Source organism: Cebidichthys violaceus, unplaced genomic scaffold (assembly GCF_023349555.1).
Source record: "Cebidichthys violaceus isolate CVI_PGR_0920_01 unplaced genomic scaffold, fCebVio1.0.p SCAF_3, whole genome shotgun sequence".
NCBI classification, from domain to species: domain Eukaryota; kingdom Metazoa; phylum Chordata; class Actinopteri; order Perciformes; family Stichaeidae; genus Cebidichthys; species Cebidichthys violaceus.
This window is the reverse complement of record NW_027176483.1, coordinates 8,052,797-8,514,331: the sequence shown is the minus strand read 5'-3', so window position 1 is coordinate 8,514,331 and position 461,535 is coordinate 8,052,797. Positions and strand designations below refer to the sequence as shown.

Below are 461,535 nucleotides of genomic sequence, written 5' to 3'. Positions count from 1 at the left end.
GCAGTATTGTGGGGAAAAAACATTGGTTTGTATGAACTTACAGGTATTTGTATGAAAAATACAAAACAGCTCTGCTCTGTTTCCCGAATCATAGAAAAGTGTTTCTATCATCTTGATTTACTCACATGTAAGTTAAAACTCTTTTACATTTCATTTTAAATCTACGCAGAATTGAATTTCTGCTTAAATATAACACATTTTACATTAATTCAAACAGTGAATAAAAAAAAGATTATATTGTTATAATCAAAGAATATAATCTGAATTGCACTTTCTGAGTTTCCTAGGTATTAACCTACCTGTATGAAAACCTTATTTCTTATACTGTGTACTACGATAAATTATAACTGTTGTGCCTTGAACTTCAATTAAATAATTGCCAGATGAATCTAGCACATTGTCCAAATGTTGCAGGGGAAAATATTTATGTGATCATTAAATAAACTGGTATTGTTTAACATTAACTGCAGGTTATGGGTGTTGTGTTGCATTGCTGTGAATACTTAGTTGAACAACAATGATGGTCACTTTTCCCAGAAAAAGCTGTGACTTACGGTGAAAAGTGCGCACAGAGCAGGGAACAGTACACATCAGTAACTGTAACCAAACAGTGACTCAAGGGCTGGAGAACTTCTTGGGAGGCTTCCAGATGCAAATGTTCCCAGCTAAATGACAAATAGTCACAGGTGATCCCTAACTTGTGAGTGTAAATCACAGGAATATGGCAGCTCTTTAAACAACTGCAGGTCAGTAACTAAAGGAGTAACTGTGGAATGTAAACAAATATATATTTATATGAAATGAGTTCCTGATTAATTTTGCTGTTACATTAATTACATTTGATATTATTTTGTTCATAAAATCCTCCTTTGAAAAATGAGAAGCTGCAACTACAAAAGCCATATAAATTACAATTTTGGTTTTGTGAATATTGTAATATTGGAAAGATATTGGAAAAATACATAAGATTAGATCAGATAAGCCTTTATTGATGTCCACTGGGGCAGTTTGGTTGTTGCAGCAGCAGCAGCACAAAGACAAAAACAAGTACAGATAAACAGAAATTGAAGAGCAATTAGAGACATGAAGTATAAGGTTAAAGTGACAGTGGTGTGATAAATAGAAGCAGAGTCATCAGTAAGTAATGATACTCTGTGTTTGTCAGTATTAATACAGAATTATGATATAAATATACAGTGTAACATATCAACACAATATGGTATAATAGCCTATACTACAGTATAGTATAGGATATAAGATTGTATGAGGTAACATGTAGTATTTTAGTGTAACAACACTCATCACACTCCGTCTTATCAGCGGTCTGTTGTGAAAGCTGTTTGTGTGTCCTTGATCAACTCAGAGAATCCTGGCACCAAACAAGTGAACTACAAAAACAAAATATTTGTTTAAATGGCTTTTTAGGTGACACTGATCTTTACGTTCGACATGGTCCATGTTGCGTAGATAGGTTTTATTTGTCACTAATTTTGTGAGGCTCAAAATAGGCTAAACTGCTTTATTCATATTCTCACCCAGGCATACAATATACATACAGAATTAATTGGTGTCAATAGAGCATTTGCACTTGATCATAAATTATAGCAAGTAATTTACCATGTTACATGTTTTTGCGTGTGTATGTGTGTGTTTGTGTGTGTTTTCACGCAGACTAATCAGTGCACACTTTTTGTCCCTAAAGGTTATGCAGCGCTACACAAAAAACACAAATCACGTGATCACATTATGTAAATACAACATAGGAAAAAAACTGTGTACACACCCTTCAAAATAATTTAAAATGATATAGTTGTGCAATACATTGAATAATTGGGTCCTTAAATAGCAAAGAGCTAAAATTAAATACACTACACTGCTATTATTATCAATCATTTATTGGGCTTAATTGTCTGCAATTTAATGATTGGTTTTTTTATCCGGCAAGGGATTCTATCATCATTCTATTCTAAGTCATGACCTAGTCCATGGGAAAATGACACTTGTAATATGTATTCTGATATTGATTTAGACCATGTTTTATGACGAAAATACACGGTCCCTCCCACTGATATAGGAATTTCCGACTCGCCCTTGAAGGCAGCATAAGACTGCCACTCAGTCAGAAGTTCACGGATTCATTTCTGGTGTGTCTCCACCAGGGGGCGCAGTCCGGTGTCAGGCTGAACACTAACCAAAGCACTCCGCTTCTACCTCGTACCATGAGCTGAATCTGTCTGGGACAGACCAGGGAAGATGGCGGCCACTGACCATTCCCGGTCCGAAGCTGCCAAACAGCGACGGCAGGATCAGTTGCAGCGATGGCTGGGCTCAGAAACGGACCAGACGGGACGGGAGACCCGGGAGACTTTGAGCGGTTCCACCGGGACGCGGCGGGCGAAAGTCCGGTTCGCCCAAGGAGCCGTGTTCATGGCCGCCTGCTCCGCCGGAGACCGGGAGGAGGTGGCGGCGCTACTCCGGCAGGGAGCCGACATCAACCACGCCAACATAGACGGACTGACAGCGCTCCATCAGGTAGAACGGTTAACGTTACTCTCGAGCAGTTAATGGCTGTGTGGATTTAACGTGTTTACGAGTTAACTATCGCTCGAGTAGCGGCGACGGTTTATCAGTTAATTATCCTCGCAGCAAAGAAGCATTAAGTTAACTTAACTTACGTGGAGTTAACATAAAAAATAAAGCCAATTGTTCCCGTTTCTTTTAACATTAGTAACAGTTAACGTTTAACGGAACTCATCACTTTATCCTCTCTAACGTTAGATTTGTTTATAGGTCTCAGCAGCAGCATTTCCTGGCCTGTGTGTGAGTTTATTATCCAGTTGGTAGGCTGGGCCATCTGCTCTGTTTAGTGAGTTACAGGCTTCTTTCTCTCTCAATATAGAGATGTGGAGATAGATTAAAAACATGTGGGATCATGTATAGCCCTTATAGGCCCTGACTGGCAGGTTCAGTAAAATAGTAACTATTCGGTCATTTTCATCATCTGATCAACAGGTCTTTAGTGTTTTTTTCCCTTAAGGAATAAGCAAAATGGAAGCCTGTTGACTACCACTCTTAACAAGGCATCTATGGCAGAATCAGAGAGGATTTAACCTTCACTTTTGTTGCTTTTGCGTGTCCCACAGTGGCTGCTCTTCTTCTTCTCAGCATGCTACAGTGTTAAAGCAGCTCAGCCTTCAGGTCCCTCCCTCCTCTTCAGTAATAACACAGAGGAACAGGCTGGACAACATCACTGTCACACGAGCCCTTCATTGATGCAGTATTTCCTCTGCTTTTTATGATGCCATGACACACCGCTTGTCTCTTCATTTTGAACTCACAGTCACGTGGATTTCACTTTTGATATCCAGGCAAGCATGGCAACATAAGAAGAAGTTGTGCTTCTAATTTTCCTGCCCACTGGAGCTAAAACTGTGGTTCAGCTGTGTGTTCGCAGTGACGTCACACTTTAGAGATGATTGGTGCTTTCCCTTAAAGCCGTGTGTGTGTGTGTGTGTGTGTGTGTGTGTGTGTGTGTGTGTGTGTGTGTGTGTGTGTGTGTGTGTGTGTGTGTGTGTGTGTGCGCGCGTTGAAGTTACTTTCCCATAACTGGTTCAGATGACGAGGTGAGCATGTTCCTGCCCTCCTTTGGTTGATCCACATGTTGGACCACCATCACCCAGTGTGGTCCCTTCTCTCGCCCTCCATCCCTTTCCTCCCCCCTGTTGCTTGTTGGTTGCCTGACAACCAGAATTAAATATAGGCCCACACTCTCCAAAGTTTCCGTCCTCTCCATCCAAAGCCTTTCTGTCTTCCTCACTGCTTCGCCCCTCCTCCTCTTCTTCTTCTCTGCCTTCCTCCCCCCCCCCCCCCTTTGCCAATTCCCCATGGTGGAGACTTTCGGGATTTTCGGATGAAGAAATGGAAAACATTCTTCAAACCGCTGTTGTCAAAGGCGATTTCCACAATGAGTCACTTGATGACCCAGTGAAGGAGTCTGCTGGGAGGCTGTGTGTGTGTGTGTGTGTGTGTGTGTGTGTGTGTGTGTGTGTGTGTGTGTGTGTGTGTGTGTGTGTGTGTGCGTGCGCGCGCGCGCGCACACCCTTCTTGGCGCAGAGGGTGCGAGAAGTGCCCTCTGTTCATTCATCCAGCCTGGAGCGCCCACTTGTTCAGAGGGATCCCCCCTCTGCTGCTTCTGGCTCTGCTTTGTACTACGAACTCTTAAAACAACCACGTTTTGTTTTTTTTCCAACTTACTGCTAATTATCTTACATTATGAGAGGAGGGTGGAGACTTGTTGCAGCTTTGTGATTAGTTGATTGGCCCAAAAGCAAAGCCTCTTAGGAGGCTTAAGCCGGTCCTGTGTGATTACAGACACTTGCTGCTGTGACGTTCTGCAGAGTGTTCTGATGGTAATGTCTTGAAATGTCTTTTTATGAGCGATGTTATCTCATCAGCTGTTAGTGATAAGGACATGGAAACATGGTCCTTGTTTAGGGAGTATCACAGTGAGAAAATAAGAATACATCATGGATTTGTTTCACCACTAAAATGAATAGTCAGGTCTGTGTCTGCACTATTACAGATTCATCTTAGCATCACTAATATTTTGGTTATTTAACACTAAATTCCTGCTGATTTGTGCTGTAGAGCTACCTGCTGGCTAAGTATTTTCAGCCATGTTAGCTACATGACTCCAGGGCCGGACGGTCTGTGCACTACTGGCTGTTTTTATATCATTTCCTTTAAATATCTTTGGATTTTGATGTTTTTCAGACACAATAAGCAATTTGACTACATCACCTTGGGCTCTGGGAAATAGTTTTGGGCATTCACATAATTTCCTGCAGTAATCAGTAATATTTTGCGGTAGTCTATTTCTTATATGGACCGGAGGCTCAACATTCTTTCAATTTATGCTGATGTTTATATGTTTAGAGATAGTTGCTAATGTACACTTCAAACATTTTATTCATTTTAGCAATAATTAAAGAATTGAACTTATCTTTTTTTAAGAAGGGGAAAAAAATACCGCTGTTGGTATTTTTTTTGTACAAATAAACCTACTCTGATACTAAGTGCAGACATCTGCCTCATTCTGTCTGGTTTTAGTTTTAACTCTTATTTCTAGGAAATTCTTGAAATATGTTTGTATTTTAATCATCTTAAAATAATCTTAGCCCATCGGCAAGTTTTATGATTTTCTTTTAAAGAATGATTTAATAACCAGAGTTTTTTTTGCGGTATAAAGAACCTGTTCATTTGAAAAGGCAGTATACGCAGATCCTACCCTCTTTGAAGTATTTTTTTTTCTCATAAGTATGAGCTGAAATTAACCCAGCGTATCATAACATAATCCCATGAGCTTCTCATGGGATTCATCTCGGGACTTGTGTTCTATCACAACGGGATCTCAGCTAAATAGATCGGCTGTTTCACTCACGCCACAAAATGACTGTTTTGGAAAGTACTTGAGGGCTTTGAGCAGCCCACTTAACAGACAGTCACTACAAGTATACAGTAGTCATTGCTCTAGCTCCAGTGCTTCAGATACATTCAATAGATTTTTTTGGAAGTGTCTGCAGTTTTGACTTTCACAACAAACCCAGATGGAGAAGTGGGTCTAAGCTCTGACTGACTTGCGCTGTCTGGTTTCTGTATCTTTGAATATGCGTAGTGGGGATTCTCATAAACGACCAACAATAAACACTTGATAGCAGTCCGTCCTGTGGTTGTGTGTCCTCTGGCAGGCCTGCATTGATGAGAATGCTGAGATGGTGCAGTTCCTGGTGGAGAGCGGGAGTGACGTGAATAGAGGGGACAACGAGGGCTGGACTCCTCTGCACGCTGCAGCTTCCTGCGGCTTCATCCAGATCACTAAGTGAGTGTTGAGCGTCCACACACTGATGCATCTCTGCCATTTAACTTGCAGTATTCTCCCCCCTTGGTGTTTTCTTATTTTAGTTGCATTACAACCTTGAATTTATGTAATGGACCTACAACAAATTGTAAAAAAGCAACTTGTTGTCAAAGTCTGCAACACTACTAAGAGAGGCACCATGAAGACCAAGGTTCTCTCCAAATGGGTCAAAGTTGTGGAGAAGAACAGATCAGGGTTGGGATATTTAAAAAAAAAAAATCTAAAACTTGAGTATCCCACGGAGCACCACTAAATCCATTATTACAAAATGAAAGAAACTATGGCACCACAACAAACCTGTAAAGAGACACTCACAGAGCAGGCAAGGAGGGCGTTGACGAGAGAGATCAAAGAGACAGATAACTCTGAAGGAGCTGCAAAGCTCCACAGCAGAGACTGAAGTCCAAAGGACCATTTTAAGTCCTGTTTTACTCCTCACTGTCTTGGGCGTTATGGAAGTGTGGCCAGAAAAATAAAGATTTTTGAGAGAAAAATAAGTAACATGCCTTTTTCCAAACTCCAAATGTGTTCTATTCTCTTTCTCTTTTTGTTTTTGTAATAATTGATTTAATGGTGCGCCGTGGGATGTTTAAAGTTTAAGGATATTTTTTTATAACCCAACCCTGAGTTGTTCTGTTGGCACGCTCCTTGGCCTTCATGGTGTTGCAGACTCTGGGGTCTTTCAGAACAGGTGTGTGTGTGTGTGTGTGTGTGTGTGTGTGTGTGTGTGTGTGTGTGTGTGTGTGTGTGTGTGTGTGTGTGTGTGTGTGTATACTGAGATCATGTGACACACAGGTGGACTTAATTTCACTAATTATGTGACTTCTGAAGGTAATTTGTAGAACCAGCTCTTACATAATAATATAGTATGCCACTTTTTATTTTTCATTTTTATTATTTCACTTAACCAATGTTGACGATCTTGTTTAGGCACATTACATAAAATACATATAAAAAAACACATTAAAGTCCAGGTTGTAATGCAACAAAATAGGAAAAACACCAAAGGTGGTGAATTCTTTAAATACCCCAAAGTATTAGGCCTACATCGAGGTTAAGTCAAAATGCTATGTTTGTGAATATTATGTATAATCTTGCAGGACATTGTATAAACAATGCTGATGTTGGTGTATACATCTAAGAAATATAATATGTATCTCAGCTCCACACGGCCTGCTGGCTGTGTTTCTGTTTTTAACCCTTCTTATATGGTTTGAAGGTACCTGATAGAACACGGCGCTCATGTCGGAGCGGTGAACAGTGAAGGAGAGCTTCCTCTGGACGTGGCCACAGAAGACGCCATGGAGAGACTCCTCAAAGGGGAAATCAAGAAACAAGGTGAGGAACCGCTCCGTACCGACGTCAACACTTCCAACGCTGCATCTTGTTTGTCCTGTTGAGACATCGCTGTGCGTTTGATCTTTATTACAGTATGTGACATGTTTATGTTATCATCAGAATTCATTGTTTAACTAACTAATTTTTTCAGCAAAACATTTGCCGAACATTTGCTGGTTCATGCTTCTCTAATGTGAGGAGTTGCTGTTTGTTTCTGTTCACGTTCTGATCATTGCAAACTGAATATCTTATTGTGTTGTATTGTTGCCAGTATGCCAATCATTTGTCTTTTCATTTTTGAAGCAACATTTTCATCATGGTTAATAATTACGCCAAATGAAATGAGAACTTTCATCAAAATTTGTCATTTCCCAGATGAGTCGATGAGTCGAGGTTTTCACAGTATTTCTTTACTGTTTATTCCATGTGTGGTTTGAATGATGGTTCTCAACAGCTCTGGCATCAGTTAAGCTCATTTCTCTTTAAGCGGAATAAATTAGGAGTTCATACAGAGCTCAGGGTACTTGGAATGAAATAACTCTTAAAATCATATCCATAAATGCCCAAAAACCTGCTCTGCTCTGTTTTTACAAATGGTCACATTCAAAGCACACATCGTGCTCAGAGAAGACAAAGCTAGGCAAAGAAAATGAGGACAGATTCACTGTGTACCACATAGTACACAAGTACTGAGGGTCCAGGATTATATCTTGATTACTGTCAACTACACACATTGCAGAGATCCATCGTGCAGCTGAAAGCACAGATGAGAAATGTAAGATAAATGATTCTGAAATTGAATATTTAGTCTTTTGTCCGTAGTTTACTCGTGGGTTTTCAGCCTAAAATCTGATTTGTGTGTCTGCGTTCCACATGTGCATCCCAGCGATCGATGTGGACAAGGCCCGGAAGGAGGAGGAGAGGGTCATGCTCCAGGACGCCATGGCGGTGTTGGCGGGAGGCGGCACCCTCACACCTCACCCAAACACCAAGGCGACCGCTCTGCACGTCGCTGCTGCCAAAGGATACATCGAAGTCCTGAAGTAAGAATTAAGTCTACACACCACAGCACTGACAAGCTTGTTAGCGTTTGTCCTAAATGTGGTATCGCACCAGAATCAAAAGAGCTTTCATTCAAAGCCTCTCCTCCTGGATGTTCCTCATCTTCTCCCCAGGGTGCTGTTACAGTGTGGGGTGGATGTGGACAGCAGGGACATCGATGGATGGACGCCTCTCCATGCAGGAGCTCACTGGGGGCAGGAGGAGGTGTGCTCCCTGCTGGCTGACGCCATGTGCGATATGGGCGCCGTCAACATCGTGGTGAGCGAGACTAACAACCTTTGCTCTGCTTAAGCTGTTGTATAAATTGACGCCTTTATTTGCGGCGTGACTAATGATGCCCTGGGAATGTCCTTGTAGGGCCAAACACCTCTAGATGTTGCCGATGAGAACCTCGCGGACGCTCTGGAGGAGCTGCAGAAGAAGCAGAACGCAGTGAGTCTGCCTTCCCCAGAGGCTCCACAACTATCTCACTAAGTTAGATAAACCTGATATGATTGATAGTTTTACAGCGGCAAATGTTCTCTTTGTTTATATGTGTTTATATTTCTCTTCAGTTACGCAGCGAGAAAGAGAAACAGACTCCTGTTATTGAGACCAGCCCGCAAATCTCCATGGTACCAGTTCGTCCACGCAGGTCAGTGCCAGTGTGTGGGCATGTGTTTGTGTTTGTGTTTGTGTGTGTGTGTGTGTGTGTGTGTGTGTGTGCGCGTGTGGGCACACGCTACGCTGTTCCTCAGCTGAATCCCAGTAATCCCAGTACCAGTAGTCTGCATGCAGGTATGATGTTAACAGTCCCAGCATTCCTTTGAACCGTGTTGCAGCTATCCACTGGGTAGATGTAGCACAATGTGTCCCGGTGTCATACTGAATACACACTGTTAGTTTTAGGAAAAAAAATAATAATAATAAAAAAAATATATATATATATATATATATATATTTTAAAAGAATATAAATACCTAAAATTCAACATGTTTTTAATGGATCCTATTGTCCTACACTGCAACAGACACAGAGACTCTGGCTAATGCATCTCTGCCGTCACAAAAGATTAGTGATAAAAGGAAAAATAATAAAAGGAAAATGATTAAAACAAGAACAACAATCAAATTATAAATAAACTAATGTATTTTGAATGAGCATTTATAGCTCTTTCAGGTTTGCAATATGGATAAAATCCTTCATCACTGTACATGTAATCTATCATTATGCATTGAATTGTCTGGAGAATCTGTTGCAAAACTGTTTTTAAGATTTAAATTACAAGACAGTAAGATCTGTTTTTGCCTAAACCAGCAAATTAAATGACAAATGAAGACACTTATACACAATGCTCAGTGCCATCGAGTTACCTAATTTTATACTGGCAGTAGTTTTGAATGTTAAGCACAATACATGTGAATTTCTTGAACACTGAAAGCCAAAATAATACACTAATTAGTGCAAAACACATACTTTGCAATATACAGTATATGGTAACTTGCAACTAGAGCTTTCCTTGAAATATAAATTCTTAGTCGACAAATGCATTCAATTTTGTTGACTAATCAATTAGGTGATTTAATAGACAGACAAAAAGCACCATTTTCTATATTGTGTTTACCAGAGATATACTCATAAGTGTTTTGGAAATAACTCATTCAGCATGAAAAGAAACATTGAAAAAATTACTAATCGATTTAAGAAATCTTAGCCAACTAAGACCAAACGACTAATTAGCTAACTAAACGACAGAAGGAGCAACTCTAGCTGAGACACACCTGTGTGTGGCTGCTGCAAAGTTTGCATACATTGAGGAAAGATTGTAGAAAATGAAGTAAAAAAGCTGTAGGTTTAAGTTACATAAAGCTAAATGGTGATCTAGTGACAAGACGGCAGCGCTCCACACGGCACATCACAGAAAAGTGACCCACCATTTCACCCACTGACGTGTTGATCAGCGCATGCTCGCTCTAATTGGCTGCATGTGGAATGATTGCCCTCACTGATCAGCTCCCTGCATGCCACCTGTTGTTCCACCCCACCTTGGCCCCGCCCCTGCAGGACTTCTATCTCTCGTATGAGCAGTAAGGAGAAGATCTGCCTCCACGAGCGGGAGAAGCACCCGCCCCCCGCCCTGCAGAGCAGCCCGGCCGAGGACGAAGAGGAGGAAGGCCAGACGGGGCCGAGCCAGCCTCAGAGCCAGGGGAAGGCCTCCAGCAGCTCCAGCTCGGAGGAGGACAGCGAGTCGGAGAGCGACGCAGAGTCGGGTGAGAGGAGCTGCTCTTGCCTCTATCTGGAAGGGAGTTTGGGTTGTGATTACTGATCATATTTAAGAGATAATTTAGTGACTGACGTTAAATCAGCTGGGGTTTTTATCTATTGCTGACCTTTGCAGAGAAAGCCAAAAACAGAGAGATCATTAACAACTTGAACAACAAACGCAACACCACCAGCCTGCTTCCTACCTCCATGCCAACCAGTACTGCAGCCAGCCAAGTGAAAAAGGTAATATACAGAGATATTGTAGGAAAACATCCAGTTTATGCTTTAGCTGCACGACAACAATACTGAACAATAGAGTTGATGACTTCTGCTGGCTCTGTAGCCGGACCCAGGCAAGCCCCCAGCCCCTGAGGCCCCGGGCTCCTGGAGAACGTCTCTGAGGAAGGCGGGCAGCTCGGTGACTCTGGGCTCAGCTGGACTGTCTGACACCAGCCAGGACCCCAGCAGACCTCCGGAGACTGTCCTGGGCATGACCCGCTCTGCCTCCAGCCCCCGCCTCAGCTCTGAGGCCGACGCCAAGGTACTCACCACAGCTACTCACCACAGCTACTCACATGATTCAAAGACTTATACACCCATGAAACCAGTTATTGTTTTCTAGATCTAACGTGACTCCAAATAAAGGCTTCTTTCACAGCTTCCATTCGCTGAGTCACATAAATATAACTGATGAACCCCCACCCCCCCTCTGTCCTCAGGAGCCGAGGCTCGCTCGGGTACCGCCCATCCCGACACGGAGACTCTTCAGTATTCCAGACAGCAGCCCTGACAACTCCAACAGGTGGGCCGGTGCTTTCGTATGCCTCTGTGCTTGTGAAACCAGAAGTCTGTGTTTCTGAGTCACTGCATATGTGCCCCATGTCACCCTTTGTCTCTCTATCTGTCTCTGTCTCTCTCTCTCTGTGTGTCTCTCTCTCTCTCTCTCTCTCTCTCTCTCTCTCTCTCTCTCTCTCTCTCTCTCTCTCTCTCTCTCTCTCTCTCTCTCTCTCTCTCTCTCTCTCTCTCTCTCTCTCAGTTGGCTAAGTCGTAGCTCCTCTTACACCCGGCGCCTTCATAGTCAATCAGGGAATGATCTCACTAGTTCCACCCCCTTTTTGCTTCACAGGTCAGTCATGCTGCTCACTGCCTGTCTTGTATTTGTTTGCTCTCCTGTTTGTGTGTGTTTTTTGTTATTGCTGTGTCACAGCTTATTCCCCCAGCAGTGAATACTAACGTGTGTGTGTGTGTGTGTGTGTGTGTGTGTGTGTGTGTGTGTGTGTGTGTGTGTGTGGGGCTGTGAGAGATGTCTTTGTTTCCGATGGACTTTGTCTTGTGTTTCAGCTCATCTTATGGAAAGAGACTGGATGACCCCACCATAACCTCAGCAAGCACAGGACTCAGCCGCCTTAATAGTGTCTCGTCCCAGAGGTATTTCATTTTTACATGCATTTTCCTCCCTTGTCTGAAAGATCTATTAGTCACCTCTTACCCCTCTCTCCATCAGACTTTCTCAGGAACAGACAGAAAAGAAGGATCGCTCTGCAGTCACCACCTCCTCCAACTCTCGGAGCACGAGCACAGGAGAGCAGGAGGCCAAGCAGAGGCGCAAGTGAGTCAAGGCTGTGTGTGCGTGTGTGTGGATGGCAAAGGGCTCATGTTTGTAAATTGTGGTGCTGCGTTGAATCTAAAAGTGTGTGACTTGCGTAGGTCATATCTGACGCCAGTGCGGGACGAGGAAGCAGAGGCACAGAGGAAGGCTCGCTCCAGACATGCACGGCAGTCCCGCCGCTCCACTCAGGTACAAACCTCATACGTTCACAGAAGTACTTGTATTTGTCAGTCGAGTACATAAGACGGTGTTCTCTCTCTCTGTCTCTTTTTAAATCAAGGGGGTGACGCTAACAGATCTGCAGGAGGCAGAGAAGACGATGAAGACAGACAACAAAGGGAGAGATAAGAAGGAGGAGGAGGAGGAGAAGGAGAAAGAGAAAGAGGCAAAAGCAAAGAAGGGAGAGGAGGGGGTGAGAGCCATATATCAGAGTTATAGGCCTGCGTTGGCTACTCTTATATAATGTCATGTGACATCACATAGCAGGGGATACTGTGTTTACAGGAAGTGAGCTGGAGATCTCGAATTGCCAGTCTGCAGAAGTCTGACTTGCTGGGGCTCACACAGCCCGCTGGCACTCCCCGCCCTCAGCCGTCTGACAGGAGAGGTACACATCACCACTTCCCTTTTTCTAGCAAAAAAAACGTAGAGCTTGACAACGTGGGTGTTGTTGGAACATTTGATTTGCTCTTAAACGACTGCTGTCTGGCTTCATTCCAGATGTGGAGGCCAGCACAGGGGAGAGCGAGACAGAGCGATGGGCTAGGGAGCGCAGGGAGAGGAGACAAGCTCGGGCCAGAAGGAAGGCACAGAGGACCGGGGAGGTAAACAACGTGAACATCGGTTCATCTGGAAAATAAAACAAAACAGTAATGTTGTAACTTGAATTCAGTATTTTATAAGAACACATTGTGTTGTTTGTGTCATCTGCAGAGTGATGACAATGATCCCAGTGGAGAGGAAGAGTTCTCAGGCAGTGGGCTGGATCCACAGGTGTGTGTGTGGGTGGGTGGGGGTTATTTATGGTTTCAGTGGACTGTAACCTAAGATGTAACTTGTTTTCTTGTCTTCTCTGTTTACAGACAAACCAACACTTGAGTTCCAGGTATGAGTTTGGCCTTTGGCCTGTTTGATTTGCCCTCTTATCTTCATTCTGTCAGCAAAGTCTCAATGATGTCTCTGATTTCTGCTCATCTACTCAGGTCCTTTAATGACTGCAGCCAGGGAGGAGGCTCTGACAGCAAGGATTTTAAGAAGGTCAGCAGAAAATTCTGAAAAAAAAAAAAAAAAATTGTTTTTTGTGTTTGTCCCACTTATTTACTACTCTGTTTGTTTGTGTGTCAGTTGTTCGAGGATGTCTCCAGAGAAAATAATCAGCTCCAGTCTCAACTGCAGGACACCCAGAGGATTATCAGTCAGACCAGGTTGGATCTGGAAAAGGCCACACAGGTGACCACACACACACACACACACACACACACACACACACACACACACACACACACACACACAGCTGTGTTTTCATGACTTTTGGGGACATTGCATTGACTTACCTTGACCGTGGCTAAGTGGAGAGCAGGACTGCCTTTCAATCAGAGGGTCAGCGGTTCGATCCCCGCCTCCTGCTCTGCTAATCTCATGTCAATGTGTCCTTGAGCAAGACTCTCAACCCCGTAGCTCCCGTAGCTGCGTCTACGGTGTGTAGATAGATACTGAATTGTAAGTCGCTTTGGATAAAAGTAACTTACATTCCTTTCCTGGAGACTTAATCATAACTGCTACCAGCCTAATGTAATCTTCTGCATGCAAAGTCATAAAGTGGTAAAACCAGTAATCAGCAGGTTATATAACAGTGTTGTTAAATACCAGTATCGACATCTTCTTTTCTTCGAATTCCAGTTTCTTTTTTCAGTTATGGTGGCTATCACATGTCATGCTGTCTCCTCAAACTTTATTTTGTTTATCCCAAATACTTTTTTTGAAGAAGGAAACAAACAAAACGTATCTTTCTCTGTGCCTTGGTTTTTGTTGTGCCCAACAGCCTTGGTCCTATAACGTTTCTGGGTTGTGTGTACGTACGCACGTCATACAATTCTTGTGAACACTATCTCTGGAAGGAATCGAGGGAATTTCTTCAAATTTTGCCCAAATGTTAACTTTGACTCAAAGACTCATATTTACCGTACAGAAATGAACCATAAGGCAGTAATTCTAGTTCGGCTCAAGAATTGGATCTTGGTTTAATCTGTATTGTGTGACATCTTTTAAAAGAAAGCTAGTCATCCTCTCACAAATTAAACGTTGGATGCTTTAGCAATAAAATGCAGCTTTGCTTTCCTCTGTGCACTCAGGGGCTCTGCCTCTATAGCATTACTTGCTCCAGTATGACCAGTAGTTGATGGTGGCTAAAGTTAGCTAATGTTGGTGAACAGAACTAATGCTGTGGAACTGACTTTGGAAACTTCATGACTACTTGTGCTAATGTTACACCATGTTTTACCCTTCCCCATCATCCTGTCACTGAGGACATAGTGGTTGGTGTCCTGCTTTAATTGGAAATATGAATTAGCAAAGGGACATCCTACTGTTGTGGTGATGATGTTAATGTTGTTGATTTGTTGTGTCCAACAGAGACAGGAGCGCTTCACTGACTGTTCAGCCTTGCTGGACCTGGAGAGAAAGGTAATGCATCCCTATTGATGGTGTTACCTGTTGTTATCTCCGCCAGGAGTGTGCGTTTGTGAATGAGTGAGCGTGCACCTCTGCGTCTGTCCACAGCTAATCTCGCATTCCCCACTAGCAGACTGCGTAATATTTTGGAGGCCAGTTAAGGCCGGTAGTAGCTAATTGTGGGTTTGTAGTCCTTCAATCACACGGCACAGCAGTGGTCGTTGTGGACATTCCTGGCGGAGATCTGCACTTTACTGAGTTGCTTTGACTGCCTCACGACTGCCACCCCTGCTATCTGTTGACGCTCTCTCTTCTCTTCTCCCCACTTGAACCACTTTCTCACCTGTTTTCACTCACCTCCTGTGGTCCTTCTTCCTCTCTACATCACCTCCTTTGTGCCCCCCACTCTCCCTCACCTTTCCCTGGCATCAGGACCGGAGGATGTTGGAGCGGCGAATGGCAGAGCTGGAGGAAGAGCTAAAGGTGAGGAGACAAGTGTTTATCATGGCCGAAGACACTTTGCACGCTTCTGCTTGATGAGCTTGGCTTTAGCTTGTGCAGGCAGCAGTGTTGTGGAGGTACACTGTAGAGATGTTTGATACGGTACACCTTCTCTCAACCTGTTTTCAGGGGGTGTGATAATTGTTTTTTGTTACATGTCATTGATTTGGTTGTTTTCCACATTAATGGATGTTTCTGTTTGTCTACCGAACAACTACCTCGAACCCATCTGACCTCTGCGCTCTCACAATTTTGTCTCATAATTGTCTGACGTCTCCAGTAATACAGAATGAATAGGTAAAGTCCTTTTCTTTAAAGGAATATTTCAGTAGTTTGGGAAATATGCTGTTGATACCACTTGGCCGGCAGCTGCCTAGCTTAGCTTAGTTTAGCATAAAGATTTGAATTAAGGGGAGAAAGGTAACTTCAGTCTCCTGACTAAAGTCTCTGCTGGTTGCAACCTGGCAAAATAGTTTAGCAGGCCTCCAATACGACAGGGAGTAATCTGTTATACCTGGATATTCATATTCATTTCATATTTACTGTACAGAAATGTATTGATCTTCTCATCTAACATGCAACAAAGCAGATGAACATATTTTCCAAAATTTTCAAACTATTTGTTAAAATGTTTAACATGCCCAGATTCTAGGATACAAAAAATATTTGGATTAATACAGATTTATTCTAAATAACATAAAAAAATTCTGTGCTGTTATTTCTGCCACCTTCCTTTTTTAGCTTCTCCTTTTTAGGCTGTTTGTTTTTAACCAACTGATCTGTCTTCCACTTGCATGAATTAGGTGTCCGGCCTCCTTTTTAGACTTTATGGTGACAGCTTTGTTAGTAACATGTATTGCATTTAATTATTGGTTTATTTGATAAGGGACAGTGCACATTAATAAAAACATTTCTGTAAATGCGCCGGAGTTAGCCAAGAGGCTATTTTCATCTGTAGTCCCAAGTTGATATGAATAAATTGTCAAACTGTCTACAATGAAAACTGCTTATAATAACTATCCAATACTAACATCCAATATCTCATTATCCAGTAACATGAAAACAAGCAATAAAATCATCAAACTGGTTTTATATTTTGTTTTAATGCAAACATCATTTTTTTACCACCAGGTTCTGGTTGATTTGAGAGCAGACAACCAGCGTCTTAAAGATGAAAATGGAGCACTGATCCGTGTCATCAGCAAACTCTCCAAATAGACGGGGAGAGAGAGAGAGACACGAAGAGCAGGGAACCCCCCCTCCCCCTCCATCCATCCATCCATCCATCCCTCCCTCCCTCCCTGCTTCCACACATTCCTCCAAGTGCCAAAGAGAGAGAGAGAGCGAGAGAGAGAGAGAGAGAGGGGGAGAGAAGCAGCAGAATGTCTTCTGTACATGAACACCACAGCTTGACTTGGATTGTGATGCCTCTATGAGAACAGCTGGAGTGGCTTTTGTGTGCCTTACAGTCCGTTTGTCACAGGAAGACCTGCAGCATGAAGGCCTGTGGCTTTGGTCAGAGGCTCCCACAGCAGCAACATGAGCAGCAACAACAGCCAGAATGCCCACGGCTGGTGCAACACACAACACATCGACTACGACTGTGCATCAGGGGAACACTAATGTGCACACACATTCCTATGCGTGCATCACATACTTCCTCCATGCACATTCCACGAGCGCACAAGGCAGCTTTGGCCTTAAAGCTCCCACTTAGTATTTATTTTTTTTGTGAACACACTCACGTCACAAATTCACAAATTTACCCTACTCACAGTTCAAATCTAATGTGTTGTCAAGCAGTAAAGGTTTTGTTGTAGTTCTTTTTAAACACGTTTCAGGCTCTGTCTTTACATTCAGCATCGTCCTGACGGGGAAGTCCATAGAACTCTGTTGGGTTGTTTGGTCTCCACATGCAAGTGTTTGAACCCACCTACCTCTCCACCTATGCACTTCCCCACGTACATTTTTATTTTTGTGACCACAGACACACTTCATGCTCTTAAAGAAATGACCGCAGAACCAGGTCAGTCGACCACAGCACTTTACTCTCTGCAAAGCAATAAAAGACGTGCGACGCTTTGCCCGTCCTCCAGACAGACAAACCTATTTCAGAGCAGCACCCTCTCGCTTGTCAGTGGAGGGAGAAGTTACCCACAGCTCAAAGCCTATTATGCTATGGATGGTTTTTAAATATTACCATTGATAAAGATATTATTTTCATAGTTTTTCATTGTCAATTTCTCTCTTGCAGTGGAGCATGGTAATGTATATTATATGTGTATAAATATTAGTCTTGAATCATACCCCCCTTTGAAGTAAAATTCCATGTAGCTTTTCTTCACATGTTGGTTTTCTAATATATTGAATGGATGTCTGCACCCTAATAAAAAAAACAAGTGTGTTTGTAGTGACTTCGTGGTTATTGTATACATGTGAATGTCATATTCACCTCTACTGCTTTGTTCAGACATGTTGATTCAATATTACGTTACTCTTTGACAAGGATGCATGCTAACACTGTTTCCCTCCATAACACTGAATCCTACTTTGATTCCCGTCTTATTATTAATGTTGAGTCGTCAGATTTCTCAATTTAGAGGTTTGTGGTCCCCTGGTTGTTTGCTTTTTTTTTGCTGCTTCACCCACATTGTATCGTCCCTGCTTACAGTTGTTCTGGTAGCCAGATGTCCTTCATCACTGGGGAGAAAAAAGAGGAACAGAACAGCTGCAACACAGTGAGCATAACAGAGGAAACAGGGCAACACAGATGTATTTACAGTATGTTTGGGCTGTTACATTAATCTACTGATGCTCCCAGGTGGACAGTTCATCACTTGCTTCACTGACACGATAGAAGTAGTCATTACATGCTGGATGAGTGCTCACTAGACGTCTGAGTAAAAAGCTGTGAGAGTCCCGTTGTGTTTTGAGCTCTTCTCCATTTGGACTAAAGTGTAGTTAACACCAGTCATCCATCTGTTTGTCTCATCTGAGAGCAGAGAGATAGACCACTGTCCTGCAGGGTAGAAGTACTGACAACAAGCTGCGCTCCTAATAAGGAAGGGCAGGCTGGCCGAGGCTCTCTCTCTGTAAATATCCCTCAGGTCTGAGAAAGACAGAGGAAGGGAGGTGGGGAGGAAGAGGGAAGCGGATGGATTGCAGCCTTATATGGACAAAGCACTTCTTTTCCCAGGGTTTGTGGCTCTGACCCCCGGCATGTTGCCAGATGTTACACAAACAGCTCCTCAGCGCAACCAAGTGGTGAAACTAGTGAAATGCTACAGTTGAGCTCAGGGTTTGGCAGAAAACTGTAACTTGTTGGATCAAGAGTAATACTCATGAGGTGAAATGGAAACTTTACTGAGTGGCAGCAGTGTATAGGTATATATATATATACACCCTGATTTTCAAACAATCACATATAGCAATATTTGTTTGGAAAATCCCCCAAATTAAGATATTTTAACTCATAAAAGTACAAGAGAGGTGGCATTAGAAGTCAGTAAATATTTTTTTTCCCCAGCTATTCAGACATTTCACATAAGCCTGTGGCTATAACAGATAATTAAATAAATACATTTTATTTGTTACTAAGCTTTGAATGTCACTTCATTGCTGACTTGTGTGGCTTTTTGTTTGAGTGGTTGGAGCACAGATTTTATTACCTGGCTTTTAACCACTGGTATGTGCCAAGCCTTACAAATGTCAGGTCCTACAATTCCCACAATGCAACTAAGTCTTTTATTAAACCTTTCTTGTCTGTTCAATGCCCTAATCTTTCAAACTCCACATTCATATTTTGTATCCTATCTGTCACAAATTTTGAATCCTGACATGACGGGTTATTCTCCCAGAACATCATACAGTTGTTCCACAGGTTCAGCAGTAATGTCCATGATGATAAAACTGACCTTTATGTGTAAAATTGGTAGAGCGCTCAAACTTACACCTGGGGCAGGTATAGTATCCCTGGAATACTGGGTGGTGTTCATCAGAGAGACCCTCAATAGCAGCCTTCTGGCAGGTTTACCAGGGGCCCACATCTCTTAATAGGCTGTACCGTGGCTTTTATACCATTAGAAATAATAATAATCATTTCCTGAATTTTTTTTGCCTATATTTGAATGCAACAGTAGAGAAATGAGGGTAAAGAGAGAAATTACATGTGCAAATAGAGGATGTTGCATTTCTTGGTTTGCATATTATCATGTAAATTGGTTGAGTGAGAAGTAAAATAAAAGAGCTAACAGCAAAAAGGTAAGAAGTGAGTTTAGAGCGACTGGTGAGCTGAGTGGAGATGGCATGATTTGGTTTGGAGAGAGTGACGTGATACTTCTTGGAAGAGATGGGATGGAAATGTAAACACTGTAGCAGTGACCTACAGAGTATTTTACAGTCTCAGCCAAGTGGTCCTGATGCTTTAATTGTGAATATGTACGCACATGTGGCAGTAGTTACAGCCTGTAACAAGACCGACCAGCTGTAACTAAAGTGTATATTTATATCGCTAAGACCTTTTTCTTAAAGCTGGGAGTTGACACCATAAATAGACATTCACTAAAATCTAATGAGCATGTTAAAATCTAGTGGTGATCTACCTATTGATCCAGTGAAAACTGTACAGCTGGGTTTACACATACTCTGCCTTATCCTCTACATTAAATCCACGCCATGTTTTCCAGCAGACCCAAAATCATGTCCAGGTTTTCTCTGCAGCACAGAGGGCTGCATGGCCTCCTCCTACAGTTTTAAATACGACACTACTAACTTGGACCCACTTTATCAACAACATTCGAGTCCCTTGCTTTCAGTAGACATAGACTCCAAAAGGAACTACAACACATGAGCTCTTTTTTGTAGTTCAAACAGTTAAGAAGAAGCGCTTTGGGACCTTCTGCAGGTTTTATCTTCAATTTGCTTTTTCAGCATTCCTCTTTGTTGCAGAAACAGATGTTCTTCGTGTCTACTGTATGTTGAAAGAATTTATGCGGGATGTTTATGCAGGCTGTTGAATGCAACAACTTTGGTTAACTTTCAGGAGTGGCTTAGCTTAATCTCTGAGATTGTATGTTATTTATTTGCCTTCAATGTAATTACTACTTTATTGCTTAATTACTGAGGAATTTGAGTCAGTTTTTGTTTTGTTGGATGAGTGGCTCCTTTTTAAACCTTCTGTTCACCTAATTGCTTCATGATGTCTTAGGATGGCACATGTCTTGTGACACAAAAGTGTCAAAGTACACAATCTACAAATAGCCTTTACAGGCAGGAATCTGTGAAAAGTGTGCGTTTGGTTCCACAGTAAAAGTTTCCACCAGTGATCTCATGTCTCATACCCATGCAAATTGAGATATTTTAGTTTAGTAATATTGCACAAATACAGCACATAACCATAATAATTTGAGTGTATTATTCCCATAGAGAACTGATTTCAAAATATAGACGTCAGATCAAGCTAACTTGTATTATGTGAAATAATTATTCAGTGTTGAAGAGCTGGGACCCTCTCAACAAACCCTGACTGCATTTGGGAAAACCAGATTTCCAACTGGGCACCACCTCGTCACCATGTCCTATGATGAAGACCCTTACATCTTCTCCACTGACGCTCTACCCAGTGACCGCCGCTTCCTCCCTCCACTAGCCAATGGGCTGCTGGGATGGAGGGTGTACAACAATACCATGCACATGGGTGGTGTGTATAACGGGGAGGGTGGACGCTGTCACCGTGCGGATGTCCCCTGTCCCCTTGCTGTGAAGGTTGAGATGGACGAACCGGCCCAGCACACCTACAGCCTGGACACCCACACAGGTAGTCTCTGCAGTGTTTGACCATCTGATTGCAGGAATCTGTGTTGTGAAGAATTATCACAACTAATTGTCTCATATTCTCATTCAGGCATTTTCACCCACAGCCTGAGCTCAGCAAGCGTAACGGTCTCACAGTCTCTGTATTCACACCGATACTACCCTAACCTGATGGTGATGGAGATTCTGATGGTGCGTCAGGTGACCTCAGAGAAGCCAATCACTGTGAATCTGGTCAGCTCATTCACACCTCAAAGCAAAGACATTGTTTTTGAGTCTTGTCCTGATTACAAAGGTGGAAGGTAAAACCAAAACATCTGTAAAATGCACATTTTGGACTGCAGCATGAATATGATGTCTGAAACAGTTTATATCCCACTCTGCCTTAGTCACATCCAAGGAAAGGTGACCACTGCTGAGTTCCCAGGAGGTTCCTGTCCGTCAGTGCACCTTATCTGGACCCCCAAACCCCCCACCCTGACACTGCTTCCAGAACAGAGCCAGGCTCGCTGGGCCTTCATCCTGGTTGTGGCCAACAGTTTAGAAACAGCTGAGGCCAATTATGATGAGGGCCTGAATCTAATAGCCTCTGGTAACCTGCGTCCGTCTCACGAGAAGGCCTGGAAAGAACTGTGGCTGCAGAGCAAGGTGGAGGTGGCAGGGTCAGAGGGCCTCTGCAAGGCTCTGATAGGCTGCATGTTTTACCTCCTTAGCGCCTTCCCCTCCATACATGACACCTCCAGCTCCTTTGGTGGAGTCAGTCCAGGCGGACTGTCTAATGGTGGGGATGGTCAGGACTACTGGGGCCACATTTTCTGGGACCAGGTAAGGCCTGGTGTCAGTTGACGTCTAGCTATGTTATTTGCATGTTGTTGGTTTGGGTTGTATGATGTATCCCACCTTCCTGTGACAGGACATTTGGATGTATCCTGCCATAGCCCTCTTCTATCCAAAGCTAGCCCAATCTGTGCTGGAGTACCGGGTGGGGACTATAGATGGAGCAAAAGACAATGCTCAAAAGCAGGGCTTCAAGGTATGATCGTCAGCGGGATACTCAGGTGTCACCATCACAGCTCTTCTACCCTCACTGACTATGAGTGCACAACTATGCAGTGTGCTAAACACATTCCTAACAAAGTTGAAGAAAAAAGCTGGTCTTTGTAGCTTTTTTTTACTGGGAGCAGTTGTGAGACTGTGAAAAATTTAGGACAACACATGAGAAACTCAATGATAGTGGTAACAAATCAGAAAAGGATGCGAATAATGAAGCAGAACCAGGAGGAGGTTAGCTTAGCTTAGCAGCTTAATTTAGTGAAAAGTCTAGAAGCAGGGGCTAAAAGAGCTAACCTGGCAAGATGCAACATGTTAATCACTTGATAAGCACTGACCTGATCACAGAAATGCGTATTTAATAGCTATAACAAATAAAGTATCTGCAGATAATAGTAAACAAGAGGGTTTTGATATTATTTTAGTGTCAGTTAAGCTGCTGAGGGACTGAAACAGAATAATCAACTGAAACCAACTGGTGGTCACAGTGTTGTATATAATTTAGGGATGATACTGTTACTCTTTTTCTGTGTGCTCTTATTCTGCATTTTAACAATAACCACGAAACTGCCTAAAGAAAAGATGTTATCAATACAGGGACTGAAGTTCCCATGGGAGAGTGCTGTGTCAGGGAGGGAGGTGTGTCCAGAGGACATTTATGGACAACAAGAGATTCACATCAATGGAGATGTCACCCTGGCCTTCCAACACTATCTCTACCTCACTGAGGTATACTCTTTTAACCCCACGCATCATGGTGTCTCACCCTGGCCTGTGTGAGGGTATTAATTGAGCTCTTTGTTGCAGGATCTGTCCATGTTCACAGAGGGCCAGGGCAGAGAGGTGATCTACGGTGTGGCAGATTACTGGGTTTCTAGAGCATCATGGAACCCCGAGGATCAGAAGTATCACCTCTTAGGTAAAAAGAACATTATTAGAAAGATTATTATACAGAATACATTCAGCTTTACATGATTAACAGGCAAAGTATTTAATAGAAGCTAAATTGAAGACATCTGACCTCTCTCATCTACTGCGGAAGAGGTAGAACTAAAACAGTAAGCATTTCTCTTTTTTCCCGTTCAGGTGTCATGCCACCTGATGAGTATTACTACGATGTCAACAACTCTGTGTACACAAACACGGTGGCTAAATTCAGGTACTAGTATTTGAATATTTCCCTGCAGTGCATATTAACTGGTGATTACCAATAATACAAAACGTTTCTCATTCATCAGTCTCCAGTTCGCTGTAGATTTGGCTGACCTCCTACAACATCCGGCACCAAAAGAATGGCAGGAAGTGGCTGAACACCTCAAAATACCTTTTGACGAAGAATCCCAGTACCATCCTGAGTACGATGGCTATATCAAAGGTTATTTTTTGTTTCTTTCGGACACTGACCTTCATAAGAGAATCATGTCCATGACATGATGTGAGAATATAATTTGTACTTCTCACAGGTCATCCAGTGAAACAGGCAGACACGGTGATGTTGGGCTATCCTCTTGGACTGCTGATGTCCCCAGAGATCAGGAGAAACGATCTTGAAGCGTATGAACCAGTAACAGACCCTAATGGTCCGGCCATGACGTGGGTAAGACATAGCATGTTGTATGTGACTGTATCAGAGATTTATTGCCAAAGTCAAACAATTAAAAGTCTAGCATTCAAAATCTTACTTAAAGCTCCTCTAATCAATATTGTATATTAACAGTGAGTCACATTAGTACATATTTGTGAAAGTAGGTCCCCTCAGCTCTACAGAGCATTTGTTTCTCATGTTTTTCAGCTATTTTTGACGTTTTATGACTCGCTACTTTATGGTTTTGGTTGAGGTTCACAGCTCTCGTCTGCATGGTTTTCAGCAGCTGAATTCAGCTAAAACACAAATCTGCTACAAAGTTAGACACAGTTCAGCAGCGGAAACACATATTTTTTGCAGAAGTTGGAGGTGACCAAAACCAGAGCTAAAAGAGAGTGAATATTGGACTTATGACTCACGATGAATGCTAATGTGATGTAAACAAAGGCAACTGTCTGCCAATGCGTTAGTCACATCAACTTTATAAGGTGATGATATCAGTGTTTATCCAAAAAAAAAAAACATGAATGCAGCTCTAAAGTACAAGTATTTATTGCAAAATTTACTTAAAGTATCAAAAGTAAAAGTACTTGTTATGCAGCAAATTACACAAATGCAAATTAACTAGTATCAATAGCTGTCATGTAAATTTGTTTAGTTTTTTAGTTGTATTAGTTGCCTGTAGTAGCCACATAATTATATGTTTTACAGTGTCTCCTGGCATTTCATTTAAAAGTCTGTTGTTGCTGTTACTTCTTTATTAATAAGTGTATGTTTATACCAATGCTTTTGCTTTCCATTGTTAGGGTATGTTTGCAATCGGCTGGCTGGAACTAGGAGAGGCTGAGAAAGCTCAACGTTTACTTGAGAAGTGCTACAAAAACATCCAGGGACCGTTCCAGGTGTCCTTCTGACTCACACAGCCACATAATGCTAATAAATGCCTGTTTACTGGATATCCTGTGAATGTGTGATTATCTCCCCTCACAGGTATGGAGTGAATCATCAGATGGCTCTGGTGCAGTCAACTTTCTCACAGGGATGGGGGGATTCCTACAAGCTGTGCTGTTTGGTTATACTGGCTTTAGGTCAGTTAACAATGAAAAACACCTCAATATGTTCACAGCATGTAGGCAGCGATACAAAGATTGACATGCTGTGTTTTTCTTCAAGAGTTCAGAAGGAATGCTTGGCCTTTTCCCCAATTCTTCCCAATGACATTTCGGAGCTCTGCGTCCGTGGTGTGAACTACCTGGGCAGTCAGATGGACTGGCTGCTGAGGAAAGATGAAGTTTGTATCATTCTGAGGGAACAGGCCAACAGTGCTGGCAACACTAAGTCCTGTGATCTGCAGGTTGTCCTGAAGGCATCAGGAACTACAATCCCTCTCACGCCAGGTGACACACACATGCAAGCAAAGACATGTGATGGATTTTAGTTTTTAGTACAAGGATATTCATCCTTAAATGTGTACGTTAATATTAAAAAACACACTTAGTCTTCCAAACTACAGAAACATTTTGAATATCAAAATGAGACAATACAAAATAATGATAACAACAGTAGTACATTAATTCATAGGTATGGCACAGTATTTGAGTTACAAGTAAGACAGAGTGCAATAATGAGGAAAATTCAGTCTTAAACTGCATGCATGACATATTTTACAACTCCAGAAATGGCACCATCCGTCTCATCCAGGGAGAAAATAACTGTGAGATCTCACAATCCCTCCATTTAATAAGAACCTGTTTTTCAGACACTAGTGACAGAAGACAGACATGCTTTTATTACGGTGATATTTGGTATCATACCTCCCATAATGCTGAGAAAAATAGTGGCTCCAGTTTGTCAGTAAAAGAGAGTGACATACCATTTGTCAGAATAAGATAATGTGATTTCAGTAGACGTTGATGTTGGAGTGAATCTGGAGACTGTGATGGCAGATGTTGCACACTGGAGGACAGGAGGATAGGACGCTTCTGGTTTGCAAAACCAATTCATACTCTGAGGAATTCCGTTTCCCAATAATTTGATTAAAGGGTGCCAAGATGCTAATGATAAATACACTCTAGTGTAAACCCCACCCAATCCATAATACATGATACATTTCAATAGAGGAAAGACTGAAAATGACTGAACAAATTCTCTACAAGCCTACTATTTGTTTGGATTTATGTGCATGTATTTTTCTGTAAATTATTATGTTGCATCAAGTCTCATGTGATTTTATTTAGCACTGTGTTATCTTAACTTTGCTCCTTGATTTCATATCAAGGCACTGATGCAGTAACAGATTATCATTGATTTACTAATATACTTCTATGTTTTCAGGGAAGCCGGTTACTTTTCCTCGAGAGCCCGGGTGTGTTTGTAAAGTGGTCCCGGCATATTCCTGTTGGCCTCTCTGAAACAGTGATCATGAGCCTCCTCATCATTTACCAGCAATTCAAAATATGTTGAGCAAGTTATTTCATACTTAAGCTACTGTTAGCTTGAGCATTAGCAATCATGGACAAAATGTATGACATTCTTATAGTGTTAGTTTCATAATATGCCACTGGTGTTATAAAACCAATGTTGTATTGTAAATTAATTATATTAAAATAAAACTACATTTTGTGCAAAGCTTAATTGTCCCTTTTGCTTTCCATCTCTTGAGGATTTGTTGTGAGTAGTACACCAATACAGAAAAAACTTTGTTGTTTGACTTCAAATATCATGTCTGATTCTGATATCTGGTGTCTTTGGACACAAGCTGTTCCAACTCCTCCCCTCTGGTAGGCGCTACAGGGCTCTGGACGACAAAACCACCAGACACAGGAACAGTTTCTTTCCACTAGCCATCACTCTGATGAACAATAAATAAGTCATACTGCACTACTACCTCTGTTAGCACTATTACCACCACTTGCACTATCACCTCAATTCTATTGCCATTGTTGTTTATAGGTTTGTGTTCACAAATGTATTTATATATATATATATATGCATACACTTTCTTTTGGATATATATTTATACTTATATTATATATAGCTGTTAAATGTGTATACTTACATCTGTTCTACTTTTTTGCTTCCCTTTTTTATTCTTTATATATTTTTTCTTGTTTATTGTAAAATAGTGTTTGTACACTGAGAGCGGAGTGGAAACCGGAGCCAAATTCCATGTATGCGTACGCACACATGGCCAATAAAGCTGATTCTGATTCTATATTTAGCAGTCCTACATTGTGCAGGAGAGGATGTGACAAAGAACAAAAAACAATTTATTTTTTTCTTACATAAAAACTGTTGTCCCTCAAACTGAAATGACTAAAGAACGGGAGATAAAGCTGTCAAACGTGTTTGAGCATCACTGACGGGGCGGCGCAAATCCTGCCAAATATCGGTTGGTTGATTTAAATCTGATCAACGCTGTAACTCCGCCCTAAACTTTTCATTGGGTTTGCTCGATTTGTCTTCACGTGTCGGCGGTTTCCCCCTTCTCGAGCCATTGCTCTCTATTGTTCCGATCCGCTGGGTCCTCCCTTGCGGATAATCCCAAACAACAAATCGAACAACCCCTCTCAACGTCACTGAGCTACGCTTTGTGATTGGCTGATAAAGGTTTGAAACAAGTTAAACGGTTTCAGCGGGCCAGTGTTGGAGGACTGCGGTTAGATTTAGGTTGTTTAGAGTTTACACATGAGAACACGGATAATTTTAGCACCTTTATCTCCACGTCAGTATGCGATTCATTTAGCTTTTAAAGTAAACGGAGCATCGGATTCCCCTTTCAGAGACTCGGATATCTAAGGTAACGGCATTTATGTTGATGTCCAAGACTAGCTTTAGCTAAGTTAACATTAGCGGACTAACGTCGTAACACGAGCCCTTGACAACATTGCAGAGCAGTTATGGAATATAACGTTGTTACCAACTAAGTTTAAATAACTTAACTCTTCCAGTATGTTAACTGTTACCACAGTATTCACGTTAGGTTAGAACGTTTTGGTGGTGCATGCTCGTTGTTCGTATTTTAGTGTTTCATGTTAGCTAAGCTAATGGTTGAGTTGGGCTAATTTTACGACGTAGCTCATTTTAATAACGTTAAAACAGTAACAGTTAATTTTTGTCGACCACATTGTTGTTGAATAGCTACTTTCTACAATACAACCCAGACCAACTCGACTGCGATAATAGACACTGCGCATGTGCACCATTTAGCTACTTCTACAAAGACGAGTGCAAAATGGATCTGGCATGGTTATTCTAAAAGGAAAATAAAGACGGTTAAAACCCGAACAACTAGCTGGGTCTTTATGGTGATGCTTCAATTAATCATTGTTTACTTCCGTCTCAAGTCTGATCCGTCTTCTTCTGGTTTAACAGTGCAATATTTCCCTCAAGCCGTCATCATGAACTCCGTCCGATCAGCTGTACGGTCCCTCATGCAACACTTTGATAGCAAAGTACAGGAGTTTACCGATGAGGTCGAGAATGTCCACATGGTTTGGCTTGAGGAGATCCAGCAAGAGGCCAACCGCATGTTTTCAGGGTAGGCTTGAAGTAATGTAAAACATTTTAGCTCTGTTATTTGTTTTCACACGATTCCATCTTTAGAGATATGTTATTCTCTAAAGTTATCTTTACGGTTTTACAAGTGAAGCGGTTTGTTTTTTTTCCAGAGATTTTATTGCTGAGCCAGAATTGATGCCAAAAACACCATCACAGAAGAAGAATAGTCGCAGGAAACGTGTGTCCATGGGGCATCAAGCAGAAAATCAAGCCAGACGAAGGTTTGTTGCTTTCATTACTGTTTTATTAAAGTAACAGTTTCACATTTTAATTGTGACTGAGTTTTAAAATGTCGTGCCTCTCTTGACTCTTCCTGTCCAGATATTCAAAGGGAAAGCGTAGTAACCTTCGTGGCTCCTCCGTCAAATCCCTGAACTTCATCGCTGAGGAAGAGGCCACCTCTGAAGCCACCACACAGCCCAAACGCACCACCCGCAAAAACAAACAAACGGTGTTGGAGGCGTCAGAGGATGTGTTTTATCTGAAGACCGAGGAGGTGCAGAACAAAAAGCCAGAGCATGTAGAGGAGGAAGAGATGAACAGTAATAACCAGGTGAACGATGCAGAAGACGAGCCGGACATCAGCGGGAGCGCCGCCCCGTCCCCGCCTACGGTCCCCTCGCCCGAGATAGTCATCAGCATCTCTTCATCGGACCGCTTGTCTGCCGAGTGTGCTAAAAGTCCGCTGCCTTCTCCCGGCCGTACAGCTGCTAAAATTGCAATCGCTGGCCCAGCTCAAGGCTCGCGGCGCAGCTCCGCGCGCTGCTCCTTGAAGCTGCGGCACTCGCTGGCCGGTCTGCGGCACAGTATGATTCAGCAGTCTGTGCGCCGCGCCTCCCGCCGCTCCGCGCTGAAGAAGAAGGCGGCTCGCATGGGCAACTCCACATGTAGCAGCAATGTTGATGGTGAGAACTGACCCGCATTTGGTTTATAATAACATAAAATATAAGCCATTGGACATTCTACCACACTCTGATTGTTGTTAATCTGGATTTTATATCTGGGTAATGTTTGTGGTTGTAGATGATTCTTGCATGGAGTCTGCAGAGGAAGAGGATAAAGAAGAGTGAGTTGGGTGTGGGTGGGTGGGTGATTATATTGATGTCTTAATGGGGGGGTTGTGTTTTGAATCTATAATTTAAACTATTTACCAGTGACTGGTTAATTACTCAGTCACATGTGACTGTACATACATGTTCTTTACATGTTTTGAAATGTTTCTTACCCATTTAAATGTATTCACTGCTGTAGCATGTTAGATGCTGTAAGTGCAGACTTGGAGGATAATGCTGAAGAATGGAAGGAAACGCCAGAGGTATGAATATATGTCGTTGTCTATTTAAGTGTGAAACTCAAATTTAATTTGTAGTTTGGTTATTATTCAACTGTTTTTGTTTTGTATCAAACAAATGTAGATCCAGATTAACCAGAGCACCCGTCAATCTGTTGGACGCATCACTCGATCTGTGGCTGCAAACTCTGCCACACTGGCCCCCCCATCATTGTTTACCTCTGAACAAACTGTCAACACGCCCACCAAGAGAACAGGTATGAAAACTGGGCATATATTTATATATATATATTTATTATTATTATTATTATTTTGGGTTAATTCGATTTTATTTTGTTTTTGTGGTTGAACATAAACCTGAATTGATATTTAATGGTACTTGTATGTGCTAAATACATGTTTGTGTTTTCAGTTACTGAGAAGCAGCTGACATCCCTGTCAGGTCGCAAGTGAGTGGTGTGTGTGCGTGCGTGTGTGTTGCACTTAATGACTGCACTGGTCAACTTGTTGTTAAATAAATTGTGTGTGTGTGTGTGTGTGTGTGTGTGTGTGTGTGTGTGTGTGTGTGTGTGTGTGTGTGTGTGTGTGTGTGTGTGTGTGTGTGTGTGTGTGTGTGTGTGTGTGTGTGTGTGTGTAGCTCACGCCAGAGTACCAAACGCAGAGCACCAGATGCTGTAGTGGAAAGTCCCACAAAGAGGCCCTCTCCTCCCAAGAAAAGTCAAAGTGTAAGATGGAGGAAAAACAGTTTTGCCAAGTGTTCAATTAATAAGTGGATCAAATAGTAATCTGTTGGAACTTGTTCTCTTTGTTACGAACCCATAGGTATTGAGACCCAACATGAGGTCTTTTCTCCACACTGTGCAGAAGAATCAGATGCTGATGATGACTCCAAATTCCCTCGGCAGGACTGCTGTCATGAAGTCCTTCATTAAACACACCACTCCTCTGAAGCTTGACCCGAAGGTAAGCTGTACACCTCGACAACTCTGTCATGCACTGGTGTGCTGACTGCAACACTAGCAGGCTGAGCTGGACAAAAGACGGTGTAATTCAGTGAAGAAAACATCAGGTTTTGATCTGCTTTATTATCACCGATAGGATCCATTCAGACTAGAGCCGACACCGTCTCGTTGTTTGGTTGATATGGTCTTGTCCAACCAAATTCTCATTGGTCAGACAATCACTGGTTTTACTTTAAAGCCGCAAGATACAAGATTGGGGGCATTTTGGCTGCCTCTCAATGATTCTCAGGATTGCGATGCCTGAGCTCGTAGCTAACTGTGCCAACAGTGTTTACCAGAAGGGAGACCGGAGGGTGGGTGCTCTTTGGGACGGCATTATAGGGTATCAATATTTCAGAATTTCAGTCGACCAAGATTTTCTTTGATTGACTGCAGCCGTAGTTAAAATTTGCGGTGATACCGGACACAACATCTCTTACTGACTAAACACGTTAGCTAAAAACACACACGTTGTATTGCAATGAATTGAAAACAAATAGTTTTATACGTGCATAACTGTCCATGGGAACTGAATTACAATCTCAGTTGTGTACGTCCCCCTAAAGCCCAAAACTTGTTGGGCAAATAAACTAGGAAAAAATGTTGCAAATTGAATTGTTGTTGTAAAATATTGTGGCTGACATCCTCTTTTTCTTGGATGTGTTTTCTCCCCTCCCCAGTTGAGCGTTGGTATAGTGGTAAGTGTAGTGTGGAAGTACTGAATGTTTGTGGGCATTCTATGGTGTCTAACATCCCATCGTGGACCTTGATTTGAATGTCTCCTCATTTAACACACACCTTAGATGAGCCACTTTCAACAACCCAAACAGCACATGTTAGCTAGTTGATGGTGTCTCTGATCCCTCAGGTCCATAATGCTCATTCTTTGAAATCTTTTGAACCAACAATCTTATAAACCAGCTTTGGTAGCTTCACTGTTTTACTTTGTAAAATGAATGTAATCAGAAGTACAAATCCATCTGAACCAGAAGCTGTGACACTATTTGGGTTGTTTATAAAACTCGTGTCTGTGTGTCAGCGGATTCTGATTTATTTGGTGAGAAGATCACACTGGAAATAATGTCTTTGTCCACTTTTTGGGGTTGGGTCTTGTCTAAAAATAGACACAAGATCTGTCTTCTTGACTATCATCCGTTTACAGCCATCTTTAAAGATTGCTTCATATTTTTTAACAGCAACTTCCAGCGAGGTCTTTCTCTACACTTAGTCTGAATTGTCTGCACAGAAGTTTGGAGACTAATGATCACAGGACAGTCCAGCAGTGTGAGCACAAACTTGAATTAAGTGGGTGGCAATAAATAACACAGTCTGTAATGGTGGATTTTTGCTTCATTCGTCAACACCACTGGTATGGTGATCTTTTTCCACATGCATGAGCTCCACCTGCTCCTTGTATTCCTTTGACATTTGCTGCCTATTAACAACGTGTTAGAATTAGTTGATTTCTGACAACGCACATTTCCTAAAACCTTGTTTCCTCTTTTCTCAGACCAAGGAGCGTTACAAACTGGAAGCACTTAAGAAGAAGCAGGAGCTAGAGGAAGAGAGAATGAAGAAAATGGATGAGGAGAAGAAAAGGAAACAGGACGATCTCAAAAGGTTAACACTCAACATCTTTGCTCCCTCTGACTGAACAGTAGTTTATTCTTGTTTTTATTCAACTTTTTTAATTTGTGTGTTCCAGGAAGAGAGATGAGAGGCTGAGAAGAGTGTTTGAGGCCAAAGTAAAAGAAGAGCAGAGGGAGGTGGAGAAGAAAAAGAAGATTGAGCAAAAGATGGCTCAGATTGATGAGAAAAACGATAAAGTATGCAGCAACTTCACTGCATTTGTTCACTTCCAAGAAAGATTGAACCCCATATCTAACGTTTGGTATTGTGCCTCTGGGTGCAGCGTCAGGCAGAAGACAAAGCCAAAAAGAAGGTGGCCATTAAACGTCAAGACGACCTGGAGCAGAAGAGGAAGTTGGAGGAAGACGCTAAAAGGAAGAAGATTCAGCAAGCGGTGGGACGGCGCTATTTTTATTAATTTCTGTTGGGCTTAGTTTTGTGCCACATATCAAGTCGGTGCAACTGCAAATAATTTAGCTGAGCTTTACAGACTACATGTAGCATAGCAGGGTGTCACATTGTGACCATTTAGTTGCATTTTTCAACATTTTTTTGTTTGTTTCCAAAGTACACATTTTCATCTTGTCATGTAGCGGGAAGGTTTTGTTGTTGTTGTTGTTGTTTTTTTCTCTTTCTTTTTTTTTTTTTTAAAGTAACGTTTTGCAATCAGTCTTTTTTTTAATGTTGTTTTTGTTTTCACTTCAGGAGGAAGAGAAGCGGCAGCAGGAGTTACTGGCTAAGAAGGCCGATGAGGAGGAACAGCGAGCTCGTAAGATGGCTGAAGCTCGCCGAGCGCTGGAGCTGAAGAGAGAGCAAGAGAGGGAGCTGGAGAGAGAGCGCCTAGCTGCTGCTGAAAGGTTTTTGATGACCTTTAATACTCTATCAATAGTACCATAATAGCTGCTTCATACACCAAGTAATCTGATTAGCTTTTCAACACGGTAAAGGTGTATTCAACTGAATGCTGCATTGGTGAAAACAATAAAACATTGGTTTGTATTTACTCCAGTTTGTTTTCCTGACTTAATGTCTGTTTTTCAGGGAGCGAGTGGAAAAAGAAAAAGCTCTTGCTCTGCAACAGGAACTGGAGAGAGCAGCGAGAGAGAAAGAGAGGCGGGACTTGGAGGAGAAAAAGGCACTTGAGAAAAGACTGGTGAGAAATTTAATTTTGGAACCAAAATGTCTTAAATGCGTGTCAAACGGTGTTTGATTTAGCAGCCCCAAAAAAATGGTTTTATAGTTTGGAAAAACCACATTGACTTCTGAGAACTGTCCAATAAAACGGATCTTTTACTGTCAGCCAAAGGGCAACAGAGAACCTGATGGTAGAAAAGAGCGCTTTAAAAGCAAGAAAGTGTCTATATATCTTTGGTCAGGGTAACTTCAGACCTTGAAAGATTCCTCAATACCTTAATTTACCGCTTATCTAAATGTTATATTTCTATCCTATCTCCACGGTACTGTGTCAGCATTAAAGAATGCAGTAGTGGTGCCCGTGCATAATAGATAGCGGATGTTAAGGAAAATGTCAGCTGAAACGGATGGCCAATGGCAGGCTAATTGTCAAAATACATTAAATTCCTGGAAAACTAATGAATTAAATAACTGTTTGGCATTAACGGAATGTTTTGGCTATTGTTAATAGAAAGCTTTTTGTTCCACTAGGAGGAGCAGCAGAGATTAGCTGCCAAAGAGCGAGAAGCTGCTGCTGCTGCTGCTGCTGAAGCTAAAAAGGTCGCTGAAGCTAAAAAGGTCGCTGATGCAAAGGTAAACCAGCAGGCGGACATTTGACTTTATTTAGGGTACACCTGCAAACATTGACACAAAGACTTGAGTCTATTCTATCCCCAGTAGAGTCAAATGTACCTCTTGATTTTCTTCTCTGTAGGCGGCTTCTTGCCTGAATGTGACTGTGGATATTGAGGTAAGAAACTAAACTGGCTACATTTTGGAATTGAACCCACTCATTGAGAAACAACTTCAACAAGAAACCTGTAGGCAGTGAAAGGCATATTTACCACTTTTCTTAATTTTTGCAGCGCTCCGTAATGAGTACGCCTGTGGGAAAAGGTGCTGGCCTCAATGTGACGGTGGATATTGAGGTAAGTTTAAATAATGCATTCTTGGCAGATGTTTTGAATCGGTTCCTGTCTTTGAACATTATGGAAACAGTTTCTTGCCAGAGAAAAGCTTTTAAACTTGTGTTTTTATCTTCCTCTGCAGAAATCACCCCAATCATACTCGATCACTCCGAAGGGCGGCAACAAACCGCTGCCCAAAAGTGGGGAAGATTACGGGATGGACCAGAACAGTGACGATTCCACTGATGACGAGTCTGCCCCAAGGAAGCCCATTCCATCCTGGGCTGAAGGTAGGCATGGTTTAATAGAACTGTCATTTGTTATGATGATCAGACTATTTACCTCACCGTCTGTAGTGTTGTTTATAATCCGGTTTAGCAATATTTTTCGTAATGCACAAAGTTGAAATTGACTGTCCAAGTCCTCAGTTGTTCAATCGTAGTTTAGCACCCATAACTAGGCACTGCAGGCCTGTTGAGGTCAGTCAATTATAATATTGTGACTTATTCCAAATTTGAGTTGATTCCATGAACCAGTTGTGAATGTTACATACCTGTTGGCCGACTTTTTACCAGACCTATTCCTGGTTTGCACAGTGTCACAGTGTGATGTCAGCCTCATGTTGTGTCGTCTTAAATCACTAAAATTGTCTTTAATTTGTTTCCCTCCAGGTCCCAATCTGCAGCAGATCATGATGAAGCAGTACTTCAACCCTCCTGACTTGGACGCTTTCTTTGGAACAATTGAGCCACCAAAACTGGAAAATATCTTTTACAAGAGCAAGCCTCGCTATTTTAAACGCACCAGCTCGGCAGTGTGGCACTCTCCTCCGGGTGTAACCAAATGATGTCCGTACACTGATACAGATACACATAAAATATTGCTGTATAAAGTTTAATCTTCATTTTAAGGTCTGTTTGCAATAAAGTAACATTTTTCTGGATGTTTTTCCATGTTTTAAGATTATTTTTTGATTTTATTTTTTTCAAGCTGTCATGGTTTTAGGAAATATTCTTTCTAGTATGTGAAATATCTATCATAGATTTAAGTGATCTGAAAGTGGAATTAGTGCTTCATGCGTGGGTTTGGACTTGAACATGGTGTGTATTATAACCCAGTGGGATGTAAATGTTTGGAAGTTTTTGCCGAATGATCAGTAAGAACTTTCATTTGTATAATGCTTGTAGCTACCGAATTAGAATGTAGAATTTTGGGATTTATTCTGGTACATTAAAATGGTTGAACAAAAAAAACAAACTGGTGTAGGTTTTTAGCTTTTGATTTGATCATTTGTGACACCTAAGAAGAATAAAGGCTTATGCAGCTTAACAGCTTAGTCGCTGTAAAGGCCAGTGCACACTTACAGTTTTACATTATTTTAGCTGATTGGACCGCTTGGGTCAATGGACTCCTGCATGTACTAACAAGACAAATAAAAACCTAATTTGTCCCGTCCACCAGGTGCCAAAAGCTAAAGTCGACAGCCCATGACATGATGGCATTTTTTCTTGTTAAAAAGAAAACCAAAACTGAAAACGGAGTTGCTTTTACAAATCCATGACAACTGGGTCTAAATTTAAGGAAGATCTGCTGCTTTGATTGAAATCTCCAGAACAGCGACTAAATGGACCCTGTGACTAATTGTCACATGTCATTTAAAATTCGTTAGTGTTCGGTTTAATTCCATGTAAGATTGTATTGCTCAATTTAAATGAAAGATGCTCTTTAATGTACCTTTTCTAAACTGTTTTAATGCAGCTGCCACATCAAAGACGATGTGATAGTAGTATACGCTGTGTACATTTATATTTGTGTCATTCTTAAGTCTTAATAACTTTATTTGTGTAACCGTCCTGCCTTTTAACCGCTAACAAACAATGGTCCTCAACAAACCGGGTATGTTATCATAAGAGGTCGATATGCACCGACTCAGCAAGCTTGTGGATAGTCACGTGTCTCGTTTGATATAGATCTACTAGCTAACGGTGTCAACTGCGCTCTAAAGTGCATTTGCCCTTTTTTTGGTGGCCATTCAGTGGTTTGTGATGCGAAACAAGTCTTTTATTTTATATACATACTTGCATCATGTGTCCAGCCAATAATATACTGCCTTTGATTTCACCAGCAGAACGGTATCAAATTTGTTCGCTCTTTTATTCATTTTTTGTAATTTAATTTTAATTTGCGAAGTGGAGTTTGCAAATCCGACAAAACTTCCACCAGGACTGCGAGTCAGTCAGATAAACCTGGAGCTCTATGCCTCTTATGCGTATCTCTCTAGGGTAAGAAAGCCTTTCATTCCCAGCAATGCAAGGTGCATCTTTTTTTGGCCCATTGCTCACTGCTCAGTGCTTTTTGTGTCGCTTTAAGCTCAGAGATATCTCAGACATAAAGTGTTGTCTTTTTTATTAATAGGCATACTATTTTGATAGGGATGATAAATCCCTACCAAATTTTGTAAAGTTCTTCCATACACAGTCCACCTCCTATGCTATTGAATTTCAAATTTTTTTCAAATGCGTTATTGATATCTTAGGGCAAAAGAGACTCTTACAAATTTTAACAGTTGTTTAGGGGGAAAAGGTTGGTTCTCTATTTATGTGTACATAGTTTCCTTATATAATCCAGTAATAAATAATTTCAAGACTACATTTTTTTATTGAAAAAACAAACGAAACATAACATATGATACTAACAATTTATTAAAGAGTACACTGATAGAAACAATACTGAAAAGACTAGAATATACACATTTTGGCTTCCTGTCGTTGAGTTTCAGAAGTAACTAGAAAGAGTTTCTTATTTTCCTTCACATGTTGAGGCTTAAATCTCAAAAGGTCTTACAAGTAGGTTAATTGTTCTGTAAGAGCTTAACACAAAGTAGAGATTAACTACTGCATTTGCGACAAATACTTATCAATTGTGTGTAGGACTCCAGATGACTAATACAGTTCAGATGTAACATCAATTAGTGCATGTTTGTGTGAAATACTTTGAATGCCACATGTATACAAAAACAGTCTGTCACACCTTGTTTTCTCAGTCTTGCTCCTTCCCTCCTGCCGCCTTGTTCACGCCACCGTCCACCAAAACGCCCAGCAGGTCCCCTTCAGCCAATGAGATTCCTGAGTCATTGGGTGAGTGTTGCTGATTGGTTTCTTGCTGCGATGGCGCCGAAGTGGAAACGGTGTTCATGTTGTTGCTCAGCCCACCATTGGTGTCCCCGTTGCTTGATCTCATGTTGGTGCTGAAATTCCCATGGTTACTAAAATTAGCGTGACTTGTACCGTTGCAGAGACTTCCCACCATGCCTGCGCTGTTGGTGCTTGTTGCATTAATGCTGCTAGAGCTGCTGTTGGGATTAATGGGATTTGTAGCTGCTGTTCGGGAAGGAGGAGTGAACGAGAACACCCTTTCTCCTCCACTTCCTGCAGTCTGAGCACTTGGGGGCCCGGGCTGAATGTCAGCTGAGGGGAGGGTGTCCAGAGTAAGGTGGGGAGGTGGAGGGCGGCGAGACAGCAGGCCATGTCCAGGTCTGAGTTTAGATATTGGGCAGAGTTTAGGTGGAGGGTCTGGGAACGAGAACATAGGGGCACTCTGGACCTCGCCATCCTCACTCAGCCAGGGAAAAGCAGAGGACGGTGGTGGGGGGACGTGGTTGGGGGTGTGGGGGGGCAGCGGCTGTGAGCCCGCCATCTGAGGAGCCAGGGAGCTGCAGCTGCGGTTCCACTCGTTCTGAGTTCGCCGGGCAGGGCGAGGGCGAGGCACCGCGGGGGGCACACAGTGGATGGGTGTTTGTGGGCAGCTGTAGAAACCCGGTCTCTCATACAGGGGCATGGTGGAGAAGGCATAGTCTGGATCTCGCTCGTGGTTCAAAGGCTGGCGGCTTTGACTTGGAGTAAATGAGGCCTCTGGGTGCAGGTAAAGAGGGAAGCGGTTCAGTGGAGCTCCAGGGCGGCGGCGCAGCAGAGAGACGCGAGAGGAGCGAGGAAAGTTAGGGGACTGGACACCGAGGAGACGACCCAGCCCTCCGAGCAGCGGGGTGGAGTAGTTGGCTTCCTCGTGTTCTTTAATTTGCTCCAGATTGGACTGAAACTCCATCTCCTCCTTGGGAACACTAGTTTAGATGAAATAGGTGGTTGTATGGTTAGGAGAGTATTTTTTGGTATTTAGAATTGTCTGCCAGAAAATAAAAACATTATTGAACCTGATATCCAGGGCTGAGCCCATGAAGGAGGGTTTGCGGTGTTCAGCGCTGGCAGCAGTGTAGGGAGGCTGAGGTTCACACTCATTCCAGTACATATCCCTCTCCACCAGCGGCAGGCTGTCGTACATCTCATCCACCGACAACAAGGACACCTGAGAGACAACAGAAATCAAAGCAGGAAGAATAAGACAGCCTCTGTCTGCGGCTGATGTAAAAGTGGCCAGTAGTTTGAAACCAAACCTGTAAATTGCGATCGACGAGCCAGTTGGTTTCAAAGTCATCGTCATCTTCTCCAAAAGGATTTATGAGTTGCTCAGCCACCTGACACCACGAGCAGAAAGAGACCACAATACAGCTCAGAAGGACAAATGAATAACATTTCTTGTGCAGCATCAGCGTGACTTGAACCTCACCTTCAGCCAACCAACATAGAAGAAGAACTGCAGCAGAGTGAAAACAGGCAGGTAGAAGTCCAGATCGTGACCGGAGTAACCTTGAGCTGGATCCAAGAACTGACGACCGATCAGACATGCCAGGAAGAAGCTGTAGACCGCTACTGTCGCCACCTGGTTAAAAAACACTAGTCATGCGTGTTTCACAACTACCTTTGAGGAAACAGTCTCTTGTCAAGCGTTTGCATTGGTGTTGTTGTGTACTGATTGTATTGTGCTTTGCTAGGTCAGATTTCTAATTTGACAAACTGAGTTAATGATTTTAGGTACACGATGATTAAGATTATATATTATAGCAAACAAAATGACATTCTTTATAGCCCACCAGCAGCCTAATATTAGCTCTGCATCATCATTAGCAGTTTTATTATCTCTTTTGAGACACCGAATCATTGCACATTTATCACAACATAAGAACTGTTAAATCAATTTGTTCTATCGCGAATGCATCTACTATATTTCAGTTACAACACAGTAAATCAACAAAACCTGAGTATAGACAAGAGGCAGGCTGATCCAGTCGTAACCATACAGCTTCATGCACTTTGCTCGTAAACTGTTCAACTCCTGAACAGAGGAAAAAAAGCAGAACAGGCAAAAGAGCAATTTTTAAAAATGTTTCAGAACGTGATGATGTTCAACTCCTTTGGCCTGCAGACCGATGCACATGTTGACCCACAGTGAGAATGGCTGTGAGAGCCACGTCGTTGTTGATGCGACCCTCAGTCCGAGCCCTCAGAGCCAGGCTGACGAACCACATACAGGGAACCCAGAACTTGTTGTGAGGAGAGCGCAAGTCCTCCAGGTGCCTCAGCTCATCTGATGTCATCAAACCTGAGAGACACAAACGCGACATGGAAATGAAAGAATGACACGAAGAGAGAACGCATTTAAGACGTTTGTTTCCATGTTTGTAGTTCTTTACTTAGCCGTTACATCGCCAAGCAGTAGCATGTAGCATACAAATAGTTCAACCACATCAGATGGAATTACACAGAGTCTGAACCAGTGCCATGCTGGACCACCTTACACAGTTTTCTTCAGGACTTTTAAATAGTGTTAACAGATTCAGCAGATTTGTATGTTGTTGTCTTAAAACTGGCAGGACCAGCAACAGTGAGTTTTGGTGGTTTCATGGCCACGTCGTACCTGCCTGCACCACATGCTCCATGGTGGGAAACCTCTTGTAGACGGCCGTGCTGACGGAGCGGTAGATGAGCACACCAGAGAGGTTGGCGTATCGCATCAGAGTTCGTCGGGTCAGCCTGGAGGCCTCGTCAGTTCCCCGAACATGACCACCGACTAATGCTGCCAAGCGGTCCGGCCAGGGGACGTTCTCAAACTGGCCCCACCAACGGGACACAACCAAGGTGACATAGAAACCTGGCAACAAAAAAACATTAGCAAGTACAGAACTGCATGCCAACCTCCTGTGATAGTTTCCAGGAACATGGTCAGCCTCAACTCACCCAGCACAAAAGACACTGGGATGAGCTCTGCATAGCGGTCACAGTATATCGACAGCTTCTCAAAAAGCCTCTTCTGGTCATCGTTTAACACAAACCTGGTGAAGGAAACATCTATGAGTCCATTACAACAATAACACAGGGAGGTGAGCCCTTTGTTTTAGAAATTAGGAAGCATGTTGTTCCCACTGCCTCTTGTTAGAACATATTTTCTTGTCAATTCAACATATCAAATAAATCAGTTTTTACATTAAACTTTTCGTTTTACATACATTTTATCACAAACTGCATTGTATCTCTTAAAACAAGAAACATTTACTGCTAAAATAACATACCAACTTATCTTATTAAAACAAAAAATGTGTTCTCATTGTAGCATAAGCATGTTGTAACGACTTCCATATGTTATCAAAATGAGAAAAAGTTAAAGTTGTGTTAAAACTTAAAAAAAGAGGTATGTTGTAATAAAAACTAAAGCCATTTAATTTGAAAACTATATTGTGTAGAGCATGAAATGGATCTCAAATTAAAATGAGAACTTTGTATTGTTATAATGTAAAATAAAGCAAATGCTTCTTTAGTCGTGGTGGCAAAATGGTACACATTTGACTTTGTCAGATGTGTGGATCTTGGCTCTAAAAAATCTTGGCTACGAGCTTCCAGTTCAGCCATGTTGAGAGCCGCTGAGTGGCGCCAGAAATGCTCACAATCTCGTATACACAGGACCTGTAACGCTGCCACTGGAGCTGATAAATCGGTCCAGGTTCTGATATTAGCCGATACTTATCGTCAGTATCGGGCGTATATATCGGCCGATAAGTAACACAAAATTTCAATAGAGAAATGCCAAAGAAATGTTTAAAATGATTTAGAAACTGTGTCTCTGTTACGTAGTTTGTTCTCCAAAGAGGGCTGACAAGTTTCAACTAAAGAATGTCCTCCTTAGTACCTTGTTCACAATTCTTCAATTAACTAAATCTGAGTGACCCTCAACAAAGATGTTTAGGTAAAAAAATAAATATAAGAAGCTTGAAGTTCTGCTATGAGAGTACCTATAAACAATACTGAAGAAGTAGTAGAGAAGAGTGAAGATGATGAGCTCTCTATAGAGCAGTTTATAAATGCTGCCCTTCCAACGCAGAAGCAGGTGAAAGAAGGTCCCCAGACCTGCATCAGCAACCCTGCGAGAGTACGTTACAGTCATTGCTGCTTGCTGGCCAACTTGCTGGGTGACTGTGTCGTGACATGAAGGAAACCAGTGTGGCTGTGTTCTCTGTGCTTCGTCTGAGCTCAACGTCAGCGATCAACCTGGATCTCATGAGGCCAATTTGGTCACAAATCTAAAATGATATAGTAAAAAAAAACAGCAGCATTATATATTTTCTCTATTTACGCTTTAATCCATATGTTTGGTTTCTCTTAATCAACTGAAACTGATTTTTTTGCACGTTTAAATAACCATTTAAAATAATGTTTCCTTATTTCATAGATCTGAAACACACCAATACATCTGAAGAGATGTTCGCAGGGCTACAACAGGCAAACGCAATATGCGAGGGCCTCAAACACAAAGCTGTGAAGGTTTTACCTACCACCAAATATGAAAACGTCTGTCCATCGGAGTCACTGTGGCCCGAGATGTGTAGCTGCAGCGGTCGTTGGAATGATGTTGGAGAAGAGGAAGCCGGAAAGAAAAAGAGAGCAAGGGACTCCTACACCTCCGGTCACTTGATGTGTTAATCTGTTTCAGCAACAAAGCTGCATTGTGAGCCCAGGTCCTGTTAATCTGAACAAATCTGAGGACAGCAGAGCGCCCACACTGCCACAAATTGGCTGGTCAAAGGCAAAAGTGCTGAATAGTTGTGTTCATATTTTGGAAATATAACTCTATAAAAGCATTTTACTCAAAGTTGAACACCCAGTTAATTATCTCTGGCTTTTGGTGAACACACAACCGTTTCAACATATTCTCATTTCTTGATATCAGTTCACACCTAGAGGGAACATTGATTATTTTTAGTTTGAAGTATCATTCAGCTTTTCCTCATGGAAAACTCTTGATCAGGTGAGACTGTGTGTCCTCTCCCCTCTGCTGGAAGAAATGTGTACAGCTGTACTCTAACTGGCCAGAGGGTGTTAGTGATTAACCCTTCCTGTCTAACCAGGAGACCAAAAGCAGAGAGAAGTACGGACAGAGTTCAATCTCGAGATTATTAAAGCACGATTTCAGCTGTTTTGACAGATTTTTGATGCTCCTGCAACGCCTGGAGATCAATTTACATCACTTGGTGAGTATATTCTGTGCATTTTTCTGTCCTTAAATCATCCTGGATTAAGATTCTTGCAGCTTCTCGTGTATGATACTTGCATGACACTGTTTCTTAACTTAAGCTGAAGTAATGTTTACACTGGATATCTCACAAAGAAACACATTCCTTTAGCATGAGAACCAGCAAATAAAAGAGCCTGAGCTCCTCTGGCACGTGTGTAAGTTATTCAAACACTGGAGAGGTCATGACTCGTCCACTGGCTACTGAAAGACTTTGACTGTGAGGTATATTGAGTGAAATGTTTTTTAGTTTTCATGTGATTCCAAATTGCAGCATGAAACTCTTTCTTTTCTGAATTGTATGTGCTTGGCACCCACAGGTATCACTAAACACCACTAAAAGCATTTGACAAACTGATTGTAACCTCGGTGGAGACGTGATTAAGTTTCTCTGGAGTCTTCTGCACTGCCTGAGAGAGCCATGGATGCTTTTGAGGGAATTCACAGCGTCCAGATTTCCTCATCTCCCCCATCTTCAACAACAGCCAGTCCAGGATATGAAGTCCTCAGAGCAGGGAGATCTGGAATAGCAGTATATTCCTCTGCAGTGTTCTTCGGCCCACCTGATGCCCTGGGACTGCCAGCCGCCAGACACAAGTACAGCAAGGAAACCAAGGAGGAAGGCTGCATTGTTGGACGGTGAGTGTCAAAAGATGAGTTTGATTTTACCTGTATGGGCTAAACATGATTGGTTTGAAATGTAATTTTGAAGTGTAGTTTTAGATTATGTCACTTCTGATGACATCCTATAAAGCTGAGCACAATGGCGGTACATAAAGGATTCAAGTGTTTCCCTCTCTACCATGTTGGTACCACTTTTAGCTACAGAAGAGATGATTTTCTTATGTAGCCAAAAACAACAACAAAAACTTCCCACATGTGGTTCAATTAGACATGATGTAAAGTGGAACATCGTGAAGATTGATTCTTTTAGAATGGTGACCATCACATTTAGGTAGCAGCCATGTGCTGAAGTCAAATGACTACATATGTAAACTATGTAGTCATTACTTTAACTCCAACAATACATGATGTTATCTAAGGCTTGTTTTGCATGTGAGGTCTTATTCTGCATTGCAGCCATCAGACTCCATGCAGCATGTTCATAGGCAGAGCACACATTCAGGTTTTCAGTCTGTGGGTCTCCTGCGAGGTCAGATCAGGACTTGTTTCAATTTCATTTGTGTTGCCTTTATTAGAGGGTACAGTGGAGAGCTGACAGGAAATGAGGGAAAGAGATGAAGGATGATGTGAAACAAAAGTATCTGGCTGTAGGCAAAGAACTCAAGAGATTTCATTTTGTAGATAATGGATCAATTATAATATATTTAGATTTCAGTTCACTATAATCAATGTGCTTTTAATTTGAGCTTTTATTGTGTTGCATGATTGCACTACAATTTTTTATTTTGATGTGTATTATCAAGGAATTAGTTTGCAAAGGTAAAACATATGGAAATGATAGAACCCACAATAAATATATTTACTCTGTAGGCTAGACCTCCAATTGTGCAAAGCTGGAAACTAAACTTGGGCTTTCATTGAAAATCATATCAACTGAAATGATAGGGCCTGGCAGTTGCTCCTGCTTTATTACTCAATCTCGACCCCTGTCTTGAAGATTGTCCCTCAGTTATTTTTCTTTTTATTTAGTATTGTGCTTCTGTTTATATGTTTCACACTACTTATAGCGGATTAATCAAATTACCAGATGGCAAATTTGACACCAGGTATTCCAGCATAGAAAGTAAAGAAAAACTGTACATTATATTATGCACAAACAGTGGGGTGCAGCTCACATTTATTTCCTTAGAGATTTGTTGCAGGACAATCAGGCCACGATACTCACGTGCACCCACTTATAGATGAACAGGTAAGCGTATCAGGTGTTAGTATACTGTGGATGTTAGCTCGAGGTCACTGGGCGGTGCGCACTGTTGTACTCCACAGAGGACCGGCCCGGGTTTGTCGGTGAGGGCGTTGGGAGTGGATGCGCTGTCATGTGACCGGTGCGTAAAGGGCAGGAACGGAGTGGAGACACTCGTTTTTTTCTGTCCTGGAAATAAGGACGCGGGGATGAGAAGCGAAATCTTATCGGCCGCGGCTGGAAAAAAGTGTTATGAAAGTCTGCGTTATACTTTTAAATCGTTTCTTTTGTTCTCAGCAGATCGCTGCTGTTGTTGTCGGTCATCTACGTCAGCGTCCGCATTCCTCCGCTGATTTAAAACAGCTGAGGTTTTAACTGAAAGCAGCTACGGTTAGCTCAGTTAGTACAGTATTTGTTAATTTAATAACAACAACAACAACTGAAGGACGCTGGAGGGGAGAAGCTGACAGATACATAGCCAGGGTGGGCGGTTGATCTGCTGTCCGGGACACTGACAGGGTAAGGGCGGATACTGAGGGAAACCTACTCGCTGTAAAAAGTTGTAGCGTTCACTGTGAGCTAACGACTAGCTGTCTAAAAGCCATGGTTAATGGTTGTGGGTCACTGTCGTGTTTGCAGCTTTAAGCTTTCACACGTTTGAATGTTGCGATTGCTAATGCACTAGCAGAGGGTCTAAACCTGTGGTCCGGGGTCTCTCAGAGGTCTGTAACTCAAAGTGATTTCACTGACAGTGACTCAGAGGGGAAATGATTCATCATCAGAGCTGTGAATGAAAATATGTTGATGTTGCCAGACACAATCCTGCTGTCTAATTTAAACTGGTGATAAGCAAACAGGGTTTGAAACCTGAAGTGGGAAATATTTTAATGAACTTTATATAATGTAAAGTGTTGTTGTTCAATACAACCTATTGTTTTAAACACTTTAAATTGTGTATTTCACAGATTTAGCAGTTCTCGGTTTGTTAGGTTTACCTTGCTAAAAACGAAAACAGCCTTGCATTAAATCCTATTAACAATTAATTATCTGGGCTTATGAATTGGCAGATATCTTCCTATTGCACAATTTGTTTTTGTTGAAACATTGACTAAACATGAGGTAGACAAAATATTAGAAACACTAACACAAAACTACAGCCTCTCAAAAACTGAACAATATAACCTTAATGTAAGGTTAAGGATTTATTTTAGCCAGGTGTACCTAATGAATACCAATTAGTATTTTATTTTTATTTTTACTGATGATCACCCAGTCCTACATGAAAATGCTGACTCTGTAGTTTCATGTTCCTTGTTAGGGTCACTTTCTGTTTATCCATGTGTGAATGAAAAACTCCAACACTAAACTGGTTCTCTGTTAAAAGGCAACATGTACAATATAAAACACAAGGTTGAAGTGTAATGTTTAATGTGTATAAGAGTTATCTTAAAATACATTTTAAAGTTAAAAGTAAAACTTAAAACATACAAGACATTAAGACTTAAGACATGCACACAATGACCTACAACACAAAGCATACAGGAAAGATGAATTGTGGGATAATCAGTCATTATCATTACATCAACCTATATCATAGTACCCTGTCTTTATAGCAACTCGGTTTTAGGAGTGGACATGACATCTTTATGTTTCTTTATGTTAGGTTGGTAGATCTGGATCCAGAGCCTAAGTCTAGAGTGGAGGGAGGAGGCAAGGCTGGGCCCATCTCAGGCAGGGACCATGGTGGCCTCTCCCGGCTTCGTAGCTCCTCGCTGGAGATCAAAGAAAAAGAAATTAGAGAAAAGGGCTCGGAGATCCTCAGGGAACAGCTGGACGCCGCAAAGAAGGTGTTGTAACCTACTTTATGCTATTGCACATAGACACACAAAGCATTGTGTGAACTGTAAAAAAAACGTTGACGATGCAAATGTCCTTCCTTGTGATTGTGAACTTTTCTCTTACACAATTCAGGAACTGAAACTAAAGGACAAGGAGTGTGAGCGTCTGTCACAGGTCAGGAACCAACTGGAGCAGGAGCTGGAGGAGCTGACTGCCAGTCTGTTTGAAGTAAGCAATACTAATAATGCTCTCTGACTGACGGCACTGTAGTTTGGACACTTAGTGATGAAGAAGTGATGTGATGCATTACAATCATCAAATCAATTATCAACTCTTCAGCTCACCTCAGCTCGACAGAAAGTTTTAGCCTCTTGTGGTTCATTGTTTTGGTTTTCTTGCCCTAGAACTATAATCATTTTTTATTATCAATTAATCCATAAAACTTCAGAGAATAGTGAAATGTTCATCAAGATTTTCCAGATAGTTTAGTCTGACTGTCTGAAACCCCGACATAATCCATTTATAGGGTTTTTTTCAGATTCCTTTTAATTTTGTATCGAATTCTGTTTATGATTTAGGCACATGTTGTGTCTAATTATGTGGTTGAGGAAAAAAAAATGTCAGTGGTAAAGGAGAGAAGCAGCATGTGTATCATCATATTTTGCAATTGCATTTGTGTTTTCCACATCGCAGAAATCATAGGATCCTAATTTTACAATTATATAACTAGAGAGAAGCACCAAATCCTCAATTTGGAGATGCTGGAAACAGTGCATATTTGTTTTATTTAATTTGCTTGCACATTACAAAAACAATTTGTGTATTTTAAAATATGAAATGTACACAGACTTTCACATTTACTTTTACCTACATATACCCAGTTATACATGACTTTAAAGTAAACAAAAGCTTGTTGTTGTGATATTGTTGATGTTTTTATCACTTATTGCTGCTTTAACTTTTTAACAGATTTGCTGTTCACAATTAGTGAATTATCAAGAACAACGTCCTATCAAAGATTTCAGACATCCTTTTTTAAAACCACAGTACAAATGGATAACAGACTTTGTGATAATGTTTCAATCTTCATCACAACAGGAAGCTCACAAGATGGTGCATGAAGCTAACGTCAAACAAGCAGCAGCGGAGAAACAACTGAAGGAGGCTCAGGGAAAGGTGTGTGTGATGATGTTTCTCTGTTTCTGTACTGCAGACAAAACTGATTTTCATCTTTGTGTCATTTATATTTATTCATTGCAGCTGAACTATTTTTGAATTGAAGTGATATGTCTTAAAAATTGGCAGCTAAGTTTATTTTAGATACGTTTGATGTCAGAAAATAAAGTTACTGTTATTGATTTCCCTTCCATCATCAGACTTTTGTCACTTTCCCCATTTCCTTTTTTTCTTCTGTACTTTTACTGCATCTGTCTCCCAGATTGATGTTCTGCAAGCAGAAGTGACGGCACTCAAGACTCTGGTGCTGACATCAACACCTTCTTCACCGAACCGCCAGCTACATCCACAGCTGCAGTCGTCAGGAACCAGGGGAGCGTCACGCCACGTCCGCAATAAGAGCGCGAGCGGTGCCTTCACATCTTCACCTGGAAAGCCAGAACCTTCCTCAATTTCCATTGCGGCCAAAGAGGACCGAGAGGTAACCTTAATGAAGTTTGTGCATTTGCCCTTTCTTCTTCTTTGTGTGTTTCTCTGTTTCTACCCCTCATCTCTGTTTCCAGTTCAAGTTCTCTTTGCTTTCTTCTTTTCTCCCAGTACTAACCTCTTCTGACTTGTTCTTCCTCTCCGTCTCTGGTCGCTCTTCCTCTCTCAGCCTGCTGTTCCTGCTCTCCTCTCTCTGATACTCTGCCTTGTTCCTGGCCATTCTGTCAGTGTGACATTTGACCCCTCCTGGCAGGAGCGGGGGGAGGGGCTGTGCACTGACAGCAGACAGGTAACTGTATCTCTTCTACCAGGCCTCATTAGGGCCCAAACGCCTTGAAAATGCCTGACGCTCTTGTTTTTAAGTACACCTATAGATTTAAATGGTCGTACACGCACCAAAAGCGTTATGAGGCACGCCAAACTACTTCAACCTCGTTTGGATTTAGAAATGTCAAATGAGGACTCATCGACCAAAGCTATTTTTCTCTGCAGCAGCAGTAGTTTGGAGAGAGCTAGAAGGAATGAAATGTGAAAAATGTTTCCACAGAGGCCAATATTTAATTAAAGAAATACATTATTAGTTAGTAATAATACTACTGTCGCTTTCACTGGTTAAAATGACAAACTTCTCAGGCGGTAAGTCACATCAGCTGCGACGCCAATTTCACATTAGTTAAGCTTTTATCTATCAATAATTCAATCTTTTTCACTTTGTAGTTTTGAACCAAGAATTTCATTATTTAGATCAAGTTAAAAGATTAAGCGCACCATTTAACGCTTTCAGTGAGTATGGGCCTTAAGTTTAAATTATAGCCTGCAATTTTTTTTAGGATTGACAAAACAATGTGAAGCTCAACAATGTTTATGGCTTCTGACTGTTTTGGGAAAGAGTTGGTCAAAAGAGTTGACTGTGAAAATACATAAATAATTATGTATTTTGCACTATATCATATTTATTGGATTAGTTAGCCTGTTCACCTGTCTCTGTTTTGAAAATGTGATTGTTATCGTGTCACTTACAAGCCTCTGTAATTTAACAGGGTTTGTCTTGGGTGGGGGGGAGAGCTTTAGGTGACGCATAGGACAAGCGGTTTGATAAGTGAGTTTTCTTTTTTTCAGATGGACTCTGTTCTGTATGCAGAGTTTTTGCTGTGGAAGGAGAATCCAAGTGTAGAGCGCTCCTCTGCCTTCTTGAGTCGCATCTACAGAGAAGACATCGAACCCTGCCTCTCCTTCACAAGATCCGAGGTCAGAATCTACCACTGCGTTTGTTATATTTCATTGTTTGATTGAAGTAGGGCTGTCACATTATCACATTTTCACTACACGATTATTGTGGTCAAAAGAATTCATGATAACAATATTATTGCAATATCCACAGAAAATGTGTTTTAAAAAAACACACAAATGAATGCTATCAGTCAAATTCATCTCTAACTCTAAGTTTAGTCTGTTTTCTGGCAAATTAATTACACTCAAAATCTTTGTGTAGGGATGTGGAGAGAGAGTCTGTGACCATTTAAGAGGCTTTGGATTATTTACATAATATTATCATATGTTTATTCGACTGTTAACAGGATACCAATAAGTATGCTTTAAAATATCACAGTTGTTTGTCAAAGTACCGGCATATTGCGACACTTCTAGTTTAAAGTCATGTTAACATTACTGATAACCGTTCTTCACAGCTGTCGCAGCTGGTGCAGAGTGCAGTGGAAAACAACTCTTTGACTATCGAGCCTGTGGCCATGTCTGCGTTACCGATGGTCAAAGCCTCCGCTATCGAGTGTGGCGGCCCGAAGTGAGTTATCACGACGACATATCTGTCAATGTGTCCTCTCTTTCACCATTCACTGCTAAACAATGGCTAAATCAACACTGAGAATCCACTGTTCTTTGGTTTTTGTAATTCACCCTGATGATTAGTGGTCATAGAAGGTTTTTCACTGTCTTCCCACGTAGCTGAGAGGGGTTTAATTAACAGGCATATTTCTAATCACTGTCTGATTAAAGATAATCTTTTCTTTCCAGTGGCTTTAGGGCAGGAATAGAGACGTAAGTCCTCTCAGGAACAATCACTTGCTTTTCACTAACACAAATTACTGTAGCATGAAGTCTGCCGATCCAGGCGTCTGAAAGGTTGTAAACAAATCTGTAAATTAATGACTTCTGCATGTGTTTGAATATATATTAATGAACCTTTTCCTCTTCAAGTGACTAACTTTCTTTGATTGTGTACTACTATTTTTTTTGTGCCGTTTCTCTTCTAAAATGTTTGTGTCTGGAATGTGTTTTCACTTAAGTCTTAATTCAAAGCTGCCCAAGTTTCATTGTTAATAATACCAGAAGGGATTTAACTCATGTTTGCTGTGATTGAACAGTGACAGTGTGTATCCACGTGTTGAAGCTGTAATTGTCTGACAACTAAACTTTCTGTTTGTAGAAAATGTGCATTAAGCGGCATGTCGCGCCTCTGCCGACATCGCATTAAACTTGGCGACAAGGGGAGCTACTATTACATCTCTCCTTCCAGCCGAGCACGGGTAACTATCACTGTCACTATCACTTAATCTCTGTAACCTATAGCACAGCTGTTAAGTGTTGCTACATGTGACCTGGTCCTTATCTCACCTTTCTAGATCACAGCTGTTTGCAATTTTTTTACTTATATCCGCTACATCCAGCAGGGCCTGGTGAGACACGATGGTAAGTTAATACTAACTTGTTTAATATCATGTTATTTTCTTCGTATGAATCCGTTTTGCCTCCTTTTCCTCTTGCTTTACCAACAAGGGTTTTATTCAGGCAGCTGACGTGTTGTATCTTTTCTTGTTGTTGTCTCTTTGCCTTCGTCCAGCGGAGCAGATGTTCTGGGAGGTGATGCGTCTCCGCAGAGAGATGACTGTGGCCAAGTTAGGTTTCTACCTCACTGACCAGGGCTAGAGGACCCGACAGTCCACTGAAACACCCCAAAGGACAGCATAATCCCAAGACCTTGATTATTCAAGGCCAGGGTTAAACTGTGGTAACTAACAGTTCTTGGATCAGTTTTTGTAGCAGGGATTGTACAGCATTAGTGCTGCAGCAGAGGTTGATCAACAAGGGAAGTAGAACATGTTCATGTGCCACTTTTATGCATTATGACAAAGAGTTATACCAGCACAGCTAGAAAGAAGTGAAATAACTTTAAAGATAGTGGTATTCCCAGATATGTAAAATATATTTTCTGTTATACGGCAGGCCTCCAGTAATTCTCTCCACCGGTGAGGAGAATTGTTACTTTTTCTGAACCTCCCCGGCGGAGTATACACAACTTCTCATGTTAATACAAATAGACCCTAAGTTTCATGTTCCAGGCGTTAGTCTGTTGAAAAGATGAGCACAAAGAATGAAAGCAGTGTAGAGAGTTTAGTTGGTCTCTTACCTCAAGTATTACATACTTATATAACTATGTAATGTAACCATTCTCCTGTGAGATTGACAATATCCATGTGGTTTCCACAGAACAAAATATTTGGATTGTTTTCTTTATTCTTACATAAATATAATGCTCACTAGCATCTCTTAGTTACTTTCATTTATTGGCTCAAAGACCACAGACTTTTGTCTCAGCATGGCCTTCATTTTGTTGATGCACTACTTGTTCTAGATGCCTCGTACAAACACGTAAATGAAACCGCTTCCTGTAAGCCTGATCTGAACTTCATAATCAAAAATAATGTTAATGACTTAGTTATGACCTCCACGCTCTAAATAGTGACTGTTTTACAATATAGTCAAAAAATTAACACGCTTCAATAAAAGTGATTGCAATATGCACAACTGTAGATTTGCATGTTTGCAATGAAGAGTATGTACATGTTAAAGCCATAAATTACTTTGCATGAATGTAGTACACAGCCATATTATACAGTGTATATTGGTTGTACTTCATAGTATTGATTTATTGTTGTTATTATTATTAATGTCCAATTTGTACAGAAACGGTCCGTTGAAGGTAAAAATGAAGAATATTGTGTCAGAAAGTGCAATAACTGCTTCTTAGCCTTCTTTAGGGCTTTGGGGTTCCTAACCTCAGTGTACTGATAATTAAAACACTCCATTAAAGACGAGGCATTGTAGCCTCACTACATCACCTTCAAAGTTTGTGTGATTCATAGGTTTTGTTTGAGCAAAATCTAACAGAAGTTAAATGAATCAGCTGGTTTGATGTCGGCTCTTTGTGGCCTTTTGTGAAGTTTACAATAAGTTCGGGAAAGATGATGCATCACTGTAGTTCATTTTAAATGAGAGGCCTATTTCTTTCAGGACACGACGCTGACTTGGCTTAGATTAAGGTCGTCATTGGGAAGATGGTTACCCCGATACCAAACGCTCTGAAACACACAGTTAACGGGTTTGTAAGCAGGAATAAGGCACAGGGATACAGAGACGATATCCCGCTCAGAGAGGCTTTATGGTCTGAAAATCTGTTTTTGGAGCAGACATTCCAGTAAGATTTCCGTTTCCGGATTGAAAGGACTTTGGTAAGCTTGTTATTCTGTTTTCATGGCCTCATCATACAGATTACAACCTTAATAAATAGTTTGACTTGGATTGGTCAGTGACATAATGTGTAGTCAGAGGACAAAACATGTGATCACATGAGCAGGTCATGCTTTATAGGTAGTAGTAATCTACAATGATCTACAACAGGGATACTTATTAATGTAAAACGTTAGTCTAGCCTTAATGTTATAAATTAACAAGACAAAATATTCTACTACTATAGGCAGAAAGTGCAAAGATCAATACGTTTGCAAATTAAAATAATGAAGACAGTAAGATAATCAAATAACATGCTTTAAAGGCACATTAAAACAAACTCTTTAACTGTTCCCCTGGCAACATCCGGCATTGACCAACTCTTCTTTCTTCGGAAAATATCTGCAACAGAGATATTTAGTTATTCATATTTAACTTAAAAACTACTGTTATGTTTTACAGGGTTTTAAATGTCAATTTACTAAATATGTATGACTTTAGCAGTGGTGGAATGTGACTAAGTACAATTACATTTAAGTACAGTACAAATCCAAGGTATGTGTACTATAATTTACCTTTTTTCCATTTTATGCAACTTTACACTTCTACTCAATTAAATCTCAGAGACGAATACTGTACTTTTTACTCCAGTGAATTTGTCTCGTAATTGCAGTTATTGGTTATTATAATTTTTCATGCTCTTACTGTCACTGTAGTGAAATCCATTAATCCAAATTTGTAATTTGAATTTTTCCTTCATTTATTTCTTTTAAATTCTCTATTTAAAAACCCTCTTGGATCAGCTGGAAAATGCAATTGTCACAGCTGTTCTATTATTTGCCTTTTCCCACTTAGTCATTATATCCACATTACTGATGATTATTTATCAAAATTCTCATTGTGAATGGTCAAGCCTACAATATCATCAAAGAGGATTATTTACTGACGTATTTCATATCGTAGAACAAAACGTAAAAATCTCTTAAACTTGAGTTATCCACAGACCTTAATTCAGGCATCTAACCAAAAATAAAATAAAAAAAACCCATTGACTTCAAGACGAGGGAACCAGAAGTACAACAATTCTAATTAATTTCCCATTTTTAGGACTTATTACTGCAGTATTATGGAAAGAGCCTTGCTCAAGAAGAAGTCTTATTCTGAAATCTCGTGAGGTGACATAAAGACAAGTATTGCCGAAAGACAATACTGAGTCCTGCCCATTCCGGTCCACCATGGGAACTTATTTTCTAAAAGACAAATATTCTTTTGTAACCGTTTGAATCCCGCAATGAGTTACACATATGATTGATTATGTTTGTCAATTTCTACGATTATTCTTCAAGTCATGAAAGTCTTAGTTTGTCATAGATCTGTCGTAGTATAATTTAGTTTTGTGTGAAACCACTCAACTACATCTCTTCTCACTCAATGAACGTCACCAACATGGCTGTTACCTTGGCTTATGTTACCTGCACAAATAATATAAGTAACATTATTTTACCTGATGTGTTTTTTTTCAAGGGAAAGCAAAAGAACAAGAAAGACCGGTTATTGTTTGAGTACATTTCGGTGCAAAACACACAGGCATCGTAGCTTAAGCAAAAGATGTCACTTTTGGGTATTTCGTTTTTCTAATTATGTATTTTCTCATGAAAAAATGCAACTTTCTTGACAGGCAACATTATCTTTTAAATTGACAAATGTTTAATTAATTCAAAGACTCAAATGGGATCAAAAATGTATTTGTCTCTCTCCCATAGTGGTCCACCGGAAGGGGCGGGAAATGTGATTGCTGGCCAGGCAGTTTGTTGTGTTGAAGTACAGAAAGTGTTGCTTAGTGTTATCTCAAAATATTTTTAGATGCCATCGCTAAATATTTAGATTAATTTATTTATTCGATGTGAATGAGGTCTTTGAATTCGATGGCCGTCCAGATTGATTTGAGCCAGAGTATACGGATGAGGAGAGAGAAACAACAGGAGCAACAGGAAGAGGAGGGTGAACCAGCTGCTTCCAGGCAGCCAAGCTCTGGAGACTCCTGGTGTTCATGTCGTTGCTGTGACTTTTTAAAAGGTCCACAGAGGAAGAATGCTGCAAAGAGTGGGACCTGTTGCTGCTCCATGTTCATATTTCACATTAAGACTTTTCCTTGAGCGGGACTCGGACACAAGAACAAACAGGCCGGATCAAGCGAAAGGTAAAGAAAAACGATATTTCTCTGTAGGGTCATTTTCATGTTGTCAGACACTTATCATTACACCCTGAGCCTGTCAGTGGCAAAGACAAGCACTTTTAGTGAACCTTTTAGTTTGCCATCGCAGCTTGTGGTGGGTACCAGTTACAGCATTATCCCTGAATCCTGGATCGATCTCAAAACTTGTTGTCCCCATTGGTCACTTAGACACACAACAAGGGAAAATAGGTTCCAGGTTGAAAAATACCAATGTAAGTTACACGCTAAGGATCTGAATAATTGGTCCTCCACTGGGATTTATATAGGCAGTCCTTTAGTATTTGTATAACATAATGAAAAAACCTGGACCCATTAAGTCAATTTGTACTTTGAGTGTCTTACCTTCGACAACAGAACATGATCATCAGCAGAGCCGCCACACCACCGATCACCACTACCACTGCAGTGATGACGGAGACGACGGACAGCGAGGAGGGTTCTGGATCAGTGCACACAAACATGAAGGTCCACGATCACAAGTAAGAGATCTTTTTATGTTGTGCATGTTTAAATGCATGTAGGGATGGATTTATCTACTTTTCAAAACAAAAGTTACAAAGTCAAATAATCTGAACCAACCTGAGCAAATAAAGGAACCTGGTATGTTGAGACACTCCAGATTTTGTGGGCAGACAGATGTTTGTTCTTTACATTCATTAATATCTGCAACAATCAGGAAAAAACACTGATATCAATGACGCATGCATTTTGTAGCTAATTGCCGGTTTCTCACAAAAACAAACAATTATAGTTTGATAACAGTTGACAAAGCAATTTCACCTCAAGATTAATTGAGAAGCTCTTCTGGAGTATTTGATCGCATTTGAGGACGTCTCCTACATGCTGGCTTTAAAGCTGAGATTGAGCCTTCACTCTTGACCTTGTGTTGAGATTATTTACTCGAGAACGGTTTCCAAAGACAATAATTAACTTTATGTAGATAAGAAGCCATTAAAGTGCTCAGAGAAATAGAAATTTAAACAGCTACAATTTCATGACATCTGGGAAAACTCCCATCTGCTAAGGAAGATCATGTGATGGGATCAAAAGCTCCAGAAGACCTTATGAATGGACCTTGTTGGGAGATTGTTTTGCTGATTATGGTTTCCAAGATCTAGAAGAGTTTTGCTTCACACCTGAATCTCAAGATCACCATCGTAAGATTTTGTTAAACTTGATTTTCAACACATAAACCATATTTTGCTGCACTGGTCTTAAAGAATCTTCATCTATTCCAGCCTTGTCACCAGGCCCTAGTTTAGTCTTGGTACCTTGACACGTTGGGGGTGTGGGGCTCCACTGCTGGCTGTTTGAATCACAGCTGATGGACGAAGATCCCAGCAGCTTGAAGCCAGACTGACACTGATACAGAATCACTGAGTCACAGAGCAGGGAGTAGCCAGATTGAATCCTGGGTATCGGACCACAGTTGGGATCTGTAAGAGAGGGCAGACATGTCCATGTGAAAACACAAGACAAACCTGATATCACATTGTTTTCTTTTCAACTTCCTCACCTGTGTCTGGTTCTTTCCAGGGGCTGAGGTTGAGGTGGGAGATCAGCGGGTGCGAACAGGCCAGCATGTCCTCTGGTCTCTCGGTACGTGAGAACGGGTTAGCGGGGACATGAGTGATGTGGCTGTTATCACAAATGATACGAGACAAAGAGACGTCGTGGAGGTGTCTCCTCTGGGTGCTGGTGAACACTCCTTCTCTCTCCCACCAAAACCTGGGGAGACGAAAGACAGTTTCAGATGTCTCTTCATGCATTTTTAATGGTCATAATGTTACATTGGAGGATTTGGTATTACCTGTCCCCGTCTCTCAGCGCTCTGAACTGTCTCGCCAGCAGGCAGGACAGCAGTGATCCTACTCGGCCTCCTGGAAGAGCGGGCTCAGAGATGGCCCCGACCCACACATCGATGTTGTGTGGTGTCCCGTAGAGGAGCTGGAGTTTATGAGCCAAAGTGAAGTTAGCCAGAATTTCGGCCAGTTCTGATGTAGTATTGGGAACAGAGAGGCTGCAGGACTTTCTCCATGAGCCGTATCCTTATGGGGTGAGATGGGACAGGAAGTGAGCGGTAGCATTAAATACCGGTTTTCAGTTACCTGAGACAAAAAGTACGTAAACCAAACGTCAGAATAAATGAACACGGTTCACTGATAACCTGTAGCAAAAAACTCAACATTCTACTTGAGCAAATACCGTATACTGTATTTAAAGGGTGACTGCAAACTCTTAACATCAACTTTTGTCTGAACTGACGAGCAACGTTCAAACATTTACTACTGGACTAGTGGGGATCTGGAGCGCTAATTAAAACTTATTCATATATCTGGAACTGGTTCATGAATCAACAAAGTTTTTCAGGGCAGACTGTTTTATGACATACAAAAGTATGACATTTTTATTAAATACTTTTCAATTACATACTATGCTGTGACATTTTTAAGACATGCTATACTATGACTTTTCTATTACATTTATGACATACTAAATAAAATGTATTATGACATACAATACTGACATTTCATGAGAAACCATAGTATGACTTTGTATGAGGTACTATACAATGACTTTTTAATGGCATTATATAGTATGTCATACACACTAAATTATGATTTTTTACGACATTTTTATGACATACTATGATATGATTCTTATGACATGAAACATGTCATAAAAAGTCATAGTATGACATACTTCAGTATGACATTTTTATGGAATTCTATATTATGACTTTTTATACATTTTCATGACAAACTTTATTACTTTTTTATGACATACCATATGACTTTTTAATGTCCTTTTGTGACACACTAAAATATGTTTTTTTTAATGACATTTTTATGACTTGCTATACTATGATTTTTATATAACATGAAGTGTCATTCAAAATTCACATTGTAGTATGCCATAACAATTTCATAGTATAGTATGTTAAGAAGTATTTTTTTTGACATACAATACAGTAGTATGACACAAAATATGACTTTTCTATGACATTGTAATGGAAACTGTTACTTTTTTATGACAAATTAAACTATGACTTTTTTATGACCTACTTCAGTGTGACATTTTTATGGCGTAACGTTACTATACTATGATAGATAGATAGATAGATAGATAGATAGATAGATAGATAGATAGATAGATAGATAGATAGACTTTATTTCAGACTCAGGGTCCAGAGAGACATGAGTTTTTTTATGTCAATAATACGACTTTTTCATGATTTTTATTTTTATGTTAAACTACTTTTCAATTACATACTTTACTATACTACAACCTTTTTATGACACAATATAGTGTGACCTTTTAATGGCATACTATTATGGTTTTATCACATTTGTATGACATACTATACTATGACTTTATTATGATATACTATACTACGACTTTCATAATATTTGTATGACATACTGTCATTCCTTGTCTTACCTCCTAAATTGTTTTATTATTTCCTTTTGTCAGTGTTTCCTGTTTTATTTTGTGTGACTTACCTCTCCTCTCGTTTCAGATAACATCACTTCCTGCCTTTGTGTGTCTTACCGCTGTTGTGATTGTCTGACCCGCCCCTGATTGAATCCACCTGTGTTTAATCACCCACAACTCCCCAGTGTATTTAAACCCTGTGTTACCCTGTCTATGTGCCAGTTCTTCTTCATCCTCTGTGTCAAACATTCCAGCGATTTTCCTTGTTATGTTTGTGAGCTCTGCCTGTTTTCCCTTGACCACATTTTTGCCTGACCCCTGCCTGGTTTGTTTGTCTGTTCTTGCTGCCTAACCGTGTACCGAACCTCATCTGCCAAGTAAAATCTGTTTTACCTATACTGTATCTTGTTGTCTGGGTCGTGTATTTGAGTCCTGTTTCTCCTTATGGCATACTATACTATTACACAATGTTTTTTTACTACGACAATTTTTTTTATCACATACTATACCATGACATGTTTAAGGCATACTAAACAATTACTTTTTTAGCAGAATTTTATGGCACACTATACTAAGACTTTTCTATGACATTTTAATTACTTACTATACTATTATTTCTTTTTACAACTTTTTTTTACCAGGACATTTTTTATAGCATATACACTGACACACTATAATGTCACTGTTATAATAACAATTAATATTTCTATGACATACTATGCATAGGATACTATGACTTTTTTGACACTTTATGACTTACTATACTATGATGTTTTTATGACAAACTATACTATGACTTTTTTATGGCATTTAATTATGTGATGTACTGTGACCTTTTGATATTTCCTTGACATACTACACTATGACTTGTTATAAAATAATTGATGAAATACTATACTTTTATGAGACTTTTTATGGGACTAGTGAGGCATACACTGCTGTGCCTTTTTCATGATATACTAGTCTTTGACTATTTTATGACATATTATACTATGATATATTTATGGCATACTATGCTCTTACCTTTTATGAGATTTTTAGGGCAAAGTATACTATGACTCACAATCACATACTATACTATGAAATAAATATAACTTAATATACTATGACTATGTTAGGACACTTGTCATGGAAATGGTAGTATTAAAAGTTTGTGAAATGTACATTTTATCGAATAGAATCTCATAGTCCTGGTAGTGAGGAACGTGATGATAGTATGTTGAGTTACTGCATTAACCTCTCCAACTCTCTGAGATCTACACACTCTCAGGTGAAAGTACTTGAGTCAGTGCCACTGGAAGGATCTCTGCACTTGATTCAAGCAGGAGATAAGACAGCATTGGAGGAAACCAAGGACCATTCCAGGTCTTGCTTGTGACCAACTCTGCTATGTAGGTTGTTGAGAGAGCCACTTGCATAAACATGAGCCACTGCAGGAAGAAAGCCAGCGGTACAGGAACACACACACCCTGAGAACTATCAGGGCAAAAAGGATTAAGTGCTGATAACCTTTGAGCCCAACAAAGCCTGGGGAATGGAGCCCAGATGAAGGACATGGAGCCCATCCAGGAAAATAGGGTATGATGCAAGACACAGCCTTTGCTGTCTAATCATCATCTGCCTGGTGGTATTTTCTCTGCTGCTGTGGTTTGAGTCTGATAAGAGACCAACACATATTTTAAACACATGTGCATCAGAGGTGTTAGTGGCAGGCCAGAGTTTGACCAGCCTTAAATTTAACAACAATAAAAAATGATCAAAGGGTGGAATGTCAAGGCAATTGTGGTATTAAAGGTTTGTGAAATGCACTCTTTATGAAATGTAATCTTATACTTTTGTAATCTTTAGGAGACAGATGTTGTAAGACAAATATTATAAGATGAATAGCTTTTATAACATTACAGTTGGTGAATTCAGTTTGGATATGGGTGTGTGAAGATAAACCTACTGAGCCTTGTGGCATTCACACCACTTTGTGAAATCCCTGCAGCGTAGATATTTGAGATTTCCTGTTTATGTGAAGGGCACCTGGTGCGGGAATGTGTTGTATGGCATGTTTATGGTCTGTTTGTACTACCTTGTTGGGTGCACACTTGTAAGATGGACCCCATACTGTACAATGACATTTTTATGACATACTATTCTATGAAATCTTTGTGACATACCATACGATGACTATTTTATGGCATTTTATACCATGACTTTACCAGACAAACTCGTATGAGTGTTAGTCAACTTGTAATGTAATTAACAAAGTAATAGGCATGTAATAGTTTGGTATTAACAATGGGTATATCTGTGTCACATTATAAGTAAATATAAGAAACATGCTAATAAGGGGCCAAAAACAAAGGCTAATCATAAGGAAAAATATGTTAAAATAAAATAATATAGTAATATTTTGGTAGCAAATTGCTAACCTAACAATAAAAGGGTTATAGCAGTGACAATTTGGATTAATAAATGGTAATATCGTTACACTAATGGGGTAATAACTTGAAAATAATGAGGTAATATAGGTTGATGTTTACAATATTCTAAGCTAATATTAGTGTATGTATGTATCATATGTTTAATGCTGTGTAAAATATGTACAAGGCATTAGAAGTATCAAATGTCTTCAGTGAGAAATTAAGTAGAACCAGGTAGGTTAGCATTTTGCAGCATTACTTTATTGTATACATAGAACCTAGAAGTGTTTCCATGTAACAAGTCACATGCAAACTCTATAGTATTCCTTTAAAACTAAAAGGAAAGTTTGGAACATAAGGGAGGATGGATTTCAAAATTATAAGGTAATTACCAATTTTGACTTCCAAGAATGTTCACATGATTTTGAAGGTATTGCACTCATAACATCAACCTATGTTACCTCATCATTATACGGTTATAACCCCATTATTGTCACCATATTGACATTTTTAATCAAAATATTACGCTGATGTAGTCATTTTATTGTTAGCAGCTTACCACATTGTTACCAAAATATCACTATACTATTACAAAATGGTTTTGCCATCTTTAAATGTGTTCCCCATTATTACACATTTTTGTTACGTAAATTTCAGTCTAATATTACCCTGATGTACAAATTGTAAATACTCGCTATTACCGAGTTATTACTTTGGTGATCACATGGTATTACTTAATTATTACCTCTTTACATTCAAAGTATTACTACACTAGAACCATGTCATTACTGAGCTGTAATGTAAAAAGCTACCGTGATGGTAAAACACTGTACTGTGTCAGAAGAAAGAAACATGGTACCAGGCAGGCCGTGATCTCGGCCCCTTTGGAGGTTAAGGGCCCCGAGGTCCAGAGGCATCCCTCCCTGTGCCTGAAACAGCCTCTCTGTCAGCTCCTCCACCATCATCTGACCTGGAGTCTGCAACTTTGCCGGAGACAGCAACAAACCGCGCAGCACAGGGTCTATACCACCTGACACACCAGGAGAAAAAAGAGAGATGGAAGCAGATAAGATTAGTAAACTGTATGTAATTTGAGTTAAATGTATGACATCCTCGAAGTTTTACCTTCCTGCACGACCCTCCAAGAGGCAAACAGTGAATGATGCAGAGGCAGCTGGGGATGCTGGGCGTTGGTGGTGTATCCTGGCCCCAGCCTGGTCACCACTGGCTGCACGGTGACGTGGGCAAAACGGAATGCAGCAGCTGCAAAGACGTTAGCGATGCTGGGATCCACCTCGGGATCATACCCCTCATAGGGAGGCATCAGACGAGACATGGCACTCTCACCGAGGACCCGTGGCAGGTAGTGCTCCCATGTTAGGATCTGGAAAGATAAAAAGAATGTCAGAGTGCTGGGAATGCTCATGTAGGTGGAAGTGAACAGATAGAAGCTGCTAGTTATACCTGATGAATGGCTCCCATGATCTTGCGGGCCTCCTGATAAAGTGTATCAGGGCTCCAGCGAGGGTTGAGCAGGTGCAGCTCTTTGACCAGCCGGTTGTGCTCTCTCAGAAAGAGTGTGTGCAACGCGATCATACCCAGATGTTCATTAGCTCTTGAATCACCTGTGAAACACAAATCATAAACAAAAGCTCCACTGAAGCCTGCAGAGAACAGTCAACTCATTACATTTACTCGCTCACCAGCTTGAAAGCAGGATGTGGTGTTCTCCTGCTGCCTGGATCTTTCCAAAGCCCCTGAGGTGATGGAGTTTCGGGGTCCGCAGGGGTCCAGGTGAGGCTGTCGGCGTGGCAAATATGGCATGTAGGCCAGCTCCTGGTCTGAGTGCTGGGAGTTGAGGGTCATTGAGCCCAGAGGAGATGAGCGGTTTCTCAGAGTCGAGGCCAGACCAGCGGAGCTGCCGTATACCATACTGGCATCTACAAAGGAGGTGATGGCGTTGAGCTGCTCTCGGTGGCGATGAGTCGGGACTCCAGCAACACAGCTGGGAGCAGAGCGGAAGAAAGGCATACAACTCTGGACGCCACTGCGAGGATCTGACAGAGGGATCTGGGGAGAGAGGGTGTATGGTTTTTATAGTGAGTGATGAGGGGAAAACAAATGTTCTTGTTTTAACTTGTAAAATATTTTTTTTCATAATAATATTCTGATAAAATACCTTGTTGTATGAGTTATTCATTGCTTGTTGTTATAAGTGGTTCATTTTTGTCATGCACCTTCATTTGTACTTTGTAACTCCCTTTATTTCTTTTTTCTTTTTTCTAATTTCTTTTCTTTTCTTATGTTTTCTTTCATTTTACTATATATTGCATTTGTACTATGTACTTTATGCATATGGAAAATTCAAAAATATTTAATATTTATTTGAGTATGTATATCGAGCATCTTAGGCACACACATTTCTTTGAAGACAAATAAAAGTTATATTACCAAATAAAATCAAAGATACAGGATCACCAAGCCAAAAAACAAGTACACTGAGAAGCATCTGTTAGTTAGGTGTACCTGTATGGGGAAGCACGGCGTGTCCCGGCTGCAGGTGTGTGTGCAGTCAGCTCCTGTCCTGAATGCGGACGTACTGGGGCTCTGAGGCGTCAGGACCACGTCGTGGTCAATCCACTGACCCCATTCCACCAGCAGGTGGGAGAGAGTGGAGTCCAAGGAGATGTTGTCATTGTGAGTGAACAGCACTTCCTGAGACACCAGCCGCACCTGGACACCAAACAAAATCAGGAGGGTTTAAGTTACGGCAGTTGACGGGACAGAGGACAACTTAGGGCTGCTGCAGGGCTCTTACTGGAGGCAGACTGGCGTTATGGTAGGTGTGCTCTGGGTCCCAGCTTCTGGGCATCCCCCACACATCCTCGTACTCTGCAGGCAGCCAGCGGGAATATGGGATGTTTGCAGCTCCCCATCTGGGATTATGTCTTAACAGGACAAAAAAAATACAACAGAAAGTTATCAAAAAAAACAAAATCTATCATAAGTCAGCACTGCTCTGTGACAACATGTTTTCTATAGTGTAAGCAATTACCTGTTGTTGCACTCTCCTGTGATGGATCTGTAGCGCTCAGACAGACAGTCGGTGTCACAGATGGGTCTCTGCAGCTCAGCGGAGCAGCCAGTCACCTGCAGCAGATTCTCCATGTCTCTTTCACTCAGCAGCTCTTTGGGAACATACAGTTAACACAACATCTAAGTCATACAAATAATAACTATAATATTTAGAAGAAAAAACAACAGCCGCTTTTAACTGGTTTGGAGTGGTTTATCAGATCATTTGCTCTTGCCTTATGTCAGAAGACAAACCTATTTGAACCAACGGGCTCCTGACATTTTCTGTGAATTTGTACCTTTTACCTTGTACAATGGCTTGATTCTGCGACCTCCATCGAGCTCCTGACTATTTTACGATTATATTTTGCTCACTTTACTAATATTTAACTTTAGTTTTTGACACAGTGTAATCAACAGTAAGTTCATTGAAAAATGAAATAAAAAAACAACAAACATTAATTTAAAAAGGCTTTTGATTGTTTTGTGGCTCCATGAGTTTAAATGTAGAATCCCTTTTAGTGTTGAGCTTAGCCGAAAAAGTTAACAGCTTTTCAACAGTAGATCTGGGACCATGTTTGTTGCATTATATGAGGATAAAGGATAAAGACAGTGTAAAAAAAACTATGGTTACCTGTAGTCAGAAACATACTGAAAGCACCATGTAAGGCGGGCCTTGCATGTAAGATAAGTACTAGTTGTAGTAGTAGTAGCCATAAAGGTGCTGAAACATCTTTATGTGTTGTGTTTTTCTGCTGCTCTGTACCCTGATGGTCGGGCTGCACCATTGTGTGAGTGTAGACCATCTCTCTGATCAGCTCCACTGTGTTGTCCAACAGTTCTGCAGCCCTGATCTGAGTCCTGGTCTTGGCTTCAGTCTGTTTAAACTGAGCCAGCAGGTCACTGGGTCTCAGAGCACCTTCAGACAGAGACTTCTTCACCCTGGAAGCATCAATAGCGTTTAGTACAACAATGCTGTACAGATGTGAAATGATGACGTACATTTTGCAATGGGTCTGAAATATCTCCATAGTGACCCAGTCATTTTTACCGTTCACTTGTGCGTGCGTAAGCAGCATCAGTCAGCTCAATCGCCCTCTGAAGTGCCTCCTTTACAAATACAGATCCTGGATACACTCCTGACAATGCTCCTGACATTACCACAAAGGAAAACATAGATGCGGTTAGAAAACCTCAGTATCTGGCCTCATCAGTAATAATCAACCAGAAATCCTACCTGAGGTGTTGTCAAATACCCTGTTCAGAGAAGCATGCTCAGGGAAGGAGAGCAGGACAAGAGCCAATCCAAGCAGAGAGACAGACACCTAAAACCAGAACACACCTAACTGAATATTTCAAGAAATGTAATACTTTATTCTATTAAAATAAGAAGGAAAAAAAATTAAACTCACCATGAGTGCTGCGTCCATCTAGAACATTAAAACTGCTCAATCCGTGCAGAAAGGATTAGATTCAGGTTAAGAAAACTAATCACGCTCATTGTATTCTGCTCCTGCACTGACCATGACTTATCTTGACAGCCAACCTGTGTGTGTGTGTGTGTGTGTGTGTGTGTGTGTGTGTCAGTATGTGTTCGTCCCCGAGCGTCCAGGTTGCCATTTATACACTGGCAGCAGAGCCAACAGGTATGTGCAGAATCCCCTTATCTGTCCTACTGGTGACAGGAACGCAACATCAAACACTGGACTCTCTGCCTCAACCTAATAACATTCAAATCAAATTTACTTCTGTCCTCATGATGACAACCTTCTGTCATATTTGGATCATTTCAATCAAATCAACAATTCTACCCATCCCTGGAGAGAGTATTGTAGTGAAGTATTGTAGAAGTGAACACAATCAACCAAACAAATACAGGCAGTTGAAATATGTGCATGAAAACTTTAAAAGCAGATTGAAAAGACTCATTTATTATTTAGCAGCCAAATGTAATTTCACAATGACATGTGAAGTAGATCTTTCATTTTAATTACAAGTGTGTCTGTCTTTGCCAAAATGTCAAAACATTTAATCTGATCGTCCCTGTGCCAGTGATGCAGACAGGTGGGTGAGCTGGAAGATGAGGATTCTGGGAAATGATTGAAGAACCAGGGATGAGGATGAAAAAAGGAACAGAAAGGTCTCAGTTAAACCAGGGTAGAGGATGTGACTCATAAAGTTTGGTTGTGTCCGGTGGCTTTAGAGCTCAAATGTGAAGCACCAGGCCGCCTGCGTCTTCCCTTTGATGCTCCAGGTGTGTGATACCATCAAATGAGTCATCAGTCCCATTTCATTACGATGTCATTAATATTATCTCTGTTAAACCACATTACCCATAATCCACTTTATGTGACGTTCAAGATCTGAAATGTAGAAATGTTTTGTTCGCAAAAATGTCATATTGAAGAAACTACAGGTAAATAAAAGGCCTTTCCAACTTATCTTTAATGGTTTCTAGTTATGTGGATTCTTTTAGGTGGTTGTTTTAGGTTTAATGCTGTCACAACCTCATGAAATAAACCCTAACTATTTATATGACTGGATAATAGGGACACATGGGATTACATTATTGTTTAAAGTAGAGAAAAAAAGATTTAAGCTTTTGCTGTGCAGAAATAAACAAAAACACAAATATTAAGGAAACTGCAGGTTGGATTAGAGCCACTCTTGTGTTTATTGGGTGCTCGTTATGTGGACTTTTCCCCCAATGTTATTGACGTGCATAGAAGGGGAAAAACACACATTTACAAGGCTGGACTATCATCATGCCAACAGAAATATTTTGTTCTTTTAACAAACAAACAAAAAATAAAAATACAGAACTTTTATTCACATGATATCAGTTGGTTGGACATTTCACTGTAATTGTTGATACTTGATGTCCTGTACATGCAAAAAACACATTAAAGTAAAAGTTAATAAGATAATACTGTTTTCACTGGAAGGATATGTACCTTAATTTAAACTGGAAAGGTTTTACAAATATTACAGTGCACAACTTTAGTTGCAGCTACAGCAGCAGTTACTGGGGAGATTTACATACAGTGTTAGTTATGTTATTTGGTGTAGAGAAGCTGCAGCTGATCTTTCCTTAAGCGTGCTGAGACCAGAGGAAGCGATCACAGCGCTCGAGCATCGTCTGGATCATTGCTCTGAAACAGAAAACAAAAGAATAGTACTGTAATACCTACAAATTAAGTCCATTCATATTACACTGATTCTTTTTGATTTTAAAAGTATTTGTTTTACTATTCATGAGGACAGAAGTAACTAGAAAGGTGCCTTCAGTAGAGGGTGTCTGCAGCAAACTGCTGTAATGTTTGATTGAATGAATATAACCCATAATTGGCTAACCCCTCACACAACAAAAAAATATTATTATTTAAATCAATGCAGAGGTGCACACGATTGATCTCATTATCTCCTGTAGAGATAACAACAGTTTGATAATGGGAGGGAACGCCTTCCCACACTTGTGTTCTCATTAAAGTTTGGTAACTGGCACTCTGACTCACCTCTGCCTCTTCTCAGTGACTCTCAGAAGCTCACAGACCAGTTTGGAGTGTGGGGAAAGGACCAACTGCACTCCACACTCCTCCAGGACGGCCATGGCGCGGTCAGGCCCGGCTGTTCGGGCCAGCATCAGGGTCAGGTTCTCTGGGCTGATCTTTCCGCCACAATCTGCCGAGCCGTTGGACCAGCTGCTGCCATTCACACCTGTGACCTGCTCTGAGTCTACCTCACTGCTGCTTTGCTGAGATAACTGGATCAAGAGCTTCCACTCTTCCAAGGTCTGAGGCACAACACCTGGAAAATAACAAAGGGACAGTACAGACATGAGACTATGATGGTGTTTTTTTGTTTTGGCAAACGTGTTTTCAATCCAGTGTCGTTCAGTTTGATTGTGTTCCATTTGGGTGATTCAGGCCACTGAAATGAGTGCAGACAGCGTCACTAAGGTAAATCATTATCATGGAATGTTACTGATGTTTAACTACACGCCGAGTGTAAAAAAGGACGAGTCATTGTTTGGACCAAGCAGTGCATCCAACTGTCAGTGCACCTTGGATTTCCATGCCGTGCACATGTCATTTTTTAGTATTTGACTCAGTAACACCCGACACACATCACATCTATGAACTCTCCTCTGAGAACATAAGAGATTTTAACTCTGCTTCTGCCTGAAAGTGGGAAAGTTTTACCATCAGCTTCCTCCATCAGACTGATGTCATCCAGCTGACAGATGGTGGTGAACGCTTCTTTGCGACACCGCAGCTCACAGCAGAGGTAGATGTAGCCTGTCCAATACCTGCACACATGCAATATACTGATGTAAACTCACAAACATAAACAGTAAAAAAAACCAACAAAAAAAACTTGGGTCAGACAAAATTAGAAGTACCCGTGACTGCGGCAAGTCTCTGCCATCTTCTGCTTGGAGGAAAGGTCTGCAGGAAGACGAATCAGGAGAGACAGGAGGCGTCCATAACCCCAGCTGAAACAATGAGAATGCCACCTGCAGCGGGAGTCACATGAATTCACAGTTACATTTATTCTTATACTTTACTTTCACAGTATTATTTTACCTTGTTGTGGCCAAATAGAATTCAGAGGTGAAATGTACCCATGATAGTAGCTTAGTTCACATCTATTCAGACACACTTTTTGTTTTATAACCTCAAACTCTCTAGGCCTTAAAATAAATGAATTAAAGGATGATAAATCTCATTTTTAGGACCAGACCTAGGCTGTCCATCCGGGCTCAGCGTATCACAGCGTTGAGGGGCATCGTGGGTAAGAGCCAGCTCCAGCCAATCCTGTCTCAGGGATTCTGGTTCAAGAAGGGACTGCAAAAATGACAACCTAGAGGAAGAATGTAAAAATCAGCAACACGAGGAGTATCTTCAAAGTATCTTTCTGTCTTTGACAAATAGATGAAATTAAGGATATATACCTGTGCTCCTCAGTTTGTGATTGGACCAGATTATCCAGGTACGCCAGGAAGTGGCTTTGCTGAGCCATGGTCATTACATCAGCGGGCGTTATCGTAGGATAGAACTGCGTAAATGAGCGTACAGCCGCCTCGCCGTGCTTCTGATACAGCCTGGACAATAACGTAGCAAACTCACTTCACAAGGTCCATCACAACTGTGATATCAGTATGCTGACCGTGTTAGAAAGAAACACGTGTACTGACCTGTGTAAGTGAGCAAGGAGGGGAGGGGCACTCCAGGGCTGCAGCTCTCTCAGACTGCGCAGTGATCTCAGCAAATCACCTCTCTGAATAACCTCCACCACCTTACTGGACTGAGTGAGATCTACAGAGAACGACAAGAGTTGATTTTTCAAATCATTTAAGATTAAACAAGTAGAGTATCAGAGATGCACGGACCTCTGATTAAAATGTTGAGTTACAAGATGAGATGCAAGTATTTATGTTGGATACTTGAAATGATGAGGCAGACTATGTTTTAAAAATGGTTAAATGATGAATGAATGTGATATTTTTTAATTCAGCAGTGTTTCAGGTGTTTAAATACCGTCCATTGACTAATCTGTTGAACTGTGATCCTGTTTTTAAAAAATTGTATTACTTATGCTTATTTATCTTTTCAAACAACAGACATCTACAATTATGATTCTCGTTTAAGTGAGATTTCTATTTTTTCTTAAAAAAAATTCTTTCTGAATTTGTGAAATCTGAAAATAAAATACGGGGAAAAAAAGATGAAAACAGAGATTTAAGGTGAAGCTTCTGACCTAGCATGGCCTCGATGAAGGAGCTCTGCACCTCCGGCTGATCCTGATAACACAGCAGACACATTCTCCTCACACGCTCTTGGTCCAGCAGAAAGAAGTAAGGGCGCAGGAAAGTTGTGCAACCCAGTACTTTATTCTCCTGGTTTCTAAAGCAGCTCATCTCTGTGTATAATGTTGCCAGCTGGGTGAGATTTGCCAGTAGATCCGATGGTACAGGTTTGGGAGACTCCACTCGGACAGGGTCTGGAGGGCTCCCATTTGAAACTTCCGGCTTCTTCTCGGTGGAGTCACACTGGTCCTCTTTTTCTTCCAGCTCACGAGACTCTTGTTTCCGCTCCTCTGCGATGCTCTCTGTTGGTTCTCCTGACGAGAACAAAGACTCCTCTTGTTGCTCTGAACAGGAGTTTAGATAATCCCACCTCTCCTTTCCTGGTTCATCCACATTTGAATCACCTATAGCAGCTGACCTGTGCTCTACAGGTCCGAGTATTCGCTCCAGCACCGCCAGCCAGTCCTGCAGAGTTTCTCCCAGGCAGACTGGATCCAGTAGCACCAAAGGATCTTGGATCTGGGAGCTGATGTTGGGAAAATGTAACGTGCAAATATACTGTAAATTCAGCTCCTATTAAAAAGGAAGTGAAATCTTGCACTCAGGATCCTATCAAAACGGTGCACAGCACTTACATAGCTCGCTCTGTCGCTGATCGAAGTTCCTGCATGTCGGCCTCTGAGTTTGGCATTTCATCATAAACTCTGTGACGACAAATATAATTCACTTTTATCCGATTTACTTTTAAAAGTCTATTCACAAGATATTAGCCCAAAATTTGGCAAAAGACAAAGAATCGTGTGAGGAAATATGTGAGGACTCATCTGTTCACAGTAAAAAGGGGTTTTAGTCCACTTTTACCGGTCTGTACTTACTCATTGTCCATTTCCTCCGAGTAGGAAGCTGAGGCTGATATTTCCGAATGTCCGCTGTCCCTGAATTCAGACCGTTGCCAGAGCTCAGAGTTCATCTGGAGGGTGTTGATCTTCTCTGTTGTCTTCTTAACAAAACTAGAAACACTGAGGAAAAACAAAAATCAAACCCAATGATATCAGATTAGATCTAATAACCTGAAAGGCAATCTATTAACATTTACATATGACAAATGACTGAATGTGATGCTTGGAAATGAGACCTGCCACATGCGTCTACACAGATGAACAGTGTGAACACATGTTAAAAAATAGATGTAGATCTTCAGTGGAAAGGGGAAGTAAGCCGTCTAAAAGCACAGCTGCACTTGAATAATTATAGTTACTGTAGGAGTTTCAATCTTCATCGAGAAAAAAAGAAGCACAATCCACAAAATAAAACTCAAAGCTATCTAAGATGACAGCATCCTGCCTGTATGGCTGCTGTGACACATTCTTGTATTGTCCTCTGTTTCTCTGGATGTTCACCTGTCTTTGACAGCCTGCAGAGCGATGCGAGGGGGTTTGGGACGGAATGAGAGGGGGAGGTGGAACGGCAGGCCTTGCTCAGATCGCTCAGCCTCCATACGCTCACTGCTCTGTGGATCTGAATAAAGATGGGGGCAAGAGCCAGAGGACAAACACAGATGGATGGAGTACTGGAGGGGAATGTTGAAAGGCAAAGGACATAATGCAAGCAGATGGAGCAAAGGTGCCAGACACCACTATCGCGAAAAACGTAAATTAAATGCTGCACGATGCAAAAAACAAACAAAACAGAACCAAAATGGTGATATACGTGTGATACGATGAAAAAGACAAGAAACTTGACATTAACAGCGGGACAAAGAGAAGATTGTAATCGTAAAAAACATGTCAGCCGTCAGAGTCATCATTCAGCTCTCACAGCAAATCCACTGATACAGATACTGATTAAAGGATTTTATGTTTTTCAAATCAAAAACTAATTTTAAAGCCAAACATACAAGACAGTATCAGAAGCACGTACATATGATCAGTATGACAACAGAGATAAATATTAGAAAGAGTATATAAAGAGTCAAGTTATTGTCACATGTATAGATGCTCCAAATAACTAATTTCTCATTTGGCATTTTTCTTCATGTTTTGTTTATTCAGGTATTTGAACAGAGTGGTAGATATGAAATAGAAAATAACGTCACTCTCTTTTCACACTGAAGAAGAGGCAGAAAAGGAGTTTGCTCCTGATACACACACACACACACACACACACACACACACACACACACACACACACACACACACACACACACACACACACACACACACACATAAAGCAAGGAGTGAAGAAAGAAACAACAGTCTGTGTGAATATTTTCTTGTTTGTATATTTCGGACTTTAGTTGTTGTTTTAGCATTGGCGCAGTTTTAGCATTTTTGGGTTTCATTTGTTTGTGTGCAGATTAAACAAAAAGTAGATAATTAACACCTGTACAAAACAGGTGTTGATTGTTATCATTACATTATTTGTGTAAATCAGTTCATATGCAAAAATATCCTAATAATCAAGCCTTTCTGCAGACATTTCTTCTCTGTGATGTCTCAATAAATTAACGTATAAATAAAGTATCACTCCATTAAAATTGATTCCATCTGGTAATTATTATATTAATACTACTAAATGTTATTATAAGTAATCAATATATTAACATAAAACACATGTTTATTCATCAAATGTAAATTAGTCCTTCCAAAAAATTTGAAATATAATTTTGTATGCTTGGATTGCAGTCATTTTTATGAACAGCATTTGTTCATTTAACAGCTGACAATCTCTTACCATGATCCAGCTGATCATCCTCCTGCACAAAACTGAACTCTTTGAGCCGCTCCTCCTCTGACATGGACTGATTGATGAGGGAACTCGTCTCCTCATCTGACTGACTTCCTCTGCGGCTGATCACACGATAGATTCCACAGTCCAGGACGTTGAAGCTCTCCTGGATGACGATATGTCCGATATCAGCACACACTCATTTGTTACAAGTATATAAGGATCTACTGAAGCTGTGTGCTTAAGCTACAACGGGCTCATAGAATTTAAAATGTATTGGATGACAAGTATTCAAAGCATGATGAATTTATCACCAGAAAGTTACTTAAACTTACATGTGAGGAGATGCTACTTCTTCGGCTGCTGGAGGCGGAGTCCAAAGGCTCCAGTTTAGTGATGACGTCCTCCAGCTGGCCGCTCAGCTCCAGGTGTGTGCTGCAGCTGAGCTGGGACCTGAGATGTTCGAGGCGGTCGATGGGAATAGCTTTCCTGGCCTGAATTGAACAGGAATGATGAGCAAGGGCTTTTGTAAATGCTTTATCAACACAGAGAAGCTCCTACTAAGATCATGAGAAATCTAGTTAAGATTCCTGATTTCGAAAACACTTGATTTACTTCAAACTAGAAATGTTTAACACAAACTACTATGGTCAATAAAGTCAGGCTATGTACCTGCTGTGTTAAGAAGATCATGATGTTAAGTACTGAGATAACCACTTGTTACCTATGTAATGAAAGTATTACACTGCCATATCTAGCTCTTGCACATTCTATGGTTTGGTCATTAAAGGTGAAACATCTCAGGATCACAGGTATATAATGTGCTTTATCCTTAGGAAAACAGGAAGTCAGAAATTCACACGAATATCTTATCCCAGATAAGTCTGGTACCACAGAGACGAGGCCAGTTAGCAAGGCAGCGGCCATCTTACCCTGCTGGTGGTGATTGTGTGCTGGAACATACAGCAGACCAGAGCAGCTAGAGACCAGGACTCCCTCCGGAGCAGACGCTCAACACAGCGCTCAGCAGATAACAGGGAGAGGTGGGACAGACGTCCACTGCCGTGGAGACAGAAGAGCTCGTTGCGATAGACAGCGATGTCAACCAAGTCTGCAAAACCAGAGAGCCGGTTTGGATCAACTTACAGTAAATCAAACAGGAACAAAAGGGCCGCATGATCAATGCTAAAATTGTTAAATATTATGACCCTTTCCATGCCATTATTATTGACTCGTGGTCCTATATCAACATATTTACAACTTGTGTGTGTTTATAAATAAAATGTTACTCCAAAGGGCCGCTTGTTCTATTTTGGGAGGAAGCAGCACAAACACACCTTTGACTTCAGTCCACAGAAGCACTTGTCCGTTCTGAGGTGTGAAGATATAAATAGCTGAATCAGTCCAGGTCAGCAAGTTTTGGTCTCTACACATCAAAATAGAGAATGTACAGTTAATCAAGAAACAGGCTCGCTTGCAGATATTATATGAAAAATAAAGGGATGCTTTTTTTGATTGTTGTCTTTTGCAATCAAAATATTTGCCTTTTATTCAATAATGTGCATATGATTAATATATTGATTGACGGGCCTAAAAACTCCGATAATAAGGCATAAATTATTACTAACATTACCCAAAATAAAGCAGTTTCTGGAAGGCGATTGACTGGGGGCTCTTCGGCACTGGGTTGTAATGTTGTGGCTCATCTCTGTAGGTAACAGAAGAAAGAAAGACAAATTCAAAAACAAAAGACAAATTAGGAGTTTGTCCTTTTAAAGACGACTATTTAAAAGTGGGAACAATCAGTACCTGTAAGTGATAAGAGGTAGAGGAGGACAGGCCAGTGGCTGTTTGAACTGATGGGTGCTCAAAACCTCACCATTGAAACTGGCCTCCCATATTCGAGACCCCGGCCGGGCAGAGTACAGCAGGGGGGGCTGACCAACTAATAATCCCCTGTTCTGAGGGAAAAAACATGCTCCATACTCCCCATCACGCTCCTTATTTCCAACACGCCAGAACTTTTCCCTGAAGGCAAGTAGAGAGGGAAAAATACACCACTGCTGAGAGTAGTCCAGGGATATATCTTACACGGAGATAGTTAAATCAGAAAATATATAACAATACTTAATTGTAAAAAGTGAAGAATCCTCAATGAATCAACACAAAACTAATAATCTATGTCTACCATTGGAAAAGGGATTCACTATCTTGCTAAAGAACATTTTAGCAGGGGCAATATTTACCAGTATGGGGGCAATAATCCACCCTGTGAGAGTCTCTCCCCCTATAGAGACGCAGCCAGCTAGTACTCACCTCTCTGTGTCACAGAGGTAGCAGCGGCTCAGGGAAGATATCAGCAGGCGACCATCTTGGTACCCGAGCTGAACCACTCTGGAGTCCACAGTGGTGACGGTCTGAACAGGGAAGATAACGAATGATGACCCCTAGACACAGAGAAAAATAATATCAAATATTTATGGCATCTATATGAATAAGGATATGTGAAACATGGTCAGTAAAAGATGACTAGAACACAGCAAGGGGTGTAACAAAAGGTGGGAGAACCAAAAACACAAAGTCGCAGGCAGTAATTACTAAAAAGCCAAAAGCCATATACATACTGTGTGTGTGTGTGTGTGTGTGTGTGTGTGTGTGTGTGTGTGTGTGTGTGTGTGTGTGTGTGTGTGTATATATATATATATATATATATATATATATATATATATATATATATATATATATATATATACGTACACACACACACACACACACACACACACACACACACACACACACACACATTATTATTGAGGAAACAAACTATCTCCACTTTGAATCAGCAGTCACTACCTTGCCCATCTTGGAGGATCCTGCACGGAGAAAGGACACCTTGCCTCCCGTGTCCCCGACGAAAACTCTGAGCATGCTGGTGTCCCAGCAGAGTGCAGTGATGGCCAGACCTCTGTGCTCCCAGGACACACTGACTCTCTCTGGACGACCCCGTCGCTCCAGCTGCAGCTCCCACACCACCACCAGACCCTGACTGGAGCACAGACAACAATGTAAAACATACAGGCAACAACAAAACCGAACACATAGATAGACTTCTTCACTTATTGGAGAGACTCTAACCTTGTTGCAACGGCGATAAAGTCTTCGTCATGAGGGCAACATGCCACCTGAGCGATAGATCCCTCCTGAAAAAGAGTGCATGATGGGTGTCCCTTACTATGTGCAGCTTTATCGGTTAATAGAGGACCATTATAAATATTTCTGCACAATAGTCACATGTTACCTTGTGAGTGAGGATGAGCCTTTGCTTCCAGCCCTCCTTCTGGATCAGGTGCAACCCTCCTGCTGATGTTCCTAAAGCGAGCCACTTCCTTGACACTGCCAAACAGGTACACTGTAACACAGAGAACACAGTAATTAATCATTTGTTCACATAGTGTAATGGTAATTTTTTACGTAGTATATATATTTCTACTCAGTATATTGTATTCATGCATAAGTAATTTTGCTCTGGACTTTGTTGAACTTCACCGTGTCTCTGTTGTGCAAAAGAATAATTCTCCCTTGCCTGTTCACATAGATAACTAACTGTGTTGTATGAGAATGTTCCATGCCAAGGCCTTTGGGCCGCTTGTTTTGGTTGCTGGCCGTTTGTTTTCACTTGTTGTTCCTATCAGTCTGAGACCAAAAGTCTGAGACCGAAACGTCTGTAACGTTGGCCATCGGCCCCCACCTTTGCTCATTCTGTATAAAGAAAGCTTGTTCACTTTTTTCGAGGTTCTTCCTCACTGAGACTGTACGCATTCTGTTGCGATGATTGAACCTTCTCTACGCAGAGAATAAATACTTAAAAGACAACCTGGCTTTTGGTATCATGTATTTCAGCATTAGAAGACTCATGCAAAGCGGGTATAGGATTTTTTTTCCACCACAATAGCTATACAACTCTTTGGTTAAATCCATTTTTGGAGGTGCAGACCCAATAACTATTCATAGTAACACAATGTCAGTACTTTAAAGACATTAGATAATAAGCTACTATAAATCATCCATGTGTGATTTGATTACAAGGCTGACTCAGTCATGTGATGGTGAAACCTACCTTGAGTCTGCCTGAGTCCAAACGGAGAGCAGACAGAAGTGGATCGAGGCAGTCGAACTCTGCCAATACATGACTGTGGTTCTCTGGCACAACTGGTATCAGAGGCATGTTCACTGGTGATCCTCTACAACTGAGAGAGAAATGGCATTCAGCAACGTCAAGACGTCAAGAGTCCCTACTCTGCTTCCTCACATACTACGGCCCTCAGCCACGTGGCATCACATGACTTTCAGTAGTTCACCTACCCTCTCAAATTGACCAGTCATGACTTCACTTTACATTCCACTCTGGCTAAAAAAATCATGTTATCATCTCCAGTTTACCATTCGAGTTGTTTAAATGTCTCTTGTCCTGGAGCTGTCATTTCATTTATCCAGAAAGACCATTTTGACAGGACCAGAGGACACCATTCCGCTAAAAATGCAGCATGTAGTTTGTCTTTGATTTACTTGTTTTGGTTTTAGGTGAATGTATGAGGAAGCAGAAGAAAAACTAAGCAGATCATTAGAATAATCAGATATGGCTGGCAAAATACATCAATGTGTGTGCAACAAAAACATTTTAAAACAAAATGACCGATCATAATTGCTCCTGAGCTTTAAAGTAGTTGACACAAGTATCTCAAAAGAAGTAACAGTCAACTCAGACCTCTCCCTATATTTGTTAACACTCTACTGCAACAGGAACGTTAACATAGCTGAATTGTCCTGCTAAAGAGACCTAGAGCACAAATGTACAAGGAAAGGCACTCATATGGCTCTGTTTATTGCAAATGATTGTGCTTGAATTTTGCACTCTGACAAACAAAATTGCCCTAAATCACATTACAGTGGACATGTTGAACCTGAGGATCTCTAAGAAAGCCCTTCTACTGGTGGGTTATTACTGATTACCTCTGTCTGTCAGAGCCCCTCAGGTTTAACATGTCAGTTGTAATCTCTACGGTTGAAATGTGGTGAGGAAGTATTCAGATCCCCTACTTAATAGTGAAAGTAGAAGTAATACACTGTACAAATACTACAGTGGTAAAAAGTTGAAGTACCACATGGAAAAAAGTATTAAGTTAAAAGCAAACTTACTTAAGTATCAAAAGTAATCAATACAGGAAAAAAAATACCTGTGAGGGTTAAACCATTTAATAATCATGTTATTGTTTTAGTTAGCAGATCTAAGTGGAGCTACATTTTTTTAATCTTATTTTTCATACTTTTCTACATGTAAAATTGTATAACGTTAAATTGACTCGATCTGTCAAAATACATGAGTAAAACGTACAATACGTCAATCAGAAGTAACGTTAGTTGGTGGAGTCGAGTAAAAGTATACAGTGGCACGAAATGGAAATACCCAATGAAAGTACCTAATGTCCTACATGACTCTACTACGTACAGTACCTGAGTGGCGTTAAAAGTACTAAACTTAACAGACGTTCTAATTATCGTTAACCTTTACCATAAAGTCCCAAAGTAAACGTTCATGACCGGAAACAAGCAGTCTCTCGTGCTTAGCCTTTAAGGCCTTTCATGGTTATAGTTGAAAATACCCAGTAAAATCCGTAATATTAAGTTTCTAAAGCTAAAAGGGGCGATTAAATTAGTATGTATCACGAGACCCGTCAGCTGACACTGATGCTCGCGTTTCTATCAAAACTACAGCTCAGAAACCCTTAAAAACAATAGTAGCAGGGCATGGGTATGTTAAATATATATTACGGTAATTCAAATGATGGACTGAAGTTCAGCGCGCCTCTGTGTCACTATGTTTACAATAACACGTTAGCAATCATGCTAGCTAGCCAAGACAGCGGCGTTTTCATCCACTATAAGTTTCAGCAGTTAAAACTCACCAAATGGTCGCGTGACACTTACCGACTACAAATCCACACCCAACCGCTGCGTTACATCGCTGGTTTCCTTCACTTTATTGTTTTTGAGGAGAAACTCTGCGGTCCGTCTCACGCCTCTGTGACGGGCAGCTAGCTGAGCTGTCACGGCTCTGCTCAGCTGATGTGAGGACACTTCCTGGCTGAATGCCCGGCTTTGACACAACGACACACATTCTCCATATTCTCCAAAGCAGCTACGCATTTAGAAGAGGCAACATCCGACGCTCTCTTGTAGTTTATAAAGCAACCACGGCAGAAAAACTATCGCTAAAACCTGAAATAAAGATGGACTTAATGAAATACTGAAGTTTCAAAAATAAAGTGGCATGAACAAAAAGCTCACTTTAATGCAGTGACATTTTTGTCTTCAGTGCAAACAAAAAGGTGCAGACATTACAAACCAGTGACTGTGTGATTTGAGCCACACACACATACACTAATGCACTCGGTGCAACATGTCTTTACAGTATTGCTATATTCACGTCACCTTTTTGCTTCGGGATTTTCTGGAACTTTGTTCCTAAGAAATCGACCCAGGGCTCAGAGGGGCTCCTTGTATGGCCCAGCTCTCTTTCTCTGCTCTGCAAACTGATGAAACGCACGTTGGCAATCCTTCCGCTTGCATTTCACACGTCAGCCTGTCGTCCAGAGGGCCTTTCTGAATTTCCATTTGAAATTTGGTCATGTTACACCATTTTAAAAAGTCCCCTTTAACCATTATCGCACCAATCACTCAACCATTGAGAGAACACAAACAAAAGAGAAAGAAACAAATGATAGATATCTGTGACTGAGATGTCGGTTGAACAGTTTGGGATGTAGCAGCGTCCATCTACATTCTCATCAAACCCGTGTGAATCATGTCCCATCAGGCTGTGATCTGTGGTCTCCTCCCCGTAGAGAACCCTCTCAGGTCACTTGTCCATATCCTGTAATCTCTTCATTGTCCTCTCTTTGACAAAACATCCGACCTCAGGTTTTCCTCAACATGCGACGGGTTTGCCAGATGTGGAACTTGCTATAGGCTGTCTGCAGCATCTCCTCCAAATGCCCTGTGAGCTGTGGGGGTGTCAGAGAATTTAATATAAGGCTCACCTGGTATTAGACATCGTGTCGTCATTTACAGCTCAGAGACTTACATTTGTACTCAAGTACTGACGCTGAATCTTCTCCTGAAAAGGACAAAGCTTGGTCATCTGGAATCTCTCGAGGTTTGACTTCATTTTCATCACCTATAAAAAAAAATAATTAAAAAATAAATAAATAAAAAAAGGAGGTGATGAGAACAAAACATTAGGAAAATCTTGGTTGCCTACACTGTTATGGGCACTGTTTATATTCCTTTAAACCACACATAAATGTGAATAATTAAATTTGTATGTGCTATTAGACGAGTACTAGAAGTGCCAATTGTTTTTTTGTTGTTGCTAAAGTCATTGGTGGTCAAGACAGAGAATGAGGGAATACATTTCTGTGTGTGACAATAACAATTTGACATCCCTTCAATAAAGTTATTATCAGTCACCTTCTCCTCCAAAAATGGTGTGTTTACAGGAAAACAGGACCAGAAGTGTCTCAACAACTCTCCAACAGCTGCATACAGATGCCTCAACTCTCCTTGAACCTCAGAAGGTACCATCTCTGAAAAGAAAAAAAAAAGAAAATAAAGTACTGCTAGTTTAAATGAACATCTGTCACGTTTGGTTCAGGTTTAAGCGATAGTGAATCTAGTCGTCGGTGAACAATCCAGAAAATGAAGAGATTAGAATCCCTCCATCTCTACAGAACGCCCTTATGGAATCAAACACACTACAGATGTGCTACACTCACCCACTGATCACCAACGTCCACAATATGTAATAATAATGATATTTAAATATTTTACGACACACTTACGATTTATGGCTTGCTGTGTTGCTGCCTGCATGAGGACGCCACCTGAAGAAAGTGCTGCAATGGCAGAACTAGCTGTTGTGTTGGACAACACCTGCAAAGAGTATTTCTGTGTTCAACACTTTGAAGGCACCATTCATAGTTTTATTTCATATTCTTGACTTTTTAGGAAAACTGAAAATCTGGATTATATTTGATAACAGTTTGCTATTTTTGTTAAAAGATGGAGTGAGAATCAACAGACCCTAATTTGTCACAGTCTAAATCTTCTGAATCATCTTTTAGTTTTTTTTGATGGCATTAGAAAGATTCACCGCGTCCCAAGAAAACCACCAATCAGAGCCGAGGAGTCACGAACAAAATGTCAGTCAATGCTTATGAAGCTCTGATCAAACTGTCAGACTAGACAGTGCTGATTTCTCGCCTCAATGTTTTCAAAAACATATTTTAGTTCACTGTTTAGCTGTAAAATGAGAAACTGACCTGACTGCCATGTTGAAATCAGTCGAGGCAAAACCAAGCCCTGCCCACCGACTAGAGCACACGTTACATTTTACAGCTAAATAGTACACCAAAATATGTCTCTGAAAACATTAGAGGCAAAAAATAGGCTGGAGGAACAGCCTTCCTGTCCTTAGCCTGAGGACTTCTGAGCCGTGAGCGAATAGAGAAAACTACAAAGATGATCATTGTGTTTTGTCCAAATCAATGATTGTTGATTCACAACAAAGGCTGTGTGTTCTGTGGTGAATACGTGTGTAGGATCTAACCTGAGTGAGGTTGGGTTTGTAATTGACCATCTCATGCCGGATGTAGTTGACAGAGTTGATGATATCCTGGCTTGTCGTATAATGTTGGGACTGAAGTGGCACTGGACCATGAGCATACCTTATAAATAAAACGAGGGAGAGAGAAACATTAAAACACCAAAATGACTTTAGCTGTTTAAAAGCATAAAGTTGGGGCTGCAAAACAGCAGAGCATCTTATAATTCTACTTGATAATTCATATATTCACTTTATGTGCTGAAGTGACATTCTGGTCTATAGCCACTGGCAGGAAATTTGAAACACAGTGGAAGCAATAAATCTGACCTGTAAAATAAAATACCAAATCTATTTTGAATCAGTTCAAAGTGCACAGTTGATTGTTGGCTACTGAAAGCTCAAAATGTTTTATGAGATAAGAGGCTTGGCTGGAGCTGACGCAACTTATCAATTGAATTTTGAATCTCTCTTTAGTTGATCGAAAGAAAATTCATAACAAAATTGATTTTGAACTGCTTCTTTTAAAGTCATTTATAAAGCAAAAATATTTACATATTCTGAAATACAGAAACATCAATTTACTTTTTTCTGTTTCATATGTTATAAATTGAATAAAAACTGTACCTGTCAGACTTCTTGAGGTTTAACGTGACTGTTTTTGGTCTGTTTTCCCTTTGCAGATCTTCATATTCTATGGCTTCTTGTAATTTAACCTAAGGAAGTTTGCAAACAGAAAAAAAGTGACGCAGTCTGTAACAGAGTAACATATTTTGAAAACGTCTGTTAAAGCTGCAGAGCCATCGTCACCTTCTTTACAGGAGGCTGGAAGAAGTCAGAATCCCTCGAGTTTCCATCTGTACTGCTCGTCTCACTAGCTTGGTCAGCTGGTGTTTCCCTTTAAAATTTACACAGTTAGCAAAAAAATTAAGAGATTAAGCAAGTTATATTTGTTCTAAAGCTATTTCTTTACCCCTTCCGTGAGCCAGCTGCCAGCACCATGGCACTGTGATGGTTGAAGCGCTTTATGATGGCAGAGTTGCTGCTCTCCTTCACCGTCCGGTTCGAATTGGAAGTTGAGGGCAATGTTGTAAAAACTCCGTAACCCTGCGTCACAAAAACACCAAGTCTTGAGGTCCAAGGAGAAAGACGAAAAAGAAAGCTATGCAAGTAAATAACGTTTGAAGTAGCATGACGTCGCTGTGATTGTCTAATCATTAAAACTCACCTCGTCTAACGTTTTATCCTCCAACGACAGGAGGTCCACCAAAGGATTCTTCACTCCTTGAACCACCATAGACCTTAACCCTTAATGGGACAGATTTAAAAACAAATGAAAACAGATTTGTGGCGTAGCGGTTGACTGACATCGCTAGAAAATGGGAGATTTGCATGTGAAAACGCTTTAAAGCTCCTACCCTGGTCATCCTGCTTGGCACACTCTGAGAAGATATCCTGTGTTCCTGTGTTGATGCGGTCTCTGTGAAAATAATGGGACTGGAAAAAGCGGGTCCAGAACTCCTTCTCCGTCAGGTTATGAGGCACATTTTCACAATACTTCTGTTTCACTGCAAGTACAATGTAAGGCGACATGAATATATTATAATCTATACGCAGTGTTTTGGAACACCAGTTGTATATTTAGGATCAGTGACTGAGGTGACCAGGAATGCACTGAACTGTTTATCTAAAAGATGTAACAGCTGATTTCACAAAACAATTCTTCGTTGTATTTCTTAGTTGAAATTCAAATCTGAGCTTGCAGCAGCCTTTTCCTGATCTATCAATACTTTAACATCTGATAATATAACTAAGTTCGCTAAGATAAAGGATCAGTGTGTAAGATTTAGTGGCATCTAGTGATGCCCTCCAACATTAACGAGCGTAGTTGTCACTAACTCGAGTATTCTTCACATCACCTGGTTCACCTGGGCCTCTATGCTCGGTGTGTGTGTGTGTGCGTGTGCATGTGTGTGTGCGTGTGCGTGTGTGTGTGTGTGTGTGTGTGTGTAGTTGGAGGAGCTCAGCCCTGACCCAGAGAGCAGAGGAGATGCATGCTGCAGCGAGATAATAAATTAAACCAAAACATTAAAAAGAAGCGGTAACTTCGTAGCTTATCCATACTCCGGATTTATAATTCATAATTCAGCAGCGGGGTCCACTTTAATACCTTAATATAATAGTTTTGGTACCCATCCCTCCCTTCAGGTAACATAAAAACACAAAAGGCTCTCGCTAGAGCCAGAGTTTGGGTTGTCCCTTCTGAGCTGAAGGGTGACCGTGGCTAAGTGGAGAGCAGGGCCGCCTTTCAATCAGAGGGCCGGTGGTTCAATCCCCGGCTCCTGCTCCGCTAGTCTCATGTCAGTATGTCCTTGAGCAAGACACTTAACCCAAAAATTGCTCCCGTAGCTAGATAGATACTAGTAGATAGATACTGAATTGTAAGTTGCTTTGGATAAAAGCGTCTGCTAAATGACTGTAATGTAATGAGCTGCTGTAGAAACATGGCGCCTCTGTGGAAGACGACCCGCTACCTATATGAATGACTCTTTCTCAGCAAACAAAAACATTCTTAGTTTGAGGTCACTATTGAAAACATAATTCTAAATATTATATTCCATTTCTGCCAAATAAATTCCCCTCTATCCTCTACACTGTTCCTTTAAGAAGTCATCGTTTACCTGTAGGGTATGTTCTGAAGATGGATTCAATAATGTCAGCAGTCAGATTATATCTCAAGCCATTGCAGCCATCTGTCTGAGGTCTAATGTCTGCCTGTAATGCACAAAAATTACATTTAAAACTATGCTGTTACTGCTGAAGTTGTCAATGCGCAATCAATTATGAAATTTAAGATAATATTGATGTACTCACCAGAAAGGCTCCAGATATTCCGACTTCCTGTTTGTTGTTGGATAAAGACGAGTCTGCGTGGTTTGTGTCTCCTAACCGGTTAGCCCAGAATTCATCTGCACTGATCACCTGACTCACAACCAGATCTTTATACAACTGGAAAAGCACTGGATCTTCTTGAAGCATCCTACAGGAGAAAATACAATAAAGTAAATTATTAATGACTAGATTAATTATTAAATTACACTAGTAAATAATGAATGCCTAAAATCTTCATTGGTGATATCAAGAGGAAGGCATTGATTTATAACTTCCTGTTAGGTATCGATTTACTGTAACACATCCAGGACCAGGAAGACTTAATCCAAGTATTAAAAAAAAAAAAAAAAAGGAAATCCCAGAAAGTTTCTGAAGCAGTCGAATACAGCAGTCCTGCAATATTTCCTACTTCGTGAAGGTTTTAATATTCATTGTTGCCTTAACTGTATGGTCATCTTAAAGGCTGTAGTCTGTGATATTGTTGAACTGTATTTTGTTGACTACGTTTATACCAATGAGACGAGACTGAATATTAGAAACACTTCTCGATATACCTCAAACTGCAGCCTTCAAAAGGACCAAAAAGTTGAATCAACACCTTTCAAAAACAGCATTAAGTAGGTGGAACTGGAGTTTAGATTATCTATTCACACATATAGACCCTAAAGTCAACATTGAACTCTCATACTCAAGTTAGACAATAACACTTTTCTTTCAGTTACACAGACAACACTTGTCAGAATGATAAATTAGTTGTTGTTTTTTGTCTTTTAATGCAATTTAATGACAGACTATTGCCAGACATATCCTTTAAGGAGAATCTATTGAACCTCTGTCTTACCTGTTTTTCTCCTCCAGTTCCTTGTTGGCTTTCTTCTTGAACTTGGGCAGCAGCTGCTGCAGCAGCTCCTTGGCGGCATCTCTGTCTTTGAGTGCACTGCTGTCATTGGAAAAGTGGAATGTGGTACTCTCGCCAGTGTGAAGCACCAGCTGCAGCTGAATTTTGGATTTACCATCTGGGCTGATCTTCTGACCTGTACAGAGAACAAATTAAGTGAAGCTTGAGGACATCACCAACACTTTATTATTCATGCATTCATTGTAATAGGATGGTATCAAGTACTCACAGCGAATATCGGCGTACAAGTGGCTGACTGTGAAGCGGTCTTTACCCTCTGGCCCCCAGGCTATCCGTTCAGCCATCAGATAAAGTGTGCCATCCTGCTTCCTCTGGCGAACCTTCTTCACCACCAGCAGCACCTCCTCTGATAAAGATGCCATGGCTCCAACTGAAACGAGTTATTCATCATTAATAATCATGTCCTGCACAGGGGTACGGATCTAATCTAATTAATCTCACAGATAAAAGGATAAATAACTGTGTTACCTCACGCATAAGTATTCAACGCTATGACTAACCCACCTAGTCGTTACTTGACCTGCAGTAACAGAACTCACGGTAGCAAGAATGAAGCCAGTAACGTTACCATGACTTAGATATCAAGCACTTTGTATGAGATGCAAGCACAAACTATTTCCGATTTCACTACAGCGTCCTGAATAAATGTCGTGCGCCCTTCTGCCAGGTAACGCACTCTAACCACATACAAGCCACTGATGTGTTGACGGTTTTATCATATTAACTTAGCTAACTAGCGTTACGTTAGCTAACGTTAATAATCAAGAAGAAGAAACCTGTCGGAGAAGTCCGCAATAAACTTACTTTAACGTTAATAAATCGATACTGCAACGGACACCTCGCTTTCCTTCAACACATAGTCTCAAACTAATGTATTCATGAATATAAAAATAACTGAATGAGTTATTTCAAACGGGATTTTGACTACTCTAACAGCGAGCGTCTCAACTTCACCGCCGACATGACTGCCAGGCGGTGTGTTTCATTAAAAACGTTCCGATTGGAAAACGGGATAAAGAATCAGTTCCGTCAAAAAATATATGTTTTGAACAATTTAACCATATTAACAATTCTACTAATAATCAAATAAAATAAACAATGATGTTAAACTTCTTTGAAAAAGCCTATTTTGGTCAAATTTGGTGCAGTATAATTCGGTTAATTTAATGCAAGCATAAATATTAGTCTTTATTAATATTAAATTGTAATATAATGCATTGCATTGCCTTTGTATTTAATTAATTCATATAGTATTAATATATTATTTTTATTTATTTATTTATTTTTGCTGCCAAACGGTTGGACGCTGCCAGAAAAAAATAAAAAAAAATTGGAAAATATAAATTACTTGCGACTGATTCCAGGTAAATGTACTTAGTTACTCTACCATTGAGTATACATTACATAATCTTTTGGCCCTGTACTTGTAAGGGGCACTCTGTCAAAATAGTTTTCTGTCTATACTTTAGTTTATATTTAGCTGTATATTCCTGAATAAAGTTGTGTTTATTTAATTTACGGATAAGATAAAATAAGATAAGATAATCCTTTATTAGTCCTGCAGCGGGGAAATTTACAGGATTACAGCAGCATAGTGGATAGTGCAAACAAGAGACATAGTAAAAACAAGATTAAAATAAGTATTATAAATAAATAAGTAATAAACAGTAAAGAATATTAACTAAGTAAAAAAGTAAAAATCCACAATAGGTAAAATATAAGAAAAAATATGATATATACAGACAGAATAATTTTTGTATTGCACAGTGTATTTATATTGCGCAGATTTTTAGTGTTGTGTAGTCTACTGGGTGCACAGCTGGTTGTGCAGTCTGACAGCGGCAGGAAAGAAGGACCTGCGGTACCTCTCCTTCACACACCGGGGGTGAATCAACTGGTGGCTGAAGGAGCTGCACAGAGTTGCCACATAGCTTAGCCATCATCCGCCTGTCTCCCACCACTTCCACCGTATCCAGTGGACACCCCAGCACACTGCTGGCCTTCTTGTTAAGTTTGTTTAGTCACTTCCTGTCAGCTGTCGAGATGCTGCTGCCCCAGCAGACCACTCCATAAAAAATGGCTGATGCCACCACAGAGTCAAAGAAGGTCCTCAGGAGTGCTCCCTGCACTCCTCAGCAGATAGAGTCTGCTCTGACCCTTTTTGTAAAGTGCATGTGTATGGTCAGTCCAGTCCAGTTTATTGACAGCAACCTTGTTAATTCAACCAAGACAACACAATGTGTTAGCAATAACTAATGCTCCCCAAGTTTTGATTGTGCACCCAGTGCTAAGACTACTAGAGAATACAGTACACTAGTAAATACAATGTTTACTGTATAATACTGTATATTGGGGAAAAGTTATGCTTTTTTTTTTTGCTTTTTTTTTTTAGAGGTATCACTTGCAAAAAATGTATTTCTTGAGTTGATTTATTATTGAAATTAAACTGTGACTCAAAGTATGTGTTTGATGGTGACTGACTACATATAAAAAATAATATTGAATACATATACAACTATAAATGATGGTGCACTGCCATAGGCAAAATAAATATGTTTTCTATTGAAGTAAAGAGATTCTTCTCGCTACAGTGCATCATGCAAACACTTCAAGACAAATCCATATAAAAAAAATACCTGAGAAAAAAATTAAAAACAAGAACACAGAATTGCGAGTAAACCTTAGATTTTAATGACAATAAAGACGTTCATATTTGCAGAAGTTTGACACATAAGATACAGAGCAAAGATAGCCTGAGTATTCTTACCTTCTTTTATTTATATATTCAATGGGTTGTGAGTTAATTCATCAACATAGATGGAGCTGTTTGATTCAAATCCATGTTTCAAATCTTTCACATTTTATCACAAATATAATCCCTTTCCCCAAAAGAAAATATTGCTACAGTGTGCTATAATATCTGAAGCAATTCCTGTGTCTTTTATCGCTCAAGTCATTTAAAGTAAAAGAAAGAGAAACACCCTCTAAGATTAAAAACACCACATTGTTAAGTTTCTATAAAAGGAAAATCCTCTTCAAAAGCTAAAAGAGACACCAGGACACAAATATGTGCTGACAGACACAATGTGGACCTGCCTCCCTGACAATAAATGAGAAAGTGATGAGTGTAAAGGAACAATTTCCAGGGGTTTACAAAATGTCCGACCACAACAACACTGCTGTTTAAAAGGTTAAACTTATCTACCCTTATTTGGGGCTGCTGAATACAGAGAGGTGTGTGTCTTCATATATTGAGTCTTGACTCTTTAATAGTTTTTGGAGAGGATTTGTTAAAGTTTATGTAAGTATATTAGTTAATTTATCCCTTCAACTAAGCTTAGTTTTCAATGTTGTCTTGCTAAATTTTTACGTTAGTCTGACAGGTCCTGACATTTAGCGACTTGGCAACCACACTTGTCAACTGAAATATAGGAGTGCTTTATCTTTTTGCCATCGACACAGACCATCTCCACCTCCTTCTTACTGGTGGCCATTTCTTGACAGCATGAGCATGAATGCATCAAACGCTTTTCTTCCGCAGAGTACCTGTAGATAGAAGCAGATTCAGACAGGATCAGTGTCAGTCACTTGCTGTTCAATGTGAACAAAACATCTATCTTGAAACTACACATGAAAACTGAGCAGGTGAGTTCAGCATGATTGAGTAAGTAGTTTGTACTGTACATCTCTCAGATAGTTTGTTATAAATCTCACATTGATGAGGATGCTCCACAAGGTCCTACACAGGCCGTGATTTCCACTGGCACAACTGACTTGCAGTCCTTTGTCTGCAGATAGGTGGTGTTCCTTTTCATTTGACAGTTGGTTCTTGGAGTACCTGTGAATGGGACATTAACATATTTTTCATCTTGCTGCAAAAAATAACGTCATTCAGTGGCAAAATAAAATAAAGTCTCTAATATGTGGAGTTTTAGGCTCTGTTTGTATGCAAAAACTGCATTATGGGTAATCGATTAATAATTTGAGTTCACTTTTAATTCAAATGAAAAAAAATTCAGCTTCTGAATTATGAACATTTTCAGAAAATATCAACATATTAATCAATAATGAAAACAGTCTTTGCCACTGTCGACGCACGTTATGAGTAACAGAGGATGACACTGATATTGTGTAATTTTAATACATTTTATTGACTCATACTTACAAGTTCTGCAACAACTGTTGCTATCACTTTGTTCAGTTCCCTGTAATATAAACAATATGGATTGTAAAATATGCAGATAAACAACACAGACTGATATAGAGTCTGTCATGTGTACATTATTACTGGTGCAATATATAAAGCAATTTCTTCTTCACTATGTATTTGTGTATTTCAGTACATGTGTATTGTGTATTGACGTCTCTCATATTTCTCATTCCTCATTTATCTAATTTCATCCCATTTACCAAAAGTCTACGATCAGAAAAGGAAATCTTTTTTGTGCATGGTACACGATGCATTAGCAGAAATAACTAAACTAACCCCATATTCTACAGTTTGGATGCAAAGTGTACTGTAGGATAAGTCAGCACCAGTTCAGAGTTATTTACAAAGATTATAGTTGACAGAAATAAGAACTTCTGCTTGTTTCAGGACAGGATTATACTCACAGGAACGCAGTTTGCTGGATCAAATGCAGGACATGTTGTTAGGCTTTTAGAGGTTATGAACTGATCCTTCACCTTTTGGCAATCATACTTGACACACTTATCATTTGGCGGTGACCAAGACTGGGAAGGCTGTCAGAGGTGTAGAAGAGGACAATTAGTGAACATAAACATTGACTGGTACCAAAATTTAAGGTGACAGAATTCTGAAGATGTTCCCATTACTCTGTACTTACTATAATAATTATCGGAGAAGTGAAGCCTGGGACCTCCACAACACAATTGGTTTGTTTACATGATCCACAACATTGTCCAGGTTGCTTTTCATACACATGGCCCTATTAGGAAAAAAAGCACAAATCAAAATAGTGTGCAACTTCACTCAATTAAATGTATACATAATAACTAATAAGTAGTATTTACTATACTGTCTCGTTCATCCAAATTAAATAAAGAACTTGTATCTCACTTACTCCAAAAGTTATATCAAGCCATTCTGATGTTAAAGGTTTGAGATATCCATCTCTGAGACTCTTGCTGCCACCCGAATTGGGATGAATGTAGTTTAGTTTGTGGTGCTCAAAACACTACCATTTTTTATCATTACATTCCCCTTTTGTTTAAATTTGGAAGGCGGCAGAAATCTCAGAGACAGATGTCTCAAACCTGTGCAAATACAACCAAAACATTTACATGACTAGAGACTATATATAACACGGATAAGTAAAAAAAAAAAATCTTGTAGTTTTGTTAAGTTTAGTTTTTTTGTTAAACTCGAGCAAAACACTGACATCTTCAAACTATCGTCATGTGCACATAAACAGCAAACTCTATGCATCTGCAAATGGTAAACAGATCAACACAAAAGCATGTGCTCTCATGATAAACATTTTGTACACTATATACCTTTATTTGCTTCCTATTTAATTAAAAACTGCAATGCTGTTGATAGTTACATACAAACATACCTCTGGACACGATGGGAAACAGTCCTTCACATAACACTGAATGGTGTTCAACTTGCTTCTGGGATCCTGAGTTTTAGTACAGCTGCATGATTCACATGGGTTTTTGGAGAAATCCCTACCTGGCTGTAAACAATGAAACACAAAGTCTTAGCTGTATTTCATATAAAGGCCAGCAAATTAAATGTCACTATTATCTAACAACATTGTGAAAATACAGAAGACTAACTTAAATGCTATTGTTAAGATAATACTTAATTTGTCGTATTCTTAATTTAAAGATTGCAACGTTTTAGTAACACTTTAACAAACAAGTATACTTTTATTTGTGCACATTTAAGATATATACAGAATATTATTCCTTACCTTGTACTCAGTATCATTGAAGACACAGACGCCTTTGGGTACTAGATTAAAATAATGACAAATATGATTACATTAAAGGCTTATGCATAGTTTAGTTTGAAGTCTTTCACACACTAACACTAAGCAAATGGAACTGAAACTTATATGAAAAGCTTACCACAGCTGTAAGACGGGCAGCAAGTGTCATTTGAGATTTGGATCTCCAACTCAAATCCTAGTTTGCAGTTATGTTTTTGCAACGAACAGCGGTTCTTATCACATTCTGTTGGTTGAAAGGAAAGACATTTCAAAGGCTGGTAAGTATGACAAAAAAATTAACTATTAACAGGTACTCCTGGAAAATACACGATTACTTCTTGTTACCTACCTTAAAATAAAAATGGATCTCCTAATTGACCAAGCACCATTCTTTACTGAGTGATTCACTGACTCATAGACATCAGCATACACTGCCATGTTTAATCATACAGTCACACAGGACTGTCACAATATCATTTGTACTACACAATTATTGTGGCCAAAACAATTCACAATAACAATATTATTGTGATATCTATAAAAAACTGAAATAATAATATTAATAATATTAATAATGCTATCAGTCAAAGTAATCTTTAACTTAGTTTATTTCGTTTTTAGTCTTTTTTTTGCAAATAAATTATGCTCAAAATTTGAGTTTAGGGAGGTAGAGAGAGAGTCTGTAACCATAACTGTACAGAAGCTTTATTAAAGAGGTGCTGGATTCTTTACAGAATGTGATACATGTAGCATTGCTGTAAATATGGTATGAACTGAATATACTGTATCAGTATCATACAGGATACTCAAAGTGCCTTCTTAGCAAATTATATCAGATATCACTGGGGGTAGGCTAAATAACAAAAACATATGTCGGTATAATGCAATACAGTTCAACAGCACCACAAACTACATCCTCCAAAATGATCATGAAGTTCAATCAACTCTCTGAAATAGTTACAACAAAACTGAACATTTTAACCTACATTGAGGTATTTAGGATTTATAGCAGGATAGTTATATTATACTGCATTCCGTTTAGCAAGGACAACCCAATAAACTGGCATCTGAGTGTATTTCCTCCGGCTTTAGAAAGCTATTATACAAAAGAGGAAATAAGATTTATGCAACTGTTTTCACAAACTAGAAATAAGGAGTAGTACTCCTTATTATGACACAACTGATATTTATATGTAAAATGAGTGAAGTTCCCATTAAATCATCTAAATATCCTTCCATTCAAAATTGTCGGCAGATGAAGGTGTGTTACTTTGAATCACTCACCACAGGTCAGTCTTTCACAGCAGTCCACTTTGCGCTTCACCAACACCTCACCTTCCTCAGTACAGGTTATTGGCTCTTGAGTGGGACAGGTGAGAGGCTTACACTGAACACTCAGAGTGTCCTCATCACAAGTACACTGCTTACAGTCGGTCTGCCAAGCCTCACCAAGCTGTTTTAAGACGGAACAGAGTTCGTAACGTGTCAGCAACAAATACTCTGTGAATAATGATCATCAGTCATGTATGGTAGCATTTACCTGTTTAGGTTGGCCGTCAGGTCCAGTGCAACCTTTAACAATACAAAACAATTAGTTTACCAAAACATTAATTAATTCTCAAAGAATCAGATTTTTCTTCACAACAATAAAATTATCTTACAGGAGGAGACACAGAGGTCAGAATTTGAGCTGAACAGGATCATCCCCTCTTGGCAGAAACATCCCTCTAAGATGCCATTATAAGCTTGGTTTTTTTTGCCATTTCTTTCCTGGCATTGTTGTGCATGCTTCTCATTGTATCTAAATGTGAAGACAATTGATGGTGAAAAAACCCACATAATTATTTCAGAAATAAAAGTATAAATTAATAAATAATGCATAAATGTTGAGTATAATACAGTATTGTTTTTTTTTTTTTTGCCATGCTAGCGGCATGGCTGTATAGATAGCAGTGTTGATCTGTTTGTCCACCACTTTGGTCCACACTGAAATATTTCAACAACTCTTTTAAATAGTTGTACAGACATTCATGATCCCCAGAGGATGAATCCCAATGCCTTTGTTGATCCACTGACTTTCCCTCTACAGCCACCACGAGGTTGACATTTGTGGTTTTAAGTGAAAACTATCAAAACTATTGGGTGGATTGCAGTGCCATTTGGTACAGACATCCAAGAACCCCTCAGTAACGGTTTGTAATGACTTTGGTAATCCATTCACTTTTCATTGACCCCTATCGTCAAGTCAGAATTTGAATTTGTTTTGATTTATCACCAAATACCTGCAAAACTAATTACACTCCTAGCTGGCTGACACGCAAAACTAAGATGGTGGTAATGGTAGTCATCACTGCTTAACATCAGCACGTTTTGCATTGCCATTGTGTGCATGTTGCGCATGCTGATGTTTGCATTTGGTTCAGCCTAATTACAGCCTCTCAGAGCCGCTAGCATGGCTATAGAAACTTAGTCTTGTTAAATTACAAGCTGCTGACATTATTTGATTCATGATATTGATAATAGAACTGAGCGATTACTGTACCTTGCATTGCAAGTTGGAACAAAAGTTGGCCCGCAAGGCTTGTATACCATATTTTGTGGACATTTTTGTTCTACAACAAGAGAAAAATGGATTTAAACATAAAAATTATGAAAAAAAGTAGTCTGGACATCTGAAAATGACAATGTTAGCTTTCTACTGAATTGAACCTCTCCTACCACACTGTCCGTTTGTAGCATTCCTCCAGGGTATACAGACAGATGCTTCAGCACACCTCATGGCATACGCCTCCATACTGGAACAACCAATGGTGGAACTTTCCATTTGGCAAACATCAAATTTACAGCTCTCGTAAAATGGTCTTGGTGAGATTACTTTGTGGCATTCCTCAAACACCCTTAATGTACAAATCAGAAGGAAGACAGCTGTTAATCAGAGTGATACTCAAGAATTAATTGACATATTGTGTACATATCTATTCTATAAATTCTTACTTGCTGATCAGAATTTCACAGATATCAGGTTTGCAGGGTGTTGTTGTTGGTTTTGGTGTCGGTTTAGGAGATGGGTTCTCACAATATGGTTTATTCTTATCCGGTACATGCCACTGTCCCATCTGAGAGCATGTGGGATTAATCTGGCCATTTGGTAATCTGCAGTCATTTTTCTTGTTATTGTCACAGGTACCTTGTGAAAGTAAATAGTAACATGACAGATATTACAACCCATGTGTTACTACATGTCTTACATCCATTGGCACTTTCATATTAAATCTAGGACTGTTTATGTATTTTCATCTATGAACGTAACATGCAGCCTCATTTTCTGTGTTATTCTAACAGCAAATTGATTATCAGCTTACCACACTGTCCCTCTGTGTTGTTGTGGAAAAGGGAAAACGGCAAGTCAACGCTGAAAAAAAGCCCTTTGAACATCATAACGGCTTCAATTTCCGGAATTCTCAAAAGCAGCTCAACTCCTGTACTTGTTACGATGAAGTCATCATTAGAGTAGGTTGGGAATACCTGCTTGCCGTTGATGAATACCTAAACATTTCATCATCATTAGCACTGCATATCAGTTAAATATATTTAAATAAATATATTTAAATAAGTTTAAATTTGTGTAGCAAAATGTACCTTATTTACGGTTGGATTTTTGTCCTGTGTAAGAATAACTTCATAGTTTTTGTAATACACGATCATGGATTTAGCACAGGTCACAGTTCCAGACGGACTACAGTTTTCGTTGTCGATAACAATTTTAAAATTGTGTTTAGGAAGGATCTCTTTGACAAGGACATATGTGCAGTTTTCCTGGAAGCTGTAATACTGGCCGTCAAATGTCAGATAATGAGAATCTCCCCAGCCACTGCAAACACCTGCAAATATTAGATTGAGATAACATTGAGTTTTACATCAAAGAAAACTATTTATACTGTACGTTTTATTGTAATGTACTAAAAGATGTTGCTTAAAAGGTTTTCACTTGATCTTACATCTGCAGTCATAGTGGAAACAGCAGCCTCCTTCATCATAAACCCTGACTGGCGGTTGCCCATTTTCACATACAGGCATGGTCACTGGTTCACATGGCACATGTTCTGTTGTGACTCTTCCATTATCACATGTTTCTGTGATGCAGTTTTTTGAACTCCAAGACTCACCATCCTGTAAATGGCAAAGTAGTACTTTTAGTAATCTAATACCAGTGAAATAAATACTATACCATGATTTTACATTGATCAGTGCTAATGAGACAGTATATGCATAGGTGTTATTATCAATACCACTAATGGGTTGACATTCTTTAATAATTGTTATGTTGGATTTATTTGTAGATGTAACCTGTAGTGACATATGAGGTACACAGCAAAGTTGTATTACTTATATGTAAATCATTTTATTTATGGAGCTATTTGTTTTGTTTATGTATCAATATCTCATTCTGTTAGTTTCTCTAGTTTTGTATGTTGTGAGTTGGTCTTATGGTGTGTTTGAAAGTGTTTTTATGTTGTATGTTAATGTGGTTTGTAATAAGATCCTAAAGAGATTAGCCTCTGTTTTGATTGAGCTAATGGGGCCACTAATAAATGAAATTATATAAAAAATCCATTGACCTTTGTTCCAATATTCTGCAACTACTGGGGTAAAATATCTAATGATATAAGATACTTCTACTCTACTGGAGACTTTTTCCAGGGAAGACCTAAGGTGTGAAAATCAACAAAGAAGCACACATCAATAATAAGGACGTATTTGAGGCTTTTCAAATGAATCAGTAATTGCATATGGAACTTATCGACTACGGTTGCACTTTAATGTTGATAGTTTCATTGACAGCTTAAAAGACCAATGAGAGTATGCAGAATATGCATTAAAATGCCTTATTTTTATCCAAAGGAATCAAATACCTTGTTTCAGACTCTCTCTCAGAATAGACACTCTGGAAACAATGCCAGTTAAGATGATTTGTTCCATGTTTAACTAAATTCAAATACCTTTCGAGGTGGCTCCAGATATGAACAGTCTTTGGGAGGCTTCACTGTGGATAAAGAGATTGTACTGGCAATTGTAGAGCCAATTTGTTTTGTAGTGCCAGAGCTTGTTGTGGTTGGGGGAGTTGGCGGAGTCGTATGGTGACATAGTCTAGCAAGCTTCTCAACATTGCATGTCAAATTGCAATATGCAGTGAAACACCAGCCTTCTCCATCAGTCTTATTGTACATGAAGCTACCTATATGAGAATAAAACCAAGGCAGTTAAATCCAAAATGACTAATGATGTGAGAAAAACAAGTTACAGTGCCAGGGTTACAGCTGTCTTTATAATGCAACATTGGTGAATACTTGTCTAATTTATTTTTGTTTTGTATAAGATACAAAAGGAATGAAGGGTAACTCAGACTGTGGATTATGATTATAGATCTCAATGGAAACAGGATTTGAGCATGAAAAACCTTGGAGTTTAGGCTGCAAATTAAATTAGAAGTGCCAAGTTGCATTGTAAGGACAGGTGTAACCATGACCAAAATATTGATGCTGATAAAATGTACAACAAGTGATGCAAAAACCAATTGCTTACCAGGAGAAAACAATTGATCCTTGTACTTGCAGAAACATAAAGTTGTTCCGCCAGTGGTTGAAGACTGAAGAGTTAAAGGTTTTACAGTAGGAGTTTCAGTAATGGCAGTTGTGGACTCAGGAGTTGTTGTGAAAGTAGGTGTTTTTGATGGTGTTGGAATACTGGGCTTTTCTATTACTGTAGTGGTGGGAATTTTTGAGGTTGTTGCAGTTTCTGTTTGGGTTGTCTTTGTGTTGTCTTTTGTGACAATGGATTCTGTTGATGGTGCTGTTGTAACCACTGTATTTGTTACAACTTCAGGGGTTGTGGCAGGCTTTTTAGTTGTTGTAACAGCAGTAGTAATGGGATTTTCTGTGATCGTTGTGGTAGCCTTTTCTGTTGTTGCTGAGGTGGTGGGCCTTTCTGTGGTTGTTGCCGTTTCTTCTGTAATTGTGGTTTCTTTTGTTGGAGTTTCAGTTGTTTTTGTTGTTTGCTTTTCTGTGTTTGTTACCGGGGTGCTGGCTTCTTCAGTTGTTGTGGCAGCAGTAGTTTGTTCCTTTTCTGTGGTGGTTATGGGTTCTTCTGTTATCGTGGTGGTTGTGGTGGGCTTTTTAGTTGTTGTAACAGCAGTAGTAATGGGATTTTCTGTGGTTGTTGTGGTAGCCTTTTCCTTTGTTGCCGAGGTGGTGGGCCTTTCTGTCGTTGTTGTGGTCGCAGTTGTGGTTGAAGGTTCACACATGTTGACGCAACATTTCACTCGTATTTCATAGTCATAACAAATCGGAGGTGGACCTTGATCTTTGTCAAGACAGATTAGTCCATCACTTGGGTTGCATTTTACCTTTTGACCTAGATTCTTGAAAGGAACATCCTCGTATTGTTTTGCTCTACATTCTATTTCCAGAGGTTTACTGCAAGCACTCAGATCCGGATCAGTAATCTGTTCAATGGGTTCATGATCTCCACCATCTTCACCACCAGGGTAATCACTGTTTGTCCAATTCGACCACTTACAAACATAGCAGTCAGCGGATGTTGTGGTAAGTGTTTCTGTGGTTGTGGCAGCAGTTGTGGGGGTCTTTCCTGTGGGTGTTGTAGTTGTACTCTTTACAAGGGCTTCTGTTGATGGTGCTGTTGTAACCACTGTTTTTGTTACAACTTCAGGGGTTGTTGTGGCAGGCTTTTTAGTTGTTGTAACAGCAGTAGTAATGGGATTTTCTGTGATCGTTGTGGTAGCCTTTTCTGTTGTTGCTGAGGTGGTGGGCCTTTCTGTGGTTGTTGCCATTTCTTCTGTAATTGTGGTTTCTTTTGTTGGAGTTTCAGTTGTTTTTGTTGTTTGCTTTTCTGTGTTTGTTACCGGGGTGCTGGCTTCTTCAGTTGTTGTGGCAGCAGTAGTTTGTTCCTTTTCTGTGGTGGTTATGGGTTCTTCTGTTATCGTGGTGGTTGTGGTGGGCTTTTTAGTTGTTGTAACAGCAGTAGTAATGGGATTTTCTGTGATCGTTGTGGTAGCCTTTTCTGTTGTTGCTGAGGTGGTGGGCCTTTCTGTGGTTGTTGCCGTTTCTTCTGTAATTGTGGTTTCTTTTGTTGGAGTTTCAGTTGTTTTTGTTGTTTGCTTTTCTGTGTTTGTTACCGGGGTGCTGGCTTCTTCAGTTGTTGTGGCAGCAGTAGTTTGTTCCTTTTCTGTGGTGGTTATGGGTTCTTCTGTTATTGTGGTGGTTGTGGTGGGCTTTTTAGTTGTTGTAACAGCAGTAGTAATGGGATTTTCTGTGGTTGTTGTGGTAGCCTTTTCTGTTGTTGCTGAGGTGGTGGGCCTTTCTGTGGTTGTTGCCGTTTCTTCTGTAATTGTGGTTTCTTTTGTTGGAGTTTCAGTTGTTTTTGTTGTTTGCTTTTCTGTGTTTGTTACCAGGGTGCTGGCTTCTTCAGTTGTTGTGGCAGCAGTAGTTTGTTCCTTTTCTGTGGTGGTTATGGGTTCTTCTGTTATCGTGGTGGTTGTGGTGGGCTTTTTAGCTGTTGTAACAGCAGTAGTAATGGGATTTTCTGTGGTTGTTGTGGTAGCCTTTTCCTTTGTTGCTGAGGTGGTGGGCCTTTCTGTCGTTGTTGTGGTCGCAGTTGTGGTTGAAGGTTCACACATGTTGACGCAACATTTCACTCGTATTTCATAGTCATAACAAATCGGAGGTGGACCTTGATCTTTGTCAAGACAGATTAGTCCATCACTTGGGTTGCATTTTACCTTTTGACCTAGATTCTTGAAAGGAACATCCTCGTATTGTTTTGCTCTACATTCTATTTCCAGAGGTTTACTGCAAGCACTCAGATCCGGATCAGTAATCTGTTCAATGGGTTCATGATCTCCACCATCTTCACCACCAGGGTAATCACTGTTTGTCCAATTCGACCACTTACAAACATAGCAGTCAGCGGATGTTGTGGTAAGTGTTTCTGTGGTTGTGGCAGCAGTTGTGGGGGTCTTTCCTGTGGGTGTTGTAGTTGTACTCTTTACAAGGGCTTCTGTTGATGGTGCTGTTGTAACCACTGTTTTTGTTACAACTTCAGGGGTTGTTGTGGCAGGCTTTTTAGTTGTTGTAACAGCAGTAGTAATGGGATTTTCTGTGATCGTTGTGGTAGCCTTTTCTGTTGTTGCTGAGGTGGTGGGCCTTTCTGTGGTTGTTGCCATTTCTTCTGTAATTGTGGTTTCTTTTGTTGGAGTTTCAGTTGTTTTTGTTGTTTGCTTTTCTGTGTTTGTTACCGGGGTGCTGGCTTCTTCAGTTGTTGTGGCAGCAGTAGTTTGTTCCTTTTCTGTGGTGGTTATGGGTTCTTCTGTTATCGTGGTGGTTGTGGTGGGCTTTTTAGTTGTTGTAACAGCAGTAGTAATGGGATTTTCTGTGATCGTTGTGGTAGCCTTTTCTGTTGTTGCTGAGGTGGTGGGCCTTTCTGTGGTTGTTGCCGTTTCTTCTGTAATTGTGGTTTCTTTTGTTGGAGTTTCAGTTGTTTTTGTTGTTTGCTTTTCTGTGTTTGTTACCGGGGTGCTGGCTTCTTCAGTTGTTGTGGCAGCAGTAGTTTGTTCCTTTTCTGTGGTGGTTATGGGTTCTTCTGTTATCGTGGTGGTTGTGGTGGGCTTTTTAGTTGTTGTAACAGCAGTAGTAATGGGATTTTCTGTGGTTGTTGTGGTAGCCTTTTCTGTTGTTGCTGAGGTGGTGGGCCTTTCTGTGGTTGTTGCCGTTTCTTCTGTAATTGTGGTTTCTTTTGTTGGAGTTTCAGTTGTTTTTGTTGTTTGCTTTTCTGTGTTTGTTACCAGGGTGCTGGCTTCTTCAGTTGTTGTGGCAGCAGTAGTTTGTTCCTTTTCTGTGGTGGTTATGGGTTCTTCTGTTATCGTGGTGGTTGTGGTGGGCTTTTTAGCTGTTGTAACAGCAGTAGTAATGGGATTTTCTGTGGTTGTTGTGGTAGCCTTTTCCTTTGTTGCTGAGGTGGTGGGCCTTTCTGTCGTTGTTGTGGTCGCAGTTGTGGTTGAAGGTTCACACATGTTGACGCAACATTTCACTCGTATTTCATAGTCATAACAAATCGGAGGTGGACCTTGATCTTTGTCAAGACAGATTAGTCCATCACTTGGGTTGCATTTTACCTTTTGACCTAGATTCTTGAAAGGAACATCCTCGTATTGTTTTGCTCTACATTCTATTTCCAGAGGTTTACTGCAAGCACTCAGATCCGGATCAGTAATCTGTTCAATGGGTTCATGATCTCCACCATCTTCACCACCAGGGTAATCACTGTTTGTCCAATTCGACCACTTACAAACATAGCAGTCAGCGGATGTTGTGGTAAGTGTTTCTGTGGTTGTGGCAGCAGTTGTGGGGGTCTTTCCTGTGGGTGTTGTAGTTGTACTCTTTACAAGGGCTTCTGTTGATGGTGCTGTTGTAACCACTGTTTTTGTTACAACTTCAGGGGTTGTTGTGGCAGGCTTTTTAGTTGTTGTAACAGCAGTAGTAATGGGATTTTCTGTGATCGTTGTGGTAGCCTTTTCTGTTGTTGCTGAGGTGGTGGGCCTTTCTGTGGTTGTTGCCGTTTCTTCTGTAATTGTGGTTTCTTTTGTTGGAGTTTCAGTTGTTTTTGTTGTTTGCTTTTCTGTGTTTGTTACCGGGGTGCTGGCTTCTTCAGTTGTTGTGGCAGCAGTAGTTTGTTCCTTTTCTGTGGTGGTTATGGGTTCTTCTGTTATCGTGGTGGTTGTGGTGGGCTTTTTAGCTGTTGTAACAGCAGTAGTAATGGGATTTTCTGTGGTTGTTGTGGTAGCCTTTTCCTTTGTTGCCGAGGTGGTGGGCCTTTCTGTCGTTGTTGTGGTCGCAGTTGTGGTTGAAGGTTCACACATGTTGACGCAACATTTCACTCGTATTTCATAGTCATAACAAATCGGAGGTGGACCTTGATCTTTGTCAAGACAGATTAGTCCATCACTTGGGTTGCATTTTACCTTTTGACCTAGATTCTTGAAAGGAACATCCTCGTATTGTTTTGCTCTACATTCTATTTCCAGAGGTTTACTGCAAGCACTCAGATCCGGATCAGTAATCTGTTCAATGGGTTCATGATCTCCACCATCTTCACCACCAGGGTAATCACTGTTTGTCCAATTCGACCACTTACAAACATAGCAGTCAGCGGATGTTGTGGTAAGTGTTTCTGTGGTTGTGGCAGCAGTTGTGGGGGTCTTTCCTGTGGGTGTTGTAGTTGTACTCTTCACAAGGGCTTCTGTTGATGGTGCTGTTGTAACCACTGTTTTTGTTACAACTTCAGGGGTTGTTGTGGCAGGCTTTTTAGTTGTTGTAACAGCAGTAGTAATGGGATTTTCTGTGATCGTTGTGGTAGCCTTTTCTGTTGTTGCTGAGGTGGTGGGCCTTTCTGTGGTTGTTGCCGTTTCTTCTGTAATTGTGGTTTCTTTTGTTGGAGTTTCAGTTGTTTTTGTTGTTTGCTTTTCTGTGTTTGTTACTGGGGTGCTGGCTTCTTCAGTTGTTGTGGCAGCAGTAGTTTGTTCCTTTTCTGTGGTGGTTATGGGTTCTTCTGTTATCGTGGTGGTTGTGGTGGGCTTTTTAGCTGTTGTAACAGCAGTAGTAATGGGATTTTCTGTGGTTGTTGTGGTAGCCTTTTCCTTTGTTGCCGAGGTGGTGGGCCTTTCTGTCGTTGTTGTGGTCGCAGTTGTGGTTGAAGGTTCACACATGTTGACGCAACATTTCACTCGTATTTCATAGTCATAACAAATCGGAGGTGGACCTTGATCTTTGTCAAGACAGATTAGTCCATCACTTGGGTTGCATTTTACCTTTTGACCTAGATTCTTGAAAGGAACATCCTCGTATTGTTTTGCTCTACATTCTATTTCCAGAGGTTTACTGCAAGCACTCAGATCCGGATCAGTAATCTGTTCAATGGGTTCATGATCTCCACCATCTTCACCACCAGGGTAATCACTGTTTGTCCAATTCGACCACTTACAAACATAGCAGTCAGCGGATGTTGTGGTAAGTGTTTCTGTGGTTGTGGCAGCAGTTGTGGGGGTCTTTCCTGTGGGTGTTGTAGTTGTACTCTTTACAAGGGCTTCTGTTGATGGTGCTGTTGTAACCACTGTTTTTGTTACAACTTCAGGGGTTGTTGTGGCAGGCTTTTTAGTTGTTGTAACAGCAGTAGTAATGGGATTTTCTGTGATCGTTGTGGTAGCCTTTTCTGTTGTTGCTGAGGTGGTGGGCCTTTCTGTGGTTGTTGCCATTTCTTCTGTAATTGTGGTTTCTTTTGTTGGAGTTTCAGTTGTTTTTGTTGTTTGCTTTTCTGTGTTTGTTACTGGGGTGCTGGCTTCTTCAGTTGTTGTGGCAGCAGTAGTTTGTTCCTTTTCTGTGGTGGTTATGGGTTCTTCTGTTATCGTGGTGGTTGTGGTGGGCTTTTTAGTTGTTGTAACAGCAGTAGTAATGGGATTTTCTGTGGTTGTTGTGGTAGCCTTTTCTGTTGTTGCTGAGGTGGTGGGCCTTTCTGTGGTTGTTGCCGTTTCTTCTGTAATTGTGGTTTCTTTTGTTGGAGTTTCAGTTGTTTTTGTTGTTTGCTTTTCTGTGTTTGTTACCGGGGTGCTGGCTTCTTCAGTTGTTGTGGCAGCAGTAGTTTGTTCCTTTTCTGTGGTGGTTATGGGTTCTTCTGTTATCGTGGTGGTTGTGGTGGGCTTTTTAGCTGTTGTAACAGCAGTAGTAATGGGATTTTCTGTGGTTGTTGTGGTAGCCTTTTCCTTTGTTGCCGAGGTGGTGGGCCTTTCTGTCGTTGTTGTGGTCGCAGTTGTGGTTGAAGGTTCACACATGTTGACGCAACATTTCACTCGTATTTCATAGTCATAACAAATCGGAGGTGGACCTTGATCTTTGTCAAGACAGATTAGTCCATCACTTGGGTTGCATTTTACCTTTTGACCTAGATTCTTGAAAGGAACATCCTCGTATTGTTTTGCTCTACATTCTATTTCCAGAGGTTTACTGCAAGCACTCAGATCCGGATCAGTAATCTGTTCAATGGGTTCATGATCTCCACCATCTTCACCACCAGGGTAATCACTGTTTGTCCAATTCGACCACTTACAAACATAGCAGTCAGCGGATGTTGTGGTAAGTGTTTCTGTGGTTGTGGCAGCAGTTGTGGGGGTCTTTCCTGTGGGTGTTGTAGTTGTACTCTTCACAAGGGCTTCTGTTGATGGTGCTGTTGTAACCACTGTTTTTGTTACAACTTCAGGGGTTGTTGTGGCAGGCTTTTTAGTTGTTGTAACAGCAGTAGTAATGGGATTTTCTGTGATCGTTGTGGTAGCCTTTTCTGTTGTTGCTGAGGTGGTGGGCCTTTCTGTGGTTGTTGCCGTTTCTTCTGTAATTGTGGTTTCTTTTGTTGGAGTTTCAGTTGTTTTTGTTGTTTGCTTTTCTATGTTTGTTACCGGGGTGCTGGCTTCTTCAGTTGTTGTGGCAGCAGTAGTTTGTTCCTTTTCTGTGGTGGTTATGGGTTCTTCTGTTATCGTGGTGGTTGTGGTGGGCTTTTTAGTTGTTGTAACAGCAGTAGTAATGGGATTTTCTGTGGTTGTTGTGGTAGCCTTTTCTGTTGTTGCTGAGGTGGTGGGCCTTTCTGTGGTTGTTGCCGTTTCTTCTGTAATTGTGGTTTCTTTTGTTGGAGTTTCAGTTGTTTTTGTTGTTTGCTTTTCTGTGTTTGTTACTGGGGTGCTGGCTTCTTCAGTTGTTGTGGCAGCAGTAGTTTGTTCCTTTTCTGTGGTGGTTATGGGTTCTTCTGTTATCGTGGTGGTTGTGGTGGGCTTTTTAGCTGTTGTAACAGCAGTAGTAATGGGATTTTCTGTGGTTGTTGTGGTAGCCTTTTCCTTTGTTGCTGAGGTGGTGGGCCTTTCTGTCGTTGTTGTGGTCGCAGTTGTGGTTGAAGGTTCACACATGTTGACGCAACATTTCACTCGTATTTCATAGTCATAACAAATCGGAGGTGGACCTTGATCTTTGTCAAGACAGATTAGTCCATCACTTGGGTTGCATTTTACCTTTTGACCTAGATTCTTGAAAGGAACATCCTCGTATTGTTTTGCTCTACATTCTATTTCCAGAGGTTTACTGCAAGCACTCAGATCCGGATCAGTAATCTGTTCAATGGGTTCATGATCTCCACCATCTTCACCACCAGGGTAATCACTGTTTGTCCAATTCGACCACTTACAAACATAGCAGTCAGCGGATGTTGTGGTAAGTGTTTCTGTGGTTGTGGCAGCAGTTGTGGGGGTCTTTCCTGTGGGTGTTGTAGTTGTACTCTTTACAAGGGCTTCTGTTGATGGTGCTGTTGTAACCACTGTTTTTGTTACAACTTCAGGGGTTGTTGTGGCAGGCTTTTTAGTTGTTGTAACAGCAGTAGTAATGGGATTTTCTGTGATCGTTGTGGTAGCCTTTTCTGTTGTTGCTGAGGTGGTGGGCCTTTCTGTGGTTGTTGCCGTTTCTTCTGTAATTGTGGTTTCTTTTGTTGGAGTTTCAGTTGTTTTTGTTGTTTGCTTTTCTGTGTTTGTTACCGGGGTGCTGGCTTCTTCAGTTGTTGTGGCAGCAGTAGTTTGTTCCTTTTCTGTGGTGGTTATGGGTTCTTCTGTTATCGTGGTGGTTGTGGTGGGCTTTTTAGCTGTTGTAACAGCAGTAGTAATGGGATTTTCTGTGGTTGTTGTGGTAGCCTTTTCCTTTGTTGCCGAGGTGGTGGGCCTTTCTGTCGTTGTTGTGGTCGCAGTTGTGGTTGAAGGTTCACACATGTTGACGCAACATTTCACTCGTATTTCATAGTCATAACAAATCGGAGGTGGACCTTGATCTTTGTCAAGACAGATTAGTCCATCACTTGGGTTGCATTTTACCTTTTGACCTAGATTCTTGAAAGGAACATCCTCGTATTGTTTTGCTCTACATTCTATTTCCAGAGGTTTACTGCAAGCACTCAGATCCGGATCAGTAATCTGTTCAATGGGTTCATGATCTCCACCATCTTCACCACCAGGGTAATCACTGTTTGTCCAATTCGACCACTTACAAACATAGCAGTCAGCGGATGTTGTGGTAAGTGTTTCTGTGGTTGTGGCAGCAGTTGTGGGGGTCTTTCCTGTGGGTGTTGTAGTTGTACTCTTCACAAGGGCTTCTGTTGATGGTGCTGTTGTAACCACTGTTTTTGTTACAACTTCAGGGGTTGTTGTGGCAGGCTTTTTAGTTGTTGTAACAGCAGTAGTAATGGGATTTTCTGTGATCGTTGTGGTAGCCTTTTCTGTTGTTGCTGAGGTGGTGGGCCTTTCTGTGGTTGTTGCCGTTTCTTCTGTAATTGTGGTTTCTTTTGTTGGAGTTTCAGTTGTTTTTGTTGTTTGCTTTTCTGTGTTTGTTACTGGGGTGCTGGCTTCTTCAGTTGTTGTGGCAGCAGTAGTTTGTTCCTTTTCTGTGGTGGTTATGGGTTCTTCTGTTATCGTGGTGGTTGTGGTGGGCTTTTTAGCTGTTGTAACAGCAGTAGTAATGGGATTTTCTGTGGTTGTTGTGGTAGCCTTTTCCTTTGTTGCCGAGGTGGTGGGCCTTTCTGTCGTTGTTGTGGTCGCAGTTGTGGTTGAAGGTTCACACATGTTGACGCAACATTTCACTCGTATTTCATAGTCATAACAAATCGGAGGTGGACCTTGATCTTTGTCAAGACAGATTAGTCCATCACTTGGGTTGCATTTTACCTTTTGACCTAGATTCTTGAAAGGAACATCCTCGTATTGTTTTGCTCTACATTCTATTTCCAGAGGTTTACTGCAAGCACTCAGATCCGGATCAGTAATCTGTTCAATGGGTTCATGATCTCCACCATCTTCACCACCAGGGTAATCACTGTTTGTCCAATTCGACCACTTACAAACATAGCAGTCAGCGGATGTTGTGGTAAGTGTTTCTGTGGTTGTGGCAGCAGTTGTGGGGGTCTTTCCTGTGGGTGTTGTAGTTGTACTCTTTACAAGGGCTTCTGTTGATGGTGCTGTTGTAACCACTGTTTTTGTTACAACTTCAGGGGTTGTTGTGGCAGGCTTTTTAGTTGTTGTAACAGCAGTAGTAATGGGATTTTCTGTGATCGTTGTGGTAGCCTTTTCTGTTGTTGCTGAGGTGGTGGGCCTTTCTGTGGTTGTTGCCATTTCTTCTGTAATTGTGGTTTCTTTTGTTGGAGTTTCAGTTGTTTTTGTTGTTTGCTTTTCTGTGTTTGTTACTGGGGTGCTGGCTTCTTCAGTTGTTGTGGCAGCAGTAGTTTGTTCCTTTTCTGTGGTGGTTATGGGTTCTTCTGTTATCGTGGTGGTTGTGGTGGGCTTTTTAGTTGTTGTAACAGCAGTAGTAATGGGATTTTCTGTGGTTGTTGTGGTAGCCTTTTCTGTTGTTGCTGAGGTGGTGGGCCTTTCTGTGGTTGTTGCCGTTTCTTCTGTAATTGTGGTTTCTTTTGTTGGAGTTTCAGTTGTTTTTGTTGTTTGCTTTTCTGTGTTTGTTACCGGGGTGCTGGCTTCTTCAGTTGTTGTGGCAGCAGTAGTTTGTTCCTTTTCTGTGGTGGTTATGGGTTCTTCTGTTATCGTGGTGGTTGTGGTGGGCTTTTTAGCTGTTGTAACAGCAGTAGTAATGGGATTTTCTGTGGTTGTTGTGGTAGCCTTTTCCTTTGTTGCTGAGGTGGTGGGCCTTTCTGTCGTTGTTGTGGTCGCAGTTGTGGTTGAAGGTTCACACATGTTGACGCAACATTTCACTCGTATTTCATAGTCATAACAAATCGGAGGTGGACCTTGATCTTTGTCAAGACAGATTAGTCCATCACTTGGGTTGCATTTTACCTTTTGACCTAGATTCTTGAAAGGAACATCCTCGTATTGTTTTGCTCTACATTCTATTTCCAGAGGTTTACTGCAAGCACTCAGATCCGGATCAGTAATCTGTTCAATGGGTTCATGATCTCCACCATCTTCACCACCAGGGTAATCACTGTTTGTCCAATTCGACCACTTACAAACATAGCAGTCAGCGGATGTTGTGGTAAGTGTTTCTGTGGTTGTGGCAGCAGTTGTGGGGGTCTTTCCTGTGGGTGTTGTAGTTGTACTCTTTACAAGGGCTTCTGTTGATGGTGCTGTTGTAACCACTGTTTTTGTTACAACTTCAGGGGTTGTTGTGGCAGGCTTTTTAGTTGTTGTAACAGCAGTAGTAATGGGATTTTCTGTGATCGTTGTGGTAGCCTTTTCTGTTGTTGCTGAGGTGGTGGGCCTTTCTGTGGTTGTTGCCGTTTCTTCTGTAATTGTGGTTTCTTTTGTTGGAGTTTCAGTTGTTTTTGTTGTTTGCTTTTCTGTGTTTGTTACCGGGGTGCTGGCTTCTTCAGTTGTTGTGGCAGCAGTAGTTTGTTCCTTTTCTGTGGTGGTTATGGGTTCTTCTGTTATCGTGGTGGTTGTGGTGGGCTTTTTAGCTGTTGTAACAGCAGTAGTAATGGGATTTTCTGTGGTTGTTGTGGTAGCCTTTTCCTTTGTTGCTGAGGTGGTGGGCCTTTCTGTCGTTGTTGTGGTCGCAGTTGTGGTTGAAGGTTCACACATGTTGACGCAACATTTCACTCGTATTTCATAGTCATAACAAATCGGAGGTGGACCTTGATCTTTGTCAAGACAGATTAGTCCATCACTTGGGTTGCATTTTACCTTTTGACCTAGATTCTTGAAAGGAACATCCTCGTATTGTTTTGCTCTACATTCTATTTCCAGAGGTTTACTGCAAGCACTCAGATCCGGATCAGTAATCTGTTCAATGGGTTCATGATCTCCACCATCTTCACCACCAGGGTAATCACTGTTTGTCCAATTCGACCACTTACAAACATAGCAGTCAGCGGATGTTGTGGTTAGTGTTTCTGTGGTTGTGGCAGCAGTTGTGGGGGTCTTTCCTGTGGGTGTTGTAGTTGTACTCTTTACAAGGGCTTCTGTTGATGGTGCTGTTGTAACCACTGTTTTTGTTACAACTTCAGGGGTTGTTGTGGCAGGCTTTTTAGTTGTTGTAACAGCAGTAGTAATGGGATTTTCTGTGATCGTTGTGGTAGCCTTTTCTGTTGTTGCTGAGGTGGTGGGCCTTTCTGTGGTTGTTGCCGTTTCTTCTGTAATTGTGGTTTCTTTTGTTGGAGTTTCAGTTGTTTTTGTTGTTTGCTTTTCTGTGTTTGTTACTGGGGTGCTGGCTTCTTCAGTTGTTGTGGCAGCAGTAGTTTGTTCCTTTTCTGTGGTGGTTATGGGTTCTTCTGTTATCGTGGTGGTTGTGGTGGGCTTTTTAGCTGTTGTAACAGCAGTAGTAATGGGATTTTCTGTGGTTGTTGTGGTAGCCTTTTCCTTTGTTGCTGAGGTGGTGGGCCTTTCTGTCGTTGTTGTGGTCGCAGTTGTGGTTGACCGTCCACACATGTTGACGCAACATTTCACTCGTATTTCATAGTCATAACAAATCGGAGGTGGACCTTGATCTTTGTCAAGACAGATTAGTCCATCACTTGGGTTGCATTTTACCTTTTGACCTAGATTCTTGAAAGGAACATCCTCGTATTGTTTTGCTCTACATTCTATTTCCAGAGGTTTACTGCAAGCACTCAGATCCGGATCAGTAATCTGTTCAATGGGTTCATGATCTCCACCATCTTCACCACCAGGGTAATCACTGTTTGTCCAATTCGACCACTTACAAACATAGCAGTCAGCGGATGTTGTGGTAAGTGTTTCTGTGGTTGTGGCAGCAGTTGTGGGGGTCTTTCCTGTGGGTGTTGTAGTTGTACTCTTTACAATGGCTTCTGTTGATGGTGCTGTTGTAACCACTGTTTTTGTTACAACTTCAGGGGTTGTTGTGGCAGGCTTTTTAGTTGTTGTAACAGCAGTAGTAATGGGATTTTCTGTGATCGTTGTGGTAGCCTTTTCTGTTGTTGCTGAGGTGGTGGGCCTTTCTGTGGTTGTTGCCGTTTCTTCTGTAATTGTGGTTTCTTTTGTTGGAGTTTCAGTTGTTTTTGTTGTTTGCTTTTCTGTGTTTGTTACTGGGGTGCTGGCTTCTTCAGTTGTTGTGGCAGCAGTAGTTTGTTCCTTTTCTGTGGTGGTTATGGGTTCTTCTGTTATCGTGGTGGTTGTGGTGGGCTTTTTAGCTGTTGTAACAGCAGTAGTAATGGGATTTTCTGTGGTTGTTGTGGTAGCCTTTTCCTTTGTTGCTGAGGTGGTGGGCCTTTCTGTCGTTGTTGTGGTCGCAGTTGTGGTTGAAGGTTCACACATGTTGACGCAACATTTCACTCGTATTTCATAGTCATAACAAATCGGAGGTGGACCTTGATCTTTGTCAAGACAGATTAGTCCATCACTTGGGTTGCATTTTACCTTTTGACCTAGATTCTTGAAAGGAACATCCTCGTATTGTTTTGCTCTACATTCTATTTCCAGAGGTTTACTGCAAGCACTCAGATCCGGATCAGTAATCTGTTCAATGGGTTCATGATCTCCACCATCTTCACCACCAGGGTAATCACTGTTTGTCCACTTCGACCACTTACAAACATAGCAGTCAGCGGATGTTGTGGTAAGTGTTTCTGTGGTTGTGGCAGCAGTTGTGGGGGTCTTTCCTGTGGGTGTTGTAGTTGTACTCTTTACAAGGGCTTCTGTTGATGGTGCTGTTGTAACCACTGTTTTTGTTACAACTTCAGGGGTTGTTGTGGCAGGCTTTTTAGTTGTTGTAACAGCAGTAGTAATGGGATTTTCTGTGATCGTTGTGGTAGCCTTTTCTGTTGTTGCTGAGGTGGTGGGCCTTTCTGTGGTTGTTGCCGTTTCTTCTGTAATTGTGGTTTCTTTTGTTGGAGTTTCAGTTGTTTTTGTTGTTTGCTTTTCTGTGTTTGTTACCGGGGTGCTGGTTTCTTCAGTTGTTGTGGCAGCAGTAGTTTGTTCCTTTTCTGTGGTGGTTATGGGTTCTTCTGTTATCGTGGTGGTTGTGGTGGGCTTTTTAGCTGTTGTAACAGCAGTAGTAATGGGATTTTCTGTGGTTGTTGTGGTAGCCTTTTCTGTTGTTGCTGAGGTGGTGGGCCTTTCTGTCGTTGTTGTGGTCGCAGTTGTGGTTGACCGTCCACACATGTTGACGCAACATTTCACTCGTATTTCATAGTCATAACAAATCGGAGGTGGACCTTGATCTTTGTCAAGACAGATTAGTCCATCACTTGGGTTGCATTTTACCTTTTGACCTAGATTCTTGAAAGGAACATCCTCGTATTGTTTTGCTCTACATTCTATTTCCAGAGGTTTACTGCAAGCACTCAGATCCGGATCAGTAATCTGTTCAATGGGTTCATGATCTCCACCATCTTCACCACCAGGGTAATCACTGTTTGTCCACTTCGACCACTTACAAACATAGCAGTCAGCGGATGTTGTGGTAAGTGTTTCTGTGGTTGTGGCAGCAGTTGTGGGGGTCTTTCCTGTGGGTGTTGTAGTTGTACTCTTTACAAGGGCTTCTGTTGATGGTGCTGTTGTAACCACTGTTTTTGTTACAACTTCAGGGGTTGTTGTGGCAGGCTTTTTAGTTGTTGTAACAGCAGTAGTAATGGGATTTTCTGTGATCGTTGTGGTAGCCTTTTCTGTTGTTGCTGAGGTGGTGGGCCTTTCTGTGGTTGTTGCCGTTTCTTCTGTAATTGTGGTTTCTTTTGTTGGAGTTTCAGTTGTTTTTGTTGTTTGCTTTTCTGTGTTTGTTACCGGGGTGCTGGCTTCTTCAGTTGTTGTGGCAGCAGTAGTTTGTTCCTTTTCTGTGGTGGTTATGGGTTCTTCTGTTATCGTGGTGGTTGTGGTGGGCTTTTTAGCTGTTGTAACAGCAGTAGTAATGGGATTTTCTGTGGTTGTTGTGGTAGCCTTTTCCTTTGTTGCTGAGGTGGTGGGCCTTTCTGTCGTTGTTGTGGTCGCAGTTGTGGTTGAAGGTTCACACATGTTGACGCAACATTTCACTCGTATTTCATAGTCATAACAAATCGAAGGTGGACCTTGATCTTTGTCAAGACAGATTAGTCCATCACTTGGGTTGCATTTTACCTTTTGACCTAGATTCTTGAAAGGAACATCCTCGTATTGTTTTGCTCTACATTCTATTTCCAGAGGTTTACTGCAAGCACTCAGATCCGGATCAGTAATCTGTTCAATGGGTTCATGATCTCCACCATCTTCACCACCAGGGTAATCACTGTTTGTCCAATTTGACCACTTACAAACATAGCAGTCAGCGGATGTTGTGGTAAGTGTTTCTGTGGTTGTGGCAGCAGTTGCGGGGGTCTTTCCTGTGGGTGTTGTAGTTGTACTCTTTACAATGGCTTCTGTTGATGGTGCTGTTGTAACCACTGTATTTGTTGGAGTTTCAGTTGTTTTTGTTGTTTGCTTCTCTGTGTTTGTTTCTGGGGTGCTTGCTTCTTCATTTGTTGTGGTAGCCTTTTCTGTTGTTGCTGAGGTGGTGGGCTTTCCTGGGGTTGTGATTATTGTTGTTGGGATCGGTCTCTCTGTGATTGTTAAAAAAAGAATAAACTGTCACAGACACTGCGTCTTTTGGAAATCATACACACCTATGCATTTTTACAGTTTTTTACTCTTACCAGTTGTTGTAAAAACAAAGGCTGTTGTTTGGCTGGGTGCAGTTGTAGAGCAAATTTCTATGATTCTTGTAATATTTCCTTTTTCTCCACAAACAGCTGTCATACAGTTTCCATCTCCATCATGTGTGTCATAGACTGTATCTCCATACTTGTACAAATCTCCTTTGTATGAACAAGTGCAAGCTGCAAAATAAATAATCATATAAAATTTTACGAATCCATTTTTTTCATAAATTCATTCTATTGTCTTTTAATTAATCCTTGTGTTATGATCACATCACAGAAATTGTCATAACCATACTTACCTTTAATGTCATAGATGCATTCTATCTTTGCTGAAGAACAATAACTAAAAGGTAGACAAGAGATGGAAAATGTTAAAGCAATTAGACACTCGGCTTTTTTTAGTTGTTGATCAATCTCCATCGATTGAGTAAATAATTTGATTTCTGATATTACATCATCCCAGAGTTCTTCACTGGACGCTGATCGGTCCATGCACTGGCTTGCTGGACAAACATGCATCTCTTTAAGACTTACACGTTGGATTTCTGTGTGATCTGTTATCAGTGCTGGTTTGGTATCTTAGTAAATTGCTTTGCGTCCAGTGGGAGAAGAAGCGCGGTAGTTGTGTTCCATAATATCTTGGCCACTTCATTTGGTGAAGGTACATTCATATAAAACCCAACTTTTTCACGTTTTGCTTGTGTTTCCACTTTTAGTCTACATTTTTCAGCCAGATGAAAGAACAAAAATTACAGATTGATTCTTTCCGCCATCTTTCATCCCCGGTAGCCTACAATGACGGCCTTTTTAGTGACTGTATGTCATATAGATTGTTCATTGTTAACCTTAGGTTGGTGTTCCCAGAAACAAAAGAGGATCATTGCCAGAATAATTCTTATGTTGCAATATGAAGGTTAAGCAACTAATTATTTCCATATTGTCAGCAATTATTTGTCCATGTAAAAGAAATCTAACCAACTCAAACTTAAATAAAAAATACAATACAACTAGCAACAAACACATTTTTAACTGTTGATGGTTATTGTATTGATTGTGATGATGAATAAAATCGTGCAGTATTACGCACAGAAAGTAGACAGTAGGATCTTAAACATATTCAGAAACAAAAAATGATCCATCCATATATCCATTAGCTATACCCCTTTATCCCTTTTGAGGGTCTTTGGGGGCTGGAGCATATATGAAGCTCTGCAGGTCCCACACATCAACACCTTTCCTCTGAGGGAAACTTTCTTAAGGGTTCCCAAATTGACAAATATTCCCAAAATGATGGGGAGAGTCTTCTGTATAAAGGGGATGAAAGTAACAAATGTGATTGGCCATGATTGTTACAATCTCTAACAAACCCACCTAGAATGTATGATAAACTATTCTTGCTTATTCCACTCTGTATCAAAGTGTGCCTAAGGTGCGCCAGACGTGTTGATGCACTGACCAAGCTGCACTTAACTGTGATCTGCGCTACACTGCTAGTGGTGCCGTTATGTCTTATGTTATTGTTTTTTTTGTTTTTTTTCACAATTACCTTAATTTATCTCATATATAGATATACTATATATAAATATAAATATAATCATTAAGATGGAAAGTGACCTACCAGTTGTGACAGTTTTCCTTAGGAGGCATGAGCGTCCCTTCTTTATAATGTTTCCCTTCGTTATCATAGCAGCCACATTTTTCCTGAGACACACACTGCATTGTATCTTCTTCCAAATAAGATCGTTCAGGCGGGCAATTTGGATAGCAACCTTAAAAAGTGAAATGTTATTGTAAATTGCAGAACTAGCACCCTAAAGGTACAGACAGGAAGTCTAGCCTAAATCAAGTGAGAATCTCTGTGCGGTGAAAGAAAAATCCTTAACAGTAAGCACAATTGTGCTTAACCAGTGGGCCTTACTAGAAAACACCAAACATGGTTAACTCTTTGACTAAAAACCTTAAAAATACATACACTATTACATTCATGTCATTTCTACCTTCTAGTGCTGGAATGTGATTGTAGCATGCTCCTGAGGGATTCCTGCATGTCTTCATGCATGGTTTTCCACAAGGCTCATAGTGCCATTCACACTCGCCATTAGGGTTGTAAAAATCACAGAACAGAGCTAATGGAACAAAAGAAAGGAATATTAAAAAGATATAATATAAGATTGCTTAATCATACATCAAATCTTCATAATAAAGTGCAAGTCAGACTTTATTTGTAAATTCTATATTTGAAATGACTAATGACAGATGGTGATTACAATCACATTGTTTTTTTGGTTTATCTCCTTACAGAAACACAAATAAAACACTCACGGCAGATTGTGGGAGTCCTCCATTTCACGCAGGCTCCGGCCTCATTACAGGCTGCTGCGTAGGCTGCTACAGCCGAGCAAAAACATTCACAATCTCCTCCTGTGTTGCAGGAACAAGTGTCTTTCACACACGCATCATAATAGTTTTGTGGATCCACCTTTTTGAAAGAAACAATTGTAAATGCAAGTAGAGTCTTGATTATATTCTGATTGCTAATTATACAGACAGTAATTGAGTAGACTGTTATTTGGCAGATTTCTTACCTTTGAATGGCAACCAGCAAATACTATACTATTGATAATGCTGCAGTGTTTTAATGCCCATGCTTGCCTGTGTGAGTACAGACTGCAGGGATTTTTGTGTGTGTTAGCATTAGGGCAGGTAGGTGACACTTTCCAGCTGTTTCCAAAGTCAAGGGCTTCAACAACAACTTCTTTGTTTCTGGTGGTAAAATCGTTTTTGATATTTCCATCGTAATTCCCACAAAGACCACATACTTTTCCCTGGGATGAAATGAGATCTAGTTAATTTGTTAAATGGCAACCTTATTAACATGTAGCTGAACGCCTGTATATCTCCTCACCCACCTTGAATGTGGGCTTGAGTTTGATCATGAGTGTTGTCTTCTTATTCCAAATGAGAACAAGTCCATTCTTTGCCTCAATGACAAGGTATATGCCCATAGTGTGGACTTTAAAGGGTATGTCCAGCCCTTTGCTTTGTTTGATAACTCTGACATTTTCCTCTGAAAGAACAATTTCATTGTTCTGAAAGAAACAAAACATGTTTATTTGTAACCCTGCAATATTATTTTCAGCATTAAAAAAAATTCTAAATCCATATAATAGTGTTATGTACCCCTAGGTAGAGTTTGATAGCAGTGGAGCAGATGCTTTCAGTTGTTCCACATGGGATGCTCTCAGTCAGGACCCGAAAGGTACCATTCATATCGCCCTCACAGTAATCCTGCAAGATATTGATGTCAGTACTACAACACTGACTTTTGACAAATCACAAAGTCTGTGATATACTGTATATAGGTATATATAGGTCTGTGCAATACCTGAGTGAAGACGTAGCCACAGTCCCCATTAAAGGAGAATTTCTTTTCATCAAAAGTGATGTAATGCCCTTCTCCATATATGGTACAGGTTCCATCACAATCACGATCTGTGCATTCCCATTTTCTGCTTTTGCAGGTGCTATGATTTAAATAGATTAAGTGATGTCAAGTCAGTTATCCTCGAAAAAAAATAAATAACACACACAACAGTGACCTGACACAGTCCTACATTAGTATGGGAAGAATAAAGGGCTTACCAGGTATTGCAGTCCACAGTGACAGTCTGTCCAGAATTATAGGAATCTCCATTATATGTGCAGGGACAGTTCTCCTTCTTAATACAGCCTCCTTTACCGTCAGACAGCAGGTCAGCGGGACATACGCAGCCTGACATACACTGTGTGCTGACCTATACAGTGAAACAGCAAATCATTTAACATGCTGCTTTAATATACATGTATAGAATATTCAACAACAGTTATGAACCAGTCTCTCAATCTTACACATTCTGTGTCCAGTATCTGGCAGCTTTTTTGACACTCGGACCCCTTGTCACCTGGCTTTGCGCTTGAGCAGTTGAAAAAAATCTTTGGCTCGGTGCATGCTGATGACAATGATAGTGTGTTACAAAGGACACCACTGTATGCTTGGTGTTGGTCTTACTGTGCTTTGTTATAGAAGGATTACTATGAGTGCTTTGTACCTACATTCAGTTATTTGGGTTCCTGTACATTGTAGTTTTCCATTATGGCATGAGCTGAAATACATAAAAAGACACGCAAGGTTAATTCTTACTAGTTTTTGCTCAATTTCTTGCAAAGCAAAAACAGTGGTCAGTGGACAGTGTCTCCCAACTGGTGTAGCCTTTAGATCTGTAATTCTCCTTCAGTCATTTTCTACACAGATACACAGTTAGGCTTACTTGATGGTTTGCAGGGAGCTGGTGACACTTTTAGCACATACTAAGCAAAAAGCAGTGTACATCTGACTGATCACTGGTCTATCATACATGCAAACAGATTCATGTGGGCAGTTTAGTGATTCCAATCACGTAATACTTGGGAAATAATCCAGAAGGTCAAACCCAGAACCTTTTTGCTGTCCACTGAACCAATGTGACATACTTTTAAAATGAAAATACAAATGAACAAGAGGAAGCCACTTGTGGGAATCGGCACTTCAAAATAAAAAATATAACACTGTCCCAGATAAACATCACACTTTAAAAGTTGAAAAAGTTGACCCACAACTTGAGACCCACTAATCCAGGATCATTTTGTTCACTTAAAATGAAATGCTCTAGGTTTGAAGAATTTAAAGTTAAAAAGCAATGTTAGTGTGTTTAATGAGCACACCTAGTGGTGGATATAATGTTATAACATGTTTATTTAAAGAAGTGTTAAATCATAAAAGTATAATCATTCTATGTATCAAACTATAAAATACAGTTACTGAATGTTTTGAGGGAAAGAGAGAGACCTTTGAGACAGGCTTTTCAGATCCGAAAACAACTGTATGGTAATGAGATGAGTTTGGTGAGCCGACTTCAGGAATGTGAGGTGTGAACAGTGGGGGAAGGAGATGTATTGATCAAGCAGAGATGTTGATGAAGACAGCCCTAAGGAAGCGTGGGGGTCGGGTACATGCTGTTTTATGAGGAGGAGGACAGGTCGGACCAGAGGACACTATTCAGACATTATCCGGATCACTTAGACCAATGGAGAGCATTGTCAGAGGACAGGAGGAGACAATCGGATTTCAGCCAATCACAAAGCTGATAATGGACTTTTGAAAGTAAACTACTGACTTTCGGGTATAAAAACATTGTTTGGAGAGACGTTATTCAGTTCTTGGCTATCTTCTTTTACTGTAAACTGGCGTTTGTCGGCCGGTTGGGGGGGGAGAGTGTTTGAACTCGGTTTCGCGATTCCTTACTGTCGACAGTGTAATTCAGTTTGTAACTGTCTTTTAGCATTTGTGAATTATTAAATACTTTTTCATTGTAAGCCGGATCCAGCTGATTTTTCTTGGCGTGACTTCGTTGCTCAAACAACAACAATAGAGCGAGAGGTCCGCGGCCTCCTGCGAGGTGAGGTTAACCACCTTTATATAGGGGAGCCCTGATGGCACTGACAATGACCCGCAATATTCCCTGTTCTCCTCCTGCTGGGGACCTTTGATGCATGTCATAACCCATCTCTCTCTCTTCTCATCTGGGCAACTGTGGTTAAGTGGAGAGCAGGATAGGCCTTCAATCAGAGGATCGGAGGTTTGATCCCCAGCTCGGGCTCCGCTAGTCGCATGTCGCGTGTCCTTGAGCAAGACACTTAACCCCAAAATTGCTCCCGTACACTTGCCTATGTGATAGAATCTGAATTGTAAGTAGCTTTGGATAAAAGTGTCTGCTAAATGACTGTAATGTAATCTCTCTCTTTTTGCTTTTGTCAGCTGACAAATAAAAGTCTAAAATAATGCAATAGTAATCATTAAAAACTATTGTTCTGCTTTCATTTTACTTGAAATATTGAAAAACTCACCAAGTTTGTGCATGGACTTTAATGAAATGCCTGGGGCGTATCAGCTGGCCTCCTATTTCACAGGAGCAGTGTGAGGCTGACACACACTGTCCATTCTCATTGAGGTAAGTTCCTTCAGCACAGCCGCAGCCATCAAGCTGGGTAAAGCCAACCTCACATGTTGGGTCTGACTGACTAAGAGAGCGGCAGGTGCGACCACAGCTTGTCATTTGGTAGCCATACACAAAAGTAGAAGGGCAGCCAGTCATGTATTTCTCTTTTGAAAGGAAACAGGTTCACTTAGTGTTTAAATATTATCAATGAATATGAACTTCATTTATTTCACATTTGATAATTTAGGTTTAACTTACGGCATACAGTGTTCCTCCATCCATTCAATAAGACACCTTCAGCAGCACATGCATGGACATAAGAGGATATAGCAGCACACATGCACTCCTCACTGTTATCACAGGCACAGGTGTCATAAGTACAAGACTGCAGAGAGAAGCAGAAACAAGCTCAATTAATAGGAGAAATGTTAAATTGTTAAATAGGTAAAATAACACATACATGCACACATACATTATACTGCATACAAAAAGAAATCACTGCTTACAGCTTCATAGTCTTCTGGATTTATTACAGAATGGCACTTTGCAAAAATCGCTTTTGGGTCTGACAGCAAGGCGCACCAGTGTTTGGCATATTTCTCTACAAAGGCAAATAAACATGTCTATTGGTAAAATGTTAAAACAATGATATCAAGATATGAAGTACGATGACTGTGACCTACCTTTGTTTATGTTCAAAATGCAGGGGTCCCCAAGTATGTTTGTCACATCGGAGCACGATGTTTTGCTCTTCCATGTGTTGACAAATGTCCCAGCCGTTCCCTCAGTCAGTCCATTTGTGGTCTTAAAGTCATCAGCTTCTACATCATTAAAATCTCCGCAAAGACCTGGATAAAGGTAATGGTACTTAATACTTTCTACAATACTTATTGCAAAAGGTGGATCATTTACACTATAATCAAAAGAAGTGAAACATACCCCTGAGTTTTCCCTTATTGGAAACACTGGCTTTGATGTAGACCTGCATAATGGGGGAAAGCTGAATCTCGAGAAGAAGCCCATAGTTTGTGTGGATTACAATGAAGAATGTCGATGGGCTGAAAACTGTTAGATCATCTGAAAGGGAAAATATTTTCACATTGAATAAAGAGACTTAATTTGAGCAAACTCAATTAAATGTTGCGATATCATTGGCGAATGAGCACTAAAAAGAACCAACCACTTACCTGTGATAAGAGGCAGTGGAGTGTTCAGTTTGTTATAAGAAACATGTCCATTAGCTTCAACTACAACCTTCTGCAGTGGGAAAAAAGGACAATATGTCAAAAAACCTTAGGGTAAACTTAAACCTTTCCAGCAGATGTGAAATAGAGAAAATCCTAAAAAGTTATTTTTATTAAGAGAGAACCATAATATACTGTTAATTTACCATGGATTTAGGCAGTAGTAGGGTGACTGCAGTCAGACAAGTCGACTTATCTGAGCTTTTACATTTGGCCAGGTCACCAAGTACGCTGAAAGTCCCATTCGTTTCCTAAAGTCCAGAAGATAAAAATGCACTTAATTACAAACAGTTTGCTTATTAACAAACATTGTAACTTTGTATGTGGATTAAAGGATGAATTCATTTAATTTGAAATGCCTCACCTTGGAGAGAATATAAGAGCACTCTCCATGGAAAGAATACATTTTGTCATCATAGGTGGAGATGTGGCGGCCACCCAGCACGGAGCAGATACCAGGACAGTCTATATTCTCACAGCGCCACTGAGCCTGGGTACAGGTGCTGTCAACAGAGTTCAGTCAGTCCAATTGTACAGATCACCTTAAATGCACATGTTATGAACATTATATTGAAAATAGTGAGTAATTACCACTTTTGACATGTCCTTGAGTATGATTCCCCTGCTTTGTATGGCTTGCCTTTGTGTAAGCAGGAGCATGTGTCAGCAGCAACACACCCCCTTTGTGTAATGTCATCAAAGACAGTCCCTTTGGAGAAACATAATGGCATGATTAGTCTAGTCTGTAAAGTAAACTGTTGTACATAATGCAAACCCCATTCATAATTTGTGCATATGCATTAACAACATAAACTCTATTTTTGCCTTTTTAACATATTTTTAAGGGATGTAAAAGATAACAACATTGTTTATCTGCATCCAAGATCAACACAAAACTGCATTAAATGCAAGCACCTCATTTACATTTCATTGTCCATGGCCTGCAACTTGCTCTATTAATTTGCGCTACACAGTTGTATAAGTGCACCTAACTGATTGCAGCCAAAGTTATGTACAATGTAGCATCTCAACTGTACAAAGAAGTGTTGAGAGGACAAGGACAACTGTAATGAATGTGATAAACTCACTATATTGATTCAGTATTTGTAGGCAACTAAATACCTACACACAGGTCCTTTCGATTCTGTTATTATAACAACTTGATGGTAATTTAATAGCATGAATTACTCACTTTGCACACTAACTGCAAAAGTCAAGAGCACAAATTAAGTAATTAGAGAGCATGGATTAATCATGTGTGAACGTAAATAAACCCTCTGATATCTACTGGACTACAAACATCATCTGAGCTGGTTTTAATATCAGGAAACTTACCAGCTGGACAAAAGCATCCATCTAAGCAGTGATCCTCACACACGTGGCTTCTCTGGGGGTTGCTGCAGGTGTCAGTACAGGGACTGCCACATTCTTTGAACTCCATGTTGAAAGGGCATGTTTTTGCTATTCAACACACCAAAAAGTAACATTTAGAAACAGAGATTCTGATTCAACTACAGAAAAGAAAACGTCTAAGCTCAACCATTATTGTTCTTACCACACAGTTGTGCTGTCTTCCATTGCTGTGGTTCCCCGCCTGCATGAGCGCACTGACGAGAATACTCTGATGTGGTTGAACACAAGCATGAGGCGCTACTGTTACAGTGGCACAGGTCCTTCACACAGGCTTCGATGAAGGAGTCAGTATCAATCAGATTTTGACAGCTGAGGAATGCAGGTCCTGTCAGCAGGTTTGTACAGAATTCTTTCTGCGGGGCAAAGTATATGATGTATTCAAAATGTACCTTGACTATTGTTATGTATAGAATTATGTGAAAGGCAGATCCATTTTTACATACTTGATTTTCACAGGTCTGTGTGACGGGAGAGGAGAGGCTTTCACACTCTTCAGTAGGACCATTGACTATCCAAAGCTCCCCATAATATTCAATAGGTACAGACTCCCCTGTTTCTAGAGGAAAGAGAGGTTTTAGCAAATCTGAAGACTGATTTTAAGCACAGATTCTTTTGCCTTTATTATTAAGCATTCACCTGTATCGATGAACTCGTCGTAAGCCTGGACTCCATTGTAGTCACCACACAGGCCACAGGTCTGATTCTTGAATTTTGCATCCAGCTCAACCTTAAAACCAGGTGAGAATTTGAGTTGAAATAAGTAAGGTAATTAAGAAATCTCGTAACTACTGTTAATATTATGCACTTTATTTCAAAATTGCTTTCCTTTGATTTAACATGGATTAATCTTTATGCCCTCATAGTCAATTCTCTAATATCCCAAACAGCAGTAAAACTAAATAAGTGTAAGTTATCAAGAATAATAATACAAAAGCAATATTGAGATATTATTTATACATACAAGCAATGTATGAGGACATAATGAATACACATACCCAGAGGGAGTCTTTTTCATTCCACATGATGACCAAACCCAGCTTTGCCTCGATTTTCACGTAGGACACAACTCTTTCAATCGAAATGCCAACTTGGCTGTATGGTATAGTGGTACTATAGGGAGAGGGAGGAGGATAAGACACTAACCATCACTGGAACCAGATCATCAGCTGGTAATAAAATGTCACATTATCAACACCGACTCAATTATTAAACCTCTGGCCCAAGCAATACGACAGAATTCAGACCTCTGGGTGTAACCCATCTTGTGTAGCCAAATGGAAGACTATGGAGTTATATTTAATGGATACATGTGTTGGTAAGGAGAAGGAAACATTGCAGATGGTGAGTCAATGGGTTTCACTGAAAGTATGGGTGGAAGTGGTGAAATGTTTCCAACTCCAAAAAGAGATTAAATTACCTAGATGGCCGGTATATGACCCCGATTTTACTTCATCAATGCAAGATAATAGACACCGACTATCGGTCTATTCTGGTACCACTTCCATGCAAGATTGTTAATAAAAAGGTTTCCTTATAGTTTTGGTCATCTTTGATTGACATTTGGGTTGAGAGGGCAGGACTTTTACAGGTATTTACAGGTTTGTGATCATTTTTGTAAAAGAGTAGACAGTTCTAGTCCAAGAGAGTCCCCAAATGTTATTCATATATTCATCCATGCACTGAAAAAGGACTCTACAGATTATGTGAAACAATGATGGGAAAAAGAGCTGGACATTGAAATGACCAAAGACATGTGGACTGCCTGGAAAACACTGTTGTCCTCCTCCAATTCCAAAACTTGGGAATAGTTCTGATGGAAAAACTTTATTCAATTTTATATCACTTCCAAACAGAAGTCCAAATAAACTGGCACTCAGATATGCTGCTGGAAGGAATATAGAGAAATCACGGTTGATCACGCTCACGTTTTGTGGTCTTGTCCCACTAATCAGACTTTCTGGAAGGATGTAGCAACAATCATCTCAAAAACCCTGGGTTTTAGTATCAGTTTGACATTAACACCCCTTTTTCTTGAACATATCCCTGATGGGCTAAAAAAAGATGATACCTAACTCCTAAAGGTCTTGCTGGCAGCAAGTAAAAATGCCATGACAAAATACTGGCTTTTTGTAAATGTTATTAAACACCTACATCTTCTATAACAGTTGACCTACTCCATTCGACTCAAAAAACAATTGGGAGAACAACGGTGGTGTGCTTATTTAGCTAATGAGACAGATCTTTCATAATTATTTGAGGTACCATGTGCTACATTTTATTTTAGATTTGGCAACTTTGCCTTGATTTACTGATCATCCCATTACCTCATATTTGTTTGCTTTTTTGTTTCTTATTTGCTTTTTGCTCACTGTTCTTATAATGTGACAAATCGTCATAAATAAAAATAAAAATAAAAATAAAAAAGCAAAAACAGACTCACAGCTCGTCATTGACTTTGATTGAAGTCTTGTCTAATTCCACAACGGCCCCGTCCAGTTTCATAGTGACCTTTTCAATTGTGCTGGTCCCATTTATCTCCTGCCGTTGGAACTGAATATTGAAACTTTCATAGCTTCCTTTACACTGGGATGCAAGGATGTAGTTGCAAGTAGAGGGAAGCTGGAAGAAATCTCCATCAAAAGTCTTAAAGTGATAGTTTCCCCATGTACTGCAGATCTGTTCATTGTGAGCGGCTCTCACTCCTTGATTAAGGAGGAAAAAAAACATCCATTACACTGTAGTTCAAACTGTATATGACTTTTAGGTATTTTATCCTTCATCTTTGAAAAAAATAAAAAATACCTCTAATTACAGGAATTTTGGTAACCGTCTGAACCGTGACTGAAAAAAGAAAGACACATTATCAATAATATCAGACACAAGTATTATCCAGTTAACGCAATAAGGTTGGATTTGATATATGCAGCTCTCTTTGTTTGCCATTGACTGTACATACCAATGCTGGCTGCTGATAGTCCAAGGTAGAGGGTGAGCCATGGTATTACCCATTCAAGTGGCATCCTGGCTGTTCTCATGATCCTTGAGTAGTCCCTGTTCTGACAGGGATGGTTGAGCTAACTGGTGCCGCACTACCAATGTCATGTTATATATTTCAGAAGGTGTTTGTAGTTAAGGAGGGGTTTTGGGTGTCAACCATTGTGTTTTTTGTCTCCATTAATTAAGATCACACCCATGAAGAGGTTGATTATGACAACATTTCATCCTCATACAGTATATCGGTTTCATAATGCATCCTATCACTCTCACTCTCAATCTCCATAGCTCTATTTGTGTTGATCTTTAATAAACATTAACATACATTCTGTAGGTAAGAATAATCTTTTAAAGTCAACCATATAGTATGCCATATAGTTTCAGTTGGTGATACACTGCACTGTATGCTTTAATTATGTATACTTTTTATCCATGTCCTGTTTCGTGAGAGGGAAAGATTAGTTTATTTATTCATTTCTGCCCACTTAAACAAGAATCGTGTACTTTTCTCACTGATGCATAGCATTTTAAGCTGTGGGTTGAACCCTTGTGTCTGTTGAGTAAATTCAGAACTTACTTGCTTATACTTTGGCCATTTGGCAAAGACTTAGACACAGACCTTTGAAATGAGTGCTGACAGTCAAGCATGTTCCTTTTCCCAAATTCCATGTGGCCCTTTGTTGTGCTTATAGAATAGCAAACATAAACTTATTCATTTCTGAGTTGTGGGTTGATGGGAGCAATATTTATTTTTTTAAGATTAAGAAGTGAGGGTGCCATGCTATTCATAGCAAGCAACTTTTTCATTGAGATCTTGATGTAAAATGAATGAAAGCCCTTATCCCTTAAGCATTTTGGTTTAGTTAGTAAACAAACTGAAACCAGGGTCATTGCAAATTATTAACATTCATATTATCAGATTGTGGGTATGGCTGCTTCATGAAATTACAAATGCCTAAAATGTGGTGATCAGTCTCAGTGAATTTGACATTCTGCATGAAATTCAATCAGGAATTACAGCTTCAGAAAAGGGATGCTGTGTGAATTAATGACTAATAATAAAGGAGTTCTTCAAGATCAGTTACTCTTCACATCTGGAGGAGGGGATGGTTTTGTGGTGAGAGTAGAGGCCATCATCAGTGGGGCCTACCTTCTTCCATCAGCTGTTGCATGTCTGCAGTCTTTTCACTGGCACCATGGTCAGGTACAGAGGAAATCATGCTACACACACCAGTATGTATCTGTTCGATGTTATGCCATAACCTGGCTCAATCATCTAGTGAAACAGAGAAACATGCAGTGTGAAAACTTTTTCAGTTAGAGTAACATGCAATCATTAAAAGATTCAAACAACAAGCAACCTTCTGCTGAAATGTTATCAATTTAGTTTTGTTACTCTCCTTTCTGGATTGTATTACACCGTGGCTTCATACAGAATGTAAGATATAATATTACAGTTACAGTATCACACCCTGTATAAATGAAAATATAATAACAATATTTGCATTTATACATTAGATAAACTCACGACTTAGAGGTAAACATGGCTAACCTCTTTAATCAACACTGCTCAGAGGCCGTCATAACTTGAAGCAAACTATGAAGTGTCAATCAGACCAGTTTATCAACATGCACCCTGTCACATGGCAGACATCAAAGACTTCTGTAAGCCTTAAAATATCTTTAACACAGCAATATTTAACAAAATGCACCTGCACACTTACTGGAGAACCTGAATTTAGAGAATGAGACCAAAATATCTTCCTATTTCTGGAGAGAAGTTAAGCCACCATCTATAACTTCTTAAAATGTATAATTTCCTAATATCAATTCTTGTATTTTTCAAATATGATATTGTTACAGTCACTGAGCTTTCACTGTATTGTTTATTGTCCCCCTTTGGATGGAGCAGTGACCCCTTTGATAACTAATGTGTTCAATTGACCAACTGCCAAACAATCAATAACAAAGTGACATTGCATTCTTTCAATGTAAAAAATATATTCCTGACATTTGCTTTTGAAGAAAACCCGCAAATCAAATATACAAAATGTGCAAGTACTTTGCATATTCAGTAAACAAAAGGAAACTACAAATCACTTTGCTGATTAAAATGACTGTTGACTATGTCGTTTGTTCACCTTTTTTCTAAACTAAGCAACTGCATCACCATTCAAATGCACTTCAGTGTTACATCACAGTTTATAACATCGTAAACTTTGTTGCGGATTCTGTCTGTCTTCATTCAGTTCAGTATAAAATACGGCCTATACAAGCAGTTTATAAAGATAACAGCTCAGCAGTCACCTCTTTGAAACAATTATTAAATCATAATAGTTGTTGTGGCTTTTGCACTCTTTTATTAAACTTTTAACCAGGAAGTAACACACTGCATCACTGTGAAGTGGTACTGATTCAGTCAATGTTAGAGATGGACCGAAAGCAATACTGATGTTGGATATCAGTTCGTTACTGAGTCAAACAGCTGGATTGGGTATCGGTGATGATCTGCTGATCCGGTTTCAAATTCCATTATTCTAATAAATATCAATTCAACACATTTATTTGTATGTATTTATTTGTTACATTTTGTTCAACAAGGTTAAGAAAGCAACGTTTAAAGCTACTACAAGGAACTTTCATTTTGTATTGAATTTGGTGGTCCCTGTGGATGGAAGTGGTAGTGTTCCCTTTAGAAAACCTCTCAATTTACTGCAGCAGGGTCTGACAGTCTGCCCGCTCAATCTTGGTTCTGGTTCTTCCGTTAAAGAGGTAACTGTAAAATAATTCGGAGACCAATTCATTCCTCACATTCTTAACTGTGCCTGCGCTTTTAGATGGATGTGGCCCAATTCAACTTTTTTTTAGATAAAAAACTAAACTATTTTTTTACAAGCATCTGAGATCAAATGTACATATAACGAATACTTGTTTGCTGCAAGTAACATTAGGCTTGCCCTGACACATAGCAAACAGAAAGGCTTGCCCTGACACATAGCAAACAGAAAGGCTTGCCCTGACACATAGCAAACAGAAAGGCTTGCCCTGACACATAGCAAACAGAAAGGCTTGCACTGACACATAGCAAACAGAAAGGCTTGCACTGACACATAGCAAACAGAAAGGCTTGCTTTGACAAAGTAATTAACACAGTGTCATGATCTTGGATTTTTGTTTAGTCTGTTTTCTGTAATATTTTGAAAGTTGGTATCCCTATGTGTCATGTTTTGTTTTAATTCCTGCCTTTGTCTTGATCCCACCTATTTTCCACCACACCAGAGTTAGTTAAATAGTGTATTTAGTTTCTGTGTTTTCCTTGTGTCATGTCTTCCTGTCACATTTCAGTAATTGCAAAATTTGACCAAAAAACTAAACAGGCTGACGAGTGGGCAGCAGGATGATTTTGGTTATTATGGCTTACAAGCTGAATGTCCAGAGGCAGATAGGCAATGGAAGTGAAGCAACTGGTAGCAGGCAGGAAAACAGGGAACTCCAAAAGACTGGTAGCAGGGAATAAACTTGAAATACTAAGCATTGGGAAAACTAGAAATATAGGATATAATGGCTAGAATGCTACTTACAGGGTGAGATGCTGACAATCTGACACTGAGACAAGGAAAAACTAAAGGCCATGACACACAGTACAATGTAGCTGTAACCTATTAATACCAGGTGAACTGGGGTTGTTTATATGTGTCAAATAGAATGTGTAGCGGTGAGGGACTTTCTGATAACCTCAAACATGTTACTGAGGTTCTCCATCCATAGAGGCTGCCCCTGACCTTATATTCTCCTTGTGTTATTAATTATAACTTACTATAGCTAACTCTATATGCATTCTTGAATTTGTGATTGTTTCAAATTCTTTTCTTTTATCAGTATTTTAATTTGCTCAAAGGTCTCAGCAATTCTGGAGAAAGACTAATGATATTCGAACTCAACACCCAAACACATTGCTTCGGCTGGTCTAGCTGGTTGTTCGGAATATGCAAAATGTGCAGCAATAAAAATCATGAAGTCTTGGGTTTGAAAATGTCACTTGGCTTGTAAACTTGGCTTTAATGAAGATCTGGAATAAGCTGATACAGAATACAAAATGTTCAAGTCAGAGTGGAATTTTACAACACATAACATAGAATAGATGAATTAAGATGAAATAAAAAAAGAAAATGTTATTAAAGGAAGTTTGGCAATTAGGTCTGCTGTGTGGTTTCTGTTTCTATGCATCCGTCTGTCTTCTAATTGTATTCTGGTCATCTGCATGCTATTTTGCTAATCAATCTGGTTTCATTCATACTACACACACATTGGCTCATTCACGGCTTTATATTCAAGCAGATGCACAGCATAATCACTTGACACTTCTCACTATCACTGCTGACAGCTCATACCAACACTGTTTGCTACCTCAGCTTCCCCACCACCCCGACCGTCTCCTTACGTGCTAACATTTTTTAGTAATGTTGATTTAACTAAATTTGAATGATCTGCTTAGTTCTCCCTGCAGAATCTTTGATCCCTCAAAGATATTTTCTGCCAAATCTAACTGTACAAACATTTGCTCTCAAAGGTCAATTCCTTGACACATCTAACAAACAACGTAATATGAACGTAGGAACATCAAAGCTGACATTATTGACAAAAGAGGATAACCCACCCTCTCCATTTCACCACTCTCACATTGTTGCACAGGCTGTTCAGGTTGGGTCAACAGTTCAAAACTCCACCCATCTCACTCTCTACCTATAGTCACCTTATCTACTTGACCAAAAGCAGTCAAGATGCTTGATCCTGCTGTATTCAGTGCTATTTATCACTTTGCTAGCCATGTTTTATTTAATACAAAATTATAGTATAAAAATGATCTTTTTGGCCTGTATAAAATAAACAATACATGTATTTTAAAAAAAAAATATAAGAGTTGATTACAACTATATTTGAATAGTAATGATTACAAAAAGAAGTGTGCAAGTATCAACGGCAAAACACTGAAACAGTAAGCAAACAATAGAAGTTGGCACAAAGACAATAGAAGAGATGAGACATAAACAGTGTTGCATAATTTTATTTGATAAATTGATAAATATACTCTCTACAAAGGCAATTGCTTTGTAAAAGATGTAATGATTGTTTAGACAATATGGGAAGACATTTTGACATCCCACATTCATTAATGTGATGACAGATGTTTTATTACACCAGTGTGGAGCTTCGCCTCCTGCGAGCAGGTTGTACTGCAGCTCTGGTGCAGTCTGTGTGGCCACAGCCACACTCCTCCACATGGGTGTATGAATAGGGGACCACATCTCCATTCAGACAGTGCAAGTCAACAGTGCGACTGCTGGAGCGTGTCTCCCTACAGCAGGAGCAAGAATGCTGCATAGCAGCTGCTGCTTCGGAGTACCTGAAGAAAGCAGAGGAAGGGTTGATTAATAAACTCAAAATCAGTACAAACCACGCCTAAACCTTTTTAAGTTTCCACATCTTAATAGGTTTGGCGACTATTCAGAGAAATGACAAATATTAGTGATATCCTTACTTGGTGAAAGTGTTGCAGGATCCTTCACAATATGGCATATCTACCTCCTGGTGAGACTGACAGCTGTTGTGCGTAACATGCATTTTCATCGATACTACCTTGCAGGCCTTCTCCCTCTCCACGCCTTTTCAAAAGAGACCCACAATTAGCTTGTTTTCATTTAAGTACCTTTTACCCAAAAGTAAAGAAAATGTCATACTCACAAATTTTACAACAGCCATTTGCTGCAGACTGAATTGTGCCCTGAGGAGGTAAAAAATATTTTTAACATTTGTTCTCACATACACAGACAATCCAGATCCATTTGTTAAAAAGTGATAAGAGATACTTACTGGTTGGCAGTTGCTCTGCTGGAATGGCGGGCAGACAATGTGTGAATTAAACGTTGTTAAAGTGTCACCGACCTTAATACAGGTGTAATGCTGACACTTATTCTCCGGTGGTGACCAGGTATCTCCTGGCTGGAAAGCAGTGAGATGGATGTACACACACACACACACACACACACACACACACACACACACACACACACACACACACACACACACACACACACACACACACACACAGAGAGAGAGAGAGAGAGAGAGAGAGAGAGAGAGAGAGAGAGAGATCAAAATACAGTACATACTGAGGTACTTTAGGCTATTTAATATTATCATGTAGATCACAGTCAACAGAGATGATCCAACTTACGTTCAAGAGGTTCTTGGTATCATTAACACTGACAACACAGTGTGTCTGTACACACTTCCCACAGCATTCATCTGAATCAGTTTCCAGATATTTATATCCCTGAAAGAAAATGGGGGATTAAGTTGCCAAGTGCATTTTTTCATGTTCACTTTCTTAGAAAACATATTCTGAGAATAACGACTTGAATTGTATTGTATGTATGAGAATAATGGTTGAAAATTCACTTACCAAATCACAGTTTTCTTGACATTTCTGAAACTCACAATTTATCTTGAATAAACCAGAACCGGTGTCCACCTCATTGGTACAGGCACAATCCTGACATGGAGGCCCAGGAACTGAAGAGCCAGGCTAGCAGATAAAGAAGAAATGTATTCATATTTGTGTTTTTAGCCATACAGAACTTGTAAACATAAGTGACATATTTCCATAAATTTCATATTTACCTGGTATTCAGTGTCTTTGTGGACACAAACTCTTTTAGGCTCTAGAAAACAGCAAAACATTGGGAATTATATAAACATGTCACTATCATCATTAGGTTTTATATGAATTAAAACTATGAATTAATGAGCTCACCACATGTACGTTCTGGACAGCATTTTCCCTCAGGAACACTGACAACTGGCATATATCCTACCGGACAATTCATGTTGTAGACTGGGCAAGTGTTGCTTTGACATTCTGTGGGGATAATATTAGGTTCATAGTAAATAATCAAGAGCATTCAAGATCGTTATCAATGAATAACATTCTGAAAACTCTGGAGGACAAATGTGCATTTATACTACATGTCTTACGGCAAACAAAGGCAGAACAGCAGGAGTCTGACGGATTAGTTTGGTTGACGAGGACAAACCCAGGGCCAGCGCAGTTTGCTATTGGTGGTGTTGGACATGGCTTGGGTTTGCAAGTCACAGTCTTGGTGGACTCCTCACAGATGCAGTTTTGGCATTTGTACTCAAACCTCTCATTAAACTAAAAGAATAAATCATAATTGTGACTCTATTGTCTCTTGCAGGTAAATAGGATTTTAACTGATCATGAATAGAAGACTCACCTCACGTGGAATGCCCTCAGGATCAAGACATCCTGTTGGAAAATGAGCACTTCATGATTGATATGATATATTCAGGTCAATGATAAGACTTCAGAATATACACCACACTTACCACACTTATCAACACATACGCCAGACTCTTTGTTGAAGAGTTTCATTCCATCAGGACAAAAGCAGCCCTCAGTAGTGTAGTTCATGGTTGGTTCATTAGGACTGCAATATTTAATTGTCAAGAAATAACAGTTAGTTTACAGCTTTTCTTACAGATCTCTAAAACATAGCTAATTCAATACTATATATTCTACTATTATTTATTGTTAACAAGAAATATCTATTGCCACAATCCATTATAATCTTTGTCTCAGGAAACGCTGATGTGCACGATGACCTGCAAAATGTATACACCTCATTTTTTTTTAAACTTACTTGTCTTCACAGCTTGGTTGTTCTGCAGGACCACATGGCTTGTAAACTTTGTTTGATGGGCAGTCACTTACTGTAAGTGAAGCAAAGAACTAAATTAGTTCTTTTGAAAATACATACTTCTTACCTACCCACTGTATATAATTAAATGCACAGCAGCCTGTTTAATGTGTGCTAGATGTAACAAAAAGTAAATTAAATGAGTTACCCCTTTTGATTCCACTGATCTCAGCATTTACAGTTAGGAATAATGAGGGGTTGCTTACCACACAGCCTTGTGTGGTTCCTCCAGTGCAGACAGACCCCAGCCTGAGCACAGGCAGCAGCATAAGCCTGCAAACTTGTGCACTCCACTGCTGGGTTGGAAACATGACAGCTATCAAAAACACAACCTTGATAGAAATTGTCAGGAGAGACAAAGGGATGGCACGCCTCAAAGAGACTGTGAAAGTAAAACACAAACAAAAATAAAAATTATTTTTCAATATGTCAAACTTATGGGGATAAATGTGTAATACAACAATATATTAGATCATTTCTACCTGCCCTTAAGCATGTGACAAATGGAGTCTGGAATGCATGAAGTAAAGGTTGGTGGAGGTCCAGGTATATTGGTGGGCAGTACAGATGGTATGTGGCAGTTGGGTTGATAAATGTGTTTTGCAGGCCAATAGTCAGCCATCACTGCACAATTTTCTACGAGCTTGCCTCCAGGCAGCATGCAGTCATCAGCCTGGTTATTATTGCATGTTCCTGATGGTAGTCACAAAGCAGTTTAATTAAATCACAATCAACTTTAAACAAAGGATTTGCCAATATGGCCACAGGTGAAATAAATGTTCTTACCACAATGGCCCTGTGTGTTACCGCCAAAATATTGATTTGGAAGGGTGACACTAAAGCCAGTTATTCCAAATGTAACGACCACTTTTAGGCGAGGGATCTCCAAAACCAAGTTAATGCCAGAGTCCAAGATTTTAACACCTTGATGTGAATAAGGTAGTTTCAGACGGACTCCATTTTTCAGTGCCTACAAAGAAAAAAGTAATACACTATGTGATAAGAAAAAATATTCTGTACAATGACTAAAGGATTCATCAAACTATTCCATCAACATTGACAGTAATAATCTACTTAAGTTAGCCTGGTGCGATTTTCTGAACATAAAATTAAACTTTATTATGACCATATATTGTCTTACCTCCAACTGCGCTGCTCCAAGAAGATTATGATTTATGAGTGCGACAACTTCTGATTGGTATGATATAATTATTGATCGTGGACAAGAAACATCTTCAGTGGGATCGCAATAGACATTGTCAATATAAATGTTCAAATTATGTTTTGGTAAAATTTCTTCCATCAAGACGTAAGTACAGTTTCCTTGATAACTGTAGTAGAATCCATCAAATGTGATGTAATGAGGATCTCCCCAGCCTTCACAAACACCTGAAAAGAAGCAAAACAATCAGTTAAAAATGACCAATGTACTTATAAGAGAAACGTAAAAATGTGAAAAAATTCATCAAACACCCTTTTAACCACAGAATGGCTTACAGTCACAAGCGTAATGCTGGCAGCAGTGGTACTCATCATACACAAGAACTGGTTTCTTTCCATTGGTACAAGTGATGTTCTCAAGGGGTGGACATTCATATGGAATTATTTCAATTGTATTATTCTCAATGCATCTGGCCATGGTGCAATTGCACAATAAGAAGGTCTCATTTTGCTGATGTGAAGAAAAAAAAGGGGAAATATTTTAAGTATTTTGCAATAAATGCAATTATATATTTTAATGTGCAAGATACAATAAGATTCTTACCACTACATCCCATTCAGGGCAGACAATTCCAGGAATTGTGGGTATGGGTCTAGGAATGGTTGTGGTACTGCAACGGAGAGTCTTGTTGTGAATCTCGCAAACATCAGAACATATCATTGTGAGACATACACCTGATCCAATGTGTTCCATGTCGAATATTACATCCCCTAAAGGTGAGATAAAGATGAAGAAAAGATTAAACAGTGGTAAGTCGCGAAACAAAGACTGAAAACTGATTTAGCTTGTTACAATCAAATACATTATTGTAATATTTTCTTACCTGGACTATAATGCTTTCCATTAACAATGCAGAAACATGTAGTAGTGGCAGAGATAAGGGAGCCAGTTGATGGAGGCACCGATGTCGGCAACGTGGGACCAGTCACAGGTGATTCAAATGTTGTTAAAGTTGTCGAAACAGTAGTTGGCTCTTCAGTTGTAGTAGTGGGTTCAGTTGGTGGAGTAGTAGATTGTGTGGTTGTGGTTGGCTCTTGGGTTGTGGTAGTTGTTTCAATTGGCGGGGTCGTAGATTGTGTGGTTGTGGTGGGCTCTTGGGTTGTGGTAGTTGGTGGGGTTGTAGATTTTGTGGTTGTGGGTGGCTCTTGGGTTGTGGTAGTTGGTGGGGTTGTAGATTTTGTGGTTGTGGGTGGCTCTTGGGTTGTGGTAGTTGGTGGGGTTGTAGATTGTGTGGTTGTGGTTGGCTCTTGGGTTGTGGTAGTTGTTTCAATTGGCGGGGTCGTAGATTGTGTGGTTGTGGTTGGCTCTTGGGTTGTGGTAGTTGTTTCAATTGGCGGGGTCGTAGATTGTGTGGTTGTGGTTGGCTCTTGGGTTGTGGTAGTTGTTTCAATTGGTGGAGTCGTAGATTTTGTGGTTGTGGTGGGCTCTTGGGTTGTGGTAGTTGTTTCAATTGGCGGGGTCGTAGATTGTGTGGTTGTGGTTGGCTCTTGGGTTGTGGTAGTTGTTTCAATTGGCGGGGTCGTAGATTGTGTGGTTGTGGTTGGCTCTTGGGTTGTGGTAGTTGTTTCAATTGGCGGGGTCGTAGATTGTGTGGTTGTGGTTGGCTCTTGGGTTGTGGTAGTTGGCGGGGTTGTAGATTTTGTGGTTGTGGGTGGCTCTTGGGTTGTGGTAGTTGGTGGGGTTGTAGATTGTGTGGTTGTGGTTGGCTCTTGGGTTGTGGTAGTTGTTTCAATTGGCGGGGTCGTAGATTGTGTGGTTGTGGTTGGCTCTTGGGTTGTGGTAGTTGTTTCAATTGGCGGGGTCGTAGATTGTGTGGTTGTGGTTGGCTCTTGGGTTGTGGTAGTTGTTTCAATTGGCGGGGTCGTAGATTGTGTGGTTGTGGTTGGCTCTTGGGTTGTGGTAGTTGTTTCAATTGGTGGAGTCGTAGATTTTGTGGTTGTGGTGGGCTCTTGGGTTGTGGTAGTTGTTTCAATTGGCGGGGTCGTAGATTGTGTGGTTGTGGTTGGCTCTTGGGTTGTGGTAGTTGTTTCAATTGGCGGGGTCGTAGATTGTGTGGTTGTGGTGGGCTCTTGGGTTGTGGTAGTTGCCGGGGTTGTAGATTTTGTGGTTGTGGGTGGCTCTTGGGTTGTGGTAGTTGGTGGGGTTGTAGATTTTGTGGTTGTGGGTGGCTCTTGGGTTGTGGTAGTTGGTGGGGTTGTAGATTTTGTGGTTGTGGGTGGCTCTTGGGTTGTGGTAGTTGGTGGGGTTGTAGATTGTGTGGTTGTGGTTGGCTCTTGGGTTGTGGTAGTTGTTTCAATTGGCGGGGTCGTAGATTGTGTGGTTGTGGTTGGCTCTTGGGTTGTGGTAGTTGTTTCAATTGGCGGGGTCGTAGATTGTGTGGTTGTGGTTGGCTCTTGGGTTGTGGTAGTTGTTTCAATTGGTGGAGTCGTAGATTTTGTGGTTGTGGTGGGCTCTTGGGTTGTGGTAGTTGTTTCAATTGGCGGGGTCGTAGATTGTGTGGTTGTGGTTGGCTCTTGGGTTGTGGTAGTTGTTTCAATTGGCGGGGTCGTAGATTGTGTGGTTGTGGTTGGCTCTTGGGTTGTGGTAGTTGTTTCAATTGGCGGGGTCGTAGATTGTGTGGTTGTGGTTGGCTCTTGGGTTGTGGTAGTTGGCGGGGTTGTAGATTTTGTGGTTGTGGGTGGCTCTTGGGTTGTGGTAGTTGGTGGGGTTGTAGATTGTGTGGTTGTGGTTGGCTCTTGGGTTGTGGTAGTTGTTTCAATTGGCGGGGTCGTAGATTGTGTGGTTGTGGTTGGCTCTTGGGTTGTGGTAGTTGTTTCAATTGGCGGGGTCGTAGATTGTGTGGTTGTGGTTGGCTCTTGGGTTGTGGTAGTTGTTTCAATTGGCGGGGTCGTAGATTGTGTGGTTGTGGTTGGCTCTTGGGTTGTGGTAGTTGTTTCAATTGGCGGGGTCGTAGATTTTGTGGTTGTGGTGGGCTCTTGGGTTGTGGTAGTTGCCGGGGTCGTAGATTGTGTGGTTGTGGGTGGCTCTTGGGTTGTGGTAGTTGTTTCAATTGGCGGGGTCGTAGATTGTGTGGTTGTGGTGGGCTCTTGGGTTGTGGTAGTTGGTGGGGTTGTAGATTGTGTGGTTGTGGTTGGCTCTTGGGTTGTGGTAGTTGTTTCAATTGGCGGGGTCGTAGATTGTGTGGTTGTGGTTGGCTCTTGGATTGTGGTAGTTGTTTCAATTGGCGGGGTCGTAGATTGTGTGGTTGTGGTTGGCTCTTGGGTTGTGGTAGTTGTTTCAATTGGCGGGGTCGTAGATTGTGTGGTTGTGGTTGGCTCTTGGGTTGTGGTAGTTGTTTCAATTGGTGGAGTCGTAGATTTTGTGGTTGTGGTGGGCTCTTGGGTTGTGGTAGTTGTTTCAATTGGCGGGGTTGTAGATTTTGTGGTTGTGGGTGGCTCTTGGGTTGTGGTAGTTGGTGGGGTTGTAGATTGTGTGGTTGTGGTTGGCTCTTGGGTTGTGGTAGTTGTTTCAATTGGCGGGGTCGTAGATTGTGTGGTTGTGGTTGGCTCTTGGGTTGTGGTAGTTGTTTCAATTGGCGGGGTCGTAGATTGTGTGGTTGTGGTTGGCTCTTGGGTTGTGGTAGTTGGTGGGGTTGTAGATTGTGTGGTTGTGGTGGGCTCTTGGGTTGTGGTAGTTGGCGGGGTTGTAGATTGTGTGGTTGTGGTTGGCTCTTGGGTTGTGGTAGTTGTTTCAATTGGCGGGGTTGTAGATTGTGTGGTTGTGGTTGGCTCTTGGGTTGTGGTAGTTGTTTCAATTGGCGGGGTCGTAGATTGTGTGGTTGTGGTTGGCTCTTGGGTTGTGGTAGTTGTTTCAATTGGCGGGGTCGTAGATTGTGTGGTTGTGGTGGGCTCTTGGGTTGTGGTAGTTGCCGGGGTTGTAGATTTTGTGGTTGTGGGTGGCTCTTGGGTTGTGGTAGTTGGTGGAGTTGTAGATTGTGTGGTTGTGGTTGGCTCTTGGGTTGTGGTAGTTGTTTCAATTGGCGGGGTCGTAGATTGTGTGGTTGTGGTTGGCTCTTGGGTTGTGGTAGTTGTTTCAATTGGCGGGGTCGTAGATTGTGTGGTTGTGGTTGGCTCTTGGGTTGTGGTAGTTGTTTCAATTAGTGGGGTTGTAGATTGTGTGGTTGTGGTTGGCTCTTGGGTTGTGGTAGTTGTTTCAATTGGCGGGGTCGTAGATTGTGTGGTTGTGGTGGGCTCTTGGGTTGTGGTAGTTGGCGGGGTTGTAGATTTTGTGGTTGTGGGTGGCTCTTGGGTTGTGGTAGTTGGTGGGGTTGTAGATTGTGTGGTTGTGGTTGGCTCTTGGGTTGTGGTAGTTGTTTCAATTGGCGGGGTCGTAGATTGTGTGGTTGTGGTTGGCTCTTGGGTTGTGGTAGTTGTTTCAATTGGCGGGGTCGTAGATTGTGTGGTTGTGGGTGGCTCTTGGGTTGTGGTAGTTGGTGGGGTTGTAGATTGTGTGGTTGTAGTGGGCTCTTGGGTTGTGGTAGTTGGTGGGGTTGTAGATTTTGTGGTTGTGGGTGGCTCTTGGGTTGTGGTAGTTGGTGGGGTTGTAGATTGTGTGGTTGTGGTTGGCTCTTGGGTTGTGGTAGTTGTTTCAATTGGCGGGGTCGTAGATTGTGTGGTTGTGGTTGGCTCTTGGGTTGTGGTAGTTGTTTCAATTGGCGGGGTCGTAGATTGTGTGGTTGTGGTTGGCTCTTGGGTTGTGGTAGTTGTTTCAATTGGCGGGGTCGTAGATTGTGTGGTTGTGGTGGGCTCTTGGGTTGTGGTAGTTGGCGGGGTTGTAGATTTTGTGGTTGTGGGTGGCTCTTGGGTTGTGGTAGTTGTTTCAATTGGTGGAGTTGTAGATTTTGTGCTTCTGTCGGGCTCTTGGGTTGTGGTAGTTGTGTCAATTGGCGGGGTCGTAGATTGTGTGGTTGTGGTTGGCTCTTGGGTTGTGGTAGTTGTTTCAATTGGCGGGGTCGTAGATTGTGTGGTTGTGGTTGGCTCTTGGGTTGTGGTAGTTGTTTCAATTGGTGGGATCGTAGATTTTGTGGTTGTGGTGGGCTCTTGGGTTGTAGTAGTTGGTGGGGTTGTGGATTTTGTGGTTGTGGGTGGCTCTTGGGTTGTTGTTGTTGGTTCAGTTGGTTGGATTGTAGATTTTGTGGTTGTGGTTGGTTTTTCAGTAGTAGTAGTAGTAGTAGTAGGGGGTGTAGTTGATGGTGTTGAAAGAGTTGTGGTTGAACATAATACCTCACAACATACTCTGATCTTATAGTTGAAGCATTTTCGTGGAGGTCTGATCTGGTCCTCTTGTCTACATATTAAACCATTTCCCACATCACAAGAAACAACTTGGCCAGTCTGACTCACAAAGTCATTGAAGTCTTTGTCAGGATAATCTGTTGATCTACAGTCAATTTCTTTGGGATTTTTGCATATTGTTTTGTTACTATTTATGATGTTCTCATATGTTTCCCAGTCACTTTTGTCCTCTAGTGGGCTATGCACATCATACCACTCTGACCACTCACACGTTGTAATACAAGATGTAGTTGTTTCAATTGGCGGGGTCGTAGATTGTGTGGTTGTGGTTGGCACTTGGGTTGTGGTAGTTGTTTCAATTGGCGGGGTTGTAGATTTTGTGGTTGTGGGTGGCTCTTGGGTTGTGGTAGTTGTTTCAATTGGTGGAGTCGTAGATTTTGTGGTTGTGGTGGGCTCTTGGGTTGTGGTAGTTGTTTCAATTGGCGGGGTCGTAGATTGTGTGGTTGTGGTTGGCTCTTGGGTTGTGGTAGTTGTTTCAATTAGCGGGGTCGTAGATTGTGTGGTTGTGGTTGGCTCTTGGGTTGTGGTAGTTGTTTCAATTGGTGGAGTTGTAGATTTTGTGGTTCTGTCGGGCTCTTGGGTTGTGGTAGTTGTGTCAATTGGCGGGGTCGTAGATTGTGTGGTTGTGGTTGGCTCTTGGGTTGTGGTAGTTGTGTCAATTGGCGGGGTCGTAGATTGTGTGGTTGTGGTTGGCTCTTGGGTTGTGGTAGTTGTTTCAATTGGCGGGGTCGTAGATTGTGTGGTTGTGGTTGGCTCTTGGGTTGTGGTAGTTGTTTCAATTGGTGGGGTCGTAGATTTTGTGGTTGTGGTGGGCTCTTGGGTTGTGGTAGTTGTTTCAATTAGCGGGGTCGTAGATTGTGTGGTTGTGGTTGGCTCTTGGGTTGTGGTAGTTGTTTCAATTGGTGGAGTTGTAGATTTTGTGGTTGTGTCGGGCTCTTGGGTTGTGGTAGTTGTGTCAATTGGCGGGGTCGTAGATTGTGTGGTTGTGGTTGGCTCTTGGGTTGTGGTCGTTGTGTCAATTGGTGGGGTTGTAGATTGTGTGGTTGTGGTTGGCTCTTGGGTTGTGGTAGTTGTTTCAATTGGCGGGGTCGTAGATTGTGTGGTTGTGGTTGGCTCTTGGGTTGTGGTAGTTGTTTCAATTGGTGGGGTCGTAGATTTTGTGGTTGTGGTGGGCTCTTGGGTTGTGGTAGTTGTTTCAATTAGCGGGGTCGTAGATTGTGTGGTTGTGGTTGGCTCTTGGGTTGTGGTAGTTGTTTCAATTGGTGGAGTTGTAGATTTTGTGGTTCTGTCGGGCTCTTGGGTTGTGGTAGTTGTGTCAATTGGCGGGGTCGTAGATTGTGTGGTTGTGGTTGGCTCTTGGGTTGTGGTAGTTGTGTCAATTGGCGGGGTCGTAGATTGTGTGGTTGTGGTTGGCTCTTGGGTTGTGGTAGTTGTTTCAATTGGTGGGGTCGTAGATTTTGTGGTTGTGGTGGGCTCTTGGGTTGTAGTAGTTGGTGGGGTCGTAGATTTTGTGGTTGTGGGTGGCACTTGGGTTGTTGTTGTTGGTTCAGTTGGTTGGATTGTAGATTTTGTGGTTGTGGTTGGTTTTTCAGTAGTAGTAGTAGTAGGGGGTGTAGTTGATGGTGTTGAAAGAGTTGTGGTTGAACATAATACCTCACAACATACTCTGATCTTATAGTTGAAGCATTTTCGTGGAGGTCTGATCTGGTCCTCTTGTCTACATATTAAACCATTTCCCACATCACAAGAAACAACTTGGCCAGTCTGACTCACAAAGTCATTGAAGTCTTTGTCAGGATAATCTGTTGATCTACAGTCAATTTCTTTGGGATTTTTGCATATTGTTTTGTTACTATTTATGATGTTCTCATATGTTTCCCAGTCACTTTTGTCCTCTAGTGGGCTATGCACATCATACCACTCTGACCACTCACACGTTGTAATACAAGATGTAGTTGTTTCAATTGGCGGGGTCGTAGATTTTGTGGTTGTGGTGGGCTCTTGGGTTGTGGTAGTTGGTGGGGTCGTAGATTTTGTGGTTGTGGGTGGCTCTTGGGTTGTGGTAGTTGTTTCAATTGGCGGGGTCGTAGATTGTGTGGTTGTGGTTGGCTCTTGGGTTGTGGTAGTTGTTTCAATTGGCGGGGTCGTAGATTGTGTGGTTGTGGTGGGCTCTTGGGTTGTGGTAGTTGTTTCAATTGGTGGAGTTGTAGGGCAAGTTTCATTTTCAAATATCACTGTTGTATTCCTGCATATTGCGTAGTAGCACATTCCTAAACTGTCAGTCACATTGTAAATAACTTCATCTTCCTCATATCTAGTATTGTTGTAAAAGCAACCTGAACATTCCTCCACACAAAACCCCGTCTCCTCATCAAATATGGGCTTATCTTCTGGGCATACAGGGTAACAGCCTGTACAAATTACAGCATAAAACAAAATGCATTATTTTTTTATTTTTTTAAATCTTGGAAACAGAAGCTGGGTGTGTGGTCTTGGGTCTATTCTCATTTTGCCACATAAAGTATGCCAGATTGGATCTGTTTACCATTTAAGATTTTAGCTTGCATATTAAACAGAGGTAAGGTGAAACTTTGTGAGTTAACCTCTTACCTTCCAGGTTGGGTAAAGATTCGCTACAAATTTCTTCTGGATTCAAACAGGTCTTGTAGCAAGGTTTGTGGCAGGGGTTGTAGTGCCACTTGCATTCATCTGGGTTATTGTAGTAATCACAAAAGACAGCTAGAAAGAAAAAAAGTACAAGGTATGTTATGTTGTAAATAAAGGAAATGTTGATATGTCTTACAGTGAAAGAGACCTCAAACTTTATGCAGAGGATACAGCAACCCTAATGGGTTGCCCCTGCATTTAGTTTTATGTATTTATAGTAAGGATGTTACCACTCACTCACTCAGAATGCACTGATGCCTATTTCAATTTGGTGTCCATTCACATCAAATATATAATAAAATATTAGATGCCCTGTCTATAATGAAAAGAGCATCAAACCTCACAAATCTCTACATCTCTAAATGCTGGGGTCATAAGAATTTTTGGGATCTAAAAACATGTTCTAAGCAGCAGAAAAGGCTGGAAAAAAATCTGTTTAATCTGAGGGTAATTTGTTTTTACTTACGACAGATTTCTGGTGTCCTCCATGCCACACAGACAGAAGCCTCATTACAAGCTTGAGCATAAGCTGCAACTGCTGAGCAGAAACACTCGCAGTCTCCTCCAGAGTCGCAGGCACACGAGTCTTTCACACAGTTTTCATAATATGGGAGAGGAGCTACCTGTTCAGTTATCAAAATATATATACAATTTTTAAAAATGCGTTTAGTGTTTTCAACTATCAAACTTTAAATAATGATAAATTAGAAACAGTTATTACCTTATTGTGGCACTCTTTGAACGTATTTCCAGTTATAATGCTGCACATCATTTTTGCCCAGTGATGTCGATTGGGTCTTATTCCACAAGGGTCAGCATTCATATCTACATCTGGGCACTGGCTTGACACTTTCCAGCTATTTGCAAATTCTAACAAATTGCTCACTGCCAACTGACCCTGGGTGGTGAAGTCGTTCTCTCCATCACCATCAAAATCTCCACACAGGCCACATACCTCTCCCTGTACAGCCAAACAAAAGGAGTCAATGACTTTTTTCACATAAAGATAATATTCCATATTAATACTCTTTGGCATTACAAGGAACACATATTTTCCAGGCATTTATGTTGACAGAGTTTTTACTTCTTTTGTTTTGAATATTGTATATGTTACAGTAATAAAGACTTTTTCAGCAATAATTATATACTTTACATCAATACCATTGGTGTACCAAAAAATGTATAAGTGGTGTAAGAAAATGATCTGCAAAGACAGCTAGACCGCAGATGAGAAAAAAATGGTACATCATATCAAAATTCTAGCTTCAAACTCTTCCTTCAACATATTTCAGTCATCATCATTTAAATAATTACTGTAACTTACGCTGTGCTGTGGTTCCAGCATGATGCGAACAGTTGTTTTGCCATCCCACATCACTACCAGACCAATGGCAGATTCTATCACCACATACAAGCCAACCTTCCTTATCTTGTACTGAATCTCAGCACCATGTCCTAGGTCGGCCTCTTCATATTTACCCTTTGACAGTTTGACTTCCATTCGCTGTAATGTAAAAGAGATATTTTGTTGCTTTCATTGTAATGTAAAAACATCAGTTTGATATATGACATAATTTATTTGATTATGTTGAATATTTTAGGCACATAATGCATATCAGGTGTTGCTATGAGGTCTTACCCCCAGCTGGATTCTGACAGTTTTGGAGCAAGTGGTGCCTGTAGATCCACATGGTACATTTTCTGTGATAACTCCAAAGTTGTCCTGTACTGTTTTATTGCCACAATTGTTCTTAAAAGAGAGAGATTTGTTAAACATTTTTGCTTGTTTCCTTTATAGTAAACAGATACCAGTGATCAAATCAAACTTCAGCTTGGCTTTTACTAGTCCACAATGCTTTAAGATCATTAAAGAAAAGCTAGAACATTAAATGAAAGTGTAATTGATCACCCAGGAGAGGGAGATTATATAGTTATCTGCATTGTTCATTTATATTTTTTATTATGACAAGCAATCATCTTAAAATTAATGTAGGTAAACATACCAAATATTGTCTAAGTAAAGTAAGTAAATAAGTAAAATTTCCAAATTCTGTGACTTTCACAGATGAAACCCTAGACAACAGTATAAGTAAAGCTCAGCTTGTCTGAAGTCACTTCCTAATTACTAAATAGTGCACTACATTTACTGTCAGCCTTTTTATTTGAGTGTCCGAATTCTGAATATGAAAATTGCAGTTAAATAACTCAACAGCTTTCATTGATAATGCAAAATGTTGAAAAGTGTACGAAATCTCAATTTACTGCTGGCTATTGAGTGTCCATTATATAGGCATTACTGAATGAGTGAGGAAGGGAGTGATTTCAGACACAGCCTGTCTTTTGGAAGATTTTGACATGCTTTGTTTACCTTCATAGCAACATAGGCACAATGTCCTTGAAACCCATATGTTCGCTGATCAAATGAATTGTAGTGACCACTCCCATAAATAATGCAAGTTCCTGGACATTTTTTGTTACTGCACTCCCATCTTCCACTTTTACAGGTACTAGATCAGAAATGGTTAAATATAAAACAACGTTTTGAATACTACAATCCAGTACAACATAGAAGAAAATATGATCATGTTTATGCAATATTATACATCTGATTAAGGTCATACCAGATATTGCACTGGTCAGGGATTTGTGATCCAGGGGCATAAATATGCCCATCGTGTTGACATGGACATTCCTTTTCTTTCACACAGGAACCTTTGCCATCATCAAGGAGGCCACCTGGACACCGACAGCCAGATTCACACTCTGTGGAGTCCTGGGAAAATAGAAAGTTCTCAGTGATTGAAAATGAGAAAACATTACTGCTTTAGAAACTAGTTTAATTCTACACGGTGTGATACATCTTCCATGTAAAACACTGTCCACCATTAAATAGACGGATCCAGATCCAGATATTTAAGACTTAGCACTCACACAATCATCACTGTCCAGATTTAAACAAGTTCGAGCACAGTGCAGTCCCAGCTCTCCTGTGCCCGCAGCGGAGCAGTTGAAGAACACTTTTGGAATAGGGCATGCTGTAACAGAAGTAGAAACTGATTTAATAAACACATTAGTTATCAACAAGTACAGAATCAGTACAAAGTTCTTGTATTGTGGTAAGAAAACAAAAAAAAACATACTTGATGAGCGGGCTCTCCAAGAATGGCAATGAAGCATTCCATTGGTACACACACTGGAAAAAGACACAAAAAATATAAGATGAAATGCAACAAAAAGGCACTCAAAAACTAACAATGTAGTTATCTTAAATCTTAAATACTGCCGTCATTACAATCATGTGAAAGCGTAGGACAATGCAACTGACTCACCAGTGCTCCTCTTTGATGCTGATGGACTTTCCTGACTTGACGTAGACATCATTATGGTAGCAGGGACATTTTGCCATGGGAACGCAGATGCCATTTTCATTTAGGTAGAGACCCTCAGAGCAGGAGCAGCCATCCACAGGCAAGAAGTCAGATATGCAACTTTGCTGCATTGTGCCCAGTGATCTGCAAGTCAACTGGCATCTCTGATGCTTGTAAGAGAAGATCTGAGATGCTGGGCAGCTCCTTGTGTATTTGTCTGTTTTGTGCACAATGAGAGGATGGTTACCAATAGTTTTATGACTTACTAATGAAAGAGAAGATATTCATCAAATTCCAGACGTCAACACTCAGTTTTACCACAAAGTAATGAAAGAAATTCTTACCGCACACATTCTCTCTCCAGTCTGTCAAGAAAACTCCCTTTGATGCACAAGCCCGAGCGTAGGACGAGAAGACGGCACACAAGCAGTCCTCACTCTTCTCACAGTTACAGCTAGCATAAGTACATCGCTGCAGAAGACAGCAAACACTTTTAGAGAATTACAGTCCCATCAAAATGTAATACAGTGAACGACCAACAGAAAGCTTTTGCAGTACCTTGTAATACATCTCAGGATCCACCACTGAACGGCACTGCGCAAAATTGCTGTCTGGACTCAGTAGTAAGGCGCACCAGTGTTTAGCATACCACTCTGGAAAAACAAGAACTTTTTATGTTAAATGTCTAAATTCTGACTAGGAGTAAGTGTTGAAAGCTGAGAATCCATCTAAGACATATACAGACAAAAAACAAAACAGTTTAATAATAATTAAGCAGTGCTTTTTACCGTTTTCCACACTGAGGGAACAGGGGTCCTCAAGTCTTTCCTCTCTGTCTCGGCACATGAGGTTAGCCTTCCAGGAGTTGCTAAACATTACTGCTGTTCCTTCCACAATCCCCTGAGGAGTCTTCATGTCATCAGACAGGACCATGTTGTAGTTCCCACATAAACCTGAAGAAACCAAATATTTTAGAATTAAAAGTAGAATTTTATCTTATACTAGTATTAGGAAAATAGAAAAATGGAAAGTGTCAATGAATATAATATGATAACTAGGAATTTAGTCAATTTATTTGAATTAAAATGAAATGAGATAAAACAAACAAGTATCATACACTGAGAATTGAGGGTTTGCCGCGTGGTGTTATAATTAAGATTCCACAGTTTTATTCATGTAGAGAGAGGGTAGGCGATACAAGGAGTGTATATTTGAAGCCAAATCCACCCAAACCACCTACTGCATTTTGTCATGTATTTTCAAATGTTATGTGTATTGTTTTGGTTTGTTTATTTGGAGGGATTCAGGGGTGTTGGGAAGACAATGACAGTAACAGCCATGGATATTAAGTTTCACTTTTGTAATTACTGTAATGAATAAAAACTATTAAATGATGCCAATGCTTCATGTTAAGACAAATGTAAAACTTACCGCGTGTCTTTGCTCTGTAGCTTTGTTCCAGGCTAACATAGACTTGCATAACAGGCACATGCTGGATCTGAATTTGCAACCCATAACTGGTCTGGAGCAAGATGTGAAAGGATGAAGCATGGAATATGTTGATGTCACCTTTGGATAAAGATAAATACAAAAACAGTCAGATAATTGCATGAATGACAGATGACAAAAACATGTTTCATGTTTGTTGATGAGTTTCCTATTGTCTGACCCACCTGAGTGGTATGGCAAACTGATGGTCTGCATGTTCTGCTTTACTGTGCCATCAGAAGTGAACATTAATACCTGAATTAAAACAGAATCAATCATTTGAGTTGTAGTTGCAGATATCAGTGTTAATCTATAAATGACCACAGCCTTCTTTCCTGACACACTTTAACTCACATTGTTTCTGTCATTGTTCAGCAGGATTTTAAGGCTCTTAATACAAGTGTCAAATTTTTGATTTGCACAAGGAACCAACTGAACCAGGATGGTAAACTTTGGACTTGCATGATCCTGAAATATACAAAGTGAGAGCAAATAAATATACATATATATACATACATACATACATACATACATACATACATACATACATATATATATATATATATATATATATATATATATATATATATATATATATATATATATATATATATATATACATATATATATATATATATACATATATATATATATATACATATATATATATATATTTTACATCAGATCCATTACACGGTATATGGTATATTTTCTGTCATTTAATTGGACAAAGCTATGGCTCATTCACCTTGCTTTCCACTTTGGCTAGAGTGTAGTAACAGTCTCCATGGAAGATGTAGGTTTTCCCATCAAAGGTAGTTACGTGTGAACCCTCTTCAACTGCACATGTAGCAGGTGTTTGAAGGCTCTTACAAGCCCATCTGCCCTCAACACATGTACTGAGAGAAGCCAAACAATTTAAGTTAACAATAAAAAACAAACAATTAAGACGACCGCATGAAATGTTTTGTTGATGACATATTTGACATACCATTCCTCTCTGTCCTGTCGGTAGACCTCACCAGAGTTATAGATTTTGTTGTGTTTGCACTGACATTCAGATTGAGCAATACACCCTCTCATGGAAATATCATCAAACACAGTTCCTGAAGAAGACACAAGTGACATGAACATTCACAACAACATTCACAGACTATGAAATTAAAATCTGAAAGAATGAAACGTGTGAAAGGCACTGACCAGGAGGACAGAAGCAGCCGTCAATTTTGTGGTCCTCACACAGTGAACTTGTGTCTAGAAGTGCACATGTATCCATGCAAGGGGAACCGCTCTCTTCATAAATCATGTTGTATGGGCACTGTTTAGCTGTGAAAATATGGTACAGTTGAAATACATTGAGGAAGGTGTGAGTTTGTGAGAATTATTCAACAGTATATGAAGGATGGAAGTAACTGAATATACTTTTTTTAAGTGTAACAAAATGTTTTTTGTGTACTTATTTTACTTGTACTTGTTTTACCTACATTAATGTGTTTTTGCTACATTTTAAATCAAGTCAATTACTACTGAAGTCAGCCAGAAAAGTAGACATATCTGGCCTTTCTTTATGCAGCTTTTAAATGTCTTTTCTGATTTTCTTTCTGTATAGAATACAATGAATCTTCTCATGCCAGAGCAGCATGAGAACATTTTATCATGTTCAGATAGAAACACAGTAACTTATCTTCAAAGGACAATTATGATGAGTTGCTTTTCACTGAGAGTAGTCTCTCCACCCTGTACCGTATGAAATGTAAAGATTGTAAAATAAAAGAGAGGAGAACGTACCACAGAACTGAGGTGTCCTCCAGTTGGGAGGCTGCCCTCCTGCGTGGGAACACTGTCGAGAGAACTCAGACAGTGTGCTGCAGACACAAAAGTAATTTGTACTGTTGGCACAGCCACACATGTCCTGCACACAGGCCTGGATGTAAGGTTCAGGGTTAATCAGTTTGGTGCAGGAGCTCCAGGGCTCTGAATGCAGCATCTGGTTACAGGTGGTTTGCTAAAAAAGAAAAAGGAGAAAAAGTTACTCTGCAAATGCTAACTGAGTATATAACTAAATATCACTATTGCTAACACTAGGTGGATAATAAACTCACAAACTCCTTGCATGAATCCAGCACAGCCTCCAGTGATTCATCTTCCTCCTCAAAGGGGTCCTCGCAATCATCGTTTGGACGATGGACTTTCTGTTTGTTTCCAAACTCAATGGGGCTGATTTTGCGACCTGTAATTAATTGTTATTACAATGTCAAATATCAAAGATACAGTGGATGGTTGTAAAAATGCATTAATACATAGAGTGAATAACCATATACCATTATGAATGAACTCATTGTGGACAGAAACGCCATTGAAGTCTCCACAAAGTCCACAAGTACGATTCACATAATCAGCATCCAGTTCCACCTACAACATAACAAGAGGTTATGACAAGTTTTTTCACAATTCAAATAATATGTAAAATAAAGTAAACAAAACACCAGTGAAGTGTAATTGCCTCAGAAAAGAACATGAATAGGATACATATTATGATTGTGATTTGATAATTGATATAATTTCATTACCACTACTATATTTCTTGTGTTGTCAAGTATAACTCAATAAAGAAAGACAATTGACTGAAAGACAAGTCACTGTAATTAATTTCTTCCCAAGAATCATAGAAATTCATTCAAATAAGATCCGTAAGAAAAATAATTAACATGATTGTATTTCTGGAAGGTCGGTCTGTTCCATCTTAATTAAAAGAAAAAAGTTATCTAACCACAAATTCCCAAAAATCAATCAATAAAGGAGTCTTAACTGAATTGTTCATATGTTACAATAGATTCCTTTAGATCTATTAAGTAGCTTCATACAAGCTACTCTGAGGAGAGCTATGTAGATATATTTCTGCCTGGTATATCATACCATGACTGCATCGTCACCGTTCCACATGACAGTGATGCCAACTTTGGATTGGAGCTTGATGTAAACAGCATTATTTTCCAATTGTACCCCTCCATTGTAGTATGGCGTTTTGACACTGGGAAAAAAGGAGATTTTTTTCTTAATTATAATTGTAAATATCATAGAAAAGAGAAGCACAGTTGTTTTCACAGCTGTATGGTGTTTTACTTACGGGAGGTCATTCACAGTGATCATGTCCTTGGTGAGGTAGAACAAAAGGTCATTGATGGTGACCACCACGTGACTGACTGTAGGGTTTCCATCTTTGTCTTTCCTCTTCATGTGCACGGAGAACTCCTGGTAGGACTCGTGGCAATCAGAGACCAGGTTGTACTCACACATACCTGGGAACTGGTACACATCACCGTCAAATGTCTTGAAGTGCTCTCTGCCCCATGTGCTGCAGATGCTGCTGACATGGTTGCGAACTGAGGAAGGATTTTCAAGTTTAGAAAACAGTTTGAGTTACTAAATGCTCTACATGACTGATATTGGAGACAATAGATTATTCATTAGTTTGTATAAAGCAGAACGATCCATCCACACAGTATTTAAAACAATCAGAGTTTTACCCAGTCTGGCTTGGACATCGATGACACTGGCAACAGACAGAGCAAGGAAACACAACCACACACATCTCCACCTCATTGTTGCCACTGTGGGCTTGCTGTCACCAAAGAAGGTAATAGTTGTACTGCACTTCACAGCCCTTTATATTGAGACTGCAATTCTTCTTTTTTTTTGCTCATGCCATTGGTCTCAGTTTGAACTTAAGTTTTATTGCCAAGACATGGGAAACATGTGCTGAATGGATGTCTGACGCCTTTCACAAGTTCAATATAATCATTCCACATCCTCATCGCTTGATTGAACAAATATGCACATTGATTAAGAATTTGTATTCCTAGAGGAATGGGCTGCAATAAAAACTGTTTCATTGACAGTGTGCTCCTTTAATCATATTAAACATGTTCTTTATTAAGTAGTTTCTTCTGGATGAAATTTGTAATAAATCAGCATCAGAGATGAGAATGCCATGCTGTGACAGATTTCATTCAAATTTAACTTTTTAATTAAGTGATTAGAACTTAGCATTCATGATACCTTGATATGAGAACTGTGTTATGATATGGTTAAAGAGGAAATAGATATGTTTTTTTATTATTGGATTATTGTCCAACTCTGCCACAGCCAGTGTCAGCTGGGATATGCTTGAGCATGCAACACTGCACAGTATAGACAGGTACTGTATGACTATGAACCGCCCTAGTGTAAACAATGAAAAATTATACAACTTAATTTTCAGTAAACATTACACTGCACTTTATAATGATATAATGACAACTAATCATAATGATCATGATATGAGTCTCCATACCCGTTTGCCAAAGGTTAAATAATTAATGCAATCTTTGTTATCAGAGCCTAAGAGAACATTTATGTATTTTTTGGGTTGTATGGTTTTATTTTATTCATAATTTATTTATTTAAGAAATTCCACATTCCAATTCAATAGTCTGAATATTCTTAAGAAGTTCATTGATTTTGAAAAGGTGTACTTGCATTATTATGCTATCATATTAATATATATCGGTGTCCTTAAATGGTCTTAAAATGACAATAATATTGTTTATTGCAATAATTTCTGGGACAATATAAAAGTAGTTTTGCAATATTGGATGAAGTCAAAAACATAACCTTGTGAGTTAAATTTAGAGACAGCATCAGTCTAAACATGTTTGAAGGTCTAACGTAACTACACTGATTTTGAGGAAACAATCTTTATCAGTTAGTCTACTTCTCAAAATGATCCTCAAACATTGAAGCAGGTGTTTAAATCAAAATCTGGGGCATGTCAGATTCTGTAATGTTGCAGGGAAGAAAAAACCATGATGTCTTTGACAAATATTAATAACAGGTTATAACAGGTGAGGTATTAGAGCTCTACTGACAGACTTAGCCGCAACACTACTGAGCACCGGTTTCTGAAGATGGCTTTCATAACAGTTTCATGAGAAAGGAGATGCATTCAATTTGTAAGGTTTCAAGAATACACACAATGCAATCTTTGAGTACTGAATAAACTTGATTTATTAAGCCTGATTACAAGGTAGCGGTGTGCATCTCTCCCTTATAAGATGATCCAATGTATAGTGTTTTTCTAATAATCATAATCTTTGCTTTGTAAAACCATAAAATATGATAAATCCTTTAAAAGCAATCATTCATGCTGTTTTAGATTTTTTTTTACTATGATGTGACAAGATACTATAATGTTAATCTGGTATTAATATTCTGGTACTGATATTAGTTTAAAATAGAGTGTTCGAATTTAATAAAACAATTCATTAATTGATTAATTGATGAATGCTTTCTAGAACTGTTATAAAATGAACGGGATTTGATTTGACATTGAAAATTGGTTATCAGAGATAGGGTTGAAACTGAATTGTAATCCATTAATTTGTATATTTCTGAATATATTACAGGACACAATGAGATGTCCAAAGAGATGAATTATTTTCTTTTTCACCACCTGTTTTTTGAAACCAAAACTTTCAGAAGAATTCTGTGACATTTCAACTTTTGTAAAAGGAAAAGTGTAATAATGTCCTATATTTACCTTCCCCAAGGAGGTTATGTTAACATGTAGGTTGTGTTACGTGTAGCATACATGGGCCAAGGAAAAACCCATTCATTTTGGAGCGGATCCAAATGACAGAGCGGAGGTGGATACACAGATTACTACATCCTTGGTTACAGTCAACCAAACTTGGCACATCAAGGTGCAAACTTTCCAACTCACTGACAAACGCATAACAGTAAGTTAGTGTTGTGGCAGTAAATTTGTTCACATCATTTAAAATTTGAAAACTCCTTTAGAGTCAATATTACTCCAAGTTCAGTAAAAATTGTATTATACACTAAAGTAATACCCAATTGTTTATTCATCAACAGATGTTTGCACAGATTACTCAGAACTTTAGTAATACTTCAAGCTGGTGGGGTGATCTTTTACTTTTCATGTACATTCAGCCTCATCAGAATTTTTCACGCATGTGGCATTTGTCTTATCTTTTTCTTGGAAACAAACAGTTGTTAGTAAAGTTATATCATATGTTCTCAATTACCTTTTCAGTAGAAGCTTACTCAAGTGCAAACAGGGCTTTGGACCACTCCCATAAGGGAACAGCTGCATGATGAGTAAAGTCTATAGTTATTCCTGTCTGACATACAGTGTTGATTCAGGGAGGACAAATTATCTCAAGGCAGTTTTGATTAGAGGTGTGACACCATTTGTGATCCGTGTTGACATAAAACTATTTAACATTCAACACTGTCATCATTTCTCATATAACAGACTGAATACACAACAGGATTTGAGATGAGGGATATCAGAAATGTAAACAAAAACTGGTCAAATACAGTAATTTGCTGCTCTATTTTTTACACATTCAATTACATTTTATAATAAATTCTAGTTTTAATTTAAGCAAGATTGATAGCTTTTCTATGGGCTAAAACACACTCAAAAGTTTGATCAATATGACTTTTCCCACAGACTTTTCGAACAAGATTAGTATGCTGTCTCTAACTGTTTCTTAACAAAGCACTTTTGTCACTTTAAAGCCATTGATGCCTGTGTTTTATCTTTTATATATTTATTTAATGTCTTGTTTTAAATCAGAAATGTCTTGTCTTTATGTTTTTATAATTTTTTTACCTTTTTGCTGCTGAACTGACTGATGAGTCGCCAATTTAACTTTGTTAACAAAACATCCTTATCCTTATCTTGTCTCCAACTTTTTGGAGAAGGAAAGATTCTGTTCTCAGGAAAGTATGCAAAGACAACACATTGTGTGAGGTGTGATAACACACAGTAACCAATGTCTACAGTCGGCATCCTTGTGAGATGGTTTGGTTGAAAAAACATTAGTGCATTATTAGTTGCACAATCATTAGCAGCTAAAGCTAATACTCAACAATAAGGGATGCAACTAACAATTATTTTCATTATGCTATTTTGGAATTCCTATTTCTAGCTCTTGAGTCCAATCCTGTTTCACACGTTTTTAAGCGTTAACACAAAAATGGTAAATTTATTACTATAACTTCTGACAGATTATTTGGAGGTTTATGGTGCCCCTAATTTTTTTATTGCTGACATTCTCCATTCACCTCACCTCTGGAGATGACAGATGTCTCCACACCTGAGCATAAAACATGAGAAACTGTGTGTGTGTGTGTGTGTGTGTGTGTGTGTGTGTGTGTGTGTGTGTGTGTGTGTGTGTGTGTGTGTGTGTGTGTGTGTGTCGGTAGGTCACACAGATAGTAATCGCGGTCCTGGATTATGGCTCGTAAAAGAGATAAATACAGCCTACAACGGATGCTCCATCCTTTTCACAGGTACACCTGCTGAACCTATTTCTCTGTCATCCCCGCTACGCACTGCAGGTGGCAGTATTCATTTCAACTTGAGGTGATCTACCACAAGAAGAAGATTGCGCAGAGTGTACACAATTCGCGCATGCGCATCCAGTTACTTGTTCTAAATGGAGGCTGTTTGAAATGTCGTCTGGAAACTGTGCCTTGACATGCTGAAAAAAATAGCATGAAGTGAAATATTGCATAGTTTGATATTTACCAGAGAGTTACGTTTCCAGAGAGCGGTCACTATGGGTGAGTTGACTGTTTGCGTATGAAAGCTAAACAGCAACAAAAGAGGAATTTGCTTTAATCCGTGTGCCACTTTTTGTTTTTTCCCCCCAGACTGTAGAGTTGATGGTGCTGAGGAAGTAGAGAATGAGAGATCCTCTTCTCCGGCTGGAATACAGAGTCCTGCAATGGACCGTAACCCTTCACCACCCCCAGAAGCAGGCGATGGAAAGAGTGGCGGAGATTTGGACGCGATTGGAGACACCGTTTACAGCAAGCACTGGCTTTTCAGCACCCTGACTCGCCTCATCCATGTTGGTTGGCCGTTATTGCGCATGTCACATTTGACGCATGACATTTGTAATCACAGGTGTACTGGAGATCAGGCGGTGGCAACTGAATTTGACGTGCAATTATTCTCTTGACTTATTTTTACGATTGCCTTTCTGATCAGTCAATTTAGAGACCACACATCAAGTCAGTGGTAATTGAAAAGTTTCTATTCAATTGATGGGAGCATCTTGTCCCTCTGTGCTGTCGCTCTCTGCTGCACGGTGCCCAATGCACCTACCATTTCTTAATGTTTTGAAAATAATCATGTCTTCCAGATGGTCACCGAGCATTCGGAGGTGAACTCAGAAGGCCAGATGCAGCTCCCTGATGATGATGAGGAAGACCTGTGCAGAGTCTGGGACATGGCCATGGATAAGGTCTTTATTTGTGTCCTATCGGCTTTACATTCTTTGACCGGTCACGGTTTTATTTACCACCCTGTCTCTTCTGTCTTATCACTTAAATGGTGCAGTTTAATTACTTTATATACATTATAAAACATTAGTTGATTTAATTTTGTATTAATAATCTAAAACTGCAAAGTAACTTACTTTGCCAAAGTTGTACATTATTGGCTGCCAACATGTTGTGATGCTGGTATTGTTTAATTTAATGATGTAGTTTGTGGGTCTGTTGCACTATAAAGCATTATACTGACAGTATACCACAGTATAACGCGACACAATTCGACAGCACCACAGACTACATCTTCCAAAATGACCATTAGGTTGATTCAAGACTTCTCTAAAACACACCCGGTGATTACTAATGAATGTTTATTCACCACCTGTGTGCAGGATGTGGCTGGTTTTCTGCAGGAATTCAAAGCTACGGATATCCTTCTCGGGGTGATAGCCAAATCTCGTTGTCCACGTCTCACAGTGAGTAAAATTCCTTTTTGGTTCATACATTTTGTGTCAATATATATATGTATTTTATGTATTTAATTTTTGATTATATATTTGTGGGCTTTGAACATTCCCATGACCAGTTTATTCTTTTGCTTCTCAAGGAAATTTGTGTGGGAATCCTTGGAAACATTGCTTGCTTTCCTGACACTTGTCTGACTCTTAGCCAAAATGAAGACTTAGGGTGGGCAAAAGTCATCATCTGTCATTTTTGTAATAGATTTTGTTCACTGTTGTGTTTTGTTTTCATTAATGCAACTCCCTGCATGTCCACAGTGCTGTGCTGTTGCTTCTGCTTGGAGATACAGATCCTCCAACACTTCTGGAAACGAGCAGGTTTGCGTTTGCTATTCTGCAGACATGAGAGAGAGAGAGAGAGAGAGAGAGAGAGAGAGAGAGAGACAGACAGACTGAGAGAGAGAGAAGTCTTCATCTTTTGTAATGATGTTTGCAGATTGCTGCTGACCTGCGTCTCTCAGAAAGACGTCTGTTCCCTGTGGCTTCAGCGAATACGACAGCAGACGTCTGTGCGCTCCAACCTGTTGTTCATCATGTGCAGTTCTACCAACAGTACAATGCTTTTACTCAAAACTTTTGAACAAGCTGATAACGTGTTACTTGTGTAGAAAAAGGAAACATCTGTTTGACATACCAAGATGACTTGCATTAAGTCAAAGTCTCTGTAAGCTGTTTATCTTCAAGGCTCCCTGTGGAGTTTTTGACAAGGGAAATGCATTCAGCACATTTGTTAGAGCTCAAGGCTGCACTCGATGCCTTTCTGTTGATTAACGCTTAATGTAAACAACAAGAAAACCACCTTTAACTACTTTACTTTTGTCTGCTTCCTAAAATGGTTACATTAAGTAATACCCTGTGTGTTTTACAGCTGACCTGCTTGAGAAGGTTGGAGAGCTCCTTGACAAACTGTTTGACCTCGACGAAGAGCTGATGAAGAGTTGGATCACAGCTCAACAAAGTGAGGAAGAGGAGGAGGAGGATGGCCAAAGCCGTCTGGATGTGGCCTCAGGTCTTCTCGAGGCAGCCAAGCAGCTTAGGTAAATACTGTATATGGTGCGTATGATGTTGATGATTTACTTTGTTGATGCTCAGTGTTCAACAGCATCAAATTGCTCTCACAGATCAGAGAGTCCGAACGGCTTAGAGGTTTACCTTCACGCCCTCCAACTCCTCACCACCATAGATGAGGGCATTCAGACTTTAGGTAAGCGCGATCAACACTGTAAATGTTGAGTTCAGCTATTAGCACATCATTTCAGAAGGTAAAGGTGGTCACCATAGTTCTTGGTGCAGTTAAATTACACAGAAGATTGAAGAAACCTCTCAACAGACAACGCGTTGTTCATTTGTGTCTTCCAGCTGCCCCCGATGGACCCGGCAAAGCAGTGTGGGACTTTGTCTGCGACGTTGTGTGTGAGGACCTCTGCCAGCCAACTGATCTTCCCGTTGTCCTGCAAGAGCAGAAGAGCATTTTGGTTCAGGCGTTTGCTGTGCTGCAGGCTCTTTATAGGTGCCAGGATCAGTGGTGCAGCAGAAGTGACACAAGTACGTTTTGCAACAGAATAACATCAGCCCAGAGATGTACCTTTTTGAATGCATGTCGCACAGTGAAAGTTGATTTAGTGTTGGCTGTAGACAGGCCCCGCCCACAGAAATGGCTTCATTGCAATATATGAGCATGCTCTCCCTCTCCAACTGAAGACATACATGGAAACTGAGAGAGACTTACTCAGGCTTAGCATGGCAAGGACATTCACTCCAACTTTAGCTAAAATGTCAGGTCATGTGACCGGCCGCCAAAGGTTGGTTTCGTACAAAAAAAGACTTAATTTTCAGGAGAGGGTTTTTTATTATGAAACAGGCTACACTTTACTAAAGTAACAATAAATCCACTGCTTACTCTTTGTTGTTTTATTAGTATTTTAATTATTTCATATTTAATCAATAGCATTTTTTGTATTTTGCATAATGCAGGGAAAAATCAAAATATAATGACGATATAAGCTCAGTGTTATTGACTCCAGGTCTTCCCCTTATTGGAACCGTTTTGCGAGTGCTTCAGTTCCACAGTGAGGACAAAGATGAGGGTCCCAGCAAAGAAGGCACAAAAGATGAACAGCTACAGACTCTAGCAGAGATCACAGCTGAGTTTCTAGCTGACATCTGCATTCAAATTCCCAAGGTAATAATACCAAAGTAACTGTTTGCTAACTTTCCTTGTTGGATCAGATTGTTGTACTGAGATTCTTAAATGCAAAAAATGTGAACCAGAGGGAACCTTCTTCTTCTTTGTAGGACACCGTGGCAGATTTGGTGAAGAACGGATACCTTACAGAGAAGACGGCTCTCACAGCTGCAGGCAGTTTAATTCCGAACTTTAAGACTTCAGTAAGTGCTTTCTCCAAAATGGTTTAGGGTTATTCAGATATGTATTACACTCACGTATGGAGCAGCTACAATCATCCTGTCTGCTTTTTTACTTTTATTGGTTATTGTAAAATCCTAACTGTTCCCACAGAGTGAGACAAGTGCCAGGAAAACGTAGTTTAAACCTGTTAATCTAGTATAAAATAATACATTATCATTTTATGGTATTACTGTTGATGTGATTAGTCGAAAAAAGTAAATCAACAGGAAACGGTATATTCTACGATAAGTCCTGTATTAGGTACAAATATCAGATTGGTTGAAGTTGTTTTTTGTTTTGTTTTATGTATTTAAAATATATGTTATAGACTCATTGACAAATGGAATAATTGATTCAAGTTAATTACACCTTGAATTTTCTCTAATAGCCTAATCCTGTGCAAACTGCTGTTTCATAAAAGGGTTTAGGGTTTATTATAGAGCTGGTATCAGGTTAAGACGCGTGGTGGACTGCCGGCTGCTATCGACCAGCAGCTCCAGTGGAAAATAAACATTATGTTTCCACCCCGCCCTTCTTCCTCTTGTACAGTTTCAGCACCTGCAGTCCATGCTGTCAGAGACAGAGCCCCAAATGGCAGACATGGTGAGGAAACAGTTTCCTGTCTGAGGCACCCAGCATATCAGTGTTCAGCACTCATCCAGACTCTCATCACTGCTTTTTATAGCAGCCTCTATTTCCCCTCCAAAGGTCCTGCTTCAAGTTGTATTTTTGGATTTCCATTGGAAAGTCTAAACGAGGATGTCACACCATCACGAGTGACGGAGACTGTTTATTCGAGCCACACTCAATTGTGTTTCTGTTTAAAGTGTTTTATTCTGTGAATGCTATTTTTGTATTAAACAATTTACAGTCTTTTGATAAAAAAAAAAAAAATCTTTCTTTCTCGTTTGTGATTAGTTGCTCTTGCATTTTTGGGATTTAAGTTTTTATTCTTTTTAAAGAAAAGGTTAGTACAAAACAGCTAGATACCTTTTATATAATTTCTGTGAAAATGAAATAACATTAAATCAATTAAAATAAGTAGCACCTACAGACATGAGTTTCAGTTCACAATTAAATGAAAAGAAAACGTCTCACAGGAATTTTTGCCTGAAATCCAAACAAACAAAAATAACTCCATTGATCTTTACATAGGCCCATAAAAGGCCCCAGCAGGATGTCCCATTTTACAAAATATCTTTTAATCTACTGAGCATAGACTTGGATACAATCTCTTATATTGCATCTACCCAGCCTTTAACTTAAGTTTAAGCTGTTGTCCAATGACTCAAAATATTTCTGCAGACTGTAATCATATCTCACTGAACATGTACATTTTGATATATTTAGTATTTGAGATCTGTCTCCTAATTAATGAAATATAAGTCAAAGGGATTGCTGAAACAGCGACTCAGGATTTCCATGACTTTGATCCAGAATGTTCTCACTAATACACATTCCCATATGAAATGTAGTCCTCCTGGTGTATGATAATATCTAAACTTACTAATTCTGTTTTGGCACTAAGATCATCAAAGTCAGCGTTTTGGTCGAAGGCCACAACTGTGCACCCAAAGATCATTTACATGTAACTTTTTATTTATTTAAAGACACTAAACACTGATAAAAGTGAAGATTTTACGGCAATATTGTATGTTTTACGATAAAATACTTAATAATTGTATACTATGTATTTATATATTTTTGATAATTACAGTTTTTTGCTGTACCTTTCCTCTGTCCTTATCAATGTCCCCTTCAGACATACATGTCAATGCGGTTAATGCTTTCATCATTAAATGCATCCATCACAATGAATATTATTATTTGTTCCTATTTTTTGTATGATAAAAATCAAAACATTTCTATATCAGATGAAACTCCATTGACTATGTATTGAGTCACCTTTCCAAGCATATGAGTAATGGTACCAATGCTGATGGCAACATCAAGTGTTTACTAGAGGGTGACAGTCACTCGGTAACGACAATAAAATTAGATGAAAGCCTCAAGCCTGGCAACAACGATCTCATTTGGTTTCCAAATGCACCATTTCGCCCACTCATGGAGAAGAGCAGGACAACCTGCATGCTTACGAAGGCTCTGTGAATATAGCAGCTTTTTAATTAAAGCTTGGATTGATATGTAGAACACTCTTTCTAATGGAAATCCTGAGATGGTCAGGGCGCATGAGAGAGATCACCCTATGGGAAAAAAATCCTCTTTTTAATCCTTCTTCTATCTCTGGACACGATCTGAATCTTGACTAGACTTGTGATGCACATAGGTTGGCCAGTGCCTTGATCTGCGAGTCATGTCCTGTTTGTGCTGTAAATGGTTAGAATGATGTAGATGCAATCATGCTTGGCCTTTCAAGATTGCTTGTGGCCAGTGACTTGCACTTTGTTGGGTGCTCTGTCTTCAGGCCGTGCTGCCAGGCGTGTCATGTCACAGAGATCAGGTTGAAGCCCAGATGTATCCTGCTGCCCTGCCACTTTTCATTGTCGGTCTGCCAGTCTTTACTGCAGCTTGATATGATCTGACTCCATGCACACGACACAGCAGGCCGTTCCACGTGTGGTCGGCGCTCTATACACTTCAAAGGCGCTGAGGCATGTCACGCCTGTCTGACGCTGATGCTGGATGTCAGTTACTTCTTTTTCTGTTTACCTCCGCCCACACAACTCGCTGTTCTTTTAGATGACCTGACATTTTGCCATTATGTGAAATGCCTTCTATTTTTGTCTCACATTTGTGTGAAAATTCATATTTGGCACAAGTCCTTCTGTAACTTGGAAAGAATATTACATAAATTGTCACATGACATACCCATGAATGGGATAAATGTATATTCATTTGACCATTCTTTAAGGGTTTTGGAGGTAATAAACAACTCTTTGAAAAAAGCTTTGAAAACCTTAACCTTTGATCAAGTGGGATTACAAAGCAGGAACGGTAATTGCACTGGAATTGTCTGTCATTCAACATGAGCAGAATGTGTTTTCGGGTCATTACATGTTTTTGCTAAGACGTATTCTTGTATCATGCCCCGAGATGGGGACTGACCTTCAAATTCATGTATAATTTTGTCATGGCTGGATCATCTAAATGAAGCCCTCTTGAGTGTGTAAAATGGCCCCAACACTGATGTAGTACCTGTTGCTGGGCGAGCAGGAGGGATAATGAAGGGATGAAGAATGCATGTGTAGTGTCACGTTCGCTTTGATTCCAAGGCCGGGCCCATTCACAACCACCTGGTCAAGACATGTTAATAAAGACGCATGATGCTATTGGGTGCAATCAAAGCCCCCTTCAGCTCATTTCCTGAGTTCTCCGGGCTTTCTATCTCTTGTCAACAGAATCACAATGAAACTTTCCCCTTCGTGAACCCAGAATATCAAAAGACACTGACGTCTCCTGCTCGCAAAAACTGATGTGGTGACGCTGGTGTTTGCGTTAGCCATAACTTCCTGTTCTACTTCTTCAACCGCCTTATCTGTCATGGCGTTGTAATGATAAACTGGACAGCAAGGATGCTATACAGTGTACAATCTTTGTCAATGGCTGTGAAACATTTTTCTCACATTGTCACCATTGCAATCTCATGTATGCCGAGGTAGAAAGGTTGTATATCACTGAATATCCTAAAACATCCTGAAACCAATAAATGTTGATTAAAAACTTGAATACTCTTCTTTAATTATTTTTTATACACAAATAAAGAAAACGTGCAATAAAGACTGCTTAACTAATTATACTATTAAATTATTTGATTAGGTGTGAAAGATAAATGAATGTGATCATATTTTTAAGTGTGAATACATTTATGGTGGTCTGACATCTTATATCATATTTTACATGTGAAGGCCTTAAACTGCTTCCTTCAATGTGTAAGAGATTTTTAACAAAACTCTTTTAAAATGTCACAAGCGTGACTTTTGATAAAAACTCTAAGAATAGTATACTGCATAATTAATAAAAAATGTTTTGCTTTTCATAAAGAACTGTAAAACTGATTATCTTATTTCCTTAAATTGAGTTTTCCATTGCTTGTATTGAGGAAATCATGTGGTAATAAGAGATAAATGCACTAGATTAATATACCTCTTAAATTATCCCCTAAACTAATTCATAATCAAAAGACCAGATTCAATTTAAAAACATTCAGTGACCTTTTTAAAATATCTATCTTTTTTTTCATTACTTATCAGGTTTCTATTTTAAATGTGGCAGGTGTTTATGGGCGCAGCTCTATCCTGTCCTGTCCTTGTGTACCGTTGACGCCTGTCACCAAGTGGCATATGCTGTTGTTTGTTCTGCAATGACAGAATTGAAGCTAATTAAAGAGACGTAGTGTTGCCACAGGAAGTGTACGTAAGCAGACCATTCACTGCTCTGATTAGTTAGTTGATCAAACAAGGTTCAGCATCAGGAGAAAGACTGTAACTCTATTGATAAAGTGCTGGTAGAAGACCTTGAATTCCCTGGAAATTCAAATAACACCACTTTGGAGTGGAAAGGGAGAAAACGTCCCACTCAAGTAGAACCACTGAGACTTTTCTTCAGTACAATTTTTTTTTACTGACAGATGCCATTTAAATGACTATCATAGATTAATTTTTGCATTAATGTTACAGTATGTTAACTGTTAGGTTTGCATAGGTTTGATGAGATTATAATACTTGAGTCAGTATGTATATGTTTATAGTTTTATGTTATATTAGTTTGGGTTTGGCAATTTTTTGTGTTTTGCATGTTTTTATTTCAATTAAAAAAATATAAAAATTGGTAGCTTTTCAATTTTGATTCACTTGTTAAGCTTTATTTCTTACTTGCATTATACCAGACCTCTTTGGTGTATTTTCTGTGCTGCGGTAACACGTGATTTTTGATGTGTAACCGTTACTGAAATAAAAGCAAAATTACAGTGTTGTAAATATTTATATAAAATAGATAGTGAATGTCATTTACTACTTCAGCCCTTGATTTCTAAACTAATGTGGCTTCACACAGACAATACAAGTATAACTATTAGTGTAGCATTTATGTATCTCCCAAATGCCCAGTGAGATGTAGTGCAGTTTTAATACATCCTAATGCTCATGTTGAGCAGTTTCTTAGTACCAGGGGTGAGATTAGCCAGATCTCTTGCAGCTTGATGCTCAGACACTGTGAGTAAATCCCTCTGATTGAAGTGAACATAACTGGGGCAGACTGGCAGACACGGTGAAGCCCTCACGCTCTCGAACATGTCTTACATGCAGCATCTACAAAAACCTACAGAGTGATTAGAAATACGAGCTTGTGCAATGTTTTAAAAATAGAAAAATAAAACGTGCTAGGAATTAATAATTGTAACTTATTCCTGTTCCTCCAGTTTGGTTGCCTGGTCTGCCTGGCAGCCCTTCAACACCCTTTCCAAGACTGGTTTTCCTATAAAGTAGATTATGTTTCACTAATGACATGTGTGTGACTGACTGCAATAGATCATGTGACCCCCCATGAGCACCATGAGTTCAGCTATAACTAAAGAAAAATTACTATAAAGTTTACAGTACATGCACATGTATTTTAAGAAATATACAAATAGAAGTGTTTTAACAGATTTACATACTGCCTAACCTTAAATCTTTTTTGCAAAGTATGTTTTGCCCAATTTATAGAATAAAATGTTAAAGTATATCTCTGCTATAGTATAGACGGACTACTGGTGTTTAAAAAAAGTCTGTCTTATAACATCCTTGAAGCTAATTATTCAGAGAGCACTATCCACATAAGGTCAGGCCAGGAGAGCGAACCACAATGAACCATTATATTCATGTTGCACACTCTGACCCCTGTCAAGGTACTCGATGGCTTAAAGCATCTCAAAGCTCCAGTGTCAATTACCCTCTGAAAAGCAGAGCAGACACGTAACGAGCCATATCACATTATCAATAAGAGTTTAAACTGTTAAAACATACCTTTATATCATAAAAAGCTAGTATTATAGTGAGTGTGCTGCAGAAAATATCAGTTTGCAGATAAAATGTATGATTTGTAAACCTGTGTGCCTCTGACTCCGACATGAAATGAAGTAGATCTGATCCAGGAGCTGTCAAGACACAAGGAGATCAAAGACATGGCCAGAGCATGTGCAGCATAAAAGAGCTGTCTGTGAAAATGTGTTTATAAATGGATTTGGATGTGCTTGCTGTTGCTATGTAGAAAGGAACCATTCATTACTGAATCATGACCAATACCATGGCCATACCGTTCAATTGGCTTTGTATAATAAAGATGTTACACTACACTGAATTTCACTGCTATTGTAGTTTTCGTTAGATGCTGTTACTAGTGCTGCCACAGAAAGAGCAAATCTCTTTAGATTGCTCAGCTCGGTAGTCTTAATCAAAAGCCTTTTTTTTATTATCTTAATAGTCAATAATTCTACTGTTTTATACCATTTTAAGTTTATTTTTGTAATAATAATAATGATACAACATGTGCTTTATAATTAAAGGTTTATTATCATTATCATTTGGGCTGCAATTAAGAATTACTTTCATTGTCAATTCATCTATTCGTTTTTCTACAGTTGTTTTATTGTTTTGTCTATAAAAAAGTGAAAAATCCTCACATTTGAGAAATTAAAACCAGAGAATGTCTGGATTTTTTACTTGAGTTTAAATGATTAATTGCTAATCAAAATAATTGCCAATTTATTTGATTTCAATGGTCTAATCAATTAATGAACTAATAGTTTCAGCCATAATAATTAGTATGATGCCAACAGAAACCAGCCTATATGTATTGAGATGTCTTTGGTTTGCTGTGGTTATTGTTGCCAAATGTGACTAACACTGCTCCTTATTCTAAGCAGAGGTAAAATGGAGACACAACATGTTTCAGCTGACCTTTCAACTGTACAAATTATGCATTGTTCATTTGTTGTGTTTTGTAGCTCAGGCAGTGTATATTTAGTTTGCACATTGAAGCAGACATGTTTGCCTTCTGTAGGTGGAGGTGATAAAGTACAGTCAGGTAAACATGTTCACTCATGCTTAAAGGGGGTTACCTTAATGAGCAATGCATACTGGTACATGTAGTTACTGTAAGACTGATATTTCTGTTATTATGAATGGTGCCTGCCAGGTGTGTTTAAATGGCCTAGACCAGTGTTTCCTAAACATTTTTTTTCTGGGGATCCACTTTTTCAAATTCACAATAGGCCTTATCTATAAATCATGAGAAGAGGGTCATGAATTTTCATGACCATTTTTACTGTCAATTCCGCATCTCTATATTATCTTGATTAGGTAAACCTGCCATTTCAAAGATACATATGTTTGAAAAATCATAACTTAGTTCTGAATGTGATATTGGAAACATGTATATCAAATACTGTATAAATGCATTTCCGCAGAGTAAACAGGCTCTTTTCATTTCCGCTCACCAGTTAAACAAACAGAATGTATGCTCGCCTTTTATATTAGATTCAATGTTATAAGTAGGCTACAATTATCAGAACAATACGAACATTAAAGCTCCCTCGTGCGGCTGAAAGGTACTGTAGATATAAATGTTGAATTAAACAATAAGAAATTAAATCTCCTGCAACCCACCTGAGGGTCCGGACCCAGTATTTGGGAATGCCTGCCCTATACAGACCACCAAAACAGACTGGATGGCCACATAATAAGTTTACAGCACTTCACTATTCTGAAACATGGCTGCATTATGAAAGCTTGGCCTAGCTACACCTCTAACACAACATCTGAGAGCATATCTGGATTCAGTTTCAGAGAGGAGGAAGTTCCCTTCACTGCCTCCGTTGTTGTGTAAAGCATCTGTCGATGTCATGAGTGACACAGGCCAGGACCACCTGAGACAAACAGCATGAGTATCAGTCACATGTATCACTGCACTAGAGCCGTGTGGAGCTACAGGTACTGGCTGACAGACAAAGACATCTCACCTGTTCTACTTGTGAGGTGACTGAAGCTTAGAGAGAACAGTGGTGTTATCTGTTTAAAGTAATGAGGCCTCTTAAGTTCAGTGCTCCCTCATCTTGATTCTGCTTACAGAGACCTCCGAAGCTTTTCCCACCGATTGTCTTGATCTTATTAAAAGGCTCATGTGTGTTAAAGCAGGAAAACATGCAAGTTATTTGTGTGCACACAAGAACCCAGAGGTGCTTACAGTGCAGAGGATTTTGAAAAGGGGGGCATGTTTAGATCACTGTATAATGAGAGCAGGTGGGCTACACTTGAATCCTCTTAAACCTTGACATCTTCTTAGTGCTGGTCTTAGGTGTCAACAAACAGGTTGAATTAATGCTTATGTCAACATGACGAGCAAATGTGTTCAGTGTCACTATGATGGCACATTTATCCATATTTGTTTTTAATTGTTAAATGCCTGTAGGTGAGTCTAACATAACAAAATATAAAGAAAAATCCTGCTTTTTCATCTTTTAATGAGGACTGCTGTGCTTTTTATCAAACATATTGAATATCCAATAAAAAAACTGTTCAATCTGGTATTTTATTCTTTCAGTAAATTCAGGATTTATGAGTCATCTCATTGAAGCTGTTTCAGGCATTTACTTGAAATAAAAGATAGACCTTTTCCCTCTAATGACGTGAGCCGTGCCTCTCTTTTTCCATTTGCTGCTCAGAGTGAGATTATTGCCCCCTCCTCTTTCTCTCCGCACTTAAATAGCAAAGCGCGCTGCTTCTCGGGGTAGACAACCCACTTTACATAGCGGGGCTTATTTAGATCATTCACCTGTAAGAAGTACACAAAAAGGCAGATAATTTAGCAGCTCTTTAACATGTACTCAAACAAAAACGAAGGACCACGTCGAGGAAGATCTTTTGACTCCATGAACATTGGCCTTGAAGAAAAACTGCTGAACAATGAGGTAAGACCTTGTTTAATCTGTCAGGTGAGACAACCGAGAAGGTGAAGAGGTTTCCTTGCATGTGATATTTCAAGACTACTTTTTTTAATCGGCCCGGTTTGTCATAATAAATGAGCCTTCACTTGTCGTTAGTGCAGATTAATTGAAGCCGTTTTGTTGTCGTGTAATTTGCGTCATAGGGTTAACAGGGTTAAAGAAATATACCTCAGAATTTCATCATTTGTTATAAGAGACTCATTATTGCTCAGTCTGTACATCATTCACTGACTTTCACAGTAAAAGACAGAAGAGATTAAAGATAAACCGATCAACCTGCATATGCTGTGGTGTTTCCATTGCGCACACGGAAAAGGAGACTGACAGGAGACACTTTGTAAAATTAGTAATTTATAAAAAAAACAACTAATAGCTGGTCTGCATACATTTATTCTATTTTGTAATATTCGTTAGATGCGTGCCTCTTTCAATGTTGCAAAAATTAATCGACGACGAATTGTTCTCTAAACTCAACCGTCTGTAGCTTCAGCAGGCAATCCGATTGTGTCGGTGACCTTCACCTGTAAACTTGTATACATCTTAAGCACAGTTGCTCTTTCTGAATTTCGGGACTTTTCTGAAAAACAGTAATGCTGCTCGAATTTATTGAGAGAACTAAATATGATGTCTCACAAAAATGTGTTAAATGGAGCAGCAACCAAAAGACAAGTTCGAATACTCACATGAACTTGTATCTGTATATTTAAAAAAACATTCAAAGCGGTGTCTAAGTTACATTTATAAATGCTGACTTCAAGGAAGGGGGAATAACTATTTGACGATGAACTCGTGTGCGTAAAACCATCGCACTTTGCAGCCTAGAAGCTGCGCGCTGCAGTGATTAAACGCTGCCTAATGTCTGGTGAGATCTCAACGCAGGGAGCTGATAGGCTTCCCCGCTGTCTTAATGAGATTGCAGTAAGGCGATTCTTTGAGACAGAGACGTGTTCATCTTCGTTAAACCGAGACGCAAAGAGTTGCCCGTGCGACCTGATCCAGTCTCCATACACGAACGCTTTCAGGGATGCTACCGACAAGGGTCCACCGAAAAGTCTGCCTCGCTGTCTACACAATGCTCGGAGGGCGGAATATGGTAGGCAGCAACTGAATGAATTGAACAGATGTATTCCTCTCCCATAATTAGTTTAATCCATACAACTGTGATACAATATTTCGAAAGTGTTATTTGTAGTTACACGATTTGAATAAAATAGTGTCGAAATCAGATGTATCCTACGAATAAAGTCAACGAGAAAACGTTGCATCCAATCAAAACAGATTAGCTTTTGTGTGCTGCTGGCGTGTTACAGTCCTGCTTCTAAAATCTCATGCAGGATTACATGAATTTTCCGCATGTGCAGCGCGCACAGCCATGCGTCAACGTGAGAGCGCTGTTCAAGGTGCTGAAACAGAGAGGTTGGTGCTGAGGTCACTAATCTCAGCCCTGTCTCTAAGTAACTAAGGCATTACTGTTAACTGTTTCATCAGCATGAATGTAAAGAAACTACCCATGTTTCTTTTACAGGGTGACAGAAATATTCTGCTGCACTTCTCTGTGACTCTGACCCTACTTACTACTTGTTAAGGGTATTGCATGTTCAGTATACGATGTTCTTTGGATGGCTACAGATACTCTTAAGGAATTAGAAGTTGGGCATTCACGTCATTACCTGCCCTGAGTTATGGTTCAGTCACGGGGGGGGGGGGGGGGGGGGGGGGGGGAATCCATTGTGTGTCATTGACTCAAGTTAACCAAACTAGGTAACACTGCATTGTTCTTTAATTGCAATGTTGAAAGGTTACTGAAACTAAGCAGCACAGAATATGCTAATAAAGTGCTGATTTCACACTACTGTTCATGCTGGTGCCACATTTCTAATAGGAGTTCTCTGTTTGCAATTAGTTCTTTACTTTTAGGGGCTAACACTAACAAAAAAAAGTGGAATTTCCATTCATTTTAAATGATATTAAATAATCACTGATTTAAAAAGTTGGTAAGAGTTGAATATCTCCTCACATGACAATCAGAAGAGATTCACTATTGTTTGTTGAATAAGGATGATTTCTTTCAGTTACACAAATTGAATTGTGTTTCATTATTGTTTTCAGATAAACAAATCAACCTTCACAAAAATTGAAGAAAACACTGAAAAGAAGAATACATCAGAGAAAGGGAGAGCAACAATCATCTTTTCCCTCAAGAATGAAGTGGGAGGACTAGTTAAGGCGCTCAAACTCTTCCAGGTATGGACAAAGTTTTTATAATCATGGTTCTTGTCCTATCAATGTGTTTATTTGGAATACAGTATCTTCAGTATAAAACAACATGTTCATACCATATTCATGTACATATGATATATATGTCTACCAGTATTAACCGTTGATAACTTAAACATGATTCTCCATGTTTCTTGCAGGAAAACCATGTCAACCTTGTACACATAGAGTCAAGAAAATCCAAACGACGCAACTCTGAGTTTGAAATTTTTGTGGACTGCGACAGCAACCACGAACAACTGAATGAAATAATCCAGCTGCTTAGAAAGCATGTGAACGTGGTGGATATGGATCCTCCAGATAACTCCTGCCTAGATGAGGAAGGTAAATGAAATCCTGCGGATACTTTATTAGAAATATATTTACTATATTTGACCGTATTATCAGCAAACAACTAATTTGTTCTTCTCTCGCCTCAGATATGTATAATGTACCTTGGTTCCCAAAGAAGATTTCAGACTTGGACAAGTGTGCCAACCGTGTTCTGATGTATGGCTCTGAGTTGGATGCTGATCATCCGGTATGTAGGAACAATTTAGATAACTTGTTGACTTAAAAAAATGCAAACTCATTAAATTGAAGGATTCTCATTTCCTTCTATGTTCCTCTCCATCAGGGTTTCAAGGACAACGTCTACCGCAAAAGGCGAAAGTACTTTGCTGATCTCGCCATGGCCTACAAACAGTGAGTGCTTACTGTATATTTCACTGGTTCTTTTGGAAATCTGGGCTGTTTTTACTTGATATTCATAGAATTATTCTCTCTTGCTGCAGTGGGGATCCCATTCCTCGTATTGAGTTCACAGAGGAGGAAGTGAAGACTTGGGGAGTTGTGTACAGGGAGCTCAACAAGTTGTACCCCACCCACGCCTGCCGGGAGTACTTGAAGAACCTGCCACTGCTGTCCAAATACTGTGAATTTCGGGAGGACAACATCCCTCAGCTGGAAGATGTGTCACGCTTCCTCAGGGGTAGGTTTTTTATTTTTTTAATAAAATATTTTTTTATTTTCTAAAATTGGAAATGTAATTTATATAAATATCTTCAGGATAGTAAATGTAGTCACTCACTCATCTGTCTTTCAAATGTCTTATCTTATCAGAACGCACTGGATTCACCATCAGGCCTGTGGCTGGTTATCTGTCCCCTCGTGACTTCCTCGCTGGTTTGGCCTTCCGGGTTTTCCATTGTACCCAGTATGTGCGGCACAGCTCCGACCCCTTATACACCCCAGAGCCGTGAGTAATATGCAGTGCTATATTTAGAAAAGGGATGTCAATATTCATGTAAAGCTTTGTGTCCTAATATTTGGTTATCTTTCATAATCAAGGGACACATGCCATGAGTTGCTGGGTCACGTCCCACTGCTAGCAGAGCCCAGCTTTGCCCAGTTTTCTCAGGAGATCGGTCTTGCTTCACTCGGGGCCTCAGATGAGTCAGTTCAGAAACTTGCCACAGTGAGTGACGCTGATCAAATCAAATTCAATTTCATATTCTCAACTTTTGAATCTGGAGTCATTTTCATAATTGTTTCCGTTTCATGGACTCTTATGTTACAGTGCTATTTCTTTACGGTGGAGTTTGGCCTATGCAAGCAAGAAGGGCAGCTGCGAGCATATGGAGCAGGACTGCTGTCATCTATCAGTGAGCTTAAGGTAAAACATTTGGACCATACTGTGGACCATACTTCCTCCTAATATTTTCTAATCGTATTAATCATAAATATAGAATTATATTTAAAAAATGGAGAAGTCATGATATAGGTTTGGCTATTTGAACATTTTAATCCTAAAGTGTCTCTTAGAATTTCGTCATAATAGATACTTGATAACAGACTACATTCTTTTTCTAATATAACCACTCTTTCATTTGAAACAGCTAAATACTGATTTGCATTCAATTAAATGACCCAAATGTGTGCTAGTGTTTACATGCAATGGTTGCAACATCTGAACTATGTTTCTTTATTACAGCATGCACTATCTGGCAATGCAAGGATAATGCCATTTGACCCCAAAGTTACATCCAAACAAGAATGCATCATCACAACATTTCAGGATGTCTACTTTGTGTCAGACAGCTTTGAGGAGGCCAAAGTCAAGATGAGGTGAGCTCAGACATTTAACATGATCTATTCATAACCATATGAGTAGATGAAAATGATCTAAATATCCACTACACATAATTCAATCATGATATTGGGTTAATTTCAGGGAGTTTGCCAAGACCATCAAGCGTCCCTTCACAGTCCGATACAACCCTTACACCCAGAGTGTGGATGTGCTGAAAGACACTCCCAGCATCAACAGCGTGGTGGAGGAGCTTCGGCACGAGCTTGACATTGTCGGCGACGCCCTCAGTCGGCTGAACAAACAGCTGGGTATCTGACTGCCCACGTTCCAGTTGAAGTTATCCACCTACAGTCCATCAACGCTCGCTGTGTCACCCCCAAGCACCGCTGTAGAGATACTGCTTGTGTATCGCCCTTCGTCAGTACAATGAATGTGCACTTCTTTTGTTAAAGCGCTCCATAGTCCCCACTACAAGGTGTATTGCTTATACAATTTACAGAGGTGCATTTTATGTTTAGCCACAGATATCCGTAAATTGCACAAACCCCAAGGATCTGCTGAGACTGAGACACTGTTTTGCTTCAGTTGTCTTTGGCCCAGTCGGCTTCTTAATTGCAAACAGTCAACGCGCTTTCATGGTACTTTGTTACCTTTTAAAATCCCAAGCTGCTACAAACACAGATGTGGTTTCCCCAGCCTATTGTTAACTTTGCTCTTCTATATTATCATGTAAATTGTTTTGAAATTTAATTTCATTCTTCTTCACATTTAATCTTCCTCACTTCAGTGATATGTATAAAATGTACCTTGTTTGTATTCTTTCGGTGTATGTATCATGTTCCTTTTTGTGCGTTGAGGGTAATTGTAAAAGTGAAAATTGGTGTTATAAGAATGTTTTCTTGACTCACTTGGCCCGTTTACCCTGACCTACTTTATTTTACAGTGATGATTTTGAATACCTCCTCTTGGAAGTGAAAATAATTGTAGTGCTCCTGAAATGAAAACATTATTTTTCTAAGAAATATATTCATCATGAGTAGGCTATGTATGAAAACAATAAAAACAATAAAATGCATTCTGTCTTCACAGTGTGTCAAACTGTTTGTTACCTGTAGACTTTGTAATGTCCCTATGGTGCTGGTTTGGTTATGGATACTAGATGCTGAGGAAGATGCTGATGATGCTCATGGAGAAGCAGAACGATGACAGTGAGGATCCTGAAAATGATGACAATATGTTTATTTGTTTATTTATTTGTTTATTTATTTTGCATGTTCAGGCTGGAGTTTGTGTATCTAAGAATAATTATCCCTTTGACACAAGGACCATGTAAAAATCCATTCTGAATGACACTGACTGACATTTTTTGATGTTGGTGTCTTGTCTTTACTCTTGTACACTGAATCAGTGACTGATTCTATATGTATGTTACGTTTTTATTTGGGATACATACACAAATAGAAAATCTCCACCTCCATGTCCATGTTATCGCATGTATTTCTGTCCATCTAAAAATGAGAAACCTGATACAATTAACACATTGGAACAAGTAATGCTAAATATGTAACTTTAACAACTTTATTTAATTCGACACCCAGTTGCCAGTTTATAGGTTCCTGTTACACTTTGTTCAAACACATACAATTAAAAGTGCTGTAAGAACAGTTAGATGACATTATGGTCATTTGGGAGGCTGTTTGTGGTGCTGTTAGACTGTGCTGCGTTAGTCTGAGAGGTGTTCCTAATATTTTGTCAAAGCTATATCATTCTTCAATTATACCAAACAGCCTGCTGCTACACAGCATGCTTCACGACAGTGTCGCAAAACATGATGCAATGTTACTCATGGAAACGAGCCGGCGGACGGAGTTTTGTTTACACTCTTGGGTAAGTTCTTTATATGCCACATTTAAGTGTTACAGTTGTGTATGTCTCCTAACTGATTAACTAGTAGTAACGTGATTAATGGCGTGTCCGTCAGGGAGCCAACAGCTACGGGCAGCTGGGACAGGGACACGTGGAGGACCTGTCGGAGCCCCGGATCTCTGACACCACGGCTCTAAAAGACCAGGCTGTACGGGCTCTCAGTGGCGGTGGAGGCCACACCGTGGCTGTCACCGGTAGGTTACTGTCTGCACCTAAACTGCACATTTCCTTTTAAAATACAAGCACGAAAACATCTCTCCGGCGATGTGAACCAAGTCTGACTAATGCTACATTCACATGGAATCAGGCAGACTATAAACTGCAGACGGACACCTTCTGGACGACATGGGGGAAACAAACAGCAGGACGGCCAAATATATATATATATATGGAATAAAATGAAATTATAACCGAATTTTACGGTCCTGCTCTTCACTACCCACAACATGATATCCGGGTTGTCGTCAACTTTCTGCCTGATTCCATGTGAATGCAACAGAGAGCATGTGGCGCCTCCTGCCGGGCCGACTAAGTTAGTGTTAATTGTTGATGTTGATGTATTTAGTTAAGATCGTTAGTGCCAATTCTACATGGGATATAAAACACCACAGTATGTCAGACATCAAAAATATTCAGCAAGACATATTCATGTAACAGTCAAAAGAAAAACACCATAATATACATGTCTACATAATTTCAGATTGCACGTTTCACACAAAATTCAAAATAAATGGTTAAATAGAAGAAGAAAGAAGGAAATTGCTTTTACCAATTTTTTCCTAATCTTAAAATGATGATATTCTCATCATATGTAGGTGCAAGGCTAAGGGAAAACTAACACAAAATTTAATCCATTGTCTGTTTATATACATGAATGGCCAACTCAGTTGTATGGTTTCCAAATGTTTGTGGTGTGTTTTGTGTTGGACAGAAAATGGAGAGGTGTTTGTGTGCGGACAGAATCACAGAGGCCAGCTGGGACTTGGCCACAATGCAGACGTCTCAACTCTTCAACTCTGCCGCAGTCTGAATCAGAGGGTCACAAAAGTAGTCTGTGGTTGGGATTTTACTCTTCTTCTCAACGGTGGGAACCCTTTTACACCAGGATGTTGTGCTTCTACACAAGCACTAGACGGATACGTTTCATGAGCTATGATTCAGCATTTACTCATAAACAGGGATTATGGAGAGGATAGAATGACAATTAATTTATCCTTGAGGGAAAATCTGGATATCACAGCAGTCAATAATGAAAAAGGACAGAAATATACATAAGAATATACAATAATGTGCCAGTTACATCTTTTTAAGGTAATACAACCCACATCTTAAAAAATACAGGGCTATATTGTCAATGCATTGTGTTTTTTCTCCCCTGCAACTGACTGAGTTGTTAAAAACTTGAATGGCAGAGGAAGCCTGGAACTTCCCTCCACCCATCCAACTGTTGAATATTATAGAATAAATGTTTTATTTATAGAGATTTTCTTTTCTTTTTATGTCCCACTGACAGATTGTGGTCGAGTACTAGCATGTGGCTCTAATGCTTATGGACAACTAGGTGTTGGACAAAACGTCCCACACTCTGCAGATCTACTGCTCATCGAGGTGAGCACATGAGCAATATAACCAATCTAATGTTTCTGATCTACCAATCTAATCAATCTTGAGTAATCGAAATTGCTGCAAACCAACTTCACCTTATGATCGGTTTGATCGGTTCCTTTTTAAGCAGATGTCACTGTGCTGCTTGTTCTCAGAGTCTGGAGGAGCCAGTGGTGAGTGTAGCAGCAGGACTCAGACATTCACTAGCTGTTACTGGTAAGTTTGAAACAAAAACTTTATTAGTGTGTTTTCATTTAGCAGTCATCTCACACATCCTTATTTTGTCTTCTGACCTCAGACTCAGGCTGTGTGTATCAGTGGGGTAGTGGTCTTTTCAGTCACGCTAAGAGAGCACTCGGTCCAGGTCCTGTCCCACCACACCTCAGCTCTACGGTGCCCTCTCTGGTACCAGGTAAGTGAAACTAGAAAAGGAAGGTTTTAGGCATTCTGTGAATTTATAATAACACTGATGATCGATAAATGTTTTCAGATACTTGTGCATATGTTGCAGGTCTGGATCTGAAGATCGCACACCAGGTAACCGCAGGCTCAGCGCACTGTGTGTGCCTTACAGGTATGACACCTCATATGACTTTAAGCTGTGTTCATAACACATTTGGTTTATTTAACATAATTACGAGCCTCTGACTGAGAAAAACGTTCATATCAGGACATGTTGGAATGTAGGTTCCAAACGTATTAACGTAGAATATTATTAACATAGGCAACAGATAAGTCGGCAGATCCAAATAATTTAGCAGCCCGAGGTTAAAATAATGCTTTATTGGATGTAGGCATTGCAGAAAGATGTTGGCTTCCAAGCCTGGAACCTTCTTGCTATCAAAGAGTTCAAGTTTTATGAAAAGGAGTTCTCTGCACATCTTCCAGCAGTACGCAGCCAAATTATGTTCTTCAAAAAAGGGACTGGAGCACAGTACTGATGTATTTACAGCCTTTAATGCAAACAGACCAATGTTTCAACACAGCAGTGGTATTATCTGTTTATTGAGCCTTTGGAAGTGTATATTTTCACTGAATAGCTTGAAGAGCATCAAACAAACATAAGTGAGGCTATAAGCTAAAAGCAGATATATAAAGCATGTTGTGCTGCTTTTTCCTTCAGAGGGAGCATTAGCATAGCGTACAGTTTCAGTTGTACTAGTGAGTCGTCTTCCACTTCATGTTCATACATCATGTCTGGCCTCTCTTCTGTCCTGTAATTAGTTGACCAGCGATGCCCAATTACTGCTCTGCCTTTTTCTGTTGCTGCCTCTGCTGAATGAAGAGTAATGTAGAACCTGTCGTGTTTTTAGGAGACGGTGATTTGTTTCTGTGGGGAAGCAACAAGCGTGGCCAGCTGACCGCTACAGAGCCCTTCCTGTCCTCTCCAACTCTTGTGAAGCGCTCACTGCTGGGTAATGAGAAAGTCATCAACGCGTGGAGCGGCTGGACGCACATTGCTGCTCAAACAGGTGAAACATAATCACGCGTATTTCGTCTGTGATGCTTATTAGTTTGAACAGGATTTAAAGGACCGTTGTCAAATCTGAACACGGTCATCATTCATTTCAGAGAGTGGGAGAGTGTTCACATGGGGCAGAGGAGATTATGGGCAGCTGGGCCGACAAGCACCGACCAGTCAGAACTCAAAGTGGCCGTCGACTGATCCTTCAGCAGAAGGTCCAAACCAGGAAGCTTGCCTCCCTGCCGAGGTTAAAGTCCTCCGTGGAGCGACACAGGTAAGTGTTAGGAGGCTTTATACATGCAGTTTGTTTTAGATTAAGTGTTATCAATATTAATTATATACTTTATTGTTGTGGCCGTCGCCCTCCAGTTTTAGCAGAAAATGTCAATGTCACGCCAGCAGGGGGCAGCAGGTAACCATAAAGAAAACAGGGAGCAGAGTTGTTGTTTTTTTGTGTGAGGTGAAACACAATGTGACTGAATGAGAGCCAAGCCCATTAAGAGTAGTAATGATTTGCATCACAACATCTATCACATGCTGCCAGAGGACCACTTGCATTTAGTGAAGGCAAAGATCTCTTCTCCCATAGGGGCATTTATGTGAGAGCATTGTGGTTGCAGCAGTTAACCTGAAGCCTAAATGGCAGCTGTATTGTAGGAGATCGTTGACCAATAAAGTGGATGATCATTGCAGCAGCGCTGGCATGTGTCGGGGCGTAGTCACCTTGAGTGTGTAAAGCTAAAGGCGAGATGGATTAGCTGCAGCCCACCCGATCATGTTAGTCCTCCTAACACTGTCATGAGTCAATATTTATTAAATTGTCACTTTTTTATGAGGCCTATGAACATTACTGGAGTAACAAATTCGAACCTGTCAGTGGTTCAGGGATCAAAGGGTCTGTTTCTATTCATGGCCTGCCTCAGTTGTATGCTTTATCAAAAACGTTGCTTTATCAAAGCAGTTCAAACAGTATTAGCAAGGATATATATTATATATATTTTACTTTTGTTCAGCTTTGTGGATTTCAGGATCAGAATTTAAAATTGTCCCCTCAATTCTTGCAGCTGTTATGAGGAGAAAGACTGTGTGGGGGGGGGGGGGGGGGGGGGGGGGGGGTGGGCGGGCGGAGGCTATTAATTTGTAAAAGCTTTTAGTCATCAAAGCCAGGCTCATGCAGCTGTCTTGAGACCGTTGCATCAACTCCTCTGGTGTGTTCCTGCTTTTTTGAATGAGCTGGCTTTTTTGTTATAGTTTCCTGCTCCGCTTTGATATTGGAGCGTCTAATGTATTTACAGACACAATCCTCACTGATGTTCTTTTGCGTTTGGTGCACTCATGTTGTATGCAGTTTTGAATTAACATTAGATAATTACATCTTGACACATTGAATTTTATTTCAGTTTCAGAGAAGATTTGGTTACAAAGTATCTCAGTATCCATGTTGTCCTGAAAAAATTGTGGATATTACAGTCTTTAAATTGTCTGTTTGCTTCCATCACACATTTTAAACATATTTCAAATCTTTTTCTTGACAGATTGCATGCGGATCTGAACATAACCTTGCCATTGTAGGTGAGTGTATTCTCTCAAAAATATTCTTACATTTTCTTCTCATTTTCTTTTTGTATGGTATTTTCAAAGAGCATAAGCAACATAACACACAACTGCGTTGGAAAGATTCATCAAGGTCGAGCGTTTTCTAAGAAATTAAGCAGAAAGAATTTAAAAATAGAATATTGGTTTCAATAAGTGCTGGCGCCTGAAACAAGAGGCTCCACTTTTGTCCTGACATGACTCTGGCTCTCACTAATAAATAAGAAATGGGAATACACATTGAATCAAAGAACGAGCAAGGGAACTGTCTAATACATTACATTTTAACATGAGTGTGAAATATTAATCCTTCTGGTAATGCTGCAGAGGATTTCTGAGGTCAGCTCATTGCTCTGTGGCCTTTGCATCAGGAAGTAATTACAGGACGGATAGATGGGTATCATTGACAGGCAATTACCCCAACAGGCCTGCAAAAGAGCTGAATTTACCACACATACATTTACAAGCATGTTTCTCCAGTTCCATAGTGTGTGGTGAGCAGTCTCCCTTTGTCCACATAATAACAGAACAAAGACATTGCAGCGGCACACATTGCTTAAATGATACTAAACAAACACAGACATGTTTGGGTTCCTCATCAGCGGTACAAAGAGATCAAATATGCTTTTATTCTTTCTGGGCTTTCCAAAGGTCACCGGCTCTCACATAGTCACCGCCTAGCACCTGAAAACATTTTGGAAGTAAAATCTTTTACATTAATTTTTTAACACTGACCCACTTTTCTTCTTTTTTTTTGCATGAATATAAGTACTGCAGATGAACACTGGAACACAAGCACAGGGTTCCATTAGAGAGGAAACTCTGCACATGGCATCCCCTTTTAATGTTCTGACCAATCTGAACAGTTAAAATGCCATTATTATAAGGCAATTGTTAACGCAGAGTGTCCGTCGTCATGGCAGTTTTCACAAAGTTTGGTGACGTGATGAGACAGCAGAAGCAGTGACTAGAGAGCTCATGTGAACCTCCTGCACCTTTGCTGCTGCACCATGCTCTCCTCTCTTCCTCCTCCTGTCTGGAGCGCCGTGGCAGGAGCAGTGAAACAGCAAAACAGGATTGGAAGCAGAGACCTGAGTGCTGCTATTTCTGGTGCTCAAGTAGGTCAGGTGGAAAGGAACGGAGAGCATTGCATGCTGCTCATGATATCTGTTGCCTGCTCAGCCCTCTGCCCGTTTGCACCTGAGTGGTGCTCCTCATGTATGAAATTCATCATCGTGGTCAGACGTGGGAGAAAGGCCAAAGATGCTGTGGGCACACCTCATCCAACCTGAAGAAAGATTTTTGTTAATGTGAACATTTTAAACACCTGAGATCAGATCCTGTGTGTGTCGTGTGATCTAAGCCCTGCAGGTTTTGTCACTGCGGTATTGTTAATTAGGTGTGAGATTTTAAACTGTTGAATGCAAAATGACACGATTTGTTTACAAGGAAATAGCTTTTGGCTCAAGTGTCTCCATGTTTATCCTTTTTGTTGTGCTGAATATTTTCCATGGCACTTTGTTGCCATGGAAACACTGTACTCCAGTCAGTGAGTCCATGAACTAAGCACAGCACCAAAATAAGGCTCCCCCCCCCCCCGAAGGAAAAGGAACCATGTCAACACATTGGGCTCACTGATAAATGAGAACCAGGACGTTTACTGGATAACCTTCATCAAAGATGTAGACACATGCAGCCCAGGTATAAATACATCTTATATATCTTAAAGTGTGTTTGTGATGTATAAGCCATATCTGGCAGAATGTCACGCTGGCATGATGTCTCGGTCTAAAAGCATATTATGTGTCACTCGGCGAATCCAAGTCTTCCAACGCCACCGATTCTTCAGGGACGAGCTGAAAAGGCAGAAAGACAAAAGAAACCCCTCGATGAAAAGAAATGTAAAGGTGGCATGAAAGACACACAACTGCAGGACGGGGAACGCTTGTGAAGATGTGTTACCCTTGAGAAGGCAAGCTCGATTCTGTTGCCATGGTAATGGAGCCTATTAGGTAACTGTGTTGCCATGGCAGTGTGTCCTTCGGTGATGCAGACCTGACCACACCCACTAACAAGCTCACCAGCTGTGAAGGCTTTACTGCTGGCTTAGTGGCAGCGTTGGGGACACAGAGAGAGAGAAAAAAAAAAAGAGTGTGAGAGAGAGAGAGAGATGCATGCCTTCTGCTTTTTGTACCCCAGCCTTTTTTCTTCAGGCTACTAATTTCAGCGTAGAATGGTCGAGTGCTGCAGCCCCGTCCCTCTCTCCTGTCGACTCCACTGACCCATGACCCCTTTCCTTTTCAGGCGGGCGTCTCCTCTCCTGGGGCTGGAATGAACACGGGATGTGCGGAGACGGTTCACAGAGCGATGTCTGTCAGCCACAGCTCGTTTCTGGTCTCAGACCTCTTCTCATTGGCTGCGGAGCTGGACACTCTATGGCAACGTGTGCTGCGACGACTGACTTAAGACAAGCCCCTGCGACGACTCCACCTCACTAACCTCGGAGCAGGAACATTATTCATCATGAGTCAATCGGAGACGAGAAAAACAGAATGGCTTTGTGAATCAACAAACTTCTGACTGATTAAGTGGCTTATTGGTGCTCTGCAAAGCCCACATATGATTATTCTAAGTGCCTTACACTGTAACTTTCACCTTCTAATAGGCTACTTGAAAAGATCAGGTTTCAAACTGCAGTTGTCATAAATACTGTGGTGTGGTCGGTTGGACACAGACTGAGTTATGTTGCGTGTGGACAGAGGCCATCATTTCTCTGACCAGCCCGTTACTTTGATGAACGTGATTGGGGCCGATGGCTTTGCAGGACAGGGCCACGCCTATAGCTCCTGGTCCATTCTTGTCTTCCAGAAGGAAGCCGTCATGGATAACATGAGGAATGGGCTAGACTGTTGCTATCGCTCCATCTTCCCATGGCAGCAGTTTTATTGCTGTGATCTCGAGTGTCAGAAAGCAGTCAATCTCCGCACTTCATACTGAAAATCTCTGTCATCTCATGATTTACACACTTACACATTGAGTACAGTAAATGTTTCTTTGGCTAGTGCTTATCACTTCTCGATGTTCTTGGCAGTTTGTGTGATATTCTTTGTCTCATTTGCACCACTTTCATACTGTATACTACTTAATCCATCTTGGGGGAAGTTTGTCCGCTGCATTTGACCCAACATACATATTTATAAGCTGTGGGCGACCGCAGTGCAGCACCCGGGGACCAAACTGCAGGTCTGAAGCCGGGGCTGTGGTCAAGGGCAATGGCAGAAATCAGAATGGCTCATTGATGCAATTTATTCACTTTTTTTTTTATTTAAAAGTTTTTATTTTATCCTTATGATTTATGCAAATTATATATAAAAAAGACATACGCGTTAATGAAAGCTAATGTGCTTATACCTGGATTAGTTTGAAAAAATACATCAACACTCTTTGAAAAATGATCATTTCTGTGTTTTGGTTTTATTTTTATTTATCACTATTTATTGTACAAGCCTGAACTGTATCGGTCAAAAAAGACACAAAAATCCCTAAACAACAAACCAATCAAAACGATCACTGAACACCTTACTGAGATAACTAACCACAAAATGCACGGTGTTCAAAACGCACACTCTCAAGTCTCACCAAACGGCACATTAGTTGTCTCTTATTTGTGTTATTGATTCCTTTTATATAACAGAGGCTGTTATTGTTATTTATTCTGTCTGTCCAGCACACTGTCCTCCATTTGTGCTCAGCTCTAATGGCCGGTTCAAGTCTGCTGTACCTGACTTCACACAGATCTCAGAAGGTTGTTGGCAGTGTGTTTGCACTTGTTTGGTAAAAAGTTGGTCCCTTTTCACTAACTTTTCTACACAAACAATTAAGCTGTACTATGTACTCAATGGCTGTCCTTCTTGCTCTTAATTAGGTATGCTCATTGCTCTCGTTTAGAAGCTGATCCTTGTGGGGGTTCTTATTGTGTCTTTGTGCTTTTTGAGTACTGAACTGATGCTTTCAATGGCTGGTGACTGATTACTAATGTCAAATGAAATGTACATTTATTCATCATGTTGGTGAAGCTATACTCCTGAATGGTAAGAATAATTTGCATAACAGAGGCACTTGTCCAGTATGTGTGTAATGTTTTGGCATTAGTTAGTATTGTATACTACTGCTTAATGCCAATTTGCAAGTGTGCTTAAAAGTAACCCAATTGTACATGATTGTCAATTAAAATGTACTACAGAATAATTATGAATGTCTAAGCTGTGATATGAGTAAATGTATTTTAGATCTAAACTGTCTTTGTTAATGAAAATGTGGCTATGAAGATATATCAACATTCAATGAATGTTGAATATCTATTATTCCTTTCTGAATAACCCTATATAAGATTTGATTACCCAAACATTTATCTACCAATTCTTAACAGCACACTTTGCCATTTTAATGCCTCATTAATACAAGGTAAGAGTGGTAAGTGTGACCTTATTCAGTCTTTTTTTTTTTTTTTTTGATGCCTGAAAACATATCAAAGGAATGTGAAAAATTCACTGGTGCAAAACAGTGCAAAAGTCTACAAAAATGTGACGATGACAGTGCAAAGTTCACGATTTCTTTTCAACTGTTAAGTCTGGCTGACATGACAAGTGACAGTTTTTTTGCTGGGTGATTTAAAATCGGAGCAACATTTTTTTTTCTTTCAACAGAAGAAGCACACAGATATTTGATGAACACTCAAAAACATTGTACACACAACTTTGGCACACAAAAAAAGCATATTTACAGCACTGGCACAAACCAAAAATAGGCACACAAATTACAACACAGTAACCATTCACAGATACTGAGCTACATAAGGCTTGACAACAAAACTTCCTCAGTGCTACATCTATGCTGAGTTTGTGATGTACAGGTTGTCACTGTCACACCCATTTAAAAAGACTAAGTAATACACACAACAATGCTACTGCACTATCAGGTGGGTGATGGGCCGTTATGGGTCATACACATAGTGGTTGGGACACCATGGTTCATAACACAAACTGACTCTGTTGGTTGTCTGCTCCGGTGCTGTCGCTGGGTCTCTATAAACATATAAAAAAACAATAACAAAAGTAAATTATTACACAAATTATGTATAATGGTGGAAATGATGGCGATGATGGATACCTCTGCGAGAGGTGAGACATGACACTAGCTTGGAGAGTAAAGAAAATGTGCTCCGTTAGTTCTTCATGGTAAACAACAGGTTTACCATGTATTTCCCATGCGTAGCCAAGGCATCAGACAACAAGGTTCTGTCTGAGGTTACACTCTGAATCGGTTAATAAACATGCCCAGTCATGCTTCGTTTTACAGGTTGATGTACAGTAGTTCGGTCGTGGTCATGCGTTTGTATAATTTGCGTCATGCTCTTGCAGTCACTTAGGGGTTTTTTTATGCTCTCTTTGACCCGGACACAGGTAAAGGGTCAAACAGCAGTTCAAAGCACTAGCTTTAAGCTAGAAGGAAAGGAAAGATGTATGTATGCATGTGCTGTTGAATAAAAACGGAGTCTAAATGCTCATTGTGTATAAAATTTATTTCATGCAAGGACTTATATTTACATATTTTTATTGGAATACTTTTCTGTTGCATAAATGGAAAATACATGCATTTACCTTTCCCCAAGTAGACCCACATCCCATGCTGTGTCGTATTGTACTTTGTATTTTTTTTTCTTCACTTGAATTGCATGAGCATATTATTCACCTGCATCTCTTCACATCAAATCTTCACAAGTTTTTTTTTCTTAAATATATAACGTCCATTAATTACCACAATAGACATGACTTGAAATGTAAAACTCTGCTCATTCAGAATAAAAACAAAACTTAGATGAGTTGCTATACTTATATCTTCTTCTAGAAATTAACATTTCTGATTGGTCAACACAAAATTTGTTAAAGTGCCCTGAAAAACTGTGCATAATTATTGGGACAGCATCAATACGTGTAACAATAACGGTATTGATGTCTATAAACATACGTACTGCCGAAGTCATCGTGACATCTCTGGATATATTTCGGCTATGTAGAGTTGCCTGGTCCCCATTAATAATTTGTGCTTTATCATACAAAAACAATTCTTGAGATGGGGACTATAAAGTCAGTGTTTTCAGCATTTATTTTTTTCCTTCTTGGAGCTGTGTATTCCCATAAGGGTTAAATCCTAGTATGTGTTTGATGGTGTAACAATAATAACCAATTTACTGTGATTAAGGGTACGAGTGTGGTACAAAAGGTACAAGGTGCACCTTATAAAATAAAGCTTTCGTTACACTGTTATGAGCATGGTAAAGTGTACTGATGCTACACTGGTAACACTTATGTTACGTCTTGTCAATTTATTACTCTCTTTTACTTTGCCTCACCAGGTATGAAGGCACCATTGTTTTATAATTCTTGAGTCTTGCCTTAATTTAGGCATCACAGCAATTCTAGAAGTTGCTGCAGACTACAGATACTGTTTAAAAACTAATAACTACCATTAAATATATTTGTATAAAAACTATTTATGCTCATAACAGCATTAGTTGGCTTTATTACAAATTGTTCAAGTCAAATCACGCTATTTTAGTTGGAGGCCCCAGTCAAATAAATACAAGAAAATAAATCTATGAATTTGGGGAAAGGCAAAGAATGGCGGCTACATAAAAATCTCAGCTATGACTGAGTCTCTTGTAAAGCTGTCTCAAAATGCATAACAAATGACAAAGCTTTAGATGCTTTTGAAAGAAAAAAAATGGGGGTTTTTCTTACAGGTACTGCGATACAGTTAGCTTCTTGTTGAACATAATTTATCATGCAGTTCATGCAAATGAACAAAAGAGTTTTTGTTCTGTTGACATTAAATGTATTCATCACTAGTATCATAGAAGTTGTCATCATCTCCATTGGACATCATGAACATCATGTTCATTTTTTTTCTAATTGCCTCTCAGATAACATTGAGCCTCGTCTGGATTGCACTTTCAGAATAACGTCTCTACTTTGCAACGTACAAAGCACTTAAGTGGACTTCCCTTAACAGCTGGCAATGGTACCTTTTGGATATGTTTCAGAGCCTTGTATTGTTAATGTCCAGCATATTATTTGCAGGGGTTACATCTTATGAAAGTTTCTTTCACAAAAGTGTAAAAAGCAGATGAGATAAAAGTTATTGGCAGAAGAGTATGTGAGATCAAAAGCAACAGAGCAACAGGCAATGATGTAAACACAGGGAAAGAGTGGGGTTAGCCTGTGGTAGAAGTAGAACAGTGCTTTGTCTGCAACTGAGGTGACCCATGCAGAGTGGCATGTGCCAATGTTTTTCTAGTCTAGCATATGATGACACACCCAAGGAGAACACTTGGGAAAGCTTGAGTATTAGACACAGTTAAGATACAGTTTTTCCAGAAAAAAAAATGAAATCAAAATGAAAAAAAGCAAGAGTGAAGGCAAGTGTAAAAGCAAAATTTGACAGGTAAGTGTGGACTGGCCTTCCAATGGCATTGTGTCTGCTACTCAACCATGCTACATAATGGATGGGATGGGAGAATGTGAGTGCTGCATTAGACAAGGTGGGCTGCAGGGTAGGGCGGACACTGAGGACACTCCAGAGGCATCCCCGCTCATGCCAGACATGCTGTTAAGGCTCCAAGGCTTTTCATAACCTTCAGTTGAAAAACAGAGAACGTTCTGAGTACACTGCAGCACTGAATCCATTACAAATGTTTTGGTTGTTCCTCACTGGTAATACTACACCTGTTGCTTTCTTGTTTTTGTCTCCAAATAAACAGGTCAACACAGACTCGAGACAGATTATTTTTCTCCATGCATTGAGTGCATCAGGAGTAGACCAGCATGCACCGGGTGGTACTGGAATGGTTTGGAGTATAACACTACAAAAGACTCAAAAAGGTAGGCACCTCAGGTCGGGAATGTGTTCTCAGCTACAGGTAGAATTTCAAACTGTACGCCATTTACTGTTGATGTGCTGGCTGGATCACAGACTAACGCGACTTTCTCAGAGAAATGTTTTGTAGATTAATACTAAATAAATAAAATAAACATAAAGGGTTTTAACCCTGGTAATAAAGTGTACAAATCTGTAAATTAGAATTTGGCTCTGAATAACATCAATGGCAATATTTGACATTAGCCTTCCTCCATTTGTGTAGTGCTCCTTCACCATACTGATAGCACCCATCAGCAAGACACTTCATGCACCGTTATGGTCAAGGGCAATGTACTACTCGTAAATCAGGATCCTGGATGATATTTATCATTAAAACACATATACATACATGGTACACGCACACATAAGTACTTTCTTAGGCGTGTAAGACAACACATTCTAGATCATGTAAATCTTGAAAATTACTTTCTTGTTCGTAAATAAATAGCACTATTACATTATGCATGGTATCAAAAAATATATTATGTAGATGTGGATTATTATTATTGACATTGTGGTGATTGTGCTTGGCCTTAACAGATGTTAGTGTGACTTTGTATATATACAATTCCCAAAGGGAGGAATGAGGAGAAGCAGCTGCTGTGAGAGTGTGTAATTAGAGGTTTGTTGTTGTTGTTCTTGGTGTGTGTGTGTGGTGTGTGTGCGTGTGCGTGTGTGTGTGTGTGTGTGTGTGTGCCTGTGAAAACTGAGACGTAACACTCAGCAAAGAGGGAAAAAGAGCGTGTCCTGTCTACGGTCTACAGGGTGTCAGTGTCTTAGGGGCCTGTGATTGGCTGTTACTGTACGTACCCCTCCTCACTCTGCCCCCTGTGTGGTTGGGGCGTTCAGAAGTGGTGACCAGGAAGCAGGGCCGCTCTCTCTCGCTTGGGCTGAAGATTTCCTCCGGAGATATGGCCTGGTCTATGTGAGGGCAATCTTCGTTGGCCAGGGCTGCGTTAGCTGCTTCACCGTTCAACTTGGAATCTTTTAAGAAAACAATCAAGAAAAAATCTTGTTTCAATATACCAGCATTTTATAGAATTTACCTTCCACACTTTTAAATGACTGATGCTAATAGAACCCAGATATCTGTAGCAAACAATGCTATTTGCACCCAACCCAGGCACACATTTGATACTGTATGTGTATGTGTAGCATACTGTAGGCTATGCATGTTTTTACTAAACCAAGTAGTTTTGTTGCCTAAATTGAACTCAACTGCAAATAGAAACTGTAAATCAAATAAATATAAAACTAAATAATTAGTCAACTGTGATATAGTCTTGTCATACTCTTTGAACAGTGGTCTCCTGAGTTTGATGTATTCATCCATTACCACCCACTCCCTAAACATGCTTTATACTACTATAACCTTTCGGCTAGCTAAATATTGTTAAATGAAGTAGCATGTTCAACTTGGCCGGGTGTAAATAGCGGAATAGCTGCCGAGTGACTATTGTCATCTGGGTTTAAATAGACATTCCATTTTTTAATATTCACATACTCTCTAAATGCACATAGGAATAAAGTGTACAATTTCCTGCTGTCTAATGTTAGCCTTGCACTCTGTTGTTCTACATGTACTTGAGCACAAGCTCTATTAGAGGTAAGTTTGTCTTTGCACTTATACCACCAGAGGAATTCAAGAGGAAATCAAGTGACTTCCACATCTACTTACATGTTCTTAACATTACAAATACATGGTGATTACACTCTCAGTTAGTCTTAAGAGAGAGGAGGAGTGGGTCACTGCATTAAGAAGTGCAAAATCAATAGCGAGATTACTCATGACCTGCTTCAATCTCTCTGTTCTTTTTGCCAGAGTAAAAAAATGCTTTTCATCACATATTTTATTGATTGTTTTCGGTGGGAAACTAATTTGTTTAATCTCGTGCCTGAATCATCAGCTGATTGAAGTGTGGGAACAGACAAACAATGGAATAGCTGAATAGTGATGTGGCTGCTTCAGGGAGGACAGAGAAGTGATGAGACAACAGTATATCAGTTCTGTTTCTTACCTTGAAACTTTATCTCAAAAACGTCGTCATGGGGTATGGGGCTCGGATGTTGGGAGCTGATGCTTGACTTACAGAAGTTTGGAGAACCTGGTTGGGGTGCCCGCGGGATATGCCTATTCTTTTTCTTTGGTAGTTTCTGTTTTGCCATAGCCAGAGAGTAATACATTCCAAAGTTGTTGACAATCACAGGGACGGGCATGGCGATGGTCAGCACACCTGCCAGGGCGCACAGGGCTCCGACCAGCATACCGGAGGTCGTCTGAGGGTACATGTCTCCGTAGCCGAGGGTGGTCATGGTCACAACAGCCCACCAGAATCCGATCGGGATGTTCTTGAATTGAGTGTGCTCACTGGCTCGAGGGTCGTTGGGGTTAGCTCCAATCCTTTCAGCGTAGTAGATCATAGTAGCAAAGATGAGGACACCGAGGGCGAGGAAGATGATGAGGAGCAGGAACTCATTGGTGCTGGCCCTCAATGTGTGGCCCAGCACCCTCAGCCCCACAAAGTGACGGGTCAGCTTGAAGATACGCAGGATCCGCACAAAGCGAACAACTCGCAGGAAACCCAGCACGTCCTTGGCCGCCTTGGAGGAGAGCCCGCTAAGGCCGACCTCCAGGTAGAAGGGCAGGATGGCCACAAAGTCGATGATGTTCAGGGCGTTCCGAATGAAGTCACATTTGTTCGGGCAGAAAGTTATTCGCATTAGAAATTCAAAAGTGAACCACACCACACAAACGCCTTCGATGTAGGTGAGGTAGAGCGCAGTCTCGGTCTCCTGGTAGGTGTGCACCACTGTGACGTTGTTCACCACCTCCACCTCGGTACGGTTGATGATGGGGTTGAAGGCCTCGTGGGTCTCCAGACAGAAAGTGGTGATGGACACCAGAATAAAGAACAGCGAGGCCAGAGCCACCCACTGAGCAGGGAGTACATATAGGGTGCAGAAGGAAACATAGAAGGGAGAGGGAAGAAGGACAGTGAGGAGCACAGTAATTCATGCAATATAATCAAGCTCAACACCCAGCAGCTGATCTTAGCAGCACACAATGCAATTCAATCTATTATCAGAGACAGTGCCATCTGGTTTGACAGTGACAGTGGCATTGGCACTCTCTCGCTCCCCCTTCCTCTATCTCTGCTCTCTATCTGTCTTGATTCAGGAGTGTCATTGTAAATTGGACAATCAATGCGAGCTTAGCGTTCTTGCTTCTCTTTCATCTACTGTATCTCAAGGTCAAGGCATTTTCAGGAGCATGCTACATTAGAATTACTTAGAGTCCGCAGCAGCAGGAGACAGGACATTAACCCACTTGGCTAAAATTAGCTGGGGTTCTTCCCTTCAGCACCACCGCTAGGTTTTCCCTACACAAGGTCATACTTTCCAGATGATCAACTCTCGTGAATCGTAGTGAGCGGAGAGGCTTGCTGAGCTGATGACGAACTTGTATGAGAAACCTATATTTCCCTTAATGGCAATCGTGTACTTTAGCCTTTATTATGTATTGATTAGATGATCCCATTTCATCACATTTAATCTGTGATGTGTCTAATGCATACTACATGGGCGTAACCGATGCAGTATTCTCTCCTGGGTATTGATTACAGCCCTGTCCTCATGTTAGCCTGCTCTGATCATCCTATACTGTTTTTTTTAAATGGAAAAAAAAACTGCTTTATCTTCACGGGAGTCGGAGGTCAATAGATCAGAATTGCTGGACAAAGATTCAGACAGGAAGAGCAGATATACTTCTTCATGAATCACAAAATATTGGATCAATAGCAGTGTGTTGATGCACGAAGACGTCGTTATAAGAGTAAGTGAGGCTCGTTAGTGCTGCATAGATTAATGCCCAGCCTTGTTAAGTAGCTGGGAGGAGTAGTGAACAGCTTCAGGGAGGAGGTTAGTTGGAGGTGGACATGTCTGGGTATGAGGACGTCTTATATATATATATATATATATATATATATATATATATATATATATATATATATATATATATATATATATAGTCCGCTGAGCAAAGGAGAGACAGCCTCTTAATCGGTTCCATTCACTGTGTGTCTCTAGGGCAGGCACGCAGCACGAGATGGAAAACAGGCCCTCATCATAACATCTCATCACTGGCAATTCATCGCATTGGGCTGAGGAAATCACTGCTGCTTATGAATGTCTGCTTCCCATCCATGTTAGTACGACGGTCCGGAGGGAAACTGCGTGTTAGCAGAGACAACAGCATGCTGACTTCTGTTCAGTCAGCAGGGCTGTCCTCTTTGTTCAGCGAGACGGCTCACGCTGAGCAAAGAAGACACACACCAGTTTTAATGAAGATGGAGACTACTTGCCATTTACAGTATGGCATGTGAATTGCTCTGTAAGTTTTAAAACTCTTTCAATTCAATGCGTACATTTTAATGCAATCAGATACAAAATTACTTATAAATGAGCCGTTGTCAAGCTAATAGTGTCCAGCTTTTGTGTGAGAAAGAGATTGTGTGTGAGTTTTTGTGGCAATAGTATGTGGTGTTGTATTGGATTGCATAATATTGTTTTGTCCACCCCCTCTACAGTATGCACTGTACAAAATAACAAAGTACACCCAAGAATATACTACACAACTACGACCTCAAAAAGTAACAGATTGGAATCAACAGCAAAGGCTTGATTACCAACTGGGCAAAGCGGGCAACTTCCCATCAGGAGCCCCAAGAGCCACAGATTTACCGTCTGCTGGTTTGTGCTTATTTAATTAATTGAGGATTTGTTTGAGAGTGTCTTGACTACCTGTATCTAAATGTATATGGTATATACTCCTGAATAAATTTGACCTTTACCTCAAACTGTGGGGGCATCCTAGTAAATGTCACAGATGTAGTAAGAACAGGTATTTTTGTTTTTTTAGATTTTTGACACTGGATTTGAAAAGAATAGTCAATTGAATAGTTGACCAGAAAATTAACCTGCAACAATTTTGGTAATCCAGTTATCATTAAGGTAATTTATTTTTAGCAAAAACGTATCAATATGAACTGTCTCTACCTTTCTAAATTGAGAATGATTGATTTTCTTTCTTTTCTCACATCAACATGGGTTGAAGAAAGTTGTGATGGGCATTTTTCAATATTTCATTATTCAATTAATTAAAAAAAATTGTCATATATGTGTATGATTAAAATAATCCTAACTGACAGGTGCGCTTGTTATTTTGTCCAGCCATCAGTTATTAATGGAGTTGGGGAATAAAACATCACCATCACTGCCAGCACACTTCAGTGTAATAAAGCCTCATTCTTATAAGCCACTTTCATGCCTCTTGACGCACTGGCTTGCTCAGACCTCTGAACATCCCGCCCTGCAGACTGTTAAACAAACGCTGCATCTTATTAGAACTCCTCTTACAGTAAATGATGTCTTTGTGACAGTTGGGAACAGTGTGGCTTGGAGGGAGGGTGACAGGCGAAGATTGTTTGCTCCTTGTGTTGGCCAATTCTCACTGTTACTGGCAAATCACAGGCCTACAGTGATATGCAGCGACAAGAGTTTTCCACTGATGTATCCACTGTGAATAGAGACTGTAATTAACTCTGAGGCTCACTTCTAATTAATCTTCTTGCCGGTCTTAGTGGAACTCTGTCAATCTTCGCTCTCTGCTTTGTCTTTCTCAATATTAACTGTGGGACACATCCTCGTTGTTTTCCACTTTGGGAAATGCACCTGCATGCAGAGGGTGGAATTTGAAAGGAGACTGTGTGTGTGTGTGTGTGTGTGTGTGTGTGTGTGTGTGTGTGTGTGTGTGTGTGTGTGTGTTTGGTAAAACCATTTCCGCTGATGCTTGCTGTAAGAGCGAGAACATGTCAATACAGTTTACACTTGCTGGATGGGGCCTGGTAACTAATTACACCAATCAGTGCTGCAGCTGTTAAACCAGCGGGCTCACAGCGGTCTTTCTAGGGGGCTGTGGTAAAAACAGAACAACAAAACAAATCTGAAGGTGTAAAGTCATTTCATTGTCACCATCAAGAGGCATAACGCCAAGATGGAAAAGTGCCCACAACAAAAAATGTCACCTCGAACAGCAACCCAATTTTTGTCTGGAGGTCTGCCACTGAAATGCTGGTGGTGCCAAAGATCTAGTTTCCTAACGAGTATCTGACCTATTAAACCAAAGAGCCAGGCTGCGGGATTCTTGTGTTCTGGAAATATCAATCCAGAGACCGGTGAGAATCACAACCACCTTTTATCTTCTCCTGCGAGATAGGGTGGGAGTAATCACTTGCATGTAAACGATTCCGCCACTTCTTCTCTGTACAGTCACGTCCCTGCTGTGGCGACCCATGGGAGGGCAATTTCAAGGTCATCAAAAGCCCGCCCAGAGCCATCAATCATTTTTACACCATCAAGCATGCAAAACTAAACTCTTGTTTGTGCAACTTTGACTGTTTCATGTGTGTTGTACAGCTCAGAATGTGCCCATGATAACTCAGGCCTCAGATCTTAAGTTCAATAAGTAGAACGAAACCATGGCAAGCATATTAAGAGTTAAAGGCAACTTACCCTTGCATATTTAGAGGAGTAAGGGTCCTCAAACAGAGCCCACACATGTTTCTGCCACCGGCTCCACAAGCTTCCACTCCTGGCATCATGAGTGTCTCCCTGCGCCAGCCTCCTCGTCATCTCATCCACATCATCCTCGGTAGCATGCTCCTGCTCGGGCTCCGCATCGTCGTTCCCCAGGTCTAACAAGCCCCCCCCGCCGAAACTATCAAGGGCCTCCTCTGCCTCCCGGTGCTGGCGATAGGTCATCCAGCAGCATGGCTCCACGTCTGTCTCATCGATGCCCCAGAAGGCCAGTTCCTCCTCGTAGAGAGGCCCGCAGACATCGGCCGGGCAGTGCAGTTTACCTGTCCTGTAGTAGTTAAGGATATGTGCAAACACGCCAGGGTGGCGGTCGAAGAAAAATTCCTCGATCTTGGCATCATAGTCAAAGTGGTTGGGTGCATCAGGCTCGGCCAACCAGGACAGGCGAGTGCCAGGTAGAGTGCGCAGGGTGCTGCGGTATGTCTGATGTCTGATCCCTCCCACGTTTATCACAATGCGATCCTTGTCGTCGCTCAGGCCCATTGCGTCCCTTAGGCATTTCTCCAATAAGTTCCCTTCATCGCAAAGTTTAAGTCTAAAAGGCGACCTCGTGCAACCACGCACAGCGGTGATTACACCGAGGAGAAGAATTACATAAAGGAAGCAGCGCGCGGAACAACCTGTCGTTTCTCACCAAACTATGAAAGAAATGTGCTCGACGCGCATCAGGCTACACTCACTGTCAGCGCTGGGGGGGGGGGGGGGGGGGGGTTCTACAAGCACCTGTCATGCAACTGGGGGATCGTAAACGTGTATAGCTGCCACACTCACTGGAGGGTGTAAAAATCGAAATCCAAAATGATTGCAGCCAATGGCATTACATTAAGAATGGACGTCACATCGTCTGTAAATCCAAGATGTCGAGATAAAAAGGACAAACGCTGACAAATTTCCCCCCCGCCGGCAGACAACAAGTCCGGCTCATTGGACTCCCCAAGTTGCGGTAATTGATCCGATTGATCCTGAGCAGGTTTGTGACTTTCACAGCAAGGTGACTGCGGTGGTGCTGAGCGGACAGCGCCTGTCCGCCAGCTCCCGATGGAGGCTCGGCGCTGCTTCCAGTCTGCCTACAGACTCACCTCCTTCACACCGACGCTTAGCCCGCTCCCTCTTTCTGCGCCTAACGACACACGGCAGCTCTTTGTCTCTGCACAGAGATGCTCTCCTGCTCAGGAACTTTACCTCTCCTTCACGCGTCGCTGGTTAGAAAACACCCGGTCTATTTGAAAGGGAAGGGAAATGTTGTTGTCTGTGCTGCGTGGTTGAACAAAATCAAGAGAATCGGAGATGAGAAGGCGTCAAACCCTCCCCAAAAAAACGCCCAAACTGCCTGTTATTCACACCGTGCCCAGCTCTCCTCTCAGATCAGATGGAGCATGCCCAGTGGACCCTGCATTTGTTAGAACACGTTGTCAAGTTCTCCAATTAAAAGCTGTTGAAATTGTCATCGCTGCCCAATTTTTCTCACTTAACGTCGTCGCTCGGAGGGTTATTGGTCAGTGGCTGTGACTGTCGGGGGGGGGACGACGACGACTCGTCGTCTTCATGCACAGCTGGTTATAGAAGGTGTGACCCTGGAGCCATGCACGCGCACATCCGCCTATACCACCAAAGAGTCTGATCATATGCCTTCTTATAGCTCAGTGATTTACGGATGTGAGTCAATTAGTTGTGGACAGCCTGCACGTGTATTTACACTGACTGTGGGGATATTTTGAAACAAAGAGTTGAGAGATTTTTTTGGGTTGTCTGCGCAACTCTTATGTGCTACTCTTTATCTGTATAATAAATAGCCCCCACCTGTGTTTAGTGTGCCACCAGGGGGCGTCATTGCTCACTGCAAAGAGGTGCAATTGTTTTTGTCCCCTTTATTTATGTCTGTTAATTATCGCGATATCTTAAATGCTTGTCAACGGATTAAAAATAGGCATGTGAAAAAAATGGCCGTAGAAAACAGTTTGTTTGTGGTGCGGATCAGGGATTTCTTACCATTGACATATTTATAGCTTATTTTACGCATTTCCTCATTGCTGAATTACAACAAATGAAACAATTTCACACACACCCCTGTGCCATGATGTCGTTGATGGAGATTTACTTTTAAAACATGGTTTTATTATTAAAAGATTGGAAAGTGTAGGTCTACTTCCTTCCTTTCTGTTTCTACTTCTTGTCTACAGGAAAGAAACGAGGATTTCTGTCCTCCACTTCATCTGACCATAACCCATTTTTAAACTGGCAGATGGCAGAGGAACAAATAGTGCTCTTTATGTTCGCTCTTGCGGATGAGGAGCTTGTTGTTCCCTCAGCCTTCTCCTCCTCCTGTCCGCTTCACTTGGTGGGCAGTTCTCCGTCTCGGTTTTCACTCTTGATTATAAAGGAGGAGTTTGCTGCATAGACGCGCTTATACTCCAACTGGCCTGAGTAAACTCTGGCTGTGTGAACCGGGATAGTAGACTGACCTCACTAGTTTTTGATTTGGGCAAAAGGACGAGCTGATAAAAAAAACTGGCAACATGGTTGTGGCGGGCTGCACGAAATGCATAAAATATATGTTATTTTTCTTTAATTTTATTTTCTGGGTGAGTTGAACATGTTTTACTCTGAAGTTGCTTTTGACTTTGCGCCTTTGATGTTTGATTAACTTCTGCTTTTAAAAACTGCTTTTTCCTTCTTGTTGATTGATTAAGTGGCAGCACGTTTAGGCCACATGTCTGTGTAGCTCAAGGCTTAGAGTTAATAGATTACAAGTCCTGGACAGAGTTTCCCGCCCTGCTGTGGACCATTCATTATGCTGCTGTGTCTTTGAGAGGAGAGCAGCATCAGTAGAAGAGGCAGAGCACACTAAACCTTGTCCAGGCAGGATTTGAAATGCTCTTCATCAACAGCTACTTTCTGCATGGCTGCAAGGAGCACTTCACACTGGATGGGCTTCAGTCCTCTCTCAGGGATAAATACAGTTTTGTATCTGGCATTACTGCTGTTTTAGATCAATCATTTCATTGATTCAACTCCTGTTCATATTATTCAAGTACTCGAGACAGGAAGGTCTGATTTCTGAAGTTGTTTCTGATGAAACAAGTGAACTAAATTTCTCTCATTATTGGATGGTTTCTTATAATTTCAAGGAGTCTGTTTCTCCCCAGATTAAACACACATAAAGAGGGAGATTGAACAGGGGTAGTGGGGTTTCTGGGGGAGGGGAGAGCTGTTTCCCTTTGACATTTCCTTTGTTCCTACCTGGTCACCAGACTGTAGCTGCCTTTGAACCTCTGAGGAGCTCAGGAAACACCTCATTTATTGTACATTCATCCTTCTTGTTTTCTGAAAATTTGTTTCAGTAATAAGAGCCACAGTGCTGTTTGCATTTTTTTTGTTACATCGCGTCAGACTTCCTGCAGATGTGCTGTCCACTTAATTTGTTCACTCTTGGCCTTGCACAGTCAGAATTGATCATTGCTTGTTTGAGAATTTCCATTTGAGTTTGTCTCTACATAACAGTCATCTTTTTTTAGATAAGCCACCACATCCTGGACACGTCGCACTTGATGGAGTGTTTCCTCTGTTGGTTTTGTCATTGTAAAGCCTTCTCTTCCTTGTTTTGCTATTTTTCAGGTGGAGGATTTAGTTTCCTGTTTCTTTGAGAACAATAGAGTGCAGTCATGGCACTAAATGTGCAGATATCTTGAAATAAACAGTGGCATAAAGAAAAAGAGCATCGGCATGTGAACAATAAATTGCACTGATCAGTTAGTTAGTATAGTTTACACTCCATCAGCTTTCACATGCTAAAACTTTTATCAGGATATACAGAATAGAGGAGAGGTCAAGGGAGATAAAGTTGAATAACAAAGTTCTCAAGTTGGCTTTTAAACAATGTAGGGAGGACGTGGTCTGTGCCGTAGGTCACTGAGCTGTCAGGATGTCCTTTCATCACTTCTCTGAAAGGACAGTGGACATTTCACAGCGTCACGGCAGAGCTAAACACACAGAGAAACATTAGCCGAAATGTTTTGAAACTGATTTGATCTTTGGAGAGTCAGGCTTTGTGAACTCTCTTTTGATGGGCCTTTAAAGAAAAAAAAAGTCTTAAATGAAAGGATGTTTTAATATTCATGGTAACATCTCTCTTGAATGTCGAACATTTTAAAAGGCTCTGATCCTCCCAGAGGTTTCACCAAAAGTAAAGAAAAATGAAAGAAAATAATGAAAAACGTTTTCTCTTTGGGGACAGCTGGCCGGAGGTGTGATCTTAGGAGTGGCCCTGTGGCTCCGCCATGACAGTCAAACCAGCAACCTCCTCATACTCCAGTTTGAAGGCCACCAGGCACCAGGCACCTTCTACATCAGTGAGTATATTCCATCAACAGAAGAGCTTCGCCATCACGTCATACACTGTTTGACTTGGAAATTCGTTTTCCACATTTTTTAAGGTTGGGAAAGCTGTTATCATTTCATTCATCAATGCTAAATGTACACTGAGTGTAGCAGCCTCAGAGTGGACAAAACAACAAGCATATCTTACAATATAATACAATTAACTACTACAACACAACAAATTATGGGCTCAAGAATGCACCATAAATGCCAACCCAACAGAGAATATAGTCTTCACAAAATAAATATTTATTTCAGGGCTACTATATCAATTTGTTCTTGATAATCTATCCACTTCGTGTAAGTTGCTTAGTCATCATTGCTTCCCTCCTATTTCCTCATAACCATACATCCTCCTTGAGACTCTCTCATACTCCTTATCCTCATTCCTTGTTCTCCACTTGACAGGAAGCTCACTGTTAACAGAGTGATGAAACGTAACTAATTGACAGAAATACCTGTCTTTCACACTCAGCTGGAACCATTGAGTCTAGAAATAGTAGGAGCGGTGTGACCTCTGAGCAAAGACCAGGAAACAGGACCTGCGTAAATCTGCAGCGTGACAGGCGCCGTATTCACTCCAGTGTTTTCACTCGGCTGTCACTCTAACACTAATGACCACACACTGAAGGTGATGTTTCTTAACTCAGATATGTTTATGACTTCAGCCCCGAGGTTCTTTCAAAAGAAAGGCCAGATGCCTCAGACAGATTTTGAGACATATGTGGACTCTGAGAAAACGGTCTCTGAGCACAGTGCACAAATAAAGACATCATGTGCCTTCTGTCACTCGCACTTTAAAGTGTTTGATCCTCAGGAATTTTCAGGAGCTTTGTATTCATGCAGTCCAGCATGGTCTCTGTCTGTCTTTGTAAACGTTTTCCAAAGAATCAGGAATATGTGCCTCAGGTCTTTCTCACTACATGAACTACAGTCTTCAATCATGTCTATTTCCCCGTTCTCAGCAATCCACAGATTGGACCTAAAACCTGCAATACACAATATGATTTAAACATTTCAAAGGTCCATCATCTTGGTGTGGTGGTGAACTTCAGTGAGCCCATTAATTCACATTTGGGCTCCTGCTGCTGTCCCATACTTAACCCTCAGTAAGTATACAGAGCGAATGCAAGCCCATGCTTTTTATAGAGGTAAAGGCACACTCGTGATTTTAAAGGCAGGGCGGCAAGCAAGGCCCACCCAAGCAAGATCAAGGGACCGTTTCTTTTTTTTTTTTAATGTTACCCTCCCTTGAACATACGCCCTTGCATAATTCAAATAACCTTGTACATCTGCACATTACCCTTCAAATTAGAGTTTGGAGTGGATGTTTTTAGCATGTTGGCGCACCAAAGTGGTATTTATGTAAGGCTGAAAATACACATTTCTCCTGCCTTTTAACCAGTGCCTGAAATCATAATTGGTGGCAGTTGTATGTAGTCTGGTGTGGTTAGTGCTCCAGCCTGCTGTGGGAGACAGCCTACAGATGCTTCAGTTGCTTTGCCCAGTATGTATAATGCAGAACCTCAGCCTGAATAACTGTTCTGCATTATTTCATAACTAAAAGAAATAAAGAAGACGGTTGTATTCTGTGTAAGCAGGCTGTGAAGGAAGGATTTCATATACAATTGTGTATATCAATGTACACAAAAACAAACTATTCCCCTGAAGCCTCACAGCTGTTGATACTTTAACTGTTTTGTCTAAACAGGAAATTTCCAACATTTCCCACATGGAAATGGCAATAAACAAAGACCTTTTGCGTTTTAAAGTCGTATTTATTGCAACTCTGTTTGCTCCGAGTCTCAGTAATAAAGCTGTTTATCAAAGTTCAAACCAAAGACGTACACAGGGGATACAGTAGCTCTGATTCTCTCTCACTTCAACTGAAAATGTAACTGCTTTCCCTTTCTGCACGTCAACTGACAATTCAACCAATTTCTACTCCCTGGTGAATAAAAAATGAGACTAATAGATATCGCCACTGAACTTCCTCACTTGATTACTTACATTAAGGCACACATTTTTTGTTTAAGTCTGAAGTTTTGTGTCTATAAGTGTTAATGAAGTGGAGATTTCTGGCTCAGAGTATGAGGAAAATAACAAATTTACAGACAACAACCTTTCATTTTTGTAAGACGCTGCATGTGAAAAAAAATAACCAATAGATATTTCAATGAAACTTCCCCAAGTTTTCTGAGATTTTCTGTTCAAATATGCAATGAGGCATTATGGAATAATATTCTGAATCTCACCTCAACTGATATTTAAAGGAACAGTTCAACAAATAGGTTAATGTGCTTATTCCCTTTCTTGATTAGAGTTAAACAAGAAAATCAATACCACTCTCCTGAACAGACATGGCACCAATCTTATCTTCTAACCTTTAAAGTGAATAAACATTGTGAGTTGTGAATAATTTTGAACCGCCTTTGAGGTGGGCTACAAAAACGTTGTGTAACTTTAACGTAGTATATTCACTGCAGGAGGCCTGCTGTTAAAGACACGATTCCTGTCTGCTCTGCCTCTTTTGTTCCAACTCTTTCTGTTAACAAGATGACAGGAGAAAATGTTTATATAGAGCCTTTTTAATAATTGATCCTCTTCTCATCATTTATCCATTGATTCACAGTATGACTGGGTTCATCTCAGTTTATTGATGTCATGTTCCGACCGTGTGAACATGACTTCACAGCTCTTTTATCAATATGCTAGATGAGAAAAGTCCAAGTGTGGCTTTTAGTTGGTCTTCACCTCCCCCTCTTCCCCCTCTGGAGATTACACTGGGATACAAGAAATAAATGAACTTCCCCGGTGGTATGAAATTGCCTGTCTCTTTTAAAGTCTCAATAGCCTTCAAACCTCAAAGGGTGTTGTCATAGTAATGGAAGGCGGTGGAAATAATGCCTGCTTTGCCGCATTGCCGGGTTACTGGCCCTGGTAGCTGTTTCTCACTGCAACAAAAACCTGAAAGAGCGAGAGGGGGGGGGGGGTCAAAGGAGGAGTGCATTGAGTTGAAACAGCCAGAGAAAGACAGAGTGTAGATGTAAGTATGGGGACTATGCGTGGCATGTAAGGTACAGTGTGAGGTGTTTGAGTCTCTTACTGTCTGCGGTTTTTAGATCGCACCATCAGGCTACGTTAAAGCCTGTGTGTTTTATTTGTGTGGGAGGAAGAATAGAAAGACTCCTAGACCGTCCTCCTAAAAGCAGTGGTGTAAGGAATCATTCACATCCTTTACTTAAGTAAAAGTAGTGATGCACTACTTTAAATACTGTCAGGTGGTTCATTTCAGTGGTTCAGACCTTATAGGAATGAAAGTGCTGCCACACAAATGTTTAGTTTGGAGTTTTCTCGAATCTTTGCTTTTTCCGTGACAACTTTGATAATTTTCCCTTTTTGGGTCTTGATTATTTAAATGAAATAATTTCATAAGGGAAGAGAGGAAATCTCTTTTTGGTGGAATTGCTAACAATCTTGTATATGTCTGAAACATGACAAGGATTTTTTCGAACCGGATCAAAAACTGGTAAAATCTTTAATAATGCATTATGTAATTGTTTTCTATAAACTAATAATGCATTTTATTATGCAAAAAAAAAGAAGCCTAATCTGAAGAATAACTAGTGAAGTCAAGTATGAAGTAGAATCAAATGTAAAAAGTAAAGGAGAAGTACTTAGAAATTTAGTAAATGTATTTTGTTATTGTCCACCGCTGGCTATACAAGATTTACAGTTTTAGTGTTCGAGTGGGGAGATTACTGTGGATCTGCTAAGGTCATGAGAACGCAAACTGCAGCTTTTCTAAAACTTTATCTTCTTCTGGCAATTCATTTATGCAGGTTATTCATTTTATGAATTCCTGTTGGAACGCAGCCACTCAACCTCTAACTTCCGCTGCACAAACCCTCCCTGTAATCACTCTGATAGAAAGATAAAGGACCTGATTGAAGGAATTAGTATCTTGGCCTGCTAATATAGCATCCACATGTATTGCTGAAAACTGAGTTTTAAAACGTAGTCATTTAGTAGCTGTTTCAATATTTTCACATGGTCTCAATCAGCACAAAGTGCAAAAAGGCAAGAAAGTGCTCAGAAAACATAGCCAGTAATGAATGCCTTCAAATCACCAAGTACTTTTAATTAAACTCACCATACACACAATACAATAGATATTTGTTTTCACCTTTGTGTGCTGAACGTTTTCCTTTAAGCTACGTCAAACATAAGCCAGACCTCTGCTGTAATCGGAGCTTTATTGCTATTCATTTACATTTTCCTGCAGCAGGACTACCTGTTGCACACCAATTCATTATTATGGATAATGGTCAAATGCATATATATTTATATATATATTTGTTTTTTGTTTAAAGGTTAATACAATGCTCATGCTCTCAATAGATTTTTCTTTTTTGGACTCCTCTTTATATCAGTTTAATTACACAAAGATGTGTGTGTGTGTGTGTGTGTGTGTGTGTGTGTGTGTGTGTGTGTGTGTGTGTGTGTGTGTGTGTGTGTGTGTGTGTGTGTGTGTGTATATATATATATATATATATATATGGGTGTGTGTCTGTGTGTTCACATGTTTCCCGGGGAAGGATAATGCTCAGGGTCAGGGGTTAGTGCAGAGGGGGTTTTGTTGGGGGTTGGGGGTTTCTGGGAGCTATTTCCTGGCCTGACAGCTGAACAGAGTCAGCTCTCACTGTCTCTCTCTCAGGATCTGGGGGCTGTTTATCTCCAGGATGTCAATAATGTCATGTCATCCTACAGGGAAGGCAAGAGAGACATGCAGGCAATCCATTACAACATGTGGATCAATGAATCAACACACTGCTATGACACTGCTGCCCCCTAGTGGTGCTCAGGACACAACGCCGCCATGATGAACTACTACCTGTCTTTAAATTCCCATGTATGATTGACATATTTCTGTTGTCTCCGTGTTCACAGGTGTGTACATACTGATAGCTGTTGGGGCTGTGATGATGCTTGTGGGCTTCCTCGGTTGTTACGGTGCCATTCAAGAATCTCAATGCCTGTTGGGAACAGTAAGTATCTTCTGTTTGAATTAATTAATTTAGGATCATTTGAGTCTGAACACATGAATAATGTTTCCTTATTTTCTTTCTTTAGTTCTTCTTCTTCTTGGTCATCCTCTTTGCTTGTGAAGTGGCCGCAGCAATGTGGGGTTTCATGAACAAGGACAGAGTAAGCAACGCAAACACAAGCCTGCTACTGAATATTTGATGTGTACATTGATTTCCACCTCTGCTCCAGTGAACCTGCTCTGTTGTCTCTGAAACACAGATTTCCAAAGAACTGATCAACTTCTACGACTCTGCTTACATCAAAGCTGTGGACGTCTCAGGGTCTCCCAGCAAAGACTCTGCCATCAAGGTGCTGGATGCTTTCCACACTACGGTACGTCACGATGCACAGTCACTCAATATGTGTATGAGCGATATAGATCTATTTTATTGTGTATTTTGTTGAGTAAGTGACCTCTTGTTTCTTTGTGTCCCCTTCAGCTCGACTGCTGTGGTAAAGGAGACGACACCGCTCTCTTCAAACAAGTCGCCAGCACCTTGTGTCCCAGAAAGACTCCAGAAGATTTTCTGAAATCTCAGGTACACACAAATTCTTACTAAAATTCACAATGAACACAATACCTGGTAGAGAAATGTTCCTCATTTGAAATGATCTGCCATCCTTGGAATATAGTGGTAAAGTTGCAGAATAGACATGAAATATACTTTATATACATATAATGTATTAGCATCTTTAGAAAGAGGGACAATTATACATTTCAGGTTTTATGAAATTTCAACTTGAACTTGGCAGTCATTCTGCGGATTTATTGATCAGAACATCAAACCAAATGCTAAACAAATACAGCTGAATATGAAACTGTAGTTTGATTTAACCAGCGTTGACTGGGTGTCAAAAAGGAATGGCCTGTTTTGACCCAGTTTTAGTGTTGATTTTCTTCATAACTTTTGGGTTATGTGTTGTTAGTTGTCCCAAACTATGTGCAAACTGCAAATGATGCACATATTATTAACAATCAGTAACACATGGTGACATTTGCATTTAAGAAGAGAAGAGTTCACAACCATATTTATTTTGGGTAAATAAACACTAATATAAACAATAACACCAACACCGGGTCTTGGTGGTTTTCTGCCTGTGGATGCTGGGTGAAGTTTCAAAGAAGAGGGACGAAGTGTGCGCACATCCAGGCAAAGAACTCACATGCCAGACAAAACTATACTTAACTGGCACAAAATAAGTCTATACGCTTTTAGACTCCAAATAAATATCTTATTTCTCTTTTTAAGGCAATGTTTTAATTTGTAAGATCTTCCTCAGGCAAGCATTAAAGCTGTTTGCTGACACCGGCAGGTGATAATGATTTGAGTTGATTACTGCCTCTACAAGAAATGCCTCTTTTTCTCTTTCAAACTTGCCTGAGAGAGATCTTACAGATAGAAACATTGCTCAGTATTGTGTTGGGGAATTATTGACCCAAAATACTCAACGAAAAATACTTTTATTTTTTCCGACTCTTTGCTACTATTTATGTTACTAATAGATAACATGGTACATAATTAATTATTCAGAATTGTGCGGTCAGAAGCAGCTGATATTGATCCACTTGTTTTGACAGCAGATGCTCTCCTTTACATGAAATCCAGTACAGTGTGTGTGTGCAGTTTGAGGGGTGAAAACTTAATCACAGCGGCATGGTCAACGTCTGTATTTTTGCCTCCTCCCAGAGCTGTCACAGTAAACTGATCGAGCTGTTCTCGGAGAAGCTCTACCTGATTGGTCTGGCTGCTTTAGTGGTTGCTGTCATCATGGTGAGTGAAAATGCAGATGGATATTTCACACAGCTGTAGTGTGATGTTGCTCAAGTCATGGCGAAACATTTCCCTGAAACTAAACTGCTTTTATCAGCCATGATAAAACATATTGAATTAAGCCGCTCCGTCCTTTTTCCCATTTAGATCTTCGAGATGATCTTCACCATGGTGCTCTGTTGTGGCATCCGTAACAGCCCTGGAGTATATTAGGAGACCAGCCAACAAACAACATCAGCCTTTAATGGATTTTTTTAATTACGTGTTTCTATGCATCAGCTCCTCTTCCTTATGATTTTAACACAACAAGATGGATATCTTTCTTTTTACTCTAGATTAGAAAATGCATCTTGTTCTTGATATTGCTAATCCATAAACACTCATCGTTCTTACACAATGATTTAGACGTTCTTTATTTATCACACAACACTTCATTTGAATCTTTTATACATATGATATGTTGTGAAATATTTCTCTGAGGTCATAATGTTGTTTTTATGGATGTATAAATTGTATATATACTTGTCATATGTTAATAACACTTAGGATAGTGCATGTATTCCCTGATTGATTGTTTGTGATGCATCTAGCTGCAGTGTTAGTGTTAAAATATAATTTAAGCAGCAGGGTGTCAGTGGTCTGAGGTGATGTACTGTCTTACTCTAATGATTATCAGGATGACGAGTTAGCCTGTGTGTTTGTGAGTCCACTGTGTGTCTCTTCTTTGTGCCTAATGGACCATCTTCATGCTCTCTTTCCTTTATTAACTTGTGAAACACCCATCCTTAAATATACAGTTATGTCTTCTTACTCAACCAGTTTTTTTATTAATGCTAATAAATTATGTCACCTTACTTTTTTTGTTTTTATTGGAGCATACACTACACTGGTGTTTTTCAATCTTGTATTTTGCTTGTGACCTCTTAAGATGAAGCAAATTCTCTTTCAATGTCTATAAATTGTAATCAGTTCAATCAGAGAGGGATATTCACTCAATGAATTGAGAGAGTCAGGAAAATAAAAGTATTTTGTGTATCCAAATGAGTTGGAGTTTTTTGTTATTATTTCCTACCATCTCTTGACCTACTAGAATCATCTTGTGAGCCCCTGTAAGGGTCAAGGCCCCCACTTTGGGAACCACTGCACTACACAGATGTTTTCTTTCTTTTGTTTACTGTGAGATTGTTTTAAATGTAGGACCGTGAAACACATACTGTATAAGCTTTCTATCTGAAAATAAACTAGGCAATCTGTACGACTTCGACCTGACACATAAACTTTCACTCAACAAGCCTAAAAGTATTTTTTCCGTGAGTCACCACAGGGAGGCAGTGTACTATCAACGCTCTTCTTGCTCAATTGTCACAATCTGTCCCCCCTGCAGCACTTTGAATACATCAAAAACTCATCTGACTTGTATTTCTGGTACTGTGGCAGCGGACACACCCAGAACACTCGGTGTTTGTTCAGCCAACAGGTTTACTTTCTCATCAGAAAACACCATGTCATGATTTTTGGAATCAAACCAAATTACTGATAAATGACGCACATTACCTAAAAAGGAGACATCCTCTCCTTTTTAGGTAATGTGCGTCCGTTTCTATAATATTCTTTCTTATTAGAAACACCTCTCGCTTCTCTGTGAAACACATTGCAAGTCAACAGCAGCACAAAATCCAAAACTAACACCTTTCTAAAATATTTTAACTAATGTTAACATTATAACCTCATTGAAGACAGAATTTATTGCAGGACTGATTTATATAGCTAGATGTACCCATGTACCAAATTGCCCTGGTGATGTATAAGAGCAACGTCAAAATTTGAACATAAAGTTAATCTTATCCAAATACCAAGTTTGTATATCACAACAACTCATGAGTTTCTTTGCTCATGAGCCAAGAAATTGCTGTAGAATGGAAATGAGGTTGGAGGGTTGCGGGTCCATGTCCAGGGCCGAGTGCCTGTTAATTAAATTTTAGACTTGCATTATCATTATAAATAAGTCTAGAATAATAGTTTATATGCTCAAAAAACAAAACAAAAGCTCTCTTCTTGGGCCTGTTTACTTTGTGGCGCCGGTTAACATTAAAATTAGGCTAATGTTAGCGTTTAGCAACGGCCTGGAAGGATATAGCCAAGCAGATGCAGGGTAGGGGCAGGTTGTAAGGGCGCCAAGCGAGTTAGTTTAGACTCTGCCACATATCACCAATGGCCTGTAAATTCAGGATCCCGAGTCGATCTGACAGGCTGAGCACATCTGGTACCTACAGGGGCATCTTCCCTGGGTCTTAGGAGATGCCAACGATGCCCCTTACAAGATTTTACAAATAGTTTTATGATAACAAAGTTGTAGTCAGTAGTCTATTGTATTACCCTATACATGTGTTTACTTGGGCATACTTGTATACATATTATATTAATATCCAAATTAAATATATATTCAAATATCTATATGTGAAAGAACTCTTTGGAGTGCTTTATATTTTGGCTGATGTTTACCCTCATGTTCTGATTGGGTCCTGGAGACACTTGGCCCTCTATAACAGCTTGAAAAACATACCAAACATACACTGTATTTGTCATATTGATTATTTCAAATTGTTCTACTTTTACAAGAAATTTGGCACAGAAAAAGAAGCATTGCTTAATTTACATCTGTAAAACATAATACAGTGGATTTAAAATGCTCTATATCTGTGATTGGTGTCCACAGTACTTTTTCTGAAACACTACCTTAAACCTAAAAAAAAAAAGTCTATTTGTAGGTTTAACAAAAAGATAACTGACTTTTGTTTTCCAAACAAAAGGAACATTTAGCCCATAACTATAAAAAATAAAATATTCGCTTACTGGGTTTAATAACGATGCTTTATAAGTCGTGTATGCTGTCTTGCGTCTCTTTCAGTGGGGGGCCTTTTACATGTCTGTGCCCAGGGGCCCATTGTCTCATAATCCATCTATACCCACTGAAACCACTGTGTTTGTATCTCTTTCTACGTGCATTGGGTGAACACAAAATCCATTTGACTTAATATTGTTTTGTTGTAATAGTTTTCTAATGTTTGGGTGCCCACCTACTTTATGTACTGTAGTGTATCTTCAGACATTACCTCACTGAAAGACGGTTGGCTCCTTACGCTCCAGACATTAGACAGAGCAAGGGTGTCACTCTCGCTCTCTGGCGCAATCACTTTCTCTGACGCACACACACACACACACACACACACACACACACACACACACACACACACACACACACACACACACACACACACTAGCATTTGCACACACAGCGATCTGATTCAACCTTTAGGCTGATGTCTGTCACTCTGTGTGCCTCTGAACTGGGCTGGGAATCCAGTAAAACAGCTGCTCTGATGCTCTAAACTGTTTCGACTGAGTGAGTCATCAGTGAAATGTTGCAACATACAAAAAAAAACCCAGCACTGATGTTGAATCACACGCCATTAATAAAATGTATTGTGCAAAATTATAATACAAAACCCTCCTACAGTTACATTTTCATTAGAAAATAAATAGCTTTTTTAGTAGAAAAGCAGAATCACAACTGAAACAGAACTTGTTCTTCTGACTTTCGGTCACAGTCACAGTCACAGTCTGCCCCCCTCGTCTGTACACACCCTGTGGTGTCAACCTCTCCTTTGACTCATCTCTTTGTTTTATGAATGCCCTGCATATATCGCAAAGGAAAGGGTTATTGTTAATTTGAGGGCGGTAACTGTGGCTCTAGCTTTTGATACTTTCTAATATCCCACCAGATCAGATCACTCGGTGCACTTCATCAGAGAGGAGAACATCTACAATTGACACAGCATCCATGGTAATGGTGAGTCAAAATATGTGAATTCATTTTTTATATTTATACAAGATTGATCTTTATTTTGTGTCTGTTTGAATAATCAAGTAAAATTGATTTCACTGAGAACGTTTGTCACCATCTCAGACTCCCTGAGACATTAAGCGCCGGCTTGTGAAGCTGTGATGGATTGTGAAGCTGTGAAGCTGTGATTGATTGTTTCTACTCACAAACCATTACAATGAAGGGGAAGTCAGTATGAACAGATTTGGAAGGACTGTGAAGAAATATGTGCTAAAGGAACAGGTGATTGTTCAATTAAACATGGAGCAGATGAGCAGAGCAGAGGGAGAATGCTTCTATAGATCTGCTTCCGCATCCGATTGAGTGTAAACCTATCGACTTTGATCTGCTTTGGGGGAAATTAAATCCTCTAATATCCTCAAGGGAAATGGTTGGCTGATTGAATAACCTTTAGAAAGACTGTGGTTCATATTTTTCTGCTCAGATGCACCCAAACAAAGGAAGGCAGGCAGAAAATAATCAGAATCAGAATCAGCTTCTAGTAAAAATTAGAAGAGATATCTATTTATACTTGAGTCCATTTAGGTGTTTAATCTGCTCCGATGGTGAATTGTTCTCGCCTCACAGGTAGATACTGACATGCAGCATGTATCATGTACTCTTCCCACGGTTTATATTGCTTTCATATTGGCTGCAGTGACTCACAGTTGCTAAGCTCATATAAAACAAACCAGATAAAACAAAGGTGTGGCTCCACCTTAATAGTGTGAGACTGTGCCACACCTTACAGTCCTCCATTCATACCTAACATCAAGATTGAACCTAATATCAGGTACATTTGTTAAAACATCATGGACTATGCTCTCTAACTACGTAAAGCTCAAAGGCTTTTACTGCTGCATACTGAAGCATAAAGTGTATGTGATGTAGCTGTATTTACCTAATTATTACAGATTCAAAAAGATAAGCAATGTCCTTGTTGAATAAACTAATATAGAAAACTAAACAGCCAGTAGTAGAAGAAGTAGCAATACCACAGTGTAAAACTACTCTAAAAGTGCTAGTAAAAGTAAGTTGAAGCATAACAATATACTTAAAGTAGCAACAATTTTAATTAAAATACTTATTATGCCGAATGGCCCATTTCAGAATAAGACATGTCAAAAGATCATTCAAACCCGCTGAGGTAAATGTAGAAGAGTAGAAGTCGCCTATAAAGTAGCATAAACGTAAATACTCAAATAAACCTCAGAATTGAACTTCAGTACTTACTTACAGTACTTGTATGTATGTTACATTCCACCACTGTAAACAGCAGAATTGTAACATTGGATGACATGTGTCATCATAGTGTTAATGAATTAGCCCTGTCCCATTTAACTCGTTATTAACTTAGATGTGACTCCACTGACCACAGTAGAGCTGTTATTTGACCTGGTTTATCCACACTGTCATTTCCTGTTTAACTCTGTTACATGATGGAACTTAATTTTTAATCTATTTTAATGGTGATGATGAATTACATGATTTGACATTTTTTTTAAATGTAAGTTTACATGAAAAAATCTACTTAATGTTCCATAAAAGTTTATTTTAACAATTTTTACATAACACCATTGTTTTCAGGTTGTTGAAATTAAATATAGGTAATACTTAGGTAAAACTTAATCAATATTATTACTGAGTAAGAACATTTTCAGGAATTTTCCATTTAAATAAACCCTTTTAAAAGTCCATTTTAAAGCCGTATTTTTTTTATAATTTATAATTCAGCTCTCTATGGCAGATGTAATCATAAATGCTAAGCTAAATTTTTTTTTGTCGTGTTTTTTTGTGGACATAAAATTGCTTTAAGGTTTTATGAGCGGACTAATTATACAACAAGACATTTAGAGAGACTAAATCCAGGAAGAGGCAGTTATGCAACGTTTAAGGACTGCCGTAAAACCCCAAAGAAGAAGAAAATGAGCACCTGTGAGTCAGGTAGGTGCTGTGGTCATGGTTCACTGACTCTGAGGCTCCACCTCCTGCTGATGTTCAGCTCTCTCTGAGCGCCGAGCGCCTCTCCCGTGCGCCTCTCAGACACTTTCAGCCGCGCAATCAACCTGCCCGCACCACGGTTTCTTTCCAGGCGCCCTACTTGCGTCGTCTTCTTAACTTTACACCATGAGTGTCGTGACCTCAGAGAACGTGTTTTTGTCCGCTATACAGCCCAACACTTCGGTAACCACGTATGGACTCCCGTCCGAGATCCAGCTCGGGAACGGGGGCACCATGTCGGACGAGATGGCCAGAGCGCGGCGCGTGCACCAGCAGGTCCAGATGAGAATGGCGGAGAAGTCCACACTTCCGCGTCAGAATGGATCCGCCTCGCAATACGCCATGTCAGGTAAACATCAAAAGTTTTTTTTGTATCACTTTCACGAGGAACTGTGCCGGCTGTATGTTCTGCTTCATGAAAGTATTTCCGCGTGAAGAGCCCAGCATGAGCTGACAAATGATTTGGGCTCAGTAGGTAAAACCAGTCTGAGCCCCCACACAGGTTCAGGTCTGACAATATAGTGCTGGGTTTATAGCCTAATGATAACATATCACTTATCTGTTAGGGATATATAGACGGGGAATTGAAACTCATATCTCTTCAGTCAGACCTGTTTCCATTGGCCAATACTCAAAATCGCTGAAATAAAATGTTGGGTGGGTTTTTGGATTGGGCTCCAGTGAGGAACTGCGATCAATCAATGGATACCCCATATAGCAAAACTGTTTATAACCTGTTTACAAAATGTTAAGCCCCTCCTCTGTTCTCCCTTTTTGAATCACACCAGACAAGCATAACATGGAGAAACATTTTTGATCAGTCCACTGAATATGTTCTTCATTCATTTATAAATCAGTCGGTGCAATTTCCAGAGCAGCCTGCAGTCAGTTTAAAACCCAAAGATACTCAGATCACTATCCTGGAAGACAAAGAAAACCAGAAAATATCCAAAGGGCTGGAAGTAATTCTTGCTTTAAAAATAACTTTCCAATTGTTGCCTGACACATTGATTATTCGACTAATTGTTTCAGCTATAACAAAAGTTTTTGTTTATTTTACAAGAACCAATTTCAGTACTCCCCGGAAGTGACTCATATCAGAGTAGTTTTTACCTTCAACGAGTGTGCATGCTTCAATACGCCAGGTGTGTGTGTGTGTTGTTTTTTCTGCATGTTTGTCCCTGTTGCATTCCTGTGGGCCTTTTCATCTGGGAATTTGTCCACTCAGCTGCTCTGCAGGTTCGTAGCAGAAGAACCTGAAGCCTCTGTGGTGATCTTACAGGGCTGTATGAGGTGAACATGCACATGAGAAAGAGTTAATGTGTAACAGGCTCAAACAAGTGCTGCTTTCATGAACTTCCCTGATAGCAGGCCACGGTGAAAGGCTCCCACTGTGGGATTAGGTTTCAGGTCTTACTCAGCTTTAAGAGGTGAGGGTTGAAGAGATACCTGAGAGGTGATGCTGTTGTGTTGTCCGTTCAAAGCAGACGCATTGTCAAACGGTGTGTCTGAGTCGTCTTGGCACGCAGACAAAGTCAGCCAAGGTGGGATTGTTATGTAAGCAGCAGTGAGACTCCCTCACAGGAAATTAAAAGTTTCCAGTCGAGCTGAGAATTTGTTTACTCGACTGCTACGACACATTTGATGCAGTTAAGGAGCTGAATTAGGAGCTTCTTCAGCTTCTTGTTTTTGTGGCCTTTGAAATTCTAGGTTGTGAGAAGGAATCTTGTTCTCACTTGTCTGGTTTGAGCATTTCCCCAGTAGGCTAACTGTCTCGAAGGAAAGAAACATACTGTTCGTGCCATTTTAAATTTGGGAATGCAGAGGGACATACACGTCTGCTAAATGAGTCACTGTCTGTTCTTTACCTCCATTATGTTTGTCAAAGACTTCAGCCAGACATGGCCGTACTGTATGAAAAACTAGGCTGTGCTCGATTTTGTACACTGTTATCTCTGCCTGTCTTTTGCCCTGTCTTTTGCCGGGAGCAAAACAAACAGTCACAAAATGCTGCCACGTCATATTCATCGTCTTTTGAAACCTGTACAAGAGGCAGAGAAAAATTGCTAACAACACAACAGGGAATGCTGCCATTTTAGTGGCTTGTGGCTTCAGAAGAGCTCATTATGAATGAATGCACACATGATGAGAGCACCCAGAGGATTCTGCAAGGAATGCCTCCTCTTCTGTATTTAAATGCTGCAACAACTGTCTATGTATGGACTAATTTGTGTTCATGGGCAAGTCTCAACAGAAAGTGAGAGCAGATAATAATGTGTTTTTACATATTGGCTTTATGACCAAAGTAATTATTTCAAAAGACAACAGATGATAAAAAAAATTTGTTTTCTGTGTGTGTTTTCCGTGTGCTGCAAAGGTGTGTTGGGCGTTGCCGAGGTTGGCTCTTTCTCCTCTACACCAACTGGTTTGGTGTGTGTGTGTGTGTGTGTGCGTGCGCTACATAGAAGCGTGGAGGTAGTTCACCCCTCCCCTCTGCTCACATGGAAAATTAAAAAATGTACACAAAACTCACACATTAGTGTGGTTAAAGTCACACCCATGAACCTGTCTTTGGTTTTTGATAATGTTCCCTCATAATTATTTAGTTATTTTTCCCGGCGGATCAGGTCGTCTGAGGTCGTTAAGTGTGCGCGCTCCATTGAGACAAAGGGATTAGTCAGTTTTGATCATTATCAGTGCAGCCGGGAGCATTGGCTCGAGCCTCGTGTCAGAACATGTTACACATCTTCAAACACTGAATGCTAGCAGTGTGGCTGTAAAAATTGTAGTCAGTCTAGTACTGATCCTTGGGATTGCAATGACATGTTGTACAGTGTTCATGGTCCCCAGAGGGTAAATCCTACTGACTTTGGTGACCCTCTGACTTTTCCTCTAGCGCCACTATGAAGTTGACAATTTAGTGTTTTTTGTAAACTGTAGACATTTATGTCTCCCTGAGAATGATTTGTAATAACTTTGGTGATAACGTTTCATTATGCGCCGTCGTCAGGTCAATTTATTTTGTCTAATTCTTACACTAAATACCTGTAAAACTAATGATATGCCCATCAGCCTCAGCTCAACTTTGTGTTAAGTGCTAATCGGTAAATGTTAGCATCAACGCACTAAACTCCTCTTAGCATTTAGCTTAGAGGCCCTAGCATGACTGTAGTCTTTTTTTATTGTTTGTTTGCATTGTACCTGGAACAACAAAGTAGTTCTCAGAAAGTTTTTTTTGAGTTTATAAATTGTGACTTAAGCATCACATGTTTGCTGTCACATTCTTCACTCACCTGTCAGGTAACTACTGGTTTAAGTGGTTTAAGAGCAAACACGTTCACACTCTATCTGTGCTGAGCGAGCCCAGAGCGTCTTTGTGTATGTGGACTGTTCACTCCAAGTGAAGGGTAACCAGAGACGTCACACTGGGTGACTGGTCGGGTCCCGCTGTTACAGACTGTGTGTGCAATTGAAACCTCAGTCTTAAGTGCAACAGCATACCTGCTATTCGAACTGTATGTCTTTCATACACAGCCTTGTTGTAAATTAGAGGCGCTACACCTCGTTATACCCGTCCTGCTGTGATTAAATCTACCTCCACTGTGCCATTTGTTACATAGACTTTTTGTTTGTTGCTGTATTATTTATGTATGGGTTAGAACTTAACGATCACTTGACACAGCTAACACCATTAAAGGCGTTCTTCTCTGGTATTATCAAGATAGCCAACATTGTTCTGCTTCTACGTGGTTACACAATTACATTAATCAGTGTGTTAAGAAATTTAAAATGATGAAAAGTAGATGATGACTTTCAAATGGAGAAAATGCAACACCCTACTTTTGTCATTACTGAAAGGTCACAACAAGTATCAAATAAAAATAGGCATTTGTCAGCTGAGTCTACTTCCAGAATAAAGACAAATAGAAACTCTTTACTTGCAAAAAGTGAAACCATTTATCAGCACTTCTGATGCATACATTTCAACAAAAGTGCACACAGAACAAAAGATGAATAGAGTAGCTCTCACACTACATTCAGATGTGTGGGCAACACATTTCAAGCACAACAAGACGGCACTTTTTCCAATCAAAGAGCTTCCATTTGTTTTTGTGTTGTTTCTGCCTGGACCTGTTTAGAAGCCAGCCATAGGATGAACGCATCAACTCTGCCATGACTTTTTAGTCATCAAATCCCCATAAAGTGCTGATTATTTAAGTAACTTTTTAGCTGGATGTCATTTAAAGAGGTGACAAATAGACTGCTTGTTCTTATAAGTGTTGTAATCATTGCTCCTGCTCACATCTCTTTTTATTGTTGTTTTAAGACAGACTTGAAAAACTGTGAAGCTATCCTTTAAGGCTTGACATGTTACTGTTAGAAAAAGCAAAGTACAAAGACTTCAGTGTATGTTTTAATTAATAGTTTACCTTGTACTGTATTAATAGGTGGAAACCAGTTTTAGTCTTTCAGTAAAGCATTTTATTTTTTCAACAATGTGATATTCTATGTGGTATTCATCTGCTATTCTGTCTCCCTGCTTCCTTCCAGACTACGGCAGTTCTTCAGCTATAAAATATCAAACCTATAACCCAAACTACAGCTCTAAATCCTCCTACATGTACTCGGGCTCCAGAACAATGGTGAGTACTGCAGCATTATGTCAGTTTTAGCATCTATTCACACAGGTCATGGACATATCCAGCTGATCATGTAATGTGCCATTTAAACACTTTCACCGACCCTCTGCTAGTGCCACAGTGGGTCACCCAGGACACAGCATGTGTGGTATTTCACAGTACGCCGTGATGAGATCAGCTCAGGGTTTCAAGTCCACCCTCTAGATTCCTCCATTTTAGTGATTCAACAGGAAGACATTTGCATTGTGCCACAGATGTTTGAGCTCTGAGCTTAAGCAATACCTGAAGCTGCATTATGGAATTCATCCTGCTTTTCAATGTGTCCATATCTGATATTTGAGTCAATAATAATGCCCTTATCTTCTAAACTAATGTATGTTTGTATGAGGAATGGAAATTAATAGGGAAAAAAAATACTACCATTACCTTTACTTACCTTTGTTTCACATCAAATTTAGAAAACATTTTCGGCAATATGCTGCGACTCACAACAAATTCATGCACACATACACAGTTCATCTGAACTCCGGTTACACATTTAACAGTTACTCCTCTTCCAAATTCTCAGGGTCCACGCATATCCCAGAGGGCAGGCTTCAGCAGCCAGTCTGTTGGCCCAGACATGGCCCAGTTGCACAAGATCAGTGTCGGGGGTGAAAATGTTGTTGGAAGTGTTGGAGGTGGTGGTGGTGGGGGTGGGGGCGGTTTTTACCGAGACGACATACGCATGGGCAGCTACCAAGGGGGCGCCAGGCAACATAGCCGAATGGACCCAGAGATCCTCTCCATGCAAGCAGTGCGGCAGCATACAGCGCAGGTGAATCCCTGGATGATGGATGGCAGCGATGCCGGCAGTATGGTCTCCGACCGTGACGCCACTTTCAGCCGCCAGTACGCTCAGAGCGCAGTCAACGGCTACACTACCCAGATGAGGCAAGGAGGAGGCACCATGAACTTCACGCAACCCATGCGCCGATCTCTTAGTGGCACTCTTTCCCGCGGCGGAGGGATGACAGGAGGAGAAGTGGAGTTCAGCCAGCAACATTCCTTCAAAGGCCCAGCCCACCGCACTATCAGCAGGATTACAAACCGAAACCGGACAAGCATGGGCTCCGTTTCTGGGCAGCAGATTATCCCAGGTGTGGGCACCTATGGTGGAGGGGGGGACAGAATGGACGGAGGGTTCATGGTGTCCGGAGTGTCCTCTGGTTCCCAGGCGAACCTAATGCAGCGTAAGGGCACCATGTCCCGGGCCATGTCACTCAGAAGCGTGAAGAGTGTGGGCAGGGGCGCCGACATCTACGATGGGCAGATGGAGATGGGAGCCAGCATGGCCAACCTTAGCGGGTGAGACACTCAATTGACAACAAAGTCACCCATTGTTTCTGCTCACATTCACAACAGAGATGTTTTCATTTGCGTGTCCTCGAACAATCAAATCTTCAGTGTGTAATTTAGTGTAGGTATATTCTAACATTACCATTGTCAACATATCCTAAGAAAAGACTAAAACCAACAATTAATTGATCCTACTAATGAGTATGGTTTGTGGAGGCAAAGCCTGATATACAGAAGCTGAATCCTCTGTGCTAAAGAGATCCTCTGTCCCTCCATTGTCTGAAAACACAACAACGAGCCACACTTTTGTACTGACATGTCCCTTCTTTACAAGTTACATGGGCATGTAGTTTATCTTGAGTCAGTCCCACATTCACTGTCCAGCTGCGGTAGATACTCACCAGCACACTAAATGTGCTGAAAATGTTTGAGTAACGCCTGCTAAAAATGGCAAAATTAAACTTGATGTCTCTGTCTGTTGTTTAAGCTTCATGTCTTCAATAGGAACAAATGGGTTTGTGCTTGTGAAACAAAGACAGGCTACAGAGATACGGAAGTATTGAGAGACAGACAAAAACATTATTGCTTTGAGTCTTTTCATTGGATTTTTTGACAACAAGAAAAATATGGAATCATGCCGTCCTTATCCTTTAATTAGTTTAAAATACACAATGACAGAGATCAGTGATATTCTAGTGAATGTGATACACCAGTATGATGGAGTCACTGCTTTCATGTGTCAGGAGGTTTTAGAGAGGAGTGTGTGATATGAGCAGTGCATTGGGTGGTGGCTCCTTAGCGGCAGGACTGGTTTTGGGTGTGGCAGCTCAGTCCCAGGCCTCACATTTCACACATCCCACAGCGTATGGTGAGCCAAGCGAATTCACAGACCACTGTGTGTGTTGAAAGAAATACAACAAGCTGAATTTTTGCAGACAAGAAACAAATCATCCATGAATAATTACTGTTTGTTTTCATTCAAACATCCAAAAGACATATTTTATAATACCATACGTGTTGTCAGGGGGCCATAGTTGAAATGTTTGAGATTTTTTGGTTGAATTTGTTTATTTGCTCCTTCGCTAGGATCACCTCCTTGGACATGCCCACCGCAGTGCAAAACCTGAGAGAGTCCGACCATGATCTGCAGGTCCTGGGTGCCGCCTACATTCAACATGAGTGTTACAACGACAACGAGGCCAAAGACGAGGTAGCTCAAACTGATTACACTGTGTGGTCAGATTTCCTCTGGGTTTTTCTTCTCTGCAATCCCTCATTGAGAAACTCAGTCATGAAAATTGTTTTCCTTTAAACGATGGGTGTTTCTTCATTTCTGGTGTCATAGAGAAGCAGTTGTGTCTTCTGTTGCGGTGTGCTCCAGTTCATTTTTATCATCACTAACATACCTGGACTCTGCCCTGTACAGGTGTTGAATGGCAGACATACAATATAGGGATTACAACCCTTATTTTATGTGACAGGCAGCTCATTCGCTCAAAGTTTGGCCATGTGCTTTTAGCTTGTTGAGATTATTTTTAGCTCTGAGGATGCAGTCTCATGTGAAGTTGTTTAGAGTCAGTATTTAAAGAGTTTAACGAAAAGAGATCCAGATGATTTAATAGTTTGATATTTGGGTAAATAAACACATTTGCTTTCTTGCTGAGAGGTAAATGATAAGCTCGATACCACTATTTGTGCAGCAAATCTGAAGGTACAGCCAGCAGCCGGTTAGCTTAGCTTAGCTTAAAGACTGGAAACAGGGGGAAACATCTAGCCTGGCTGTGTCCAAAGGTAACAAAATAGTCTCAGCACCTCATTTAATATTTACCATACAGACATGAGAGTGATATTCTTCTCATCTGACTCTCAGCAAGAAAGTAAACAAGTGTATCTCCCAAAATTGAACTATTCCTTTAAGGCCCTATGGCAGCAATGCATGTCTATGCACCATGGATCCGACCCGGGGACACTGATATGAATGGAATAAAAAATGAGACTGCGCCAATTTTCTACAAACAAACGCCTAAAGTTCAGATAATTTGAAAGATACTATAATCACATATCTATTCTACACATAGGGGCTTCAATCCATTATATATTTTTGAATCACCTAACCACCGTAGTTACCAAAACAGTAAATATCCTAAACAGAATGTTTTTCCTGCCACTTCGTTTCTAGGTGCGTCGCTTGAAGGGCATTGGTGAGCTGGTGAAGCTGTTCAACTGTGACAACCAGGAAGTACAGCGTTATGCCACTGGTGCCACACGCAACCTTATTTATGAGAACATGGACAACAAGGTGGCCCTGATCGAGGAGGGCGGCATCCCACAGCTGGTCGAGGCCCTCAAGGATTCTGATGACGAGCTCCACAAAAATATCACCGGTAGGAGTTGGCAGAGTTGGTCTGAGACTGCATGTTTTGGACTTTTTCCTCGAGTAGAAATTAATGTAAATTAGTCGGTCACAATATTTGGATGCAACATAATCTAGACAGCAGTGTCCTTGAAATTCTTTTAGCAAACAGTAGCCTTTGAGATTGCTATTATTTAGCAGCAAACAAACAGGAGGACGGTGGCAAGCTGTAACTAGTCACTTTTACAAGAATCCGCAGATTATGATTCATTTACTGTAACAGAATTCAAGTTTGAGATAGTTTTGTAATTTCAGAGGAGATGTGAGAGATGTTCTTTTAGTCAGTGTTGTTGTTTTTCAGTACTCAACATTAATGTTAGTTGGTCATTCACAGTTCAAGTCTAAATAGGTTTCCAGTTGACTCAACTCACCCTTCAGCACTCATACATTCTCACACGTTCATACTCTGTCATTATTCACAATTATCTACTGTCAGCAGAACCGGCAAACATACTTTCTCATAAAATGAACGCTGAAACTTAGAAAATCGATGTTGCAAGAACTTCATAGTGTGGAGATTTGTATGACATGTAGTGTGTCTGAGTATGCAGAGTCAGAGGTGGATGAGGTGGAGCTGCAGGCTGTTCTATAGGGTGTGTGAGAAGGAGGCATACAGGAGTGTGTGGGAGTTGTCTGGGCTTGTGTACTTACAGTATATCCACTCCCTTTATGAATGATGAGTGATGGCCTTGTCACTCTTTCCTTTGAGCCGTTACATCTTGATTCGTATCAGCTGGGTCAAAGGGGGAATATGCACCTTTTTTTAGGTAGTTTGTGACATTATCTTGTCATGCCAGCAGCAGCCTGCTTCTCTCAGAGGTTTTGAAAGTTGTCCAAGTTCAACATTTTGGGAAGTACACTTGTTTTTTTCCTTGCATTGAGTTAGATCAGAAGATTGATACCACTTTGAGTGGTATCAATCTTCTGATCTAACTCTCAGCGACTAAGCCGACCTACCAAAATTTCTTCAAGGAACACTTAAGTTAAAACGTCCAATATTAAACATTAAATAAGCTACATACATATGCAAAATGAACCATACATGTCTGTTTTGCTGACTGTCCACTGGTGTGTGTATGTGTGCAGGTATCCTGTGGAACCTTTCATCCAAAGACAACCTGAAGGAGAAACTGGCCAGGGAGACACTTCCTGAGCTGACTGACAAGATCCTCATCCCTCTGACAGGCGGTGGAGAATCTGAGAGCATCCAGCAGTCTCCCTCTGAGGCAGACATATTCTACAACACCACAGGATGCCTCAGGTGCATCTCACATATCCATGTCTTCTCTCTGTGGTTGCAGCATGTTCCTTCGTTAAAATACATTTCTGCGTCTGCTTTTTCTCCCATGATCACATTTGCATTTTGGGAATTTGTTCTGGCAGGACACACTAAATCAAGCATCAGCTCACAGCCATTGGCGCTTTTAGCATACCCATCACTTTTTACTGTTGTTTACAAAAGCCTGCATCACTCCAGCCTCCAGTTGCTTTGGCTCGGCTTTGTTTATGTGCGCACTGGAGGGTGCTCAAATTAATCACTGCTGTTTTTTTTTTTTTTTATATATTTATCATGCAGAGTGCAAGGAGTAGAAACTCACTCCTAAGCCAAACTGTACGCCATTCTCTATTTGCACCCTCTGGCTAAAGTAAAAACATACATGATTCCTGACTGGATTTTACCAGAAATATCTCTCTGACCCCACACTTGCTCTCTGTGTGCTCAGGAATATGAGCTCTGTGAACGAAAAGACCCGTCAGCAGATGAGAGAAACACATGGACTGGTGGACTCTTTGGTGGGCTACATCAAGGCCTCCCTTGATGAAAACAAGACAGAAGACAAGGTGAGACAAGACCAGATGGAGCTGAATTCAAGCTGCTGTTTCATACCAAGGCTTGTGTATTTATTTGTCTGTGTGTGTTTTTTCTTAGGGGCTGGAAAATGCTGTGTGTGTCTTGAGGAACCTCTCCTACCAGCTTTACAGTGAGATACCTCCATCTGCTATAATGCGCCTGGAAGGACCAACCAGAGGTCAGGGCTCAGGGAAGGGCGAAGCCATTGGTTGCTTTACACCTCAGAGCCGGAAAGCCAAAAATGTAAGAATACGTCAGATTTATCCCTCAGCTTTTTGTGTGTACAGACCAGATTCATTCGTCTCAACAATGTCTCCTTGTCTCTTCCTTCCCCTGACAGAGAAAGAACCAGGATCTCTCCACTTTCACCGAGGTTGCTCGGGTGCCAATGGGCGCGGAGTGGCTGTGGCACCCACAGATAGTGGGGGTGTACAAGCGTGTGCTGCATGATTGTGAGATCAACTCCACCACCCGCGAGGCAGCTGCCGGAGCGCTGCAGAACATCACAGCTGGAGACAAGAGGGTAAGCAGCAGATTTTTCAGTTCGCCTGTAAAAAGCATTCAAGTGCAACAATCTTTTAGAAGTTTGCCCAATATTTACTTTGTCCCTCTTTGCCCTGCAGTGGGCCTCTGTGCTGAGCCGGGTGGCTCTGGAGCAGCAGCGCGTACTGCCAGTGCTGCTGGACCACCTGCGTACCAACAATGATCTGGAGCTGCGTTCTCTCACAGGCCTCCTCCGAAATCTGTCCCGCCATGCCAAGGATAAGAATGACATGGGTCAGTTCTTTTTTTTAATCCTTGTTAGATATAAATAATTTGCTCTGAGCTACCTGTTAACACAGTATACTTTTAATAACATAGTAAAATGTGTTGTTTTATCACATTTTAGAGTAATTCCAGTAATTGTTTAAAATACTTTTCTCACCACTGTTGCATCACGATATTAATGTTGAAACGTAAATAGCACTGAATTTATAGCATTTCAATTTGCTTTGAAAAGCATTTATCGGAATTTATGTGGTATTCCTTTTTTTAAATTTAGTTAGTTTACGTGCAAATAAAAAAAGTTTTTACTACAGGATTTATAAATTCAGATCAGTCAAATATTGATTGAATAATTCAAGTCAAGTAAAAAAAGAATTTAGGTTACAAACTCAAATTCAGACACCAAAATCTAAGATAACCAGGGATACCCAGGATAAACAAATAACGCCCGAATGGAATTAAGCAATCATCTGTCTATAACATTCAATTTGAATAGTTAAAAAGTGAAAAACAAAACAAAAAAAGCAGAATATCTGTTTGAACTTACTTAAACGTGTGTGTTCATGCAGGATCCCATTGCTGACGGGAATTATCTGATTGTAAATATAAATCTTAACCATACTTATTGGTTTATCCAGCTACAAAGGTGGTGAACAACCTGGTGACCAAGCTGCCTAATGATGGACACCAGAAGGAGCCCTCCAGCGAAGTGACGGTCAACATCTGTGGTGTTCTCAATAACTTGGTGACCAGCAGCGCTTTAGCTGCCAGAGACATCACCTACTTTGATGGCCTGAAAAAACTGACCGGCATCAAGAACTCACATGACAGCAGGTGAGAGGTTAAAGTGGAATTGATTTAACATGCCAAACTAGTTAATTGTGTACTTACCCTGATACAGACATTTGCACATTTTCATGACATTTGATGTTAAATGCTACATAGAATATTGCTGCCTATCTTCTGAAACAAGGTTATTTGTACCAAGCATTAACCTTGGATGAATCTGTTTTCACTAGCTCTGGGAAGGTAAGAGCGGCCAAGGCGGCAGCCACCGTTCTCAGCAACATGTTCCAGTACAAGAAACTGCACAAAGACTACAAAGAGGTAACTGACTGAAATCGAGCTCTGCATGATCAAAGAAAACTGAGAGGGAAAATCAATAATACATCAAAGATAAAGCATTAGTTTTGAAAATATTTTTTTCTAATAGTCTATTGTGAGTTTCAGCAGCATTTTTAAGTGTTATTAATATCTTGATACTTTAGAAGGGATCAAATAATGAATTTCATAATTAAAGTTATTGTGTATTATCGAACCATCAAATAACACAGTAGTAGATTTTAAACATGAATAATTATGCTGAAAACACAGATGGCACTGTTATAAAATCACTTTAAAAGTGTTTTTAAGCATTACCAGCTTATATCAATGTATGACTATACTGCACTTTACATTGAGGGACTTAAAAGTGTTCTCCTCACACAGTATTATTACTATATTTAATTCAGTATAAAAAAAGATATGAAAGACACATTCAGTTCAGTACAAAAATGTCTTTCTCAAGAGTCTCCTGGCCTCTAACACACCAAGAACAACAAGTTGGATTCTGTTTGTCATCTGCCGATCAAAAGTCAAAGCTCAGTGGAAACGTTTTCTCTTCATGGAGCCCCACCCTCATTCTTATATCTGCGTGTTTGTGCCTGAGTGTGAAAAAGAGTGAGAGTGACAGAGATTGTGTGTGTGTGTGTGTGCGTGTGTGTGCGTGTGTGTGTGTGTGTGTGTGTGTGTGTGTGTGTGTGTGTGTGTGTGTGTGTGTGTGTGTGTGTGTGTGACGGATGACATTCCTTTCTCTCCGCAATTCCCTCTTCAGTTGCTTGGCACAAGTTCAAAACCCATATATCTCTGACAGTTCACACTGCTGCTCTTACAACACACAGACACACACACACACACACACACACACACACACACACACACACACACACTCAAAGGCGTGTCCACATCTTGGGCAGGACCAGGTGTTGTACGCTTTCTGTTTTTTGCAGATCCCGACTTGCCCCTCCCAAGGGCGAGGTGTTCATCCAATGTCTTAACGTACAAGTCCCAACAGAACAAAAAAACGCCTTAAAACTTGTCTTGCATACACTTTGAAATTTAAATCCAAGATATCTGCACCACCAACTGTTACAAAACAAATATGAACAATCACAAAAATTAAGCTATTCAATACTGAATTGCGTAACTCTGAAATGGATTTTGTTGTATCGCTAGTTTAGAGTTCACTCCAGGTCAAGTTTAAAAATCAAGGGAGCTTTTGTTTACACCTCTGTGGTGTACATTATAATTAATGTTTGAATAAGAACACACTTTTTATGTGTTTTATGTCCATGCACTGTCATAACACTATCTTTTTTTTTGTTTCTTTGTGTTACAGAAAGGGTTTACAAGACCAGATTTCACGGATATGTCAATCTAAAACAAAAATTAACGCCATACAAGTTCACTTCTTTAACAGTGATCAAGCCTGCACTCTAGCCGCCTGTGGAGTAAATAGACTGTTTATATTATTCAAAGATAGCGTAGGTTCAGTTCTTATCTGCCATACTTTATGATGACAACATGGACAGACAAGTAATGGAGGATCTACTCGATGGAAAAGGACTTCCTGTGTATTTTTAAAACTCAACGGACAGTTCAAGAAATGTGGATCTGGTACACTGGACTATTGATGGACTCTGATACATGCAGAATGTGCGCACCTTAAACATTTACTCTTTTTGTTTGAACACTGTATGTTTTAGTTTGGAATCAGGGATGTCTTGTCTGTCACAGCAACATTTATTCAGATGAAACTTTTTGTTTCTGCCAGTTGAGCAACTGTTGATGGACAATATGGTGGACACTTCTGCCTTGTCTTCTCACTGTTGCACCTCAATCACAGCAGAAACGCCAACAAGTGTATTTTTGTAAATATTGCTTCTTATTTTACACAGAAATCAAATGTTTTATATATTGCATTTGCGTGCTTTGTATTCATACATTTTGGAGGGATAAATATGTTTATAAATGAGTCAAAGTTATAACATAGTTATAATTGAATGTAAACCACAGGAGATTTATATAAATGTGGATCTTTGATTCAGAAATCTGTTGATAATGATTATGCCTCTAAAGTCGACTTTTGTACTAGTTATGTGCTTTTTAAACTTTTTTAATCTTCTCATACAAAATGCTGATGAGTGACAATTGTAATCGCTTTGTGAAAAGGATACAACCCTAACTTTGATTTCATAATAGATACAATATTTGTTTTGTAATTGAGGTCTTATTGCTAAATCTATCACTTCACAGTTAGACCCCATTGAAACTTATTTGGATTGACAAGTTTAATATTTTCATTTTATTTTATGAAACTTGTAAGTATTCATACAAATCTCTAAATCTATGATTCATAGTTATTACTGTCCTGAGGCATAAATGGTGGCCTTATGTTTCTGTGTGGCTTCTCACTGTTTTATATTTGCTTTTGAGTTGTGTACAGGCAGATGCATCATCTGGGTATTTTTGAGCTAATAAAAGTTACAGATTTGGAAGTGAAATGTAATTTTTAAGCATTTCTGGTGTGTGCGCGCTGCAGCGTATGCTGTGACTATAACAGAGTGACACTAAGGTGGTGAAATGTCAGCCACTCCCTATTTACGTATTTGCTCCTGCTCAGACAGGAATAATACCAGACGTTCCCTGCTGCACCCTTATTTAGGCTCTTATTTCATTACAGGTAGAGCAATCATTACTACATGAGGACAAAGACCATCAGCCCCTAGAAATAGCCGGGTATTTCGTCAAACTGCTTTATTAGCGTGATTGCTGTGATAACAGTCTGTTTACACCACACACAGAAATCTACCTGTACAGAAATGTCAAGAACTATGAGTTCTTCAGTCATGGGCGTTGTCCTGCTTCAGTTGACTGGTGTAAAAACAGATACCACTGGTCTAGGTTCAAATCTGACTTTATGATTCCCTTACATATATTTTCCTGAACCTCTTTCAGTTTTAAAACTGAAACTTCTTTTCAGTTTTAAAATTTAAAAAATCTATTTAAGCAGAATTCCTCACTCCGCCCTCTGCTGGGGACTTTATGAGAGATGTTGGCAGTGAAATGACAAATCAAGTTACTTCTTTCCCTGATTAACACAAATATTTCAGACAATTTCTTCTACAATTTCTCACAAAATATTTAACACAACACTAAAAAAAATACACAAAAACAATGAAAATCAGTCTTTGGTAAGTGGAAACAGAAAAAGGTAACATTTTGATTTCAACAACACCCTGTACATAAAAGAAAAACATATTTACTAGATAACTATAAAGCAATGCTAATGAAGATGTCCATGTAGGTGTAGAGATCAGTAGCAGTGAGGGGAGTGTGGATCACATGTCCTCCTCAGTGACCAGGCAGTAAAAGTCTGAGCGGGCTCCATAGTTGCGTGATCCCAGGTCCGACACGTCGATGTCGGAGGATTTGGGCTCAGCTGCAGTGACGGGAGCAGCAGGAAGGACAGGCGCTTTAAAGGCCAGAGCCTTGTACACAGGGAGGTGCAGCCCTGCAGCAGAGAGAGCAAAGGTGAAACATCTGTCCCAACTGAAAGCAAATACATTATATATTATTCACTGCTAACGTGTTGTGCTGTTTGGGCTGCATCATGATTTTTATGTAATTCAATAGTCTCCCCTGAATTTAAAATTAAAAGATGCATGAGCTTTCTTTCCGAGAACTAGATGAAAAGATTGATACCACGCTCATGTTTGTCCATTCACATCGTGAAACTACAGCCAGCCGCGTGTTAGCTTAGCTTAGCATGCAGACAGACAAAAACATGTTCTTACAACGATAACAAAATTGATTTACCATTATCTGTAAAGCTAACTCATGGTTCCTGTAAAACATCAGCTTGTGTTTTACATGGGGTTAGGTTCTGGACTATTTGTTGTCCAGGCAGAGTAACTTTTTTAAAATGCTTTAGTCACCGCGAGGCAACCTGTAGTCCAGTGGTTCTCGACTGGTCTGGCTGCGGGACCCACCTTCACCCCTTAATGACAAGCCGCGACCCAAATTTTCAACTTTTCAAATGTATTTAATGAAAAGATGGTGCAGTTTGAACCTGAGCTGAACATGTCCTCTGCAGTCGTAGTAGCAGGGAGCTCTCTTGTGCAGAGAAATTGTTCCCGTCAGTCCTTGTCCCACATGTTTCACGTAGACGAGTAAAACTGTTCGTTTGTTTGTTACGTCTGTAGATTCGCCCATTTGTAATGCAAAATGACCGCTTGCCTTAATTCGAGCTGTGGTCTGTTGTTTGATGTCATCCGACATGTCTTCAATTCACCTACTTATAGTGTCATTTGACAGAGGTATAGTTTTCAGTTTATCCGCTGCGGATTGATCCAACAAATGCCGCTTCAGTTTTGACGGCTTCATGCTTTCTTGTGCCAGAACCTCGCTGCACAAAACACACTGAGGATTTTGTCCTCAATGTAAGAAAATCCATATCTCATGTAGTTGGTGTCGTACTTGCGTTTCGCTCACTTAGCATACGAAAACAAACTTTGTGGGTGTTCTTCTATACTGTGAAATGGGTGTCTATTAGCATTACAAAGTATTAACGCCAAATACAGTATTAAGGAGTGTGAATAACTCCGCTGCATAAAAAATCCCCTTCAAAATAAAAGCACAGGATTTATTTATTTTTTTCAGGCAAAGGTCCGCGACCCACTGAAAACGGGTCCCACCAGTTGAGAATCACTGCTGTAGTCTATACACGTCTGTATCTGAACTGATTAAACAAACAATTATGTCTTAACTAGTGAGCTCTAGAGGTGCTGATAGGCGGATTTTGTTACCTTTGGACAGTCAGGCGTTTCCAGTCTTAGTGCCAAACCAAGATAAACGACTGTAGCTTCATATTTAGGTGAAGCATATTAAATTGGTATTGATCTATTCATCTAATTTTCAGCAACTAAGCAAATGCAGAGCTATTTCTTGAAAGCATTTGTTTCACATGTCTGCTTGGCATGGAAAATATGTGCAAGCTCATCATGTAATATGATTTCCTTGTATTGAAGTTAAAGATTAACTGTAGATGAACCCATTTTGTAGATTCAAATTAGTCTCAAACTACGTCAGTTTCAATGCACACTGTGTGTCGAAAAAGAGAAAAGAGTCTCTATCAGGTTGAGACTTGCATATTGGCCTTAACTTTTTATATTCTCATTCTCTTGCAACAAAAGTACATGAAACGCCAAACAGCTGACAAGCATTTACATCCCTGGAGTAGAGTCAGTGCAAGACAGTTGTTAAACGTGAGCGTGCTTGCCTCAATATTAAAAAAACAAACACACATATCTCACTTCACATTCATTCATGCAAGGTAGTGCAGCTTTAATATGCATTTCTTATATTTGCATGTGCAAATAGAGTGAAGAGTGAACCAAACATCAGAGCTGGAGGACTTATCTAGTCCTTTGGCTGTTGTTCTTACCCAGATCTCTAGCAGGGTCCGTGTCTGAGCGGCAGTCAAGGTAGTCTGAGTCGAGGGTCAGCATGGGGTCCTTGTCATCTTGTAGCACAGTCTGAGGGTCGCCTGCAGACTCACTGCGGAAGACGACTCTGCGAGGCATCGCTAAGGCCATCTCCTTCCAGAAGACTGAGGACGGAGTCTGTGGAAACCAAAAACACACAGGAACCGAACACTCCGCCATTAAAAAGTCCAACTGAACTCAACTCAACTGCATAAGCCGTACTTGCATGTGTCATCATACATAGTATACATACATTTTGAATTTGAAATTAAATGTATATTTATTCATTTACATTGAAACACATTTCTACATTTGCTAATTTTGGTTTTAATGATCGTTAGTGAATTCTTTTCACATGATTATTTCACTGTAATGTGAATGCATAATGTTGCTTCAATGGAAACACAAGTCGAGTCCAGACACTAACTATAAACATTATAGATATTCTGCACATATGTATACAATAAAATATTCATTCCATGCAAGTTGGCTGAAATCCAGAGAGAAACATACTGATGCTTTAAATTACTCATACTGTATTCTGTTTGTTATTGATGTTTGTTTGCTCAGAAAGCACTAATGGGTATTATTAATGTGGATCTTACCACAGAGTTGTGCCTCCAGGTGAGAATGGTGAGGCGGTGCTGGTGCTCACTGAGCAGCTGCTTGATCTCAGGTCCCATGCGTTTGGACTGACCCTCCAACATGATGAGGATGGGCCGCTGACACAACTCCAACAAGTGCAGAAGGCCCTGTCTGAAAACACACACAGCTACAGTATGTCATGATAGGGCATACTGGAGAAACTGCTCTAAAGTGCAGCAACACTGACCTCAAGTGGTGTATTGTAATGGTGCCACAGTCATTTTACTAAGTTTTATATATAAAGTGCTGTTTGAAAAGAATCGTTTATACATTAAATTCGTCTGACCTGAAGTTATTGGAGCACCAGTCCTGCTCAAGGTAAGCATAAGAGAGCAACACGATCAAACGGCGAGAGCGACTTATGTTCATTAGCAGCTCGGCAGAAGGTTCTGGAGATAAATAATAATGTTATGCATCGTTAAAAAATGGGCAACTTCATATTACAATTTTTTTTACCCAAGATCCAGTTTCACAAAAAGTGCTTACACACAGATGTAAGCACTGGTCACACAAATGATATGCAAATTGAAGATGCATTTGCAAACGTATAAGTCTGAGAGATTAGTTTTCATTAGGGAAACGTCTCAAGATCATCATGAGAGAAAACTCATTTTGCAAATTGCAGGTAATTACAGTGTAAGTCAGAAAATCCTGGATTTTGAAGATTAAAATGAACAGAAACTGCATAAAAAAATGGATTGAATATTTTCCATTCTCCCGTTGCTTCCTATGAAGACCAACAGACAGAAATCTTACCTGAGCCAGGTAGAATATTGTTGTCATTGAGGTGCACCTTGAGCGCATTTTTATTCTCCAGGTGAGGTTTGAGAATAAAGTTGACAAACTTCCTGTCATGATCATTGTTCACATAAGAGATATAGGCATCATATAATTTGCCATCTGAAGACATGGAGACACAAACATAGCAGAGGTGTTAATACTACTGTACAGTCTTATACATGATTATAGCACCCTTTTATCACTTCAGAGGCCTCACCATTAAGTTCATAGGCTCCGTAGGAGTTCCTGTACCAGAGTTTGATGTTCAAGTGACACCTGGAGTACACAACAGCAGCTACAGCCAGCAGGAGGAGGAGAACGATGGCTGCAATAACAGCTGATGTGTGGTTGGGGCCGTATGAGCACACTAAAGTGTCTGCAGACCAAAAATAAGCATAAAATAAACAATCAATACTCGGATTGAAATTGATAACCCTAAACTACCAAATATGGATTTTGTCAGAAGAGTGATTCTTTACATCTGGGTCATTGCAACAGTTAAGTACTGAACACATTTTCAATGTGCAGTTAAATCAGGGAGAAGTAACATTAATCAGAATCAATTTGTGTTGTGAATCACAAGGCTGACTGATTACACGCTGGGCCAGGCTTCCTGCCAAAGCGCTGTAAAATGATACAGACTTAATGTATCTGTGCGTCTGTGGTATTAATAGCCTTGAGATAGTTGACAATGTGTGTGGAGCTGGCTGACTTTCTACTGCTCCATTACACACTGATCATGTCTACAATACACTTTCATATGGTTTTTGATGCAGATAATGTACATAACTGCTGCTCCTCTTTATTTATGGAGTCTGGCCTTTCACTGTTTTCTCTAATCTTCGTTGTCACATTTGTGTTTCTCTTTCATGTTTAGGTGGGTAATCTTTTAGAAAATATAAAACAAGATGCAGGACAGAATGTAAGAAACCTTGCATATATAGGTATCTTTAGTTGTCTTACGTGAGTACGGCAGGCTGAAGTCAGAGGAAATGTTCCTCACTGTGCAGCTGTAGAGCCCAAAAGCATCCAGCTGTGTGAGGTTGATCACCAGCAGACTGTTTACCATCAGCTGGCCGGCAACAGGAGACCTGATATGCAGGACAGAAAACTTGATCTCACTTTGAAATACATTTTAAATGCAGGTGCCATGTAACTGATATTTAAAAAAAAAAGCTTCAATTCACCATGAGGAGGTATTCTGCGTGTAATGTGTGTGATTGGTGAGTGGTTGGCCGTCTTTACTCCACTGCAGCGTGCTGTCGCAGTGCTCTTCTTTTGGGTCCCATTGGAGGAGAGCAGTGCAGTTCAGTGTCACAGTGCAATCCACATTCCTCCGGAGTCCGTTCGAGCCCCCATTCGGTTCAAATTCGGGGGCTTTGGAGCACTGAGACTCTGTGGAAAGTCAGACCACTGTTATCTGTGTTCACTGCAGGAGCTCCAGACAATGGAGGCCTTCATGTGCACTGCCAGGTACAGCCTGAGACTGCAGCTGGAAGACATGCTGAAATGACATGGGTCTTTGCAGGTGTAGTCATTCAACTAGCCCCTTCAACCCCCACCTACAAACTCTACGTTTACTTCAGGGACGGATACTAGCCCACTGTGAGAGACACATAATCACAGTATCAGGTTTGAGATGACTTCATTACGTGTGGAAATAATACTTACCTTTAACTATGAGACGCACAGTGAATGAGGCTGTGCTGTTGCTCTGTTGCATACAGGTGTAGTTCCCTTGATCTTGCAAGGTGAGTTTGTCAAACTCCAGGTAGGCCTTCCCTACCTGAGCAGGGAGCTGCTGACAGTCCTTCTGCCAGGTCAGCTGAGGCCGTAAGGAGCTCTGGGGCTCCAGAGGGCATTTCAGCCGATATGGAGGCCCCTGCTGCCCCACGTAGAGCACCTGCTCCTTAAACCTGCTCTCATCCACACAAGACTGAGCTACAAATAAAGAGAAAGGGGGTTTACACAGTCACCTTTACATTGCGGACACAACAAGTCAACAAAAACTGACTCTGATCTCTAATTGAATTTTAAGTATGACATAAGAAACTGAATTTATGTTGTGTGATCAAATAACTTAAGCAAGCAAATACCTATAAGTGACTTAATTTCCTTTTGGGAAAACAGTTTTCCCACCGTATGTGGACGTTAACAGTTTGCATTCACTGTGCTTCAAAAGACCTGTTCTTCAACATATTCAGCGCATGCGCGCTAACCAGGACTATGTCTAAACCAGCACAACTGCCCGCTCTGGTTCCTCTCTGGTTCCTCTCTGACTTCCCCTTTGCTTTATTTTTGTTTTTAACAGTTTCTCAAACAAGGTGACAGTCATCCGGGTCCGAAGTCCGGCTCATGTTGCCAGGCAACAGCATGTGACCGCGTGACAGACACTGTGACCCTGTACGAACTGACCACATGTGCACTGACCAGCATCCCATAAACCTTACTATGACAGTTTTTAATTAACAATACGATGAATACTACAGCTATCAACAAATGCAGTTTATTTAAAACCGGACTTATCAATAAAGTGTAAACCTATGATATATGAGTAAATTCAAGTGCATGATAAAGTGATTTTCTTCATCCTTACCCTCGGCAAGGACAGACTTGTCCCATTTTCCGGTGAGCAAAATTATAAAAGCGAATAAAATCAGAGCCATGAGGCGCAGTCTTTTTCTTCCTCCTTCCTCAGGTGACAAGTGAGCCGAGTGAAGAGCTTTTTGTACACCTACATCCCTCTATTAGATACTGATTATTACAGTTTCATTACAGCCGATGTGACTCGACTCCGGAGACGTCAGCCTTCTGGTTGATCAAGTGCACCTGGCGATACCTGAAACTCTGCTGGCTATTGGCTCCCCATGGTCACGTGGCGTTCGCACCGGCTTTCACCTACTGTACACTAAAACTTGAGAGGAGACAGGAAAACTCACTAAAATACAACACGTCTAGTGCGTCCCTAATATAATATAATATAATATAAAGTTTGTTTTAAATTAAGTGTTCAAAAGTATCTTATAAGGCACCTTTTATACAGGATGTATAAATGGTAAATAAATAATAAGTAGATCTCGAGGTCGTTATCAATCTTTTTTGGCTGCACGTTTTTAATCCATTCATAAATATTCACGAGTTTTTCACTTTGTAATACTCAGTATATAGCATACTTTATAGTAACCCATACTTTTGAGGTGCAAATGTTTAAATACGTGAGACATAAATGTGTTATCATCAAATCTGCAGATGTAAATGTAAAGAAAAATGTTAATACATTTCCAGAAATTAAGTCCAACAGTCTAACCAGTTAAGGGGATTTTTCACAACCTGACAACCCAAAAAGTGTCCTTATAATGGTACATTTTTTATTTACCATTAATAAAGTTACAACTTTATAATCCCCTTATAATGGTGCCTTGTGAGAGATTGGTATACTGTTCAACTATATTTTGTTTGCATTTTATCTACATATATGACGGTCAAAATGCTGTTTAAATACATCTCAAGTGGATACATTATATATATATATATATATATATATATATATATAATAATAATATATTTTTTAGCTTAGAATTCTTAAATGTAAAGATGTTGAGACTAAGAAATATTAGCATCAGCTCTTAAAAGACACCATGTGTGACTTCTATTTATATATAGAATGTAAAATCCCCTCGGGTCATTAAATCCCCACAATTTCCATTAACAATGTTTAGCGATGACATGAAGAAAATACTGACATTAATGTAGCTATTACTTAATTATCGTTATGTTTAGACTCTTAAATCTGTAATTTGGCAAATCAAAAACATCACTTTTGACACACCTCTTTACAGACAAGCTTAAATTCAAAAGACATTTCAGTATATGAGGTCAAAGTTTTCCTCTTTTATTCAATAATATAAAATATTATAATGCAAAACATTCTTGTGTCTGGTTTACAAAAGACACCTTCAGACTCTGTCTGCAGTAATGACAATCATCACAGCGCTTTTTTACACAATAAGGCAACATCGTAACACACAATCGGTACTGTATGTGCAGTAGCAGTATAAATGATCTTTAGGCTTTCAATAAAAACACTCACATGCGTCTCACAAATATAGAGATCCAACAGTAAGCTATCAGTGCATTCTTACAATAAGAACAATCTCATGGTCAGTAAAATCTGTTACTGTACACTTGTTTTGTCCAAGAAAGATTTGTCTGACTTCAAAGTCCGGTTCATAGATGAGTATCCAGATAGCCAGCAATTAACATTTGACTGCAAACAATAAAAGAGAGTGAGAGCCCACCGTCTGAACTCTTCAGGAAGATGATGAATGGCTTTGAAGCTGACTCAACACTGTGACAGTCTGGACACTTTAATGCACAAGGCAACACTGGGCTCAGGGGAAAATGTGTAAACTTTAAGTATTTGAATGGGGTAACGCTTCAAATGAACTGCAAGAAACAAAAACAAAGGTTGGTTAGTTGCAGCATATATGTCAAGGAAACTGAGAGCTGCACAACAACACAAAGCACATCTTAAAAACATATATCATATTTGTTAATATATAATACAAATATATTAAAGCTACCAACTACAAATGTCACATTTGTATGCATAAATCATCCATTAGGCAATTAGGGTTCAATTAAATTCCAGTACCATTTTGTGTGAAATATTTTTTCATACCTCTTATACCTCTTAGAATTCATTCATAAAGATTTAGAAACTCTTGTTAAATACTGTTAAATTCAAAATACAAAGAAGTCTGTCTTGCTACTGAGATCATCGCAAATATCATGGGAGCACCTTGTGTCTTTGTGTGTTAAAACTGGCAGTAATGGGTCACATCATGGCCGATACCAGATCCACCTAATAGGTCAGTATCAGCTCCAATACCGGGCCAGTGTATTTGCATAATAATTCAAAACCGAATGAGCAAGATTGAGGTTCATTTGGCAACCGGCTCCCACAACAATGTAACCACCTATTACTTGAGACTCACCTGAGTTCCTCTTTTAGCCTGTTGAGTTTGTCAAAGAGTCTATCATTCTTGACCTGCATGGGAGCGCTCGGCACAAACCAGGCTGCAACAAACTTGCATATGACGACAACGTGCTGCAAGCAGAGAGGAAAATGTTAGGTATGTTATCATCGCCCCTTCTATGTGTGAAAATGTGGTTTCATTAAAGATAGCAGTCCCTGATATTGTTATAGCCAAGATCAGCGTTGTGAAACATCAAAATGAACAAACAGTTGGGATGGCATTGTGGTGTATTTGGTGCTACTGTACAAAAAAAACTGCTCAAAGAAATCAGTGTAAGAAGATGTGGTTTCTTATTTGGTCATGATTAAGACTTACCTCAAACAGGATGACAAAGGCAAAGCGCACAGCTAAAATTAGCCAGAATTGTGGGGTAAAACTGTAGTCCTCATTGCTCCTGTAGTCTTTATACCTGTGAAGAAAAACAACAGAATGCGGATGTTATCCCTCTCATCTGTCGTTTTTGAATCACAGAGTTGATGATTCTGGTACCAGTTGCAATGATGGTAACATTTAAGAAGAATGTAAAATTTGTTTATAAAGCACTTCTATCACCTGAGGTTAGGCTGTCCTTACAGCAGCAATAACAGTGCAATACTACAAAAAGATATTTGAGTGTAATGCGAATAGCAGTTATTAACACTAGTGGTGAGAAGGGTCAGTGCTTTTGACTCTGTTGTTACTCAAATTATGTTTTGACTTTGGTTTCTTCTGACCTCCTGACCTAATAACTCCTCAGCCATAGAAGACAAATAAGATTAAAGGGGAACAAACCTGCAGTAAGAGACATTCAAGCCATTAGGAGTGATCATCTGACTGGATGAAAATTCGTTGTCTATGTTCTGGTCATCCATTCGTGCAACTGAGAGAGTGTTATTGATGTATCCAGCCATGCAGCTTGAAAAGAAGAAGAAGAAGAAGTTATTTACTGTAAAGTGAGTGTTGCACATTACATGACACATCAACATAAACATTTTCTAGGAGACTTCTCACTCAATATCCGTCACTGTGCCATTGGCACATGGGCCATAGCGGTAGCGGTACACCAATCGAGGGATGAAGTCCGAAGATACACCGATGACCAGCCCGTTTGCAATGACAGCTAAGACACCAATAGCCTCCAACACGTCTATCCACACGCCTGAGGAAAGGAGACGTTGATGTGAGGAGAATGTTATGTACAATATAAACAGGCAGACAACATTTTAATTCTCAGTCAAAAGTGATGCTCACCAATGTCATTGGTTTTCTTGGGAACCAGTCTGCGCTCCAGAGTGACCATTTTAATGGCATCCAGGCGTATCTCAATGACATTATTAATGAGGGCTAGCAGAGGAGCGAGAGGAAACGCTGCCACGAATATGGTGGTAAAGCTGAACTGAATAACTAAGGAGAAAGCAAGAAATATATTATTTGCCAAAACCAGTCCAGCGTTTGTCTAGTGTCTACTGTTTTTGTTGTTGAAGCATTCAGCAGAGTACACACCCATCTCCAGGAACTCATGGAACAGGCTGAAGGAGTCAACATCATTGAGACGGTAGTTGCTGACCCAGTCTCGAAGCTTGCAGTTATCACACAGTTCAGCTCCTTGTTTGGCCTCAGAGTCATCTTTCAGGTAGCAGTGGGCACATTTCCTCTGCAACTTCTGGGTTCTTCGTCTCTTCAGCCACCTGCAGAACCAGCTGATGCAACCAAGAGACAGCTTTCAAAACACTGTGAGTAAAGCGGATTTCACAGTGTTATACAATATTTAATCACAAATCTGATTTATACTCACGGCCCAGTGAACTCAAACACATTGCTGATGGTTTGCTTGAGTATCATTATAATAGCCATTTGGATGAACAGATCTGTGAGACACCCACTGGGATGACACTGCACAGGGGAGAGTATCATGTTAGAAATGCAATCAGATACAATATTTAAATGTAAAACCACAATTTTTACTTAAAATGGACATTCAGTGTTGCTAAATGAGATGCATGTTTATGTCACACACCTCTTCTAGCCTCCATTTCCCTGAAATTCGAACGTATCCACCAGGATGGCCATTTATCCTGTCACGAGTGTTACAAAAACACGTTATCAGTCAGGCCGGGACATTGCGTGTAAATAATTAAGGCCAATGAGTTTCTTTCATTTGGACATTAATTTAGGGTCCTTTAGGTTATGACAATGTGTTGTATGGGTTTGAAGTCTAGAGCTGAATTTTGATATAACGATATACATTACATATGACACCACTAAAAGTCGAATGTGAATATTGATGTGAATAAACTATCGGCTGGACCGCTTGTTGTTACCTGCCAAGAAAAAATGCCACGTAGAAGAGGGAGGAGAAATAGGTGAAGAACTGGAAGGTGAACATCTTGACAGTGAAGCTTTTCTCTGTGGCAGCAAATGATCTTGTTTCCTCTAGTGAAGACAGACTACATGTTAGTTTGCATGCAGTTCACTATTTCGTCAGTGGATGGCACAATCTCACACACTTGAGACTACTACAGAATTTCAATTTGACAAGACAAAAATATACCATTCACCCAGAACAAACGACATGCAGAGCGGCTCAGATGTACTCTACATCACTGGGTCACAACTTTTTTGACTTGAGACTCTTTAAATGGAAGGCATGTTTACTCGAGTCATGACCCTAGAAGATTGGGACAAAGTGTACAGGGTCTGTGAGTGGACATTGAATGTGGGCAACTGTAGCTGCTGTCGTGTTCCATACATTACTTGTTATCTGTCTGTTATCTGTGTTTCTGACCTGCTTCCTTTCTGATTACCTGCCTTCATGCTTCAGTCGCCCTGCATTTGTTCTCATTACCCACCACACTGACAACTGTACACCCGTTAAAATAACATTGAATTCTGTCTGGAAAAAATAAAAATAAAAATAAAAATAAAAATAAAAATAAAAATAAAAATAAAAATAAAAATAAAAATAAAATATAAGAAACAAATATATCAAATATACCGGTAAAGTAAACGCACCTATTTCACAGAGCTTCATGGCAACAATCCTGTTGATCTGCAAAGACGAAGACATTGTCATACTCATGGAGAATACCACCAAAAGGAGACAGAGATGCACATTGTGAGACCTGCGTACCCGTGTCATGACAGTGATGATGAGGTAGTGGAGGACAGCCCCCAGCATCATCGCTCCGCTGTTGGAGTGGTTGCTCAGGAACTCCCATGATCCCTCAGCCAAGAGCACTGCTGCAATCACCCTGAACACCACCAAGGCGTGTGTCAGGCCAATGATCACCAATATCTGTATAAAAACACAAAAAAACACTCACTTGTATCACTATACTTGTGAGAGTCTCCATTAACTATGAAAACACATTTTTTCATGCCAACACCTGAACCTTATCAAACTTGCATCAGATTCTTATTTCAACCGGAGCTCTAAAGATGTACAAGCTATTTAAAGGTGCAATACATATGGAATTCAGAGCAATAATATAGTTGCAAATAACTATTAGACTATTAGATATAGTGAGGTAATATCTCCCTGTGCAGAGAATTTACTACAACTGTGTATGTTGTTATCTGCGCTTCTCTGTTCCTTGTTAACACAGCCGGAGCCGGCGGCGTGTTCTTTTAGGGCATGTTTGTGCATGTGCTCTGCACTGCTCTCATATGGCAGTTACAGCTGATGACGCCGTCCAAACCGATGGCATTGTTGCGGAAGAGTAGCACCCACCCTCCAATTCTCCCTCAGATAGTAACCACCGTTAGCTCTGTCAGCACCGTTAGCTGCAAGCTGCAAGCTGCTGGCTCAGCCATCACCATGTTGAGAGCCATTGAGAGGCAATCAAAATGCACTTAATATCATAAATAGCACCTTTAAAGAATATATATGAAGAGGGTAATAGGACAAGTCACCCACCATAGCTGTGACACAGATCAAAACCAGAGTGCTGCGCAGATAGGAGTGCTTGTATTCTTTTGGTTCACAGTTAACGTCGTTCACAATTTCCAGTATCAGTTCCTCCTACAGTTAAATAGAAAAATATGCAGTCATAGTTCCAGTGAGCACTGACCAGGTATTACTGAAATGAGATGTCATGTATAAAACTGATCATACCTCCTCCTCACACCAATCTGACACTTTCCACTCGCACACATAGGAAGCCCGATGTCTCTTCCAGAACTCCAAAAACAGTGTTGCTGTGAAGATCACAGATTTTTATGAGTACATAAACCTACTGGAACAACAATATGAAATATGAATGAAAACAAAGATCCACTGTGGTGGTAATACCCATTGCCACTTTTGGGGCATTTAGTATAAGTTTTGCATTCATCTTTCTCTTAATGTATGAAAATATGTCTTTATCTAAGGTTTAACATCTGATGAAAAATGTTTTGATTTTGACATATACATACATATTTGCTTTTGGGTCTAGCATACTGACACAGGGTAACAGTATGGTAGGGGGACTTCCATTCAGCTTGTCCTGCATTATCAACATTTTTCTGTCCTTGAAGCATTATTTCTCTTTCTGTATCTCACCCCTCCCTTACACACTTCCTTTTCATATACTCATCATGTAATCACTTTTTGAAGACTGCAGTGGCTGTTCTAGGTAACTGTACTCTCCCCACAGTTGTGCTACAACATTTCATTTAGCCTAAATCCAACAGGTACAAATTTGATGAACATTAAAAAAAATCCTCAAAAATCAAAAAGCTGAATAAGTCTGTGAAAGAGCATTTATGTTCTTATAGATGGCTGCTTGATCACCCCCACGGCCAGATGGCCTGGGCTGATTAAGATGTGAGAAGCCAGGACGAGTAGGTTCTCTCTGTGATGTGGCATCTCTTTGGCAGTATATATCTCAGTGATCATAAAACATCCAGGCAGTTGGATAAAATAAATGAGAGGCAGATAAAAGACTTGTTTGTACTAGTTGTCCTCTAAAGCTAAACATGTTCAGGCGAATAAACAGTATTGGATGAGAGTTCTGCATCCTGATTTTAAATGATCTTTTATTCAATCTGCATGGGTTTTAATGGCTATGAAGCAAAATTGCAATGCAGGACTCATTAATCTATCTTAAACAGGGAACTGAATATTGGAAATGCATGACAATGTCTATCAACACAAGAATAATTATATCATATAGACACACAAAACTCACCCCACACTGCCATGAACATTGCAAAGAGCACTGTGCCATTATTATCAAACAGCAGGCTCACCTGTAAGTAGACCAGGAGACCATTGGTGAGCACAAACAGACAAATGCCCCATTCAGCCGTCTAATGTAAATGCACTGATGTACCTTGGCGTATGTGCAGGTGTCGGAGAGCTTCCACACTTTGCATCTCTTGTCACAAAGGGGACACATAATCGTGTCAGCCTCACAAACCTCCTTTCTGCAACACAATGATGACTTTATCTATCACAGTCTAAATGCTAGTTTATGATGACACAGATACTGCGGAGCTGTGGAAAAACGTACATGAGGGGTGAGCTGTTGAAGAAGGCAAGGCCATAAAGGAAGACAATGACGCCGATGAGAGCAGGGGGGATGAGCAGATATGTGTACCAGCCCAACCAGAGGTAGTACAAGGCCACCTTCTCCCCAAAGTAGTTCCTGAAATGAGAACACACACACAGAAAGAGAAAATGACAAAACGCATGAATACTGTGCAAATTATTCTTAATAATATATCTATAATATGTTTCCTATGTGTCATACACATAATGTACGTATCATGCTGTTTGAAGCATACATTTAAGAACAGAATGTGGTTTTTAACCAACATTTCCAAAATTATACTGTCAAAGTGTATAAAATCTTTAAAATCTACATGAAATGGACTCAATCAATCAAGTAACACCTACAACGACAATGTATGTTGTATTTCACAAGATAAATTCAACTTATATTCATAAAGGTGTGTTTAAGCCTCTTGAGGACAACAAGTACTCGACTCACAGTGATGATGTACAGTGTATCTTGTCACTTGTTTGCTGACAGGCCCAATGTGGGTGCTAAAATCTCACAGTTAACATGTTGACATGAAGCTTACACATATCCAATTACTTTTTTCACTTAAAAGTGGAGACATGACGCATGTTTGCATAGTGCTCTGCTGTTTGGACTTAGTAAACAAGTGAATCTAGAGATAACCGCTCTAATCTGTACCAGCAATAAGTACTGTACATGATTTTAAGCAATGAGTCCAAACAATGCCTGCTTCATATGTGGGTGGCGACATGTTTGCTGTTGTCTTGTTGTCTGGGGATGACATGGAAAAACAATAATGCTGCAATAACTGCAATAAACCGAGCAGGAAAATGAATAGGCTGTTGTGTTGCAGTCCAAACCTGACGGCAGTGATGGGTTGCCCTTGGAGACAGGCTGTCCATCGTGCCCAGCTCTCCTTCAGCTCTCTCTGTTTCTTTTTCTGAAAAATAAAATGAAACTAACATGAAGAAGACTTTTGTACATGGAAATCACAACATACAGTACAATCTACTGATTTTACTGGCTTAGAAATGCAATTACAAAACATCCACGAATAATGCTGCTTCATATTTTGAATAAGCTTTAGAAATGAATTTACATTTGAATTTCCTAGACATTTAATCTAAACGTCTTCACCTCCCACAGTGTTGAAGTAAACACTCATGTACATGCTATTGAAACATGTGCGCACACTGTTTGTGTCAATGTATGTTCACACACATGCCCACATACTCCCAGCCCTGAATGACTCACTGCATTAGTATCCCTCCCATAGCATCTCTGTGAACAAATACTTTTCTGGCAGCAATGTTTTGTTTTGGAAAGCTCCTGCCAAGTTTCACTTCATAATTTTAGATGCTCTTTGTGAAAAGTAAAACACTTTAGTGGCCACGTGAAGGGAAGAGATTTAACAGTGGAAAATAGTGTCACTACCTTGAGCATGAGGATGTGTGGATCCACATGGAGAAAAGATACTGGTTTAATCATATCATTCTGATATCATTCTGACCGTAAGAAAAATTTGATTCAGTCTACTGCTTTCATTCTTTATTCATACAATCTGTATAACCTGCAGTTCATGTCCCAAACCTGGTAATAACACAATTATCAGGGCCTATATGGTGACTATCTTACAATCTGTAATCGTGATAAATCCTAGATGCTGTACAAGAACATGGCTAATACTGTATGTTAGGATTTTTACCTCATGCAAGCAGAACCTTGCCTCAAAAACCTTCATCTTCATAAGATCCCGCAAACTCTCTGGGAAGAACAACAGGTGAGTCAATAACATGAAAGATGAGGTGACCGGTCACCTATGGAGATTGTAAATACAGTTAGTCTTTCTCACCTCCTGAACATATAGGGGTGTGATTCAAGATGAAGTGGACAATCCTTATCCTGAAACAAGGACTAGTGTCACTTATAAAGCTGAACTTGCAGCAAGAGACAGCAAAAACCTAATTAAGTCACATTTTCATGGAGGCAATATGGAAAAAAATAATGTATTAAGACTATAGGGAGCAGATAAACAATCACAGATGCTTTAATTAGCATTTGTGGTTGTTTAAAATTACAGAAAATAGCTACTGTACGGCAGTATGTTTTACCTGGTGCTGAGTGGTACAATGTTCTGATCCGAGCTCCAGTTACAAGCATCAGACACTTTGAGCAGATACCTGTACTTCTCAAAAATTTCTTTAGGCGCTTGAATCCCATAGAAGACCAGATCATCATCTATAATTTTCTAAATAGGATGAATTAGAACCAGATGAATGAAAAAAGCATGTAACCTTTCCAATAGTAGAGAAACTTTTTTGGTTTTTCATTAAAGACTTACGGTAACTTTCAAGTTCTTTTTTTTCAGTTCTTCGATGTATTCAGTTTGCTTCTTGAAAGCCTCTCTCTCCTGTTTGTCAATTGTTTTGGCAACCAGGACGTAGTCATATGATAGAGGTGTGTGCTGAGTGGCAATAATCATATGGCAAAGTCAGACTTTCAGAATTACTATGGATAAATCATAATCTGGGAATGAGGGGGCCTGAACTAGTTATTAGTTCTTACCACAGGAGGGAGTGATGTCTGTTCATTGCCATTCTCTCTTACCACTCCCATGAATTCCAGTAGTTCAATACTGGGCTACAAAATATTGAAAAATAATACAAGTCATTCACAAAGTTATGTTGAATTCCACACATCGTTAATAAAGAGATAATTGGGTTTCATCATTCCACCGGTATTTAAAGAGACAGTTCACCCCCAAATAAAAAATATATATATTTGTATTTACCTGTAGTGCTATGAATCAGTCTAGATTGTTTTGGTGTGAGTTGTCTAGTTTTGGTGATATTAACCGTAGAAATGTCTGCCTTCTCTTGAATATAATGGGGCTGTATTGCACTCTCTCTTCTTGTTGTAAGCCTTTAGGAACTATATGCCACTGAGTTCTTCTTCTTCCAGCACCAAAAGCCAAATGCCATATAGTCCTATTATACAAGAGAGAAGACAGACATCTCTAAGGCTGATACCTCCAAAACTAGGACACTCACACCAAAACAATCTAAATTGATAAATATCACTACAGGCAAAAAAGGAAAAATACATATTTTTTCTATTTTAGTGTGAACTGTCCCTTTAATAATAATAACAAGCTTGTGAAAATAAGCAGAAAGGTCATCATCTACAACACAGTCCTGTTTAACAATGACGTGAGGATGACGTGTCAGGGACAGTGAATGCCTCTGTTGTGATCCTGACTCACCTGCAGTGGCTGTCAGAGAAGTGGGTTAGTTAAACCTGACTGAACCGCATGGCATGTGGATATAGTGACACCCTCATGCCGATCCACGCTATTCACTTACACTGCCAGCACAGTGAAGGTGTGGCAGACCGAGACGTACATATCTGAACAGCGCGATACCAGTGGAAGCACATATGCATCCCATTCAATCCTGAACATGGTGGAGTCCTGATTTATGCAAAGGCGGGCCTTGTCCAACACTGGAATAAGCCTCTGTTGGGGCTATACAGTCTGACCAGTGCAGGTTTGGCAGTCAACATAACATAACATAATGTTAGAGTAGCAGCTGGCCTGAGAACAGCTTCATTCTGAATCGATATAATCTATGTGTTATGTGTGAATAAGATCACCCACCTGCCTCCTGTGGACAGGCATGATGAGTAGGCGCTGAATGCAGATGCGACTTCCAGGATAAAAAAAAAAAAAGCTTCAGTCACCATTCAATGATCCCAGAGCCTCTCTGTCCGCTCACTGATATGCCCAGCTATAAAATGACATGATTGCACTTGAACAGGCAGAAGGCAACTTCCGTACTTCCTCTAGGGAGCAAACGTGTTGATTGTCTCACTAGCTAAGGAATGTAAAAGCGACTCTACCTGTTGCTGGTGTCACAGCGTTTATTTGTATCGCCTCCACCTTGTTTTCTCAGTTCAGTCAGTCCAGCGGTGCGTTCAATGGACACACAAACAAACAGGGTCTACCTTGTGATTCAGCAGCTACAGGCAGACAGAGATAATCTCGATACGGTTAGTCAGGTGCAATGGTATATTTTTTGTTGCCTCCTCCTCACTGATGCAAAATAACATGTATCCACCACTAGGTGGAAGCAGTGGCTTCAATAGCCTGTAAATCACAGGCTGGGACTGACTGCCTACACACACCAGTCAGCACTGACTGACATTTGTGAAAAAGACATTAGCGCCTCACCTCTACACTTTGAGTCACGCAATTAAGACAGTAAAAGCATCTCGAGGTCCATAATTGAAGGCTGAGCAGGTCCACTATCATTCACAGTAGAAATATGCAATTAAGCCCTGATCAACCAAATCTACATACCCAGGTGAAAAATAAATATGCTAAATATATTTAATCTTAGCATACTTGAGTATACTCTAGTATACTTGAAGCCCTACTAATCATCAGTATACTTAAAGAGTGCTATTGTGGAACAACTTATTTTGTACTTAGTAGATTTTAGTTGTGATTAAATACTAGTTATGGACAATTTGAAGTGTATTTAGTATATTTTTTGGTGCTAAATTGGAAAAACTTAAAGTATACTTGGTACAATTTAAGTATATTACTGTGTATGTATTAATAAACATGCTGATAGCCAACTTAAATTATACTTTTTTTGTGTTTTAAGTATATTTGAAATATATTAGGAGTATTTTACAAATATGTAAATATTACAATATTAATATATTTATATTGTGGTAATAGTATACCAAAAGTTATACTTTTGGCTTATTCCAATTACTAAGAAAGCACACTTTCTTATTACTATGCTATATTACTTTGTACACTACATACTTTTACATCACAATATTATAAATGTATTACCAGTATCCTAAATGCTGAATGAACTTCCCAGATAGTAATCAAACACTTTATTGAAATTCAAATATATTCGTAATATATTATATTTATAATAGTACATTGCAAATACACTGCCAAGAATTGTACTATTTGCAAATATAGAAAATGTACCAACATCGTAAATCTAACGATTTGCAAATTAAAACTTTAAACACTTTCAAATAATTGTAATATAATGCATTTGAGAAATATAAGAAAAATATACTTAAGAGAGCAAAACATGTTCTGATTTAAGTTTACATGGTACATGTATTACTAAACAAAACAGAATGACCATGTTTCAGATTAAAACACAGAAGAACACTGAACCATCAAAAAGAATTGTTTAAATAGAAACACAAACATGATCCACGTTATGTTCCTTTCTTTTGGTTGAACTGCTCATTCACTTCCGTCTGATGGCCGCTCGCACGGCCGAGGCACTCGTCTGCGGAGACTCTTGAATAACAGCGTCTGTTAAGAGAAGATAAGAGAGATGATGTCACAGCATATTCATACAACATTTTCTTCTATTTTGACTACACAGGAAATCCTGTTAAACCAATATTATTTTTTGAACAGTAAATCAGGATTAACTTGAGGAACTATATCAATACGATATGCTAATATTCCTACCAGTGCAGGTCAAACATATTTCATCACTGGTGGTGTGTTTACCACGAACATGTGATCCTGCTGCTTTATAAATCACAGAAGCCTTAAATTGTCTACATACGACTCAAATTACCTACCTGTTTTGGCCTGCACTTTGGCAACGTCCAGTTGTCTTTTAGAAGGTCCCATTTTCCCAGACATCCCAGTCAGGGTGGACCAGTGGAAGGACCTCCTTTGTGAACACCAGGGCAGCCAGCTCCTGGCAAAAAAGGGTCATGCGTGATCGATTAAACTGTCACTGTGCTGCCAGCCAAGGTGTGCTGTATATGAGAGAACCAATGGAACACAATATACAGTTGGAAGATCTCTACCTACCTATTATGAATTGATAGACATTATTCACATATAAATATGACGAGCCGGATCTTCCTTCCAGCTCCTCCTCTATTGGTGACGACCATCATTATGTTGCCTGTGTATTTGTCAAGCTGTGCCAGGAACGTGACTTGACCAAAGTGGTTATACGCATGAATTCTGCATTTACCTGAAAACAACAGTGAAAGAAATGTTTTATTGTTGTAGCTTGCAATGTTTAAGCAATTCATACCTACTTCCTACTGATTTTCCACACACCTTACATTCCCATACGCCCATTCACATATTCTACCTAAAGGAGAAAAAAAAACAACAAGGTCAAGATAGAGCCAACATTTCTGCAGAAAACTATGGCTTAGTTCATATAGAACTTATCAATGCCATCATATGTCGTGTTACTCACCTGCATTGAGAGGTTGCCTGGACAAGACGTGATCTACTTTGTTGATTCGGCCCGTAGTGTTGTACCTGAAAGTAATGGAGATTACAATAAGGTTAGTTTCCAACCAGAATGACAAATAACCAGCTGCAGAGGTGCGTCTGCCTGATCTTGCATTGTACATATTTTATTGTATATTATTCCGTATTTCGTTGTCAATACACCAAATCACAAAACAAAGTACAAAAAAGTACTTTTTTTTTTCGCCTGGGAAGACACAAGTGTAGAGAAAACTACTTTGCAAGTCGTTTAACATAGCTCTAAGTAACATTAAATATACTTTAAGTATGAAAAGTATTCATGAAGAGAATTTACCTTTTAAAAGCATAATAATATTTACATCACATTACAGGATTATTTCTATTCAGCATCAAGCAGCATTGGAATGAAGTGGTTAAAAGGTGAAGTAAAGTTTGATAGTTTTACTTGTTGGTTGGTTAATCTCTCACACTGCTTCATTGTTTAATAGGTTGGTCACATATTTTGTACTATACTGTAATAACAGTGCAATATAGTGTATAAAATGGAAATTATCAAGTAAAGCACAAGTTACAGTACAGTTACTTCTCTCCACTAAAAATTGTGCATTTTTCAATGATTAACTATTATTGTTTTATGACTTTTGTTTTGATACTTCCTCTAAATATGATCATCTAAATAAGTTTTGTTTGTTGTCAAAAGAGGGAAATTTGCAGTAGAAGTAAAGCTACTGAGGAAGCAACTTGGAAAGCTACTGTAGATGAATGAGTAAGCTTTACGTTTGTTACATATTTAATAAATCAAGCTCCCACCATGGAACATCTAATAAGGCCAGTTTATTTTGAACACATATAGTCAGATAGGCCTACTAGAATCAACTCAGTTTAAATAGCTACATGGATACAACATTGATAATAGTATTTGTGATGAATTTAAGTTGTAATAGTTACAATTAATTTGCTTTATGTTTATTTTGTTTGTTTATACCCAGGCGAATTTTTTTTTTACTTTTTTGTATTTAAAATATATTGACATTTTCAATAGTACACTGCAAATATACTATCAAAGAATTGTACTTTCTGTAAATATATAAAAAGTATACAAAAGTTACGCTTTCACCTATTTTCAAAATTCAACTTTTAACACACTTTAAAATAATTGTACTGTAGTATACTTTCAAGAAATATATTATAAAAAAATATACTTTAAGTGAAAGTTCTGTGCAATTACTTAAATGTACTTCTTTGAACTTTGTTTTCAAACATATTTTTTTATATTTCAAAATGTATGCTCTAAATTACCATTGAAACAAATGCACCGGATGCACATTTTTAAACTATTTTGATATCTTGCCGTTTTAGTACATCTTATTCATGCTTATATTTCAGTACATTATGTGTATATTTCTTGAGGAAAATGTTAATTATTATTGATTATGTGTATTAGAAGAATGATGCACCAAAAGACCCTTTATAACCTTTCCAATTGTTTAAATTATCAAAATTGTATAAAGTACACAAATAGCTACACTCATAATCATTCAATAATATTTTTAAGTAAAATGTAGCTGAATTGTATGAAATCAAAAGTTTATTCATTCAAAACACTTAAACATTAAGTAAATATGCAATAACCTGAAAATATGTATAACCTGAATGTAGGCAAATCAAGTAAACTTTATATGACTGAATCATCACGTGACGCTCTGCGTAAGGAAACGTCACTTCACCAACGTGACACGTGACTGAGCATGGACTTGGCATTCTGATCAGATTCTGACCGACCGAGCAGGACAGAGTTATAAGGTAAGTCCAATCATTTGCCATCTTAAGTAACATGTTATTTTAGAAGTATTTGTTTTACGAAGACGGATATGGTTCTTTTGACAATTATATTTGAGAGGTTGGTGAATTTAGGTTAGCATGTGTCCGAGGTTGCTGAACGGCCTGCTATGTGAGTTAGCACGAGCTAGCGGCTTTGGCGCCGGTTAGCATAGTTGCGCTGATTGTGAAATACTCTGGCTTCGTCGCGACGTTGCTTCCAAAGCAGAGGACCTTCGGACCTTAGAGCTATGTTAAACGACTTGCAAAGTAGTTTTCTCTACACTTGTGTCTTCCCAGGCGAAAAAAAAAAGTACTTTTTTGTACTTTGTTTTGTGATTTGGTGTATTGACAACGAAATACGGAATAATATACAATAAAATATGTACAATGCAAGATCAGGCAGACGCACCTCTGCAGCTGGTTATTTGTCATTCTGGTTGGAAACTAACCTTATTGTAATCTCCATTACTTTCAGGTACAACACTACGGGCCGAATCAACAAAGTAGATCACGTCTTGTCCAGGCAACCTCTCAATGCAGGTGAGTAACACGACATATGATGGCATTGATAAGTTCTATATGAACTAAGCCATAGTTTTCTGCAGAAATGTTGGCTCTATCTTGACCTTGTTGTTTTTTTTTCTCCTTTAGGTAGAATATGTGAATGGGCGTATGGGAATGTAAGGTGTGTGGAAAATCAGTAGGAAGTAGGTATGAATTGCTTAAACATTGCAAGCTACAACAATAAAACATTTCTTTCACTGTTGTTTTCAGGTAAATGCAGAATTCATGCGTATAACCACTTTGGTCAAGTCACGTTCCTGGCACAGCTTGACAAATACACAGGCAACATAATGATGGTCGTCAGCAATAGAGGAGGAGCTGGAAGGAAGATCCGGCTCGTCATATTTATATGTGAATAATGTCTATCAATTCATAATAGGTAGGTAGAGATCTTCCAACTGTATATTGTGTTCCATTGGTTCTCTCATATACAGCACACCTTGGCTGGCAGCACAGTGACAGTTTAATCGATCACGCATGACCCTTTTTTGCCAGGAGCTGGCTGCCCTGGTGTTCACAAAGGAGGTCCTTCCACTGGTCCACCCTGACTGGGATGTCTGGGAAAATGGGACCTTCTAAAAGACAACTGGACGTTGCCAAAGTGCAGGCCAAAACAGGTAGGTAATTTGAGTCGTATGTAGACAATTTAAGGCTTCTGTGATTTATAAAGCAGCAGGATCACATGTTCGTGGTAATCACACCACCAGTGATGAAATATGTTTGACCTGCACTGGTAGGAATATTAGCATATCGTATTGATATAGTTCCTCAAGTTAATCCTGATTTACTGTTCAAAAAATAATATTGGTTTAACAGGATTTCCTGTGTAGTCAAAATAGAAGAAAATGTTGTATGAATATGCTGTGACATCATCTCTCTTCTCTTAACAGACGCTGTTATTCAAGAGTCTCCGCAGACGAGTGCCTCGGCCGTGCGAGCGGCCATCAGACGGAAGTGAATGAGCAGTTCAACCAAAAGAAAGGAACATAACGTGGATCATGTTTGTGTTTCTATTTAGTGAGCGAGAGTCTGCAGCGGTGCAATTCTTTTTGATGGTTCAGTGTTCTTCTGTGTTTTAATCTGAAACATGGTCATTCTGTTTTGTTTAGTAATACATGTACCATGTAAACTTAAATCAGAACATGTTTTGCTCTCTTAAGTATATTTTTCTTATATTTCTCAAATGCATTATATTACAATTATTTGAAAGTGTTTAAAGTTTTAATTTGCAAATCGTTAAATTTACGATGTTGGTACATTTTCTATATTTGCAAATAGTACAATTCTTGGCAGTGTATTTGCAATGTACTATTATAAATATAATATATTAAGAATATATTTGAATTTCAATAAAGTGTTTGATTACTATCTGGGAAGTTCATTCAGCATTTAGGATACTGGTAATACATTTATAATATTGTGATGTAAAAGTATGTAGTGTACAAAGTAATATAGCATAGTAATAAGAAAGTGTGCTTTCTTAGTAATTGGAATAAGCCAAAAGTATAACTTTTGGTATACTATTACCACAATATAAATATATTAATATTGTAATATTTACATATTTGTAAAATACTCCTAATATATTTCAAATATACTTAAAACACAAAAAAAGTATAATTTAAGTTGGCTATCAGCATGTTTATTACTACATACACAGTAATATACTTAAATTGTACCAAGTATACTTTAAGTTTTTCCAATTTAGCACAAAAAAATATACTAAATACACTTCAAATTGTCCATAACTAGTATTTAATCACAACTAAAATCTACTAAGTACAAAATAAGTTGTTCCACAATAGCACTCTAAGTATACTGATGATTAGTAGGGCTTCAAGTATACTAGAGTATACTCAAGTATGCTAAGATTAAATATATTTAGCATATTTATTTTTCACCTGGGATTGCTGTATCGCTGTAGGCTTATGTTTCCATATTTCTGAAAGATATTTCTAAAAATCTTTATTTGCTTTAAATTATAGTGACATAGGAGTATTATGCAGTAGGCCTAATTGATATTTGTGAGCATATGAGCTTGTGTGTGTGTCTGTGTTTTTCTATATCTTACATGTGATTCCTATCGTCTTGTGGACCTATTTCTGTTTCCCATCCTCTCTCTTTGACTGTAAAAAAGAAAAGAAAACTAACATGTCAAACGGGTGGCCCTCTGTGCCTTGTTATTAAAGACGAGCTTCACCATTAGTCTTGGAAACCTTGTAAAGTAGTGCACACCCAGGAAGACCCACACTAAGAAGAGAGGCGATGTGAGGCTAAAGAAAAAGTGGTCGCGAAAATAAGGGGCTGTATTTCTGTACACGGCCACACCCCGCAGAGGAGCACAACATAATTACACCAGCAGGCCTGTGTGAACCACTTGAAGGGCGACAGAGGGGGCCACTGCGGCTAAATATGACCGGAGTGGAAGTACAGGGTAGAGAGGTGGCTGGGAGGAGCAGGGAAAACCTGCTGGAACCTTTCCTGAACTCCCTGTTGTAGAACAAACAAACAGATGAGGTGAACGACTGGGTAGATAAGCTAAACATCACGCTGATTTAGACAAAACAGAACAAAACACTAGAATAAACATCCGCGTGATTGCTGAAAGATTTAATATAGAGTTCACACAGTCCTGGAAAGTGCTCCTCGACAAAGAATGTCTGTTGTGTTTTATTTACTGAGCCTAAAAACATCACTTTGGTTTCACGCTCCAACTATAGGAACATAACATTTTCTTTAACCGTTTGAGCATCTTCTCTGATGAAAGACCTTTAGTTTTAAAGATCTTTAATATGAAACAGTTTTGGAAAAGGCATGAGTTAATAAGCTCATGTGGTTGGTTGTGAAGGAGTTCCTGGAAGCTCTGGCTCTGGACATTTTGCCAAACAAATGTAATTAATCCCTATAAGCAAATACATTATCTCAGGGAACAGAGCGACAGCAGCATCACAGCCCGAGAAACACAAGTCCCTGATACCTAGTCTGTATTTGTTCAATGCAGCTGGATCGTTAGTATATCAACAAAGTATGTGATATTAAATGAACATGATATTGTGTGGGTAATTGCTGCTATGGTCGTTTAATTTTACTCAGGGTTTACTTGGTTTCACAATTACCACTTTTTACACAATTACCACATGACAAAAAAGACCCTGCATATCAAAACAGTGTCAAAAAGATAACCCAGTCTGAATATAGTCTACTTGGTTGTTTTTTTTACATTGCCTTTAATTGATTTAATTGACAGGTGTACAGACTCACAGGTTTATTGTATTTTCCATTTTGGTAAGTCGAAAACATGAATAACTCAGCTGTTTTGATGTAACGTTGACTAATGAAGTCCACAGAGGAAAGCTTCTAACCGTTACCTAACTTTAGCTTCTGTTGATGTATTTTAGCATGTTAGGTAGATACATGTTATTTGAACTATCCATTTGTGTTCGTCCACTTGTACATACAGGCCAACCTTAAATAAGATGTTTGACTAGGCTGCAGTATCTGTTCACCGCTGGGCTCATTGGCTTGTGGTGTGGAGCCACTCCCCACACGGACCTCCCTCCATGCAGGAGTGATGCAGCACTCGGCGGTCAGTGGGTGAAGGAGGGCAGCCTGGGCGACTATCCCGGTGCAGGAGCTGAAGAGGAGCGCTGTGAAGGAGAACGGCTCGGAGTCTAAAGCGTGGGAAGGTGGGACAGAAGTCGTCCGTCTGGGGATATCTCGGTGTGCATGACGACCGATAAGCACGGCTCGCGTACACGAGAGACTCAACATGCACAGAATAACGGGGAAAGCAGGAGGGGACAGTTTGATTGAGATGAGCCCAACTGACTCTTTCAATGGTGAGTAGCTCAAATCCGAAGCCAGCCGTCCGGTCTGCGTTCAGCCTGCGTTTCCGTAGTTTTCCACTCAAAATATCGCTGTGTTGTGCTCCATTAGTGTTTAGATACCGTCCTTCTGGGAAATCAATTAAGACTAAACTGAGGTTGGTATTCCCCAGTCTGTTAAGAATGACTTTTAATAAAGTTTTCATGGACTACTAAACAAATATTACACGAAAACAACAGCCCTTTTAAAATGACTCTATATGAGTATTGTGGACAAATATATTACAAGAACTGAAACTTTTCAACGACCATAACAACATAACGAAAACATTTCACAATTGACAACAATGTTAAACAGCACACTTTAAATTAGATTTCGTTTATTCTTGGGGCAGCTGGCAAATTGTAGTGTATAAGAACAACCTGTACCACCTTCACCTATACACAGGACATTTGTACAATTCATTTAAGTAACATTTGCTCAACTATTTTTAAGATGTACCCACCCTGCACATTTCCTCTTTCCCTCGTAATAGCTCATAACTCATAATCTGGCTGTGTTTCTATGCAAGCAGCAGTGAAGCATAGCCAGCCAGCCACTGACAGCTGGCCTACTTACTGGAAACTCTCTGTCACATACAGGCACCTCTTCATCCACCAGCACAAACCCCAAACCCTTCTCTGCTTCTGGCTTAGTGTGAATTCCAAACAAACGCTAAGATGATTGTGTTTTTTGCCTTTTATGGTGTTGCTGAATGGAGGATGATTCACCCTGGATACTCTCCAGTGTTGTGTTTCATCTGCAACATAGAGGGAATCGTATTATAGCAGATCACTACAGGATCGTGATCTATTACTCTTACTTTAGTGTTGTGTGTTTATGGTGTGTGGAGATAACACACTCACAACTCCACAACATTAAGTCCCTGTATCCAAATCGTGATTACTTTAATATAGAGGTGCATAGATTGTATGCAATGGTGACTGCTGATGGGAAAACAGCCTCTATATATGGCTAACTGTATTGTATGAGGTAGGGCCAACAAAAATTAGTTGATTAAATTAAATACCTGGCATATTTACAGACAACACATTCAGAGTGTAAATGAATAAATGTATAATCTGAGAGTCTTTAAATGTCATTTAATGGTAAACCAGACTGGATAAACACACAAATACATTTTTTCTGATTTTTTTCTGATTTGTGAAAGTCTCACAGTTTGCCACCTTCTGTGTTTTGTATACAAATAAAGCAGGTTGAAAACATGAGGCTGCTGAATTTACTTTAACTCCCTTACTAGGTGGCAGACGGTAACCCTGAAAAACTATGGGTACAACATTTGATACAGCTATACAGATGCTAAAAAGTAGTCCATACCTCAGTTTTTTCAATGAATCAGCTCTATTTGTTGTAGGACTTCTCTTTTAGTATCGATGTAGCTGATTGTTGTAAATGATAGATGTACATGAGGTCTGGAGTCTGGTCGGTTACTGTGGTAATAAAAACAGAGTCAGAAGCAGCCTTGTGGCATTTCCACTGTGATCAGCTGCTCTCTCTTGAACAAAGCCTTAACTGTGGAGGCTTCTTAGTTAGGTGGCAAAAGACTGTTGGCTTAGCTGAGAGAGGCTTTATACTGAGTGCTCTAATACTGAGTCCAACTGTGCACAAATATGCTCAGCTGTGTGCATATGTTGTGAACGAAACATATTTTGGAACAAATGACAGCAAACTATCAAAATCAGTACCATCAAGTGTTTTTAAGGAAGATGAAACAAGAAGTTGGATTTAATGTTGTTGTTAAAGCACTATAAAAGTCTGCCATAAAAGGGTGGCCACGTGTAAATTGTATTTTAAAGAACTGATTCTTCAAGGGTCACTGCTGGTGGATAACGGTCCGCTCTAAACCTCCACATCCTGCAATAACTCAAAAGATATAGATATCAATAAGCATGCTGTGTACAGCAAGCCTCACTTACATATAACAAATAACTATTTATTTTAGTTGTTACATTGTTACTGTGGGAAAAACAGTGATTTATTACAACAAATACAAAAATAAAGAACTGCAGTGGTAAATGCCAGTTCTGAAAAATGTAATTTATTTTTGTTTCAAACCACTAACTTATACTTTGCTGACCTACTGTGTAATAATGTAGAGACAGAGAAGGTTTACATATTACAAGGTTTAAAAGCTTGTTTCAGGTCTGTGTAAGCACATTCTGTGTGTTGAGTCCAGACTAAATATAACTCAGAGAGACCATCAATTAGGACGGTTGCATTTCTATTTAAACACAGACGCAGAGACTGAAACCTTGAGATTTCTTGGTGAAAGTGTTGCTAACAGCACTTGATGTTTGTCTTGCTTTTCCATCTGCCCTGCTATTTGTTTTTTGTAAATATTTTTACTCAGATTGAATGTGCTCTAGAAGGTTGTAATTGCTTTTGTCGGGCACTGAATGGAGGGTGAGAGCAGAACTTCTGCATGCTAAAGCTATGTTTCATCACTCAAGCAGCTTTCATTTTCAATCACATGGAGGGAGTTTACCAGACTTCTCAGTCTCGTTTCCTGTAGTCACTCCCGTAGCGGTAGCAACATGGCTGTTTGTATTCTTTCACAGTGATCCTGTTAAGTCATGCTATCTGGCCTGTGGGAGCACTGCCACAAAATGCTGTACAAATATAGACCACAACATTGGCGGTCTGTCAGTGCTCCTCTAATAACTGAGGCAGCTGTTCATATGCCTGAAACATTACTGCCTCCAACCTGCCTGGTTGAGTTTTGATATGCTACTTATTATTATTCTACAATGGTAGGAGAATACTGTCCTGATTAGCAGTGGTAATTCTATTGCTGATTTAGTGTTTCTTATGTTACTGTCTTGCAGATGATATGAATGGCTACAACCAACATGCCTCATCCAGCACAGGATCCCTCCAGCAGGGACAATCACCGGTATGTACCCATTTGTTAATTGTGACGCCCCTCCCACTGTCTGGGAGGCTGTCCTGGCCAACCTCAACAGGCAGCTGGCTGACAAGTGAGGGTCGTCAGTTTGAGCAAGCTCATCTGGTTCTTCCAGCCTATAAAAGCTGCCCATGTGTTAACTTGGTCTCACCCTTCCTACAGCTGACATCCACCCTGCATCACCATCTTTTGGTTTTGCACCTTGAACATCTCCACAGCGCACATGCCACACAACCATGCACTATTTTTGTTTGCTGACATGACTGATCTACGCACTCCATTGTTCATTTGAGTTAACTGTGGCTTCACAAGACAGATAAATGAAAGCTTTCTGTCTGACAGTATCATATTTTCACCTCCTAAAAACATGGTAGCGGGAAGTTCATTGTGTACAAGTGAAATGCTTTTAGATTTCCCCATCGGTCACACTGATTTTCTTATTGTAAATAACCCTCCAATCAACGGCCAACATGTGGTAGAAGGGTTAACTTGCCTATCTTAGAAGAGCCCACAATTTATAGTCTTAGTTTTGAGATTACATCAATTTTTCCAATAAAATTATACTAGTTTACAACCTGTACATGCCATGGGAAAGTCAGGGTTAACCCTTTTTCTCCTGTCTGTCCCCCCGCCCTTTCACACTGTACTTAAAGTCTCTTTTAAGACCCGATGTGTGTGTAGAGACTTGTGAGTCTCTCAACACCAGCCTGGCCTCCCTGTCCCCCTCTGACCACAGCGACAGTCCACAGTTTGATCCTCAGACCTCAGAGCGAATCAGTGAGTTGACTGGGGTAAGACACCAGTCGGGGGCACAGATGCATGCCGCTGTGTCAGTGTGCTTGTTTGTGTCATTTTACATCACCTCTGAACTCAAACCTGTAACTGAGCAAGACGTAGCTTTATTCATGACATTTATGAAGTGTTATGAACGTAACGCACGTGTTTGAGTGTCTTACATTTTGATCACCCCTGTAAGGTTGCTGCTACAGTTTTAGCTGTATTTTGTTGAATTTGTTGTGTTGTTAGGCTTTCCCTCACTATCAAATTGGTTCCTCCACAGCTCTCGAGAAAGCGGGCGCTATTCCTGAAGTTTCGTTCCAGGGTATGGCATGGTAAAACAGGCTTGTGATGTGATGCTAGGCAACTTTATGCATATTTCTGCCTGCCAGCCTTTATTTCCTTCTTGAGAAACGTCTGTTCAGTGTTGAGTTTCTCCACCGGCATTAGTCAGAAAAAAAAGCTTGGAAATAAGAGATGAAATCAATACCCATTTCTTTGTAGAGAGCTGATGCTTCTACAGTTTTTTTAGCTGCAAAGAGCAATGGAAACATGCTGGCATGAGCGGTGGGTTGATGCATCATAAGAGTTCATTAAAAACGGAAAAGTCCTTTTCCCTTGCTTTGTTCTCACCTGTGATAACCGTCCACTTCACTGAAGAGAAATCAACAGCCTGGAGGTGTTACAGCATAATTAGAAAGTGCCCATTTGCACATGCATCGCATTTGTCCTTTGCCTAGCTGTTTCTGTGTGTGCGCATATATGTGTGCTAGTGTACTTTAAGTATATACAGTCTATACTGTAATCATGACCCTGCCCTGTGCTCATGACAGGACTGGACTCGGCTGTGGCTAACTAACCATAAAGTGTACTGTCGGCTTCATCTTTTGAATCCTCTAAAATGTGGTCTTGTTTAAGCAGTGTTCAACCCATTTTGATTAAAAGTGGAATCATTACCCATCATTTTAACGGCTGCTAATCTTACAGAAAATAAAACGGCAATAAGCATTTCTAATAATCTGGTTTCCTCCGACTAAATGCTGCAATTTAGCCGAGTGGAAGAGGAGTATTAGAGAGAGGCAGCTGCACATCTAGAAATTGCCTCTATAATGAAGAATGGAAACTCTTACAATAATTTCCAGCTGCATGCAACTTTTCAGCAGGGTTTTCATCGTGAACTTTTAGGGAGGCTCACTGAACCAGATACATTTTTCTGCATTTTCATTTTACCTTTTTTAGCTCTGGAAAAAACCCCAATCTTCTCTGTGTTTAGAACAAGTCTCAGGATTGCAATGAGGAAATAAAAAGCTATAACTCAGAGTTCTAGAGGCAACCATAAACTAAATTTGGCTTACAATACAGAACTCTGTTCTGTTCTTTTGTTGAAATTATATACTAAAAAAAAAGAAGAGAATTGCAACCTTGCCATTCGGTTTTGTGGTACTACTCACAGTGCATTACTTTACTTTACATGACGTTGACGTGTAGAAAAGGAAGCGACAGGAGAGTCATTGGATGGAGAGAAGATTCTACATTGTGATACAATTAAGCAGCTGTGATATATTTAAAACCAAAGAGGTGACCAGTTTCATTGAAGTTCTGTTTCAAACTATTTTATCCTAAAAAAATAAATGTTTTGACAGTGATATTTTAAAGAAACCCCTCCCTGAAATTAGAAGTCTTCATCTTATGCATGTTCTGCATTTACCATCCTTAATTAAGATAAAAGACACACATGTCTAAACACCCAGTACTTAGAGGTTAGCTGGTAAATGTATAGAGCCGTTTGGCCTCTACCAGCTTTACTGAGTAGAAGCAGGTCCCAGCAGACGCACTCATTCCATATGGCTGATCTGTAATTACAGCAAATTTGAGAGTTTTTGCAGCGACGTCCCAGTTAAAGAAAGCACCCACCCTGCCATGGTCAACATGGTGCAGTCTAGTCTGGGAGGTAGTGCAGAGCAGAAGTTAGAACGTACTGGGATAAGAAAACAGTAAAGATTGAACACGTAGACAGGAATTGCTTTATAAGTTATAGTAGGAATCAGGGTGGAAGATCCTGCTGTAGAGCTAAAAACAGCTGTCTCAATAACAGTATATCACTACTTGTCTGAGGCATGTATTTACCACTGATAGTGTCCCATTTGCACTTTACACCATTGTGGTAAGGTCTCTGGATTGTTTAATTGATTAGTTTCAAACATTCAGCTCAGACTGGGGACTAGGGAGAGTTATCAGTTCTGTTGTTCAGTAATTCACTCTTATCAGAGCTGATGTCCTTATGTGGACAGTTTGCTTTTCAGCTACAATTTTGCTTGTTATCTGAAATATTAGACGGCATGTTTGAGGGACTTTTGCTCCCCTGATGGTCAGTGTTGTACAGTACAGTGATATCACCTCCCCTGATGCTGTGCTCTTATTACATTAGTTAGCTAGCTGGCAGCCGCTATCCTGTTCCTGTGCTGATGTCATCTCTAGGAGTCTCCTCTACTTCACTCCTAGTATCCCTCCTCGTGTCTCTCTCTCTTTGCTAGATGTCTGAGCAAGTGAGGGCTTGTTTAGGGTGGTGGGTGGACTAGATAGAACTCCTCTGGCCAGGGATCAGTGGAGTGAGAGTGAGAGAAACGGTGCTTTCAGGGCTGGATCGCTCTCACCGGAGAAAGGCAATTTTGCCCTATCAGACAGCCAGCCTTTCCGCTGATGCATCATAGCCGGACAGGGAGTGGGTCATGGAGGTAAAGTGCTCTTCCATTCCTCCCTACACTCGCAGCTTTGTGCTGATGGACGGGGCCAGCTCATTCAGAACTACAGTACAGTGAAGTGTTTTTTGTGATGCTAAACGTTGAGTTCTCTAAATTGTCTGCAGTGCAATGTAGGTAGCTATACTGTAGTGATGACAGAAGTAACTGTTACTCGGTTATATTTAGCTCTCTGAACAGCTGAAGCAGAACTAGCAGCATGCCCTCCTTTCCTCTCTTAAAGCATTCTCTTCAGCCCTGTGGCTGCTGAAAGGCTAGCATTTACTGGCTAGCACATTTTTGGAATTTCTTCAGCCACCAATACAGGTTTTACACGCTATGGTTCGAAGGTTTTGCAGAAAAGCAAGTAAACTGCAACAGTGTTGGTGTGTTAAGCCCGATATGGATGCTGGATGTCCCTGTTGTGTAGAGAGTGGTATTTATGAATTTATAGTCCTTTCCACATATCCTTTGCTATGACATGTAACCTGAGGTAGTGTTCAATGAGTTCAGATGACCTGAAATCAAATTTTCTTTATGGATCAAATTATGTTATACAACAAAAGATTTATTCTAATGCCTATTCTCAGTATCAGTAAATCATATAAAAGCGACATGATCGGCATGAAACATCTTGGCCATAGCAGTTCCCTTCCATTTAACATACCGTTTGTGTTTGGAGTGAAAATATAATAATCTATGTTTTTGTTTTTAAAAAACAGTTGAGTGTGAAGTGGTGTGGCAGCCTTGTTCTCTGGGTTTTGCTGTTAGCTACTGACACATAAATGGTTTCACTGTCTGCTCTGCTGTGTTTGAATGCATTCAAATACTTGAGCTGATACTGTACGCGTGTTTAAATGCTGTGACCTCTGTTCCATCTTGTTATAGATTGACAAACAACAACACAGCAAAGACTCTGTGTTCTTCCGTGATGGAGTGCGTATGATTGATTTTGTCCTGTCCTATGTTGACGATAAAGATGGTGAGAGAAAACAGGTAAGAAACAACTTCTAAGACTGTATGTCCAAAATATTTGCCTAACTGCATGCATGTGTTTGTAAAAACTGATGATTATTTCTTGATGACTTGTTATTCAGTGCCATTGTTGCATTTTTTCCAGAATTGAGTATCTTGAAATTCTAAAATATCCCACAAAAGAACAGCTGATGTTATTTCCACTTTTTGATTTACACAGTGAGAGCTGTTTCTTACAGGATATCCTCAAAGTTCACTGTGTGTGTCAGCAGCATGCCCCAAAAACCACAACACTGATAACGATTCTCAGCTTGTGAGAGTAATCCTCTGAAGGAATTTTCTGAGAAGGTCAAATTTAGAGATAGACTGGCAGCCGCTTTTTTTTTTTAGTAAAACTGAATTAAAGTATTTCCAAACTGTAGCTGGCCAGATGTGTTGTTGTGTCTTGTCAGCTAAGAGACTTGTGTTTGGCTGGTGTTTGATACTGAGCTGTTAGTCTTCACATCTCTGTGTTACCACTCGGCTATGAGGCAGTGTGTCACAGCCGACTCACATTTTACCCACATCCTCGTCAGTGAGTCAACACTCAGACATCTGTGCTGGTCAGGAACTCTCTCATTTGTTCCACTGTATGAGGAAGGGCAGACAGGAGGCCAGTTCCTGTGTAGAATCCACATGTGTTGTAAAATGTGATTGTAAATCTCAGCTCTAACAAGGAGGTACATTTTTTTGTTTGAATTATTGATGATATGGACAATTGTGCCAATCTCTGAAGACTTTAAACCTAATTCCAGGTCCCCTATGGAAACTTATGTTATGTCCTGTCTTGTCCACAACTGTGTAATAGTAGTTAGTAGAGTCACCGTCATTTTCGCACCTGCTGCAATGACGGTGACTCCACGTTTACTTTTGTTTCACGTTTGTTTCACGTTTGTTTCACGTTTGTTTCACGTTTGTTTGTTTTTTGGCTTGATGTCCTTATTTCAGTTGTATATTCTCAGTTGTGCATCATAGAATGTGATCCACATCCTTCCTTCCATTATCTTTAACCACTTATCCTGTTCAGCGTCGCGGGGGGCTGGAGCTGATCCCAGCTGACATTGGGCGAAGGCAGGGTAAACCCTGGATAGGTTGCCAGATTATCGCAGGGCTGACACATAGAGACAGACAACCAGTCTCGCTCACATGCACACCTACGGGCAATTTAGAGTATTTAATTAACCTAAACTGCATGTCTTTGGACTGTGGGAGGAAGCCGGAGAACCCGGAGAGAACCCATGCTGACACGAGGAGAACATCCACACATAACCCTGGTCCCTCTTGCTGTGAGGCAACAGTGCTAGCCACTACACCAGCATGGAGCCTTTGATCCACATTGTATTTCATTATTAAATGTCTATACATTTCACAATCTTAAATGATCCATGATTTTATGTGTACAGTATTCAGGCTCCTTTCTTTCAAGCGTGTGTTTCAACATTCTTGCACAAAGTTTGTGTATACTTTATTTTGTTGGACAATAGATTTCACTGTTGTGCAATGTAATTAAAGGAATTTGTATCAAACTAATACATATATGCATATATGCTTTGTTTCCCCCTTAAGGAGAGGAGAAGGCTGTATGAGGCCAATCTAGTGAATGTCGGCCTGGAGCTGGAGACAGAAGATAAATCGGTAAGAGCATCCAATTATTTATTTGATTACGTCTAATGTAAAAGGAAATTAGGTGGCTCACAAAGAGGGGTATATGTATGTATATGTGTATTTTATTTATTCATTGTTTTTACAAAGACAATAATTGCGGTAAAGCAATAAACCAGTACAAAAGTGTTTTTTACATATGACCTGTAAAAACAAATCTGTTTTACTGAACTTGTATTTTAGTTTATGAATCAGTTGACCTACACTCCTTATATCTGTCTCACATCAGGAGTCAGACGATGGAAAGACTTATTTCGTGAAGATCCACGCTCCATGGGAAGTGTTGGCCACCTACGCAGATGTGCTGAAGGTTAAGGTCCCATTCAAGGCCAACGACATCCCAGACAACAGCGACATGCCGATGAACTGGCTGTCCACCCCTTTCCGTCTACCGGAGCACATCATGCACCCCCAGCCAGACTATTTCACAGCTCCCTTTGACAAGAGCAAGTCTGACTTCTTCCTTATCGACAACAAAGATACGTTCTTCTCGCCTTCTACTCGCAACAGGATAGTAAGGATACTTTGACTTTTTTATCTTGTTTTGTGAATGTTACATAAAAAATGTCCCTTGACATTCACGTCCAATCTGAATTTGCAATATTAAATACTACAGATGCTGCAGGCCTCCACATGTGTTGCATTTTTAGAAGGCTTATTTTAACGTCTAACCTATAAATTTAGTAGGTTATATCTGTTGTGAGGAATTTAATGCCCATTATCTTAAGCTATTGTGAATACAGAAGCAACTTTATCATTCTGTTTGTATCCAACCAAACTATATCCTTATATCCTATATCTCCCTGTGCCCAGCTCTACTACATCCTGTCCCGCTGTTCGTACTTCAGGGATGAATGTGGAGATAAAGACAAGAAGGGGATCAAGAGGTTGCTCAACAATGGCACCTACACTGCTGCCTTCCCCCTGCATGATGTGAGCCTTTTTTGGTGAACATTCGCCTCTTTTTTTTCATTGGAAAAAGACATAGAGACTTCAATGAAATTTGCACTCATTACTTTTCCACAGTAACATCTTGTTGGAGGCAGTGTTGGATATGGCATTTGCGAGGATGAATAACTTTGCAATATGAATGTGACTGTGTTTCAATTGTGCGAGCAGTGTAGATACTGGTCAAGATCGAAGGATGCTAACTGCGAAAGTGACAGATACAATCTCCACAAACACTGGGCCAGATTCTTCTGTTTCTTCAAGGAGCAGCCCCTCAATCTTATAAGGTAAGACTTTAATAGCAGACCACCTCAAGGTGTCACTCAGAGAGGACCAGGACATTCTGATGTAGCATTTCAAAATAAAAGTCCTTCAAAATCTCATTCACGAGCCAACTTCAAATCACATTCATGAGACCATTTGTCTAATTTCAGATTTAATTTTAAAGGAAACGGTGCATAGTTACAACATGATTTCACTTCAGGTTAAAACAGAACAAAAGATTTCTGTTTCTTTAATTTTGGCAGCACCTATGGTGATAAGTGGTAATTGTAGGTGTGTTTTTTGCTCCCACTTCCCTGATATACAAACAGACCTGTGATTTTTTTGTTGTTGGTTATATTGCCACAGATGTCCAGTTTGTTATAGTGCAAATGCAAGGGCTTTCATCAATTGGCCGTACGCCCAATCCCTATTGTGTTACCTCATTCGGTATTAGATGTGACTTAGCAGAAATCTAAATTAAAATCTTTCATATTATTTCTTTAATTAAAGAATTTACTGCAAACATGTTGTTTTTCCCTTCAACAGGAAGTATTATGGGGAGAAGATAGGTATTTATTTTGCGTGGCTGGGCTTCTACACTGAGATGCTGTTGTTTGCTGCAATAGTTGGGACGATTTGTTTCATCTATGGATTCCTCACTTACGATGACAACCAGTGGAGGTGATTTTTTTTAATAACCAGCCTGTTTTGTTGGTCTTTCAGACATCATTGTTTTGTTAGCTATTATTTTATTACCAGTTTCCTTGTTTCTCTCATTGCCCTACAGTAAAGAAATATGTAGTGAGAAGGTTGGAGGGAATATTGTCATGTGCCCGTTGTGTGACAAGAAGTGTGGCTACTGGAAACTCAACACAACATGCAACTCCTCATGGGTGAGACATCTTGGCTTTGTGACTGTTTTTGTTCATCATGAATTATGTTCTACCTACAATATGTGACATTTAAAGGGTGGTTGCAGCTAAATGTCAACAAATCCGTCATTATCTCATTATTTCTCAAACATGTTCTTCTTTCAGCAATCGCACCTATTTGACAATGTGGGAACAGTGTTTTTCGCCATATTTATGGGGATTTGGGGTGAGTAAAAATGTCTGCTCTCTGCATTTTGTAATTTCTAACCCAGTGCACCACCTAGTGGGAGCTGATGCATTTTAATCACAGTTACTCACTCTGTATTTAAATGACTTGATCACCAAAATCACTTAATTTTTGTCTACTGAGGTGCTGAGATCTGCCACTTTTGCAACCACACCAATAAGACAGAGGTCAATGGTGGTCAAAGCACTGAAAAATTTAATTTTTGTGCCGTCTGCTCTGCAGTGACGCTGTTTCTGGAGTTCTGGAAGAGGCGGCAGGCTCGTCTCGAGTACGAATGGGATCTGGTCGACTTTGAGGAGGAACAACAGCAGCTTCAGCTTCGGCCAGAGTATGAATCCAAGTGCACCAACCGCAAGCTGAACCGCATCACTCAGGTGTTTGTGTGCTTATTAAATACTAGTATGCTGTTTAATACTTTTAGCTTTACGTCTGCTTAGCTTCCACAAGGCGTTACCAGACACATATACTGATTGGTAGGCTTGGTGAGATATAGTAACTGTTTTATTGATTTGGAAACTTTTCAGTTGGTTTGGAGTCATTCATTAGGCCATTCATGAACTAAAAAACTCTTGTAAATGGAGACTTTTTGATTAAAAACAATATTACTATCAGGGTGCTATAATTTGCCTTGACCACATCCCACCCACCTTTAGGAAATGGAGTGGGTTCTTCACAGGACTGCAACAGGTTTAATGGGGAAGTTGTTGCTGTGCTGGGCCACAGTGACACTCTGGGTAAGGGTGGCACCTAACATGGAATGCCACATTGGTGAGGAGTTGGTTTTGGTGTGGCATCGTTTGTGTAGATAATAGACATTTCTGGAAAGACTCAGAGGCACGAGTTTCCTTTTGTACTGCATTAATGTTTGTCTGGTGGATCAGTATCTTGAAAGGCTGGCTTCACTAGGAGACCGCTAGATGAAAGAATTGGACTTAGACCGAAACACCTACACACAAAAAGCTGTGATTGAGCGACCGCGCTCTGCCTTGCATCTGGGGCCAGTCAGTGGTAATTAAAGGAGCCTGGCCTCTTTTAGAGCTGTCTTTTCAGGATATAACAAAGGGTGACTGACTCCTGTGTCCATACTTTGCTTGCTTATGATATAGGAAATGGAACCATACTTACCCATAACAAGCAAGTGTGCACGCACATGTCTGTCTGGAGCCACGGTCCTGTTATGGGTGAGCATTGTATCTTTAGTACACTTGATGAATCTAAACAACTTTCATCCTCTACCTGCTTCTTCACCCTGTGTCTTTTTGTCTTTCTCATCATACTGGTCATTTGCATTATCATTATCATCATCATCATCATCACTAGTATCATGTGTCCAGGGCCAGTATGTATAAAACTCCTAAGAAATGGACCTCTCTTTAATAATTTGGGAGCTGAGACCAAGTCAGAATAGATTTATGTATGTCACTTTAAATTCGAAAAATATGAGCAAAATGATGTCATTCTTAGAAATATGACCTGTATAGGACCAAAGTCTTGCAGTTTTAAACATTTTGGCCCAGAGTATTACTGTACTGACTCTTAGTACAAATGTAACATGTGCATGAGCTAGGAAGATTATGGGATATTTCTTTTCATGGGACATGTGTGCACACTTTAAGCATGACAGTTCCTCCTAACATGTATGTTTGCAATAATCCACCTTGTTTTAGTTATATGTCTACATTTATTTTGATATTTGCAATTTCTATGGTGTTCTCTGTGTACTGTACTTGTGTCTTGTGCCATGAAGTTGTCTTTCATGTTGTTTCTGTTGTCTCTGTCCTGAAGATCTCATTGATCATTGCCTGCATCATTGGGGTGATTGCGTACCGCCTGGCGGTATATGCAGCCTTCGCCAGCATCATGAAGGACAGTGCCACCTCCCACTTACAGGTGGTTGGCCCCTACATCACGCCACAACTGGCCACTTCTGTCACAGCCTCCTGCATCAACTTTGTCATCATCATGATCCTCAACCTCATGTATGAGAGAGTGGCTGTGTGGATCACTGACATGGGTGAGGGTCAGAGTGAGAGAGCGTGTCCAAGATTATTAAACTTCTGTCTTTATGTATCCATTATGCATTTCTCAAGTGTGAAATGTGTTCCCTTTTTCGTTTATGTATTCAAAATCTATCTGTTATCATTTTTTACAATGCGGCAGAGATTCCCAAGACCCACCTGGAGTATGAGAACAAACTGACGGTGAAGATGTTCCTCTTCCAGTTTGTAAACTACTACTCCTCCTGCTTCTACGTGGCTTTCTTTAAGGGCAAGTTTGTCGGCTTTCCTGGAAAGTATGCGTATATGTTTGGCAGCAAACTGAGGAATGAAGAGGTAGAGATATAACTACATTACATTATATAGGATCAGCACTGGTTATTCGACTTGAGTCTTTATTGTTTGTTTCTTTCCCATTTACCTGTCTACATCCAGTGTGACCCTGGGGGCTGTTTGATTGAGTTGACCACCCAGCTGGTGATAGTGATGACTGGTAAACAGGTGTGGGGCAACATCCAGGAGGCTCTGGTCCCGTGAGTAAAACTAAACCGACCATTCAAAGCACAAGAAAAGATACAAGGGGGTTGAATTCACACACTCTTTACAGGCTTTGCAGCTACATCATATAACTCATAGATACATCAAACATGGCTGGGGCTTTGTTTTATATTTTGATATCATTGATCTTTTTAGAAGTCAGCATAAATGTTGTTTCTTTTTAGACTTGGTTAGTTCCTCCTGCAAGATGATTTAGAAAAGTACTCAAAGTAATGTAGTGACAGCATCAGAGCCATCGTTAAATCGTTAATTACTTACATCTGTGCTTTTGCTACCATGAGAAGTCCAAATGTGTGCTTTAAAAAGGCCTGTTATCAGTGGCTGCATAATCTGTTTCCACTCTAAACAAATACAGAAATTAACCTTGACTTTTATGCTCAGTTCAGATAGACAGGTGCTATGTTTAGAAACTGAGTCATCTCTTCATAATGTTTACAATTGTATTAGAGCCTTCAATATGGCTGTTCGAAGGGGAACTCTCACAGCTCTCTATCGCCCTCTTGTGTCCTTCAGGTGGCTGATGAACTGGTGGGGCAGCAGGAAGGCACGAAACCACCCAGAGAGTCTGTACAGCCGCTGGGAGCAGGACCACGACCTGCAGGGCTTTGGACAGCTGGGCCTCTTCTACGAGTACCTGGAAATGGGTAAACATTCACTGCATTGTCAATCCATTACACAAAGAACAAGATATAAAGGCACACTTGAAGGTTTTCAAGACAATTTTAGTCCAGTTTCAGTTTAGACCAGGCCTACAACAAAACCAAGACAAACATAGATAGATAGATAGATAGATAGATAGATAGATAGATAGATAGATAGATAGATAGATAGATAGATAGACTGATGGATGAATGGATGGATTGATAGACTGATGGATGAATGGATGGATTGATAGACTGATGGATAGCTGCAGTGTCTGCTGAGATTCTGTAGATGGTGCTGTTTCCATTTTACTGTCTTTCACTAACCTCTCTCTTCTCTGTGTCCCAGTGATCCAGTTTGGTTTCATCACACTGTTCGTCGCCTCCTTTCCACTGGCACCCCTGCTGGCACTTATCAACAACATCATCGAGGTTAGAGTGGATGCCTGGAAGCTCACCACTCAATTCAGACGTCCTGTGGCAGCAAAGGCTCACAGCATCGGAGCCTGGCAGGAAATCCTCAATGGGATGGCCGTACTCTCTGTGGTCACAAATGTGAGTGCTGGACATCATCTGTGTGCTTTGTGTCGGCTCATTATCTACCTAGTTGTATCTCTAGTTTTCCTTACACCGTTTCTTTCCCTACTTTCTAGGCATTTATTGTGGCCTTCACCTCTGATATGATCCCTCGGCTTGTGTACATGTACGCCTACCAGCCAAACGGTGAGATGAATATGAAAGGCTACATAAACAACAGCCTGTCTGTGTTTAACATCTCTGCGATCCCACTGGACAACAAGCCTGATGACGGGGAAAGCCCTTCCTGGTTCGACAGCTCCATCACTACCTGCAGGTTTGTGTTATTGCAAGGCTCTGTGCATAAGAGAGAAAGAATCCTTGTAGATTATGTTTCTACTTCCATGTTAAAATATGACTGTGGTAGAAGAAGTACTCAGATTATTTCCTTAAGTAAAAGTAGAAATACCCAACCCTCTCTCATTCTTAACTCGTCACATGACGCTTGGTCAGGACCCATTAGCGTCACTTTTCTAACTCATCATACTTTAATGTTCCACTAAGGTCGCAGTAAACACATGGTTAACGTTTGGAATTCAAACAAAATGACTTAGTTAGGTTTAGGCAACAAAACCATATGGTTAGGTTTAGGAAAATGTTGTGGTTTGGGTTAAAATAAGTTTGTAAAAAAGACATTGTAACTTAACAATGTGAACACAAAGGCCACATGTTGTTGGTTTTAAACGGGACACTCCCAGAAGTCTTCTGAGTGAAAGTCCTGTGTTTGTTTGTCCCATCCAAACACCTCTCCACCTTAAGTGAAAGTAACCACACTCCCAGAGCACTTAATCTGAGCGTCTAATATTGTCTCAGATGGGTTTACATATTAGTTACTTGAAAGCCCGGTGTGTCTAATACAGATGCTAAAGAGTGTCTTGTGCGTCAATATCAGATGGCTTGACAAAGTGTCGGTATTTGAAGCCCTGGGAATGAGATTGGACTGAAATTCAATAATGAAAAGTTACTGTGTTGCAAGTTATAGTCCTCCATTCAAAATGATACTCGATCAAAAGTATGGAATTATCACCAGCATTAAAGTCTCAAAGTATACGTATTCTTTTTGCAGAATTGACCCTTTCAGTGTTAGGTATATTTCATTAGTGGATTACTATTATTATAGGTGCTTTAAAATGTGGGTATAGCATTTTTATGTAGCTAGATGAGTGAAGCTAAAGTGAACTATTTTATAACTTTGGGTTGGGTAGTTCAAAGACATTGCATGTCCATGGTCCACCTCCAAAGTATTGTTAAAAGCTGATCACTCTTTTTAGTACTCCAACCTGACAAGGTCTAAAGAGCCACAATAGTTAAGAACACCAGTGTGGGTGTGCAGGGCCTTTAATCCAGAACAATGTATCACAATATATAAATTGATCATGTGTTTTGTATACAAAATCTAACTAATGGGAATTTAAGCTATTGAATAAATGTAGCAGAGTAAAAAGCACAATGTTTCCCTCTGAAAGGTAGTGGAGTAGAAGTATAAAGTAAAGTACAAATATCTCTAAGTTGTTCTTAAATACAGTATTTAAGTAAATGTGCTTTGTTACTTCTTACCACAAGTATATATATGCATTCTGGACACAATGCTGCGAGATTTAGTGTCTCCAATAGAGTTTGTTTTTATTTTTAATCAAATTTAAGACATTTTAATGTAGTAAAGCCACATAGCTACTGAACCACTATTCAACTTCAGATTTAAATGTTGTGTTGTTAATATTGTTTGTATTTTTAAAATTGTTTTAATGCACTTTTATATGTATTATTATTATTATTATGTAGGCTGCACAATAATAACAGAGGAATTATTACTTCCATTTCCTTTGCAGAATGGACTGAAGAATACCATTAATTAAACAATATTGAGTGAAAGCCAAACATGTTTCTTCTTTGTAGGTATCGTGATTACCGCTACCCTCCTGGCCATGAGAAGGAGTACTCCCACACAATGCAGTTCTGGCATATTCTGGCTGCCAAGTTGGCTTTCATCATTATCGTGGAGGTAAAACCAGGCTGCAGTGCTTCCACTAGCACCACCAACACCACCACTTATTGACGACTGGAACCGAGCCTCACATTCTTACCTTGGACAGTAGTCAATTGTTACATTGATAGTAACCCCTCTTCTCCCACAAACACATTTTTCAGATAGAATATAAATCCATGCAGAGCTTTTTTTCAGCAACTCTTGTACACTCAAGCTTGAAGTAAAACTAACCTGTCGTGCCTTCTTCCTCCACAGCATGTCGTGTTCCTGGTCAAGTTCTTTGTGGCCTGGATGATTCCTGATGTTCCCTCTGACGTGAGGGCTCGAGTAAAGAGAGAGCGCTACCTGGTCCAGGAGTATCTCCATAACTACGAAGTGGAGAAACTGAAGATCCAACTCAGCCAAAACGGCCACAGTGATTGTAACTGCACGCCCATGATCTATCCGTCTATACCCAAACATGAGGTGCTGTCCGAGTGTCTCTAGCCCAGCGAGCTGCTGGTCAATCAGCTGGACATGATGGGAGGACATGTTGGTGTAGATTACCCTTCTTGTGTATTATGATACTGATCACCACTTTGCTGTAGTGCCTGTGTTGTTTGTCCAGTACACACACACACACAGACATTGAACTTTTATTAAAGAGCTAGAGGTTTCCTTAATTCACAGCCATCCCTCTTCTACTAATCTGCTGATAATATAAGTGCACACGGGTGAAAGAGCAAGTCTCCATGCATGCTGAAACACATGTAATATTTATGGCTTTTCACTCTATGTTGTAACCAAAGGGCTGATGATAATCAATATTTGCTGTAAGGAATGAAAAAGAAAATCTTATACACTGTGTCTAAGCCAGACAACTTATTCTTATTGTAGTGTAAGTCTATTTATTTAAATGCCACTATGAGTAACCAAATACTTGATGCCTTACACACACACTTAGCATTGGTTCCATCTGCCATTAGAATAATAATTTGTATCATTTAGAAACTGAGAACTTGCTTATTATGAGGTTTTAAGTATTTCCCTTTACTATAAGTTTATGTTTAATTATATTCTATTTTGTTTTGTTGTTACATCAAAACATTTTAGCATTGTTTTTTGCATTGAAGTTATAACACAGATGTAACACAATTTTACCAAATTATTTTCTTCACTCCACTGGCGGTTAATAGGCGGGTAGCATTACACTTTAATCTCATAACAGCCCAGCCGTTTCTCAAGGCCAATGTCTGACATGTGAAGTAGCTTTTTATGACGACGAATCTGTGCAGCTCTTTGTACTGTGAGGAAGGGCAGATTTTGTCCTGCAATGGCCAGTTGTGGAGCAGCAGCAGGTGGTGCATGTTAACTGTTGACAGTGAGTAAAGAGATCCCTTTTTAATGTGCCTCTGTTTACCAACACGTCGGGGCTAATGAAAGCCTGCCTCTACCTACTGAACTATGTTTGCTCCATCACACAAAGCACGTCAGCCATCGCCCAGTTCGTGTGCTTGTTTTCCTTAGCTGTGTCTGTGTAGTGAAGGAAAGAAAGGCATTCTCATTTTTTTATTTTGCACCGAGCACTTAATGAAGCGTAACTACCGAGACATAAACACGTCAGTTTAATTGTTGTCATGACACTACATATTCATAATCAGTGGTTTGAAGCAGCAATGTGTGATAGTCTGTTTTTATTTAAATGGAACAAGAGTTGTACTGTCTACTTGATATTTATATCAAGCTTAAATGACAACACGGAGAAAGATGTAGCTTTTTATTTTGAAATTATATGAAGGACATTTTGTGTTTATTTGGCTGCCTATAATAATATGTGAGAATAATCTGTTTTTTAATTTTAGTTTGAATTTTAGGTTCAATAGCTGGCTGGCTGTGCCACAAACTTGGGCAACTAAATCTGTTTGTTTGAGATACATGTAGATGTGACCACGTAGCTGAGAGCAATGTTGGACTGATCCAGTTTGCCTTTTTCATGCTCTGGGCTCAGCTGAACTCTGCCTTTTGATGCCTTAATACATCTAGAAACTTGTGTTTTCTATTTTATTGCCTTGCATATCTCTTCTCTTATGTCTTCTTGTTATGCTCTAGTAATATTTCATTTTATACCATTACTATGCTTGTAAAAAAAACCTGTTTACTGTATGCTTAAAATTACAGTTGTGTTTTCAACCATTTGTTTCTGTAATTTTTGTAATTGTCCTGTATCCAAATGTGCATGGTAAACAAAGACAAAACTCCAAAATAAAGTACCAGTTAATCTTGAGTAATTGTTGGACATGTTTGGATCAGTCTTAAATACTGTAGCCCACCGGCTCCTCTGCTGAGAACATGAAAGTTGCTGTTCACATAACAGATGGCCTGAGAGAACACCGATAACAATTCAGTGTTTGTTAACACTGGTGGGTGTGTGTTACACCAAAATATGATGGCATGGTTGTTTCGCTTGGCACACCGTGAAGCCGCTGTTATAAAGACATGGTCAACACTCAGGTTCAGGTAGGCTGGAACTGTTCACTGTGATTTTACACATGTTCTCAATCAGGTTAAGATTTAAATGTAGATTTTAACAGCATTGTAATGATGGAAAAATGATTGTCCATAAGCTCAGGGCAGATATCATGTTCATATCTTTAATGTTTTGTGCAATCAAACCAAAGTGTTAACAATGAAATGCTGCTGTAGTGGAAGAATAAGAGGACATACACTATATTGTGATAAATCTGCATTGTAAACTCGTCCAGCCTGCAGAGGAAGCCTTCTGCGACCTGGTCACACGTCAAAGTCTACAGGTGGTCCAGCTCTACGTGATGCCGTCCTTCTTCCTGGCGGTGCTCATCCTTGGGCTTCCCCTCAACCTGCTCTCCCTCTGGGTTTTCCTCCACCGCCTGCGGCGCTGGACCCGCAGCACGGTGTTCCTCTTCAACTTGACCCTGGCTGACACCTCGTGGCTGTTGGCCTTGCCGTACCTCATCAACTACCACCTGGACCAGCTGTACTGGAAGCTGGGGATGTCACTTTGCATGGCTGTGAGGATGTTTTACCACAACTACTTCTACCTCAGCATCTTCTTCGTCACCTGCATCAGTGTGGACCGGTACCTGGCCATCGTGCACCCGCTGCGCTCTCTGGTGCTGCTGGGCCGGAGACAGACCTCTCTGCTGTGTGTGGCGGTCTGGGTGGCCTCTCTGGTCCTCAGCATACCTGTTGCCAGTATGAGTGTGATCCAGACTTGCCCCGGGAGCAACCACACCGTCTGCCCCCTGTACGTACTGCTGAGCGAGACCGGGGGGAGTCTCCCCTATTCCCTCTTTTGTTCCATCGTCGGCTTCCTCTTCCCGCTGCTCTCCATCTGCTACTGCGGCCTGCGCAGCGTCAGAGAGCTGCGCCACCGCTCCTCCCGCCCCGACCCGCTCAACAAGCAGCGGCGGCTCCGGCGGGTGTTGAGCGCAGCGCTGGTTTTATTCGCCCTGTTTTACCTGCCCTACCACCTGAGCCGCAACGCGGCCATCGTGATGCGGGCGGTCTATCCTCACAGCCCCGCCTCCTGGCGGCGCGCAGACCTGGCCTTCGCCCTGGAGATGTGCTTCTGCAGCCTCATCACCTGCGTGAACCCTCTGTTCAGCTGCTTCATAGGCCGCCAGTTCAGGAAGGAGTTTCACGGCCCTTTTGCTGCCATGTTTTCCCAGTGTCCAGGCACGCAGGTGGCCTCAATGATATCCAAGCGGACCCGGATGACGGTGAGGAAAAGGCCGCGGTTGTCTACTGTCACACCTGCGTGCGCACTGTCTGCACCTGGATCCTAATGAGCTGTATAAATAACTCAGTAATGTTCTTTGAAACTGTATAGAAAACCTCTGTATGTCCTCTGTTTGATCAACTGCTTTCTTTGATTGGAGGAATAAGATAAATACACTATATGAAACAATTGTCTCCCTTATCTCATTGAATCTCATATCAGTTTGGTCGCCTTAACTTCCTTACACAACACTGCCTCTCCGTGGTTGACTGCATACTGTACTTCACGGTCTGGTTCCACGTGTGTGAATACTGTTTCTTTCATTCACTGAAAAAAAATTACAATCCTCAGTTTATTCAATTTAGTGAAAACAAATATTTCTATAAATGGATCCACGTATGTTTAACAGTGTCTGTAAGCGCAGCAGGTCAACCTAAAAGCAAGCAATAACCGGATGTAAGGGAGGGTAGTGGGGGGGATCAATGCTTTGTGCCTGCTGCAGCAAGTGATTTATGAGTGGTCGGAGCTCATCCTGAAATCCTTTTTATTCAGTTAGATATAAATGAAGGAGAGAGGTTATGCAAGTGGCAACTGTCGCTGTTCACACATTTTTACGTAGTAATTGAATTAGAGGAGAGGAGCGTTGGAAGCGGAGGGAGGAGGGGCGCTGCGCGGAGCTGCTGACAGGTAGATGAGCTGTGCGCTGTCCGCGGTGCTGAAACCTCCTCCGGCTGCTGCCTCACCGGAGATCTTCACCTCAGATTAGACCGGAGCTCCGCTGACCTGCACCAGCTGAAGATTTTCACTTTTCCACCTCGATTTCTCGAAGAACTAAAAAAAAAAAAGTCCCCAGCCCCCCTCCTAAAAAAGCAACTTTCTATTTTCTGTGTTGCTGTTTTCTAATCGCTGCCTGGATCTTAAAATGGCACTGCATGGATTAACATTGCGCAAGGCAAAAGCGGAGTTATTTGACTGCTGTTTTGTGACTGTGAAACCAGCCCTTTCAGACTGAACGTGTTCCCTCTCTTCTCCATTTTTCTGGCTCATCTTTTCAGGACATCGAGATTTTCTGCTTTTAAAGACAAGAGCGCGTTATTTGGATTAACATCTTAGCAATATGCTCATTAATGCAGCACTTCCATTTGTTATAGTATTGTAGAATTTCATAGCTCATTTGGATATGGAGCCGGGCGCGGAGAAAGCTACCCCTACCACCAAAGAGGGTATAAAACAGATCGCAGGAAAGGCCCTCGGGAAAATTTACAGGTAAGGCAAAGAAATCCCCATTTCTGCACGTCTTTTGATTACAGAATGATATCTGTTATGATGAATTAAAATAGAAAATATCCAGATGTCAAGATCACACATAAGAATATCACACATAAAACATGCACTGGCTTTAAATGTGCTTATTACTGAATTACATGAAATCAAGAGGGAAATCTCTTCTTTATGAGTTGGATCACGGACAGGATGCTGAAAGCAGAGTCGTGTGGCCCGAATATTTAAGGATCAGCTATTTCCCTGGAGGATGATCCCCTCCACCAGCTGCCGTGGGTGTTTTTTAATAATTAATGAAACAGAACGAGTCGTGACACAAGGTCGGAGGATATCTATTACCTTATGTATCCATCTGTATTAATCCAAGATCGATGGACTTCATATCAATTGACTTCCTTTATTATGTATACTGTCAGAAGAATCTACATGAAATGTAATCCAAAGGAAAACTGATAACTGACTTGAAAGCAAACAGCTCTTCAATTTAAAATCAGAGTAAGGGAGCAGGATGTATAAATCACATGTATGAAATTTAATAATGTGACAATTTCGATTGTGAATGCGAATAAAATTGTCTTTGGCCGAAAAAAACAATACTTACACAAATCATCTGGAAACACGTAACGTTTATAAATTACACACATTTTAAATGATTGTTTGTTCACGCACACAACACGTATTTTTTGTTGTTCAACTTGATTCCAAGCTGCAACACAGAAACGTGACTTAAGAAGAAATTATGTTGGTTTCATTTAAACTGTCAGGCCTAGGTTATTTTTCTGGATGAGGCCTACACATTTCAATGTTGTAGTTTTTTTTAAATTAACTTCACATTTCTTTCCACACATTTTAAGTGGAAGCCAAAGCAAGATGCCAAACCAACATTTATGGGAGCTAGTTCAAAAAATATAAGGGCAAAATTAACTCTTGACAACGATGATGCTGATATTGCTGCAATGCGGTATGAATCTAATTCTTTCCTCGTTTGTCAACGAGTCTTTATTTTACAGAAACATAGAGAATTTCAGCAGGGAACGGAAAAAAAGCAGATTGTCTCAGAAGGCAGCAGGTTTTGAATGGCCTGAGCCAAATTAAACGATGGAAATAAAGACATTGTCAAGGCCTGTCGTTGAAAGAGCACGAAGTACTTAAGATGCCAGTTTATTTCATCTGTAGCATTAGCTGCAAACAGCTTGTGAGATGCATGTGAATAAATGCATCAGTATTTATTCACTGATGTATAAATTGACAGTATTTTTAAAATCTGTCAATTTTGATTTAGCAGAAAATCAACGAAATCACACATTTTCCACTGATAGTTATCGCTCCTTTAAGGGCAGCTAAATTTGCCTGGATGTTTGAATGCATACACCGAAGTGTCGACATTGAATTTAATCTGAAAAAAAGAATAAAAAATGAACATATAATCGGCTCGTGTCGTGCAGGAGGCTGGAAAAGCGGCAGCAGACAGGTGAGGCGATCGAGCTCACGGAGGATGGGAGACCCACGGCGGACCAGGAGCGGAAGACGCCCCTGTGTGACTGCACTTGCTTCGGGCTTCCGCGCAGATACATCATCGCTATGCTGAGCGGGATGGGCTTCTGCATCTCCTTCGGTATCCGGTGTAACTTGGGTGTGGCCATCGTCAGCATGGTCAATAACAGCACGATCCACCAAAACGGCAAGATCATCGTCACAGAGGTGCGTGGTGACTCCTCCTCGCACGAGCCCACCCCACGTGTTTAATAAGTGATGAGGGCCAGAGCCAATAGACAGATCGATAGGTTTTAAAACACACCTGGAGAACATCAATTGAGCTGATACGTATACTTTTAAATTGTATTTATTGTGCTGGGCCTTTATGATATAGTAAGTATAAAGGAACACATGTACATTTCTTTATCTTTATTTGTAATTTTCCTTAAACAAATCTACTTATTGTGTGCTTTGATTAATTGATCGACTACGTTACTGTGTCGCTGCAAAGGTATTGAAGCATCAAATAAAATATCTGATATCGTTCTGATAATATTTTTCACAATGACAGTATTTCACACTTAGATAAGAAGCATTTTTACTACACCTTTAACAATTTCACACCATTACACTTGTCTTAAATGTCTGGAAAAGTAATTAAAATGTGTCTTCATTTTTTTTTTCTGAAAGAAAGCGAAATTCAACTGGGACCCAGAGACCGTGGGGATGATTCATGGCTCCTTCTTCTGGGGCTACATAGTGACTCAGATACCAGGAGGGTATATCTCCTCAAGACTGGCTGCAAACAGGTAACTGGAAATAATCTACGAATGGATAGTGTGGGTGGGGCTAAGTATCAGTTGTATGTTTCTATTTATAATTTATAATGGAAATGTAGTTGTAATATTTGGATGTCGGTCTCAAGGTTTGAAGAAAGGAGGCTGACCTTACAGCAGATATACTGGGGATTTGGCTGATGCCCACCAGGCGTGCCTCCTCTTGTTAATGAGCTCCCATGGGACCACCATGTCTAATCCTTTATGTTCAGAGGCATGGCAACCACATCAGCCAAAGCCCTGCAGTGTGAAATGTGGCTCTAAGTAATGATTGTAGTATGATTTCAATGGGCATACCGCCTCTATAATCACATTATTTCCCTATAACAACTGATTAGTCAGCCGCAATTAAACAAAATGATACAGAAAAAGAACAACAAATATGTAAAAACTGTAGAACAGTAACAAATTATAACAATAACACATTAGAAACCCATGTAAATATAGTTGTGAGGAAAAAGCAACTAAAGTAGGATAAGGTCGCAGTATAAGCCCTTATCCATATTCTAAGATTTCTCATGAGGGAAATGAAGCCTAAATAAGATGCAAATCTTTGAAGAGCTTCATCATGCCAAGTCAGCTGAGCCCACTGAGGCCTTCTGCTGCAAACACCTCCTGTCCCCGCTCCCCTGTATGAATAGTGTGTGTGTGTGTGTGTGTGTGTGTGTGTGTGTGTGTGTGTGTGTCTGTGTCTGTGTCTGTGTTTGTGTATGTGCCATCCAATTAGGATGTATTTATCTTCCTCGATAATTCTCCCATTAAAGAATCCCACAGTTTAACATTGTTTTGATATGTTGTATTTCTTATCTGATGTTTTATGCTTGAATCAATAATGCTGCAGTGTATCTTCTTTGAATAAGATGATCTTGTTTTGATGATATTCTTACAAATAATCCCAACACATTGTTTATCCAGAGTTTTCGGTGCTGCCATTGTGCTGACATCCATCTTGAACATGTTCATTCCCTCTGCCGCCCGGACGCACTATGGATGTGTCATCTTTGTGAGGATATTACAAGGGCTGGTGGAGGTACGGATGCACAGTTTGCACATCAGATCCTGACCTTTAAAAGACTCAAAAATGATGCCTCATTATCAAGCTGAAAGCTAAACTCGACCCTAATGAAATTGTCCTGACATTCTGTCTTTGACCACGATTTACAGAAATCCTCTTGTTCTCACAGATCCCCAGGCTTTCTATTATAATTTGCAATGGAAAATGAAGGAGAGGTTCCATTTATTATACTGTACATAATTGTCAGATTAGTCCACAAGCATCATAAATCCCTGAATAGCAGGGCTTATGTATGTTGGTTTACTTGTCCAGAACGGCTCCATGTTCACATAGAAACATACATAACAAAACACAAAAAAACCACTTGATGCGGGCGCCACCGCAGCGCAACAGAAAAGATTTCAGAGCGAGAGATGCTATTATTAGACTGAAGGTTATACTCCTTTGTAATTTTGCTTTGCTGTATTTTCAATAGCAGCTCATGACCATTGAAAGAGCGAGCCGCCTGTGCTCAGCCCCCATCGACTTATTACTGCAAATTAAACATTAGCATTTCAGGGTGTCTCCCACTGCAAGCCCCAGCAATTTGTGTCTATCAATAGCTGATTGTATGCCACTTAGTGTGTAATGAAGATTTAATAGGAACAATTCAGTTTTTTGTTCATGAAGTGGGTGGTCAGCCTGAATCTGCACTGACTTACACCTAACCCATTAGTCTCTATTAGAAAAGGTCAGCTACAATGCATGTCAGTTTGTTTGTTATTAAATACAATTTGTCTTGTATGTCTTTGGCAAATGAGAACAGACTAGGTCAATCAGGTGGAATCAGAATATGTAAATTCTATTGACTGAAAGTGGAAAAATAGATGTAAAATGTATTGATGCAGGAAGGTTACTCTGATTGAGAAAAACACATTATGGTTAATGGAGAATGATCCACGTGTGTTCAGACTGTGACTGTAACGTCATTTGTCACCGTGCAGGGAGTGACTTACCCAGCCTGCCACGGGATCTGGAGTAAATGGGCTCCGCCGCTGGAAAGAAGTCGTCTGGCAACCATCTCCTTCTGTGGTACAAAAGCTACACGTTATGTCAATTTTACAATCATATTACTTCACACACTGAAATGTAGGTTTTCAATGACACAATATTGCTCCTGAAATGTGTGTAAGCATGTACTGGACCCTTCTGTCACTAGACACTGGGACAGCACTGCAGTCTGAATAAGGCATCAAATTCTGCTTGCTCATAATATTTTGTCTTGTTCAGGATCCTATGCTGGTGCAGTGATAGCCATGCCTCTGGCTGGCATCCTGGTCCAGTACACTGGATGGTCCTCTGTCTTCTATCTGTATGGTGAGTATCACTGTCATGAGTAGATTTAAGGCCAGAAATAACATTCCTTTTTACAATCAACACTTGGAATGATGAAGGCACTTGCAAATTGTTTCTCATCATCGTCAATTTTGAGAAGAATTTTGCTTCCATAACATATCTTCTTTTTATTTTATTTGCATCTGTAGACTCTTCTAAAATCACCAAAATCTAGCTTTAATAGTGCCTCACTTGCATTTAAACACAACATATCAGACTACAACAAATAAGTGTCTTAATGTTAGCAATCAACTGGGCAATTTCTTTAACCCAATTTCTTTTACAATGCATATCTTCAAAGAGGTTTTTTTCATACTCTGAGACAAAAATCTCCACTTCAGTAGCACTTACATACACCAAACTTTCCACTTGTATCATTAATAGTCTGATTAATAGAACTTTTGATTCCTATAATCATGGCAAAGAACTGTTCTGGACTTTGTGGGCATGTATTGAATGATTGAGTGACATCTTCCCAGCTAGTTAGCTTTGTTGAACCTGTTTGGGTGGGACAAATTACACCTCCTATCATTCTTATTGACTGATGCAGATTTGTGTTCCAATAATTTCCCAACTAAACTCTGTCCACCTTCAACCTGAGCAGAGGTCTAATCAGACATAATAACGTCAAACTCCTGTGTGGATTTTCAGAGACTTTAATACTTTAAATGGAGACTATGTCACTTTCAAAAGAAGAAACAACACAAAGAAGTCTGTCTTATAAACGAAAAGTTGAGTTTATAAGCTATTATATCTATTAATCGCACCTTATCTCAATTCAATACACTCAGGAGTTTTGCTGTTACAATCTGACATAGTCTGGTATGGCTAGTATCTTATGGCAGCTAATGTTAGCTCATGTTAGCAAACCTAAGACAGATACTGCTGTGTTACTGTAACACTGCTGTATCAGTTTATCTGCACTACACTTATAACTTGCAGACACATGTCAGTTACATCCTGCTGAACTTTAATTTACAGTTCTCTCCTTTTAGTTCATTGAAGTTAAAAAAAGCATCTTCTCACTTCTCACATATTGTATCAGTTTGTATTAGCTCCTCATTGAAGCTGTTATATGATATTGATATTGACACTGAGTGAGTTCACTGTTTGTTATGGCTGCACCGTCTTATCAAATAGAAATATGTTGTGCATCGTTTTATACACATTTCCACAAAATTCCCACCATATTTGGTGTCTTCGAAAACGTTGGCATCTCCAGTAGAATTAAAAGAAAATGTTCTGTGGGTCTGAGTTTGTAATGATGGACATGTTTGGTTCTTGACTGTGATGATCTGTTCAGGATGCTTTGGGATATTTTGGTACATGTTCTGGGTCTTGGTGTCCTACGAGAGCCCAGCGGAGCACCCGACCATCACTGACGAGGAGCGCCGTTACATTGAGGAGAGCATCGGTGAAAGTGCCCAGCTGATGGGCGCAATGGAAGTGAGTTCTCGATCTGTATCCATTGATTTGTAACACCTCGATAGGTGCTGTACGTCCGGCTGATTCTCTGTTTGTCTTAACAGAAATACAAGACCCCCTGGAAGAAATTCTTCACCTCTATGCCCGTCTATGCAATCATCGTGGCCAACTTCTGCAGGAGCTGGACTTTTTATCTGCTCCTCATCAGCCAGCCTGCATACTTTGAGGAGGTGTTTGGCTTTGAAATCAGCAAGGTAAAGAAATCCCCCATGATGCCTGGTGTCAGCCAAACATTTTTAACATTGTATAATTTAATGTTCAAGATTACAAACTAAGATTTTTTCAGCCATAGATTGCTCAAGTTGAGCACAGTGACGCTAGTGCTGTGATCGGTCTTAAAACTTAAAAGGTTAATGTATTGTTCAAAACTTCAACTGCCCAAAAGTGCTCCATAAATCAGTTCACATTTTTAAATGTTTTATTCGAGTGAACCTAAAATAAATAGTTTGTATGAGTTTAGTTAGGAAACCTCCCAGCATGCACCAGGGCTGTCATGTCCAGATACTTGTTTTCTGACACTGCGTTCCAAATTGCATACTTTTTCTTGTGGTACATACTGCAGCTGCCCTTACAAAGTACGTACTGTTGCATGCAGTATGCATTCAACTGGGACATACTACTACTTCCTCATTCAACATAGAACCTTGAACTTGGACCCTCTTGTTCATATATCCGCTGTGCAGAGGACTGTGGGTCAGAATAGCCAGAAATAAGCATGTTGACTTGCATACTGCAAAACATGACCGGATGTAGTAGAACATCCTTGTATTTTTGCATTTGACATACTATGTATTGCAACTTATTCAATCTCTTTCTGGCAAACTAAATAGTATGGCGGTATGGGTTTTGGAATGCACAGCCTGTTTTGTGTTTTCTGTGCTGTGTTTTTCCTCCTGTGTTCCTGTACTGTCTTTCCCTTCTTTGCCCATCTACACACCTGGTCTGAATCAGCCTTGTTCGTTCTTCTCAGCCAATCAGCTCCTTCCCTGTTCCCAGTGTTTTCCCCCTGCCAATCAGGTCCCTGCCCATTCACCTCATTCTCCTTACCTGAGCTTCTCCGCCCATCTCTCCACCTGCACTTCATCCCCTCATTAGATTATTTTGTATTTAAGTCCTGGTTTTCAGTTCAGTCTTTGTTAGATCTGTGTTTTTTTGTTGTTGTGATTATCAGTTTGCCTTTTCTGCATGAACCACAAAAGATTCTTTTCTTTGAGTTCTTATTGCCTGCAGTCTCCTGCATATAGGCCTACCCGCTCCACCCTTCATGGCTGATATTAAAGTCTCTGATATAATTCTCTTTGAATGTGCACCCTGCTTGACAACAGGTGTTATTGTGATAAACATAGAGGGCTGGAGGAATACGCCCAACAACAAAAATGTTGCTCTTCTGCCTCCCTCGTCTTGAAGTCAATGGGTTTGTTTGAATACGTTTTCAGTTGGATGCCTGAAATAAGGTCTAAAGCTAAGGATATTTAAACGTTTAGTTGTACGATATGAAATACATCAATAAATACCCCTCTCAAGTATCTTAAAAAAGGTGGTTGCTTACAAGTGGCTAAAGGTGACTACAAAACGTCATCACACAGACTAGTCTGCCTGTACAGCCTCGTTGTATATTGTGTCAATTTATAGCCTCATGATAGTGTTTTACTTCTGCCAATTGCATTCACACTTCAAAAATCATAAAGTGGTGTTTATTGGTGAGGATTATCTTGCTGAACAAAATGTGCAAGTATCATATGCTTGTGTTTGCCACAGTTTATTTTCTGCAATAATCTAAAATCCAGTGAAAAATCCCCATTGTTTTTTTGTCGAGGGAACCAGTGCGATGCTATGTCATTCCTGCAGCACTCTATTGTGTCCAACAATGTGTGCAATGTTTCCATTGTTGTTATTGTTAGTGATCAAGAGCAAATGTCATTAGACTGTGAGGTTTAATGACAAGCTCAGTGCATAATGAAGTGGTTGACATTTTACAATTTAAAATTGTTTGCCTAACGCTCTTGAATGCCTTGACTTTAAAATGTTCTGTTTCAGTCAGATAAATGTATTTATGTTAATTGAACCTGAAAATATCACTAACTCAAGTAACTTCAGTGAGCCCTTTCACAAAACATTTAACTGGGATTATTTTACATCTTTGTTATAATCTTTCACTTGGTTTAAGAAAATAGATTTGAATACTGATTTAGAAGCAACATGTCTTGTTTTTGCAATGATAGCATTCTGAAAGTTTGGGTGCTGTGTTTTGGTACTTTTCTGATCATACTGTCCATGAGTGAATGTGTCAGACAAAGATTCCAGTTATTCTTAATATTTCATAATCTTCACCTTCCCTGGAGAGCGTGAAGCATGAATCAAGCTGGTTTGGCAGATGTAATTCAGCTTCAGGGTGGGCTGCTGTGATTACAGCAGGTGAATTATTGCTCAGATGTGACACTGCCGTCAGAGGTTGAAACAGAGACAAAGATTGCTTCTGAGAATAGAAGAAGAATCACTTTTGTTTTGACAGTTTATTTGTAGTTGTCACAACTGCTTCAGACAAATGTTTGATGGTTTCTCAGGTTGGAATAGTGTCAGCGCTCCCTCACTTGGTCATGACCATCATCGTGCCCTTAGGAGGCCAGTTAGCGGACTACCTGCGGACCCACAACATCATGTCCACCACCATGGTCCGGAAAATCATGAACTGTGGAGGTGAGGCTTTGATAATCAGCTCTCTGTCTGTTGCCACGATACCATAGAAGTATTCCTCATCAGGTAACTCTCTTATTGTTTTTAGGGTTTGGTATGGAGGCCACTCTCTTGCTCGTGGTTGGTTATTCTCACAGTAAGGGGGTGGCCATCTCTTTCTTAGTTCTGGCGGTCGGCTTTAGCGGATTTGCAATATCAGGTGAGTCTCAGAGAAATGGATTCTAGTTAAAATTCCTTTGTGCTACTCAAAAGAGCACCACACTCAAAATATTCACTCTTTGTTGCTGCAGGTTTCAATGTCAACCATCTAGACATCGCTCCTCGCTATGCCAGCATCCTCATGGGTATATCCAACGGGGTGGGTACCCTGTCAGGGATGGTCTGCCCTCTAATAGTGGGAGCAATGACAAAGAACAAGGTGAGTCATCTTTATTCATTCAACAATGTGAATATTGATTCAGATAGGAACTTTTAAAGCCCCTGAAAAAGTGATTTCAAATCTTGAGTATTTTTCTATATAATAGGCAACAATTGAATTCAAAGAGTTTAAAGTCACGAAACCAAACCGGGCTCACTCCCAAATTGCCAGATACCGACAGATGGTCAGTGTCCCTTAGCATCTAATACCGATGTAAGGAGGCACCCTTTAGCGTCTGTAAGTGACGCCCTGTGCTTTCAACTAACTACAATGTAAACTCACCCTCGTCAATATGAGAAGATCAGAGCAACTGACGTATCGTAAAGAGTGAAATGTTCCACACAGAGCGGGCAAGCGGGAGGGTTGGTGGATGGGTCAAACAAATACAGGACTTACATCCAGGAGACCGGTATTTGTGTCTGACTCCTGTGCAAACTTAAAGTAAGCGTTAACATCTTGCCACGTCACTCGCTAGTCACGAGAGTTGTCAGTGTTAGTTACATGTCTCGTTTGTAACCGTAGCGACATGAAGACAGAAGTTTATTTTGAAAAGACACCATGCATGTAACAAAACTGGCGCTAGTTGTTACGTAGAGTGTCATATTTTGAAGCGTAAAGCCCCTGACCAGTCGATTTTTGACGATTTGGGAGTTAGAATATGTTGACAACAGTTAGAGCATATTTAGCGTTACTGTGATGTATTTTCTGAGAGAGACAGAATGTGTGGATGGGGTTTAGCAACAAGAGGGATTTCAATCAAATCCTACATATTGTATTGGATCACTCAAAATTGTCAGTGGTACAGCAAATACAGTGCAATACAGAGCTGTGGACTGTTCACTTTTAGCTGCACTTCCTTCACTGTGTCATTAGATCAAAGGGGGATAACCACATTATGTATAAATGTGAACCAAGTGATTCCCTGCTGAAATCAAAAGACACTATGTTCTGCTGCTCTGTTGCTCTGCTGGCTATCCATCCACAAGCTCAACATTCAAGTGCAGTTTTATATGATAGTCAGAGTTAGCTAGTTGCTCCAAATCACATTTGATTGGATAAATGTATGTAACTGCTGAGTCATCAAGAAGATTTTTATGTTTGAGATGAGAGAAAAATATAAAAAATGTAATGTATAAAATAGACATATTTAGCATGTAACAAGAGATGAATGAAAAATGAACGCAGGGACACAAGATTATAAATTGGTGAATTCACTTCACTCTTTTTTTAACAGTCAAAAGCTTGGCTTCATCAGGACTGAGTGGATGTAGTTTGATCATATTTGACATTTGATATTGACAGACAACCCCACAACTGTCATTAGACTTTGATTCAGATGTTGCCAAATCCTGATTGTTAGGCCTACGCATAGATCATGACATCACCTTTGTCCAACTACTAACTTCAAATCAGTGGAGAGACCACAGACAAAAACCTAAATACAGGAATCTCTCATGTGAAACCAAAGCTGTGGTGACTGTGGCTGAACATTTAGGAGCACACTGGTCATGGTAAGAAGTCAGTTGAGAAAACACACAATCTGAGCCTTATTAAAGAAGTGACTTAGCCTGGCTGCAACTGTTTTCTGTCTCTAGACGCGAGATGAGTGGCAGTACGTCTTCCTCATTGCTGCCCTGGTGCATTACGGGGGAGTGGTGTTTTATGGGATCTTTGCATCTGGGGAGAAACAGCCATGGGCCGACCCTGAAGAAACCAGCGAAGAGAAGTGTGGCATCATCGATGAGGATGAGCTGGCCGAAGAGACGGGTGACATCACGCAGGGTTACGGCGCCATGGGCGGTCCGGCTAAAAGCTACGGGGCCACTGCACAGCTCAACGGAGGTTGGGTTCAGGACTGGGATAAGACGGAGGAGTATGTACAGGAACCGGCCGGAAAGATGTATGCTGAGCGCGGCTACTCTTAAGCCAGACTAGTCTGTTTACAGAAACAGACTCTCCATCACGGATTGCACAACATTCACTTAGATATTAAAATTCATTCTGTGTATTCAAGTAAAACGGTTACTAGTTTCAAAGAGCCAATGTAAACAAATAGTTTATTGCAATGCAGAACAATCCTCATTAGATTCTCACACGTCTCTCATCACATCTACCTACTGTAGGGCTTCACTATAAAGAGAGCAAAGAAAACTGCAGGCCTATGTTGTACTTCTTAGGCACTCAAACCTCATCAATCTACTTGAACAACATGAACCAGATGACACTGCAGTTGACCATCGTATAGGGTCTTTCTCTGAAATACCACTCTGATTGCACTGAAACTACAAGTATTCTAAAACAAGATTTTATTCTGTTTCTCAAATGTGTTTTATGTACTGTATATACCTGTATACTGTTTCTGTGAGACTATTGTGGATTTTGGGTCGTTGATCTGTGTTAACATTAATATAAAAGGCCATATTTTTCATGGACAGTACCTTTTCAGGGAGATGTCTGCTTGCAAAAAAAGGTCTTCTCGAGCGAGGCCTATAATACACTATATGATAAAAATAGCGTGAGTGAAGTTGAACCGTAGAGTTTTAGTGTGTGTTTGTTGCATGAATTTGCTCAGATCAATGTTTCAGATGCAGCCGCCTCACAGTCATCGATAGTCCTCATTCGGCTCACTGCTTTATTCTTAGATAAGCGTCTTCTGCCATTATAAATAATAAGATGAACTTTCATAATCAGGTGCCAGTCGTGATGTGAGACAAATCAAAAAAAGTTTTGAAGACGATTGCTCAGAAGACATTGTTTATTGATGTTTGGTGTGCACTGCAATAAATTCTGTGTACCAGCCGCCACCCATCACATTCTGTTTTGTAATGTAACACTGGCTTGCTGTATCTAACTGTAATTGTTTTGGAGTCATGTGATGCTCAACATTAAGGTGTGTGTTTTAACAAATTACTAGCGTCTGGAGAATCCAGCTTTAGTGCTCATGATGCAGGACGTGTTGCATTTTGACAGCGAGGAATGCAGTAATGTATGTGAACAACCAGGTTGTTGTGATCTCTTGGTGTTTCTTGATTGTTCTCATTGTCACCAAAAGTACTTTGTTGACACTTTGATATTGTCACGTTTGAGTGGACTGCTTGAGTTAATAGATTGCTCTTCCACCTGAATTTATTTGCTATTTGAAAATTTTCTTCATTTGCTGTATGAAATTTGCAAGGATGTTTAAAATATATGAATATTTAAGAATGTTTAAAACGACCAAAAGATGCTATTACGGCTTTGTGCCTGAAGTTTATGTATACAGATAAATGTGATTTTATGGCTTCTAATATTGTGTTTAATGAAGAGGTATGTTGATGTCAAAAGTGTTAAAAGTATAAAAAATACTATCATTTTATAAAAAAAAAAAACCCAAAAGTAATACTTTTGTCATTCGTCATCTTTTCATTGTGTGTTGATGTGATGTACTGTAGCACTTTCAGCTGTTTATCTGAAGGTTAGTGGTCCTCGGAGACTGGAGCCAGACTACCTTACCAGTTAACCACCTTCTCCAATCAGTGTCGTGCATCACCAATTCTCCCCACGTTTCTCATTAGTAAATCAATGTCGGAGGTCTCTGGAGTCCCGGGGAGAGTATTGGACCCTGTAGCTTGGTAATTGGTAAAAGGAAAACAGCAATGTTACGCTATTACTGGAGTTTACGTTCCTACAAACCAGGATAATTGTCTGCCTTCCCTAAGAGTCCTGTCTTTAATATGCAGTGAGGATGAAGATGTGTCATAGGTGCAAAAAAGTGTGATGAACACATTAAACCTCTTAGCGGCATCTAACATTTCTCTGAGTTGTAGAAGAAAAGAAAAGATCTGAGGAATGACCGAAAAAGAAAACACTTTGTGAGAATGTAAAGTGGAATATTAACTATCCTGTTTCCCCAGCCTGTCCTCCTCTACACAACTGAGGTCAACAGTGTTACATGCAACGTATTCAACTATTGACCCAGCTCCTGCATTAATTCCTGCCAAATCAATACTGTTTAATTCCAGTGTATTGGACTTTTAAAACAAAAATGCTTCGAATGAAAGTTTAAATTCAGAATAAATGTTGGTGACAAGCACAGTCAGGTTACCTTTGCTACCTGTATTTAAGAATTGTTAGTATTTCATGTTTGCTAGAAAAACAATGAATAGAAAACACTGAATTAAAACACATAAAAGACATCAATGCTCATCACATTGCATAGACAGTTAATTTACATTTTAATAAAATACTTGATGTAACTTACAATGAGTGCAGTCATAGAATAAGGATCGATTCCTACATTATCAATGTTACAAGTGACCACTCGACAGAAATGCAAAGGTTGAATACACAGCACAGAAATGCTGACTTTACAAGGTGAAACCTGAATGCAACATTAGTTCCTTGCAACTTCCTTCTATGGTGATGCCATCCAATGAAAATCAGTATTAGCATTTAATATTTGACATATCAGGAGGAGTTAGTTTAGGTTTTAACAATTGCATGAAAAAAATATTAATTTGAGTAAAGAAATTATTCTGAAAAGAATATTTGTACCTGTCTATCTTAACTGAAGAACGTCAATAGATAAGCTACTGTTACAAGGCAAAAACAAAACGAACCCCGCATTCAGGGAGTCTTTTGACTCACAGTTAAATCTGAAATCAGAGGTGAACAGAGTGAACAAGAAAGGGAATATTACCTTCTGTGGTGCCTCTGTGCTGCTCTGCAGTGTGTCAAACACGCCGCTCTGGAGGCCGACGAACTGCAGCGCGTCAGCGATGTGGAAAATAATTCAGGAAAACATGGCGTCCATCCGTCCACGTGCATCACTCAGAGCCTCTCCTTAGAGCAGGAAGGGCTCGATGGTGTGCACGAGTCTGGATGAATCAAAGACCGTGATTCTGACTGTGCCTTTCAGCGTCTGCAGGTGGGAATGAGTCATATGGAGCAGATGCACAATGTGAGAGCAGTTCATCATTAGAGGTCTGACCAGCTTCTTGAAGGTTCTCATTACACATGATGTCAATGTAACCAACAGGTAGCCATTAAATGTGTTCCTCCTGAGGCCAGGGTGAATATAAGCAGGAAAAACCTCTGCACCTCTGCTCTCCCTTTCAGAAGAAATGATAGACAGGCATGAAGTTTGTGAGGGTGGGGGTTAACATGTTGACCGTCAGCTTTATGCACATGATGGACACTCTGAATCAATTTAATGTGCAGCAGCAGCATTGAGTCTACAGTAGCCTTGCTCCGTGTTGACTGATGCTTCGATCACAGGAAGCAGCTCCATGTCCAAAACACTTCCCGTTGCAGCAGTGGCAGCAATTAGAGATAAATCTCAGTTTCTCCTCCGATTATCTGCCCGGCTGAGGAGGGAAACCATTAACGCTCACTACCGCCTGCTCCTCGGTGCACATGTTAATTTGACAGAAAACACAATTGTGTCACCAGCCACGTGGAACATGTTTTCTCCTGCCTAACCAGCCGGTGTGGTCATGGCTGTTGCACCGGTGACGTGCCTGTTGGGGCGCGCGATAATTGGACAAAATCTGGCGATGCATTTCATTTATCGTGGGAATTTTCTCAGCATTTACCTGCCTCTAACCTCCACCCACTCTGTTGTTTTTGCAGCATTATAAAAACTCAAACAGTTTTTGAGATGTTGAGCTGTTTGTCTGGTTGTGTAATCTTGTAGGCAAGTGAAGGGGGATTGAGTAGTTGTCCGTCTGTGGGGCAGGTGCAGTGTGGCTCCTGGGGGACTGTAATGGGATGAGGCCCAGCCAGAATGAGTGTTTGATGATGGGGTTGCACTCCTCCCCTGAGACTCAGCCAGCATGCAATTATCCTTCCGATCCCTTTTCTCTTCTCTAGTCTGCAGTCCAAATCGTACACAGCGATCTCTCCAAACCACTGCCTGAATATCCTTTAACTCACAATCAGAAATTCAAATCCCTCATATGCAAAAAGAACAAGTAATTACAACCCCGAATTTTAAAGCAGTATTGCAGTAATTACTATTTTATGGCACCCTCCAGCATGACATTACACTACCGCGGGGCAATTGAATTTATAAACGCCTCCTTCTCCTCCCTCGCCAATTGCTTTATTAATGGTGAGCTCGGCAGCCCAAATCAGTCTGTCTCACCAGACATGTTATATGTCTCTGCTCTCCACCCACTGCCACACATGTGCAAACTGAAACCAATATATATTTTTGAAAATATTGCTGTTCAGAAGTAAGATTACTGAATCGCCTCTACATGATTTTTTTAAAATCTCTTGTTTTTGCAAAGAGCTTCTGCTTAAGATGTTCAACGCCCTCCCTTTTGTGATATGCAAATGGCGTCCACTGTAAAAGATCTCCATCTTGTAAAGCTCCCCCGAAAGCAACAAGAACTGTGTGCTATCATTATTTTCATCTGTGCACTGAAAACATTCATTATTACCAAACTACTGACACAGTACTGAGGCGGGGCAACTGTGATGCCATTTAAGTGCAACATTTTCCGACCCGCAATATGAGGAGTGAGAATTGCATCTTCCACAATCCGAGGAACGGGAGGGGCGTTGCAACATCCAATTGTTTTTCCTCCGCAAAACTGGTTTCCTACAGTTGCATGTGAGGTAATCTATCACAGGTCCTTCCAGTTCCCCTCCCCCATATCACATTACGTTGACAGCTTCATACCCTCCTCTCTACAGCATGCTCATATCAACCTCGTATCACACTCAAGACAAAGGATGAGAGGCCGATAAGATTTTACAAGATATTGCCGTTGCAGCCAGTGCTTTGCTTTGAAATCTGGATGGAATAACAATGATGAATTTGCTGACAAGGGAACATATTTTACAGCTTATATTGTGTTTTAATCTCCTGCATGTCATGAAAAAAGGGGCATTCCATGACCATAAAATAGCTACAATTTAAAGTAGCATTACTTTTATGGCAGCATCCAACGATTAATGTCATAATCGATTAATCTTTGCAGCTCTACTTTCTTTTGTTGTGGCTTTTTTTCTTCAACTCACTTCCCTCCCTGTCCTTATGTGCAAAACTACAGTCAATGTTTCTGCAACCACAGCACCTCACTGGAGTGTCTGACAGTGCAGTTTTTATGGGATGTCCTGGAAAGGGCGACGTGAACTTCTTTCATTCTGTTCTTCACCAGCTGCACCAACATTTCATATGACTCTGAGGAAGCCTTACACTTCCATCCATCTCTTCCTCACAGCTTCAGAGCGAAAAAACCCAAATGAAAGCGACAATCCCTCTTCCTCGGCGCATGCCTGATAGGGATGGCCACTGATCAGCGTCCTCTGAGTGGGACACAGGTGTGCGGAGGGGCCCTCCTGCCTCTGGGAACAAGGGCCAGGCTGGAGCGGCTTAGGCGCGTGCCGAGGGAGGGCTCTACACCCCTCCACCCCACCCCTCTGAGGACTCCCTATTCACACCACCAGATGGGGGCTGGATCTGAGTTTTAATGAATGCTATCCTTCACGACCCTTTAGAAGCTGCAGAACAACAGTCGCCCTCAGCACGTCACACTGCAGTGTGTTACCCCACGCTGGCACAGAACAATAACACACAGAACAGAATCAAAAACAAGCCAAGGATAAGATGTGAGAGCAGGAAATGCTATGCGTTTCATTTCTAATTTCACATCCTCACTTGGGCCTTGGTTTTGTAAAAGAAAAAAATGCTACATACTGTATTCCCACAAATACTAAATTCATTGTTCAAGGGATTAGCGGCTACTTGAACAGATTTAAGAGACGTCTCGTAGCAAACCTCACATTTAAAGTGGGCTGCTGCAGTTATTATGGGGCTGCGTCGACCTCCTGTTGTTTGAAGTGATACAATAAGAAAACCTGTAATTTCACTTTGCAGGTTAAGAGCAGAGGGCAATTTGCTCCCATTTATGAGACAAAAAACTGGTTGGTAAATAGCTGCTTTATAATAATAGTGTTTCAATCCTGCAAAAGTGAAAACGGTTATTTATATTCAAATATCGCAGCTCCCTGTTAAAGAATACCAAAGATTCATTGTCTTAAGGAGATTGAAAATCATGGGCTTTCCTTCAATGTCAAACATGGGCATCATATAAATAATCTGTAAAACATGTTCTCCTTTAATAGAGACACAAGCATATAGGACTTAATTGTAGGCTTCTAATTTGGAGTGAGACTAACACATCTGAATCATCGCCATGGCTGCTAAGACACTCTGCCAGATATGTGTAAGGCTGTGAGGAAGAGTGAGAAACAAAATCTAAAAATGAAAAAAAATCTGTCAGTGTTCAATCCTAAAGTCTAAACGATAAAGTGCTGCTTGGTAACATGTATTTAGAGGATGAAAACTCTTTGCTGAATAAACTCCTTTAATTATTTCCTTTGAATAAAATCTGATCTAACACGCTGCAAATCTAAATGAACTACATTTGCATACATCTATAACCTAGGAGCAGGTGAGATCCATTCAATCGTTGTTGGTTTCCATCCAGCCAGATGAACATGTTCTTCATTGGATGGAAATAAATTGGTTGTGTACATGCATCCCCTTACTCGGTGACCCTTGTCCGTCTCAACGTGAATTGCTTTTGTGGCATGTTAAACGAGCCGTGGTCGTGTTGGTGTTTCCCTCCGCACGGTGGCCGGGTCTCTAATCCGCTGTCTGCCACGGTTATGTCACACACACCAGCTATTGTGGAGGGCTTGATTGACGACGCCTGATCTGACTAACTGATCCCTCGCCGCAGAGGTGCTCCGACACATGGGCGAGGTCGGGGATGTGTGAATTGGCAGTTGAGTCACATCACTGGCATTAAGCCAATCAAAATGTTAGGATTCAGAAGGAGTGCAGCTTTGCTGTGAGGAGGCAATATTGACAGATGGTGTGTGAGAAAGTGAAAATGATTTTAGGGTGTGTACAGTTAGAAAAGGGTAAATTAGATTACACAATGTCGTTCCTTTCCTTTGGCAATTTCTTTATAGCTTTCCTATAGTCCTTTAAGACCATTTTCTAGGACCTCATAAATCAGCAGCTACAGAATGATTTTTAAACACTACATCTATAATATCATTTGGTAGTGAGGTGGGATTTGTGGGGCCAAATAAAGCCTTGAATCTCCAGAGACCAATTTATAAAGTCTAAACTATTCACTGCCGGAAATTCACTTTCAATTTAATTGAGTCAGATGACGTGCTGCTACAAGGCAGCATGTGGTTCTACCATCTGTCCAAACCGTGTAAGATGTGCGTTTTTAACAAATATCTAATTGTATTGAGAAAAACAATTAATTCCATCATTACAAGGTGCATGGATAAAATATTACAAATTGAATAAACTGTTAAAGCTTCACAATCCACTGAAGTGAGCATTTTTAGAATGTCGTCAGCAATAACATTTATCTCAGCATCAGCACTGAGAAGAGTTTTTCCGATACTAATGCCTTTATGATACCTGTGTTTTGGTACTAATACCAAAATGCTATTTTTTTTGACACCTTCCTCTGCTTGAAAATAAACGCTTTTCTACAGCCATGCAAGAACTTTGCATAATTAAGATATAAACAAAATCATGATTGAAATTGTCTGATTAGAATGATCAACAAGAATATGAATCTGAGGCGGCATGTGATGTCAGCTTTGAGTCATTGATGCAGTTTACAAAAAGTTCTGAGGTTTATTACACAGCCCTATCATACATTGCATAAAGATATAAAAAGACTTAAACATTTTGGCATCTTTTTGTACTCTAAATAATCATTAGACTGACAGTCACGTGTTTACAGCTGACAGGAGGTCTCCCCAAACACTCAGACCTCTGACATCAAAGTCTCCATCGGACATTTTCAAATCATTTAGCTCTTTTATAACATCCTCTCTCAAAGAGGGACAGGTCTCAAACAAGCCCAGGAAGTGTTCGGTCAGTCTGTTGAAGGACACTGTTCGGTTTCTTCTGGGTTGAACCCACTCACCCTCACTTATGCTGTACTCCATATCAGAGGCCCACTTTTTAAGCAAATCACAGTATGCATCTCTAAATTTCAGGTGTCCTTTGGTCAGGTCAATAATAAGTGTAGCAGGCAGAGCAGAACACATGTGCTGCAGCACACTTTGTTCTTTCTGCAGCCAGTCCAATAGAAAGTCCTGTGAAGCACACTGTGCAGCAGAGTTTTTCTTTGTCAGCAGAGCTGCAGCGATGACAAGACAGAAATGTCCTGCTGCGCCTTCAAATCCCCGGAGGACAGAGTCTAAAATGTGCTCTGTGCGGCAGGCTTCACTGCCTTGGCTCAGCAGAGCATCCAACCTCTCCATCAGCATCGCTGCCTGCACCTCAGCATCAGCACCAACAGCTGACAGGTCTGCAAGAGGACTCAGGACTTTACAAGCAGATTTGCATTGAATGATGTGGCTGCAGAAGCCGGTCACGTCCTGGCACTCACTCTGCTGGGTGTTTACAGGACTCGCAGTGTCAAAGAGTATCTTCATGATGGAGATGGGCAGCTCAGGGTTTTTCAACAGCCCAACAAGCAACAGGTGCTGACACCGGGAGAGGTCCGTGAAGGAGACTTCAATGCATTCCGCAAAGGCAGCTCGCAAACTTTGATTTGTGAGCTGCAGCTGCTTCTCCATAAGCATCCTTATCGCGGGGTTGTTGTGAAACCTGGAAAAGAGGTGTTCGCAGTACCGGGCCCACTGAAATGCTCTGGACAGAGTTTGTTTATCCCATCGCTGCACCTCACCGCTCAGCGCGGCCACTGACAGCAGCTCCGTCGTGCTCGCCACGTTTTTCAGCACCGCCTCCATGTGGCGCTCTCCGTGTCCACAGGTCAGCCTCTGAGCGCTGCTGGTGGACGCTCACTGAGAGAGAAACACACAGTTAGGCTAAACATTCACCCACAACTGTCTTCTGCCGCCGACACACTGCAAAACGTTAGCGTTAATAGGCTAGCTAGCGGGTTAGAAACAGTTTAGCTAACAACAACAACAACAACAACAGTACAGGGCTTCCGGTGGCACGTTTCACAACAAAATTATTTGTAACGAATGCTGTTTCATATTGTATCCAGCGTTACGCACGAATAAGAGTACGACAAACTATTAAAGGAATATTTCGTAGAAATAAACATACTCACTTATGTTTTTCCTTTACTCGCGTGCACCGACAGCTTGTTTGTCCCGCTTGTACTACTGCGCATGCGTCTTTGAGTGCTAAACCTTGGCAAATGTATTTCCTTCAAAGTAAAAGCCGCCGAGTAACACCAGCAACACGCACAGAAAAAGTGTAGAATTGAAGTAAGCGAAACTCAGTTTACACACATTAGTTTATTTTCTAACATATATATTCATATAGTACATTCCCTATATTACATCAATGCTATTGTAAAATCAAAGCCCATCTAATTAGAGAGAAAAAAAACCTCATTAATGCATGTCTGATATCAAAGCAATTACCTATTTATTTATTTGGGTTTGTGTCCGCTTCATTATGATTTATTTAGAAAATTAACAAAACAGTGTCATTTAAATGTAGTAATCATGACTAATAGATTTGATATAGTCAGGGTCTGTCAGTTGGATCAGGTTACATGGGCACACTGAACAAAAATGGAAATCCATTTAATCAAAGTGTAACGAAGGATTGAATTTCTCGGGCTGACCTGCTGAATGCAGTCCAGAAATGTCATATTGAGGCAACACAAAGCGGAGCGAGGAAGGAGGCACTGCCAGAAGGATCATACTTCCCTCCCATCAGCAGCAGCAGCGCGAGTTTATGTGTGTGTGTGTGAGTGCATTCAGATCCTCGTGCAAATGCGCAGCGGTCCACATTGGTTCAGTGTTTTGGAGCCTAACCTGTGGGTCGGTGCACCGCGGTGAAAAGCATGAAAACTGGGTTCCAGAAGCTCTCAGGACGAGTGAGAGGAAGGTGCGCACTAACGAGCTGAACCCTCAGGGCGAGCACAGGTAAGGAGCTTTTTAAGACATTTGCGCTGCTTTACTGTTGCCAAATGAATGGCAGACTTTTGAATGTCTTTATGTATAATCTGTTTTAAATTGGGGGTGTAACTTGTACTTTATAGCCCCTTGCTCTTCTCACTGGGGGGTTGTGTCCTTTGCAAAATTTCATATTCCATTTTTAAAAGTTGGGGTTCAGTTCAGTCTTATTTCTTGACAGTGAAGAAGCTGTTCATTCTTGCTTCTTTTTTTTTATATTTCTCAAAAAATTATTTGAAGGCATCTTTAATTACACAGAATTTGTTCAGTTGCAGCGTTCAGCCATTTCATTGGTTTTAATTAGTGGGTGCTCTGCTGGAGTTCAGTCATAACTCATCAGGCATCCTCCCTTGATCCCGGAGTGGTGAAATGTCTGTTGTGGCTGCTTTTATTTGTGACAGTTGTAAAGGAGGAGGCAGCTTTAAAATTGTATAACAGTTGTAAATAAAATGTGCTGCAGTGTTTTAAGAGGCCAATGCAACAGTCCAAAAACCAATTTATTGCACTAAATTCAGACATAGCAACAAAAGATCTGTGTAATGCAAGAATAAGTGTGCTATGCAGACATGTTGTCTGTCTGAAGTGCAGTTTGCTTGTAGTTAAACAACAAGGGGGTCTTCAAATGCAGGCCTAGGCTGCCTGTTACATTTTGCAATGATTTAGTCTAGAATAAATCAATGCAAGATTACAGCTCAGGATTTATGACACCATGTAGTTCACTAATAAGACAATAACTGTTTTATTGGAATGTGTGATATGATAATAAAAAAACTTTGTGCTGTAGGCTGATTGTATTGTTAATGTTACCACACAAGTAAAAAAAAAACTACTTTTGTTGATATCTGCTGGAGATTGGATAGCTGAAAGCAATACTCTCTCACAACACACACACAGTACTTATCTGTGGTAGAAACATGCTGAGTTTCCTTGTTTAAATGGACAAGTCAGTCTCCAGATCAGTTTACTGTTGTAGTGGAGAAAGGCATGAAGGGCTGTGAGGGTTAGGAGGACAGAGCCACTCTTGTTTTTTTTCTAATTGATGTGATTCAGCAGTCAAAATTCCCATCCATATGTCTTTCCTGGAGCAATCTGCAGCCAACTGTGGCAGGTTATGACGGCTTTACTGAAGTCACGAGGCTTTTCAGACTGAGAAAAATAAATTGTATATCTCTAATCGAATACCTCTGAGCTATAAGATGCATTTTTTCTGCTTCTGAACCTGGGTCTACTGTCAGATTCTGAGTCAGATTCTGAAAAATAACATGAAGCAGCAAGTTCAGCAGATGGTCCATGCTACATGAAGCCTAGCAGAGTGGTGGTGTTGGCTGTGTTCTTGGCCTGCAGTGGAAGAGGTCAGGCTACAGTGTGGTGAGAGGAAACCAGGTATGTTTAACAACAGCTCGTTGTTTCTTTAGGAAACTTTCCTGGGAAAAAGAGAAGAAAACCCAGTATGATGATTCTTCATGATCCCATGGACAACAATACAACTTTTGAATTAAGTATGTTGTTCATTGAGAACTCCAATGCATTTTTAAATGAGTTATGTGGCTTAAGAATCACATGAGAAAGTTGGATACATGGTTTTCATTAGGCAGTGATGAACATATACTGAATATCAAAAACAAGTGAAAAATATTTAAGATACATCTTCACTGTGCTATGTTACCCATTGACAGATATGTCAAATACAAATATTTTTATAAACACCAGTGAATGGTGCTTGCACTGCGAGACATGAGAAGTTGTCCCAGTGCCCTTATTCTGTCTGTCAGCCTGCACCACAGTGGACGTGTGAATGTAGCACCTGCGTGTGAGTGCTGAGCTCCAGAGTTTAGTGTGTGTAAGCAACATGGAGCTCTTGTCTTCAGGAAGATAAGATGACATTGGTCGGACATCAAGGTCCTGATGTCCAGTGTGGCACCACAGTGTGATTCGGTTACAGCCAACTCCAGAGGGACCTCGACATGTTACAGAGCTTTAAAAGTCAGATTCCTCACATTGTGTTACACTCCCTCGGTATTCAGAGGACATTTTCAGCCATCACAAACTATGAGCTAATTGTTCATGGAAACTTCCCTTCCTTGTTTGAATGAGCTCTTCTTCTAATTTGCATCAAATATCCTGTTGCTATTTGCCTAGCATGTAAGATGTTCCTGCTTGTGTCCAAGCTGGAGGCAAAACTTTTTTAGATGCCACAACTTGATTTCATTACAAGGAGGGGATTGTACTCAACCCACTTTCTGTTTCTTTAATGACGCCTGAAAGAAGAATTTATGAAGACAAAGAAACAGAAACGCTGGAGCGAAACATATCAATCACCATCAGTCATCTGTGTTGTTAAGTAATCTGTGAATCTGTCACAACAGAAAACTTAATACGCTGTCCCTGTCAGCTCACGTATTGCCACTCTGGTGAGCCCAATTTTTATACAATCCTGAAAGAGTCTTTGTTTATTTATTCAGTTTCTTTCTTCTTAATTCTTAAAATGATGTCCGCACATTCTCTCTTTCCATGTCAGCGCTTACATCTGGTGCCCAGTTGTTTTGTCAGTTACTCACTTGCATCATCAGCAAATCCATTAATGGAGTGACACTGGATTGAAATGTGAAAAGATTTTTACATTATAGCTCAGACAGTGAACGGCTGGCACACTGTAGCACCAGACTGTGAGAAATGTCTCATTTACTTATTGACTTCACTTTGCAGGCAGTGAGTAGTTGTTAAAATGTCGCTCTGAATATTGATGTAAAATCCAGTCTCTCCATCAGGCTGCAGTGTAAGGCCTGCTGCAGTGTCGGCTCGATTGGATTGATTTATACTCTATGATAGACTGGTTCTACAATCTGAAGGAGCTCTTTGTCTGTGGCTGCTGTTTGTTGAATAGAAGTCCTACTGTATGTGTCTGGCTGGTATGAAAGTGTCTGTTGTCCAGTGAAGAGGTGGACAGGGACCTTACTGTCTCATTTCATCAGGTGGACTGAAAACCAAACCAGGATTCGTGCCAAGAGGACAAAAGCACTCTGATCCCTCTTCTCTTGTATTCATTTGATCGTCCTCCTATAGGGCTTGAATGGCAGCTGTTATTGAAGAATATTTTCATGATAATTCAGATTTAGAAAAAAATGTTCAGATGGTTTTCATTTCCATGAGTGATTCCTATCATCATAATATACCATAAGATATGTAACAACTTGATGGTTTCTTTTAGACTGGTTGTTGGTCAAAATTAGACCGTTGAAGATGTTTGGGATGTTTCACTAATTCTTGATTAATTAAGAAAATAATCTGCAGATGAATTGTTAATGAAAATAATCGCAAATTGCAGACCTGATGTCAACCTGGAATTTACAGCATACACATAAGCACATATTGTACAAACATACATCTATATACATGCATACACATGGTACATACCATGAAATGTAATACCTGTTTTAAGTAATTCTAACCAACACAAGAAGCGTAGCCTGAAAATGTTGTTGAATCAACACCCATCACAGTTTCAACAAAAAAAAGAACATTATAAGCTTCACATATGAGATATTGATTAAAGATCTGCTCTACGATATACACAGATCCATATTGATTTTCTAGACAGCACACATGTTTGAAGTTCCCTTTGCAAACTCTCACTGACGTCTTTGTGATCACCGTCTTTGTGTGTCCTGTCCTCCTGTCCTTCCTCAGGCCGTCAAAAGGGAACCATGTGCAGCTTCCTGAGCCCCAAACAGCCCAGTGGCCCCGGCCTCACAGATATGCAGCAGTATCACCAGTGGCTGACCAGTCGACATGAAGCCAGCCTGCTGCCCATGAAGGAAGACCTGGCCCTGTGGCTCACTAATATTCTCGGTAGGAAACACTCATAATCATAACATGACACATCTGACTACTAGTAACAATTCTGCATTTGTCATAAACAAGTTGTATGGAAAGAATGTCTTTCAATACATATTAATTATATATTGTACCTAAGTTATTAATTTCCCACAAATCTTGCTATTTTTGCTAACAGATACAAAGCACTGTCCTAGAAATAGCTTGGCTTTGAATTTCCTAACCTTCAGCATTAATTGAACTGGTGTTGCTGATGCAAACACCTCTGCTGTGGACTGGAATCAATCTGAACCTCATTACAAACACTTTTAAAGTCACTAGAATGTGTGAACCAGTTCCCTGTTCACCCTCCCATAGATTTTCCTTAATTGAATAATGGCTGTCATTACGAGTTCTCGAGTAATGCGCAGCCAGTGGTGGAGAATAAGCAGCAGAGGGAACATCAGCAGAGGCTTTGTGCAAGGTTGCTATTGCATAATAAATCAGCCTTTGTAGTGTACTTCTTCAACAGTGCAGTCATTAAACAAATGCATGGAGCACTCTGAGGATCTGATTTGAATTTAGAGACTCAAATCGAATTGGATGTATATGCAGAAAGTTAAGTTTCATATTAACACATAATAGTCTGTGTATGGTTTATGCAGTATGGTTTATAATGGGAAAAAGACAATATTTAGGTTTAACTGTGGCACCAGTGACCAACCAGTGTCCACACAAACATGTACTTGTTAGCAAAACCTAGATTCTTACAATTCCAATACATTACAATGTAAGAATTCAGCAATTGTTCGCTGAATTTCTAAGAGGCTAACAGTCTGTTTACTATTATTTGTCATTTCAAGTTTTGTTAACCAGAGTCTTTAATAAGTGAGACAGTCCGCTGACGCACTTCAGTATTTGAAGCTTTTCTTCCAAATTTCTTTTGAAATATTTGTAAAAAAAAAATATTCACCTGATGTCTGGGAGTTACTGCAGACTGTAAACAGTCCAACAATAATTTCTCAAATCAACTGGAAGCCGGTTAAGTTTCTGAAACTGACTCCTGCGTGTGTGTGTGTGTGTGTGTGTGTGTGTGTGTGTGTGTTTGTGTGTGTGTGTGTGTGTGTGTGTGTGTGTGTGTGTGTGTGTGTGTGTTAAAACAACTTCAGTATCTCATTTGTTATCTCTGGCAGTCTGTGTGTTTGCACTGGAACCAGCTGAGCTAGAAACCTCTGGTGTGCTGTAGTGAGGGATCAAAGACAAAAAAAGTCTTCAGAGCATCCACATGTTTGCAGTAAATGTTGAACCAGTTTGTTGGTTTAAAGGTGTTCAGCACCTTAAAATTCTCAGAAAGAAGGCGCTAATATGCTTAGCAGGTTTTACAGTTTCAGGTGGGAGGAGTGATGCAGCATAACGAGTCCACTGATTGAGTGGGAGGCAGATGCTTGGTTATACTGATGAGTCATATTGCTGTTGTGATGGGGGGTTGAATGAATCGAGCAATTTATGGGTATTTGAGTTTCTCTCGGAGCCCTCTGGAATATATTTTCCTCACACAGGGATCGAGGGAGAGTCTGGGCATATAAGACGGGAGCTCACTGAGTATTTCTCAAGATTTCAATCTCTCTTTTCTGGGCTCAATTACAACATTTGGAACTCATTAAACGTCGAACCCCGCAGACCCCTCCTCCTATAAGAAACAGAAAAGGGATTAAAAAAAAAAAATCTCTCCGGTTTCTTTCCACAGACACCCCCCTGCCACCACCTCCTATTTCACAATGATCTAACTATGAAGGAATGGTCCTCTGGAAGTCAGTCAACTGGACACCACATGTTGATCACCAATCTATCTCTGCAACTGTGCAGGATAATGAGGCATATTGTGCACAATCAGACGCGCCCTTTTCTTGTGATCTTGTCTTTGCCACCCCACGGTGTACTACTAGAAAATCCCCCCCGCCCCCTCACCAGATTCCCCCAAGTCATGTTGTAATATGTGAACATTTGGCTTCTACATAGCTGCCTAAACCCAGCAGCACAAGCCAAGCTCAATCAGCCAAGCGGTTTATGGGAGTCAATAACATTGCATCAGGTTCAGCTTCAACTGGGAATGGATGGATAATAAATTGTATTACCTTATACTGCACATATATTTTAAAATGAGCATTTGCACGTTGAATTTACTGCTGGGTTCTCTGCTTTCTTTATGTGTCCCCTGGTCAGGTCTGGAAATCACCGCTGAGAGTTTCATGGATCGCTTAGACAATGGCTTCCTGTTGTGCCAGCTGGCTGAGACACTACAGGAGAAGTTCAGGCAAAATGATGGAGACATGCCTGCCTGTGCCAACAGCAAGGTATCGAGAAACCTGAGTATTACAGTGGCATGATAACGTTTACAGTGAAAACACTAATCTGGAAGCTAACCCTTAAAGTGTTCAATGATTTGACAGAGAATCGATTCTGAGAACTTATATGATCATTTATACTGATCACTGTGGACCCAACTATATGAACAATCCTCCTGCATGATTAAAAATCTATTTCTGCAAAGGTAATTGGGACCAAACTGCCTAAAGACAACAGTGTTGAAGTTGTATTGACTGTTCCTGAGACAGGAAACAGCTGATATCAGGTTTCTATCAATTAGATCAATAAAAGCTACACTAATAGAGTTCTTCCCATCTCAAAGAAATATTGACATCATAACCTTTTAAAAGTAACACAGAGAGACCCTCTGAAATTATATTTGATATCCAACCCGTCCATAGATCTTACTTGTTGATTGGTTCTGCTCAGCAGCGACCATAAATCCCAACTTAGCAAGGAGCTCCATAATTTCAGAAAGCAGTGCACAAAGGGTGGGATGGGGGATGGGGGCCTGCAGCCTTCAGCAGGGCAAAAAAGAAAAAAAATAAGGCTGGCAAGGACACATTAACTGATGGGGCCCCACATCCCCTGTGAGAATTGGCAGAACTACGTTAAATGTTCATTTCTTGTGAGCCTTGAGTGAGGCTTTAATGCATTTTAAAAGATTAAAGGGTACCTTGCAAGTCGTAATCGTATATTTCACTGGATCACTGCTCCAGAAAACAAACCGATCCGGGTGCAAATCTTTACATTGGATCTGCTTCAGAGCTACTGCAAGAAGGTTTGATGTCTTTAGCTTATATAAATGTTGTTCATGTATTTTCACTTGTGCCCAGTCTATAGACGTCCATAGAAACATCCTACAGTGTTGAGCAAAGTTGCATTGACTTTGTTAAAGTTTTCTTGGTTAGCCTTCAAACCTAAAATGTGGCTTCATAAGAGTTTACAAATAAAAATAAAATTGTCTCCAGTGCTGAATATGACAAAAGCCTTATCTTGCAGACATGAATAATATCTGTAGTTTCTATAGGTATCTGTACTTCTGTCTGGTGCTCAGTGGGATTATATATCTCTAATGGAGGGAAACACTGATTAGTTTCTGTTCAGAGGATAGGAAGCTAAAGACTCCTGTGTTGGCTCTGGAGTGAGAGTTGTTGATGTTTGCACTGAAGCATTACTGTGCTGATGACGGTGAGTCTCCTGATCTCAGTGTGAGTGTAGCAGCACAGATGTGAGGAAATACTTGAGGTCAGTGACCGCGTGACGGCAGAGGATCCACTGAAATAGTCTATTGATCATGTAGGCCAACAGATAGAGAGAGTCTTCCTGAGTCCTGGAAAAGAGAGAGAGAGCTTGGTCTACCCTGACCTACAACTCAGGCTTAAAATCAAACAAAGTTGCACGATGATGTTTTATGGTTTAGCTACTTACAGCTCACATTGTGCACTTTCAGCATTCGCCTGATACAATGTACGTCATCTTATGTCATTTTAAATTTATGACTCAAACAATTGTTGCTTTGCTTATCATGGCACTTTGTAATAAGCTGAGATGTTTACTGTTACATGACCACTTTAAAGAGAACGTCCATCTGCTTTAAAACTCATTATGAGTTGTGGGTGGAGTGGGACTAAATGATTCCAGCAGAGAGAAACAATAAATCCCTTTGTAGATGCTGTCTCTTGCAGATCTTCCCACGTGCTTACATCAATGTAAACTGCATATGACTGAAGATGATATTTCTTCCTCGTCATATTACTGTCATGTGCCAGATCCTTGTTAACTGTTAAAATTATTACCACACTAACAAAATTTAAAGGAACGTACGTTTAAAGGAAATACGCTCATTTACTAACCACTCCCATATCTGCCCATTAAATGTAAAGCCACAGTCAGCACTAGTCAGATTAAATTAGCACAAAAAATGGAAACAAGTAAACAGCTTGATTAGGGTTAGCTATTTTATATGCACAAAACTGTGGTGTAAAAATTTAATTTTAAATGTTTTTTTTGTTGTCGACTATTTCTTGGTTGGGATTAGTTGCCAGACAACCAGAAGAGACCCCAGGAAGTTACTGCACTGGAAATAGTATGACACATAACCCCCCAAGATTTAGGGGAGCTGTAGGGGGATTTTTAAACCATTGAACAGAACCAAGCTGTTTCCCCCTGTTTCCAGTCTTTATGCTAAGCTAAAATAACTGGCTGCAGTGGTATAATCTCCACAACTAACTCTGAACAATAACGCCAATAGGCGTAGGCATATTTCCAAAAATTTACAACTATTCCTTTAAAGTGTTCATGTACAGCCATGAAGGTAGATATATAAATCATTTATAATCTTCCTGGTTGAAAGAAAAGTATGTGATTTTTAACTCAAAGTACTCCCTTATCCTTATTATTCATTCCTATTCCTCAAAACTTAATGTCTTCCAAAAGTTCTGCGCCTCTGTGCAATTATTAGATACGTAAAGGTGCAGATCAGCACCACAGAAATAACAACATGTCATTCTGATTGTTGGATCAAACGAAACTGGCAATGTGGTCGACATTATTTCTCCAGGAATGCAAAGTAATTCAACAACAGAAAGGATCCCAGAAAAAGTCAAAAGGAGAGCCTGGAAAGAAAAGAAAAATACCCACAAAAGCCTGCATATTTCCAGCATGAGCTCATTGCACCTTTCTTATAGCACAGACGCACATATCCTGTATAAAACCACAGCGAGGCGCATAAATCTCCCCGAACAGACCGTGTGGGGGCTGAAACCTTTAAGCATGTCATTTGATCCCAAATCATAGAAGGCCTGGTAAAGTAGCCCAATTTTCTAACCCACCATCTACCGTATTGATCTTTGTTGAAAAGGTCCTTGATGCTGAGCCGAAAGCAGCAGATGGAGAAGAAATCAGTGTAGATAAAAAAGTGTGTGACTCTATGTTTTGGTGGAAACTCTGGGGGTTTTGCTGGACAAGTCACCCTGGTAGATATTTGTTTTTGCTTTGTCAAACACAGAATAGAAGTTCATGTTCAGTTCTGTGTCGAAGCACAATTCATCAATTAAAGTCTTCATCCCAGGTTCATTTGTGTGTAGCATACATGAAGACATCTCCTAACCTCTCAATGTTTCTAGCAGAGTATTCCCTATCGGAGGATACCATGTCGGCAGAGCGCTCCCTCCGGTTCCTTTTTTGCCCGAGACAACACAGCTAACTTCCTGGCCTGGTGTCGTAAGGTTGGAGTTGGAGAAACATGTCTGTTTGAGTCAGAGGATTTAGGTGAGAGTACTCTTTTTCTACTATAAACATCAGAACACTAGATAATCTAAATGTTGGACAAACAGGGGAGTCTGTAAACAGGCGTTAGATACAACACAGCCAGCATTTGACTGTCACTGGCACCACATTTTCACCACATTGGACTCAGGTTTCTATCTCTTCTGAATGGCGTGATTGTGCAGGTATAGAGTATCACACAGGTTGGACTGCTTCTCTCTCCTCCCCCCTGAAGCTCAGAGGACTCACATCTCCAGGCTTCTCTTCAACTCCTTTGACATTCACACAAAGCTCACTAGGGCAGCAGTCTGCTGGGAGAAGATCTACCTGACGATGAGGACATGCGCATCTCGGATACAGTGCTCATGCACAAAACGTCTGGAGTAAAACAAAGGCAGCACAGACAGAAGGGTGTGAGTTAGAGAGAAAGTAGGCCAACGCTATGCAAATGTTTTCCTCAGCCCAGAGTGGGGACATTCTGCTCTCTTCCTCATTCACACACTCACTGTGTTATCTATATCCCTCTAATCTATTGCAAGGAGTTTTTGCGCATTATGTCACTGGAATATGCTCGCAGTTAAGATATGCCTAGACTGAAATATTCTCCTTACAATTAGATATACCTTATGTGACCCTGCCAGTAACAGAAATACCGAGAATATTTGTACATTCCTGTAATTTCTGTCTAATGGCCGCTCGACCATCGCTAAGCAATTTCAACTATGCAAATCATTTCTGAAGGCCAAGTCACACACACAGTCATTTATCAACACTGCACCCTCACATGCGGACATGTAATTGTGAAATACAATGTTGTGAAAATACTTTAGAAATCAGCTGACTTCTTTCTTTCTCTTTCTTCTGCTCTCTGGATGGATTTATCAGTTCAGCAGTAGATGAAACAACAACAGGTTTGCTATCATGCAGTGGATATTTTGTCTTTAATGCATGATGTGGTGTGTCACATGTATCACACATCTTGTCTCACCGTCTGGTCATATATTCAGAGAGGTTAGAATATAGAAAACCTCAAGTCTGAACAATATACTCATTTGGGACAATCAGGGTTGGAGAGGAGAGGAACACTTGAATGCATGAAGTTCACAAGTTCATTTTTATGTTCATCTTACCATCACACAGCCACTCATTCTCACTCAGTGCCTTTTTCCAGAGACCATATAATGTCTATATACTGAATGCTAAAATGTAATCTCTTCCTGTAGTTCTTCATAAGCAGCCACGAGAAGTCTGCCTCTGTCTCTTAGAGTTGGGACGAATAGCTTCACGGTATGGACTTGCTTTTCCTATAATCTGTATATTTTTGTTCACACATGACTATTTTCCAATATGCTTCTTCAGATTTTTCTATATCTTAGTTCTACATTTATGGAATGACACTACTCTTTGTTTCCTTGGTCTAGATACAACGTGGAGCCTCCTGGCCTTATAAAACTGGAGAAAGAGATTGAACAAGAAGAAAAATCACCTCCACCACCTCCATCACCTGTATCCCCAGCTCAGCCCCTTCCTCCATCTCCGTCTTTATCTCCCTCCCCGTCTCCTTCCCCATCTCCGACTCCTACCAAAGTCAGTTCCAGCAAGAAAAGTACAGGGAAGCTGTTGGACGATGCTGTGAGTTAGCAGTAATTAACCCCTGCTTTTACTTTTCATTAGCAGGAGGGAAATATCTTTAATATATTTGTGTGTTTTACAGGTAAGACATATCGCTGAAGATCCCCCCTGCAGATGTCTGAACAAATTCTGCGTAGAGAGACACTCACAGGGTCGATACCGTGTTGGAGAGAAGATGCTTTTTATTCGGGTAGGTTTTTTCATAGTAAGGAGATGTATGCACCATCTGGTGTTAGAAAATGTTTTATTTTCCAACAGTGATGGAAAAAGTATCCAAATCCTTTGCATAGTTAAATGTAAGAATAGCACATGATCAAATTCTTGGTTTCATAGTAGTGTCTTATTTGCTTAAGTAAAATTTTGAGGTACTTATACAGACTTGAGTACCACAAATGTATGCTTCTTGTACTTCACTGTTTTAGAGACTAAATTGTACATTTATTTTAAAGCTAGTTACTATTGACTTTATAGATTAATAATTTTATAATCAGGATAATTTAGCTGGTTAATCTATCCAAGAGCATTAAAATAAATTCAAATTAGCTTCACTTTGACCAGCAGCAACATGAAATGTTGTATATGTCATTAAGTAATAAAACACTGACAGGGATCTGCCTAATGAGTACTTTTACATACAAAACTATGTCACGTGTCCGGCTTCATACATTTTGCTAATAATCCTACTTTTACTTGGGTAAAATTTAAATGAATACTTCTTCCTGCTTCCTACTGTGCTTCATATACTGTTTGATAGTTATATTATTAGAAGTATAAAAAATCTGTTCTGCAAAGAAATGAGTTACTGCAAATGCTGGATAAACATAGTTGAGTAAAAGATACAATATTGCTTTCTGTGCTGGATAAATGGAGTAAAGTGTACTGGACATTTTCTTTTTATGGTTTATTAGTCTGTGTTTTATTGGGTTGATATATATTTTAGAACATAACACAAGGACAGAGAAAAACTCAAAAACTGACACAAGTTCACATTTGTGATAATCAAATGTCTATTCATTTTTCAAATCAGTTTGGGGTGGATAACAATGAGGTGCAAACCCCTCTCTATGCACACAGCATATGGCAGTATGTTGATACTATGGGACTGGCTTTGGGATGAAAGTAAACCATTGTGTCTGGAGAGCCCGCCTTTGCTGTGAGGTCTCATTTACTGGTAGTGGTATTCCGACAATGTCCGTCTTCAGCCAAACATAATGTGGCTCACTGGCTATTAAGGGAAAATAACACCCACACATTTCCATATGATCTGAAGTTAATGCTTGGAAAATATTTTACTCAGCTTTATCGCCCATTAACTATGTCTTATAATCACATTGAATCTATCAGCCCAGGAAATGTTACTGGACGCTCTCTGAGTGGAGGGATAAAGGATACTGGAGGAGGATAAATGGAGGCTAACACAGATTAAAGAAGTAGCATTGGTCCCCTTGGGATTCTGGTTACTTGGCAACCTACAACCAGAATTCACACCTCTAAGAATGTGATTCATGCCAACGGTATGTACAAAAGAGAGTTTACTCTTGGATGTCCTCTGCTGTCAGCCCATTATACTGCAACTACTAATATCAAATATCAAACAAATCTCAGTCATTGCAGGGTGTGGATGAACAAAGCTGTTTTTAAATATTAGTGAGGACCATAAGAATTTCCTGCTACAATAACATGAGGGAATCTGAATATTTATCATCATTTGATGCTTTTTTTTATTTTTTGTTTTGATACTTCAGTCTTCATTGTGTTGCTGAGCAACCAAGGACAGATGGTGAGAAGCTCACAGTGTTGGTCCGATGCAGGATGCTGTACAGTATTTAATCTAGACCACCATACATGTCTGTTCAAGTCAATCTTATTAATTTAGACCAAAACCACAAATCACAAATTTGCATCGAAGGGCTGTATCACTTTCTCGTGAATATAATTCAGTTCTCCCCTTTTATTTATTTCTTTGCATACGTAGTTCTATTGTATTGCCTATTTTATTATTTTATTCTATTCTAATTTAAAACATTTGAATATTTATTTATATATTTTCTGTGTGTGTAGTGTGGAGGGGGACCACAACTGCAATTCATTGTACAATCCTGCATTGTATGTTGACAATTTAGCAAAACCTTGAACTGAACCTTGAGCCTTTTCAATTTGTATCGCATACCACTCTCTCTATGTGCAGACCCTTGATGTGGATAAGAAAAATACCGCCCCCCCAAAAAAACGGACGGACAGACATGCACTAAATATGCACAGAGTAGTCATAATTAACAAAACAGAAAGGACACATGCTTTTGATCATGCGTTATCATGTGTTCTCACAGTTACTGTATGTGAGCTACATTGTTTGATCAGACCAAAGCAAGTGTGAAACCTCTATTCCTTTGTCTCTCAGCCAGCACTCTTCACAGTCAAAATGCTTTAATTAAAATTCCTCAAATGGTTGTACCCTGCAGCAGCTGCTTCCACTGAAAAGGCATGAGGACAGTAAGGCCAAGTCACTGTCTGTTGGCAGTGAGGACAACAGTGGCATGCAGCCCATATAAGAGTGTACACTACAATTATCTGTCCATGCCTGAGAGACTGACCTTCCCAGCTCCTGGAATAAATTAGGTGGTTGTAGGCTCAACAAGGGGGCAGAGTCACATCACTGTGTTTGTGAGAAGTGCTGTCCAAGCTCTGCCCCGGGCCTCTGTCCTTCTCTGGGCTGCAGAGGGAATGGGCTTGAGCAAGGGTCTTGTCCCAAAGCAGCATGATTGAAACCCCTCTGCATCGCACAGGTCCATTAAATCCACAGTCACAAAGCCTGGAGGCCTGGTGCTGGTGATTGGAGGCACTGCCCCACCGGTGCCCTCTTGATTGATTCTTTTAAGAGGCTTATAAATGTTGTATGTTTCGCTGCCTAGAGGACAGAAAGCCTCATATCTGGCCAGACCGAGGGGACAATCTCATGAGGTAGTTTACCCTTTTTATCAAACAATTTAGTTTGTTTACCCTTTTTATCAAACAATTTAGTTTGGCATTTGTCTGAATTATTCTCCTACTATTTGTGTTTTTGAAGACAAACTATAGCATCCTAATAGTCTTGATAATAAGCTGTTCATGTACTATTTCATCAAAGGAGGGCACTCGGTAAACAAGCTTGTTTTACTAGAGGTGTAATGTTGTGTTAATGAGGTATAGAGGTGATAAGGCAGTGAGACTGACACGTTTTATGAGCACAGCCTCTGGAGAATGTGAGTGTCTCAGCATCCAATATATCAGAGCCTTTTATATCTTCTTCTCTCTATTGTAATGGTCGATGTTGCCATGGTACCCAACCTTGAGAATGTGTGGCAGGTGGCATCATTTTGAAGCAAATGTTGTAGACTGAGTGATAAAAAACATACTCCATGTAATTTCTTGGTTAAGCAGAGTGTACACCAGGGGTATTCAATTAAAATTCCAAAAGGTCCAGATTGAGAAAATCTCCTCGTGCAAAGGTCCGGAATATTATAATAATATCTAACTTGCGCCATTTAGTGCCATATAGTAGCCTAGTAGTAGTAACAACGTCTCTGTGTAGTCAACAACTGTCAAATTTAAATAAAGACATCACACACATCAATTATATTTTAACAATTATTATTCTGTTTTCAAATTGAACTGGATGGATTATAAATAATACATAGAAATACATAAATAAATGTTCTTCTCTCATTTCAAGTAAAATAAAGGCTCCATCTAAAAATAAAATACACAAAAAATAACTTTTGAAAAACTTACATCTTATTAAAAAAAAGTGCTTGATTTTAGAAAAATGAATGAAAATTAAAGAATGTGGCTGGAGTTAACTTTTTTTCTTCTCTTTTTGTTAACATCATAATGATCTGTCAACTTTATAATAAACAATCTCTTAACAATTGAACAGCTTTAACACCTCCTTTTCTCTTTCTTTCCCTCTTACATCCCACTCCATCTCTTTTTCTTGTTTAGTGAGAGAAGTGAGTTGTAGCTTGTCCTGCCAGGATTTTAAATCTGGGCTGGAATGGTGTCAGGGCTAGTCTCATGCATATATGAAGGTGCTCATTGGATATCCTGGAACGATATTTGTTTTTAATAATGTTCATAGTGGAAAAAGCTGCCTCGGTCGAAAGATTTGTTTGGTCTCATAGTGGCGTTTCACATTGGCGCTTAATGGCCACGGTCTCTGAACATATGAGACAGAGTGGTTTTGTAGCACCAGCAGGAAGAATGAAAAAATACAAGTCCGCCCATTCTTTATTAAAAGCTCGGTTTTCGAGGTCCACTTTTCTCTTTTTAGAGCACGCCATGTTAACTTGCTTCTCCGACTTACTTCTCCCACTGCTCTCTCTCACTGCTCTCCGTCTCTCTCACTGTTCTCCGTCTCTCCGTCTCTCCGTCTCTCTCAATGCTCTCCGTCTCTCTCAATGCTCTCCGCCTCTCTCAATGGTGTCCGTCTCTCGCCTGTCTGCGTAATTTCATTCGACTCACTATGCATTTTGGAATAAACATTCGATTGGCTGAGTAGCGTCACGTGAGATTAAATTAATGCATGCAATTGGTCAGTGTGTTTCCTGAACTGCTGAATGAGTGCCGTAAAGGCCAAAAAAGATGCGCAGGTTAAAACATTAGCGCCCGCCAAAATGTATGATTCTCAATTATATGTCCGGGTCCGGATCCGGACCGCGGTCCGCCAATTACCGACCCCTGGTGTACACTGTAATGTTTAGGTTTGGTGCTTATCAGTGATGAAATAGCCATTGTGTGAATATCGTCTAGCCATGCTAACGGCCTGACTGTAAGGATGGCAATGTCAGTCCTCCATTTTGATCAAGACTAGAATATCTCAACAACTATTACATGGACTGCCATGAAATTTAGTTCAGACATTCATGGTCCCCAGAGGATTAATCCCACTGACTTTGATGATCCTCTGACTTCTTCTCTCCTGCCTCTATGAGGTTGACAATTTTGTTTCAGAAGTTTTTGACAACTATTTGATTGATTGCAACTATATTAGGTGTGGGTATTCATGTTCCTCACAGGGTGAATCCTAACGACTTTGGTGACACCTGACTCCACTAGCGCCAGCAGCAGGTCAAAGTTTTCACAGTTAAATATCTCAACATCTGCTAGATGGATTGGCAGAACTTTGTACAGATGTTCATGGTTCCTAATGACTTAAGAGATTCCCTGACTTTTGATGTATTTCTGATTTTGAGTGAAGTATCTCACAGCTACTCGGTGAACATGAAATTTGTTCCGAAAGATGAATTGTAGTAACTTTAGTGTATTCCTGCCTTTAATCTAGCGCGATTATCAGCACACAAAAAAAGAAAAGAGAGAAAGAAAAAACAATTCTTTGGTTTATGACCAAATACCTGCACAACTAATGACATTCCCATCAACCACGACTGTGTTTAGTGCTCGTTAGCAAATGTTAGCATGGCAAATAAAGATAGTAAAAATGGTAAACACTATACCTGCTTAGCATTAGCTTGTTAGCATTTTTATTGTGAGCATGTCAGCATGCTGACACTCGCATTTAGCTTAAAACATTGCTGTGGCAAAGTACAGTCTCACAGAGCCACTCTTAGTCTTCTTTATCATGTATCTCCATGAATCAAACAGAGATGAATCAATCATTCTGTTTTGTCTCAACATGGCATTAGGCAGGTAAGAGATGGAGAGAGCTTCCCTCCAGGGACATCAACCAGTCTGAGGCCCCCCAGCATCAATCAACAACCTCTGACATCAAAGCCAAGCTTAACTGTTCATTCAACTTCTGAACCGAAGCGTCAATCAGTGAAATGGCATTAGTCCTATTGAAGGAAGGGTTCAGCAACCCGTTTTAAGCTCTCCTTTGACACGGTGGCATCAGAAGTGACACTATAATGCTATTTCTCTCTGCAGATGCTGCACAACAAGCATGTGATGGTGCGTGTTGGTGGAGGCTGGGAGACGTTTGAGAGCTACCTGCTGAAACACGACCCCTGTCGCATGCTCCAAGTCTCCCGGGTGGAGGGCAAGACATTCCCCATCAGCAGCAAGTCCCCCAACATCAAGGACCTCGCCCCTGACAGCTACCTGGTGGTGGCAGCCCACTACCGCAGCAAAAAGTGAAGACATGAGACTGAAATGTGCCATTCATAACAGGATGGCTTGTTGCCACTGTTTACTCCCTAATGAACGTGCGTATATAACATATCCCTGTTCTTTAAGAAGCTCGTCTTCTTAGGCAACCTGGCAAGTAGACATTTTCCACAGAGGCAATTCCCCCCCTTTTCTTCATTTGCCATTTGGCTGATATTGTTAACCTGCCTTACATGGAATACACGGGTGGCTTTAGTGGGCAGCATACTCAAGTTGCAAATTGAACTTTAACTATGACATTAGAAGAATAAGTGGAAACTTTACTGTCCAAAGAAATGTAATTAACCAAATCTTTACATGATAGTTCACTGCATAATTTGCATGTAAAAACTGTCAAATCTCCCCTAGAAACCAAATATTGGGCTTTTATTTTTATTTTTTTAGACTAAGAAATTAAAGCAATGCTTAGAATGTTAACTTGTTTAATACCTATTCTATGAAATGCATTTTTATACTATAATTGTTTTTTTTAATTCTTCTATCATTATTAGGATAGCTGCTGTGTTATATCATTTATAATGTAAGAACATGGACAATCACCTGTACAAGATGCAGTATGTAAACAGAGCCTCATTGATTTATCAGTAGATTAAGATTTGAGGTTCTGCAATTCTTCGATTCGTTGCATGTTACTGATTTCTAGAGGTAGTGCAATAATTAAAACTTGATAATCTCAGTTTAGTTTTTTTACAATTTATAGATAAACTACATTATCGTTCAATATATTAATTTGTTCAACTTTTTCCCTGGAAAATTATTAGGTAGGTTTGACATGAGATCATGAGCTATGCAAACAGTCTTGTATGTGACTATAATTGGTCCAATTTATGTTTTAGTTGTACATTTTTAATAAATTCTCAAAAATGTAATCTTCATAATTTGAAATATCTACTTTGTCTGTAAATCCTTTCAACAGGATGAGGTCATTTTTCTGACTCAAAGCCCAAACACTAAGGAGCTTTTGGAATTCAAACCTTTTAAATATTTGACTAAATAATATTGGTACATGTTCAACGGATCAACTGTAGACTTAAGTCCACAACTAAGTGTACATTCTTTAGCAAGTATATATCTCAACCACAGTATGCTGCAATTATATCACTTAAACATTCCAACCAAATCTTACCAGAACTGAAATTGTCATGAATTCCACAAGAGTAGCAGAAATGTGATTTATTGTAGCAAATAACATCGGTTAGATTTCCTGTTCTACAAAATGGCAAGAGCACCGGAAGCATTTTAGGATCAAGTAAAGGCTGTAAGAAATGCACTCAGTTAGGCAAGCCAAAGTAAATACTTCACTACCTACTGTACACACTTCACTTGTTATTTTCCTTCACTTTCTTTGTTTCCATTTTAGGTGACATGAATCTCTCCCAACTTAAAAGTGTGAGCAAGCATGTCTGCCGTTCACCAAATGTAGACAAACTGTATGCAAATAGATGTTTAACGAAAGCTTCTGTTTGAAATATGGCAATTCACAAAGACATTTCATTTCAATTGAATTGTTCATTCAAAAGTGCAGAGAAAAAACAAAGAGGGCTCTATTAAAGAAGTGATGGCAAAGACCAGTGCACAGTGCAATAGGACTAGTGCACCTCCTTTTCATTTTTACTGGTTGGAAAATGTCTTAGTGTTGTTTTATATTATTCTGCAGTATTCTATTGCTGCTGCATATTTTATCAAGTATGTAGTTTGTACTTTGTGACTGAATCACCAAATTAGTGATTAAATGGCGTTGCACCGAGTACAAACATCACAATAAACAACAAGGACACATCAGGGAGAGGCAAAGTGCATTACAAGTTCAATAAATACCTACAAGTTATAGCACTGTCTGCACACGTCTTTGTGTTGCCAACAAATAGAACCCACGATAAAATAAAAGTGAAATGAGTGTTACTGTATTCTAATCATACAATAAGCACGCTTACATGTTTTGTAAACATAAACTGTGTTTCACTTGTGAAATGTGTCATTTGAATAACTGACTTTTGGAGAGGTCATACAAAAAGTAATGTGGCCAAGGTGAATTTACAAATCCTCGACAATGAAAACCAAAAGCAGTGGAGTGAAAAATCTAAAAAGTGTTGGAGGACAGCTGTCACCAGATAAGAATAATCACATTCTTTGGTGTTATCTCGTGTTGGTCACTGCAAGACTGTCAAAGATGGTCAAATAAAACTAATACAGTAGGACCTGTACTTGCTTACACATTGTCTGTGTCCTCCCTGACTTGTCCAAAAGGTCCAAACGACTTGTATAACTTGGCAACAAGGGGGCAAGTCCTGCTGTTCTTTCAGTAATCACTTCAGATTGTTTTGCATAAAGCATAAAAACTGTAGTCGTTTGTTTCATAACATCATAAATTAAGCAAAAAAAACATAATTCGAAATCTGGATAGCAGTTCAAACATCTTTCAAGTCATCTTGCCGCAATACTTCATGTTGAGTCAAGACTGTAGCTGTTACCATCTTCATTTTCAGCCCACCTGCCACTAGAAAACAAAGAGGGGAAAATCATCAGAACAAGTCTTAAACTCAGCCGAATATTACAGAACAGACTCACACTTCTAACACCATCACATATTTTTTTGAACCCGATGATTCAGTATAGCTTAACTGTATGTTGCATAGCATCTCAAAATTCACCAAAAAAAAAAAAAAAAAAAAAAAGTGCTCAAAGATATGAATTTGCACCGGACCTCATGAATGACATTCAGGACTATCCTTCAAGACACAAAACTAACCTTCAACCCGCCGCCACCACCTGACACTGAGGTGGTCATCTCCTGTTTTTCAATCTCTTCCTGTTTTTTCTTTTTCCTCTCGACAGCTTCTGGATTTTTAACACCCCTGTATGTTGTCTGAAAAAGAGTGGAATACATCAAAACACCAACGGACACTGGCTTCATTAACAAAGTGTTTTTTATGTTGTTTATATACAGGCAATGGTTTCATTAAAAAGTGTTTTTAGCCGTGTTTATATAAAAGGTGATGTCTTCATTAAAATTGTTTTTATCTTATTGATATGTTAAAAATATAAACAAGCAGTCTTAAAAACATGCATGTTTTTGAAAAGCATTTTTAATCAATCATTTTATCACAACCTTTTCAAAAAGCACATGGCACGTTCAATCACAAGTAGCAAAGGGGCATTCAACTGCCAAATAAGGCAATTTAAATAAACGATGGAGCGGCTAACTGAAACGTGGCTGTGGGTTAGGGCTCAGTGCTTTAAAGTGTGAAATCCTCGGTGTGTCAGGAGATTTAAAAAGGTGAAAATAGTGACTTGTAGCAGAAACGTGGTAGGTGAGCCATCAGCCAATCCAAAAGATTCACTTGGCCGAAAAGAGTTCTCATTCTGGTCTTCTTACCTTGAAACAACTTTAGCATGGCTCTTACGGGTTTGCAAGTGGCTTTTCTGTATAATAAAAACACCACTCACCACACTGTTATGTGCATCTACCATTCTAATGGGGTGTAAATATGAAATCGAAGGCTACAAAGTTATTATACACTAGATTACCAGATTGTTAGGTACATCAAGCTCAACCAATGCAGCCTGAACAACCCAACAATAGAGCCTATATTTGTGTTTTTACTACACTGTTTTAGAGAACTGTTTACTTTTTTGGTTTATTTTGGAGGGTGTGGTGTGCTTTGCTGTTCAATTGTAAAGTGTTGAACTGAGAACTGTTAATACAATTCAACGACATTACAGCCTACAATGACCCCACTATCATAATGATATGATTTATAGCAAATCTGTTGTATTACAGTCACTTTAAGCTTGATATAACTAATAATATGACAACAAAGTGTATTAAAACACGGTATTGGCGGTGTGGACACGTTGTAAATGAACCCACCTCTTTTTGTCTCTTCTCAGCGGCCTCAGCTAACTGTCGTCTCCTTATCTCCTGTAAAAACAAAAACAAATGGGTAACGTGTAAGCTACAATTTTGAGTAGTCAGTAGAGCATATAGTATATAGCTAGCTAGCTAACGCCAGCTAACTCAGCTGGGCCTCGAGCATACTTGACATGCCAATGTTTACAAAGGCTAAACACGGTCGACGCCTCCTGAACATTACCGCAGGGCCTTGGTAGTTAATCACATCCACGAAGCGTTAAGTTCAATTCATTTGTGTCACATGTCACGTTACAGGTGTGGCATTCTGATGTACCTGTTGACACAGCTGGTAACACAAGTTTTTAGTGAATTAACGCTAACTTACTGGATCTGGAGTGACAACAACGTCGTCCGCTGCTCCACCAAGGCACGGTAAGCACATCCCCATCCTGGAGTTTGTTATTCCAGGCAGTAAAAAGGCAACGTGGAAAAAGAGTTATCACTGTGTCGGTTTAGCCTAAGCAGCTAACGCTACCTGACTAGCTGGTGAGCCACTTTCAGATTGCTGGGCTGATTGTTAAGGCAACTGAGGCAAAAGCTTCTTCTCCAAGCGGCTGATGTTGGGTCGTCCGGCATAATAACGTTACCGTTAGCTAACGGCTTCTATTAGCTCACGGTAACGTTAGCATCCTAGCTAACGGCTAGCACAAACTACCACTGCAAGCCCTGTTACTTCTCCAAGCCAATCAATTATGTCTCCGTGCACCTCTTGTTTAATCGCATCGGCATTTGGAAAATATCTTGTTTGAAAGTCAGACGTCAAAGCCAAATATTTATCCTTCTGAATTTGTTTTGGTCTCAGTTCAACTGGCTGACGAATCTGCAACAAGGGTGTGTTCAAGAACTTTACTCACACAGTGTTCTGCTAGCATGCTATGAACACAAAAATAGCTAAACTAGCGTTTACTTTCATGTCAGGGATTAAAACACAACGCTAATTGTACTATTTTTAATACTTAATGCATCGTAATCAGTTGTGCAGTGTTCATATTTACAAAAAACATTAGTTAACCTTTTGTTCACTGTAGGATTTTGAACGTAGCTCAATGTGATCAGTGACGCTCAAAGCTGGTCTTCTGTTAGCTTGTCCAACAGCACCACCTGGTGGCGAAGGACAAATCAAACGTGATAATGACAATAATGCATCCATTACTGCTACATTCTGATGTTTGGTTTGTAATTTACTCACGACTAGCACAATAAATGCAGAGGGGATCAGAATATAGCCGGTTAGAGACATTTCCTGGTTTCCCATAAATGCTATATTGGGCTAGATCAAAAGTAAGGAGAGAAATGTGAATATGGGACTTCCACCCGACAACATTAGGCAACAATACAAAAATAACTCATTCTGAAGTGTAGGCTAATTAACTTTCATGGTAGCAGATTTTTGCCAACGTAAGCCATTAAATTCAAAGCAAACCTGGCTCTCCGTTCTCCTGCTTATGTTCTCAATCACGGAAACTAATGAGAGCTCCATGTGATGAATCAGCAGTTCCGTCTCTTCTCTACAATCAATAACCCTGAGAGTTTTAACGTTGTACCCCGCTTAACCCGTCAACATGCTAAACTCCACCCATCCATCTTAGCTGCTGCGCCCGGGCTACTTCACAGCTGTAAGTGCTGCACTGTGGCAATGGCAGGTTCATGAGGTTGCACAGCTTTTCAGGCTACAAGTTGTCATTCAAAAACTTACTGGAAAGCGCAAGTGCATGCAAATGGAAGTCAAGGTGTCACCGGCTCTTGGCAGCTCCTCAGGTAGGTTTGACTCACTTCTGAAGGAGACGCATTGAGTTGTAGTTAACCAAGGAATGACAGTAAGACTGCAGCTAAAACTAAGATTAACAAATACCAACTTAATAAAGAATTTGATCTGTTATTAGGGTGTACTTTGTTTTTACTACAATTGTTGTTTAATGTGTTTTTTATCAAGTGTTATGCAACTTATTCAAAAGACAACAGAGAAAGAAAAAGTACAGTCTTGTTTAGCAGTTGACCATTGTATTTACAGGCTATTCATTATACTGTAAAATCTAAGTGTGTAGGTGATGAGTGCAGAAGAATTCGCTACATCGACTTGATGAGAACTGATCATTTAGGTTTTATTTTATTTATGAAGTGTCATTTTCCATAAATGAGAGATTAATTAGTCATAATTACATTGCACTGTATGTGTCTTTTGGGTGTGCGGCTTTTATATTATCATCGACAAGTCAGGAAAGCCCATTGTATTCTTGTACTGAAACATCTGTGGTCAGCATCAGACTGAAGGAATGCGAGCGTGACTGTTTTCAAGGGAAATCCAGCGTCATTCAGTTTAATGAGCTATCTAATGCATGGATGCTGTGGCTTTTATTAGCTGTTCTAAATCATCACTGCCCCAGGCAAAGATGAAAATGGCAAAACTGTGGTTATGTCCGTATAGCTAATAGGACAGTGTTTCCATCTGTGTTGAGCCATGTGGATAATGTTCAGTGGTGTGCAGAGACTCTGAGAGGGGGCATGGGAGCAAATTGTGACATGGTGGCTCTGCCAGAAGCTGCATGGTCAAGTGTTTACCATAGTATAAATCATCAGGCATTTGAAACTAGTTTAGATCCTTTAGTTTGTGCCCCCTTACCCCATGTGTTTGAGTCAATCTTCAGTAGTGACTAATGTACACAAAGCAGAGATGTCAAATATATAGTCTTAAACGGAGTGCTTTCCCAGTGGACTAATAGAGTTGTGTGTGAACTCTCTGGAAAGAAAATGATGAAAATCCTATTTTTAAAAACTAATTTGTAGTGAGCTTTGTTTAATGGTGTTTCTTCTTCTACTTTCTTACAATTTATTAATCTAAATAAAAAAATTCACAACTGAAAATAAGTTGTGTATAACATTAGAGACTTTCTAGCTGCAGAAGATTCAGTCTAAACAGTTCTGATAAGTAGCTACCACAAGTTTCTGCTTTCTGTCAGTGGCAGTCAAAGCTCTCTGTGGCATTTGGGGGATTTGACAGATCAGGAGAACCTGCTAGAAGTCATGATCCTTTTTGTGAATCATCATTTTTTGCCTGCGGTTTTACAGTGAAGGTCATTGTAGGAATTGTATTCAAAGGCTGTAATGTTTGCTCAACATTTTGTTCAGCTGAAAGAACATTTTATTCTCCACACATTGAATTAGAGAAGGAGACAGGAGTGTTTTGATTTGATGGAGACATTTATGTGACCTTAAGTGATCGCTGCTGACTAACATAAGCTGTTTAAGTGATGTAAGGTACACAGACCAGGTTGGAGTAATGGAAATACTGCAGTATAAATGCCCTCCAGACTGGCTATACACCCCCTTTTAGCTTATATGTAATAAAGTGATGAACTCTGATGCCCTTTTATTCAATTAACAAGTTGCTGGAGAAGATGTCCACCTGGCTGCACTCAAACTACATACATTTAGTCCATCAGCTTTTCATATTTCCATATTGTAAAGTGTTTGTGAACACACATTGATTATATTGTTCCATCTCCTAAGGTTATCAATCAAGTAGCAATTTAGTCATATAGTATTTGACTGTCTGGATGTGGTGCTTATTGTATATGCTCCGATATAGATTATACAAATACATTGTTAATGGAGTCACACTTTCCTCAACATCTCATCATACATCCAAGATTATTTGAGACGGGAAATAAGTGACCCATGGCTTTGAAATGTGTTTGTTTGAATAAATAATTAATGTGCCAGGAAGTTCAAGCAGGAAGTACCTGCTCATCAATCGATCTACTTAGCATCGCCATCATTTTGAAGTCCTCTGGACAGCATATTACTGCACTCGGACTACATGTCTGTAATGGACTGAGCACTTCTAGGGAAAGTTTTTTTTTTTATGACCAGCTGTTCAGAGCTCTTGTATCCTAAACACAGAAGTTTCAATGTCACTATTGACGTGAAATAATCGCTGTTAATGGTGTTTGTCAGTGAAGCACAGGGAGTTGAGAAATTGCACTTATTGAGTGAACTTAATCTGAACTGGTTAAACTCAACTTTGAATGAATTCAAACATATACAAACATATATATTGCACCCTCCATTCTTGCATGCTTGTGTTACGCAATCCTCTGGTAGTATGTCACAAAGTAAACCATACACATTGAAAATGAAGCATTTCAATAACTTTCACTTACTGTATACGCCAGATTGTTTTTTTTATGGGTTGCATTGAGAAGTGATGCTGAGAGAGAGATGTTGAACCTGTGGAATAATAATCATTTCTGAGATGTAAAGTACTTCTGAATGTTGGTGAGTCATGTTGTTTGGACTCTGTGTGCAGCCCGCGGCCCTTCCTCTCCGTCTTAATGGTACCTCATGCATACATGAGGTAGGGAGCACAGACTGACTGTAGATGTTATTTTTCCATTGTAAACAAATTTAAAATGCATTATTGTATGCTAACTTGGTTAACCTAGGCAGTGACCTATTTAAGATTCACAATGGTAGCCTTCACATTACATAATAATGCAATTACTGCGAAACAATGGCTCAATGCTTTATGCAAAAAGAGTAAATCTGAATCTATAATGTGCATTTAGCCATTTTTTTCATATTGTGTTGATTATTTCCCTTCGAAACATCCACATTGTTAGAGAAGCATTTCCAACTCTGTAGGTTGACAGCTTGCCTTGTTTGAAAATGAGCTAAAATGCACTGTATTTATTCATATCTTTTCTCCATTTTACTTTGGCAAAAAAAATAAGAGGAAAAAAAAATCAGTTGACTTTTTTTTATCTAATTTTCTGAAGCAGGAAAACAAACTTCATGTTAATAAAACAGCAGTTTAGATAATTGTTTATTCCTGAAATCATTAAAAGGTATCCCTCAAGTTTAATTGGGTAATGTGTCTGGTTGGTTACTTGTTATCACACATTTTTGTCAGTTTTGTTAACTGGTTTTAATAAAAACTAAATCTAACCTGATCAGATGAGTTGCACAGCTGGTTAAAGCCAGAGGCCTTATTGTTCCCCATTAGTGTCAAGTGTCAGATGGTAAAAGAGAATTTTCAAGATGTGTTAAAAATGTATGAGTGCAGTAACACGAGAGGGTTAAGTAGGGAGCTGGTCTGCTGTGATCGCCTCCACATTTTACTGAAACAAGCTAATTCATTTTCCCTCTGATAATTTGAGAAACTGGTATCACGGTGTGAGTTTATAACAGGATGCCCTTCAAGATAAAAGCAAGAATAAAGAATCTTTAATAACATGATATGAGCACTGTAGACTCACACTTTGATCACGTTGTGTGTATGTGTGTTTTTGCAGGATCATGTCACCAGGACAACTGTATGTTCCTGCCTCTGCTGGAGAGGCATGTTCCTGTCAATCCCACCACCATCAGCCACTCGGTGTCCTGGAGCTCCTCGCTGGCCAACAGCTTCCCCTCTGGAGACACCGAGACGGACAGCGACCAACTCTCCGGTGAGTTTGTCAGCTGCACTGCATTAAGTCTTTTAAATGCATTACATCCATCTGAGATCTGCCCACACTTGTTACGGATATTTCTGCACACCTAATGTGAATAGAAAGTATGAGGGTAACAAGTATTTAAGCTAATTCTTTAATGAATATAGACCATGTTGAATTTGTGATCAATCCATTAGTCAAATAGTTAAATTAAATTGGCAAACATTTTGGCCATCAATTTATCATTAAGGCCATTTATCGAGCAAAAACACCAAATGTTCTCCGGCCCCAGCTTCTCAAATGTGAGGATCCACTGCATGTCTTTCTTTTAAATTCAATTTCTTTGAGTTTCAGACTTTTTTTTTTGTTAAAAAAAAAAAAAAAAAAGTAATTTGAAGATTTTAGCTAGGATTATGGAAAAATGTTATTGGCATTTTTTAACCATTTTCAGTTTTCCAACTATTCGTTAATTGTTTTACTAAAATAAATAATTGATGGAATCATTTTTAATGAAAACAGTTTGTTGAGGGTTGACTTTAGAATGAAAAGGAAAAATATAGACCATCAGCTAAACTGTGTGCTCTGAACTTTAAAAAAATAACTTTGTAACAACTGTGAGACATTAGTTCTTTGTCATTCAGGAGCCTCTTCAACATGAGCAGAGTTCTTTGATTCGGTGAACATTGAACCCTCTTATGCAACGAGAGATATGTTGAGTATTAGGGAAGGTACAGCTTTGATTGTTTCTGAATGTGATTACATTTCTCCCTTCACATGACCTCTTCTCTGACTGAAATATTTGATTTATTTTTTTAGTGTTATTTTTTTAAGTAGCCTATTACCATTATGATCAAACTGCACTCATTTAGCAGTTGCATTCTCATTGTTGACGAACAAAAAAAAAAGCTGAAAACTAACGTAGCTTCCTCAAATTGAATGCATGTTGCAGCACAGATTTAGGAAATTTGACATGTTTTGACTGTTAAAAATGATTGTTTGGCTTTTGATGCAAAGACGTTGTGAAATCCATTTTGTTTGGAGGCTAGAAGACCTGAATCTTGTCAAAAGTAGTTCCTGATTTTATATTTACATGCATTGGTTGAGGTAAATAATGCACAAACAGTATGTGGTTGCTGACTACTCAGTCAATCATCTTTTTACCCACAAGGTGGCAGTATTTCACCTCTCTAAAAACCTTGGTTTCTCTGCAGCGCTATCATCTGACCTACATCTTTAAACTAACGGGCAGGAACAGAGGAGATCAAATTTAAATGGACCGACCTTATAAGAGCTGCTTACTTATTTATTTATCGGCCCAGTGGAAGAAGTGCATTTGCCTCGCAGTTCAATGACATGTTATGGGGGTTGGCACGCACAGCCCTGCCACCAGCCCTCGATAAACATCAGAGCAGTGGGAGGAGAGGCATGCTGAGCGGCAAGAAAGCAGATGGTATTTGCATCTATGACAGATGCCAGACTACTCCCCAGAATACCAGCGCAAACAGAGATTGATACACAAAAGTAGGACCAGAGACCAAACTGCAACCTGTGTTATCGTGACCAGATCACTGCAGTCGCTTTAGGGTCTGCTCACATGGCAACAACACGAGCAGCACAGGGAATCCCTCTCGTGGGTTTCAGAGCACGGATGGAGGTCTGCTGAGAGCATGACCTTGCAGATAAACCACGATAAGATCTTTGTTCGGTTGATACTGTGCTATTGAAGACCTAAGGCAAAGTGATAAGAAGACTATTGTATGATAGCTTCCTATTGGTACAGGTTTAGATACCAGATAAACTGACTGTGTAATTAATAATAACATGCTTCCTGTTTAATTTTGTTTCCATGTTGCATATAAATGTTAGAAGCAATCAAACACAACAGTCAAATGATGCAGGTGATGACAGGCGCACATCAGGGCTCTTGAGATAACATCACTAAAGTAAATAAAGAAACCATGCATTCAAATTAATAAATGAAAATAAGGTGACAAGAGAGAGAAATGCAGAGACAAATATCTTATTTTAAGTAAGAAATTGTTGTTTTTTAAACTAATAATACTGTGTTCTGCATATTGTATGTATTGCCCCAAATCTAAAATAACCTATTAAAACTCTCAATATCAAAAGTCCTGTTTGTGCAATACAGCCAGCATGACAAAGTTACCCTTTTAACGTTAGGCTGTCAAACTACTGCAGCCATTTTAACACCCTGCTCTGTTTCCATGACTGATAGGCTATAACATTGGTTCTGTTAGAGGGATACCCCTGACGCTACGTCAGGCAGCAATGTGTCTGCACAGCTGAGCTTTGTAGTAAACTATTGATTGTTCTGAGTTTTTCGCACAGCCTCACAGTATTTAATGCCTGCCAAAGCAAATGGTTCAGCCTTGAAATGGTCCATATTCCCTATGTTGATGTTTTCTTTTTGTTTGCTGAAAGGTACTGTTAACTACACTAGACAGTGCCCTTATGTTTACATCTTGTGTTTTAAGAAAACATAAACCTCATGTCATGTTGTTTTTGTTTATGTCTTATGTGTACATGATGTTCAATGGGTCTGGAAAATCTGATGGCCTTTGTTCATGTGAAATGCTTTGATTTTATTTTTTTAAAGAATATTTATAGAATTCATTTTCAAACATTTTCTTAAATGATGAAATATCAGTCTGGCGCAAAATGGCCTGATGAAAATATTCCAAAGGGGCTCGTAGTGTTGTGGAATGTGAACACATGATCTTCCTATATTTTGAACCAGCACTGACTGCATTATATATGTTAGTTAGCACTGTATTTGTTTCTACCTGCTACTGTATTACACTACGTGATGCTGCAGGCTTCAGCACAGGTAAAAAACGGATGATTGATGACCCAATGAATACATGCCTTTGTCGGTGCGTTTGAGATGCGCTGCCCCTGGTAATTTCCCGCAGCTTATTTGGAGTCCGTAAATCAGGACGGAGGGGGACGTGTCCGTCTCAGGACCTCCCCTACCGCCTGTCACCATGACAACAGCCGTGGATGGGGGGGGGGGGGGGGGGGGGGCTTAGACAGGTGTTGCTGGGGTTTGCGCATCGGCCGCGAGATCGTTTGGCAGGATGGGAGCTGCGAGAACACCGACGCTTCCCCACCACACTTTCCCATGCGTTCTGCAATTTTGCTTTTCGTAATACGGAATTCAATTAACGCCGGAGACCAACTGAACGTCGCAATGGTGCACCACTCGGGCTCCATCCAGTCCTTCAAGCAGCAGAAAGGTTGGTCGCTAAATGGGATATTTACGCGTTTTAACGATTCACGTTTTGAGCTGAGTGTGTCGGGTGTTGACTTTTTCTTCTCCAGTTAGTTAGTTTGTGATGTTAAATGGCACTCGGAGGCATCGGACTCTCCACTTGCTGTGAGCGTGACGCAGAGTTGGAGGTCTTGCCGCGTCCTCCTCCTGTTTACGAACCTTGTGCCCTCTCATAGCCTATCCACTAGTTTATGTAACGTTGACTTATGTTCTTTGTTGGTCTGGAGGCTTCATAGATCCAATTAAAGTGCATGTAATTACCTTAAATATGATTGCATTGATCCGTTTTTACTATTTAAGCCATGTTTGTTACAGTGGATGATTGCCGTTGATGCTGCACAAAGACATGACCTTTTTTCACAAACAAGCAGTGCAGATCTCTGAAAGATTTTTTTTTTGTGTGTGTCGTTTTGAACTTGCAGTGATTAGAACTGCACTCACAGTCGTGTCCCTATGCATCAGCTCAGCGGGGCGTACAAGTGGGCTATAGTGTAGCCACTGATTGCATTATGCTGTGCATGGGCTTTAAAGGAAAGATACAAACTGTTCCATACAAATCTGTTCAGGTGCAAGCAGAATAGTTTGTGCTAAAGGAGAAGTAGCTTGCCAAGAATAGCTGCACTCAGGCTTTGACAGCAATAGAAAAAATGACTTGCTGCTGTTAGAAGTTCCTGTTAATCAACTTGTGAAAAGCATCAGACTCCAGTTCATGTTGGTGTCCATTTGACACATTCACATTTTGACTGGCAATAACTACATTTTGTATCAAGTGAATGAAAGAAAATTGGATAATTTCTTCAAATAAACCCCTCTCATGTCATCAATCTGTGTCTTTCATTCAGCTTGATTACACTGCTGCAGGAGTATTGATTTGAGTAGGGCTTCTTTACTTTGTGTTAATATTTCATGCACTGGCTATCTAAATTTAGAGAAGTGGTGGACAGTCTTCTTGTTTTCATGCTGACACAGGTTCATAAACGGGCAGCGATGACCTCTTTTTGTTGAGGCACCTGGCTTAGGAGGATGAAAGGGTCCATCCTCTGGCTTCTGATGAGTGGAGCAGCTATAATCTCAAGAGTGAGGGGATGCCCTGCGGAAGAAGGTGTTAGCTTATCTGCTGGAGCTCATGTCTCTTTGCTGGTTTTGAGTGTGAAAACAAAGTGAGGGAGTTTTTACAAAAAAATAATTTTATTATCATCTAAACAGATTTTTTTTTGTGTTTTACTTTAATCTCATGAATTGTAATTATTTCTTTCTATAATATATCTTAAACATTATATACTTTCCTGGCTTCAGGAAACGCATTGCACAACATGATATCAGAGATGTACAAATCTGACTTTGGGCCTGAGGACCCACTCAATATTTCAGTGACTGCTAATTGCACCATTACATTACCATCACAAAGAGGGTGTTGGCTCACAAAGTCCTGCAAAAGCAAACATTTTGAAATGATATAGCTCTTCTTCAAACACAATCAGCAGCACACTGTGAGAGCATTTGTGTTTCTGTACCCAGGAGGTGAAAAGTTTTTTCTTACCGTTGCTGGAGCCAAGACGCTTTATTGGTAATCCATACAATCTTAAAATTGATTCTAAATCAACTGCAAGTCAAGATTGTTAAGTTTCTATGGGAGTTAAATCTTTCTCTTCGCTGAGCTGAAGGTGAGAAATTATTTTTGATTGAAGAAAGAACGGAGAGTTAGAAAAAAGGATTCATTATAAAGATGTAAGATAATAAAAAATAAACAAGTCACTCAGTTGGTTAAAACTAGAAAATGCAGCTCCCTTTGGACCTCCAGACAAAAATGACTCAACCATCTGATATCACTCTCCAGGATTGGAGTGAATTTAAATGTTCTTTGGCAGACTAATCATGCGTGTGTTGTTGAAACTTATTGACAGACGCAATATCTGCCAGAATGTATTTGCTTTAAATTATATCGACATTTAAATGTAACCTGGTTCAACAATCAAATACTTCAGTCTTTAACAAAGCTTTGCTCATGTTTTGACATGTATTATTCTAGAGCTGCAACGATTATTGGATTTATCAATTAGTCGATTGAATAAATACATCTAATAAACTATTTTGATAATCATTAAAATAATTTTTCTTTTTTTTCAGGTTCTCAAATGTGACAAAAATATGCTGCTCTTCTTGGTACCACACAATAGTAAATTGAATTATTTGGTGTCATTAGACTGTTGCTTGGACAAAACAAGACAGTGATGGGCATTTTTCACCGTTTTCTGGTGTTTTGTAGACCAAACAATTTATTGATTTTTCAAAATTGTAATTGGCAGATTGATCGATAATGAAAATAATCGTTAGTTGCAGCCCTATAGTATGTTTGTATCCCGCACTGTCATAAGCAGTATTTACAATACAAACAACCAACATCTCTTATAGTTTCTAAAGAATCAATATTTATGAAACAATATCCAGTCCATATTCCTCATGGAAACAGTTTATGGATTAGTGATTTATTTATTTATTTTAATAAAAGTGTGTATTTTGTTTGTCGGTAGGTTGGTTCACTGGTGGTTGCAGGACTGAGAGTCCTGTCCTATGTTACACACACACAAAGTTAAAAAAGTGTGTGTGTGTGTGTGTGTGTGTGTGTGTGTGTGTGTGTGTGTGTGTGTGTGTGTGTGTGTGTGTGTGTGTGTGTGTGTGTGTGTGTGTAAACCTTTGGTTGCACAGTCCTAAGCAGGCCACCTGTCCTCTTATGCAAGCAGACAGATGGTTTCATAGATACAGACATTAATTTCAGTGCAAATTTAGGGAGAGCACATATACAGAATCAGCTGTGATTTAAACAGTCTGCTGTAGAATATTAGGCAGACATCCGTTTTATGGAAGTTGATGCAGTCTGAGTAAATTGTAGCTTGCCAAGTAGACAAAGAGTTTACAAAAAGACAAAACAAAGAGGCTGTTTTGTTCTGCATGTGTGTGTCTTACAGTTACCAGCTTCAACACTTTCACGTCTTTAAATAGTCAGCGGTTGTTTTGTTGCTAGGCTAAAAGAACAATACAGGCAGAAGCTCTGCTGGAGCCCAAAGTTATTGTTCAGTTCAATCACGTCTGCAAAACACACATTGACTTTGGTGATTCATGGTGGAACTAAAGTGTTCTGCTGTGACTTTTTTATGCTTGCTAGTACTGAAGACAGTATAGTTTGTATGCAGTCCCTGATGAGGTGTACGCAGGGACACAGCAGAGGCTTTGCGGAAAATCCTGTGACGTAAAATCACAAGCAATCAGGGGACATAAGAAGATAGGGTGATGTTAAAGGGGCGGGGGTAATAAAGAGATTGAGAGAGAGAGAAGGAAGATGTTTAATCTGCTCAAATGATGCAATCCAGAGGTAGTGCCAGGATTGTATAATAAGGTCCTGAACTGTTTAAACTGAGGTTAAAAGGTGCCTGCTGCTCGGAGGTGTGTTCACGGTCAGGCTGTCGGCCTCGGCTGCTTGTCATAGACAGACAACGGTTTGCAACAGTGTCGATGGAGCAAATTATTAGCTTAGTTTTGTTTTCTGTTGATCACTGTCCAAAAATCATAATTATATCCACTGTGATTCAATGTTGTAAATTATAAAACATGAAATTATCGAAGCAGGTGAACAGTCGCCGGATTAAATCGTTTTTCTTTGCTGTTTGTTTAAATGGTCATCTCCTGATGCTTTATGTTTAAATCACTTATAAGTTATAAGTCAATAAGCAGTTTTGTGATATGAACACTGCATCAATTGGCTACAATTTATTGAATGTCATCACTGAAGTCAATAACTTGTGTAGTTAAGTCAATACTTCATCAATAAATGAATGAATAACAAAGCAGACATTGTATTTGAGTAAATAAGATACTGTTGTGGTAAATCATAAATCACATGGGACAACTGATATTTTATTATTACACTGAAACATTGACGGGGGGGGGGGTAGATTTTGAAGCCACATGCAGCAATGCCTGTACATGTTTTATGTCAAATTATCCTTTTCGCTGTTATAAATAGAAAATCGGGTACAAAAGTGTTTTGTGGTTTATTTTCACGTTTCCTGCCTGAAGAACTCATGCAATTCATCATTTCATACTTGTATTTGGTCAGCAAGAATTATCGGTGTGCCTCAAGTACTCACCATGTAATATAAAAAAAATGAGCTGCATATTCAGTGGCTGCTAAAGATACCGTTCTAAATACTCCCTGTGAACTCAGCTTCTTCTTCTGTGTTCTTTGATATGATGCCAGGCGGAGAAAGAAACGCACTCTAATTGCTTAGAGAAGGTTTCTGAAGGAGAGGCTGCCGGCCTCGCCTTAGTCCTGCCTCTGTGCGATCATTTTTATAAACGCACCGCAGAAGTCTTTTGGACCTGCTTCTCTTAAGTGTGTGTGTGTGTGTGTGTGTGTGTGTGTGTGTGTGTGTGTGTGTGTGTGTGTGTGTGTGTGTGTGTGTGTGTGTGTGTGTGTGTGTGTGTGTGTGTGTGTGTGTGTGTGTGTGTGTGTGTGTGTGATTTTATTTTTTTCTTTGCCCGCTCTTTTATAGCAGGGATCCCCAAATGCACTATGTAAAGGGAAGGCAATAACGATGTTTGTTGTGCTTAAAAATGTCCTGATGCAGAGTGTTCCTGACTGAAAGTTGTATGGGCTGAACATGGATGAATTATTGAAGGTATAGAATGAGGAAAGAAAGAGGCATGATGGGATACAGCCCACTGACCTGTTTTCTCTGTTTGCTACTTTGCGCTACATCCTTGCAGAGAATGTCTCGATTCTTAAGTTTCGGCTAAAAGCAAAAGTAACTTCTTTTTTTTTTTTTACACATATTGGACAGTTTTTTTCCTTATTTTCACAGCGTTGGCTTGTTTCCTGTGACGTATAAAAGCAATTTCTCGTAAAGAATCCTTGATGTCTTTCACAATGTCTCGTTTGTTCTTCCAGCTGGCTCAGTGTGGGTTTGCGACAGGGATATGCACAGAAATAATCAAGAGAATCATAACGATGTTATTAAAAAGAAACACAACCTCTAGTTTCGATGTTTGTCACGAGCAAAATCATTTGTAGACGAGTATACAGTCACAATAATATATCATATCCACACACATGCATGGACCAATCAAAAATCCTCTTAATCTCGAATCACAAGACCAGCATGGACAAGCTGCACAGGAGGGATCCAAATCCCGGATCACGACCTTCCCTGAATCTCGTCCAACTCCCCCTCAGATGAGCCTGAGTGGGAATTTGTGAGAGCACACTCAGGGATGGTCGTCATGTTCCCGTGTCATGCTGATACATAAAAAAACGGAGGTGTTTTTTTGCTCACCACCTCACAGCAGACGTCCGCTCCCTGGGCCTCTTGATTTGTTACTTTTTCATTCTTTTATTGCTCTCCTGCGTCCCTCCTCTCTATGGATGCTCTCTGTGCGGGACTCAGTATCAGCCCACAGACTAACATACCAACTGGCACACACACACACACACACACACACACATGCACATGCAGTTCATGCACACACACACACACAGGATTAACTTTCTCCTGATAAACCAGTTTTAGCCAGAGCACAGCGAGATTAAACACAGGATTTCACATTAGATGAACCCTTTATATATTTCTATAGACACACACAATGCACTGTCTTCACAATGTACTGCACAGCTGTGACTGTAGGACAAAGTTCAGGGTCTGTCAGCATCAGAAAACTAAGCTAAAGCTTTGCAACAGGGCAATGATTGTCAGATAACCATTATTCTATCCTTAATATCCATTGAGGCTGAGAGATTTGACCAGTAAATTTATTTTAAATCTTCACCTGCTCTGAAATTTCCATGGAAGCAATTTCACACAACACCAACTCCGTCCAATTTGTGGGTCTATTTTAAAGTCTGAGTGTCCTTTGGGACCACTGAGCCTCACCCCTAGGCCCATTAGCTGGCTCTGCTCCTATGTATCATCTCAGACATGTTGAGTCTTGCCGATGTCTGTTTGGATTATCTAGACCGGCTAGCGTAAAGTAAATGTACCTTTTTCATATACACAGCAGCCATTCTCTATATATCGATCAGCATAATGGAGAGAAAGTGGGCAGGTATATTCAATAAGCATGTGAATTGGTCTGAGGAGACGATGCAGAGGCTGTGAAATTATGGCACTTTAGGCTTCTGGCCTCTTGAGTGGAAGCTTGCGCGGATTTGCCAGCCAGTCATAAAGCATGTAGTTGCTGGGAGAAACGAACCTTGCTCACTGGACCATGAAATCTCTGGTTTCTGAAATGTCGTTGCAGATGTAATTGGCACAATATGACTCTCTGATAGCTTGACAACCTGCAGCTCAGTATTGATTGGAAGTACTGTATTCAATGACATTGACTGAGTTATGTAAAGCAACGAAGGGGGACTGAATGCTTGTACACTGAGTAGAAATAATTAAAGCGCTGGGAAATCAAGCTTTGTTATTGGCCTGAGGACAAATTAACTTTCTTACATGGAGAGATTGCTTCATTTAAAGTTTACTCTTGTCTTAATTTGTGCTGAGTAATTATACTTTTATATTTAAAAGGCTTTTATTTCAAACTTTTTTTCTGCATCTGTCTCCTGAGTAGAGTGAAATCCAACTGCAAGTTGAATTTAGTTTACACATCAAGATTTCTACAGTTTTCCTTTTCTCAATAATTCAATGTGTAGCTCTTAGCTGGAGCTCACAACTTTCATTCATTTCATATCTGTGGGGCTGCACAGGAAATAAACAGCACGATCAGTGGTTCCCCTGAGCCTTCCAGCTCACATCTTTCACTGGCTCCCTTCTCGCCCAACAGCGCTGGGAAATCCCATTGGTATCAATGTCATGAGAGTGAGTTATTGCACAGCTTGCAGCGCGGACCCTCAGGATGCGGAGAGTGAATTATCAATGCAGCTGAACGTTTCAGGGAGGTCACTGGGAGAATTCCTCACTGGAGGTGAAACTAAGTCACGTTACCATTTCATGAATACATGTGAGGAGCTGCAGAGGTGGAGCTGCTGCCGGCTGTGACGGTCGGCTACAATGACCTGCTTCAAGCACTGGACGTTCATTATCGTTGTTAACCTCAGAGTTTCTTGTTACAATACATCATTACAGCATTGTTAAATGAATCATTCAACAATCTGTCAGCCCCTCTGTCACCATATTGTTTTTACTGCTGAAATAACCTTGAAAATCACCTCTGCTGGTATTAATAAGAAATGACTTGCTAATGAGAAAGCTAACAGCCCGCATGAATGCTGTTACTACATGCATCTTTGTGAAATTGGTTGCAGCATCATGCAGCTTTTCTTGAGATATTGAGCTGTGTGACGATGGAGGAGGAGTGCTGCTGATTTTAATGTACATTATCACCACTAAAAGGATGGACCAGTTGATGACTTAAGTGATCTCTTCTTATCAGTTCATGCATCATAAAAAAGTCTTCTTACAATTTATATTTCTCCCTTCTGCTGACGATTCAGTCATTTTCAGTTTTCAATTTTCTTGTTTGTTGTTATATTTTGCAAGATAAGATAATAAAAATGTATATAAAAATATATATAGTAAAAATTATTTATCGTCATTTTTAGTGTAAGCATGCAGTCATACAAATATGAAACAAATGTATAAATATGTCAAAAATGTATATATTTATTTTTTCACAGGATTTTATTTTCCTCTAAAGATTTTTAAAATGACCTTCCTCCGTCCCTGTCGTCCTCAGGCATGCACACCAGCATCAGCGAGATCCTGAAGGAGAAGAGCCTGAAGCCGTCCCGCCGCAGCCTGCCCTGCCTGGCCCAGAGTCAGACTCATCCAATCAACCTCAACCACTTCCTGTCTGTGCCGCTGAGTCCGGAGCCCAAACCAGAAGTCGAGGGTCTGAGTCAGAGCATCAGCACCTCCTGCAGCCTCCTGCCCCCGCAGACAGGTCAGTATGAGAGGAACCATACTGACGTCTTCCTAAATCTGTTAGTGGATAAGATGCTTCAGTCAGGAGTTTGCATCACTGATATATGTTGATTTTAAAATGTTCCTTGGAGGTATCTGCAGTGGATAGTCAATGTAACAATGGCCTTTATGCCATGACTTCTATTCTTCTATCTTTATGCAAAGATGACTTATAACGACCTGTCTTTTTTTACAGATGTAAAGTTTTGCACATTATTTGGTTATATGGCCTCCTACACCTGGCAAATGCTAAATAGCATTTAACTTATGTATGAATCAGTTTTGTATGCAGCAGTCATGTGGTCATTCCAAAGTTGAAGTTCCTTTCCATGATGTATTTTTCACGTTTTAAAACAAAGAGTTTTCTACTCTGTTTACCTACAAGGAAGCCTTCAGGAAATAAACATCATGTCTGTGACGCAAACTGTTTATTTTGTCTGTATGTCGTGTTTCATCATTCGCTCCATACTCTGCACAAACTGTATTGTTGATATGCTCAACAGGAACAGAGTTGGTTGCAACACAGATTGCCATAATGTTGGTGACATTTACGGCACGTGCACAGTACTGATTTAGCAGATTGTGATAATGCTGCAGAGGATTTATAAAATGCAGTCACATGCGTCTGATGCACTTTCAGAGGCAGTGAGAAAGTGTGGGGAAAAGCTGTTGCAAGGAAACAAAACCTCACAGTATGGACTACAAAACCAAATGCCTGTAGGAGAGGGAAGATTATTCAGTCGTATTAATATCTTCAAGAATATTCAAAGGCCATCGACAGTGAGGGCTCTAGCGCATGCAGCACTTCCCCATGTTGGTATTTTCATCACCTTGAGACAGCCTTTACCCAACCTTTTGGTATTTCGCTGCTGAGTGTGGTGTGCAAAAGTGAGAATGGAGATGCAGTTTCATGCAGATTAGGTAGCACAAGGTGAAGTGTTGCTATTTTGGTGAAGCGTGGCTCTTTGTCATTGTGCTGAAAATAGACATCTGAGGAACAGGTTTTCTCTTGGCCCGAGAAAGAGGTGCAGACAGAAGGAGAGAGTGAAGACAGACCAACCAGCTTCCCACCTGTGCGCACCGATAGCTGGATAACACTTTGAGTTAACCCAAAATGTGACACAAGTCTAGTTGCACTATTATTGTACTAGATTAACTGTAGCCTACAACTATGTTATTATGCACCGTAAATTGAAAATGCTTCAATAAATTCACATTGCATGGCTCCTTACTGTGTGAAAATACTGCACGATCTAGCAGCATAAATTCAGACTGCTTTGGATTCTTTACAGCGCCTCATGTTGCCAAAAGTTCTTAGTCATTTTTTTCAGCACAGTTGACACTTTTATTACCAAATACAAATAGATTGTATTGGCTTTCAGTGTGGCGGAAATTCACATTCATGTCTGAAAATAAGACACATCACTGCAGTTGCCCACAAAGCTGTGCACTTTTTTCTTATTAGTTGTACAGGATTAAATGGTTTTTCATCGTTAATTCTGATGTTCTGGATTATTTGTGGTGAGTAATAGATATATTCTTTGACTTTATTGTAATGACATTAATAGCAAGCTGCTATTGTGACATTTCACTATTCTGTGGCGATATAGCTTGTAAGGATTATCAGTTGTGATCTCCAAATAGACAGAAGATAGGACAGCATTATCTTAATCCCAGCCTGGATCAGGGAAAATGCTGATTAAAATAAAACTAAAGAAAGAATGGAAAAAAACAAACAAAAAAACATCACAGCTAGTGATTTTGCATTAAAACTTTCTGTCCAAGGCACAATAATGTTCTAACAGGTACTAAAACACATTGTTATCTAGAGGCTCGAAATGAACTTCAGTTACTAAATGAAGCTAAGTCTTGGTGCTTCCGTGATTTAAATGAAGTGCTAAGAAAAAAGCAAATGAATAAAGCTTTTTTTTCACACATATTTGCCATAATAAAAAATGTTAGTCACTGATATTGTTTGAATGATTTAGATTTTTTTACACCTGATTTCAGCACAGCACTATCTTCTAAATGTAGAAACAGCAAGCTTACTGGCGATGAATTGGACTCATTTGACTGGAGAAGTGAGCCAAGCTGTCACATAGCATGCTGTGCTGTGAAGTGAATCTCCATATAGCTATAGGGTGTAAACTATGTCATGCCATTAGTCCATGTATTATGAGATTTAGACATGAGTGAGATGGATTGTTATACCCACTAAATCAACTTTCCTCCTCTCAAAAGATATACATTCTGTACCACATTGACAATGGAAAAGCCTCTATATGTTGTGTTGCTCGTCAATTGAACAGACTTTTTGTTTGTGGCATAAGGTTTCAAAACACTGAGCATCTAGAAAAGGATTTCTTAGTACATTCTGCATTCATGTCTTTCCTCACAGTGTGGGTTTAACAAAACTTTGTTTTGTTTGTGCACATCATTGGGATGAAAAAACATTCAGGAAGGAAGGAAAGAAAATTGGCCCTCTTTCAAAATTGGTGCATGGATCTGTTACATTGCATCAAGGTGTTGCTCTCAAGCTGCCGCCCACATTTAACTAACTTTGATTTAGCTTATTTCAATGTTGGCAATTGGATTAAGGAAAATATTGACTTAACCAGCAACAGAAGATGCGATGTAGATAGGATCCTTATTTTGGTGCGTTACCAGTTCAATAACCGTCTCATTGTTTTTGCTGTGTTTGTGTGCAGCAGAGGAGGGAAAGGATCAGTATGTGGAGGAGTCAGAGGTGACTACGTGTGAAACAAGGGCAGACGAGTCAGTCCCCCTCCAAAAGCCTGTCAGCCGGGCTAAATTAGAGGCCCGCACAGATTCACTTCAGGTAACACCCACTAATCCACAATTATTACCACGACTGTTCATACTGTTACACTGTAGTTATTTTATCACTGAGAAGCTTCAACCATTAGGAGGCCTGTGTTTATCATCCCTACATCTGAAATTCAAGTATGAAACATTGTGTACAGGGAAAGAATCGAGCTGGGTCCTCTGGGCTGTTTTTCCGAGATGGGAAAAAGCGTATTGACTACATTCTGGTTTATAAGAAGTCCAGTCTACAGGTGGAAAAGAGGTGCACCTTTGAGAAGAATCTGCGTGCTGAGGGTCTAATGCTGGAGAAGGAGGTAAAAAACATGTTTGGTTTTAGAAGACTTACATTTCCTTGATTCCTCAATTCAGTTCTCAAACCTCTGTTTTTCTTTTTAATCTGAAAGCCCTCGTTGACAAACAACGACATCATGTATGTGAAAGTCCACGCTCCTTGGGATACGCTTTGCAAATATGCAGAGCAGATGAACATCCGAATGCCTTTCAGGTAACCGTAGTTAGAGAAAAAGATTGACGCTTTAGCTCTCAGTTCTTTTTCAGTGGCTGGCGACTTCAACCAGTGTCTCTAACATGTCTTTTTTTTATTCTTCAAGGAAAAAATGTTACTTTACGGACTGGAAGAGCAAAACCTTGGGCAGGTAAGTAGATTTAGGGTATAGGATTATTTTTCTCTGTTGCTCTGTGGGGGCAGGAAGCTGGATGCTTCAGTGCCTCTAATGAAATAGGTGAGTGGCAAAGCTGCGAGGCTTGAGTCGTGATGTGAGCTGTGGATGGTGTTTCAATACTTAAGTTGTCAGTCAACTCAGAAGAGAATGTTTAAATGAAACTGTTATTGTCCTTTTGAACCCAACTGCTGAGTGAGCATTAATTAATCCAGGATTGATCAACCCTTTATACAGACCGTGAGTAAATAAATGTATAAAGTCTGGGATTATATTTTTAAATTGAAAAGTCACCCCCCATGTGCAGCACTGAAAAGTAGCAATAACTGAAATGGTTGGAAAGTCGTTAAAAAATCAGTAATTAAGTGCAGTTGACTGTTGCACTGTTTGTTTAAATGTACTTCATTAATTGAACTTTCCAACCTTTTAAAAAAAGCACAGCATCCTGCAAGTCAGGCACATTGTTAAGAATACAATACTGTAACATTGACAGTGCATTTCTATGAAAAACCTGTAATCTTTCAGTCAAATAAATGGAGCTGCACAGGCTGATTAGCATACTATTTTTAGAGAGACGCACTTGCGCTTTGATGTGATGTTCAAGAGTTTACCAAGCTCTGCACAGGATTCCAAATTTCCATCTCTTAATAATCTCACTGGAATGCAGATGGAAACAGTCTAACAACAAATCAGGGAAAGAAGTTTATATCAGCATGTTTTGTTTGAAAGACCTTTCATTAACATACTGCGTATATATTTAAATTCTAAATAATGTTTTTTATTCAAAAGTCTCTTTTGCTTTAAAGGCCCGAAATTTCATTAACATTTACTCAACTAAGATCTTAATGTGGGTGATACTGATCCTACATGAACGCAGCATTTTCTGTCAAATTTAGAGCAGGTTTTGGATGTCATTTAGAAATCTTTTGCTTTGCTTGCTCCTCTCACTGGTTCATCTGAGGACAGTTGTTTCTTTAGTCCATTGTCAATCAAATGTGGTCAAAACACACCCACACTGTCCTGATAAGGCAGATTAGCGTAGTTTATGACTGCAAAACTCTTAATACAACACATCCAAGAGTGAGTTGCTTATTTAGTCATCAGCATTTAGAGAAATATGTTTGCTATAAACCACGATTTGGGGGGCTTTAAACCTGTAGTTAATGCATTTCTCAGCATTATTCTAATAATGAGGGGTAATAGAAATTATTATTAAGCCACAGCCATGACATTAATGTGTAAACTTGAGCCCTTGTAAAGCTTTGAAACAGTTAGTGAGGTGTGATATTACTGCTCTTTAAGGACTCCTGGTTTTTGTCCATTCAACTGAAAACATGGTGTAACTCATATTGCTTCCACCCTTTGCTTATTAATGATAATAACCATGATAGGTTGGACTTGACAATAAATGTGTAATTGTGTTTTATGATACTTAACCATGCAGATTAATATACTCTATCAATAAACTATTTATCACAAATACATTATGGAGTAGACAAGTTGAAGAAGTTGACAACATGGATGATATTAAATATTGGTAATATTGTTATTTCACCTTGACATACAGTATCATACGCACATTTTAGTGGTCGTGCTTGGATGACACACACACTTACGCACACAGAGCAGACGAAATTCACACAGACAAGAATCACTCGCCCACCTGTCCAACTGAGAACAAAGCACTCTCGTGAAAGTGATCTTAGTCATTGTGAACAATGAGGAGCATTATGATTTTCTCCGAGCTCCTGCAGTCACTAAGCTGTTGCTCTAAAAGGAAAAATAGGCTTTATGTGTTTACTAATAGTCCGTCTCTAACTCACGTCCCTGTAAAGCTGAACAAATGGAGCGTCTGCAGGTAGTGACAGCTTGCTGGGTTGATATCATTACTTTCTGTACAGTGCTTGTCCCCTTCACAACAACATTCATAAAATGCTCTCTGTCTTCACCCAGAATTCCCATTTATATGTATTTAATCCATATCAGAGCACAGCCTAACAAATTAGACCTCTCCACTAAATCTGGAGAAGCAGTGGGAAAATATTACCCAGCCAACTGATGTTTAGCTCTAGGGATGTTGATCTGTTGGTCTGTTGGTTGGTGCACTCCCTTGTTCCAAACTGAAATATCTCCACAACTAATAGATGGATTGCCATGACATTTTGTACACACAATAATGTTACCCAGAGAATGGATCCTACTGACTTTTGTGATCCCATGACTTTTTGGACTATAGTGTGTTCTTTGAAATTTGGTATAGACATTCATGTTCCTTACAGGATGAATTGTAATAACTTTGGTGATCTCTTATATTTCCATCAAGTCAAACTTTTAATCTGTACAACACTTTGGTTTATGACCAAACCCCTGCAAATTAATGACATTCCCATCAGCACATCGTGGGCATGTTCGCATGCAGATGTTAGCAATTAGCTAAACTTTTAAGTTTGAAGAAATGGTCATTTTTTATTATTACTTACTTACAAAATTAGGTTAGTTGACTTAAATATTTTTGACATAATCAGTTTCCACAACGGTTTTGAGTATTGTGAACTCTTTACAGTTTTACAGTGTAATTAAAGCCTCACATGGCTGCAGACTCTTATTCTTTGTCTCTATTAATTGATTATGAAGGGACCTGGGAATTAGAAAGGTGGATGGAAAGGAGGGAGAAAGAGACAGACTGTGACAATAAAATGAAAAGTAGATACAATTTAGGAAATCAATGCATGCCTTCAAACTTCAACTTGTCTTAAATCATGACTGGAGTATCAAAAAAAGTGTGTTATCCTTTGAATTGAATTTAGCAAGCTATTATCCTGGATCAGTGACTCTCAGGCTCATGAGTCACGAGCAAAGTGAAAATAAAAAACGAGACTGCAGCGCGATGCTTTCAATACGTGCGTGTACATATGCATGTGTATATACACTTTATTTTAGTGGGTGTGAGGCGGTGCATGCTTGTCAGGGTTGTGTTGGGGGGAAAAAAGGTTAGGAGCCACTGTTCCACATCAAAGAAAACAATCTTCATGTTAATCTGTGCTGTTAATCCTGTTTTCTCTGTACGTCCGTGCAGCAGATTTCATCTGAGATGTCGTCAGATAAAAAGCTGGCTTCCCAGAAATCCCATGAAGTTGGACAAAGAGGCCTTGCCTGACCTGGAGGAAACCGACTGCTACACAGCCCCCTTCAGCAGAGCTCGCATGCATCAGTAAGGAGGACATGCACTCAGTCATTCATGCCATCACAGAAACTTGCGCACATGATCGGAGTGTCACATAAGGACAGCATCTGTACCAGTGTTAGATGATATTTATCCTGCTCTGTATCCGTAGTCCCCTTGTTATCCATTACATCCATTCATGTCCTAAGCTTTGGATGTGGAATTTAGAAACCAGCTGTCTTGAATATTTTATAGCTTTGAGTCAGAATGATAAAGACAAGCTGATCATAAATAAGATATCAAAATACAGCAGCAGATTCTCATGAAATTCTTTTTCTCCACTGTTCCTACCTGTTTTTTTTTCTTTTTCATGTTGATGAAACTTTGAGGCATCATCTAATCTCATTTGTCAGTGAATCATTTCCCCTTTTCCTTCGCTTGTCAGCCTTGACATTTCTTTTTAAAATAACGATGGTGGATTGAACTCAAATCTTACACCACAGATTAAGTTTTAATGAGCTTTGCATGGTTATGGGCTCAGCTCTCATTAAAAGCTGTGACTGGATGATATCGATTGTTACATGATGAATAACTGAAGGAGTGTGCCATTAATTTCCAGCTTCACTATCAACAATAGAGGGACCTTCTTCTCCAATTCCACCAGAAGCAGAATAGTTCATCATGTGCTACAGCGCACTAAGTATGAGGATGGAAAACCAAAGATGGGTAAGGCACCACGCTAGCTGCTTTCTCCTCTTGATCCTCACGTACTAAACAATATTTCTAGTAGTGTCACATTAGTGTCAGGGGGTATTATGCCTTTTGTTTTTGTTTTTTCTGTGGGATAATTCAAATGTGAGCTGCCGCTGAGCTGTTGGTTTCGTCCAACTTGTGGCTGATCCCTCCTATCCTTTCTGGCTGTTGTTTTTCTTACCAAACTGCCTGTCCACTCCCACATCTACTGTCTTGTCTGACTGCCACAGACATGTTTTGCTGATTAAAGTTTGGCCTTTGAAGGGCTGGAACGGATTTCACATTAATATTTTATAAGATCAGCTCCGCCACAAGAGTGGAAAATCTTTTTCAAATCCACTCTCTCCCTGCTTGTGCTCTCACTATCTATAGTTTCAGTCAGAGGAGGACAATGCAAATCAATGCACTATTGTCCTGTGATACATCACATTTCATTCACTACTGCCTCTTACAGTAAAGTAGCTGCAGCCAATTCAGTCAGTTTATGCCATTATGTCATTCACCAAGTAATTATGGTCCAGCAAAAATGTATGCAGCTATTTGAAATTCTAACCTGAGTGTGATAAACCTCTAATGGGCTTGTCTAATGCAGCTTGTTAGTTACATAATGCAGTAAATTGTTATGACTGTGGAAAAGTGAGTTTAAATGAATATTTCATTGGATCCCTCTCTCAGTCATGACTGGTACTGAATTTTGAATGTGGCGTCCTTGTGCTTTTCTGGCTGCATCCTTTAACCTGACATGGTTTATTCTACTGTAGGTATCAACCGGTTACTGGGCAACAACACATATGAGGCTGCGTTTCCTCCTCATGAGGTGAGAAGATTATTTGTTGTGTTGAAAAACTGTAGGGATTTACAAATTCTCAAACTGTAAAATTCCTTCTGCAATGAAGAGTTTCCTTCTCTTTATCTCATCAGGGAGGTTACAAGAGCAGACACCCGATTAAGACGCACGGTGCCCAGAACCACAGGCATCTTCTGTATGAACGCTGGGCCCGCTGGGGAATGTGGTACAAATACCAGCCTCTGGACCTCATCAGGTAATCAATACAGCATCATGAGCTGCTGTTGGACACTAACATGAGCTCTAGTGTCCTGGTGATGAGCCTTGTTCGGTCTTGCTTGAATAGACCATAGACTCAGTTGATTATAAAGATATCCAGGTATCTGATCTCAGTCTGCCGCCTGAACAGGCTTGTGTATCGTTCCCCGACACTCTGGTATGTCTGGACTGAAGGATATACGACATTCAGAGCATTATTATAGCAGCAAACTACTATTTGCTGTGTAAATATATAGTGGAGTAAAGTCTACCTGAGAGAATAATGAAGTCGCATCTGTGTGTGTTGTTACCCGAACTTCCAGCCCGGCCGTGCATGCTTTTAGTACATATAGTAAGTGCATGTGAGGGTGTCCCACTGGGTAGCACATGGCCACAGCTCTGCACTGCTCTTATATGGTGGTTACAGCTGACAACACCATCCCAACCGACGGCGTCGTCGCGGAAGGGTAGCACCCACCCTTCGGTTTTACTTCAGGTAAACACTGTTAGCAGTGTCAGCATTTTTGCCGTAGTTTGCACTGTTAGCGCTGTTTGCACCGTTAGCTGTGAGCCGCGTCGCCAAGTTGAAAGCCATTGGTTGGCAATAGAAATGTATCTCGTAACATGCACCTTTAACTTTAACTGTTTGGCTTTCTTTGCACCTCTGTGTTTTAATCTTCCCATTAGAGTGAGAAGGAATCATTTTACATTTTGGGAAATACAGTTATTCACGTTCTCATCAAGAGTTGGATGAGAAAATTGATACCACTTGTGCAAAGTACATTGCTGAATCCAACTCTTATGCTAAGCTAGGCTAATTGCTGCATGATATGAATTTGTCAATCATCAGAGATGGAACTGTTCACACCAAGGTAGCGATCCCTATAATCAATATTTTTAAGACGACAATCTATTAAAGGACAATGTGAAAACGGTGTGAAAGAGCTCGCTCGTAGTGATAAACCAAGTGTATATCAGCCCTGATCCTTAAAACCAGGAACCACTACTGGAATACTAGTGTGCATCTACTCTATCTTCCTCAACCATGTCCTTGAATGTTGATAGAAAGTTGAATAAAGTTGAAAGTTGCCTGATCCAGCTAATTGCCACTAAGCTGCTTTACTGGAGCAGTTGTGGAATAAGTGTCTTGCTCAAGGGCACCCTGACAGCTGTGGTTTAGGAGGCAGATAGTTATAGTTGATTAATTTCCCACCACAGCGTTATACCGTGTAATTATATGTGTTTCTTGTCAGCCCAGCAGCCTCTCTCTCCATTAGGCTACTACAACCACCCCACAGTACGCTAACTACACACACAAGTAAATGTGGTCAAGTTCAATTAACAGTCAACACAGTTCATTGGTGAATATTGACCACACTGTCTCTCCGTCTCTTTCCCAGGCGGTACTTTGGTGAGAAAATCGGTCTTTACTTTGCGTGGTTGGGCTGGTACACCGGCATGTTGATCCCTGCCGCCCTGGTCGGTGTTTTTGTCTTCCTTTATGGTCTCTTCACTATGGACTCCAGCCAAGTCAGGTCAGTTCACACAATCGGCTGCGTACCATATAAGATGAAAATACTCCCTTGAATTGATAGAATACAGAATGCAGAATGTGTATTTGAAAACATGTATATACTTGATTGTTGTTTTCCTGATTCATTGTCTCACCAGTAAAGAGATTTGTGAGGCCAACACCACCATCATGTGTTCAATGTGTGAGGACACCTGTAAGCCGTGGAATCTAAGTGACAGTTGTGTCTACGCGAAGGTCAGTGCAGTTCTGGTATTCATGTTAGAGTTTCTCAGTCTCTTCTACACACGTTAAAAAACTTGTTACAAACATTTCTAGGTTCAAAACCTCTCATCACCCCATAAATTAGAGAGTTTTTAAATTGTATTTTGAATAGCTCATGATCAGAGAGAAATAATGATGTATTTGAAGATGTTGAAACAAAAAACAATTTTAAAGCCTTTCAAATGTAAAAGATTGTATTTTAATATTGAATAAAACACCTTTTGAATTAAAGGTTTGGTTAGACATTTGTGGAAATACTGTATTGTATAAGGATCATCTAATCTCATTTGTCAGTGTCAGGGAATTCTAGGGATGCACTGATCCGACTTGTTCAGTCACGATGCTGATACCAGTGTTTAATTAATAAGCTGTATGCCTCACTGTGTTTAAGTGACTGAGATCATTCTTTTATGTGTAAGGCAACATTAGGCTTGATTTAACATTGCTTTCCTGACTTTGTAAAAGAAAATGTAACAAATAAATACATAGATATAGATTTAGTGAATATATCGTACACCAGTAAATTGGTAGAAAAATCTTAAATTAACAGAAATTATAATGCAAGTGCAAACCTTTTAAATGCAGCTACATATTGCTAAAAACGATTGTTTGTGTTTTATTTTGCAGTGCTACTGCCACCCTTCGAATCATTGGCTACCCAGTAATCGTAGAACTTGGTGTAGCAAGAGAGAGATACCTCCAAAAAGTTGACATGTTTCTTGATAGCTCCTTCAGCTGTGCAGTACTGGCGTGCTGCTGACACATGACGTAATACGCACATGTGTAGATCAGACGTAAACATAGAATTGAATAGATCGGCTCCATTGTAATCGATACCCAATCCAGCTACTTGAGTCAGTATCCGCCCGATATCAGTATCGGATCAATTCATCCCTACTGAACTACTTTATGTAGGTGCAGCCAGCAGCCGGTTAGTTTAGCTTAGCACAGAGACTGGAAACACCAGCTTGCTGGCTCTGTCTTAGGGTAAAACCCCCATTTTTATTATTAGTTATAATTTTTACACTACAACATTTTTACACTGTTAAATTTTGTTTTACAGATTAAATAAACCAGATCCAACGTATTAATTAGTGAGCTTTAGAGGTGCTATTAGCCAGATTTATTCGGTGGACAGAGCCAGGCTAGCTGTTTCTCCCTGTTTCCAGTAACTGGCTGCAGGACGTAGCTTCATATTTATCGTGCAGACTCGAGATTGGAATCAATCTTCTCATCTAACTCTTGGCAAGAAAGCAAATAAGATTATTTGCCAAAATGTCAAACTATTCCTGTTAGAACTCAAGCTGTTGAAATTAAAAATAAATCCATGTCATAATTCAGTTTCATCTGTGAAGCTACTATTTGATGAAGCATTTTTTAGAGCAGCCCGTCTTGTGCTTGTGTTTCTAGGTGACCCATCTATTTGATAATGGCGGCACTGTGTTCTTTGCCATCTTCATGGCTATTTGGGGTAGGTAGAGACTATTTTTTTTGTTGTCCCTTTTTGTGAAGCTATGTGCTTCACTTGATGCAAACCCTTCTGGAATTCAAATCTATTTATACAGTAGTGTGTCAGTGCTCAGGCTTCCACTCTCCACTCAACTCCTCCAAACACATTAATCTTTTCAACCGACAATTCCATACAGTAAACACACTGCAGTGCAAATACAGAAGATCTTCACTCTGTAATACATTAGTCATCGAATAAATCATGGGCAAGTTTTACTGTTTGAGCGTCTGCACATACACTCCCAGTGTCGTCTCAATGTAATTAGTCAGATAATTAAACATTTCACCAGGGGGAGACGGTATCATTTGGCTGTCAGCGTTGCAGAATTGCACCATGATAGCGGTATAATAATATTGTAGCTATGGTTCCCACAGCTATAATATCTATATAGAGTGTGAGCAACTACTGGAAAAGATTCATCTATCTGCCAACATGGTAAATAATCACCTGCGCCCAGAGGGAACATTTGGCACATTGTGTTCTGAGTCTGGGCTAAATGAAGGCCAAGGAGAGCCGTAGAGCTGGAGAGCCGAGGGAGGTCCAGCCAGCCTCGCAGACTGAGGTCTGTAACTCTGGCTTTTGGCAATGTGGACCAAAGTAACTGTACTGCGCCACTGAGCGAGTGCACTCCAGGTCTGCTGTGTCTGAGCGTGTGTGTGCAAGATAAAGATGAAAAATTGGTTAGCCCAGGGGACTGAATGTAGGCATCTGAGAAGGCTGCTTTTCTCTCTCTTAAAACAAAAGTGGGTCGAGCTATATTAAACTTCAACATTTCTAACAACAGTGGAAGTTGTTCTGATTGAGTATTCATATACTGGTGCTTTTAAAGACCACAATTCCTTTGTGTGTTCTGAATTTATATTCCTTACTGGTCCTTTATCCGATTATTTAACAAATGGTACAAAATAGTCCAAAAAAAAGCTGAAAGCCCAAGTTGATGACAGGGAATTGCTTGACTAAAACCTTAAAATATTCAGTTCACTGTCAGGTATGAAAAAAAAATTCTGCCAGTTCTCATAACTAATTGGAGCTGAACATTTTTTTTTTCTTCTTTTTTTTTTTAAATGACTCAATTATTAAAACAATTTATTTTCTGTTCATTGATTAATCAACTCACTGTTTTAGCTCAAACATATTTAATATGTTCAGATGTATAAAAGAGCCGTGTTAAGGCTGCACAGCACTGTTTGAATACTCGTGTCAGTTTTCATTATACATTCTTCCCTCTGCTGCAAAATCACACGTGTATAATATGTACATCTAATGAGAACTGACAAAAGCACTGAGTCAGTAGTATAATGTTACAGTGTGCTAACCATCACAGATCATACATGATTGCACTGGTCTTTCCCGTGAGGTCCGCCTGTTTGCACTAATGCTACTAAGACACATTTTTCTACATTTATTGGACCGCTGAAGCCATTCTGCCTTTATAAAAGCGTTTTTACTGCTGTTATGGATGGATAATAAAAACAAACGACGATGTAGTGTGCAGCTCAAGTCACAATAGAGTCAGACACAAAGGAAACACTGCCTCCAGAGTGAATTCTGCCCACAGAAAATTTCACTGTTGAAGTCTTTTAACACAAAATGGAGCTTGCCTGGCAAAGACATGACTTTGGGTTGATGCATTGAACAAGTAAAGCCTATTTACTGTTGCTATTTCCTTAACAGAAACTAAGCAGTCTGTGAACTGATGGCTGTAATGAGTTTCCATAATGGACCATGCACGTATTTCATTCAGAATATCTGGCTGCAGTGTGGTGTTTGGTTCTGCATTGTGTCCACAGTGAATGGTCCTCTGCAGTCACATGATTATAAATCATAGGGTGTGATACATATCAAAGTTGATTAATAATGTGATTGATTCCTGATCCCCTCTGCAGCCACAGTATTCCTGGAGTTCTGGAAAAGGAGGAGGGCAGAACTGACTTATGACTGGGATCTCATCGATTGGGAGGAGGAGGAGGTACATCAGCAATATCCTCAAATAGATCCGACATCATTTCATTACCACACAATTTTAGTTCTTGCAGCACGTCTTTTAAACTTGACACTTATTACCTGATATAAAAAATAGAGAAATACACAGCTCATTCGCTCGTACTGGATTGTGTGTTGTGAATCAGGAGGAGCTGAGGCCTCAGTTTGAAGCCAAGTACTCCAGGGTGGAGAGAGTTAACCCCATCTCTGGCAAGCCCGAGCCTTTCCAGCCCTTCTCAGACAAACTCAGCCGGCTCATGGTGTCTGTGTCCGGAATATTCTTCATGGTAAACCCTTTGATCTTTGAATAATCTCCCCTTTTGGGATTCAGCCTCAGTGTGAGATCACTGTTTTTTTGTGTGTGCCACCTTTGGAGTGTTTGTGAAGTGCCAGGCAGTGGCTTAACATCTCCCCCCGCTGGATGAAAACAGTATTGAGAGGAAATACTAGATTTGGCGTTTCTGATGGCGTAATTTCTTCTGTTGACTGATTACATTTAAATGATATGCGTGTTGTTTACCTGAATAATTCATAATAAGATAAACACCTCTACACATGCATATGACATCCTGTACTTTATGCTTCCTGTTGTCCATCATCTCTGCTTAGATTTCCCTCGTTCTGACAGCAGTGTTTGCCGTGGTGGTTTTCCGTCTCATCGCGATGGAGCAGTTTGCTTCAGTCACCTGGTATTTTGTGAAGAAGAACTGGCAGTTTGCCACCTCTCTCACTGGCGTCTGCATCAACTTTATGATCATCATGTCTCTCAACGTGGTGGGTGTCTGGACAAGCATCATCTGGCACGTTTACATATTCTGTCCAATAAATGTTTCATGAAAAATTTACTTAGAACTTTGTTCCAGGAAATTTCATATCCACAGCCAGAAAGACTTTTTTGTGGTTTTTTTGCTGAGATTCCTGTTTTCTTCTCTTTTTCATGATCATTATCCTCCTCAACCTTTTCCCTGTTGATGCTTACGAGTACTATCATTTTGCTAGGTGTATGAAAAGGTGGCCTATCTGCTGACAAATTTAGGTGAGCGTTGTCCACATGCTGCATGCTTTTCTACACCTTCATTTTTTCATGGCTCCCAAGCATTGATTTTCTCCCTTGTCCACCCCAAACAACCCCTGTTTGTCCACGTTCAGAGCACCCACGGACAGACTCTGAGTGGGAGAACAGCTTTTCTCTGAAGATGTTCCTGTTCCAGTTTGTAAATTTGAACAGCTCCACATTTTACATCGCTTTCTTTCTTGGAAGGTAGGCTCCCTGCCATGAACTCTACAGTTCCTGTTTACAGTGAATTTAATGAGCGATTGTGGAAAGATGTTTTGTTTCAAACTCCCATGTAATGACATCTGCCAAGACTCTTTTCCTTTCCCTGCTCACTGTACAGTTATTTTTTGGACATCATGTTTCAGCTGCCTTGACTTGAAATGTAACCAAGCTGTGGTTTATCGGACATAATTAGCACCTTAAGTGTCTTTTTTTCTTTCCAGCGTAGACTTTATTCGTTTTTCTTTGATTGAATTTCACAGCTAATGTTGCCAATGTCAATCTGTTCAGGTTTGCTGGCAGGCCTGGAAAATACAATAAACTCTTTAATCGATGGAGACTGGAGGAGGTGAGTGCAATTAGGCATTATCATAAGTGGGCCGATTATTGCCTTCTGTTTTAGGATATATTTAAAATTGTCACCCAATTCATCTTTTACATGATTGCCTGTATGTGAACCATTGATCGCTCACATAATTAGTGGGATTTTGAATTTAATGATCAAGAAACGGAATTGGATGAAACGTGTTGCAGGATATGCTCATTGATTGACTTTGAAGTATCAGGCATAAAATATGGATGTTACACTTTTGTTATTTAAATATATTTTTCTCAGTGTCACCCGAGTGGCTGTTTGATTGATCTCTGCCTGCAAATGGGAGTCATCATGTTCTTCAAACAAATCTGGAACAACTTCATGGAGCTCGGTTATCCGTGAGTAACATTTTATTATAATCATTCTTTCTCTATGAACTATTAGAAATACCACATTTATTACTTAATGTTGTAAATTAATGTGATTGGCATTTTACAAACTGTAGATAATTTCTGTATGTTTTGTCCTTTAGCTGATTAGCAGAAGAAAAAGCTTTTCTCCTGCAGAAACGCATCAAATCCTCTTGTGTGGGGCTTAGTAAAAGGCTTCATGCAGTGCTCAGTGAATTGTCAGAAATAATTGCTTTGAGTTGACAGTTAGCTACTTGCTACGTTTTCAGTTTGCTGCAGAACTGGTGGTCTCGTAGGAAGATGAAAAAAGGAGGTGGTGGAGGGCAAAATGTAGAGAATAAAGCCCAGCTTCCACAGTGGGACAAAGACTGGAATCTGCAGCCGATGAACGCCCATGGACTGGTGGACGAATACCTTGAAATGGGTGAAATATTACATTCTTTTTTAGTATTATATTTGTCTGAAGAGGGAAGGTAAATAAATCAAAGTATGTACATTATTTGAGCCAAAGTTGAGACGATTTTTCCTCTGCAGTTCTCCAGTTTGGCTTCACTACAATCTTTGTAGCAGCATTCCCGCTGGCTCCTCTCCTGGCTCTCCTCAACAACATTATTGAGATTCGTCTTGACGCCTACAAGTTTGTCACTCAGTGGAGGAGACCCATGCCTGCCCGAGCCACTGACATAGGTCAGTGTGATCTTTGACTGCCCCCACACCTCCCCTGTGTCTTTCACACTGTGACTGTTGTATTTTTAGATCACAGCTACTTTTTCCAACAGTAATACATTATGGGAAACAAACACTTTCCGTTATCCATCCTATGGAGATAGATCTGTTCCCATATCCTCTGCGTCTGTACCGCCATATGCTGCACCTCGACAGCCCATCTCCCCATATGATCACAGCACCCTCCAACATATGATATATGACCAACTGCTTCTTGTGGCATTTTGCCCTGTAATTAAAGGAACAATCCACCCTGAAACAGTTTCAGCTGTAATGAACACATTATGTTTCACTTTGTCTTCTTCTTCTTCTTTTTGGTTTAAGCTGACATTAACGGATCATACAGAGATTAATCTAATGCAAAAAAGGCAGAGGGATGATTTTTCTTCTCTGAGAGTACAGAAGCCTTCATAGACGTTATTGTAATGCAGCGAAAAAATATGTGGCATTTACAGTAACACAGTTCACAAACCCCTTGCTTACATGACTATATGTGTGTATATATATATATGAACAATATGCCCTTTCATAATCTCTGGAGGCTGTTATTTAACTAAAGAAGTAAATGAAGCACGATGATGGAAAGTTAGCAAAGCAAGAAAGCCAAAACAATTACAGTTTTTCACTTTATAAAATAGAGAAAAATCTTAATTCTTCTGTGGTTTACCTGTCAGGTATCTGGCATGGAATTCTCGAGGGTATTGGCGTGCTTGCAGTCATCACCAACGCCTTTGTCATTGCCATCACCTCAGACTACATTCCCCGCTTTGTTTACGCCTTCAAATATGGCCCGTGTGTGGACAAGGGACGCCACCATGAGGATGAGTAAGCACTTAATATAATGTGTAAGTTGTAAATATTTCCGGCAGAGTGGCTGGTGTTATAGTCTTAAAGATTCTCCTTTCCTCCCTCAGGTGTTTGCGAGGCTACATGAACAGCAGCCTGTCTGTGTTTGACATGAGGGAGATAAAGAACAACAGCCAGTACAGGTACTGCAGATACAGAGACTATAGAGCGCCGCCCTGGAGCTCAGTGCCGTACGAATTCACCCTGCAGTTCTGGCACGTCTTGGCTGCCAGACTGGCCTTCATCATCGTCTTTGAGGTAAATTCTTTTGTTGTGTGTTTTTCAGCAAGGCAAACTGCTAGAACTAAATCCCCTATGTCTTCAAAAGTCTGTGAAGACATTTTTACTTTTAATGATTTATATGCTGTCCTTGGTAAGTGAAAACCTCACAAGCTTGATTTAAGTGATTTTAATTGAATCTTGCTGCTATACAGAAGGTTGAGGAATTCAACCAAAAAAACACAAAATATATCCCAAATTACATGGTGCTCCAGCCAAAAAAAGTCACTATGTTTCTTCTTCCTTAAAAAGTTAACAAGATGTTCCCCTGTCAACGCTGCCCTCTTCAATAATTTGTATAGTGAGGAAAAACTGGCATGACATGCACCTATAAAACATTACAGGGCACATCATATTCTTTATTGTGGTGCACACAGTGTTAACCTTTTTTATTGAATGATGCAGCAAATACTGGCAACTAAAGCGTAGTTCTGTCGAAGGTAACTCATAAATGATTAACGCTTCCCTCAGCACCTGGTGTATGGGATCAAGTCCTTCATAGCATACCTCATTCCCGACATGCCTAAGGATCTCTGTGATCGTATGAGGAGGGAAAAGTACCTGATGCAGGAGATGATGTACGAAGCAGAACTGGAGCACCTGCAGAAGGAGAGGAAGAAGAACGGACGGCGTTATCACCATGAGTGGCCTTAGCTTTTACCCCGTGTCTCCACCTCATGCCGCACAGCCCTCAACTCACAGGCACAACCTCCCCCTGCCTGCTTATTTATGTATTTTCGCTTTGAGAATCTAGCTTCACTCGGCTGATACTGTACACCAAAGACACCCTCTTCTGTAACCAGATCCTCCCCCAAACCTGTCTGGCTTCAGGCTCTGAACTTGACCACTCCCTCGCCATCTGTTCCACGTCCAGCGTTGGCACTGCTCCTGGTTTTGGGCTCTGACCCTCTCCTGCCCCGCCCCACCCCGCCCTGCCCCGCCCCGATGCCTCACCTGGCTTCATCCAGCAGGTTGCCCTTGGGTCTGTGCTGTTTCATGGCTTCACTGGGGGAAACCTGTGCAATTGTAATGTTTACTATGCAGATCAAGGGCTGCAGATCACCACTGTTCACTCTTGGCACCCATCCTGCACTCTCTCTGTGTGGCAGCTAGCACTCCTGCTTTGACTCTGTTTGGTGCAGCTCGCAGCATGGCCGTGTTTTTCTCACGTGAGCATCAGCAGAGCCACCGTTCTGCCGGTTATATGTGACGGAGCTACTAGCACTAAGCGTTTCTTGTTGCAAAAGAGATTCTGGTGATGTGGCTACCAAATACAATGGACACTGTTCTTGCAAAGCGACTGTATATTGCCCTTGAAGCATGCTGATTAATATTTGCAGCAAGAAAAAATTAAAAAATAAAATAAAAACAACAGCATTCATTGTGGAGGATGTCAACATCCATTCAGTACATTTGACAAAGAAATCTCTATGACGTTATATAAAGTGCATGGTAATATTGTTTTGTACCTTTTGATAGACAAAGCCCCTGTCTTGATGCCTGGTTCACGTGTGTCTGTACTCGCTGTGAGCTGTGTGTTAATCTCTGTTTGTGCTACTGCTGAGCTTGGCTGTCTTGAGTTGAGGAAATGTGAACTTAGTGAGATTTGATTGTGCCTAAAGTTGTGCGCATCACAATTGTGTCACCAACATCACGTGTGCCTGTTTGTGCTGCACGTGCTCTTTCAAGTGCAAGAAATATTCTCTCTCATCGTCTTTCTGTGTGATCTTCTGTAAACTCTCTGAACTCTCCGGTAAGGGTTTGTTTTGGATGTGAGTCACACCACACTACCTACTCGGGTCTCTGCTAATGGCTCTGAAACACGGTATACGTTGTAATGTGACTCCCTTCATGAACAATGTATACACTCACATGCAGGAGCCGCATATCTGCTCTTCCGTTCTACGCTTGCGGCCTGTTTTTCATTTGTTGTTGGAAGCCCTGAAGCGTGGTTGAACTTGGATGACTTAGACATACCTGTGGCTTGGATGTTCAGCTTGCTAAAAACATCACTCCACTGTTCCTCAGTCACAAGGAACACCAACATACTACAAAAGAAGTTAGGTTTTGTTGAACGCAGAGTCAGGACCTTTTATTGTGGTCAGTTATGATGTCATGGAACAGCATGTTTTTGAAGAAAACAGTCGGCATGAGCGACGTATCCATCTGTGAGGCTGAGTCAGAATCCGAATAGTTTCCTGTTTCATTCATGTTGAGATGGAGAGTTGTAGAATGAACAGAATTAATCGGGGGGGGGGGGGGGGTATTTTGTAGGTGATGAGAGCATCAGTACAGGTCACGTTGATCATATTAGAGTAAATAAGATTTAGTGTACATGAGAGTTACAGCAATCTAACAACTGAAGATAAAGAACATTGCTAACCTGAATGCGCTGCAGACCACTGAACAAAAATGTTACATTATTTATGTGTTTATTTATTTTTCTGTTATTTGTATATACATTTCATGATGTATGTGATGTTTTTATACTTTTAATTTTGTGCTACCAGTATGAGTTCACCTGTGTGGGGAACAAAAAGGAGCGTGTTTGAGTTATCAGCATATATAAAACTAAATTGACCAATAGCCAAACAATAAACTAAGTCTCATAATTAGTATTCACTCACAATGTCAATAGAAGAAGTACTATTACACATTCAGAGTGAAAGTGAAGGTGTTGAGTACGAGCACAGACCACATATCCAGCTATTATCACAATACACATGCACAAAGTAATCACAGACAGCTGCTTTTTAAAATATAACAGAGTTTATTAAGTTCCAATAATAATGATCTAGTCAACTAATATCTAAAACTAACAACAACTATACATTTATGAGCACACTAAAATCGACAAACTATGGTAAGAGGGAGTGTGTGTGTGTGTGTGTGTGTGTGTGTGTGTGTGTGTGTGTGTGTGTGTGTGTGTGTGTGTGTGTGTGTGTGTGTGTGTGTGTGTGTGAGTGTGGGGGTGTGAGTGAGGAGAGAACCGCTCAGACAACATATGATGAAATCTAAACGTAGCTACGTCACATGGAACTACAAGTTGAAGAACTATCAAAATGGAGTTTAGACATTAGCCGTTAGCTCACCCTGAGCTACATGTAGCTTAACGCTATATGTGTGGGTTAGTAAAAAAAGAGAGATAGCAAACGAAACAAAATAAATCCTCCAAAAACAAAATAAGATCCTCCCCGACGTGGTGGAGTAAACGGAAGATTGTTCTCTCATCTACAGAAACACAGTGACGACTCTTGGATTCGCACAGCCGCGGTTCTGACCTCTGAACTACCGGCCTCACCAGCGGTTAATTATCTCATCACGATCTCGATCGTTAATCTCGCCGATTATTGAGCATATACACCATGTTTTAAAAATGGCACAGTAACTTAAGCAACACAAGCAAGATAATAAACACAATAGACTAAATCTGCCCAGACTCTCAGCCTTACTATGAGTAGATTTCGTGGTCTGATCGGTCGGGCGCGGCTCCATGCATTGTGCAATAAATTCTCTCCGTAGCAGAGAATTTCTTCAGCTCGTAACCGGCAAGAATCGACTTGAGGAGAAAGGGAAGATGTCCTTCTTTCTCTGAAGAATCGGTTTCTTCACTTCTGCAGGAAAACTGTCCGCTTCCTCTTCCAGGATGCGAACAAAAACAAAACAAACAAACAGTCCAATAGATACGTCCAGCGAATCTAGAACTGTTAAAAATAACAGCAACGTTGCGTGCCTCCTTACATGCGAATTGAATCACATCGAATGGCATAGAGATGGGGGAGCAAGACTGTTTCGCGGTGTTGCATTTGGGTGAAGAGTTCACACCTAGATGTGAACTTCTCTCTGGTGGGGGTTTGAATGCTATCTACCCAAATCAGGATGGGCCTTGTCTGCAGAATCGGCAGGCCCAGATTCCTTTGTTTCAAAGCACATGGCCGCAACATCTGTTTTCACCCTCAGATAATCAAAGTAATGTCCACATTTCTCAGGTGTCCTCTGAATGTTTTATATTTTCTAACATGCAATCGAAGGTGTCCTGCTTTTTAAGATATGTATTTTTGCACTGCAGTGCATGTGCATGAACATGATGCACAATCACAGTTAAAAGCATGTTTAAACTTTTCTTTGCATAATCACAGTAAGTGTATTAGAGCGGATCACAAATCACACAGGTCATTATGGAGACATATGATGCAGGTCGTTGGTTAAGAAGTAATGATGCTTTCAGGTCATATTATTCAATCCATTGATCATAACCATTTAATTTACATGAGAGAGATATTTGTTTTAAAATCTCATTACAATTGAAAACTATTCCAGGTTTTCAGAATATCTTCCCTGCTATGTGAACATTGAAAATCTATGCATGTTGTTATCCTTGAGTTTTGAACAATTGCAGATGTTAATGTACTGGTACATTTGTACTGTAGAGTATGCATGACCTAACACCTGCTTTGAGCAGAGCTAACTCCTGTCAAGTTGTTAACAGCGTCTTAAACATATCACCTCCCTTTTTCAGTGTTTATCCTTTTCGGAGGTCCGGACAAGACATGATGATTCTTGATGTAACAGAATTTTAAACTGTAAGAGTATTTTCTAAGTAAGAGCTTGGACTCTAGACTGATTTATATAATCTGGCCTGGACTGAATTTCAAGGATAGTCTGATAAAACTGAACACGTGAATCCTCAGATTTGCCGTTTTGAACACTTAACTGGGAATCCGAGTTCAGTTTCAGCTAATGGGATAGGGGTAATTTTATGAATGAATATGACCTTGGATGTTATACTTAACCAGCTACTAATATTTGTCCTGTTATCTTCTCCTCTCTGAGAGCAATGGTTCATCTTCTCACTAGCGCAAATGCTGCACAGTTTAAAAGGCTGCCTTCAAGCCTTCTGCTGTTGGCGATAGCACAATATGGGTACTGCATAATAAGTAATAATGGCATGACCTTGCACATCTCTGAAAATATAGCAGTCTAGGGGGGATTAAGCTTTCTGTTCTATGCTATGCCTCCTAATAGGATTGTCCTTGAGCAAGTGGTGTACTTGACGTTGAAGCACAGTGACGTTAGACCATATATTTAACTGTACAATAGGGTGGTATCAGTCTTGACATGAAGTGTATCAATAACATTGTTTACTTCGTTCCTGTTTACATGTAAAAATATATTGAAATGTATGAAAATAATGTAACATAAAATAATTTGGATATCACTCTTTTCTGTATTAAATCATGGATTGTATCTTTTAAATGCTCTCTTCATTTGTGTTACTGTTATGATATAAACAACAGACAAACAGCCTCTGGGTCTGGCTGATATCATCTTCATGACTATTCAAGTTGAACTAAATCTGCAGACGGAACAAACCAGAGCGCAGAGGAGTGCAGAGAGGGTTTTCTTTTTTTCCCTCGCTATTATCACAAACCACAAATCTTCTTGCCAAAGAGCGTTCATATAACATATTGTTAAAAAGATTAGGTTTCTATCACAAACCCACTATTTGAGTAATGTAGGATTTTCCCACTACGTTATGACTACTGCCACTGCTGCTCAGCTTTCACTTCTAACTGCTTTTCTGTTCCATGTCATGAGATCTAAACATTAATGAAATGGTTTACTTTGAGCTACGATGACAAATGTTTAATGAGAAATACGCTGACAGCCTGATAACAGATGTAAGTGAATTCATTTAACAAGACTTGACAAGTCTACAGACATGCTAGCGGCTCTGTGAGGCATTACTTAGGAACAGCGGGGTTTAGAGCTAAATGCTAACATCATGCTAAAATGCTGCTATTAAAGGGCACACCACCTAAATTAATAATTCCAGTGTTATTTCAATGGCCCATATATTTCAGTCTGTATTTATGAACCTAGGCTACTCTCTCTCAAAGCCAGAAACCAGAGAATTAACTGTCAAACTTTTGATGATGATGGAAGTATGAAGCTGAATGGGACACTGATTTATATTGCACCATCCTCATGAATATCTACAAAATGTCATGACAGTCCATCCAATTTATGGCAAGACATTTCATTCAGAAAATCAAATGTCACTGGCACGGTATGAAAAGGGATCAATAAAGTCATTGGGGTTTAACCTGGGCACCATAAATGTCTGCACAAAATGTTAGGGCAGTCCATCTAAAAGTTTTCCAAACAACCAACAGACCTGCAATGCCAGCACTAGAGCCACTCTGCCATTTTCTTTAAACATGTTTTGTCATGAATTTTCTGCTTCTGTAATTGTGGAAATTTCAGAAACCGTTTCTTGCACAAAGCTGGATGGTTTTGTGTGGACATCTGTGTTGTGACTCCTTTGTCCTCTGCTGGTCATCATTGGCTCCCTGTCTTGTTTACACCTTGGTGCTGTTGGATTTATGGCCACAGTCTCAGCGGGTCCACTGATTACCTTCCCAACCTGCACTATAAATCTACACTGCGCTATATGAATAACATCAGTCAGCTGGAAGTGCTCCTAGAGACCAAGAACTAATGTCTGCAATATGTAAGAGAGGGAGAGTGGTTAACAATACTGATAAATGAAGCTGTGGTTGGAAAATTGTCTCTGGAAAACTGCTCTGTTTAAAATGTAAATAACACTGCTTCTGATTTATTGGTAGACAAACAGCTTGAACTTTGGTGCCCTGCAGAAACCCCCTGACTGCTGCATTCCTACTAAAGAATTGGTTTGAATACTTTTTCCACCAGGAAGTGGCAGCTTTTTGTGTTGTTTTTTGCCTTCATTTATTTATTTATTTTTGTTTATAAGTTCCATCTTTTGCACATACTTTGCCTACATATATACTTCTTTAGCATCCCCTTCATAGTTTTCTAGTATCACACAACAACTTCCCTTAATATGAAATGGCAGCACTAGAAGATAGGAATGCAATAGATCTAAATCTGAACTCTATATTTGCTAGAACTCAAAAGTGAAATGTGAAAGCATAGCTTTTTAGGCCAGTATGTTGCGTCTGTTGGTTAAAGAGGGGAAAGGAAATATCTTGGTGTTGGTATGCAATAGAAAGACAGAACACAGGAAATAATTAAAGTATTAATTCAGTGGATTTAAGTCTATACTGGCTCCTATGAGGTCCATCTAAGAGGAGTTGAAAGCATTCAAACTGACAGCACATGTAGAAAGCCTTGTTTAACTTTTGCAGAGCAGGGGAACGCAAAAATCTGCTTTCATAAACTCAGAACTTTCAAGCAATAACATTTTTTTTGCATTTTGCACAGCAGCTGGTGAAGATAACAACGTAGCAGGCACAGTGGTAAAATGTCTAGCTGGGTGAAAGAGGGGTGAGATTCAGATCTGAAGCATAACAGCAGTAACAGATGAGTAGACCTGAGTAAAGCCTCCTGCACTGAGAAGCAGCCAACTAAAATTACAATGCAGAGCTGAAGGAACTGACACCTGTACAGAGGGGCAAGGCAAAAACCTACAATCAAACAATTTAGCAGAGTCACATTAAACATTCTACACGAACTAGCCATGGTCTACTAATGAAACTAGTAGTAATTATCAATACCATCATTGCTATTATTGTTAGCTGTATAGTAATAGTGTAAAAGTGTGTGTGCTAGTGTATCTTGGAATAAGTATTGTAGAAAATCATTTAACATCTGCCTAATTTATGTAGATCTGTTCCTTCGGAAATCATAAAGATTTTTTTATTTCTCCTCCCACGGATGCAATCAGAGCCAGTAAAGTGCAGTCGGCTTCACAGTAAACACCTGCAAGTTGATCCACCCGAGGACACGTGACCTGCTGGTTTATGTTTGTGCTCTGCAGTGCTGATTAATCTGTAAATAGAATGGAGCAGGTTTTGTGTTTAAACAAATGTTTGTTAGTCCAGGTGTTGGAGAAAATTACACACCTATGAGGTCGCTGATGTAAGGACAGCCATGCCAACAGCCATGGTGCTTTTTGATGTTTGTTTGGTCATCAACATCTGCACTTTAAATGATGACTCGGGTAGAAGAGCCGCTTAAAACCATGAGCAGTCCCAAAAACCTGGAAACCATCAGTTAAACGACAACACAACACTTTATGTCAACAGACGTGGAAAAGGTTGCACATTTTTCACAGGAACAATTTATCAGTAGAGCAAACAACATAATGCAAAACAGTATGATGAGCAGAGTGAGGAGGCTGAGGGACATAATCCTGAGAAGTGAAGAGCAAACAGAGAACTATCCTCTTAACATAATAAACACCGTTATTTTGTAATTCTGACTTCATTTGAAGACAATTCTGCATATTTTTATAGGTGTGTATGAACAGATTCAGAGGCTAAGCAGGATTATGTGCTGATTGAAAACATTAACTGTTGACATTTCACCACAGGAGAGAGTCCAACACACACATAGTCTCTCGGAGGTGGTGTCAAAGTTGAGAGCAAAGAGAGTAATTTCACATCAACATTTTTCCATTTAATAACAGGGACGTGGTGAAAAACATCCCCTCTCATTTGCAGTTTTGAATTTACATCTGTAACCTTCAGGGGGTTAATTTCCAGTGGATCCATTTGTATTGCTCCCACTTTCTAGAAGGTTGGAGACCTTATGAGTGTGTGGTCTGCTGTGGTTCATGTGTGTAGGAAGAGAGAGAAAAAAAAGGTAGAACAAAATGGTATTTTAAAATGCTTTTTTGTCATTGCATCTCCTCATATTATTATCTAGCTTCACTTTGGGGTGGGGGGGTAAATATTCCATACTGTTTTCCTGTGTAGAAATGTTAGCTGCAAAGTTGCTCATTTGACAAAACTTTCACCTTCTCTTGAATATATCGTGCAGTTACAGCAAAACCTAAGAGCCCTCAGACATACCAGGCATTCCTACAAAATTAGCATTTTGCTGATAAGTGCCACTAGAGCTACATGATACATTTAAATGGAATGTTACTCACTTGAAATTCTTAAATTCCTTGCATAGAGTCTTTATATTTCCTGACACCATTTACGGCAAATATTCTCCAAAAGATATTGCCACCATCAGCCAGGCCTGATCAAAATTAAAACAAGAAGTTTGAGCTTTCTGGGTGCTTTTTAAATTGATTGGTGATTAGGATCGTGTTTTAATGAAGGGCTACAGAAATAAACCTTGCTTCACTGCTAATAACTGGCTAAAAACTTGTCTGAAATGAAGTTGGGTCATTAAAGTTCACTGTGAGACTATGAGTCAGCTTCTCGTCTCTGCAGCCTCCCACACAGCCTGCAGGCCCTCGACCCTCCTGCTCCCTCCGATCAGCATTGTGAGGAAACACATTACCACCATCTGAAAGGCATCTGTCCAAACTACAGCTTTCAGGCCTCTGTACACACACACACACATACAAACAAACACACAGACACAACATTATACAGTCGAGGATCAACAACAACATCCCTCCCAACTCCGCTAAATTATATTTGTAGTCACATCTGTTGCTACATCTGCTTGAGGCAGCTTTGCCCTGCAGTTCCCCGCTCTGCTTTGGCGAGCCGGTCAGTTTACTCTATCTGTGTTTATGTTGAGAGAGACGCTGTATTTATTCAGGTGTGTTGCTGAAGAAGAAACAGAGAAAGGCTGCATGCCAGGAAACCACAAGTTGTCTTTGCTTGCATCCTTCATTCAACTGCAGTACAGCACAGATTTAAAAAAAAAAAAAAACATGCGCTGGTCTAGTGACTCAAAGTTAAAGCTGATGTTAAATGCAAAACATGCGACCCCTTGGTGGTTTTAAATCTCTCATAAACTGCTGTTGGGTCGTGACTCAAACTTCAAAGACAAATGCAATAGAACGTGACTGTGTCAAAAGTATAAAAAATCATTTAAAGCTGCAATAATTTGTATTGATTGGTTGTTTATCGTGACAAAGCAAACAGAAGTTTTCACTTGACACATCTCTCAGCTCATTGTTTTGGTTGTCTGATCTGCAACTTTTTGTTTTGGTTCAGTCTTGCTGCTCTGATTGATTCATACATATCCAGCCACAGCAGCAGCTGTTCTCAGTGGAAAAAGGCCACTGTAAAACTGTACTCTACCTGCTCAACACCAAACCACAGGCAAGCAGTTAGTGACTAACTGGTGAACATTTAGCCGATATTTAGCAGATATGTATTATGATGATCTGATTAGTCACCCTCTTTCCACTAAACTCTGCTGTCACAGGGCTTTTTGTGGCAGATATTTTGACACGGTGTCATTAATGATATCATAAGAGCTGTACTCTATTTAGCTTTGCCCAACCACTGTGTGCTCTCTCAAAGATACGCTAAAAAGAAGCACAGCCATTGTTAATGGTATTAACCTGCTGTGACACTAAAAATGTCTGCTCTGAAAACTAACCATTTCCTCCATCGTCTGACCTCCACACCCACCTGAACACCTACCTCCAATTCCCTCATCAGCTCCCAGTATTAATCTGAATCTGCCCTTTAGCACTTGTTTCCTGACAGATTGTGCCTCGTGGCCATCGTGTTCCAGCTTTCTTATCTTGTATTTGGCTTCCTGTTTTCTGAGTCTTTGATCCCAGCAAGTGTTTTGGACTTCTGCCTGCATCGTCTCTTGGTTTTGTTCGCTGCTGACTGCAAACCTGTTGCCGACCTTCATCCTGCCTGTTGACAAGGTAAATCCTGCTTTCATCCTTCTGCTGCTGTCTGAGGAGTCTGCCGCGGCTCTCAATCCAGAGTTGTTAGAGGGAAGAAACATACACCGCAACTCCTGAACATCAAGTACTACACATGATGAAACATATTTGATTTTCCATTCTATGATTAAATCAGATGTTTCATACACTATTGCCAAAACGTCTGTTTCTATATATCGTGTTTACCATGTTGTGTACCAACAAAAACTGAACCCCCTGCTGCACCAAACACTGAATATGGAACATGAATGGATGGAGCAAACAGAGGACAAAACCAGCCATATCCAGTCTTGTGTTTACAGCTTTCCATATGTTTCCAGTTTGTTCGAGTTTTGCAAACATGCTGAGAGCCGTATCTGAGACCACCCTGTGATGATGTAATTACCCAAGACAGGATGTAGCCCAGGAGACTCTCCCTCCGTGCATTAATGCAATCACCTGAGTGAAGTAATCAGAGTGAGCTCTAACTACACTCTTACAGAATAGAAACGCATCGCCCCTGTCACTACATCACTACAAATTGTTAAAAGATCTTTGAAAATCTATTCCTCATATTCCTGTGTATACTGTTTGAAAGAAGAAACAACAGCCCGTCTGTTCTTTTATTGCATGCAGTTTTTTTTGGCTTGCAAAATGTGTTAGCAACTAAAATAACTGATCTGTTCTTTGTTTGGAGCTGTAGTTTATTTAATGGCAACATTCTTGAAATATTAAATGTTTGATTCATTTTTTGTAATATGTGATCAGTTTTATAGTCAGACCTATACAAGTGAGTCAAAATGATGTAACGAAAACTAGACATGAACTTCACTGCTGTGTGTCGTAGATGGATTGCATTCAGGCAGGCCTTGAATATTTATTTATTGAAAGAACTTGGTGAAACACTTTTTTAAATGGTATATAAATGAAATCTTCAAATGTCATGTTAGCATTTGGTGATCTTGAAAAAAAATGTGTTTATGAAGACAAGCCCTGGCTTTAGTGTCATAATATGAGATCTAAATTGTCTTGTTTGTTTGTACCAAATAACAGAATAAACTTGTTCAAAAGTTTAGAGATGGTTTCATGTAATGTAATATGCTAGTTGAGCTCCTGATTATCTGCACAAACTACTGCTGAAATGATTTATGTTTATGTTTAATAAGGACTACATGTGGTTGTAAGTTAATGATAACTTATAAATGTAAAATCCATAAAGTGCTGGGTCTGTTTTGATACTAAATTGGATGAGAGACAAAATACCTACAAAGTTTGCTCTTATGAGCCAAAATTTACAAAACGTTGACCGAATTTATGTTTAAATATAGATAACATAAGGCTGTAAGAAACAGCCTAAGTTTGTACTGTTGCGTACGACTTTTGCTGGAAAGTGTGGCTGCAGTAAGCAGGGGCCACCGGGGGCCCTCCAGACGAAAAACAAGCGGTCTGCCCCTTTTAGGTGACGGGGGACTGTGTAACTTGAGTCGGGATGAAAACTGTGCGCCGGATCCGGCTGCCAGTGCAGATGCTGTTCGTCAGAGAGAGAAAGAGAGAGAGGAGGTGCATGATGGATCCCGTCCCACTGTTGCTCATCATAGTCACATCTTTGCCGTTTTGCTCGGCCGTCTACACGGGGCCCCTCCAACCGGAGATCTCCAATGGCACTTTCCATCACTTCTTTGTCCCGGACGGAGATTACGATAATACTGAAGACCCGGAGGACTGCCAGATGCTGTTTAAATTCTCGGATGTGTATCCATGTGGGGCCTCCGAAGAGAGGGACTCCGTTGTGAGGGACGACTTCATCATCACCAAGATGCAGGCGGAGGACGCGGCGCGGCTGCTGGAAGGCATCGGCCGGACTGTGGCACACGACCTGGACGGAGAGGACAGCTACGGCAAGTTCCTCCAGCGGGAGATCTCACAGATCGGCGAGGCTTTCTCAAGCGTGGACAAATCTCTGCTGGAGCTGGAAGTGAAGTTTAAACAAAGTCAAGAAACTGAGCTGAGAGAGGAGCAACAGCTGAACGGCCATGTGATGAAGCAAGTGAGCGACATCCGGGGAACTCTGAGGGAAACTACAGACATCTCTCTGGGACTGAAAGATAAACACGAGCTGCTGTCTCTCATCATTCGCAGTCATGGCAGCAGACTGAGCCGTCTGAAGACAGAGTATCTTAATGTTGGCTCTTAGTGGGCTATTGAGAGATAGAGATTGTGTGTGTGTGTGTGTGTGTGTGTGTGTGTGTGTGTGTGTGTGTGTGTGTGTGTGTGTGTGTGTGTGTGTGCGTGTGTGCGCGTGTGTGCACGTGACCCTCCAGTTCAAGAAACAACTGGAAAGTTAGTTGTGGCTTATGAATATCCTTCTTTGAATATATCTGACCTTCGGCCATCCCCATTCTTTGGACATGTGTCATTAAAGCTCAAAGACAAACATCCAGACATTCCTCTGAGTCAGGGGGAAAAAAGAAAACGTGAACATTAATTATGTCTGTGTGGAGCCCACTGTGCCACCTCTGAAGAAGAGTTTGAAGAGTGTGAAAATAAAAGCTTTCAGTTTCTGAATCAATATTATGGCTATACAGTATATTTTTGTCTGTATGGTTTAAATTATGTTGTTTATAAAATTGTAGGTTATTACTGATCAAATAAATGCATATTATTCATCAAATAAGACGTGTTTTGCTACTGCATAATTGAATAATTTGTCCTGAGAAACACGCACTGCCATACAGTGGTGTATTTTACAAACCATCTCCCTTTTTTGAAGCTGGAGGTTTACATAAGTAGTAAAAACCTTTTAAAATTTGAACTTCTGATTCATTGGTAGCCGTGTTGTTACGTCACCATGTTTTGTTGTTGACTCTATAAGTGGCAGACTCAACCATCCCGTCAAGTGGCACTGGTTAATTGGCGTCTGAAGGCTTTCATTGCCTCCCATTTCCATCTGGAAGTCATCTACTATGTTCGTCTAAAAGTGGCCACTGTTGTCATTATCTACTCTTTTGTCTTTCATGATCTATAAAATTTGTGGTTTGTATGAAATGTATGATTTTGGATGATGTAATTTTACTAAAATAGACTTTTAAATGATATACAGCTTGTTTAAATCTTTAAGAAATAAATTATCTCTTGCTCTTCTGCTGTGTCGACATACAACATCGTATTTCATTGTGGTAGGAAAGTTGTTTTGATTTCCTGAAGGCATTAATCTCTACTCTGCAGGGTCACACACACAGGGTTTTTTAATTTGCAGTGCCTTTTGATTTAACATTTTGAATGACTTTGGTAGAAATCTGTGTATTTTCTGTTTTTAACTACCATTTAAAACTCTCTTGTTTCAGCCAAAGTCTGCAACAACCGCAATGTTACTGCCATAAGTGTGCCCACTTTTTACAGAGATCATGTCTGTGCAGATGTGAGGGAGCCAGATGGGCTCCATGGGCGCAACTGGGTGTGATTTCCTCTGTCTGGTTTTCCTCACAGTCCAGCTTCCCCTGAGGGACCCCCTTTTCTAAAAACAGTTCTCTGTAGCTCAGCACAGTGCGGGCCAACCCCGTCAAAAAACCCAGAGCTGCAGGAGCTCTATGTGCATGGAAACCCTATATGTCTGTATGGTTCTTAATTTCCATGAGGTACAGAACAGGGTTCACAAGATTTGGTTAACATTTCCACTGTGTAAGTAAAAGGAGCAGCTCACAAAAACTCGCAAACAATCCACCCACCTTACTTAATTTGTCTCTTTTGGCACTAATCATTAATTCCACCTATTGATAATGTTTTTTCTGCAGATTGGTTTCAGGTCCCTGATGTTTAGGAGGAGGAAGGCCTGAGTGTCAAGCATGCAGTTAGAAGAACGTATTCTCCTCTCTGACATGTTTGAAGGACAAACAAAGAGGTCAGGAATGTAGAGTGGAGCTGACCTGAGAACACACTGATCCCTCTCTGTGCAGAGCACAAAGCCCCAAAACCACATGCCTCATAGTGTTATTATTAGAAAGATGAGAGCTATTTGAATACTACAGCTGCTACTAGTCCTACTATTATTATTACTGCAATGGATACTGTCTTTTACTACAAATACTAATGGTATTATCGTCCTTCAGCTACACCGGAAAAGGGCTAATAAAGTAATATTTGCCTCAAAAAATGTAATGAAGTACAAGAACAAAGTTGTGTGAAATGGAAATACTCAAGTACAAGTACCTCAAAACTGTATTCAAGTACAATACTTGAGAAAATGTACTTAGTTACGTTCCACCTGCTGTTGAGACAGTCTATGTTCCCTTTTGAAGCACTGGCCTTTTTACTTCATACTTTTATCTGACAGCTGCAGTTATTACTTTGCAGAGTGAAACGTTCAGTGACTGAGGTCATACAATTGAATACACTGTTAGATTCAAACTAGCAGGGAGTATGTGGAGAAATTAGATGGCCTACTATATTAAATTACTTTATAATGATGTGGGCACATATAGGACATGCAGGATGTTCTCCTCATTAAACAGTGCAGGTCTTCTGTGTCATTGTAACAACACTGCAACACTGCAAAAGGAACCATTGCATGTAAATGCATGTTACACCAAAACTACTAATTTTATTTGCATATTACATTTGAAAAATCTAATTTGATTGGATTATTACAGGGTGGTATTTTACTTAAGTAAAGAAGTGCTTCTTCCCGCTGTGCAGTGTGTGCAAGTCATTCATGAGCAGTAAGCCAGAGGGGATTAGTGCTGCTCTGCTAAAACAATTCATATCATGGTTTAATTTCAACACTATACATGTTTCAGCTTGTCACAAAGTGCAAATCATTTTATCATAGATTTATATTTTTTGTGTTTATGAAATACTGCACATCATATATTCATTCTGTCATGAATGCATAATTACTGTACTTTCAAAATCAGTCTCCAGTGGCCAATATGGTTCTAACCAACAACAAGGATTTATTTAAAGGCTGCAGCAGCACAATAACTCCATGAGGATAATAAATAATTTGAGAAACAAATAGTGAAGAGGAGTTGCTAAAGAGCAGAGAAACTTCAAGAAGTAAGTGAAGCCAGGAATTGGATGTCATAAAATGTTTATTTCTCATAAAAGTTGTGGGCAAGTAATTACAGCTTAAAGTGGCTGGTATGTATGTTGTCAATGGACAATAATTACTAATAGTAATCGATATGTTTGTGCTGTTATCAGAATAAAGTGATCACAAAGTTAATGTAGTTATCTGGATTTCATTTCTTATTTTTATAATTGATGTTTATTAAAGGAGCTGTTTATTTCACCGTAATGCACAGCAGACAATTACTTTACTTTTTCTGTTCTATTCTTATTGTTGGATTGTTTTATTTTTGTCAGTTTTGTTACTCAGCTTTGATTACTGACTCAAGTTCTGGTCGCTGACATTTTCTCATTAACTTTTCAGAAGTGGCTGAATAAAACACTGCTTGTAACACAAACATAAATACAAAGAGCTGCTGTTTAACAATAATGGTGTTGAAGTTTTGACTCCCTTAGCATGCCTCTCTGCTGACATACCAGTGATCTCATTGTGCAATACAAAAGACGACCACAAAGATGTTTATATGACGTCTGTTCAGTGTGTCACGCAGGAAGAAAAAATAGTTCTGCAAGGCTGCTTTATTTTTCAAAAATATTTTGATGGGGGTAAGACCTCAACAACAACAAAACATTTCCCTCAAACACAGTTGGTCTTAATCTTCATATTTTTCCTTGAATAAACACAAATGCATCTGCATACATACAATTCAAAAAGTACATGTACATATCTTGTTTTGAATGGGTACATAATGATACACAGTTGCCCTTTGAAATGTGACAGTACACATCCATAGTTTGATCTTCAATACATATTTCAAAGTTGTGCTATTGATTGTCTGCCAGTGTTTCTTTTTCTCTTTTTTTTTCTTCTCATACAAGCAGATTTTACAGGAAGAAAATTTGTATAACTATTCTCCTCTTGAAGAGCAAGCAATTAACACTGAACAGTTCATTCATAAAGAGGGATAGGAAAAAAAGCACCAGAGGGACTGAAATCGTCTTCAGTCAAATGTCCCCTCTCTTTCGTTTTCATGTGAGCGAGAGCCAGTGTCCTGTGCTTTCTCTGTGTGAAGGCTCTCTCTGCTCTGAGTCCCTGGATATAACTGTCTGTGCAGCAGGGCTCGTCACTGTTTTAGGAGGAGACAGGTGTCTGTTAAATGTGCGGCGGCCTGTCACACACAGCCGTTCTCCTGCCTGGGCTTGTGCACCACAGGGGTGTGTGGAGGGTAGAGGGAAGGAGCGAGTGTACACAGGAAGCCAGCCAGCAACGTCAGGCCCAGTCCACCCCAAGCACAAAACATGGACCAGCCGTAACCGTGACTGATGTCCTCTGGTATTCCAAACATGTAGCGAGGATAGCGGGATAGTTCAAAGTTGATCCCAGCCACACATGTGCAGAGGGAGATAATGCAGCATGTCCCTGCCAGAGAGGAAGAAAAACAAGTCACACGACAGCAGTCCATTTTCATCTCCTCTGATGCATCATTTCATCACTCTCTCATTAACAAAGACACCACTGCCCCTCTGTGGTGATTCGAGGCAGTGCTCTTTATGTATATCACATCTTACCTCCCATGAGGAAGAGAAGTCCAGCCACATACTGCATCAGATCATGCTGTTTGCAGCAGCCCAGCACGCCTATAATCCATCCGAACAGGATGATGGATATGGCCATGCCTACGAAACTTGCAGTCATCCTCTGGAGGTCTGCAAAGCGCACAAGGAAAGTTACAGTGTTATTAGTCGGGGCGCTGAACAAGTTTCTCTACATTTATTCATCAGATTATCAGATTATAGAAGGGGGTTTTGGGAACTCACGGAGCGCGTGCCACTCATCCTGCCTTATTGTCTTCGTCAGATTGATTGGCAGATTTCTGGGCAACGCTGATGATGAGTAGTAGTATTTTATTGGTGTGCAGCGCGGAACCAATCCTGTGGATGTAAACAACACAAAGAGGATGTCACAAAAGCACTGAGATCAGATGAAGAGCATATCACAAGACTCTCTGCTGCCACCCCCTTCCCAAAAAAAAATAATCACCCAACCCCCTTCCACCACCACCCACCCATCCACCCACACCATTGTAGAGTAGCTTATTGTACGCATCTCGAGGCTTCTGTTACTACAGCTTGCCCTTTTATGCTGGAAACAACACAGCACGTCGAATTGTAACTGTACTCCGCGTTATACTGCGTACAGGCCTTGAGGGTCTGTGCGCAGCATCAGCACCTTGGATAGCGCATTCGTACACAAAGTATGCGCGATGGCGCCTCGCACACAACACAAATGTCCAAAACAAACGCATTATAGCACAAAAATATGACACCGGAAAACCAAACCTTTAAAGATCAAATCCTCTATCTCCAAGTCAAATCCCCCTCGGTGGCACTTTTTCCACAGTCCGGTGATGGTGGAGTTGAATTGCCGACTGCAGAGGGACTCCATGGCCGGGGCAGGAGGCAAGAAGTGCCGCTTAGCCCGCAGCAGCATTCCGCCGCTCATCTTCTCCAAATGTCGCTCCTTTGGCAACATGCGAAGTGGAAGGTTGTTGTTGGAGATGTAAATGTAGCCGGGGTCGTTCCTTTTGTTTGAATAATTCTTGCAGCGTTCCCGGTGCCTCCTCGCGTCGGTCTCGTACCAGTTGTCAGTGCTGATAGCCACTGCTATCAGTCCCAAAGCGCAAAATGCCAAAAAGAGACCTGCCACGGTTAAAGTCCTCATAGCAGCCATGTTCCATGCGTATCTCGCCTCGGTGCCGTGATAATTCCACGGGACAGCAGGACTCTGCTGCTGGCTGCTGCTGTCAGTGTTTGAGGTGGGAAGGAAATTCAGCAATACATGGAAATCTGAAAAGCAGGTAAAATCCCTAAGACGCTCATGTCTTAAATGTGTCAACCACCGCCGAAATAAGCCAAATTCCGAGGCGCAGGATAAATAAATTCGGGCCTCGGTGAGCTATTTTGGCTGTCTCCTCGCTGCCTATGAACTCAGTCTAGCCTAGATACTGGTCAGTCCAACATTTCTTTCCAGTAGATGGAGACAGAGCAAATATTTGAAAGCACAACAAGCCCCCAGGGCTGCAGTTACAGTAACTCATGATCTGAAAGAATTACCGAAGTTTGACACAGTCATACAAGAGGAAGTACCCTCAGGTTTTGACATGTTGTATCACCTCGGCTGCTGTTGTCTAAAGCGTTCACTTATGAAACACCGTCTGTGTTAAAAAGACCATGTTAAACCCCTTAGAGGGCCTCGTTTTTTCTGTCTGGTGTACAGGAAACTGTTTCATCACATCCAACAGATGTAACTCTGGTAACTTTCCATGTCAATATGGCCAAAGGCATTACACACATCAAACCGTACAACAACAAAATAATATTATATTAAATAGTATATTGTTTGGTGCATTGTAATATTCTGAGAGAAGCTATACAAAATCATACATTTCTAAAAGAATAAAAATAAAAATAGTTGTTGAACCACAGCATATGTTTCAAGTAGTATTATTTATTTAGCTAATAATGTCTACCTCTAGCAGGAATACAAACAAGTTTCAGGGACACAGTGGCTCCAAACATTTCCATCATGTTTTCACTGGTTTCATTCTCATGGTCAATACTTCCTCAATTGAAACCATAATGCCAAACTAAAGAGGAACAAGCTTGATTCCAAACTCATTTTTGGTTTCGGCTCCTGTGTGCAGTAACTCTTAAAAAAGTTCAAGTAAATTTGCCTGGGGATTTGTTGTGATTGATGGTAAGGAAACAAGTAAATCACATATTCTTGCACAGCAAGTGTAGGGAAGCCTGATATATGTTAAATCAATATCATTTTATTTAGCTTTTTTTAAGGGCACATGAGTGCAGCACTTGGACTGACAAAGGGGGAAGTTGAAGCGTACAAGGGCAGGCCATGAAATATGTGTGATAACAAATGTCTATTTTAACAGTGTGACGGTTTCTACAAATATCTTTAGAAGATTCATACATGCATCTATTTTTACTATTGTTATGGTTTAGGGATAAAACACTTTTTAGACAGCACCATACTACTATTACTTTTACTCTGGACCAATACCAAAATGTTTTAAATATATATAGTGTATATATAACTGCTTATGAAAACAGGTGTCATTGTGAATCCTTGTACGATAATACCTCTTAAATATGCAAGACATGCATGTAGCCCTACATATGATTGGCTCATACATGACACTCAGCCATCAGGAACTAGCTGATCATATGAATTTGACAATTGGATGATATGAACGCAGGCTCTATAGAGTCCAGTTTGTTTCTCACTTTCAGTTCCCATTTGTCTGGTGAAGTCAGCTCAGCAAGGTTGCGTGTTTCAGTGAAGCAATAAGAAAAAGTTAACATCCATCAGAAGCTTCAAGAACAAAGTTTCTCATGCTGCCTTGTTTACATGATGGACGGATATGGCATATCATCTGTAAGTGCTGCTCTTTTATTGTTTCATGTCTGATCTTTGTTCAGAGTTTGTGACATTGAGATCATATTTTCCTGTTTGTCATGCTGTTTATTCTGTTTCTTTAGCTGTTTCAAAAAAAGAGTTTTTCTAGAAACTAAGTAATTCTAGTGACCAAGGTGGAACTTAAACATTCTCATTGCTGATTCATTATCTGAGAAGAAGATGAGGGCTGGGCGTTGTGTTTGTGTATAACAAGGACATGTGTATTTGTTTTTGCTGTGAGAATTGGGAGAGTAACCTACACTAAACACACCTTTGTGTATGAACTTATGTATGTCCTCTGGTGATCAGCTGCTCTGTTAATTGAATCTATTCATTTCCTGTCTTTAACTTCTATTAAAGCAATGAAGATCAAATAAAATGTATAAGTAAACGTATTTCTAGAAGAACACAATGGACATATTTTACTTAATTTTGTCAGGAAAAAGAGACTCAAACTTTTACTTTCTCTGTGACAAAATAAATTTTTCCCCTCCAAAGGCATCAGAGGAACTTGTTCCAAATGAACCAGATAATTATCGGCCACCTGCAGAGCTGTACCCTTATCTCACTACTGTGGGGGAGATTTATGAAGGTGAGAAGACTGGATTTAACAATTGAAATGAACATGAATCACTGCATGACTGAGTGCCTGACAGTACTTTCTGTCACTTTTCAGACCATAGATGGACCTTCCACTCAGAGCGCGTCCAGCCGACGGACTTTGAGAATTCTCCAGTGAATCACCTCATTGAGCTTCAGTCTGTGTCTCCTCAACAACTGGTACAACCAACATACCGCTACAGCAGCGAGACTATGCCCCTTCACCTGGACCCACCACTCGTACCTCTCTCTGTGTCACCACAAGTAAGTCCATGTGTAGAAATGGATGACGGCTCTAGTGTGAAGAGACATAATATATACATATGTGACCTGAAATATTGAAATAAAAGCATATTGATGTTCTGCAGGAAAAAGCTACCTAAATAAGGAAATGCCAGGTCAGTTTCGAAGTTGATCTTAATGAAAAGACAGGAGCTAAAGCACAAAGACAAACTAGGGTTTTGTTAATTTTTTCTACTTGTTTTTTAGTTAAGTCTGGTACTAATTTAACACAGCATGTTCCCTTTTCAAGTGAAAGTATTGCAAGGCCATTAACAATTCTTCATTTGGTCCATAAAATGTAAAAAAAACTGTATAAAATGCACATCATTATTTTTCAGAGCCCAAGTTTACTCATTCAAACAGCTGGACTTATCCAACCAACATTCTAAAACACAGTGAGCAAATCAGTAAACATTTATAGTTAAGAAGCTGCGGGACAAGGGAATTTGGGATATTTCTGCTTGAAAAATGATCAACAATCAATGAACAACATTGTTGCTGTTGTACATTTATATACATGTTGAAAACAAAGTCAGAAACAGAAAGGTTTTTGTTTTTTTCTTAATGTATTGCTGCCGAGATAATAACAACACAATACATATTTTAAGAAATACTTTGAAGAAAACAGCATGGATTTAGATACAATGAAATCAAAAAAATAATGTAATTTTATCTCTACAAATACATGATGTGGACAGTCAGGGATATTTTCTCTGAAATGTTTTCTACATCACATGGTCTGGCAGAGCACTGAATTCTATTTTGGCAGAGTTACTTCCTCTTTTAGCACAATGACTGAATGTTAAAGCAAAATGTCAGACGGTGGATGCTTGCAAAACAAAAGAAAATTGAAGCTTTATCACTCCTCTGTGTAAACTTGAACCATGACGTACTTTAAATTTCACCTACAGATGCCATATTACACCCCATCCCTGTGCTACCAGTACCAACCCTCTGCCTCGCCTGGACATTACTACTCAGAAGAGGAACAAAGAGGAATCAGTCCTCCGCTTGAGGTATCAGACGGGGAGGAACTTGAAGACCACAACCACTCCTTCAGGAAAGACATTAGTGAGTATTTCCAATGCATAAATCTACTGCAAGTCACACATAAAGCCTGAGGAAACTGCCAAACTAAATTGCTTGACTGAGTCTCATATTTTCAAATCCAGGCAACAAGAAGAAAATCCGCTTGTACCAGTTCCTCTTGGACTTGCTAAGAAATGGTGACATGACTGATAGTATCTGGTGGGTAGACCAGGACAAGGGTATCTTTCAGTTCTCCACAAAACACAAAGAAGTCCTGGCCAGCCACTGGGGTACTCAGAAAGGAAACCGTAAAAAAATGACCTACCAGAAAATGGCTCGAGCTCTGAGGAACTATGGTAAATCTGGAGAGATTAAAAAAGTAAAGAAAAAGCTTACCTACCAGTTCAGTGAGGAGGTGCTGAGGAACCTCTATTTACGCCAGTATCCTCACTGATGAGGAAACACAGGCTGTCTTTCATTACGCTGAAATCACTAAACTAGCCAAGATTGTGTTTTTCCTGTATGCAATTCCACTTCGTTTTTTTACCAAGTTTTCTTACATAATTTATTTTTGATGACAGTGTATATCCTCTACTATGCCATTTGCCACTATAAACTTCTTCATTTCAGACTCAAATGGAGTTTGTGCATGTAAATTTAAGTGTTTGTGTACAAGGATTAAAGGATTATTAAACATCAGGGACAACAACACTGTTTTTACTTAATCTTTTGTCATGAATGTGTGTCTGTTTTGTCAAATGAATTGAATCCATCTTTAAACACACACAAATGATGTTCTGGCCTATAGTGAATATGTGTCTAGTCCAGACCATGATGTGGCCTATTTCTAATTCAGCGGAAATTTGAGTGGCAGAGCTGAGCAACATGGCTGCAAATTAAAATGTCACATTTTTAACCCTGGTCCAAATGGGAAAAGGGGGGAGAACAAAAGACAGATGTGTAGACGGTAAAAAGCTGTGGGAAATAGTAGTGAAAAGACGGATAATTGAACATCACTTTCAAAACGGATTCATCTGAAACAATAAAGTACCGCCCCCAGAACAGCTTCCGCAAACAATACCTGGAGACAGTTTTGTTCTTCAATAGGAAGAGAGAGAGAGAGATGTAGGACAGGTATGGAATATGATTTAAAAAGATGAGTGGAAGAAGGATAACCAGTAAAATACCAGTCCTAAGGAGAAAATTGAGCAAAAACAGATATAGAAAAAGCCAACCTTCTAGGAAGAGTCTTTGCTAGTGTCCACAGTGGAGATCACCTTACAGACATACACAAACAAAGGAAAGAAGAAGTCTTAAAAGTTAATGAAAAGACTTATGATAAAAAGGTAGAGGTATTAGCTCAGCTCTGGATATGGAATTTACTTTCAGGGAAATGAGAAGGGCACTAGAGGGCAGCAAATATTCTGCTCCGGGTTAAGACCAATTGTGTTATGCCATGTTCAGACAATTGCCAGAGGGAGCTCTAGAATTAGTGCTGAAACGTTTTAATAAGATATGGACTGAAGAAAGAATACTTGAAAAGTGGAAGATGGCAGTGATTTTACCATTTGTTAAACCAGGGAAAGATGCAACTAATGCTAAAAACTACAGACTGATAGCACTAACCTCCCACTTATGTGATTGTATATAAGCTATCATATGTTGTAGAAAAAAGAAAGTTGTTAAATGAATATCAGAGTGGTTTTAAAAAAGGAAGATCCACAGCAGATGCTCTAATTAAAGTAAGCAATGAAATAGAAAAGACCCTTAACATGAAAGAAGTGACGGCTTTAGTCTGACATTGAAAAAGCATATGATTCCATGTGGAGAGATGGACTACTAATTAAAATGAACAAACTAGGCATAGGTGGAAGATTATATAACTGGACTATGAACTTTTTATCAAACTGAACATTTAAAGTTGAAGTAGGATCAGAATTCTCAGGACGTTTTGATATCATTAACGGGATACCTCAAGGTAGCGTCATCAGTCCAATACTTTTTAATATCATGATTAATGATATATTTGAAAAAACAAAAACAGGTATACAGTCATCATTATATGCAGATCATGGAGTAATATGGAAGAGGGGAAAACATTTTGATCATGTGATGAAAAGTATATAGAAAGCAATCGTCAATGTAGAGAAATGGTCTTATGAATGGGGATTTAAAATTTCAGTTGAAAAATCATGCTATATGCTGATTACCAAAAAGAAAATAGGTAGTGGACAGGGGTTAACATTATACAGTAAGCCCATGGATAGAGCTGGAATATTCAAATATCTTGGTTTATGGTTTGATGAAAAATATACATGGAAAAATCATATTGAAAACATTGAGACCAAATGTAAAAAGGTGTTAAACGTAATGAGGTGTGTGGTCGGATTTGAATGGGGAGCTGATAAAGAAGCATTACTACATTTATACAGGGCTTTGATGAGAACTTATATGGACTATGGTTGCATGGTGTACAACGCAGCAGCAAAAAGTAATCTTGAAAAATTAGATAGATTACAATACAGAGCCATACGACTTAGCTTGGGAGCAGTCAAAACCATACCCTTTAATGCATTGCTGGTGGAATCCAGGGAACTGCCATTACATCTGAGGAGAACTAAGTTAGCACCATCACACTGGATTAGAATTCAGGGTGGATTTAACGGAAATATAGCATCGACTGTCCTGTACAATTGTTGGGAGTACTCGACATTCTCTGGTAAAAGCTTTGGATGGGACATTAACAGGAAAGTGAAACAGTTCAAATTAGATATCATACAATATAGTCCAGCAGTTATTACTCCATGGATATTTCCACAACCCAAGGTAAATCTAGAGGTATTAGAAAAGAGAAGAGAATGGACTGAGAGGAATGGTAACATCGGATACTTGGTTCAAGATTTCCTGAATAAAAGCTATTGTAATTATCTAAATATTTCTACAGATGGTCAAAACACTTAGATAATCATGTAGGAGTGGGCATATACATTCAGAATTCAACAAAGGAATTGTTAAAAGAATTTCAAACAGATTATCAGTGTACACAGAACTGACAGCAATAATCATCAGTCTTCAGTGGGTGGAGGAGGTTAAACCAATGAAAGTAGTTATATGATCAGATTCTGCAGCTGCAAGACAAAGCAATCAATCTGGTCAAAGGGTACGAGAGGATCTCTTTACTGAAGTTTATATGTCATTACTGAACTTACAACATGTAGGAATAGATGTACATTTCTGTTGGGTATCGGCTCATGTTGGAATAGAGGGAAATGAGGTTGCAGATAAACTTGCCAAAAGAGCATTAAACAAAAATTATGATTTAGAAATTTGTTTTGGGAGGTCAGAAGCAAAATCAGTAATACAGCACAGAATAATTACATCTTGGCAGGAAATTTGAAATAAAGACAATAAAGGTAGAAATTACAACAAAATTCAGACGTCAGTCAGAGTGAGAAATAAAGTAGAAAAGAAGATGTTACTTTCAGTAGATTAAGGTTAGGACATACAGGACTCAATGACACGTTATATACATAATGAAAAAGACAGTCGGATAAATGTGAGATATACAACTGTAAAGAAACTGTTGAACATGGGCTGATAGAGTGTAGGAAGTTCAGTGTGGAAAGAGAGAGAATGAAGGGCAAGGTGATAGCTTTAGGAAGGGAGTGGAGCATCAAAGGACTGTTAGAGACAGGGGACAAACAAGTTCAGGTTAAAAGGGCTTTATTTAATTTCTTGAATGGAACGGGTTTAATATCCAGAAAATAACTTCTATACTTCTATATCTACATTTTTTTAATTATTATTATTTTTTTTATTTTTTTTTGGGGGGGGGGGGGGGTTATAAATAGCATTATTATTGTGTTTAAATCAGGGGTCTTCAACTTTTTCAGGCCAAGGACCCCCAAACTGATAGAGAGATGGAGCAGGGACCCCCTACTATATACAGTATATTGTATAACATTGTGTTTTATATTAAACTGGGCCTAGTGCCATGTATAAAAATACCTTGTTATTGTGCATTCAATACTAAGCTATTCAAATAATACACAGGTTCATATATTCATGTTTTTTATTTTAAACATGTGCAACGTACAGTGAGTAGTGTGGCCGTGCCACTGCCATTTAGAAACATACCTTGTATGATAATCATGCAGACAAGCTATTCAAATTGACATTATTTTAAACATAAATGTGGAAAAGAAAATGAGTGATGGCCTATTAGTACCACTGCCATGCATAAACATACAGTTGTGGTCAAAAGTTTACATACACTTGTAAAGAACATAATGTCATGGCTCTCTTGAGTTTCCCCATTATTTCTACAACTCTGATTTTTCTCTGATAGAGTGATTGGAACAGATACTTCTTTGTCACAAAAAACATTGATGAAGTTTGGTTCTTTCATGACTTTATTATGGGTTAACAGAAAAAGTGATCAAATCTGCTGGGTCAAAAATATACATACAGCAGTGTTAATATTTGGTTACATGTCCCTTGGCCATTTTCACTTCAATTAGGCTCTTTTGGTAGCCATCCACAAGCTTCTGGCAAGCTTCTCGTTGAATCTTTGACCACTCCTCTTGACAGAATTGGTGCAGTTCAGTTAAATTTGATGGCTTTCTGACATGGACTTGTTTCTTCAGCAGTGTCCACATGTTCTCAATGGGATTTTAAGTCAGGACTTTGGGAAGGCCATTCTAAAACCCTAATTCTAGCCTGATTTAGCCATTCCATTACCACTTTTGATGTGTGTTTGGGGTCATTGTCCTGTCGGAACACCCAACTGCGCCCAAGACCCAACCTTCGGGCTGATGATTTTAGGTTATCTTGAAGAATTTGAAGGTAATCCTCCTTCTTCATTATCCCATTTACTCTCTGTAAAGCACCAGTTCCATTGGCAGCAAAACAGCCCCACAGCATAATACTACCACCACCGTGCTTGACGGTAGGCATAGTGTTCTTGGGGTTAAAGGCCTCACCTTTTCTCCTCCAAACATATTGCTGGGCATTGTGGCCAAACGGCTCGATTTTTGTTTCGTCTGACCACAGAACTTTCCTCCAGAAGGTCTTATCTTTGTCCATGTGATCAGCAGCAAACTTCAGTCGAGCCTTAAGGTGCCGCTTTTGGAGCAAGGGCTTCCTTCTTGCACGGCAGCCTCTCAGTCCATGGAGATTGAAAACATGCTTGACTGTGGACACTGACACCTGTGTTCCAGCAGCTTCTAATTCTTGGCAGATCTGCTTTTTGGTGGTTCTCGGTTGACTCTTCACCCTCCTGACCAATTTTCTCTCAGCAGCAGGTGATAGCTTGCGTTTTCTTCCTGATCGTGGCAGTGACAAAACAGTGCCATGCACTTTATACTTACAAACAATTGTTTGCACTGTTGCTCTTGGGACCTGCAGCTGCTTTGAAATGGCTCCAAGTGACTTTCCTGACTTGTTCAAGTCAATGATTCGCTTTTTCAGATCCATGCTGAGCTCCTTTGACTTTCCCATTGTAGCGTTTGTGGGCGTTTGTATCCAATGAGCCCTATTTAAATGGCCTCAGAGAAGTCACCAGCTGTAGTCACTCATAATCACTCACAAGAAGTTAAGAGGCCATGCTATGAAGCTCATTTCATTGACACAACTTTGTAAGTCACCAAAATTGCTAATTCATGTTGCTGTATGTATATTTTTGACCCAGCAGATTTTGTCACTTTTTCTGTTAACCCATAATAAAGTCATGAAAGAACCAAACTTCATGAATGTTTTTTGTGACAAAGAAGTATCTGTTCCAATCACTCTATCAGAGAAAAATCAGAGTTGTAGAAATAACTGGAAACTCAAGAGAGCCATGACATTATGTTCTTTACAAGTGTATGTAAACTTTTGACCACAACTGTACCTGTTATATTGCATACAATACTTAACTATTAAAATAATGGATAGATTCATTTTTGGGAAAAAATAAATAAAAAAATTGTCTAATCAACCAAAAATTTCGCGGACCCCCTGCAGTACCTACGCGGACCCCTTAGGGGCCGCGGACCCCCTGTTGAAGACTTGAAGACCTCTGGTTAAAATGATGTTACACACTCCGGTACAGTAGGTGGCGGCATGCACCTTAAACGTTGGTTTGTAGTCCGCCAATAAACTGAAAAAAGAAGAAGAAAAGAAAGTTCAAAAGCTGACAATCGAGCTGGAGTCCTGTCAATGATGTTGATTTGTCTTTCTTAAAATACCGCTTTTGCGTCAACGTAAATTGTTTGAGGAGGCAACATGAGAGTGAGGTTAGTAACTTGACATTTTATTTATGGAACAGTGAAAATAAGTTAGCAAATGTATTTGGTTTTACTGGTAACAGGTGTACGTACACCTGTTCAACGTTGAACCTAACACTGACTCACTCGCACCAATGCTTTTCTTTCCAGTGAACTCCACGCATGCCTCAAAAGAGCCCAGGTCAGGCTGCAGGACATTTTGGATGAAATCGGCTATTCAGAAGAAGAGCGCGTCCAGAAAATCAATGATGTTCACACGCGCATTAAAGTGAGTCTCCTATCAATTTAGATTAGATTTAAAGTCTGGTTGTTGACCTCACAGAGCTAGAAAATTGACACGTATTATTGGTTTATCTTGTCCTGCAGGGTCTGCTGAACCAATTAATTAAAGAGGAGGAGGAGCGCAAGAATAGATTAATGAAAAGCATAGAGTCATGTATTAAGGAACTCAATAACTTGTGCTCTGAACTTCAGCTGCCCCTCTATAAGGTAGTCTTTTTTTTTTATTTTTTTTTTTTTGTCTTTTTTTTTTAAATGTGGTTTTCATAAACCTGTCAGGGAAAATTGCTAATATGTTTGGACTAACTTTCTGGATTTCTGTGGAGGAGGAAGATGGCTGCTCCATGTTGCAGAGGGAGAAGAACAGCAGCACGCATCTAGAGGTGATGAAGGAGCACAAGAAGAAAAGAATGGAAGCGCTTAAGGGCCTCGTTGCCAAAGACCGCGAGTTGTGTGATATTTTGTGCACTACCCCATTTTGCATTGGCCATGACTCCATCCCCTCACTGAAGCAGCTAGAGACGTATCATGCCTACCTGGATGATCTCACCAAAGAAAAGGTACAACTGACATTCTGGTTTTCTTAATTACTTGGTGCCTTTTCTTATTGGGGTTGTAAGTTAACCTGTCTTGTCCTTTTTTTTTCAGGAACGTCGTCATGGTGAATTTGTAAGCGTCAAAAAGGAGATCAACGTATTAGTGGATTAATTTATTTATCTATGCCTTTTTCCTGTATGCAATTTCACTGTTTTCTCTACCAAGTTTTCTTACATTTATTTTTGATGACTACTTTCCTCTACTATGCCATTTGCCTCTGTAAGCTTCATTTCAGACTCAAATGGAGTTTGTGCATGTAAATTTAAGTGTTTGTGTACAATGATTAAAGGATTATTTAACATCAGGGACAACAACACTGTTTTTACATAATCTTTTGTCATGAATGTGTCTGTTTTGTCAAATTAACTGAATCCATCTATATATATATACACACACACACACACACACACACACACACACACACACACACACACACACACACACACACACACACACACACACACACACACACACAAATGATGTTTTGTGGATATGTGTCGAGGCCAGAGCATGATGTGGCCTATTTCTAATTCAGCAAAATTTGAGTGGCAGAGCAACATGGCTGCTAATGTCACGTTTTTAACCCTGGTCCAAAGGGGGAGAGCAAAAGACAGATGTGTAGATGGTAAAAAGCTGTGGGAAATAGTAGTGAAAAGACAGTTGAAGCATTAAACCAAGAAAGACAAAGTTGCGTGCGTGCGTCAGATAAATAGAAAACTTTAAATGTAGATTTGTGGATGGAGTCTGTAGCCTACCTATGAAAAAGGCATTTGGCTACTGGCAGGGCCAGACCAAGACTACAAAATCTGTTGTTGTCCATGCTGGCCTGGAAAAAAACAAGTCAGGTATGCCATTCACACAAGAGGAGTAACCATATAGTATATATCCATAGACCCCACCGTAAGCTTAAACGGCACAAACAAGGGCAGAGACAGACCCAGACAGAAATAAACTGGGAAGCAATGACCGGAGCCATGGTCTGAAACTAAAAGTTAGACCTGAGAAAAATCAAGTAGGAGTTTGATATGTCTACAGTTAAGTCTTTGTGATAAAACTTTAGCATGAGCTTAACAATAAATGCCCATTAATTTTAATTACTTCACAAAATAAAGGGGAACACATTACATTGTGGTAGACTCCCTAACATCAGTAGAAACCTTTCACTTTTAAAAATGAATTACTTTTTACCTAATATCAAGCATTCAATTATGTGGAACATAGTATTAAATATTTGTGTCTGAGTAGTAAAAGATCAAATAAAATATCCCAAATAAAACAAATAGATAATACATGTAAGTGCATAAATTGTAAATAATGAAAATAAATATAATACATAATTACAAATGGTCTTCCATTAAAGGTTGGTACATTCCAGGTCTAATGATTTGTACAATCGTATGTCTTTTAGCAGTTCTTTTGCAGATTTCATACATACAGGCCCTTATTTCAGGGATTTACAATATAGTTGAAATGCATTACAAAAAGCAATACAAATGGATGGATTTTTCATAAATTTGACTTGGTGTATATCATATTTTGCCATCCACACATTACATCTACATGTGGTTGGAGTTCGACAGATCATTTTGTCTATTCTTCCATTTGTTTCCAACACAGCAACAGGAAAAGAAAATATGCTCCGTGGTTTCAATATCAAAATAACGGACATCACTTTCAAAACGGATTCATTTGAAACAATAAAGTACCGCCCCCAGAACAGCTTCCGCCAACGTCATCAGTCAAAGCAGCCAATCAGAGTCCAGACTTTGTTTAGGTGCAGATTTCAAACCCGTCGAGTCGACAAGCGAACTGGTGTCCCGTCAACCGAAGCCACACCGATGTTGATTTGATTTTCTTAAAAGACCGATTTTGCGTTGACGAAGATTGTTTTTAATATATATATATTTAAGTTTGAGGAGGCAACATGCGAGTGAGGTTAGTAACTGAACATTTTAATTATGGAACAATGACATTCAGTTAGCAAACGTATTTCCCAACTCGCCTGTCGATCTTAGCTTAAGCTAGCTAGCTTTAGCTACTGTGAGCAGATGCACACAGCTCGTGTCGCGTTGGGGCGGATTTTCTGTCAGCTTATGCTGCAATGACACATTTTGTGGTAATCACTCATGCTCGATCTGGTATTTTATTTAGCGTTACAACGAACGCTAATGCGCCGGGAAGCTAGCTAACGTTAGCTTGCTCAGCGGCTGTAACGATTGTGGCATTTACCGCTAGCTCTCTGCTAAAGTTACTAACGGCCTGATATCTGATTTTAAAATGACTCGCTCGCGCCCATGTTAATATTGGTCTGGTTTTACTGGTCACAGGTGTTGAACCTACGGGACACTGACTCACTCGCACCAATGCTTTTCTTTCCAGTGAGGTCCACGCAGCTGAGTGTGGCGCATACCTCAACAGAGCCCAGGTCAGGCTGCAGGAAATTTGGGATGAAATTGGGATTCCTGAGGAACAGCGCGTCCAGAGAACAAATGATGTACACAAGCACATTAAAGTGAGTCTCCTATCAATTTAGATTAGATTTAAAGTATGGTTGTTGACCTCACAGGGCTAGCAAATTGACACGTATTATTGGTTTCTCTTGTCCTGCAGGGTCTACTGGAGCTAATGATAAAGGAAGAGGAGGAGCTCAAGAATAGATTAATGAAAAGCATACAGTCATGTATTAAGGAACTCAATAACCTGTGCTCTGAACTTCAGCTGCCTCCCTTTGAGGTACAGACTTTTTTTTTTTTTTAATATGTGGTTTTCATAAACCTGTCAGGGAAAATTGCTAATATGTTTGGACTAACTTTCTGGATTTCTGTGAAGGAGGAAGATGGCTGCTCCATGTTGCAAATGGAGAGGAATAGCCGTGAACGTCTAGAGGTGGTGAAGGAGCACAAGAAGAAAAGAATGGAAGAGCTTAAGGGCCTTGTTGCCAAAGACCGCGAGTTGTGTGATATTTTGTGCACTACCCCATTTTGCATTGGCCATGACTCCATCCCCTCACTGAAGCAGCTTGAGATGTATCATGCCTACCTGGATGATCTCACCAAAGAAAAGGTACAACTGACATTCTGGTTTTCTTAATTATTAGTGCCTTTTCTTATTGGGGTTGTAAGTTAACCTGGCTTGTTTTTCAGGAGCATCGTCACGATGAATTTGTAGGCATCAAAAGGGAGATCGTCGTATTCATGGAAGATCTGGAGCGACTCCCAGAGACGAGCTTTGAGACGGATGTGATGTGTGAGGATGAGGAGGCATTTTGTCTGTCAAAAGACAACATTGCTGCTCTTAAACTTCTCCTCAGTAAGGTAATTGTGTAATATTTGCCATTAGATGTTTGTTATTCTGACCCTATGATTTAAGATATCATGTGTACTGTATCATATTATAATTGATGTATTATTTGTATGCCTCCTTCCAGTTAAAAGAACGCAAGGCTAAGAACGAGGACTGTTGTGCAGCTCTCCGTTCCAAGATCCAGGAGCTGTGGGAAAGACTTCGTACTCCCCTAGAGGAGAGGGAAGCGCTCTCTGAGCACATGGCCATGTCAAAGAAGAGAAACATCGAGGCAGTAAGAAATCTACCTCATGTGGTTCAGATTAAGCGATTTCAGGCAATGCATTGGTGTGTTGTTTCACCAAACACTTGCATAACACATTTGAATGAGTATTCTGTCTTTCCAGCTTCAGGCAGAGGCCCAGCGTCTAGAGGAGCTGAAAATGCAGAGCATGAAGACTGTCATTGAGGCCATCAGAGCTGAGATCGCTCTTTTCTGGGGAAAATGCTTCTACAGCCATGAACAGCAGGAAGCGTTTGATCCATATTACGATGGTAAATATTTGTTGTATAATGACAGTGCCCGTGCACTGAATATATGCTGTTGATAATCGCAAAGAGTGTATTCTCGATGCGTGTTTGATTTCCCCAGATGATTTTACTGAAGAGCTTCTCGACCTGCATGAGGCAGAAATCAGGACCCTGAAGACGTGTTTCGAGGGCCACAGGGAACTCTTTGAGGGAGTCACGAAATGGCAGGAGAACTGGACCTTGTACTTGGTGCTTGACGTAAGTACTATCCTCATGACTTCAGTGGGGAAGCATTTAAAACAAAACGTACCTTGATGTGGTTGTATGTACCTATCTCAGAAAAAGGCAAATGACCCCTCGAGGTTCAACAATAGAGGTGGGAACCTTCTGAAGGAGGAGAAGCAGAGAGCTGACCTGCAGAAAAGTTTGCCTAAGGTGAGAGAGGTTTAAATATGGTGCTTATTGAGGTGTTCAGTTTATAGAAAAACACGATTGCAGTTTAATCAATGTTATGCTTGTAAAGGAAGCCGTTATTGGGGATGGAAAAAAAGGACAAATTAGATTAATTAGCAATAAAACAAATGAGCTCAAGGGATCTGCATGTGAAGAGAGTGGAAACCGCTCTGTTTGTGCAGTACTGATTTTGGCCTACAGATGGGGATGTTCAAACAAGAATAATCTCACTCTAGTTCCTGTGCAAAATTGTAGCCACCAGATTTGTAATGTATACCGATAGTTCGCTGTCAATGGGAAATGTGAACATGTAAACAAGGTCAAATTAGTGTTTCCCTTTTTGTTGCAGCTGGAAAAGAGTCTTAAAGCCCAAATTGATGCTTGGGAGGAGGAGCATGTCAAAGAATTTCAGGTCAATGGACAGCAATTTCTAGAGTACGTGCAGCAGCAGTGGGATCATCACCATGCTGAGAAGGAGAAGGAGAAACTGGAGAGGGTAAGTCCTTACTAAGATTAAAAATAACTTTTTCAGTCTTAATTTTCCCCTTCTCAAACGGATTGTCAATATGACCATATTCTTCTTTTTGTGTCAATTAGCAAATGAAGAAAACAAAACAGACACAGGAGGACATGTTGTATGGAACTTCAATGAGAACACCGTCCAAACGGCGGCTAGCAGGGACTCTCACACCTGGAAAAGTAAGAAAGGTAAGATGGTGCTGCAGTTTCATTAGATTTGTTGTTTCACTATTGCATGTGCAGAGTGACACTAACTGACTGTACCATGGTGAATGAATATTCAAAAGCTAACCCAATGTTTTTTCCTCTTGTCCTCTCAGCTCAATGGCACCTCAACCTTCTCCACTCCTACCAGCTTCCTTAGTTCAGGCCTCGGTGGAACCATGTGCCAGTCGTCCATCCAGAAACCACCTCTGTCTGCCAGCAAGGTATATTCGGTCCTTTTTGACTCGTCTCATGGACAGAATTCACATTATGTTTTTGACGGACCCCGTAGGTTAGATTGCTAACCTCTGTATCTCTGGCTGGTTGCACAAAAATATCCCGTAATTTAAGATTCTCCTAAATCAGAGTTACGGATTCCTTAAAATGTAATTGGTTGCTCCTTAACCTTTTTCCTTGACTTGTTTGCTGAAGTATTCAAAGTTTTCTCCTTATCTCAGTCTCCTACTTAAGGAATCCCTTCGTTAGTTAAACCGTTGCACTGTATCTTAACCCATTTGTGAATAAGAAGACCCATCTGTCGATTGTATATGATACTTATCAGTGCGAATGACGCTCTGCAAAACTCTTACAAATCCTACACTTGTGATACTTAGATGTGGCGGCTTTGCAGGAGCATACTGTGAATGTGTGATGCTATAGATGTTTTTGCAAGTGTTTTTCCCATTAATTTAATTTTTTTTTTTTACTTATAGTCTGAGATTAAGTCAAATGAAAAAGCTGGCAAAAAAAGCACATAATCATCATGGTCTTGTTGTAGGGTTTTGGCCTGCGACCCCCTGGACAAGGAAAAACTCCCCGTGCACTAGACAGAAACAAGGAAAACCTCTCCCATCTCAGAAACACTCCAACTGGCACACTAAGGTCTCAGGATACTCAAGATCACACCTTCACCTTTAACTCTGTTGCTGCCTCCTATTCGGAATTTGCGGTAAATGTAGTTTTCCATTTGTTTAGCTCATCCCTCACCATAAAAAGTCCACTAACACACAATCTTATACTGAATTTTATTGGATTACAATAGTACCATGAAGTACCAGAAATGGCGGTATTCTATCGTCAAGTCTGTAGGATTATATAGTTAACCTCCGCCGCTTGGCATCATTAAGCTAAAACAGTTCCTGTTGACACCTGTCTGACCTGTAAATCCCAGAAAATATATTTTGTAAATCTGAAGATTTTTCCTTTTTTATAAATGTCTCTTGATATATTTTGTATTTTAGCTGTTCAGTAAAAATGTGAGTATTTATGAAATGAAGCAAATGTATGACTTGGCCAAAGCTGCATAATGTTTGAAAACGGATAATCTGCATACAACAAATACACACATCGGATTGTTGTTTTGAGCAGTGAATCATAAGAACATGGTGTAAATGCTTAAAACAACTCCTGACATACCAAAGACTCAATCACTTGTTCCCTGGGCGACAGTTTAACTCCACCAAATTACACCAAGAAATATGAACATTTAGCATTTCAGATTGCCATGCCACGACATATTGACGCCTTCAATATGAACAAAGATACTGACGGGTCATTTTCACTGTTCTCCACAGAGAGACCTCTCGACGGCGTCTAAATCCAATGTGAAGTCTGGACTGCTGAACTCCACTGTCGGTCATCAGTGATGGTGTCCAGTGGGCCGCTCCGGCACCAGACGTCATCCAGCTCAGCTGTAGTTTGGTGTAATATTCAGGTGGTGGACAAGCGGGAACATTGATGTAAACTTCTTACAAAATGTGTAAATATTTCGAGTTTCTAGCTATTCTGTTTTCCTACGACTTTATTCCAGGGTGAGCCCTGCTGTTTTCTCTGCTGTATGTGTATTGTTATTGATCATTTTAACAAGTCAGTTGTGGCTTTTTATTTCACATTTTTTCTTTAGGGCTACAGCTTTTTAAATGAAACTTTATCCATATCTTGAGCACTACTTTGTTTTAGTACTGTAGCAGCTAGCCAAAGCACTGTGGTTTTATTCCTCCAGCTGGGATGATGGCTAAATTTGCTCTTTAGAGTGCTTATTATTTTCTTCAACAATCAAGCTGTAAATAAACGTTTAAGATGCCCATTTATGTGTCATTTCTAATTGTACACTGATATTTTTGTTTTCACAGCACAGCTATACTAAGACTTTATGTAATACTATACTTTGAAATGTGTTATGACATTTTATGACGTATGTACTACTCTGACCTTTTTATGATGTTTTAGGGCAAACCACTCTTGACTTTTATAGGACTTACTATACTCTGACATTTTCATGGCATAGTATGATTCTTTAACTTTTTATTACATGGTATATGTGGCATTTTTATAGTATACTCTGGCTTTTTAATGGCTTGCTAGACTTCTACTACACATTTTTCATGACATATTATACCATGACTTTCATTACATTTTTATGGCATACTATACTCTGACATTTTTATAAAATGTATATAGAATACAATACCATGATACATAACACGCATGCATAAGCCCCTGTATACTGCTCACTTTAATGATTAAATTGTGCTCGTCAGATAGTGAATATGAAAATACATTTGTTGATTGTATATGATACTTAACAGCTCAAATGAAGCAGTGGAAAAAATCAGAATTAGAGCTGACAGCTTTGCAGGAATGTGCTGAGAATGTTTCTGAAATCCTTTCACAATGCAAGTGTGTTTTTCCAGTGTTTTTTACCTTCAACTCTGTTGCTGACTCCTAATCGGAATTTGTGGTAAATGCAGCTTTATATCTATTTAGTTAGTCTTTTCACCACAAAAATTACCATGAAGTACCACAAACAGCATTATTCTATCTTCAAGTCTGTAGGATTATAAAGTTAACCTCCGCCATTTGGCATCATTGTTGACTGCATAATGTTTAGAAACAAAATCTGTATCAAATTTGTTTTAATTATTTCATTCTAGCCCGTATAGTTGAGTTGCACAGGTTTTATGTAAATCTCGAGTTAGTCGAAGTAAGTCAGAAGGCATTATTTGTTAAGTATAATGTTTTGACCACATACTGTATTTTAGTACATACTGTATACATACTAGTACACACTTTCACACACTGTATTGTAGAAAATAATCTATTCTCCATACAGACTACAAATGTGAAGATGTTCTGTTTAAGCCATGCGTGTCATGAGTTCTTCAAGAGCCCTCTCACGGTGATTTTCGTGAACAAGCAGCACTTCTTTGATTGCATTTTGCTGGAAGCCCATCTCATTAAACTGAGTCAGAAGGCGCAGGAACTCAGCAGCCTGAAATTGAATTCAAAGTAAGTAATGATACACATAACGGTATGGCTGTGGTGTTGCTTTTTTTGTAACCTTTTGGCAAGAAACCACTGCTGAGCGGTAATCACCTTGCTTTCGCAGTTCTGAAACATCTCCAAGGCCTCCTCCACCTGAGCTTCATCATAACCCAGCTCACACAGATGATCACTGGCTCCCAGGTATTTTAGGATCTGTTGATAAAGGGACAAATAATTGAGAATGACATGCTGGGTCTCGATGAAGTACAGATAGCACAAGTTAGATTTCTAGGTAATTGTAAAGAAATGTCTTGTGTATAGGGTTTAAAATTAATTATGGTTGAATATTGATGCTTGACAGGTCACTAGTAAGCTTTTATGATTGCAATAATAAGACCCTTGGTTGCCAACTTGTGAGCCAACATATAATTAAGGGTCTGTTTTGTTGGTGCTTTTTCTTTGCAACTTTTTTTCAATTACAACAAATTTAAATGCAGGTTTGATGGTTTATTCTATTGTGTGAGTTTTTGATTTTACAATCATCAAGCATGCAGCAACTGAAGGGTAACTCAGACGTGTTGTATTTATGCATTATCAGGGTTTATATACCATCCAAGATGTGTTGATTGAAGTAATTATCGCAAATATTTTAAGTTAGGTCACTATCTATTGTTGAATGAGGTAACACAATGGTGATTGAGCACATGACCCACTTTACAGTATTACCAACTGGGAAAAATCTATAGCGGCGCCACTTTTTGGATCTTCGGAGTGAGAGCCAAAAACACACCAATTACCGCTTATGGTCATAAGTGACACCAAAGAGAACGAACAAATCTTTGACATTTAACTTTACCAAAACTATTTGAAAGTGGTGCCTACCTTCTCTGGGCTGTGATAACCTGTCTTTTGCAGAGCCAGAATAGCTGTGCGTAAAGGGTAGCCCTTCTCTGTGATGGTTTCAAGTAGCTCCCTCTCTTCCTGGCTGAGTGCTGACAACAACTCTGCTGCTGAGTCAAAGAAAACCCCACGAGAGCCACCGGTCCTCAGTGCCTGGTGACAAGGGAAGAACAGATCAAAAATAGTGGGTTATGGAAGAAAAGAAGTGACACATATTTTTCTCAGAGACACTAACAGAAGAAAAAAAACCTTCTGTCTGTAGTTTGTGACGATCGGCCCTGCAGAGGAGGGTCGTTGCTGCTGCAGCCTGGCTGGAGAGGGTGGTGTGTTCAGGGAGTGCTTTCTGCCCACAGAGCCCTGTGAACGCTGCTTCTTTTTGCTGTTCTTCTGCGGGAGGGAGCTGGCCTGCTGGGACCTGTGCTGCTCCACTGCTCGCAGAGGTTGTCTGCAGTCTTGAAGAGACAGTAAAGAGCCTCTGCGGCTCTGAGGTGAGGCAGGCTTATAGTGGTGAGTGGAAGGACCACGGTGCATGTCTTTGACTCTGGAGAGCTGGTCTTTGGGTGCCGCGCTTCGGGGGCGCTCTCTGCTCTTGATGGAGCGAGGTGCATCTTCGGTAGAGGAGGCTTCATTATCCTCATGGTAACCATCTTCATCCTCAGAGTCAGATATGAAGAACCTGACGGTGCGATAGTGCAGCCAGCGAGTGTCTGCAGAGTTCAGGCTGTGACTGCGGGGCCGGGGGTCCAGGGACCATGTGTCGCTGCTCCTGCGATTGGCCTTGCGGCTTTCCTGAGGGCTGCTGAACATCAGCCAGTAGGGAGGGCAGGATGGGGCTTGACAGACAGGCTGTTGCCCAGTTAAGATCCATTTCTCCAGGTTGAAGCCATACTGCAGTAAAAACAAACCAAAACAAATCTTCAGCTAAACACTTTTTGCACAGCAGAATTTGACTTGTTGTAGCAGGAACCAAATAAGGCATGACTGTGAGCCAGCATGTACAATACCAGGACTCAGCTACATGGAATTCAGCCATGATTCATGTTATTTACCCCCTTTGTCACATGCCAAAATAAGATCAAAAAACACCTATGAGCAATGTGTCTTTCCATTGTATTCCCACCAAAATATTCCAGATTGATAAATAGCACTTCAGGTAAGAGGTAAAATATGGATTTTGGGGTTAACTTTAAAATATAAGGTGATATACATATTGATTTTTTCTTTTCTGGGCTGTGACAATTCTAATGTAGTTGTGCATAGCAGTGGCACTCCAACAGATACTAGAAGGAAGCTGAAAGCCACAGAATCAGATGAGCTAATGAATTGATCCCAGAAAGATATTAAACTTGTGAATGTGAAAAGAAATGGATGTGTGACCTCGGTGTCTCGTAGGATCCGATGACAGTCTGGTATAGTGATGTCTGGAGCCGTCACAAGCTGCACTTCCCCCTCCAGTGGACCCAGAAAGCTCAGAAATGGGACATCCTCCAGAGAGTTCATATTAACCAACAAATAAACTGCATCAGGAAAAAAAACAAAAAAGTTCCTGAGTTTATAGTTATTAAACCAGAATTTCATCGTAGTTGTAATAAAACTTACCGTTGTCAGGTATTCTCTTTCTTCACAGCCCTCTGAAGCATTAATGGGTGTTTGGAGTAAATGACTAACACAAAGATGATGTACGTGATAAGCCTCTTCATCACTAAGCCTCTGACATCATCTGAGGAGTTGTTTACCAATATCACACCACAGACACCTGTTATAATCCTACCTGCAAATGTACAGTACAATGGAGTATTGCAACATATATACATAGAAATATATACCAGTTATAGTAAAAATATTCTAAATGAGCAAATATATAAATATATTTTTTAATTATTTTATGCTTTGCTATTAATACATTGACAATTAAAAATGTTATCATCTTTTAGTCAATCTTCTCCTTTTTCCCTTCCATATTCAAAGGCACGTTTCAGACAGTGTGACTTTGTAAACCCCTCTGGACCTGAAAGGGGATTAGGGATTGCTGAGGTATTGAGAAATAAAGAACGGCACAATACCTTCCAGAGATTAGCCGATTACATAAAGGCAGCAGCGTAACAGGGTGGAACAGCATTGTGATGTCTATGATATTAATTTCCTGTTTCATTGATTTATGTGTTGAGAATATCTGACTTTGTTAACCTAATCAATTTAAAGTGTACGTTCTGTTGACAAGTTTGAAAGTAAAGAACAATTAAAATTCTGTACAGAGATTTACATTTTATTTATATATTTTCAACAATCACAAATAACTTTAGATCCACAAACTGGGGGGAGTTTACAGGTTCTGTAACAGACCTCTGAAAACAGAAAATCTGTTTGTAAACTGAACTGATGGAAAAGGAAACTTAAAAGCAAAGAGAGAACAGATCTAGTTTAATCTCATGTTCTAGCACAAACAGCATGTTAAAGAGTACAGCAGCGTGGTTCAGTTCAGTCAGAGAGCATTTAGGCTTGATTACAGACGTGTGTATTGAGATACCATTTAGTAACAGGATATTACATCACTAACACTGAGGTGGGTTTCCAACGCTGGAGCACGCACAATGAAAATAAGAATACCTGCGCCGTTCTTAGGGCTGTCTGACAAAACAGGTTTAGAGCGGCATCCAGCCAACCGTGAAAGAGATTATCTGTCCAATTATGATTTAAATCATGATAATGAAGGTTCAATATCAAATCAAAAAATATGATTCAGTCATGTACTGTACGTTGGGAGGATATCTACTACAAAATAAAGTATCAGAGGATAAGTATGTAACGCTTCAAAGTGATCTGGCAACCTGCTAATCCTGCTTTGAGAGACAGCCTTGTGATCCAGTCCTGTGATGATCGGGTCAGTAAGTGAACAGATACATTCCCTACATGGTGGGCTACAAGTGGAAGCAAAACACTGAACAAAAACCCCACCGTTCTGGCTGTTTAAAGGTCACTAATGTTTAACACCTGCTTTGTTTATTTGCTGGTGCGTTACACTTCACAATGTCGTCTCCTAATTAGAGCTCATGTCATAACAACTGCTTACAAATGCCTCCTAAGCAGCGACCAGTTTTGCTGTGAGCACCATTATTACAATGGTGGTAAAGAAGAAAACATCAAAATATTGATGTGCTTATGGAATATTATGCCCTTATGATGTAAGGCATTACTTGACATGTTTCCATCACATCGACACTTACTCAGCTCCACTTCTTTTGAAGTGTACAGTATGATCCCATCATTTCCATTTGCTTCCCTTGCTATTACAGCCCATCACCACAAAAAGAGAAAACAAATAAACTAGCTACAAATCCTTCGGTGAATAAAAATGCATTATCTTTATATAGATAAAAATGTTAACAATCCCCAGAGATTGAAATATTTTATGAAGGTCCAGCCTGTGAGTGCACCACCAGAGAATTAACAGCTGATGCACAGGACCAAAGTTTGTTACACTCTCTTAACTTGTTGATCAGGAAAACACTCTTCAGTGAAAACCACCAGACTTCATTATTACCTCTACTACAGTGTCCACAGCTCGCTTGTCAGAAGCTATAGTAAAATCCAGAGTTGGATTTAAAAGGTTCATAATGATCTAATGATTTCACAGACTGTCTTTAGGTGAAATGAGCGACATGTGGTTCAGTTGTTAGCAGCGTCCGCCTGCCGAGGCCAGTTCTCCTCCTCAATGCCCGAGTCATATTCCTCTTCTGCGGACTCCTTGGCTTGGGCTCTGGAATTCAAATGGAAACTCCAGCTCAGGTTTCAAACAACACAACGTTGGAGACTCGGCGAGCTCGGCTAAAGGAATATGATCACTAACGATACACTTGTAGCACTGTGAGCGGAAAGATACTGACCTGATATATCTCGGTTGGGATTTTCCGAGGACAATGTCTTTGTTCAGCTCAACAGCCATGATGTCAGAGTGTGGCACCTCAAACATGGGCTCTAGAAGGAGCTTTTCCTATAAAAAAATGAAATGTTTAATTATTGTGCTGTATCAACATAGAAATTTAAGTGTGATATCCAAGGTAAAAATCACATACCATGATGGATCTGAGCCCACGAGCTCCAGTTTTTCTCTCCAGAGCCATCCTGGCTATGGCCTTCAGGGCATCTGGAGTCACATTGAGTTCACACTGAGACAAAACACAGAGCAGATTCATTTAAATTACAAATACATAATAATATAATATACCCATACAGATAACATTTTAACAAACATGTTCTTTTCCTGTAGGTCTGATTCAACAAACAGGCATTGCCTTTCAGGTACCAGTAGAAATACTGTGGTGATTTGACATTACAAGGTAATCTACCAGGAATGTGTCCTTGCAGGCATTTGACTAAATGACGCTGCATTGCGTTGTGGCAACAGCTGAGCCAGAGCCCCCTCGTTGGTCTCATTCAAAAGAATGAGCTTCTGCCTGCCTGTACATGGCTTAACACTGTACTATAGTACCCATTATAGGAGTGTCCTTACTTTGTCCATGCTGAACAGAGCCTGGTACTGGGGCACCACGGCGTTGCGTGGTTCGGTCAAGATTCGGACTAGCGTTTCTTCATCCAGGCTGTGCAGAGGCACGACCACGGGGAGACGACCAACAAACTCTGGGATCATTCCAAACTCAATGAGATCCCTGGCCTCGACGAGCTTCAGCAGCCGGTCCTTCTCCTCGATCTCCGCCACCGTGTCCGTGTCACCGCTGCTGTTGGCCAAGTCTGCGGCAGCCGCTGCACGCCGCCCTTTCCCCATGTTGGAGGGAGTTCCAAAACCCAAATACTGAAGAGTCACAAAACAAGAGGATCACATTAGAGGCAGGAATGAAGACAAACAGGAGTGGAGACTGAGTGTCTGCCTACAGTCTGTGTATATGAGCCGTGTTGAATTTACCTTTTCATTCTTTCTTCTGCTGATGATTCTGTCGAGTCCGTTGAAAGCACCAGACGCCACAAACAGAATATTGGTTGTGTCCACCTGCACCGTCTCTCCTCTCAGTTTCCTGGAGTTTTTCTCAGGAACATTGACTATTGTGCCCTCCAAGAGTTTGAGCAACCCCTGACAGAGAGGAAAAGGAAATACATCTTAATAACACAAGTTTAGCTCAACCAATATAGGACAAGGGCAAAAAACTGTGAATCAGTTGCAGTGAATACGTGAAATCTGCTGCTGAATTTCTTAATCCAAACTCTCTCACAAATCTATTCTGAGATTAATGTCTATAAACAAACCACATTAAAGTTGTATAGAGTGCAACTCGGGTTGAAGACTGACCTGCTGGACTCCCTCTCCTCCTACATCTCTCAGCTGATGGATTCCAGGCACACTGCCAATCTTATCAACCTCATCCAGAAACACAATACCTGTACATGAAATGGGACAGCGCCATGACAGTTTACGTTTCACTTCTCACAATAAGAGACAAAAACGCTTGTGCATAAATGTATACAATGTTTACTTCAGATTATTTTATTTTACACTGTACGAAACATAATTCACTTTTAATCATTTGAAAAAGGTTCAAATGTGAAGAAAAAAACGAGTCTCAACAGTTGCAGAGCAGCGATAAGTCACCTCTGTAAAAATGAAACTGATGTTTACTTTTGTTAATCCTCGACTGTTTTTTTTTTTAATTTCTGACTGATAACATACCCAACAAGATCAAGCCAATGACACATTATTTGCCCATTTAAGGAATGGAAGTATGTTATGTATGTTTTATAGAGTTTTTATTACATCAGCAGCAACTTATTTTTTGTTGGCTAAAGTACCTCGGTATATATTACAGAGCACACTTTAGTGAACACTGTAAAGGTGGTTCTATCAGCGTTACTACAGTTTCCAGTGACGTATAACAAAGTGGAAATAGATAGTCAACGGTTTGCTGCTATCAAAACTTTTTTCCTAGTCTTATACTGTATGTTGGCTAATGGAGGATAGAAACATATTTCTCATCGTGTCGTGATGTTCATAGTGACTGAATTAGTTTGTGGCTTGTCTTTAACTTTGAGATTTGTGTCTTTCTATCTACATCTGACTTGTTTGAGTATTCTGATCATCATATAAAAAGGTGAAAAAACATGCAAGTACATCATTTTTCTAATTTTACCTCGCAGAACATGAAGTTGCTGGTCTCCCGCTGCCTCGATCGGTTCGTTATTTTGTGTTCTTGAGTGACTTTGGTGAATACAAACTAACCCTTCAAAACACCAGTCACACAGTAACACAAAGAAACTAACCAATCGAGGCAGTGGTAGATCAGCAACTCCTGTTTCTGAAAAGTAAAAATCACTGTTTTTGTCATAGGAGTCTTGTGGTATTGATATTTCTAGGTGAGCCTCTCTTTTAAGTGGTTAAAATATGTTTTGCTGCTGCCACCGTCCACAGCAGTGCATTGCTTTGCTACAGTGCCAGTACTCCTGTCTGTTTCTCCAAACTGTGGTCGTGCGGACCGTCATCTACAGTATGTTACATACACGGACTATAGAATAGTAAAAAAATAGTTAGTCCCTCTGCCCACCTTGTTGTGCTTTTTCCACTGAGTAGTTGGCATCTTGCAGCAGTTTGGCAATAACTGACTCAATGTCTTCTCCCACGTATCCAGCTTGAGTGAGTGTGGTGCAATCGCATATTGCAAACGGAACATCCAAACAACGGGCCAGTGTCTGCGCCAACAACGTTTTACCTGTGAAAAATTTGAAAAATCATGCTAACATATATTTTGACAAGACGGGTCCATATTTACAGGTGAACTGCCTATTTAGCGGTGTACATCTTAATGATCCGAGTGTCACTGTCATACAATACTACAGAACACTAACCTGAGCCAGTTGGACCTAGAAGTATGATGTTGCTCTTCTCCAGTTTAATGTCAGTGTGTGTGGAGTCCAGGACCTCGCCGCCCCTCTTCTCCTGAGGTGCCTGCTGGCTCGCCTGTTGCTGCATGGACGCTCCCAGAGCATTTCCATGAGGACTGATGCCTGCAATCTGCAGCAGTTCTGCAACCACAAGAAAAGTCACAGGGGGTTAGCGTTGTGACTGAAAAGTAAGAACTGTATTTCAAACATCACTATAAAGACTGAATGCTAGTGGGTTAACTTATATTCTCCAGTCAGTCAAAGGTTAAGTTAAAAAGCTCATTTGTATGCATGGTAAATTGATAGTCGCTGCTCAACTGGAGCTGTATTTCCTCAAATATAATGAACTGCATCATCTGGGTTATTGCTTAATGATCTGGTGTTTTGATTAAGCATTAATCACGATTATGTCATAATCCTGCTTTAGGTTGAGCATAACTATAAATAAGTTACTAGAAATATCTGCCTGGAAAAGGCAGAACAAAGCTCTGAGGAGCCAGAGCTGTCTGTACATTTTGGCATTTGTGCAACTCATGACAATAAAGACAGAAATTGCAGTTCAAGTGTTGTGATTTTTTAAGTGGCCTCTGATAGAAACAACAGTAAGGAGGACCAATCACTTACTTGTGAACCTGTACTCATCCTCTCGTCTTCTCATCTCTAGTTCTACAGGAAGAGGAGGAAAGTACCCAAATCAATATTATAATTATTCATTACCATTATGACATTATCACTACAGTCCTGAAAAAGCGTCTATACAGGAGTGAGATAGGTATTGAACAAATGCCAAATAAGACAGATTATGATTCAAGACAAGTTATAAATGAAGGCCACAGCTGCGACCTCTTATCAGGTATTCTATGAGTAAATTAGTCGATGATGACTTGTTTAGGTAACATTTTGATGTGTAGAAAATAAAAGCTATTGTGTACTAAATGTCACTGTAACAAACTTGAACAATTGGAAATTGATTTGTTTTTCAGCACTTTCCTGTAAATAAAAAGTTATTAACTATTACTACTGGCATTTTGCAGAACTGCATCTCTTTTGCGTTAATTTATGGCTTTGTTTTTAGATGTATTTCAATCCCATGATTAAGTTTAATTTTGAAATAGTGTTACATAAAATAGTGTTTGATAAATGCCAGAATCATATTCAAAACCAAACAGTGGCAAACAGTAACTCTTGTATTTAAAATTATAGTTCCTGGCGCATACCATTCCACTTCACTCTCTGGCTTCATATTTGTTGTCTGTCTCAGCTGTCCAGTATGGAATGAAAACAAAAATGTAGCCCAGAGGTAGGTCAAAGCTCAGCACTATATATTTTGAGTAAAACTGATTTTGGCCAACACAAAAGATATAGAACATGGACCTTTTTTCAAATTCACTTGATTGAAAAAAAATAACCATTTTTCTTCCCATTTGCTTTTTTAAGCACTGCAGTATTTATCAGCTATGAGACTATGATGATGGTCTGGTGTAGAGGTGGAAAAGCAAAAGTGAATTAATTAAAGCAAGTGATCAGAGGAAACCAAATCAACATGTATATAACAATAGTTTGAAATTAAGACATAAAAAAAGGCCTTTTTCTAATGAAAAACTGTGTGTGTGTGTGTGTGTGTGTGTGTGTGTGTGTGTGTGTGTGTGTGGGGGGGGGGGGGGGGGGGGGTCCACCAATAAGTTGCAGAATGAACTAATATCTACAGACAGCAGTAATACTGACCACGAGGTGTTAGAGAGGGCTGTTTTTCCACCTCCACCTGCTGTCGACTCCCAGCAGGGATGTTGTTGTAGATGCGCTTGTAGTGATTGTACACTGCAACTGCCAACACCTTTTTTGCATAGGACTGGCCAACAACGTACTTGTCGAGGTAAGCATATATCTGGAGAAAAAAACAATTTATACTTCATAACAGGATAAGAGACTTGACTATTACAACAATGACAGTCCTTCAAAAGCATATTTGACTTCCGGCTTCATTCTCTCACCTTCTTAGGAGGAGGGGGAGGTTTCTGTGCAAAAGCCAGTTTCACTGCCTCCGCAGCAGATTCTGGCTCTTTGTTTAGTCCCTTCTTAGAGTCCGTTTCAGACAGAACCACGAAAAAGTGATGACATTTCTCACATTTGACAAATCGTGTTGATGCTACAAAAGAATAAACACACAAAGCATAGAAACATTTCACAACCTGGTTTAAAAAAAAAAAAAACAGGTGGCTCATGGTGCTGAACTGTAAAAATGGCCAAAGATTGCCTGCTGCTGGTCCTGACCTACAGGGAAACTTGTTGAATTATTTACATAATGTAACAGGATTAATGTGTTACACATGCTGTGGAGCATTGTCCCTGATACATTTGTTTTCAAAATATTTGAATGAATTCTCTCTTTACAATGAACTTCAATTTGGCACCTTGCAGTCCATGACCAAGCTGCACTTACACTGATGGATGATACTTGGTTACTGGATTATAGTGAGATGACAGCACATTGCCGCTTGTATGCATCAGATTTTGTTTCTCATAGTGAGTGGTTGAATAGTCACATAGACAGTGGTAGACAGAGCTCTGGTCAATCACTGACACAAGTTTACAAAGTCAAAGTTTCAGAAGTTACAAAACAACCAAGAGCAGGAACCCCGCATCTGATTGTTTGAAAGGAGGTTTCTTACACCTCAAACAATCTAAACAACACTTCTTAGTTGAACAATATAAACTCATGGTCATTTGATAACAATGATACCTATCCCTCAGTGTTTACTTGCAGGTCTGTAGTTTGACTAACTGTGGCAGGAAATTACATATGATGGTTGTTTGTGGTGTACCATTTATATACTGTGTGTTTATAGCGATTTCAGTCCACCACTAGTTTGTACCACAGCAAACGCTGGTTCAATGCTTTGTTTGAAATATAACAAAAGACACATTTCAACACCGAATTGTGGACAAAAATGAAAATGTGTCCATTTGCTGCGGCTGCACTTTCCCCTCTGTTTCTTTTATTTTTAGTCAGCCAATGCACAAACCATCTCCTCAGTTGTTTTTTCTCCGCCTCCTACATGTTGCATGGTAATCAACGATGTAATCCAAATCTCTTTTCGTACTAATAATGCCGGATATTCGCTGTATGATGCCTTGTTTACATAATCATAAAACAGAACCTCTCTCGTAAACTGTCCTCTACATTTTCTTTTGTTTCTTTAGTGAGTATTTTAGTGTGCAAACTTAAAACATTGGTGACATCCTCCTCTTTCCCACTTACTCGGCTTGATTTTAAGTTTCTACATAAACTTTGCACCTAAAATGCACATCAGATCATATGTCCTGGTAAATCTGGTTGTTGAATATTAAGAAGTTTACTCACATACAAAGGTCTCTACATGTGTGCAGGGATCTCCACATTTAGGGCAGCGTAGCTGGCTTCCCCCCTTGCCTGATCCTCCAGAGCCAGAAAGTCTCTTCGCCTCACTGATACTTTTCTGTGCAAAAACAACAGGGTCAGCACATTTCAGATGACATTACTACCATCTCTTCCATTTACAGAGTAATGCGTAACACTATCATGCAAGAAAGCTACAAATGAGATTTCTCCTCCAAGAGATTACCTTTCCACCATCGCTTCCACTGTCCTTTGTTGTCCCATCTTTAGCAGCATAGCAGACAGCGGTCTCTGAAAACGATCTCACTCCTACCCTGGGAGGTAAATGAGTTTCCCGAGACTTCTGACGACTCAGAGAAAACAACTGGATCCGGGAGCAGGACAATCCTGACAACGAAACAGCAACTTTTATCAACATATATTTCAAATGAATGACAATAACTATGTGAAATTATATGTTTCACAATTTTGTTATCCTTGAAAGACTAATAAATTAATTGGTTAATAAAGTAAATAATCTGCAAATTAATTGATAATGAAAATAATTGTTAGTTGCCACCCTATATGCATCATTGGGGGAACTTAATTAGTTCACAACACATCAGATGAGTATTAAAAAAGCCTCTGTCTATATTATGCCATAATGGCATAATGGCCTCTGTCTATAGATATCAGTTGAACACACAGCATATTATCTAGAGCAGCAGTTCATGGTCTGGGGCAATGAGTCCATATTAGTTATATGTGCTGTCGCTGAACATTTTGTATTACGCAAGCGTGAGGGGCTCTGGCTGACGTAACAAGTATGCTAACCTATTGCTACTTAACACTATTTCGTGTTTTCATACAACAAGTTGTGTGTGTTTTCCTCATGCATTATCACTCTTGAAGCTAAGTCACAGCTGTGATGCAAGTTTACAACTAACATTACAGCTTTCTTACAGCTACTCTAACACTTCTCCACCTGCAGTTGGCATTACGTGACGGACGGACACTGTTATGTGTTAGCTCCAGACCTACTTCACAAACAGCAGCAAGTTAACGTTAGCACAATGTCATGCAGCTGTTAGCCAGCTGGTACAATGTGTACTTTCACTTTCTTACCTCTGTGGGCTGTGTTTAGGAACAACCTGGCAGCCGAAGTGCATGGACAGGACATAACTCCCCGTTTGGCTCAATATCCTGAAAATTGACAAAGTTAACACTGTGTGCTGGGGAAAGATGGGGGTTAACAAACAGCAGTAGCAAACAAGAGAGGCCGTTAAGCCTTTAAAACATGTCATAACTTCAACGTCACAGTTAGCATTAGCAGGTCATTTACTGGCGAAGGTGGCAACGATAGTGCTGCTCGCTACTGTATAAATCAATCTTGTTTAAATGATTCATTAAATGTATTAATGTGTTAGGCTACTAAGGCCAATTACCTCCTGCTATCTAACGGCAGCAATACACGGCAAAATAAACAGTGTAACACTAGCTGGTTGTGTTATATCAATAAGTAACTGCTAGCTACGTAAGCTAGGCCCAAGCCAGAACTACCTGATGTTTCTGTTGGTGGAAATGACTATCACCCCTGGCAGACACACAGCCAGTATGTTGCGCAGTGGCTAATATGAGTTACCCTCAAACAAACAACTAGCGTTAGCTAACGTCAGCAGTTTCACACGCAGGCTAACGTGACTAGCCATATAGCTAAGTTATCTTATTATTTATAACAGTGACGTTAGACCAGCATATGTCGAGACAACAGGCAACTTGTTCGTTTTTACTCACAGGGCACGATGAAACCCAGTCGCGTCTTGACAACCCCTTCGGAAAACCCCCACTAATTTTCAAAGTCACAGCAGCTTTCGCTCTCTTGTTTTAGTTAAACAGCTCAGTGTGTCGTACTAGTGTCACAGTGCATACAGTATTGGCTTCTCTAGGCCGATATTTCCCAGGTGGGACACGACCCAAAGTGATGTAACGCTGTTATGCACTAGGTCGGTTACCCAGTTAGCTGCTAGCTAGCCTTCTCTCCGGGTACAGTAGCTAACAAGACGTGAGTTAACCCGTGTGAACGGTGTCAGCAATATGGAGGCTTAGCTTCTGTCTATGCAGCTCACACCCATCCCGATGTTTGGAGATCTAGCAGCACAGGAGGCGTTTAGAGGAGTGACTGCTGGTGCGTTCAAATGGTCCTCGTAATGTACGCTTTGTGTTAGGTTTAGGGGATCCTCGTAAATGTGTAACGCTGTCCTGAACCGAAGATTCACTGTAAAATTAGCAATACTGTCATATTTATTACCGGAGTTGTTCGTGGAATCATATGGTGGTCAGTAATTACCTTCAATACCAACTATAATGTAGTCTACTGGAGTAGGAGATGCCTGTCATTACGGCAGCCAATAAACCCTGGTTTACTGCAAAATTCAGGCAGCTTCGCCAGGCCATGAAGAAGGCCTACAGAAGTGGGGACAGGATCCTGTACAACCAGGCCAGGAACACACTGACAAATGAGATTAGGGTAGCAAAGAGGAGCTACACTGAAAAGTTAGAAAACAGGTTTTCAGCCAACAACCCTGCGTTAGTCTGGAGAGGCCTGCAGGACCTCACCAACCCCCCTCCCCCTACACTGATGAGAATCACCAACTGGCTGACAACCAGAATGTGTTGTACTGCAGGTATGTATAAATGGCCAATAAAGGTGATTCTGATTGTTATTTAAACAATCAGAGATATCATAAGAAATTACAGAAAAAAATCTCAGACATCTGTTATACTTATATTAGCAACAATGATCATAATAACAAATAACGCTTTGGTGCTGACCAAATCATCTCCTCTTGTCTTGTACTTGTAGGTTAATGACAATACATAAATAAATCAACATTATCTAGAATGTTTAAAGGTCCTTCATGTTCAATAGCGGCATTGGAAATAGCCTCACAGTTGTACATAATAATTCAATTTAAAAAAATGTGGCATCATTTTCTTTATGACCCTGTTTAAATCCAAAATTGAGGTATCTTGGAATAAACAAATAAAGATTAGAAGTCAGTAATTTGAGTAACATATTTACTGTGAACAAGTCCAGTGGGACCTCCTGTGTCAAAATCGGGTCAGTGTTTCAAGAAATTCACGTAGACAAACTGAGGCTTTACAAATAACTTTATTGCTCATTTTACAAGTTTTGTGGTTATTTCTAGATCCATTTGAGTCTAACTTTGCATATTTTCACGCTGCTGTTGTCCCACATATACAGAAGCTTTCTGTTGGGATAATATGACAGCATAGCCAAGATGCCATTGGCTGGCCTTAAATCAAAACTTGCATCCTGAGGACTCTCTTTCTTTAAATCAAAGGCATATGTAACTTCTCTGTCTTTCTCATCTGTAAAATATATCACCCCACATACAATGAAAGCATTTCCTGCTTTAGTTGTAGGGTAGTGAGTGTTAATGACTGACTCCACAGAGAATCTATCAGTGTCAATCTTTGCAACCATCGTATCATTATCTGTATCTGATGCAAAAATGACCCACAGTCCATTTTCATCCACAGCAAACTTGAAATACGTCTTTGAGTTGCGGAAAAGATAAGTCAGGTTGTGATATTTGCTGTTTGCCATGATCAGAGCATATGTTCCCCCGGTGTTCAGGTCAAATCTGTAAAATATTACACAAGTTAAAAAAGTCAGAATGAGTACCGTAAGTTAATAAGGCAGGGACAACATCTTATACAAGGTAATACAATCACTTACTCCATAAGTCTGTTTGTTCCTGCGTTGTGAAAGTAAAATGACTGCTTATAAACAACATGACCACAGCCCTGGAAGTACCTCCCGACGTCTATAATTTTGTTGTTTGTATCATTGAATGTCGAAATGTTCCTGTGCACCACCAAAACTCGGCCTGGGAAATAAATGGTTCAGTGTTTACTGTAAATCCACAATAACTCACTAATGTCTTTGATGAATGATTTGTAGACAAAAAAAAATAAAAAAACACCTGAAAAATGATCGGCCAGCCAGTATCGACCTCCATCCTGCTGGGATGCATCGGACATCCAGGCTCCAAAAGTGCTTTCCATTCTGGTGGCTTTCTCCGGACATTTAATAATTCTAATTCTGCACTCTAAATAAAAGAAGATAGGTAGAGTATTTGAATACGCTTTCAGATAGATAGATAGATAGATAGATAGATAGATAGATAGATAGATAGATAGATAGATAGATAGATAGATCATTTTAGTAATATTTGTAAATAATAAGGTACTTTTCTTTAAATCAACGTTTTAAAGATGATTGATGGGCTTTGAGAGAAAAGAGAAATCTTATAAATTAAGATTATTGGTTATTATTAAAACAAAACATAGGACACAATTTCTTACCACTTTTCATGGGTGTTTTGATCATATTTCCACTGATGTTGAAGGCATCTCTCTCCAGATCTACAGAAAGTGAGGCTGAAACATGAAAGGAAACATAAATGCACATAGACACTAATGGTGATATAGAGCAGCATCAAAATCATGCAAAAGGCCATTGTCACATTCACAAACAGAGCATTTCTTACCTGTTGATAATTTAATTGGTGCCTCTGTAGCATTGTTGAAAGCGTCACTGTTTTGGTCCGCGGAAAGTGGAACTGTAGAATGAAAAATAACATTGTATATAATGTTTTAAAGTTATGATCGCTCACTTTACTCAATTCAAAACAGTGTTTCCTACCTGTCAACAATGTTATTGGTGCCTCTGTAACATTTTCTGTCTCAGTATCGTTCAAGATGTCATGGTCGTCGTCTTGACGAAATGATACTGACTCTAGAAAAGAAAACAAGAGTAACTTAACTTTAACTTTTTTCTCATGTAGTCAAAGCTTGTCTTTAAGTCTCCCTTCTGCTCAAACTGGTTGTTTACCAGCTTCCATGTTTGTGTCTAGAAGTTTCTCAGAGTCAGTGACATCTCTGCTGTTGTCAGTTGGACGAGGAGTTGGTGAATCTGCTGAAAGAAAAATGAGATTCAACTAGAAGAGATGGCACAAATATTAAATATCCCTTTTTGAGGGAAGATAAAAAAAAACGCTTATACTAAATGTGTGAATTGATCAACACTGATACCAAACAGTGATACCAATAGACAGTTTCTTACCATTTGTCACGGGTGCATCAATAATGGCTCCACTGTTATTGAAGGAATCACTGGTTTGGTCCACAGAGAGAGGAACTGTTGAATGAAATGAAACATTAAATATAACGTTTTAAAGTTATGGTCACCCACTTCACTCATAATTCAAAACAGAGTGTTTCCTACCTGTTAATAATTGTATTGGTGCATCTGTAACATTCCCAGTGTTATTCAGGGTGTCATGGATGTAGTCTTTATGAAATGATACTGACTCTGGAAAATAAAAGGTATTGAGTTTCATCATCACAGTCACAGGGAGCACTTTCCTGCAGATACTTGATTCTTTAAGTACATTTTTCTACATTTTTAATAATATGAAAGTCTTCTGGATTACATGAATACACTTGATTAAATTCCCTTCCGACATGCAGTTAATAAAGAAATAAAATCAGTTGTCATGTTGGTACAAGACTAAGAACAAAAGAAACGTGTGGATTTAGATGAACTATATAGATATATACACCTTGTGTGTGTGTGTGTGTGTGTGTGTGTGTGTGTGTGTGTGTGTGTGTGTGTGTGTGTGTGGATTATGATGCTGGTTGGCACATATGCATCACTTTTGTTTATCCATGTTCTTAAAAAAATATTTGTGATAATTTAACATAATTATTTTAAAATAATAAGAATATGTCCTCTTTCATGCATTTGTGTTTGTTTTTGTTAAACAAAAATGGCTATGGCAATAAAAAGGGTACTGATTAAATAAAAAATAAAAAAATAAAAACAATACATTACAAAAAGATCAGTAAAGAGGTCTGTCAATTAAATCTTCCAGCAACGGTTGCATACCAGATTCCTTATCTGTCTCTCGCAGTTTCTCAGAGTCAGTAACATTAAAAACATCTGGGGAGTCACGAGTTGGATGTGGTGTTGATAACACTGTGGACATTTATTAAGAAGAGTACAGCATGAAGTTAGGATCAAATCTGCGTGTCCAAACATATGAACAATGAGTTTCAGCATCTCCTACCTGTCAATAAGTTAACTGATGCCTCTGTAACATTCTCTGTACTGGTTCCAATCCACATGGTTGGTCTGTAGTCTGGACTAGGTGATACTAACTCTGTGGTAAATAAAACAGAATTTGGATTACCATACATTTTTACACAAAAAAACACTTATTATGTAATGTTTACAAACTTAAAAACTTGTCCTATCACGGTTGCTTACCAGAGTCCGTACTTGTGTCTAGACTTGTTTTGGAGCCGGTAACATTCAAAACATCTCGGCTCTCATTTATTGGATGTGGTGATTCTGTGGAAATAAAGACATCATACATTATTATTATTATTACTAAGTCACAAACAGCCTATAATCTAAATCATTAACTAATATAATTGTTGTACACTAAATGTAAATTCTGAATTCCTTCCTACCATTCTTGTTCATTGTTGAGTTGCGGTTTTCTGCATCGATCACAGAAGGAGATGAATCTAAATATGTAGAGTAAGAGAATAAATGGAAGGTTAACTTTATGCAAACTTTTCTAAAAATAATAACTATCAAAACATAAATAGCCAACAATTTATGCTGAAAAATCTCCCCCCATGGAGCATATCTGTGATCAGCGGCCATATACCTTTTGACTTTGCTATTAAGAAACAACATTTGGTGCATATATTATAGGCTGATTTCAGTATTTTAGACTCAATATATTTAAATGAAGAAATTTTTTTGGCTAATAAATGAATAAAGGATTCAATATTTCCCAACCAGAATTGTATAACTGGCGGTGTAGAGATGCCTCTGAAAAAGTATTTAGACGTTGGAGAATAAAATTTACAGACAATATAATTAGTCAGTTAACTTAAAGGAGAAATGTGCAGGATTTAGTGGCATCTAGCGGTGAGGTTGCGGATTCCTTTACTCACCCCTTCCTTTCACAAGCGTGTCGAAGAACTAGAGCAACATGGCGGACTCTGTGAAGAGGACCCGCTCTCTATGTAAATATGAAGGCTCATAAGTTAACAAAAACACAACGATTCTTAGTTTCAGGTAATTACACACTAATGAAAACATAGTTATATTCCATATCTGCCCACAAATCCCCCTAAATCCTGCACGCTGGTCCTTTAATAAATAAAGGTGCATGGTCACAATGTTTGTCTAGAGGAGGGTGACCTTTAATCTATTATCCCCCAAAAAAAGTGTTCACTCGTGGTATTAAACAGTAAACAACATGAATACAACCACTCAACATCCAACAAAGGATATAACTTCAAACCTTCGAAACATGTTGGTTCACTGATTAATGATTCTGTTCTTCTCACCCATCAACATGTTGTTTTGACAGATGTGTTCTCCGATGGTCTTGTTTCTCACTTCATTAGAATACCAAGCAGGACATGGTGGACCAGGTGGGCCTGCTGGACCTGGTGGACCCGTTGGACCAGGAGGACCTTCAAATATTAAAATGCAGTGGCTGTATATCAGACATGTAAAACTGGCCTAATAAACAATACTGCTCATCAATGACAGGCACTTTTGAAATAACTTTAAATCAAAACATTTATTTCCAATTTGAAGTTGGAGGAAATAAGAATCATTAAATTAAGATTTTATCAAAAACAAGTTCACTTTGTTTATTACGTCCCATAACAGAATAAAGTGTTGAACAAATATGGTGGCCATAGCTGCTCTTGAAACCTCACCAGAAGTAGAGCTAAACATCAAGGCTCTAGTTTGTTCTTATAATATATAAGAAACTCACTCTCACATAAAATAGGTGATTTTTCAGATGTAATCTGTAGTGTGACTGACTTCCTCTCTGTTAATCACATTATTCATATCAGGTTCAAATATGTCGTCATCGCTCACCCTCAATGAGAATGTCATTGTAAGTCTCTCCATTCAGTCGGGGAGGTCCAGGGTCTCCTTTAGGTCCTGGTTCTCCTTTTTTACCTTTGTCATTGACAGGTATTTAGTTTAAACCAATGAGTTGGAAATGGAAATTAAAAACAGGATGATCAGGTGTTAATTGTAGGACTGAGAACATGTACATATATTTTAAACAGGAAGTCTCAAAGTGCTAAATACAACCGAGCCGATCTGAAACCAGCATAACTCAGGTTTAATCAGTCCAGTAAACTTTTTCAACTGAATCAATCTCCCATGCTTTGCTAATGTGGCAGCGATAGAAAAGCGAGTGGGATTGTCATGTTATGTAACGATGGTTGAACAACGGAAGACTGTTTGAATCTTGTGACTGACTTTCTGAGTTTGACTGTTGTGGTGCACATCTAACGAGGGGGGTTAGTCTAATTTGACTCAACAGATCTCTCACCTCTTCTTCCTCGTCTCCCCTCCGGCCCCGGCGCACCCTGAGGTCCTGATGAACCAGCTCTACCAGGCAAACCTGACAGGAACAAGTACTGTAGCTGCAGTAACAAATTCAGCTTAGTATAAATAACTGAAGTTAATTAAAGTGTTTCTTTTTACCTGGTGGTCCAGCTAGGCCTGGGGAGGGGGCGAATAAATAAGAATTTTATACAAACCAAAAAGAGTAAACGCACCAGCAATAATAAAAACCCTACAGCACTGGAATGTACAATATTTGAGAAGTGCACCTGTGAAACAAAGTCCTCTGGAGCTATTACACAGATCCATGAAGGCTTTGACCTGAAATCAAGAAAACAGAGTTAAAGTCAGTGTTGATTGTTATAACATCTGATAGCTTTATAATGCTACACATTTTGTTTTTATCAATCACTATGATACAAACAGCTACAAACATTTCTTAAATGACTAATCAATTAATCCAGAAAATAAAAGATAGAATAATTTAAAAATTAAAGTAATGCTTGATGTAGCCTTAACTATTATTGGTGATTATTAATCGATCAGGACAATAATAAAATAGCCTTTATTTTGGTAAAATATGTGAGTAATGAGTAATGTGAGTAATGTGCTGTCAAAAAATACAGTAGCGCCCTCTGGAGAAATGTCAGTTCCCATCAGATGTGAGAACTGTTGAGGGACGAGCAGACACACTCCACTGCTCTACACAATTTATCCTGGAAACACTCAGTGGAAAAACAAATCACTGCAACAGACTCTTGGATTCTTTGCATTTCACGGACATACTTCTTATCCCAAAAAGGGAGAAGAGAGGAAATGTTTCTATTAAAGATGAAAGTAAAGAGTTAATCGCTGCTCTCTTCTGTCTTCTAATAACATAATGAGACATTTTCTTTTCATGCGTTTCACAGAAGTAAACAGTTTGCAATATTCACATTTTCATATAAAGAGGCCACTTTAAAGCATTTAGGTGTCTTACAGGAACCATGGAGTATGTCATCAGCATCATCATATCCTTCTCGTCCTCACTTTGTGTTGGTTCTCCCTCCTGGTTTCTTCTGCTGCGCTGGAGCTTCTTTAGCTCTCCAGCCTCTGTGGGGTCTGTGGGCTGGAGGACTCCTGCCTGCAGCCTGCTCTGTGACAGCACCTGCACCTGGGCGTCCAACCTCACCAGCTCCTCCGTCAGCTCTTTCTGTCGTACCAGCAGAAACACTAAACCTCCTGAGCTCAGGAGCAGCAACGCACACATCCCCACCAGCAGCCATTTCAATGTCAGAAAAGCTCCACTCATCTCCTTCATATTTGTGCACTGCTCGCTCTTCCTCCACTGCAGAGTAATCTGAGCTCTGAAATTCACAAGCACATACAGCACATATCTGACCACTTGCCAACAGATGAGACGTCAGAGGGAAACTACGCTGGAGCTGTTGGAGAGAAATAAACATGTTGAGTTTCGCCTGTAACTTTGGGGAACCACATGATGCATTGCGCAACAACAAGTATCTGGGAAACAGTAAATATCTGTAGGCCTACTTGATTTAGAAGCAGCTAATGGACATATTTCCAGAATGACACGCCTTCATGCTTCTCATCATTCTGATGCTCTTCCTCTCAATATTGCCACCAGTCCGTCCTACACAAAATTACATGGAAGTGGAATAAATAAGTTGTGAACAAGTGGAGCTTTCTTTGGATTTACAAAAGAGCTTTCAGAGCGCTTTCAAAAAAAGACTGAGTGTGTGGGTGTGTGGGTGTGTGTGTGTGTGTGTGTGTGTGTGTGTGTGTGTGTGTGTGTGTGTACCAAAATCTCTTTTTAATAAATGGAATTTTGTGTTTTTCAGTTATTGCGTAATGCATTTACAAATAGAGAATAGTTACATATTGTTTCTCCAATTGTGTCGTTGGAGAAGTAACAGTAAAGTTTCTCCATTTCTATAAAGTTCTTATTGTCCAGTTTAGTCTGTACTACAATCAGGAGAGCAGGTTTTTCAGCCAACTTTGGATAAAAGCCCCCACCCAAACCCCTAAATCTGAGGCCAACATCTTCATCAACAGAATACCAGCTATTCAGGTACTAAGCTTGAAAGACAGCTCGTCAGAAGCACCCAAACTCTGCATGAACACTGTTTCCCCTTTTTAATTTTGCATCCATTCTCATTTTCAAAGTAGTGGAGCACTGACACCAGTTCATGGCATTTATAAGACTTTAAATTCTTAAATAATAAAGATGGCATTTTCTCTTTCTGGTGTTTCCTATTCTGAACTGCTGAGTAAATCCCTACTCCCTTTGTCACAGGTCAGTCTGACCCAGCTAATTAATTTCTTGTTGAAAAGCCTCCTCAAGGGGATGACAGTGGGGTTTCTTTTTTTTAAACAAAGCTAAATGTGAAGTAAATCCATCAAAAAAAGTGCTGCAGAGTAAAAGGGATGGAGGTTTTGCATTCTTATGAATAAAAAACACTTTTTGTGGTTTAGACGTGCACCGTTATCTGGCCTGTGCACTGTTCTGCCATCTAATGGTACTTGTAACCCCAAAGTGGCAGTGTTTCTAAGCAACCAGTAAAATGAGGGCTTAACCGAGGATTTATAAACACTTGAATGACTGTGATTTATTTGGTAGGAGCATGTTGATCATCCTTACAACCAGTGGAGGAAGAACTGCATCACTTTAAACTGCACTGTAACTTGTCAGCGGTCGAAAAGAACAAGAGAAGTAAGTAATATTCTTTGATAATTTGTTAATGAACAATTAAAAAAAGGCAAAAAGATACTTTAAGGATAAAAGATGTAGAAAAATCAGATTTTGTATTCAATTTAAAAATGGAATTATGTGGATTTTGTTCCTGTATTGAGAGACTGTGTTAGCTCCTGTAGTACACTAAAGTGAAACATACATTCTCATGTTTCTATTTGGATGAGTTCTGTCAGGAATATTTGCAACTCAATGTACATGATATCTCAAGAGAAGACCCTAATATTATGAGAATGATAAACCTGTATTAAAAGAAATGAGGGAATAATCTGTCACCCACACATAAACTGACATTTTACATGAGCAGCTGTCTGAGTAACAAATAGTTCATCCTAAAGCTTTGTGTGGGAGTGTTTTGGTTTTAATGTACTCCATCCCTGAAGGACAAGGGATGTCCACGGACTTAGGTTCCTCTATTTTGTTTTAACAAACGGATGAGCTTGTTTTGTCTGCTGGTTATAAAAGAAGACAGAAGCTGTATGAGCACAGGGCAGACAGAGGACACAGTAAGCCTGCTCATGTGTGTGTTTAGATGGGGATGCAGCCACCAAAGACACTCACCGTTGGCAGCGAGGTTGTCGACACAATGTCTGAAGTCACCACCGCTCTGCTTCTACTGCTGCTACTGCTGCTGTTCACGGCCTGGAGCCGAATACAACGGTCACATATACCCGGTAAGAGACTTTAGCTTCCGTTCTTGTACAAACGTTGCACAGATTTATCGACATGTTCAAGGGACTGCAGGTGTGAGCCAAAAGTAAATGTTTCTGCATCATGTTATTGATAATGAAAACAGTAACTGATTTCCATACAGGAATACTTCTGTTTTTACTTGGACTTAAGCAGCCCGGTGTCTGTTATGTCTTTTTTTCTGCCAGGTCCATCCTTCTTGGCAGGACTCGGTCCTATCCTCTCCTACGGCAGATTCATCTGGATGGGGATAGGAACAGCGAGCAACTATTACAACAACAAATATGGGAGCATTGTCCGGGTCTGGATTAACGGCGAGGAGACCCTCATTCTGAGCAGGCAAGTCTTTTGCGATAAAAAAAAAACAACCTTCTATCTTATCCCATGAATCTGTAGTGAGTCAAAGCCTGGCTACTCTTCCAGATCTTCAGCAGTGTATCATGTCCTGAGGAGCGCCCACTACACAGCCAGATTTGGGAGCAAAAAAGGGCTGGAGTGTATTGGGATGGAAGGGAGGGGTATCATTTTCAACAGCGATGTCCTGCTCTGGAGAAAAGTGAGGACATATTTTTCTAAAGGTGAGCAATAACCTTACACAAGAGAGTATGGAGTCAGAGTACTGTGGTGCCTTATTTTACCACTCTCTCTACAAAATTGAAGTCTTGCAATAACTGAAACACTGCTTTCTCTTTCACTACTGTACTGTTTCATGGTTGTTTTACAGCTCTGACAGGCCCAGGCCTCCAGCGTACGGTGCGAATCTGTGTGAGCTCCACAGCCAAACATCTGGACCACTTGCAGACGATGACCGACCCCTCGAGACACGTGGACGCTCTCAATCTGCTAAGAGTCGTAGTGGTGGACATCTCTAACAGGCTTTTCCTTAGGGTGCCGCTCAACGGTCAGCTGCATTGTCATTGTCTGCACATTCTACACTCAAACGACCTATTTTCTGCCAGCAAATAATATTTGAAATTCTTGCACTGCAGCTCGTGATTCCTGTTTTTTTTGTTGTTCCTCATAACTCAGAAAAGGACTTGCTGATGAAAATCCACAACTACTTTGAGACCTGGCAAACAGTTCTTATAAAGCCTGATATATTCTTCAAGATTGGATGGCTGTACAACAAGCACAAGAGAGCAGCGTACGATCCTCACGCATCACAGCAACTCAACATTCAGCTTGTGATTTCTTCAACCTACTCTATGTGTTGCTTCTTGTGTCAATAGTCAAGAGCTGCAGGACGTGATGGAGAGCCTTCTTGAAATGAAAAGAAAGATTATAAATGAGTCTGAGAAGCTGGATGAAGATCTTGACTTTGCAACAGAGCTCATCTTTGCACAGGTTTGTCCCTTTTCATAAATCTATACCGCAAAGGTACCGTCCTGATCATGCCATGTGTTTTCCGCGTACCTTTACTTTCTTTTGAACAGAATGTTGGAGAGCTTTCAGCAGATAACGTCAGGCAGTGCGTGCTGGAGATGGTGATTGCAGCACCTGACACACTTTCCATCAGCCTCTTCTTCATGCTGATGCTGCTGAAACAAAACCCAGATGTAGAGCTGAGGATAGTGGAGGAGATGAACGCTGTCTTAAGTGAGCGCATTTGTGCTGTATTATTCTCTGTTACACTCACAGCTAAAAACAAAACTATTCCAACAATCCGTCAATGCTGTGTTTTCATTTCCAGGTGAAACAGGTGAAAACATTGATTATCAAAGCTTAAAGGTGCTGGAGAGTTTCATCAATGAGTCTTTGAGATTTCATCCGGTGGTTGATTTCACAATGCGGAAAGCTCTGGAAGATGACAACATCGAAGGCACTAAAATCCCAAAAGGAACCAACATCATTCTCAACATTGGTCTTATGCATAAGACCGAATTCTTCCCAAACCCAAAAGAGTTCAACCTGATGAACTTTGACAGAACAGTAAGTCGGGTGAATGTTGTGCAACATCATGTGGCTCTAGAAACAACAACAGCAGCTCAGTTTTTACCTCCTCTGGTTGGCAGGTGCCCAGTCGTTTCTTCCAGCCGTTCGGGTGCGGGCCTCGTTCCTGCGTGGGCAAACACATAGCCATGGTGATGATGAAGGCCATCCTGGTCACTCTGTTGTCTCGTTACACCGTGTGTCCTCGCCGTGGCTGCACCCTCAGTAGCATCCGGCAGACCAACAACCTGTCACAGCAGCCTGTGGAGGACGAGCACAGCCTGGCCATGCGCTTCATCCCTCGAACAACATCAACTCAACACAGTCAGCAATGAGACACGTGCAGGGGTCACATTTTGGTGTAAACTACTTGGTAGTGCATATTGTGAAGTATGTAACTGATACAAAAATATTCCCTTGATTGTACAAATGTGCAAAAACCCACAAACTTTGGTACTTTGGGTTTTCATAGTTCAATATAGAGTGCTGCAGGAATGAATCCTAAAACCAGGACATGGTTCCCTCGTCTCAAAGTCAATGTTTTTTTTAAAGGGGTTTTGGTGAGATGCCTGAAATATGGTCTAACACAAGCTAAAGAGATTTTAAATTTGTTCGACGACATTAAATACTTTAGTAAATCCCTCTCTCTCTTGGATCATTAAAGTTTTTACGTGTACTAAAAAAGGCTAAATTAGACAACAAAACGTCACTTTGTAGCCTAACATTAGCATTTTACTGCTGCTGATTGCATTAATGCTAGTGTTCATTTGTGAAGAATATCTTGCTGAACAAAACGTGTAAGTATCATGTAATGGAAAAAAATATATTCTTATATCATGAAATGTTTTAAAAGATGTAAAACTGAAAGGTAAGGTGAGGAACACAAATACTGACATAACACAGCAGTCCTATAGAAGTAGTTAATCAGTTTTAATGAACACAGTGTCTTGTTTCTCACGGCTGGTCACACACTCCCACTTCGGACAGAGGAAGTGAAGATACAGTGTCTGACAAGTTTGAGACAGACCATAAAACCATCACTGATTCCCATTAAACACACTTGGCGTGTGGTTAGATAAGAACGATAGCCAGGGTACGAGAACATCTACTCCTTGTCTATGATTTATCCCAGGGCGTGAACTCATGTGTGCATAAAATGGTTTGGTATCTTGTACGATGTTGAACTTTTCACCACAGACACTGACTGAGGTGGCTGTGGTGCATCTTTCCCTTGCAAGCAAAATAAAATAGAAGGGGACAACTTTGAATCATTTGAAGACTTATTATTTTCTTTGAATCTGTGAACAAAACTCTTCTCCCGATTTATAATTAGAAGTTTTTCCAAAACAATCATAACCTTGTGTTTGCCACAGATCTTATTTTCTGCAATAATCACAAATCCAATCGAAAACCTAATTGGCTTTTTGTCGAGGGAACCAGTGCGATGCTAATTTCCGGGGTTGGTCTACAAAAACACGCCATCCCTGCAGACATCTCTTTCTTACTAACCTTTGTCTACTTTGACATTACTGACCTTTAACAAATACTACTGAAGGTTTTACCTGAAACAGTGCAAGCATGATTTTCTAGCCCACGTGATGTAGTTTGGAAAAACAGGATAGACATGGATATAGATTTTGTTTAGCTGTCTTAAGGTATCAAAATGATGTCCTAATGTGGAGTCAACATGCTTTTGTTTAAGACCTGGACTGAGTCAACCAGCCAGTTCTTCATTTTGTAATGTTCAGTCCTGTTAATGAAGACCGTGTTATCATGTCAATGACATATTTTACAGACAGTATCCGTTCCTTTAGCATTATAGGGGTTACTGTCTTAAACATTACTAACGTTAAAATATCAAAGTATAGAATAGTGAGGAGTGCATTAGTATGATTAATCCAGATATAAACTCATTAACCCTCACGGTCTGATATTGTTTTTTGATGTTAAATCTCTATAAAAATTGTTGATAATAGACAGAGATAACTTCTTTTTAGGGTCTCAGTGAATGGACATATGGACTGTACAACAAAGACTGCAAATCAAATGACACTAGTATTTTGTTTGTTTGTTTTTGGTGTTTGTAGTAAGTAAACAATACTCATTCAATAAATATTTCAAATATTATTCTTTCAATGAAGCCAATATCACATGAGAGGAAAGATCATCAGAAATGTTTTTCTTTACTGTACTAATCCCTCTTTGCTTCAAGTGCAGCACATCTGTGTTTATTTAATGAATAATCATTGAGTCAAAATCAAGTTAGTTTACATGTGTTGGATTTATTCATAAGTTAGCAGAACGTAGTGACAGGCACTGTAAGAAACAAGGATTTTCTCTGTACCACAGGCACAAACCAAACACGCCACCTCGGCATTAGAACATAAGGCGTTGGGTTAAATTTGAGTTTTAGACAAACAAGGACACAGGCAACAAAGACCAAACTCTCCCTTCAGGTTGAATTAAATAATACAGGCTGACACAACACGATCAAACAGCACATGGAGCTCGATGATTTTCTTTCTTTCAGAAAAATTTATATAAAATATTTTCTGTAAGAATATAAATCCAATAAATATGTTTTTAATACTGCATTGATACAAAAATATAATAATCAAAGATCACTAAAATCCACCTCTCACCAAAACTGACTGAAACATGAGTGCATAGATAATCATATCACACAGCAGGCAGCGTCTGCAAAACAGGAGGAAGACCTGAAATGCTCCTCATCACAATGACAAATGGACATCGCAGAGTGACATTGTTGCTTATTTAAGACAAAACACTCTCATCATAAATGAAAGAAATATGTGGAACTGCTGCAGTCAGAGGTGAGTGTTAGCATGATGCCATCCTAAAGACAAAGAGGGATGTAAGACGCGCAGGTTCTCCTCGAAAAGCAACACCACAATAATGAACAATTCATTTTAAACATATCAATATTTTCCCTGTGCTTCTCCAAAAAAAAACTAATAACTAACATCAACCAGTCCAATGCAAGAATACATGTCATTCTTTCCATTTCAGTCAGTGTTGATGAACTTGAAAATAACCCAAATTACCTTTTTGTCTTTGTCTGATTAAAACACATTTGGGCTTCACTGTTATGATCGTTCTAGCCTAGAACATTTTGCTGATTTTTAAAAATCCTGTTACAAATGAAAAAGCAGGACATGATCTCTCTCTCTCTCTCAGCATGCAGACCAGGGGCGCAAAAAACAACAGTAGAAAGTCATGATTTTCACCTCATTCCAGGAATATCATACTTAGTATTAATTTCACTCACTAACAATGTTTGAAACCATTCAAGATTTCAAGTGAAGCCCTGCCATCATTTTAAGACATTATTCTGAAACGTCAAACACCCACAGAAGGTTAAAAACACAATCGTTTGGCCCTGAGGTTATTCCAGCCATGACATTCAAACAGTTGTGAGACTGTGAATTATTCCAGCAATTTAACTGATAAAAATAAATGATTCGAGGACAAAATACAAATTGTTGTAACTTCTCGTGGGAGAGATAAACAAATAGTCAACACTGTAATATAAAGATGTTTTGCGCTACTGCTTTGTGTACCTTCTTCTTCTTCAGTGGTTGAAAGTCATGTGGTCAGATTGCTCAGTGGGGTCAGTGGAGGAGTTACAGTCGGAGGCTCAGTGCTCCTGTAAAGCTCTTTGACAGTAGTACATCAGGCAGTCGGGCAGGTCGGGGACCGGAGAGCGCAGCCACACGGACAGCGTTCCCGCATGCAGACGACAGTGCATCAGACACGGCTGATCTTGGAGGAGCCGGCAAGCTACGATACCTTCCATACCTGTGGGGAGGAATAATAAAGGTTAATCACAAATACAAAATACATGGGAAACGTAGGCTGTATTTAACATATATCGACCTATTGGTCAAATACTGTGGCACTGCACCTTTCACATAGGTATGTATGTACGGCCATACGTCCACCATGTTTCTTTTGTATCTGTATTTTTTTATTTTTCTTGTGAGACGGGAACATGTGCAAACAAATCTTCTGGGACATTAAAGACTATCTAACTTGTTACCACAATAAATAAATGTCTAAAAGCTCAGCTTTTACATTTCAAATTAGAACTCAATGTCTGTTCACCAATGATTTCCACGACATGAAGCTTAAGTTTCTTCTTCAGCACATTCAGAGTGTCCACGAGAGGTTCTTGGCCATCACTTATCAGTGTCAGCTTCTGCTTTGTATCATGAGAGAAGTCCAGCCACATTGTCCCGTACTCCTCTGTGGATACGGTCAAAGGTCTGAAGGAAAGATGTGAAATCACAGTAAGCAACTAATCTTCTCTGCAAAAATCACACTTGAAAAAGAAGGAAATATTTCACCTGATGAAGCTGGTTAGAGGCAGTTTGTATGAGAACTGCACTGACTGAGGCGTCCCGACAGGAAACTGGTAAGACACCATCCCAACCACTTCAACATGGACTGAAGGCCTCTTCACAGTCAGGGAATACTGACACACTGCTACGCTGTGGCTTCTCGCTTCCTGCACTGCACTGTCACAGACACAGGATACCTGGGACAAGCATAACAACAACATGCCATTTAATATGAAAGTCTAACAAGGAGAGTATAAGACGTACACTAATAATGCTCTGCTCAATAGTTACTGTACCTCAAGTTCATCTGAGTCAAGCTCTAGTAGTATCTGTTGAATGTCAGAGTCAGAGGAGTTGTAAATGAAAACAACCAGCGCTAAAGAATCCTCTTTCTGCACATGACAGGCCGAGAGATCCAGGCTTTGGTTTGAACACAGAAGAGTGATTTCTGAGTGACAGAGTCCAGAGAACTCTGCAGGAAGATGAGTATTGAGACACAAGTCTTCAGGTCTGTCTGGGTCTTCATGTGGAGCCGGATCAGCAGCTACCACACCGTTATCTCTAACGAGAGAGGGGCTACTTTCCTTCATGTCACCGTCCGTTAACTCTACATCACAGGTGCCGTTTGCAGCAGTGGGGCCCTGAGAGAGTTGGGATGTCTGTTCGAGTGAAGAAACAGTCAGTTCTGAGGTGATGTTGGAGTCCAGGAGGTTGTTATACAGCAAGTTATTCGCTGTGTTCGGTGTAGAGACGAGGGAGTTGGATACTTGCGCGCCGGCACCCGAGGACGAGACCGGACCTTTTGCTTTTCTTCTGAATCGCTGGGTTGTCTGCTCAGATTTTCCCATCTGTTAAAAAGGAAAGCTTTTAGTTGAAACATATGCATGCACAGTGTATCATATTTGTTTTATCATTGTTATAACGTTCACTGTGACAATTTCAAAATGGCTTCAATATCACATCAGAATGGATGAGATTCACAGAGCCAGTAGAGCTGAAACAATTCAATAGATCAACAGAATAATAACTGCCAACTATTTTGATTAATGATTAATAGTTTCATTTTCAAAACAAAATGCCAAACATTTTGTGGATGTAGCCTGTCAAATGTGAGAAATTGCTATAGACCACCACCATCTTGGATTTTTGCAACCAGAAGTGACACGAGAGGGTGGAGCTAAGTACTTTAATAAAAACTGAACAAGACGTTGTTGGCGACCAAAACGGTTACAATTAACTTTCATGGAGTAAAAACACAATGTGAAAGGGTTGAAGTTGTAAGAAGAAAATGCAAAACCCCTTTCTGATTCTCTATGTTACTTGCCTAAAGCATATTCTGCTTTATCGTCTATTTAACTTTAATTGGGACCACATTTGTTTTGTATCATGCTGTATTCAAGAAGATTTGAACCCATATATTCATGTTTACAATGTTTACTGAGGTATTACGTCATGTGAGAAGTAGGGGCATTTTCTCAGAGACTTCTATACGATCAAATGCATTTATGACACCTAGCATCTTTACTTCAGACTGGGCATCCCCACCTGAAACTAAAAAAGAAGAATTAAAAAGCTCACCAGACACACAGAGCTTTGGGAGCCCAGGCCAACAAACAGCGAAGAGGCCAGCTGCTGTTTCTCTTGTTCGGGCTGAGGGGTCGGTGTCGGAGTGGGAGTCTGGCTGTGGGAACTGTCAGCGTCTCCCTGCTGGCTGGGTGACCGGAGGGGACTGGGAACCTCAACATGGGCGGACTCCTCCACAGGTTCCCTTTGCGCCAGGTAGCCCTCCCTCCCCCACACCCTCTTCACACCGTCCAGCTTCAGCATTGTAGAGCTGAAACAAGAAACAAAAAACTAAGTTCTAAGCCAGCGGTGCATTTGTGTGCGACCTATTTAAAATCAGACAGCATAAGTGTGCGTGTCCACGTACCCTCCTTTGTGAGAGAGGTCGGGGCTCTCGCCTGACAGACCGGAGCTTACAGACAACAGCGTAGGAGACTGTCTGTCTGCGATGCTGCACGAGGACATGCTGATGGGCAGGGACAGGCTGTAGGGCTCCAGGCTCAACGCTGAGGCAAAAAACACAGTCAGAACAAATCAAAACAAGACCGTACATGTGCGGCCAAAATCTAAACCTCAATCTTTTACCTTTTGCCTGAGCTAGTTCCTCCTGCCGTTGATGGGGTGGCTTGTATGGAGCAGCGCCAGCAGCCAACGCCTCCGACACAAATCCATCCAGAAACGACAGAGAGGAATCCACCTGGAAACCAACATCATCAACAACAACAAAGTTTAAACTTCTCCTTTAGTGGAAATGGGAAGATCATTTGGAAAAGTTCTGCAAGACTAAACATGTTATTTGTGTGTGCTTGTAAATATAACAATATCATTTTTTACACTTTTTTTGTCACAAAATCATGAAATTTTAAACAACCAGAGGAAGCATTTGTGTATTTATAATATAATTATTGTTCTCTACTCCAAACGGATACTAAATGGAGTTCTGTAGTAAACCTGACCCATCAGACAAACCATTATTTCGATAAATACAGTAATTTGGATAATATACTGTTGTCATGGAGGGCAAGTCTAGTCACGTATTGTTTTCCAACCGTCAGATAAAAAGCACTTACTCTGCCAGAGAGGAGGAACAACAAAGTAACATCTGCTGAGGTTCACAGAGTTTAATCATTTTATGGCGCTTTTCTTACACAAGTTTCAACAACAACGGACTTTCAAGGTCTCCAATATACCAGGTTTCCATGAGTATTGACTGAAAACAACATTACATTGACAATATACCGAACACTTAAACATAATTATTGCAATTCTGCTGCGTACGCATGTTACCTCCAGGGGCTCCAGGCTGGCGTCTCGAGGTAGCACCCTGGCTCGTAGTTCACAGTCTTGGCTGAGGTGCTGCAGCTCCTGAGCCCTCTGTCTCAGTACGGTGTCCAGGGAGCTGCTGTATGCTTCACAAACCTCCTGGGCCACAGAAACACCTGCCCCGCCCTCACAGAGCTTGGTCATTGCCATGAGGACCCAACTCTTGGTTTCACTGCTGGTGCTCTTCATGTCCAATAGTTTGGCCAGCAGCCTCAGGACTGTGACCGCTTCAAGTTCCTCCCTCAGATAGGAGTATTCACCGAGGACCTGTGTACGGCAGAGAAAGGGCCCAACATTTAAGGTGTTATTCTGTGAATGTCGGCATAGTATCCGTATATAGTGTGTTGTCAGTTACATTTTGAAGCAATAGCGTCATTGAATATTTTTAATCTGTAAAGGATTTGTTCAAGAACTTATTTAGTTGCATCTATCGTGACTTTGTGTATTTTTGTGTCATTCCTGTAAAAATGAATTCACAAGTGTCCATTTTTAGGCCACCACGGGACCAGATATATACTGTATGTATACATCAAACTGACAGGATCTTACTGGCCATATTTAAAGTCAGCTTGATCCAGCTGTTGGCGGCACTGCAGACCTCTTAAATCCCTGTGAGCTGTTTGAAGTCTTCTCACGTCTGATCCTCCATCAGGACACACCAACATGACTCTACTTTTATCGTCTGGATGTCAAACTATGATTTAAATGACCCATGCTTCTTGACCTCACTACTATTACATAACAATTGTACAAACTGCTTATTGTGCATTCAGCACTCACCCAGCTGATGACTTGGAGGAAGCGCTGAGGCAGTTTGCCAGGCTCTCCTTGCAGCAGAGAAACATACGAATCCACAGCAAACAGCCTCAACTTCCTGTCTTCCTCCACGCTGTCAAATCCTAGGCCATTAACGAGACATTAGCATTACAAAATTAGGAATCAGCATCAGTAGTAAATAAGTGAACTGAAATATTACAACACAGCAGAACAACAACTACAGTATACGTTGAGTGTGTGTGTGTGTGTGTGTGTGTGTGTGTGTGTGTGTGTGTGTGTGTGTGTGTGTGTGTGTGTGTGTGTGTGTTTCTCACCCTCAGACAGCAGTTTAAGAAAACTGTTTGGGATGTCCGGCTGCATCATGTCTCCACCCACAGAAAACACTGTGCTCATGGTCTCAATGAACCATTCATTGTCTGGTGCATATGTATAATGGTTCATAGGAAAACTAAATCAACACAATAAATAGGAACATACAAGGTATAAATAATACAACAGCATGATTTTAAAGAACTGGATTTCTGTTTTTCAACACATAACTAATTTAAATTAAATTTAAACATCACCAGTCGTGTATTGACAAACAGAGACTGAATGCTGTTACACTGTTATGCAGTTATGGTGTATGAATGTATGCCTAACCATGGTTTCTACCAGGATCTCTGAAGGAAGCAGGAAGTTGTGTAAAACAAATCTCATTCAACTTCACAGAAAGTAAAGTTTGTGACCCTTCTAATTGTCAGAACCAATAGGCTTGTTTTTCAAGATTGTGAGCTTCCAGTTATATAAAACACACTATATCTTGGTTATTGAAGGCCTGAACAAATGTATCTTTGATCTGTGTGTAACTTCAGTGAAAAGCTGCCATAGACAGGTACCGTATGTTTCAAGAAAGGTACTGCTTCACCACCATGATAAACTTATTCTACAATTTGCTTTTTGGATCAGAGACACAACTCCAGTAGGCATCGCAGACTCTTATTTCAATATCTATAGCAGCTTCATTATATGACTCTTGCACATTTGTGTATGTGTTTTCTAATTTTCCAGTTTCAGTATATGAATATACCAGAAGTATATGAATATATATTTAAGGATATTTTTCTGCCAACTCTGCCACCTTCCCCACCAGGTCAATGGTAGTGTAGTCATCTTTATTGACTCGCAGAAACTCCAGCATCTTCTCGACGATGACTGTGACATTCTGGGCGTTAGTGATCCGAAAGAGCAACTCCAGTGTCTACGAGAAAAACAGAAAAAGTCCCATAATGCTACAAACCTACAATTCTATGACACCAAAATCCAGAAACATCAGTATGTGCCTCACCTCACGCTTTATGATGAGGTCGGGATGATCGAGACACTCTATGATGGTCATCTGATGCTGCAGGGCCAGTTTAGGATCCTGCTGGACCACATAGGTGAGGGCCTTCAAGCCTACAGTAACACCAAACAAAACAAATTACTACAGTCAATATCTGAAGTCTTGATTGTCAATGTAAAAAAATTACTTAAATAAAATGTTGTATTTGAATCTTACCGAGATATTTGAGATTAATCTTTGGAGACAGAACAAAGTTGCCAATGCACTTTGCAGCTTTTTCCAAAAGTTCAGATTTGGGATGAATTGTGTAAATGCATTTTACACACTCATATAATATTGCTGGAAATAAAGACAGTGGTTGAATAAAATACTTAAATTATTTTACAACCAAATTTGCAAAAAATTATACTTTAAATTAGACATACCATAGGTGATGTTATGATTTATCTCTGCTCTTCGTAAAGACTCATCAAGGACTTCATATATGATCTCACTTGAACTGTCAAACAAAAAACAGACTCACAAAATGTACTCTCAAGGATTTGAGTAGAAAGCACAGCTACATCATGGCCTAAACAACCAGATTAATTGTTCACCAAAATATTTACCTCTGATCATTTTTCCCAAGAAAAGCCAGTATTCTGAGAAGCTGAATTTGCAGCCATGGAGCCGGAACACTATGATAGTTAAAATCCATGGGCAGTTTTCCTCCCACCACTTGCTTCAGTATGGTGACAAAACTTGCTGTCAGGTCTTTATAACCTTCTGGATTCTCCTGTAATAAAAGAAAAAGACTGATTGTGATCAGACTGGATTCATCACAGTAGATGAAACCAGAAAGTCCAGAGTCCAGAAAAACAAATTACCTGGATCATCTGTAAGTAGATGTGTAGCGACGCTGCCATGACGCCAGGGTCCTTGTCACACAGAGCTTTACGAAACTTGTTGTGGATGTGTTGAACTTGATTTGGTGCTATTAAGTAGAACTTATACAGTGCCAGGACTGCTTTTCTTCGAATGATTTCTCTACAAATATGTTTGAAAAAAATACTTATAAATCATAATATTCAAGCTGATTTTTTTTTTATCACATGAATGCATATTAGTGACTATTTAGACTTGAAATTCAAAGAGACTTTCTTACTTTGGGTGATTAAGTTTCTCCTCAACCAGAGGAAGGATTGCAGGAATCATATCTTTGGGGAACATCTGGCTGACAACAGTTAGAGCCATGCACACTTCAATAAGATTTGTGCTCTGAAGATCCTGAAAACACAAATTACATCAACATCCCTTTCTGCCAAGATAAGCAGCCAGATGACAAATGCTGTAAAAAACACAACACCCACCTTTAATACAGTGTTCACAAGGAGAAGAAGCAGCTCGTGACTTTCGTTCAGAAACAAAGACACGGCGAGATAACCTACAATTCAGAAACACAAACTTATCTTTTGCTCAAAGAAGTTCAGGAAGATGCAGTGAGTTAAAGTTGCTTTTAAGCTTTAAACGCTCTGATCTACTAATCACGCCCTTGTGTTGATAATGAGACAAAGTGAGTATTGAAGAGTCATTGAGTGAGGACTCTGAAGAATGAGTAAGCTTTCCAGCTCATCACAAACAAACATACCGACTCTTTTCTCCAGAGCAGTGCCTTGTTGAGCCAGTTTGATGGCATGAATGTAGCTGAATGAAGCCTCATAACCGAGCATTTCACAGTAGATCGCTCTCACCATGAGCTCCTTCATCTGCCTCTGGATGAGATTATGACACAGGGAAGAAGTAAACACATCAATAATTGAAGGCATCACTGGAGCTATTTTAATCATCTGCTTAAAATGATTAAAAACATTTTTTTGGAGAATCGTACCATGGAGGTGTTCGGGGAGGACACCTGCTCTTTGATAGACGCTAGTTCACGTTGAATAAGTTTTTCCTCTTCCTGAAAAAGGAGAAGCACACTTAAAGATATTAAGATCAAATATTGACAAAATGCCTGCTAACATAAGACTCTACCATGCTCTGTTTGCTGTCAATGGTCAGAGTGTAGTTCTCAGTTCCTGTTTTCTCATATTTCTAAGGTAAGACTCTCAAAGTGATATCGTCTTGAGCTTGACAAAAGTTGTTGTACAGTGGAAAAAAAGTCAATAAACCAAAAAAAACTAAACAATATATACACTTTACATCACTATTAGCCATTGCCTACAGTATACCATGCAAGTATACACTGAAAATCAAGTTGTAGAGACTTTATAGAGAGGCAATACATCACAAAGAACATCAGTACTATTTAGCAGATACCACTCAAACAAGTTGTGATTGGTGCATTCACGTGTTTACGGGATATTACAACACTAAAGAGTGGGACTTGAAGGACAGCAGCAACATTTGTCACAATGTCCATATTTACCCTCCAAGCTTTACTTCTCTGCAACACAGTTTGTGAATGTAAAGCATATTGGCAGCTGACTCTTTGACACTTCGAATAACTGAGTTTATCACAAGCACCTGAACGCACCAACAAAGACACGTTTTAAAAATAGTCCCAGCTCTGTTTACGTCTAAATGAACTCGTGATCACAACATAGCAGGAACGAGAAGGTACCTGTAAATCAGTCTAACACATAGCCGGTAATGCAGGGAATACACGGCATATAGTAAGTGGGTTAAAACACACCTTGTTTTGGGGTTAGCATAGACAGTATAGCAAGCTAACGTTAGAGCACATCACCCAAAGATGACTCGTGTTATTTCACCTAAGCTCCATTTTAAGGACGGACTCACATGTTTGGACGTTAACTCGGTGATCCCTCTGATGAGGTTTCCTAGTTTGGAGGTGGAGGACAGTTTTGTAGCTCCAGACTGAGAGTCTAAAGACAGCAGGCTCGGCAGAGCTGTCAGGGTCTTCTCCACAACATCGCTCATTTTGGCAACGAAAAGCTGGGCTTGCCAGCTGTTTAAAAGTACTCTGATTAAATCATCTATCCATCCCAGTAACAACTTCTTAAACAGAGCAAGTGAAACTCAATTGTTAAACGGTTAAAAACATCACAAGAGGTAACATGCTAGCTTGCCAGTCGGCCATTGTTTTGATTCAGCAGACTGACCAATGATGTCACTTCCGCTTATATTTGGGAAACTTTATTAGAAACCGTAAACAATAACAGTGGCTGTTATTCTAGTCTAAATAGCGCAGTACAAGAAAATACAAATTATAAGATCAGGTAAAGAACAAAAAGAGAGTGCAAGGATATTCAAAACTCAATTTATTATGTTTGTAATACTTTGATAAACAGTCCCTTTAATAACTGTACACTAAACTACAATAAAATACTTACAGTAAATATTAAATTACAGCCATTGGACAACTGCATGAAAAGGAGTACATTCTAAGAATTTAAACATGTTTTTTTTTGTATTCATATGCATTAGTATTTATATATCTAAGGGACCACAGATTCAGATGCAGTGAGTACATAGAGCAGTAAGTGGCTTCCACAGCTGGAAACAGACAGATGAGAGGTAAACCATCTTTTCAAATCATTGGGAGGGAAAATCAATATCATATATTTTAGATTTACCTTTAAATATGTGCTTCTTTTTGCATTAGAATAATATTGGCAGGTGAGTTGCTGTCAAGGCTTGTTGGGTGCGCAGGATATGTAATTAAATCCATTTCTGTCTTATCTCATCCTCATAAACTACAAAGTTGTACTTTTGTTCATTAATATTTATGCCAATGCTCCATCATATGGCTTCAAACTATCTATTATTGATTAATTGTGAAGCTGAGGCCTTCATAAAAACTTTACTGCTTCCTCTGCAGACATATTTTGCTTCCTAGTATTCTACTTTCTTCTTCAGTCTGCATTCCTCCATTATTTTTTGTGCAAAAAAAACAACAACAAATAAATGAACAAGTAAGGTCCTTTATGTGGGCTCATACAACACATCACTTTATTGTGTCACTTCTATCCTAGACTGATGCTAGTCACTACCAATGTTTGTTCTGCAATATACATTTTACATCTTAAGTTGTAACCATAAGTACCTCTGTGCAATTTTCTTCAACCATACTGTAATACAAGCGTGCCATTTGGTTTAATTACTCTCTGAAATATGTAAATCTACCGTGGCCATGAGACTGGAGTATATACAATGCTATTGATATGCCCTATGTACAACCAAAACTGAGTCTCTATCTCTGTGATTGTACTCTAGCAAACAGAAACGTTGGTGTGTCTTCAGTAGGTCTGTCTACCATTTAATCCTCTGTGTCTTCATCATTAAGCCCAGATCTGGAAAAATCAAACAGCAGACATTACAAGATATCAACAAAAAGGTCACTTCACATTTGAAAAGTTAAGAACAGACATCTCATACCCGAAGAGTGTGGTCCCAGGAACCTGAGCAGAAGGCCGTCCCATCTGGAGAAACACGCAGTGTACTGACACGGTTCTCATGTCCAAACAGAATAGAGACCCGTGTTCCTTTGAGAACATCCCAAACATTTATGGTGTAGTCGTTGTAGCCGCCAAACAGTAACCGTCCTGAAAGATTTTTTTTTTTTTAAAAACATAAATGCTTTAAACTCTGCATTATTATCAATAATTATTAGTATTCTTATATTTGATTGGTAATTAATTGCTTTTTGGTTGAATAACCAGACTAATACTGAGGTGTATATTTCTTACCACTGAGAGAGAAATCAACACTGGAGACCCCAAATATGATGCTCTCTTTGGAATAAATAGCCACTTCTCTGTCTGCCCTTAAGTCATACAGCCGGCACTGTAATGAAGGTCATTGTTTGGGTGTTAAAGTTATTTTCAATATGTTTCCATTTACACTTCATGTGGTAAATATCTGATTACTTACTGTAGCGTCATCAGAGCCTGACGCAAATGCATCTCCACTGGGATAGTATCTATTAAAAAAAGAAACAGACAGTTAGGAACAAACACCTCTCTTGTGTAGGATGTGATTATATCTGACTTCTAGCGACTCCCAGTGGTGGTATGAATAAAGACACTGTGCAGTAGACTATCAGATTAACTTGAAAGATGTTACAAGACATAACATTTTACACATAGAGGATATTAAAATATCAGCATATTTCTCACTGATGGATGAATTAAAAATATTATCATTTAAAATTGACAATTGACAGTAACTTACCGCACACTATTTATGTCTGATTCATGAGTTTCGAAGGACTGAATACACTGTCCTGAACGCATGTCCCACACATTGGCCTTCTTATCACAGCCCTGCAAAAATACAGAATGATGCAGAATATGACCCAAATGTGTGAAGTAAACTAGTGAAATTTAAATAATAATAAGCTGTAGTGAAAGGTGTCCTCACCCCTGAAACAAACGTGTTTCCAGTCTCAGAGGGGGCCAGGTCCAGACAGAGCACGTCTGCTGCATGTCCATGGAAACTCTGCAACAGCTGCCCACTCTCAACATCCCATAATGCACATGTTCCATCCCCACTGGACGTCAGGATCTTTAACACAAGCAGACGATGAGGAGGAAGAATAGTGTCTGTTCTGAAGATCAGTAAAAGTCTATGTGGGCTAACACACGGCTATAAATGGATTGTCTTTTCCGTGTGAAACATCATGTGACCAGGACATCAAACCAGGAGCCACTGGCTGCTGTGAATTATTAACAAAGTGGGGGAGCTCCTTACATGGGTACATTGAAGGCAGTGATTTCTGATTAATAATGAGAGATAGCAATGACTAGAAAAAAAACAACCCTGTTTGCAGGAGCCTAAAGTGTAAAATTGGGGGTAAATTGCTTTTGGTGCCTGTGTTTTTGTGTTTGGTCGATGATCTCACCTGCATATCTGAGTTGGTGAAGCTGCAGGCTGACAGGTAGTTTGTGTGCATGGCCACTGACTTCTTCTTGGCAGCCAAGTTCTCATTCTTGTCCAGAGAGAGAGGATACACCGAGCATTTATTATCCAGGCCCCTTGTGACAAGAAAATGACTAAAGTTCACAAAAAGAGAACAGAAACCCAAACAGATGATGCGCCACATTTGGATCCTCACGAACAGTAAGACACTCACCCACAAGCTACAGCACAGCCGGAGGGGGCGTAGGCGCAGGCCATCACCCAGGTGCAAGGCATTGTCACAGCATGCTCCTAATACATATCAAAACACAAAGCTGCATGAGCCGCATCAGGACACCAAGATGAATCAAATTCATTAGAATCAATTAATTAGAGCAGAACAGGAAGCGTTAGGCTGTTACACATCAGCAGTGTAGCATTTGTCCAAAAGCAGAAACTTTATAAAACAAAACTGGCATTTTAAATACATTTTAGACATTCTTGTGGTCAATGTTCAACTCTAATAGAAATCTCTGAAGTCCCGTCCCCTTCGTCCTCATTCATTAAAATGAGAAATAGCATCTTTTGCACCATAGCACACTGTATATATCCTGTTGGTGTGGAAATCTTCCACGTCTCCTCCTGTCTATTTTGCCTCATGATTTGATTTTCTACATGATATTGGACAGAGTGAAATTCTCAATTAGTGGTTCGATAGATGATGTTTCTATACAAAGGCTCCCTCTGCAACATTCACAAAAAGGTACACTTTATTGCAGTTTTATGCACCAATAGTATTAATAAACCCTATTTTAGAAGCTATTCACATCCATATACATGTATGTTAGAAAAGAGAAAGTTACCTTGTTGGTGGTGAAAGCATCCCATACAATCACCTTTCCATCCTGCAAAGAGATTAGAACAAGTACAATATAAAAACACATATACTGTAAATCATGCACTCATACACTGGGCTAAAAGCATTTAAGTGAGCAGGAGCGTAAAGTGTGTGACCTGTGAGGAGCTGACGATCCTCCTCTTGTCCTTGCACCAGTCCATACACAGAACTTTGTTGCCATGTCCCTTCAGAGTTCTTCTGGTCTTCATGATAAACTGACCCAACCCATCCACCTTCTCTGCCACTTGATGTACTGTGTACACACACACACACACACACACACACACACACACACACACACACACACACACACACACACACACACACTACATTAAACCCTCTACTGGATACACGCTGGATTAATATTCCCATTAGCAATAAGGATTAAAGTGGGCTTCCAATATATAGAGGACTATTTTAAAATTAATCTTTTTTTATCTGTCTCATAATAATAATAATAATAATAATAATAATTCTCAAACATGCATTACAAAGGTTGTTTCTAGGTTTCTTTTCCAACATCTTATTTAACATCTGCCATATGTGATTGGACTAAACCACCACATAGAATAGAATTCAGATGGAAGCAGTGGGCTTTAAAAATGGGGAAGCAAACAAACACACTGCTTATTAAGTCGCCTGTTAAATATCTGGAGGTAACGTCGAGCCAATCGGGTCAATAATCAGTTCGGACACACTCACGTCCCTGTAAAACGGGCAACATTTGTCCTCCCGCTACAATACATTCGTCTCTGAGACATTTACTGTTATTTGTCTCGTCACAGTGTAAACGCAGCGGTGGCTCGAGGCCGCTCCATTTTCAGAAGCACTCACGTTCGACGTCGTGCAGCTTCGCTCTCTCCTCCTCCAGCTTCGTCTTCAGCGTCTCTGACTCCGTTTTGAGATGGGACAGAGTCTCATTCAGCTGTACCTCCTGTGTCGCCATTTCAGGGACTAGAGGGGATCTCATATATTTCCTTCGTGCAGGCAGCGATCGGCAGCGAAAAGGCTTGAAGCAGAGCTAACAGCTGATGCTGCTGTCATGACGTCACGGGGAGAAGATGCTCCTCCAGTGTTCAAATGGAGGAGGAGGAGGAGGAGGAGGATCTTGCATCCTGCATCCTGGTGATGCTGCTGCATCCTCAGCAGCCTCACTACTCTACCGCTGAATAATGCATTTAAATACTGCCGACATGGAAAACACAATACTGCTATGCAAACTACCTGTAAGAGCCATTTTGTTATTGTTTTGTTAAACCTCCCACCGCTTGGTGGCGTAGCGCCGCTGTCAATTAAGCAAGAGGTTCAAAATAATTAGGAGGGTTATTTGGTACAGGTGTGGCTGACTGGGCGGAAGCAATAATGAATACAGATGGATTATATGGTTTCTTTGTCTATGGTTTAGGAAATAGACTTGTGACAGAGAAAGTGTACTGTGCTCTGTTTGTTTTAGGTTAACGCTGCGATTGTAAGTAATACATTGTCTTTATTTTGCATACGTCTAAACAAAGCAATCAGCAACCCTGGTGGCCCTTTTTTTTGGCCGTAATGCAAAAACACAGCAGATAAATGAGGTGTTCGAACATATAAAGCCAGTTATTTCAACAAAGTCTATTATTCAGTAAATGTGTTTTCAAATCAAACAGCTGTTACAAGAAATATATTTTTAAACAAATATATTAATACCCTATATAAGCTCCTGTTCTGAGCTAATGATTCAAAATACTTTGAGTTCATTTTTGATCACACTGAGGTAATGTAATTAGTTGATGGGTATTTAATTGGCTCATATTTCTTTATTTTACACTCATTATATTTAAGTTTGGCTACCTTTAAGCCAGCCCAAAACTAACTGCTATTTCGTTTTTAATGATATAAAGCAGAGAAATGCAGCAAATCCTCACACTGGAGCTTAAACCAGAGAAGTATTTGATTGTAAAATAAAGCTATTAATCAATTACAAAAAAAAGTTACTCATGATTATTTTCTGTAGATTGACTAATCAACAAATTTGCAAAATATGAAAATACAAATTATTTTCTTTTGGATTTTGGTGCGTTGGGGGTAAATGACCACTGTAATTCCAAAAATCTTAGCCTTCAATTTTAAATATATTGTGTTCATTGTTTATTTAAAGTGTTCACATATTCATATATACAGTATATTGCAGTCATAAGTCGCCGGACTATGAATCAGTCATGAGGAGTGAGAGGTTGAAGGCTGGCTGTGTCAGATCCTGGTTAGGAAGCCCAGGTGAAGGCTGCTCGGCACCTGCAGCAGCTCCAGAGCCTGCGAGGACGGGCAGAAAGGGAACGTGACCTGGAAACGATAGCCTGAGTCCAGCATCAGCTGTGAGCTGGACCCGTCACGATCTTGTAGTAATGACTGCAACAAGGAGAAACTTGGCATATTTAGTCAAGTGCAAGTATGGCAGGTGATTTCATGACATTACAGTGTACTTTAAATTAGAAAAGTGTTACATTAAAATTAGAAAACTAAACAATCAAGCTCACCTGAACTTTGCGAACAAATGACGACGCCACCCTTTTCTCAAAATCATCAATGGGAGTGTAGGAGTTCAAAATCTTGACAATCTGCAAATTTGAAGTTAAGTTTTGTTTCGGTGTTAAGCTGGATTTTTCCAATATTACAAAGATGCCATGTGTGGCATGCATCAAGTACCTGAACAGGGTTGAGCTCAGTGCATTTTTCCGTGATCTCCTTGGCGTCGCCTTCAGTGGACTTGTTGACTTGCAGTAGCCAGGCGGCCTGAGACAACGGCCTCAGAGTATTTATAGCATTAGAGCTTTGCAGTTCCTTCTCCTTCAGCCATTCCTCCAGGTAACTGATGTTACACCTAAACAAAACAAAAGCTATGAACTCATTTTTGTCTGCGTAACAAAATTGTCTTTATTCTCATAAAACACAACCACAGACCTGATCTGCATTCCCTTTCTGCAGGAACACATATCTTTGCGGAGCATGATGTTGTTGAGGGTGGTCGCACCAACTAGGAAGAACATTTGCTTGACTGCCTGGTTGATGAGTCCCTGCTCCATGCCATGCTGGCTCATGGTGGAGTGGAAGACACTGAGCTGCTGAATGATGGAGGAGATGGTGTGTGTCTCTGAGTCCTCATAGATGCTGTTGGAGCGCTTCCTGAAGCCCGTCGGCTTCATGCTAGAAATCCCCTGTAAGCTCTCGTGCTCCAGCAAACCTGGCACTGTCGGACGAGAAAGCCAAGCAGCAGATTTAAGGTTGCTTATAAAGGATGAACACTATCAAAATCTGCATGTGAAAATGGTGATGATAAAGTACCAATTGCAGGAGTTAGGGTCTTTTCCATGACCGAGACAAACTGATGGTAGATTTGAATGGCCAGGTCGCTGAGAATCTGTCTGTGTTCAGACAAATCAAAATTCTGCAAGCAGTTCTTTTTCTGTCGAGGAGTATTTTGTTTCAGGAACTCCTTTTGTAACAGAAAGCAACAAGGAGACAAGAGAATGTCAAAAGATGCCTGTTATGTATATGATATTTTCAACAAAAACAATAATAGTGCAACCAGGGTAAATACAGTAAATACAGACCTCCTCCCCGCTGTACTGTTTCAGACAGTTGAGCAGCTGATACGTGTTTGAGAGCCAGAATGACAGCAACTCAAAGTCTTTGTGGTGACTCTGAAAAAAAAATGTCATCTTGCTTTCATTTCTTTTCAGCAACCAAATGTTTGTAATTCTAATTCTTCATTGATGTGACATCTTATTTTTTTCATGCAACATTTCTTTTCCCAGCTGTTTATCCTTTTGACATCATCAAAATCACAAAGTAAATTAATGAAAGCAAACTACACTGCTGCCAACATTCAGGCTACCTAATCTGAAATATGGACATGAGTAATAGCTTTTGGAATTTTACTATTACTTATATTATGATACTATTATTTATTTAGCAAATCTACAGTTGAGATAAAGGCTACTAGAATGGGAATCAACCTCACCATGATGACCTTTTTGACAGCACCGATGATCGCAGTCATAAGAGACTTGAGTTTGGCTTCGTCGTTCAAGTAGTCAGCATGGCGGATGCACATGAAGAGGATGTAAGCTGGCAGACCGGGGATCACATTGACCACCACACCTTTGGGCTTTAGGTCTGTGAGTGCAATATGGCAAGTTTGATTATTATTTATTACTGCTCAAAATCTAGAGGACCGCAGATGCTTCCTCTAGCACAAAGGAAGTCTGACAAAGTCACAAAATAAATGAAGAAGAATACCCAGAATGATGTTTTGAACGAGCCTGGATTCATCCTCTCTCGTGTACTCCAACATGCCAAGGTAATCTTTGGGAATGGCAGGTGCAGGCGTTTGCTTGGCTGTGTGGGAGACGTTAAAGTGAGGAACATAGAGCAGGTGGATTCATCTTATAATGTGTGTGTACAAACCACAGCACTACCTTTCTGGGATGTTTCGAGGCTCTTTATGTGATTCTGGAGTTTCTTTATTATTCTGTCTTTCTGGTCGAGCTGCTCTTCAAAGTCCTGAAAGAAAAGCACAATTTGTTTCTCTCTTTCATACAGACAAGACATACATGCACACAATCGTACTGTAACCCTCTATATCCACGGACACACACACACACACACACACACACACACACACACACACACACACCATATTCTCAGCGGTTAACCGTGAAGTCTCCTGTCTCAGTTTGTTCTTAGCTTCGCTCTCCATCAGCATCTGTCTCTTCAAATGATCATTCTCGTCTTCCAGCTCCTCAACTCTGCCCTGAAGCTCCCTCTTCAACTCCTCCAGCTCTTCAGCTTTTTCCTTAAAGTGCCTTAAAAGCAACAAAAATCAGGCCGACTCAGAAATGACCATCACTTCTTTAATCAAGAAACAGACTCCAGTCCGGTTGTTTTACCTGTGTTGGGAGCTCTCCTCTTTAATCTTCTTTTGAAGAATGTTTGTGATCTCCTCAGTTTTTTCTTTTGGATGACATGAACAAACAAAAAACAACAACAAAGTAACAGGTGAGATTCTAATCTGCAAAAGAGCTTCATGGTGAAATAGTTGAGGAAAAACAGAATACCTGCTAGTTCTCTGCCCTGCACCTCGACGTGGGCCTCCAATTCTTGTTTTTGTCTCTGCAGCTCTGAAGCCTGCAGCTTGAGCTCCGGTATAACCTGTGGATCACATGAAATAAGGGAAATGACGGAAGGTTCTGCACCTCATCAATCCAAAGGAATGAAATATAGGATCAAGAATGCAATAACGTACTGAGTTCTCGCAGTTGAGCCTGGACACTTCTTGGCGAATATTCTCATTGAGATTACTTTTCTCGTGGAACAGGTTTTGCAACTTGCTGTTCTCATTTTGAAGGTGGTCCACCTTCAATTTCAAGCCCTCCACTTGTGTCTCGTAGCTTTCCCTCTGCTCCTTCTGGCGGGTTTCTAGTATTCTGCCGTCAAAGGTGGAACCGTGTTAAATAGGATCAAGAGTGAACAAGTTTGTCACGCAGGTAAAAAACCTAATAACAATGGCATTAAGTGAAGGGATTGTTATGGTTGTCAGTAGAAATAGACACCTGGTCGCTTTCTGTAGGCCATCAAATGTTGCCAGCAAATCTTCAACTTCATAAATCTTCTCGGAGTCGTCTGGAGTTAGCCTTCACAGAAACAATGTGTGAGATTAAATGACTAAATGAGATATGGAACAACAATGTGAGAGAAACGCCTAAAATATTTGAGTTACCCCAAAAGAACCTCCTCCTCAACAACACCACCAAGAAGTTGTCTCGTAATATCGTTGATTTTAGCTGTAGAAAGATATTCAGGTATCGTCAGCACAATATTGTCTTTATTTATCTATAACGTATCATTTTCATAACAGAAGGTATAAGTAAAAGCATATACCTCTTGCTTGTTCTGACTGTTGCTTCATCTTTCGGTCCATGTTATTCCTCTGGTTTTGCAGGTTGTTGAGATCTCTGCGGAGCTCGGGAATAACCTTGACGTGTTTGGTGAGCTGGATGACCTGTTCCTGGAGGTCAGAGTTCACCTGGCCCTCCTCCTCGATCTTTCTCTGCAGACCTACTCTCTCTTCTTTCAATCTCTTAATCTCCTCTTTCAGAGTTTCCACCTCCTTCTCATGGTCCTGTCTCTGGATCGCAGTGTTGTTCTCTGCAATTCTGCCAAAAATCATCTCATCAACCAACTGAATAAACAAGCCAAAATGTACTATTGCTAAACAAGTATTTGCTCCATGCTCTCAAGGAGGTAGACTGTATATTTCCATTACTCACTTTCTAAACCTTGTTTCATACTCTTTGTCTTCCAGGAGGCTCCTCTTTATTTGATCAAAGTTCTCTGTAAGAGTGTAAAACTGGTCACAAATTTGGTGCAAATTCCAGTAAGAGTAGCATACATAGAAATCTTGACTACTATTAGTACCTTTGGCCTCTTTGGTGGAAGCATCAAACCTTTTCTCCAAGTTCTGCTTTTCAAGGTTTAGTGCATCTATTTCCTTCTGAAGCTGTGCAGTTGTCTGGAGCAGGAATAAAATTGTGTTTTTTAAAGGGCTCATACAGTCTGCTTCATAAGCAAACAGAAGACACAAACAATCTGTAACAAAAGATTTTTAGCATCGACTTCAAGACTGACCAGTCTTGCATCTTCTTTCGCTTTCTTCTCTCTGGCTTCCACAGACGCCTTCTGGCTGGTGGATTTTTCCAGCTGTGCCTCCAGACCCTGAAGCCTGTCCACGGTTTGAGAGTGGGAGTTGGCCAAGCTTGTCAGTCTTTCCATCAATCCACGGTTCTCTTTGTTCTGTAGGGATACAGGGATTTAGTGACGTCCTCTACATAAAAGCCAGAGCTGAAGTAACCTTCGATGCATATTTACCTGCTCTTCAGCCTTCTTTCTGAGCTTCTGAACCCGGAAGGAGAGCTGAACATTGAGCACCAGCCGACGCATGGTTTGAAAACGCCGCCGTGCCAGCCATGCTCTGGCATACTTCTGTAGAATGAGGGCTTTCTGCTCCTTCACCATCTGAGAATTAATTAATAAAGAAACAGCAGAGCATGAATAACATGTGGTTACAATTTGTAATTTCATCATACTAAATGACACAAATGACTAATTAATCAACTTCACAGACCTTCTTGTACCGTTTACGGGCCATCCAACCTCGCGTGAAGGCCTGGATGGTGATGGAAGCCAGACGGACTACCTGGAAGATCTGTGTCATGCGGTAACCTCTCCAGTATCTCTGGATCACCAGTGCTGCCCAGCCCCGCTTCAGTGCTGCAGCAGTCACTGTTTTACTGCAGAACAAGAGGGCGCACATGTCAGAACCCTGACGAATACAAAAGAGGATGCAGGACAACAAAACTGCAAGTGAATGCCTCTAACCGGATTGTCCTTATTCCACGGATGTACTGCTGGAGGATGATGGCTGCATCTCTCATGCGCAGGTACTTCCTCCTCTGGCTCCACCCGCGGACGTGCTTCTGGATGGTCACGCAGGCTCTTCTCAGTCGGTCCAGACGCAGCTTCTCCAGATAAGCTACCTGACCAGCTCGGAAGAAGATCTTTGTCCGACCAAACTTGTACTGATTGGGGTCCTAGAGATCAAGCCGTGAGGTGGAAGTTATGCACAAACATGAAGTGCACAATAATGCATGACAATGATGTATCAAAAGGCAATGAAAGAGGCGGCTAACCTGAATCAACCTCTGCAACACGTTCTTGCAGGTCTGTTTCTTGTCATTGAGGTCCGCCTCCTGATGTGACATCAGGATACTGTATCGGCTATAAAACTCATTGTATGTCCACCTGTTAACAAAAAACATGTGAACCATTACAACATGAGCATATGGAGATTTGTTTTTTGGCTTATATAGAACGGTGTAATAGAGAATCACCTGGACGGATAGCTCTGTGCACTGATACGAATAGTTTCAAGGACTCCACACGCTCGCAACTGCTGCACCACCCTCCTGGAGTCATACCTAAAAACAAACAAGGAAACACTCGCTTAAACCACAGACACAAACATGCACAAATGATTGAGGCTAATACAGATTGATTCCTGTCACAGTTTCACCAGCACTCACTCAAACGGGAGCTTTTCATCATTGGGCTTAATGCAGCGTACATAGTGAGGGGTGGTAGCATTCAGTGTTTCCATCAGTAAAGAGAGGGAGCTGCAGAACTACAGTCAACCACAAAGTTAATGAGAAAGGATACAAATACAACAAAAATACAACTCTGTTTTATTCTATATGCATTGGTAAATACAGCATATTATGGAAACTTCAATGGGAGTTTACTCTCCAGTGAACAGCGACAGTAAGCAAACATTTTTACCTTATCTCCCACTGAGGTTCTCAACTGTTTATTGGTTGGTTTCACTCCAGGTCTGGCAGGTCTCACTTTGACACCTTTATTGGTCACAGAGCTTTGCTTCTCCTCTCGGAAAAAGTTGGCCAGAAAAGGAAACTGACAACAATTGCAAGCAGGAGAAATGTGTTAAAATAAGAAAAATAAGCTGCATGGATTGGCTTTAATGATACAGACCCTTTTATTTGTTATTTTTAACCTCTATGATATATTGAAAAAAATAAAAGCCAAAATAAAACAGGGCTTTTGATTACCTTACTGACTCTCATAATGTCAATCAATTCTTCATATAGAGCGTCTCTGTTCTTTTCAAGAAAACCTGTACATTGATATTCCACCTGTTAATGGAAAAAGACTCACATAGTTTAAAAAAGGTATTTGTCAGGGATCCAAAAGCATTAATAGTGAATAATAGTATGAGTAACATTTGTGTTATGCAGGAAATGGGTTTCTAAAGGTCACCAGACTGCACCTTGTCTGCAAAGTGTTGAATAACAAATGCCTCATTTGATAACCTGGGCTTCTCAAACAGAGGATTGGCATCGAGGTAGTTGAACAGCTTTTGCAGCCAGCTTTGGTCAGTTCCCTGAGGAAACTGTAAAGTAAAAATACATATATGTATAGGAGGCACAGCAAAAGTGGACATTTTTCACTGTAAAAATTCACAACACATCCATTCAATTACCAAACATTCTTCATCAAGCAAGTCCAGGATCCCCATCTTTGCTTCAATCAGGTCAATGACCGGCTGGTTGTCATAGAAATCTATCAACGTCCATGGTATGTCCTCTCTCATGTACTCCTCTTGCTCCAGCTTGAACACGTGCTGATTGAAAATAAGACAACAGAGGAACCCCCTGGGCTGATAAAGGTTTGCATGCTGTGTTTTACAATGATTTAGGAATATGGTGAAGCATACCAAGTTAAATTGCTGTTGAAGCTTCTCATTTGCATAGTTGATACAAAACTGTTCAAAGCTGTTGATGTCAAACGTTTCAAAGCTGAGGACAAAGGAAACAAGGATCACATCACAGATGGCCTCATTAGAGACCAGAAACATCAAGCAGCTGAAAAAAACCATTGCTGTATCTGCAATACCCATAAATGTCCAGCACACCAATGAAAGCGTGTTGCTGTCCTGCAACCCGCAGTGCAGTATTTATCCTCTTAATAATACAGTCAAACAGATGGGCATAGATCTGCTTGGCTAGGGCATCTCTGGCATTTACAGCCCGCTCTTCGGGCACCGGCTTCACAACCGTCTCAGCCACCAGAACGATCCTCCGGTGGCACAGCCAACACGCCAACTCTTCTGCACTCACACTCAGCAACTCACAGAGGACCGCCAGGTGTGGATCACCGGGCTGGAAGATATGCAAATCAAGTTGTGTGTTGAACCAGGTTAATGTTTCAAGATCTAACCGAGCGGACAAAAAGCCATTTAGGGAGGTGAGACTCACAGGAACTGATGATTTTCCATCTCCAGAGTTTCTGATTTTGACATTTCCCAAATGCAAAATGGCAGCCAAAACTTTGAACACATCTGACTGAAAGTCCTTCTTCAACCCTGGAGAGGAAGAGAGAGGACGGTAACGTAAACATCACACTAAAAGCAAGTTACAGTCTGACAGATACGGTGTTTTTTTTTACCCAGCAGTGAGAAGGTCTTTCGAGTCTCCTCCATGTCTTTCTTGTCATCTACACCTTCAATACTGATATCACCGCCCATGCAGGTGTACTCGAACTTATCTGCACTCACTACAGATGACAGGAATATATAATCAGGCAGTATTACAATACAATAACAAACATGTGTATGATTGTAAGACTTAGATGTGTGTTCTAAGTGAATCAGATGAAGAACAGTCGCTGCTCCGTCTCAAACCTGCTCAATAAGCCCTCAGTAGAAATACTCACACAGTCTTAGATTCTTGAACTCTGGCAGGTGAGCGCAGGAACACATCTGGTAGAATATGTGATAGTTTCGCTCATTGTCTGCCTGAATAAAACAAGGGTATCATTGTTATGTATCAGATATTAAAAGAAAGAAATAACACAACACCTTCATCTCATACACTACCTGAAAGACGACTCTAGATTTCTCTAAGAGATAGGTCCTCATGTTCGCTCCGATGATCCGGTACCTCCTGTCAAAGCTGATCTCCGTGTATTTCCCGAAACGACTGCTGTTGTCGTTCCTGGTGGTCCTTGCATTTCCTATTGCCTGAGAGAAAATCACCTCTGTTGATCCGATGTCTTTTTAAGTTATCTTAAACTTTGTCTTTTTAGTTATTTAGTTGCCTTAATTAATGCACTGCATGCTTTATATTGGTTTAATGTTGTCACAGTACTGAAACATTGACCATTTTGCCAGTTTCGTGGAGAGAGCAGCGATGTGTTGCCTTGTGAGTACAGAGCTCCTGGTCCAGTCAAATCATACCTCTGTTATCGGGTTGGATGCCAGGACTTTGTCTTCAACGTGAGTCTTACTTCCAGATTTGCTCACAATAGCAAAGTACCTCATGGCGTATCGAGCGGACACTGTTTTCCCAGCTCCAGATTCACCGCTGACGATGATAGACTGGTTCTTGTGGTTTCTGAGAAAAAGTGTACAGTTATAAGTTGACTGTATATTGTACTTTATGTGATCATTTAGTCTTTTATTTACCTGGCCATCTGTTTGTAAGCCTCCTCTGCTACTGCAAATATATGAGGGTCCATGTCTCCCATGTTCTGGCCTGAGTAGGCATGAATGATTGCATCTCCATAGACGTGAAGCTGTTTGTATGGATTTACAGCCACCAGTATAATACCTGCAAAGTGAGGAAACAGCACAGGCTGAGACAAGAGCACCAACAAACTACAATTCAGTGGTAAGATACAGTTTGACAGTCAATGGTCTTGTTTCAACAGTACCACAGTAGGTGTAGATGATTCTGGACTCCACAAATCGCACTTTAAGATTATGCAGGACAGCAGGTTCGTGCAGGTAGCTGAGAGCGGTGAGGTCGTTCTCCCCCACCAAGATGTCCGGGTTGCGCAGTGGAGGGAGTTGTGGTTTTGACGGGTCAACAGGGAGGTGGTGCTCCTGTACAGTGACAGGTTATATAAAAGAGGCAGGTCAGCTGTTACTTCTCACCATCATAAATCCATTGCAGCTGCATGTGTAGGTTTTATTATTTCACGTTTTACTTACAGTGCCATCTTCAAGAAGCAATTCAAGAACATTGTGCCCAAAATGAAAGTCTCTCATAACCTCGGCTGATTTCCACACATGTTCTGCATCTGGTATCCACACTCTGTTGTACTATAAGGGAGAAGATTTCAGTGGTGTCAAGATAAACATTTAACAACTTATCTATAGCCTAGTTCAAACATATAACACTGTAAATGTAACACAATTCCCTATGTGAACATCTACTTAATAAACTATGAGGACCTTAATTTATTTCTTATTTAACAGCAAGTCATTACAGTTCATATTTATATTAACAAGTCATAAAGAGTGAGTAAGAGTAAACAGTTGAGCATTTAGACTAAGTCCAGCCTCCTCTACATCTCTGCAAATTGACTGAGCCTTGAGAAAGTTCCCATATGTTACAGTAAAACAACATAAAGGTTGTATTATCTCTATTGAAATAAAAACATGGTGCTTTTCTCTTACCTCGGTGTACAGTTCCAATAAAGCCATGTTCAAGCATTATTGTTTTAACTTCTCGTCAGTATTTTCAGTTTTTGTATCACTTTACTTTTCAGGTTACCAACGAGTTTCTTCCTCCTCACAGCTATGCCAGTATCACCAGCATCAAGACAGACACAATCACATCGCTTTACCGGTTGTAATTTTCAAAATAATACTCACTGAATTAATTCAAAATCTCTCAATAAATTGAGAAAAAACTTGAACCAATTTTCCACTGTATGAATTAGTCTTGAAATGTTCACCCAAGGGTCAGTCTTACAGGTTAATGTGCTTTAATTGCATGTACATGTACTTCTAATGGTATATTGTATATGCATTAAGTTTACTTGACCAGATAGAAGAAATAAAATGGGAGATAGATTAAAAGTCTTTAATTGAAACAATCTGAGAAAGACATTCTAACTCAAAGCCATGATGTGAAGTCACAGATACACATTGCTTCATTTTGAGGGGTCACCACCCAAAAGATTGGAAACTTAAAAAAGATTAAAAAAAACCAGCCTATCTAAAGTGCCAAACCTCCCGCTTTTATTCTGAAAGCCTTCTGTCCCAGGTGTGTCTCGAGTCTTCCTGGTTGACGCTCACCTGCTGCGGACTTTGCCTGGTTGACTCCGCCCTTCCGTCTCGTGACAGCGGCTTGACAGAGTGGGTGTGCTCGTTTGATCAAGGATTCTGACAACAAATAAGCCGGATCCAGACCTCAGCCAGCTCACCATGTGTGAAGGCATTTCAGCCAGTGCTTCACCACAGGTCGTTAAAACGAAATGTTTTAAAGTAAATGTTTCACAATATCACTGCACTTGGAAAAGTGAGGAAAAAAAAATGCCCGAGACATTTAGAAGGAAACACACCATCACCTTCCTGGTGAGCACAGGAGATTAATCAGTTATTAACTTTTTAGGTATTTTCGTATGTTAAGCATTTGGAAACACAGAGCAATACTGAACATGGAAGGAAAAGAGCTAACATGCTCTGGAAGTATAGAATGGTGAGCATACGGTCCAGATGTTACTTATAGACTGAAGGCAGATGTTAGATACATCAGTTACATGCATGTTTCTACATCCTAGATCCCCAAACTCTTCCATGGCGAGGACTCTACAGCTCTTCTCCCAATTAGATGAGGCTCAGAGTGCACTTCCATGTTTAAATATATTTCCTCCATGAAGGATATCTCCTGCTAAATACCAATTCTATACCCGCAACAGTGAGTGTGTCAGTCAGTGTGACAGATTCAATTCCACATTTTCTTAGGGACTCACTGGTGGTTCCACTTTGAAAACACTGAGCTTGAGATAACAGATGTGTAACACCTCGCTAAACTCCATGTAGCACTTCAACCCATCTTACAGAAAAGCCAGCCTTTAAGACAACATTAAGACCGGTTAAAACATACTTGAATCATTTTCTGTTCCTTCTAATGTATGGACATAAATATCATCACCTGGTATTAGTAGTTTGAGAAATAAAAAGTTAGAGAAATAAAACAGGATTTCATAATGAGACAATTTTAACATTTAAATCAGATGCACATAACAGCTAATTTTGTCGAAACTAACAAATTCCTAGTTACCAGGATACATTCATATATCCCAATAATCAGAAACTTGTCGTCACTTGCAGTTCAGTCAGATTTCCTTACTGGAATTCAGGTATTATATTAGGAAAAATTATACACATGAATTCACTAAATACTATCAAAACCTGTATTAGCAATACATTGGGGGGGGGGGGGGGGGGGTGCAACAGATGGCCTTTAAAAACTTTAGAAAATTATAATTTATACAATTATTAGTCTTTAGCTATGCAGTGCTGTAAAGTTACTACATAAATGTAAACAGTATTTACATGCAGTGCTGCAATAATAAGGGATAGTGAAAACATTGCAGAATCTTTGGTCTGTGTGGACTCTGGTTAATGGGTCAGAGGTCTCTAGAGGTCTAGATGCGGGCGAGGAAGCCCAGATTGAGGCTAGCAGGGATCTGGATGGTCTCCAGGGCCACAGAGGAGGGTGTGAAGGGGAGGGTGATGGAAAAGATCTTCTTAGTGTCCATCATCAATGTGGTTGACTCAACTCTGTCTTTCAAAAGGTTCTAAAATGTAAACAAACAAAAAAAACGGATATAGGGGAAAAAACACATGTTACAATAGCCTTACTAAACACAAGACTGAGTATAAAACAGCCCTACATGCAAACTTACAAAACCTCTACTCACTTTAACAGTTGTGATGAAAGTGGTCGGCACTCGCTCTTCAAACTCAATCACTGGGGTGTACAAGGTCAACACTTTCACAATCTGCAAAGAGAAACACGCAAGATCAAAGCACTCGCAGCATACCATGTCTGCCGATGTGAAGAAGGCAGAACCTTTACTGGTACCTGTGCTGTGGTGAGGGCGGAGCACATGGTGCCAATAACTTGGGCGTCCGCCTCGGTCTTCTTCTTGATCTGTAGGAGCTGTGCAGCCTGGACGAGAGGCTCCAGAGTCTCCTTGGCACCGCAGTCTGACAGCTCCCTCTCCGCCAGCCACTCCTCCAACTGCCATACATTGTACCTGAAGCCGGAGGCATTGGACAAACAATTCAGACAGAACCAAAGTACCGTCCAGCAAGGTCCAATCTGTTCTGTGACACCAGAGTGCTTGATGTATGTACTATGTAACACACCTCAATCCACACTCTTCTGCCTCTCTAATCTCACTGCATGAAGTATAACAACTGTCTGATGACCGTTCTATGCAGTACCTGATCTGCAGGCCTTTACTCCAGGAGCACATGTCCTTCCGCAGCAGCAGGTGGTTGAGTGTGACCGCACAGATGATGTAAAACTGCTGCTTGACTAGCTGTTTAATGAGGTCCAAGTCCATCCCGTGCTGACTCATGGTGGCGTGGAAGACGCCAAGTCGCTGCAGCAGGACTTCCACTGTAACAGCCTGCTCCGAAAAACTGCTGCTTCTCTTCCTCAGGCCTGTCGGTTTGGACCCCAAAACACCCTGGATGGTCTCGTGCTCCAGCATGCTTGCCACTACACACACAAAAAATGTGGTTCCGTTACATTCAGGAGAAGAAGACTTTGTTAACAACTATGTGTGGTGAGATTATTTCTCACCAATCAGGGGCTGCAGGATGTCCTCCATGCATTTGATGAGCTGGCGGTAAATTTGGATGGCTAGATCACCAAAAACCTGCTGGTACTCAGACAGTTCAAAGTTGGCTAGGCAGTGCTCGTTCTGCTTGGCAGTGTTGTGCGTTGCGAAGGTCTGCAGTAAATAGAGGTTTTACAGACATAATTATGGGACTTGTACAGATGTAAACATAATTGTTGTATCAAAGCCTTCTCAAGCTTACCTCATCTCCACTGTACTGCTTCAGACATTGCATTAATCTGCATGTGTTGGCCAGCCAGAAAGACACCACTTCAAAATTCTTTCCTCTCCTCTACAGAAACAGAAACAGAATTCAAAATAAAAGCATACGTCATTTATTTTGTTTTACACATGTCAAAGTTTAGCTATATACCTCACCTTAATGACCCCCTTGATGCTGCTGATGGTGGAATTGAGCAGAGTGCTGACTCTCTGATCATCGTTCACATTGTCTGCATACCGTACGCACATGAAGATGATGTAAGCCGGAAGCCCAGGAATGAAGCTGACTGCCACACCACGAGGCTTCAGATCTGAGAAGATTACAACATAAAAAAAAGAAAAAAGTTAAATCCACGAATAAATGTGTCCTTGATCTACGAAAAACATTTGGATACAATTCTAAAAAACAGTTCAGAAAATGATTTGCTTGAGCATAATAATAGGGTTGACATACCTACGACCAGCTTCTTAACCAAGCGGGTCTCGTCCCCCTCCCTGTACTCCAACATGCCCCGGTACTCTTTCTCCTTGCGGGTGATGTTCACCGCTCTGACGGGAGCAGTCATCACAGGGGCTTTATTCTTTTGCTGAACACTCGCTGAATACAACAGAGACACAACATAAGCAATCACAGGATAAACGCTGTACTAATGTCACCTAGAAAATGTACCGTGTGAACACACTCAATGCCATGTGGTTACCTTCCAAATCTTCCACTTTTTTAATGTAAAGTTTCAGTGTTTTTTTCAACTTGCGCATATCTTCGTCTTGTTGCTCTTGCTGCTCCATGAGTTCCTAAAATCATGTAAACATACAAGATTAGTAAGAGGGCAAATCAAACTGTAAAACTAAAACATCTGTAAATGGCAACATTTATTTTGTCCCATAGAAACTCTTAAAAAGTCTTAAATCATAAAAACGGATCTGCATCGTGGATGGAGTAACATAACTGATAAAAGGCAGTGAGCAGACTCACCAGGTTCTCATTGGTGAGCCGTGTGATCTCGTGCTTCAGGCTCGCCTCGATACGGGCATCTTCAGGCAGGAGGAGGCTCTGGGCCAGCAGCTTCTGCTGTTGCTCCTTTTCAGCCTTAAACTTGTTCACCTCCTCGAGCAGCTTCCTATTATCTTCATGGTGACCACGTTTCTGCTCCTGCATCTGGCACTCCAGAATTCTGGAAGACAGACATATAGTATTCAATTCTATATGGTTATGCATGAATGCGCAAACCAATTACAGAATATTATTTCGTTACCTATTGGTCTCTTTCAAGCCTTCATAAGCCAGCCACAGCTCTCCATCTTCATTGAGTGTATGGATGTCGGTGGACCTGAGAAACAGCATCAGAGAATGTAAGTAACACTTACCTGTACCAGCTGATGGATTTAAACTGAGCCACATGCTCTTACCTGTCAACATCTTGAAATGAAGGAATGTCACTTAGATCTAAATTCACACCTTCCCCAAGCAGAGAGTCCTAGAAATCAGTTCATATGTGATGAATTAATTAATTAATTATATATATGTGTATATATATATATATATATATATATATATATATATATATATATATATGTGTATATATATATGTGTATATATATATATATATATATATATATATATATATATATATATATATATATATATATAAAAAAACATAATTTACTTTCTCACCTTATGTTTAAGAGCCTCTTGGCGGACCATGTGTGACCGGAGGAGCATCACTTCCTCTTTTCGCATCTCCAGTTCCTCATTGGAAGAACCGAGTTGTTCCAGCAGGATGTTGTAGGGTAGAGAGCCCGGGATAGGGGGCGCCAACTCACTATCCTCATTGGTCAGAGACGTTCTCAGCTCATTCAGATCCTGCTTCAACTTCTTGTTCTCAGACTCCAGTTCTTGCCGCTAAGACATTTAGAGGAACACAAACAAGTCAAACATCTACAAGATCTTGCTTGGACACCTAACAAAGTCAAACATGTACCTGATAAAGTCATACCTTCAGTGTTTCTAAGTCCAGTTCTGCTCTACCAACAGTTCTCTGCTCCTCCACCTCCTTTTTTGAAAAATACAGTTACATTAAGTTACAGTTAAATACCAACCATTCAACAGCAAATATCAACCAAAACATAACTAATTTCGCCATTAATTCCAGTCCATACTTTTGCCTTTTCTTGCTGGGCTTCCTCTCTGTTATCCAGCTGCTGAGATAGTGACTGTCTGTCCTGCTCCAGCTCCTTTACTCTTCTTTGGAGCTTCAGTAGGACCTGCAGGTCCACCGTCGTCTGGTTCTGATTCTAACACAACACAGCAAGCATTGAGTGATAGAATCTCTTCACTAACTAAGTAGAATGCTGCACTAATTGTATCACAGCTGCTCCAAGCAATGAGTGTCCAGTGTTTGTAGCCACTTGTGATCCAATTATTCACAGTGATCATTTATCACCAACATTGTAACCGACATGTCAGTAAAGCTGCCTTTTGAACATGAAACCAGTTTTCCCACAATGAAAACTAGAATGTGTCGTAACTCACTGTGTTCACACCACAGCTGCTATTCCTTTATAGAAAATACAAATGTTTTAAGCGTACAGGGGGTGAGCATTTCATACGCAACAAGATACATTTTTGGGCTGGTATATATATCTATCACTTTTAGGCATTTCTGATACTGCACCACACTGGATTATTGTGTAGTTTTTGACATTACCTTTGTCTGTATGGAGCCGTCTTCCCCCTCTGTAGAGCCTAAGCTCTGACTGAACTCAGATGAGTTGCGGCTGTAGTTGGAGTCTGTCCTCTTGTGATCAGATTTGATTGTACTCTGTTTATGTGTGAAAAAAAACCTCAACATGTTATTGAAGGAATAAGCTGCCAGATCTTGTTCAAACATGTTTCTAATGTCACATATAATGCGTACACTGACACACCTGTTACAGGTAAATGTTTTTTGTATCTTTGTACGATATTGTCACTATGTAAAAAGGTTTACATGAACTACTGAACTTGAAGTATTTCTTACAATGCTGAGATTCATCTCTTCCTTCACGTCTCGGTGCCGCTCCTCCAGATGCAGGTGTTCACTCAGCAGACTCTGGTAGCGCGAGCGCTCTTCAGTTAAGTCCCTCTCCAGCTGTTTTGCATTCTCAATGTTGGTACTGATCTCTGAAACAAAACAGTTGTATTTGTTCCTTCATTCTAAATGCAGCGATTACTTAAGGACTGTGTGGGTTTGAAGTGAACCGCTCAGTACCTGTTAGCTGATCTGCTTGTTCCAGGATTCGTTTGTTCATTTCATCTTTCTCGCCGTTCAGCAAGCTGTTCTTCATATTAAGGTCTTCTATCACCTGATCGTGAAAGGAGGCAAAATCATGCAATCTTAGGCCCTGATCAGAGAGTGTTTTATTTTATTTTGCTAGGCAACCACTGAATGAGTGCTAGTGTTTGTTAGCTTAACACAAACCACGAACTGTATAATCTAATAGTACAGTGAAAACAAGTTCCCCTGAAATTTCAAGTATTGAACTCATTTGCCTCCAGGCCAGATGTTTTGTGTTCTGATCTTTGTAACTACAGTTGGTGAAGTCACATAGCGCCGGGTATCCAACAAAAGTCACCACAATGAGAAAAGGCGCTAATGACGTTGGACGTTCTGCTCTGAGATCAATTTTGTTAAACTCGAGGCGTTTAGGGCGCGCAGCAACACAAAGGCAGCGGGCAAAATGCTTCACTCTCATTGAAAACAATGAGATAAAACAATAAAACTCTGCCTGATCAGGGCCTTAGTCTTTAAACGTATTCTTTATGGCATTTAAAGGTTTTAGAGACCGACAAAAGTGGAACAAAATAAGTTCATTAAATGCACAAAAGGGCAACAATTACAAGTTTCATTTCATAAGATCCTTTTGTAAGTCAAATATTTCCATTCTTGCCAGAAAATTTTGGACAAGTAAACTTATAAATCATAAAACCAGTAGTTGAAGCAAATTCCTGCCCCACAAAAATATATATGTATAAAAAAACTAAAATCCCACAAGTTCATGAAAACACAATTTGAGGAATGAAAAGCATTTGGGAAAATGAACAAACCTCGGCTGCACAGCTTAGTGTGTTACAATAGCTAAATGTCATTAAAAGGTAGTTACATATTTCTACCAAATGCTATGTCACTAATCCTACCCATTATCATCCAGATAGTTAAAGAAAGAGCACTGAAATTGTAGAGAAGTTGCCCAGCAGTCAAGTTGGATGAAGTAGGCCGACCTGCTGTGTCTGCTCCTTGTAGACCTTGGTCTGCTCCTCCAGGTCTTCCTTCTCTCTGCGGGTGTTTTCCAGCTCGTGCTGGAGGAAGGAGAGCTGCTCCAGCAGTGAGGGAAGCGTCACTGCCTTGGCTTGGGCCTCCTGCTCGGATCTACGTAGGTTCTCAATCTCTCTGTTCCGTTTCTCTCTCTCTGTAGTCTGGGTTTTCTCCAGAACATTCAGCCTCTCACTGAGCTCTCTGTTGTCTTTATGCTGCAGGGGGAGAAACACACACATGCTGTGCATGTGATACGACAACTCCCAATGACCCAATGTTTTCAATCTTTGTTTTCAAGCTTTGTTTTGGTTGATTTCTGAGTGAACCACCAACTAACACAAACAAAACTACATTCCCATACTCACGCAATACTCACCTGCTCATTTATCTTGTGCTGCAACTGCATAATCTTGTTCTCCATGCCAATGTTGAGCTTCTTGATACGCTCCACAGAGCGAGCCTCCACTTTCAGCTTCTTTAATTCCTTCTTTGCCTTCATGCGACGCACACAGCTCTGCAGCAGGACGATGGCTGCCATGGTGCGTTTGTAACGCCGTCTGGCCCGCCAGCCTTTGACCCATTTCTGGATGACAACAGCTTTTTGCTCAAATACCAACTGCGAAAAAAAGAAACAAATATTTGATGTCAAGTTTATAAGTGAAATGACATGCAACATACAAAATAAATAAATAAAACATATATTCCTTACTGCAGTGCAAGGAACTTATACAAATATGTATTCCTTAGTTGCTTCAGTTGACAGGAAGTAAATGGACCTGAGCTGTTAAAACTCGGTATAAATTCAATACAACATTTAATATTAAAGTGTAAATGAGGCTAACAAGGTCAGTATGAATATTGTCCTTCTCTATTCATGACTTCATCTTTTAGAATCCTACACAGCAATCAAGGTCTAGGAAGTGCAGAACAATCTGCTGCTGCAAGGCTTCACTGCCTGAACAATGTTATTAACGGAACCGGTCACATCTGGGCTTCCTTTGAGCTGGAAACTTTTCCGTATTATATTCATGAGGCACCGATTCCTGTTTTCTCGGTGGCACCTACTAAATCCAGTTTGGTTAATGTAATATTGAACTATCAAGTTCTTCTACAGGTTGAGAAAATACCCTTTCAAGCTCCAGAAACAAACTCAAAAATACTCAACAGGCAAGCTAAAATCAAGGCTTCTGGAAGTCCTTCTGTAAAATCTAATTTTGATTATCAAACCTTCCAGTAAAAGACACCTTACACGTGTTGAGTTATAACATATCTAATTCTTCAAGCACGGCGTTACCTTATAGTACTGCTTTCTAGCCATGTAGGCCCTCAAGAAGCACTGAACAGTGATAGCTGCAGAGCGCTGCTGCTGGTAGCGCGTCCTGGTCACCCACATACGCACATTCCGCTGAATGAGAACAGCGGCTCTGGTTCTTTGCAGGAACTTAACATAGCTGAAAGAAAGAAAAATAAAAACGTGATGTGAATAGATAGAAAGAAATGTGATAGATCCTCTTCTTCTGCTGTTTTTTTTAACGTCTCAACTCACCAGCGTGCCTGGTGACCCCGTACATGTCTCTGTATGGTGACAGCGGATTCCCTCATCCTCAGGTACTTTTTGCGGGCCAGCCAGCAGCGGATGGTCTTCTGGATGCGGACACAAGCCATTCGCAGCTTGTCAGAACGCAGCTTCTCCAGGTAAGCCACCTGACCGGCTCTGAAGAAGATCTTGTTTTTGCCAAACTGATACTTATCCTGGTCCTAGGAAACAAACAGAATATATATGTAATGTTTCTGTGAAAGTGAAGTTGTTACTGACATTACGGGAAAGCTTTTATACAATTCAGACACACCTTTACAAGTTTTTCTAGGAGATTCTTGCAGGTTTGTTTTCTGTCATGAAGCACATCCTTTTGCTTCATGAGGACCCGGTAGCGCCTAAAGAATTCCTGATAGGTCCATCTGCAATATTCATGTTAATAAGACAAGTCGGATGGATTATTTGTATAGGTCTGTGTATTATAAACACATAAACTGCCCATGGCTCTGTGCTGTACCAGATACTGTTGTAGATAAGCTACCTAGAAGGGAAGCCTGCTGCTGAGATCCGGATTGTTTCGAGGATGCCACATGCTCGAAGCTGCTGCACTGCCCTCACAGGATCCATGCTTTACAAAAAGGTAAAGAACATGAAAAACACCGGTAACAATTAGTGTACTTCTCTTTCATCTGTGCTTGTTGCAGATAATCCTAAAAAAATGGAAGCGTGAAATTATCCTCACATGAATGGAGATTTGTCGTCATTTGGCTTGATGCAACGTACGTAGTGAGGAGTTGTAGCATTTAGTGTGTCCATCAGCAAATGTAGAGACTGTCGAAACTGAGTAAAGACAACAATAAATCCTTGATAAGTAAGTATGAAAATAGATTTTTAAAAAAGAGCTTGAACATTCACTTAGAAAGGATCCAATCATAAATGTTTTGGAGGATATTCATTTCCTTTAAGGCAATTCATTCTGACCAGCTGAGGAAACCAATAAATTCAATATAATTTTCCATAAGCTACATTTCAATAATGCATTTTCCCACACCACCAAATGTCACGTCGCCTGCTCTTTGTGCCCTTACCTGAAGGCCAACAGTCTTCTTGTTATCCCGTTGACTCTGACCAGCTCTTCCAGTGACAGTAGACTTATGCTTGTTCGTAGAACTTGTTGCCGTCTCATCGTCCTCAAACAGCTTCAGCAGCCAATCAACCTTAAAAGATCATTTTCAGAGATCACAGAGACAAAACACAGTTAACATTGAACAGCAGATGGCAGTGTTTTCAATCTGAGATTCAAATGTTGGTGTTTCTTCCAAAAGTTGTGGTTGAACAATTCTAGGCTGTGTGCCAAGGGACTTGCAACAGAAAATATATTTAGTGTTGATATAGAATCGCTGTGAGCTCCAAACACTAACTATTTGAGAAGAACTAGGCAGTGGCAGTATAACTAACTATTCATAAACCATTTCACCTTGCTCTTTTTCAGCACATTTATCTGCTCCTCGTTGACTGTGTCCTTGTTTTTCTCCAGGAAACCTTCACACTGGTACTCCACCTAGGCACAAAGAACCAGCTCACACAGTGTTCTTTCACCAAAAAACTAACGGTCATAATCATCATTCAAAGGTGGAAATGGACCGATTAGTACTGCTCTAATAAATAGAATCAAACATTAGTGGTGAAGACATAATTCTGACTTTGCATCTAAAGTGATTAGAATTTCACACTTGACTCTCTTGGTGCTCTTAGATTAGATAAACATGAGTCATCCATCAATCTGCTGACCACTGAGACGTAATGCCACCTCAGCACGAGTCACACAACCATGCTTTACCTTGTCTGCAAAGTGGTGGATGATGAAAGCTCTATTTGACATCCTGGGTTTATCAAAGTGAGCATTCTGCTTCAGGAGGGTGTTGTACAGTTTCTGGGCCCATGTGTCATCAGAGCCTTTGGGCATCTATGGAAACAGGAAGAGCTGACACATCATTTAGTCATGGCCTTACTCATAACCTCCAAACATAGCACAGTGGAGCTCCTCCAGTGGAAACAAATGAAACTGGCATTTTACTTTGCACTCTTCATCCAGAAGGTCCAGAACTCCCAGCTTGGCCTCGATCAGATCAATGCACGGCTGGTTGTCGTCAAAGTCGATCAACGTCCACGGGATCTCCTCTTTCATGTACTCCTCTTGCTCCAGTTTGAAGACATGCTGGAGGGAGTGACAGCTGGAAATGATTAACTCGAACGTTTAGATTTTAAAAAAATTTAACAAGTTGAGCAAGAAAAGACCCATACCAGGTTGAACTGCTGTTGAAGCTTCTCGTTGGCATAATTGATGCAAAACTGTTCAAAGCTGTTGACATCAAATGTTTCAAACCTAAAGGAATAACACATGTTTAAATTAAAACAGGTCATCTAGGAAACATAAATGAAAAAAAAAAAAAAAAAAAAAAAATCGCAAACCTGGAGATGGACACATACCCGTAAATGTCAAGCACACCGATGAAGGAGTGTTGCTTTGCTGCAGACTTCAAAGCATTGTTAATACCGCACACAATCCAGCTGAAGAGTCTGGCGTAGATGTGTTTGGCTAGGGCATCTCGGCCATTGACCGCATTCATTTTGGAGACAGACTTGATGAAGGTTTCTGTGGTCGTCTTGAGTTTCCTGTGACATAACCAGTGGGCCATGTCTTCACAGGGCACACCCATCAACTCACAAAACACCATCAGGTGGACACTGTCTGGCTGGAAATACATCAACAATGTTCATAGGTACGACATAAAATTAACCAGGTATGCTCGACAAAATGTTCTTATGCCGTGTTCAGCGATAATGTTCAGCGGTTTACCAAGATGCTGCTTCTGTCTGCTGACTGGTCTTTCACCTCCACATTGCTAAGATGAAGAATAGCTGCCAGAATTTGGTAAATTGCCATTTGATCACTTTCACTGATTCCTACAATGAAAACAGAACAAAAAACACAATAAGTATATGTAGAGTCTGTCCATTCAACATGATGTTAAAGCAAACCTTATTGAAATACAATCAGCACTGACCTAACATTGAGAAAGCCCTCCTGGTGTTGCACATCTCTTTGGCATCATCCACTCCATCTATGACTGGGCTCTGACCCTGGTTAGTAAAGTGGAAGTCATCTGCGCAACCTTCAAACATTAATCATATCAAATATTGTTCTAAACAGACCGGATAGATGAGGTTTTTCTAAAGCTTGTTAAAATGACAACTGGTATTTTGGTCATACCTAACTTGAAGGCTTTGAACTCTGGTAAATGTGAAGAGGCACACAGCTGGTAGAATATGTGGTAGTTCCTTTCGTCGTCAGCCTAAAAGTAGTGCAAAGAGATGTGAAATGGGAGCCGAGTAAATAACACGAGGACTACGTGAAGCACATTCTGTGACATCGACAGCTCTTTCAACTATAGATGCATGCATTAACTGTAAGCATATTGCTAAACCCAGGCTTAAACTGATATCATCAAATTCTCTCTTGAAAATAGTTCACAGTTGCTTTACAAAACCAAATGTGTTGCTATCTTTCTGAGCAAAGGGCCAGGCGGGCTGAACTGAGTGATGTTAATGTTGTTTGTTATGACGTTGCTGAGATATACACGTTACATGTTACACGCTCATGACAGTGTTTTAAATCAATTAACTGCAACGAGATGCGCATAAGAAACCGAGATGGGGACGGCCACATTTACAGTAGTCACATGAAACCATACCAATGAAATTTACCTGAAACACAACTCTGGACTTCTCCAGTAAGTAGGTTCTCATGTTAGCCCCGATTATACAATGTTTCTTGTTAAACCCAATCTCGATGTACTTCCCAAAGCGACTGCTGTTGTCATTCCTTGTCGTCTTGGCGTTCCCAAGAGCCTAGAGGAAACACACAAAAGGTTCTCAGTAACTCATGTCATTTTATAATTTTGTCTTATTCTCCTGCAGTTAGTGTTACCTCCATGATGGGGTTGGAGGCCAGGACTCTCTCCTCAACACTGGCCTCGCTAGAGGAGCAGCTCACTGTGGCAAAGTAACGCATAGCATACTTAGCAGAGACGGTTTTGCCAGCTCCCGACTCACCGCTCACAATGAGGGACTGGTTTCTTTCATCTCTGTCTCAAAAGATGGGATGACATACAGACCAAGTATCAGCTAAAAGCAATTTAGAGAATCATCATAAATAGATGTTTACATTTGCTTTCAAAATGTACAATGGAATATATTTTGGAGGTTCCAAAACCTGGCCATCTGTTTGTACGCTTCTTCTGCTACTGCAAAGATATGGGGGTCCATGTCTCCCATGTTCTGTCCACTGTAGGCGTTGATGATGTCCGCTTCATAGATGGGCAGGCTCTCATAAGGGTTGATGGCGACCAGGACAATCCCTAAATACCACAATGAGAAAAAGTATCTGTTAGACTCAGCGTAAACGTATGTTATCTAACATTGGTTGAAACTAATGAACATTTAATACATTTAATGTGTATTCCTTTAAGAGCAGCCTGCAACCACAATAATCAGCATGATGTACTGTAGATTATCTCAAGAGCGTTCAGTGAGCAGGGCTCCAAAGTCTACCGTGATAGTGATAGTGTGAGTCAAAGAAGATGAAGCTTGTTACCACAGTATGTGTAAATCAACTTGGAGTCGATAAAGCGCACTTTGAGGTTGTGTAGCACTGCAGGCTCGTGGAGGTAGCTGAGAGCTGTGAGGTCATTTTCCCCTACCAGGATGTTAGGGTTTCTTAGTGGCGGCAGGTTGTTGGTTTGGGGGTCTATTTGGTGTACCACCTCCTATAAAAGACACAAGATGTTAGCTATGAGTACCCACAGTGTGAGGCTAAAAAAAGTTGGAAAAAGTAAAAATAGATGTTTAAGCAATAAAACATTACCATCTGTCCTTCTTCATGTTAAAGCTAACTAGGAACCACTGTGCTTGGCTTATTCGTGTTCACTCAAGATAACACTTGGGCCTTATTTCCATACCTGAAGTGCATGCCCAAACTCGACAACTGCAGGTAGGAACAGCGTAAAGTGAAAAATTCATCTATCAGTCCACCAATTTTGAACTAACCCAATACATAACTTCTTGCATTCAACATGTTGCATAGTTGCATACAGAGGCACATGGTGTCTTGGGAATCTACTGTATATGCATGTACCAATCACCACAGCACACATAGATTCACGAGGCTCCAGTGTTCTTGCAGAGAAATATGTTCACGGCTCTCTGACAGACCGTCACACACCCATTTCCGCGTCAGTGCCTCTATGACTATTATGTGTGTTTGTGGCATTTGCCTCGTCTTACCGTGCCATCCTCCAGCTGCAGAGTCAGCTTCAGGTCGCCAGGACTGTAATCTTTGGTGAGCTCTGCTGACTTCCACACTGTTCCTGCATCTGGCAGCCATACACGGGCATACTGATGGACACAGTAGGGGGGGAAACCGGGTCAGAGCCATTCAACCACTTCACCGTCAACCCAGTCTTTTACAAAACTACAACAAAACGGCAGTGACATGTAACTCAGGAAAGTGAGCAGAGTAGCTAACGTGAACTTGAAGTCAGCAGACAGCAGTCATGCGTGTAATGTGGACAGATACGAGGTATTTTAAGTGGCAGGCAGATAAAAAAGCAATAAATTAAGATTTAAAAAACCCTTAACTGTTCTGTAAACACCTCTATGTGACTGACACGAGTAAACCACCATTCACGACAGATAAACTAGCATAACTTTAGCTCAAGAAACCCGTTAAATGTGCTGCACAACGATACATGAGTCCACTATGCTTACCTTAGCGTAAAGTTCAGAGGCTGCCATGTCTCACAAGTCGCTCAGTGAACCTTTAGAAACGTTCTCCGCTCGCAGAGGAAACATGTAACATACTATTGACTTCCAGATTAGAGAACATGAACTTGTCTGGGCTCCTCTTCCTGGGCTCGGTGCTCTCCACCCGGGAGGAGATTTGAACTGTTGCTGCTACAGCATGTCAGTCAGCTGTGCGTGCCCCGGCACGTTTTGCTCTCGTGCGCCTTGCACGCCGCCCAGCGGCCAACACGCTCGTGACAAACGATGATCGCAATGTATGAAGGATCATTTTAATGATTTTACCCAGAATTAATATTAAACGGGACTGTAACCTAGTACGCACAACAGTGGTATCAGAATATTGCTATCTGAAAATATTCTGTAATTTGAGACTTGAGAATAACCAGGGCTGTAACTGAGCAGTGTACCTACAGCTTTATCATGAAAGTGTGACGAACTACACTACAATGAGGATAAAAGATTTCAGGTGAATGTTAGCTAGACAACTGTTTAAATTTCACTTATTTTCAAATTGAAATTTCACAACATTTCAATGTGCAATTTCCTTGATTTGAGAACTTCTATTGGTTAAACTTAATTTTACACCACTTAATACATTCCAGATGAAAATAAAGAGACTTCCAAACGTAGACAAGTGTTTAAGACTCAAGTCCACGCCAGTATATGGAGCAGTTTACCTCCACAATAATATAGTTATTTGTCAAGACATCAATCATAAATTTGTAAATGGGTACATCACACATTCTATGTATATTTCACTTCTTACCTCTACATTTTCATAGAAGTTGTTATTCTCTTACTTTGCCATTAACAAGTATGTGTTTTGTGCTCATCTGGTGTTATATAATCAAATGAAAATATTAATGTTAGCAAATATTGGTTATACTATACCCACCAATGGATGAGGGCATATTTGTATCCTCTTAAACTTCCATCTTACTTGCAGACAACATAAACAGGGCTCTTCTCAGTGTGGGTAGTTTAAATAACATGACATATTATGCAAAACTATTTTATTTACAAAACAAATGGCACAGTATGACTGCACAGTAAATGCACATGCACACTCCAGACATGTCATGGGAGTTTCTTTCCATAAAATCCTAAGTGATTCCAGTCAGACAGTGACAGACATTTCAGGCAAAATTCATAACTAAGATTCTCACTGAGGGAGCAAATATTGCTCAAGAGGAACAACGGTTCATTACTTTTAAGGCCATTTTAGAGGTTAGGATGAAATGGACACCAGCAGCAAGTCCTTGCAAACGAATGTCACTAAAATTAATTAAAATACAGCTGGCTATAAAGTGTGTGTGGTATAATTGTCAGTACTTTGAAAGCACAAAAGCACAGAATCAAACAGCTTCATAGAGAGAGGACACAAACAAAGGATTAGGAAACAAAAAAAGCAAGATCACATCACTTCACTATTTAAAACAGATACGCCTCCATATGAGCAGGTGAATACTACATTTCAAACTGAAAGGCATATCTGTCATACTTCTACTTCTTACATACATTGATGCAAGCTGTCTGTGGTCGTAACTCAAGCATTTTCGCCTCAGTAATTATCAGTAATATGGCAGAACAAGATTCCTCTGCACTGGCTCTTCAACTTCTGTTAGACAAGCAATTTGTATGGAGGCATATATCCTTAAAGGTGAAAATGTTATGCGAGATACCATTAACATCCATTCATTTTTATAGTATTGTTTATAATCAATCACAACTCACTCTTTTTTTAAGATCTTGAGAAACATGTTCAGCTACTTCTTTTTGTTTGATTTAACTCAGTCAAAATTCAGTGCCTGTTTTTTCCTCAAGAATTTGGCTTGGTACATTACTTGTTCTTGGAGAATACATAGAAAGGTGAAAAAACAAACAAAAACGTAAACAGCAGGTAGATATGAAGTGGGTGTCGGAATGGTAACAAGAAAGTAAACATGAAACCATCAACCAGCCAGTTTGCTGGCCACAATTGAAGTCTTTCTTTGGGGCAGGTCCTGAGGCGTTGGGATGTGCCCCCCGGTGATCTCCGTCTTCTCTGTTGGGGCTGATGGCAACTGTTTATTCTTCATCTTTGCCTTGGCCATGTTGTAGTCACCAGAGTCAAAATACTTTGGCTGGACAAAGAAGAAGATGTAAAGTGAGAATATTTGAAGACAGGTATTTAAGAAATAAGGAGGTAGCCAAGTTTAGGTATGAAACCCACCCCCTTCTGAAGTCTTTTCCTGAGCAAGTCTGAGCCTCCAGGCTTGGCTCCCAGGTTAGGATACCTGGCCTTTAGTTTGGCCTCCTCTGCTTTTTCTGGACTAATTACTTTGTCCTCCATTTCCTGCAGAAAGGACACAATGTATGGACGGTAAATGCTCCGCTAAGCTGACTTGATGGGAGAAAAGCTCGTTAAAAGTACAAGACAGTGATGAACGAAACTGCAATAAACATTCCGACAGCAGCAACAGTTACAGCTTCTATGCTTGCAATTAATTTTATATATTTCAAAATATGGCAGACGCCACCATGAGGGGAAAACTCCAACTAGTGTTTGCACTGACGTTAGCATTACTCCTCCCAATTAATTTAGCATATTAAGCTACAACATTGACCAATTTAAGCTAACCTTACAAGTAAGTGTGGCCATCTACGCTACTCGTCAGGCCCAAAACAACAATATGTTTGTGTTGCTTTACCAAATAAAACGCTACGAGCTCATTAGCTAGTGACTTGGCGGTAGCGTCATTGGTGACATTAGACAAGCGTAACGTTAGCTACTGGCTAACTAGCCCTCTGCTAACTAGCCTGCTGCTAACCGCCTGCTAATTTAGCAGACGAGACGTGCGCACATCACGGGCGAACGTTAGTTAAATTGGCAATTACGTTAATCGTTACAACTAACCTGCTGTTCCTCCGAAGTCCTCGTTCCTTCGACCTCCTCAGACATAGCTGTGTTGAATTCCTGCTTTGCTCGCAAAACCGCGGGTGAAACGTTAGCCGTTAAAACCAGCTCTTCTGGAAGATGGAAGGTGGTGGTACAGGCTGCAGGCAGATGGAGACGAATCGGCGGGCGAGGACAGCAGCCTGTCATGCACAGCCTGTCCAGCAACAGGCCGGTGAATCGATGCCAGAGATGCAGATGGGGAAACAGACTGGGAGCATGAGATCATCACATTAATCTGTTTTTAAATGGTACTTTATCAAGTATATACTGCTATACAAGCGTTTTACAATATGTGCAGTAGAAAGCGATTTAAAAAAAGGTGAAAATAGCTTCGGGCCTCAAGTGATGTCATACGTGCGTTTACACTACATTTGCATTAAATATGGAGACGTTGCGTTAATAATTCATGCTTTGAAAGTGCAGCAGGAACACTAAGCTTGTATCTGTACATCTTTAATATGTTTTTAAACATTAAAATATAAGTCGATTTTCACAACTTGAACATTACAAATGGAGAAATTCCTATTGAAGACTTCCCATAGACTCATCTTCGCCTCAATAAAACACAATATAATCTTTTTAATTTGCCAATTAATTCGTTGGAATCTTTAAAGAAAAATGTATTTGGGCCTGGAAGATAAAAGATGCTTTTATTTTTCATAGTATTTAATTTCAATAATCTGATGTATTAAATATCTCTTTAATCAGTGTAAATCAACCTGTCATAAGTGGTAAAAGCCAAACAGACTAACCTTTCTCAACCTTAGTCAACCCTTCTTTAACTATATTTCTTGAGGAAAACAATTTAGGTTTTTATAAGAGATATTATGCCTATACTTACAAATATGCTTTTTATACCCATTATCCCACACCATTATAAACAGGAGGTAGAATTGTTTGATAAATTAATGTTGTTATATTGTAGTTGAATGAGTGAGATGTCCAAAGGATGAACATAGCCCAATTGTATGTTTTGCTGATAGAATAGGCTGCACTAGTTAGATGAATCTCATTTAATATGGTGCTTACATTATCTACATAATTTGTGTGTAGTTAGTGCAGCCAACATTCTCTTCCTACATAACGGTCTTCATACTAAAAGAGAAATTACAGGTTTATCAGCAAAAATCCACATGTAACAAAATCAATTACATTACATTACATTACAGTCATTTAGCAGACGCTTCTATCCAAAGCGACTTACAATAAGTGCATTCAACATTGGTAATCAAAAGAACTACTAGTCACCAGAAGTCATAAGTACATTTCCTTTTCCAAACAAGCATCTAAGAGCATGAAGCAGAGCATAACTCAGAGCCAAAGTACAGTGCAGAAACAAGAAAAACAGTTAGTGCTATAAGTAGTACGAATACAATAAGTGCAACAAGCTAGTATGAAAACAATAAGCGCTAAGTGGAAGGCTCAGGGTAGCACTTCCTGAAGAGGTGGGTTTTCAGCCAGCGCCGAAAGATGGGCAGCGACTCCGCTGTCCTGACGTCAGTGGGAAGTTCATTCCACCACTGTGGGGCCAGGACAGAAAACAGCCGTGACCGGGTCGATCGGCCGCCAGGACCTCTGAGCGACGGGGCAACCAATCGCCCCGAGGCAGCAGAGCGAAGTGGTCGGGCGGGGGTGTAAGGCTTGACCATGGCCTGGAGATAGGAAGGAGCTGTTCCTTTCACTGCCCTGTAGGCTAGCACCAGAGTCTTAAACTGGATGCGAGCTCTTACAGGTAGCCAGTGTACAGAACGGAGAAAGGAAGTTGTGTGGGAGAACTTGGGGCGATTGAACACCAGGCGAGCTGCAGCTTTCTGGACAAGCTCCAGAGGTCTGATGGCCGACGCCGGGGCTCCGGCGAGTAGAGAGTTGCAGTAGTCCAGGCGGGAGATGACAAGAGCCTGGATGAGAACCTGCGCCGTCTCGTCAGTCAGGAAGGGACGAATCCTCCTGATGTTGTAGAGCAGGAATCTGCAGGAGCGTGTAACGGATGAAATGTTTGCCGAGAATGACAGTTGGTCATCCAGGGTCACACCCAGGTTCCTCGCAGTCCGAGTTGGCGTCACCACGGTATCATCAATGGTGATGGACAGGTCCCGGTGCGGGCAACCCTTCTCCGGGAGGAACAGTAGCTCAGTTTTGTCTAGGTTGAGCTTGAGGTGGTGTGTCGTCATCCACTTCGAGATGTCAGCCAAACACGCAGCGATGCGCGTCTCCACTTGGGTGTCACCGGGGGGAAATGACAAGACCAACTGGGTGTCATCGGCATAACAATGGTAGGAGAAGTCATGCGAGCGAATAACAGAACCCAGAGATGTTGTGTAGAGCGAGAAGAGAAGGGGGCCCAGGACTGACCCTTGCGGAACCCCCATAGTCAGCATGCGTGGTTCCGACACGGCCCCCCTCCAGGTCACCTGGTAGGATCGACCCGTCAGGTAGGATGCAAACAGGGAGAGTGCAGAGCCTGAGACGCCCATCCCCTCGAGGGATGAGAGGAGGATTTGATGGTTCACAGTGTCAAACGCCGCAGACAAGTCTAGGAGAATCAGGACAGAGGAGAGAGAGTTAGCTCTCGCGGCGTGAAGCGACTCTGTCACCGCAAGGAGGGCCGTCTCTGTCGAGTGACCCACTTTGAACCCGGACTGGTGGGGGTCCAAAAGGCTGTTTTGGTGGAGATAGGAAGACAGTTGGTTAAAGACAGCACGTTCAAGTGTTTTGGATAGAAAGGGTAGAAGAGAAACCGGTCTGAAGTTCTTGACATCAGAGGGGTCAAGTGATGGTTTCTTCAGAAGGGGGGTGACTCTGGCAGTCTTGAAGGCCGTGGGAAAGCATCCTGAAACAAGAGATGTGTTGATGAGGTGGGTGAGGAAAGGAAGGAGTTCAGTCGCAATAGACTGAAGAAGAGGGGAAGGGATCGGGTCAAGGGAGCACGTGGTGGGGCGGTTAGACGTAACAAGGTTGAGGATCTCGTTAGGGGAGAGAGGAGCCAGAAAGGGTAAGATGGGGCGTGGAGATGGGAGGGAGAGCTGTGGGGGCAGGATTGGACAGGGAGAGAGGGGCTGAGAGAAGGAGGATCTGATATCGTTTACCTTCTTGTCAAAGAAGTTGGCAAAATCATCAGGGAGAAGGGACGAAGTAGGAGGAGGGGGTGGGGGTTGGAGGAGTGAAGTGAAAGTTTCAAAGAGTTTTTTAGGATTGGAAGCAGAGGCACTGAGTCCGACAGCCACGGGGCAGGTGGAGTTGGGCGTGCAGGCCTGGAGGTGAAGGGACAGAGTTTGTCCAAAGAAGAAGTAAGGGTGGAGAGGAGAAGATCAGTAGCAGTATCAGGGGATAGGAGAGAGAAGGATTCAGGGTCAGGGAGAGCAGAGGTGACAGAAGAGGAAAGATCAGCAGGGGAGAGGGAGCGGAGATGACTCCGGGTAGAAACCATGTGGGTAGGTGGAGGAAGTGATGGAGCAGAGGATAGGGAGAGGGAGTAGGACATGAAATAGTGGTCAGAGAGCTGGAGGGGAGTGACAGAGAGGTTAGCAGTAGAACAGTGCCTAGTGAAGATAAGATCCAGTTGGTTGCCGGCCTTGTGGGTAGGAGGAGAAGAAGTGTGGTAAAGGTCAAAGGAGGAGAGGAATGAAAGAAGAGGTTCAAGCTTGTCGGTCTGGATGTTGAAGTCACCGAGCAGGATGAGCGCCGAGCCATCGTCATGGAGGTGCGAGACTAATGTGTCGAGCTCCTCCAGGAACTCACCAAGCGGCCCTGGTGGGCGATACACAACAGCAATGGTGAGCTTGACTGGATAAGTGACAGTAACAGCATGAAATTCGAAAGAGGACGGGGAGAACTGTGGAACAGAGACAAGAGAGTATTTCCATTTTGGGGAAATTAGCAGGCCAGTACC

General features: G+C 40.2%; 43 protein-coding genes and 2 long non-coding RNA genes across 78 annotated transcripts; 20 read left to right on the top strand and 25 right to left on the bottom strand.

The window, feature by feature from the left end:
• Positions 1-2,190: 2,190 nt before the first annotated feature.
• Positions 2,191-17,031, top strand: zmp:0000001167 (protein phosphatase 1 regulatory subunit 12A). 6 transcript variants are annotated; one of them, XM_068722558.1, is made up of 26 exons: positions 2,191-2,532; positions 5,748-5,878; positions 7,137-7,255; positions 8,142-8,298; positions 8,431-8,575; positions 8,675-8,749; positions 8,872-8,951; positions 10,361-10,566; positions 10,695-10,804; positions 10,905-11,102; positions 11,281-11,363; positions 11,598-11,687; positions 11,903-11,989; positions 12,066-12,170; positions 12,269-12,359; positions 12,451-12,582; positions 12,675-12,777; positions 12,891-12,994; positions 13,104-13,163; positions 13,253-13,275; positions 13,373-13,427; positions 13,515-13,619; positions 14,802-14,852; positions 15,273-15,323; positions 15,622-15,638; positions 16,473-16,560. In XM_068722558.1, exons 1-25 carry the CDS (start codon positions 2,254-2,256, stop codon positions 15,622-15,624), a joined length of 2,643 nt encoding a protein of 880 aa, XP_068578659.1. In that variant the 5' UTR covers positions 2,191-2,253; the 3' UTR covers positions 15,625-15,638; positions 16,473-16,560. The 6 variants fall into 6 exon arrangements, with proteins under 6 accessions (XP_068578659.1, XP_068578657.1, XP_068578656.1 ...); XM_068722556.1 differs by lacking the exon at positions 15,622-15,638 and having other exon boundaries at positions 10,385-10,566; positions 16,473-17,031; XM_068722555.1 differs by lacking the exon at positions 15,622-15,638 and having other exon boundaries at positions 16,473-17,031.
• Positions 17,032-20,098: 3,067 nt separating this feature from the next.
• pgghg (protein-glucosylgalactosylhydroxylysine glucosidase) lies at positions 20,099-26,421 on the top strand. Of its 3 annotated transcripts, none has more exons than XM_068723094.1 (14): positions 20,099-20,244; positions 20,831-21,156; positions 21,244-21,454; positions 21,542-21,977; positions 22,066-22,185; positions 22,800-22,931; positions 23,010-23,121; positions 23,289-23,361; positions 23,441-23,577; positions 23,666-23,799; positions 24,594-24,689; positions 24,778-24,875; positions 24,961-25,184; positions 26,122-26,421. In XM_068723094.1, exons 2-14 carry the CDS (start codon positions 20,913-20,915, stop codon positions 26,196-26,198), a joined length of 2,094 nt encoding a protein of 697 aa, XP_068579195.1. In that variant the 5' UTR covers positions 20,099-20,244; positions 20,831-20,912; the 3' UTR covers positions 26,199-26,421. The 3 variants fall into 3 exon arrangements, with proteins under 3 accessions (XP_068579195.1, XP_068579197.1, XP_068579196.1); XM_068723096.1 differs by having other exon boundaries at positions 20,223-20,312; XM_068723095.1 differs by lacking the exon at positions 20,099-20,244 and having other exon boundaries at positions 20,338-21,156.
• A 1,015-nt stretch (positions 26,422-27,436) lies between these two features.
• Positions 27,437-35,600, top strand: incenp (inner centromere protein). Of its 2 annotated transcripts, XM_068723092.1 has the most exons (21): positions 27,437-27,586; positions 28,162-28,327; positions 28,458-28,568; positions 28,669-29,252; positions 29,371-29,413; positions 29,599-29,662; positions 29,763-29,895; positions 30,051-30,087; positions 30,276-30,363; positions 30,461-30,601; positions 31,320-31,337; positions 32,150-32,259; positions 32,345-32,465; positions 32,552-32,662; positions 32,974-33,125; positions 33,310-33,421; positions 33,934-34,035; positions 34,157-34,192; positions 34,308-34,370; positions 34,492-34,639; positions 35,021-35,600. In XM_068723092.1, exons 2-21 carry the CDS (start codon positions 28,188-28,190, stop codon positions 35,194-35,196), a joined length of 2,490 nt encoding a protein of 829 aa, XP_068579193.1. In that variant the 5' UTR covers positions 27,437-27,586; positions 28,162-28,187; the 3' UTR covers positions 35,197-35,600. The 2 variants fall into 2 exon arrangements, with proteins under 2 accessions (XP_068579193.1, XP_068579194.1); XM_068723093.1 differs by lacking the exon at positions 31,320-31,337 and having other exon boundaries at positions 35,021-35,599.
• Positions 35,601-37,110: 1,510 nt separating this feature from the next.
• Positions 37,111-41,678, bottom strand: best1 (bestrophin 1). Its single transcript, XM_068723444.1, has 9 exons — positions 41,527-41,678; positions 40,478-40,572; positions 40,158-40,391; positions 39,688-39,842; positions 39,498-39,575; positions 38,970-39,122; positions 38,797-38,877; positions 38,557-38,708; positions 37,111-38,466 (listed from the first exon to the last, which is right to left on the bottom strand). The coding sequence occupies exons 1-9, from the start codon at positions 41,676-41,678 to the stop codon at positions 37,389-37,391; spliced, it is 2,178 nt and encodes a 725-aa protein (XP_068579545.1). The 3' UTR covers positions 37,111-37,388.
• Positions 41,679-46,654: 4,976 nt separating this feature from the next.
• Positions 46,655-52,306, top strand: rab3il1 (RAB3A interacting protein (rabin3)-like 1). 4 transcript variants are annotated; one of them, XM_068723718.1, is made up of 10 exons: positions 46,655-46,737; positions 47,608-47,685; positions 47,948-48,166; positions 48,341-48,460; positions 49,291-49,419; positions 49,860-49,972; positions 50,203-50,226; positions 50,615-50,714; positions 50,811-50,877; positions 51,029-52,306. In XM_068723718.1, exons 2-10 carry the CDS (start codon positions 47,620-47,622, stop codon positions 51,112-51,114), a joined length of 924 nt encoding a protein of 307 aa, XP_068579819.1. In that variant the 5' UTR covers positions 46,655-46,737; positions 47,608-47,619; the 3' UTR covers positions 51,115-52,306. The 4 variants fall into 4 exon arrangements, with proteins under 4 accessions (XP_068579819.1, XP_068579821.1, XP_068579820.1 ...); XM_068723720.1 differs by lacking the exon at positions 48,341-48,460; XM_068723719.1 differs by lacking the exon at positions 50,203-50,226.
• A 504-nt stretch (positions 52,307-52,810) lies between these two features.
• Positions 52,811-65,567, bottom strand: epx (eosinophil peroxidase). Its single transcript, XM_068723717.1, has 17 exons — positions 65,265-65,567; positions 65,090-65,177; positions 64,904-65,003; positions 64,619-64,794; positions 63,833-63,965; positions 63,596-63,725; positions 63,304-63,510; positions 62,481-62,847; positions 62,242-62,402; positions 61,903-62,161; positions 61,637-61,807; positions 56,742-56,979; positions 56,448-56,659; positions 56,203-56,367; positions 55,511-55,594; positions 55,274-55,370; positions 52,811-53,097 (listed from the first exon to the last, which is right to left on the bottom strand). Exons 1-17 carry the CDS (start codon positions 65,280-65,282, stop codon positions 53,040-53,042), a joined length of 2,664 nt encoding a protein of 887 aa, XP_068579818.1. The 5' UTR covers positions 65,283-65,567; the 3' UTR covers positions 52,811-53,039.
• Positions 65,568-66,502: 935 nt separating this feature from the next.
• Positions 66,503-78,530, bottom strand: hps5 (HPS5 biogenesis of lysosomal organelles complex 2 subunit 2). 3 transcript variants are annotated; one of them, XM_068723715.1, is made up of 24 exons: positions 78,374-78,530; positions 76,506-76,635; positions 75,687-75,797; positions 75,524-75,588; positions 75,242-75,434; positions 74,705-74,835; positions 74,198-74,416; positions 74,022-74,096; positions 73,726-73,814; positions 73,321-73,499; positions 72,724-72,882; positions 72,395-72,554; positions 71,062-71,179; positions 70,537-70,680; positions 70,297-70,365; positions 70,066-70,187; positions 69,613-69,975; positions 69,050-69,170; positions 68,807-68,956; positions 68,596-68,715; positions 68,255-68,368; positions 68,055-68,161; positions 67,368-67,659; positions 66,503-67,004 (listed from the first exon to the last, which is right to left on the bottom strand). In XM_068723715.1, exons 2-24 carry the CDS (start codon positions 76,611-76,613, stop codon positions 66,944-66,946), a joined length of 3,270 nt encoding a protein of 1,089 aa, XP_068579816.1. In that variant the 5' UTR covers positions 76,614-76,635; positions 78,374-78,530; the 3' UTR covers positions 66,503-66,943. The 3 variants fall into 3 exon arrangements, with proteins under 3 accessions (XP_068579816.1, XP_068579815.1, XP_068579817.1); XM_068723714.1 differs by having other exon boundaries at positions 69,613-70,187; positions 78,374-78,529; XM_068723716.1 differs by lacking the exon at positions 74,198-74,416 and having other exon boundaries at positions 69,613-70,187; positions 78,374-78,529.
• A 177-nt stretch (positions 78,531-78,707) lies between these two features.
• gtf2h1 (general transcription factor IIH, polypeptide 1) lies at positions 78,708-85,820 on the bottom strand. Its single transcript, XM_068723960.1, has 15 exons — positions 85,663-85,820; positions 85,067-85,228; positions 84,781-84,973; positions 83,922-84,087; positions 83,729-83,822; positions 82,466-82,615; positions 82,276-82,355; positions 82,021-82,154; positions 81,858-81,945; positions 81,675-81,763; positions 81,054-81,171; positions 80,287-80,377; positions 79,916-80,031; positions 79,530-79,622; positions 78,708-79,449 (listed from the first exon to the last, which is right to left on the bottom strand). Exons 2-15 carry the CDS (start codon positions 85,218-85,220, stop codon positions 79,363-79,365), a joined length of 1,653 nt encoding a protein of 550 aa, XP_068580061.1. The 5' UTR covers positions 85,221-85,228; positions 85,663-85,820; the 3' UTR covers positions 78,708-79,362.
• A 1,712-nt stretch (positions 85,821-87,532) lies between these two features.
• On the bottom strand, positions 87,533-99,506 carry LOC137881000 (mucin-2-like). Its single transcript, XM_068722660.1, has 19 exons — positions 96,402-99,506; positions 95,819-96,054; positions 94,817-94,988; positions 94,458-94,699; positions 94,181-94,364; positions 93,813-94,005; positions 93,537-93,715; positions 93,361-93,430; positions 92,480-92,619; positions 92,359-92,390; positions 92,103-92,271; positions 90,958-91,062; positions 90,801-90,841; positions 90,438-90,560; positions 89,706-89,807; positions 89,473-89,601; positions 89,024-89,063; positions 88,573-88,696; positions 87,533-88,404 (listed from the first exon to the last, which is right to left on the bottom strand). Exons 1-19 carry the CDS (start codon positions 99,055-99,057, stop codon positions 88,230-88,232), a joined length of 5,112 nt encoding a protein of 1,703 aa, XP_068578761.1. The 5' UTR covers positions 99,058-99,506; the 3' UTR covers positions 87,533-88,229.
• Positions 99,419-102,316, bottom strand: LOC137881962 (mucin-5AC-like). The gene is made up of 2 exons (XM_068724193.1): positions 99,659-102,316; positions 99,419-99,452 (listed from the first exon to the last, which is right to left on the bottom strand). The coding sequence occupies exons 1-2, from the start codon at positions 102,139-102,141 to the stop codon at positions 99,419-99,421; spliced, it is 2,517 nt and encodes an 838-aa protein (XP_068580294.1). The 5' UTR covers positions 102,142-102,316.
• A 684-nt stretch (positions 102,317-103,000) lies between these two features.
• Positions 103,001-106,163, bottom strand: LOC137881961 (mucin-5AC-like). Its single transcript, XM_068724192.1, has 2 exons — positions 103,316-106,163; positions 103,001-103,118 (listed from the first exon to the last, which is right to left on the bottom strand). Exons 1-2 carry the CDS (start codon positions 106,069-106,071, stop codon positions 103,001-103,003), a joined length of 2,874 nt encoding a protein of 957 aa, XP_068580293.1. The 5' UTR covers positions 106,072-106,163.
• Positions 106,164-106,217: 54 nt separating this feature from the next.
• On the bottom strand, positions 106,218-111,125 carry LOC137881960 (mucin-5AC-like). Its single transcript, XM_068724191.1, has 2 exons — positions 106,325-111,125; positions 106,218-106,239 (listed from the first exon to the last, which is right to left on the bottom strand). Exons 1-2 carry the CDS (start codon positions 110,872-110,874, stop codon positions 106,218-106,220), a joined length of 4,572 nt encoding a protein of 1,523 aa, XP_068580292.1. The 5' UTR covers positions 110,875-111,125.
• Positions 111,126-113,084: 1,959 nt separating this feature from the next.
• Positions 113,085-123,224, bottom strand: LOC137881959 (mucin-2-like). Its single transcript, XM_068724190.1, has 26 exons — positions 123,161-123,224; positions 123,007-123,045; positions 122,645-122,915; positions 121,200-121,314; positions 120,841-120,931; positions 120,648-120,760; positions 120,347-120,557; positions 120,127-120,252; positions 119,383-119,500; positions 119,156-119,294; positions 118,938-119,042; positions 118,735-118,804; positions 118,487-118,624; positions 118,231-118,395; positions 118,054-118,148; positions 117,806-117,932; positions 117,517-117,711; positions 115,422-115,522; positions 115,176-115,327; positions 114,919-115,057; positions 114,714-114,821; positions 114,443-114,622; positions 114,119-114,358; positions 113,856-114,012; positions 113,531-113,659; positions 113,085-113,302 (listed from the first exon to the last, which is right to left on the bottom strand). Exons 1-26 carry the CDS (start codon positions 123,222-123,224, stop codon positions 113,148-113,150), a joined length of 3,543 nt encoding a protein of 1,180 aa, XP_068580291.1. The 3' UTR covers positions 113,085-113,147.
• A 5,023-nt stretch (positions 123,225-128,247) lies between these two features.
• LOC137881958 (mucin-2-like) lies at positions 128,248-148,657 on the bottom strand. The gene is made up of 45 exons (XM_068724188.1): positions 148,582-148,657; positions 148,182-148,437; positions 147,971-148,085; positions 147,376-147,466; positions 147,157-147,284; positions 146,843-147,059; positions 146,255-146,380; positions 146,046-146,160; positions 145,803-145,953; positions 145,409-145,522; positions 145,240-145,309; positions 144,998-145,135; positions 144,355-144,519; positions 144,125-144,219; positions 143,911-144,037; positions 143,528-143,783; positions 143,339-143,391; positions 143,130-143,233; positions 142,820-142,971; positions 142,567-142,705; positions 141,838-141,948; positions 141,523-141,702; positions 140,920-141,159; positions 140,665-140,821; positions 140,142-140,270; positions 136,896-139,942; positions 133,022-134,720; positions 132,742-132,908; positions 132,474-132,648; positions 132,118-132,365; positions 131,763-131,946; positions 131,459-131,669; positions 131,183-131,358; positions 130,920-130,989; positions 130,606-130,706; positions 130,494-130,525; positions 130,234-130,411; positions 130,013-130,117; positions 129,880-129,920; positions 129,662-129,784; positions 129,434-129,532; positions 129,070-129,198; positions 128,941-128,980; positions 128,738-128,861; positions 128,248-128,602 (listed from the first exon to the last, which is right to left on the bottom strand). Exons 1-45 carry the CDS (start codon positions 148,655-148,657, stop codon positions 128,392-128,394), a joined length of 10,665 nt encoding a protein of 3,554 aa, XP_068580289.1. The 3' UTR covers positions 128,248-128,391.
• A 3,892-nt stretch (positions 148,658-152,549) lies between these two features.
• Positions 152,550-157,008, top strand: saal1 (serum amyloid A-like 1). Its single transcript, XM_068722453.1, has 13 exons — positions 152,550-152,689; positions 152,780-152,979; positions 153,274-153,375; positions 153,796-153,879; positions 154,011-154,090; positions 154,183-154,242; positions 154,361-154,476; positions 154,793-154,961; positions 155,046-155,128; positions 155,284-155,469; positions 155,949-156,106; positions 156,220-156,312; positions 156,881-157,008. Exons 1-13 carry the CDS (start codon positions 152,686-152,688, stop codon positions 156,956-156,958), a joined length of 1,413 nt encoding a protein of 470 aa, XP_068578554.1. The 5' UTR covers positions 152,550-152,685; the 3' UTR covers positions 156,959-157,008.
• An 8,073-nt stretch (positions 157,009-165,081) lies between these two features.
• On the top strand, positions 165,082-170,706 carry tph1a (tryptophan hydroxylase 1 (tryptophan 5-monooxygenase) a). Its single transcript, XM_068722452.1, has 11 exons — positions 165,082-165,236; positions 167,382-167,516; positions 167,690-167,873; positions 167,969-168,069; positions 168,166-168,233; positions 168,323-168,519; positions 168,651-168,786; positions 168,879-169,005; positions 169,108-169,203; positions 169,522-169,655; positions 169,762-170,706. The coding sequence occupies exons 1-11, from the start codon at positions 165,147-165,149 to the stop codon at positions 169,934-169,936; spliced, it is 1,443 nt and encodes a 480-aa protein (XP_068578553.1). The 5' UTR covers positions 165,082-165,146; the 3' UTR covers positions 169,937-170,706.
• A 717-nt stretch (positions 170,707-171,423) lies between these two features.
• sergef (secretion regulating guanine nucleotide exchange factor) lies at positions 171,424-179,299 on the top strand. 2 transcript variants are annotated; one of them, XM_068722454.1, is made up of 11 exons: positions 171,424-171,507; positions 171,602-171,740; positions 172,478-172,630; positions 173,060-173,154; positions 173,307-173,367; positions 173,450-173,563; positions 173,663-173,725; positions 174,465-174,623; positions 174,724-174,890; positions 176,152-176,188; positions 178,514-179,299. In XM_068722454.1, the coding sequence occupies exons 1-11, from the start codon at positions 171,424-171,426 to the stop codon at positions 178,705-178,707; spliced, it is 1,266 nt and encodes a 421-aa protein (XP_068578555.1). In that variant the 3' UTR covers positions 178,708-179,299. The 2 variants fall into 2 exon arrangements, with proteins under 2 accessions (XP_068578555.1, XP_068578558.1); XM_068722457.1 differs by having other exon boundaries at positions 171,448-171,507; positions 173,642-173,725.
• kcnc1b (potassium voltage-gated channel, Shaw-related subfamily, member 1b) lies at positions 176,056-192,356 on the bottom strand. 5 transcript variants are annotated; one of them, XM_068722446.1, is made up of 4 exons: positions 190,757-192,352; positions 186,205-187,120; positions 184,997-185,170; positions 176,056-177,497 (listed from the first exon to the last, which is right to left on the bottom strand). In XM_068722446.1, exons 1-4 carry the CDS (start codon positions 191,321-191,323, stop codon positions 177,424-177,426), a joined length of 1,731 nt encoding a protein of 576 aa, XP_068578547.1. In that variant the 5' UTR covers positions 191,324-192,352; the 3' UTR covers positions 176,056-177,423. The 5 variants fall into 5 exon arrangements, with proteins under 5 accessions (XP_068578547.1, XP_068578548.1, XP_068578546.1 ...); XM_068722447.1 differs by lacking the exon at positions 176,056-177,497 and adding an exon at positions 177,517-178,065 and having other exon boundaries at positions 190,757-192,351; XM_068722445.1 differs by lacking the exon at positions 176,056-177,497 and adding an exon at positions 178,336-181,293.
• An 843-nt stretch (positions 192,357-193,199) lies between these two features.
• LOC137880898 (CD81 antigen-like) lies at positions 193,200-202,931 on the top strand. The gene is made up of 8 exons (XM_068722466.1): positions 193,200-193,422; positions 195,075-195,189; positions 200,168-200,265; positions 200,351-200,425; positions 200,525-200,638; positions 200,746-200,844; positions 201,994-202,077; positions 202,225-202,931. Exons 1-8 carry the CDS (start codon positions 193,357-193,359, stop codon positions 202,288-202,290), a joined length of 717 nt encoding a protein of 238 aa, XP_068578567.1. The 5' UTR covers positions 193,200-193,356; the 3' UTR covers positions 202,291-202,931.
• A 2,894-nt stretch (positions 202,932-205,825) lies between these two features.
• Positions 205,826-222,576, top strand: pkp3a (plakophilin 3a). 2 transcript variants are annotated; one of them, XM_068722435.1, is made up of 14 exons: positions 205,826-205,927; positions 208,133-208,310; positions 212,513-212,604; positions 213,170-213,948; positions 215,026-215,149; positions 216,119-216,323; positions 217,439-217,613; positions 218,077-218,194; positions 218,283-218,447; positions 218,545-218,727; positions 218,828-218,981; positions 219,608-219,803; positions 219,989-220,076; positions 221,407-222,576. In XM_068722435.1, the coding sequence occupies exons 1-14, from the start codon at positions 205,919-205,921 to the stop codon at positions 221,446-221,448; spliced, it is 2,508 nt and encodes an 835-aa protein (XP_068578536.1). In that variant the 5' UTR covers positions 205,826-205,918; the 3' UTR covers positions 221,449-222,576. The 2 variants fall into 2 exon arrangements, with proteins under 2 accessions (XP_068578536.1, XP_068578535.1); XM_068722434.1 differs by lacking the exon at positions 205,826-205,927 and having other exon boundaries at positions 207,969-208,310.
• A 233-nt stretch (positions 222,577-222,809) lies between these two features.
• On the bottom strand, positions 222,810-229,779 carry sigirr (single immunoglobulin and toll-interleukin 1 receptor (TIR) domain). The gene is made up of 10 exons (XM_068722450.1): positions 229,575-229,779; positions 228,650-228,919; positions 228,166-228,373; positions 227,942-228,069; positions 227,196-227,354; positions 226,955-227,098; positions 226,485-226,587; positions 226,159-226,309; positions 225,514-225,691; positions 222,810-223,581 (listed from the first exon to the last, which is right to left on the bottom strand). Exons 1-10 carry the CDS (start codon positions 229,642-229,644, stop codon positions 223,409-223,411), a joined length of 1,584 nt encoding a protein of 527 aa, XP_068578551.1. The 5' UTR covers positions 229,645-229,779; the 3' UTR covers positions 222,810-223,408.
• Positions 229,780-230,849: 1,070 nt separating this feature from the next.
• On the bottom strand, positions 230,850-241,554 carry LOC137880878 (anoctamin-9). The gene is made up of 25 exons (XM_068722436.1): positions 241,401-241,554; positions 241,159-241,207; positions 240,069-240,143; positions 239,845-239,967; positions 239,615-239,751; positions 239,356-239,405; positions 239,209-239,267; positions 238,364-238,443; positions 237,492-237,626; positions 237,312-237,405; positions 237,168-237,228; positions 236,111-236,193; positions 235,913-236,017; positions 235,127-235,291; positions 235,009-235,045; positions 234,318-234,429; positions 234,014-234,071; positions 233,792-233,889; positions 233,500-233,696; positions 233,248-233,400; positions 233,008-233,155; positions 232,789-232,911; positions 232,333-232,426; positions 231,976-232,088; positions 230,850-231,424 (listed from the first exon to the last, which is right to left on the bottom strand). Exons 2-25 carry the CDS (start codon positions 241,177-241,179, stop codon positions 231,391-231,393), a joined length of 2,355 nt encoding a protein of 784 aa, XP_068578537.1. The 5' UTR covers positions 241,180-241,207; positions 241,401-241,554; the 3' UTR covers positions 230,850-231,390.
• Positions 241,555-243,455: 1,901 nt separating this feature from the next.
• LOC137880904 (uncharacterized) lies at positions 243,456-243,842 on the bottom strand. Its single transcript, XR_011103837.1, has 3 exons — positions 243,776-243,842; positions 243,631-243,664; positions 243,456-243,541 (listed from the first exon to the last, which is right to left on the bottom strand). It is a non-coding gene; the product is annotated as an uncharacterized lncRNA (long non-coding RNA).
• Positions 243,843-245,542: 1,700 nt separating this feature from the next.
• LOC137880903 (uncharacterized) lies at positions 245,543-247,404 on the top strand. Its single transcript, XR_011103836.1, has 6 exons — positions 245,543-245,595; positions 246,089-246,153; positions 246,265-246,298; positions 246,388-246,556; positions 246,673-246,794; positions 247,068-247,404. It is a non-coding gene; the product is annotated as an uncharacterized lncRNA (long non-coding RNA).
• A 2,376-nt stretch (positions 247,405-249,780) lies between these two features.
• On the top strand, positions 249,781-269,511 carry ano5a (anoctamin 5a). 4 transcript variants are annotated; one of them, XM_068722430.1, is made up of 22 exons: positions 249,781-250,016; positions 252,888-252,955; positions 253,621-253,758; positions 254,028-254,069; positions 257,371-257,478; positions 259,063-259,131; positions 259,388-259,672; positions 259,972-260,091; positions 260,278-260,393; positions 260,917-261,051; positions 261,158-261,263; positions 261,408-261,468; positions 261,712-261,863; positions 262,596-262,670; positions 263,275-263,503; positions 263,650-263,822; positions 263,922-264,019; positions 264,558-264,688; positions 265,035-265,240; positions 265,339-265,538; positions 267,158-267,263; positions 267,504-269,511. In XM_068722430.1, the coding sequence occupies exons 1-22, from the start codon at positions 249,947-249,949 to the stop codon at positions 267,732-267,734; spliced, it is 2,919 nt and encodes a 972-aa protein (XP_068578531.1). In that variant the 5' UTR covers positions 249,781-249,946; the 3' UTR covers positions 267,735-269,511. The 4 variants fall into 4 exon arrangements, with proteins under 4 accessions (XP_068578531.1, XP_068578532.1, XP_068578533.1 ...); XM_068722431.1 differs by lacking the exon at positions 254,028-254,069; XM_068722432.1 differs by lacking the exons at positions 253,621-253,758; positions 254,028-254,069.
• A 544-nt stretch (positions 269,512-270,055) lies between these two features.
• On the top strand, positions 270,056-271,051 carry LOC137880894 (uracil nucleotide/cysteinyl leukotriene receptor-like). The gene has a single exon (XM_068722463.1). It carries the CDS (start codon positions 270,056-270,058, stop codon positions 271,049-271,051), a length of 996 nt encoding a protein of 331 aa, XP_068578564.1.
• A 473-nt stretch (positions 271,052-271,524) lies between these two features.
• On the top strand, positions 271,525-284,942 carry slc17a6a (solute carrier family 17 member 6a). The gene is made up of 12 exons (XM_068722449.1): positions 271,525-272,250; positions 273,711-273,966; positions 274,432-274,550; positions 275,493-275,607; positions 276,576-276,663; positions 276,862-276,948; positions 278,270-278,412; positions 278,496-278,645; positions 281,016-281,148; positions 281,234-281,344; positions 281,436-281,563; positions 283,159-284,942. Exons 1-12 carry the CDS (start codon positions 272,165-272,167, stop codon positions 283,486-283,488), a joined length of 1,746 nt encoding a protein of 581 aa, XP_068578550.1. The 5' UTR covers positions 271,525-272,164; the 3' UTR covers positions 283,489-284,942.
• Positions 284,943-291,210: 6,268 nt separating this feature from the next.
• Positions 291,211-292,754, bottom strand: fancf (FA complementation group F). Its single transcript, XM_068722459.1, has 2 exons — positions 292,681-292,754; positions 291,211-292,405 (listed from the first exon to the last, which is right to left on the bottom strand). Exon 2 carries the CDS (start codon positions 292,349-292,351, stop codon positions 291,320-291,322), a length of 1,032 nt encoding a protein of 343 aa, XP_068578560.1. The 5' UTR covers positions 292,352-292,405; positions 292,681-292,754; the 3' UTR covers positions 291,211-291,319.
• Positions 292,755-293,362: 608 nt separating this feature from the next.
• On the top strand, positions 293,363-311,957 carry LOC137880893 (growth arrest-specific protein 2). 3 transcript variants are annotated; one of them, XM_068722461.1, is made up of 8 exons: positions 293,363-293,509; positions 297,227-297,388; positions 299,576-299,706; positions 302,851-302,992; positions 304,213-304,276; positions 304,411-304,621; positions 304,704-304,811; positions 310,544-311,957. In XM_068722461.1, exons 2-8 carry the CDS (start codon positions 297,244-297,246, stop codon positions 310,751-310,753), a joined length of 1,011 nt encoding a protein of 336 aa, XP_068578562.1. In that variant the 5' UTR covers positions 293,363-293,509; positions 297,227-297,243; the 3' UTR covers positions 310,754-311,957. The 3 variants fall into 3 exon arrangements, with proteins under 3 accessions (XP_068578562.1, XP_068578561.1, XP_068578563.1); XM_068722460.1 differs by having other exon boundaries at positions 302,848-302,992; XM_068722462.1 differs by lacking the exon at positions 310,544-311,957 and having other exon boundaries at positions 302,848-302,992; positions 304,704-305,432.
• svip (small VCP interacting protein) lies at positions 311,942-315,532 on the bottom strand. Of its 2 annotated transcripts, XM_068722472.1 has the most exons (5): positions 315,022-315,532; positions 314,655-314,705; positions 314,160-314,206; positions 313,533-313,649; positions 311,942-313,280 (listed from the first exon to the last, which is right to left on the bottom strand). In XM_068722472.1, the coding sequence occupies exons 1-4, from the start codon at positions 315,082-315,084 to the stop codon at positions 313,568-313,570; spliced, it is 243 nt and encodes an 80-aa protein (XP_068578573.1). In that variant the 5' UTR covers positions 315,085-315,532; the 3' UTR covers positions 311,942-313,280; positions 313,533-313,567. The 2 variants fall into 2 exon arrangements, with proteins under 2 accessions (XP_068578573.1, XP_068578572.1); XM_068722471.1 differs by lacking the exon at positions 314,160-314,206.
• Positions 315,533-319,993: 4,461 nt separating this feature from the next.
• ano3 (anoctamin 3) lies at positions 319,994-351,259 on the top strand. 4 transcript variants are annotated; one of them, XM_068722426.1, is made up of 25 exons: positions 319,994-320,143; positions 331,155-331,361; positions 334,093-334,220; positions 334,366-334,521; positions 334,612-334,712; positions 334,819-334,863; positions 337,964-338,098; positions 338,670-338,776; positions 339,565-339,620; positions 339,725-339,846; positions 341,249-341,383; positions 341,520-341,616; positions 343,054-343,114; positions 345,040-345,122; positions 345,283-345,423; positions 345,746-345,910; positions 346,136-346,172; positions 346,286-346,397; positions 346,704-346,761; positions 347,029-347,126; positions 347,408-347,562; positions 347,673-347,825; positions 348,539-348,689; positions 348,779-348,968; positions 349,461-351,259. In XM_068722426.1, the coding sequence occupies exons 1-25, from the start codon at positions 320,011-320,013 to the stop codon at positions 349,641-349,643; spliced, it is 3,009 nt and encodes a 1,002-aa protein (XP_068578527.1). In that variant the 5' UTR covers positions 319,994-320,010; the 3' UTR covers positions 349,644-351,259. The 4 variants fall into 4 exon arrangements, with proteins under 4 accessions (XP_068578527.1, XP_068578526.1, XP_068578529.1 ...); XM_068722425.1 differs by having other exon boundaries at positions 334,090-334,220; XM_068722428.1 differs by lacking the exon at positions 319,994-320,143 and adding an exon at positions 323,219-323,385.
• Positions 351,260-359,593: 8,334 nt separating this feature from the next.
• On the top strand, positions 359,594-362,750 carry fibina (fin bud initiation factor a). Its single transcript, XM_068722467.1, has one exon. The coding sequence runs from the start codon at positions 361,100-361,102 to the stop codon at positions 361,802-361,804; it is 705 nt and encodes a 234-aa protein (XP_068578568.1). The 5' UTR covers positions 359,594-361,099; the 3' UTR covers positions 361,805-362,750.
• Positions 362,751-364,707: 1,957 nt separating this feature from the next.
• tmem276a (transmembrane protein 276a) lies at positions 364,708-367,677 on the bottom strand. The gene is made up of 4 exons (XM_068722464.1): positions 367,015-367,677; positions 366,493-366,606; positions 366,244-366,381; positions 364,708-366,094 (listed from the first exon to the last, which is right to left on the bottom strand). The coding sequence occupies exons 1-4, from the start codon at positions 367,403-367,405 to the stop codon at positions 365,847-365,849; spliced, it is 891 nt and encodes a 296-aa protein (XP_068578565.1). The 5' UTR covers positions 367,406-367,677; the 3' UTR covers positions 364,708-365,846.
• Positions 367,678-368,940: 1,263 nt separating this feature from the next.
• spi1a (Spi-1 proto-oncogene a) lies at positions 368,941-371,768 on the top strand. Its single transcript, XM_068722465.1, has 5 exons — positions 368,941-369,127; positions 369,647-369,740; positions 369,825-370,012; positions 370,942-371,101; positions 371,203-371,768. The coding sequence occupies exons 1-5, from the start codon at positions 369,101-369,103 to the stop codon at positions 371,511-371,513; spliced, it is 780 nt and encodes a 259-aa protein (XP_068578566.1). The 5' UTR covers positions 368,941-369,100; the 3' UTR covers positions 371,514-371,768.
• Positions 371,769-377,222: 5,454 nt separating this feature from the next.
• LOC137880900 (protein regulator of cytokinesis 1-like) lies at positions 377,223-378,501 on the top strand. Of its 2 annotated transcripts, none has more exons than XM_068722470.1 (5): positions 377,223-377,334; positions 377,476-377,593; positions 377,692-377,814; positions 377,934-378,164; positions 378,253-378,501. In XM_068722470.1, exons 1-5 carry the CDS (start codon positions 377,324-377,326, stop codon positions 378,310-378,312), a joined length of 543 nt encoding a protein of 180 aa, XP_068578571.1. In that variant the 5' UTR covers positions 377,223-377,323; the 3' UTR covers positions 378,313-378,501. The 2 variants fall into 2 exon arrangements, with proteins under 2 accessions (XP_068578571.1, XP_068578570.1); XM_068722469.1 differs by having other exon boundaries at positions 377,931-378,164.
• A 1,500-nt stretch (positions 378,502-380,001) lies between these two features.
• LOC137880882 (protein regulator of cytokinesis 1-like) lies at positions 380,002-385,274 on the top strand. 2 transcript variants are annotated; one of them, XM_068722443.1, is made up of 14 exons: positions 380,002-380,136; positions 380,581-380,713; positions 380,812-380,934; positions 381,031-381,264; positions 381,345-381,515; positions 381,629-381,778; positions 381,891-382,038; positions 382,136-382,272; positions 382,354-382,449; positions 382,817-382,963; positions 383,065-383,175; positions 383,307-383,414; positions 383,969-384,072; positions 384,765-385,274. In XM_068722443.1, the coding sequence occupies exons 1-14, from the start codon at positions 380,126-380,128 to the stop codon at positions 384,796-384,798; spliced, it is 1,707 nt and encodes a 568-aa protein (XP_068578544.1). In that variant the 5' UTR covers positions 380,002-380,125; the 3' UTR covers positions 384,799-385,274. The 2 variants fall into 2 exon arrangements, with proteins under 2 accessions (XP_068578544.1, XP_068578542.1); XM_068722441.1 differs by having other exon boundaries at positions 383,969-384,139.
• Positions 385,275-386,106: 832 nt separating this feature from the next.
• On the bottom strand, positions 386,107-388,854 carry LOC137881957 (ubiquitin-associated protein 1-like). Its single transcript, XM_068724187.1, has 5 exons — positions 388,732-388,854; positions 387,604-388,242; positions 387,337-387,507; positions 386,566-386,667; positions 386,107-386,461 (listed from the first exon to the last, which is right to left on the bottom strand). Exons 1-5 carry the CDS (start codon positions 388,852-388,854, stop codon positions 386,327-386,329), a joined length of 1,170 nt encoding a protein of 389 aa, XP_068580288.1. The 3' UTR covers positions 386,107-386,326.
• Positions 388,855-389,599: 745 nt separating this feature from the next.
• On the bottom strand, positions 389,600-399,704 carry clpxb (caseinolytic mitochondrial matrix peptidase chaperone subunit Xb). 2 transcript variants are annotated; one of them, XM_068722439.1, is made up of 15 exons: positions 399,389-399,704; positions 398,720-398,797; positions 397,842-398,002; positions 397,601-397,715; positions 396,231-396,385; positions 395,965-396,124; positions 394,864-394,905; positions 394,204-394,380; positions 393,903-394,067; positions 392,657-392,745; positions 392,276-392,440; positions 391,865-392,164; positions 391,428-391,520; positions 391,239-391,345; positions 389,600-391,111 (listed from the first exon to the last, which is right to left on the bottom strand). In XM_068722439.1, the coding sequence occupies exons 2-15, from the start codon at positions 398,772-398,774 to the stop codon at positions 391,021-391,023; spliced, it is 1,875 nt and encodes a 624-aa protein (XP_068578540.1). In that variant the 5' UTR covers positions 398,775-398,797; positions 399,389-399,704; the 3' UTR covers positions 389,600-391,020. The 2 variants fall into 2 exon arrangements, with proteins under 2 accessions (XP_068578540.1, XP_068578541.1); XM_068722440.1 differs by lacking the exon at positions 394,864-394,905.
• Positions 399,705-400,747: 1,043 nt separating this feature from the next.
• On the bottom strand, positions 400,748-407,458 carry LOC137880879 (gliomedin-like). Of its 2 annotated transcripts, none has more exons than XM_068722437.1 (19): positions 407,059-407,458; positions 406,349-406,400; positions 406,221-406,238; positions 406,066-406,137; positions 405,600-405,683; positions 405,053-405,181; positions 404,159-404,215; positions 403,953-404,036; positions 403,753-403,845; positions 403,572-403,661; positions 402,909-402,995; positions 402,747-402,821; positions 402,516-402,599; positions 402,327-402,419; positions 402,172-402,243; positions 401,987-402,061; positions 401,605-401,730; positions 401,358-401,508; positions 400,748-401,262 (listed from the first exon to the last, which is right to left on the bottom strand). In XM_068722437.1, exons 1-19 carry the CDS (start codon positions 407,377-407,379, stop codon positions 400,800-400,802), a joined length of 2,226 nt encoding a protein of 741 aa, XP_068578538.1. In that variant the 5' UTR covers positions 407,380-407,458; the 3' UTR covers positions 400,748-400,799. The 2 variants fall into 2 exon arrangements, with proteins under 2 accessions (XP_068578538.1, XP_068578539.1); XM_068722438.1 differs by having other exon boundaries at positions 402,516-402,596.
• Positions 407,459-408,603: 1,145 nt separating this feature from the next.
• cyp19a1b (cytochrome P450, family 19, subfamily A, polypeptide 1b) lies at positions 408,604-412,718 on the top strand. Its single transcript, XM_068722451.1, has 10 exons — positions 408,604-408,792; positions 409,364-409,505; positions 409,710-409,860; positions 409,945-410,099; positions 410,246-410,422; positions 410,551-410,665; positions 410,751-410,865; positions 410,955-411,117; positions 411,212-411,450; positions 411,534-412,718. The coding sequence occupies exons 2-10, from the start codon at positions 409,364-409,366 to the stop codon at positions 411,783-411,785; spliced, it is 1,509 nt and encodes a 502-aa protein (XP_068578552.1). The 5' UTR covers positions 408,604-408,792; the 3' UTR covers positions 411,786-412,718.
• A 994-nt stretch (positions 412,719-413,712) lies between these two features.
• ap4e1 (adaptor related protein complex 4 subunit epsilon 1) lies at positions 413,713-423,880 on the bottom strand. Its single transcript, XM_068722424.1, has 21 exons — positions 423,580-423,880; positions 422,666-422,737; positions 422,426-422,549; positions 422,148-422,221; positions 421,943-422,064; positions 421,665-421,824; positions 421,407-421,573; positions 421,224-421,297; positions 421,015-421,137; positions 420,802-420,911; positions 420,575-420,714; positions 419,789-419,901; positions 419,478-419,596; positions 418,662-418,964; positions 417,960-418,071; positions 417,742-417,880; positions 417,390-417,645; positions 416,108-416,659; positions 415,818-416,008; positions 415,576-415,736; positions 413,713-415,269 (listed from the first exon to the last, which is right to left on the bottom strand). Exons 1-21 carry the CDS (start codon positions 423,718-423,720, stop codon positions 415,109-415,111), a joined length of 3,414 nt encoding a protein of 1,137 aa, XP_068578525.1. The 5' UTR covers positions 423,721-423,880; the 3' UTR covers positions 413,713-415,108.
• An 824-nt stretch (positions 423,881-424,704) lies between these two features.
• Positions 424,705-428,697, bottom strand: gnb5a (guanine nucleotide binding protein (G protein), beta 5a). The gene is made up of 11 exons (XM_068722458.1): positions 428,372-428,697; positions 427,654-427,790; positions 427,503-427,544; positions 426,875-426,951; positions 426,644-426,776; positions 426,163-426,306; positions 425,974-426,065; positions 425,674-425,722; positions 425,490-425,586; positions 425,179-425,345; positions 424,705-425,093 (listed from the first exon to the last, which is right to left on the bottom strand). The coding sequence occupies exons 1-11, from the start codon at positions 428,505-428,507 to the stop codon at positions 425,082-425,084; spliced, it is 1,086 nt and encodes a 361-aa protein (XP_068578559.1). The 5' UTR covers positions 428,508-428,697; the 3' UTR covers positions 424,705-425,081.
• A 954-nt stretch (positions 428,698-429,651) lies between these two features.
• myo5c (myosin VC) lies at positions 429,652-439,709 on the bottom strand. 2 transcript variants are annotated; one of them, XM_068722423.1, is made up of 40 exons: positions 439,605-439,709; positions 439,137-439,247; positions 438,857-439,028; positions 438,609-438,753; positions 438,381-438,537; positions 438,021-438,164; positions 437,858-437,939; positions 437,591-437,698; positions 437,401-437,507; positions 437,039-437,304; positions 436,860-436,941; positions 436,626-436,766; positions 436,413-436,535; positions 436,195-436,278; positions 435,908-436,039; positions 435,655-435,752; positions 435,463-435,549; positions 435,262-435,373; positions 434,951-435,162; positions 434,697-434,862; positions 434,441-434,587; positions 434,201-434,365; positions 433,991-434,084; positions 433,843-433,906; positions 433,454-433,728; positions 433,293-433,356; positions 433,126-433,206; positions 432,819-432,999; positions 432,631-432,724; positions 432,463-432,526; positions 432,210-432,378; positions 431,992-432,076; positions 431,813-431,911; positions 431,535-431,689; positions 431,125-431,214; positions 430,856-431,006; positions 430,475-430,760; positions 430,220-430,394; positions 430,051-430,131; positions 429,652-429,922 (listed from the first exon to the last, which is right to left on the bottom strand). In XM_068722423.1, the coding sequence occupies exons 1-40, from the start codon at positions 439,629-439,631 to the stop codon at positions 429,767-429,769; spliced, it is 5,232 nt and encodes a 1,743-aa protein (XP_068578524.1). In that variant the 5' UTR covers positions 439,632-439,709; the 3' UTR covers positions 429,652-429,766. The 2 variants fall into 2 exon arrangements, with proteins under 2 accessions (XP_068578524.1, XP_068578523.1); XM_068722422.1 differs by having other exon boundaries at positions 436,626-436,941.
• Positions 439,710-441,374: 1,665 nt separating this feature from the next.
• Positions 441,375-454,815, bottom strand: LOC137880872 (unconventional myosin-Va-like). The gene is made up of 40 exons (XM_068722421.1): positions 454,673-454,815; positions 454,190-454,300; positions 453,501-453,672; positions 453,120-453,264; positions 452,835-452,991; positions 452,612-452,755; positions 452,118-452,199; positions 451,912-452,019; positions 451,704-451,810; positions 451,334-451,599; positions 451,148-451,229; positions 450,921-451,061; positions 450,684-450,809; positions 450,321-450,404; positions 449,932-450,060; positions 449,586-449,683; positions 449,385-449,471; positions 449,157-449,265; positions 448,853-449,064; positions 448,601-448,757; positions 447,683-447,922; positions 447,273-447,521; positions 446,263-446,356; positions 446,032-446,174; positions 445,720-445,833; positions 445,172-445,306; positions 445,009-445,065; positions 444,687-444,914; positions 444,422-444,489; positions 444,268-444,342; positions 443,988-444,186; positions 443,713-443,806; positions 443,466-443,609; positions 443,168-443,322; positions 442,992-443,081; positions 442,753-442,903; positions 442,389-442,668; positions 442,024-442,198; positions 441,860-441,940; positions 441,375-441,736 (listed from the first exon to the last, which is right to left on the bottom strand). The coding sequence occupies exons 1-40, from the start codon at positions 454,697-454,699 to the stop codon at positions 441,584-441,586; spliced, it is 5,469 nt and encodes a 1,822-aa protein (XP_068578522.1). The 5' UTR covers positions 454,700-454,815; the 3' UTR covers positions 441,375-441,583.
• Positions 454,816-455,706: 891 nt separating this feature from the next.
• On the bottom strand, positions 455,707-457,791 carry arpp19b (cAMP-regulated phosphoprotein 19b). The gene is made up of 3 exons (XM_068723974.1): positions 457,605-457,791; positions 456,921-457,043; positions 455,707-456,831 (listed from the first exon to the last, which is right to left on the bottom strand). The coding sequence occupies exons 1-3, from the start codon at positions 457,647-457,649 to the stop codon at positions 456,661-456,663; spliced, it is 339 nt and encodes a 112-aa protein (XP_068580075.1). The 5' UTR covers positions 457,650-457,791; the 3' UTR covers positions 455,707-456,660.
• Positions 457,792-461,535: the final 3,744 nt, after the last annotated feature.

Bases quoted from the DNA above. Each gene is read 5' to 3' on its own strand.
- zmp:0000001167 (XM_068722555.1), top strand. From the start codon at position 2,254: ATGGCGGCCACTGACCATTCCCGGTCCGAAGCTGCCAAACAGCGACGG. The intron at 2,533-5,747 runs GTAGAACGGTTA...GTCCTCTGGCAG, and splicing joins GACTGACAGCGCTCCATCAG to GCCTGCATTGATGAGAATGC. The intron at 13,276-13,372 runs GTATGAGTTTGG...TCATCTACTCAG, and splicing joins AACCAACACTTGAGTTCCAG to GTCCTTTAATGACTGCAGCC.
- arpp19b (XM_068723974.1), bottom strand. From the start codon at position 457,649: ATGTCTGAGGAGGTCGAAGGAACGAGGACTTCGGAGGAACAGCAG. The intron at 457,044-457,604 runs GTTAGTTGTAAC...TCCTTTCTGCAG, and splicing joins GGACTTCGGAGGAACAGCAG to GAAATGGAGGACAAAGTAAT. The intron at 456,832-456,920 runs GTGGGTTTCATA...TTCTTTGTCCAG, and splicing joins GGAAAAGACTTCAGAAGGGG to CCAAAGTATTTTGACTCTGG.
- LOC137880882 (XM_068722441.1), top strand. The intron at 380,935-381,030 runs GTACAGACTTTT...ATTTCTGTGAAG, and splicing joins TTCAGCTGCCTCCCTTTGAG to GAGGAAGATGGCTGCTCCAT. The intron at 382,964-383,064 runs GTAAGTCCTTAC...TGTGTCAATTAG, and splicing joins AGAAGGAGAAACTGGAGAGG to CAAATGAAGAAAACAAAACA.
- LOC137880879 (XM_068722437.1), bottom strand. From the start codon at position 407,379: ATGAAGGAGATGAGTGGAGCTTTTCTGACATTGAAATGGCTGCTGGTG. The intron at 403,846-403,952 runs GTAAGCAACCGT...TATTTACCACAG, and splicing joins AGACACAAGTACGGACTCTG to AGTTAGTATCACCTAGTCCA. The intron at 401,731-401,986 runs GTAAGAAATTGT...TCTTTTATTTAG, and splicing joins CAAAACACCCATGAAAAGTG to AGTGCAGAATTAGAATTATT.
- tph1a (XM_068722452.1), top strand. From the start codon at position 165,147: ATGTACTCAAACAAAAACGAAGGACCACGTCGAGGAAGATCTTTTGAC. The intron at 167,874-167,968 runs GTAAATGAAATC...CTCTCGCCTCAG, and splicing joins CTCCTGCCTAGATGAGGAAG to ATATGTATAATGTACCTTGG. The intron at 168,234-168,322 runs GTGAGTGCTTAC...CTCTTGCTGCAG, and splicing joins CTCGCCATGGCCTACAAACA to TGGGGATCCCATTCCTCGTA.
- LOC137880898 (XM_068722466.1), top strand. From the start codon at position 193,357: ATGGTTGTGGCGGGCTGCACGAAATGCATAAAATATATGTTATTTTTC. The intron at 200,266-200,350 runs GTAAGTATCTTC...TTCTTTCTTTAG, and splicing joins CTCAATGCCTGTTGGGAACA to TTCTTCTTCTTCTTGGTCAT. The intron at 200,845-201,993 runs GTACACACAAAT...GCCTCCTCCCAG, and splicing joins AAGATTTTCTGAAATCTCAG to AGCTGTCACAGTAAACTGAT.
- pkp3a (XM_068722434.1), top strand. From the start codon at position 208,088: ATGAGTGTCGTGACCTCAGAGAACGTGTTTTTGTCCGCTATACAGCCC. The intron at 216,324-217,438 runs GTAGGAGTTGGC...GTATGTGTGCAG, and splicing joins GCTCCACAAAAATATCACCG to GTATCCTGTGGAACCTTTCA. The intron at 219,804-219,988 runs GTGAGAGGTTAA...TGTTTTCACTAG, and splicing joins AAGAACTCACATGACAGCAG to CTCTGGGAAGGTAAGAGCGG.
- LOC137881000 (XM_068722660.1), bottom strand. From the start codon at position 99,057: ATGGCAACAACCACAGAAAGGCCCACCACCTCAGCAACAACAGAAAAG. The intron at 94,365-94,457 runs GTACATTTTGCT...TGAAATGTTTAG, and splicing joins AAAATCCAACCGTAAATAAG to GTATTCATCAACGGCAAGCA. The intron at 91,063-92,102 runs GTGAGTGATTCA...TTCAACCAACAG, and splicing joins CTGTGAAAGACTGACCTGTG to AATGTGATAAGAACCGCTGT.
- ano5a (XM_068722430.1), top strand. From the start codon at position 249,947: ATGCACAGAATAACGGGGAAAGCAGGAGGGGACAGTTTGATTGAGATG. The intron at 262,671-263,274 runs GTGAGCATTGTA...TCTGTCCTGAAG, and splicing joins GAGCCACGGTCCTGTTATGG to ATCTCATTGATCATTGCCTG. The intron at 265,539-267,157 runs GTTTGTGTTATT...TCTTCTTTGTAG, and splicing joins AGCTCCATCACTACCTGCAG to GTATCGTGATTACCGCTACC.
- LOC137881958 (XM_068724188.1), bottom strand. From the start codon at position 148,657: ATGAGGTGGAGATGTGTGTGGTTGTGTTTCCTTGCTCTGTCTGTTGCC. The intron at 147,060-147,156 runs GTGAGTTTATTA...TTTCTTTTTTAG, and splicing joins TGGATTCATGCAAGGAGTTT to CAAACCACCTGTAACCAGAT. The intron at 129,921-130,012 runs GTGAGCTCATTA...GCTGTTTTCTAG, and splicing joins CTGTCCAGAACGTACATGTG to AGCCTAAAAGAGTTTGTGTC.
- incenp (XM_068723092.1), top strand. From the start codon at position 28,188: ATGAACTCCGTCCGATCAGCTGTACGGTCCCTCATGCAACACTTTGAT. The intron at 28,328-28,457 runs GTAGGCTTGAAG...TTTTTTTTCCAG, and splicing joins GCCAACCGCATGTTTTCAGG to AGATTTTATTGCTGAGCCAG. The intron at 34,036-34,156 runs GTAAACCAGCAG...TCTTCTCTGTAG, and splicing joins AAAAGGTCGCTGATGCAAAG to GCGGCTTCTTGCCTGAATGT.
- slc17a6a (XM_068722449.1), top strand. From the start codon at position 272,165: ATGGAGCCGGGCGCGGAGAAAGCTACCCCTACCACCAAAGAGGGTATA. The intron at 272,251-273,710 runs GTAAGGCAAAGA...CGTGTCGTGCAG, and splicing joins GCCCTCGGGAAAATTTACAG to GAGGCTGGAAAAGCGGCAGC. The intron at 275,608-276,575 runs GTACGGATGCAC...GTCACCGTGCAG, and splicing joins TATTACAAGGGCTGGTGGAG to GGAGTGACTTACCCAGCCTG.
- LOC137880894 (XM_068722463.1), top strand. From the start codon at position 270,056: ATGCCGTCCTTCTTCCTGGCGGTGCTCATCCTTGGGCTTCCCCTCAAC.
- LOC137881959 (XM_068724190.1), bottom strand. From the start codon at position 123,224: ATGCCACTTGAATGGGTAATACCATGGCTCACCCTCTACCTTGGACTA. The intron at 120,932-121,199 runs GTATGTGTATTC...CCTGGTTTTAAG, and splicing joins ATGAAAAAGACTCCCTCTGG to GTTGAGCTGGATGCAAAATT. The intron at 115,058-115,175 runs GTAAGCCCTTTA...TTTAAATCATAG, and splicing joins ACTGTGGACTGCAATACCTG to CACCTGCAAAAGCAGAAAAT.
- gtf2h1 (XM_068723960.1), bottom strand. From the start codon at position 85,220: ATGGCATCTTTATCAGAGGAGGTGCTGCTGGTGGTGAAGAAGGTTCGC. The intron at 79,623-79,915 runs GTGACTGATAAT...TTTTTTTTATAG, and splicing joins CACCATTTTTGGAGGAGAAG to GTGATGAAAATGAAGTCAAA. The intron at 79,450-79,529 runs GTAAGTCTCTGA...ACACCCCCACAG, and splicing joins GTCAGTACTTGAGTACAAAT to CTCACAGGGCATTTGGAGGA.
- sergef (XM_068722454.1), top strand. From the start codon at position 171,424: ATGCTTCACGACAGTGTCGCAAAACATGATGCAATGTTACTCATGGAA. The intron at 171,508-171,601 runs GTAAGTTCTTTA...CGTGTCCGTCAG, and splicing joins AGTTTTGTTTACACTCTTGG to GGAGCCAACAGCTACGGGCA. The intron at 172,631-173,059 runs GTGGGAACCCTT...TCCCACTGACAG, and splicing joins TTTTACTCTTCTTCTCAACG to ATTGTGGTCGAGTACTAGCA.
- spi1a (XM_068722465.1), top strand. From the start codon at position 369,101: ATGATGGACGGATATGGCATATCATCT. The intron at 369,128-369,646 runs GTAAGTGCTGCT...TCCCCTCCAAAG, and splicing joins ACGGATATGGCATATCATCT to GCATCAGAGGAACTTGTTCC. The intron at 371,102-371,202 runs GTGAGTATTTCC...TTTCAAATCCAG, and splicing joins CTCCTTCAGGAAAGACATTA to GCAACAAGAAGAAAATCCGC.
- cyp19a1b (XM_068722451.1), top strand. From the start codon at position 409,364: ATGGGGATGCAGCCACCAAAGACACTCACCGTTGGCAGCGAGGTTGTC. The intron at 410,423-410,550 runs GTCAGCTGCATT...CTCATAACTCAG, and splicing joins CCTTAGGGTGCCGCTCAACG to AAAAGGACTTGCTGATGAAA. The intron at 411,118-411,211 runs GTGAGCGCATTT...TTTCATTTCCAG, and splicing joins GGAGATGAACGCTGTCTTAA to GTGAAACAGGTGAAAACATT.
- myo5c (XM_068722422.1), bottom strand. From the start codon at position 439,631: ATGGCTTTATTGGAACTGTACACCGAG. The intron at 435,374-435,462 runs GTGATTCTCTAT...TTTTGTTAACAG, and splicing joins GCACAGAGCTATCCGTCCAG to GTGGACATACAATGAGTTTT. The intron at 431,912-431,991 runs GTAGTGCTGTGG...TCTCCCACACAG, and splicing joins CCTCGAAACATCCCAGAAAG to CCAAGCAAACGCCTGCACCT.
- LOC137880900 (XM_068722469.1), top strand. The intron at 377,594-377,691 runs GTGAGTCTCCTA...CTTGTCCTGCAG, and splicing joins ATGTTCACACGCGCATTAAA to GGTCTGCTGAACCAATTAAT. The intron at 378,165-378,252 runs GTACAACTGACA...TTTTTTTTTCAG, and splicing joins ATGATCTCACCAAAGAAAAG to GAACGTCGTCATGGTGAATT.
- ap4e1 (XM_068722424.1), bottom strand. From the start codon at position 423,720: ATGAGCGATGTTGTGGAGAAGACCCTGACAGCTCTGCCGAGCCTGCTG. The intron at 419,597-419,788 runs GTGAGAAACACA...TTAATGGCCTAG, and splicing joins TCTTAAACTGCTGTCTGAGG to GATTTGACAGCGTGGAGGAA. The intron at 415,737-415,817 runs GTGAAATATTTC...TCTTTCCTTCAG, and splicing joins CCTCTAACCAGCTTCATCAG to ACCTTTGACCGTATCCACAG.
- LOC137881957 (XM_068724187.1), bottom strand. From the start codon at position 388,854: ATGAACTCTCTGGAGGATGTCCCATTTCTGAGCTTTCTGGGTCCACTG. The intron at 388,243-388,731 runs GTCACACATCCA...TTTTTACTGCAG, and splicing joins GGATCCTACGAGACACCGAG to TATGGCTTCAACCTGGAGAA. The intron at 386,462-386,565 runs GTGATTACCGCT...ATTCAATTTCAG, and splicing joins TTCAGAACTGCGAAAGCAAG to GCTGCTGAGTTCCTGCGCCT.
- sigirr (XM_068722450.1), bottom strand. From the start codon at position 229,644: ATGGCTCTGATTTTATTCGCTTTTATAATTTTGCTCACCGGAAAATGG. The intron at 227,099-227,195 runs GTGAGGCCTCTG...CCATGTCTTCAG, and splicing joins CGGAGCCTATGAACTTAATG to ATGGCAAATTATATGATGCC. The intron at 226,588-226,954 runs GTAAGATTTCTG...ATTTATCTCCAG, and splicing joins CAATATTCTACCTGGCTCAG to AACCTTCTGCCGAGCTGCTA.
- LOC137880893 (XM_068722460.1), top strand. From the start codon at position 297,244: ATGTGCAGCTTCCTGAGCCCCAAACAGCCCAGTGGCCCCGGCCTCACA. The intron at 297,389-299,575 runs GTAGGAAACACT...TCCCCTGGTCAG, and splicing joins GTGGCTCACTAATATTCTCG to GTCTGGAAATCACCGCTGAG. The intron at 304,277-304,410 runs GTATGGACTTGC...TCCTTGGTCTAG, and splicing joins TTGGGACGAATAGCTTCACG to ATACAACGTGGAGCCTCCTG.
- best1 (XM_068723444.1), bottom strand. From the start codon at position 41,678: ATGACTGTAACGTACTCTCGCAGGGTTGCTGATGCAGGTCTGGGGACC. The intron at 39,843-40,157 runs GTACGACGTGGC...TGTGTCTCTCAG, and splicing joins GGAGCATGTGGTGCAGGCAG to GTTTGATGACATCAGATGAG. The intron at 38,709-38,796 runs GTTTGGTTTCAA...GTTGTCTCTCAG, and splicing joins TCGTCGATCGCAATTTACAG to GTGTCCTTGTTGTCGGTGGA.
- epx (XM_068723717.1), bottom strand. The intron at 62,403-62,480 runs GTGAGCGAGTAA...TGTGTTTCACAG, and splicing joins CACATCCTGCTTTCAAGCTG to GTGATTCAAGAGCTAATGAA. The intron at 55,595-56,202 runs GTACCAAGACTA...TGATTGTTGCAG, and splicing joins CACACCCCCAACGTGTCAAG to ATATTAATGAATGTAAAGAA.
- kcnc1b (XM_068722444.1), bottom strand. From the start codon at position 191,323: ATGGGCCTGAGCGACGACAAGGATCGCATTGTGATAAACGTGGGAGGG. The intron at 187,121-190,756 runs GTAAGTTGCCTT...CTCCCTGCTCAG, and splicing joins ACTCCTCTAAATATGCAAGG to TGGGTGGCTCTGGCCTCGCT. The intron at 183,903-184,996 runs GTACGTACAGTA...TTTCAACTGAAG, and splicing joins AGGGGGCAGAGTGAGGAGGG to GTTATGAAAAGCCTTGGAGC.
- saal1 (XM_068722453.1), top strand. The intron at 154,243-154,360 runs GTTTGCGTTTGC...TGATGTTTGCAG, and splicing joins ACACTTCTGGAAACGAGCAG to ATTGCTGCTGACCTGCGTCT. The intron at 156,107-156,219 runs GTAATAATACCA...TCTTCTTTGTAG, and splicing joins TCTGCATTCAAATTCCCAAG to GACACCGTGGCAGATTTGGT.
- svip (XM_068722471.1), bottom strand. From the start codon at position 315,084: ATGGGGATGTGCTTACCGTGCCTTGGTGGAGCAGCGGACGACGTTGTT. The intron at 314,706-315,021 runs GTAAGTTAGCGT...TTGTTTTTACAG, and splicing joins TTGTTGTCACTCCAGATCCA to GAGATAAGGAGACGACAGTT. The intron at 313,650-314,654 runs GTGGGTTCATTT...ACTCTTTTTCAG, and splicing joins CTGAGAAGAGACAAAAAGAG to ACAACATACAGGGGTGTTAA.
- fancf (XM_068722459.1), bottom strand. From the start codon at position 292,351: ATGGAGGCGGTGCTGAAAAACGTGGCGAGCACGACGGAGCTGCTGTCA.
- clpxb (XM_068722439.1), bottom strand. From the start codon at position 398,774: ATGTCCTGTCCATGCACTTCGGCTGCCAGGTTGTTCCTAAACACAGCC. The intron at 398,003-398,719 runs GTAAGAAAGTGA...TTTCGTTGTCAG, and splicing joins CCTAAACACAGCCCACAGAG to GATTGTCCTGCTCCCGGATC. The intron at 391,112-391,238 runs GTCAGTATCTTT...TTTGAATTCCAG, and splicing joins TCCCAACCGAGATATATCAG to AGCCCAAGCCAAGGAGTCCG.
- gnb5a (XM_068722458.1), bottom strand. From the start codon at position 428,507: ATGAGATCCCCTCTAGTCCCTGAAATGGCGACACAGGAGGTACAGCTG. The intron at 426,952-427,502 runs GTAACTTTCTCT...GATATGTATTAG, and splicing joins ATGCTTTCACCACCAACAAG to GAGCATGCTGTGACAATGCC. The intron at 425,587-425,673 runs GTAAGTAATCAG...CCTTCATTACAG, and splicing joins CAGGCTCTGATGACGCTACA to TGCCGGCTGTATGACTTAAG.
- pgghg (XM_068723094.1), top strand. From the start codon at position 20,913: ATGTCCTATGATGAAGACCCTTACATCTTCTCCACTGACGCTCTACCC. The intron at 23,362-23,440 runs GTACTAGTATTT...CTCATTCATCAG, and splicing joins AACACGGTGGCTAAATTCAG to TCTCCAGTTCGCTGTAGATT. The intron at 23,578-23,665 runs GTTATTTTTTGT...TACTTCTCACAG, and splicing joins GTACGATGGCTATATCAAAG to GTCATCCAGTGAAACAGGCA.
- tmem276a (XM_068722464.1), bottom strand. From the start codon at position 367,405: ATGGCTGCTATGAGGACTTTAACCGTGGCAGGTCTCTTTTTGGCATTT. The intron at 366,607-367,014 runs GTTTGGTTTTCC...TTACATCCACAG, and splicing joins AGAGGATTTGATCTTTAAAG to GATTGGTTCCGCGCTGCACA. The intron at 366,095-366,243 runs GTAAGATGTGAT...CCTCTCTGGCAG, and splicing joins ACTTCTCTTCCTCATGGGAG to GGACATGCTGCATTATCTCC.
- LOC137881960 (XM_068724191.1), bottom strand. From the start codon at position 110,874: ATGTGTGAACCTTCAACCACAACTGCGACCACAACAACGACAGAAAGG. The intron at 106,240-106,324 runs GCCCACCACCTC...ACAACTAAAAAG, and splicing joins ACGGCAACAACCACAGAAAG to CCCACCACAACCACCACGAT.
- LOC137881961 (XM_068724192.1), bottom strand. From the start codon at position 106,071: ATGGCAACAACCACAGAAAGGCCCACCACCTCAGCAACAACAGAAAAG. The intron at 103,119-103,315 runs GCAAACAACAAA...TAACAAAAACAG, and splicing joins CCGGTAACAAACATAGAAAA to TGGTTACAACAGCACCATCA.
- rab3il1 (XM_068723718.1), top strand. From the start codon at position 47,620: ATGGTGCATGAAGCTAACGTCAAACAAGCAGCAGCGGAGAAACAACTG. The intron at 48,167-48,340 runs GTAACCTTAATG...TTCCTCTCTCAG, and splicing joins CGGCCAAAGAGGACCGAGAG to CCTGCTGTTCCTGCTCTCCT. The intron at 50,878-51,028 runs GTAAGTTAATAC...GCCTTCGTCCAG, and splicing joins GGGCCTGGTGAGACACGATG to CGGAGCAGATGTTCTGGGAG.
- fibina (XM_068722467.1), top strand. From the start codon at position 361,100: ATGAAAACTGTGCGCCGGATCCGGCTGCCAGTGCAGATGCTGTTCGTC.
- LOC137880872 (XM_068722421.1), bottom strand. From the start codon at position 454,699: ATGGCAGCCTCTGAACTTTACGCTAAG. The intron at 445,066-445,171 runs GTATGGACTGGA...TTTTCAAAAAAG, and splicing joins CCCAGCAAGAAAAGGCAAAA to GAGGTGGAGGAGCAGAGAAC. The intron at 444,343-444,421 runs GTAAGAGCATGT...GCTGTTTCTCAG, and splicing joins TCATTTCAAGATGTTGACAG to GTCCACCGACATCCATACAC.
- LOC137881962 (XM_068724193.1), bottom strand. From the start codon at position 102,141: ATGGCAACAACCACAGAAAGGCCCACCACCTCAGCAACAACAGAAAAG. The intron at 99,453-99,658 runs GCAAACAACAAA...TAACCACCACAG, and splicing joins CTGGTAACAAACACAGAAAA to AAAAGGAACAAACTACTGCT.
- hps5 (XM_068723714.1), bottom strand. From the start codon at position 76,613: ATGCCTCTGATACCAGTTGTGCCAGAGAACCACAGTCATGTATTGGCA. The intron at 75,589-75,686 runs GTAACATGTGAC...ACTCTTTTTCAG, and splicing joins GGCTCATCCTCACTCACAAG to GAGGGATCTATCGCTCAGGT. The intron at 72,555-72,723 runs GTAAGTTTAAGT...ATCGTCATCCAG, and splicing joins GAAGTAGCATCTCCTCACAT to GAGAGCTTCAACGTCCTGGA.
- ano3 (XM_068722425.1), top strand. From the start codon at position 320,011: ATGTTCCTGCCTCTGCTGGAGAGGCATGTTCCTGTCAATCCCACCACC. The intron at 346,173-346,285 runs GTGAGCGTTGTC...GTCCACGTTCAG, and splicing joins CTATCTGCTGACAAATTTAG to AGCACCCACGGACAGACTCT. The intron at 347,563-347,672 runs GTGAAATATTAC...TTTCCTCTGCAG, and splicing joins GGACGAATACCTTGAAATGG to TTCTCCAGTTTGGCTTCACT.
- LOC137880878 (XM_068722436.1), bottom strand. From the start codon at position 241,179: ATGCCTGTCCACAGGAGGCAG. The intron at 239,968-240,068 runs GTAAGAACTAAT...ATTGCCACTCAG, and splicing joins AGACATCACTCCCTCCTGTG to CACACACCTCTATCATATGA. The intron at 237,229-237,311 runs GTACATCAGTGC...GTCTACTTACAG, and splicing joins ACACCTGCACATACGCCAAG to GTGAGCCTGCTGTTTGATAA.